This window comes from Cetorhinus maximus, chromosome 6 (genome assembly GCF_964194155.1).
Source record: "Cetorhinus maximus chromosome 6, sCetMax3.hap1.1, whole genome shotgun sequence".
Classification (NCBI taxonomy): Eukaryota; Metazoa; Chordata; class Chondrichthyes; order Lamniformes; family Cetorhinidae; genus Cetorhinus; species Cetorhinus maximus.
The window spans coordinates 84730655-85257879 of NC_135884.1; the positions used below are offsets into that span (position 1 = coordinate 84730655).

At 44.3% G+C, this 527225-nt stretch overlaps 2 protein-coding genes across 5 annotated transcripts in view; both read right to left on the minus strand.

Annotated features, from left to right (window-relative positions):
• Nucleotides 1-71356: 71356 nt before the first annotated feature.
• vac14 (vac14 homolog (S. cerevisiae)) lies at nt 71357-424766 on the minus strand. Of its 3 annotated transcripts, none has more exons than XM_078543974.1 (20): nt 424729-424766; nt 423393-423542; nt 395753-395903; nt 391922-392089; nt 385181-385243; nt 379826-379933; nt 379217-379326; nt 377554-377660; nt 376178-376312; nt 375254-375403; nt 347107-347161; nt 336921-337065; nt 323761-323826; nt 284790-284943; nt 260691-260823; nt 180029-180203; nt 177896-178014; nt 149177-149256; nt 147950-148100; nt 71357-76708 (listed from the first exon to the last, which is right to left on the minus strand). In XM_078543974.1, exons 2-20 carry the CDS (start codon nt 423494-423496, stop codon nt 76525-76527), a joined length of 2358 nt encoding a protein of 785 aa, XP_078400100.1. In that variant the 5' UTR covers nt 423497-423542; nt 424729-424766; the 3' UTR covers nt 71357-76524. The 3 variants fall into 3 exon arrangements, with proteins under 3 accessions (XP_078400100.1, XP_078400099.1, XP_078400101.1); XM_078543973.1 differs by having other exon boundaries at nt 424662-424753; XM_078543975.1 differs by lacking the exon at nt 424729-424766 and adding an exon at nt 424473-424578 and having other exon boundaries at nt 423393-423534.
• Nucleotides 424767-462787: 38021 nt separating this feature from the next.
• Nucleotides 462788-527225, minus strand: part of LOC144681873 (RNA-binding Raly-like protein) — a 1117315-nt gene continuing 1052877 nt past the window's right edge. For both annotated transcript variants that reach the window (XM_078543976.1, XM_078543977.1), the window contains 5 exons: nt 525134-525294; nt 514238-514351; nt 500951-501144; nt 497710-497777; nt 462788-470250 (listed from right to left, as the gene is read on the minus strand). In XM_078543976.1, coding sequence (XP_078400102.1) covers nt 497739-497777; nt 500951-501144; nt 514238-514351; nt 525134-525294 — 508 coding nt within the window. In that variant the 3' untranslated portion in view covers nt 462788-470250; nt 497710-497738. The remainder of the gene's footprint in view (nt 470251-497709; nt 497778-500950; nt 501145-514237; nt 514352-525133; nt 525295-527225) is intronic.

Consider the following 527225-nt stretch of genomic DNA (forward strand, 5'->3'; position numbering starts at 1 on the left):
GGTCAATTTTTTGAGACAATGGACATGGATTACAAGACCAATTTGATTTTTTCAGGTAGTTTTTTTGAGAATGGAGGGGAGAGAGGGGACAGGGGAACTACTTTTATATATATATATATATAAAAATAGAATCAGTTCAGAGAAGGTTCACTCGACTGATACCTGGAATGTGGGTGTTATCTTATGAGGAAAGATTGGACAGGTTGGGCCTGCATTCATTGGAGTTTTGAAGATTGAGAAGTGACTTTATTGAAAGATATGAAATCCTGAGGGAGCTTGACAGAGTGGATGTTAAGAGGATGTTTCCCCTTGTGGGAGAGACTAGAACTAAGGGACACAGTTTAAAAAAAGGGGTCTCCCACTTAAGATGGAGGTGAGGAGAATTTTTTTTCTCTCAGAGGGTCGTGAATCTTTGGAACTCTCTTTCCCAGAAAGTAGTGGAGGCAGGGTCATTGAATATTTTTAAGGCAGAGCTAGATAGATTCTTGACTAACGAGGGAGTTGAAAGGTTATCGGGATAGGTAGGAATGTGGAATTGAGGTCACAGTCAGATCAGCCATGATCTTACTGAATGATGGAGCAGGCTCGAGGGGTTGAATGACCTACTCCTGCTCCTGATTTGTATGTTTGTACATATACGTTCATACTCATGGTCAAGTCATGGGCATTGCTGGCAAGACTGACATTTATGACCTATCACTAGTTACCATAAGAAGCTGGTAATACAACTGAGTAACTGACTAGAGCTCTTCAGAGAGCAGTTAAAAGTCATGTTGATGTGGAACTGCAGTCACATATAGGCCTCTTTCCCTAAAAGGACATTGGTGAACCACTTGGCATTTTATGACAATCTGACCATGGCCACTTTTCCTAAAACCAACTTTATTTCCAGATTTTAAAAAACTGACTTCAAGTTCTCAGCTCGCCATGGTGGAATGTGTACTCACTTTCTCCGGACTAGCAGACCAGGCCTCTGGTTTACTACATGGTTCAAAAGTCATTTATGTAAATTTAATCTCGAGTAATGAAAGGTATTACTGTATCCATTAGCATCATCTTGTCAGATGTTTCCCTACATTTATCGGCAGCCACGGTCATTAATAAGGGAATACAGCTATGTTGTTGTCTTTGCCACTTTCTGCCAGGGACAAGCTGTTAAAGCTATAATGCAAAATTAACATGTCAAAAATGCATTGGAAGAATTAACCCACCCAGTGATACAGTGCTGAAATTGTAGCCCTCTCCTGAAATTCCCAATAAGGGGTCAATTCCACTTTTAATGTGTCGTTTATACAGTCCATAGTGAATGACTACAATAGGGAGCATGTTAGGAAGCAGACAGTGACCTACCTGGTGCAGTAAATAGTGACTCAGTCAACGCATTGAGAAAGTAATCAGATCCATTGGTGAATCTGCAGGGAGGAAAGGATCTATATATTTGTCTCTGTAACCTTCAGTCACTTTTATTAATGGATAGTTATTGAGTGCCATTTCAAAGGCGTTAATCAATATTGCAATGAGTATTTTCCATTGACTCTCACTTTGTGGAAGAAGTTTTCTATTAGTTTCTGGCCTCGTTTGAAGCTGACCAATTTTACATTCATGTAACCTAACATGACAATGAGAATTTGAGCTCAATAATCTGCACACATAGAACCTATATCTTTCATATTTTAAAGGCCTGAATCATGTCCCCTCTTAGTGCCCTTTATTAGAAGAGTCAAAGTTCAATTATCTTGACATTCTTTCCCAATTCATTAGACTGATCCCTAGGAACTCTTTTTGGATCAACTATCACTGCCCTCTTCCCTTCTCCCCCCAGAATGCCCATTCACTTGTGAATAAGGACCGTGCCATCCATGAGTTTATTGTGAATAATTTCACCGATGTTATGGCTCTGGTCCTCGCTGAGGGGTGATGCACCTTTCCTGCAAATGGTATATAGATCATTAAAATGCCATAGGCTGGTACAGAAAAGAATAAAAAAGGCCAATGGAATGCTACCAGAATTTAAGGGGGTAGAAGCCATGCTTCAGCTACACAAAGCCCTGGTTAGACCACACCTGGGGAATTGTGAGCAGCTCTGTTCTCCACACCTCAAGAAGGATATACTGGCCTTGGAGGGAGTACAATGTAGATTTATCAGAATGATACCTGGATTCCAAGGGTTAAATTGCAAGGAGAGATTACATAAGCTAGGGTTGTAGTACCCGGAATTTAGAAAGTTAAAGAGTGAGCTGATCAAAGTTTTCAAGACATGAAAGGGAATAGATAAAGGAACTCAAGGGAAACTATTTCCGTTTTGTTAGGGAGTCTAGGACAAGGAAGCACAATCTAAAAATTAGAGCCAGACCTTTCAGGAGTCAAATCAGGAAACACTTTGACACACAAAGGTGATAGAAGTTTGGAACATTCTTCCGCAAGGAGCAATTAATGGTGGATTAATTGTTAATTTTAAAACTGAGATTGCTAGATATTTATTAACTTTAGGTCAGGGGTTCCCAGTGGGTCATGACCTCCAATGGGGTTGCAGAGGTCACATTTGGGGTCTTGAGCTACCCCTCCTCTGAGCAGCAATGCTGACTGTGGAAAGGAAACTGCCCTGTCCGGAGGCTCTGATAGGACAGCCCTGGATCCATTGGATCAATGCTGCCACAAAGTAAGGGGTGGATAGTGAGCCAAATCACTCGTTAATTTCAGAAAACACTTTCAGCGGTCAGTTCAAGTGGGCCTGGGATGTTTGATCACCAACTTGGCACAGGCACAAGCAACAACAGAGACTGGCAGTGCTCGGACTGTGGAAGAAACCAGGAGTACATGTGGCTGAGGTGAGTGACAGCTTCAAACTCTGCAGTTTCTGCTCCTGTCTGCCTGATGTACAGGACCCTTACACCGGGCTAGCAACTCCACTTCACAGGCACTAGCAACTAAACCCAGAAGGAGAGGGGAGTGGTCTCGTGAGTCTGTGTGTAGATGGAGAGGAAGGCGGGGGGGCGAGGGTCTGGAAAGGGATTGGGGTGAGAGGGGAGTGGTCTGGTGAGTGTATGTGTGGATGGAGAGAAGGGGGTCTGGAAAGGGGCTGGGGTGTGTATGTGTGGGTTAGGGAGATTGGGAAGAGGTTTGTATGTGTGCTTGCATGTTTGTGTGTGTGTGTGCATGCATACATGTCTCTGTGAGTCTCCATGCATGTATGCATGCATGTGTATGTGCGTGTGTGTGTGTATGTGCGTGCATGTGTGTGTGTGTGTGCATGCGTATGGTGGTGGGAGAGGGGCTTCACTGAATCTTCTGTCACAAGGGAATATAGAGTTTGGCTGAAACTTATGTGAGTTCATAAAATAATAACATTTTTACAAAGTACTTGAAAAACTCATTTACATATTTATATGATGTACTATTATCTGTTGATCTATAATATGCAAACTATAATAATTATATACTGAAGGTAAATGTGCTGCTTTATTGTTGTTTTGTTGTTGCTAGCATCTGGAGTCACACTGGAAAATAATTTGGGAAGCACTGCTTTAGGTATTGAGAGCTTTGAGTCAGAAGCAGGTATATGGGGCAGAATTTTATGCCTTGCGGGTGGGCCCGCACCCGACCCACTCGGGCACAAAATAGCGCGAGAAGACATTGGGCAAGCCATCCTGTACACGCACAATCGTCAGGTTGGCGGGCGCACGCGAGTGTTGGAGCCGGGCCCACCATCAATTAAAAGGCCACTTAAGGACATTAAAAACCCAATTGACCAAGATTTTACGTTGACTGTGCGATTTCGCGCTCGTCGCATGGGCAAAGCCGGCAGCCAACATTTTGCAAAACCTCATCAAAGGGCGGGATAAAAAGGGTCAGCAGCATTGCCAGTGAGAGTAGTGAGGAGTTTAGGAGATAGTTTGTTGCTGGTTGCTTATTTGGACTTGGCAGCTTCAGCTCAGTTCTGAGCTTCATTCTTAGCATTTCTAGGCTTCATTTCAGGACTCATTGGTGTCTCCAAGGCCCTTGGAGGATTGTGACTGTGTGGACACTTCCAGGTATCAAACAGCCTTCTGTAACCCTGGTAATGGGGATTGTGGTCTCTGCTGGAGGCACCTCCTCTGAGGAGGAAGAGAGGGGCAGAAGGGAGAGGGGGCCAGGTGTCCCAATGCAGCTTCCAGGGGAGCGACCTGTGGGAGGAGAGGTGCAGGCATGAGGGGTGCAGGGTCAGCAGGAAGTCCAAGGCGGAAGGGGCTGCAGAAGATGCCACTATCCTGCTGCCAGCGTTTACAGGCAGTGATGCAGCTACCTCAATATGTCTGAGGTGCAATGCTGAAGGAGGCTCTGCCTCTCCAGGGAGACCATGACCTCCATTTGTCAGATGATTGGGCCTGAGATCACCCTCAACTGTGTGGGTGAACACCCCATATTAGGGGCTCTGAATGTCACAGTGGCCCTCAACACCTATGCCTCCGGCTCTTTCCAGGGCTCAGTGGGGGATCTTTGTGGAGTGTCCCAATTGGCTGTCCCTAGTTCCATCAAGCTGGTGACCGAAGCTTTGTTCAGAGGCGGTAATGACATTTATTCATTTCTGTATGACGAGGCCAGCCGGGCTGAGCGAGCCAGAGGCTTTGCAGCGATTTCTGGGTTCCCCTGTGTCCAGAGTGCAATCGACTGCACACATATGGCCATCAAGGCACCATCGGGTCAGCTGGGAGTCTTCATTAACAGGAAGGGATTCCATTCCACGATTGTGCAGATAGTGTGTGACCACAGGATGCAGATTCTGCAAGTCTGTGGAAGATACCCTGGAAGCTCCCATGATGTTTATATCCTGAGATACACACAGGTGCCGGGGCTCTTCAATGCTCCAGCCCGACTGGATGGATAGCTGCTGGGTGACAAGGGCTATCCATTGAAAAGGCGGCTCATGACGCCTCTCCGCCACCCAAGAACAGAGGCAGAGCAGTGTTATAATAGGGGTCATGCCTCCACAAGGGCGGTGATAGAGAGGGTCATAGGTCTTCTGAAGATGCGCTTCCGATGCCCGGACCATTTAGGGGCTGTCACTGATCATGGTTGCAGGCTGCGCTCTCCACAATCTGGCACTGGCAAGGGGGGACCCACTAGAGGAAGAGGATCTTGAGGCAGCTCCACAGGCCACAGAGGATGAATCCAGTAGTGAGTCAGAAGAGGAGCACGGTGAGGAGAACGCTGAGGGTGTGGAGGCAGACCTCGGTAACCTCCAGGGAGGCAGGGACACCTGGGATGCCTTAATCTAACGCTCCTTCAGCTAAGCTGCCAAAGATCAGCTTCCACCTCAAGCCACAACTTCCACCTCCACCCTGGATGTCTGAGATGACCCTTTCCTTTGAACCCAAAGTCCACTCAGTGCCTGTGCAATAGTTTAGAGTCACTTACATCCAGCATTACAGACTGGCATACGCTGCACCAGAAAAAACAAGTGGAAGCATGCTCAGGCCATTATGACAAAAACAAAATTTATGTAATTTTCACAATCAAAACAAATTAATATTACCATCTCTGGTTCATTTCCACAGCAGGAAACATAAACAAAACATTACAGAACAGAAGATCACCCGTGACCAGTCCCTCTTGTGCTCATGGTGCCTTAAACTTATATTTGCAAGTGCTACGTCTTGGTGCTCCAACCTCACTGGCAGCAGCATTGGAGTCAGTCTGCTGACTCTACTGTCCTGTTGGCCTTGATGACCTTGGCGGTTGTCCTCTGGGTAGTTTAGCCTGTGCTGGCCCCGCCTGGGAGGGAGTGACCAGTGCCATGCCTGGCATCTCCATAGACATCGCAGCCTCATCAGATTCCACATTCACGGAGCAGCTGCCGTCATCCGGAATGCCTTGAGAGGAGCCCACTGAGACAACAAGCAGCCTGTGCGCCAATGTGAGGTTGGTCCATTGATGGACGGGCACCTAGCTGGGATACAGGGTGCCTCATCCATCTCCCACACTGGCATTGACCATCTGAGGTCAGTGCTTGTGTGAGGGCTTGCAGGTCCGAGCGCAACCCCAGGAACCCCTGATTCTGTCCCTGGAGCTGCCTCTCCATGAGAGGCATTGCGCTCGGCCATGAGGGTCAACGCAGTGCTGGTGCTCCACATGGGCTCCTCCTCAACAGAGACCATGGAACGCAAACCCTCTTGGATCTCCGCCAGATCCTCCCACACATCTCGCTGGACATCCAGCATCTGATGCCTAATGGACGACTCCAGATGCTCATCATTAGCTTTCGACTGAGTATCGTCCTGGTCTCCAGCAGTCCTCCGACTGCCAGTGCCCTGGGCACTCTCTGCCTCCGCCTGCACCTCAAGTGTGAAGTGCCCTCACCACTTTGCACTAACATTCTAGCTGAAGAGCTAACGCCCACCAAGGTGCTGGTATCTGCGCTGGTGCCTGGTCAGAGAGCAGCTGAAGCCCGACGGTTCTCTGGTGTCAGGGGTGGCTCTTTGGGGTTCTGTGATTGAGCGTGTGCTGGCGAATCTAAGGGAGAACAACAATATGTCATTAGTTTAAGTCATCACACTGTCACTGTGCATGCCAGGCACCCTGGTGAGACAATGGAGATTTGCATCATGGTGCCATCGTCTTTCAATGATCAATGGGGAATCCAGTTTTGAGGCTCCCATCAATAAAGAGACTACACAAGAATGATTGCACCATCTGAAACTCTCACCTCTGTGCACTGCACTCTTACCTTCATCTGACACCCCAGCCTCTCCGCGACCGGCTGACCAAGGTGTGTGGCACCTCTCCAGCTCCAAGGCATCCTGCTCGAATCTGGTCGATATTAGGAGGTTTGGGGGCTTCCACCTGTCCGCGACCTCTCAATGTTGTTATGGGCCGTCTTCTCCTGAAAGGACAGAGGAAAATTGATTAGTCCACTCTCTACCTGCAGCGCCATTGCAGCCTGGCCAACCCCACCTGAGGAACACCTGGCAGGGCACATCCGAGTTGTGGCCCTCGACCCGCAAGGCACTCAGTCCAAGCAACCAGGACTCACCCCCTTGGCCAGTTCCGGCATCACTGACAATTGGCACTCAGACTCTAACACCCCTGAGCTCCATAGGGGGATGGCCAGCCCTTAACACTTCACCACATTGATCCACGCCAACACGGTACTGACCCTTCCCGAGCGCAGCAGGTCATTGAACCTTTTGCACCCATGTGCACTGCACAACGTCGAGGCTGCTGACCTGAGCTGCCACCTCCTCCCAAGCTTTTTTTGTCAGGTGCGGTGGCCTCCTCCTTCCTTGTCTGGAGACAAGGATGTCCCTCCTGGCAGCCACCTCCTCCAGGAGGACCGTGAGGCACTCATCTGAGAAATGGGGGGGTTGGGGGCGAGTGCCCACCTGACCTGCCCTCCCACCTGACCTGCCCTCCCACCTGGCATCTCCAGCCACTCCAGGCCATAGTTTCACTCTCCAGACTGCAGAATGTGATTCTTCCCTGGCAGCCTTCAAGGAGCTTCTTGTGCCATTTTAAAACCGCCTGCTGGGTTGCCATTGGACCCGGTGCCCATCAGGTCCCCACCTCCGCCCCCGTCTGGCCCTTCCCGACCACTGGGAAGATGCGTTTCATGCTGGGTGTGCCTTAATTGGCCAGGTCTGGGGCCGATCACCGTCGGGGGCCTGTTTCTCGACTGGTCTCGGGCTTGCCACACACCTGCCAAAGGTAAATTCAGGCCATGGAGTTAGGTAATAGATCAGCCATGATCTCATTGAATGGCAGGTGGAACAGGCTTGAGGGGCTAAACGGCCTCCTCCTTTCCTAATTGAAGCATCCTTACCCGACTATAACCCCACCACTCTCCATGCCCAAACTGTCAAAGTGACGGTGTGGCTCTTATCAGCAAATCACAACCTGGGCTGTCTCTTTACTCCTCTGGCACTTACGCTGCTTTAGGCATCTCATGCTGATCCACCCCTCTCATATCCCATTTAGAATCTTCATTTTCTACCACCCAGCCAAACACCATCAAAATTTTATCACTGAGATATCTTCACTGCTTTCCCCCTCAGCCTCTGCAATGAGTGACATCTCAACCTTGGTGATCTCAAACTCCATCTCATCTCTTCACGTTCTCTCTCCTCTAAGTTCACTGCCCCCTATCCTCCCGAAATCTCAATGTGCCGAATGGCCTACTCCCATTTCTGATGATCTTATTATTGGCAGTGAGTTGGCTGAACTCACTCGATTGTCCTGCACAGATTTCCAAATGTATCGTTACTGGTGGGTCAGAAAGGGTTCATAGAATTTTACAGCACAGAACGTGGCCATTTGACCCATAATATCTTTGCTGCCTCGTTGAAAGGTCTATTGAATTAGTCCCACTCCCAGTGCTTTCAGAGGTGTCAGCTGTGGCTCAGTTCATAGCACCCTTGCCTTGGAATCAGAGGGTTGTGGGTTCATGTCCCACTCCTGGAAACCAAGAACTGTGATTGTACTCGAAAGAGTTGCAATCTGTGACTGTTGATAACTCGAAAGAGTTTCCCAGTGCTTTCAGAGGTGTCAGCTGTGGCTCAGTTCATAGCACCCTTGCCTTTGAATCAGAGGGTTGTGGGTTCATGTCCCACTCCTGGAAAACAAGAACTGTGATTGTACTTGAAAGAGTTGCAATCTGTGACTGTTGATAACTCGAAAGAGTATCAGGCATTCCTTTGAGGTGTCAGCCGTGGCTCAGTTCATAGCACCCTCGTCTTTGAATCAGAGGGTTGTGGGTTCATGTCCCACTCCCGGAAACCAAGAACTGTGATTGTACTCGAAAGAGTTGCAATCTGTGACTGTTGATAACTCGAAAGAATTTTTAAGGTGTCAGCTGTGGCTCAGTTCATAGCACCCTTGCCTTTGAATCAGAGGGTTGTGGGTTCATGTCCCACTCCTGGAAAACCAAGAACTGTGATTGTACTCGAAAGAAGTTGCAATCTGTGACTGTTGGTAACTCGAAAGAGTTTCCCAGTGCTTTCAGAGGTGTCAGCTGTGGCTCAGTTCATAGCACCCTCGCCTTTGAATCAGAGGGTTGTGGGTTCATGTCCCACTCCCGGAAACCAAGAACTGTGATTGTACTCGAAAGAGTTGCAATCTGTGACTGTTGATAACTCGAAAAGAGTTTCCCAGTGCTTTCCCCATACCTCTGCAATCCTTTCCTTATTGATTATATGTCCTTTTGAAACTGACATTTGAATCTGCTTCCACCACCCCTTTGACAGTGCATTCCAGATCAAATCAACTCATTGCAAAAGAGATTGGTTCTAATTTCCCCTCTGGTTCTTTTGCCAATTATTTAAATGTGTGTCCTCTGGTTACCAACACTCTGTCACTGGAAACAATTATTCTCCCAATTAAAATGCCTCATAATTATCAAAATTACTTTGACTTATGGTGAAAGGTTATTGAGGTGCATGTGAATACTGAATGAGCTGGCCTGACAATTTTATATTAACTGGATACTTTCAGTGAATGACTGATAATTGCACCCAATCTCCCAACACTTTGTATTCCTTCTCGAACTTTACATACCATGTATCAGACATCTGGGGTCTGAGTGAGATGAGTTTGAGCATGTTCAGACACAGAGAATGGAAGATTTATGGTACAAAATTAGCTTCAGTTCTGATTGGACAATCCCACTCAGCGAAACTATATAGGAAATTGGTGTGAGAAACACTATTTTGGATTTGGATGGAATATTTTTTGGAGCTCGTGTCATTGTTATGGAATGAACCCTTCTGGGCATCCAGCTCACTTGCTGAAAAAAGTGAAGATCCCAGGTTAAATCCCAATTGGTGTCGAGTTTGCTGCTCTCAGCCTGGGAAACAGTAGAAGAGCTTCAACTGGTCTCAGTGTCCTGGGCTAAGGAGAATTCGAATCAGCCATGATGGCTACTCCTGATTATTGTCCAGTGACCGCTGTTGGATAGGGTTTGTGTTCCTGCAAAGAGAATGGGATCAAGCCTGCTTGTGGTGCTGACTTCCTCTCCAATCTTCATTATAACACCAACTTTCACAGTTCAAGCTCATGCGTGAACTGTCCACTTGAGATCCAGAACACAGAATCAGATATAAACAGAACATCAGCTGACCCAGTTTACTATGCAATTTTATACTGACTCACCCACAAACACGGAGAATGTTGAAAACATTTTCCAGGAAACGTACCAGGGTTCATTTTGGAATTTTCAAAATGGCTAGAAATTCAGGAGAGGAAAGGGGAGTTAATGAAACCCCAACTGGAGGTGATTGTGAACAGGACTGGCCACATGGGGAGGTAACTGTTTGGAGAAGTGCCTTTGTACACTGTGACTTGCTATAGTCATGTAGCCTCTGATGTCATCCTTTGTGTATAAAGGCTTGAAAAAAGAAGCCATTTTATCCACCACGTGGAACAGTAACAGATGGTTAAAAAAATGTGTTCCCACATTGATGGAGCGTCCTTTGTAGTGCCTCACTTGCCTATCCTCAATATAGAATTAACATATAGAATTAAATAATAACATTATTCATCCCATCAAGTCTCCCTAGAATATAAATCCATATCCACTTCTGGTCTTAGTGCTAGGCAAATGTCTTTGCACATTCTGCTGAATGCAAAACCACGGTGCTTCAACTGAGTCCACACTGACTATGCTAGGCATTAATCTACTGCGCCCATCACGAATATCAAACAGTAGTTCCTTAAATTATATCCTGGTTGAACCCCCTTACCTTCTGATCAGGACCCCGAATATTCAAACTGGGGTCTGCCAACGCCTGGGGGTCCATTGAGATTTTCCAGGGTAATGTGGAAGTGCTTACTGAGCAGGGCAGGTCTTATGGGTGGGCGATGAGGGCGACTCCTCAGGTTACCGTGGTCAAGAGTAAATGAATGAATGTGGCTGGAAGCGGGCTGGCTGTGAGTCAGGGTGTGGGATTGGAGTGCAGCCGTCATCTCTGCAGTGCAGAGTGGACTGACTCTCTCACCTTGGAGGGGAGCACACATGGAGGAGAACAGCATGAAGATTACTAGACCAGCGGTTACCAATGCTGGTGGTCGGTGCCAGATAAGTTCAGCGTTGTTCAAGAGAGGGGAGTTTTCACCCAGGGTTCCATTTTCCTTAAAGCTGAGAAGAAAACATACAGATTCTATCTGAGAGTGTCAATGTCAAACATCACATCAAGGGTAGATAGAAACAGCACTGAGAAGCAGGCACACCCATCTCACTGATACCTGTAATTAAATACTTGTTTCATGAAAAACAATATTAAAACACTCTTTATACAAACACTAACATATTATGGGTTAAATTTTATGCTCTGTACCCACCCCCCACCAACCCCAGTGACAGGATGGTAGGTGAAGGACTGTAAAATTTGGCACCATGCCAGTGGTGTCATTCCCAGTGCCCACTCACCTGCCCTGCCCCCTCTGCAATTTTACCAATGGCGGAAAAACCATCAGGAGAACTACTTGCCCATGGGCCAATTGAAGCTCTTAAGTGGCCAATTACTGGCCACTTGACTTTAGCTGCAGTGGGAGAGGTGGCCAAGGATCCAGCCTGCCCAGTGAAACCTGGCAGACTGGTAGCCAGGCAAGTGTGGGGTGGTTGGGGGGGGAGGCCTCCTTTTTGGGCCCTGTGCTATTTGGAGACCCTTCAAGGCATTCCGCCCCTATCCCTGCAATGTCCATCCCGGCCCCTCACGCCCCCCCCTCACAGGGCCTGCCAGCCTGGCTTCAGCGAGTGCCTGGACTTAGCTCACAATCCAAGCTCCATCTCAGCTCACTTCACTCAAGGACTGGTGCAGTCCCAACAATGGCTACCTCTCCCGGTGGCGCTGCTGGGACCTGAGGGCTGCTGGCCCTCTGATTGGCTGGCAGCTCTCAGAGGCAGGACATGCTCCCCGTTGGGAGGAAGGGGGTTGGAGGGGTGGAAGGCCCACCTCAAGCCAATTATCGGCCCAACAGCAGTTAACTGGCTGCAGAGTGAGCCAGCTAACTGGGGGCATGCTTTTACATGCGGGGTGGGGGGGTGCAGGGGAGCTGCAGGGGGAACTCGCCACTAGCATGAAATTCAGCCCTGTAAGTATTATATAGTATAATATAGATGGTGGTTTGTGATTACTAATCCCTATGAGAAAGGGTTTCTTCAACCAATAAGATTTAAGCACCACTGTCCTACTTCTCTTCTGGTTGAGAACAGAAAACCCCTCTGTCTGCAACCCGCCAATTATCCTCAAACGTTTATTTATAAACCTGGGATCATTTTCATTCATTGTCTTGGATTTTTCAATAAAAAGAGCTTTATCTTCCTTAGCAGTTCTAAGACCCAGGAGAATTCTTATTGTCTTTCTTACAAATTCCAAAGAAGAACATTGTTACTATACTCCAGCTCCTACACCATAATAGAATTGAAAGCATCACTAACTCCTTTATATTATACTGGCTGATAGATTGTAGAATCCAACAATTAAACTAGAACAAGGGATTCCCCCCATTACAGTTCACAAGAACCATCCATCACTAAGGATTGACCATTGGTCACTTGGCCACTCTGCCCCCACCAGAAACAAACTTGTGTTATTATAGGAAGAAATCCTGGGAAAATCAACAAATAGACATCAGAAAATCAAGGTAAGAACCAAGGAAGAAAAAGAGCAAAAATATGAGAATGAGAGAGAGGTGAGAAGGCAGTCAGCTCGTCGTGAGACAGATGGTGCCAAAAGTGATGTATTCTCCTTCCAATCTCTACATCCAGTGCAGGACTGAAAACAGGGGGTGGAATACAGGATTGGAAACAAAGGAAGGGGTTATGCAGGATTGGAAATGGGTCGGGTGTAATGCGGGAATATAATGAAAGGTGTAAACACAGGACTGGAATGGAGACTTAGATTTTGTTCCCCCAGTCCCATGTGGGACAATGGGCAGCAAGAGTCCACTAGCAGCCCCGTCCATCACAATCTCTTTCACTCCTGCCCACATGATGTCCAGATCTTGAAGGTCCTCCTTAAATGTACTTCACTAGATATTCTTTGGCCAGCCTGGTCTTCTTCCATTCTGATGGTGAGCATTCTACTGCCACTCTGGCAGTGCTTACCCCTGAGAGGTGCAATGTAGGTTGGAAAGAGGGGTGGTACAGGATTTTAATGGTGACGTAAACAGGACTGGAATGGGTGATATTGTAAGCCGCACTGTAGAGGGAGAATTAGACTGTCAAGGCTGCATTACTGGATCTGACTCCGACTCCAGTATTCCTGTTTTCACATAAATCCAGAAGAATCCCTCCTGTACCATCCCCAGTTCCCTCCACTGTGACCACTTCCTCACATCCTTCCACCCCATTCTTTGACCTTAATAATGGCTGCTTCTATCCCCAGTTCAAAGCACCAGCATTAGTGCACCCAGTAGCAATATTCACAATATATTTAGTCCAGGAATATAGGTCATAACCATAGGCCTACATTGCAATAATTTTAATACCTGCTTCTCCATCCCATTACTTCATTGGCCTTGGATAATCTTATGGTTTGTGTTGCTGTGTTCTACCATCCAGCCCATATCTCCAGCAGTAACTGTTCTTCCGAACACTCACCTTACACATAACCAGTTTACATAATATAGCACGTGACTTAGAATCTGCATTGTGTGAACTTTAATCTTTAATCAGTGAAGGCTCTTGCAATTCCGCAAATATGCAGTTCTACCTTCTACTAGATATGTAAATATTACAGACATATTGAAATAAATACCTATTCATGGTTTTAATAGTTCTAAAACTGCTGTTGATTATTTAATACGAAATGACTTGCATAGTGAATGAGCCTACAGAGAATATGGTGAGGCTTTAAATGTAGAGATACTGAGGGACAGGCCTGGGAGTGAGATTGAGGGACAGGACTGGATGCCGCACTGAGGGACAGGGATCTAACCAGAGGTAAGCGGGCAATGGGGTCTTTATAGGTAAAACTAAGAAACGGAAAGGATTTGAGCCTGCAGTCGTGTTAATGGTATGTTAATTATATTGTTAAGATACACAGGTGAAGTACATTGTTTAATTAAGCTCTTTGAATACTTATAAAGAGACTGTGCCCCTTTAAGAGGCTGTCAATTTGGTTAATTTGATTCATTAGTTTGATTAATTTCACAGGTGCTTCAAAAGAATATAAAGAGTGACTGCTGGTACAGTGGTGTTGGTTAAGATGGAAGCAGATATATGTAATGCTGCATTCTGTGAATAAACCCATTATTAATAAAAGTATTAGTGTCTGGTTTCATTCTTTACCAACTGGCTTTGTGGATCATTACAACAAGTAGGAGATGTGTACGGCTCCTTGGTAGTGGCTGTGAAGTGGTAGCTTTTATAAATGCAGAGATTAGACAAACCTGAAGGAGAGGGCAGAGCAGTTTTATTGGCAGGTGTTAACTTTTGTATAGAATGGGCTAAGCAGACTAGCACATGTCAGAGAGGCAGTGAATTTTTTGAATTTGTCTGGAATATTTTCCATCAACATTATGTTCTAGAACCAACGAAGGGAAATGTCATATTTGATTTAGAATTGAGTAATGATCCAGATTCAGCGTGAACATTTATCTAATGACAATCATAAGGTGATAGAGTCAATATAGTAATTGAAAGGGAGATGTGAAAAACTGCTGCTAAAATTCTAGATTTCGGTAAGGCTGTCTTCGATGCAATGGGACAGAGACTGTCCACAATAAACTGAGCAAATGTGTTAATGAATAAAACAACAGAAGATTGGGGAAAGATGTTCAAAAAGAACCAGTTTATATCCCTAAGGGGCAAGAGCTGTACTTACCAGCAAAGACAACCATGGATAACTAAAGAGGTAAGGAACAATATAAGAGAGCATATGGTAGTTTAAAAAATCACACAGATCCTGGTGATATGTACAAATTCTAATATAGCAAACAGCAAAGGGTTACAAAGCAGACAGTAAGAGATACAAAAAGGGAGTATGGAAAGAAAATTACCAGGGATATCAAAATCAATACAGAAATGTTACCATTGTATTAGGTAAAAGAGGAGAAATGTGCTTTCCTTGAAAACTGATGACGGATGAAAATCAGGAAATGGCGGACATGCTGAATAATTACCCGTATTTACAGTAAAGGAAGAGATCAGCATGCCGGACATCCCGAGGAAATTATTACAGAATCAAGGACAGAGGCTCGATAACATGAATGTAAACAAGATACGAGTAATGGAGAAAACAATGCTATTAAAGAGTGACAAATCCCCAGGACCAGATGATTTCCATCCGAAGGTTTTAAAGGAAATCGCTGATAATATTTTAGGTACCCTAACTATAATCCTCCAATCCTCGTGATTCAGGAACTATTAATTTGGATTGGAAATTACACATGTCACTCCACAATTTAATCAAAATGAGAGAGGAAAATAAAGGAATTATAAACTAGTTAGCCTAATGTCAGTCATCAGGAAATTATTAGAGTTTATTCTAATTATTATTAGTTATTATTCTAATAATTATTAATAGAATTATTTAAGGGTAGAGTGACTAAGCACCTTGAAAATTTTCAACTGCTCAGAAAGAGCCAGCATGAATTTTTACATAGGATTACATAGGATATACAGCACAGAAACAGGTCATTAGGTCCATCAGTTCAGTGTTTATGCTCCACCTGAACCTGTAAAGGCTAGGTCATGCCTGATGAATCTGACTTAAATTTTTTGAAAAGGCAGGGGAATGTTTATGGATTTCATACATGGGTTTATTAATGTGGACGTCCAGAAGCTTTTTCATAAAGTCCCTTAAAAGAGACTATTATATAAAAGTTGAAGTTCATGGAATTGAATGCACAGGATTGATCTAGTTAGGGGATTGGCTGAGTGAATGAGGCAGAGGGTAGGGGTAACGGGCAGGTACTCTAACTAGCGGTCTGTGACAAGTGGTGTCCCACAAGGATCTGTGTCGGGGCCCCAAATATTCACTCCATTTATTCATGACTTAGATGAAGGGAAAGAAAGCCACAGACCTAAATTTGCTAATGACACAAAGATGGGCGACATTGCAAGCAGTGTCGATGGAAAGGTAACATTACAAAGAGATATTGATAGAGTAAGTGGATGGGGAAAACTGCAAATAGATTTCAATGCCGATAAATGCAAGGTCATCCACTTTGAGACCTAAAAAGAATAGAAGAGGGTACTTTCTAAATTGTGAAAAGGTAGACACAGTGGAAGTGCACAGGTCATTAAAATGTCATGAACAGGCTTAGAAAATAATCAAAATGGCTGATGGAATTCTGGTGTTTAAATCTAAAGAACTAGAAAGAAGGGAGTAGAAGTCATGTTTCAGCTACTCAACACCTGGAGTTACTGTGAGCTGTTCTGGACATCACACCTCAGGAAAGATATACCGACTTTGGACAAGGCACAGAGTAGATTTACCAGAATGATACTGGGGCTCCAAGGGTTAAATTATGAAGAGATTTAAAAAACTAGGGTTGTATTCCCTTGAATTTGAAAAGTTAGGGGGTGATTTGATTAAAGTTTTCAAGATATTAAGGGGATCAGACAGGATAGATACCACTTCTGCTGGTTGAGAAGTCTAGGATCAGGAGTGAAAAACCGAGAGCCAGGCCTTTTTGGAGTGAAGTTAGAAAACACTTCTACACTCAAAGGGTGGCAGAAGTTTGGAACTCTCTTCAGCAAATGGTAATTGATGCTAGATCAATTGTTAATTTTAAAACTGAGATTAAAACATTTTTGTTATCCAAAAGGTATTAAAGGATTGGGGACAAAGGCGGGTTTATGGAGTTGGATCAAAGTTCAGCCATGATCTCTTTGAATGGTTGTACAGGTTCAAGGCGTTAAATGGCCCATTCCTGTTCCTATGTTTTGAAGGGCACTGAGGGACAGAGATTGAGAGGGATCTTGAGGGATAGGCTGAAAGGGGCACTATGATACAGGGGTTGAGTGTGAGGCAATGTTAGATGCTGGAATATAGATTACAGGAAGTTTAAGGGCATTTCCCTTGATAAGAACATAAGAAATAGGAGCAGGAATGGACCACATGGCCCATCAAGCCTGCTCTGCCATTCAATATAATCATGGCTGATCTTTGGTTTCAACTCCACTTTCCGTCCCCTCCCCACATCCCTTGATTCCCTGAGAAACCAAAATTCTGTCTGTCCCAGCCTCAAATGTATTCAACGATGGAGCATGCACAACCCTCTGGGGTAGTTTCAGTTCTTTGAGTCCCTGTGTTCCCCTCACTACCTAACCCTGTTGAGGCCACACTTTTAAATTAAAATATAGCTATTTTTGGTTTCCCAAAAGCAAACATTTACTTGAGCTGATGAAATGTTTCTAGCCGATATCGAATTTAGCCCCCCTGAGGACCTGATGTGGTATTCCAATCCAGTTAATCAATTGACCTGTCTCTGTAGATTGCAAGTCAATCAGGTTTTATCTATCATATATTTAGTACTAAATGCTTATTAATGATGTCACAAGGAATTACTTAACACATCAATACACTGCAGCAAAAAACTGTATTTGAAATGATACACTTTAATGTTGTATGGCATGCTTAATTTGTTGAATTAATATTGCTCCCAACAATATCACCAACAATATCACCAATTGCTCCAATGACACCAGCAACAACAACAACTTGTATTTATATAGCACTTTTAACTTAACAAAACCTCCCATGGTACTTCACAGACACATTATAAAAAGTATGACACTGAGCCACATAGAGGGATATTAAACGCTTAGTCAAAGAGGTAGGCCTTAAGAGAAGGGGAGACATTTGGGGAGGTAATTCCAGAGCTTGGGGCCCAGGCAGAAAAGCACGGCTGCCAAGATTAGAATTAGGAATGCTCAAGAGGCCAGAATGAGAGGAGAGTGGATACCTCAGAGAATTGTGGGGCTTGAGGAGATTACAAATATAGGGAGGAGCGAGGCCGTGGAGGGATTTGAAAATAAATCATAGCATCATTAAAGCACAGGAGGAGGCCATTCAACCCATTGTGCCCATGCCAGTTCTCTGTGAGAACAATTTAGCTAGCCCTCCTCCCCTGCCCTGTCCCTACCGCCCTGCAAATTCTCTCCAGGTGCTTATCCAGTTCCCTTTTGGAAGTCACGTTGGAATGTTCCTCTACCTCCCGTTCAGCCAATGCATTCCGGATCCTAACAAGGATGAGAATTTTATAATGGAGGAATTGCTTAACCGGGAGCCAATGTAGGTCAGTGGGCACAGGGGTGATGGGCGGACGGGACTTGGTGCGAGTTAGGAGGCAGGCAGCATAGTTTTGGTGGGCAGAATGTGGGAGCCAGTTTGTTTGAATAGTCAGTTAACAATTGCGCAAGTGAGGATTTCAGCAGCAGATGAGACAGTGTGGAGCCAGGGAATGTTCCGGAGGTGGAAATTGTCTGTCTCGGTGATGGCGTAGATAAATGGTGGAAAGCACATCTTGAGGTCATACATGGCAGCAAGATTATTCACGGTCCGGCTCAGTCTCAGGCAGATGCCAGGGAAAGGAATGGAGCCTATAGGGGGGCAACAGAGTTTGTGCAAGCACTGAAAACAATGACTTCGGTCTTCCCTCACTCCAAAGACTTGAGCACAAAATCACTCCAGTGCAATACTGAGAGAGTGCTGCAATGTCAGAGACACCAGCTTTCAGATGAGGCAGCTAAAGTGATGCCTTGTTTGTCCTCTCAGGTAGATATAAAAGATCCTAAGGCTTGGAAGTAAATCAAGGGAAATATTATAGCTAATATTTCTCCCTCAGCCAATGCCATTAAAGAACAGATTGCCTGGTCATTCTTCCATGGGATGTAAGCTTCACTGGCAAGACCAGCATTTGTTGCCCAGCCCTTAAATTGAGTGGCTTGTTAGTCCATTTCAGAGGGCAGTTAAGAGTCAATCAGGTAGACCAGACTGGGTAAGGGTGGCAGATTTTAAACCAAATGTGTTTTTACAACAATCAGTGATAGTTGTCATGGTCACTATTTGAGACTAGCTTTATATTCCAGATTTATTAATTGAATTCAAATTCCACCAGCTGCCATGATGGGATTTGAACCTGTGTCCCCAGAGCATTAGCCTGGACCTCTGGACTGCTCATCTAGTGACATTACCACTTCACCACCATCGCCCTCAGAACCTTTGTGTGCATGTTTCATACAACAGTAATTACACTTCAAAAAATGTACTGACTTGGCTTTTCAAAGCACTTTTCGATGTCCTGAGGTTGCGAAAGGTTGCCGAGCCTCAACAACTCAGCATAGGCCTGCGATTAAACCTAGCTTTTTAAATGTATTTCCACCCATCGTTTATCTATACCTTTTATGCCCTTTTAGTCCTATTTCACCCCACCCCCACTATCTGTACCTTGCTTGTCCTGCTCGCCACTCTTAATTAGCACATTCTTTTAGATAATATCACCACCTTCAACACCTCTTTGTTCTTTTGTCTGTGACATCTTTTGGTTATCTCCTCCTATCACTGCTTGCTTGTCCCAACAACCACCCCACCCCTTCTCCCCCCACCCCCTAAACCAGCTTATATTTCACCCCTCTCCTATTTTTACTTAGTTCTGTTGAAGGGTCATGAGGACCCGAAACATCAACTGTGCTCCTCTCCGCCGATGCTGCCAGATCTGCTGAGCTTTTCCAGGTATTTCTGTTTCTGTTTTTGTTTTGGATTTCCAGCATCCGCAGTTTTTTGTTTTTAAACCTAACTTTTGGTTGGACAACATCAGTAGTTGGGCTGTTGGCTGTTTTACACTGTCCAAGTTGGAACTGATGTGCAAATTTCACCCGCGCTCTAGTATTTTGCAGTGGCAACCCAGTGATAAAGCCACGATTGAAACGTATGCAATGTACAGGTCTCAGTGGCATGTTGTTCACTTGGCCTCTGAAAATGTGAGCAGGATTTTCGGGTTGCCGACCGCGATTTCACATTGGCTGGCCAATTAACAGCCCACCACCGTGAAAGGGGTGTTGAGAAGCTCAGCGCTGCCGGGGTGGGGGCGGAAGGTGGGTGAGTGCTGAAGTCTGCGCATGCGTGGGGGGAGCGTGCTATGAAAGCTTCCTGAAGGCAGAGAGCCGCCTCAGGGAGCTGAAGAATATAAAACCCTTAAATAAAGATGTGGAAAATGTGGAAAAATGTCCCCACATAGGACTCACTTAAATGAACATAGACATAATGAAAACTATGTCAAAATATTTTTTTTAAATTAATGTCGGAAACCTCATCCCACCCATGGATGAGGTTTCTGCAAAAATCCATAGGCCCTCTGGCCGATTCGCCCGCCTGCCAACCGTAAGGTTGGACGGGCAGCGAAAAATAACAGTTAATTAATTGCTTAATGACCTTAATAGGCTTCTTAATTGCTCGGCGGGCACGCTGCTCTCTGTCGTGTGTGCCCACTGACTGAAATATCACGCGAGTGCGCGATGACTTCAGGACTCTTGCCCGATGTTACGCGCACTATTTTACACCCAATCAGGTTGCGCACGTGCCCGCACTCTGTCCTTTGCAGCCCAAGCTGATGGCTGGATCCTGCCATCTCTCCACACACCCAGCTACTGAAAGCAAACATAGGATGCTGTTTTCCAGCGCTGTTAAAGTGCCAGCTCTGTAATGTGGCTATCCCTGAGCTTGAGGAGACAACAATATATTTACGTGACACAATATCCTACTCTGCCATAGCCACAGGAAATAAAGTTTTAAAAAATCACAGTATGTACTCAAGAAAGGTTAAGCAGCAGAGCCTGTAGCGTCTATGAGAATCTAACAAGGGGATAAAATAGAATTCACAGTTTAGCAGTGGTGCTGTCAGTAAGGGTAAGCACAGGCCACAAATGACCCCTTCAAGGACAAAGTAATTATTAGGGCCCCGCATTAAGATTCCTGACAATACAAATTAATCTCTTGCATACTGCTGTGAGCTGCCTGGGAGTAAAATATAAGGGATGTTGAACAAAATTTGTGTTTTATTCATCTTTGTTTCTTAGCTATCAAAATTGGAGAGGGGCAAGAAAAAATACTGTCAATATTGGTCAGGATGATGGGAGGTCATGTGATAAAGCCTCCCCGAATCAGTACAGCCAGATCTGGCAACCATCCCCCCACTCCGCAGCTCAGGCTCTTCCTCCTTACACTTGCGTTCAGTGAGGGTCTACCTAAACAACATTTAAAACAGGCTTGGTTAGCTTCACCAACCAGTAAAACACTTAGCCAGTTTCATCAAGGATTATCTCATTGCTAATAAAAAGGTGGGTCCATAAATGAGTCTGAGACTAAATGTAGAGATAAAAACAAAAAACTGCGGATGCTGGAAATCCAAAACAAAAACAGAAATACCTGGAAAAACTCAGCAGGTCTGGCAGCATCGGCGGAGAAGAGCAAAGTTGACGTTTCGAGTCCTCATGACCCTTCAACAGAACTAAGTAAAAATAGGAGAGGGGTGAAATATAAGCTGGTTTAAGGTGGGGGGGGGGGGGTGGTGGAGAGAGAGAGAGAGAAGGGGGGAGGGTGATGTTGGGACAAGCAAGCAGTGATAGGAGGAGATAACCAAAAGATGTCACAGACAAAAGACCAAAGAGGTGTTGAAGGTGGTGATATTATCTAAAAGAATGTGCTAATTAAGAATGGAGAGCAGGACAAGCAAGGTACAGATAGCTCTAGTGGGGGTGGGGTGAAATAAGACTAAAAGGGCATAAAAGGTATAGATAAATGATCAGTGGAATACATTAAAAATAATGGAAATAGATGGGAAAAGAAAAACCTATATAAATTATTGGAAAAAACAAAAAGGAGGGGGAAGAAACGGAAAGGGGGTGGGGATGGAGGAGGGAGTTTAAGATCTAAAATTGTCGAACTCAATATTCAGTCCAGAAGGCTGTAAAGTGCCTAGTCGGAAGATGAGGTGCTGTTCCTCCAGTTTGCGTTGAGCTTCACTGGAACAATACAGCAAGCCAAGGACAGACATGTGGGCAAGAGAGCAGGGTGGAGTGTTAAAATGGCAACGGACAGGGAGGTCTGGGTGATGCTTGCGGACAGACCGAAGGTGTTCTGCAAAGCGGTCACCCAGTCTGCTTTTGGTCTCTCCAATGTAGAGGAAACCGCATCGGGAGCAACGAATGCAGTAGGTATCTGTGTCAGGAGTTGGGCAGTGTGTATGGATCGGTATCTGTGTTAGGGTGCTGCGCAGTGTGCATGGACTGGTATCTGTGTCAGAATGCTGGGCAGTGTGTATGGACTGGCATCTGTGTCAGAATTTGGGCAGTGTGTATGGACTGGTATCTGTGTCAGAATTTGGGCAGTGTTTATGGACCGGTACCTGTGTCAGGATGCTTAGCAGTGTGTATGGACCGTTATCTGTTTCAGAATGCTGGGCAGTGTATATGGATTGGTATCTGTGTCAGGATGCTGGTCAGTGTGTATGGACACCTTCGGTCTGTCCGCAAGCATCACCCAGACCTCCCTGTCGCTTGCCATTTTAACACTCCACCCTGCTCTCTTGCCCACATGTCTATCCTTGGCTTGCTGCATTGTTCCAGTGAAGCTCAATGCAAACTGGAGGAACAGCACCTCATCTTCCGACTAGGCACTTTACAGCCTTCCGGACTGAATACTGAGTTCAACAATTTTAGATCTTAAACTCCCTCCTCCATCCCCACCCCCTTTCCGTTTTTTCCCCCTCCTTTTTGTTTTTTCCAATAATTTATATAGATTTTTCTTTTCCCACCTATTTCCATTATTTTTAATGTATTCCACTGATCATTTATCTATACCTTTTGTGCCCTTTTAGTCTTATTTCACCCCACCCCCACTAGAGCTATCTGTACCTTGCTTGTCCTGCTATCCATTCTTAATTAGCACATTCTTTTAGATAATATCACCACCTTCAACACCTCTTTGTTCTTTTGTCTGTGACATCTTTTGGTTATCTCCTCCTATCACTGCTTGCTTGTTCCAACATCACCCTCCCCCCTTCTCTCTCTCTCTCTCCACCACCCCCCCCCCCCCACCTTAAACCAGCTTATATTTCACCCCTCTCCTATTTTTACTTAGTTCTGTTGAAGGATCATGAGGACTCGAAACGTCAACCTTGCTCTTCTCCGCCGATGCTGCCAGACCTGCTGAGTTTTTCCAGGTATTTCTGTTTTTGTCTGAGACTAAATGTGCTTGGTTTGGGAATACTTGTGAACTGAGATAGTCTCTAAAAAGGGAATGACATTGAACTGAACTCCTTGCTTCAGTCAGAGAAAGGTATTCTGATATGCAGGTACATTGGACAGTTATTTGGTAGTAGTGCCTTCACTCACCTCCCAGCTGGAAGCACTGTGCATTCCACTAAGTGGGATCTTAGTTTATTGCTTAGTTTGTACCTCCTATGTCACTGGATGAGACAGTAGCTGTACAATGTGCTCCTGGGACTTAAGAAAGGAAGAACTTGCATTTAAATAGCTCCTTTCCAGACCTCAAGCCATCTCAATGTGCTTTACAGCCAATGAAGTGTAATCTCTGTTGTAATGTAGAAACTGCTTTGTGCACAGCAAGCTCCCACAAACGACAGCTGACCAAATAATCTGTCTTAATGATGTTGGTTGAGGGATAATTATTAGCCAGGACCTTTGGAAGATCTCCCCTGCTCCTCTTCAAAATAGAACATGAGAAATAGGAGCAGGAGTAGGTCATTCAGCCCCTTGAGCCTGCTTACCCATTCAATAAGGTCATGATCTGATTGTCGCCTCAACTCCTCTTTCCTGCCTGTTCTCCATAGCCCTTGACTCCCTTGTCAATCAAAATCCTGTCTAATTCAGCCTTGAATATATTCAGTGACCCAGCCTGAACTTCTCTCTATGGAAGAGAATTCCAAAGGTTAACGACCCTCTGAGAGAAGAAATTCCTTCTCATCTCCGCCTTAAATGGGAGAGCCCTAATTTTGAAACGATGCCCCCTAGTTCTAGATTCCCCATGAGGGGAAACATCCTCTCAGCGTCTACCCTGTCAAGCCCCCTCAGAATCTTATACGTTTCAATAAGATCACCCCTTAATCTTCTAAACCATGAGATCTTTTCTGTCCACCTGATAGGGCAGTTAAAACAGCTGTGATTAGTTTTGCCAATCAACAAATAACTTCTCCAGTTGTCGATGAGTTAATCCTTGATTCAGTCAGTAGGCCAGCTCATAACTGAATCGCTTGAGACTTTGTGTCTTTCGTTTGGGATTACTCATGAACTGGAACAGTCTCTATAATAGATTCAGAACTGAATTCCGTGCTGCAGTTAGTCAGGGGTGATAATCCCACATATGGTTGAATGTCTCTTTGGAAAGTTGGCATCTTCGGCAGTGCAGCATTCCCTCAGTACTGAACTGGAATGGCAGGCTAGATTTTCTTTAGCTTGTGCCCCACAGTGCGGCTTGAACCAATAACCCTGTGGCTGGGATGAATTTTCCCAGGCTCGTGGAAGTGGGTTTGGAGGCAGCGGGCGGGAGAATGAGAAAAAAAATGCCAGCGGACAGGTGCCTCCTCCTGCTTTACCCAGGGGGGGGGGGGCAGCTTGAGTGCGCTGACGGTCACCCACCCCGCCCCAATGGGAGGCCAGTTGAACCTGTTAAGGAGTCAATTTAGAGGGATTTTCCCAGCATCGGAGCAGTCCCATGCTTTGTCCCCATGCTGGCAGTGAGGAGAAGGTGAGGGGACAGCAAGAGGGAGTGCCTCAGTGAAACTGACAAACTACGAAGACTTTGATCAGTTGCACTGAACAGGTACAGAAACGGACTGAGAGGTTGCTTTAAGCGCAGAGCACTGATTCTGCCAGGGAGTTCTACCACTGCTTGGCAGATGAGTGCCAACAACCTGGAAGGCACAACCCTGACCAGCACTTCACTCACCCTCAGTTGCACTTTCCTGCTGCCAGCATTCAGTGCAGAAGGGGAGCAGCTCATGCAGTTCCACTGTCCATCTTAGCTGAGGGTCTAGGGCAGGGCTGGCAAAACTTTCTGAACCTTAAAGCCACAGGCGATAATCTTCACACATTCGAGAGCTGCAAGACATGGACAACCTTTACAAGTATTTAATATGACGGCTTGCTTAAATTAAACTCCGCCTTATAAAATTATTATAATATCCCGAAAGTCAGATGATAGTTATAGTTGCCAGGGCTAATCACTGCTAGAGGTCGAGGCCTTGTGAGTCTCCTTCCTGGATACAATTCTTTGAAAATCAGGGAGCGACAGGGGCCGCAAGTCGTAGGGTCAGTGGCGAGCAGGTGGATTAGGGAGTCGCAAATGCCGCTCCAAAATGGCACCAATTGAGTCATATGGTCCTACACCAGACCAGTGGGAAACGACATTATAAGGAACTGATCAATGTTAAAGTGTATTCGCCTTATCTAAGCTGCCAAGTTGTTGACACAGTGTGTGACCAGTGCGCCTTTGGGAAAGAGGCATTGCAAATGTAAAAAATCTCTTGAAATGCCATTTTGACTGTCCCAATGGCTACCCATCTCAGCCACGGGGGTTTCTAACTTCAGTCCCACCCCAACCCTGATAAGATGGCAGGTAGCAGGAAGACCTCAGGATAGTCGACCCAATGAGAATTTTGGCTATTTTTCCAGATTCTCCCACTGGGCAGGGAGAATTCCACCTGAATTGCAAGTTAATTGCATGACTTATCAAACCAGGAAATAATTGAGTTTGAATGTTCAGAAAGATTGTCTGAAACATCAGATTTCACTGAAGTGATTGAAACCTCAGTTATGAAACTCAAAGAATTCTGTAAACTGTCTTTCAGCAGTTTCAGACAGAGAAATCTCCACCATCGAGAACCTCACTTTATGTGTAAGAGGGCTGCATGTAGCTCGCGAGTCACAGTTTGGCCAACCCTGGTCTAGGGCAAGGGGCTTCCACTGCATGAGTATCCATGTACACCATGTGATGCCTCATGCAGATTGAGGCTCAATGTCTGTTATATTCTGGCAGGAATTAACATACTTAGTGTTACGATCCCTGTAGAGACTGATAACTTTTGAAAAAGAAAGGTATCCCCCAATGCCAACAGAAAGAAAACTGCTGGAGAAGATTCCACTTCTTAGTTGGTCTGATACAGTCAAAAAGTAAGATCAACATAACTCAGACATTAATTAACGGGTGAAGGTTATATCAAATATAAAGGTAAATTTTATTTTAAATAGCTGATACAAATATATGTCTCACGTACTTACAAGCACTTATATTCTTCCTGCACAAATGTGGGACAATATGCAATCTCACAGTCTTTTGAATTCAACCTTCATTTTGCAGGATCTCCCACTTCCTATCCAATCGTTTCAGCCTTTGAGTCACATTCACCAGTAGCTGTATTCCATCCAAAATCCCTCCACACCAACAAGGCACATATCTGCAAATCCTCTATCACTCAGGTCATGACAGTCCTGATGACACAGAATCCTCAAAGACTCCCTTCTCCAATTCCCTGTAAATGGACTCTGGCACTACTTCATTAGCAGCAATGGGTTTTGTCAAATCCTCAATCCCTTGCTCTTCCTGCCTTCAGTATTCTGTCCTTTACAACTGTATAATATGCACAGTAGCATAATCTCTGCTCTATTTTCAGAAACCTGCTTCAACACCAGAAACTGTTTGAAGACTGCCAAACAGAAAGCTGTTCCATTTGGATAAAAACTTGCTTGATTTCTCTTTGCATGAATTCTCAGTCTTCTCAACTAGCAAACAGAAAAAAAAACAGGCTGAAACCTAACCCCACTGCAATTAGCTTTCTATTTACCCTTTGCTTCTTAGCTGTTCATTCCCATGACAATCCCAGGTCACATGGGCATTTCTTAGAACCTAATGAAGTCATCATCAAGAAATCAATTAACCCTTTATCAAAATACTCCCTGGCACATTTTGTTCTTTTCACAAAAAGAAAACACGGTCTTTTCCCAGCACATGGACCATCACGCTGGGCTGTGGTTCAAAACCATAAAGAGTACTTAATAAAAGAATTTTAAAATACCCATTGATATCTTCTCCAGGGATTCTTTGAGCACTTTATTGTGCTGGTTTTTGTAGACTCGTCACAGTATTGAATGAGAAAAGGCCATTCAATTATTGGCCTCACTCCATCCACAGATCATGTACAACCCATGCTCCATCATGGGTTCTATCCCATTCATTCAATTTCCTGAGGAAAGCTTATGGATTATCTGCTTTCCTCAACGGTTAATCAAGCAAACTTCAGAATATCCACCCAACTGTATTCTAACACAGTTGGGGTAATTTTGTCTTGAGTTTATCAGGAGCCGTCTTGGAAGTGCATTTCTTCGCTTAGGGACAGATTGTTTTGAAGATCAGCGATATGGCTCTCAAAAAGACCTCTGCAATAGCATGCTGAAAATTGGTTTCTAGTTTTTCCGCTCTGTGTGAAGCATATCAGAAAAAGCCAAACAAGTCAATAATGTTGATTACTAACAGTATGCTATTGGGGGAAAAAAAACAATTACCTAACAAACCCAAATGCTACAGTTAACATGTATCACAGGCCTAATTACCAACAGCGGAGTCTAATCAGAAGAGCTACAGCATTCGTGAAGCACCACAGGTGACCATCAGCATGCCATTCTTCATGTGTTATGGAACTTGCTGTTTTTTTAATCAGAGTATAGTGCCTTTGTTATGCAGATTGTCTTCTAAAAGATGAAACCTTATTTCAAACAATTTTCTGGGTATAAGAGGTGGACAATACTGATCCAATGGACACTGGAGTTGAAATTCCTTTCCTAAACTGGACACCATGCACAGAACGTGTATTTCCCAATCAGGAGGTCCAAGGCTGGCCTGAAATTTGGTCTAGGCCATCATGAACTTGGGTGAGCAACTTGGGTAATTGAACGTAGAGATCTCTCTTTTAAATCTATAACGATAATACATAGTTTTTGTCTGTCTGGACTGCTATAATTGGCTGAACTAAGCTGTTACAGACAGGAAAAAGTCTCACAACTTTATGCGTTTGAGACCGCAGAAAGGTGAGAGTGAGGAATGTTCTGATATCGTTGTTTATGTGTAAGATGGGCTCAGCCAGACCCGAAGATCTAAGTGCAACTGATAACGTCACTGCCGAAAGGGAACGCATGTACTCCACGCTCCAGAAACACCTGTATTCCAGAGAAGGAAGCAGACTGACACAGCCATTCTGCTCATTATGTATGCTGCGAGACACTGTTAACCACCAGCATTGAGACAATAAGGCATCCAATAGACTGACTATCAAAACTGGTTATTTCTGAATGATCTAGAAGTTTAACCCCAAAATAACCTCACCAACTGCATGAATGTCAGACTCTGATCACTGAAATACCACTACTCTTATCGGTTTTTCGCTTACCCGGTGAGGCGGGAAGTTGAGCCCTGAGGGGCTCTCGCTTCTGGTCGGAAGCGCCCACCCGCTCCGGGGGCAGTGGCAGCTGGGGGGTTTGACTGAGGCAGTGCGCCTGTCACACTGTAACACAGGTGCCCTAAGGTGTGCTCAGGGAGGACAGAAACCACCCCTGGAGCAGAAGGGCAAAAGGTATACTTAATATTCAGCATCATTTAATGCTAATTTATAGCAATGCATTGAAATTCCTCCTTAACTTTGGCTACTTATTTTTTTCCAAGTAGCTCTGTCCATTGATGATTAGATGTATGGATTGTTAGGTTACTCCCATTACAATATTCATGTGCCTACTTTAACTTTTAAATTGTGACTTTGCAGCCAAGGAACAGCCTTAGAGCGCATGCCCAGCTGAATGACCTATCCTTTGATGACTTGTCAAGAAAGAATCAATTCACTCGCTCAGTAACTAATGAGTATCTTAATTGAAGATTGAAATAAAACTTTAATTAAATGCAAGGACAGTTTTGTGAGTTGACCTGAGCTTCACGCACTCCTAGAACTAGACAGGGAATTCAATTCCCAACAGTTCCTAGTGAGGGTCTGAAGAAATTAACTGTTTCTTCCATATATTTGACCTAAAGTCAACATTATTCTTCTTCCAATCTCACGACCCGTTCAGCCCTCAATCATTTTCTAGATCTACTCTAGAGAAATGGTTTCCACCCTAAAAATAAGCAACCAGAGGATCCAGGTTGAAGATTATTGGCAACAAAACCAATGGGGAGATGAGGAGATATTTTTTTACCTGTTGTGTTGTTATGTTCTGGAATGCTTTGCCTGAATGGTTGGTGGAGCAGATTAATAGAAATTTTCAAAAGGGAATTAGGTAAGTACTTGAAAAGAAAAACATTTACCGGCCCATGGAGAAAAAGCAGGAACTAACTGGATAACTCTTTCAAAGATCCAGCACAGGCACAATGGGCAGAAGGGTCTCCTTCTGTGCTGTAGTGGTCTATCCTAAATTCCCCAATCTCATTCCTAATCATATCTCCATGCAGCATTGAAGAAGATGATGATGATGAAAAAGTGGCTCTGGTATTGGACTAGTAACCAAGGGTTTATGGGGTAGATTTTCAGCTCCCCACTGAGGCATTAAACTGGTATTGCGGAACAGTCACTCAGTATAGATACTGCCTGACTACCACAAGTTCAAATCCAAGCATGGTAAATTGTGAGCTCAAGTTCAATAAATCTTGTAACTTGTGGGCTGATACAGAAAGAAAAGGACCACGAAAAATCATTTTTAAAAATGGGTTCATGAACATCCTTTAGGGAAGGGAACCTTCCCCCACTCCCCACCACCAGTCCAGGCTACAGCTAACTCCAGACTCTGCCAGGACTGCCAGGTTGACTCTGATGCCTCCAAGCAACTCAGAAAGTCCAATAAACACCGCCTTGCCAGTATTGGACGCATTCAAAGACAAACAAAAAGTTATTGATTTTATATAAAATTTAACTTGTGGAAAATAATTAACTGGGTATTTTCATTGGACATGTGTTGGCAATGACCAATGCACGTAATTCAGGCGATCAGAGGGTGGGATATCATACCAGACTTTTCTCAATTGTTTAGTGAAAATACCAAATCATAACTATAACCAAACACTCACCCACTTCCAATTCAAAGCCTGGCATGACAGGTGCAACTTCTGAGTTTCAGTCAACCAACGTGAGTAGAAATTCTCATGTATTGTAGTTAGGCCACTGGAGAGGACATGAGTTCTCTCACACTGATTAATCACACTGACAGGTCATGGGGATTAGGCCATCATTTACAAATCAGGTTGATTAGAAGTAAAAAATGAAACAGTCTTAAAAGATCAAAACACAAAGATGAAAATGAATCTCATACAGACTGGGGCAACTGAGCCAACGTACTAGGTACTGCTTCACTCACCCTGGTCTACCCAACAGCAGAGTCCTACTGCTCAGCCTGGTTCAGGAGCTGCCATACAAAATAGATATCCACCTCTGGGAAGTCACAAGGATTATTTCTGGAATGTTGAGACTAACACAGCTCGTGTGGCTTCCTGTGCTAGCATACATTGAATCTACTGATGCCCGCAGGGAAAACATCCTCCTCAAATAACACCACCAGCTGACAGTTAACAAAGCATTCCCATTGACATAGGACTTCAAAAAAAGCCACACACCCGCCTGAAATCCCATATCCCTGGCTGGAACACACTCCACACCCTGCGAATTGACCACAGCCCACCGTTCCTGGGTAACTGCAAACATCATCAACCGCAACCTGGTAACTGGCCCGAGTGGTGATGTCCCAAGGTTTCAGCCTTCCACAGAAAATCTGGACAACCCTCAGCCTCGAGGGCGGGCCAGAGAAAATGTGGCCATTTACTCCACAAGTGGAACATGAGGAACAGTTTGAATTGTGAATTTAACTATCCAAGTCAGCTCATCCCCCAAAATACTGAACGTCTGCCCAGAGAGATCCATTACTGGTGGCATCAGATTTCGAACAGATCTAGCAACTCAAAGCTGGGCATCCATGAGGCACAGTTGGCCATCAGTAGCAACAGAATTGTACTCAAACACAATCTGTAACCTCATGGTCCGGCATATCCCCCACTCTACCATTACCATCAAGCCAGGGGATCAGCCCTGGTTCAATGAAGAGTGCAGGAGGGCATGCCAGGAGCAGGACCAGGCATATCTAAAAATGAGGTGTCAACCTGGTGAAGCTATAACACAGGACTACTTGCATGCTTATCAGCATAAGCAGCAAGTGATAGACAGCGCTAAACAATTCCACAACAAACGGATCAGATCTAAGCTCTGCAGCCTTGCCACATCCAGTTGCAGATGTGGTGGACAATTAAACAACTCACTGGTGGAGGAGGTTCCACAAATATCCCCATCCTCAATGACGGGGAAGCCCAGCACATCAATCTTCAGCCAGAAGTGCCGAATGGATGATCCATCTCAGTCTCATCCAGAGGTCCCCAGCATCACAGATGCCAGTCTTCAGCCAATTCGATTCATGCATGTGATATCAAGAGACAGATGAAGGCACTCGATACTGCAAAGGCTATTGGCCCTGACAATATTCTGGCAATAGTACAGAGGACTTGTGCTCCAGAACTTGCTGCACCCTCTAGCCAAGTTGTTCCAGTACAACTACAACACTGGCAACTACTCAGCAATGTGGAAAATTGCCCAGGAATGTTCTGTGCACAAAAAGCAGGACAAATCCAACCCAGTCACTTACCGCCCCATCAGTCTACTCTCCATGATCAGTAAAGTGATGGAAGGGGTCATCAACAATGCTACCAAGCGGCACTTGCTTAGCAATAACCTGCACATTGACCCTCAGTTTGGGTTCTGCCAGGGCCATTCAGCTCCTGACCTCATTCCAGCCTTGGTTCAAACATGGACAAGAGAGCTGAACTCCCGAGGTGAGGTGAGAGTGACTGCCCTTGACATCAAGGCAGCATTTGACTGAGTGTGGCATCAAGGAGCCGGAGCAAAACTGGAGTCAATGGGAAACAGGACATCACTGCAAAGGTTCCTCAGGGTAGTGTCCTCGGCCCAACCATCTTCAGCTGCTTCATCAATGACCTTCCTTCCATCATAAGGTCAGGAGTGAGGACGTTCGCTGATAATTGCACAATGTTCTGCACTATTCGCAACTCCTTAGATGCTGAAGCAGTCCATGTCCAAATGCAGCAAAACCTGGACAAAATCCAGGCTTGGACTGACAAGTGGCAAGTAACATTTGCACCACACAAGTGCCAGGCAATGACCATCTCCAATAAGAAAGAATCTAACCATCTCCCCTTGACATTCAATGGCATTACCACCATTGAATCCTCACTATCAACATTCTGGGGGTTATAATTGACCAGAAACTGAACTGGACTAGCCATATAAATACTGTGGCTACAAGAGCAGGTCAGAGGCTAGGAACCCTGCGGTGAGTAACTCACCTCCTGATTCCCCAAAGCCTGTCCACCATCTACAAGGCACAAGTCAGGAGTATGATGGAATGCTCTCCACTTGCCTGGATGAGTGCAGCTCCAACAACGCTCAAGAAGCTTGACACCATGCAGGACAAAGCAACCCGCTTGATTGGCACCCCATCCACAAACATTCACTCCTTCCACCACCAACGCACAGCAGCAGCAGTGTGTACCATCTACAAGATGCACTGCAGAAACTCACCAAGGCTCCTTAGACAGCACCTTCCAAACCCATGACCACTACCATCTAGAAGGACAAGGGCAGCAGATAGATGGGAACACCACCGCCTGGAAGTTCCCCTCCAAACCACTCACCATCCTGACTTGGAAATAAATCATCGTTCCTTCACTGTCGCTGGGTCAAAATCCTGGAACTTCCTAACAGCACTGTGGGTGTACCTACACCACATGGACTGCAGCGGTTCAAGAAACCAGCTCACCACCATCTTCTCAAGGGAAATTAGGGATGGGCAATAAATGCTGGTCCAGCCAGCGGAGCCCACATCCGATGAATGAATAAAAAAAATCACAACCATTCACACTGTGTTAGCTGAAGCCCTAGAATGGATTGTTAGCCTTGACATCGAGCTAGAACTTATTCCCTAGCCATACAAATAAAAAAACGCAGCTAATTACACTAATTACAAAACTTACTTCGTAGCATCTCCATCCACAAATAATGAAAGATACAGTGATTCACTAACTCTCCTAATAGTACGGAACTAGCTTCAGAATCCTTGGTACAAAATCTATACATAAGGTTCTATTAATCACATGGCTGCATTTGCTGCCAACACACTGCATGCCCAATTGTCTGCTGATGACAGGCCCAGGTTAATGGCCACCATATTTATAGGGGGCAATATGCAGCAAGGGCGCATGTGTAGCTGCCATCTTTATAGGGGGCAATTTGCAGAAGGGCGCATGCATGATCATCACTGGCAGCAGGAGGAGAGAATATTGTGAATTTCTATCCTGGAATGACAGTGATGGGTTTTGGAACTAAAATCTTTTCCTTGTGGGATATTTTACTGCAGTCATGTTAATGAGTGTTTCTAAACTCTGTCTCACTGTCCCTGTAATGTAAGTGAATTGTAGGTTGCCGTGAGTGTTAGATGAGGCAATATAGTTTAACACCCACAATAACCCACAATCCACTTACATTACTGCGATAGTGAGATAGAGTTAAGAAACATTCAGCAACATGGCCGCAGTAAAATATCCCACAGGGAAAGGATTTTAATTTCCCCTTTGCAAATCCTTCCCTCCCCCTTCTGCCACTCTGAGTCCCAGGCTGCAGGCTCCAGCAGTGGTGTCATTGGATTTCTGCACATGTGTAGACCAGTGCGCATGTGCAGACGGGTATCAGAGGCCATTTTGCACGGCCATATTGTGTTGGCAGGAGACACAATGTAACCACAAGGGCAAACCTGGGCTTCCTCTCGATTAGGCCGTGATCTTGTGGATAAAGTAATCTGGGATCCCATCACTGGATCACAACAAAGAATTTTTACTATGACCTACGTAATTAATGTTAAGTGCTCACCTTGAAACAAGCTACAGGAATAATTAGTGGACTGACTACAAACTGCTGAATTTTCTTCTTTGCTTTGACATGGAGCTGTCAGTCAATGATATTAACATAGTCTCCCCTCCTCTCCACCGGGTCAGCAATTAGCTCTGCCTTTCCTAACGTCCTGTCCAGGTCACTCCCTATACAATGACAATTTACTGATCAAAGTGTGCGTAAAAAAAATGCCATTCATATATTGTTAGCTGGGGGTTAATTGATAGCATTCACATCTCTGAACCAGAAGGCCATGGGTTTAAGTCCCACTCCAGGCCTTGAGCCCAAAAGTCAAGGCTGACACTCCACTGCAGTGGTGAGGGAGTGCTGCACTGTCAGAGGTGCTGTCTTTTGGATGAGATGTTAAACTGAGGCCCTGTGGACTGCCTCAAGGTGGACATAAAAGATCCCTTGACATTGTTTCAAAGAAGAGCAGTGGAAATTATCCCCAGTCTCCTGACCAATAATTATCCCTCAAAAAGCAGACTATGATGTCATTATTGCATTGCTGTTTGTGGGAACTTGCTGTGCACAAATTGACTGCCACCTTTCCCAATGTCACACAAGTGACTACATTTCAGAAACAAAAGTTTCATTTTGGGACGTCCTGTGATTGTGGAAAGTGCTATATACATGCAGGGTTGTTCTTATTTCAGCCTGTTGCTGTCTGCACATTTTTAACCCCACTTTTCAGAGCTTCGTGTTGTAGAATAGGGGCAGGGTCACCTTTCACCATAGGGTGACTGAGGCAGGCAGAACTGTTACTGTCTTCAACCTCCAGGCAAACTGATTTCCAACACAGGGCAACAAAATCACTATCAATCAGGTTAAAGAGTTAACTTTTAATCATGATAAATAAATATAGATTACAGTTTTTTGCTTCTCCCAAGAGATGACATAACTACTGGAGGATGGGGGCATTGAAGACCAAGTCACTTTGTTGCATCCTATAAGAACAGCATGTTCCACCATTCAGTTAGATCCTGGCTGATCCATACCTTGGGCTGCATATTACAGGGGTGGAGACGAGGAGGGGGTGGGGGCTGGGTGCAGACAGCTGGATCCCCCACCTTGCTCCATGCCAGCTCACCCCGCAGCCATAACGCGTTGTGGGCAGGCTAAATTGGTGGAGAATGGGGCTTCTGCGGTAGGAAGAAAGGGAGATACTATCTTGGGGGAGCTGCTCCCTAATGCACAAAGGGCACCCCCCCCCACCAAAGCTAATACCCCATTCCTTCCTGTCCTTTTAAAGACTCTGTCCACTCCTGCACAACTGCCCACGCCAGCCATATTATGGCACAGGCGGTGTATTATTGGAGTTAAATGGTTTGGTAACAAGCTTAATTGACCCTTAGTTATTTAATTAAATATGACAGGTGGGCTGCTGATTTCGACAGGGTGATCCCGGGGGTGGGCGGGAAGGTATATTACGTGACCACCCCCCCCAACCCCGCCAAAAACACGCCCGGCGGGGACACGTAAAATCCAGCCCCTTGACTCTGCTTAACCACCTTAGTTCCATATTCCTTGAGGCCCAAAGCCTAACAAAAATCATGATCTTCAGTCTTGAAAGTTTCAATTGTCCCAGGATTCACAGCCTCTTGGAGCAGAGAATTCCAGATTTTCACTCCCCTTTGTGTGAAAAAAGTGCTTCCTGATCTCACTGCTGATTGGCCTAGCTCTAATTTTTAAGTTATGTTCCCTTGTTTTGGACCCCCCCAACCCCTACCCCCACCAGGGGAATTAGTTTCTATGTACCAGCCCCAGTGAACGCTTCTTAATATTTCAAACACTTCCATCGGCTCACCCGACAAGGAAGTATTCAATGAACGGCATGACACTAGGAAGTTCTGAGGAACAAAGGGACCTTGGCGTGTGTGTCCATAGATCTCTGAAGTCAGAGGGACATGTTAGTGGGGTGGTGAAAAAGGCATATGGGACACTTGCCTTTATCAATGGAGGCATAGATTACAAAAGTAGGGAGGTCATGTTGGAGTTGTATAGAACCTTGGTGAGGCCACAGCTCGAGTACTGTGTGCAATTCTGATCGCCACATTATATGAAGGATGTTATTGCACTGGAGCGGGTGCAGAGGAGATTCACCAGGATGTTGCCTGGGATGAAACATTTAAGTTATGAAGAGAGGTTGGATAGACTTGGGTTATTTTCGTTGGAGCAGAGAAGACTGAGGGGCGATCTGATCGAGGTGTACAGGATTATGAGGGGCATGGACAGGGTGGATAGGAAGCAGCTGTTCCCCTAGTTGAAGGGTCAGCCACGAGGGAACATAAGTTCAAGGTGAGGGGCAGGAGGTTTAGGGGGGATGTGAGGAAAAACTTTTTTACCCAGAGGGTGGTGATGGTCTGGAATGCGCTGCCTGAAAGGATGGTGGAGGTGGGTTGCCTCACATCCTTTAAAAAGTACCTGAATGAGCACTTGGCACGTCATAACATTCAAGGCTATGGGCCAAGTGCTGGTAAATGGGATTAGGTAGGTAGGCTAGGTGTTTCTCACGTGTCGGTGCAGACTCAATGGGCCGAAGGGCCTCTTCTGCACTGTGTGATTCTGTGACTCCTCAATCTTTTATACACAAGGCAATATAAGTCAAGTTTATGCAACCTTTCCTCATAATTTACTCCTAAGCCCTGTTATATCTTTTCTGAGGTGTGGTGTCTAAAACTGCATGCATTACTCTGACTAAATGGGACAGGCTAGTCAGCTTTTTCATACAGCTCTCTTTGTTAATGAAGCTTATGATATTTAATAGCACAGGATTCTCACAGGTTCCCCAGTTTCTTGACCTGTACTATTGAATTTTTAAACTTATTTCAAACTTAACGCTCACTCATTTCTTTCCCAGGACTTTAGACTGTGAAACCCTTTGCCTTTCTCAGTCTTCCATTCCTCCAGTAGTCTTAAAAGCCAAGCTTCCTGAGTTGCAATGGCTGCTCTTCCCAGCTTCTCTGGTGTCTTGCTCTATGGACTTTGACTCTTCCACCAACTTTCCCCATTCTGTTGAGGAAGGCAATCAAATGTCTCTATAGTAATGGAAAGTAAATCATTCTCCTCAGGCCGCTGTTGCATACCGTTAAATGGCCGTACAGCACAGATTGAGGTTATTGGGCCGTCCTGCCCATACTGGCTCTTTGAAAGAGTTAACAAATTAACTCCACTCCTCCTCCCCTTCCTAATAATCCCGCAATTTCTTTTTCCCTTTTTAAATATTTAACCAAAACCCGTTTGAAAGTTACAATTTATCCCGCTTTCTCTGTCCTTGCAGGCAGTGTGTTCCAGATCATAACAACTTATTGAATAAAGAGAAACAATCATCACGTATTCTTGATGGATTATAGCTGGGAGCTTTGAAAGTGACGTCTGGTGACAGGAAGATCCGAAAAGTGAGAGAGAAAGTTAAACAGCGAATCCATAGGACGTGACAATAGAGGAAGTGATGGGAGGCATCACCACTGTAGAACTGAATCCCAACAAGAGCAAGCCTAGCTTACCAACAAGTGTTCACTTGGCTCAGACCTTCCATAAATTGCAGATAAAAATAGCCACTTAGCAAATTTCCATAACCTGTTTAATCATCCACTCAGCAACTCAAAACAAAGAGTGCAAAAACCCAAGAAAGCATTTAAGAAAACATTTATTTTGTTGGAGAGTGATGAGATGTCAAAGGCATTCCACTGTCTGTGGCCGAAATTGGTATTGAGTTGACTATGTCTAGAGCACTCTGAACTTTTAATTTCATGAAGCGCTCACACAAGCAACAGTCACAATGAGTGGGTGTTTGGAAAAAACATCACTCCAGGTTTCCAAAACTTACCCCAATCTCCTCCCTCATCTCACCTGAGTACAACAACTCTCGATAGGGAAGTTTCATAAGTGCTGACTACCTGTCGTTCAATGGGTTACTCTCCATTGTGTTAGTCTATAAGGTCATTTAGATTCATACAAACATATGAATTAGGAGCAGGAGTAGGCCTTTCATCCCCTCGAGCCTGCTCTGCCATCCATAAGATCATGGCTGATCTGATTGTGGCCTCAACTCCACATTCCCACCTGCCATCGATAACCTTTGACTCCCTTGTTGGTCAAGAATCTAATAATTCTGAAAGGAATCAGCTTTATTAACCACTGATTAGTCCTCAGCCGGGCTAGTTTGCCCAATTCTGGATGCCACACTTTAGGAAGGATGTCAAGTCCTTGGAGAGGATGTAGATGAGATTTACTGTAATGGTACCAGGATGAGAGACTTCAGTTAATGTGGAGAGACTGGAGAAGCTGGGCTGGTTCTCCTTGGAGCAGAGAAGATTAAGGGGCAATTTGATAGAGGTGTTCAAAATTATGATGGGTTTTGATAGAGTAAATAAGGAGAAATAAGGTAACCCAAGGATATAGATTTAAAGTAATTGATAGAAGAATTAGAAGAACGATGGGGGTGGCGGGGGGACATGGGAGAAATATTTTCACACTGCAAGTTGTTAAGATCTGGAATGCGCTGCCTGAAAGGGTGGTGGAAGAAGATTCAATAATAACTTCCAAAAGAGAATTAAATATACACTTGAAAAGGGAAAAAAATGCAGGGCAGTGGGGAAAAAGCATAGGAACAGAGGAACTTAGGACTTAGGGCTTAGGAGCAGGAGTAGGCCATTCAGCCCTTTGAGCCTGCTCCGGCATTCAATAAGATCATGGCTGATCTGGTTGTGGTCTCAATCTCACTTCCCTGTCTGCTCCCCTCCATAATCCTTAACTCCAATGTCTATCAAAAATCTGTCTAACTCTGCCTTGAATACTTTCAATGGCTCAGCCTCCACTGCTCTCTGGGGAAGAGAATTCCACAGACTGACGACCAACTGAGGGAAAAAATTACTCCTCATCTCCGTCTTAAACAGTAGAACTCTTATTCATAAACAGTGGGGATGGAGCTAATTGGGAAGCTCTTTAAAGGGCTGGCACAGACATGGTGGACTGACGGGCCTCCTTCTGTGCTATACAATTTTATAATTACAAATCTGGCACTGGCCCCAAAACATTGGCGCAGCCATACTTTCCAATTTGAGACACTGGATAGCAATCAGGAGAGGGAGCCTAACTGTCGGGCCACACCCAGCAACTTAGCTAGCGGCAGCTGAGCACAGCACTGACAGGGGAATCAAACATTGAAGCTTCTTTTGTACATAACTCATTGCTACAGCAGGCTGTGCCTTTAAAACCTAGGCCGCAGAATAAATCATTTTAGATTGCTGTGCTAGGATTTGGCATTCTTTTATCAAATGATCTTGTTGAAAGTATTTTGGATTTGTGATTTGGCCAAGTCATGTGAGGGACATATGCAGCCCAGTCGTAGACTGTGAACACAGGAAATTGTGTTCTTTGCACCAGGCAATCTATCCCAATGTAACATTCAAGGAATGTCTTGTAGATATCTGATTGCATCTCGCACGATCAAAAGTCAATTCAGCAACATTTTCAACACTACAACAATATACTTGCAATAACAGAAACCGCCTGCCTTAAAACCTGGGGCTCTTGGCTCTGCAACAACTCACATTTATATAGCACCAATGATGCAGTAAAATGTCCCAAGATGTTTCACAGGGGTGTCATCAAACATAACTTACCGCTCAGTTACTTGAGGATACTGGCAGGTGATCACAAACCTGGCCAAAGAAGTAAGTTCGAAGGAGAATCTTAAAGGAGGAGAGAGGGATGGAGATATGGAGAGATTTAGGGAGGGAATTCCAGAGCTTACGGCCTTGGGCAGTTGAAAGCATGGCCACCAATGATAAAAAGATTAAAATTGGGGATGGCCAAGAGGCCACAATTGGAGGAGTGCCGAGATCTCAGGTGTTGTGTGGAGCTGGAGGAAGGGACACAGATAAGGAGGAATGAGGCCATGAAAAGACTTGAACACAAGGGTAAGGATCTTAAAATTAAGACATTGCAGACTGAGAGCCTATGTAGGTCAGTGATCATAGGAGTGCTGGGTGAACTGGACAATATGGGTTAGGATACAGGCAGCAGAGTTTAGAAAGTTTGTGTAGGTTGGAAGATGGGAGGCTTGCAGAAGAGCATTGGAGTCAAGTCTAGAGTTAATGAGAAAAGAAAAAGTTGAGAGGTCTTTAAAAACTCTGAAGGGGTTCGATAGGTTAGATTTAGAATTTGGTTTCATATATGGGGCAGAGACTAGGAGTAATAAGTACAAGATAGTCATTAATAAATCCAATAAGGATTTCAAGAGAAACTTATTTTCTAGAGAATGGTTAGAATTTGAAATTTGCTATCATATGGGGTACTTGAGGAAGATAGCATAGATGTATTTAAGCTAAATATGGACATGAGGAAAAGGAATGTTGTTAGGTTGTTAGGGCGGAATCCAGTGGAGCTAGAGGAAGCTTGTGGTGTGGAGTTTAAACCCCACCTGGGCCAATTGGACAAAGTGACCTGTAAATTCTATGCAATGAATCAGGAATAAAACTTGGGTTAGGATAGTGTAGGAGTATAGAATGCTCGGGATATTTGTCACCTTCACAGCCTGGGTGGTAATCTGACACTACGGATTGCCTATCTATTGTAAACCTTGACCATTGCAATCAATGGATAGAAATTGGGCGAGTTTACAACAAGAAGGTAATCTGCTTCGCCAAGTCTCCTTTTGCCTCATATATAGTGTAAACTAAAAGGATATAAGATTCCTCCCTCCTCCAGCTGTGTAATTTTCACAACTCTCCATGCAGTGTAAGGGCCCAAAACACAAAACTGTTCCCAATTTAACACTGAACAGCAAGGTCATTGACGCCATATTAGACTGCTTTTGATGGGGTCAGGAAAAACAGACTCCCTTTAATAGAGGAGGTGGTGGTATAGTGGCCATATCACTGGGCTGGTAATCCAGAGGTATTAATTTGGGATGATGGGTTCAAATCCTACCATGGCATTTAAGTTCAACCAGTAGTTTCAATAATGGTGACTAATTGCCATAAAGACCCATCTGGTTCACTTAATGTCCTTTAGGGGAGGAAATCTGCCACCCAAGTGGTAACCTAGATAACATGCATAAGTCTCTATAGTGGGACTTGACTCAGGGGAGACTGTTACTATGGCTGCTACTAAAGAGATATGCTTGATGGGAATTCAGGAGATGAACAGTGTCCATCCTTTCTGTACTGACCCTATGTGTATTTTTGGGGTCAATTGCATAATCATAATGTGGGTGGCCTCCCAATGTTGAACACAGCTATGATTGGGAGTTGGTTTTCAACGCTTGTTCCCAAGGCTTGTTATCCAAGGTTGCCCTTTGCAACCTCCACCTGGAAGTGTTCCATCAGCGCCATCCATATTCGCATTCAGTTCCCAAGAATACTCCAGGTGAAGTGATACATGTATCACATCCACTGTGGCTAAGTATGTCATAATGACAATTGTAATATTCTGGCTGCAGTGGAAGACAGTCTGTCACACAGTGGGAGGAAGTCGCTAATATATTTCTATTAATGCTATTTGAGGAGGAAGCCCCATCAATTCTCACTACAAGATGTTGGAAATTAGGAAGCTGGATTTGCAACCCCTCTGACCCAACAAAGCTCCAGTCAGGCATGAGACACAATCACTTCCAGGGAGACAAGATTTGATTCTCTAAAGTGTTATGTCAATAAAACATGAAAAAAAATCAAAACTGCGTACATCAGATTTTATGTTTTTTTTGTGAATTTTAAAATGGACTTTCTGCCGAACCCAACAAGATGGCTGCTGTAAGTTACATGGCCACAGGATTGGTCCTTTGTGCTGGAAGGTTCTAACAGGAATTATAAGAACTAAAGAATCCTCCGCTCATCATTGTGGAATCTCACAACCGATTGTAAGGACATTATAATCATGAAACCAGGGGACTTACAGGGATCGAAACTTGTTATTCTTGCTGAGGTCTAACAGTCCCATCTCGCGCTAGGAACTGCCAAGGTCCATTTCAAAGGGGGACCATTGAGGAACGATGGACATCATTTGCATCTTTATAAATTTAACCCTCTAGTGGATTCAGAGGGTCTGCTCAGACATTGGGTCAATATGGATGGTGACTCTTTCAAAAGCTAATGGCTGGGACATTAACAGTCCTGAAATCAATGCAAGTCCCAGACACTAGACAAACATCCTTTATGAAATCATTGTGGAGAAAGAAGATCACATGACTCAAGTGACCATTTTTAAATCTCTATATTCTTTTGAGAACTCAATCTGCTGAATTACCAACTAAACAACCAAACCCACAGCAGGACTCCTGGCTGACCAAGCAGCTGGTTACTGAGTCTCAACTCACCAAAGCCTGTTTAATTTTAAAAGTCTCTGATCATCACATGCCAAGCAGTCTATGCATATCATGCTGCATTATCATTCATTTCAAGGATTTTCATTGCTGTCTCCAACCAGGAACTCAACTGACCTGAACTCTGCCATGAAGGAAACACCCTCTGGACTTTGACTTCTCGGGCTCATGTGAGCTAATATTAGTTTCTGTGGTTCTTTTACTGTTGTTATCCATAGTTGTAAAATCTCCTCATTTCTGTCTCCCCACCTTACTGTTTGTGCATATGTGAATGAGTGTGTGTGTGTGTGTAAGTGTATGTATGTGTGTGTGTGTATGTGTGAAGTGAGGTTGCAAACATTCCCCTGACCCCAGCCCTCCACGTTTGAATGTGAAATAAACTATCCTTCTGAGTTAACCACAAAGAGAGTTTGCTGTGAGATACTTATACAATTGGATCACACAAACCGAGGGTTTGGGGAAACATGCCACAGCCTACTTTAAAATTAATTCAAAAATGGCCTCTGCTCATGGACAGACAGGGACAGGATAAAGACGTCCAGTTTGCCTCTCTCCTGTCCGTAACAAAAGGAAAACAAACTTGGTGATTGGACCCCAGTGAGACACCAAATAAAGAGGGAGGAAGGAGCAAAGTTAATGTTTCAGGTCTTTAACTTTTCATCTGAACTGCCAGGCCTGCTGAGTATTTCCAGCATTTTCTGTTTTTATATCAGATTTCCAGCATCTGCAGTATTTTGCTTTTGTAGTAAAGAGGGAGCCCTGCTTCTCCGTGTCTTCCTCAAGCTGCTTGCACTGCGTTCAGATAATGCCTGATTTTGTCACTTTGAGGAGACTCACCGTCTCCCTCCGCCCCTGTTTATAGTATGTTAATTATGTTGTTAAGATACACAGGTGAAGGGCGCTGTTTAATTAAATACTTTGAGCACATATAAATAGGGGGCAGCAGGGTCTCTGGGGCTGAGGGGAGAGCTATGAGATTGAACAAAGTCACTAAACTCTCAATTTATTGTGACTCTGTGCCCTGGTTTTGACATCACCAACTGGCTAGGATTCTATTAGCAACCCCCCGCCACCCAGTGGCAAACAGTCGCCTGGAACAGGGATTCAGGATCCCTGAATCACTCCATTCATTTCAGAGAGTGGGCAATTCCTGGACACTCTCCAGTAGCTATGTGTATTCTGCTCATTACTGCAAGGTAATGTTCCACTTTTTGGGATCAGGTGGCTCCAAATCAAGACTTTGGCCAGGAAGAAATCTCCGACCTTCACTGAAATGAATGGTGTGGCTCCTAGAGGTGAACTGCTCCTCCCTGTCACTGATGTCACCGGAGATGGGAGCTGTATGTTGAACACGTGCCCCCACAACCTCCGACCATGTACACTATCCTCTTTAAATTCAATGATTGATGCCAGTGGGAATGGGCACACTGTGCGGCTTTTAGCTTGGCCTGCTCAGCCTCCAAGATTTTGTTCTTCCCTGCCTTTTTTGCAGTCCTTCCCCTGCTGGGGATGAACTGCATGTTTCTGCTTGGAGGAGCTCATGCAGCCAATGAAAAGGAGGAGCTTGTACATTGGATGAGGAAGGGCAGCTTGTCCTGAGAGGGACTGTGGCAGGTGAATTGAAAAGACATGCTAATAACCATGGAAGCACTAGGTGGCTGGGCCACTGGCCAGTTTGCAGCTGTTTTTGGAACAGAGCAATGACTGCGTCCCACGGCCCTGGTTTTCAGGCCTTATGGCCAAGGAAGCTAAGCTAAGTAATAATGCAGAAAGTCTCTGCAAAGCCAAAAGCTGACTCAGTGCAGATCACTGTATAAAAAGTGCAGAAGGATTCAGCTAATATGGACCTCACTTCAAATAACAGGTCAACAAAGTCTTTGCTGTGGAGAGTCGAGCCAATTCTGCACAGTTCCGCTTGCCAGGGTGAGACGGGGGAGGGGGAAGTCAAGCAAGTTCCACGGACAGAGCACTTCAATCCATCCTCATCATCCAGGATTTTCCCAAGGTTTTCCCATTTTAGCAGCTTCAAGATGCTGAGGGGATTTGACGGGGTGGATGTGGAAAGGATGTTTCCCTCTTGTGGGAGAATCTAGAACTAGGGGTCACTGTTTAAAAATAAGGGGTCACCCAATTAAGGCAGAGATGAGGAGAAATATTTTCATTCCCAGAGGGTTGTGAGTCTTTGGAACTCTTCCTCAAAAGGTTGTGGAAGCAGAGTCTTTGAATAATTTTAAGGCAGAGCTAGATAGATTCTTGATAAGCAAAGGGTGAAAGGTTATCAGGGGTAGGTGGGAATGGAAGATGAGATTACAATCAGGTCACCATGATCATATTGAATGGCAGTGCAGGCTCAAAGTCCTGTTCCTATGTTCCTACTAAAAACAGATGACTATTTTTGTGTGGGATCTTGCTGTACAGGCAGTGACTTCAAAATCACCTTTTTTTATTCATTGGATGTGGGTATCACTCTTGTTCAGAGGGTACTTTAAGAGTCAACCACATTATTGTGGATCACGTAGGTAAGGATGGCAGCTTTCCTTCCCTAAAGGGAGGGTTGTTTTTTTACAGCAATGATTTCATGGTTATCATCATGCTTTTAATTCTAGATTTTTTAAAATAAATTTAAATTTCACCATCTGCCATTGTGGGATTTGAACCCATTTGAGCATTACCCCAGGTCTCTGTAATACTAGTCTAGTAACAATACCACTATACCACCACCACCTCCCCTTTCATTGGTTGTAAGGAACTTTGGGATGTCCTAAGGTAGTGAAAGGTGCTATAGAAATGCAGGTCTTTTTTCCAATACTGAACATGAATATCAGATCATTTAGTTATTGATGTGATGTGTAACGTTCCCTTTTTAAGCAGATTGAGAGAGGAAGGTGTCTGCTTACAGCATCACCTGCACTGATATCAACAATAATTTGCATTTATATAGCACCTTTAATGCAATAAAACACCCCGAGGCACTTTACAGGAGCATTATGGAATAAAGCTTGACACCAAGCCACATAAGGATACTAGCATTCCAAAGGTGTATTTAGGTCACAGTATTTACCAAGTGCTGAAGAATCTTCCATCTTGGAGCAGCCCCAAATCCTTCAGCATTGGTCTATTTTATCCTGTTTGGTTGACATGGCTGAGAAACAGTCATACCTTGACTTTCATTACAAACCCAATACCGATGTCTGGATTTTCTGATCAGGCAGGTTGTACACCTATGATGGCCAGGGATTCCTGTTCACACTGGAGGTGCTCCAACTCCCCCACCACTGACCCCAGACATATCTCTTGCCCTTGGATTACCTGCTTAGGGGAATAAGGAACCCAACCTGCTCCAGGTGGTTGTGTCAGGCACTGGGTTGAGGAGGCCATTACTCATTCATCTGTATGTTGGAGCAGTGATCCCTCGTTCTCTTTGCTGTTGGGTGAAGCCCTCGCAACAGCCTGGATTTTATCGGATCTACAAGTCTTCAAATCTGCCGTCGCATCAAGTGTCACCCTCTGTAGCCGCTAAGGGTGGCACGTGGCTTCCCACTGTGCCACAGTCCAGACTTGAAGGTGGTGAGTGGGAATTGCACCAAGGGGTGATTGATAGCAGGGCATTGCATCTGTTGTTAGTAGTCATTTACTTAAAGGCTATCGGTGAGTTACTGTTGGCGATGATGTGAATTCGAGTGTAAACCAGAATTCCTTTTTTTAAAGTTTATTCTTTCACAGGATATGGGCATCATTGGCTGGGCCAGCATGTATTGCCTGTCCCTAATTGCCCTTGAAAAGGTGGTGGTGAGCTGTCTTCATGAACCGCTGCAGTCCATGTGATGTAGGTACACCCACAGTGCTGTTAGGAAGGGAGTTCCAGGATTTTGATCCAGCGACAGTGAAGGAACGGCGATATATTTCCAAGTCAGGATGGCGAGTGACTTGGAGGGGGATTTTGAGCTGGCGGTGTTCCCATGTGTCTGCTGCCCTTATCCTTCTAGGTGATAGAGGTCGCGGATTTGGAAGGTGCTGCTGAAGGAACATTGGTGTTGTCGAAGGAGTCTCCTATTTGTTATTTGTGCAATTTCAGGAAGTTACTATTAGTTATTAATGGAATCAAAGTTCGTCCTGTCTCTGGCATTCCCCTGCCAGTTGCATTCCCACCCTCGGTGCCTGCTCTTCCGCTGCTCACGGTGGCCTCCTACTTCACCAAAATTAAATACAACAGATAATGGTGTGAAACCACAGGCAAAAGACAGTCGACTACAGAGGGTCCTGCCCTTTATAAGATAAAGGCAATAATTGTGCAGATGTCACATGATCAGATGCTATGTGGCCAGACGTCATGTGATCAAACTTCCAGGAAAGCCACAGAACTAGTAAACCTAACCCAGCACCATTTGAAAGGCAGACTGCAGCAAATAATAGCAGCTGTCCTGGTGTCTAGATCTGGGGGTCCTTGCAGTCAGTAGACAGGGGCTTTTACATCCCACCGGCTTGGGCTGGATTCAAACCCTAACCCCAGAGGTGAAAGGGCAGCATGTTAACCCTCGCATCAGCCCAGGTTTAAACAGTGTGTGTGAATGAAGCTCCTGGAGAGAAGAAACTGAGAATGACAACAGTGGCAAAGAGTTACCTCAAAATGCTGTAACTGGCACATTGCAGTTGCGCACATGGTATGTGGCAAGGCTTTTATTGGACAGGCATGTCACGATTGGACTGGGTGAACGTGATATGATGCCTTGCAGCAATGGGAAGGTCACATTGGTTACGTGACAGGATTAAAGATTTAGAAGGAGATTGACTGTTCAGTTGTGTTTAATCTGAGGAAATGCTGCACTGTCTGAGGAGCCGTCTTTCAGATAAGACTTTAAACCAAGTCTGTCCTCTCACGTGGATGTAAAATATCACATAGCACAATGTGAAAAGGAGAAGGAGAGTTATACTATGCAAAAGCAAAATACTGCAGATGCTGGAAATCAGAAAAAACCCCAGAAAATGCTGGAAATACTCAGCAGGTGTCATGAAGAACTATTAATGTATATAATGTTATTGGAATTTTTGTTAAAAATAGAGGTTTAGTCTGTGTGTGTTAATTGAATTAAAACCAGTTAATCTGGGTGCTTTGATGTATAGTAGTTTTGAGATGTAAATAGTAAGGTAAAGGGTATATTTGCATTTTGTTGAATAGAGAATTCAAGAGTGGGAGTGAAATCTTGCACCTAGCTAGGAAACAGCAAGCAATGTTTATATTACTAATAAAATTGGTACTATGAAAGGGGTTTAAAGGGCCTGGTGATACAATGGAAATTTACATTCAAAGGGAAAGGCTGGGTATAACAGAAAGGAGTTTGTGTGTGCAGGTCAGAGGTATGTAAGATCTAAGTCTGTAAGCCTACCACAGTGTCCGCGAAGGAACAAATTGAAAGGAACCTCATTTTGAATTTGTAAAGTGAAAAATGCTTTGCCTGGTCTCTGTTTAAGTCTATTGGTTATTGTTGCCTTAGTGGAGATTAATTTGGGAATTTGTTAAAAGTTTTGATAGTAGTAATTTATAGCCATGTGTTTGTGTTTAATTTGTACTAAGTTAATAAATGTTTCATTTAGTTTGATATAAAAACCTCTCGAGAACTGGTGGTCTTATTCCTGAATTTAGAGCTGCAACTCAAATCATACCAATTAAAAATATAGGTTATGACAGTTGTTTAAAGTTTGCCTCTGGGATTTTAAATAACTCAGCCTTTATCAGCTGCTGTGTCATAACAATTGGGGTCTCTTGGTGGGATAATATTTATAATTCCTTGATTGGTTTGGAATTGGTGAATCTTAAGGTTACGAGCATGAGGAGCACTTTGAATTCAGGAGTTGGTGAGGTATTTTAGAAGTGGTGAGACTGCAAGATGGCTTTGGCAATTGCTAAGATTTATCTGAGCAGAGGGTGTGTCATGTAAATATGCTTAAAAAGTTAAAAGCTATGCTTTGGCACGGAAGAGGAACAAAAAGAGGTGTTAGTGATGGTGGATAAGAAAGAGGTAGAAGTGCAGGATTCTGAAATTGATTTTCCTCTAATCAAATTGGATAATGAGGGGGTGCTTGAAAATTTAAATGAAATATTGAATTACCTTCCAAACAAGTGTCAAAGTGATTTGGAAAAGCTATTGCAGTCACACAAACCTATTTGTGGAAATAAGCTTGGGAAGACAGATTTAGCTACACATGATGTCTCTGTACAAATTTCATCTTCATTAGGGCAACATCCTTACAGATTAAATCCGACAAAGTTATCACAAGTACAAAAAGAAATTGATTTCATGCTTCAAATTGATATCATTGAATCTAGCTGCAGTAACTGGAATTTGCCTATTGTACTGATACTGAAACCGGATAGAACATCAAGACTGTTTGTGGACTATCAAAAGGTGAATGCGGTGACAAAAGTGGATTCATATCCTATACCACGATTGGAAGATTGCATTGAGAAAGTGGAACAATTGAAATTTATCACAAAGATTGACTTGCTAAAAGGATATTGGCAGGTACCTTTGTCGGAGAGAGCAAAGGAGATATCAGCTTTTGTAACGACAAGTGGATTATATCAGTTTAACGTCATGCCATTTGGTATGAAGAATTCACCTGCGATATTCCAAATACAGACAAACAAAGTAATTGCAGGTTGAAGCAATTTTGCTGTTTATATAGTTTCCAGTCAGACGTGGGAGGAACATTTACAGCATCTGGAACAATTAGTTACTCGACTACAAAAAGCTAATTTGGTGATGAACTTGGCTAAAAGTGAATTTGCAAAAGCTCAAGTTACATATCTAGGCCATACCATTCGGCATGGTAAGATGGCTCCAAGATATGCGAAAGTCAAGGCTATTGTGGATTTCCCAGTGCAAACAACAACAAAACAAGAAGTTTTGAGATTTCTAGGCATGATTGGGTTTTACTGGAAATTTGTACCAAATTTTAGCCGAGTGGTTGCTCCACTGACTGAACTATTGAAAAAGAACAATAAGTTTCAATGGACACTGGAGTGTCAGAAGTCATTCGATAGTTGAAAAATGTATTAATGGCAGTACCCAATTATGCCAAACAATTCAAATTGACCGGTGATGCAAGCAACATAGGCATAGGGGCTATAAGATGACACTGGAATTGAAAAACCAAAAGGGTATTTTTCATGGAAGCTGAACATACAACAGAGAAAATATTCAACAATCAAAAAAGAGACTTTGGGTTTGGCGATAGCATTGCAGCATGTTGAAATTTATGTTGCAAACAATTCATCAAAAAACGGGATAGAAAATGGGATAGAAGGGGGGATAAAAAAGGGGATCAAACCATGGATAAATGAATACAAATAAAAATAAGTGGATAAAAAAAAGAATGTAGAAAAAAAAGGGATAAAAAAGTGGGTGAGGATGGAGGAGAAAGTTCATGGTCTGAAGTTGTTGAACTCAATGTTAAGTCCAGAAGGCTGCAAAGTGCCTAATCGGAAGATGAGATGTTGTTCCTCCAGTTTGCGTTGAGCTTCACTGGAACATTGCAGCAGGCCAAGGACGGACATGTGGGCAAGAGAGCAGGGTGGTGTGTTGAAATGGCAAGCGACAGAAAGGTCTGGGTTATGCTTGCAGACAAAATGGAGGCGTTCTACAAAACGGTCATCCAGTCACCCACCCTTATTCTGCTATCATCACATTCTGCTTTCTTGCCTTTATGTCACTATCAGCACCTTTTTTAGCACTAACCACTACCATTAACACTCCCTTTGCCCTTTAGGTCATGACATCTTTAGCAATCCCTCCTTTTTCTCTATCTATCACTGGCCTTCTATCCAGCTCCCTTAAACAGTATAAATTTTAAATAGTATAAATTTCATCACATTCTCACTTCTCTTCAGCTCTGAAGAAGGGTCATAAGGACTCAAAACGTTAACTCTGTTTCTCTCTCCACAGATGCTGCCAGACCTGCTGAGTTTTTCCAGCATTTTCTGTTTTATTTAAGATGGAATGGAGTGTTTGCTCACAGTACAGAACCTGTCCCCAATAGGTACAAAACAATAGGGGAGGAGGTGTCTTCCACATAGAATTAAATATACCTGAACGAGATAAAATAAATCAACAGGCTATATCTGAAAATAAATCTCCAGCAAACACATTTACCAGCAGGTTGCTGGGAGTTAGATGCCTATTCTGTAACACAGGGAGTGACCAACAGGACCTCATTACAAAATCTGGAAATCTACTTCAATTCAAGCTAGAGGCAAAGGCAATTATTGCTTCAATATATGTCTGCACAAGAGCTTTGACTGTAGTAGTCTGAGAAAATCATATATCTTTTTTTATTCGTTCATAGTATGTGGGCATCACTGGCGAGGCCAGCATTTATTGCCCACCCCTAATTACCCTTGAGAAGGTGGTGGTGAGCTGCCTTCTTGATCCACTGCAGTCCATGTGGTGTAGGTACACCCACAGTGCTGTTAGGGAGGGAGTTCCAGGATTTTGGCCCAGCGACAGTGAAGGAACAATGATATATTTCCAAGTCAGGATGGTGAGTGGCTTGGAGGGGAACTTCCAGGTGGTGGTGTTCCCATGTATCTGCTGCCCTTGTCCTCCTAGATGGTAGTGGTCATGGGTTTGGAAGGTGCTGTCTAAGGAGCTTTGGTGAATTTCTGCAGTGCATCTTGTACACACTGCTGCCACTGTTCGTTGGTGCTGGAGGGAGTGAATGTTTGTGGATGGTGTGCCAGTCGAGTGGCTGCTTTGTCCTGGATGGTATCAAGCTTCTTGAGTGTTGTTGGACCTGCACTCATACAGGCAAGCGGAGAGTTTTCCATCACACTCCTGACTTGTGCCTTGTAGATGGTGGACAGGCTTTGGAGAGTCAGGAGATGAGTTACTCATCCCAGGATTCCTAGCCTCCGACCTGCTTTTGTAGCCACAGTATTTATATGGCTAGTCCAGTTCAGTTTCTGGACAATGGTAACCCCCAGGGTGTTGATATTGGGGGATTCAGTGATGGTAATGCCATTGAACATCAAGGGGTGATGGTTGGATTCTCTCCTGTTGGGGATGGTCATTGCCTGACATTTGTATGAGGTGAATGTTATTTGCCACTTGTCAGCCCAAGCCTCAATATTGTCCAGGTCTTGCTGCATTTGTACATGGACTCCTCCAGTATCTGAGGAGTTGCGAATGGTGCTGAACATTGTGTAATCATCAGCGAACACCCCCACTTCTGACCATATGATGGAGGGATGGTCATTGGTGAAGCAGCTGAAGATAGTTGAGCCTAGGGCACTACCTGGATATGGCCATATCAAAGCTGCTGAAATGATAGGGGATCCTTCAGATAAATGAAAAGGAAGATTTGCTTTTCCATAGCAATGTTCCTGGCCCCAGGGTGTCTGAATGTACTTTACAGCCAATGAAGTATTTTCCTTGAAGTATAATCACTGCTGTAGTGACGGAATCAGGGCAGGCAGGTAGGTGTAGATGTATGGGAAACAAGATCATATCATTCCAGTCTTCTTGAAAGTTAAAAAACCCTATCACTGGATTAGATATCCAATCAAAAGAGTGTGTCTGCAGGGAAATCAGAAGCACAAAGTGATAATGTTCCATTGTATTCCTTTTTCAATCAGCAATCCTTATTTGGATCTCATGTGGACTTAGATCCAAAGCTGTTTATGAAGCTTGGTAAATGTTGATTGTATGTAAACAATAAAAAATAGTCAGTGGTGTACACAACAAGAAACTCAGTTTACATAAAGATAACAGATCCCCGGGAGTGAGTTACAGGCTGGAGTCCAATCGAGAGGTTCAGATGGTTTATATATAGAATAATGGATACCCGGGAGTGAGTTACAGGCTGGAATCTAATCGAAGGGTTCAGATGGTTTATATATAGAATAACGGATACCCGGGAGTGAGTTACAGACTGGAATCTAATCGAGAGGTTCAGATGGTTTATATATAGAATAATGGATACCCGGGAGTGAGTTACAGACTGGAATCTAATCGAGAGGTTCAGATGGTTTATATATAGAATAATGGATACCCGGGAGTGAGTTACAGGCTGGAATCTAATCGAGGGGTTCAGATGGTTTATATATAGAATAATGGATACCCGGGAGTGAGTTACAGGCTGGAATCTAATCGAGGGGTTCAGATGGTTTATATATAGAATAATGGATACCCGGGAATGAGTTACAGGCTGGAATCTAATCGAGGGGTTCAGATGGTTTATATATAGAATAATGGATACCCGGGAGTGAGTTACAAACTGGAATCCAATCGAGGGGTTCAGGTGGTTTATATATAGAATAATGGATACCCGGGAGTGAGTTACAGACTGGAATCCAATCGAGAGGTTCAGATGGTTTATATATAGAATAATGGATACCCGGGAGTGAGTTACAGACTGGAATCCAATCGAGAGGTTCAGATGGTTTATATATAGAATAATGGATACCCAACAGTGAGTTACAGACTGGAATCTTACCCAAGTGACTTTTTGCCATTATCTGGATTCAAATTGAAATCACAGAAGTTAAGCTGTGTGCCTCTTTTTTTCAATTCTTGCAGGACTCTTGGAGACCACAATCATGGCTGTCACTGTGGGTCATTGTACAGTCTGTGGGGAGGTGTGACTCTGCCCACACTGGCTATCGGGTATGGGTTAATGCAACCACAGCCAGCCCTTGGTTCCCAAACTCATTCCTGTATTTTTCAAAAACAGGGCTTTGACCTACAAAATTTTTTCTCCAAATGTTCGCCCCTCCTCTCCTGAATGCATTGGCTCCTGCTGGTTAACAGCCCCAGGGGCATCAGTAACCCTCTGTTACCACATCAAACTGGCCACCTTCATATGTGCATCCAGGTGCTGAGTGTCAATAGACTGCTTGACTTTGGATAGCATCAGAAATCCATACCCACACTTACCAGACAATCCAGGCCTGGCAAATAGTCCACAGCACCAATAAAACAATGGATGGTTATCTTGGTGATTGCTGGTTTGTATTTTCATTCTCTGAACACTTCTTGGCTCAAGAAAGAGGGGTGAAGTTTCTGTTTTGGCCACAATTGGAAAACTGGGCACAAATTGCCCTTGAAAGTGCTCACCAAGTCCTGTTTGACCATTACCCCTGTGCTGGCTGGCCTACACTGGCTCCTAGTTAAGCAACAAATTAATTTTAAAATTTTCATTCTTGGTTTCAAATCCCTCTTTGATCTCACCCCTCCCTTTCTCTGTAATTTCTCCCAGCCCCATACTCTCCCAGATATCTGCACTCCTCTAATTTTGACCTCTTGAGCATCCCTGATTTTAATCACTCCACTGTTGGTGGCTGTGTTCGGCCCGAAGCTCTGGAATTCCCTTCATAAATCTCTCTGTCTGTCTCTCTCGTCATTTAAGATGCTTTTTAACACCTACCTCATTGACCAAATGTTTGCTCATCTGCCCTTATGTGGCTCTCCTTGTGTGGTGTTCAATTGTTCAATTGTTTGGTGTTTGATTATGTCTATCTATTGACTCTTTGCCCTGTGTGTGATTTATTAAGCTTGGGTATGGTGACAGCGTAAGAGAATCTAAACTGAAGCAAGCAGCTTCATGAGAGAGCAGACATTTTAAAACATTGAATAAAACTCCTGTTACACATATGGGGTGTATCATCTCTGCATGTCTCTGAGACATAAAACATACCATCTTGTATCTCCTTATATGACTCAATGGCTGGAATTTTCCATCCACACCCCAGCAGGTTACCCCATGGCAGGGCCAGTGAACCATTGAAATCTCTGTTCACGTTGGCGGGACCAGAAGATCCTGTCGGCGAGAGGGGCTGGAAAATTCTGGCCAATATCAAATTATATTTCAATACAGGCAGTGCCTCGGAATGTTCTGCTAAATGAAAGGTGCTATATAAATGCAAGTTGTTGTTTTTCCAACATGACAGTTCTAGTTTTTGCCCAAACTCATCTGTATAATTAGAGATGTAAAATCTTCCACAACCAGTACAATTAAAGTATAATCAGATTTATTTTTCCTTTGCATTAAAATATTTATTGATAAATTTCAGAGCGATAACCTGGTGCAGTTCTATTAATGCAAAAAAATAAGCATTTTCACAAGAGAGTTGACTCCTCCATCTGTAAGTAACCTGATTTTAAATGACTGAAAATGACTTAATTAAAAGAATATGCCAGACTAGTTACGAGTTTCATTGATGTTCATGAATCAGCTTCTTCGTAAATTAAATATTTTTGAACTTTGAAAACTTGCTGTCTAGTGTCTGGGTTTCTAATAAAATGGCAAGTTTGATTGGAGGACCCACCTCAAAGAAAATTGGCCGAAACTCGCCAAGCTTATTGACCCTGATTTTCAAAGGGCCATGGGGTCAGGACCTGGTTCAGGCGGGATTTAAAAATTGCGAGCCTAGAAGTCGAAACAGGATTTTGAATTTTCAAAGGGCCAGCGGGAGGAGAGAAAAGGGAACCCACTCACCGTCAATTATTGGCCCCTTAAGCTGCTTAATGAGTTTGTTAAGGGGCCTGTCTGTTCACGATTGCAATTTTGAATCTTTAATTTGGTGAACCTGAATAATCCGGTGAACATTAATGCATGGCTGTTGGCTTTGCTGCAGGGACAATCAAAAACGTTCTCTCCACTTATTTAAAACCGGCCTTACCTGGACCTCCTTGTGCCGGTTCCAGTTCTTGATCGTTTTCTAGCCTTTTTTTATTATTTCATAAGATGTGGGTATCTAGGCCAGCATTTATTGCCCACCCCTAGTTGCCCTTGAGAAGGTGGTGGTGAGCTGCCTTCTTGAACCGTTGCAGCCCATGTGGTGTAGGTACATCCACAGTGCTGTTAGGGAGAGTTTTCCAGGATTTTGACCCAGCGACAGACTTTGGGGAGTCAGAAGGTGAGTTACTTGCTGCAGAATTCCCAGCCTCTGACCTGCTCTTGTAGCCATATTATTTATATGGCTGGTCCAGTTCAGTTTCTGGTCAATGGTAACCCCCCAGGATGTTGAGGATGGCAGATTCAGTGATGGTAAGGCCATCGAACATCAATGGGAGATAGTTAGATTCTCTCTTGTTGGAGATAGTCATTGTCTGGCACTGATGTTGCGCATATGTTACTTACTCACCATTGATTCTGCTGGCCCTCTAAGGAGCTTCCTGTTCTCTTCATTAATGCAGTCGCAGCCCCCAAAATGGCTGCCATCTGCCTTTGCCGTTGGCACCAGGCAGGCAGCTGCCGCCTCCTGGAGGTGTCCAGCTGAGAGGACAGAAGGGGCCTCGTTTCAACATCTCACCCGAAAGGCAGCACCTCTGACAGTGCAGCACTCCCTCAGGACTGGGAAACTGATTGGAATGTCCACATCCAGTCTGGAGCATGGCTTGAACTGATAACCTTCTGACCCAGGCCTTAGGCCAGTAACCCTTCTTCAATCAATACTCCAGGAAACCAGGCACATCTCATTGGCTGTTGGTGGGATCTTGCTGTGTAGAAAAATGGGCACCGTGCTCCTCTGACATTGGTGTCACTTCCTTTCTCTAATTATTTTGCGATGTATGCTGGCTGCCACACCTTTCTTCAGAAAACAGCATTCCAATATGGCCAAAGGCTTCAAACCTCAAACTGAATAAGTTCCAAAACAAATCTGACACTCACTGATCGATAGAAACACAAAAGATGTTGGAATATTTACTTGGTTTCCATGAAGGGGAAATTTGCATTTACATAGCATCTTATCACCCTGCTCAAAAACAGCCCAAGCAGCTTGTGTATAAATAATTACTTCGAAGTACGATTACTGTTGATTCTGGACTAACGCTGCACACAGCACAATTGCATAAATGATAATGAAATCAATGATCAGTTGACGCTCTGGGGCTGAGGGAGGAATGTTGGCCTGTCCACCAGTACAAATTCCTACTTCTCTTTAAATGTGACCATAGGATCTTTACCATTCACCTGAGCAGGCAGGTTCTGTTAGCGCCTCATCCAAAGGACCCTATGGCTCTATAGCAGGGAAATGAGTCTGGTCAGATCGCTCTACAGAGATCTGGCACTGGCTTGATGGGCTGAATGGCTTCTTTCTGTGCCGCACTGACTCACTCCTGCACCAAAACCTTGGAGCTGGGCTTGAACCGACATCATTCTGATCTGTGCTCTGGCCACCAATCCTCCGTCAACCCATATCAACAGTAAAACAGGTTCATCTCACTTTTGTTTGTGAAATCCTGCTGTGTATAAAATGGTAGCTGCATTTGCTTTTTCAACAATAGGTTCTTACACTCCAAAAATATTTATGTTTTGATATCGTAAGGTGCCTTACCTATCCCATGCACAAACTGACCTCAATCAAAGAGGGTGCGGTGAGTTAGCAACACTGCCCAATTATCTCTGAGACCATTCTCCTCTCCTCTGCCAATCCTAAGGTCTTCCTGGAAATGACTTCCTGTTGAGCACAGGAAGCAACTAGCACTCATTAACATTGACTGGAACAGAAAGTGAGATGCACATTGGAGGCGCTTCGGAGAGTACAGTTATGCACAGTTTGAGCAGAAACAGTGCCTAATCTGTGCTATACCTCACCTGGAGGCAAGCGATGTTGACCCTGCACCGAGAAAGAAATCAGAAAGGCTTGCATTTACATAGCACCTTTCATAGCCTCTGGACATCTCAAAATGCTGGAAGTATTTTTGGAGGTGCAGTGACTGTTGTATTGTAGGGAACACACCAGCCAATTTGTGCACAGCAAGCTCCCACAAACAGCAGTGAAACAAATGATCAGATAATTTGATCTAGGTGTCAGCCAAGGGATAAATGTTAGTCAAGAAACCGTGAGAACTCTCCTACTCATCTTTGAAACAGTGTCGTTGGATCTTTCGCCAGAGAGGGCAGACGATGTGTCGGTTTGATACCTCATCTGAAAGTGAGAGTGAAAGTGGCCGTAGTCCCAGAGGGCCAAAGGCTGCTCTCAATTAGAGATAGACGACTGGTGGTGAGTTTAACCTGAGGGTCACCACACCTCAGGTTCATGGATGACCTCAGCCGGTATGGGAATTGAACCCGCGCTGTTGGTGTCACTCTGCATCACAAAGCAGTTGTCCAGACAATGAGCACCTGAAAGATGGCACCTCTGACTGTGTAGCAATCCCTTGGTACTGAGGTGTCACCTTAGATTATCCCTTGGGGTCCTTTTGAAAGCCTGGGGATTTGGGGGTGAATGGGGGTGTGATCAGAGGAATCTCCTAGACTTCTTTCCCAAGGGGTCGTGTTTGCACTGGGTTAGAGGGTCTGGAACAAGGCATCACAATAGTGTGGGACAGGCGGGATGGACAAGAAGGCTATTTACTCTTCATTGTTGTTCAAGTCATGTGCTTGCATCTCTAGACTGGGCCTTGAATCCATAACCTTTGGACTCAGAGGTGAGAACACTATCTAATGAGCCAAAGCTAACAGTCCCAAAATGTTGACAATGAGCATACAAAGCAGGTGGGATGAAAGCAGGTATTGAGTAATTGAGAATGTTCTGTCCTACTGTGGGGTTGCTTTGCTCAGGAACCGGTTGCACGCTTATCTGTTGGTGAGTGAGTTGATTACAATATCCTGCAGACGGAGAGACCAATATGAAATGAAGCACATGCTATTTATTTACACAAACAACAGAGCACTAACATAACGAGTGCTTCTCTAACTAGACCCAACTCTAGACTAACATTTACATTAATGCGCTACACAGCTTTTGGGTCTTACAGTCACGTGGTCAATCTGCTCACATTCTCTTAAAGGTGTATTACACCTCAGGTTACCACATCGAGCATGTATTTTAATACTGAGACTAACCTGTCAGCCAGCTCTTCAGGGAAATTGAGACAGTATGGAGAAGACAGACATCAGAGTCACCTTGACAGTGTCATTTTTGAGATGAAAGTGGGAGGTCTCTGGATGTTCCCCATTGGTGAGTTCTGTTTGTAGCTGAGCCAATCTGAGGGTATCTCCCAATCTGGGCAGCCTGTCAATAACTGCAGCAGGAGAAGGTATCACAAGTCAGTGAAGCACTAGGCCCCTGGACAAGCTGAAGAGCAGCTGAATACCTGACCTTGAGTAAATTTTGGAAGCCTGTTTATTTTAATCTGTCAGGTTTTAAAGTGCAGTTATGTCTCTGGCTTATTCCAACTGAATCAGCTCAATTTGTAATCACAAGTGCCTGTATCTTAGAATATATTTACCAGCCCAATCAGAGCTCAAATTGTTGTTCTTTAACCAGTTGAGTATTTTGCGAAGCTGAGGCTGGATGCTGTAGTGAGTGAGATACGGAGAAGACACATCTCGAACATGGCTTTGATACTCCACAAGCTGAAGTGATGAAAGTTACTCATTGGAAGGGTTCAATGGGGAATATGTTTGGGTGCCCTCAGTCAGTGTACAGAGTCCCATACAACACACCTCCCCCTAAACTAACACCAACTGACAATATTTTAACATTCTCACTGAGAAAGGTCTTTTTTCATTCATTCACTGGGTGTGTCCAGGCCAGCATTTATTGCCCATCCCTAGTTGCCCTTGGGAAGATGGTTGTGAGCTGCCTTCTTGAACTGCTGCAGTCCATGTGGTGTAGGTGCACCCACAGTGCTGTTAGGGAGGGAGTTCCAGGATTTTAACCCAGTAACAGTGAAGAAACGGCGATATATTTCCAAGACAGTATGGTGAGTGATTTGGAGGGGAACTTCCAGGTAGTGGTGTTCCCATCTGTCTGCTGCCTTTGTCCTTCTAGGGTTTGGAAGGTGATGTCTAGGGAGCCTTGGTGAATTCCTGCAGTGCATCTTGTAGATGGTACACACTGCTGCTACTGAGCGTCGGTGGTGGAGGGAGTGAATGTTTGTGGATGGGGTGCCAATCAAGCGGGCTGCTTTGTCCTGGATGGTGTCAAGCTTCTTGAGTTTTGTGGGAGCTGCACTCATCCAGGCAAGTGGAGAGTATTCCATCACACTTCTGACTTGTGCCTTGTAGATGGTGGACAGGCGTTGGGGAGTCAGGAGGTGAGTTACTCATTGCACGATTCCTAGCCTCTGACCTGCTCTTGTAGCCACAGTATTTATATGGCTAGTCCAGTTCAGTTTCTGGTTAGCCCAAGCCTGAATATTGTCCAGGTCTTGTTGCATTTGGACATGGACTGCTTTAGCATCTGAGGAGTTGCGAATGGTGCTGAACATTGTACAATCATCAGCGAACATCCCCACTTCTGACCTTATGATGGAAGGAAGGTCATTGATGAAGCAGCTGAAGATAGTTGGGCCTAGGACACTACCCTGAGGAACTCCTGCAGTGATGTCCTGGAGCTGAGATGACTGACCTCCAACAACAACCATCTTCCTTTGTGCTAGATATGACTCCAACCAGCAAAGAGTATTCCCCCTGGTTGGAGTCGAACCTAGTACAAAGGAAGATGGTTGTGGTTGTTGCTGGTTAGTCATCTCAGGTCATACAGGACAGTTGATGTGGGAAATGGAAATGTCACACAGGTGTTTTATGGGTGATTGGTTTGATGGGGACAGTGCAGAGGGATGTAATTCTGCATCGAACCCTGTGCTGCACCTGTCCTGGGAGTGTTTGATGGGGACAGTGTAGAGGGAGCTTTACTCTGTATCTAACCCTGTGCTGTACCTGTCCTGGGAGTATTTGGTGGGTACAGTGTAACGGGAGATTTACTCTGTATCTAACCCTGTGCTGTACCTGCCCTGGGAGTATTTGGTGGGTGCAGTGTAACGGGAGATTTACTCTGTATCTAACCCAGTGCTGTACCTGCCCTGGGAGTGTTTGGTGGGTACAGTGTAACGGGAGATTTACTCTGTATTAACCCTGTGCTGTACCTGTCCTGGGAGTGTTTGGTGGGTACAGTGTAACGGGAGATTTACTCTGTATCTAACCCTGTGCTGTACCTGTCCTGGGAGTGTTTGGTGGGTACAGTGTAACGGGAGATTTACTCTGTATCTAACCCAGTGCTGTACCTGTCCTGGGAGTGTTTGGTGGGTACAGTGTAACGGGAGATTTACTCTGTATCTAACCCAGTGCTGTACCTGCCCTGGGAGTGTTTGATGGCTGCAGTACAACGTGTTTCATTTCCAGGCACAAAAAATTTTCAGATAAAAGCAAAGTACTGCAGATGCTGGAGGCCTGAAACAAAAACAGAAAATGCTGGAAAAACCTTCTTGAACTCTGAAGAAGAGTCATACGGACTCGAAACGTTAACTCTGTCTTTCTCTCCACAGATGCTGTCAGACCTGCTGAGTTTTTCCAGCATTTCCTGTTTTTGTTACAAACATTTTTCATCCTGATAAACACCATCATCACTAAAAATAAATAAAAAGACACAAATGCCACATTTGAAAAGGCCTAGAAACGTTTCTGAGCAAGAGAAACGTGATGTTGTTGTAAAGGTTGTTGGTGGATGTTATTTATTTGGGGGCTGTTTTCTTGCCAGCTGTTCTATAGCAGTACGTATCCTTTGGCATTGCTGAGAATGTTTGCCAACCTCATCAACAAACAGCACTGTGTCCCCTGGTGCAACTGGGCATTAAATCCAGACTCACGAGTTAAAGAATGACAAGGTTTTCCGACAGACGTGCTGAGTGACTGGGTTATTGTCCTCCCACACAACCTGACTGTCTGTCTTTATATTAAGTAGCATGATGTTAACTGTAATGGGCTGAACTGCTTTGATGATGGTCCCACATTGAATATTGATGATGTGTCTGAAGTAAAGTGATTTTTGCCGGTGGTTTGTCCTGATTGAGCCTCTCAGAGTAAATGTAATGGGCTGTTCCTTCCCCGCTCTTATGATGTTTGATGCAGGCAGGGGATGCTAATATCCTAATTATAGCGCTGGCCCTTCACCCACACTGGCCAGGTTTCTGTGCAGACTGTGGCCTCCGAGTTACACTAGATCAGATGGTGGGTCCCAACTCATGGGCTGTAGAATTCACTCGCCCTTGGTTTGTTCGCAAAGATTCCTCAACTCCCTTCAGTAATACAGTGACATGAATCATTCTGGCCCAGTCATTTTTCTTCTATGTATGCCTTGTCCCAGGACACATGTGAGCTGCCTTCTTTTGCATTTTATTCAGGATTGTGAAAGCAAAGGGGACAAAGACAGCCTCTCATTGCTCCAAGTCGATGTTCTATCCACAATCCATACAACCCACTTCTCCTTCCCAGTCGCCCAACAGGGAGAGCTACCAAATTCCTCCAGTCCTAAAGGTGACCGCCTGAATCCCCGGAACACTCCAGCCAGTCCCACCAACCAATCCTGGCTGCTGTTCCTCTGGCCTTCTTGTTTCTGTGCTCCTAGCAGTGTTCCACACGGGAATCAGTTATTTTGTTTTATGTCTCCACCTATTACCTCGTCCTCTGGTTGTCTCTTTGGATGCTGCTACATTCCCATAGTGACAGCCCTTCTTACTCAGATGGCCACTTCTGTCGGGTCCTTTGAGTATCAGCAGCCTTTCAAGCACAGCTGGAGTCACAGCTGGTCCAGACCCTGTTCACACCTCCAGCGATCAGGAGCAAGCTGATATCTCCCTCCTGGTTGAGATAAACTAACTCAGGGATTAACCTTGTACTTTTGATTTGTACAGCCTAGCCATCCACTGCATCCAAAGGGCATGTATTGGAAGCCCATAGCAATTAGTTACTCCTGAAGGCTGTAATCCTATTCCTAACCAGATACCAAGCCAATTTGTTATTCCGAAGGTGTTAATTGATATAAATTCATTGACTTTTCCTGGGACTTCTGTCCCATAAACCCAGAGCGTGCTGGGAGAATGGGGAGAGGAGTTTCATATGCTTGAGGCATTAATGTGGCTTTTTACGGTAACATGTCCAAAATAGAATACAATACTCAAAAGGCGGACTTCCCAAAAAGCAGTGCAGTTAATCAAATAGACATTGTTTTGTAATCAGTGAGTCAGATGATATATTCCAGTGTTTACTGATCAACTACATCAAGTTGGTGCTCTTGTTGACCAGCCAATTACCACACTCACATTCCGGCCAGTTCTGAATATGTGTCCGCCCAGAGTTATTTCTGCCTGGAAACTGTGTAAAGGGATGATAGACTAGTGGTAATGTTACTGTGCTAGTATGCCAGAGGCCCGGACTAATGCTATCAAAACATAAGTTCAAATCCCACCAGGGCATCTGGTGGGATTTAAACTGAATTAATTAATAAACCTGGAATATAAAGCTCATCTCAGTCATGGTGACCAAGAAATAGCGTTTTCCAAAAAACCATCTGGTTCACAAATATCCTTCAGGGAAAGAAATCTGCCCCCCTTACCTGGTCTGGTGTGCATGTGACTCCAGAACCACAGCAATGTGGTTGACTCTTAACTGCCCTCTGAAATTGCCAAGCTACTCAGTTGTACCAAAGTGTCACAAAAAAAAATAAGACTGAACAGACTACCTGACATTGATTCAGGTAATGAATGTGACAAGGGCACAATCTGCCCAGTCAACTCCGTAAAGGTGTCCTCACTAATATCTGGCGACTCGGAAGAGCTGTCCACAGTTTGTCAAGCAACATCATGACATAGTCATACCACAGAGTTTTACCTCACAGCCAAGGTCCCAGATTCCTCCATCACCAGCCCTAGGTATGTTCTGTCCCACTGGCAGGACAGACCCATCACAGGTGGTGGCAGTTGGGAGGGAGTGGTGCTGGGTGTCCGCAACATTAACACCAGACCCTAAGAAGGCTCTGGCATCAGGTCAAACATGGGTAAGGAAACCTCCTGCTGGTTATTGCCTACTACCACACACTCCACCAGCCACCCACTCCCCTTACCCCACCGCAACCACCCCCCCCCCCCCTCCCCACCCCCACCCTAGCTCTCAGCTGATAAATCAGTGCTCCTCCATGTTGAACACCAATTGGAGGAAGCACTGAGGGTGGCAAAGGCACAGAATGTACCCTGGGTGGGGGAAATCAATGTCCATCACCCAAAGAGTGGCTTGATAACATCAATACTGACCGAGCTGGCCAAGTCCTAAAGGACATAACTGCTGTTGTTTGATGTTTTATGTACCTGCCTGCCATTGTAATGTAAAGGTGCTTGGCAGAGCAGGGGTTAATGTAGGACTGGAGAATAGCACCGCCCATGGTATGATCAATAGAGTCACATGGTAATAGACTGAGAGAACAGTCTAGAGAGAACACTCTGGAACCAGCCTGCATGGAGAAATAGTACCATGCATGACAGTAACCTGGGATCTGTAAATAATTAAAGACTAACAATAAACAGTTCATGTTTAAATATACAAGTATCAAGATCTCATCATTGAGATATCTAAAGAACCCATGTTAGAACAGCTGCCACACTGGATCTGCAGCAGATAGTGAAGGAACCAACAAGACAGAAAAACCTGATTGATCTCATCTTCACCAATCTTCCTGTAGTAAATGCATCTGTCCAAGATGGTACTGGTAGGAGTGACCAACTCACAGTCCTTCTGGAGATGAAGACCTACCTTCACATCGAGGATACCCTCCATCGTATTGTGTGGTACCACCGCCGTGCTAAATGGGATAGATCCAGATCAGATCTAGCAACTCAAAACTGGGCGTCCATGAGGTGCTGTGAGGCATCAGCAGCAGCAGAATTTTACTCAGCCACAATCTGTAACCTCATGGCCCGGCATATCCCCCACTCTACCATTACCATCAAGCCAGGGGATCAACACTGGTTCAATGAAGAGTGCAGGAGGGCATGCCAGGAGCAGTACCAGGCATACCTAAAAATGAGGTGGCAACCTGATGAAGCTACAACACAGGACTACTTGCGTGCCAAACAGCATAAGCAACAAGTGATAGACAGAGCTAAGTGATTCCACAACCAACCCATCAGATCTAAGCTCTGCAGTCCTGTCACATCCAGTCGTGAATGGTGGTGGACAATTAAACAACTCACTGTAATTGGAGGCTCTGCAAATATCCCCATCTTCAATGATTGAGGAGCCCAGCACATCAGTGCAAAAGACAAGGCTGAAGTATTCACAACAATCTTCAGCCCAGAAGTACCGAGTTGATGATTCATTTCGGCCTCCTTTGGAGGTCCCCAGTATCACAGATGCCAGTCTTCAGCCAATTTAATTCACTCCACGTGATATCAAGAAACAGCTGAAGGCACTGGATACTGCAAAGGCGATGGGCCTTGACAATATTCCGCAATAGTACTGAAAACTTGTGCTCCAGAACTTGCCACGCCCCTAGCCAAGTTGTTCCAGTACAGCTACAACACTGGCATCTACCTGGTAATGTGGAAAATTGTCTAGCTATGTCCTGAAGGAAAAAGAAGAACAAATTCAATCCAGGCAATTACAGCCCCATCAGTCTCCTCTTGATCATCAGCAAAGTGTTGGAAGAGGTTGTCGACAGTGCTATCAAGCGGCACTTACTCAGCAATAGCCTGCTCACTGACGCTCAGTTTGGGTTCCGCCAGGGCCACTCAGCTCCTGAGCTCATTTCAGCCTTGGTCTAAACATGGACAAAAGAGCTGAATTTGAGAGCTGAGATGAGAGTGACTGTCCTTGACATCAAGGCAGCATTTGGAACCAGAACAAATTGGAGTCACTGGGAATCAGGAGGAAAACTCTCCACTGGTTGGAGTCGTACCTAGCACAAAGGAAGGTGGTTGTGTTTGTTAGAAGTCAATCATCTCAGTTCCAAGACATCACTGCAGGAGTTCCAACCATCTTCAGCTGTTTCACCAATGATCTTCCTTCCATCAAAAGGTCAGAAGTAGGGATGTTCGCTGATGATTGCATAATGCTCAGCACTATTTGCGATTCCTCAGATACTGAAGCAGTCCATGTCCATAGGCAGCAAGACCTGGACAATATCCAGGCTTGGACTGACAAGCCACAAGTAACATTCGTGCCACACAAGTGTCCAGCAATGACTATTGCCCCTTGATGTCCAAAGGCATTACCATTGCTGAATCTCCCACTATCAACATCTTGAGGGTTACCATTGACCAGAAACTGAACTGGACCAGCCATATAAATACTGTGGCCACAAGAGCAGGTCAGAGGCTGGGAATCCTGTGGCGAATAACTCACCTCCTGACTCCCCAAAGTCTGTCCACCATCTACAAGGCACAAGTCAGGAGTGTGATGGAATACTCCCCACTTGCCTGGATGAGTGCAACTCCCACAACACTCAAGAAGCTTGACACTGTCCAGTACAAAGCAGCCCACTTGATTTGTACCCCATTCACAAACCTCCACCACTGAAGCACAGTGGCAGCAGTATGTACTCTATACAAGATGCACTGCAGCAACTCACCAAGGCTCCTCCAAACCCTCCATCTCTACCACCTGGAAGGACAAGGGCAGCAGATGCATGGAAATGCCACCATCTGCAAGTTCCCCTCCAAGCCATTGTCAATGGGTCAAAATCCTTGAACTCCCTTCCTAACAGCAGTGTGATTATACCGACACCACGTGGACTTCTTAAAATATTCTTTCACAGGATGTGGGCATTGCTGGCTGGGCCAGCATTTGTTGCCCCTCCCTAATTGTCCTTGAGGAGGTGGTGGTGAGCTGCCTTCTTGAACTGTTGCTGTCCATAGTTTTTGGATCACTTAGCTCTGTCTATTGTATGCTGCTTAAGCTGTTCATCATAAGCTGTTGTCACTTCACCAAGTTGACAATTCATTTTTTAGCTATGCCTGGTGCTGCTCCTGACATTCCCTCCTACACTCCTCATTGGACCTGGGTTGATCCTTTGGCTTGATGGTATTGGTAAAGCCATGAGGTTACAGATTGTGGTTCAATATGATTCTGCTGCTGTTGATGGCCCACAATGCTTCATGGATGCTCAGTTCTGAGTTGCTAGATAGAAACATAGAATGGTTATTGCACAGAAGGCCATTTGGCCCCTCATGTCTATACTGGCTTTCTGCAAGAGCAACTCAGCTAGTTTTACATTTTTTGCCTTTTTTTATCTTCAGAAGCTTATCTGATTCCATTTTAAGAACCTTGGTTGATTCTGCCTCCACCACTCCAGATACATTCCAAGTCCAAACCACTTGCTGAGAGGAGTTTTTCCTCGTGTTGCCTTTGGTTCTTTTGCAAATCATCTTAAATCAGTGTCCTCTGCTTCTCAACTATTCTGCCAAAGGGAACAGTTTATCTCTATCTACTCTGTCCAGACCCTCATGATTTTGAACACCTTGATTAAGTCTCCTCTCAACCTTCTCTTCTCCAAGGAGAACAGTCCCAGCTTCTCCAATCTATCAATATAACTGAAGTACCCTCATTCCTGGGATGATTCTTGTAAATCTTTTCTGCACCCTCTCTCATAACATCATATTGTTCCTCAAGTATTGTACCCAGAAGTGGACACAATACTACCGTTGAGGCCAAGTCAGTATTTTATAAAGGTTCATCATACCTTCCTTTCTTTCGTACTCTATTCCTTGATGTATAAAGCCTAGGATCACATATGCTTTATTAACCTGTTTCTTAATCTGCTCTGCCACATTCAATGATTTTGTTTATGTATACCCTCAGGTCTCGCTTTTCCTCCACCCTCTTTATAATTGTATCCTGTATTTCATATTGCTTCTCCTCATTCTTCCTACCAGAATACATCACTTCCCTACATTAAATTTCATCTGCCGCGTGCTCGCCCATTCCACCAGCCTGTCGACATTCTCTTGGAGTCCATCACTATCCTCCTCACAGTTAACAATATTTCCAAGTTTTGTGTCATCTGCAAATTTTGAAATTGTGCCCTACAAGCCCAATTCTAGGTCATTAAGATAGAGCAAGAAAATCAGTGATCCTCATACTGATCCCCAGGAAACCACAACTTTGCCCCAGTCTGAAAAACAACCCTTCACCGCTACTCTCTGTTTCCTGTAGAGCCAACTTCATATCCAAGCCCCCCACAATCCCTTTGATCCCATGGGCTTACTGAAAAGCATGTTATGTGACACTTTGTAAAACATTTAACACCAACACAGTGCAGATTCAACATTCGACTGTGGCTAGAATCAACCAACACTTAAGGACCGAGCCAGATGGACTGATGGTGATCTGTCAGGCTGATGGCAAAGAACTTAGAAGAAGACATGCTTTTGGATTGTACCTTCTTCCTGAAGAAGATCCTGCTCGACTGCTGTAGTTTTCAAGCTGAGGACATCTTCTGCCTGCCAGATTTCCCCAGCAGTGGATACATGGATGTGACATTTAAAAAGATTGTGTGCCTGAAGCTTCTGCAGGCGTTCAATGGGACAGGGAATGTGGAGCCACTATCGATCCTAACTGTAGAGCCGCAGTTTATGCTGCTGTCACAATGGAACTGGATTGTGGTAATCCACCTCTCTAACTCCATATCCCTGTCATGGATGTGTTCCCACTCCTCACCTGGTAGGTCAAGATGGCAGGAAACAGCACTGAGGTCAAGGACCCTTTGGAATTTGGACTGGCAAGTGGCAGGTCAAGGTGACCATGAGAGAGGGCACCAAGGGGGCAATCCTCCCCCCTCCCTCCAGCTTTGCTATTGGGGGAAGTGGGGCTACTTGGTTTATGTGGGGCAGCCCAGAGTTCATCAACCTGCGGTAAATTCAGAAAAGTGTTGGTCAACTGCAGTGGGGTTAGCTGTGAGAACTGCAAGCAAGAAGACCACCAGATGATGGACTGTAAGCAGAGTGGTCGCTGCAACCTGTGGTGGGGAGGCCACCTCTGTAAGAACTGCCCAAACCATAGTGTCACCTTTTCACAGGTAAGAATCAAGAAGGTGCACAACAGAAAGACAGCAAAAGATGCCACCTCAGGGGAGACCAGCAACCCTCCTACCACCAAGACTCCCAGTGATAAAAATATAAAAAAGGACTCAAGAGAGGGGCAAGGAGAAGGAAAAGAGTGCATCAGTAAGCTGCCAAACACCAACACTGTGCCCTGAACCGTCTCCTCAGCTGATAGAATCCACGGACGAAAAGTGAGCAGTGGGAGAAGTGGGAGAGTGGCTGGTGGTTAAGACGAAAATCACAAAGAGGAAAACCCAAACTAACGGAAACAGGCGGCTCATATCCCAAATGGACCAACAGTGGCTGCTCCTCATTGGATGAGGAAGGGCAAGAAAACCACCATCACTAAGGAAAAGCAGCAGAACACAAAAGCAGGTGAAGGAGAAAACACCCTAGTTCTGAAACATTAGAAGCAGTGAAAGGCCCACCACATCTCAACTCCAGGCTACCTGAAGCAGCAACTTCTTAGACAACGGACAGAGAGGAAAGACATTACCAGCTGGAGACAGCCCAAACCTTATTAATTCACTGACTGTTATACTTATCCTGATTGAAAATTTTAATTTCCAAGTTTCCAGGCGGTGCAAAGAACTGTCAACGACCAAATGTTGCAGACTGGCACATTCCAAGGTCCAGGACTACGTGCTGAGGGATGCACTAAAGCTTGGGCCAGCTGCCACAAATGCCACTGTCCAAGGCGCTCCCACGATGGTATGCTGAGGGGCTGGAAGCTATGTAAAACCCCTTGGGCTGTAAGCACCAGAGAATGTTTGACATGAAACGTATATTGCAAATATGAGCTGGAATTCTAAGTGTGGTGAAGCTTCTCAGAGTGCTACATGCTGTAGTGAAAGATATTGAAATTTGTACTATCTGAACAGTTACATTTGAACAGTTATGTAATGTATTTTTACAAATTTTATTAAGTATAATTTTTTTGAAAAAAATGATGAGGACAAGGTCAAGTAGATCCTCCCTTCGTGTTTGTTCTCTCACCACTTGCCACATACCCAGTCTGACAATTGTGCCGTTCAGGGCTGGGCCAGCTTTGTCAGTAATAGCGCTCCAAGCCATTTTTGATCGATATTGAAGTCCCCCACCCGGAGACCATTCTGTGTACTTGCTACCCTCAGAGTTTCTTCCAAAGGGTGATCAAGATGGAGGAGTACTGATTCATCAGCTAAGGGAGGGAAGTAGATGGTGAGCAGCAGATTTCTTTGCCCATGTTCGACCTGATGCCATGATACTTCATGGCGTCCGGAGTCGATGTTGAGATTTCACAGGTCCACTCCCTCCCGCCCAGAAGGAAAAAGCAGTATTCTTATTCACAAGTTTTTACTGGTGTGCCATTTTACGGTATACATGACCAGTTCAGACCAGTATTCTTATTTCTCAGTTTTTACTCGTGTTCCATTTTAAGGTATACAAGACCAGTTCGTACCAGTGTTCGTATTTCTCAGTTTTTACTCGCGTTCCATTTTAAGGTATACAAGACCAGTTCGTACCAGTGTTCGTATTTCTTAGTTTTTACTCGTGTTCCATTTTAAGGTATACAAGACCAATTCGTACCAGTGTTCTTATTTCCCAGTTTTTACTGTTTTTTGTTCTAGGCAACCCGGTGTACCACCAACTCTGGAAGGTCTATCCTATTGGTGGGACAAGACATCCCCAGGGATTGGCTGAAAGCTATGATTCTGCAAGTGTAGCTAGTCTGTAGGACAGCTCTCCCAATTTTGACACAAAACAAAGTGGTGACTTTGCACGTTTGACTTGGCTGTGTGTGCCTTTGTCATGTCTGGTGCCTACATTGATGCCAAATAATCTGCCCAGTTTTATTCTTATTAGACCTTTTCATTGCATTGGTTCTGGAGAGAAACACAAGCTGGAATAATTGTGATGACCTTTCATCTGGAAGCAGTACAGTAAGGAAAATTCATAATTTCTTTAAAAAGTCTGTGGAATCTGTATGTTTTTAAGAATGTTTGGAAAGTACTTTGAAGAGTTTGCATCAATTGTAAAGGGATCAATTGTAATTTTCTTAGATAATATGTAGCACTGGTCCATATAACCGAGACCCTTGACCTGCAAGCAGTACCAAAAGGAAATAAATTAAGACAGAAGCTACGTGGCTAGACACAGAGTTGCAAAACAGAGGAGAGTTGATGGCTGAAGGCAATCAGCACACAGATGGAGACACAAGAGAAAGCAGACAGAGGCAGAGAGAGGCACACAGAATTTGTGAGAGGTGAAGTCAGCAAAGCTCCATGTGAAGGTTGTTTTTCTGCTGTTTGGCTGTAAGAAGAAAAACAGAAACTCTTGGTGCAGCAATGTAGGAGTGAGTTAAAATGGACTAAATCCTAAAAGGTGGTGCAAATAGCTCAGGCATTTGAAAGAGCTGAGAGTTTGTATCAGAAGGCCAGATTGCGAACCAGGTGTTATATGTTGGTCGGTTGAAAAGGAACTTTGGAAAGCTACGCCATCAAGGCTGGTGTGACCCAATTAGAGAGGGTTCATAGATTTGTGCTAGTTGATATTAACCTTCGCTGGGGACCTCGGATGGAATATGGCTGCTGGTGAACATGACTTAAGTAGGAATCGAGAGGGAAAGTGAGATTTCCTAATTATAGGAATAACTGAGAGATTGCACATGGTGCCACATTTGTGTGGGGAATTTAAATTTCCCCAGCTGCCATGGTGGGATTTGAACTAATGTCTTCAAATCATTAGTTCAGGTCCCTGGATTAACAGGCAGTCACATAACCACTGTGCTGGTGAGCCCATTAAATGCCATTCACCATTAACTGTCCTAGCTCTCAGCTCAGTGCAACACTGTTAATATATACAGCCTCACTGGCACACAGGATCATGTTCAGTACTGATGACACTCTCGCACATATCTCGCGTAGAATTGTTGAAGATGATGAATAGGAGGACCTCATTTGAGAAGCAATAACCTCTGATCCCCAGCATGAACCAGGATAACCTCTTGTTTTGGTTAAAGCAGGCCTCCCTCCAAACCTACCCTATCACCAGACAAGGCAATGATAATAACAAGCAAATTCTAGGTGAAGGAGCAAGAGATATCTTGGCTGCTCTTGGGTATCAACATACCAGGAGTGACATAGTGTTGGCTTAAAGTAGCACCAGCCACCATATTATCAGTGAGGTAGCTTGCTGAGTGATGGAAAGTAAAATACTCTTTAAAAAAAAATCAAAAATCAGGAATCAAATACACTACTGGGTTTTGCCAAGTATATATTTTGTCAAATACCTTTTGAAAACATGAAAGATGATACAACTTCAAAGAGACAGTGAACTTTTATTTAATCACAGATTTTAGGTAATAACTCATCAAAGGAGACCAGCAGTTTTATAATGAGTGCATATTTTACTGAAAGGAGATGTTTAGACCTGGTTAAAGAGGGAACAAAATCTAAATGGGGTCAGGTCTGTTGTTATATTGTTCAGTTTCCTTCTGAAATTACTCTTGCTTTGTTACTAGGATTAGTTGAGCTTCAGTTGCCAGGATAGGGTTCCAGACTATCTAAGAATTGTTCAGAGATGTTACCATTGAGAACTGCTCCATTCAGGGTTTTGACTTCTCTCCACTTCAAATGCCCCCATTTTGCCTCAAGAACTGCATGAGAATTCAGGCCCACCCTTCTCCTATAGTTTGGCCAAGGGAAATAAAATATTTTTAAATCCCAGACCTGAAATATCATGGCTGTCAAACAATATGCACCACAGAACCTAGGAGTCATGGATAAACTTACAAAGAAAATTCCCAAGTTAACACAAAGCTTCTTTAAATACAAGCAGCTGCCCCATAAACAGGATTAAAGGTAAATCTGTTCTTTTACACATCTATGTACAGCACAAGTTTATTTAAATATCAAATTCAAAGGACAAGATTCTTGTAAACAGGATTAATAATGTTCATTCTCCTGCACCGGATGTGCCATCATTTACAATCTAAGGGCATGATTAGCTGTTCCTCTTTGGACACTAAACAGATTTACCACTAATTTATAATAATTCATCTTAAACATAATTGAGGCAAGTGATTTGCTGTGCCCAGAAAACGGTGCCAACAAGGGGTACTTGCAGCATCTGTCATTCAGTTGTGACATTTGATCGCTATGCCAGATCTTGCCCCCATTGCTGCTCACTCAACCCCGAAGTGGCATCTGCATTACCCCCTCTTTAAGGAAAGCAACACCATGGATAGCAAATTCCCAAGATGCTGTTTCCTGACAAATCACTTGTAGATAAATGGGTCCCTAGGAGAGGAGGATTACAATGATTGAAGTACATTGAGATTTTATTCAACACAATGGGTTCTGCATTAGGTTCACCCCAAGCCAAAGGAACTTAGGGGCAGGTCACACACACCCACACAGGTTATTATTAGGCAAGCGAAACACTTGCCAATTGAGCAGAGTGGGAAATCAGGCACAAATGACTGGTCTGGATACAACTGCTTAGATAGAGACAGGTGGGGTGAGGCAATAAAAGATCCCTCAGCCACAAGAAGAAAGTGCTCAAGAACATACTGCACACAGCCTTTTATTTCTTTACTCACACATTGTAGTAAACAACATCCAGTTAACTACCTCCCCAGCTGCGCCAGAACTGCGCAGCCGAATCACTGATTAGGACCGGATTTCAGGAAATCAGAATAAAATAATACAAGTTAGCCAAAAAATGTCAAAGATAAAGGCTGCCCTGGGGATCAAACAGCTTGGCATGGTGCACTTGGGACACTCAGCATGATTATACAGAGCACAATGTGCACCCACTGCTCATTTTCGAGAGATGCAGGTTAAAGCTAGTAGATGTCATTGTACATTTCTGTGTCAATGTGAAAAAACAGTGCTAACAATCTAAAATCACCCATCTGACTGAGAAAAAAGGATGACCAAAATCTAAAATTTAAAAAAGGATATGAAACATCTTTCAAATTATAAGCAATAATGTGATAATATGTTACAGGAAATGTGTTGAATGTTCACATTCGAGCTGTGAAAACCACACAGCAGTACAACCAGATCTCTCTTCCAAACCTGGACTGTGTTGGTCATTGCATCACCTTGGGTCCAGCATGGCCTGCCACTGTGTAACTGAGGTACAGTACAGATCTGTCACCACATAACACTGCAGGTGAGGTAATGATGGGTACAGGTCTGTCCATGGAGGTGGGAACAGTGCGATTTCAGATAAACTGAATATCTCACAACATTAAAATGTATTAACTGCAATTTTTACCATAATGTGTGTCATCAATATATGGAATTAAACCACTGATGTGTTTCCTCTGTGTAAATTCTGATGTCATGCTGGACAAAAAGAGCACCCATAAACAATCCATTGTGTATGGGCACTATGCTCATTTAAAACTGATTTAAGTACATTATCATAGATATAAAAGGTTAATTCTAATTTCTGTTTCTCTTCCCCCACACAAAAAGCTACAGGATTCTTAACAGTAGCATGAGCTGAGTGGAACCTGGACACAGATAAATTCATTACCTTCAGCTTGGGATGCTTCTACCTTAATTCCCAAACATAACTAATAAAAGCCATGATTTACACACGGAGGTGGAGGAGAGGGGAAAGTGGGGAAGGAATAGAAAGAGGAAAAGGGGGCGAGGAAGAGGAAGAGGAAGCTGTATGATGCTGGGGCAATCAACTTTAGTGAATTCTATTATTTTTTTAAAAAGTGAATTGTGCAATTATTCAGTTTTTGAACACAAATTTGGAGAAATGGAGGCGCTTCAGTGGGTGCCAGCTGTCCAAGGGTGGCATGGGCTGGTGGCCGACGAGGGCAGGGGTGCATTGACTAGCAGGTCCGGTGTCCAACATGCAGTGGCTTACAGATCAACCAGAACCATAAAATTACAGCCATATCTAACCAGAGCAACTGATTCTGATGACGGAAATGGGATCCAATCCTGGTGAGTTTAAAAACTTTGTACAAGACAATTTTATTTCATGGGAGATGGTTAAATGGGTATTAATATTTCTCTGTCTCAGAGAAATTATCTAACAATGAAGTCAGTCTCTAAACTGGAAAGGGCAGAGCTTAAAAGGCATAAGTTTTAGTAAGGGCTGCTCTGTTAAAAAAATTACAATTTTTTAAAAAAAACTTATGCTTGAATTTAGAATCTTTTGAATGAAACAGCGAGTGTTGATCATGTTTGAAGGAGCTACTGATAACGTGACTCCTTCAATGGGTCAGGTTGAGGAGAAAGTTCCTCCTGCTCCCTCCCAGTCTGATGAGGTCTGTTCACACCCACCATTTTAAAATTGAAAAAGGCTGAATATAGTGAGACCACTACTCCCAGCCAGAACAGAGTTGACTGGATAATTCTCCTGCTTGGAACCTGCATTGCTGTGACTGGGATTGATGTTACACACACACAATCTGTATTGTATAACTCTCCTCCACTCCACTGCATTCTGGAGAAATAATCCTGCTGTACTCGGGGTGAGACTGCTTGCCATTGTTTATTAGTAAACAGGCTCTGCTCCAGTTTTGGTCACAAGGTCAGAGACTATTTTCTGTAGTTTGAGTAAATCAGAACCCACAAGTCCCACTCTACCTCCATCGTATTGGCTCATGCAACGGTATCAATGTTTGTTCCATTTAAATAAGAAACTTTGAACAAAGACAGTAAAACAAGATTTTCAGATTTGTGTGTACCCACTCCAGTGGCTGACTGGCACATCTAATGTTGGTCTTTGCGTGACCCAATGTTGACATAAATAGGCAGCAGTAATAGATCAAAGGACAGGCAGCAACGAGGGGCTAATGAAAGTTTCAGCAAAATAACAAAGCCCAAAGATCAGTAACAGGGCCGACATGATTTATCATAGTGCAAAAATTTCAATCCCCAACATTTCCCTCACTGCCCCACCCCTCACCTGAGTGCCATGAAAGTTTAAAACAAAGAGTTTGGTGCATTGTAGTTGCTTTCGGCAGTCTTGTGAATAAAAAGAATTTGACATTGTCAATTTTGGAAAGCGGGTCACCAAGACGGGAACTTTAATTGCAAGGCAAGATGTGTAGCCCATCCCTACACGTGGGGAAGATTATTATTCCATTTCTTGATTGCATTCTGAAGGTTTTTAGGATTCAGCCTATCTTCTATACAGGTCCTTCAAATTGTGGCACAGCTGAGCCTCACAAATCACACTGGTGTATACCAAAATAGCAATTGGTGCACCTGATTTTATAGGAGGTTTTTAGCAAATCTTTCACCATTTATACAGCCTGTGGACTACTTCAATTCAACATCATGACACTTTTTGGATATCAATGAACAACCTTCAACCAAGTTAAGTGTGACCAGAGAATACCTTTTGCTGCTCTCTTTAATGAGATATATCTGATTTAAATTCTGTTGACAATAATTTGCTCCATCACTTCCTGTAAGAACGCACCAGTGTGATCTTGATGTTCACCAGAATGCGGGATGCTAGTGTTGCCCATTACCAGCATCATTAGCAACAAACAACACTAGGTCAGGTATATCACTGCAAAACGTAGATAAAGCTTCCGCTATTCTCATTGCAATGTGCCTTAACCTGAGAAGAACAGCTCCTACAGAAGCAGTGAGACTTTTTCCGTATTGCCCACAGCAGTCAGCCTTGTGCCCTTAAGAAAGCCATTTGACAAGAGATAAGTCCATATTGACTCTCTGCTCATGAAGCTGTTGACTGGGCTTTTAAAGTGTTGTGTGACAGTGCGGTTAAAAAGGGGACAAAGAACCTACTCACATTGACTGAGTTCACCTAACAAAATTGTAAATTATGGCTGCTAGAGAACTTCCCAAATTGCTGTTGACTGGGTTAATTTCTGTTGCTGTGAGATGAAGATTGGTTTGAGATGAACAGAATTTGATCTCCATTGTGGAAGAGAGGTGGTGAGGGTGTATTTTATGGAAATTCATGTAAGGATTGGTACAAAAGCAAAAAATGAAACATCTCTGGACTAGAGAAATTATTGTATGTGGCTCATTACCTGGGTAAGCAGTGATAGTACGAAGACTTTTTTGGGAACATTGAAGGGGAGCATTGGGGAACAATGATCAGTGCAAAGGCAATACCATGTGGGAGGAATGAAGGGGGGGCATTACAGAACAATGATCAGTGCAAAGAGAAATGAGGGGGAACGTTGGGTGACAATGATCACTATTCCACTTTGAGGTTCTCACAGACCTAAAAATTCTACACAAATAACACAGGAATATTGCCCAACCCACGTACTGAGAGTATAAGTAGTGGTAAAGGAATCTGCATTGCAAAGGCAGTGGGGCAGCCCAACAAAAAGGCTCCATGGTTCAGTCAGTCCCACAGCTGGCAATCCGACAGTTGAGCGTACAATGTCCTTTGACAGACGGCCCATCACACACAATAAGTTGGCTCTGTTTCACGTGGGTGTTTCCTCTCCAGCTGATCATTGCGGCCTGCCCGCTGCTGCCTGATTTCCAGGTGTTTGTTTTGTACCTTCTCAAAGTGCTGCAGCAGTTCACTGTAGTCGATTTCTGAAGGGACTTGCCTGTTGGGGGTTGTGGGCTTCTCACTGGGCCTGGAAATCAAAACAATTTCAGTCAATGCAAGACAAATAGGAGGAGATTAAATGGACATTATTGTTGGGTTAAAATCCTGAAACTCGTGACCCAACAGCATTACCAGAGAATCTTCCCCACAAGTACGACAGCAATTCATCATCACCATCACAAGGTCAATTAGGGATGGACTATAAATGTTGTCATCGTCAGCGACGCCCATGCCCTCAGGGTGAATTTAAAAAGAAAACCCAATTTTCCAGCTAAATGGGGGCTACTGGGGAAAGCTTGGACATTGCTGGGATGCAGACAGCTTTATTTACGTTAGCTCTGGCAGTTCAGTTCAGGCAATCGCAATAAGTGCCTCGCTCTGATGGTGTGAAGAAACCTAATAATCCTTACCTCAACTCTATTTTGAGCTTCTGTTCAGACAGGGATCAACTGGGAGCTAGGTAGACAAAGGGTAACCCAAGGATTTGCACTTTAGTTAACTTCTGCTATACCAGCTCCGAGATATTCCTTACAGAGTCAAAGAGAATATAGCAGTGAAGGGGACCCTTCAGCCCAATGTGCTAGCTGTTCAAGTGGAGCCACACTAATCCCCTTCCTTTGCTCTGTGTTAAATTTTCTTTTCACCTAACCAATTTCTTTTTAAATAGGATTCGTGTCTCAACTATTTACACGTGGTAAAACTTTCCATGATCTAGTAACCCTCTGTCCTAAAGAGACTATGTTTGACTTCCTTCTTTGTTCTTCTAGTGGCCATCTTCAGCCTCTTGTTACTAACTCATCAACCAGTGGCAAAAAATCTTTCAGAATTTTGGAAACCACTCAAATTCTTTCCTAAGCTCCTCTATTCTACAGAAAAAAAGCCCCAAAGTTCTGAGCCCATCTTCACATATCGCACCTCATGTTATTGATATCATTCTGATAACACTTTGCTGTACTCTTTCATCCCTATGACAGGCCACCAAAAAGAACACAGAATACTCCAACATTAAGATAACCTGTATAAATTAAACATCACTTGCTTGCTTGTATATAAAAACTATACAAAAGTCGGAATAGGCCAGTTGTTTGGCAAGCTACTGGGATACATTGCAGACTTGTGTTTTCTAAAAGAGAGCTGGACCAGTTCTTGGCTGGAGCAGAAAGTGCACCTTAGAAGAGAACAAAGAAAAGTACAGTACAAGGAACAGGCCCTTCGGCCCTCCAAGCCTGCGCCGATCATATTGCCTGTCAACTAAAACATTTTGCACTTACGGGGTCCGTATCCCTCTATTCCCATCCTATTCATGTGTTTGTCAAGCTGCCTCTTAAACACCACTATCGTACCTGCTTCCACCACCTCCTCTGGCAGCGAATTCCAGACACTCACTACCCTCTGCATAAAAAACTTGCCCCGCACATCTCCTCTATAGTTTTCTCCTCTCACCTTAAATCTATGTCCCCAAGTAATTGACTCTTCTACCCTGGGAAAAAGCTTCTGACTATCTACTCTGTCCATGACACTCATAATTTTGTAAACTTCTATCAAGTCGCCCCTCAATCTCTGTCGCTCGAGTGAGAACAATCCGAGTTTCTCCAACCTCTCCTCATAGCTAATAACCTCCAGACCAGGCAGCATCCTGGTAAACCTCCTCTGCACCCTCTCCAACGCCTCCATATCCTTCTGGTAATGTGGCAACCAGAATTGCACGCAATATTCCAAGTGTGGCCTAACCAAGGTTCTATACAGCTGCAGAATGACTTCCCAGCTTTTATACTCAATACCCCTGCCGATGAAGGCAAGCATGCCATATGCCTTCCTGACTACCTTATCCGCCTGCGTTGCCACTTTCAGTGACCTGTGGACCTGTACACCCAGATCGCTCTGCCCGTCGATGCACTTAAGGGTTCTGCCATTTACTGTATAATTCCTACCTGTATTAGACCTTCCAAAATGCATTACCTCGCATTTGTCCAGATTAAACTCCATCTGCCACTTCTCCGCCCAAGTCTCCAACCGATCCATATCCTGTTGTATCCTTTGACAATCTTCTTCACTATCTGCAACTCCTCCAACCTTAGTGTCATTTGCAAACTTACTAATTAGCCCAGTTACATTTTCCTCCAAATCATTTACGTATACTACAAACAGCAAAGGTCCCAGCACTGATCCATGCGGAACACCACTAGTCACAGCTCTCCATTCAGAAAAGCACCCTTCCACTGCTGCCCTCTGTCTTCTATGACCAAGCCAATTCTGTATCCATCTTGCCAGCTCACCTCTGATCCTGTGCGACTTTACCTTCTGTACCAGTCTGCCATGAAGGACCTTGTCAAAGGCCTTACTGAAATCCATGTAGATAACATCCACTGCCCTTCCATCATCGATCATCTTTGTCACTTCCTCGAAAAACTCGATCAAGTTAGCGAGACACGACCGCCCCTTCACAAAACCATGCTGCCTCTCACTAATACGCCCATTTGCTTCCAAATGGTAGTAAATCTTGTCATGAAGAATCTTCTCCAATAATTTCCCTACCACTGATGTAAGGCTCACCGGCCTGTAATTTCCTGGATTATCCCTGCTACCCTTCTTAAACAATAGAACAACACTGGCCATTCTCCAGTCCTCTGGGACCTCACCTGTAGCCAGTGAGGATACAAAGATTTCTGTCAAGGCCCCAGCAATCTCCTCCCTTGCCTCCCTCAGTACTCTGGGGGAGATCCCATCTGGCCCTGGGGACTTATCCACCTTAATATTCTTCAAGACGCCCAACACCCCCTCTTTTTTGATCTCAACATGATCCAGGCTATCTACACACTCTTTCCTAGACAAATTGACCGCTAAGTCCTTCTCTTTGGTGAATACTGATGAGAAGTACTCATTTAGAATCTCTCCCATTTCTTCTGGTTCCACACACAGATTCCCACCTCTGTCCCTGAGTGGGCCTACCCTTTCCCTGGCTACCCTCTTGCTTTTCACATATGTATAAAAGGCCTGGGGATTTTCCTTAATCCTGGTTGCCAATGACTTTTCATGACCCCTTTTAGCCCTCCTGACTCCTTGCTTAAGTTTCTTCCTACTTTCTTTATATTCTCCACGGGCTTCATCTGTTCCCAGCCTTCTAGCCCTTACGAATGCTTCCCTTTTCTTTTTGACTAATCTCACAATATCCTTCGTTATCCAAGGTTCCTGAAACTTGCCATGCTTATCCTTCATCCTAGCAGGAACATGCCGGTCCTGAATTCTTATCAACTGACGTTTGAAAGCCCCCCACATGTCAGTTGTTGATTTGCCCTCAAACATCCGCCTCCAGTCTAGATTCCTCAGTTCCTGCCTAATATTGTTATAATTAGCCTTCCCCCAATTAAGCACCTTAACCCGAGGACTCCTGTTATCCTTATCCACCAGTACCTTGAAACTTACTGAATTATGGTCACTTTTCCCGAAATGCTCCCCTACTGAAACTTCGACCACCTGGCCGGGTTCATTCCCTAATACCAGGTCCAGTATTGCCCCTTCCCTAGTTGGACTATCTACATATTGTCTCAGGAAGCCCTCCTGGATGCACCTTACAAATTCTGCACATCCAAACCCCTAGCACTAAGTGATTCCCAGTCAATATAAGGAAAGTTAAAATCACCCACCACAACAACCCTATTGCTTTTACATCTTTCCAAAATCTGCCTACATAATCTCCCGCCGGCAATTGGGAGGCCTATAGTAAACCCCAACATTGTGACTGCACCCTTCCTATTCCAGAGCTCTACCCATATTGCTTCGCTGCATGAGCCCTCCGAGGTGTCCTCCTGTCGTACAGCTGTGATATTCTCCTTAACCAGCAGTGCAACTCCCCCACCTCTTCTACATCCCTCTCTATCCTGCCTGAAACATCTAAATCCTGGACCGTTTATCTGCCAATCCAGTCCATCTTTCAGCCAAGTCTCTGTAATAGCAATAACATCATAGTCCCAAGTACTAATCCAAGCTCTAAGCTCATCTGCCTTGCCTGTTATACTTCTCGCATTGAAACAAATGCATTTCAGATCCCTAGTCCCACTGTGTTCAGTAATTTCTCCCTGCCTACTCTTCCGCTTAGTCCTACTGGCCATATTCACTAGTTCCCAGTCATTTATTTCACCTGCTGACCTATTGCTCTGGTTCCCACCCCCTGCCATACTAGTTTAAACCCTCCCGAGTGACACTAGCAAACCTCGCAGCCAGGATATTGGTGCCCCTCCAGTTTAGATGCAACCCGTCCTTCTTGTCCCACCCGCCCCGGAAGAGATCCCAATGACCCAGATATCGGAAACCCTCCCTCCTACACCGTCTGTTCAGCCACGTGTTTAGCTGCACTACCTTCCTATTTCTAGCCTCACTGGCACATGGCACAGGGAGTAATCCTGAGATTACAACCCTAGAGGTCCTGTTTTTTTAACTTTCTGCCTAACTCCCTGAACTCCCGCTGCAGGACCTCGTCACTCTTCCTGCCTATGTCGTTAGTACCAACGTGTACCACGACCTCTGGCTGTTCTCCCTCCCCCTTCAGAATCAGAGACATCCTGGACCCTGGCACCAGGGAGGCAACATACCATCCTGGTATCTCTTTCACGACTACAGAAGCGCCTATCTGAGCCCCTGACTATAGAGTTCCCTATGATAATTGCTCTTCTGTGCTTTGACCCCCCCTGCTGAACAACAGAGCCAGCCGTGGTGCCACTGCTCTGGCTTTTGCTGTTGTTTTCCCCTGATAGGCCATCCCCCTCCAACAGTATCCAAAACGGTATACCTGTTAGAGAGGGGGACAGCCACAGTGGATTTCTGTGGCCTGCTTGCCCCTTCTAGCGGTCATCCATCTATCTGTCTGTACCTTGGGTGTGACCACGTCTGCAAAACTCCTGTCTATGACGCTTTCCGCCACCTGAATGCTCCTAAGTGCATCCAACTGCTGCTCCAACCGATCCATGCGGTCTGTGAGGAGCTGCAATTGGGTACACTTCCTGTAGATATAGTTGTCCGGGACACTTGAAACGTCACAGATTTCCCACATCCCACAGGTGAAGCGCTTCACCCCAGCAACTGCCATTTCTAGAACTATTTAATAATTTAATATTTACTGAACTAAACCCTTCATGATTTTGAACACCTCTATCAAATCTCCCTTTACCCTTCTCTGCAGCCCAGCTTTTCAGTCTCTCCACATAACAGTAGTCCCTCATCTCTGGTACCATTTGAGTAAGTGTTTTCTGCAGCCGCTCTGAGGCATTGACACTCTTCCTAAAGTGTGGTACCCAGAGCTGGACATAATACTCTAGCTGAGTTCGAACCAGTGTTTAATAAAGGTTTAGCATAGATTCCTTGCTTTCGTACTCTATTTGTCTATTAATAAAGCCAAGGATCCCAAATCTAAGTCTAAATATATCTAAATATGATCTAAATCATATCCATGTCTAAGTCTGTTACTATTCTCACTGTTATTTGCTACTTTTGCAAGTTTTTTTTTATCAGCAAACTTTGAAATTATGCCATGTATTTCTCAATCAAGGTCATTAATACATTAAAAAGGGCCGTGGTCTTAATATCAGAGTACAAGTACACCAATCACAAAGTTGTGCCACAGGGTAGCAAGGCCATAACAAAGTAAACCAAGCACCAGGCTATATTTCTAGAGATAGAATTGAAACGTAGGGAAGTTATACGAAACCTATATTGAACATTGGTTAGACCACACTTAAGAATACAGTGTGCAGTTCTGGTCACCATATTAAAAAAAGGATATAGAGGCACTGAACGGAGTTCAGAGAGGATTTATGATTCATGATACCAGAAATGCAGGGGTTTTCATATCATGAAAGATTGACAGGCTGGGACTCTCTTCTCTCAAAAAAAAAGGCTGAAGGGTGACTTAATAGAGGTCTTTAAACTTATGAAAAGTTTTAATAGAGTGGATACAGAGAGAATGTTTCCACTTATGGGGAAGAGCACAACTAGAGGCCATCAATGTAAGATAGTCACCAAAAAATCCAATAGGGAATTCAGAAGAAACTTCTTTACCCAGAGCGGTGTGGAACTTGCTAGCCACAGGGAGAGGCTGAAGCAAATAGTATATATGTATTTAAGGAGAAGCCAGACAAGCATTCGAGGGAGAAGGGAATAGAGGGTTACAATGGTAAATTTAGATGAGGAAAGATGGGAGGTGGCTTGAGTGGAGCATAAACAGCAGCATGGACCGGTTCGGCTGAATGGCCTGTTTCTGGGCCGTATAATCCTACGTAATCCTATCCCCACTGGGGTTCCTTAGCCAATTGTGTGTCCAGGATGCCACTGAACCTTCAATCCCAGGGGCTTTAATTTTGCTGACAATCCTATTATGTGGCACTTTGCCAAGTGTCTTTTGAAATTCTATATTCACAACATCAACTGTACTACCTTCCTAACCCTCTCTGTTACTTCAAATAACCCAATCAAGTTTGTCAAATACGATTTACTTTTAACAAACCCATGCTGACTTTTATTTATTAGCCCATACTTTTCTAAATGCTTATCAAATTTGTCCTGGATTTTGTCTCTACAATTTTCCTCACCACCAATGTTCGGTTGACAGGCCCATAGTTGCCAAGAATCTCCGATTCCTCTTTTCCAAACAGTGCTGTAGCATTTACAATTCTCCAGTCCTCTGGTACCACCTTGATATCCAAGCAGGATTGGAAGATTGTGGTCAGTGGCTTTCAATTCCCACTCTTACTTCCCTTAGTGTTTTTGGAGGCATCCCATCTGAACCAGGTAACTTTTCCACTAGTTTGTTACTACTTCCTCCTTTCCTGCTACATTGGCAACATCGACTTGTCTAGTGAAGACTTACAACATGATTTAATAGTTAACATAAGCATTGTCCATGTGGCCTTCAGGACTCGATTTGATTGAGGGGCCTGGAGAGGAAATTTCCAGGCATTTCGCCACTTTTATCCTGTTTCACTTTTTGCCCCTCCCAGGAGATCATACGACTGATGAAAAGTAAGAAATCTCTAGTTGCTTGGCTCTAGGCACCATGAATGTGGCGTAGGCCTGATAGACCAGTTGGCCTTTTTCCTGCCTGTCATTTTCATATGTCTGTATATTGGATGCCACTCTGCACAAAGCCATTTGCTTTTAATCTAATTTTTATACCATTGAAGATGTAAGTACCTTCCTGCACCTTAGATCCCACTATTTCTTTCCTCGTAAGCATCTTTTGACTTGATTTCTTCTTCCCTCAACACATACAGTGATCTGCAGCCACCAGCCATAAACCCCCTTTGCTATCAATGCCCTCCTGGAAGTTTCTGTACATTAGCATACCTCACCATTACAGTTTGGTATGATCAAACTTGGATATCATTCCTCATTTGCCCAGGTCCCAACCACTTATCTAAATAGAAAATAAAACCGCACCGATCTCCATGGCCCCTAACTATCCTCATCCCATCAATCCCAAATCTTTCTCAACTCCTGTTCTTCTTCGCTTTCCATTTCCCAGATGGACCACAACACAGGATCAAAGAGAATTGAGTCCTTTCAGTGTCTTAATTCCTGCCACAAGCAGCTTAAGTGACCAAGGGTGCAGAGCATGAATCAGTGTCTCCACTTATCAACAAAGTCCCCTCTTACCTTGTCAACCCAAACTCAATGCTATTGGGTTCCCAGTACATGAAAAGAAATCTAACACTATGTTCAAAACTTTATTCTTATTGCTTTTGTTTAAAATGGATTTTCTGTTGACCAGAAAAGATGGCTGCTACAAGTCACATGACCATAGAGCTACCACCAGGAGTTACAAGAACAAAATAATTCCTCGCTCAGTCTGTGGAATCTCACATCTCAGACCCCTTGTAATCAATGAAAGCAGAGAAAGTGGCTCCCCAACCTGAACTATCATAAGAGAGAGAGATCGAAGCTCGTTATACCAGAAGGGATGGTCATAACCACCTCGTCTGTCTCCTAAGGGGGAACAACGGAATTCTGGCTAGAAGCACAGAAATCGATTGTTAAGCTGCAATTAACCCTTAATGGGCCATGTCATATGACTCAAGCCTCTGGCCTTTTGGACAGTTTTAACATTACCTCTTTGGCCTCCCAAGCAGACTGCTGTTTCAACATCAACTGGAAAGGACTCTAGCCGCTCGGTTGAGCAAACAGTTAGTTACCATCTCTCAACTCCACAAAGCCTGCTTGATTTTAAAATCTCTGAGCAACGCCTGCCAAGTGGTCTGAGCACAGAAAGCCCATCATGTTGCAGCGCCATTCATTTCAAGGATTTTTGTGTTATCCTGTCCAACCAAAAACTCATTGGACTGAACTCAGCCACAAAGGAAACACCCTCTGGACTTTGACTTCTTGGACACTGGAAATCACTTGAACTAATATTCATTTCTGTGGTTCTTGTACTGTTACTATCCATAGTTATAAAACTCCTTTCTTTTGTACACACAATAAAGGGGGTGGGGGTGGGTGTATGTGTGCACTGCAGTGGGAAGTTGTCAACAGTCCACCCCGGGTTTTGAATGTGAATAAACTAACCTTCTGAAGTAATCAAAACGTGAGATTGCTGCAAGTTATTAGTAAATTGGATCATACAAATTTAGTGTTTGGGAAAACACTCCACAGCATACTTTAAAAATAATTCAAAACACTTTCTGCTTACAGACAGGTGGTGCGAGAAAAGAAGTACAGTTTGCCTGTCTCTCTCCTGTTCGTAACAATACATTAAAGGCAAAGCAATAAAAACTACATAACTTCAGCAAATTACAACCAAAAAACTCCAGATTTCAATGCATATTTATGTTTTTGTAGAAAGTGTAGCCTGGCGGATAAGTTTTTACCCTGCCCACATTACAGTACTGCGATATATAGAAAAGGAAGATTCCAGGCCATGCTGGTTTAGTCAAACTGATCTGAATGGGTTGGTGGGTAGAAGGCAGTAGAAGTTGCTACAAACCCAGCTCGCTGTCTTTGGGCTAAAGAGGGAATAAAAATTAATTTGCTGGGCTCCCTATTTCTGATTGCTATACAGGGCCCTGTTCGACACTGGGAGGAAAGACAAGATTTGATGCAGCTGTGATGACTCTTATGGTGGAATAACTTGCCCAACATTTCCCCGTCCAGGCTCTCAAATGAAGGGTGGCCACATAGATGAGGTATCACAGTCAGTGCCTTTGGGAATGAAAGGGGTAAAAGTTAGTAATAGATAAGATAGCAAAGTAAAGATGAAGAAAACACTTAGATTTCTTTGAATTAACATTTTAGGGTGCAGAATGTGTGTAATTTGAGACAAAGTGCGATAAATGTGACAGTTTTAGAAGGAGCAGGTGACTTTGGACATATAAGACCATAAGACATAGGAGCAGAAATTAGGCCATTTGGCCCATCGAGTCTGCTCCACCCTTCAATCATGGCTGATAAGTTTCTCAACCCCATTCTCCCGCCTTCTCCCCGTAAGGTTCTCAAAACCGTGTAACATTGGGTTTTTTTAAACCTGTGTGTTTGGGCTGTTGGCAGACTGATTGATAGAGATAGATGGCTGTGATTACTCGGTAACTCCATTATTGTTGCTTCTTGTGACCACCGGGGTGAAAGGAGGCAAACTGGATTGATGTTAGGAATTGTGAGATGGAAAATGCCTATGTTCACTAACCTCTCTGAAAGGCTCTATTCATGGGTTTCATTCACGCCACAGCCTTCTCATCTTAATTTAAAATGCTGATATTTCTCAAATAGAGGCTTTAAATAGAAGGATTGCTGAGTATCCAGAGCTGGTGCAAGGAGTTCAGCCTTAAGACACTTAATTTTTTCGGTTTCAGAGGCTGGGTGATAAATGCATTGAGTAATTAATAGGCTACTTTAAGGTGGGTCAACTTCATACCTCTGGTGACTCAAGGTTGCATGCTGGGCGGTATAATTTCTGTACCAAATAAAAACAGAAAGTGCTGGAAAAACTCAGCAGGTCCGACAGCATCTGTGGAGAGAGAAACAGAGTTGAAGTTTCGAGTCCGCTCTGAAGAGGGGTCATACGGACTCGAAACGTCAACTCTGTTTCTCTCTCCACAGATACTGTCGGACCTGCTGAGTTTTTCCAGCATTTTCCGTTTTTGTTTCAGATTTCTAGCGTCCGCAGTATTTTGCTTTTATATTAATTACTGTACCGGTGATATCCAAATGTCAGCATGAGTCAAGGCACAAGCAGGAGTTAAAGGTTTTTGAAGGTTTCTCAGGGACAATTCATCATAGGAAGCTGGCAGACAGCAGGGGCTTGTGTGCTCCATCAGGGCATTTCTTCACATATGGAATAAATAGGCAGATTCCCTCTCTCAGGACTGAGTTCAAGTTAGCTATACCACAAGTCGGAGAGGGTTTTACTCTCATCAACTGAGAGAGAGATGACAGTGCTGGGCAGGAACCGCTTCCATGTTTCTCACCTGGACTCAGGTGAACTGGAATCTCAGGTAAACACTGCTAGTTTACCACAGCACCCCAGCCTTGCTCGAGTGAGATTTCTTTTTTTGAAAAATATGCTTTATTCATAAAATATCTGGAAGGACATTACAAAACATTTCTAAATCACCATCACAAAAAGTGCTTGCTTGAGTGAGATTGTCTGATTATTAACCCTGAGCATCCTACTGGACCTAGGAATTGGGTCAAAAGGACCCAGGTTCATCCCATCTAGTTGCTTCACAGTCAGAGGCAATGACCGAGCTGCACACAAACAATCAAAGAGATGAAAAGCAAAATCGAACTCGTTTTATCACCCAGTCTTGGCCGGCATCTGTTGCCTTCAACCTTCAATACTTAAAAAAAAAATCCTAGTTTAGCTGGAGGTCAAAGGGCAAAGCATGCTGGTCATTCATTCCCCCTCTGCTGTTTCTGGGGTAACATTCAGCACTAAAATAGCTGTCACATTTAACCGTACAACGAGGCACTGTGCTTGAAAGCAAGTCCTCGTCTGTGAGGTGCTTTAGGATTTTTAAGAGGCGTGATAAGGAACATAGGTCCGGTGATCTCACCCGCTGCTATCATGGATGGAGTGAGGTTGGCTAGCTGTTGATATCAATTGTAAGGACTACCAAGAAAAAACAGCATGGTAATTCACAGAAAGAGCAGCTTTTCTGTTGTGTACACCATCAAAATGGCTGCAATAATCTAGTTATTTTGAGGAGATGGAAGGAAAAAGGAAGTTGGTGGCTCTATATTGTAACATGGGAAAATTCTGCTGTAAATATACATGAAAAGTCTAGGTGGGAGTGTAAAGGATTGGATATTGTGGGGGATGAATTTCCCTCCTATCCCCTGATTGTCTGACAGGTTGGCCGTGTTTCGATTGGAGCTGAAGACTCTAGGAAGCAGCGAGACTGGAGATTAAAACTGACCCCACTTTACAAATGCAGCTTTGAAGCAAAGTACAATGTGTGGTAGAAAGTACAGAACACATAAAAGCATTTTCAAATAATTGCTGCAGTGTCACAAACGTGAGTAATCCTCTGAGCATGAAACTGCAGTCACTAAACACACACAACACAAGCAAGATGGGGGAACTAAATCATTGCCAGCATTGGAGCTGCCTCACTGGGAAGGGTTGGATCCTCCAGCAGACTTTGGTGGGCCACACTTCCTGTTTGTTTCCTTCTTTGTTTACACTTCCTTGGATGGAACACACAATATCAGTCATGCATGGAGATGGCTAAGAGATCAGTGCCCTGCCCACTCCAAACATTGGCATCGACAAACACTCAAGGACATCAGCAGGAGTTCTGCTACTGTTAGCATTTTCTCCACAACAGCTTTATCAGAAAATTCCGTGGACAGACTGTTCCACTAAATTATCATCCAATAACGCCCAGAGTACTGAACACAAACGCACTGGCAGGGTTAAAGGTAGGCCAAACCCATAAACGTCAATCAGTGCCTCTTTGAACACTGCCACCTTTAATGGCACTTGTAATATACCCCAGGGCCCATTTGCAGTCAGCCCCGCCCCTTTCACCTGTGCCCATGAACAGACCTGTTGCTCATTTACCTCCAGTCCTGCCTGGGTGAGTTGGGATTCAGTGCTTTTCTCTTGCATTTTGCTGCAACAAAGGGCGACAACTGGATGTTAATTGGAGTCAGTTCAATCCCAGATTCTATCCATCTAGTCAAAGGACTGATTTAAAATGAAACCATTTCACACAGCTATGGGCCCTGCAGATTTATTTCCCTTTCTCTTCCTGTGGAGAAGTGCCTTAGCAATGCCCCATAACGACATTATTGAATCAGGAGTTCACTGTGTGGGGAAATTACAGGCAGTGCCTGTCTCCCATCACTGACTTGTGCAGCAAGACACTGGGATGGGACTGTGGGGCCTGATTAATATTGGACACTAGTCCCTATTTATGGTGCAGACATGGAGATATTTAACATGCTTTAAACTTAATACTGGATTACCTTAAACTGTAGAGGGGTTCCCCCAACACTGTCATGGGGTTCCCAGTGTTCAAGCCAAGCCAAAAAAAGCACCCACTCATGTGGGTGAAAGTAACACCTGCATTGTTTTGTATTACTTCAATGAGGCAACCTGTACTGAGTGAGATATGTGAACCTAATTGTAACTGTTCCTCTAAATGAAGCAGCTTAATTATTCATATCAAGCTTCATCTCACCAAGCGTTTGTTCAGTCCACCTTTCCAGAGATTGCGTGTGAAAGATATAAATGTCTAGCCCAGATCACAAGGGTATACTATTGTTACATTCTGACAAAAGGCCATTGACCTGAAATGCTAACTCTGTTTCTCTCTCCACAGAAGCTGTCAGGCCTGTTGCGTATTTCCAGCATTTTCTGTTTTTATTGCAGATTTCCAGCATCGGCAGTATTTTGTTTTTGTGTAATTGTTCTGCCCCTGGGTTACCCTATGGTACAAGCAGACGTAGCGCAGTACAAGTCAACTCTCATAAAACATACTCAGAGGGGCTTGAAGGAGTTTGGCATCAGAATGTGATTTGAAGACAATTCAACAGCTTTGCACCCCCTTCAGACACAGTGCAGTATTGCTGCAGGAAGAAGTGACGAGAAGATTTTTAGGAACACTTATGGAGTCTCAGAATGAGCTGGAGAGTGGGTTGACAGGCACAGGAGATAAAAAGGTGGGGACATAATTGAAAGGGTGAGGCATGATTGAAAGGATTCAGAAGACATGTTCTGAGTCCTCACAATAATCTAGCCTGCTACTCTACTAGACTTTGGTTATTTTGTGCAGTGCACAATGGTGAGTTTGCTTTTGTAAATGCAAGTTGTATTGATGCTAAATCGACCATTACAGTTGGGCAGTCTGTGAGCAGGGTCTTGAGGATTGAGTGCAGTTATAGCATACAACGCAATGAAGAACGTGATCATAGAATTAAAGCTTGCAAGTATGTGCAATACAGTCGAATACAGCCACTGCTCCCAGCTCACTGAGAATATAAAATATTAAAAATGTTTTTTGCAGATAGGGAAAACCCAGATTAATGAGCCAGGAACACCAAGTCAAATTAGTGACAGGTAAATGTAGGAGAGATTATTTAACCAAACTACTTCTGTTTGGAATAATCTGTCATCTGGGGCCATGGGCACAGACAGGTGGATATGGTGGGACTGTTTTAATACAAGAGTGGACAATAACTGCCTAACACGTGTATAATGCATTTAATGTAGAAAAATGCCCCAAGGTGTCTAACAAAAGCGATATCAATATAAGCATTTCTGACATCGAGGCAAATGTCCAAAAACTTGACCAAAGATTTAGGTTGAAAGGAGCCTCACAAAGCAGGCAAGAGAGGCAGGGAGAATTCCAGAGCTTAGGGCCATGGTAGATGAAAACACACCATCAATGGCAAAATGATTAAAATCAGGGATGTACGAGAGTCAGAATTGAAGGAGTGCAGATATTTCCCAGGCTTGTAGGGTTAGAGGTGATTACAGAGAGAGGGAGGGTCAAGACTACGGAGGGATGTGAAAACAAGGGACTGAGCGTTCTTCCTCGTCCTTGATTTGTGGTGCTGCTGTAGCAATAGAAGAACTAAACCTATAATTTCAAACTGCTCTGTGGAATGGGGAGGACAGAGGGGCAGATTTGAACATCAGACAGGGCTAAACCCAGCATTCTGAAGTATGATTAAATAACATTTCTATAGCACCTTTCACAACCTCAGGGTGTCCCAAAGCACTTTACAGGTAATTAAATATTTTTGACGTGTAGTCATTGTTGGATAGGGAACATGGCAGCCATTTTGCACACAGGAAGCTCCAACAAACAAATGTGGTGATCAGTTAATCTGTTTTTTTTAAATGATGCTTATTGCAGGATAAATATTGGCCAGGTTACTGGGGAGATCTCCCCTGCTTTTCTTCGAATAGTGCCATGGGATGTTTTACATCCACCCAAAAAGGAAAGGCCTCAGTTTAAAGTTTCATCAGAAAGTCAGCAGCTCTGACATTGCAGCACTCCCTCAGTGCTGCACTGAAATGTCAGTTTAGATTTTGAACCCACAACCTTTTGGCTCAGGAGCAAGAGTGATACCCATTGAGATGGATAGAAATGGCTTCTGACAGACAAAGGTAAACTCTGATTCTGTTTGTTAGCAGCTGAATCCCTGCAAAAATGTTTGCACACAGTCTGCCAGTTGCCACACAAGCAGCTCCTGCAAAGGAGCAGCCTGTTCTGTGGGTTGTTAACCTGCGACCCACTCACTGAAGTCAATAACCTCGAGTGGATCCAAAACATGAATCGATGTTGGTGCTAAAAGTGAACTCAGGCATCGCTGCTATCAATCAGCAGCCTGATTGTTCCCCAGGGCTTACCCAATGACTTTACGCAAACACCAACATAGAATTTATCCTTGACTTCATTGGGGTTGGTCATGTTAGGGAGATACATACTGATGAGAGTTGTTTGCCTGTTGCAGGGGGAGGTTAAGCACCATCAGACTTCTCTCTCTTCCCTAAGTTGCAATTGTTTAACACAATGAGAATTATCTGTGACGAGTGAATGAAGCAGCCTTGGACAAAAAAAAGAGGCTGGTTGAAACTGTACAGCAGATCAGTGGGGCTGTGCGGAGAGAGAAGTGAGTCAGGCATAACTGATCAAAGTTGTTCTGACAGAGGGTGAAAACTCCAGCCCGCCTCTTCTCCCCATGGATTGCTACTGCCCTACTGTGCATGTCCAATTTTCCATTTTACGCCCTGATACATATGTTAGCTGACAGGTAAAAGGTACAGGCTCAGTAAAACAACACAAGTGTGAAACATTGAAAGAAAAACAGAAGGCGCCGTATTCAAAATTAATGGTAAAGCCAGCTGCATGCTAAACAGCTCAAAGTTTAGTGATTTAATGAGCTGAATTCTCCAGTGTATTTACAGCTTTAAATAATTTGAAAAAAACTGGTTTGTCTCCCTCTCTCTATTGATTTCCCCCTTCCTGAGATCCTAACTCTTCAGATATGGTACCATGGGTGCTCCAACTGACCCAAGCAGGCAAACTGGCCGGTGACTGGTAACAGGATATTTGACTGTGTAGAGCATCGCAGCTGACCTTGATCTCATTCCTATCCAGCTGTAGTGGCTAATATATAGTGACAGGCCATCTCTACCTTCCCCAAGGCCAGGGACACTGTAGCCAACTGGAGTTCCCCACTGCTCCCTGGCTGAGGCGAGCTTTGTTCAGTTAAGACCTGGGGCTGAATTTTTCCGTCGGCGAGTGGGGGCAGGACCCACTCGCCGATGCAAAAATGGCACAGGATGACGTCGGGCGGAACCCCCGACGTCATCCCGCCCCATTTAAATATTCAGGAAGGTGGGGGAACAGCGTGATCAGCTGTCCGCCTGCCGACCTGTCAATGGCCAATTGAGGCCATTGACAGGATAGTTAAAACAATTAAAGGCCCTGCCTGTCCAACCTTAAGGTTGGTGGGCAGGCCAGGAGCCCCGGCGGGCTTCTGGAAAAACATGAAACCTCATCCACCACGTTGGTTTTAAAAAAGTTTAATAAAGTTTTTGTGCACTTTATTAACATGTCCCATCTCGTGTGACATTGTCACATGAGGGGGACATGTTAATATTTTTATTTTTCTATTTTTAAACTTTGAAAACCTTTCAGCGATCTCCCTGAGGCACCACTTAGCCTCAGGGAGATGTGTGCTCTTTCATGCGCATGCGTGAAAGAGCACACTCTCGCATTTGGGGAATCCCCCCGCCCGCACAGGAAGTGCATTGCGCTTCCCGTCGGGGGTCACGCTGGGTGGGCCTTAATTGGCCCACCCACGTAAAATGGTGGCGGGGCCCGTTTCGGCGGCGATCAGTTGCCCGCCCGCTGCCAAGTCGGTAGGGCCCACCTGCCCGTCAAGGGCAAAATTCAGCCCCTGGAGTTGTAACTGGACAACCTTGGAGTGACCTGAGCTCTACGCCAGGACCCTCTCCCCAGCAGGTCATGAGGAGGACTACCAACCTGTGAGCGGGAAAAATAAAAACAGATGCAAGACCATCTCCAATCAGTTTGCCAGGCCACAGTGTGAGGGGTGGGTGTGGTAGGATGGGGCCTGTATTTGCTCAGAATTCCCTGATTCAGCTCTCCTTAATGTGCCTGCGTTCTGAAGTGGGTAGTTGAAATTCAAAGAATAGATTCTTGGATTTTGAGGACAGGGGCTGGGTGGAGGCGGGGTTGGGTGTGCAAATTGTGGTAGAATTAGATTTTACACCACGCTGAGTAACAGGCGATTCAACAAGGGAAAACACTCAGGAGAATGAATATTTACTGTTGCATTATTTCTACACCGGCTGCAGCTCCTGTTACCGTGGCAACTACCCAACCCACATTAGTGCAACTTCACGCTGCCACTGTAGTTACACACTTTGTGGGGCTGTCACCCTTTAGTTTCATTTTTTAAGTTCATTTACGGGATGTGGGCTTCACTGGCTAGGCCAGCATTTCTTGCCCATCCCTAATTGCCCTTGAGAAGGTGGTGGTGAGATGCCTTCTTGAACCGCTGCAGTTCATGTGGTGTGGGTACACCTACAATAGTGTTAGGGAGGGAGTTCCAGTATTTTGACCCAGTGACAGTGAAGGAATGGCAATATATTTCCAAGGCTGGATGGTGAGTGGCTTGGAGGGGAACTTCCAGGTGGTGGTGTTCCCATGTGTCTACTGCCCTTGTCCTTCTAGATGGCAGTGGTCATGCATTTGGAAGGTACTGCCTAAGGAGCCTTGCTGAGTTTCTGCAGTGTATCTTGTAGATGATACACGCAGTGTGCTACTGCTCATTGGTGGTGGAGGGAGTGAATGTTTGTGGATGTGGTGCCAATCAAGTGGGCTGCATTGTCTTGGGTGGTGTCAAGCTTCTTGAGTGTTATTGGGGCAGCACTCATCCAGGCATGTGGAGAGTATTCCATCACACTCCTGACTTGTGCCTTGTAGATGATGGACAGGCTTTGGGTAGTCAGGAGGTAAGTTACTCACTGCAGAATTCCTAGCCTCTGACCTGTTCTTGTGGCCAGAGTCTTTATATGGCTAGTCCAATTCATTTTCTGGTCAGTGGTAACTCTCAGGAAGTTGATATCATGACCGATTAGTTTATGTGTTTCGCCGTACTCTGCAGAATTACAGCCTTTACAGGAACTAGTGCAGTTACCTTCCAGCTTCAATGGACTCACTTCTCCCTGTTTCAGTGAGTTCTAAGCCATTTCCCTCAGTTTTGTGGGAAGTGCCCAAATCGACTCCCACAAGCAAGGACCACGCTGATGATTCCTATTCCTAGCCTCACCAGGACAAATCTTTCAGTGTCCTTAAATTGTCGCAAGTTCCTTCTCTTCAACCAAAGGGCAAACTTCCACCAGCATTCTATCTGGTAGGTAGCAGAGAACTGTCTTTTCCCTGTTGCTCACGGTGGCTGCTTTCCTGCTGCTCACATGGCCGCTTTCCTGTCTCTCCCTCCCTCTATCTCTCTGTGTCCAGGGATTTTTTTTAATCAGACTGTCTGAGATGGTCTGTCCTTTGTTAGCAGGTGTTAAGCCTGGCACATGGATTTCAATAGTATTTGACCTGGGCCGCCATCCCCATGGTAACCAGGTTACACTGGCTTATTGGCAGGCAAGTGGCAGGAGATCACATATAACCTTTTTACTTTGAGTTAAAGACTGTTTTAAATATAACGATCATGCAAGACCTTGCATTTATAACACTAATTTCAACCTGGCGCCTGGGTGTAAAATTGATGATACAGATTGGCTACCCGTTATAGAAGTACTATAGTTAGTAATCGGCTGCAAAGCAGGAGCTATAACTTGAAAACCTATCGCAAAGATAGTGAAAGAGGATTTAAAAGAAATCACAACAACAGATTCCGACTTCTGCTGTTAGCCTTTACTTTAATCACCTTGTACATACACCAGGGCTCTTACAGTCACACCTGCCCAGCAAATGAACTTTCCTCCTAATCCTGCAGACATCACTGGCTCTCCAGCTCAGATAATATAACGCAAGGTTAAGTGTGAGAGTCTGTTCTTCAAAGCCCTTTGGTGGTCTACCTCTTTCATTACAGCATCCAGCAGCTTCCTTCTCCACTATGTGCCCTGGTGTTTGATTCCAAACATTTACCATGCTGAGGAAATACCTGCCAACCTTTTAGTATCTAGAATGCCCTTTCATTAGATACAGAGTAAAGCCCCTCAACTCCAGTGATTGTCAAAGCATGGTCCGTGGGTTGGCCTACATTGCAAGTCACTGGTGTGCAACACCTCAGCTGAGGCCAAACGAGAAAAAATGTGCTAGAACCCTCATCCCCACCACTTGCCTAACATTACACAACCAGACTGGCTCCCACGTGCGTGGCACAAGTCGTCATAAGCGCAAACAATAACAATGTAGTTTTATAAGCAACATTTATGTAACTGTTGATATTGTTTGATTAATAAAGATGTATTAGTAATCCAGAAACCCCGGTTCGAATCCCACCACAGCAGATGGTGGAATTTGAATTCAATAAAAATCTGGAATTAAAAGTCTAATCATAATGATGACACCATTGCCAATTGTCATAAAAACCCATCTGGTTCATGATTGCCCTTTAGGGAGGGAAATCTGCCGTCCTTACCTGGTCTGGCCGACATGTGACTCCAGACCCACAGCAATGTGGTTGACTCTTAAATCCCCTCTAGCAAGCCACTCAGTTGTAACAAACCGCTACAAAGTCCATAAGGAATGGAATTGGATGGACCACTTGGCATCAACTTAGGCACCGGAAACAACAATGGCAAACTCAGCTGTGTCGACCCTGCAAAGTCCTCCTTACTAACATCTGGGGGCCTGTGCCAAAATTGGGAGTTGTCCCACAGATTAGTCAAGCAACAGCCTGACATAATCATACTTACGGAATTATACCTTACAGATAGTGTCCCAGACACCACCATCACCATCCCTGGGTATGTCCGGTCCCGCTGACAGGACAGACCCAGCAGAGGTGGCGGCACAGTGGTATACAGTCAGGAGGGAGTGACCTGGGAGTCCTCATCATTGACTCTGGACTCCATGAAGTCTCATGGCATCAGGTCAAACATGGGTCAGGAAACCTCCTGCTGATTACTAAGTGCCACCCGCCACCACCTTCCCCCTCAGCTGATGAATCAGGGCTCCTCCAATGTTGAACACCACTCGGAGGAAGCACTGAGGGTAGCAAGGGCACAGAATGTACTCTGGGTGAGAGACTTCAATGTCCATCACCAAGACTGGCTTGGCAGCACCAGTACTGACAGAGCTGACTGAGTCCTAAAGGGCGTAACTGCTAGACTGGGTCTGTGGCAGATGGTGAGGGAACTAGCAAGAGGGAAAAACATACTTGACCTCATCCTCACCAATCTGCCTGCCGCAGATGCACCTGTCCATGACAGTATCGGAAGGAGTGACCACCGCACAGTCCTTGTGGGGACCAAGTCCCGTCTTCACAGTGAGGATACCCTCCATCGTGTTGTGCAGCACTACCATTGTGCTAAATGGGATAGATTTCGAACAGATCTAACAGGTCCAGACTGGGCAACCATGATGAGCTGTGGGCCATCAGCAGCAGCAGAATTGTATTCAACCACAATCTGTAACCTCATAGTCTGTCAGATCCCCCACTCTACCATGACCACCAGCCAGGAATCAACTCTGGTTCAATGAGAAGTGCAGAAGGGCATGCCAAGAGCAGCACCAGGCATACCTAATAGCTGGTGAAGTTACAACACAGGGCTACTTGCATGCCAAACAGCATAAGCAGCATGGGATAGACAGAGCTAAGTGATCCACAACCAATGGATCAGATCTAAGCTCTGCAGTCCTGCCACATCCAGTCGAGAATGGTGGTGGACAATTAAACAACTCACTGGAGTGGGAGGGTGCACAAATATCCCCTTCCTCAATGATGGAGGAGCCCAGCACATTATTGCAAAATATAAGGTTGAAGTATTTGCAACAATCTTCAGACAGAAGTGCCGAGTGGATGATCCAGCTCGGCCTCCTCCAGAAGTCCCCAGCATCACAGATCAGCCAATTTGATTCACTCCACGCGGTATCAAAAACGGCTGAAGGCACTGGATATTGCAAAGGCTATGGGCCCTGATAATATTCCGGCAATAGTACTGAAGACTTGTGCTCCAGAGCTTGCCATGGCCCTAGTCAAGCTGTTCCAGTACAGCTACAACATTGGCATCTACCCGGCAATGTGAAAAATTGCCCAGGTATGTCCTGTACACAAAAAGGTGGACAAATCCAACCCGGCCAATTACTGCCACATCAGTTGACTCTCGATCATCAGTAAAGTAATGGAAAGAGTAATCAACAGTGCTATAAACGGGCACTTGCTTAGCAATAACCTGCTCATTGATGCTCAGTTTGAATTCTGCCAGGATCACTCAGCTCCTGACCTCTTTACAGCCTTGGTTCAAACATGGACAAAAGAGCCGAACTCCCTAGGTAAGGTGAGGGTGACTGCCCTTGAAATCAAAGCATCATTTGACCGGGTGTGGCATCAAGGAGCCCTAGCAAAACTGAAGGCAATGGAAATCAGGGGGAAAACTCTCCACTGGTTGGATTCATAACTAGCACAAAGGAAGATGGTTGTGGTTGCTGGAGGTCAATCATCTCAGTCCCAAGACATCACTGCAGGAGTTCCTCAGGGTAATGTCCTAGGCTCAACGATCTTCAGCTACTTCATCAATGACCTTCCTTCCATCATAAGGTCAGAAGTGGGGATGTTCGCTGATGATTGCACAATGTTCATCACCACTCACGACTCCTCAGATACTGCAGCAGTTCACGTCCAAATGTAGCAAGATTTGGATAATATCCAGGCTTGGGCTGACAAGTGGCAAGTAACATTTGTGCCACACAAGTGCAAGGCATTGACCATCTCCAACAAAAGAGAATCTAATCATCACCCCTTGACAGTCAACGCCATTACCATCGCTGAATCCCCCACTATCAACATCCTGGGGGTTACTAATGATCAAAAACTGAACTGGACTAGCCATATAAATACTGTGGCTACAAGAGCAGGTCAGAGGCTAGGAATCCTGTGACAAGTAACTCACCTCCTGGCTCCCCAAAAGCCTGTCCACCATCTACAAGGCACAAGTCAGGAGTGTGATGGAATACTCTCTAGTTGCCTGGATGAGTGCAGCTCCAACAACATTCAAGAAGCTTAACACCATCCAGGACAAAGCAGCCCACTTGACTGGCACCCCATCCACAAACATTCAGTCCTTCCACCATCGATGCACAGTGGCAGCAGTGTGCACCATCTACAAGATGCACTGCAGGAACTCATCAAGGCTCCTTAGGCAGCACCTTCCAAACCCACAACCACTACCAACTTGAAGGACAAGGGCAGCAGATACATGGGAATGCCACCACCTGGAAGTTCCCCTCCAAGTCACACACCACCCTGACTTGGAAATATATTGTCGTTCCTTCACTGTTGCTGGGTCAAAATCCTGGCACTCCCTCCCTAACAGCACTGTGGGTGTACCTACACCACATGGACTGCAGCGGTTCAAGAAGGCAGCTCACCACCGCCTTCCCAAGGGCAATTAGGGAATGGCAATAAATGCTATCTTAGCCAGCGATGCCCACATCCCATGAATGAATAAAAAACAGTTAAGTATCAGTTTCTCAGAAGAATATTGTGATGATTTTATAGCACATTAGAATGTTTCAAATAAACGTGTTTGCTTGTAGCATTAATGTTTATGATATGAAAATGTCAATACTTGTGTTTATGGCATGAAATAATAATTTACTTATGGTATTTAATTTAAAAATGCACTTAAATTTAATACATTTCGCAGTGAAAAAGCAGCAGAATATTTATAGTTTCCAGAAAGTCCCATTAATTCTGAGGAGATTTTTGCAGTGGCAAATGAAAGTGCATGGGATAGAACCGATAGGTGGTTTGAAAGGGGTCTTTTGCCCTGCCTAAGAGGTTCACGGACAAAATAGTTTGAGAACCACTGCTCTACTCTATGCCAGTATGCCTCTACACCTGTGACATCTTTCCATTTCCCACTATCTACTATCCCGAGTCACTGTTTGAGTTGCTAATTGATAGTGAATCTAGGGCAGCATTCTCCCCAGTGTCCACACCTATTAGGATCAAAATTGAAGCTGCCCAAACTCAATGACTCATTCAGTCAGCACAAAGTCTTCCATCTCAGCAGTTTGGGCTGGATTTGAATACGGGTCACGGGGTGCAAGACCCATCACTACACTCTCCAGAAGCTGATCCTTTTCATTAATCAAATAGTGGCTAAGCATTGTTAGTTTTCTGTCCATCTTCCTCTTTTTTTTGTTGGCTATTTATCTTTAAGTAGTGAGGAGAAGGATGATGTATTACCCCTAATAAACAAACACTCACACCTCATAATTTTACCTCACCTTGCAACTTTACATTGCTCTGCTTCTAAAGTTATAATTTTTACTCTGCTCCTCTCACACCCGGCTGTGAGCTTCTCTGCTAGGGGCAGCAGCTCCCCTGATAAACTTGTCACTTGGGTGGGAACATGCTGCTAGCCAGGGAGGCATCGGAGCTGGAAAAATCCAGGACCCGCTGAGAGGGATTGTACAGCAGGTCGGGGGAGGAACCGAGTGAAAAAACATGTTTTTTCAGGTAGGAGGAATTTTTTGATAACCTAGCTTTGAGGACAGAGCAGAGTGTCCTACACTGAAACTGCTTGACAGTAATGGTTCCCTCAGTGGAGAGTCTGGCTTTAGTCCTCCATTACTAAGCTCCCAAACTGATGAGATGCTGGTAGCGCTGGTGAAACACGGTCACCGTCCTACAGAATGAAACAAGGCTCCCATTGCCAAGCGCTGAAATGTGATATCAGGATTGAGCTCTGTTGCGCTGCCTGCTATGGCTGAACGGCCTGTTGAAAAGCACAATCTTGGTTCATGCATTAAAGAACGATCTTTGATAAAATACTGGAGAACTGCCAAGAGCTAAAGGACCATGCCTAGCAACAGTCCACACTTTAAGTCGGGGGGGGGGGGATAGAAACGGAGCTAAATTATTAATTTTGGAGTTATTAAAAATATGTTATGTAACTAGGGGTTAAAAATCATCAGTTACTGTGCAGGACCTACAATGTATAATTGAGATGTGCAGAAATGCAGTAGTTCTCTATTGTAATAAACTGTTTATACAGAATAAACAAGTATCCATATAAAGCGCTTACAAACCCTGGCGGGCCTCACACAGATAAGCAAAGAGTGAACTCTTGTATAGTGCTCTTTATGCTACACAATAAAACATAATTCACCAGGAGCCCAAGGGCTCCCTTACTTTCCCCTCACATTAGCCCCACTGAAATCAAGAATGGGTCCTGTCAGAATTGCACCCTTGTTTATGCAATCCACTGCTCTGTGTCATAGTGAGCCCCAGCACTAACAAGCTGTTCTCTGCAATGTTTAGACTGTCAAAAACACAAATCCTCTCCTAAGTGCTGTTGTTTAGAGCAATAATGAAATTATATAGCATTTATATGGTGCGTTTCACAACTACAAGGTTTCCCAAAGTGATTTACAGCCAATGAAATCCTTTTGAAGTGCAGTCACTGTTGTAGTGTGGGAGCCAGTGAGGTCCCAGATACAAGAATGGGTCAGGGACCAGATAATCTAATTTAGTGATACTGATGGAAAGCTAAATATTGGCCAGGACATTGGGGAGAATTCCCTACTCTTCTTCCAATAATGCCATGATTTCTTCTTCATCCTCCTGAGGGGTCGGATGGTGTCTTGGTTTAACATCCCATCTAAACGACGGCACCTCTGACACTGCAGCATTCCCTCAGTACTGCACTAGAACGTCAGTGCAGATTATTTGCTCAGGTCTTTGGAGTAGGACTAGAACCCACAACCTTCTGACTCAGAGGAGAGGGCGCTACTTCTCAGCAACACCTGACACCATGAAGTTTTACCTAAAATAAATTCGGCCTCACCTCCCCTTCCTTACAGGAATGCTGGGATGCAGTTCTACACACCTGCATCCTTCAAGTGTGAATCAGGTTTGGTGCATGGCAGTCGAGCCATTCGACCAACCCCGATTCTAATCTAGTATCAATATGCACTTAAACTGCTAGAGGATCAGGTTGCCCCTCTGTACATGAGGATGCTAAATGTCTAGCTATTGCCTATAGCTAGCTTTGCACAGGCCGCTACATGAACCTTGGGCATTCCTCTCCTCGGTGGTTCAGTCAGGCCCATCTCCACCACCTGTCAGATTATCCAGCTGACAGGGTGTGGACAGTGTTGTGTTGCATACATATGCTGTCTGTTCAAGGAATACTTTCCAGTTTCAATGTGCCTTCCAAACTCCTTGAAACATAGCCTGCAATAAAGTAACTGCAGGGAAGTACGCATACCATGATGCATGGAATTTTATTTGTTTGGTTTAGAGTATACACTTTTTTCTGGGTGAAAATCCACTAAGACTGTGGGATGCAACAACGATGACAGCACCAATCATTTAATAATGAGATTAGATTCAGTTAAGGATTCATATCACAACAGAAAATGCTGGAGAACATTTCTTACTGGAAATAGATATCATTGGCAGGAGAGAATTGTAAATGGGATTGAGGGTGTGCAGTGAGGTGGGGGTGGGAGGAAGAGAAAGGTAAGGTCCCATTGCTCAAGCAAAGCCAATAGGAAAAGGAGTTTTGCTCAGCTGGTTTGAAGATGGGCCAAAGTACTCATATAGATGGCAGGACATGGTAAAACCTTGAAGCATAGTCATCCGCCAGCCCCTATGCAGCAAGTATCTAAATCATTTGATATACCATGGAGGAGTGCCAGATGGGGGGAGACCACATGGAGAGATGAGCTTCTGAGGGACCACTGCACTTGAAGCAGCTGGGCATAGTCCAGCATTGGTAATAGCCAATATAAGGCCATTAATGCACCATTCAATTAATTAGTGAGAATTTCACAACAAATAATGTTACAGGAATCTTTTGGGGTTAGTTACTAGTCTGAGATTCCTTCCAGCAGTTCTATAGTTAGTTCAGATAAACATATCCTGTATTTCAAGTGCAGAATTCCAATGTACCAATGCATTTCCCAATTCCTACTGTTGCAATGAAGCACTGATCCCAGGGCAGAACTTCAATACAAAATCCCAAATCAAGTATATTATTACCAAATATCTCATAAGGCTCACTCTAGGCACCTACAATGGCCAATGAAATTACAGCTAACTGCATCAGATTCTATAATCTAATTACTTGCCTACAATGACTTTTTTCTAAATGTGATTAAATTGCTCAACTAATTTTGCTTGTGGAAGAGAAGGTTGAAAGGAGCTTTGATAGAGGTATTCATGAGGGGTCTGGACAGAGTAGATAGGGAAAAGCTGTTCCCATTGGTGGAAGAAATGAGAACAAGAGGGCATAGATTTAAGGTAATTGGCAAAAGAACAAATGGAGACACAAGGGAAAACTTTTTTACTCAGTGAATGGTTAGGGTCTGGAATGCACTGCCTGAGAGTGTGGTACAGGCAGGTTCAATAGAGGCATTCAAGAGCAGTCTGTGCCCACATGTAGCAAAACCAAGATAACACTCAGGCTAGGGCTGATAAGTGGCAAATAATATTCATGCCAGGCAATGACCATCTCCACCAACAGAGATTCTAACCATCTCCCTTGACATTCAATCATATTATCACCGCTGAGTCCTCCATCATCAACATACGGGGGGTTACCACTGACCAGAAACTGAACTGGACTAGCCATATAAATAATGTAGTTACAAGAGCAGGTCAGAGGTTGGGAATTTTGCAGCAAGCAGCTCATCTCCTGGCTCCCAAAAGCCGGTCCACCATCTACAAGGCACAAGTCAGCAGTGTGACAGAATGCCCTCCACTTGCCTGGATGAGTGCAGCTCCAACAACACTCAAGAAGCTCAACACCATACAGGACAAAACAGCCTGCTTGATTGGCAACCTATCCACCACCTTAAATATTCATTCCCTTCACCACAGGTGCACAGTGGCAGCAGTGTGTACCATCTACAGGATGCACTGCAGCAATTCACCAAGGCTCCTTCGACAGCACCTTCCAAACCCACTACCATCTAGAAGGACAGGGGAAGTAGATACATGAAAATACCACCATCTGCAAGTTCACCTCCAAGCCACTCACCATCTTGATTTGGAAATACATCACCGTTCTTTCACTGTCACTGGGTCAAAATCCTGGAACTCCCTCCCTAACAGCACTGTGGGTGTACCTGTACCACATGGACTGCAGTGGTTCAAGAAGGTGGCTCACCACCACCTTCTCAAGGGCAATAAGGAATGGACAACAAATGCTGGCCTAGCCAGCAATGCCCACAACCCATGAAAGAATAAAAAAAATCAAGAGGGAATTGGATTGTTATCTCAAAAGGAAGATGTGCAGGGCTATAGGGAGAAGTTGGAGGTCAGACAGGATACTACATCCAGTCCTTTCTTGAAAAGATAAAACAAACAGGGTTTGTCAGCAAGGCGAGAGTCAAGCTCCTTGTAGGCTTAGTGTTCTCACTGATTGCAACAACACTGTGGACTGCCCATTGTTTTCCGGTTCAATGAGTGTAAATGTGTCAGCCTCGGCTCAGTGGGTAGCATTCTCACCTGCTGAGTCAGAGGTTGTGGGTTCTCCACTCTAGTAACCTGAGCATGTAATCTAGGCTGAATTCCAGTGTAGTACTGAGGGAGTGTTGTACTACTGGAGGGACCATCTTTTGGATGAGACGTTAAACCGAGGCCCCATCTGCCTGCTCTGGTGGAAGAAAGCTATCCTATTCGAAGAACAGGGAGTTTGCACCAGTGTCCTGGGCAATATTTATTCCTCAACCAACATCACTAATAGAGGTTAGCTGATCATTATCTCAGCGCTGTATGTGGGATTTTACTGTGCACAATTGGCCACTGCGTTTCCTATGTTACAATACTTAATAAATATTTCATTGGCTGTTACGTACTTTGGGATGTCCTTGGGTTGTGAAAGGCAATAGCGCTCTCTTTCCTTTAAAATGGCTGATAAATGAGGTACCATCAAATTCTAATCTTTTCTTTGCCATTCCCACAGAGATGGGAGATTTGTGGATATTTCGGACAGTCCTAAATTGAGCGACTAAATTGGAAAGCACGCTCCATCCTGCAGCTTCCTTCTTCCAGTTTCCACCTGAGATTCTGTTACAGGCCATGCAATTAACTGGGTTCCAGTCCAAATATCACACATTGGTCATGACTTAACAAGCAGGCTACAGAAATCCTGATTCAAGCTATAATGTCTGCTGGTAATCTCAGGAGTACATGATTCAATTATTGTATGAGGTTACATCTACCCAAATAGGCAGGGCTGGAGAAAATCCTGTCATCCTGAGTTCTATAGCTTTTGATCGTCAGCACAACCAAAGCAGCACTGAGACATCACTGGGCTAAAGCACTTACTGTGTAAAAATACAAATACATAGCAGACTATTTAATTCACGGTCTGATTGCTAACAAAACGTGTTCTGTTCACCCAAGTTCTTCCCCCAAGCAAATTTCACTTTTTTTATGCCCTGGTGTAATCGGGTGGAGCATGAAGCAGTCAGGAGACTTGAGATGGACTAGTCAGTGGGGCTTTGGCCTAGGACTTGGGAAGGAACAGTCAGAAGGGCTTTGGCTGGAGACTTGGGATGGACCAGTCAGTGGGGCTTTGGCCGGTGTCTTGGTGTGGACCAGTTGGGGAGGCCTGGACTGGAATACTCTGCATGTAATCAGGTGGGGCACGGTGTAGTCACACAGCACATGCGCTGGCGTACATTTTCAATATGTTTTAATTGTAGAAAATATAACATAGGAACTCGTCACTTGAGTCAACCAGTCTGTGTTGATGTTTACCCTCCACGCAAGCAGCAGCCCAAATCCCAAATCTCTTTATTCTCCTTTCACCCACCTGTCCAATTTATTCATAAACTCTGAAACTTTCTGTGCAATAAAGTCCCCTCAAATACTGGAATCAGTATGCTTCTATTTACTCCTTCATAATCACTCTTCATCTCTTGTGTTTAAACAAAAGCAGCCCCATTTTTTCCTGCCTTTCTTTATATTTATGTTTCCAAATACCATGATCCATGTTGTGCCCTCAATATCCTTATAGTACGGAGGCCAAAACTGCAAACAGTACTCCAACATCCATCTTAAGATTTTCTTTCAATTCACAATTAAATCTTGACTCTTACATTGATCCCCCTTGCCATAAATATCAATATTCCATTAGTTTTTCATGGCCTTATTCACTTAACTTGTGAGTCCCCACTCAAACAATCCCTCTGCTCTCCCAGATTCACAGGTAAGGTGATCTGGACAAAAACTTGCCCTGGCTGGACAGATGGAAGGAATAGGAAGGGGATGGCATGAGGGGAATGGCATGAGAAGGGTGGAACAGCATGGGATGGAGATGGCACAGGAGGAAGAGGATGGTATGGGAGGGGTGGAGGAAATGATAGAATTGGTTAAGTGTGGCAAAATGGCAGGGACATTTATTTCATACAACTTATTATTTGAAAGCTATTATTTGTGCTAAAAATAAAAATTAACTAGATTTGAATGAACATTCCCCAGAAATGGCTGTAAGTCAGGAATTGGAAGGGAGAGGGGAACTCAAAAAAATTACAATCACCAGCGAAGTGGTACTTAGCAAATTGTTGGGACTGCAGGTTGACAAGTCCTGATGGATTTCATCCTAGGGTCTTAAAAGAATTGGCTAGTGAGATTGTTAAAGCGCTGATTTTAATTTTCCAAAATTCACTAGATTTGGGGAAGGTTCCATTAAATTGGAAAATAGCTAATGTAACTCTTTATTCAAAAAGGGAGGGAGACAGAAAGCAGGAAACTACAAGCCAGTTAGCTTAACATCTGTCATAATGAAAATGTTAGGAGCTATTATTAAAGACATTATAACAGTGCACTTAAATAAATTCAAGGTAATCAGGCAGAGCCTATGTAGTTTAGTGAAAGTAAAATCATATTTAACCAATTTACTGGAGTTCTTTGAAGTAATATGTGCTGTGGATAAAGGAGAACTGGTGGATGTACTGCACTTAGATTTTCAGAAGGTATTTGATAAGGTGCCACATCAAAAGGTTATTGCGGAAAATAAAAGCTCATGCATATTGGCATAGATAGAAGATTGGCTAGCTAACAAGAAACAGAGTAGGTCATTTTCTGGTTGACAGGGTGTGAGGAGTGGTGTGCCACAGGGATCAGTGCTGGGGCCTCAGCTCTTTACAATTTATATAAATGATTTGGATGAAGGAACTGATGGTATGGTTGCTAAGTTTGCTGAAAACACAAAGATAGGAAGGAAAGTAAGTTGTGAAGAGGACATAAGGAGGCTACAAAAGGACATAGATATGTTAAGTGAATGGGCAAAGACCTGGCAAATGGGGTATAATGTGGGAAAATGTGAGATTGTCTGTTTTGGCAGGAAGAATAAAAAAGCATATTATTTAAATGATGAGACATTGCAGAGCTCTGAGATGCAGAGGGATCTGGGTGTCCTAGTGCATGAATCGCAAAAGTTTAATATGCTGGTGCAGAAAGTAATTAGCAAAGCTAATAGAATATTATCGTTTATTGCAAGGGGAATAGAATACAAGAGTAGGAAGACTATGCTTCAGTTATAAAGGGCATTGGTGAGACCACATCTGGAGTACTGTGTCCAGTATTGGTCACCTTATTTAAGGACAGGTGTAAATGTATTGGAAGCAGTTCAGAGAAGGCTTACTAGATTAATACCTAGAATGGGCGGGTTGTCTTTTGAGGACAGGCTAGGCTTGCGCCTGCTCGGGTTTAGAAGTGTAAGAGGCGACTTGATTGAAACATAAAAGATCCTGAGGGGACTTGACAGGGTGGATGTGAAAAGGATGATTCCTCTTGTGGGAGAATCCAGAACTAGGGGCCACTGTTTAAAAATAAAGGATCACCCATTTAAGACAGAGATGAGGAAGCATTTTCTCTCTCAAGAGGGTTGAGACACTTTGGCATTCTCTTCCTCAAAAGGTGGTTGAAGCAGAGTCTTTGAATATCTTTAAGGCAGAAGTAGATAGATTCTTGATAAGAAAAGGGGTGAAATGTTATCAGGGGAAAAGAATGTGGAGTTGAGGTTAAAGTTGGATCAGCCATGATCTTACTGAATTGTGGAGCAGGCTCGAGGGGCCAAGTGGCCTACTCCTGCTCTTAATTTGTATGTTTGTAAAATGTTTCAGAAAAGCAGTCGGTCACATGATTAAAAGAATATATTCTTGATTCTTTAGATAAAGGTGATACTAGACTATATCCTTCAGAGTTTCTACAAAGTCTAACTCCAGTGAGCATGCCACCGCACAAACTTATACTCAAGGAAGGAGCAGTTATCACGTAGCTATGAAACTTGAATCCTAAGGAAGGGCTTTATCATGGAACAAATAAGTATTCAGGAAGCTGTTTTCTTTGATGATATTGAAATTATAACAAGCAGATTTCAGGGAAATAGCTTTTCATGAATAATATTGAGTCCATCAATTGTAAACCAGCCTTTTCAATTCAGGAGAAAAGAGTTCCCAATTAGACTTTTATATTCTATGACTAAACAAGTCCAGACCCTTGATAAAATTGGGTATTTATTTTTCTAGGCCTGTTTGTACACATGGACAGCTTTATGTTGTTTTTTCCCCTCAAGAGTGTGAAATGTTGATTCTGCTAAAGTTTTTGGTGAAAGAATAACTAGAAATCCTGTTTTTAAAGAAGCACTGTTGCAATAAAGATACTAATTTGAGTGCAAATATTTTGCGGGTTTCTGGTAGTATATAATTATTACATTTTTTCTTAACCAAAATGTAAGTGCACAATTACGTGATCTGAAATTCCTAATGAAAGGCTTGATGCAATGTTATTCTATTCACTTAGGTGGCTGTTGCTGGTTTTATATGATGGAGTGGGAGACTCGTGGCAGAGTCTTCACTTTCAACTGTCGAGCTTTTCACCTCCCTCACTCTCCAGTTTCTCCTACAATCTACAGAGGCTCGAAGGCCAGGCTCGGCATCACCTAATCCCTCTTTCTTGATTAACTACGTCTTCTCCTCCCATGCTTTTCAACCTTGGCGAGGTCCTGCACAGCAGACCCTAAACCTTCCACACGGCTCCTCCATAATTAAAAAAGCCTGCGACAATCAGAATCCAAATTATAATGCACAGGATAATGAGCATTCAGGGCACATGTAATTAATCTTTCAGCAAAATGTCTGTTCTGAGTCACGCGAGATGGCACAAAGTTGTGTGATTCAATAGAAATTTCTCTTTCTGTCACATGATACAGCAACCACAGTGGTAAACCACCAAGCAAAGGGACAAAATTAAACTAGGGTGGTGGTGGTGGGGGTGAAATATGTACAAATAAGTGAGATATATTCTACTGAGAAGATAATGGGAGTGTAAATATGAAGTACATTACAGATTTGTTAGCACAATTTCAGACACAGCTTATTCTTAATATAAATTGTAATTATAAACATGGCAACATTCATAGAAATGAGAGTACTAGATTAAGACCCAATTCGAATGCAGTCTAAAGGCACAGACATAATACATCGTTGCAACACAATGTTGATTTATTAATTATTTACTTAAAGCTCCCAGGAACATAAGAACAGGAGCAGGCCATTCAATTAGATCGTGGCTGGTCTGTATTTTAATTCTGGTACCTATCTTGGTTTTGTAGCTGTTAATACCCTTGCCTAACAAAAATCTATCAAATCTCAGTTTTGACATTTTCAATTGACCACAAGCCTCAACAACGTTTTAGAAAAGAGAATGTCAGATTTTCACTAAACTTTGTGTGAAAAAGTGCTTCCTGACATTATTATTGAACAGCCGAGGTTATGACCCCTTGTTCTACACTCCACCACCAGAGGAAATAGTTTTTCTCCATCTACCCCATCAAATCCTTTAATCATCTTAAGACAGCTCAATTAGATCAACCCTTCATTTTCTATATCTAAGAGAATACAAGCCTAATCTATGCAACCTGTCTTCATAATTTAATCCTTTTAACCCTCCTATAATTCTGGTGCATCTGCACTACACCCCTCCAAGTCCAATATATCCCTCCTCAGGTGCAGTGCCCAGAACTGAACACAGTTCCCTATATGGGGTCTAACCAAAGCGTTATATAACTGTTACATAACTTCCACACCTCTTTGTATTCCAGGCCTCTTCGAGATAAAGGCCAACATTCTATTCACCCTTTCAATTATTTTTTGTACCTGCCCACTAGTTTTTAGTAGTTTCTATACTTGGACTCCAAAATCTCTCTGTCCCTTCACAGTTCCTAACTTACCATTTTTGAAAATATTCTGATCTATCTTTCTTAGGTCCAAAATGGATGACCCCACATTGAACTCAGTCTGCCACGGTTTTGCCCACTCACTTAATCTATCGATGTCCTTTTGCAACTTTTTGCTCCTATCTAAACTATAACTGTTGCATCTAACTTAGTGTCGTTAGCAAACTTATGTACAATGCAAATTATTCCTTCATCCAAGTCATTTATAAATACAGTGAAAAGGTAAGGCCCTGGCACAGATCCCAGGGGACTACCAGTAGTCACATCCTGCAATTTAATACATACCCATTATCCATCTCCTACCTCCTAACTACTTTCTTACCCATGTCAATAGGTTGCCTTCAATTCCATGCAGTCTTTTGTTAAGGTTTTAAGTGGAATGTCTTACTGAGAGAGCCAGATGAGTAACATCTAAAGACAATCTCTTACCTACCATGTTAGCTGCCTTCTCAAAAGATTTAAACCATGTTCTTTGTACATGACTTACGCTTTACAAATCCATGTTGGTGCTCTCTGGTCAGTTCATATTTATCTAAGCGCTCAGTGTCCCAAATAACAGATTTGAGTAACTCCCTCACAACAGACATTAGACCAAAACCCTATATTTTCCTAGTCTCTCTCTCCTTTGTTGACATCCTTCCATCTATGAATGATGATGGACATGCAGTAAACAATTTATTTAGGTGGAGTGCTTTTGGTGCACCTTTGCTAATGGCTGTGACAAGTGCCACACATGAAGCTGACAAGGCACAGTATGGGGTATTGTTGTTGGTATTTGCGCCTGTTGCCCAGCTGTTGTAGACACTGGTCATCATGGTAGTGCATGCCAGTTTACGGACGTGTCACCATTTCCTTCTTTCACCAGCTAGTGACTCCCAAGTGTGTTTCTCGATGTTTAGGGCCTTCATGTCATGCTTGTAAGCATTGGAATTCCTACTGGTTGCTGGCTCAGGCTACTTCACCATACCGAAGGTCATTGGGTAGGTGGTTATTTTCTAACCTGCAGACGTGCCCAATCCACTGGAGCTGGCTCAGTTGGATTAGCACTAACACACTTGGGAGCTCTGCCTTAAGAGAACTACTGCCTTTGTGATATAGCCATAATGTGCTGCAGAAAGTGAAGATGGAAATCATTGAGCTTTTTTTTTGATAGTTGTAAGTCACTCATGTTTTATAGCCATATTGCAAGATGCTGAGAGCACAGGCCTTGTAAACCATCAGCTTGGTCCTATGGGACAGCTTGGTGTTATCCTTTGTGCGTTCCATGAGTCGGCCAAAAGTGGTGGCTGCTTTCCATATGCTTGTATCAAGCTATTCATCAAAGGACAGACTCTGTCACTGTGGATGCAAGGAAGCCAGATTTGTTAGCCACTTCCAGTGGGGTGTAATTTGGTGAGACCAGGGGTGGAAATGCAGCACCTTGTTCCACGGCCACGGTTTTCTTGGTGCTTATAGTTAGGGAGAACAAGCGACAGGCATGGGAGAGGCAATTCATGAGTCTTTGTAGCTGAGTTTGTGTGTGTAGCATCAAAATCATAGAGGGGTTCCCCAATCAGCATGAGACGTGTTTCTGACTTCACTTTAAGTCTTTATAGTTTGTACAGCTTGCCATCTGACCTAGTGTGCAAGCAGACTCCTTCCATATCTGCAGGGAAGGCAAAGGTCAGGGACATGGAGAAGAAGAAAACAGATGGGGGCTAGGACATAGCCCTGTTTCATTCCATTCTTCACTCCGAAACTGTCAGAAGTGGAGCCATCAAGCCATACAATGCAATGCATGCTGTCATGGAAGGAGCAGGTGAGACTGAACAGCTTTAGTGAACAACAAATTTTCCCAAAATCTTGTAAAGCCCTGCTCTGCTGATGGTGTCAAATGCCTTAGTGAGACTTACAAAAGTAAGGTGAAGAGGTATACCCCCTGCTCCCTACACTTCTCTTGCAGCCGGCATATGGAGAAGATTATGTCGACAGTAGAAACTACAATGTGCTTCTGGGTACACTTGGTCTACACGTTGATGGAGATTTTTAAATACAAAACTAGCAAAGGCCTTTCCTGTGATTCTAAGGACTGAGATGCCCCTTTAGTTGTTGCAGGCTCCTCTGCCACTTTTGTTTTTGTAAAGTGAGAATTTTGGCATCACACATCTCCTGTGAAATGGAGTTGCAATCTGCAGTCTGGTAGGTGTGAGTATGGAGAACACCGGGCAGGTTGCATCTTCTCACGACAACCAGGTCTAATTGATGCCAATCTCCAGACCTTGGGTGTCTCCATGTTACCTTGGGGTGATGTCTGCTCTGGAAGAAGGTGTTGGTGATGCACAGTTCATTCAGGGCACAAAGCTCAAGAAGGCATTGTCTGTTACCGTTGGATCTTATCCACCCCATGAGGGCCAAGATACGTTGGCGATTAATCACTGTCTGCCCCAACTCGTGCACTGATATAAGCCAGGAAGAATAGCCTCTCACCTAACCTTCTAAAATAATGAGTGACATTGGCAACTGTCCAATCCGAGGGGTAATTTCCGAATGAAGCGTTTTGGAAGCTCATGACTACAGAATGTGCAATTTCCTCATCACACACTGTAAAGTCAACATTTTAAATGCAGTTGTGTGCTGTGCTAACTTTTTAAAGCAACGCCCCATTGACAAGGAACACTGCTGGAAGAACAAAGTGTTACTGCATTCTCAGTGCATATATATATATATAAAATAATATAGATACATCTCTCAATAACTTTCTGCCATGTTTTAATGATACATTTTCTTTGATAATGTACTCTTAAGAACAATCACAGGTACTATGAGCTTTAGCCTCCATCTTACTGATTCTCAAGAATGTGGCTCAATTGCTAGCATTCTCGCCTGAGCCAGAGGTTGTGAGCTCAACTTTGTCTTCAGGTACTTGAGCACAAAATGCAAGGTTACACTCCAGAGGTGTCGACTTTCGGATTAGACATAAACCGAGACCCTGTTTACTCTCTCTCAGGTAGATGTAAAAGATTGCATGCCACTATTCGAAAAGTGGGGATGTTCTCATAGACTGATTTCATTACAGAAGAGGCCATTTGGCCCATTGTTTGTGCCAGCTCTCTGCATGAGTAACTCAGCTAGTCCCACGCCCCTGTCCTTTCCCCATAGCCTTGCTAATTCTTTTCTCTTCGGGTGTTTTTCCAATTCCCTGGTGTCCTGGTCAATATTTATTCCTCAGCCATCATCATGAAAAATAAATTATCTGGTCATTACCACATTGATGTCTGAGAGACAATGCTGTGCGCACATTGGCTGCCATGTTTTAAAACAGTGTCTACCAAGCAAAGGTTTTACATATTGGCTATAATGCACTTTGGGACATTGTGAAAGATCATGTATGAATGCAAGTCATTCTGTTAAAAACCATATTTTTTTTTAAATAAAGAAGGACACTGCATTATCTTCTGGTCACTTGGAAGCTGAATTGATTTTTTTTTAAAAAGGGTCATAAGTTCACCTTTGGGCTGGGACCTTTTCCAAGAGATCACCTGGCCAGCATGGTACTTTTAGGGGAAGAGCTGTTTGCTTGTTTGCACTGCAATTATTTAAACAGATGGCTAATGATTTACTGGAAATCACATGGCAGGGATGAGCTTTAAGTTTTGGCCTTGGTTTTTTGAATTCAGTTTGGGCTGAACTGAGAAAGTGAAAAGCTCCCTAGCTAGCATGCCGTTTGCCTTGCCTGAAACCCTGTGATTGTTATCCAGCTAAGAATCCTCATATCAGTGCAACTTTTCTGTCTTTGGAAACTCAAGAGGCTAAGACAAGAAGGATTGATCCAACTGTATTCTCCTCCATGTAGAATCTGTTGGTGAGAACTTCCAGACATCTAGTGGGACCTGCGGCCCATCTTCACATAAGGGAGCTCCAGACCGACAGCATTGAAATCCTGCAAACCTTATCCTTTATTTAATAAAGTCTATCCACCAAAGTCCATCTCTGCAGAGACCCTATATGTTTGTCCTTTGTGTGTGTGTGTGTGTACGCATGCTGGGGTGTTTTTAAAAGGGATGATAGTTATACTTCCAGATTAAAATTGTGTGTAAACCAATTCTTGCAACTCATTTTAAAAATGTTGTTTTAGAATAAATCAATCATTCTGCATTTATTGAAAGAAGCCTGGTTAAGGTCTCCTTTATTCTGGCTCTAACAGTAGCGAAGGTAAATAACTGGCCATTTTGGTGAATGAATTAAACTTTTAAACTAATGCTGCGACCTACGAAGTAGTGGTGTAGATAAACTGTGCAGTCCTCCCATTCCGGTTGTAACAATTCTTTTGTTCAAATTGAAACTAGTGGCAGACTGCCAGGACAAACAGAGAAGATGAAGGTGCGTGCTTCAGCACCCTAATCCACATCAACAAGATGGTTTAAATATCTGAAAACCTATACAGGAAACACACTGGACGATGTTGCCTTTGTAAAGTATCTGACCTTTACTCTTCACCCCAAACAGTGATCTGAGGAAAATGGGGTGGTTTTTCAACAGCACTTGATGGCCTAGGGGGCACATACGGGCATCCTGCTTAACACCAGGGCATACTGCCAGCATTGTGCAAACATGTTTTTAGATTTAAACATATTGGGAATCAACTGGTGGTAGGAAGGCTACCATATACTGATGGGCACCTCCACTCACCCTGGAGCTCGTGTGAAGTTGTTCACATTCTTGAGGCCTTTTTAAACAATGCTCCACATAATGTGAGCTGTAGGCAGAATGTGGATCTGGTGCTGTGAGGAAGCAGGATCTGCTTGGCAGGATTCAAGAGGTTTCACTATTATTTAGGTTGAGGATTGGCTTTGGAAATCCCTGCCTATAATGACCAGACATTTTAGATCAAAGTCCAAAAACGATGCAAGAATCATGATTTTCATGCCTTTGCCACCACCCCACCCCACCCCGCCACTTTCAACTACGTACCATCTCAGCTCCCCTCCATTCTGGGGCTCTAATATTTTTCTGTGCCATCTCACCTTCGAGTATTTTTCCCATATCAATGACAACCAGTGTTTCTAATAGACTGCAGTAGTTAAAGAAGGCAGCTTACCACCACCTTCTCAAGGGCAATTAGGGATGGGCAACAAATGCTGGCCTAGCCAGCGATGTTCACATCCTATAAATTAATTTTTAAAAAATCAAGTGAAGAGTTCCAAGGTGGTGTCAGTGTAGAGCAGTGTAAACCTTACAGATCAGGGAGGTTCATGTCATGCTGAGCTGAAATATACTAGGCAGGGTAGCATTTGGAATGTTCCAATTGGCCCTCAGCATCCCTGAGAAAGGCGTGTGCGTCTGTCTGAGAGAGAGAGCCGGGTGGGAAAACATGAATCCACTCTTGGTTTCTATCCAGTGACTCTGTGGGAAAATGTGTGCCTTCTTGTCTCTATTGAGCAAGGGCAGGATCAGACTTGACTGTGGTGTACCCCATTGTTCAAAGCCTGGCTGGCACCACAGACTAGGCTGGGGGATTAAAAACAAAAATGGACAATGGTGAGATATTGTAAAGTAGTGTGCCCCTGCTGAACTGTACCCAGTGGGACTCAGTGCTTCAAAAGGGTGGGAAGGGACAGGGTTAAAGGGTAGGGAGGCACAAGGCAAAGAAAATTGGAAGAGAGAAAATGCCAACTGCATTGGATTTACTCCATCAGATGCTGTGTCATTTATTTTACCACCTTTTTTTGACAACAGGACCTTTTATCCCCCAAAGAGGTTTAAAGTTGGAATCACTTCTGTTTTGGGAAGCATGATATTGGCTGAGGGCCAGGACGAGCCTGTTCACACTGCTGAAACAAAAACAGAATTACCTGGAAAAACTCAGCAGGTCTGGCAGCATCGGCGGAGAAGAAAAGAGTTGACGTTTTGAGTCCTCATGACCTTCTGCAGAACTGTGAACCAGTTCTGCTGAAGGGTCATGAGGACTCGAAAGGTCAACTCTTTTCTTCTCCGCCGATGCTGCCAGACCTGCTGAGTTTTTCCAGGTAATTCTGTTTTTGTTTTGGATTTCCAGCATCCGCAGTAGTTTTTTGTTTTTATCTCTGTTCACACTGCTGATTTGTTATTAGTTGTGATACAAGGTCGTCTGAGAGGATCAAAATCAAAATTTAAGATAAATGCAGTCTTACTGCTGACACGGGATTGTTTAAATCTAACCTATTTAGGACACATATAGGGCGGAATTTTACGGCTCGCCTGCTGGTGGGATCTTCTGGTCCTGCCGAAGTCAATGGGCTTTTGAATGGCTCGCAGCATTTTACAGCCCCACCCCCGTGCGTCGCGGCCATAAAATTCCGCCCATAGCATTGTTTGTGCTGACGCGATTAGTGATGTGATAAATCTCAGTCAACAGTTCCGTATCTGAATGTAGTCAGGTTTTAATAGCTATCTGAACTACCTGCCAGATCTGGGCACTCACCAGCTCACTTCCTGCCCCCTCACCTGCCACCCCCACCTCGCATACCTATAGACCGCTACCGAAGGATGTTTAGTCTTGGATGTGGAAGGTATCAGTTTATGAGGCACTGGGTGTGAGAAGAGGATAAACTGACTTAAGCTAGTGTAAATGTACATGGAGCTGTTGAAAAATTAAAATTCAGACTGATCCAGTGGGTAAATAACAAAGAAATATGGATTTATATAGTAACATTCACAACCTCAGGACACCCCAGCCTTTACAGCCATAGAAGTACTTTTTAAGGTGTAATCAGTGTTATATTCTAGAGAAATACAGTGGCCAATTTGAACACACCAAGCTCCCACAAACAGCAATGAGATGATGACCAGGTAATCGTAGTGATACTAGTTGAGGGATAAATACTGACCAGAACTCTGATGTGATCGCGGCTGCTCTTCTTCAAATAGTGCTATGTGATTTTTGGCCCATCTGAGGAGGAAGATGGGGTCACAGTTTAATCCGAAAGACTTTCCCTCGCTGCTGGACTAGGATTGTCAGCCTAGATTTTGTGCTCAAGTCCCGGCAATGGAAGATGAATTTACAACCTTCTGGTTCAGAAGTGAGAGTGCTACCCATTAGGTCACAACTGACACATCTGCCCAGTGTGACATAAAGCTGTACACACTAAGCTCTAAGTTGGGGTGGGAGCATCAGTAACCCTGTGCAGGAAGAGGAGAGACAGAAAAAAGTTACCTGAGGTTCCTATCAATCAATGCCTAATTCTGGAAGTGCACAATTGTGCTCATCATATAGGACAGCATCAGGCTCACTACAATACCTCTTACAGAAAAATGGGCAGCTCATAATCACTGCCCAGGCTCACAATAAGAATGGTCAGGGGAATAAACAACCAGGAGTCCAAACAATGCAAAGCAGGTAGGAAAAAAAACCAGGTAAAATTATGGAATATATATATGACTTTTGTATCATGAAACCTCTGGTCATTTAACCTCTCCCACCCTCCACTTTATCACAGACCTTCCCATTTGTTTTTCCTCCCCTGCCCCCCATTTCATTTTCTCAAAGCCTATTACATTTCTAACTATTCCCAGTTCTGATGAAAGGTCACAGACCCGGAACTTTAATGTTTTTCTCTCCACAGGTGATGTCCGACATGAGTATTTCCAGCATTTTCTGTTATTATTTCAGATAAAATTATAGTTCTTGTTTTAATTGGAATGATGATGGTTCTTTAAAATACTGTCTGTGCTGCGGATTGGAGCAGATTGTCTCTGCAGCTGAATTTGCTACCTGCATTCTGACACACGTGAGTCAGCTGAAGCACCCTGAAGGGACACTGATAATTTTGCAGCAGTAAGGAGCTCTCAATACTCTGTCAATGCTGGATTGGAAATGGAAAGAAACAGGAGCTAGCTCTGATGGTAGGGAAAGATAGAGAGACAGACAGGTAGAAAGGGGTGCTGCACAGAACAATAACTGGGTCAAAACTGATTGCTCTGCAGAGAAGAGAGACAGGTGCGAGGAAGCACAGAAAGTAGGTCAAAACCCAATGAGAGGTTTGGCAGACAGCACGAGCACAGCACAGAGAGGTGAATGGAGAGAGAAAGAGAGAGAGAGAGACTGGAAAGCACTCTGAGAACATGGCACACAGGAAGACGACAAAATAGAACTGGAGAGAGACTAGGAAAGGAAGCAGAGGGCTGGGGTGCGACAAGACCACAGGTGGATAGCTGTTCAGAGACATGGGGTGGATGAGAAGACAAAGACGTCAGGTGATTGTGTGTGGGAAGCAGGAACATCAGGGATTGATTGGTGGGGGAGGCGGGGGGAGGGCAAGATCCTCTGAGGCACGATAGAGTGGCTGCTGTCAATGATAGAACAGCAAATTGCTCCTCCTGGATCAACTAACAACGCTTAGGGCTGGATTTTTGGGTGGTCGGGTGGGCGCAGTAGGCGGGTCTGGGAGTGGTCGGGAAACGGGCCACCACCCGCGATCGGCCCCCAACCACGATTTCACACTGAAAGGCCCAGTGCTGCCGGGGTGAGGGCGGGAAGAGGGCGAATGCTGATGTCAGCAGGGGCGTGGGGAGCGCACAATGAAAGCTCCCTGAAGGCAGAGAGTTGCCTCAGGGAGCTGAAGAATTTTAAATCCAAAAATAAACATTATGAAATTCCAAAAAAAATTCCACCCGTAAGATTCACTCACCTAAACATATTAATGATAAAAATTCTGCCCAAACATTTTAATTTAAAAAAAAATTAATCACGGAAACCTCATCCTGCCCTTGGATGAGGTTTCCTCAAAAATGCAAAGGCCACTTGGCTGATTCGCTCGCCCGCGCGTCCAACTTTAACACTGGACGGGCAGTGAAAAATCACCGTCAGTTGCTACTTTAATGGCCTTAATAGGCCTCTTAATTGTTGGTGGGCGTGCTGCCAACTCTCACGCACACCCGCCGACCGAAATATCGGGTGAGTGCGCGATGACGTCTGGATGCTCACCTGAGGTCATTGAATGCTATTTCACACTTGAGCGTGCACCTGCACACCGAGCGAAAAATCCTGCCCTTGATATACAGAAATTATCATCATGTGAGGCAAATATCCTTAAATGTGGGGCAGGGATGGTGTCAACACTGGGATGAGCGGACACAGCAAGAAGAGGGTGTGGGGGCAAGGCCAGTCACATTGAAACAGAGACGCATCCTTGCTTCTGAACCGTTGCTCCTTCGGTTTTCACTTCACAAAGCAAACTTCCTTCATTAACAGGGCAAAATTTCTGCTGAATATTTGTTTTTCTACCATTGGCACTATCTTCCACTTACTGTTGTTGGCTAACTAGCTTCCTTCTGCTCTGTATATTTAATTATCCCAATCAGACTCTCAGCTCTGGAACCGATTTTCCCTTAACAGTAACTGTGGTACCTACTGAGGTTTGAATGAGATGTCAAACCAAGGTCCTCGGCAGCACTTTAGCAGTGTTAACTTGTTAAAAAGAAGCCAGTTAATCATTTAAGATAGTGACCAAAGTACAAGAAACCCTTACTCAGTGCACTGAGAAAGCAAAACTCTGAGCAATTATTCACTCACACTGCCTTACGGGCTGAATTAAGTAAAAGAGCCTTAGTTTATTAGTAAGGTATGCTGTTTAAAGACAATTTGATGAAGTGAGGCTTTTGTCTGCAACATGAATGGACTCTGCATATGTGAAGGAGGACAATGGGTGTGACATTATATGTTGTTTAATCTGAAAAATGGCTGTGTGTTACTCTAAGTGACAACCCCCTGAGCTGTCAGTCCAAAACCAGACACAATATGGACAGGATAAAACAGAATTACCTGGAAAAACTCAGCAAGTCTGGCAGCATCGGCGGAGAAGAAATCAGTCAACGTTTCGGGCCCTCATGGCCCTTCAGCAGAACTGAAGCATAGTTTCAACAAGGGAGAAATATAAATTGGTTTAAGGTGGGTGGGGGGGAAGAGACACATTGAGGGTGTGGTGTGAGCAGATAATCAAAAGATGTCAGAGACAAAAGGGTCAAAGAGGTGTTGAAGGTGGTGGTCTTTGTCTGAGAAAAGTGCTAATTAAGAATGCAAGACAGGATATTCAAAGTACAGCTCTAGTGGGGGTGGGGTGGAAAGACTAAAGGTTTTAGTTTTAGATTTAAAAATAATGGAAATAGGTGGGGAAAGAAGAATCTATATAAATTATTGAAAAAAAAGGCGGGTGGGGGGGGAAAAGAAACGGGGTGGGGATGGGGGGAGGGGGAGTTTAAGATCTAAAGTTGTTGAATTCAATATTCAGCCCAGAAGGCTGTAAAGTGCCTAGTCGGAAGATGAGGTGCTGTTCCTCCAGTTTGCGTTGGGCTTCACTGGAACAATGCAGCAAGCCAAGGACAGACATGTGGGCAAGAGAACAGGGTGGAGTGTTAAAATGGCAAGCGACAGGGAGGTTTGGGTCTTTCTTGCGGACAGACCGCAGGTGTTCCGCAAAACGGTCGCCCAGTTTGCGTTTGGTCTCTCCAATGTAGAGGAGACCGCATTGGGAGCAACGAATGCAGTAGACTAAGTTAGGGGAAATGCAAGTGAAATGCTGCTTCACTTGAAAGGAGTGTTTGGGCCCTTGGACGGTGAGGAGAGAGGAAGTGAAGGGGCAGGTGTTGCATCTTCTGCGTGGGCATGGGGAGGTGCCATAAGTGGGGGTTGAGGAGTAGGGGGTGATGGAGGAGTGGACCAGGGTGTCCCGGAGGGAACGATCCCTACGCAACACCTGCCCCTTCACTTCCTCTCTCCTCACCGTCTGCAACACCTGCCCCTTCACTTCCTCTCTCCTCACCGTCCAAGGGCCCAAACACTCCTTTCAAGTGAAGCAGCATTTCACTTGCATTTCCCCTAACTTAGTCTACTGCATTCGTTGCTCCCAATGCGGTCTCCTCTACATTGGAGAGACCAAACGCAAACTGGGCGACCGTTTTGCGGAACACCTGCGGTCTGTCCGCAAGAAAGACCCAAACCTCCCTGTCGCTTGCCATTTTAACACTCCACCCTGTTCTCTTGCCCACATGTCTGTCCTTGGCTTGCTGCATTGTTCCAGTGAAGCCCAACGCAAACTGGAGGAATAGCACCTCATCTTCCGACTAGGCACTTTACAGCCTTCTGGGCTGAATATTGAATTCAACAACTTTAGATCTTAAACTCCCCCTCCCCCCATCCCCACCCCGTTTCTTTTCCCCCCCCACCTGCCTTTTTTTTCAATAATTTATATAGATTCTTCTTTCCCCACCTATTTCCATTATTTTTAAATCTAAAACTAAAACCTTTAGTCTTTCCACCCCACCCCCACTAGAGCTGTACTTTGAATACCCTGTCTTGCATTCTTAATTAGCACTTTTCTCAGACAAAGACCACCACCTTCAACACCTCTTTGACCCTTTTGTCTCTGACATCTTTTGATTATCTGCTCACACCACACCCTCAATGTGTCTCTTCCCCCCCACCCACCTTAAACCAATTTATATTTCTCCCTTGTTGAAACTATGCTTCAGTTCTGCTGAAGGGCCATGAGGGCCCGAAACGTTGACTGATTTCTTCTCCGCCGATGCTGCCAGACTTGCTGAGTTTTTCCAGGTAATTCTGTTTTTATTTTGTTTTGGATTTCCAGCATCCGCAGTAGCTTTTAGCTTTTTGTTTTTACAATATGGACAGGAACCAGAATTACAGAAATGACAGGTAGGAAAAGACCAGTTGGGCCACTGCCACACTCATAATGGTTGGAGCATCATTACGCGAGACCTTCTACCTCTCACCCCCACAGCCACTTAATATTACGGAAGAGGAAATAAAACGAGAGAAAATCTGGGTTGAATAAAGGAAAAAATAAACCTCTGGAAAACCCCTCCCTAACTCTGTCAGACCATCAAAACCAGATAACAATGGTTTATTTGTGGAAGTGGAACTTTTCCTGCCTTGGTTTCACTCCTTGTTACTGGGCAGCATCCCAAAAGCTAGATTTTTTGGTTTAAGACTATTCAGCTAGCTCCTCCTCCCCCCCACCAAATTACAAATCTTCATTTTCTGACGCAGAGTTGTGATTGATCCACAATCACTGCCTTGTGTTCCAATATAGCACATCAGGTTTAATTTAATGCAGTTGACTAGTTGTCCCTGAAATGCAGCAGCCTTTCTCAAAATGTTGCACTTAATGTTGAAGTAAGAAGGGAAGGATGCAGCTGCTGTGGTCCACATGGGAATCAAAGACATATGTAAAACAAGGAATAAGGGGTAGAATTTTACCCTTGGCATGCGGGATCGGTGGGGGCGGTCGGGAAGCCGATCGCCCCTGCCTGCGTTCGGCAGTGCACCATGATTTTACATGGGCGGGCCAATTAAGGTCTGCCCAGCGTGATACATGGCCTGGGAATGAGCATGAAGGGGTGGGCGGGGGCATGATGTCTACCAGGTCCAATGGTGACCCGGCGGATGATTCAAACGTGTCTCGGCAGCCCCTACAAGGCTGCCACCGAAGGATGCGGAAGTGTTACAAATGGAAACCATAGTGGGTGGACACAGCAGGCGGGAAGGGCAGGCCAGTGGGGCAGTTGACCCCGCGTTTCTCGGATGAATGCCTCGCTGCCTTCCTGGAGGAAGTGGCAGCGAGGAGAGAAACCCTTGTCCCTAGGGATGGGAGGAGGCAGCCCCCCCACCTCACCAAAAAGGCCTGGGAGAAGGTGGCATCCAAGGTCAGCAGCCACAATGTGGTGAGGTGCACATGGGTACAGTGCCAGAAGTGCTTCAACGATCTGCTAGGATTGGGAAGGGTGAGTACCGTGTTGGTATGGGTCACTTTGCAGAACAGGTAAGTGCTGCACATCCCCCTGTAAACCTCAGAGGTGTTAGAGTGTGAGTGCCAAGTGTCAATGAAGCAGGAGATGGCTAAGGGAGTGAGCCCTGGCTACTTGGTCTGAGTGCCTTGCGGCTCCAGGATTACGAGCTCTGTGAGGTGTTCCTCAGGTGGGATTAGCCAGGCTGCAATGGTGCTGCAGGTAGAGAGAGTGGACTAATCAATGCTCCTCTATCCTTTCAGGAGAAAACATCCCATAACAATATTGAGAGGTTGCGGACTGGCAGGGGTCCCCCGCACCTTCTCATCCTCACGCGATATGAGCAGGAGGCCCTGGAGCTGGAGAGGCACCATGCACCTCTGTCAAGCAACCATGTTGAGGTTAGGGTGCCAGAGGAAGGTGAGAGTGCAGTGCACTGAGGTGAGAATGTTGGTTATTGCAACCATTCCAGTGTTGTCTCTATACTGATGTGAGCCTGGAACCTGGAATCCCCATTGATAATCGAACGAAGAGGGCACTATGATGCAGGTCTCTGTCTCATCAGGGTGCCAGGCATGCACAGTGACAGTGTCATAACTTAAACTAATGACAGGTCCTTCTTCTACCTTTTAGGCTCATAGCAGCCATTCGTCATGTGAAGCCTGAAGGCCCACCCCGACTCCTGAGGACCACCATGCTCACCATGCGTCACACCCTCTCTGCCCAGCAGGCACCAGCGCAGATATCAGCAACTCGGTGGGCATAACATCACTGTGTAGTCTATCAGTGCACATTGGTGAGGGCACTTCACACTCACTTGAGGTGCAGGCGGAGGCAGAGAGTGCCCAGGGCATCGACAGTCAGAGGACTGCTGGTGACCAGGACAATGCTCAATCAATAGCTGATGATGGGCCTCTGGAGTCGTCCCTGAGGCAGCAGATGCTGGATGTCCAGAAGGGTGTATGGGAGGATCTGGTGGAGATCCATGAGGGAATGCATGCCATAGTGTCCATTATGGAGGAGTCCATGCGGAGCATGAGCACTGCGTTGACCCTGATGGCCGAGCGCAATGCCTCCATGGAGAGAGTGGTGACTCTCATGGAAAGGCTCCTCCAGGGGCTCAATCAGGGGTTCCTGGAGATAAGTTTGGACCTGCAAGCCCTCACACCGGCAATGACCTCAGCTGGTTAGTGTCAGTGCGGGAGATGGATTGGGCACCCAGTATCCCAGCTAGGTGCCCGTCCATCAATGGTGAGCAGGGAGGTCCAAAGCAACCTGACGTTGGCGCATGAGCTGCTTGCCATCTCTGTGGGCTCCTCTCAGGGGTCTCCGGATCAGCAGCAGCTCCTCCACCCCTCTGCCAGTACCCATGGCATCTGATGAGGCTGCGGCAATTAGGGAGATGCCAACCGTGGCACTGGCTGCTCCCTCGCAGGCGGGGCCAGCGCAGGCTCCACGGGCCAGAGGATGCCCACCAAGGTCATCAACGCCAACATGGCAGCAGAGTGAGCAGGCTGTCACCAATGCTGGTGCCCGCGAGGGGAGAGCACCTTGATGTAGCACCCGCAAGCGAAAGCTTAAAGGACCTTAAGCACAACACAGCCTTATCACGGGTGATATTTGGTTCCCCCATTTTTCTTTACTTTTTTTTAATGGTGTGATGGAAAACACCAGTTAATGTTAATTTCTGCAATGTTTCATATTCACAAGTAAATGGTATGTTATTTTGTGCAACTGGCCTCTGCATGCTTCATTTGCTCTGTAGGTGCAGGGATGGCCATTATGTAATGATGGACGTGTGTCTCCTGAAACTTTATTGCAAAGGGACAGAGTGTATGCTGCTGGCCAATGAAATGGCCCTGTCAGGGATTGAGTATGGAGTCTGTAGTCATGGCATATAGTGGTGGTTCTTATTTGGTAGTCTAGTTGAAGGAGTGTTAGATCACAGCGTCCCGGGTCTCCCTGCCTCCCTGGAGGTTACCCAGGTCAGCGTCCATGCCCTCAGCGTTCTCCTCACCGTGCTCGTCCTACTACTGGACTCATCATCTGTTGCCTGTGCAGCTCCGTCAAGATCTTCTTCCTCCACTGTGTCCCCTCTTGTCAGTGCCAGATTGTGGAGAGCGCAGCATGCAACCACTATCAGTGACACACGATCTGGGGGGGTATTGTAGTGTGACCCCTGAATAGTCCAGGCATCAGAAGCACATCTTGAGAAGGTCTATGGTTCTCTCTACCACTTGTGGAGGCCTGGCTCCTGTTGTACCGCTGCTCAGCCTCTGTTCATGGGTGGTGGAGAGGCGTTAAGAGCCACCTTTTGAGGTGATAGGCCTTGTTACCCAGCAGCCAACCATCCAGTCGGGCTGGAGCACTGAAGAACCTCAGCACCTGGGAGTGCCTCAGGAGGTAAGCGTCTTGGGAGTTGCCAAGGTAGCTTGCACAGGCTTGCTGAATTTGCATTTTGTGATCACACACTGTCTGCACATTCATGGAGTGGAATCCCTCTCTGTTGACGAAAGCTCCTAGCTCACCAGTTGGTGCCTTGATGGCCACATGTGTGCATTCGATTGCACCCTGGACGCGGGGGAAGCCAGCAATCACTGCAAAGCCTCTGGCTCGCTCTGTCTGGCTGGCCTCGTCTATATGGTAATGAATGACGCAACTGTGGACAGCTGATTGGGACACATCACAAAGATCTCCCACTGACTCCTGGAAAGAGCCGGAGGCATAGAAGTTGAAGGCCACTGTGACCTTCAGAGCCACTGGCATGGGGTGTCCACCCACATAGTCGGAGATGATCTCAGGGCCAATCCTCTGACAGATGGAGGTCACTGTCTCCCTTGAGAGATGGAGCCTCTGTCGGCATTGCACCTCAGGCATATTGAGGTAGCTGCATCGTCATCAGTAAACCCTGGCAGCAGGATAGTGGCATCTTCTGCAACCCTTTCCACCTTGGACTTCCTGCTGGCCCTGCGCCCCTTGTGCCTGTGCCTTTACTCCCACAGGCCCCTCCCCTGGAAGCTGCATTGGGGCACCTGGCCTCCTCCCCTTTCAGGGCCTCCCTCCTCAGAGGAGGTGCCTCCAGCGGAGACCATAATCCCCATCACCAGGGTAAGGGAAGGCAGTCTGATACCTGGAAGGTCCCACGCGGTTGAATCCTCCAGGGCCCTGGAAGACAATAGTTAAGTCCTGAACTGAAGCCTCTAAAATCTCTGAATGCAGTTCTGAAGCGAAATGAAGCTGTACTGTTCTCAGAAGCAACCAGCAGCCAGTGATATCCTGCACTCCTCACTATTCGCTTGGACAAGGCCACTGACTCCTCTTATTCCGCCAATGGCTGAGGTTTTGCAAATTGTAGTCTGCCCACCTGTCTATTTTGCCTGTGCAACGGCCTAAAAACTGCATGGGCTACGTAAAGTCAGAGACAAATGGTGTCTCAAGGGCCTAAACTGGCCACTTAATGAATGGCAGGGGCGCCTTGGTCTCCATCGCGCACCCGCCTAGCGAAATATCACGAGCGTTTGTGTTGACGTTGGCATGCTCGGCTGACGTCAACATGCTTTATTTAATGCTTGAGTGGGTCGGGTGCATGCCCGCCCGGCAAGCTAAAATTTCTGCCCAAAGTTTTGTTGAGAGGAGCTAAGGTCCAAAGTAAAATACAGCACCTCAGGTAATAATCTCTGGGTTACTACCTGAGCCACAAGCAAATTGGCACAGGCACAAACAGATTAGAAGGTTGAAAGAGTGGTGTGGGCAGCAGTTTTTGGGAAAGGGGGAGCTGCTCTTTTGGGATGGGCTCCACTTAAAATTGCCTGGGACCAGTGCCCTGGCAAATCAAATAACTAAGGCAGTAGATGGGGTTTTAAGCTAATGAAGGGGCAGCAAATGTTGAAGAGGGAGGATTCAGGAAAGGGTAGATTCAAAACGAGTAAGAGCAAAGTCATAGAACTGAGTAACATTTTGGGTAAAAATAAGCAGCATGGGTCAGGGAGGGACAGACAGCTTAACAAAACAGTGACTAAGATGATTTGAGAGGAAAAGAAAGGTTAAAGATAAATGCACTACATCTAAATGTACAAAGCATTTGCAACAAAATAGCAAATTAATAGCACCAATAGAAATGAATGAGTTTGACTTAATAGCCATTATAGCCACTAGGTTGCAAAGTGACCAAAATATTCCAGAAGGCAAAATGGAAAAGGAGGAGGCGTGGCCCTCATACAGGATGGGATAAAAACAGTAGAGAAAAAGGATCATAGCTCGGAAAATCAAGATGTGGAATGAGTTTGGCTGTAGCTAAGGAATAATAGGCTTAAAATGCTGGTGGGAGCAGTTGTAGTGTCAGAGTATAAATCAGGAAATTAGAGCTGCATGTAACAAGGGTAATAAAGTAATCATGGAGGACTTCAATCTTCATAGCAACTGGGCAAACCCCAAATTTGAACTAATGACATGGAGGAAGGGTTCATGGAATTCATTCATGATAGTTTTCTAGATCAGTATGTCACGGAACCAACTCAGGGGCAGGTTATTTTAGTTTTAGTATTGTGCAATCAGAAAGGGTTATTTAATAGTATTGGAGTCTGTAGGGAAGCATAATCATAATGTGATAAATTTTATACTGAGTTTAAGAGCGATTTAGTTAAATCCAAAACTAGGAACTTAAATTTGAACAAACCGAACCACTTAGGCTTAAGGGACGAGTTGGCTAAAATAGATTGCCAAACCAAATTAAAAGATATGATGGCAGATAGACAACAACAAACACTTAAAGAAATTATTTATAACTCGAGTAAAAATCCCATGGGAAAAGTGGTCCAACTGCGGTCAACAAGTTAAAGATAGCATGAGATTAAAAGTAGCAGTTTACAATGTTGCTAAAGAGCAGAAAGTCTGAGGATTAAGACGAGATTAGAATTTAGCAAAGGATGATCAGAAATTAAGAAAGTGAGAGAAAATACAATGAGACTAAACTAGTAAAAGACAAAAAGAATGTAAAAGGTGTATGTACAATGGAAGAAATTAGACAGTACATGTGTATGCCTTACAAATGGGAGAAATAATAATGAGGAATAAGGAAATGATGGAGACAGTAAACAGATATTTTGCATCTATCTTCACAATGGAAGACACAAAAACATTCTGGAATCAGTGTAAGGAACAAAGGGCCCAGTGAGAAATGAACTTAATTGGAGAAATTAATGGGAGTAAAGTCCAATAAATCCCCTGGACCTGATGGCCTATAGCCTCAGGTTTTAAGATAACTGGTTAGAGAGATAGCAGATGCAATACTGTGTTAGCTGTGGCTCAGTGGGTAGCACTCTCACCTATGAATCACTGGGCTCTGGGTTCAAGACCCACTGCAGGCCATGAGCATAAAAATCAAGTCTGACACGTGAGTGCCGTACTGAGGGAATATTGCATTATCATCTTTTAAACTGAGGCCCTGCTTGGATGGACATGAGATTCCATGGCACTATTTTGAAGATGAGCAGGGAGTTATCCTGATATACTGGCCAATATTTAACTATCACTCAATGTTGTTACTTAAAAAAATTATCTGGTTATCACAATGCTCACAGCAAACTCCCACAAACAGCAATTTGGCTGCTGTGTTTCCTGCATTACAACAGTGATTACAATTCAAAAAGTGCTTCATTGACTGTAAAGCGTTTTGAGATGTTCACTGCTGTGAAAAACACTATATAAATTCACATCTTTCCTTTCTTTTATTGGTTTTGATTTCCCACAGTCCCCTAGATTTTAGAATGGTTGCAAGGTAGCAAATGTAACCTCGCTATTCAAGAAAGGAGGGAGAAAGAAAACAGGGAACAATAGGCCAGTTAGCCTGACATCAGTAGTAAGGAAAATGCTAGGATCTGTTATAAGAGGTGTGGCATCAGGCCATTTAGTGAACCCTATTACAATTGGGCAGAGTTAATCCATATTCATCAAAGGGAAATAGATTCTGAGGTTGTAACCAGCAGGATAGATGAGGGGAAACAAGTGGATGTAGTATACTAGGATTTCCAAAGTGCATTCGATAAGGTACCACACAGGTTGTTACACTGTACCAGGGACCATGGGATTTAGGGTAACATATTACCATAGATTGGTATAGCTGAGGATTGGTTTACAGACAGAAAACAGAGTAGGAACAAAAGGGCCATTTTGGGTTGGTTGGCTTTAACTAGTGGGGTACCGCAAAGGTCAACACATGGGCCGAATCTAAAATCTGCTATTAATGACTTAAATGAGACAACAGAGTTTAATGTATCCTAGTTTGCCAACTATATCAAGATAGGTGTGAAAGTAAGCAGTAAGGGTAATGCAAAGAGCCTGCAAAGAGATATGGATAGATTAAGTCAATAATCAAGAACATGGTCGATGGACTACAATGTGGAGAAGTGTCAAGTTACTCACTTTGGTAGAAAAAATTGGAAGGCATTTTTTTTTAAAAGGTGAGAGACTGGGAAATGTTGCTGCTCAGAGGGACCTGGGTAGCCTTGTACACAAATCATAAGAAGGTTAACATATAGGTATAGCAAGCAATTAGGAAAACAAATAGTAAGCCAGCCTTTATTGCAAAGGGGTTAGAGTATAACTGCAATTGCTGCAATTATATAGGGCCCGAATGAGACCATACCTGGAGCACTGTTCAGTTCTACTATTTTGGTCTCCTTGCCCAAAGAAGGATATAGTTGCCTGAAAGGGAGTGCACCAAAGCTTCAGTGATTCCTGGAATGATGTGATTGTCCAATGAAGGAAGATTGAGCAGACTAGACCAATATTTCCTGGAGTTTAGGAGAATGAGATGATTATATCATTGAAAATTATAACAACTCTGAAGGGGCTTGACTGGGTAGATGATAGAAGAATATTTCCCCTGGCCGGGTAGTCTGGAACTAGGAGTCACAGTCTCAGAATAAGGGGTCAACCATTCAGCTCTGCAATGGGGAGAAATTTCTTCACTTAAAGTGATGTGAATCTTTGGAATTCTCTACCCCAGTGAGCTGTGGATGTTCTGCTGTTGAGTATATTCAAGACAGAGATCAATAAAATTTTTGATATTAAGGGACACGGGATATTTATGTTAGGATAGGGAAAGCAGAGTTAAGATAGGTGATCAGCCATGATCCTACTGAATGGCAAAGCAGGCTTGAAAAACCATATATTGTATTCCTGTTCCTATTTATGCTCTTAAGCAAGGAAACCGATGGGTGAGAATGGCCTCACTTTACTGTTAAAGCCAAAGTAAACACAAGTCAAAATTTGTTTTAGCCCAGCATGACCTGAGATTAGACATGACTAGAACACTGGATAGAGTCCATGGATGGACTACAGCCTGTATTATGAAGTCAATGGGACCAGATACCAGTAGATAAAAGATACTAAATATTTGTCTTTCTACCACTTGTGCAATTTTCACTGACTGTTCTGAGCTAACTAGTCTTCTTCAGCTCTGTATGTTTATCTTTCTCACCCACACTCTCAGCTCTGGAATTGACTTTGTCTTGTGACAGCAACTGTGCTACTTACAGAGGTTTGACAAATACCAAGAAAATATAGAGAGCTGTAGTAAAGGGCAGGCTGACTCAGTTGGTGGCTTTCTTACTTCTGAATCAGAATTTGCTGGGTTTTAAATTCTAATACAGACTCGATTACATAATCCAAGGCAATAACTGAGGGGATATACTGCATTGTCAGAGGGGCAGTCTCATGAATGGCAAAAATAGGCCCTGCAAGCCCACTAAGGATCGGTATAACAAATCCATTAGCACCAAATAAAAGCAGGGATCTCCTCCTGATGTTTGGGTGACATTCCTTCCTTAACCAAAAAACAATTACAGATATCAGTGTGTGGGATCTTGCTGTGCACAGATTGGCTGCTTTGTTGTCTACACCACAGTGCCTGCACTGCAACAGTAATTAATTAGTTCTAAAGTGCTTCAAGATACAAGGTGCTAAATAGATGCAACTTTTTTTTCCCTTTGAAATATTTTGCTTATCCCACTTTATACACACTACAATGGTACTGGGCATTTAAGGTGACAAATGACACCCTATGTGTCTGTGACAAAGATAAACTTTACCCCCATGTCCTTCTTGACCTGTCTGCAGATTCTGACATGATTAAATACATCATCCTCCTTCAATGGCTCTCCACTGGATGGGACTGCTCTCATCTGCTTCCATTCTTGTCTATCTAACTGTAGCCAGAGAATCACTTTCAATGGCTTCTCTTCCTGCTTCCGCACCATTCCCTCTGGTTTCACCCAAGGGCCAATCCTTGATCCTCTCCCATTTCTCATCTACATGCTTCCCCTTTGGTGACATCATCCGAAGGCACAGCATCAGTTTTCACATGTACACCAAGGACACCCTGCCTACCTCATTGACTGCTAATCTGACATCTAGAACTGGATGAGCAGAAAGTTCCTTCAGTTAAATATCGGAAGAATGAAGTCATCGCTTTCGGTCCCCACTCCAAACTGCATTCCCTAGCTACCGACTCTATCCCTCTCCTTGGCAACAATCCAAGATTAAGCAATTCTGTTCGTAACCTTGGTGTCTAATTTAATCCCAAAATGAGCGTCTGGCCTCACATTCGTAACATCACAAGACCACCAAATCCCACCTCCATAGCATCGCTAGACTTTGCCTCCATCTCAGTTCATCTACAGCTGAAACCCCCACTCATGCCTTTGTTACTGCTAGACTCCACAATTCTAGTGCACTCCTGGCCGATTTTCCCACATTCTACTCTCTGTAAACTTGAGGTCATCCACAACTCTGCTGCCCTTGACTCAACTCTCACCAAGTCCTGTTCCCCTATCAGGCCTGTGCTTGCTGACCTACACTGGCTTCCAGTTAAGCAATGTCGTAATTTTAAAATTCCCAACCTGTGCTCCTCAAATTCTGGCCTCTTGAGCAATTTTAATTGCTCCACCATTTGTGGCTGTGCCTTCAGTTGCCTAGGCCCTAAGTTCTGTAATACCCTCCTTACACCTCTCTGCTTTTCCACCTCACTTTACTCCTGGAAGACACTCCATGAAACCTACTCTTTGACTAGGCTTTTGGCCATTTGTCCTAATATCTCCTTATGTGCTTTGGTGCTATACTTTGTTTTATAATCCTCCCGTGAAGTTTCATTATATTAAAGACGCTATATAAACATACGTTGTTGGGTTGTTGACATTAAGACAAGAGGCCAAAGTTCAAACTGGCAAGAGGAAATGTTGGACTGATGCCAGGAAGTTGTTCTTCACACAAAGAACGATTAATGCTTGAAATGGATTTCTGAGCAGAGCAGTGGACCAAAATCCCTGGAATGGTTTAAGGAACATCTCAATATTGTTTTGCCCAGATCACTGAAGATTCACAAGCAATTGAGTGAAGATGTAGCCAAAGCAAACAGGGTATAGAGTGTATTAATTAAATCATTTAGTAAAAACCAAAAGACACCACTTGTTAGTTATACAGGTCATTGAGTAGGCCTCATCTGGAGTTCTGTGCCCAGTTTTGGTGTCCTCACATAGTGAGTGATAATGTAGTCCTGTAAAATGGTCCAGAGAGGAGTTAGAAGAGCGATTAGCAATTTAGAAAAACCTTAATTACTTAGATAGGCATAAAGAGCTGTGTTAATTTATTTCACAGCAATGCAGGCTTCTAGACGGCCTAATAGTACGTAAAATAACGTGAGAGCTGAATTAGGTATCTGTAGTTAATTTCAGATTGACAGATTGGGCAGTGGACATGCAGAGTCGGCATAAGGTGGGTGCTACGCGATCCTTCTTTTCCTAGAGATTAGAGACACTTTGGAATGTGTTGCCAGCTGGTTGGTGGGTGTTGCTTCTATGCAGGTCTTCAAGAGGGGGCTGGACCATTATTTGCTGGAGCATGATTGCATCATAAAGAAAGTAGTGAATTAACAGTTAACATATGCATGGTCAGTGTAATCTGAACTGGTTCCTATTTCCTGTGAGGCTGAGAGAAGAATTTTCCAGTCATTTTTCTCTCTTAATGACCTTGGATTTTTTACCTTTCCAAGGGTTTTGGTGTGGATGAGGGAAGATTGGTAGTGGCGTCTGGTCATGCTGCTCTATACTTGGTGAAGCAGTTGGTCCTTCCAAGTCTACAGGCCCCTCTTTATGATGGTTCGCTGTCTCTGCTGGTTGCAAGGAGCCTAACATGATTAGTGTGACAAAGTATGGAGATTTCCTAATTTTATTTGAGTGGTTTAAAATAAAAATCTTCCTCTCTTCATTGAAAGCCAACTTATTTGATGATGCAAACTAAATTTTCACTACGTTATTTACATGGCTTAATTCAGATTACTGGATAGTTCAATTTGTTTAACCTTAACGATCAGCTTGAACAATGAGAACTGGACTGCAGAATTGAAGTGATGGACAGGGGAATGACGTGTGCACAGACTGCTTGACTCTCTTTCTTAAACAAGGTTAAGGAGCTTTGTTCTAGATGCAAGTTAAATTATAGATGGTGAACGCATTCGCAAGTATGCAATTGGCGTGGACACGTGCTTACCACCAAGATATGCAATATCAACTTTGTTTCTCCCTCAACAGATGCTGCTTGACGTGCTGAGTATTTCCAACATTTTCTGTTTTTGAAAAATTTCCAACACCGCAGTATTTGCTTTTGGGATATCCAACACCCCTACCTTTGTGCCATCAAGCAAGGATGACTGATAAGTGTCTTTCTGGCTAGAGATCCAAACTTGATGGATAAACCGAGATTCTCATCACATATATACAACTTGGTGATGTAAAAGCCCATTAAATTATATTTTAACCAAAAGTCCTATCTCTCATCAAATGGTAAGAAGCATCTTTCAAAGAGCATTTTAACCTGCTATGGACTAATTCTATTATTTTTAAATACTGTACTCTAAGGATCTTAGCCCTAACTGGTCAGTTTGAAGCACTCTTGTCAGAAGGTTGAGATCAAGACCCACTCCAAAGACTTGTGCACAAAATCTAGGCTGAAACTACTCAGCACAGAACTGCAGTGTTGGAGGTGCCAGCTTTTGGATGTGCTGTTAAACTGAGCCCTTGTTTTCCCTCTCTAGTGGGCATAAAAGATTCCATGGTACTATTTTGAAGAGGAGGGGGGAAATTCTCCCCAGTGGTTTGGTCAATATGTATCCCTCAATCAACATCGCTGAAACTGATTACCTGGTCATGGTTGTTTGTGGGATCTTACTTTACATGAATTGGCTGCCATGCTTCCTAAATTACAACAGTGACTACACTTAAAGTGTTTCATTGGTTATAAAGCATTTGGGACCGCCTTCCATGAAGAGTGCTGCATAAATCTAAGTCTATCATTCTATTTATTAGTAAAACTGTAAATAAATCAATTAGTTTAGCCTGTACATGGTGGTCTGATGACTTGCTCTTTTCTGCTTTTTGAAGAGGAGTCTGATCAATGTGGTAGGCATCTTACATTATGGGTGGAGATAAATACACAATTAGACAATTGCTAATCCTGGTCATACTCCTTTTGCTGATGGCATGTATAAAGCTTTAAGTTGTGATCCACAGGAACTCAACATGAGCACAAGTGAAAGGTAATAGCCCACACGAATTGGCTCGGTTGACTGGCTCGTTTCTATGTTTAAGTTCTACCTAATGCTATGTACATATTTCTCACACACGATGTGGAAAAAGGGGGTTTCATGGGTCGAATGCTTTTCTCATTCCTATATTTATAGGGGAGCTTTGCCTGGATCATCTGGATGCAATGAATATCAAAATCTAGTTGGATACCTTTACTGGCATGTGTTCTTGATTCCCTGATTTCTGATTTTCCGACATTTGGTATGCATGGGTGATCCAAGCTATCTGGGCACAGAGGGAGGAAAAGCTGCCCTAACAATCCTGATGGTACAGAGGAAACGGAGATGTAAGGTTGGAGGTGGGGGCCACTCCTGAGAGGTTAGTTACTGGGGTACATTGTTGGACTTTACACCTGACTTGCAAATGCTTGGTGTTGATACTGGGTGAAAGTAGAAGAATGTTCTATTCCCTAGCACGGACCTTTGAGAAGTGCAAAATTTACAAAAATGTTCCAGAAAATATTGAACAGCACGGGTAATTTTAAAACAAAAACAGAAATACCTGGAAAAACTCAGCAGGTCTGGCAGCATCGGCGGAGAAGAGCAAAGTTGACGTTTCTAGTCCTCATGACCCTTCAACAGAACTAAGTAGAAATAGGAAAGGAATGAAATATAAGCTGGTTTAAGGGGGGGTGGGCGGTTGTTGGGACAAGCAAGCAGTGATAGGAGGAGATAACCAAAAGATGTCAGAGACAAAAAAACAAAGCAGTGTTGGAGGTGGTGATATAATCTAAAAGAATGTGCTAATTAAGAATGGAGAGCAGGACAAGCAAGGTAGCACTAGTGGGGGTGGGGTGAAATAAACCATGGGTGAAATACATTTAAAAATAATGGAAATAGGGGAAAAGAAAAATCTATATAAATTATTGGAAAAAACAAAAGGGAGGGGGAAGAAACGGAAAGGGGGTGGGGATGGAGGAGGGAGTTCAAGATCTAAAGTTGTTGAACTCAATATTCAGTCTGGAAGGCTGTAAAGTGCCTAGTCGGAAGATGAGGTGTTGTTCCTCCAGTTTGCGTTGAGCTTCACTGGAACAATGCAGCAAGCCAAGGCCAGACATGTGGGCAAGAGAGCAGGGTGGAGTGTTGAAATGGCAAGTGACAGGGAGGTCTGGGTAATGCTTGCGGACAGACCGAAGGTGTTCTGCAAAGCGGTCACCCAGTCTGCGTTTGGTCTCTCCAATGTAGAGGAAACCGCATTGGGAGCAACGAATGCAGTAGACTAAGTTGAGGGAAGTGCAAGTGAAATGCTGCTTCACTTGAAAGGAGTGTTTGGGCCCTTGGACGGTGAGGAGAGAGGAAGTGAAGGGGCAGGTGTTGCATCTTCTGCGTTTGCATGGGGAGGTGCCGTGGGAGGGGGTTGAGGAGTAGGGGATGATGGAGGAGTGGACCAGGGTGTCATGGAGGGAATGATCCCTACAGAATGCCGCCAGGGGTGGGTGAAGGGAAAATGTGTTTGGTGGTGCCATCGTGCTGGAGTTGACGGAAATGGCGGAGGATGATCCTTTGAATGCGGAGTCTGGTGGGGTGATAAGTGAGGACAAGGGGGACCCTATCATGTTTCTGGGAGGGAGGAGAAGGCGTGGGGGCGGATGCGCGGGAGATGGGCCGGACACAGTTGAGGGCCCTGTCAACGACCGTGAGTGGAAAACCTCGGTTAAGGAAGAAGGACATGTCAGAGGAACTGTTTTTGAAGGTAGCATCATCAGAACAGATGCGACGGAGGCGAAGGACCTGAGAGAATGGGATGGAGTCCTTACAGGAAGCGGGGTGTGAGGAGCTGTAGCCGAGGTAGCTGTTGGAGTTGGTAGGCTTGTAATGGATATTGGTGGACAGTCTATCACCAGAAATTGAGACAGAGAGGTCAAGGAAGGGAAGGGAAGTGTCAGAGATGGACCATGTGAAAATGATGGAGGGGTGGAGATTGGAAGCAAAATTAATAAATTTTTCCAGGTCCCGAGGAGAGCATGAAGCAGCACCGAAGTAATCATCGATGTACCGGAGAAAGAGTTGTGGGAGGGGACCGGAGTAGGACTGGAACAAGGAATGTTCCACGTACCCCATAAAGAGACCGGCATAGCTGGGGCCCATGCGGGTACCCATAGCCACACCTTTTATTTGGAGGAAGTGAGAGGAGTTAAAGGAGAAATTGTTCAGTGTGAGAACAAGTTCAGCCAGACGGAGAAGAGTAGTGGTGGATGGGGATTATTCGGGCCTCTGTTCGCGGAAGAAGCGGAGAGCCCTCAGACCATCCCGGTGGGGGATGGACCATCCAAGGGCCCAAACATCCTCAACCCCCACCCACGGCACCTCCCCATGCAAACGCAAAATATGCAACACCTGCCCCTTCACTTCCTCTCTCCTCACCATCCAATGGCCTAAACACTCCTTTCAAGTGAAGCAGCATTTCACTTGCATTTCCCCCAACTTAGTCTACTGCATTTGTTGCTCCCAATGCGGTTTCCTCTACATTGGAGAGACCAAACGCAGATTGGGTGGCCGCTTTGCAGAACACCTTCGGTCTGTCCGCATGACCCAGACCTCCCTGTCGCTTGCCATTTTAACACTCCACCCTGCTCTCTTGCCCACATGTCTGGACTTGGCTTGCTGCATTGTTCCAGTGAAGCTCAACGCAAACTGGAGGAACTGCACCTCATCTTCCGACTAGGCACTTTACAGCCTTCCGGACTGAATATTGAGTTCCACAACTTTAGATCTTGAACTCCTTCCTCCATCCCCACCCCCTTTCCGTTTCTTCCCCCTCCCTTTTGCTTGTTCCAATAATTTATATAGATTTTTCTTTTCCCACCTATTTCCATTATTTTTAAATGTATTCCACCCCTGGTTTATTTCACCCCACCCCCACGAGAGCTACCTTGCTTGTCCTGCTCTCCATTCTTAATTAGCACATTCTTTTAGATAATATCACCACCTCCAACACCTCTTTGTTCTTTTGTCTCTGACATCTTTTGGTTATCTCCTCCTATCACTGCTTGCTTGTCCCAACAACACCCCCCCGCCCCCCTTAAACCGCTTATATTTCACCCCTTTCCTATTTCTACTTAGTTCTGTTGAAGGGTCATGAGGACTCGAAACGTCAACTTTGCTCTTCTCCGCCGATGCTGCCGGACCTGCTGAGTTTTTCCAGGTATTTCTGTTTTCATTTTGGATTTCCAGCATCCGTAGTTTTTTGTTTTTATCTATGTGTAATTTTCCATTCAGGGTGTTAGATATAGGAATGCCGTCACATTATTAAATATAATCAAGGCTCTTACTGTGTGAAGCACTGTTATATAACAGCACTCAGCAAACCTTCAGAATGTCACCTTGGAAACGAGAGAAATAAAAAGCTGTAGGTGCAACCATCTTTATTGTCTCAAAGTTCCATTTTGTCTTTTTTACCTACAAGTTGTACTTCAGCAATTCACCAGGTACAGGGAAAAACATTTACCTTTCTCACTGGGAAAGGGTCAGCTGCTTATCTGTAGGTTATGGCTCTTCATAGAAGCCATTCTAACCATTAGTTACTTTGCTGCAACTTTCTCACATTATCGGACATTTTGGGTGGAAAAATAATGGATGGGAGTCTTTGCTCAATGGAAAGGCAATCATGAACGTGGATGAACATAGAATTTACATTGCTATTGAGCATTTCAGAATCTCAGGATGATCCAAAGTGCTTTTCAGCCAGTGAAGGAAGTACTTTTGAAGTGGAGTTACAGAATCGTTACAGTGCAGGAGGCCATTCAGCCCATTGTGTCTTGACCAGCTCGCCAAATGAGAAATTCACCTATTTCCATTCTCCTACCTTCTCCCTATAACTCTGTAGGTTATGAGTAACAGTTAAATTCCCTTTTTGAATGCTTCTATTGAACCTGCCCACACCACATTCTCAGGCATTGCATTCCAGACCTTAACCACTTGCTGCATGAAAAAGTTTTTTCTCATATCGCTTTTGCTTCTTTTGCCAATTACTTTAAATCTGTGCCCTCCCATTCTCGATCCTTTCACGAGTGGGAACAGTTTCTCCCGAACTACTCTGTCCAGGCCCCTCATGATTTTGAACACCTCTATCAAATCTCCTTTCAGTCTTTGCTTCTCCAAGGAAAACAGTCCCAACTTCACTGCTGTAATTTAGGAACTATGGCAGCTCTTTCACAATAACTCAAAACGCTTCGCAGGCAATGAAGTACCATTTTTTGTTTAAATAGTGGTCACTCAAGGCAGCCAATTTGCAGATAGCCAGGTCCCACAAACAGCAATGAGACACGACCTGTTTTATTGATCTTGGTTGAGGACACTCCTCATTTTTCTCTTTGAAATAGTGCCAAAGAATCTTTCATGTAATGCCTGAAAGTGAATCTATTCCCTTAGTGCTGCACTGGAGTGTCAAGCTGGATTATGTGCTCAAGTTTCTCAAGTGGGACTTGAACCCACAACTTCCTGATTTAGAGAATAAAGTGCTACCACTGAGCCATGGCTGAAATCTGTGGGGGTGGACAAAACCAACGAAAAAGGTCAACAGCATTTGTGGATTTTGTGAATAGGGCCATAGAGTACAAGAGTAAAGAACTAACAATGGTTCACTTCCAGTTAGAATAGTGTGTGCAATTTTGGACACCCAATGAGGAAAAAAATTCAACTGAGAGAGATCGTTCATCACAGATTCATCCAGACGACGTAGGGAAAGACCACATCGTTACCAGAAGAGACTTGAGATATTGGGACTACTTCTACGAGAGCAGAGAAGGTCAGGGGAGATTTAGAACTTTGTAAAATGATGTGTTTTGCTGGTTTGAGTAGGGAAAGGCTATTTTGTCTGGTTGGGGAGATGGTGAAGAAGGATCATCAATTTTAAATAGTCACTGAGAATGAGGAGCGAAGTGAGGAGAAATAATTTTGGACAGAATGTTGCTGTGCATGGAATACTTTGCCAAAGGGAGTGGTTGAGGCAGAGACAACCGTATCTTCTAAGGGCAAACTGGATAAATATTTGAAGCAGGAAAAGATACAGGGCCAAGGGGACAGAGCAGGGCAGTGAGATTAGCTCTTGATTACTCTCACAGCCAACAAAGGCCAAATGGCCTTTGACCATGGTTAAAATCGAAAAAATATCTATATAAACCATGAGACTATAGCTCAAATCACATCTACTCCAGTTCAGTTCCAGGTAATCTCTCTGTTTCTCCAATCATGTCAATTGTCAATTTTCCAGCATAAAAAAAATACAGTACTTTGTGTGGATTGTCTGGCAGGTATTTTAAGTATATACAAGACCGCCAAAAATCAGCTTTCAAAATGGAAATAATTTTTCACCACTTCTGTGTCAAGTAATGCAGAGAAGTTAATGTTAAATACTGAACTGTTCAGAGAACAGCAGCATCCAACTGCATTCCCCACTCTATCTTAGCCATTGTAGAGTTTAGGCTGAGCAATAGATGGCATTTCTAATACTTCGATCCTGTCAGAGGTGGATTTGGCTGCAAAAAAGAGTTGTAAATTCTAATGAGACACTTCCTGCCTCTGATAGGGATTTGGCTTAATACCCAAAGCTGTTCACTTCCCACATGAAATGGTTTTCAGATCGGGAAATGATTGCTAAGAAAAACTTCCTTAGTCTGAGGTATATTCTCCACATTACTCATGCTCACTTGCAAGCCACACACAAAATTCTATTCAGTCCCAAGGCTGATTAGAGGAGTGTAAAGGTTGTAGTATTTCAACAGCAATGTTTTCCTCCTCCTGCAACAAAAAAGCTAATCCTGCCCCTCCACACAGGACCCTGACCGGGACCCTCATCAGAGTTCCTGGCCCTTCACATTGGACCCTCACCTGGGTCCCTGGCCCTCCGCACTGGACCTTTGCCAGTCTTCACACCTGATTCTGCCAAGGATGAATTATATTTCCAAAGGAGGGAAGAACCTTGAACAATTGGAAGAGATAGTACTGTGGAATGGATGTATCCCATTCTCATTGCAGATCAGGTTAAGCTGACTTTAAATAAAAAATAATGGAAATAGGTGGGAAAAGAAAAATCTATATAAATGATTGGAAAAAACAAAAAGGAGGGGGAAGAAACGGAAAGGGGGTGGGGATGGAGGAGAGAGTTCAAGATCTAAAATTGTTGAACTCAATATTCAGTCCGGAAGGCTGTAAAGTGCCTAGTCGGAAGATGAGGTGCTGTTCCTTCAGTTTGCGTTGAGTTTCACTGGAACAATGCAGCAAGCCAAGGACAGGCATGTGGGCAAGAGAGCAGGGTGGAGTGTTGAAATGGCAAGTGACAGGGAGGTCTGGGTCATGCTTGCGGACAGACCGAAGGTGTTCTGCAAAGCGGTCACCCAGTCTGCGTTTGGTCTCTCCAATGTAGAGGAAACTGCATTGGGAGCAACGAATGCAGTAGACTAAGTTGAGGGAAGTGCAAGTGAAATGCTGCTTCACTTGAAAGGAGTGTTTGGGCCCTTGGACGGTAAGGAGAGAGGAAGTGAAGGGGCAGGTGTTGCATCTTCTGCGTTTGCATGGGGAGGTGCTGTGGGAGGGGGTTGAGGAGTAGGGGGTGATGGAGGAGTGGACCAGGGTGTCACGGAGGGAACGATCCCTAGGGAATGCCGCCAGGGGTGGCGAAGGGAAAATGTGTTTGGTGGTGGCATCATGCTGGAGTTGGCGCAAATGGCGGAGGATGATCCTTTGAATGCGGAGGCTGGTGGGCTGATAAATGAGGACAAGGGGGACCCTATCATGTTTCTGGGAGGGCGGAGAAAGCATGAGGGCGGATGCGTGGGAGATGGGCCGGACACGGTTGAGGGCCCTGTCAACTACCGTGGGTGGAAAACCTCGGTTAAGGAAGAAGGAGGACATGTCAGAGGAACTGTTTTTGAAGGTAGCATCATCAGAACAGATGCGACAGAGGTGAAGGAACTGAGAGAATGGGATGGAGTCCTTACAGGAAGCGGGGTGTGAGGAGCTGTAGTTGAGGTAGCTGTGGGAGTCGGTAGGCTTGTAATGGATATTGGTGGACAGTCTATCACCTGAAATTGAGACAGAGAGGTCAAGGAAGGGAAGGGAAGTGTCAAAGATGGACCATGTAAAAATGATGGAGGGGTGGAGATTGGAAGCAAAATTAATAAATTTTTCCAGGTCCCGACGAGAGCATGAAGCAGCACCAGTCCTACTCCGGCCCCCTCCCACAACTCTTTCTCCGGTACATCGATGATTACTTCGATGCTGCTTCATGCTCTCGTCGGGACCTGGAAAAATTTATTAATTTTGCTTCCAATCTCCACCCCTCCATTATTTTCACATGGTCCATCTCTGACACTTCCCTTCCCTTCCTTGACCTCTCTGTCTCAATTTCTGGTGTTAGACTGTCCACCAATATCCATTACAAGCCTACCAACTCCAACAGCTACCTCGGCTACAGCTCCTCTCACCCCGCTTCCTGTAAGGACTCCATCCCATTCTCTCAGTTCCTTCGCCTCCGTCGCATCTGTTCTGATGATGCTACCTTCAAAAACCGTTCCTCTGACATGTCCTCCTTCTTCCTTAACCGAGGTTTTACACCCACAGTAGTTGACAGGGCCCTCAACCGTGTCCGGCCCATCTCCCGCACATCCGCCCTCGCGTCTTCTCCTCCCTCCCAGAAACATGATAGGGTCCCTCTTGTCCTCACTTATCACCCCACCAGCCTCCACATTCAAAGGATCATCCTCCGCCATTTCTGCCAACTCCAGCATGATGGCACCACCAAACACATCTTCCCTTCGCCCCCCCTGGCAGCATTCCGTAGGGATTGTTCCCTCCGTGACACCCTGGTCCACTCCTCCATCACTCACTACTCCTCAACCCCCTCCCACGGCACCTCCCCATGCAAACGCAGAAGATGCAACACCTGCCCCTTCACTTCCTCTCTCCTCACCGTCCAAGAGCCCAAACACTCCTTTCATGTGAAGCAGCATTTCACTTGCACTTCCCTCAACTTAGTCTACTGCATTCGTTGTTCCCAATGCGGTTTCCTTTACATTGGAGAGACCAAACGCAGACTGGGTGACCGCTTTGCAGGACACCTTCGGTCTGTCCGCAAGCATGACCCAGACCTCCCTGTCACTTGCCATTTCAACACTCCACCCTGCTCTCTTGCCCACATGTCTGGCCTTGGCTTGCTGCATTGTTCCAGTGAAGCTCAATGCAAACTGGAGGAACAGCACCTCATCTTCCGACTAGGCACTTTACAGCCTTCCGGACTGAATATTGAGTTCAACAATTTTAGATCTTGAACTCTCTCCTCCATCCCCACCCCCTTTCCGTTTCTTCCCCCTCCTTTTTGTTTTTTCCAATAATTTATATAGATTTTTCTTTTCCCACCTATTTCCATTATTTTTAAATGTATTTCCACCCATTGTTTATCTATACCTTTTATGCCCTTTTAGTCTTATTTCACCCCACCCCCACTAGAGCTATCTTGTCCTTGCTTGTCCTGCTCTCCACTCTTAATTAGCACATTCCTTTAGATAATATCACCACCTTCAACACCTCTTTGGTCTTTTGTCTGTGACATCTTTTGGTTATCTTCTCCTATCACTGGCTGCTTGTCCCAACAACCTCCCCCCACCCGCCCCCATCCAACCTTAAACCCGCTTATATTTCACCCCTTTACTATTTTTACTTAGTTCTGTTGAAGGGTCATGAGGACTCGAAACGTCAACTGTGCTCTTCTCCGCCGATGCTGCCAGACCTGCTGAGTTTTTCCAGGTATTTCTGTTTCTGTTTGAGAAGGACATTCAGCCCATCTCAATTCATCAATCCACAAAGGTCCTACAGCTCTCTATCGTAGCATTCAAATGTTTCTTAAATGATTTGAAGGTTTTAAATTGCTTCATGTTATCTGGAAGTCCATTCCATGTCATGCTTTGTATGAAGAACTTCCAGAATAGAGGGCTGAGGCTGTACTGAATACTAGAGTTGGAACAGCAGGGGCACAAGGTTGGAGAGGTTGTGGAAGCAGGATGGAGTAGAAAGGACATCAGTTCCAATAAACAGTGGACAAAAGAATCAAAGGAACATATTACTCAGGAGCAGGAGTAGGCCATTTAGCCCTGAATCGCCATTCAATAAGATCATAGCTAATCTGTTTGTGGCCTCAACTCCAGTTTCCTGTCTGGCCCCTATAACACCCTTAACTCCCTTGTCCATCAATAATCTGTCTAACTCTGCTTTGAATAAATTCCATGACCCAGCCTCCACTGCTCTCTAGGGAAAGAGAATTCCACAGATTAACGATCCTCTGAGAAAAAAATTTCTCTTCATTTCTGTCTTAAAAGGGAGACCCCTTATTCTTAATTTGTGATCCCTGGTTCTAGTCTCCCCCACAAGTGGAATACTTTTCCTGGTATCCACCCTATCAAGTCCCCCCAGGATCTTATACGTTTCAATAAGTTCACCTTTTATTCTTCTAAACTGCAATGGGTATAGGCCCAAACTGTTCAACCCTTCTTCAAAAGATAAGCACCTCATCCCAGGAACGAGTTGAGTGAACTTTTTCTGAACTGCTTCTAACAAAATTATATCCTTTTTCAAATAAGGAGACCAAAATTGTACACGGTATGTCAGATGTGGTCTTACCAAGCCCCTGTACAGCTGCAGTAAAACTTCCCCACTTTTACATTCCATTCTGCCTTGCAATAAATGCCAACAGTCCATTTGCCTTCCAAATCTTAGCATTGATAGTGGCAAAGACTTCGGGCAAATAAGTGTTTAAAAATAATGGTAGATTCTGGTTTTTGCAGCATCAGTTTATATTTTACTTTTGCAAAAATAAATTTATAGTCTTGTTGGGGAAATGAGATTATTTTTAAACAGTTAGTTGTGATAATCCGGAATGCACTGTCTGAAAGGGTGGTGGAAACAGATTCAGTAATAACTTTCAAAAGGGAATTAAATATATACTTAGAAAAAGAAAATCTTTCAGGGCAACAGGGAAGAGCAGGGGAGTGAGATTAAATAGACAGCTCTTTCATAGAACTGACAGAGTCACGGTGGGAGGAATGGCCTCCTTCTGTGTTGTAAGATCCTATGAATGCTCCAGTTTAAATTTTTTAGGGTCATTATGACCTCTATCCCATTATTTCCTTACGCCATCCACATTATTAAACTTTCCCAACCAGGACAACAGGCTGGAGGTGCTCCTCTCAGAACTCCTTCAACAGTACTGTGTGGACAGCTGTTAAAACTGGAGTGACGCACTCCCTTCTTTCCTACCATCCACTTTGATGCCTCACCAGTACAGCGTGGCCAAGATCAGGAACAGTAGGCACAGATCCATAACTCAGTCTGCCCCCCTTCTTTAAGCTTTCCCTATTGTGTGGAAAAGAATCCCAGCTACCTTGCTTACCAGCTTCATGCAAAAAACAGCAACTCATCAGGGATGAGATCAAGATTACAAATACATAGACAGAGATAGTTGAATGCTGAAAGCAGCATGAAGGCACTGGTACTGCTGGAACCAGGGAATTGATATGCCAAAGTTGGCAATTGAAGATGTGAGTATATGTAGAACTTAGTTTGATACTGCAGAGCTTTGCTCGACTGACTATTGCTCGGGTCAGCAGCAGGGGAGTGGGGGAGAAGTGCAACTGGGGGAATATTAAACAGGCAAATATTACAAATTCTTTCAAGGAGACTGAATGTGCCGAGTAGCCTCCATGGTATTGCTGACTACAGGCATGTAGGTGAAGGAACAGGCCTGATTGGTCTTTGCAAGCCCGTGATTTCTTGTTTTCTGCTTTACGTGAGACAGGAAAACTCTCACTGGAACATGGAGTAAGTGAAGATGGGCTTGTTTTGTTTTGCAATGGACAGTCAGTGGCTTGCGCATTCACTGCAAGAAGGGAAGCTAATGGAGAGGATGAGCAGTACAGAAAGCCAGGCTACAAAGTGGATGCAAACTGTGAACAACCCTGTGTAGTTTGGCAGCCTTCATCAACACAAAGATGAAGTGCAGTGAATTATATTCACCACAAACACTAAAACTAAATAGAGTGAAGAATTTGAAGAGAGGAAGCTTTGCCAGAAAGCACAATCACTTTACTGTAGTTACTAGGAGAATGGGACTGACATTTTCCATTGCCTGTGCCAGATCTCTCTCGGTGGCTGTTTTTTCTCTTTCCCTCCCCTGAGGATTGCCACATTTAACTCACTGATTGCTTAACCAGCATCCAAAACAGAACAGAACAGCATCTCCCATCACTGATCAAGTTCAGCACTGCCCATCCTCTCATGGAATGTAGCTACACTCCCAAAGGATTGCAAAGTTAATGAATTTTTCTTTTCAAATTGGAAACCAAATGAAGCTGTTTAATTACTGCCTCAGTTGTCTAATGCCACAAGATTGAAAGGAGAAAATTAATCACACAAATCCTTGTCAGATCGATAAATGTAAAAATACTAATTATAGCACACTGCATGGGGGCAATTTTTCTTCCTGTTTCAATGGGAGGTTGATGTGCCCTCCCTTGGTTAGCTCAGAAGGTTTAGAAATTAAATATAGATAATCTTCTTAACCATGGTTTCCTTATTCTTAGAAAGTTCCCTTATGTACAAATAGAACATTGCCTTGATACCATAAGAGGGTGAAAGAAAAATCATCTGGGATCTTTTCTCTTTAAGTATATTAAGTTCCCAATAATTAGGTGATCTTTCCCCTTCCATTACATGCAGTTCCTAAGTGCTTTGCCTAAAGAAGGCAGCCTTGAGACCCTAGGCAACAGAACATGCATGAGAATTTAACAGAATTGGCTTCCAAGCCATAGCTGACAGGTAAGCACGCTTGTGCATAGGGTACACTTCTTTCAAAAATCAAGAGGGTTTAATAATGTCTACAGCAGGCAACATCTGCTCTACTGATAGGCCAAAGAGTTCAGTTCACCAAATGCTTCCTCCCTGGTCCCTTCTTTCAATGTAGGCCGTGAACTCCCACAGGGCATCAAGACACAAAACATAGCAGGGGCTGAAGAGCAGAGATTAAGCTCCCATACACACATGGAAATTTAGCGGACTGATGGTGGGAGTTTTGAGGACCTTCGTCTTCAGAGCAGCTTGGAGCACCAGTGTTCTTATAGTCCTGAGCTTAGTAAACACATGCCTATCACATGATACCGAGCAGCTGTCCACATGCAGACCCAGGAAAGATGATAGAGGCCATTGTGCTCCGGGTCCTACCATTAACAGACATCTTGTTAATCCATTATGCTGACAGATGGTGTCAGGGAATTTTCCCAGTGAATTCAGCTTTCTTTTGATACGGGGACAGTTAGTCACAAAGTTTTCTACTAAGGGAATGCTCTGAATTGAAGTTAAGATGAATACACAGAATGAATAATGAACTATTCAGTGATATCTCTGAAAAGCACTGTGTAATTACCAGTACTTTGAGTGCAATACCTGGAAACTGCAAGGCAATCTTACTCTACCGATAGACCAAAGAGTTCAGTTCACCAAATGCTTCCTTTCTGGTCCTTACTTTTCAACATAGACCGTGAACTCCCACCTGGGCACCAAGACAGGAAACATAGCAGGGACTGAAGAGCAGGGATTAGGTAAAGAATTGAGTTCCACTGAGAAAGATTGACTAAGCTCGTAATTACAGTCATCATTTTGTTTCTTTTTAGCTGGTCGAGCTCCTATGTATGGTAGCTTCTTGTGTGCCTACCTTACAAATATACAAGTTCTTTTTCCCTCTACACTACATAAAGCATTCATGAAAGTGCGATTTCTAGATCGATAATTTGAACAGCAAGGGACTCAAACCTCCCACTACATGCATGCATGTGGTTAAACTTGTAATTCAGGCATAATATAGTCGAGCCCACTTGCACAGTTCTCTGACTGATGCAAGTCCTTGTTGAATCCTTAAAACTGAATCAACCCTCTTATACATAAATCTGGCTTTTCTTCAGCCTGTCAATAACAGTGTTTTAGTGATTTTTAATCAAACTGCTTCCTTAATTTAAAAGGGTTATCAATGTGAATCAGTGCAGAGGATGCAGCTTGGAATTTAGTGTTGACCCTCATCACCTTCGCTCAATCTGGATTGACTTTTCAAAAAAAAAATTCATTTAGAGAACGTGGGCATCGCTGGCAAGCATTTATTGCCCATCCCGAATTGCCCTTGAGAAGATGGTGGTGGGTCGCCATCTTGAACCACTGCAGTCCACGTGATGTAGATACACCCACAGTGCTGTTAGGGAGGGAGTTCCAGGACTTTTGACCCAGTGTCGATGAAGGAACAGCGATACATTTCCAAGTCAGGATGGTGTGTGGCTTGGAAGGGAACTTAGAGGTAGTGTGCTCCCACACACCGACTGCCTACTGTAATGTACATGTCACTAAGTAGACTCAGTGAAAAAGTGCAAGGAAAGATCCAGAGAGTTGAGGGATAGGCCATGTGGTGCAATGTGAGGTTTCCACCTACAAATCCTGATGGTGCCAGAGAAAGGTGCAGAGCAAATGGGCAAGTGCCTCTCCACAGGGAATTTTAGGGGGTGGGGGGGGGTGCGTGAATGGAGGGTGCTAAGGAGGAAAAAAGAGTGGAGAGAAGTTCAAATAAAAAGTAACTCAACGTTCCTTGCACCTCGGATCACTCAATTCAAGAACAGCATTAGGAGAGGCCTAGAACCCCTGCCTGCCATTTCAGGCTGGAGAAGCTGCACATGGTGTTGGGGGAACCTGGATAGGGAAAATGAGAGTGCATTAAACATGGGTTGCGAGGGAGAGAAAGAGGTGGGATTACCCATCTCCCATGTATATAATTCACAGAGTGGGTCAGTTCTCCCAAGTCATGAGGGGAATGGTCTTAAGGTGAAGGGTGATACCTCAGCTGTGCTGCCAAAAGTTAAAACTTGGATCACCAATTCCAGTTGTCCTCATCAGCAATGTTCCATGAATCACTGATGATACTTATTGTTACTCACGTAGTTCGCATAAGTTCTGGGTTGGGTACACACTGCAGTCGATGCGAGAGGAGCTGGAATGCTTTGCTCTGGGGCAACAGCATGAGGAGTCCGTACAGGGCTTTGATCAGGTAGGGATTGTTCTCAACGTCAAGGAGCTGCAACCTCAGGTCTGAGATGAAGAATGGCAGATAAATGAACAATTACAACCAGCATTTATATAGCATCTACAGCATCATAAAAATGTCCCAAGGGGTTTCACGGCAGGCAGGGGAGGGGTTATTGGGCAAAATTTGACAGAGCCACTTGGAGATATTAGGTGAAGTGACCAAAACCTTGGTCAGAGGTAGGGTTTAAGGACTTAAAGGAGGAGAGAGGCAGAGAGGTTTAGGGGAGGAATTTCAGAGCTTAGGACCTTGGCAGCTGAAGATGCAAACACCTGTACTGAAACAGCAATGTCAAGTTGCCACAGGTCTGTACGGGTCGGCACGCTCCTTCTCCCCTCATCCCCCACTCATCCACTGTTTTCATTTTACTGGTGATAGGACGATCATGGCTTTATTCCTAATTTAAGCCTGTTGCATGCGAAAGAGTGTGTGCACACAGTACCTGCAGAGGGTTAAGTGGGTATTTTTATTTAGTGGGGGAAGAGAGGCAGATTTCCGTTTGTCAGGGATAGCAACTGAAAAGGCAGGATTTTCTAATATTGTCAGTTTGCTCCTCTCCAGGAGGTATCGACTCCTCGTAATGCACTGTTCCCACAGCTAAGGACTGTTTCCACAGCCATGGCTAAGGGCATTTCGGCTTCAAGCCAGAAGGATGAGTGTCAGCAAACTGTTTGATGGTGGCAGGTACAATACCCACCCAACAGAGTGTCTGATTGGGAGCAGGATCCATGGCTGATTCTCCACTCAGTAAACCGGGTCTTGCGACTGTCTGGGCTAACTCAGGGCAGACTGGGGAGCTCATCATGGGCCATTGTTACTGAGTTTCATGCTGCCTGAACCAACTGAGCCAGTGGGGCTGCAGAAAGGAGCTTTTATAAGAAACAGTAAGCGACATTTCATTTTGAATCTTTCACAAGAGTCAGAGCTTTTAAGTTGCTTCCTAATTTGGTATGCTCCCAATTTCATGCAGCTGCCAGTCAGCACTCATTCATTCTGCCCCATTTTCTGATACAATATTGCTTCCACACCTGGGACTCCAACAGATGACATGGAAACATCAAGTGCTGCAGGGTTTACTTACACGTGAAGATTGGACACTCGATCAGCTGCACCAGCTTGTCCACCTCAGTCAGGAAATCAATCGTTACCTCAAGGTCCCCACTGGAGTAATAGTTAAGGCAAATGGCGAGACAGAAATGGAACATGACAGCATGGTAGTTGAAACTGCAATGATTTATTGAAGTAGAAATCCAATAGGAAATAAAAGAAAAAACACTTGCATTTATATAGCACGTAACGATACTTTTAGGACGTCTCCAAGTAATTTGTCAATAAATTACTTTTCAAGTGTAGTTAATACTGTGAAGGAAAATGTGGCTGCAATATTTATGTAAGATCCTACAAGCAGCAAATTAAAGAATGATCAAGTAATTCTGTTGGCATTATTTGAGGTGCGCATATAGAGGAGGCAACATGGAGAACTTCCTTGTTCTTCATTGAATAATGCCATGGGACCTTTTGCATGTACCTGAGCAAGTAGGCAGAACCTTATTTTAAAGGCCTACTTGGAAGATGGCCCCTCCGATATGGCATTATATTTTTGGCCTTGATTATGTGATCAAGTCTATACAGAAGCTTGAACCAAAAGCTTCTTCACTCGAAGGGTTTGGAATCTTTGGAATTCTCTACCCCAGAGGATTGTGGATGCTCCATCATTGAATATATTTAAGGTTGGGATAGCAGACCTTTGGTCTCTAAGGGAATCAAGGGATATGGAGAGCGGCTTAAGTGCAGGTGAGGCCAAGGATCAGCCATGATTGTATGGAATGGCAGAGCAGGCTGTTTGGTCTACTCCTGCTCCTATTTCTTATATTCGTATGGTGGCGTAGTGGTTATGGGAAAGGACGAGCAACCCAGAGGCTCGTCGGTTCTGATTCCAAACCTAATACCATGATTCACATTTTGCCATCAGAATCCCACTGGGAATCCGCCAATTCCTGTTTGGTTTGGCCAACTCATGTGTCAGGTCTATACTATGGGGTTGACTCTTAATAACCCTGCATGCCATTCAGCTTTACAAGCACTTGCTAAAGAAGCCCACATTCAACTGCCTTCTCAAGACAAGGAGGAATCACCCACAATCCTGAGCAATAATAATAAAGACCAGAGGTGGGAACGTCGAGTGTTTTCAACTAAATCACCAATGGAAGTGGTACTTACATATGAACATACAAATTATGAGGAGTAGGCTACTCGCCCCCTCGAGCCTGCTCCACCATTCAATAAGATCATGGCTGATCTGAATGTAACCTCAATCCCACATTCTTGACTACTCCTGATAACCTTTCACCCTCTTGTTAATCAAGAATCTATCTAGCACTGCCTTATAAATATTCAAAGACTCTGCTCCCACTGCCGTTTCAGGAAGAGTTCCAAGACACTCAGCCCTCAGTGAAAAGATTTCTTCTGATCTGTCTTAAATGAGCAACCTCTTATTTTTAAACAGTGGCCCCGGTTCTAGATTATCCCACAAGAGGAAACATCCTCTCCACATCCACCCTGTCAAGACCCCTCGGGATCTTAACGATTTCAATTAAATTGCCTCTTACTCTTCTAAACTCCAGTGGATACAAGCCTAACCTTTCCTCATAAAATAATCTGCACATTCCTGATTTTAGTTTAGTAAACCTTCTCTGAACTGCTTCTAATACATTTACATCTTTCTTTAAATAAGGAGAACGGTGCTGTACACAATACTCCAGATGTGGTTTCACCAATGCTCTGCACAAATGAAGTATAACCTCTCTACGTTTGTAATCAATTCCCCTCATAATAAATGATAATATTCTATTAGCTTTCTCAATTACCTGCTATACCTGCATACTATGTGATTTATGCACTAGGACACCCAGATCCATCTGAATCTGAGCTCTGCAATCTCTCACCATTTAGATAATAAGCCTCTATTATTTTTCCTGCCAAAATGAATGATTTCACATTTGCCTACATTATACTCCACTTGCCAGATCTTTGTCCACCCACTTAACCTATCTATGTCACTTTGTAGCCTCCTTCCGTTCTCTTCACAATTTATTTTCCTACTTATTTTTTTGTCATCAGCAAATTTAGCAACCATTCCTTCGGTCCCTTGATCCAAGCCATTTATATAAATTGTAAAATGTTGAGGCTCCAAGCACTGATCCCTGTGGCACACCACTTGTCACATCCTGCCAACCAGAAAAAGACACATTTATGCCAACTCTGCTTCCTGTTAGCCAGCCAATCTTCTATCCATGCCAATATGTTACCCCCTACACGATGAGCTATTTTCTGCAATAGCCTTTGATGTGGCACTCTCATTGACTACTAGTTCCGCTTCTCAAAGCATATCTAGCCAGACAATACATTATATTTCAATATGTTAGGGTCATCATATTAACCAGTTATTAGCAGCCCCACCCAATTTCCTGATACATCATTGGGTTAAAACAGCTAAACTTCACTGACCACCAATGTCCCAGTCTGGTCTCTGGGCTGAGGTGACAATGGAATAAAAAGCTGGATTTCCCTCACCTGAGCCCTATCCAGTGAGCCCTGTTGGGAACATGCACGTATGGATATCTGGTGATGGCAGCATTAAGCAATGATGCCCCTGTTACGGCTTAACCAATAGTTGACACTCAGGCTCATACATGAAGAACGGTCATTGGGCTCAGGGATATAAAGGTGCTTGGTATCTCCAGAAGGAAGTGGGAGAGAGGAACTGCTAGAAGGAGGATCCTGCAATTAAGCACTCTTGATACTTAACACCCATTGAGGTAATCTCCAGTGGCCCAAATTTTTTTATCCATAAATGGATTGTGGGTATTGTCAGCAAGACCTGCATTTATTGATCACCTTCTTGCTTCTTGAACTGCTGCAGTCCACGTGGTGTTGGTGCACCCACAGTGCTGTTAGGTCAGGAGTACCAGGATTATGACCCAGTGACAATGAAGGAATGATGATATATTTCCAAGGCAGGATTGTGCAATTGGGAGAGGAACTTGCAGGTAGTGGTGTTCCCATGTGCTAGCTGCCCTTGCCCTTCTAGGTGGTAGCTGGGAAGTGCTGTAGAAGCAGCCTTGGCAAGTTGCTGCAGGGCATCTTGTAGATGATACACACTACTGTCAAGTTATTTGTGCCTGTGCACTGTCCAATAAAGGGACATTTACTTTGAACTGCACAATTGGATTAAATCCCTCTATCCTCCCCCCACCAAAATGCAATAGTTTCAAAAAGTCACATCAAGCACAGAGTGAAGAATCCTTATCAATGCAGGCTTTATTCTGAATTAATTTAATTGTAGAATATGCAAGCAGTCTACTGTTACGCCCGTTATTACTCATTGGTTCAGAGCAATAATTGCTACCATGTTTATGCTTTCCCTGATCTCAGGTACACAACACATGGCTGAAAACACTCACTCACAATCTGTCCGATGTTGAGAGCTGTTTACTGCCTAAGAAAAAAGAGGATACAGAAGGGGGAATGGTGTACCTCCAGTATAATCAACGTAGGAATAAATGCCAATCAGCTCACAAAATACCAATAGACAAGTGATTTACCAATGCCTTGTTGTAGATTAAACACTGCTGCTCTCCATCTGTCCATTCTCTTTGTGTAACACAATTGGGTCATCAAAAGCTCAAAGCTAAATTCTACCAGGATGTGGTTAATTGCACAGTCAAATTGCAAGCGAATGCCCCTGCTGAACTGTAAAAAGAACAAATTCCCACTTGGAGTACCCAGAGAAGGAGTGGCTCGACAGGCACTTGACATTGGGGATACGGTGCCAGTTCATTCCTGCATTTCATGTCATTCTAATCCCTATATTTTACAGTTATTGAAAGCACTAAATTCAAGGAAAAGTAATGCCCGCAATGCTGCCCTGACATTAAAAGGGTGCAAACAAAACCCATCTCTGTAGAGGTCAAAAGCACCACCTCTTATCTGTTCAAACCAAAATTTTCAAAAGCAAAACAGTCCTGAATGAAGACAAACTGTGATATCTTTCATCAAAGGCTGTAGAATGTGTGACCCCTACCACACCCACCGCCTGCACTTTCCTAATTCCACATTCCATTCTCTGCAATAACCTAGTCTCTGGATGTGTAGAAAAATGCCACAATTGGTCACATGCATTATTAATACTCACACTGGTCACAATTGAAATGTTGAAGATGGAATTGCAAAGGAGGGTTGAAACCAGATGCAAACCATCATTTCAAAGCAGAGAGCTGAGTCCATGTCTTCTAAAAGCTACTGCATTCTACAGTCCACTGAACATTACAGTAAGTACATTTTACATCAGAAATTCTGCTGCCTGAGCAAACATTTCACTTCAAAGCAAGGTTTCTGAGTTCATGCTTAAGCCCCTGGGCCAAGTTTTACTTCCAAAACTGCTGCAGATGCCTAGTTTTCTATTTATTCCATCCACCAAGTATCTCAGCACCATCAGCCTGCCTTCACCAAGAAAAAGACTTGGATTTATATAGCGCCAAACTTCAGGAGGTTCACAAAGTGCTTTACTACATCTTATATTTATATAGCTCCTTTAACATAATAAAATGTCCCAAGGTGCTTCACAAGACCATCAATAAACAAAACATGACACCAAGTTATAGAAGGATATATTGTTCAGATGACCAAGAGCCTAGTCAAAGAGGTAGGTTTTAACGAGTGTCTTAAAGGAGGAAAATGAGCTAGTGAGGCGTAGGGAGGGAATTCCAGACCTTAGGGCTGAGACATGTGAAAGCATGGCCGCCAATGATGGCGTGATTAAAATGAGGGGTGCTCAAGAGGCTAGAATTAGATGAGCCCAGATATCTCAGAGGGTTGTGGGGCTGGAGGAGATTAAACAGATAGGAAGGCAAAAGGCTTTGGAAGCATTTGAAAACAAGGCTGAGAATATTAAAATCAAGGTGTGATTTGATTGGGAGTCAATATAAGTCAGTGAGCACGGGAGTGATAGGTGAATGGGATTTGATGTGAGTTAAGACATGGGCAGGAGAGTTTTGCAGGACTTCAAGTTTACAGAATATAGAATGTGTGACACGAGACTGCACTACATTGCGATAGTCAAGTCTAGCGATAACAAAGGCACGATCAAGGTTTGAGCAGATGAACTGAGGCAGGGGTACAGTCGGACAATGTTATGCAGGTGGAAATAGGTGATGTCAGGGGCTAAGACTCCACTCTACATTTTTATAAATATATATTATATATATATATGTTATATAATCATGGGTAATCTATAAAATTATATTTTTTAAAGCTGGAAATTCTGAACTTCTATACAGTGCCTACAAGACTAAATCATCTCTACGTACCTATCCTATTGGGGAAGTCATCTCTGTGGAAAAGTGGATTACCCAGTATCATCTTCAATCTGCCGACTCTGAAAGAATACACCATCGGACTTTTGATTCTGGACTCTGAACTCATGTGAAACAATAATTCTTATCTTCTCTGTGGTCTTTGCCCTGTACCTCTTCCTCTCCCTTAGCCCTCTTTTATTGTATGAGTATACTGGGGATTACGGAGCGACACCCCCTCCCACGTTATGAGTGTGTAAAATAAACTAACCCTCTTCGTTCACCCTATCTCGAGTTTGCTGTGAGGTTATTAATAGAAATTGGATCAAATCAAAACTGAAGGGTTGGGAAATATGCCACCGCTTACAAAGGGGGAAATCAAAAACCAAAACACCTTTCTGTTTATGGATGGGTGGTGAGAGGAGAAATCAGGGCTGTTTAAATTATACCCCCTCCTGTCTGTAACAGTGGTCCTAGTGATGACATAAATGTGAGGCCGGAAGCTCACCTTGGGAACAAATGTAACATCAAAGTTGCGAACATCTCAAGGGAGAGGGGGATTGAGTCGGTAGCTAGGGAATGGCGTTTAGAGTGAGATCCAAAAACAATGGCTTCATTCTCCCTGCTATTTAATTGAAGGAAATTTCTGCTCATCCAGTACTGGATGTCAGATAAGCAGTCTGATAATTTAAAACAGTGGAGGAGTCTAGAGAGGTGATGGTGCTGAGTGTCATCAGCGTACATGTGAAAACTAACATGCGAATCCAGCCTTCGGGTGATGTCGCCAAAGGGCAGCATGTTGATGAGAAATAAGAGGGGGACAAAGATTGATCCTTGAGTAACACCAGAGGTAACAGTGTGGACGCAGGAAGAGAAGCCATTGTAATTGGTTCTCTGGCTATGTTTATTACAGCAAGACTACACTTGAAAAGGTAATTAATTGGCTGTGAAGAGCTTTGGGGTACCCTCAGACTGTGAAAGGCGCTACATAAATGTAAGTTCTTTCTTTATGATAGAAATGGAAAACATTCCTTTCCACAGCAATGACATCCTTCATCTCCAAGACTCCAAGGGGAGCTGCTGGAACTGAGCTTTCGGTTCCAATTAGCTTCATGTCAGTGCAAAAATGCAAGCAGTATAGGCATGTGTGAAACAGTGATTGAAACAGAAAGGTCATTAAAACCTTTTGGGTTCACTCATCACTTTTTGAGTAAAATTACACTCCTTGGCCTGTGGCAAAGGTGAATGGTAAGTAATGCAACTGACAAAATCAATGGGGTACTGACTCTGAGAAAAGGTGCTCAGAACAGAAAATAACTACTCAGGCAGTTATCTTCAATTATTCTAAGTGACATCTCAGCACGTGCAGCACAATTCCAATTCCCTACATCAAATGGGTAGATGTCCGTTTTGAAATGCTAGAAATCAAACAGATGGAACTTGGTACCAGAAAATGCAGGAGTTTTGGGTGTGGATGAAACTGAATAAACTGTACAAGACCATGGATTTGCATGTCTTTGGAGAGCTAAGGGTCTTAACTTTGAGAGAATAAAAACAGAAAATTCTGGAAATAGCCAAGAGTTACAGAGTTAATGTTTCCGGTCAATGATTTTTCTGTCCTGATGAAAAGTCATCAAACTGAAATGTTAACTCTGTTTCTCCCTCCACAGATGCTGCCAGACCTGCTGAGTATTTCCAACACTGTTTTTATTTCAGGTTTCTAGCATCCACAACATTTCGCTTTTGTATTAACCTTGAGGGAAGTGGCCAATTAACTTGTTAAATGCAATCTTCACTGGGTGGTTTGAACTATGCCAACTGCTTTTCTGCTGTTTGCTTGAGTGCTGTTGAGACATGATGTTATGCAACTGCCTGGGGGTTAGTGGGGGGGAGACTGCTACTGAGGCTGAGGGATCCTAACATGCAAAGGAGGGTTTTTAGTGGATACAGATAACACTGTTCCTTCTGAGACTGTGAAGCTCTTGTATGTACCTTTGCATCTTTGTCCTACCAAAGCGTCAAAACCACTCCAGCATAATATATATATATATATATATAAATATATATAGACTTGGCATGGATTCCATCCCTCTCTACAATCATTGTCTCAGACGGAACTGAACTGTTTATAGCCTTGGCATCCTATTCAAACCTTAACTGAGCTTCTGACTTCATATCCTTTGCAAACAATGCTTACTTCCAACTCTGTAGCATCAGTCAACTCAGCTCTACTTCAGCCCATCTGTCTAATTCATGCCTTTGTGACTTTATTGCCTCAACAATTCCAACCATCCTCAAGCCTATAAACTGCACCACATTCAAACCTCTGCTGTCTCTATCCAATGCCACACCAAATCCCATTAACCCTTCGCTCCTATCCTTGCTAAACCTGAATTAGCTCCTGGTCTTCCAATGCCTCACATAATTTTCATGTCTGGGTGTAAATCGCCCCATAGCCGCACTTCTCAATATCACTAACGTTCACTAGCCCAAGGACCTTGCCCCAGGCTCTGTTCCTCCAATTCTGGCCTCTTGTGCGTTCTCAACTCTATTTGCCCTACTTTGGTGCCTGTGCCTTCCACTGTCTAAGCACTAAGCTCTCAAATTCCTCCATTAACACCTGTGTTTCTCCATCTTTCTCTCTTTCTCTCCTTTACAATGCTTCTTAAAACATTTATTTCTTTTGGACCAAGATTAATGTTTTCCTTGTGTTTCTGTTAAGTATCTTGGAACACACACACACACAAATATATACATGATAAAAATATATATATGCATACACATCATTGTGATGGCTAAGGAGCACAGGCAAGAGCGTCCAGCCTTTAGAACATTTTCTTCAGCACTGAAGAAATTCCACTCCTCTAGCTTCACCTACACAGAATAAATGGAGCAATGAGGTTAGCAGGGCTAGCTACAGAAGCTAAATTTGAGGACCACGACAGGCAAATTCAGATAGTGCAAGGCTCAGTTTCAAATGTTTGATACATCCCTTATGGGACTGAGCTTTATTAAATAACAGACGAGGAAAAAAAACTTGCATTTACATAGCACCTTTCACAACCTCAATGTCCCAAAGTGCTCAAAATGATAAAAGGATATGAAAGGACTGATAAAGGGAAACTTTTCTCCTTGAGTGGGAATCCAGAACAAAGAGGTATAAATCTTCAAGTTTGAGCTAGGCCATTCAAGAGTGAAATCAGAAGGTGCTTTTCTCCACTCAAAAGGGTAGTGGACATCTGGAATTCACTTTCCAAAAGGCAATCAACACTGTCACAATTGAAGCTTTCAAGACTGAGTTAGACAGCATTTTGTTATGTAATGTTATCAAAGAATATGAAAGAAAGAACTTGCTTCTACATGACCTCAGGATGTTCTAAGATGCTTTACAACTAATTAAGTACTTCTGACATTTAGTCACTGGTGTAATGTAGGAAATGTGGCAGCCAATTTGCACACAGCAAGGTTCCACAAACAAAAATAAGACAAATGGCCAAATAATCTGCTTCGTGATGTTGGTTGAGGGATTGATATTGGTCAGGGCATCAGGGAGATCTCAGTCTCTTTGAAATAGTGCTGTGGGATCTTATATATCCAATTGAAGGGGGAAAAGAAAAAGAAGAAAAGAACCAAAGCATGGGTGGATTATATTTTACTTTTGATACCAAAGGCCGTGGTGTTGGGGAGCATGAACTAGGGGCAAAAACAGACTGATAGATTAAAAAACAAGTTAATTTAAGGGGCAGAAGGATATACTGAGGTCAAGACATTTTCTTCCTCCCTGGGCTAAGATTTGGTTTGTGTACTTAAATGCACAGCTCATTTTAAAGAGCTGATTACCATGGTTGTTGATGTGTCAGCCATTGAAATTGCTTCTGTGTGAGCCCACCCATTTTGTAAGGGGGACAGGAAGTGCAATGTCAAAACACAGTGCCTCCTGAACTCTGTATTGAATGAACAGAACTGACATTGGCTATGCATTTAGCAGTAGTGTGAGGTATACCAGTTTACAATCGCAGTACTTAGCCTCAATGTTAATTTATTTAAAACCTTTACAAGCACACTAGCTTTTTTCCATAGTAATGCGTGCCTCTTCATTTCCTAAGAATCTACCCTCACCCAAAACAAAATTCAGAATTGAATATGCGTCTTGGTAGCTGAAGAAGCATTTCACGTACATCTAATTGCAAATTATACTTTGACCTGCTTTGTTCTCACTGAACCCATTCCTTCCATGAAAATAAGAGTGCCAGCACTAACAAGAATGCAAAGGCCATCTACTGTTAGCCAGTTCGAGTTTCCATTTCTTTCTGTGCACAAGGCAAAATTGAGCATTTTGGTGCCAAAAGAACAAAGGAACAAGTGTAAACCAGTCAGCCCTTCAAGTCTGTTCCACCATTCAATTAGACCATGGCTGCTCTGTACTTTAACTTCATCTTCCTGCCTTAGTTCTGCAATCCTCAATACCCTTTTCTAACAAAAATCTATCAATCATAATTACAAATTTTTCAACTGATCCTCAGACTCAACAGCTTTTTTTTTGGGTGGGGGGGGGGGTAATTAGTTCTAGATTTTCACTGCCTTTTATATGAAGAAGTGCTCCCTGAATAGTCTTATTTTGATATTATACCCCTCTGTCTTGGGCTTGCCCACCAGTGGCAATAGTTTCACTCCATCTACCCTATCAAATCATTTAATTATCTTAAACACCTCCATTAGATGGCCCCTCAGTCTTCCACACTCAAAGAAATACAAGCTTTGGCTTTGCAGCCAGTTTTCATAATTTAACTCTTTTAGCTGGTTTTATTCTGATGAAAACTGCCATAAAAACATATTGTAGATCCAGATCTCTCAACAACACTGATGTAACGATGTGACATGACACCATTAAATAAATCTGTTGGGGATAGTGCATCCACACATAAGCTGGCAAATTTAGAGCAGATTTGTCCAATTTACAGGTGACACAGCTTTTGATCTCAGCCTCAGCTTTCACATTTCTAGAGTGCAGCTGTGGAGCACCTTGTGAAAGGACAATCAGGGCATGATGAATGAACAAATGTGAATGAAATTATAGAAAGGAAAATGTTGGAAATACTCAAAAGTCCTGCAAGTGTCTGCAGAGAGAGAAACTGAGTTAATATTTCGGATCGATGGCCTTTTCCACCATTAATGACAGTAATAATCTATAAGGTCAAAAAGCAGTACATTCTGACCATCTGGTTCATTGTCTAGGAGACTAACTGAATATAAAAGGCTAATAGAGATGTATCAAAAAGATTGAGAAGGCAACAAACCGGGAATGATTAATGACATCATGCAGTCTCACTGAAGAGGACCAGCTGGCTCATAACCGTCTCTACTCTCCACTGAGGCTTGAGGAGAATCTTTTTGAGTCCTCCAAACTTATTTTTTGGTCAGTGCAAGATTATAAAACTTAATTATTTGAATTTGCATTTGTTTCATTTCTATCCCAATGCCAAGCCTGCTGTTGCTCACTTTTTGCAACCAGTATTTTGAGGATGATCTATCCCCTATCCTAGGAAGGGGAACACAAATCACAGCATTGTGCTCCTCCCCATCACTAATGCTGGAAGCCTTGATTTTCCAGTTGCTGCTCTTTCTGGGTTTAATATAACTTTGAATGGAAACTTGAGTTAGGTTCCCTCAAAGATGAGTTAGCAATAAGTCTCTTTTATGTTTGGTTCACCAGATGTGAGCATCGCTGGCAAGGCCAGCATTTGTTGCCATCCCCAATTGCCCTTGAGAAGGTGGTGGTGAGCTGCCTTAAGAATACAAAAACATAAGAAATAGAAGGAGAAGGCAGTCCGTCGAGCCAGCTCCGCCATTCACCACAAGCATGGCGGATCTTGGGCTTCAACTCCATTTTCCTAATCGCTCTCCATATCCCTTGATTCCTTGAGACTCCAAAACTGTGCCTATCCCAGCCTTAAATATATTCAATGAAGGAACATCCACAACCCTCTGGGGTAGAGAATTCTAAAGATTCACAACTCTGAGTGAAGAAATTTTTCATCTTAGTCCTAAATGATTGGTCCCTTATCCTGAAACTGTGCTGCTGAAGGAACGGAGGGATATTCCAAGTGAGGATGGTGTGTGGCTAGGAACAGAACTTGCAGTGGGTGGCATTCCCATGCATCTGCTGTCCTGGTCCTCCCAGACACTAGTGGGTCTGGAAGGTGCTTTGAATGAGTCTTGGGTGGGTTGCTACAGTGCATCGTGTAGCTGGTACACACTGCTGCCACTGTGTGCTGGTGGTGGAGGGAGGGAATGTTTAAGGGATGGGGTGTACTCATCAAGTGGGCTTCTTTATCCTTGATGAGTTTCTCGAGTGTTATTGGAGCTTCAATCATCCAAGCAAATGGAAAGTATTTCATCCTGAAGGCCCCATGATTAATATCCTAGGGGTTACCATTGACCAGAAACTTAACTGGACCAGTCATACAAATGCTATGGCTACCAGAGCAGATCAGGGGCTGGGAATTTTGCGGTGAGTCACTCACCTCCTGATTCCCTAAAGCTTGTCTGCTATCTATAAGACATAAGTCAGGAATGTGATGAAATAATTTTTTTTGAAGTGTAGTCACTATTGTAATGGCGGAAACATGGCAGCCAATTTGCACACAGAAGAGTCCCATAAATGGGAGATTATCAGAGGGTGAGTGATGGAGACAGGAGATTATCAGAGGTTTAATGATGGAGTTGGACAAGGAGATTATCAACAGATTGGCAATCCCAGTGAAACCAACCCAAGCTACAGACTGTTGTCTTCAGGAGGGAAAAGCATGGAAGTTAGAATAAAATAACCCTGGCAAACCTATTTGTGGATCCATTAAACTTGTGAAATTGTATAATTTATAACAGCCATACAGTATGTTCTAGAATATCAATTCAATTACTGTGCAACCGATTACTGCAGAATTAATATAAACTGGGGACTTTGCTAATGGAACTTCAACTCAGAATAGATAATTGCTGCTAGCAAAATACAGATTAAAAATCTAAAGAAAGAAAAGAAAGATTTGCATTTGCATTGTGCCTTGCATGATTTCAGGAAATTACAAAGCACTTTACAGCTAATGAAGTACTTCTTCTTTTAAAGTGCAGTCACTATGGTAATGCAGTAAACACAACAGCCAATTTGCACACAGTAAAATCCTCCAGATGACCAGATTACCTATGTTCAGTGATGTTGGTTGAGAGCTAAGTATTGACCAGGACCCAGGGAGAATTCCTCTGCCCTTCCAATAGTGCCATAGGACCTTTTATGTTCACCTGAAACATAGTGGCTCAGACAGCACAGCACTGCCTCAGTACTGCACTGATGTGTCAGTCTAGATTATGTGCTCAAATCTGTGGAATGACGCTTGAAGCCAGAACTTTCTTATTAAGAGACAGAGTGCCACCAACTCAACTATGCACAGGAAACTTTTTGGGGGCCCATGAAATATCATTCAAGTTCAGAGGTACCCTCCCTAGTGGACTGCAAACAGCATTTGATTTTCAGCAACCAGGTTTCAAATCAGACATAAAATGTACTTGTTCAAACTGGTAAGTAAAGTTTTGCAATGGTTACTCTGATCACTTGGAAATAGCAAATCCTTACCTGGTTTGGCCTAGATGTGATGTCTTCCAACACTGTGGTTATCTTTTAAATGCCTTCTGAAGTAACTTATTGCTCATCCTCAGTTGACAATTGATGATAGCCCTGCCAGCGATGCCCACATCCCAAGAATGAATAAAAAAAGATCAAAACCTATTTAAATTTGCTGCTAGCCTTCTCTGCACCATTTGCCATAGGCCCAGTGTTTAAGTCTTTCCTCAATTATAGTTTCACAACCTTGACATCATCCTGGTGAATCTATGCTCTCCACAACTTTAATGTTAATTCAAAAATGGCACATCCAACCTGGCAGAGTAGACTGTTGTAGGACCAATGCTTTCATCAAATACATTGCTTTACTTTATTTTACTCTTTACACCACATTTATAGACCTTAAAATGCTGTGGCCTTTATTGCGGTTTTATTTATCTGCATTTGTACTTCTGGGAATTATGTATTTGAAACCTTAGGTCTCTCTGTTCAGTCACACTCTTCAGCATCTTTCTACCGAATGTACACTCCCATTCTGTTTCTCTTCTTAAAATGTATAATCTCACACTTGCTCACACTGAATTGCATCTGCCCGTCCATTCCACTAGCTTGCATCTTCCTGAAGCGCTTCAAGTCCTCACCATTTGTCAAATTTGCAACTTTTGTCATAAAGTTTTGAGATTGTGTCCTCCATGTCCAAAACATTTCTCTAAACAAAGAAGAAAAATGGGACCTACCATAGCCTCTGGGTTGCCCCACTTCCAACCTTTCGTCAATCTGAACACCACCCCTTTACTCCAATTGTTCCCTATCCATTAACTCTGTCCATATATGCTCTTTGAGACTCCTTATATCACATGCTTTCTAAAAATCCATATGCACAATATCCCCTTTACCTATCTAATTGGTCATTTCTTCAAATAATTCTACTAATTTTGTCAAATACAACATGCCTTTAACAAATGTTTGCATTTGGCCATGGTTAACCTAAATGCTCACTAACTTTCTCTCCGATTATGGACCCCTTATGTTAGACTTGTTCGGCTATAGTGACTGGATTTCTCCTACTCTCTCTTCTTGTACAAAAGGTGTTTCAAGGCATTTTCCAATCCCAAGGGCACAATCTGCATATTTGAAATTGAAAAGTTGTGGCTGGGCTCTGCTGTTTTCTGCCTGACAATTACCTTCATAACTGTAAAAACATCAATGAGTTCTACCACACCAAAGATCCACGTTACAAACACAGCAATGCCTTCTCTCCCCAAATCAAGATGTGGATGCTGGTGCCTCGGAATAGAATGCGTTTTCCACATCAGAGCTCCTGGGTTTAGTGTGAATGGCCCTATTTATAGCTTGCCAACAAAAGCACCTTTGCAACGTTTCCAGTTTGCAGACAGGCAATCTTGGTGGCCTCTTCCCATTAGGTAGGTGGCTTGATACTCAGCTACAGGCAGCTTATTGCTGTGACCTCACTGCCAACCAATTTCAACAGAGCCAGTGGGAAAAGTTCACCCCAAGTCTTTTCTTGAATTCAAGTCCCAGAATCACCCTGTCCCCCCAGCACAAGGATGTATCTTGTAATCTTGGCTGAGAACAGTATTTGGTGAAACCACTGATTAAATTCCCAAGACACTCCCAGGCCCTACAAGAAGTTCCCTGTTGTTGTGCATTCCATTCATGAAGGGAACAATGCATTCACCCTCACTTTGCACCATTGTGTCAGTACTCAGATGCCAGACTCGCTCAAGCATCAAGTTCATGAGCTTGAATCTAACTGGAAACTCAGCATAACGTTTTTTTTATTCTTTCATGGGCGTCACTGGCAAGACCAGCATTTGTTGCCCATCCCTAGTTGCCCTTGAACTGAGTGGTTTGCTAGGCCATTTTGAGGGCAGTTAAAAATAAATCATGTTGCTGTGGGTCTGGAGTCATATGTAGGCCAGACCAGGTAAGGACAGCAGATTTCCTTCCCTAAAGGACATTAGTGAACCAGATGGGTTTTTAACAATAAAAGCAAAAAACTGCGGATGCTGGAAATCTAAAACAAAAACAAAAATACCTGGAAAAACTCAGCAGGTCTGACAGCATCTGCAATTGATTTCATGGTCAACATTACTGAGACTAGCTTTATAGTCCAAACCTGTGTCCCCAGAGGATTAATCTGGACCTCTGGATTACTAGTCCAGTAAACTTAGTTTGAAAGTAGTTTCCTAATTCAGAGGAAGGAACTCTGCAAGAAGCAGGCCAAGATGAGACACACAATCACCAATATTTAGGATTATCTGACATTATTTGAATGCTCTTCCTCCTTTCAAATATTCCCTTAAACATATGGAAAAGTTCTCATTATTCTCAACACTAAATACAATAGATTTTGGAAGAAAAGCTGTCTAGTATTCCATAAAGTTCATACAAAATTTTATGAAATATTCTGTGGCTCTTGACTCTATTCAGTCCATGCTTTTGGAGTTAAGTGATTACGTGAAAGACCAACAAAACCAATTTAACTCTACCTGCCCACTGAAAACCAAGCAGGTGAACAATTAAACACAAAGTCACTTACCTGCTTGGAATTTGACTCTTTCCTGTAGGGTTCTACTGGCAGTGAGACAGCTCCTAATACAGGCCTAAGCCTCATGAACTTGAGCAAATTGGGAGCCTATGACACCAATAAGGCTTTCCTACCAGGCTGAAGCTGGTTGATGGCTTTTGAGAAGGGTGAGAGGCCCTCCTGACAAGTGGAAGAATCTCCGTGGGCCAGGAGGTGTGGGAGTGCTCCTCTCGGCTACATGGGATGGTCCTGCTCTTCCCCGCTCAGCATTCTCTCCTTCCCTCCTGAAAGCACTCCCCCCACCACCTATATTGATGCCGGCCTTTGCCTGCTCTGTGCTCTCTTCTTAACCGGAGGAGACAGGAACTGGACTGGTTGCATTTAACTGGGCTTGAAACCTATACCAGGGAGTGTGTTTCGCATATGACATACCCCTTGCCCGCTCTATCGAAATTCATTACAGGTTAGATTCAATCAAGTGTCTCGTTATAGCAAGTAACCCTCATATAGGCCTCCTACATGAATTCATTAACGATAAAAGGTTGCAGATTTCCCCTTACTTTATCTTTTTATTAAGTCACTAGAAGGTAGCTAAAGAAACGAAGCAACATCCATGTGCAAAAGCTAAAAATACACTGGTCTGCCACCATCTGTGTGGAGCAAGGACAACTAATGCTTCAGGTACAGGATCCCATATCTTAACTCTCACGAAATCCTGTTCACCCATCATTCCTGTGCTCACTGACCTACACTGGCTCCCGGTTCTTGAACACATCGGTGAAATTCCCATCCTTGTGTTCCCCTCCCTGGTCTCCTCTTTTCCATCCCTGTGACCCACTCCAGCCCTACATGTTTCCAAGAACTCTTGCATTCCTTGAACTCTGCCCTCCTGTCCATCCCCTATTTTCTTTAAAAGCAAAATACTGCGGATGCTGGAAATCTGAAACAAAAACAAAAATTGCTGGAAAAACCCAGCAGGTCTGACAGCATCTGTGGAGAGGAAGACAGAGCTAACATTTCGAGTCCGTATGACTCTTCATAAGAGCTCTGATGAAGAATCATTCAGACTTGAAACGTTAACTCTGTCTTCCTCTCCACAGATGCTGTCAGACTTGCTGGGTTTTTCCAGCAATTTTTGTTTTTGTCTCTATTTTCTTTACCTCACCATTGATGGCTATGCCTCAGCTATCTAGGACCTAAGCTCTGGAATTCCCACCCGAAACCTCTCTGCCTTTCCACCTTCACTTTTTAAAACCTACCTCTTCCTAATGTCTCATTCTTTGGCTCTATGTTAATTTTTGTCTGATTATGCTGCTGTGAAGTCCATTGGGATGTTTTACTCTGTTAAAGGCATTATTTAAATGCTAGCTGCAGTTCCTTCCTCTGAACTCTGAAATGATCACAGCTGAATAAGGGTTTCCAATGATGTTGGTAGCCTACCTGCGTGATTCTATTTTTATTTCAGATTTCCAGTTTAAAAAAAAATCTTTTTGTGGATGACTGGTGGATGTGGCTAGCATGCAGTTCCTGGGGCACAAGCTAGTGACAATCAGCAAGTGAATAGGGAGTTCCTTAATAGTACGTTGCATTGCTCTATACCTCAGGGAAGAGGAAAAACAACACGACTGCAGTGGTTCTGTGATCCCTGCAGTGTCTGTAATAGGACACTCCAACACTACAGTCATATCCATCACATTAGCTTTAACAATCTGTACACACAATTATCTGTGACTCTCATTCTAGGTGACCTGGTAAACATTGCTCATTAATTTTCCATAATTGCATGTTGCAATATTAATGACCCTATTCATACATTAGTCACATTCCGCATTGCTGTAAATTGTTTTTTTTCTTTAGTGTTCCAGTTGATTGCCATCAAGCTGGATACTTAATATAAATTAAGTTGCTCCAATGTCAAACTGGGTAATGGTATCAAATGGGAGGTTCCAGGTTCAATCCCCAATCTGTACTGTTAGCAGGCCCTGGGTTAAGGGAGGACAAGATAGCAAAGCTGTAAAGAGAAAAAGGATAGAGGATGTCAAGGCAAATAAATAGGGGTATAAATTACAACAACTTGCATTTGTATAGCAGCTTTAACACAGCGTCATGCCTCAAAGTGCTTCACAGAAGCATATGGATAGTGAGCAAATGAATGAGATGTTAGGAGAGGCAACCAGAAGTAGGCATCAAGAAATGGATTTTAAAGAGTGTTTGAAAGGAACAGAGGGATATGGCAATGCAGAGGGATTTAGGGGCAAAAGGCCCACGTAGCTGATGGCATGGCAGCCAATCTTGAGGCAAAAGGTAAGAGAACTGGACAAGAGGACAGAACCATAGGGCGAGGTCAGGAAGAGCGGTTTTTAAATCGCTAAAGGAGATTATGAAGGTAGGGAAGAGCAGGGCCTCCGAGGATAAGAATTTTAATTTGAGATGTTGGCGATCTGAGGCCTGAGCACAAGGGCAGAGGTAATGGGTGAGTGGGACTTGGTGTAGTGTAGAATGCAGGAAATATGGTTTTAAAGAGGGTAAAGATTATAAAGGGTTAAGAATAGGGGACGGCCAGGAGATCATTGGAATAATTGAGCCTGGAAGTGGCAACAGCATGGGTGAGGGCTTTAGCAGCAGATGGGGTGAAGTTGGAGAATCTTTCTGCTCCTCCAATTCTGGCTTCTTTTGCATTCCCGATTTCCATCACACTTCCATTGTCTTCAGCTACCTAGGCCCCAAGCTCTGGAATTCCTGCTTCAAATCTCTCTGCCAGTTCATCTCCTTCAAGATGCTCCTTAAAACTCAGGTCTGAGCAAGCTCCTGGTTTGGTCAAATTTGGTATGATCATGGTCCTGGGAAGCACCTTGGGATGTTTTAATATGTTAAAAGTCCTATATAAATATAAATTGTTGTTACCACTCATCACTGGAAAATTGAGAATGTCATGCTGAGGTAAGTATGGCACTGAAGTTTCAAATCTTGTTATAATAATTATAGCTTCAGGGTTTAATCACACTTTGCTCAATTTCACTTGTTGCTGCTCAATGATGTGGTGAGACAAGTTGGAATGTGCAGCTATCAAACCAGAGGTCATTAAAGAACCTGCTGCTGCATGACATTCGCAGAATCAATGCATTAACCATTTTGTTTTCTCACTAAATCAGCCCGAAGTGGAAGGCTCACGTGGTGGCAGGGTGCCACGGGCAGTGGCCAGAGCAGCGCGGGACTGCAGAGTCAGTGGCCAGGGCGACGCAGGGAAGGTGAGGCAGCACAGTCAGTGGTCGGGCATTGCGGGGTCTGCGTTGACTCAGCTGATCTCACCCAGAGCTGTGATTTTCCTGCTACAAGTGGCCAGCGGTGCATACCAGTTTAACCGTATCCAGCCAGAGTTGCAACAGTAAAGCAGCAAAACTGAGGAGAAAAGTGCACCCAAACTGCTGTGCCGTTCTAAATTGAGCTTCACTTAATTGAAATGAAGGATTCTCTCCACACTGACAAAGCTCTCACTGTTAAATGGTTCTACAGCTGAACCTATCAATTTTTCAGGAGTGAAGCTGGAAACTAAGTGGTTAGGTTATTTGGATCTGGAGGGCCTCACAACCCAACCAGATTCTGAGCTCAATGGATGCCCAAATCTGGAGCTTTCATTGGTGGAGGTCATACATTGAAAGATAATTAAGGAGCTGCCAGATAACACTGCCAGGTATTTCCTCTCCCTAGCCGGGGGCACCGAAGCCAATTGTTGAGCATCTTTTACCACGAATCTGGCTGAAGTCAACCACTTCATGATGGTCTGGGGTCAAATCGGGGATATCTCCATTTTGTCTTAACTGCTCACCAGATGAACTCACTGAGCAATCAGGGGAGCCCTTTGGGAATGGCCCTTACATCCATATGTCAGGCTTTACAGCAAGTTAGCTGTTAATTAGAGTCAGATGTCAAACGTTTGTACCAAAGGCAAGCAACAAATCTCAGCTCAAATCGAGGCAGAGTGTAAGCTATGTAAACTTTTGACAAGCAGCCAGTACACAATATTGGGGCAGATTATTCTGAGAGTGCAGCCCACTCCAAAAAAAAACACCCCAATAAAAACTCTCAGTTGAGTTGCAGTCAGTGCCTTCAGTCATGAAGCAACTCTATATTGTCCCATTATCCTTCTGTTAAAAAAAAACCTTTGCTTCAATTCAGCTATTGGAAACATTCTTGGGATGAGAGCTAAATTTTTGGGTCAAAGCATCACCCCCTTTGTCCAGTCTAATGAAAACAATGCAGCAGAGATTGTACTTAGAACATTTTAAAGAATAATTGAAATTAATTGCAAGAATCCCCATCTCTCCATAAAAGGTAAGCTTTGTAATTATATAGTGCCTTGCAACCTCCAAACATCCTAAAGTTATTACAGACAAGTGCAGACACCGTTGTAATATAGGAAATGGCCCAATTTGTGCACAACAAGATCCCACAAACTAATCCGATAATGTGTGTGAGTGATGCTGTTTCAGAAATAGGTATTGGCCAGGAAACCAGGAGAACTCCCCTGCCCCTCTTCGAAATTGGGTTCTTTTGCTCCCACTTAAGAGGGCACATGGGGCCTGAGTTTAATGTCTCATCTGAAAGAGTGAAGCCCAGTAAGTCTCCGTTTTCAGTTATCTCATTCAGTGTCACTGTGCTTTAGCTTCGTGAGTATAACCGGGCCTGCAAACACACTTAGCATTGGGATGTCTGCTTTAGCAATGTTTTGCACTGGAGCTGATGTTGTGTGGTGTGACACGATCCACACCATCTTTGAATGGCCCCTCCTGCTCACTGTCTCCTTCCCCAACCGTCCCGCCCGCTGCCTCACTCCCCAGCCCTCCCACTCGCAGCTCCTCACGCTCCCTCGCTTGCTTCCTCCCTCTTGCTGCCCCTCTCCAGAGGCCTGGCAAGCAGGAGAATCAAGGAGGGAAGCAGTGAGCAGAAGAGAGACGATGAGCAGGAGGTAAGTAGAAAGAGTTAGCATATTTTAAAATTTATTTTAAATGTTATTTATGAATATAAGAATTTAGGAATGCACAGTATTTCAGCTTACATGGTATAATGTTTTAACTTTTTTTCTGACATGCAATGTCCTATAGAGCCTAACTTTTACATTGGTTGCAATGGGAAAATCTGATTTGCTTCGAGGTGTTTCATTTAAAGTTGCACTTTTTAGGAATCTGACTACATTATGCAAGGAATTACTGCACTGCACTGGAGCATCAGCCTGGATTATCTGCTTGTACCTCCAGAGTAAGACTTGAACCCATAACCTTCTGAATCAGAGGCAAGAGCACTACCATTGAGCCACAGCTAGCACCTTATTTGGAATTGAACTTGAGGTCTTCATTCACATCATGACATCATCTTTAACTAAAGCTGTTGAAAGAGCTGGAAGAAATTTCAAAGTTAAGTATGCTGTTAGCATCAACTAGAACTGACTGCCTTCCAAGTTCAAATGGAGATTAGCACTCTGGGCAGCAAAATATTTTTGTGGAAAACATAAAATCTTTAAAAATTCATTCTTGGGATATGGATATTGTTGGTAAGGCTACAATTTATTGCCCAATCCCAGTTACCCTGCACAGATAGTGGTTAGCCTTTTCTTTAAACCGCTGGTTGTGGTGTGATACATGCCAGAGGCTTACTAGGTATCTTCAGAGGGCAGCTAAGAGCCAACCATGATTACTGCACTGGTTCTGGGACTGGGAGTTGAATCCGTAAGCCAAACCTGCAGGAGGATGGCAGGTTTCCTTCCCTAAACTTGGGTTTTTACAACAATCTGACAGGTTCCCGGACATTTTGTTGATTCTGGCTTCTTATTTTCGAATTTAAAAAAGCTGAATTCAAGTTCTCATTTGAATGCATGTTCTCTGGATTACCAGTCCAGTAACATAACCACACACTACCTTCACGTGAGTTGGAGCCCATTTGAAGAGCTGCACTGGACAGACTGGGGCACTGGCACCAGTACTGGGGAAAGTGGGAGCTGTACCTTTAGAACGGTCTCCATCCGATATGTGCTGGGACCAGTTTTCTGGCAAGTTGTATAACTAGGGCGGTAGAATTTATTTAAGCTAAGTGGTGGGGGCGAGGGATTAAGAGGGGGAAGTTGTGTTAAAGGGAGAGGGCAAGGTAAGAAAGCAAGGTAGCTATAAAGGGTAATGATAATCAGAGCATGGAAGGACGGGACAGAGCATACAAAGTTAAGACTGCTCCAGCAGATAAGGCCAGAGGTTTCAAAAACAGTAAAAAGACAGAGCTAAAGGTTCTGTATCTGAATGCATGTAGCATTCATAACAGAAGGGATGAATTTTCAGCTCAAATAGAAATAAATATGTATAATCTGATAGCCATTATAGAGACATGGCTGCAAGGTGGCTAAGACTGGGACCTGAATATTCAAGGGTACTTGAGATTTCTGGAAGAAGGGGAGGCTAGGATAGGACCTGCATGGGCCTGAGTTACGCCTGTCTTTTCCTGGGGTATGTGGAACATTCCTTGTTTCAATCCTACTCAGGCTCCCTCCCACCACTCTTTTTCAATACATCATTAGCTTTATTGGTGCTGCTTCATACCCTCGTCTTGACTTAGTAAAATGTACCAATTTTGCTTCCAATTACCACCCCTCTCTCACTTTCACATGGTCCATTTCCAACGCTTCCCTTCCCCCTTCTTTGACTTCTCAGTCTCCATTTCTGGGGATAGACTGTCTATCAATATTCATTACAAGCTCACCAACTTTCACAGCTACCTCGGCTACATCTCCTCACAACGTACTTCCTGTAAGGACTACATCCCATTCTCCCAGTTTCTCCGCCTCCGTCACATCTGTTCTGATGATACTACCTTACAAAATGACGTATCTGACATGTCGTCCTTTTTCCTGAGCCAAGGCCCTTCCCCTCACACCACCAACACCCCCCCCAACCACTGTGGTTGACAGGGCCCTCAACTGTTTCCGACCCATCTCCTACGCTTTTTTCATTCTTTCAGGGGATGAGAGCATCGCTGGCTAGGCCAACATTTAGTGCCCACCCCCAATTGCCCTTGAGCAGGTGGTGGTGAGCTACCTTCTTGAACCGCTGCAGTCCATGTGGTGTAGGTACACCCACAGTGCTGTTAGGGAGTTCCAGGATTTTGACCCAGTGACAGTGAAGGAATGGTGGTATATTTCCAAGTCAGGATGGTGATTGCTTTGGAGGGGAACTTACAGGTGGTGGAGTTCCCATCTGCCTGCTGTCCTTGTCCTAGATGGTAATGGTTATGGGCTTAGAAGGTGCTGTCTAAGGAGGCTTGGTTAGTTTCTCCAGTGCATTTTGTAGATGGTACACACTCCTGCCACTGTGCGTCGGTGGTGGATGGAGTGAATGTTTGTGGATGTGGTGCCAATCAAGTGGGCTGCTTCGGCCTAGACGGTGTCAAGCTTCTTGAGCGTTGCGGGAGTTGCACTCATCCAGGCAAGAGAGTAGTCCATTACATTCCTGACTTGTACCTTGTAAATGGTGAACAGGCTTTGGGGATTCAGGAGGTGAGTTACTAACTACAGGATTCCCAATCTCTGGCCTGCTCTTGTAGCCACAGTATTTATTTGGCTAGTCCAGTTTAGTTTCTGGCCAATGGTAAACCCCCGGATGTTGATAGTGGGGAATTCAGCGATGGTAATGCCATTGAATTTCATGGGGTGATAGTTAGATTCCCTCATGTTGGAGATGGTCATTGTCTGGCACTTGTGTGGCGCAAATGTTACTTGCTACTTGTCAGCCCAAGCCTGGATATTGTCCAGGTCCTGCTGCATTTGGACATGGACTGCTTCAGTATCTGAGTAGTTGTGAATGGCGCTGAACATTGTGCAATCATCAGCGAACATCCCCACTTCTGACCTTATGATGGAAGGAAGGCCGTTGATGAAGCAATTGAAGATGATTAGGCCTAGGACACTACCCTGAATAACTCCTGCAGTGGTGTCCTGGAACTGATATGACTGACCTCCAACAATCACAACCATCTTCCTTTGTGCTAGGTATGACTCCAACTAGCAGAGAGTTTTCCCAGGTTCCCAATGACCCCAATTTTGCTCCGGCTCCTTGATGTCACACTCGGTCAAATGCTGCCTTGGCGTCAAAGGCAGTCACTCTCACCTCACCGCTCGAGTTCAGCTCTTTTGTCTATGTTTGAACCAAGGCTGTAATGAAGTCAGGAGGTGAGTAGCCCTGGCGGAACCCAAGCTCAATGTCGGTGAGAGGTTATTGCTAAACAAGTGCCGCTTGATAGCACTACTGTTGATGACGCCTTCCACCACTTTTCTGATGATCGAGAGTAGACTGATGGGGCAATAATTGGACGGTTTGGATTTGTCCTGCTTTTTGTGTAGAGGACTTCCCTGGGCAATTTTCCACATTGCTGGGTAGATGCCAGTGTTGTAGCTTCTGCCCTCAGCCCTTCCCCTCCCTCCCAGAGCCATGATTGATTATCCTCACTTTTCATCCCACCAGCCTCCACATTCAAAGGATCATCCTCCGCCATTTCCGCCAACTCTAGCATGATGCCATCACAAACACAACTTCCTCTCATCTCATTGTTCCCTCTGTAACACCCTAGTCCACTCCTCCATCAACCCAAACTCCTCATCCTCTTCCCATGGCACCTTCTCATGCAATCGCAGAAGATATAACACCTGCCCCTTTACCTCCTTCCTCCTCAATGTCCAAGGCCCCAAACACTCCTTTCAGATGAAGCAGTGATTCACCCACACTTTCAATTTATTCTACAGCATTCGCTGCTCCCAATGCAGTCTCCTCTACACTGGGGAGACTAAACACAGACTGGGTGATCACTTTGCCCCACACTTTGACTCAGTCTGCAAGCATGACCCTTGCCATTTCAATTCACCATCTTGCTCTCATGCCCACATTTTTGTCCTTGGCCTGCTGAAATGTTCCAGTGAAGCCCAACACAAACTGGAGGAACAGCACCTCATCTCCCATCAGTATTAGCGCTTGCCTTAGTCTTCAACATTTACACTCCCTCTGTCTTGTGTCCATGACATCTTTGTCCAACCTCTCCTTAGCTCCCACCTCTCCCTAACCTTCTATTTTGCTCCACCTGCTCTACCCACTCTCTTCAACAGCATAAAACCCATCAAATTTCTACCTCTCTTCAGCTCTGATGTCAGTCACTTGGTGGATATCTTGCCCTGTGCCTATTCACCTCGTGCAAGTGAGTTACGGCAGGCTATTCAACCAAGGGGGAAATACAACAGCTGAGCCTGACTTTATGCAGACCTGGCCTCACACATCAGCTTTCCAGCAGGGTAGTAAAGTGGGATTGTGGTTAGATGCTAACCAGGAACAGGAACCTGGTTGATTTTCTCTCCTCCCCAGCCCAAGGTAAATTAGGAAGTCCTACAAGCCCCTGTTGGCTCTCGTCAGTTGACTCAACACAGGCAAAGCTTACATAACCTACAAGTAGAAACTGCACAGCTCTAACATATAGGCAGTGAAAAAGAAAATAAAAGACCAAGTGCTTTGTCCAAAGCTAATAAATGTCTGACTGAATGAAGTTGCGGTATTTTCACTTTAGGCTTTTACCTATAAATGGAAGAGATAAAATACACAGAGAGCAGCTGCTGGTGCTAATGTTTTTCTATTTGGCCTTGCAGAGGAATCTGTGACACATTCTTTTGCCAATTCTGGTCTTGTCTGGCCTTGAGGCGAGAGCTGAAAGATGCAAAGTCTGCACAATTTCAGGACCAGAGCCCAGGAGTGAGACAATGAACTGTTAGAAGTGACAGTTATTCAAAGTGCCTCAAAAAGCCCAAGTATTTTTTTTAAAGTGCAATACTTGGATGAGAGGTGTCTTAGTGACATACCAAGTGTCCTGGAAAATGTTACATCTCAACCTCTGTACAGTTTAAAAGCTGCCTTCTAATGGAACCTTGTCCATGCAAATCTGAAAATAAACTGAAAAGTATTTCAAACAAGTGAGAGGCAACATCATCACACCGTTGTCAGACACAACCCCTCATATCTGATGAAGAGTCATACGGACTCGAAACATTAACTCTGTCTTCCTCTCCACAGATGCTGTCAGACCTGCTGAGTTTTTCCAGCAATTTTTTGTTTTTGTTTCAGATTTCCAGCATCCACAGTATTTTGCTTTTACTCTCATATCACCTGCTCTGGGATGACCCTGCACTCAACGACCCTCTCTTTTGACAGGTAAATTGTTGAAATCACAAATTGGGTAATACTTCTTCCAGTTACTATGTGCTGTGACATTGCCAATGTACTTGTGAAGATCCTTGTGTTTAATATTAAAGACCAAAACTCTGTCACAACCAGAAGCGTACCTATCCCACAGCTGCTTACCTATCTTTCAATGTACACTCACTCCTGGTAGTGATCATGTGCATTCATAATAATACCTTATAGTACACCCCTGATAGCATGTTGGGAGTTTCTACTGTATTATAGAGAGTGCTTTTGTTATATAAGCAGTAGAACACTGGGAAAGGGACAGTTAAGTCTAGACCAACAGCTGCCAAGTGAGTCACTGCCCTTTGGTACTTTTGGAAGGCTTGAAAGTGGCCATCATTGAAGGTGGTGAGATCTGGTGAGTTGGCAACGGGAGCATTTCTGTTCCCATCAATGACTGCTCAACATGAATTTGACAGCATGAAATCCTGCACCCAGCACGTGAGGCACTCCCACCTCTTACTGGGAAACACACAATCAGGTCATCAAAGCTGCAATCCAGGTCACTTATAACAAAACAAAAACAGAATTACCTGGAAAAACTCAGCAGGTCTGGCAGCATCGGCGGAGAAGAAAAGAGTTGACGTTTCGAGTCCTCATGACCCTTCAACAGAACTGAGTAATATTAGGAGAGGCGTGAAATATAAACTGGTTTAAGGTGGGGGTGGAGGGTGGGGGGGGGGGTGGGGGGAGAGAAGTTAGGGGGTGCGGTGGTTGTAGGGACAAGCAAGCAGTGATAGGAGCAGATAATCAAAAGATGTCACAGACAAAGGAACAAAGAGGTGTTGAAGGTAGTGATATTATCTAAGAGAATGTGCTAATTAAGAATGGATGGCAGGACACTCAAGGTTCAGCTCTAGTGGGGGTGGGGTGGAAAGACTGACAGGGCATTACAGGTATAGATTTTAAAATAATGGAAATAGGTGGGAAAAGAAAAATCTATACAAATTATTGGAAAAAACAAAAGGGAGGGGGAAGAAACGGAGGAGGGAGTTCAAGATCTAAAGTTGTTGAATTCAATATTCAGTCCGGAAGGCTGTTAAGTGCCTAGTCAGAAGATGAGGTGCTGTTCCTCCAGTTTGCGTTGGCTTCACTGGAACAATGCAGCAAGCCAAGGACAGACATGTGGGCAAGAGAGCAGGGTGGAGTGTTAAAATGGTAAGCGGCATGGAGGTTTGGGTCTTTCTTGCGGACAGACCGCAGGTGTTCTGCAAAACGGTCGCCCAGTTTACGTTTGGTCTCTCCAATGTAGAGGAGACCACATTGGGAGCAACGAATGCAGTAGACTAAGTTAGGGGAAATGCAAGTGAAATGCTGCTTCACTTGAAAGGAGTGTTTGGGCCCTTGGACAGTGAGGAGAGAGGAAGTGAAGGGGCAGGTGTTGCATATTCTGCGTGGGCATGGGGAGGTGCCATAGGTGGGGGTTGAGGAGTAGGGGGTGATGGAGGAGTGGACCAGGGTGTCCCCGAGGGAACGATCCCTAGGGAATGCCGCCGGGGGGGTGAAGGGAAGATGTGTTTGGTGGTGGCATCATGCTGGAGTTGGCGGAAATGGCGGAGGAAACTTATAACAAGGCCACTTCCATTTATAAACACCTCATGTCAAGATTTACAAGGGTACCCAAACTATGAGGTTATAACACCAGTGAAGACCAAACAGGCCGAGGCTTTTTTCTCTAGAAAAGATAAGGTTGAGGGGTGATCTGATAGAGGTCGAAAAGCAATGGTGGACATAAGAAAGATATCTCCAGTTGTTGGGGTATCCAACATGAGGGTGTCATAATACAATATTACTGTATAAAATGTTACTGGAAATTATTTGTTTTAAATGGAGGTTTAGTCTGTGTGTGTGTTAATTGGATTAAAGCCAGCTAGTCTAGGTGCTTTGATGTGTAATAGTTTTGAGATGTAAACAGTAAGGTAAAGGGTGCATTTGCATTTTGTTGAATAGGGCATTCAAGAGTGGGTGTGAAATCTTGCACCTAGCTAGGAGACATCAAGCAACGTTTATATTACTAATACAATTGGTACTATGAAAGGGGTTCAAAGGGCCTGGTGATACAATGAAAATTTGCATTCAAAGGGAAAGGCTGGGCATAACAGAAAGGAGTTTATGTGTGCAGGTCAGAGGTATGTAAGATCTAAGCCTGTAAGCCTACCACTGTGTCTGCGAAGGAATAAATTGAAAGGAACCTCATTTTGAATTCGTAAGGTGAAAAATGCTTTGCCTGGTCTCTGTTTAAGTCTATTGATTATTGTTGCCATAGTGGAGATTAATTTGGAAATTTGTTAAAAGTTATGATAGTAGCAATTTGTAGCCATGTGTATGTGTTTAATTTGTTGTAAATAACTAAATGTTTCATTTTGTTTGATATAAAAACCTCTCGAGAACTGGTGGTCTTATTCCTGAATTTAGAGCTGCAACTCAAATCATACCAATTGAAAATATAGGTTATGACAGTTGTTTAAAGTTTGCCTCTGGGATTTTAAATAACTCAGCCTTTACAAACTGCTGTGTATTAACAGTCCTGTTTTCCACCCTATTACACACCTCCCTTTTGTCCTTGTCCCATCCACCCTTTGCTCAAAACCTATTCCATTTCTAACTTTTTGGTGATGAAAGGTCCTTGACCCGAAACATTAACTTTTTTTTTCCTCTCTCCACAGATGATGGCAGACCTGCTGGGTATTTCCAGCATTTTCTATTCTTGGTTTTTGTTTGGTAGTTAGGGTTGAGAAGGAAGATTAAGCAGGGCACCGAGACAACTCCCTGCTCTCCGAATGATGCCATGGAATCTTTATAATGTTCACCTCAAACAGTGGAACAGGCGAGAGGGCCTCAGTTTAGTACATCATCTAAAGGGCTGTCCATCTAATTGTGTCAAACTAAGCTATGACCTCAAGCCTGCACGAGGCTAGACCCCATAACTTTTTAACCACCAAGGCACAAATGCTGCTGACTGCTCTAAGCTGTTGGAAAGAAAACTGAGCTGCCCAACTCACTAGTTAGAACAAAAGGATACAACTTCTGAATGAGATCATAGGCGTGTTTGTAGTTCTGCGTGAGGAAGCAGAGAGAGACCGTGGCGACAGGATTGTGGCACCAGGAACGATACAAGCCACAGAACAGATTGCAGCTTTCCTGTAGGCGACAAAATGCAAGGAAACAATATTTAAAAGCAGCCAACTTATGATACATAAACCCCCTCAAGCGATGGCTTCAAACTGTGGTGCTCAGCACACTCATTTAGAACTTTTCTAAAGCCCTCTGAACACAGGGCAAAAGAAGCCTACTCATTAAATTGGACATCATAGCACCATCTGTTGTAAAGGTGGATTGCTGATTGGAGATGGTCTTCTTACTCTTTAGGAGAAACTTAACTCTTTTATACAAATCAAATTGACCATCATTGTATAGAGGGGAAATAAATTGATCTCCATTGACACCAATGTTCATTCTAACTTCTGTTTGTTGTGTGCGGCAGGCTTGCTGCACTGCGCGGTATCCAAGATTGATGTGGGGCTGACCTTCATCACAGCTGAGAGAGGACAACAACACTTCATTTAAGAAATGTCTGGTCTGGTTTTCAAATGATTGTCTCCTGTATCACTGTGCATGATAAGTCAGCTCTTTGTCCATGGCACTGAGACTCTTGGAATCATAATGAGACCATCAAACTGGATGATTTACAGTTAGAACTCCGAGGTGAGGGAGTGAAAGGAATTTTCCTGCACCTGCAGGGATTATAAACCAAATGGCACAAAATCCAGAATTTTCCAAGCTGCTCTCTCCATGTGCAGCAGCCACTTAACATGTGAGGCATATTAGGGCCCTTACCAATGAACCTACAGACTATCTTAAGGAGAGTGCTCACTTGGAGAGGGTTTAGTTAGGAGGAAGCACTAGAGAAAGTGGGGGTCTTTTCATTAGGATATTGAAAGCCAAGAGGAGATCTGATAGAGGCGTTGAAAATTCGGAGGGGTTTTTGATCAGATAAACTGAGAAAAGCTCTTTCCATTGTTCAGTGAATTGGTAACTAAAGCACATAAATTTACCATCATCACCAAAAGAACGAAGAGGCAGATAAGGAGAATAATTCATTTATATTTTTAATCCAGAGAGTTGTAAGAACATGGAGCCATGGTGGCAAACTTGGTTTTAAAAGGCAAGTGGATAAATATTTGAGAAAAAAAATTAAGAATATATGAGGGAAGGGATTAAGTGGATAGTTCACTCAGAAAGCTGTTACAAGTACGATGGGCCCAATTTAAGATGACCTATATACATAAGTCATTGTACTTCAAATTAAGTTATTATTTCATCATGTTAACATTTTGCACTGTTTCTAAGAAACTCTGTTAGGCTAACATAAATGCATAGCTTTTTCAAATGCACAAAGGCCTGATATAAAGAACAGGCTTAGTTCTAACCCGTTGTGATATGGTTCAGAGTTAATGGGCAGGGTCTTACCATGGGCTGTGCAGTAAAACAGAGATAAATTTTCACATTTCCTGCGTATGGAAAACGGTCGGCAGGGGATGGGCTGCCCATTTCAAAATGCGCCGGATATCCTGTTTTCATTAACAATAATCAGGCAGGATGTAAAATGGATAGCGGATCTGCTACAGCCAAACAGGAAAAGTGAAAATTTGCCCAAAATTAAAGTTGCTTTTTGTGCCTGTCAGCTCCAACATGCAGAAGGCTAGATGGAGAGAGCAAGAGAGAAATCAAGTCTCTAGCCGATGAGGGCAAGGGTCAGAGCCTCAGCAGCTGTTGGAAGAGGCAGTATCCTTCAGGGTTCTTGGGAACCAAGCAGATGTGGGAAAAGAAAATCACCTTGGGCTTAGGCATCGAGCTATATCATAGGACATAGCCTGAGATGGCAGTCAGGGAAATTAACGTGTTTAGAGGAAAAGCACATAGGAGCCAACAATTGCCACTGGTCTCCGAGCTTAATTAGCCGACTCACCCACACTACGAATCGAAGCTTGAACTTGGCACTCTGTATGGACCAGCATGCTTAGAGGTGCCTTTACCAAGTGGATGACTAATGGAGCAAGGATGCAGTACTTTTGGTCTGAATGCACCACACTGCCCAAATCTCATCTACCCACCCACTAGGCTGGATTCATGGACACTGAGACACACCCCTCACCATTGTACGCAGATCCTTCAGCTGGTTCCGTAGCTGGAAGAGTTCTGTTGACGTTAAGAGAATGGAGTTGAGAGTTTGGACCATGGTGGAAGCAAACTTGAGGTCTTCTTCCCGAAGGAGGATTTCAGCCATGGAATGAAAGATGTTCTCGGCATTTAACAGGAGGCACAGCTGCCTGGGAATAGGAAATGAGGAAGACGTTAAAGGAAAGTTATAGTACAGCTTGGGTTAAAACAGTGTGACTCATAACAACTTGCATTTATACAGTACTTTTAATGCAGTACATCATTCCCAGGCGCTTCAAAGGAGTGTTATCAGACAGAATATGGCACCGAACCACACGAGATATTAGGGCAGGTGATGGAGTAAAAATTTGGTCAAAGAGTTAGGTGTTGAAGAAGGACCAAGAGGTGGAGAAATTTAGGGAGGGAATTCAAGAACCTAGAATCTAAGCAGCTGAAAGCAGTTACCAATGGTGGGGCAAAGGATGCACAACCGGCTAGGACTAGAAGAATGCAGATATCTCAGAGTTGTGGGGCTGGGGGAAGTTACAGAGATAGGTAGAAGTGACGCCATGGTGGGATTTGAGAACAAGGATGAAAAATATAGATCATAAAATATTTGCAGAATAAATAGTATATTCCCTAGAGGAAGGAATAGTGCACTCAAACACACACCAACACCAACGTGGCCAGTGCTGCAATCACCCACCCAACCACCACCCACTCAAATCCACAAACATCCCCCCAGTCTCCACACTGCCACCTATGCAGCAAATGACAATGCAGATACAGAACGTGCTCTGTAAGCATAATAAACTGAATTCATTAACCAGAACAGTGCATTCAAAGAATTTTGAGATACTTAGTTGTACCTGCAATAAGTTACACATTAAACTGCTTTTACAAAGTACTCGTGAATTTAAGCATTCCTGCAAAATGTTACAACTCTGTGTGAAATGAAGTATAGGAGAAAAAAGAATGTAAAACTTCGGACTTTCTCTCTGTGCTGAAGTGATGGCTCCTGCTGGAGTACAGATCCACGTTGTGTGCAGAGCTCAGTCAGCTCATTCAAGGGACATCATGTCTGAGATTAGACAGAGCATTGCTATAGGAAGGGTACGAAAAAGAGTTTGGGATTAGGGACATGAAGGAACAGCAAGGACTAGGGAGGAGAATGAAACATAAGAGGAGAGGAACCAGAGAGGAGGGGGGAAGAAGAGGAACCAAGGGTCGCAAGGGAACAATAGGGACCGGGGTGGGTCAGGGTTGGTGGGGGGAGAACACGAGGGATTGAGAAGGACTGGGAGGGCTGATGAGTGGGAAGATGGGGGAGAGGGCAGGGGTGGGGAGAAAGATGATAGAGGGTCAGGGTGGGTTGGGAGTGAGGGAAGAGTCAAGGGACAGGGGAGAAGAGAAACAGAAGGACAGGGGATTAAAGGAGGGGTCTCACTCCTATCCTCACCTGATGCTCATACTTTGCGGCAGAGGTTACAAGGGCCTATTGCCATCTTTATCCCTTCCCAAACCTGGCTATGGATACTTATTGTAGTACTATCAATGGTGCCTCAGCCGAGACCAATTGGAGACACTCGTACAATACATTATGGTTCCATCACTGCCATATTTGCTGTGCTTATTCATACATATTTGGCCAATAAAGCTAACTCTATTGGGCAAATTTACACAGGCCAGGATCATTCCCAATGCTGAGACATGCTCTGTCTAGGATGGTAATGATAATGGCTCACTGCCAACCAGCATGAGAAACGGTGGACAGAGCAGGTTGGAGCCTGGGATTTTCCCACTCTGCATGACTAAGCCTCACTTCAATGCTCAAAACACATCGCTGTGCAGAAAGATCATGGATTTAACTCCAATTCTCTCAAGGGTTCAATTCTCATGGGAGGTGCTGATGACAAGACTCCTCTTTAAGGAGCTATTTGATAATGGAGCGGTTGCCTCTCATGCTAATCCTTGGATCAGGACAAAATCCAGGCAACACTAAGTGAGACTTAGAGATAAAGCAAGCTGGCAAAACTGCTAAAAGCCAGAATAAGTGACACATGCACCCAAGCATAAATTTAAAATGAAGTCTAAAAATAAATTTTAAAAATTAGCAATTCGGACAGGGTATTTATATGGAGCTCAGTCAGAGATCGTCACTTCAGCACCTGTCTAATGTCAAATGCCATTGATAAGGTAATGTACTCAAGTTCATTAGTTGAACACTAATCACTTTCACAGCTACATTCTGAGCAGTAATTATCTCTTCTATCAAAGGCACTTCTGCTACGGTCAATCCCAATTTGGAAGCAATTTTCTCATTCTTGCAGTACCTTTGTTCTTCCCCACTGAATACTGCACAGGACATAAAGGGGGTTAGAAGTGGGCCAGAGGAAAAATACTTGCATTTTATATTGCACCTTTAGGGGCCAAAGATGTCTTCAAAATTCTGCAAAGTTTTCATAGGGCCGACAGAGAAAAGGTCTTTCCACTTCTGGAGGAATCAGGACCATAATTTTAAAATATTCATGGATAAGCTCAATAAAGAATTCAGGAGAATGCTTCTTTACCCAGAGAGCAGTTAGAATGTGGAAGTTGATACCACATGGAGCAGTTGAGAGCTTAGATAAAAACAGAAAATACTGGAAAAACTTAGCAGGTCCAGCAGCAGCTGTGGAGAGAGAAACAAGGTTGAGCATTTTGAGTCCAATATGACTCGAAATGTTAACTCTTGTTTCTCTCTCCACAGATTCTACCAGACCTGCTGACTTTTTCCTGGATTTTCTGTTTTTATTGCAGATCTCCAGCATATTGCTTTTACATTAGTTGAGAATTTAGCTGCATTTAAGAGGAAGTTAGCTCAGTACCCAAGAGTGAAAGGGAGAGAAGGATATACTGATAGAGAGTGAGATGAAGAAGGGTGGGAGGAGGCTTGTATAGAGCATTAAACCTGCACAATCCAGTTGAGCTGGATGGCCTCAGGGCTGTGCTGTAAATTCCAGGTAATATCTGTATCAAAAGGATCAAAGAATTCTTCACTTTCAAGTTGTTACTCTGGAGTGCAAACGCAGCAGCCACTTTGCACCTAATACCCCTCTGACACTAATGTGATGAGTACAAGTTAACCTCGCCTTGGAGTTCTGTTGAAGGGTCATGAGGACTCGAAACGTCAACTCTTTTCTTCTCCGCCGATGCTGCCAGACCTGCTGAGTTTTTCCAGGTAATTCTGTTTTTGTTTTGGATTTCCAGCATCCGCAGTTTTTTGTTTTTATTGCCTTGGTGATGTTGGCTGAAATGCCTGGAAAACTGCCTGTTCTTTGAATGGGATCTTTGAACAATTATCCAACAGCAACTTAGACACAGCCATTGGAAAACACCCTATGGCTCAATCAGACAAAAACGGACGGTAAGACAAAGGAACAGTTATTTAGAAGCAGGTGACCAATAGTTGCTCAGAGATGCTTTTTGATGAATATCTTAACAGAAGGGGCAAAGGTCGATGAGGGATTGGGGTTTAAAGCAGGAATTCCACACTGTGGGGCCTGGGCAGCATGGTCACCAATTGTTGGATAAATGTAGGAGGAAGAATATGTAAGAGGTCAGAGTCTGAGAAATGGAAGGGTCTGGGCGAGGCGTGGAGGGGTTTTTAGAGCTGAAGGGAGTTACGCAGATAGGATGGAGCAAGGGCATAAGGGGATTTAAACATGAGGATGAGAATTTGAAATTGGATGAGCTGGGTACTGGGAGGCAATGTGGGTGAACAAGGAGAGGGGTAGGCAGGACCTGGTGCAGGGTCGGGTACATGCAGCACGGTTTTGGGTGAGATCAAGTTACAGAGTATGGGTGATGAGATGTCACCCAGGAGAGCAGTGCAACAGACTGGAGGTGACAATGACGTGAATGCAGCTAGGGTGAGGATGGGTGGAGCAGGTGATGATATAGAAGTAGAAGTAGTTGCTCTCTGATTATGAAAAGAATATAAGGTTGGAAAGCTCAGGGGCAAATAGGATGCTGAAGGTTGTCGACGGTTTGCTTCTAGATGATTTAATGGCACAAATAGAGGTAAATTGGTATGATCTAATTGCCACCATGAAAACATGGCTACAGGGTGAACAAGACTGGGAACTAAATATTTCCTGATATTTAATATTTAGGAGGGACAGGCAAAAGGAAAAAAGTGGTGGTGTTGTACTGATAATAAGGATGGGAGCAGTAGGGAATAAGGGAGTATCTCAGATTGGGAGAACAAAATATGGAATTGGTTCAGGTGGAGCTATGAAACAGCAAAGGGTAGCAACAAGAGATAATCTAACCATCGCCCCATAACATTCAATTGCATTACCATCGCTGAATCCCCCACTAGCAAAATCCTGGGGGGTTACCATTGACCAAAAACTGAACTGGACTAACCATATAAATACTGTGGCTACAGGGGCAGGTCAGAGGCTAGGAATCCTGCGGCGAGTAACTCACCTCCTGACTCCCCAAAGCCTGTCCACCATCTACAAGGCACAAGTCAGGAGAGTGATGGAATACTCCCCAATTGCCTTGATAAGTGCAACTCCCAGAACACTGAAGAAGCTTGACACCATCCAGGACAAAGCAGCCTGCTTGATTGGTACCTCATCGACATTCACTCCCTCCACCACCGGCACACAGTAGCAGCAGTGTGTACCATCTACAAGATGCACTGCAGGAATTCACTAAGGCTCCTTTAACGCCGTTCCTTCACTCCTTCCTTAATAGCACTGTGGGTGTACCTACACCACATGGATTGCAGCGGTTCAAGAAGGCAGCTCACTACCACCTTCTCAAGGGCAACTAGGGGTGGGCAATAAATGCTGGCCCAGCCAGCGAAGCCCACACCCCGTGAATGAATAAAAAAAACAAGATGCACTGCAGAAACTCACCAAACCACCTTAGACAGCACCTTCAAAACCCATGACCACTACCATCTAGAAGGACAAGGGCAGCAGATAGATGGGAACACCACTACCTGGAAGTTCCCCTCCAAGCCACTCAACACCCTGACTTGGAAATATATCGCCGTTCCTTCACTGTCGCTGGGTCAAAATCCAGGAATTCCCTCCCTAACAGCACCGTGGGTGTACTTACACCACCTGGGCTGCAGTGGTTCAAAAAGGCAGCTCACCACCACCTTCGCAAGGGCAACTAGGGATGGGCAATAAATGCTGGCCTAGCCAGTGAAGCCCACATTCCGTAAATGAATAAAAAAAACATTGGTGGGAGTTTTTTTTTAATAGGCCAGCAAACATTAATACCATGGCACACACTACCACTACCACTAATTAGGAGATTAGAGGTTAATACAGTAATCATGACTTCAATCTGCATATAGGCTGGGTAAATCTAACGAGCATTAATGCCATGGAGGATGAGTTTCAGGAGTATGTTAGGGATGGTTTTCTGGAGTATGTTGAGGAACCGACGAGAGAACAGGCTATTTTAGATCTAGTATTGTCTAACGAGAAAGGGCTAATTAATAATCTTGTTGTTAAAGTGATAATATAATAGAATTTTACATTATGTTTGAAAGTGAGGTAGTTTAATCTGAAGCCAGGGTGTTAAATTTGAACAAAGGAAATTATGAAGGTATGAAGAGCAAATTGGCTGAGGTAGATTGGGAAAATACGTTGAAAGGTATGACAGTACATAGGCAATGGATAGTCTTTAAAGAATTATTACATGGTTTGCAGCAATTATACATTCCTTCAAGGCACAAAAACCCAAAAAGAAAAATCAGTCAACCGTGGCTAACAAAGGAAGTTAAGGATTGTACAGGATTAAAAGAAAAGACCTATAAAGTTGCCAGAAATAGTAGTAAACCAGAGGATTGAGAGCATTTTAGAATACAGCAAAGGAGGACAAAGAAAGTGATAAAGAAAGGGAGAATAGAATATGAATGTAAACAAGCAAAGATAAAAACAGACAGTAAAAGCTTCTATGGGAATGGTAAAAAGGAAATAAAAATAGAAAATGCTGGAAAAATTTAGCAGGTTTGGCAGCATCTGTGGAGAGAGGAACAGAGTTAACGTTTGAGTCCATGTGACTCTACTTCAGAGCTAAAGAGAGGTAGAAATATGATGGATTTTATACTGTTTAAGACGGGGTGGAGCAAAATGGAAGGTCAAAGATAGGTGATAGCTCAGGAGGGATTGGGCAAAGATGTCATGGTCACAGGACGAAGGGAGTGTTAATGATAGTGTTAAAGATTAAAGAAGGTGCAACAAGGGTCAGTGCTCTGTGAAAGCAAAGCATAAGAACAAGTGATGAATGGCCCTGTGAGTGGCGGCGGGTGGGGGCAGGGGAAAGGGGGAAAAATTGGATTAAAAAAAGCGATCAGGATGGACGAGAGAGTTCATGGTCTGAATTTGTTGAACTTAAAAATGTTAAGTGCAGAAGGCTGTAAAGTGCCCAATCCTCCAGTTTGCATTGGGCTTCACTGGAACTTTGCAGCAGGCCAAGGACAGACATATGGGCACGAGAGCAAGATGGTGAATCGAAATAGCGAGTGACAGGAAGGTCCTGGTTATGCTTGTGGACTGAGCGAAGGTGTTCCACACTTAACGCTGAATTCAACAAGTTCAGGCCATGAACTCTCTTCTCCATCTTGACCCCTTTTTAAATTCATTTTTCTGCCCCAACCTCCCTCATCCTGCCAACCACCACAGAGCTGTCACTTGTTCTTACTTTTGCTTTCACAGAGCACTGACCATTGTCCTGCTATTAACGCATTCTGATGTCTTAGCTTTATGCCACTATCAGTACCTGCTTTAGCCCTTACCACTGCCATTAACACTCCCTTTGTCTTGTGGCCATGACACCTGTCAATATCTCCTTAGCTGTCACCTTTTCCTGACTTTCTATCTCGTTCCACCTACTCCACCCCGTCTTAAACTGTATAAAATCCAGCACATTTCTACCCCTCTTTAACTCTAAAGAGTCATACAGACTCAAAACGTTAACTCTGTTTCTTTCTCCACAGATGCTGCCAGACCTGCTGAGTTTTTCCAGCATTTTCTGTTTTTATTTCAGATTTCCAGCTACCACAGTACTTTGCTTTTATATTATTGTAAAAACAAAATGCTTGGCTAAGAGGCCATTACATTAATGTAGGGCCATTACAGGAAGAGTCTGGAGATTTTATAATGGGGAATAGTGAAATGGCAGAGACACTCAACTTTGTGTCTGTCTTCACTAAGGAAGAAACGAGAAATCTCCCCGAATTAGAGATCCAAGGGACTAGGGTGAATGAGGAATTTAAGGAAATTAGTATTAGTAAAAAAGTTGTATTGGAGAAATCAATGGGACTGAAGATTGATAAGTCCCCGGGACCTGATATTCACATCGAGTGTTGAAGGAGGTAACTATGGATGCATTGGTGATCATCTTCCAAAATTCTATAGATTCTGGAATGGTTCAGGCAGATTGGAAAGTTGGAAATGTCACCCCACTGTTTAAGAAGGGAGGGAGAGAGAAAGCGGGGAACTATGGACCTGTTAGCCTTACACCAGTAATAGGGAAATGCTGGAATCTGTCATAAAGGATGTGATAAATGGACACTTAAGTAATAATGGTCTGATTAGGCAAAGTCAGCACGGATTTATGAATGGGGAACCATGTTTGACAAACCTGTTGGGAGATCTTTTGAGGATGTTACTAACAGAATTGATAAAAGGAGCCAGTAGACTTAGTGTACTTGGTTTTCAGAAGGCTTTCAATAAAGTCTCCCACAGGAGGGTGGTGAGCAAAATTAAAGGACATGGGATAGGAGGTAATGTACTGACATGGATTAAGGATTGGTTAATAGGTAGAAAACAGAGAGTAGGAATAAATGGATGATTCTCACGTTGGCAGGCTGTGACTAGTGGGGTACCGCAAGGATCAGTACTTAGGCCCCAGCTGTTCACAATATATATCAATGATTTGGATGTGGGGGCCAAATGTAATATTTCCAAGTTCACGGATGACACAAAGCTAGGTGGAAATATGTGCTGTGAGGAAGATGCAAAGCCGTTTCATGGGGATTTGAATAGACTTAAGTGAGTGGGCACAAACATGGCAGATGGAATATAATGTGGAAAAACATGAGGTTATCCACATACAAAGTAGGTGGAACAGATGTGCAGAGTATTTCTTAAATGGTAATAGAAAGTGTAGATGTACAAAGGGACTTGGGTGTCTTTGTCAATAAGTCACTGAAAGCTAACATGCAGGTGTAGCAAGCAATTAAGAAGGCCAATGGTATGTTGGTATTTATTGCAAGAGGATTTGAGTACAGCAGTAGTGAAATCTTGCTTCAATTGTATAGAACCTTTGTTAGACTGCACCTGGAGTAGTGTGTGCAGTTTTGGTCCCTTTACCTTAGGAAGGATATTATTACAATAGAGGGAGTGCAACGAACGTTCACCAGACCTGCTCCCGGGATGGTGGGACTGTCCTATGAAGAGAGATTGGGGAAATTGGGCCTGTATTCTCTAGAGGTTCAAAGAATGAGAGGTGATCTATTTGAAACCTACAAAATGCTTAAAGAGATAGACAGGTTAGATGCAGGTAAGATGATTCCCCTGGTTGGGGAGTCTAGAACCAGGGGACACAATTTCAAAATAAAGGGGAAGCCATTTAGTACCGAGATGAGGAGAAACTCAGAGGGTTGTGAATCTTTTGAATTCTCTACCCCAGAGGGCTGTGGAAGCTCAGTCGTTGAGTGTGTTTAAAACAGAGTCTGACAGATTTCCAAATACAAATGACATAAAGGGATATGGGGATAGTGTGGGAAAAAGGCATTGAAGTGGATGATCGGCCATGATCATACTGAGTGGCGGAGCAGGCTCGATGGGCTGAATGGCCTACTCTTGCTCCTGTGTTCACTGTGAGAGAGCAGACAGTGAATGGGAATGGAATTGATGGTCAGAGTACCATGTGTGTGTGTGCGTGTGCGAGAGAGAGAGAGAGTGCAAGGGTGAGAGCATGCGTATGATTGAGTGTGCACGCAATTGCGTGCGCATGCGACTGAGTTCATGTGTGAGTGAGTGCAAGTCTCACTCTCTCTCTCAATTGGGCAGAGGGTCCATGTTTGCTCTGTGAAGAGTACCTAGAGCAGGGAGACTGATTATGTAAGACCAGTCACTTCCCCTTTTGCAGGAACTTCAGCTCCATGAAGAAGCTAGTTTGGAAAGACGCTGTGTACCTCTGTTTATTGTTATAAGGACTGTAGAGGAGGTGCCCATAAAAGCATAAGAATTGCTCGATGAGAAAAGACCATGGTTCATCTAGTTTGCCTTCTGCCATCTTGGCAGTTGAAAGATAATGGGAGTTGTTGACTAATCACAGTAATCAATCCCTGTTATTCTAGAACAGACTCAGACATGAGGTGAGGAAAACCCCAGTGGTGGAGCGCTTTGGGAATCATTGGTCCGAAGTCACCTGTTCCTCCAAAGTATGCTGCATTTACCATATATCAACTCTCACATTATATGCTGCGTCCAAAATTGTTATTTCTGAAAGAAATCTAATTTGCATTTTAATGAATCAATACAAATTGCTTCCATCATCTCCCTAGGGAGCAGGTTCCACGGATTGATCACTCGCTCATTCAAACATTATTTTCACAGATTAGCTTTAAAATTAGCTTCCTTCAAGCACAGGTCACATCCTGCACCCAATATATGCCCAGCAGTAACACAGCACCTCTCATAATGATCCATTCTGGTTACAGCCCACCTGTAACTTCATCCAAATGGCCATTTATTCACAGATTGCAAGTGTAAGCAAACTACTTGATCACAGAAGCATCACTAATAAGCCTTCAGGTCCATAACTGTGTATTGGCAAATGATGGGTGCAGAAAACTGAGGAAAAGAAAAATCAAAAGCCACCCAAAACCTTCCAACCTAAAATGCAAAATTAATGATATGCTCCATCCTTGAATCAAACAAATCACCAAAATTAAAGGGACATAGATATCGCCAACCCTGCAGCACTGAACAAGGTTATTGTGGTAACAAGCTTGTAACAACTACATTTTCAGACTGAAAGTGAGCTGAGCTATCACTGTGGATCAAACAGTTTAATTTATTTTTATGCTCAATAGAGTAATCAGCATCAGATAGGGCCAAATTGTTCACCACTGCCAGTCAAATAATACAAGGAGCTAGGGGAAGTGGAAACGGGAGGGGTGGGGTGGGCTTTAAAATTATGTAGGGATTTGATGTAGTTGATATTGAGCAAATGTTGCCATTTACGAGAAATTAAACACTAGGGATCATAAATATAAGATAGATACTAATAAATCCAATAAGGAATTAAAGAGACACTTCTTTAACCAGAGAGTAGTGAGAATGTGGAACTTGCTACCACAAGTAGTTGAGGCAAATAGCACAGATGTATTTAAGGGGAACATTAATTAGTACGAGGGAGAATAGGAATATATATCAGTGGGGCAAAGTGGACTAAGGTGGGAGGAGACTTTTGTGCAATGTTTCCTCAAATTTATTTTTGGAGTATGCAGATGATTTATTTGTGAGGGCACAACTGCGCACACGCAGTAACTTAAAGCAGCTAATTTGTACATGGTCTGCTTGGGTCTATACAACATATATAGCATCCCCCACCCTCTGCATATAACATAAAATCCAGAGGGGTCTTAACAGGGTGGATGTGGAAAGGATGTTTCTGCTTGTGGGAGAATCTAGGACTAGGGTTCACTGTTTAAAAATAAGAGGTCACCATTTAGGACAGAGATGAGGAGAACTTGTTGTTCTTAGAGGGTTGTGAGTCTTTGGGACTAGGCTAGCTTGAATTCAAAAGAAGGAGTGAAATATTACACCTAACCAGCAGAAGTTAAGAAACTGTTTATTTTTCCCCAAAGATTACTGGCAAAATTGGTACTATGATAAATTTTTATGATCAGGGAGGTAAAGTCCAAAGACAGAGTGAAACAATGGGAATTTGCATTCAAAGGGAAAGTATGTACAAAGGAGAGAAGGCTGTGTGTAAAGGCAGGCATTTTAAGTTCTAACAAATGTGAAAAGCCTTCAGCATCTACGCCTCATGTTGCTTTCTACAATGGACTGAAGTTAAGAAAACTCACTTTGAATTGGATTGCTCAGGGTATCATTTCTTTGCCTGGGTCTTTTAAAATCAATGCGTCTTACTGTTGCCTTAACAGAGGTGTAACTCGGAGTCAGATTAATTAGGGGATTTAGAAGTTATTATAGTAGTAATTTGTAGATATATGTATGTGCTTAAAATCATTTCTCTTATTAAAAAATGTTTAATCTAGTTTTGTGAAAACCTATAAGGCTTGGTGGTCTTATTCAAAGCCCACATCTCAAAACATACAAATTGCAAAAACAGTTGTGGCAGTTGTCTCAAGTTTCTCTCTGAGATTTGCACAATTCAGTATTTACCATTGACTGTGCCATAACACTGCTCCTATTTCGTATCTTCATATGTTGACTTTCGGATTGCTGCACAGCTTACAGTGAACATTGGTTGTGTGGAGCATAAATGTTGACATAGACCAATGGGCCGAATGGCCTATTTCTAGGCTGTAAATTCTAGGTAAAACAACCAGGCAGTTCCATTGTTTATGGCTAGTTCAGGGAGTGTCTATTGACATTGTGGGTGGGATTTCATCTGGACTTCACTCTGTAATTGTATCAAGCATCATGGATTCCTCCTGGTTGTATCATGCTATCCCTGCATCCTCAAGTCCAGGCTTGGCCTGCAGATATCTGCATGCATAGTTTGGGTAAAATAACTCAGGCTTTTCTTTTTGAACAGGCATAAAATGTGTCTTTTTTCTATTTCTTGATATCTCCTGCCACACACCATCATAAAAAGACTATCTAGCAAGCTGTCAAAAGTCACTGAGTGAATTTTGAACTCATGTTGAAATAGACACCTACACGCCTGCTGTATAAATATGCACACCATCATTTCTTTCCAATTTAGCATCACATTGAAATAAATGCTGAGAAGTCAACAGCTGAATGAGGTTAAACACATTTCCTTCGTAAGGTGAAGGGTTAACCTATGAGGAAAGGTTGTACAGATTGGGCCTGTATCCATTGGAGGTTAGAAGAATGAGAGATGATCTTGTTGAAACATATAAGATTCTGAGGGGGCTGGACAGGGTGGATTCTGACAGAATTTTCCCCTTGTGAGAGGGGCTAGAACTAGGAGACACAGTTCAAAAATAAGGGGTAAAAGCAAAATACTGCGGGTGCTGGAAATCTGAAATAAAAACAGAAATTGCTGGAAAATCTCAGCACGACTGGCAGCATCTGTGGAGAGAGAAAGTGAGTTAACGCTTCGAGTCTGTATGACTCCTCTTTAGAGCTCAAGATTTTATACTGATTAAGAGGGGCTAGGGCAGGTGGAATAAGATAGCTGTCACCTGACTCCTAAGGGGAGATTGACAAAGATGTCATGGACTCAAGGCAAAGGGAGTGTATGGTAGTGTTAATGAGTAAAGGAGGAGCAACTGATAGTGGCATAAAGATAAGATAGCAGAAGTGTTAATAGCAGATCAAGGGTCAGCCCCCTGAAAGCAAAGCATAAGAACAATTGACAGGTGATCCTATGGGGGAGGATGGGTTTGGGGAGAAAGGATAAAAGATGCTGCCAGGCCTGCTGAGTTTTTCCAGCATTTTCTGTTTTTATTTCATGCTCCGCCATTCGATGAGATCGTGGCTGATCTGATACGCCTCAACAAAAACAAAAATAGCTGGAAAAACTCAGCAGGTCTGACAGCACTTGCGGAGAGGAATACAGTTAACGTTTCGAGTCCGTATGACTTGAAAACGTTAACTGTGTTCCTCTCTGCAGATGCTGTCAGACCTGCTGAGTTTTTCCAGCTATTTTTGTTTTTGTTTCAGATTTCCAGCATCCGCAGTATTTTGCTTTTATCTTACTGATAGTCCTCAACTCCACCTTCCTGCCTTTTCCCCATAATCCTTGATTCCCTTACTGATTAAAAATCTGTCTATCTCAGCCTTGAATATATATGAGGAGAATTTTTTTTCTCTCAGGGGGTCATTAGTCTGTACAATTCTCTTACCCAGACAGCAATGGAGGCAGGTTCATTGGGCATTTTTAAGGCTATGTATGATAAATTCTTGATTGATCAGGGAGTCAAAGGGTATAAGGGGTAGCTAGGAAAGTGGAGTTGAGGCCATAATCATATCAGTCATGATCTTATCAAATGGTGGGGCATGCTCGAGGGTTTGAATGGCCCAATCTTGCTCTTAATTCGTATGTTTGTACGCTTTTACATGCAGTGAAGCTGTGCCCCAAACTATGTGCTCACAGCAGTTGTGTTAACATAGGGCAAACCATGACTGGAAAACAGTGAGAAGTTCGTGGGAATGGGTTGGGGCTGCAGCACAAGAAAAGAGGCACATCTGATGGCTCAAATATATCTTAATCTTTTCTCTATTCCATTTAGGACCTGAGGACCCTCTCATTAGGCTCTAATCCTCAGTGCCCCTCATCCTTCATGTGCTGATATACTATGGTTCAACATTGATGAGAACCAGGATTGGCTTGACATTGATGCAAACTGCAAATGGAGAATAATTGGGAATGCAAAGCTAGCCAGCTCCAATCCTGCGAGACCATGAGTGAGTCTGCAAGGCAAAACTCTCAGCAGCTACCGATACCAAACCTGCACCTATAAGATTCTGCATTTAAAGGAGAGAGATTGTTGTGTTGGATAAATTGAAATCTGATGTATTTTATCCATACTGTGCATGTTTACTTACTCAGTACATCTTCCTGCATATCAATAGGGAGAATAATAGCTCAGCTCAAAATATTTTTTAACGTTGAACATTATGCCTTTCTGATTGTTGCCTTCCAAGGTTTTCCCCCTCCACTCCCCCAACCTTTCTGATTATTCCGTTCAGCTCTGAATCCTTACAAGGCGCAACTGGAGGGAATAAGAGGCCAAAGATGATTTTAAACCATGCATCAAGCTGCCTTTAACTCCCATTTCCAATGTCAGCGGAGAAGTAAAGTGTTCAGTCATCAACCTGAACAAGAGCACATAAAAGTTCAATTTCCTCTGTCCAGCAACACCAGGGTTGCAGGCTCCAGGTTTCTCAGCAGCTATCGATACCAAACCTGCACCTGTAGCATTCCTCATTTCAAGTGGTCGGGTTGCTCAATGAATCTGAGAGGTTGCGCCCTGTACTGTGCACAGAATGTTCAAGTTGGAGCTGCATTTTCAGCTCAGTTAAGTTGGTAGGTTTTTGTTTAGAGACAGTTCAAACGTATACAATCTGTACAAAGTATGAATAGTATGAATTATCACAAGTGATAATTCCAAGCACTAGGCTGACTCTGTGATTTTAATTATAACAAACTGCTGCTGCCTGAGGCTCAATAAATCACACTGAGCCATGAATGACTTTCTGTAGGAGGCTGAGATTCCATCTCTTCCCGCACACAGACATAGGCAAGCACTGAGCTGGAAGAGCCGTTGCCTGGCAACCAAGCCCTGGCTGATGAGCATCACTCTCTATCCCGGGAAAAGGAGATGCTTGTAAGTGAGAGGAGTGGGATAAGGAGATGGATGTTTTTTTTTACACAGCAAGCAGAAGCACCAAGGGAAAGATTCAAAGCTGAATGGAACAATCAGAATGATGGGGGAGGGGGAGCAGGGGGCGAAGGAGGGGAAGGAGGGGTGGGGGCGGGGGGTGGAATTTTGGAAGGCAACAATCAGAAAGGCATAATATTCAACATCAACCAAGATTTTGAGCTATTATTCTCCCTATTGATATGCAGGAAGATGCACTGAGTGAGCAAACATGCACAGTATGGATAAAATACATCAGCTGATTTCAATTTATTCAACACAACAATTTTTATCCTTTTTCCTTGCCCTTACTGAATGAATGGAGATCCCTCCCGATCTGTATGCTCATTTTTACGAGGGTAATAACTGAGGTGCTACAATTGCCTTCAGCACCGCTGGAAGGGAGAATAAATATCAGCCAGGGTTTCATACTATTCATACTTTGTACACACATATACGTGTGTGTGTGTATATAAACAGTGGGAAAGGCAGGATTGGGCTGGGCTCTGGGGACTTCATTGGTGGGCTGTCTGTGCAATGAGATGATGCCTACAAATAGTCAGCATCATCAGAAGAGGGGAAAAAAAAACAAAATCATCTTTACTGTTCGCCCCAAAGTAACTATTATCCCATATTTTTATAGAAATGGAGAAATGTGATTGTTCAGTCTACTCTCATTAGACGTTATTGGCAGTGTAGGGGGGAGGGGGAGCAGGGGGTATGAGGGGGGAGAAGAGGGCTCCAGTGTAGGAGAGGAGGGGAGCGCTACAGTGTGGGAGCAGAGAGAGGAGCAGGCACCAGTGTAGGGGAGCAGTGGTGAATAAAACTGCTGAGCTAGGCCACAAATTGCTATTCTGGTGGGGGAAACATGATAAAATGGAATATAAATTGATCTTGGGCAGTCACACAATAGAAAATTGGCAGCTTGTTTTGCTCAAGATTAATTTATATCCCCATGATTTTTTTAACAGAATCTTGGTTGAGGTTAGGGCAGGACCGGGACTCAATACTCTACCCCTCCTGAACGTTGTGCAAGACAAATGAGTGGAGGGGCAGCACTGCTAATCAAAGTTTTCATTTTAGCAAATAGGATGTTACTGGGAGCCAGTGTAAAGCTTGAATCTATTTTGTTGGAGTTAAGGAATAAGAGCAGAATCCATTGGAAAAGTATTACAAACTACCAAATAGTGGAAAGGAGGCAGAGGATGAAATGTGTAAACAAATTAGGGACAAATAACTGGGATAATAGTAATGTAAGTGAAAGAGAAGGGGGGGGTTTTCTATCTAGATCAGCGTATTTTATTTATTCATTCATGGGATGTGGGTCTTGCTGGCTAGGCCAGCATTTATTGCCCATCCTTATTTGCCCTTGTTCAACGGGTATTTTAGAGTCAACTACATTGCTGTGTGGTAGACCAGGTAAAATTTCCTTCCCTAAAGAACATTAGTGAACCAGATGGGTTTTTATGACAATCGACAACTGTTTCATGGTCATCATCAGACTTTTAATTCCTCCTCCTTCTTTAACCGAGGTTTTCCACCCACGGTTGTTGACAGGGCCCTCAACCGTGTCCGGCCCATCTCCCGCGCATCCGCCCTCACGCCTTCTCCTCCCTCCCAGAAACATGATAGGGTCCCCCTTGTCCTCACTTATCATCCCACCAGCCTCCGCATTCAAAGGATCATCCTCCGCCATTTCCGCCAACTCCAGCATGATGCCACCACCAAACACATCTTCCCTTCACCCCCCCGGCGGCATTCCGTAGGGATCGTTCCCTCCGGGACATCCTGGTCCACTCCTCCATCACCCCCTACTCCTCAACCCCCACCTATGGCACCTCCCCATGCCCACGCAGAAGATACAACACCTGCCCCTTCACTTCCTCTCTCCTCACCGTCCAAGGGCCCAAACACTCCTTTCAAGTGAAGCAGCATTTCACTTGCATTTCCCCTAACTTAGTCTACTGCATTCGTTGCTCCCAATGCGGTCTCCTCTACATTGGAGAGACCAAACGCAAACTGGGCGACCGCTTTGCAGAACACCTGCGGTCTGTCCGCAAGAAAGACCCAAACCTCCCTGTCGCTTGCCATTTTAACACTCCACCCTGCTCTCTTGCCCACATGTCTGACCTTGGCTTGCTGCATTGTTCCAGTGAAGCCCAACGCAAACTGGAGGAACAGCACCTCATCTTCTGACTAGGCACTTTACAGCCTTCTGGGCTGAATATTGAATTCAATAACTTTAGATCTTAAACTCCCTCCCCCCCATCCCCACCCCGTTTCTTCCCCCTCCCTTTTGTTTTTTCCAATAATTTATATAGATTTTTCTTTTCCCACCTATTTCCATTATTTTTAAATCTACAACTAATACCTTGTCAGCCTTTCCACCCCACCCCCACTAGAGCTGTACCTTGAGTGTCCTGCCATCCATTCTTAATTAGCACTTTTCTTAGATAATATCACCACCTTCAACACCTCTTTGATCCTTTTGTCTGTGACATCTTTTGATTATCTGCTCCTATCACTGCTTGCTTGTCCCTACAACCACCCCACCCTCAACTTCTCTCTCCCCCTGCCCCCCACCTCAAACCAGCTTATATTTCACCCCTCTCCTAACTACACTCAGTTCTGTTGAAGGGTCATGTGGACTCGAAACGTCAATTCTTTTCTTCTCCACCGATGCTGCCAGACCTGCTGAGTTTTTCCAGGTAATTCTGTTTTTGTTTTAATTCCAGGTTTTTATTGAATTCAAATTCCACCATCTGCGTGGTGGGATTTGAACCCAGGTCCTCAGAGCATTACCCTAGGTCTCTGGAATACCAGTGCAGTGGCGATACAACTGTGCCACCACCTCCCCAAATATTGTTAACACAAACGAGCAGTTGGTGCTGAATCTAGTTCTGCAAATGAAGTTGGGTGAAGTAAGGGTAGGGGGCATCTAAAAAAGTGATCAGGTCAGTATTAGGTTTGATGTAAGAATTGAAGGGTGGACAAGCTAAGAATAAAGAGCTTGACTGGAAAAAAACAATTTCAGCAGGATAAAAGAATCAGTCTAATAAACTGGCAAGAAAAATGCAGATATGACAGTGGACAAACAATGAGATTGATTCAAACTTAATGTACAAATCAAACACATTTCAATGGGAAATAGGGGGTGAAGTAAAGGAGATGCACAATAATCTGGACTACATTAGATAAGCAGAGAAATTAAAATTGAAACAGGATTTCAAGAGGAGTTTGACAAATCTAGGGCTTTAACAGAACAGAAAATCAGTGTTAAAATAGAGGAAGGAAAAAGGATTTGGAAGAAAAGGAAAATGACAAAGGATTTTATAAGCACAAAATGTGGAAGAATATTTAAAAGAGTAGGGTTGATTAGAAATTAAAAAAGGACACCTTCTTAAAGGGAAATAGTTGAGATACTGCACAAGCATATTTCCTCGGTTTCCTGGAAGTGTAGGGTATTAGGAATAAAACCATCCAAGATGACATTAAGGAGCAATCAGATAGGAAAACTACAGATGAGGAGGGAGTATTAAAAAAGTTGGTGCTGCTCAGAAGTGAAAAAGGTACTGCATCCTAGGATACCAAGGGAAGTCAGAGTGGAAATAGAAGTGGCTCTGACCACAACCTCTTAAACATCCTTTGATAAAGAAATTGCATCAGACAACTGGATAGTTGGGAATGCAAAATCTGTGCTCAGAAAGGTAAGGATAGGCCAGTCAACCTAACTTTGGTATTGGGTAAGCATCTACCGCCATCGCTAAGGGACACGTTAACGTTCACTTATAAGGACATAGGCTAATCAACGAGGCAGTAGATGTGCAAAAAAATTCATATCTGACAAAAAGAACTCAAAATGCTGTAACAATGGAATTTCAAAAAATATTTGATCAGATGATTATTGACAAAATGAAAGCACACAGTATTAATGGGAATGTGGTAGAAGGGTTAGGAATTTGGGATTCTAGTTCTTACAACAGCACTGAAAAGATAAGCAAAAAAACGTGAAGACTGTGGAGGAATACAGAGGCAGTTCACTTCACCAGAGAATGACGGGCCTTTGATTATGAGGGCAGACTTGAGAAACTAGGCTTGTGAGAGCTGAGAAGGTTAACAAAAAGGCATTCAAAATTATGAGCACTGTGATAAAATAAATTGGGAAAACCATTTCGATTAAGAGGTCAATCAACAACTAGAGTTTATAAATTTAAAGATAATCACCAAAAGGATGAAGGCTGCATTAAGATGAATTATTTTGTTCACATAGAAGATGTGCTAACAAAAACTGACACTGAAGCAGAATGCACAACAAGTTGATAAATATTTGAGAAAGCATTTGGAAAGAGGGACTTTAGCCTATGACCTTCTGGCTAAGAGGTGAGAGCTCTACCACTCAGGTAAAGTTAGAAAAGTACAGATGGCGTGCAAGCTTTTCATTCCTAGACAGTGATACAGATCTAGGGATTCCAATGACTCAGATAATTAGAGCAAAGTTGAGTGGGTTCTGGAAGTAAATCTGAATGCTTAGGTTAGGTTATACCTGATCTCAGTTTACCTCTGTTGCTGAAGGTAGTTGAGCCTAAGGCACTAGCCTGAAGAACTGAGTGTGATGGGATACTCTCTACTTGTCTGGATGAGTGCAGCTCCAACAACACTCAAGAAGCTCAACACCATCCAGGACAAAGCAGCCCACTTAATTGGTACCCCATCCACCTCCTTAAACATTCACTCCCCCCGCCATCGACAGACAGTGATGCAGTGTGTACCACCTACAAGAGGCACTGCAGCAACTCACCAAGGCTCCTTTGACAGTACCTTCCAAACCCATGACCTAGAAGGACAAGGACAGCAGACACATGGGAATACCACCACCTGGGAATACCACCACCTGGAAGTTCACCTTCAAGCCACACACCATCCTGACTTGGAAAAATATCACTGTTCCTTCACTGTCGCTGGGTCAAAACCCTGGAACTCCCTTTCTAATAGCACTGTGGGTGTACTCTCACCATGGATTGCAGCAAGAAGGCAACTCATCACCACCTTCTCAAGGGCAATTAGGGATGGGCAATAAATGCTGGCACATCCTGTGAACAGATAAATAAAAAATCTGGTGTGCATTCTTAAAATAAATGCTGCCCAATAAAAGGAAAATGCAAGCCCAACACACCACTACAGCAAATTGTACAGAATCTGACAATCCTCATTGCCCACGCCCCACCCCTGCCCGCTGTGCGCCAATTCAGAACAGATGCACCAAAAGGACTTTAGCCCATCACACTTACATGGAACAGATATAAGTATGTGCAGCAAATGGTTCATTCTGCATTTTTCCACTTGCACAGATAAAAAGATACCTCATTCCTGTGTCTAAGATGGCACACAACAGTGTTACCAAAACTGAGAAACTTGCAGCGAGCCATAGATCAGAATGATAACTGTTACAAACTGGGTGACAGTAAGAAAATGAGCATGTTACACATGTTTATTCCTGTTCACAGTTTTAAGGATTATTTTGCATTGGGGAAATGCAGGCAATGGCAGATACCATGCCCCTACCCCCATCAGCAACCTCATGTTGCAAACACCCCAATCTTTGAGAAACTTACATGTCATTGTAGACCCTTGGAAATTACCAAAGGATCAGATTTTCTGCAAAGTCAGCTGGTTCCTAACATCTCCATTCTCAATCAATCCAAAGCAACATGTAAAATGTGAGAACTGTGTAGGTTATAGGAGCTAAGATAAAAATCTGTGCAGTGAAAGCAGCACCAATCTCTCCCTTCCTTTGTTCCCCATTTAAATGTTCATGCCTAAAGTTGGACCTGGCATTTATGTAGCACCTGTAACGTAGTAAAATGTTCCAAGAACTTTGACACTGAGCCACACGAAGAGATATCAGGACAGGCAATCAAAAGTTAGTCAGAGGTAAATTCCAAGGAGTGTCTTAAAATGAGGAGCAGTTTAGGGAAGGAATTCCAGAACTTAGGGTCTAGACAACTGAAGGCACAGCTGTCTCCAGTGGGACAAAGGCAGTGGAAGGATGAACAAGAGGCCTGAATTCAAAGATTTCTCTGAGTGCTGTAGGAGGTCATAGAGACAGGGAGAGGTGAGGCCATGGAGGAATTTGAACACATGGATGAGAATTTTAAATTTGAGGTGAATGGGGCTTGGTGCGAGTTAGGAAACAGGCAACAGAGTTTATGGTTGAGCTCAAGTTTACAGATGGTAGAAGATTAAAGGCTGGCTAGGAAAGCCTTGAAATAGGCTGGAAATGAGGAGCCTTCGGAACAGCAGTTAGTTGGAAAGGGCGACATGTGGGTGTGGAGGATATAGGATCAGGTTCAGTTGTGATGTGCTCCATAACATGTAGGCATTCTGAACTCTCAAATGAAGAGTAGCCACTTGGGTAATGCTGGTGCCCATGAGATCTGTAACCAACTGCTTTCAGGAGAAGAGGGGAGAAAACAGTGGTGTGCGGGCAAGGCGGCAATGATGAGGATTACAACAAGTAGCTGGCCATTGTTCAGGAAAGTCAAATATATAAGAGATATAAATCCACTCAACTATATGGTGGATGCAGAATCAATAGTAACTTTCAAAACAACATACTTGAAAAGGAAACATTTGTCAGGTTATGAGAAAAGGACAAGGGAGTGGGAAAATGGGATAGCTCTTTCAAAGAGCTGGCACAAGAACTATGGGCCTTTTATGAAGGAATTAAAATTATGAGCTGAAACGCATGATTGACAGAATCCAAATGCAGATTATTTGCAGATTCTCTTCAGAGATATTTCTACTTGAAGTTCAGTAACATTAGCTTCAGGATCAGTGCTCTCTTTAATGAGCACTACCCAAGGGCCTGCGCTAAACACTCAGCACTATAGCAGAAACACAGAACTGTAAGAGCAGACATTGCCTTTAACAATTTGCTCTGTTTGAACAGAAAGTGCTGTCACCCTCTTTGACATCAGTTATCAAGATTGCAGATATGTCTGGACATTGAGATGAACTGGTCGAGTAAGGGGTGATGTGTCCCTGGGAATGTTGAAATGATCGATGCAATATGGGAGCTTCGGGAGGAATACTTGTTCAGAGATCAGTTAGAAGGGAGTGTCAGAGGCTGGAGCAAGGGAGCTATCAGGGTATGGCAGATGGTGGCGGGAGCTAGAACTGAGGAATTATGTTAGGGTGGGCTGTGGACCATGAAGATAGTTGGCAGGGTGGTGGTCAGGCTGCCATGGTCAGGAGTGGGAACTGTAGGAGCAATTTAATAGTGTCACTGATAAAATCTGTGATGGGAGTTTTCTTGCAGTAATACTGCAGTTGGTTGGGTGGGGTGAGGGGAGGGGGAGATTATACCATATTACACCAAAGAATCATATAAGAGTAGGGAAAATTGACAATAGGGCAAATTTAAAGGCTTTGTATCTGAATGCATGTAGCATTTGGAATAAAACTAACGAATTAACAGCACAAATAGAGATAAATAGGTATGATTTGGTGGCGATTACTGAGACGTGGTTACAGGGAGAACAGGTTTGGGAGTTGAATATCCAAGGGTACTAAGTGTTTTGGAAGGATAGGCAAGAAGGAAAAGGAGGTGGTGTAGCTTTGTTAGTAAAGGGAGAGATCAGTGCTGTAGTGAGGAATGATATAGGCACTGGAAAGCAAGACGTAGAGTCAGTCTGGGTAGAAATAAGAAATAGCAAGGGAAAGAAGTCCCTGGTGGGAGTAACCTATAGGTCTCCAAACAGTAGTTCAGCAGTAGGGCACAGTATAAGCCAGGAAATACGGGGAGCATGTAAGAAAGGAATGGCAACAATCATGGGTGATTTTAATATGCATATAGACTGGACTAATCAAATTGGCAAGGGTAGCCTCAAGGGAGAGTTCAAAGAGTGTATTAGAGATTGTTTCTTGGTGCAATATGTTGTGGAACCAACCAGGGAGCAGGCTATTCGGGATTTGGTTTTGTGTAATGAGATGGGATTAATTAATGATCTCATAGTAAAGGATCCTCTAGGGAAGAGTGATCATAGCATGCTAGAATTTCAAGTTCAGTTTGAGAGCGAGAAACTTGAGTCCCACACTAGTGTTCTGGAGTTAAACAAAAGTAACTACATAGGCATGAGGGCAGATTTGGCCCTAGTGGACTGGGCAGGAAGGTAGCACAGTTGATGAACAGTGGCAGATATTTAAGGGGATATTAAATTCCTCCCAAGTAAAATATATTCCAAAAAGGAAGAAAGATGGTAAGAGGGGGAAAAAGCATCCATGGCTAAGCAAGGAAGTTATAGATGACATAAAGGCAACAACTAAGGCATACCAAATTGCAAAGGTCAGTGGCAGGCTGGAAGGTTGGGAAACTTTTAAAGATCAACAAAAGGTTACCAAAAAAATAATAAAAAGAGCAAAGGTAAATTATGAAAGAAAACTAGTGCAAAATGTAAAAGCTGATAGCAAAAGCTTCTACAAGTATATAAACGGAAAGAGAGTAGCTAAAGTAAATGTTGGTCCCTTGGAGGATGAGACTGGGGGGTTAAAAGTGGGAAACGCAGAAATGGCAGAGACGCTTAATCAATATTTTGCCTCAGTTTTCACGGTGGAGGACACTAGTACCACCCCAATAGTAACAGATAATGCAGAGGCTATAGAGAAGGAGGAACTTAGAACAATCAGCATCACTAGAGAAAAAGTACTGAGCAAACTACTGAGATTAAAGATTGACAAGTCCCCAGGGCCTGATGGTCTACATCCCAGGGTCTTAAAGGAAGTAGCAGTGGAGATAGTGGATGCATTGGCTATAATATTCCAAAATTCCCTAGATTCTGGAAAGGTTCCAGTGGATTGGTAAAATGCTAATATAATGCCCTTTTTCAAAATAAAAGGTGGGGGGGGGGCAGAAAGTAGGAAACTATAGACCAGTTAGTTTAACGTCTGTCATTGGGAAATTGTTGGAGTCCATTATTAAGGAAGTAGTGATGGAGCATTTGGAAAGTCAAAATTCAATCCATCATAATGAAGGGTAAATTGTGTTTGACTAATTTGCTAGAGTTCTTTGAAGATGTGACAAGCAAAATGGATAATGTGGATCCTGTAGATGTAGTATATCTGGACTTCCAGAAGGCCTTTGATAAGATACTGCACAAAAGATTAATACACAAGATAAGATCACACAGAGTTAGGGGTAATATATTAGCTTGGATAGAGGATTGGCTAACCAACAGAAAACAGAGAGTCGGAATAAATGGATCTTTTTCTGGATGGCAAGCTGTAACTAGTGAGGTGCCACAGGGTTCGGACCTTGGGCCCCAACTATTTACAATCTATATTAATGACTTGGATTCAGGGATAGCAGGTACTATAGCTAAATTTGCAGATGACAACAAAACAGATGGGAAAGTAAGTTGCAATGAAGAAATAAGAAATTTATAAATGGATATGGACAGGTTAGGTGAATGTGCCAAAATTTGGCAGATGGAGTTTAAGGTGGATAAGTGTGAGGTTATCCATTTTGGTCAGAAGAATAAAAGGTGACTTATTATTGAAATGGAGAGAAACTTCAGAATGCTTCAGTGCAGAGGGAGCTGGATGTCCTCATGCATGAATCACTGAAAGCTAGTATGCAGGTACAGCAGGTAATAAGGCAGGCAAATGGAATTTTGGCATTTATTGCTAAAGGAATAGAGTGTAAAAATAGGGAAGTGTTGCTGCAACTGTACAAGGCATTGGTGAGACCGCACCTGGAGTACTGTGCACAGTTTTGGTCTCCTTACTTGAGGAAGGAGGTAGTTGCATTGGAGGCGGTTCAGAGGAGGTTCACTAGATTGATTCCAGAGATGCGGGGCTTGTCTTATGAGGAAAGATTGAGCAGTTTAGGCTGATACGCGCTAGAGTTTAGAAGGATGAGAGGAGAGCTGATTGAGGTATATAAGAAGCTAAAGGGGATAGACAAAGTAGACGTGGAGCGGATGTTTTCAGTGGAGCGGATCTTTTAGTCTAAGGGGTGGTCGATTTAAATCAGAGGTGAGGAGGAGTTACTTTTCTCAAAGAGTCGTGAATCTGTGGAATTCACCACCTCAGAGTGCAGTGGATGCCGGGACGCTGAATAAATTTGAGGAGATAGACAGATTTTTAATTATTTAACGGGTTGAAAGGTTATGGGGAGAGGGCAGGAAATTGGAGTTGAGGCTGAAATGAGATCAGCCATGATTGTATTGAATGGTGGGGCAGGCTCGATGGGCTGAACTGCCTACTCCTGCTCCTAGTTCTTATGATACATTAGTGCTTTTTAAATAATACAGGCCTCCCAATTTGCTGTGCAGAATCTCATGCTAAGAAAAGGCAAATCTTAATGTAAAAAGGAACCGGCTTTTAAATGGCTGAGTGCTTTTAAAAGTGGAGGAGAAAAGCACTCAAACAGTTTAGATCTGCTTCTCAGATACAACTGGGCTCAGGGGTGGGGGAGGGTGGGTTTGACCAGTAATGATAACAATTCAAAAACAGAATTACCTGGAAAAACTCAGCAGGTCTGGCAGCATCGGTGGAGAAGAAAACAGTTGACGTTTCGAGTCCTCATGACCCTTCGGCAGAACTTCGGGTCATGAGGACTCGAAACGTCAACTGTTTTCTTCTCCACCGATGCTGCCAGACCTGCTGAGTTTTTCCAGGTAATTCTGTTTTTGTTTTGGATTTCCAGCATCCGCAGTAGCTTTTAGCTTTTTGTTTTTATGATAACAATTCAGTGGGGTTGGGTGGGATGTTGAGCTGAAGGGAATTGGTAATGGAAAGCAGATGCTGAATTTCATTGTGTAGGGCAGATGATGTTGTGGAAGCATAGCGTCATCTAATTAGGCAAACTGAGGACAGCATGACAGAACAAACTTTGATATGACACCTTTCACAATTCAGTGTCCCAAAGCTCTTTACCAGCCAATAAAATTCTTCTGAATTGTAATTGACTTTGCAGAAAATCTGATCCTTTGGCTAATTTCCAAGGGTCTACAATGTCATGTAAATTGTAATGTAGAAAAATTGGCAGCTAATCTGTGTGCAGCAAGGTCCCATGTGAAAAGGGCCAAATATTCAGCAATGATCATTGAGGGCAAAATATTGGCTAGGATACTGAAGGGAACACCTCTGCAGTGGGTCTTTTTATGCCCACCTGAGGGGGAAGATGAGATCTTGGTTTAACGTCTCACTTGAAAGACAGCATCTTCAACAGTGCGCTATTCCCCTCAGTACTGCACTGGATTGTCAGTCCAGATTCTGTGCTCAAGTTTCTGGTTGTGGGATTGTTGAGCCCACAATTTCTGACTCTGAAGAGGCTTCCTACTGAGCTACAGCTGTTAAGTATAGACAATGTGTATAGTTTAAACAAGAGGCTGAGGTATGACAGTAAAAGATGTGAGAAGGAAGTGTTGGATGGAAAATTGATGCCTCTTGCTCATGGTAAAGGGCAGGTGGCTTACTCCATATAAAGCAATCATTTGTTATGGTGGAGCTGTGTCCTTTTAAGCCCAGGATCTAACTATTAAGCAAACACAGGCCAAGGTGCAAGGTTTAACTGGTGTTAGGGTAGAATATTTCACCAATTGGTACTTGCCCCTCAACCTCAATTTATATATCGGGGCGCCCGGTATTTGAAGGTTGTTTTGCATCTGTGACAAACTGTGTCATCTATATGTTTTGAATATATCACCAGCAGGTCGCCTGTTGTGTTACTGATGGTGAGTTGGAGATGTTGTCTTAAATGGAGTGAAATTTTTGATGAATTTTTAGGGTGAATCTGTGTCCCATGAAGACCACAGAGGTCCAATTGCTGAGGAAACTCTCTACTGGCTGGGGTCATGTCTAGCACAAAGGAAGATGACTGTGGTTGTTGGAGGTCAATCATCTCAGTTCCAGGACATCACTGCAGGAGTTCCTGAGGGTAGTGACCTTGGCTCAACCATCTTCAGCTGCTTCATCAATGACCTACCCTCTATCATAAGGTCAGAAGTGGGGATGTTCCCTGATGATTGCATAGTGTTTAATTCCATGTGGAACTCTTCACATAATGAAGCAAATGAGGGCTGCACGCAGCAAGACCTGGACAACATTCAGGCTTGAGGTAATAATTGCAAAGTAACACTTGAGTCACACAAGTGCCAAGCAATGACATCTCCAAGTGCAAAGCAGGTCAGTTTCTTTCAATACAGTATGTCAAGTTACCCTCTAAGTTTCACACCATCCTGAAATTTGTAATGTTACATTGCAAATTTTTGTTGGGTATTATATTACTGGAGAATTTAATGTGAGCCTACATGCTGTAAATTAAAGTCAAAAGCACCATTGTCAGGCCAAACAGATTATTCCGCTGTGAAGTGTAGCGAAAGCCTGTTTTAATCTTGGCATTGGAATTGATTAATAAACTTCGTTGCTTGAGTTTCAACTGTACATTTTAAAACATTGCTTTTGTTTCTTTGTTGCTATTAACTCCTGTATTATCATCCTGTCCTGACCAAGTTTCAATGGTTCAGTGTGCCCCCACAAGACACTCACCCTCAATCAGAATCCTGCACACACACACACACACACACACACACACACACACACCCACCCACGCCCACACCTACAGCCCCTGCCCGTCCCCCACCCCCAAGGCCTCCTCCAGCTCAATGTCTCTGGGTGAACCTCTCACACTTGGCTCCATCTGCTCCAATACCACTGTTCCTACAACCTCTGCCTTCTGGAACTGTCTCCTTCATCACCTCTGCCTTAGCACCTCCCTCCCTTCAAGAATTTTGTAACACTTTCCTCCCCAACTTTTATATTATTTGTACTCACATTAAATTCTGCTCTTCCACTCATGTTCACCAGCCTGCATTGACTCCTGGTCTGGTAAAATCTTGAATTTGAAATTCTCATCTTTGCACTCAAATCCCTTTAAGACCTCACCCTTTCACTCTTGCCCATTTTTGCAACTTCCTCCAGCCCTGTTATCCTCCATGATCTCTATGTTCCTACAATTCTAGCCTTTTGCACAGCTCCAATTTTAAATTTCTTCATCAACTGGGGGCTGGGCTTCAGCTGACTTGGTCCCAAGCTCTAATTTCTCTCCTTAAACATCTCTGCTCTTCATTCCTCCTTTAAGATGCATCTTAAAACTTATCTCTTCCCTGTCCAATTATCTCCAGCACCAAATTTAGTTTGATAATGCTGGGAAAATTTTACGATGTTAAAGGCACTTCTATAAAGACAAATTGATGTTTAACTTGGTGCTTGCTGACTTTTGTCTTCCTTTATTCCCCAACCCAAATGGCCACTCACTATCCTCTGCCCATATTTCTTATTCATTCACAGGATGTGGGTGTCACTGGCTAGGCCAGCATTTATTGCCCATCCCTTATTGCCCTTGAGAAGGTGATGGTGGGTTACCTTCTTGAACTGCTACAGTCCACGTGATATACTCATTGTACTGTTAGGAAGGCAGTTCCAGGATTTTGACCCAGCGAAAGTGAAAGAACGGCAATATAGTCAGGACTGTGTGACTGTGAGGGGAACTTGCAGGTGGTGATATTCCCATGTGTAGGGATGGTGGGTTTGGAAGGTGCTCTCAAAGGAGCCTGAGTGAGTGGCTGCAGTGCACCTTGTAGCTGGTACACACTGCTGCTACTGTGAGTTGGTGGTGGAGGGAGTGAATGTTTGTGGATGGGGTGTCAATCAAGCGGGCTGCTTCGTCCTAGATGGTGTTGTACCTTGAGTATTGTTGGAGCTGCACTCATCCAGACAAGTGGAGAGTGTTCCACCACACTCCTGACTTGTGCCTTGTAGACAGGCTTTGGGGAGTCAAGAGGTGAGTTCCTTGCAGAATTCCCACCCTCTGACATGCCCTTGTAGCCACAGTAATTATGTGGTCCAGTTATGTTTCTAGCCATTTGTAGCCTCCAGGGTGTGGATGTTAAAACTGCTCCCAGAGATGTGTGTGCATATACTGAGAGGTAAAAACAGGAGGAGGAAAGCGAGTGTGAACACAAACACAGGAGGGGGAAAAGAAATAACAGGGTCTATTTTAATTCCCCCTTACTGTTGGAAACCAGGCGGGGGGGCAGTTAAAATGGATTGGAGGGGATAATTACCTACTCCTTTCCCACCTCGAACTGGCTCCAAGCTGGTGGGAACTCTTTGATAATGCAGATAGCGTATGTCACCAGGGCTCAAACTCTTGTTTTAATCTTGGGACTGAGAGAGGTAACAGCGGTGGCTTTCTTGCCAGGCAAAACATTGCTGGGAACTGCAATCATGGTCTGAACAAGTAAAATAGATAAGGCTAAACTTTTTGATTTAGTTTGGTTGAGGACCTGGAGGAACAAGGGAGCTCTTCTAAGCGCCACAAGGAAACCTTGGGCCCACCTTGTCCCAGGCTTCATCCCTGCACCACTGTGGCTGAGATTCTCCTCCTGGAGTCTTAGCTTGTCCTGGGGACTGTTCACCTAGGTAACCTGGTGTGGCCTCTTGTCACCCTATTTTCTTGGACGGGTGCAGGTTCCCATCCGTTTTAGTCCAGGAGTTGGCAAGTGGCACATGAATGATGCCCAGCTGTTGAGATGGCCAAGCATCCCTGGTACCATTCCCACCTGGGAGTCGAAACAGGTGAATCAGACAGATTCACAGAGGCAGCAAAATACACATGGTCAAGATAGACAACAAGCGAGTGAATGAAACACATAAGCACATGTTCAGAGTTTATGTTACAGTGACAGACAGACTTTTCATCCCCTCTAGTGCCTATAAAATGGAGGAGAGTGGGGCGGTTTGTCACTACACATTTTCCCAGCAGCTATTTTTATTGTTCCTCAGGGAGCAGTTAAAACTGTTTCAATCAGAGCTGAACAGTGAGCTACACTTTGAGCTTTCAATTCCAGGGAAATGGCACTTGCCAAAAGGCAGGGCTCTCGAGATTGTCAAAGCCTGACAGTAATTGAAGTGAACAGGAAGTTTCCCCTTAAACAGTGACCCAGCACAAACATGACCCCGCAACTTTCCATGAGCTGCTGTATATAGAACAAGCATGTAACCTTCCCAAATCCCAGATTGCAGCTTGACTCTGGTCTGGCCTGTATGTCTTAGAAGCACACTAGACTTCAGGCTTCTATTACAATGGAGGCTGATACTAGATTGTTTCTTCGCTCTATACTTCCGTCACTCTATTGCTCTAAACCCTGGGCCTACTCATGTTGAACTCTGTGGATAAACAGCCAAATGCTCCCAACGTACATGATGTATCTATTTGTTCCAATGTTTTTATTTGATAGTCAGCTTGGCTCAGGGACCTGAAGAAAGTAACTGGGGCTTCATGAAACCAATTCAACTCTGACAACAAGTGGCAAACTGCCTTCTGAGATATCCTGCTTTATGGACTGCATGGGTTGAGAAAATTCAGTCAAGTGTCAGATTGAAAGAGCAGCCTAGAGTATACCAGACATAGCCTGATGAAGCACTAAACCATTCAGATCAGAGCTCTACCTTAGAAAGAGCAACCTATAATTGAATCTATTCCTCAGCAATGAGAAGACGATGCTAGCTTTGGGTCACAAGAGTGGTCCTGCCTATTTGTCACAGTGAAATCTCCAGATCAGCATTGTTGGGATCCAGAGAGAAATCTGGACTCAAAGCCATCACTTCACAACTGAACAGTCAACTGGAGCCAAGGGGTGTAATGGCATGAAGAACTAAGTGAAGGGAAAAAAAAAGAAACATTCTGACACCAGGGGACAGCACTTCTTTTTAACTGTGCCTTCTTTAAGGCCCATTTCATACAGTAACAATGTTAGGCACTGATCTATTGCCAGGGGGCACAATCCCAACTGCTGTCTTGCCTAAGGGACATTCTGAAGAATGCCGCAATACAGAGACAGTGCCAGCGATTCCCCACAGTGAGGTCATGTAGCTGTGGGCAGCTCACTCTCCAAATGAAAAACAGGCCCTTCCCCACAGCGCACTTTTAAACACAGATGACTGGCAATTTCCATGTGGCGCTATGTCAGAAGTGAGGCTAGGCCAGCTAACAGGACATTTCATGCTGTTTCTTAAAATCGCAGGCAGGAAACTGCTAGGAGTCCAAGGCAGAAAGTTGCATGTGGAGCCAAGCTCTGGCTCTCAATAGGGGCACCAAACATTTCAACTATCACACCAGTAGCTCTTACGCAAGATGTATGCAGAAACTGGCTCTGGCTAACTTCCAGCCATGCCTGGGGTAATTAATCTTGCATACTGGGAGACTTCTAACCATTCTGGGAGGATTGGCAACCCTAGCTCAAAATCGGGCTGAACAGAAAGCCTGCCAAGGGCCCAGTGTGTATAGTAGGTCAGCCACAAATAGACTTAGGGGTACCAGAAGTATTACTGCATTACAACTGGGAAGCCATGTTGCACCTTGCACGTACAATAAATTGAAATAAAGTAATACTCACCTCTTCCCAAGCCTCCCTTCTTGACAAGTTAAAAGATCGAGGATACGAAGGAAATGAGATTCTACAGGTCTAAACTCACTCCATTCATACAGTTGAAACCAAGTGTGGCTGGGTGGATAGCTATTGACCATCATTCTTGGGAACATTGGTGGGGCATTGAAGAATGATTTAAGGAGGAGTTTGTCTCTGCTTGTCTACACTGCCAAGTGCAGGGGAATTGATTGGGAATGGGAGGGGAGCCAAAGGTAGGCGACAATCTTTGAAGTGACAGAAGACTACAGCAATTTACCTTTCTGCATGGCAACAAAAATAACCTTTTTGTTAATCTAAAAGCAGAAATTCATTGACACTTTGCAAGATGACCTCGACTCCTTGGTAATATATAAACAGCAACTATTTTATGGAAAGATATATCCAGCATCTTGGAACAAGGCACTCCATCCAGATGCTCAATTTCCAGTTTAGTCTTTTCATTAGTAAAATGTAATGTGAGATATGTCTGCACAGTGCCCACTATAATTTCAAAACACATCCAGCTCCACTATTCTAGATTCTGTCCTTCAAATCTGGGGCTGAATCTGGATGGAGTACTTTAAACTGTACAACACTAGGGTGAATTAGTTGTCGCTTTAAGTTGGTCATTAGGGATGATCACTGTGGAGTATTTTGAGGGAACGAGTTGAGTGCATCAAACCAGAAGTGTATTGGCACTAAAGCATTTTACCTTGTCTGGTTTTTGCTTTCACATTTCGACACTTAGTGAAGGCTTAGTGAAAGCACAGTGCAGTAGGACTATAAGGAGTAGAGTGGGGAGGTGCTGTTGCATCGTGTTGCCTGACAACATCTTCACTATAAATCTGATTGGATGTAGCATTTAGCAAATGTGCTGGTGACATCTTGTGGCAAATCATTACTTTAGACTTATTAATTAATTATATATACAGCCTGTCCAATGAACAGAGCTCAAACCATCGCTATTATTAAATGCCAACCCGTTGCTGAGAAATTGGATGTAGAATAAGAGGCAGTATCACTTGGGAGCACGAACAAGTCTAGTGATCCATTGGAAGCACTTCAACAACTTCAAAATCCAGGAGAGTGAAGCCTGTGCAGTTTGTGTGTGACATCTGAACCAAGGGATTCAATTACAGCCTTCAAACCCATCCTCATTATGATAATGTTACATTTCCTGGTAATAAAGTGTAGATCACTCAAAGTCTGAAGCGATTACCCCAGGTAAACATTCAAAACAGACCTGCTAACAAAATGGAAAGAAATGGTGCCCTCAGTATATTAAACAAAGTACAGCTTGCAACAGCTCATGTATTGCCAAGCCGCCAGAGCTGACTGTTTGCAGTCTGTTGCTTAAATGCCTTGATGTAGCCACACTCAGGTTTCAATCATTCCTGCCCTAAAAACTGCTGGTGTTGTCTGGGCTACAGCTCCATCATTGTCATCAACCTCCAATGCCTCACCTAATTCACCATGCTACATGTGCAAAGTAAAAAGTGACCATAAAACTATTTATTGTTGGAAAAACCCAACCAGTTCACTAATATCCTACAGGAAAGCAAATGTTCCATCCTTACTTGGTCTGGGCCTATACATGACTCCAATCCCACTGCCCTATGAAATGACCGGGTAAATCATATAGTTCTATCGAACCTCAAGACCATAGCTCCCTACCACCTTCTCAGGGCAACTTGGGATGAACAATAAATTCTAGGCTTGCCGGCAAAACAACACTCTGAGAATGAATGAAAAACATAATGGTGATAGATTCCATATTGTTCAGATGCTGAGCATTTTTTAAATGGTGAGATTGGAAAGTGCTGATGCCCAAAGGGACCTGGGTGTCCTTGTTCATAAGTCACTGAAAGCTAACATGCAGGTTCGGCAAGCAATTAGGGAGGCAAATGGTATGTTGGCTGTTATCGCAACAGGATTTGAGTACTGTCATGAAGCTATTATTGTATATAATATTTTGGAAAATAGATTTAGTCTGTGGGTGTGTCTTAATTTGATTAAAGTCAGCTAGTCTGGGTGCTTTGATGTGTACTAGTTTTGATATGTAAGAGAGATAGCGTGCATTTGCATTTTTGAATAGAGTATTCAAGAAGTGGGGTGAAAACTGACACTTATCTAGCAGATACCATGCAATGTGTTTATATTACTAATAAAATTGATACTATGAAAGGGGTTTTATTGTTAGAGGTTTAGTTCAGAGGTTGGTGATACAATGAGAATTTACATTCAATGGGTTGTGCAAGGTATAACTTCAGCAGTGTTGCATGTGCAGGGCAGAGGCAATGTAACATCAAAGCAGCTGTGAGCCTACCACTGTCTCCACAGGAACCAAAGTGAAAAGAACTTCATTTTGAACTCGTAAGGTGAAAATGCTTTGTCTGGTGTCTGGTTAAGTCTATGGGTTGCTGTTGCCTTAAGAGATTAGTTTGGGAATTTGTTAAAAGTTATGATAGTAGTAATTTGTAGCCATGTGTATATATATTTTAACCTATGTAAATTAATAAAATATTTCATTTAGTTTAATGTAAAACCTCGAGACTGGTGGTCTGATTCCTGAATTTAGAGTTACATCTCAAACATAACACTTAAAGTTATAGGTTATGACAGTTGTTTAAAGTTTCCCTCTGGGATTTTTAAATAACTCAGCTTTATCAACTGCATTGGTCATAACAGTACAGGAGTAAAGACGGCTTGCTTCAACTGTACTTTCAAGGGGATTGACAGGGTAGGTGCATAAAGAATGTTTCCCCTGGCTGGGGGCAGTCTAGAGCCAGGGGTCACAGTCTCAGAATAAGGGGCAAGTCATTTAGGACTGAGATGAGGAGGAATTTCTTCACTCAGAGAACGGTGAATCTTTGGAATTCTCTACCCCAGAGGGCTCTGGAGGCTCAGGAATTGAGTAAGTGCAAAACAGAGATTGATGAATTTCTAGATACTAATGACATCAAAGGATATGGGGATAGTGTGGGAAAATGGCATTGAGGTAGAGAATCAACCATGATCCACTTGAATGGCGAAGTAGGCTTGAGGGGCTGAATGGCTGACTCCTGTTCCTATGTTCAGGGCAGAGCTTCTGGCAGCAGACTTCTGAAACAACTAACATTTCCGAACCCGACAGAATGGACCAGTGACAGACTCAAACTGGATTCAATGACAGTGTCAAATGAACAAGACTTTTCAACAGTTAACACACTGCTCTTCAGAAGCCTCACACTCATGCTGATTTTAACCCTGTTTATAATATCTACATATTCTGCTTCCATTTATGGAAGCTGTAAATTTCCAGCCAAGTGAAAATAGGAGGCGGATGTTCAACCCCTCAAACCTGTTCCTTGATTCAATTAGATCATGGCTGATCTGTATCTTAATTCCATCTACCAGTCATGGTTTTGCAACTCTTAATACCCATGGAACCATAAAAACCTGTAAATCTCAATTGTGAAATTTTCAACTAAACCTCAGCAGCATTTTTTTTGGGTGGGGGCAAGGGTGGTTGATGAGGGAGAAAGAGTATTAGGTTCCCATTATCCTTTGAGATGATATAAATTGTAAAAAGTTGAGGCTCCAGCAGTGATCCCTGTGGCACACCACTCATCACATCCTGCCAACCAGAAAAAGACCCATTTATGCCAACTCTCTGCTTCCTGTTAACTAGCCAATCTTCTTATCCATGCCAATAGGTTACCCCCTACATCATGAGCTTTTATTTGCCACAATAACCTTTGATCCACGTGGCACTTTATCAAATGCCTTCTGGAAATCTAAGTACAGTACATCCCTGTTCCCCTTTATCTACAGCACGTGACTCCTTCAAAAGAACTCCAATAAATTGGTTAAACATGATTTTCCTTTTACAAAACCATGTTGACTCTGCCTGATTGCCTTGAATTTTTCTAAGTGCCATGCTATAACGTCTTTAATAATAACTTCTAACATTTTCCCTATGACAGATGTTAGGCCACCTGGCCTGTAGTTTCTTAATTTCTGTCTCCCTTCCTCTTTGAATAGAGGAGTTAAATTTGCTATTTTCCAATCTAATGGAATCTTCCCCAAATCTAGGGAATTTTGGAAAATTAAAACCAATGCATCAGCTATCTCACTAGCCACTGCTTTCAAGATCTTAGGGTGAAGTCCACCCAGACTTGAGGATCTGTCAGCCTGCAGCCCCAGCAATTTGCTTAATACCACTTCTCTGGTGATTGTAATTTTCCCGAGTTCCTCCCTCCCTTCCATTTCCTGATTTACAGCTACTTCCGGGATGTTGTGTCCTCTATAGTGAAGGCCGAAGCAAAATATCTGCTTATTTCATCCGTCACCTCCCTACTTTTCATTATCAATTCCCCAGATGCACTTTCTATAGGATCAACACTTACTTTGTTAACTCTTTTCTTATTTAAATACCTATAGAAACTCATACTATCCGTCTTTATATTAGCTAGCTTTCTCTCATACTCTAATTTTTCCCTCCTTATTAATCTTTTTGTCATTCTTTGCTGTTTTTTATATTCTTTCCAATTTTCTGACCTGCCACCCTTTGCATAATTATATGCTTTTTCTTTAAGCTTGATACTGTCTTTAACTTTTTTAGTTAACCACAGATGGTGGGTCTTCCCCTTGGAATTTTTCTCTCATTGGAATGTATCCATTTTGTGTATTCTGAAGTATCCCTTTAAATGTCTACCACTGAAACTCTATTGATTTATCACTTAATCTCAATTGTCAGTTCACTTCAGCTAGCTCCGCTTTCACGTCCTCATAATTGCCCTTATTGAAGTTTAAAATGCTAGTTTTGGACGCACTCATTTCCGCCTCAAAATGAATGTAAAATTCAATCATATTCTGATCGCTGCTACCTAGGGGTGTCTTCACTATGAGGTAATCAATTAATCCTACCTCATTGCTCAATACCAGGTCCATTATAGCCTGCTTTCTGGTTGACTCCAGAACATGCTGTTCTAAGAAACTACTCCGAAAACATTCTATGAACTCCTCATACAAACTACCTTTGCCCATCTGATTTTTACAGTATATATGTTGATTAAAATCCCCCTAATTATTGCTGTACCTTTCTGACAAACTCCCATTATCTCTTCTTTTATACTCTGTCCTATCGTGCAGTTACAATTAGGGGGCCTGTGCACCACTCCCACAAGTGAATTCTTGCCTTTATCATTCCTCATCTCACCCCAAACCGCTTCTACAGCCTGGTTTCCTGAACTTAGGTCATCCCTCTCTAATATGCTAATACCATAATTAATTAACAGAGCCACCCCTCCACCTTTTCCTAACTTCCTGTCCTTCCTAAATGTCACATACTCTTCAATATTCAGGTCCCAACCTATGTCGTCCTGCAGCCATATCTTGGTAATGGCTATCAGATCGTACTAATTTATTTCTATCTGCGCTATCAGTTCATCTGTTTTGTTTCAAATGCTATGTGCGTTTAGATATAAAGCTTTTAATTTTGTCCTTTTATTATTTTTGTAATATCTAGCCTTATCTGCTGATTTACTCTTAGAATTGTACTCTCTGTCCCTTCCTGTCGCAGTCTGTTTATCATTTCCCATATTAATACCTTTCAGTCTTGCCTTGTCTCTACTCTTTGGTTTACCTCATTTTCCCAAATTTGATCCCTTGCTGCCACTATTCAGTTTAAAACCCCCTCTACTTCCCTAATTAGGCGACTCGCGTGGACACCAGCCCCAGCATGGTTCAGGTGTAGACCATCTCAACGGTATAGATTCCACTTTACCTAATAATGGTGCCATTGCCCCATGAACCAGAACCCACTTCTCCCGCACCAGTCTTTGAGCCATGCATTCATTTCTCTAATCTTATTTGCCCTATGCCAATTTGCATGTGGCAAAGGTAATAATCCAGAAAATATTACCTTTGAGATTCTGCTTCTTAATTCAGGGCCTAGCTCATCATACTACTATGCAGAGCTTCCTTCCTCATCCTGTCTATGTCATTGGTATCCAGATGGGCTACGGCCACTGGATCCTCGCCCTCCCACTGTTCCTCTTCAGCCCTCAGCAGATGCCCCAAGCCCTGGCAACGGGCAGGCAACAAAGCCGTCTGGACTCTTGCTCCTTGATACAGAGAACAGTGTCAATCCTCTTCACTATACTGTCCCCTACGACCACTAAGTTCCGTTTTGCTCCCCACACTTGGATGGCTTCCTGTACCACAGTGCCATGGTCAGTTTGCTCATCCACCCTGCAGCCCCTGCTATCATCCAAACAAGCTGAGAGAACCTCAAATCTATTGCACAATTGCAGAGGCTCACACTCCTGCCCTCTGGGTCGCCTTACCTGCCTCACTCGCAGTCACACCCTCCTGTCCCTGGCCACTGACCAAATCAGAAGACCCTATATTAAGTGGTGTGACTGCCTCCTGGTATAAAGCATCCGGGTAACTTTCCCCCTCCCTGAGTCTGCAGCTCAGCCTCCAGCTCAATGACTCTGAGCTGAAGTTCCTCAAACTGCAAACACTGCAGACGTGTTTACCCTGGATCACAATATTGTCCAGGAGCTCCCACATGCTGTAGCCTTGACACATCACCTGTCCTGCCATCCTTAATGTGTTTTAATTAATTACTTAATTATATTAATCACTTATTTATGTTGCTTTTTTATATATTTTATTAACTTTATCACCAATTTGAGTACTATTTTAAACCTTAGGGATTGAATAGAACTTAACCACTTACCAGATACTCACTAAACAGCTAGCTCCTTTCCCTGTAGTAGAGCAAGAACCAATTTCTATGGGGTGACAAAGATAGAAGAAGGGAACGAATATGTCCTTCTCCACCCCCCTTCCCCAAACTCCCGACTCACCAAACTCCAAGACTTGACCCAGTTAGCTCAGCTGCACTCCATTTGTGCTCAGCACGTGCATTGGGGGGAGGGGGGGCTGGAGGATGGGGGGCAGGAAAGGGGTTAGAGCGGAGGCGGATGGGGGAGCACATGCACAGGTAAGGAGTGGGAGTAAAGAACAGCGAGAGAGCAGGATGAGGGGGAGAGGGGGTAGAGCGCAGATGGAGTGTGTGCGGATGGGCAGAGCAGGGTGACGAGGTGGGGGAGAGCGGAACGCAGGGAGGGAGTGGAGGAGAAGGAGGGAGCGGAGGAGAAGGAGGAAACGGAGAAGGAGGGAGTGGAGGAGCGGTGGGTGGAGGGAGTGTAGTAGAGGAGGTTGGGAGCAGCAGACTGGGGGTAACGGAAAAGTGGGAGAATGGGGAGTGGGAGAGGAGTGTGAAAGAGAGAACAAGGAAGAGTGATGATGAAAGATACTTGATTGAAAGAGTGTATGTGCACATATGAAGTTTGTGGAGGGGTCAGTATTCACATCTGTGATACCTCCTGTGGTCAAATTTCTATTTTTTTTGTCTTGCTGATATTCAGTTTTTCATTTTAAAATGATAGCGATACTAAATGGGTTAATTTATAACAGGTGGTTGAGATGTTAAAAATTAGTTGATGGGTTAGATAAACAGAAGCTATTCCCTCTGCTGGATGAACAAGGGGGCACGAGCCTTACATTAGAGCTTGGTCACTTATGAGGGAAATCAGCAAGCACTTTTTAAATGTAATCAGTAGTAGAATCTGGAACTCTCTCCTCAAAAGGTTCTGGATGCTGGGACTATTCAAATCTTGAGGACTGATTTTGTTGTTGGGTAGTCGTATCAAGGGATTTGGATCAAAGGTAAATGTAGACAAGGTACAGATCAGCCATGATCTAATTAAACAGCAGAACAGTTTTAAGGGGCTTAATGACCTACTCCTCTCGTTCTCTACAGAATTGGCCATTCTTCATGCATTAGTCCAAGCAGTGAGTATTATCGGCTAATAACCAGATGACCTGGCTATTTATCTTTTTTTTGGTGGTCCTTGCTTTGTACAAATTGGCTGCCACATTTCCTCCATTACAAGTGACTACAATTCAAAAAGAATATTGTGAAAAGAGAGACAGTGATGCTCAATGGCATTACCATCACTGAATCCCCCACTATCAACATCCTGGGGGTTACCATTGATCAGAAACTGAACTGGACTAGCCATACAAATACTGTGGCTACAAGAGCAGGTCAGAGGCTAGGAATTGTGCAACGAATAGCTCACCTCCTGACTCCCCAAAGCCTGTCCACCATCTACAAGACACAAGTCAGGAGTGTGATGGAATACTCCCCACTTGCCTGGAAGAGTGCAGCTCCCACAACACTCAAGAAGCTTGACACTGTCCAGGACAAAGCAGCCCACTTGACTGGCACCACATCCACAAACATTCACTCCCTCCACCACCGATGCACAGCACAGTAGCAGTGTGCACCATCAACATTATGCACTACAAGAATTCACCAAGGCACCTTCAACAGCACTTTCTAAAGCCATGGCCACTACCATCTAGAAGGACAAGGGCAGCAGATAGATGAAAACACCTCTTCCTGGAAGTTCTCCTCCAAGTAACTCACCAACCTGACATGAAAATATATCACCATTCCTTCACTATTGCTGGGCCAAAATCCAGGAACTCCCTTCCTAACAGCACTGTGGGTGTACCTACACCAAATGGACTGCAGTGGTTCAAGAAGGCAGCTCACTACCACCTTCTCAAGGGCAACTAGGGATGGGCAATAAATGCTGGCCCAGCCAGCAAAGCCCACATCCCATCAATGAATAAACAAAAACGCTGCTGAAATTTTTCATCCTGCACTGATTAGGACAAAAGCACAAATGTCCTGAAGACCATTAGACATAGGAGCAAAAGTAGGCCATTCGGCCCATCAAGTCTGCTCCGCCATTCGATGAGTTCATGGCTGATCTGATAATCCTCAACTCCACTTTCCTGCCTTTTTCCCATAACCCTTGATTCCTTTACTCATTAAAAATTTGTCTATCTCAGCCTTGAATATACTTAACGACCTAGTCTCTACAGCCCTCTGCGGTAAAAAATTCCACAGATTGACTACTCTCTCAGAGATGAAATTCCTTCTCATCTCTGTTTTAAATGGGCGCCCCCTTACTCTGACATTATGCCCTCTGGTACTAGACTCTCCCACAAGGGGAAACAACTTCTTAGCATCTACCCTGTCAAGCCCTCTAAGAATCCTACATGTTTCGATAAGGTCGCCTCTCATTCTTCTAAACTCCAATGAGTACAGGTCCAACCTATTCAACCTCTCCTCATAAGAAAATCCCTCCATCTCCAGGATCAACCTAGTGAACCTTCTCCGGACTGCCTCCAATGCCAGCATATCTTTCCTTAGATAAGGGGACCAAAACCATTCACAGTATTCTAGGTGTGGTCTAACTAGCGCCTTGTATAGTTCTAGCAAGACTTCCCTATTTTTATACTCCATTCCCTTTGAAATAAAGGCCAACATTCAATTTGCTTTCCCTATTACCTGAACTTGTATGCTGGCTTTTTGTGATTCATGCACGAGGACCCCCAAATCCCTCTGTGCTGCAGCTTTCTTCAGTCTTTCTCCCCTTAAGTAATATTCAGCTCCTCTATTCTTCCTGCCAAAGTGCATAACCTCACATTTTCCCACATTATATTCCATCTGCCACGTTTTTGCCCACACACTTAACCTACCTATATCCCTCTGTAAACTCTTTGTATCATCCTCACCACTTGCCTTCCCACCTATTTTTGTGACATCCGCAAACTTGGCAATAGTACATTTATTTCCCTCACCCAATTATTTACAATATATATACTTGTGGCCCCAGCACTGACCCCTGTGGGACTCCAATAGTTACAGATTGCCATCCTGAAAATGCACCCCGTATCCCAACTCTCTGTCTTCTATTAGTTAGCCAGTCCTCTATCCATGCTAATATACTACCCCCAACGCCATGGGCTCTTATCCTATTAAGAAGCCTCATGTGTAGTACCTTATCGAATGATTTTGGAAATCCAAATATATTAAATCTACTGGTTCTCCTTTATCTATCCTGCTGGTTACCTCCTCAAAGAATTCTAATAAATTTGTCAGGCATGATTTCTCCTTCATGAAACTATGCTGACTCTGCTTGATTATATTATGCATTTCTAAATGCTCTGCTATTGCACCCTTTATAATAGACTCTAACATTTTCCCAATGACGGATGTTAAGCTAACTGGCCTATAGTTACCTGTTTTTTGTCTCCCTCCCTTTTTGAATAAGGGTGTTACATTGGCAGTTTTCCAACCCTCTGGGATTCTTGGAAGATTACTACCAGTGTATCCACTATCTCTGCAGCTATTTCCTTTAATATTCTAGGATGCAACACATCAGGTCCAGGTGACTTATTGACCTTTAGCCCCATTAGTTTCCCTAGTACTTTTAGTGATAGTTATTGTATTTATTTTCTCCCCTGCCCCCCTTTTGCCCCATGATTATTTAGTATTTTTGGTATGCTATTAGCATTTTCTACCGTGAAGACTGATGCAAAGTATTTATTCAATTCCTCTGTCATTTCCTGGTTCCCCAGTATTATTTCCCCAGCCTCATTCTCTAAAGAGCCTATTTTGGCTGTGGCCTCTCTCTTCCTTTTTATATAGTTAGAGAAGCTCTTACTGTCCATTTTTATATTACTTGCTAGTTTACTCAGTTTATACTACAGGAGGAAAGGGCGTTGACTGGTTAGCAAATTGACTGATTGGCCAAGGAATTGCCATGATGAAAGCAATGGGGATCTATAGGCTTCCCGAGCTCCTGGGAAAGGTGCAAGGCTTGAACATGTTCCTTTTGTTTGCAGAGAATAGGTCCCTGTGTATGAATGTATGTCACTTCCAGTTAGCGTAAGTGGGCCACATTACCAGCTTGACTGATCATCTTAAATTGGAAATTTAAATTTGAAAAACACTTCATTAGCTGTGAAGTGCTTTGAGACATCCTGAGGACATGAAAGGTGCTATAGAAATTCAAGTCTTTCTTTCTATTTGATCAGGGTTAACATCAGAACAAGGCAATCTGGTCCTCACCACAATTCATAGGTCTACATTTCCAGGAAGATGCATAACAATCTTAAGCAGGAAGACTGGCCTTTTGCCCCTCCCTAACTGGGTGGTGCCAAGGTCAATTGCAGGCAGTGCTGCCATGCCCGTCAAGGTCAGCTGACTCAGCACAGAACCTAGAGCCTTCCTGGTCAGTTCACCCACTCAATGAACAAACAAGGGCAGCAAGGAAGCTGCAAACAGAAGACATACATTCATTTAGACTGCTGAACTTCAATATTAAGCCTGATAGTCCAGCAAATGGTATGTAACAATAGGCCAGCTTTAAGCATTGCAATTTAAAGGTTGCAGAATAGACTGCTCAGGAAAGAGTTCAAATACCCTTTCACCTCTTCATCTCCCATGTCAATAAGTGCCTGTGACGTGCCCACACCCTTCTATTTCCCCAAGTTCCGGAGCTCTTTGAGCTTCTTGCCTTTGCTAGCACATCTATTTAACATTAGCCCAAACCAGTAACCAAAATAGCTGGAAAATCAGGAGAAGATATCTTTAAGAAAGCTTGATCACACACCAATAACCTTCATCTGATAATGCTCAGAAATGACTACCCCAGACAAGAATACAGCAGCCTAACCTTGCAAAAGAGAGAGAATCCATCCCTGCAGGAATTGCACATTTCTGACAGCAACACTGGAGCTCCTACAGCTGCAGCTCAATGTTTAGTATCAGTCCAAGTTAAAACCTACTCAGAAGGCAGAAAGTGAAGCTTCACATACTGCTTACTCTTACCTATGAAAGATCCTACCCCAAGACACTCTACCTCATCATTGGCAGTTTGAAGACAGGGTTTCATCGTTCATTACCTCAGGGTGGCTAAGCCTTACATTAGGCTACAGAAATCCTGGGAGCGGGACTTGTCTCTTAGGATTCGGCACAATTTCTTCAGCTTTTATTGTATTTGTTGCAACCACCAACTGATTAGAGAAACTGGGATTGTCCCCCTTAGGGCAGAGAAGGTTAAGGGGAAATTTAATAGAGGTGTTTAAAATCATCGGCAGTTTTGATAGAATAAATGAGGAGAAACTGTTCTGACTGGCAGAAGAGTTCATAGCCAGTGGTCAGAGTTTTAATTGGCAAAAGAACTGAGGGTGGGGGTGGTGGGGAGAGAAGACATGGGCCAAAATTTAAGTGCTGTGATCGTATGTGTGGCCGGCCTGACCTAGCATGAAATCGCGCGAGAAAACATCAGGCAAGTGTCCTGACATCATAGTGACGTCGCACCATATCACAGTCGGAGGGCGCACGCGGGAGTCAGAAGCGCACCTGCCAACAACTAAAATTACAATTAAGCCAATTAAAACTCCATTTGACCAGGATTTTTAGTGGCCCGTGCACTTTTAGGCTTGGTGCATAGGCCAATCGGCTAGCCGGCCTTCACGTTTTTGTATCATTCTCGATCCAGGGCAGGATAAAATGCCTGGATTATGCTTGAAGGTTGAGGAGTTAGGAGCATTGCTGTCAGTTATTGGTCGTTGCATTAGAGATAGTTTGTGGCATTTTCTGTGTGCAAATATCTTTTGAACAATACTTCAGCTCTGAGGCATTTCTGCAGCAGTTGTCAGCCTTCATGGAGCTCGTTGTAAACTGCCCACCTGCACCTTCACTTGTCTCGGTGCCACCCTCCCTCTCCTGGCAGCATTGAGCCCCTCTCAGCGTCCGTGTCACGCTGGCCTCCAGTTAATTGGCCAGCCAGCGTGAAATGGCATTTCTTCTCCGATGTCAGCTGAGAGTGGATTCCACGCCCGCTCCAGGTCTGCTGATTGCGCCCAACAGGTGAAAAATTCAGGTCATGGAGAATTTTTTTTTTAAAAACACAATGAGTTACGATGGTTTGGAATGCACTGCCCAAAGGGTGGTGGAAAGAGATTCAATTATAACTTCTGAAAAGAAATTGGATAAATACTTGAAAAAGGGAATTTGCAAGGTTCTGGGGAAAGTTCTGGGTATGAGGACTAATGGAATAGCCTTCAAAGAGCTGGCAAGGCACAATGAGCAAGGCATAATGTAGGATTCTATGAACAGGGTCATTGTTGTGTGTAAGGCCCTCCATCCGTCAGTTATCATTAACTACGTCATTATACAATTTAATTAATAAAATACCCTTTTTCAAATCCCTTCATAAAACCATTAAATACATTGTCAAAGACCCATAAAAAGTAAGTGAGATAAATGTGGCCCAAAGAACACAAGTCCCATTGCTTCTTCAATCTGATGCCATATGCTGCGAAGGATCAATCAATGTTATATTTTAGATGGAATTAACTAAGCTAATCTCAATTGATTCTCATTCAAATTCATTTCAACATTTTCAACTAATGAAATTAATGGACCGGATAGTTGGTGGAAATGAGGACAGTGTAACTGCTCAGATTCAATGGGATACTCTGGCAAAGAGGACCCTGCCTGGGTAAACCTGTTCCCTATACTATTGTACCCTAAACCAGGGTGCATGTGTAAAATGATAAATATGCTCTAAAGACCAATGACAACGAGATGGAATCAGGCCCAATATATGCACATCCCAAATGCAATCAGTCATGCCATACATACATATTTATTTAATATATACACTCCTGTCATACAGTCATTGTGGCACTAATGTATCAGGTTACAGGGGACAGGGATATGCACTTGGATTCAGTCGATATTAAGCTTTCACAAAGTTTTGGAAACAAAGAGACACTGGGCTTTTTGACAGCTTCAAGAGTAGAGAGTTTCTTTAAAAGGAAACTATTTTTCAAGCTTCCCTTGAAGGAATGATATTTTCCAAAGACTTCCATTTTACACTTGCCCAGGTTTCAGTTCCCGTTTAAATCAATCCCAAAGCCAGAATTCAAAGCTAGGTCTGCCATCTAGGGTTCGGGGATGAGGCGACTGCATCGTGCAGACAAGGCACTCTTCAATCACTGATGAGACTCTGTTGGATCTTGCACCACACAGCGACACCCGCTTTATCCTAGTGCCAAGTCACCAGATCACTTACAGCCTCAGCAGCCCCAAGATGGGCAATCTGCGACCATCTTTAAAAACCAACTTACACTTCACAAATAATGGGCCCATGCCATTCAGCTTCATCAGACAAGTGATGGAGAAATATCAGGAGGGCCAATTGTAAGAAGTGGTATTTTTCAGGTTATAAAATTAGTAGGTACAGTATGAGGCCATCTGGCAAAAGGCTGTTTCTCTTCTCTCTCTGGAACATAAGAAACAAATGCAAAAAAATAGCTAGCAGACGGGTTGAGGTAAAACAAAGATAATAGTCAAGCAGAATGGCACTTCTGAGTCTTGTGGCTCTTGTGTCCCCTCTTATCTATAGAAGTGTCTGGTAGGAGTTAACAACTGGCACCCAGCATGAGATAAGCTAAAATATGACCTCAACCAAAAAGAGATGGACAGAGGGGAGGTGAGATCTTGGATACGTGTCCTTCGGTCATTGGGCAGAGCTACTCAAACAAGTGAGTGACATAGGTTGAACAAACAGCCCTAGAAATAAAGTATATTAATGGGTGCTCAGGGGTTGAGGGGGCAGTCCTCGCCAAACAAAAGGCGACCAGCAAAGAACTTCCTAACACCTCAGCAGGCTCGAGAAGACAAAAGAACAAAGAAAGTTGCAGCAGACAAAAGAATGTCCCTCCAGCTGCAAAGATCAGCTACTCGGCTACATCTGCCTGCCCGTCCTCCAGGATCAGTAAACCGCTCTCACCTGTCACGGGTCATATGCTTTTTCCAATGATTTAATTTATTCATCATATCTAAGTGAATCTGTTGCTTCTTAATAAGTTACTTCACGATGACCGTGACTGTCTTTTTGGGTCATGTGTGACTCCTGGACCTAAATCTCACACAATTCATCAAGCTAGAGAAGGCTTATGACCAGTTACTTAGGGAGGAAGTCTGGAGGTGTGCTAGATATAAGGTGCTGTCCCTGAGACGTACGTGTGACAATTACAGGACATGTACAAGGAATGCCAGACAAGAGCAAATTGCTGTGTGGGGTAGAGTGAGTTTCGAATTCAAAATTGGATTACACCAAGGATCAGCGCTGAGCCCCTTCCTCTTCCTGATTGTCATGGATATTCTAGCTGAGCAAGCGAGGTGGGAAGTGCCATGGTGAATGATGTTTGCAGAGGGCATTGTGCTATGTGGTGGGGATGATGAGTATATGACTGAATACCTGGAGATTTGGAGAAAAGCAATGGAAAGGGGTATGAAGATCAGTAGACCAAAGACCCAATATATGGATCGTCAGTTTGAGCCAAGGGAAGAGAGCAATGCCTCTGGAAGAGAGCAATGTTCGCTTTAAGCTGCTTGTGCACGCTGCTGTGTAACAAGTGGGACTGTGCCATGCAGGGAACAAAATAGTCACACACAAGTAAAGTTTCCTTCAAGTGCGGCCAGGCATTAATCTTAAAGAGGCCATGCGCTATGCCAAGCCAGCCACACACAGCAAACTGAAGTTGGAGGGAATACTGGTAGGGAGCCTTGCCCACCAGGAAGCATATCAGAAATTCAGATGCATACCATGATCGATTTTCAGAAGGTTTGGTTAACTGTGCATTGCGCAAGGTCAAATTTCCAATCTGGGGGCCGATGGGCCAGGAATGCCAAGCCGGAAAGTTCCTCCTGAAACCCATGGCTTGTCTGGATCGTGCACAGCGGTCTGGTCTGTTAACTGACTTCAGACTTGAGCTTTCACTGTGATTTTCTCATCTATTACAGGAGAAATGGTGACATGGTGAATCTTTGGAATTCTCTACCTCAGAGGGCTGGGAGACTCAGTCACTGAGTATGTTCAAAGCAGAGGTCGATAGATTTCTAGATACCAATGACATCAAGGGATATGGGGATGATGCAGAAAGGTGGCGCTGAGGTAGAAGATCAGTCATGATCTAATTAAGTGATGGAGCAAGGTTGAGTCTTGCCGAATGTCCAACTCTTGCTCTTATGTTCCAAAATGAGCTGTTGTGATCCTGGACCAACTTCCAACTCTCAAAACAAATTAGACAGTTAATCATCGCGTTGCTGTTTGTGGGACCTTGCTGTGTACAAATTGATTGCCACATTAATCTACATAATGAAAGTGACTACACTTGAAAAGGTTCAGTGACTGTGAGAGGCATCTCCTGAGGACATGAAAGGCGCTACATTATTGCAAAGTATTTCTGTTTTACTTTCCAGAACTATGTTTTGTTTCACAATCCCAATGTTTGTGATCCTTTGCTTATGATTTGTAGGTCATGCACCAGTTTGCAGCTCATTCCACACTTTTTTAAGAAACTTATCAAAAATATTAATTGCCTCTCCGTAAAGGGAAGCAACATTCCTTGAATTTCAGCTAGCTTCTCTCCTCCCAGGTCTCATTTTTGGGGTTTCCTGAGCTAGTTTTCAATTCTATAGGGTCTAACACCTTGTAACATGAATTCTTATTTTTCTTCAAATGCTGACAAACCAGCTAAGTAATTTCCAACCTTGTCTATTTTCATCTCCAATAACTTAGTGCATGCAATCATAGTAATAAGGCCATTCATCCCCTCGAGCCTGTTCCACCATTCTAGATCGTGGCTGGTCTGTAAATAAATCCAAATAACCAAAGACAATCCCATAAAGATCCAACCTATTCCTTATCCCACGGCCTTTCCTTGCCTTCTTGCATGTTCGCCGAGCTTAAAATAGTCATCCATAAGGTCATAAGATATAGTAGACCATTCGGCCCATCTAGCCTGCTCTGCCATTCAATAAGATCATGGTTGATCTGATTGTGGCTATAACTCCATTTTCCTGCCTCCTCCTACAATTTCCTTTGAAATGATGTGATGGCTTATGCCTCAACGGATAGTTGTGGTAATGCATTCTACTTTCCTTCATTACTTATTCACTAAGAGGTGGAAACAATTTTTCTCTGTTCACCACAGCAAAACCTTCCATATCTTAAAACCCGCTTCTACCCACCTGTCCACCCAACATCAATCTTCTCTGCTCCAGGTTTGTAGGAACTTTCTTCAAAACTCATTGTTCAATACCAGTGAATCTTTCTGGAACTTATTTGTGGTTCAAATATCCTTCCTAGGATGAGTGCCCTGCAATGTAAGCTTTCAGTGGGACTTTACATCTGCTGTTCCACCTTAACAATCTGTTGGGTCACTCTCTCCGCTCCAATAAGAATCACTTTATTAGTACAAATTCAATTAATTATTAACTTCAATTAATAAATAAATCTAGAATTGAAAGCTAGTCTCAGTAATGGTGACCATAAAACCACCATCGTTTGTCGTAAAAACCCATCTGGTTCATTAATGTCCTTTAGGGAAGAAATCTGCTGTCCTTACCTGGTCTAAACATGACGATTCCAGGCCCACAGCAATGTGGTTGACTCTTAACTGCCCTCTGAAATGGCCTAGCAAGCCACTCAATGGTACCAAACCACTATAGAAAAGTGGAGCAAGATGGAATGCAGCAGTTCAAGGCGGTGGCTCACCACCACCTTCTCAAGGGCAATTAGGGATTGACAACAAATGCTGGCCTTGCCTGTGACACTCACATCCTGTGAAAGGATTGAAAAAAAGGACTAGGGGACAGAGGTTTAAAGTTTTGAGCAAGAAATGCAAGGGATGAGCAGCAAGTGTTAATGATCTTGAACTAGCTGCCTACGGAGGTGCTAGAAGTAGAGATGATGAATGATTTCAAAAGGAAATTTGATGGGCACTTGAGTGAAATGAATTTACAAGGATAGAGAGGGGAAATGGGACTGACTGGATTGCTGTTCAGAGAACCGGCATGGATTTGATGGGTTGAATGGCCTCATGTGCCGTAAGACTTGATTTTCCTCCTCAAAATGTACCCAAAGCACAACCTGAGCTTCATCTTCCATTTATCTCTCCACTCTGAGAGCAATGTCTGTATGTAATCTGAGTTCTTCCTCACAGTTTTGCCATACACACAATTACAACTGAAACAAAAAAGTGCAAGACAGAAACAGGAATACAATGACAGACACCACATTCTCCCACTTACCTGTATGTTGGAAGATTATTGGTTCAATTCCTGTGCAGAACTTGAGCACAAAAATCTAGGTTGGCACTTCCAATGATAGAGTGCTGTATTGTTGGAGGTGTCGTATTTTGGATGAGACGCTCGAGATGCTCAACCGACGTGGGCGTAGAACATCCCATTGCTCTATTCAAAGAACAGCAGAGGAGTTATCCTCTGTGTCCTGGATAATATTTAACCTTCAACCATCAACAATAAAAAATTATCACGTAGCTGTTTGTGTGACCTTGCTACATGCACGTTTCGCACCATCAAAACCCTTCATAATTTTGAACACATCTATCGAATCTCCCTTAATCACCTTTGCTCCAAGGAGAACAATCCCAGCTTGTTCAATCTCTCCACACAACTGAATTCAGCCATTCCTGGTACCATTCCAATAAATCCTTTCTCCATCCACTTCAAGGGCTTGACATCCTTCTTAAAATTGGTGCCCAGAATTATCTAGACGAGGTCTAACCAGTGATTTATTCAGGTTTCCCATAACATCCTTGCTTTTATACTGTCTCTTTTTCCAAAGCTAAAGTCTTCAATTTCCACTACAAACTCTAGTCCCGAGTCACTAGCTTCATCTCTCACCCTGGCAATTGTCTGAGGTTCAACCAGGCTGACCACAACCTTGTTGTCATATTTGACCCCAGGATGAGCTTCTGACCACTTACCTGCCATACTAAAGGCCACTTTTCTTCAACTCTAACTCCAATGCTACCTCAGCTCATCTGATACTCAAACCCTCATCTCTGCCTTTGCTACCTCTAGACTTATTTCAACATGCTGCTGGCTGGTCTCCCACATTCTACTCTCCAGAAATTTGAGGTTATCTAAAACTCTGCTGCCCATGTCCTAACTCACGCTTGTGCTCTCTGATCGACATTGGCTCTCGGCTAAGTAATGCTTCAGTTTTAAAATTTGCAATTTTGTTTTCAGGTCTCTCGTGGCCTCATCCCTCTCTATCCAGCCCCACAACCCTCCAAGTTATCTATGGTCCTCCAGTTCTGACCTCTTGTGCATCTCGATTTTAATTGTCCCTCCAACCTTCAGTTGCCCATGCCCTAAGCTATGGGATTCCCCCAATAACCTCTCCACCCCCTACCTCATTTTCCTTATTAAGATGCTTGTAAAATCTACCTTTTTGACTAAGTTTTTGGTCACCTATCCCAATATCTCCTTATGTAGCTCAGAGGCAAATTCTATTTGATTACACTTCTGTGATATGCTTTAGAAGGTTTTACTTCATTAAAGGCAGTGATAAATACAAGTTAAAAGCAAAATACTGCGGATGCTGGAAATCTGAAATAAACACAAAAAATGCTGGAAAAACTCAGGGTGTGTGGAGAATTAGGAGGTTAGGTGTGGGAGAAAACCCAGTGAAATCCCAAATTCTCTATGCAATCGTCGGTTAAAGAAAGAGTATTTAAAACTGATTATTTTTCAATAAATTTTTAAAAAACTTTTTTTTAAACGAGATCAGCGACAATTTCAGTCATACAGACTCAGAGCGTTAAATCCATTTCTCTCTCCACGGATGCTGTCAGACCTGCTGAGTTTTTTCCAGCATTTTCTGTTTCTATTTTATATTATAATAAATACAAGTTGTTGTTGTTCCTACAACTTCAAAGGTTTGTGTATGCACTCCCCAGGTCTCTTTATTCCTGCACCCCTTTTAAAATTGTACAATTTCATTCACATTGCCTCGTGCCATCATTCCTTTTAAAATGCTCATTTCCCACTTCTCAGCATTTAATTTCATCTGTCATGTGTCTACCCATTTTACCAGCCTGTCCATGTCCTGCTGATCTATCCTCCTCATTGTCCACTAAACTTCCACGCTTTGAAATTATTTCCTCAATACACAAGTTCAGGTCACTTTTTTATGCCAAAAAGAACTGAGGTTCTAATACTGACTCCTGGGGAACATCATTGTTAACTTCCCTACAGTGTAAAAAACATCCTTCACCAATACGCCCTGTTTTCTGCCCCTAAGATGATTTTGTATTCACACTGCCCTTATCTCTTTAATCCCACGGGCTTTAATCTTGCTAATAAGCCTATTATGTGGTACTTTATCAAATTCCTTTTGAATCCATTTACACTATCAACCATATTGCCACCTCATTAAAGAACTTGATATGCTGATACTGTTGACCTTTTGGAAGGTTGAGGGAAGATGATGGAGAAAGGGCAAGAGCGGGAGGACGTGACAGCGTAAGAGAGCAAGAGCGCGTGAGAGCAGCCTCAACTTTCCCCAGCCCAGCCCAAGATGGTATTCCATTCTGGCTCTGACTTTCTTTCCTTGGCTGGGGGAGTCATAGGTTGTGCTGGATTGGCTTCTGGCAGGATCTGACATCATGATCAGGAAGGGAGAAATGCCAGCAATGTGATCATCGATGTAGCACCTGAGAAGGGAACCTTCTTAAATGTTATTTAAATGGGCTTCCAGAAGTCTTTTCATAAAGTCCTTCATAAAAGACTGCTTAGCTAAAGTTGAAACTTATGGAATTGAATGCAAATTATTGACCCGGTTAGAAAATTAGCTGAGTGCCAAGAGACAGAGAGTAGGGTTAATGGGAAGTACTCTAATTAGCAGAAAGTGACATTGTTTCTGCAAGGATCTGCACTGGGGCCTCAAATATTCACCATATTTATTCATGACAAAGATACGTGGCATTGTAAGTAGTGTAGATGGAAGCATAAATTTACAAAGGGAGATTGATAGATTAAGTGAATTGGGAAAACTGACAGACGTGAGGTCATTCATTTTGGACAAAAAAGGATAGAACAGGGTTCTACCTAAATCGTGGAAAGCTAGAAACAGTGGAAGTCTTAATCAATTATTGGTTTGGGCCTTGGACTGAGCTGAGACCCACCACTGGGTGAGGGAAGGCGAGGTATCCACCAGCAAACCCTCTCCTCTGCCCTGCAGGTTTTCTAGCACTGCTGCAGTGATTACAATGATCACTTTTGTGGGGCAGACAGAGGAAGAGAAATGGGGAGGCTACCCAGGCTGCGTCCTCACCAGTATTAAAATGCAGGTGCTAGGCAGAGAGGCTTTCCCAGTTTAGACAGAGAAAAGAAAATGGAAGTTGGAGCAGGAACATGGTGCAGGTCTTATTGCCCAATTTAGGATGGGATAGCTGAGGAATATAAGTGAACAGAGGATATTCCTGGATTAGGTACAATCAGATCTGGTCCAATACCAAACATAACCCCATCTTCCCTCCATTTCCTCCTGGTAACAGACCAGAATGTGAAACAAAGAGGCAACTCTAGCAGCATAGATATTTGTACCAATGCTGCCGAGGTTGTCAGTTTCCGCTTGGTGTCAAGTGAAGGAGCACTCATATTGAAAATTCCTAATCTGCTGCGTCTAAAGAACACAGTTTAGAAAGGGATAGTGGGTACTGTCCCAACCCTCCCTCACCAAACCTCCCAAAGTACATGATTGTTATCAAACAAAATCTGACACCAAGCCACAAAAGGAGAAATGAAGACATACAACCAAAAGCTTGGCCAGAGAGGGAGGTTTTAAGGAGCATCTTAAAGGAGTGAACAGAGGAAGAAAGGTGGAGTGATTTAGTGAGGAATTGCAGAGCTTAGGGACGAGGCAGCTGTAGGCCCCTGCCCCACTGGTGGAATGATTAAAATTGAGGATGCCGCAAGAAGACAGAATTGGAGAAGCACAGATATCTGAGGGTTTTAAGGCTGGGGGAGATTACAGAAGAAAGGCCATGAGGGATTTGAAACAAAGATGAGAATTTTAAAATTAAGGTGTTACTTAACCAGGTGCCAAGTCAGTGAGCACCGGGGTGAACAGGATTTGGTGCGAATTAGGATACAGGCAGCGTTTTAGATAAGCTTAAGTTCCAGGAGGGTGTAAGATGGAAGTGTGCTGCAATAGTTCAGAGGCAGTGCAGAGATAACGAAGGCATGGATGAAGGCTTCAGCAGCAGATAAGCTGAGTCAGGGGCAGCTGGGTGATGTATGAAGGTGGAAATAGATATATGTGTGTGTGTGTGTGTGTGTGTGTGCGCGCGCGCGCGCACGTGACACGATTAAAAGGGGCAGGAAGCATTGACTTCCTTATCAGGATTCTAATGCTCCAGCGTTCCAGCTAGTGGGCATCATTGAATGCATTTTAATTCCAAATGCATGGAGACTAAACAACAGCAAACAGGGAAAATGTCAAATACAATTTTTCTTCTTGTTCTTTAGCTGGGTTTCAATGTTGAATTTTCAATAGTAAAGCATTGTTAGTTCAAGTGATAGAATGCTTAAAGAACTGTGGATGTTGAATCAATTGAAAGTTTCAAAATTGACATTGATTGGCTTTCAAAGGTAAGGGTGTGAATAGATATAGAATCATAAAATGGTTACAGTAAATATAGAATCATAGAACAGTTACAGCAAATAGATATGGAATCATTGAACAGTTAAAGTTTAGCAGGTGACTTTCGAACCGCTGTGCCCAAGTTGACACTGCTTGATTGGCACCCAATCCACAAACATCACTCCCTCCACCACCGACACACAGTCGCAGCAGTGTGTGTGAACTACAAGATGCACTGCAGGAATTCACCAAGGATCCTTCGACAGCACCTTCCAAACCCGCAACCACTACCATCTAGAGGGACAAGGGTAGCAGGTAAATGGGAACACCACCACCTGGAAGTTCCCCTCCAAGTCAGTCACCATCCTGACTTGGAAATATATCACCGTTCCTCCATTGTCGCTGGGTCAAAATCCTGGAACTCCTTCCAAACAGAACTGTGGGTGTACCTGCACCACACTGACTACAGCGGTTCAAGAAGGCAGCTCACCATCACCTTCTCAAGGGCAACTAGGGATGGGCAATAAATGTTGGCCCAGCTGGCGAAGCCCACATACCATGAATGAATAAAGCAATTCAGTTAGTCCCACTGTTCCCCATAGCCCTGCAAATTTTTCTCTTCAGATTCCTTTTTGAAAGCTCCAATTGTATCTGCCTCCATCACATTCTCAGGCAATGCATTCAGAATCCTAACCATTTGCTATGTAAAAAAGATTTTCCTCTTATCGCCATTGGTTCTTTTGCCAATCACCTCAAATTGGTATCTTGTGGTTCTTAACTCTTCTGCCAATGAGATCTGCTCTCTATACGTGTCTAGATCCTTTTAATTTTGAACACCTCTATCAAATCTCCTCTCAATCTTCTCTTCTCCAAGGAGAACAAGCCCAGCTTCTCCAATCTACCTAGGTAACTCAAGTTTCTCACCACTAGAACCATTCTCATGAATATTTTCTACATCCTAATACCTTCAAATCCTTCCTCCCAGAATTGGACACAAAATTCCAGCTGAGTTGGAGTATTTCACAAGTGTTTTATAAGGTTCATCATACCTTCCTTGTTTTTGTACTCTATGCCACTATTTATAGAGCCCAGGATCCTGTACACCTTTTTAACCATTTTCTCAACTTGCCCTGCTACCTTCAATGAATTGTGCATATAAAATCCCAGGTCTCCTGTTGCTGCACCCCCTTTCATGTTGTGCCCATTATTTTATATTGCCTCATCCTTCTAAAATGTACCACTTCACACTTTTCTGTAATAAATTTCATCTGCCATACATCCGCCCATTACACGAGCCTATGTCCTCTTGGACTCTATCACTACCCTCCTCACAGTTCACAATAGTTCCATGTTTTGTGTCTTGTACAAATTTTGAAATTGTGCCCTACACATCCAAGTCTACGTCATTAATATAAATCAATAAATATTTATGGAACTAATATGGGCGGATGAAGTTGAGACACAGGTCAGCCATGTCAGAAAGGCACGGCAATAATCATGGGTGATTTTAATATGCATATAGACTGGACTAATCAAATTGGCAAGGGTAGTCTTGAGGGAGAGTTCATAAAGTGTATTAGAGATTGTTTCTTGGAGCAATATGTTGTGGAACCAACCAGGGAGCAGGCTATTCGGGATTTGGTTTTGTGTAATGAGATGGGATTAATTAATGATCTCATAATAAAGGATCCTCTAGGGAAGAGTGATCATAGCATGCTAGAATTTCAAGTTCAGTTTGAGAGCGAGGAACTTGAGTCCCACACTAGTGTTCTGGAGTTAAACAAAAGTAACTACATAGGCATGAGGGCAGATTTGGCCCTAGTGGACTGGGCAGGAAGACTACAAGGTAGGACAGTTGATGAACAGTGGCAGATATTTAAGGGGATATTAAATTCCTCCCAAGTAAAATACATTCCAAAGAGGAAGAAAGATGGTAAGAGGGGGAAAAAGCACCCATCGCTAAGCAAGGAAGTTAAAGATAACAAAGGCAAAAACTAAGGCATACCAAATTGCAAAGGTCAGTGGCAGGCTGAAAGATTGGGAAGCTTTTAAAGATCAACAAAGGGTTACTAAAAAAATAATAAAAAGAGCAAAGGTAAATTATGAAAGAAAACTAGGGCAAAACGTAAAAACTGACACCAATAGCTTCTACAAGTTTATAAAAGGAAAGAGAGTAGCTAAAGTGAATGTTGGTCCCTTGGAGGATGAGACTGGGGAGTTAATAGTGGAGAACGCAGAAATGGCAGAGACGCTTAATCAATATTTTGCCTCAATTTTCACGGTGGAGGACACTAGTACCACCCCAATAGTAACAGGTAGTGCAGAGGGTATAGGGAAAGAGAAACTTAGAACAATCACCATCGCTAGAGAAAAAGTACTGAGCAAACTATTGGGATTAAAGGGTGACAAGTCCCCAGGACCTGATGGCCTACATCCCAAGGTCTTAAAGGAAGTGGCAGCGGATGCAGTGGATGCATTGGCTATAATATTCCAAAATTCCCTGGATTCTGGAAAGGTTCCAGTGGATTGGAAAAATACTAATATAATGCCCTTATTCAAAAATGGGGGGGGGGCAGAAAGTAGGAAACTATAGACCAGTTAGTTTAACGTCTGTGGTTGGGAAGTTATTGGAATCCACTATTAAGGAAGTAGTAATGGGGCATTTGGAAAGTCAAAATGCAATCTATCAGAGTCAGCATGGTTTTATGAAGAGTAAATCATGTTTGACTAATTTGCTAGAGTTCTTTGAAGATGTGACAAGCAAAGTGGATAATGGGGATCCTGTAGATGTAGTATATCCGGACTTCCAGAAGGCCTTTGATAAGGTGCCGCACAAAAGATTAGTACACAAGATAAGATCACACGGAGTTAGGGGTAATATATTAGCTTGGATAGAGGATTGGCTAACCAACAGAAAGCAGAGAGTTGGGATAAATGGGTCTTTTTCTGGATGGCAAGCTGTAACTAGTGGGGTGCCACAAGGTTCGGTCCTTGGGCCCCAACTATTTACAATCTATATTAATGACTTGGATTCAAGGATAAAAGGTACTATAGCTAAATTTGCAGATGACAACAAAATATGTGGGAAAGTAAGTTGTAATGAAGAAATAAGAAATTTACAAGTGGATATGGACAGGTTAGGTGAATGGGCCAAAATCTGGCAGATGGAGTTTAATGTGGATAAGTGTGAGGTTATCCATTTTGGTTGGGAGAATAAAAAGGTGACTTATTATTTAAATGGAGAGAAACTTAAGAATGCTTCAGTGCAGAGGGATCTGGGTGTCCTCATGCATGAATCGCTGAAAGCTAGTATGCAGGTACAGCAGGTAATAAGGAAGGCAAATGAAATTTTGGCATTTATTGCTAAAGGAATAGAGTATAAAAATAGGGAAGTGTTGTTGCAACTGTACAAGGCATTGGTGAGACCACACCTGGAGTACTGTGCGCTGTTTTGGTCCTCTTACTTGAGGAAGGGTGTAGTTGCATTGGAGGCGGTTCAGAGGAGGTTCACTAGATTGATTCCAGAGATGCGGGGCTTGTCTTATGTGGAGAGATTGAATAGTTTAGGCCTATACTCGCTAGAGTTTAGAAGGATGAGAGGAGATCTAATTGAGGTATATAGGATGCTAAAGGGGATAGACAAAGTAGACGTGGAGCAGATGTTTCCCCTTGTGGGGCATTCTAGAATGAGAGGCCATAGTTTTAGGCTAAGGGGTGGTAGATTTAAGTCAGGGATGAGGAGGAATTACTTTTCTCAAAGGATCATGAAATTCACTACCTCAGAGTGCAGTGGATGCCGAGACGCTGAATAAATTTAAGGAGGAGATTGACAGATTTTTAATTAGTAACAGGTTGAAAGGTTATGGGGAGAGGGCAGAAATTGGAGTTGAGGCTGAAATGAGATCAGCCATGATCGTATTGAATGGTGGGGCAGGCTCGAGGAGCTGAACTGCCTACTCCTGCTCCTAGTTCTTATGTTCTTATGTTATGATCTGAATTAATATTGGAACAGGCTCAAGGAGCTGAATGGCCCAATCAAGCTCCTACATTAACAAAATACTAAGTTCATAATTTTTTGCAAGAGGTGTCTGTTGAAAACAAAGCCACACAATCACAGTTCATTTCATGTAACTGGAGTGCTCTTTACCATCAGCCTTCCTCATTTCTATGTATGTGGGCAAGTTGCCCGTTTAAAAAAAAATATTATTTTGGCTGTCTAACTTAGTGGCTTAATGGCATTCCATGAGTCTGTCTGGTCCAATGTTCCACTTCTGTCAGGAAGGAAGGGAGAGATACTGCTGCTGCTTCACTCTCATTTCTTTTCCTAGTACATGCAGTCCTGTTTTGGGTGGGGGGAAATGGGGTTTAAAAACCCAACATAGTTGGTACACAGTGTTTGTGGATTCAGTGTAGATGTTGGAACTTGGATGGGAATCACCGCTTCCACTGCTGCCTCAGAGAGGAACACCAGGAAATGTCAAGCCATTTCAAGAGGAAACCAAACCGCACACCAACAATTCAAAGTAGGCTAGAGCTGCTGGAAGCCACACAAACATCTTTGGGAATAAGCAGAACTAGCCTGTAAAGTGCTGTCCACAGAACAGAACAAAACAAACATGAGTCACACAAATATTTGGGAACACAAACCTCAGGGGTTGGTGCAGGTTTGCTGCATTGTGAATTAGGGGACCATATTCCATTTGTGAAACACATGGCAAACATCTCGAGCAAGGATTTTTTCCCCCTGTGGGTGTTTTAAGACCACAGCAAACAACTGAGCTCACAACAGCTGCTCAAAACATCACTTTCAAACAGCATGACAGGGCTGCCAGGCCCCCAGGATTGTCCTGCAATTTCTGGGAATGAAGGCTTAATGTCCAGGACACTGCTGTGTGCATCTCCCGGAGATTAAAAAATCAAAGGGAAATTTTTTTAAACGTGGTATCATTTTCTTCACATGCTTGTTTGTTAGCTTTGAAAATATTGGTGGGGAGGCGGGGGGTTCGGGGAATATGGTGTTTGACTGGGAGGGTGAAGACGGGAGGACATTGATGTAATCTGCAGGATCACATCCACCCAGAGCTGGCAACTCAACTGAAGATGTGCCAACATGAGGCTGAGAGATAAATTCCTATACACTGGTTTTGTGGAGGCGTTAACCAGTTCATTTTAAACAAGGACAACACTGATGTAACAAAGGCTGTAAGAATGTGGCATGAGTAGTGTTGCCCTGAAGCCTCCAGGATTAATTTCCTAGACACTGCTCACAGCAACTCAGGAGAAAAATCATAACAACATTAAAAAATGCTTCTTCCCCATCTTCTTTGAACATTTTCATTTATTCATTATAAAAATTTTGGGGTCAGAGAAAAAGCTGTTTGACTGACAGTCAAGAATCATCCAATCATGTCAGGTGGCCGAAGGCAGGGCTGTTGAAACCAGGAGGGTCATGTGAAAACAGCTCCAGGAGATCCAGAGTTGGCAACCCATGTTACAGATGAGCATTCAAATGTGCCTCAGACTTTTTCAGGTAAATCTACAAATCCACCACAAGCATTTTACTTCACTTTTCTCTGGAGTTCTGGAAGGCCTGGAGTTTATGGTGCAAAACCCCAGGCCAAGGAGCCAGGCTGTGGTGTGGGCAGTCTGGAAAAGCACTGGACAGCACAACTGCTCAACACTGAAGCACTCAACAGAGCTGGTGATGACTCAACTATTTCTACACTCCAAGGCCAAAACTGTATTCATCAACTCAAATTGCTCCCACCATTTACAACAGATGCATAACGAGCATTACTTCACCTAGTATTGGACAGCTATAAGGTACAACCCAAGGTTGGAAACAAAACATGCAATTTAATTGTATAGCCTGCTGCAGCTTGCAATTTAATTGGGCATGCTAAGAGAATTTTATACACCCACTATTAAGCTTTGCTAAAATTCTATTGGTAGGCTGACAGGCTATTAAATTCCAGCAAGACCTGGACAATATCAAGGCTTGGGCTGACAAGTAGCAAGTAACATTCACGCCACACAAGTGGCAGGCAATGACCATCTCCAACAAGAGAGAATCTAACCATCGGCCCTTGATGTTCAACAGCATTACCATCACTGAATCCCCCACTATCAACATCCTGGGAGTTACCATTGACCCGAAACTGAACTGGACTAGCCATATAAATACTATGGCTACAAGAACAGGTCAGAGGCTAGGAGTTGTGCATCGAGTATCTCATCTCCTGACTCCCCAAAGCCTGTCCACCATCTATAAGGCTCAAGTCAGGAGTGTGATGGAATGCTCTCCACTTGCCTGGATGAGTGCAGCTCCCACAACACAAGAAGCTGGACACCATCCAGGACAAAGCCTGCTTGATTGGCACCACATCCACAAACATTCACTCCCTCCACCACCGACACACAGTAGCTGCAGTGTGTACCATCTACAAGATGCACTGCAGGAATTCACTAAGGCTCCTTCAACAGCACCATCCAAATCCATGACCATTACCGTCCAGAAGGACAATGGCAGCAGATGGATGGGAACACTGCCACCTGGCAGTTCCCCTCCAAGTCACTCACCATCCTGACTTGGAAATGCATCACTGTTCCTTCACTGTTGCTGGGTTAAAATCCTGGAACTCCCTTCCTAACAGCACTGTGGATGTACCGACACCACATGGACTGCAGCGGTTCAAGAAGTCAACTCACCACCACCTTCTAAGGGGCAACTAGAGATGGGCAATAAATGCTGGCCCAGCCAGCGAAGCCCACATCCCATGAATGATTAAAAAAGGTAAATCATGGCCCATTTTATACAGGAATCTAAACTGGAGTGAACGGGAAAGGAAAAGATAAATACGGCAGATAGCGGGTATCTGAAATTCAAACAGAAAATGCTGGAAACACTCAGCATTGCAGAGAGGGGAAAAAGGTTAGGTTAAAGTATCAGGTCTTTGTCTTGGTGCCAGAACTGGACAATGTTACGGATGAGCAGCTTGTGAGGAAAGAGTGTTCAAGGGAAAAGAGGCTGTGGGAAAAAATGTCTACACATACAAGAGGAATGATCTGTAAAATGATGTGGTGGAGAACAGGAGATGATTATGTGCAGAATCATGAGAGCCCAAGAGAAAAAAAGAGGCATGATGAGAGGAATAAAAGATATATCGAAGCTCCAGGAATTGTGCCCTTGGAGGTGATGTCACCAAGTATCTCTCTGATCACTGGGTGCAACAGCATTGTAAATGCATTTATAAAGATTTCCTATTCAGGCTGTAGATAGGGATATCAGAAACACTTTACCAGAAACAATGAACATAGGACAACTTCACAAACACTATCATAAAGTTACCAGGGGACCTCTCACTCCATCTTGGACATGTTATTAATAGAATTACTTCCACATTGGATCTTTAAGCTTCATGACTAATTGAACTCTTTCTATTTTAACCATTCTCATCAGCACTGTTTATATTCTACTTCACTTGTGCTTCAATTAACATCAGATTTAATTGTAATCGACATAATTTTTCCAAGTCACTGTCCCTTGTACAGCTCTCTCAGAGCTGCAGACACATTCTCCATCCTCCATTCTCCCATTTGTCTTGTCTCTCTCTTTCCTGTCATCAGGATTTGTTAGTTTAGTGCCTACCAGCCGGAAGAATATTTAGATAAGGGCCTTTCAAATGACAGTGGTTGAAATGTCACACAAAATACTTGGAGCAGAATGCCCTGCAGCGTTACTTTCTGTGCCATTTACTCCCTTTCCTTGATTCGCAAAGTGAGCAGGAGTGGGTGCCCAGATCCTGTGGCACTCATCAAACACTAAATTTGACTCAGGTACTTTGCTCACAGGTCAAGCGATTCCAAGGGGCAAGTTTCCGACAGACACCTTGCTCACACTTCTAATTCCTACTGATCAGGGAAGGGTCCTTCCAAAATCAAAGGAAGCAGTTCAGGGGCATCCTCAAATAGAATCACCTAGATTGTTAATACAGTACCTTTTAAATGTCAGCATGCACCAGGTTTTCATAACAATTACAGCACAGTCTCCAGTATTAGGCAGGGAAGCTCACTCAGCACATTAGGAAGGGAGTTCCAGGATTTTAACCCAGCAATAGTGAAGGAACGGCGATATAGTTCCAAGTCAGGATGGTGTGTGACTTGGAGGGGAACATTTTTATTCATTCATGGGATGTGGGATTTGTCCTGCTTTTTGTGTACAGGACATGCCTGGGCAATATTCCACATAGCCGGGTAGATGCCAGTGTTGTAGCTGACTGGAACAGCTTGGCTAGGGGTGCGGCAAGTTCTGGAGCACAAGTCTTCAGTACTATTGCCAGGGCCAATAGCCTTTGCAGTGTCCAGTGCCTTCAGCCGTTTCTTGATATCGCATGGACTGAATCGAATTGGCTGAAGACTGGCATCTATGATGTTAGGGGCCTCCGGAGGAGGCCGAGAGTATCGTCCACTCGGCACTTCTGGCTGAAGATTGTTGCAAATGCTTCAGCCTTATCTTTTGCACTGATGTGCTGGGTTCCTCCATTATTGAGGATGGGGATATTTGTGGAGCCTCCTCCTCCAGTGAGTTGTTTAATTGTCCACCACCATTCATGACTGGGTGAGGCAGGACTGCAGAGCTTAGGTCTGATCTGTTGGTTGTGGGATCACTTAGCTTTGTCTGTCACTAGCTGCTTAGGCTGTTTGGCATGAAAGTAGTCCTGTTTTATAGCTTCACCAGGTTGACACCTCATTTCTAGGTATGCCTGGTGCTGCTCCTGGCACTCTTCATTGAACCAGGGTTGATCCCCTGGCTTGATGGTAATGGTAGAGTGGGGGATATGCCGGGCCACGAGGTTACAGATTGTGTTCGAGTACAATTCTGCTGCTGCTGATGGCCCATAGCACCTCATGGATGCCTAGCCTTGAATTGCTAGATCTGTTCAAAGTCTATCCCATTTAGCACAGTGGTAGTGCCACACAACACGATGGAGGGTTTCCTCAATGTAAAGGCAGGACTTTGTCTCCACAATGATTGTGCGGTGGTCACTCCTACTGATACTGTCATGGAGAGATGCATCTGCGGCAGGCAGATTGGTGAGGATGAGGTCAAGTGTGTTTTTCCCTCTTGTTGGTTCCCTCCCCACCTGCCGCAGACCCAGTCTAGCAGTTATGCCCTTTAGGACTCCGTTAGCTCAGTGGTGCTACCGAGCCACTCTTGGTGATGGACATTGAAGTCCCCCACCCAGAGTACATTCTGCACCCTTGCCACCCTCAGTGCTTCCTCCAAGTTCAACATGGAGGAGCACTGATTCATCAGCTGAGGGAGGGCGGTAGGTGGTTATCAGCAGGAGGTTTCGTTGCCCATGTTTGACCTGATGCCATGAAATTTCATGGGGTCCGAAGTCAATGTTGAGGATTCCCAGGGCAACTCCCTCCCGACTGTATACCACTGTGCCGTCATCTCTGCTGGGTCTGTCCTGCCGGTGGGACAGGACATACCCAGGGATGGTGGTGTCTGGGACATTATCTATAAGGTATGATTTCATCAGGTTGACTTTTCAGGCTGTTGCTTAACTAGCCTGTGAGACAGCTCTCCCAATTTTGGCATTAGCCCCCAGACGTTAGTAAGGAAGACTTTGCAGGGTTGACAGGGCTGCGATTGCCATCGTCATTTCCGGTGCCTAGGTCGATGCCGGGTGGTCCGTCCGGTTTCATTCCTTTTTTGTGTCTTTGAAGTGGTTTGTTACAGCTGAGTGGTTTGCTAGGCCATTTCAGAGGGCTTGTAAGAGTCAACCACATTGCTGTGGGTCTGAAGCCACATGTAGGCCAGGCCAGGTAAGGACATTAGTGAACCAGATGGGTTTTTACAACAATCAACAATGGTTTCATGGTCATCATTGGACTTTTAATTCCAGGTTTTTTTATTGAATTCCAATTCCACCATCTGCCATGGCAGCATTCGAACCCAGGTCCCCAGAGCATTAACCCTGGGTCTCTGGATTACTAGTCCAGTGATAATACCATTATGTCATCGCCTCCCCCCCTTGCAAGTTGTTCCCATGCCTGGCACAGTTTTTGAGGGAAGGAGAACTAGCAATTTGAGAAATTGTGTTTTTTCTTGTGGGGCAAAGCATAAGAGGTGGATGTTTCCAGCACTGAGGACAGTGCTGGATGTGTACAAAAGTTTCACAATTACAGCTATCCCATTGAGGACTCTTGATGCCGCTGAGAAGGATTTCTGTACATGTGGGAACATCCTGGCGCATTCTGATTCCCAGGGTGCAGAGAGAGGGATTTTTTTTGGTTTGCTGGATAGTAAATAGAGCGCAAGCTAAAGGGGAGGGAAGGGGAAGTGAAGAGAAGAGATGCTGTGCAAAAAAAGGTGAAGTGCTCACAGAAATCTCTGAAATGGTTCATCTAAAGAGGGAAAAGCTGCAAACTGGCACATTTGAGCTACTTTGAGCAAATTGTCAGGACACCGGGGTGTTTAGTGAAAGCCAGGATGTCTGGTCACCATAACCCTCAGTCTTTGGTCAGGCAGGTTACACAACCCTCCAGTTGTGCAGTAGGCCTTAATCAACCTGCCACTCCGGTTCACAGTCTGCAGAGAGAATTCCACATTCGTGATCCTCATTCTACAGCGTATTGCAAACACACTGAAGTTTTTTTAATCTTCCTTCTTTAATAATTAAAGGATCTGACTGAGTCCACAACTAAAGATAATCCAAGCACAACAATAAAACTCAACAGGAAGTGCATTCACGTTTCCAAGCTGCTTTTTTTCTATTCATTCACAGGGTGTGGGCTTCGCTGGGCCAACATTTATTGTCCATCCCTAGTTGCCCTTGAGAAGGTGGTGGTGAGCTGCCTTCTTGAGCCGCTGCAGTCCATGTGATGTAGGTACACCCACAGTGCTGTTAGGGACGGAGTTCCAGGATTCTGACTCAGCGACATTGAAGGAACAGCGATATATTTCCAAGTATTATTAAGGGTATAACTCATGAGCAAGAAACACCAACTTAAAAAGGACCAAATATTACCACCTCAAAAAAAAGTTGCTGCTGAACCATGTGGTGCAATGCTGAACCATACAGACTGTGCAGGGCCCAGGTTCAATTGCTGGTGTGTACCAAGTTGGTTAATCTTGGTTGAGGTGCAGGTACAGTGTGCTGCAGCTCCCCTGGATCAGAGAAAGGAGAAAAGTAAATTCAAACTGGGTCCCTCACTGTTCGGTGATTCTTCCCGGATAAATATTCCTGCATACCCGGCAGGTTTAGACAGATATCACGCTCAAGTGTGATGTTCTGTATGGTCGAATAACCTTAAAGTACCTAGCATCCAACGTCACACATGAAGAATAAGTCTGTGAAGGACTAGCAGTACCCGTGGGATAGTAGAGGAAACCATGGATTAGCTTGAGTTAGCATCTATAGAATGCAAGTGGGGTGGATAGATAGAGAGTCAAATAAAGCAGTTAACTGTACCATCTCGGCTGTAAATGGATCGCAAGCATATAATGGATTAGGAAGATTGTGTGTGGTGCCGGAGTCTCTGGTACAGGCCTCTCAGTGTATCCATTAGCTTTTGTTTCCATGAGAAATGAGTAGACAGCCAGCGAGCAGAAGTAGAGTCAAGGTTCCAAGTTATCATAACCCAAACCAGCCCCACCCACAAGTGCCACGTGCATATACACACAACCTCCCATTATACCAATGTGGTCTGTCCAAGTTCATATAGAGAGCAGCCCAATTATTACACAGCCCTGGGTTAATACCTGCACTAATCAAGATGCTTTTGACATATTTAAGTGCAGTCAGTGGGCAACACCACCATGAGAGATTAACTTGTCATTTGCCTCATTGTTGTGGGATCTTACCGCATGCAAGTCAGCTGCCACATATGCCTATGTGCATAACAGCAATTGCATTAATAAAGAAGAAACAATCTTGTACAATGGAAGCAGTACAATGACTGTGGTCTTGGGGGGAGGATAACAAAAGATTTCAATCAGGGTTCTCTCTTCAGTCACTACCCTGCAGCTGCAGCAGAAACGAGCCTGGACATCAGGGTTTGGATGCGATCGGGGCAGGTAGTGATGTTCTTCATAGTTAACCGGCCTGTCCGTAATCACTGTCAAGATTTGTGCCTGAGGAAGGGACACTTGGCCGATGTAACAAAAGGCACTTAAGCGCTGGCTTAGCTATACCTGGACTACATTCAGTGCCTCAGCAATGGGGAGGGGTGGGGGGAAAGAGGGCGAGGAAAGCTGGACAAAATAGCCATCTGGGTCATGGCCAGCATCGATACATGCTGATTAGGTTGAGTTCCATGTGAACTAATCCACAGAATGAGAGTAGACAGGGATTATTCAAACACTTGATTGCTCACACTTACCATGCTCTGTTCTGTCAGTTCTGTGTAGAGAGAGCTGGGAACATGAGTGAAATTACTTCCCATCACCTTTGGCTCTTGTGGATACACATATGAACACAATAATTAGGAGCAGGAGTAGGCTATTCAGCCCCTCAAGCCTGCTCCACCATTTGATAAGATCATGGGTGATCTACTTTTCCTGTCTACCCCCATAACCTTTGACTCCCTTGTCAATCAAGAATCTATGTAACTCAGTCTTAAAAATATTCAACGACTTTGCCCCCACTGCTCTCAGGGGAAAAGAATCACACATACTAATGGCCAGCTACTGTATTTACTGTAGTAATGATTCCACAAGCAGCTGACTCGATAACTGCAGAATCGTGCACTGAAATATATTTAATTCAACGCTCACTTGTCAGCTGAAACCTTCAGCCAGGCTTTCATTACCTCCAAACTTTACCATTCCTGTGCTTTTTTGGCCAGCCTCCCATCCTCAACTCTCCATAAATCTGTGCTCTACCAAAAACCTGCTGCCTATATCCTAACTCACACCAAGTCCAATTCAACCATCACCCCTATGCTCACTGACCCACACTGGCTCCCTCTGTCCAGCAATGACTCAATTCTGAAAACTTTCATCTGTGTCTTCAAATCCTTCCATGGTCTTGCCCCTCTCTATCTCTCCAACCCTCCGAGATATCCAACCCTACTCATTCCAATTTCCTTCAGTCCACCACTGGAGTCCGTGTTTTCAGCTGTCTGGGTCCAACGCTCTGGATTTTCCTCCCTAAACCCCTTTGGCCTCCTTTAACATGCTCCTATAAACCGGTCTCTTTTCAACTAATATAATACCTTCATATATGGTTTAGTGTCAAATTTTTCCAGATAAGTTTCCTGTGTAGTGTGAAGATGTTTTACTACGTTAAAGATATTATATAAATGCATGTTGTTGATGTTACTGGCCTAAAACCAAGGCTCTGCAGCTCAGCTGAGGTTTTCAACATCCATTCCTTGCTACATATAGGACATAGATGCTGCCCTTATTTTCAAATAATTAGTTCCCAATTTCTTTCCTCTGCCCCCATGACTTGATGGATAAACGTGTCACCTTATGATGTTGTGCCATAGGGTCCCTAGTTTGTCATCTGCTCACTCTTGTTGAGTTAGCTGGGCTACATTAGGCTCAGTATTTTTTCTGGACCAGGGGCTGGTGGGGGGTTGGGGAAGAGAAAGAAAGAGAACAGCAACAGTTCCTGGTGCTAAAGGCGATCGAGTAACCCAAGGTCACAGGTCGATGTCTGCTAAGGATGAGGGCAAGAAAAAACTGTGATACCACCTTAGTCAAATGGCCTGCTGACATTCTGTGTGTTTCAAAAACTGGACAAACTGGGCAAGTTATCATTAACTGGGCAACTGCGGTCCAGCACCAGTTGCTATGAAATTAAAATTTTTTAAAAATCCATTTCTTGAAGTATATTCTTAAAGGTTTACTTCCTATGGATGAATTATCCAGGAGGCAGCTTGCTATGCTGAAGACTGACACCTGGAAAGCGATAGAAGGCCAGGATAAGATATAAATCTATGGCCAGATACACTGAGAAACATCTATGTCATGAAAACTCATTTAATTTTTAAACTACCTGAAATGTATAGACCAGTCCCTTAAAAATAAAGTTGGCCCAAGTATATTACTGAATGTTGAACTGCGCTGTAATGTCTTAACACACAGAGGGTATTCAGCTGTCTGGGTCCAACGCTCTGGATTTTCCTCCGCCCTCTCAGTGATGTCCCTCCAACTCCTGCAGTTACTGTACCTAGAGGCAACCTGAGAGCACACAAGTTCCACTGAACTACTGGGCATTTCTGTCCTTGACATCCTTTTCAAGTTACTTCAGTGAAGTACCGCACTGTCAGACAAGACATTAAACCGAGGACCCGGCAGCTTTCTCAGGTCGATGTAAAAGGTCCTACGGCACCATTTGAGAGTAGGGGAGTTCTCCCCAGAATCTTAGCTAATTTTATTCCCCAACAAACACAACTAAAAAAGCTAAAAACAAAAAACTACTGCGGATGCTGGAAATCCAAAACAAAAACAGAATTACCTGGAAAAACTCAGCAGGTCTGGCAGCATCGGCGGAGAAGAAAAGAGCTGACATTTCGAATCCTCATGACCCTTCAGCAGAACTGAGAACTAAAAAAGCATTCATGTCATTATTGCTTGCTTTGTGTAAACTAGCTGCCGCTTTTCCAGTATTATAACGGGGACTACAGTTCAAAGGTGCTTCTTTGGGTGCAATTGGAAATTCCTGAGGTTGTGAAAGGTGTGACGTAAATGCAAGTCTCTTTTTCGTTACACTGTCCCTCAAGAGAGTGTTTTACTCAAAATGGCAGCTCCCAGTCTTTACCAGAAGCACACAACACTAGCCAGGGTCAATTGATAAGTACCAAGAACTGTACATATCACATCCCTTTCCAAATTCTAACATTAACAGGCTACTCACTGGAGCACAGTTCTCCTTAAAACATGGGATGATTCATTTTGACGGGCAATTCATCAAAATTTTAATAAAAGAAGCTTTTAGCCATACAAAGTGGAAATGGGTGCAGTTGGGAACATACTAATCACTCTTGGGCATTGTTGTATGTGGAGTTCCCTACTTCTAGTGTATTACCATGGAGCTGCATTCATGCAGTTGGTATGTTTGTAAAGTCCAGTTGCTCTCTTTCTCATAAGGGGTGGTTTGCTCTATAAATACCTACTCACCAGATTAAGAAAATGCCATTTACCTGCAGGCACACTAAATATTCAATTCAGACAAAGAAATGCATTTATCTAACATTAAACATTGAGCTGGGCTGAGTGCTATAAATCATTCATTTGTTCAATATGCTGATGCACATGCTGGTTCATTAATCCCCCATCACTGGCACAGCCTCGGCCATTCCACTGATGGAAGGCAGGTTCCTATGTCAATGTTGCCTTCTATAGGAGGTAACCCTAAAAACTATTGATTGATAATATATTTTTTCTCAGCAATTTACTATTGCTTTGGCCAGGACAATGTGTGCACAATTCAGTGACCATCCCTCACCCTTCCTCACTTCACCATGTTGTGTGAAATCTCAATTGCTGTCCTTGTTTCTGTACTGCAGATCCTTCTTCCACCCATATCCTCCTCTAAGGCCTCAAAGCTGTGGATATCCTTTGCTGTCTCTGTTTTTCATTTTTCCTACAATTTTTCAATACCAAAGCTCAATGTCACTTCATCACAACTGCTTACTGTGCGTCCTTCACTGCCCTCCAGATCTGGGTCCTTTGCCCAAAAGTCTCAACAGACGGAAAGTTCTGCTTACACGCCTCATAATCTCCTGAATTGGCTCATGCTTTGCAGAACCTGTGAAGCTTCATTCCTGCACAACACAGCAGCAAGCTCCACAGAAACTAAGGGGCAGAAAAGAAAACAGGAGTGGTTAACGATTCTCACAACCAACGAATCAGATCAAAGCTCTGCAGTCCTCTCACAGCTAGTCATGAATGGCATTCCACATGAAACAGCTGGACACACTGGATATGGGAAAGGCTATGGGCCTCCACAATATTCCAGCTGCAGTGCTATAGACTTGCACTTCAGAGTTAGCTGCGTCTCGAGCCAAGCTATTCCAGTACAGTTACAACACTGGCAACTATCTGACAAAGCAGAAAACTCCCCCATCCACAAAACGCAGGGTTTGGCCAATTAATGCCCAAGCAGCCTGCTCTCAATCAGCAGCAATGTGGTGGAAGGTATCACTGACTAAGTTTAGATTCCGCTAGGATCACTTGGCTCCAGACATCATTACTGCCTTGGTTCAAACCTGAACAAAAGAGCTGAATTCAGGAGGTGAGGCGAGAGTGACTATCATTGACCTTAAGGTAACATTTGACTAAATATGACATCCCCAGCAAAAAAGTTCATTGGGATCAGGAGGAAACTTGCCATGAGTTGGAGAGACACACAGGCCAAAGGAAGATGGCTGTGGTTGTTGGAGATCAATCATCTCAGTCCCAGGACATCACTGCAGGAGTTCCTCAGGGTAGTGTCCCAGGTCCAACCCTCATCAATGACCTTCCCTCCATCATAAGGTCAGAAGTGGGGATGGTGGCTGATGATTAGTGTTCAGTTTCATTCATAACTCCTAAGCAGTCCGTGTCTGCATGAGCAGAGCCTGGACAACATTCAGACTTGGGGTGCTAAGTGGCAAGTAACATTCATGCCACCTTCAACAAGAGAATCAAACCATCTCCCCTTGACATTCAACACTGTTACCATCATCGAACTCCTATCAAAATTCTGGGGTCAGCAGTGACCGGAAACATAACTGGACTAGCCACACAATACTTTGATTAAAAAAGGTCAGAGACTGGGAATTCTGCAGTAAGTGACTCAGCTACTGACTTCCCACAGCCTGTCCACCATCTACAAGGCACAAGTCAGGAGTGTAATGGAATGCTCTCCAACAGCTCTGTCATAATTCAAGCAGCTCAACACTACCCAGGACAAAGCAGCCAGCTTGATTGGCACACCATTCATCATTTTAAACATTCACTCAGTGCACAGTGACAGTAGTGAGCGCCATTGACAAGTTGGACTGCAGCAGCTTGCCAAGTTTCCTTCGCCAGCACCTTCCAAACCCATGACACGACCACCTAGAAAGACAAAGGCACATGGGAACACCATCTCCTTGCAAGTCCCCCCCACCCCACCACACACACACCATCCTGACTTGTAAATATATTGCCGTTCCTTCACTGTCGATGGGTCAAATTCCTGGAACTCTTTCCCTAAGCACTGAGGGGGCAGCTACACCACATGGACTGCAGCAGTTCAAGAAAGCAGCTGTCCACACCACCTTCTCAAGGGAAATTAGGGATGGGTAATAAAAGCTGGTCCTGTCAGCAGCATCCATTCAGAATGAAAAAATATAATATATAAAAAATATAACAGGGTGCTGATTGGCTGGCAAGTCGAAGCTTTGCCATGGAGAATGTACCAGGGAATGATTATCCCCCATGGCATTTTTAATTCAAAAGAGGTGCAACGCATGGACATGTTCCTTTTGCCTACAGAGCAAGCATTAGTGAGCTGCATTGCGAGCCCAACTGATGATCTTAAATTGGTGGTTAGTGTAATTCTTAGCACTTTTGGGATTGTTCAGCAAGCGCTGTCCAATCTTGGAATCACTGCTAACGTTAGACATTATGTTCTGAGTTTTGCAAGTACAGGTTGGTTGAGTACAGTCAGAAATGGCGAGCTTCACCTGTTGCACAAATAGTGGCTACCCTGAACAGGTCATTGCTCAGTGTATCGCTCATACTCATGAATGGGCCCAAGGCTGCCACCTTTAGTCCTGAAAAGTGCTCAATCTACTTTGAATTACCCTGGAAGTGTAGCCATTTCATGCTGCTACTATGCACTGGCAAGATGAATGATGTTTTCCACTAACAGGATGCTTCCATCAAGCCAAAAAGACATCCTGCTTACCACATAAATGAGTAATGTGGTATAGGAATTTCAGTGTTGATGCAATGCCAGGTATGTAGGCCGTATACCCCAATGACTGGCGGATCGTATCAAACAACACATCCCTTCGGCTGTTTACAATAGGCAGAGTACTGACCCCATTCCCCTCACAACCATCCCGACTCTCAGCATTGTCCCCATCATCCCCAACTATTTCCTTGGATATTCAAGACAGGTGATGAACGGTTAGCTAGGTTCTGTTATCAAAAGTATTGACACTGTCGCAGCAGATCATAAAAACGCACCAGGAAATTCCAAGAATTCTGACATTGAAAATTGGTGCTTGTGGACTGAGTGCAGATGTACGAGGGCCAAACATACAGAACAAGTTCAACTCATCAAGCCTCCTTCTTTCCAACGTCTAATTCTGGCAGGGGGACCCTGGGCAACATGGTCAGACAAAAAAAAACTTCATGCCCTTATTCCATATGTTTTGTTTTCATATGCCAGCATTTCGTGCATAAGCACTACTTCCCAAAGCACAAGCTCAACTTCTTAACTTTTAAACCTCAAAGTTCTCTGGGACCTTAAAAGTGAAGAACCTTAAAAGTGAAAACTCCAGAGCATCAACACATTATTTTTCAGGCCTGACCCATAATGTGGAACGGATTACATTCCCAGGACTGCAACAAATATCCCACTCATCTGTGCCAGTGCCACATTTAAAAAAATTCTTTCATGGGATGAGGGCACCGCTGGCAAGGCCAGCATTCGTTGCCCATCCATAACTGCCCTTTAGTGAGTGGTGAGGCCATTTCAGAGGGCAGTTAAGAGTCAAACACTTTATAGTGGATCTGGAGTCACATGTAGGCCAGACCGGGTAAGAGTAGCAGATTTCCTTTCATAAAGTTTCATGGTCACTATTACTGAGGCTAACTTTTAATTCCAAATTTTATTAATTGAATTGAAATTCAACCAGCTGCTGTTGTGGGATTTGAACTCATGTCTCCAGAGCAATAGCTGGATTATGAGTCCAGTGACACTACCACTACACCACCATCTCACCCAAATTCAAAATTAACCAGATACACTGGACACTTCTTTAAAGGTGTACAACAAGACAGCAATAGTGTTTTGACCCATGTATTATTCTTGTACAAGTTTTACTGATTTCCGATCTGGCTTTAGATTTGCCAGTGTTCCCCTGTGTGTTCACCAACTCTCGAATCACACCACCTAGCTGTCCTCCCTCCAGGTTCATTAGGTCTTTCAGCATTTAATAAATGCCTTTGTGACTTTGAGGTAATATCTTTTACAGACACATGAACATTTCTATATATGCTCATTCTTAGGACAAACCAAATGGGGGAAAATCTGAGGAGATTCGTTGAATTACACCACTTAGCCACACGATTAATTTTCTTCTGGGTCAATTCTCTCCCCGGTCTCGCTCCTGAAGGAGTGGTCCCCCAGGCACCAGGTTCACCCACAAGATCATTCTTCGTGCACGAGGCCAGCAAGAGTTGGCATGGAGGGACTCACAGCTGAGCCTAAGCCTGTCCTCTCTCAATTTCAACAGGGTCCTGCCATAATCCTCTGGCACAAGGACCAATGGTAAAGAACCCTTTTCTGCGGCCCCATTTGAGACCAGCCAGCTAAGCACAAATAAGGGATGGTGTTCGGATCTTCTGCTCTGTCTACCTCAGTTACACACTGACCTTTACCAACTGAGCCCTCATGAGAGATCTCACTTCGGTTTTTGAACTTTAACATGAAGCTAATGACCCCCCCCATATACCCGAGTTAAAGAGTCACAGTCATTATTCTCATTAGATGGCAGGAAGACAAACTTCTTCCTGCCAAATTCTAGTTCTTCCTGTAAATTTAATTTTGTCTGCAATGTTATTAATGCAATATGTGGTTAGCTTAAAGCACTGACGCAGTTAGAAAAAAATGACATTTCCATTCCAAAGAATGCAAAGGAATGCGGCACCAGCATAAATGCTCAGATAGTTGCAAATAGCATGCTAGACCATCGATCTGCCTATGTTTCATTTCTGTAGCCTGAACTGTTTTGTCCCATTTAAAAGCATTTAGACACCTTCAAAATGATGTACGATTGAAGTTTCACATTAATTTTAATCATCTTCTGGATGTACAAATTGAAGTGGGGGCCAGACAATGAAGGAATAATTATGAGGAAACGTCTCTGTATCCCACTACAACATCCATTCATATAAATCACCTTCAAATGTCCCAAGAGCTTCACAATTAGGTATAAGGAGAACAGGCAGATGGAGGAGGTGAAATGGAGTGAGATTGTGTTAGTAATCTTAGACAAATCTTGCTGTTTAGCATCTGGACAACTAGTGGTGATGTGGCTCTCATATTAGGTTAGATTTGTTCTTTAAAGGACAAGAAGTTGGAGTTAGACCATAAGACATAGGAGCAGAAATTAGGCCATTCGGCCCATCGAGTCTGCTCCGCCATTCAATCATGGCTGATAAGTTTCTCAACCCCATTCTCCCGCCTTCTCCCCGTAACCAGTTGAATGTGTTGGGGAATGGGAAGCCAGTGTTAAGCTGGGTATATGGAACACTCAGGTCTCCAGCAAGCCCAAAGCTGTTCCTGTCCAGCAGGTTGACATGAATGTACTTGGATGCCACACTGTAGGCTTTAAGCGGTGCCAAAGTATGGGATGTGGTAGCTCTGAAATTCAGCCATTCTACTGTGGGAACATGCTGGAGCCAAGGCCAGAGGAATCTGGTGACCTGCCTCAGCTTTTCAATTGGACAGTCTGGTCTCGGGGGGGGTCAACAGCTCAGTAATTTTGAGGGACAAAAAAAGACAGGAAAACTCCAGTATTTGACTGCTGCCTTTAAAAACTAGGTGTATGCATGGACAGGCCAGGCTGATGTTCACCCACGTGAATTCTCTTTGTTTGCAGTGTGCCAGTTTCCCATTTCAAGCACTGGGACTGCAACAGTTATACACAAGAACACACCAGCTTTTTTTTTGTAAACAGTCACACTCAAGAGATTTATGCACAAAAGCTTGGCTGCCGCTCCCAACGCAATATCGAGAGCATGCTGCATTGTTGGAGGTGTCATCTTTGGGATTACTGTTAAACTGAGACTCTGTCTGCCGTCTCAGGTGGACATAAAAGATCCCATGGCACTAACTCGAAGGGGAGCATGAGAAATCTTCCCAGCATCCTGGTGATACCTATCCCTCAACTAACACCATTCAAAAGGCAGATTATCTGGTCATTATAACATTTTGGGATCTTGCTGTGCACAAATTGGTTGCAGCGTTTCCTGCATTATAAGAATAACTACATTTCAAAAGCACTTCCCTGGTTGGAAAGTGCTTTGGAGACATTGCAAAATGCAAGCTTTTCTTTCTGTAGCTATTATAGTGTGGAACTGAGTGAGCCTTATGAGCAGGATGCCTGGGGACCTTCTCAGGCAGGGATGGAGAGTATCAGATACTGTCAGAGGAAGAAACAACTTACAAACCCTTTCAGTGCTCTATTTATAACAGCAAGAAGTTCAAGCTATCATGGGGAGACTTTAATTGAACTATAAACTTTGTCAAGTTAGTGTCAACTTGCCAGGAAGCCTTTAACAGGTATCTCAAACCCTCCACTCTAGTTAGAGAGCAGTAGCTTGATTAACTGTCGAGGAACATAGCAGATGATTAAAACTCTGTTGCGTTAGCAGGACGCCCTCCACTGATGAGACAAACCCACCAGAGACAACTGTTTCTTCAACAAGGTTGAGAACCAATTAGTCGACAACCAAGTGTGTTTCTCTGCAACATCTGTCAAAATATATCTGCTCCTGACTAAACACAGAACGAGCACAAACAGGAGCGGAGTTCATGGGTGTTGGAATTGAAGTGCCACAAAATGTGTGATTATATCACTTCTGTACCTTTTAATGCCCAGATTATATCAGTTTACTGATTTTGTTTACTGATGTACATTGGAATGAAAATTCAGTCCGTTTCCATGGATGCCACATCAGACCACTACTTAAAAAGTCTGGATGTGATGACAACCGATTTTCCACATAAACGCAGGCTTCATAAAGCTGTGTGAGCTTTGACAGGCAATAACAGTTCCAATTAATCTCAGTGGTGGGAGTGATCTCTAACTCACAGCAGGGATGCGCTACACACAGGAATCCAATCGAAGAAATACATCAGAAGGCCTAATAAAGGCTCCATCTGAGATGTACCTCTTGGGAAAAAATATCTACTTAGTCAAACTTAGGTGCCCAGCTACACAAAAAAAAAAAGCAGGCAGGCAACACTGCCCAGCAGGCATGGAGCTTCAATTCAGGGCCTAATAACCACCCAGAGTTTTGTTTAATTGGACAGAGGTATAGTCAATCCCACATAAAACTGATCCATGCAGATCAGGAAGCCCCCAAAGTTCACTGCTAATCAATGCTGCGTTAACTGGGTTCTGATCTCAGCAACTTGCACCTGTACAGCATTTTTACAAAAACCAACACCACAAAGAGCCTCACAATGGGTGGGAACAAAAATAAACCCAACACTGAGCAATGGTAAATAAAGGACAAAGAATGGTGACTGAAGGCCAGATCAAAGTGTCAGTGTTAAGGGTGTTTTTGAAGGAAAAGAGAGCAGAGGGGTTTATACAGATAGCAGAGCAGAGAATGCTTAACAGAAGTAGGATTGAATGCTCCTCATACACCCTCTACTTTCAACCTGTTAGCTTCCATCACTCACCAATATTTACTAGTTTCCTATTCCTATAATGCACAGTTTTAAAAATCCTGGTCCCCATTTACAACTCCATCCATGGCCATGTACATCCCTATCTCTGTAAGCTCATCTACCCCTAGATCTCACTACACACTTTAGGCCTGCCAGCTTTGGCCTACCACATCCTTCCATCTTTGAAGAGGTTGCACCGCTTCCCTCCTTTAAAAGCCTCATCTTGCCTTCAGTCATCACCCCTAACTGGTGGTGATGGGTTGCAGCGGCAGTTGTAGCGGAGATAGTTAAGGCTGCAGATACAGCGAGTGGAGGATCGAACAAAGTACACCAATGATGCACATCATCAGATAAGCAAACTGCTGGAGAGGGGGAGAGGGTCAGTTGGGAGGAGTGGTGGATAGGTACAAGCTAAGTTGAATAGCTCGGGTCTTTCAGCACTAAGTTGAAAGTAATTCTTGCTCATCCAAGAACTGGTGCTAGCTAAGCAGCTAAATAGGTCAGCAATGATCAAGAAGTGGAGTGGCGGCAACTAGTTACTGGTAGATGTTATAAGCACGCACACAAAAGCTGTTTCCGTGTCCATAAATGCTACAGTGAGGCAGCATGCAGCCAAGAAAAAGAAGAGGGCCAAAGGAGGAGCCGCTGGACACACTGAGCTGACTATGTGGGGGAAGGGAGGGGAAGACATTGCAGAAAATATATCAAAGCAAAATACTGCGATGCTGGAAATCTGAAATAAAAACAGAAAATGTTGGAAAGACTCAGAAGGTCCAGTAGCATCAATGGGGAGATAAACAGGGTTAATATTTTAGGTTTGTGACCTTTGAGCTTTTATTACAGAAAATAAGTCTGATTCCTTGGAAGAGGTAGGAGTAAAACCAAGCCAGGGCAGTTCTACTGAGGGGGGGACACAGAATAGAGACAGTGCAGAGGAATGGAGCAATGGACTCTGCCAAAAGCTATGGGGAGGATAAAGAGGGATAATGCACTGTGGGCAGTCACATAGGATAACGTTGGAGGCTTCAATCAGCATAGTCTCAATGCTAAGCAGAGGGTAGAAATCGGATTGAGCATCCCAAGGAAGGCTGATGAGAGAGTTTTGCAGTCTTGAGTGCAGGGTGGCAGCAGCGGAAGAGAGAGAGCCATTGATTATGTCAGTAAGCACTGGACTGAGGATGAGTTGAGAGAGGTTTTTGTTGACTTTGAGGTGAGATGAGTATGACGGGAAGGAAAAGCAATAGAATCAGGCAGCCCTCTGACGTTTCAATCGAATAGCCAAGCTTCATATCCAAGTCTAGACAATGAATGTTAGTAGGTTATTCAACCATAGTCAGCTAAAGGCAGGCTCAGTGCTACCCTCAACTAATGTCCATATCAGCAAACTTTCCAGCAGCGCTCAATAGAGAGCAAACAGGAACAAGAGTCTGGAAGATGTTTTCTTCTCTTATGTAGGGACTTTTAAGGTGAATTTTAGCACCACAATTGTAGCCATGACTGAGATCAGCTAACAGCACAGCCTGAAAATTCATCAAGTTAAACTGTGATTGGACAAACATACTACCCTGGCAAACTGGGTTTATCAGTCAGAGTATATAGAACTCCTGCAAGCACAAGATGCCTTGGCAGATTCTTTAAAGTCAAAATGGAGGGGACTCTATTATATAAAAATCTCAAGCATAACCATCTGTTCGGACAGTCAGTGCCATTATTCATACAGTTAGGGCATTAATCACTGTCATCTTCCACAGCCAAAAGTGGAATCAGCAACTTTGAAGGCTCATCCTATGGGGTTAGTGCTAAAACCCTGAACATCCTGCTGACACATCAAGTATGGAGAGACAATAAAGACATATTACGGGAATTGTCTACTCGTTTCTTAGGAAACCATTCAAAATGTGAAAGGTTCCGTTTTTTTTCTCCACAATTTTTTTGTCTATTGTGATGTTGGGTTAAATGTCAGGTCAGTCCAAATATTCAGAGTTGCACCAATAACAAAAAACTATAAGCGAGGTTTTGATCAAAACCAGGACCATGTTAATAGAAACATTGCCCACCAAGCCACGTTTACATATGCAAATGAATGAAAAGACAGATTTTGCCCACTAATTCCTAAAGTTGCAACCTGTTTAAAAAGTGAGCACATGTCCTACACTAAAAAAGACTGTACATTTTTCAATTTAATTAGAAACAGGCTTCACAATAGATTCCCTAGTGCTATAAATACCATGAATGCCTGCAAGACAGGCAATGCACCAGAGTAAGGCTGCATTTCAGAAACACTGCATGGGGTGGGAACAAGTTTGTGATTGTGTAATTTGAGGGAAGGAATCAAATGCTTTAATCGGGAGAACTAACCAATTTAAACTGGGACAGAAGTAATGATGAGATATTGAGTATCCTCGTTGGGAAGCGGGGGAATAAAGCTTTTAGTCTTTTGGTCTAGTTGGGTCCAAGGTGACACAGCTGATGATGGCAACATCACCAAAACAGATCATCTGATCTTTATTACATTGTTGTTTGCTGGAGCTTGTTGCATGCAAATTAGCTGCTGTGTTTCCTACATCATAACAGTGACTATAACCCAAAGTACTTGACTAGCTGGAAATGCTTTGGGATGCCCTGAGGTTGTGAAATGTGCTATATCAAGGCAAGGCTTTCTTTCTTTAAACCTGAAGCTCCTGGACCACTTCTTACACTTGTATGGAGGGCACGAGATTTCTCAAAACCTGCCTCTTACTAATTATGTGCCTAAATTCTCTGGGTTACAGTTACTGGACTGCGAATCTACCAGGAGAGTCATAATAGCAAAGTAAGTGACTGGCTATTGTGTGGGTCTACTCAAAAGCTGGGACTTGCACTGCCTCACGCTTCTTACGGCTGTGACTCACTTTGGAACATCCTGAGATTGTGAAAGACTCAATATCAATGCCAGTTCTTTCTTTGATGTAAAGTTCCAGTATTTGGGGAAGAATCCCTCAGTGCACTGTTACCGATAACTAGACCAGCCCAAAGCAAGGTGAAGAACATATTGGTTGTAAGGATTTGTCCAGTTCTTCACAAAAGTGGGTTAATAATTTTAAAAGCAACCCTGTAGCAGAGTTGGATAATACTTTGAACAATATTCTGTACAATATTATGTTAAACATAAGAAATTAAAATTGTACAAATTTGTAAATCAGGGGAGAATGAGGCTGTAAATTCAATGGCCCAGCAAAAAGCTGTCAATGAGAGAAAAAGCTTCCAGCATCGTAGCTGCTTGAATCCACAAGGAACCAACTGCCCATCCATTATTATTCACTTCTAGGTTGTATTTATTTTATTTAGCATGGGCATAAGTCACAGAGCCAAAGCAATAGCCTTATCAGTGAGTTATTTAAGCCCACCTTTAAGCTTAGCCAGCAGATACACCTTGACAATGTGAATCATTGTTTGGACTGTACCACAGCTGCAGTCTGGATGGTCTTGGCAACCCCACTGACATTGGCTGGCTGTACAGAAGCCTTGGCCAGTCCAGAAATGTTTTAAAAGGGCCCACTGTCAAGAGGATTGGATCAGTGTTCTCATTGCACCACCCATCAGTACCCGGCCTACACGGGGAAGCCAATGATCCTCCTAGCAAACAAAATTCAACAAGTCCGCACTTGAAGAATCCCAGCATCATGGAATCAAAATCTCTAGACGAACCAACCATAAAAGCAGAAACATGCAACTGGTGGTTGAACAGATAATCAGAGCTCATGCATAAAGCTCCTGGTGGTTAGCTTGCTTTATTTGGTGAACGTTTGTGTTCAGTTACTCTGCCTAAGGGAGGTCAGAACATTTCCTCTTCTGATGTACCATGCTAGTATTAAGTACTCTCAGACCAGGCGTAGCTTGTAACAGACACACAGTAAAGCTCCCTTTAACGCCGCCCAATATCAAGACGCAATCAACACTAATCTCAGAAGGTGACCCTCACTACTGCACCAGTGAGGCTTTACATCTCACACCATCTATCTCAATGGACCATTGTTGCTAAATTACAGTTGCATGCAATGGGTTATGCCTTAAAGATAATCTCAATGTTGAGTCTTCATATTACAATGATCCACAATGAATGGTAATTCCTTATGTTTCTAGGCTGAGCTCAAATACTAAAGCCCATTTATGGTAGAGAGCTTTACGGTCTACAAAGCTCTGATATAATTCATACGAGAGTGCTTGATGCTGGGCATGGATGGCTGCCTCACCTTGATAAACATAAAAAAATAATTCCAATACCATGCACAGCAATGGGGAAGGTTAAAACATTTGAAGTCAATTAGAAGAGAATGTGTGGGACAGCAGAAAAATTAGGCACCCTTGAGTTTGGATATATTCCTCATCTTGTCAACATAAAATGATGAGATGAACTTAAAGGCACCCTAAACATACACAAGGTTAATTGCATTCCCTATTAAAACTTTCCACAGGTCATTGACTCAATTATGTTTATGCTCAAAACATAGCATGAATGCTTCAGAATGTATGAGGAAAATGGATACCAGATCGCTAAACATGATATAACAAACTGTGCACCTACCGGATGATGAAGGCCCCCCGTATTTCCAGCAGCCGCTTCTCGTTGTTGAATTGCTTCAGCAAGTTGATCATAAACTTGAAGAAATAGGAGTTCATGGTGGGAGTCGAGGGGGAACATTCCAATGTTCGAGGCCCTAGAGTATAAAAAAAAGTTAACACAGACATATTGAATCTTTCTTAGCAGCACCCTCTTTCCCAAGGAAAGTTAAGACTCACCACCTTATCTAATTATCTGGGAAATTCCTTCCCAATTCCCCAAGAGTTTTTTTCCCTGAGCTTAGCTGTGGGGATATGGAACAGGTCAGTGGCAAGACCAAATGACAGTTAAAAGCTTCACTGGCGCAATGTAATTCCTTCCCACTTTATCTTTCAATTTGAGTCATATCTGGTCAGAGCTTTTCAAACTCTAATTCAGGAAAGGGTTAATCTTGATATTGCATTAATATTAACTTTTAGCTTTTGCTGTTAATTGAGTCTGTTAAAAGACTGAAAGATTGCTGATGTCACAAAGACAGATAGGAGAGTATGTTGTGAAGAAGACATAAGGATTTTATAGATGGATATAGATAGGTTGAGTGGGTTGGCAAAAATCTGGCAGATGGAGTATAATTGGGAAAATGTGAAGTTGTTCACTTTGGCAGGAAGAAGAAAAAAGCAAAATATTACTTAAACGAAGAATGACTGCAGAATTCCGAGGTGCAGAGGGATCTAGGTGTTCCAGTGTATGAGTCACAAAAAGTTCGTATGCAGGTACAGCATATAATCAAGGTGGTTAATGGAATGCTATTCTTTACTATGAGAGGAATCAAACATAAAAGTAAGCATGTTATGCTTCAGTTATACAGGGCATTGGTGAGGTCACATCTCGAATTGTGGGCAGTAAGGATGTAAATGCGTTGGAGGTGGTTCAGAGGAGGTTTACCAGATTGATACTTGGAATGAGTGGGTTGAATAGGCTGGGCTTGTTTCCACTGGAGTTTAGAAGAGGGGTGACTTGATCGAAGTATATAAAATCCTGAATGGTCTTGACAAGATGGATGTGGAAAGGATGTTTCCTTTTGTGGGTGAGTACAGAACTAGGCGGCACTGTTTTAAATTTAGAGTTGCACTTTTAGGACAGAGATAAGGAGAATTTTTTTTCTCTGAGGGCTGTGCGACTTTGGAACGCTCTTCCTCAGGTGGTGAAAGCAGGGACATTGAATATATTTAAGGTAGAGGTAGATTGATTCCTTTGCCTAACAAGAATCTAAGGTTATCGGGGGTAGATGGGAATGTGGAATTCGAAATACAAAACAGATCTTATTGAGCGGCAGAACAGGGGCCGAATGGCCTACATCTGCTCCTATTCCATATGTTCATATGTATTGAAAGTGTAACCATAATAAAGGCTTGCTTTATTTCATTATCTATAAAATGCAGTGAAAACAGTGGTACGTTTTGAAAGCAAAACAGAATTAGAAGACATTTTGGTCAGAGAACTTCAACTGACCGCAAGTATTTCTCAGACACAGAACAGGCAGAAAAGCTCTCTTCATTGGAAGGCTTTGCAGAAACACCTGCCTGAGAAAGATCATTGATCTGATAAGTTACACAGTTAGTGCAGATCCAAGGACAGAGCAGGCAAATCAGTGTTGAATGATAACTGTGCATTAGGTAATGCTATGGTAAATGCGAATTGACACATGCCAGTTGTGGAAAAGGATGGAGTGAGTGTTGGGGGAAATACTTTGGAATTCAAAGATCTGGTCAAACAACCGCACCAAGCTTAGAACTGCAATATGTTTTGAATTTCCTGGTTAAAACAGGCAGGCTTTTGTCTTACGTATTGCTGTTTAGTTTAGGTTTCATCTTTGACACTATTGGTGATTACTGTATTCTTAATATATCTGTGAACACCTGACATGGATGTTGTGAAGGGTATGATGAGAACACCTATACAAGAACACCTATCCTCTAACTCTAATTCTAGAGTGAAACCTAGAGGTCAATGTACAGTGGGAACAAACCAGGCAATGAATTAAGACCACACAGGAGCGATGCATGGCATTGAAGCAGAATGATCTAGCAGTGACTTACCATACAGTGTTACTGCTGCCTTGACAGTAAATGCAACAAATGACACTGGTGTGGGACTGAGAGGTCACAGCTCCCTAAATTCATAAGATGGGGGGAGGTTTGTTAAAGGCGCAGCATCAATGTGCTGCACGAATCTTGTAAACAAAATGTAATCTTTTGTTGCGATAAGGGAAAACAGAAACTTGCTGAGCCGACTATGTGTTTAACAGCGTAAAATCTAATGGGATTTGGTCTCCTCACCCACCTCCCCACCATCTTCCACCCACTCCCGCTACTCACCATTAATGAATAGACAGCTCGCAGATTGGCACAGACCCACATTTTAAAGCAGCAGTGGTCTATCGTGCCAAAGCCAGAGTAGAAGCTTGTTGCAAACTAACTGCCAGTGATCTGCAAAGCAGGGCATGAAGGCAAATCAGTGATGCCTGGGTCCCTAAAAACAAATGCTGTGGGGTACTGGGTCAGCACACTGCACTTTGATTGGATTAAGATCACGTCATGGTCCTACAGCCAAGCCATTTCCCAATGGACACAGGGCCCAAGCATCAAACTCCATTCATTTTGGCACACTTCCCAGAGATAGAGAATTAGGAAATGTACAGCAGCAAATTCTTGGCATTGAGGTATATGGTTGATGTAACATAGAGGTCTTTATTTCACATCTATATTAAACCTGACTGTATAGTGCTGAATGGTGAAACTGGGGATCTGAAAAGCATCCATCCTGCAAGGACCAAACTATTGAGATCCTTTACCTTAAATAAGCAGAAATATTGACCAAAACAGATTGTTAAATGGGAATTGTAAATGAGGTAGAACTGTCATCTAAAACCCAACGTGGAGAGCAACTACTGCACACTGCTGGGTTAAACAAATGACATCTGTTCTCTACAATGCTAGATACAATTTAAAATATAATACTTAAAATCAAAAAAAAGGAGCAAAATATCTGACAACACTAACATTAAGCCAGTGGGAGCTAGAAATGGACAGAAATTGCACCTAAATGACTGGATGAGTGAGATAAGCCTTCATGTTTATTATGAGCTATTAAAAACAACAGTTGCTTGGGAGAAAAGTCACCAGTCCAATAGCTGCTGCTGCTGCTGCTCAAGATTTCTACTGTGTTCAGAGAATCACATCTGGGAAATGTGCAGGAACTGCTATCTGGCAATCCCTTGCATGGGATTGTGACAGCATGAATGCGCTTTGGCTGGTCATGTGATCTCTCTAACTTGTCACTGGATCCTCATGAGATATCCAGGGCACACAGTCCTAGCAACTAGAGTGGTGTCGATATTCAAGTGTAGAGCAGTCAAACGAGCCCTGTCAACCCTGAATTTGTTTTCAGATGATTTGCAACAAAAGGCTGGCACATTACCAGACCTTAGGCTCTTATTGAGTTGGGGTCTTCACTGCACATTTCAGTTACGATGACCAGATCTAACTCTGCCACATCCAAGTCCTCACTCGCTTGTACCAAAACTGACCACTGTTCTAGGATCATCCTGGAGGACAAAGGAAAGCACTGGCTCCTTTTCTCAACATCAACAGCCTCCTTAAATGTCTTAAATGCTTATGGATTATCTGGTGCCATGATAGAGACTATCCATTCAGCTGCTTCCCCCAAACCATCTTTACAAAGCCAAGCCTCCCCGCAACCTAGCCTATAATTATTATTTAGTTCTGTCCCATCTTGTCCATTAGACCAACCTCCTCCTTCCTTGACCCCATTCCTACCAAACTGAACATACAACTTGCCTTCCTGACAAATTCTAACTGACATTGTAATTAGTCCCCGTCACCGCACCCCCACCCTTTTCAAAAGCACACTTATTCTGTCTACCCACCGCCACATTTCCAACCCCTTCCTCTCCAAAATGTTTGAACGTGATAGTGCCTCTTAGATCTCTATGCTCAACTCCCCCATTTGGATCTCTCCCACCTCCAACAGTAATGGAATGGCTCCAAGGTCACAGGTCCGTGCTCTTGAATTCTCTCCCAGAAACCCCTTCACCTCCCTCTCGTGCTTCAACACCCTCCTAAAAACCCAAGCTTTGGATCAAGCTTTTGGTCACGCCTAAAATCTTTGAAGATGGACTGCAGTAGTTCAAGATGGCAGCTCACCAGCACCCTCTCAAGGGCAATCAGGGATGGGCAATAAACGCTGGCCATGTTGGTGATGCTCATTTCCCAGGAACGAATAAGAAAACAATAAATGAACGGCACTGAACATGCACAATTCTCGTTTATTGCAAAATCTCAAAACTTAATTGATGATGACCAATTATCTGCATCACAAGTTTGGTGTTTGCTTTGTTCCACATCCAAGATCTGCATATGCACACAGTACTTTTCCTACACTGTAAACTGAAAAATATTCCAGTTTCAAATATGTTGTCTCATGGTAAAATCATGTCCAACAGCCATATAGACCAAAGAGGTTGAACCTGCAGCTTCTATTAATTTGAGTCAGGATAGTGATGCACTTTACCTCAGCACCCATGTGTGCTCAGACAGGGGCTTGGGAACCTGGAAACAGTTGAGTTCCTCCAGCCTGCCATTCAATGGGATCATGGCTGATCTGTGACCTTATACTCACCTCTTCCCCAGCGACATTTGCAGAAGAGCATTTCAAACTTCTACCACCCTGTGCGTGGAAGTGTTTCCTAATTTCACTCCTGGCTCTAACCTTTGGACTATGCCTTCTCCGTACACATTTAGACCACCAGGGACATAAGGAACTGGCATCCTGCTCCTCACTGCGCTCTGTTAAGTATGTTATTTTTAATTCTTGGGGTGCAGGCATCACTTTATTTCCCATCCTAACTTGCCCAAGGTGGTGGTGGTGGGGCGGCTGGGAGTCAGGCTTGGCTGTGATGACTTCCATGGTCTATCAGCCTGCTAACACTCATGATCTACACCAGCACAAAGAGGATGACATGAAACAATGGAAAGTGGCTGGTGCCATGTGGCCATAGAAGAATTCCCCAGGATTACTCCCTTTGGGGGTGGAGGAGGGTGGAAAAGAGCAAGGAGAATTTCCCAGCGTGAATGGTAAATACAGGTTACATCTATTAATTTATTATAGTTTAATTCTACCTCCCCCCACCACTTTATATTTGGTTTGAAATATTATCCTGAGCAAGAGTGGAAGAGACCTTGTTCTTCATTTTTCAGCTGCACTTAAAACTACACCTTTAAATAATTAATGTTAGTGCTTGCGATGCTGATTTGATTTCCCTTATACAACTGGAACAGAGTGATGGAAAAGGCAACTATTCAAGTAAAGAAAGATCATGAGAAAGTATATCCAGAAATCAAGCCTGAATAGTGTGGGCCCCAGTCTCCAAGTACCCATGAGCTGAGTTGCAGGATGCCTGCAATCACTGTTGGGCATGTTGGTCATGGTTCAGGTATTCAGAACACTTACCTGTTTAAATCACAGCGAGCAGACAAGGACTGGCAGTGCACTTGTTTGAAGTTCCACAATTAATCGCAAATGAGGTAAACAGAATTACAGAATTTAAGTGTGGCTTTCTCTGCACTTTTAGCCCATTCAGATTTAATCAGTCTTGTCCAGACTAAAAGCTACTACACAGTGTCAATTTACGTAAATCATATTGGGCAAGATCTTTAGTTCGGCGGGTGCCCATGATAGGCATGCCTGGGAGCGGCCAGGGAACGGGCCCCTGACTGCGATTTTACGCGAGCTGGTCAATTAACAGCCAGCATGAAAGCAGCGCTGAAAGGCTCGGCGCTGCCAGGGTGGGAGTGAGAGGAGGGTGAGCGCTGAAGTCAGCCCGGGCGCAGGGGAGCGTGGAATGAAAGCTCCCTGAAAGCAGAGAGCTGCTTCAGGGAGCTGAAGTATTTAAGATACAAAAAAAAAGATTTTAAAAACCAGGAGAAAATGTCCACACATCAGAATCAGTCACCGGAACATATGGATGATGAAAATTCCATCCAAACATTTTAATTTTTTTAAAACTAGTATTGGAAACCTCATCCCGCCGTGATGAGGTTTCTTGAAAAATGCACATGGCCGATTTGCCCACCAACCATAACAATGGAAGGGCAATGAAAAATCTCAGTTAATTACGACTTAAAGGACTTAATAGGCCATTTAACTGTCGGCTTCCGACTCTCGTGCGTGCCCGCCAAATGAAATATCGCCAACTGCGTGATGACATTGGGACGTTCACCCGACGTCATCGCATGATATTTCACGTTTGAGTGGGCCGGGCGCGTGCCCGCACACCGAGTGAAAAATTCTGCCCATTAAGTTTAATTAGGCAGACTGCTACAAGGCAATGGTGGAAGGCAAACCAGGTGGACCTTGGTATTTTCTCCTATAGCAATTCTGAGGTTCAAATATATCATACATACACAACGCAGACAAGCCCTGAAGAAATAAGGCTCCCTTTGTCAGTGGATGAAACCTCAGATTTGAAGGCTCCAAATGATCCATCATTCACAGCCATTGGGGGAATGAATTAATTATTTCTACTACTCTGGTCAAAAACTGCTTCCTAACGTCCTTCCTGAATAGAAAGAATTTTCTCCAAGGATTCCATGTAGGCTGCTGAGAAAGTCCTGACTACAACAGGTGCAGCACCAGCTGTACTACCAATGTCTAAGATGTACTCTATATGGAATTTCCCAACCCTGACATACACACTTCTCCAGTGACCAACAGCAAAAGCAATGTGCACCCAGCCTTGACCAATGCTACTTGAATTACTTAAAGGTTCACACATGGCTGAGAGGGATTGGTCATTTAATTTGGGATTTGATTCCTGCCCCCTCCAAGAGAGCTTTCACTCACCATCACCTGGATGGCTTGGTCGAAGGTGGAAATTTGAGTGGTGCATTGGGATCGATCATCTTCACAGCAGAAAAAGCCCAAAATTGCAAAGTGAAAAATGGCAGAATGCCTGCGCTGCTCTGTAATTAATGACCCGTGGATGACATAACAGGAACAGGAAGCTTAGAAAGATGGGTCTCTGGCCATGCAGTCTACTAATTATGAAGAAACCACAAGCAGCCTCCTGTTTTTCCATTGAGCGTTTTACCCATCCCTTCCTACCTTTCCTACACCAACTGATCCATAGAGATTCACATTAGCATGGAAGCTACCACAACAGGCATGGAGTAAACACGTGTAAAGGATTCTGAGTCAGCTGAAAGAAGCCTTGCTGTAGACAAGGGCCATTAACATTTTTAATTTTTAAAAAACATGGATTCTATTGTTAGGTAAAGATATTCCATATTCCTCCAGCTAAATTATCCAACACTCCCATTAATCATGATCAAACTGTAATTTGACAGATCAGAGAAGGAGCCACATTCCCTAAGAAGCCAAGTCACAGAACACCTGCATCCATTATACTCTGACGATAGTAATTGCTCCTTGGCTGGTGTGAAAAATCAGCGTCTCTGCATCTAAACTGACAGATTAATTAAACAATCAGCTCCGCAAGCAGCTGCTGTCACCAGAGCACAGTCTCCCAGGCAACACTGATCAAAGCACGGTAAACAATGCCAGGATGATTCCATTGCCAGGCTGGGCTGAGGGGGTTGCCCACCCCAGCCTCCCACATACTTGTCACTCTGGTTCACTGTGGTCACCCCGCTCGTACCTAATGGCTGGAGCACAATAAAGTGGGAGTGAATTTGCAAACCGTATCCTGCACAGGAAAGCGAAGGGGAGGGAGGCCGGGTCTCGAGGCAGTGGTGTGACAATGCATCGAGTGTGGAAGAAGATGGGCTTTTCCTTCTGACCAACTTGCACTGAAAATCCCCGTTGAGCCACCCAGAATACTCTTGCACATCTCCCATCCGGAAGCTGAACAAAGAGGTGCAACAAAATAGGATGTAAAATATATACGTAGACATTGAAGTTGTCGTCTTGTGTTTCTAGCTGATCTGGCAAAATGTTAAGAATATAGTATGAGAGTATCTTGCCAATCAACGGGCAGAAAAAAAGCAAAATATTGCAGATAGTGGAAATCTGAAACAAGAAAACGCTGGAAATGCTCAGCAAGTCAGGCAAAGAGAAACACACAAGGGAAATAACCTTTTCTCAGAAAGGGGCCTGAAATATTGACTTGGTTTCTCACTCCATAGATGCTGCCAGACATGCTAAGTATTTCCAGATGCTATCAGGTGTATAGTTCCACATAGTGGAGAGTTTTAACATATATGTTATTTCTGCTGCCTTGTTCCGATGACACGATTTTGAAGAGTAGGGAGAGTTCTTCCTGGTCTCCTGGCCAATATTTATCTCTCAATCAACATCAACAGGTCTGGTCATTATCTCAGTTGTTAGTGGGACAATGCTGTGCGCAATTTGGCTGCTACGTTTCCTACGTTACAAAAATGATTACACTTCAAAAGTGATTCATTGGTTGTAAAGTACTTTAGGACCTGAGGTTGTAAATGGTGTTATGTCGATACAAATGATTTTATTTTATGCACAATCTTTGTGCAAGCTCTAACATGACAGCAAATGAGCTGATAGTGGGCTCAAATCAATCACAATCTGAACGGCTCCAGTTCACTTCTCTTAATACCAGACCAGGTTCACATGCTCATAGATGCAGGATTCAAATCTGACTCTGTAACAATACAACCTGTCAAAAAGAATCCAGCAGTTTCTACTCTTGGGAGCTTACAGCATATAACACTCAACAGCGCCAATTGAGAGGATTCTCTGTTAGGGCATTTGGTATGGTCAGTTCTGTAGTAGGGAGGATGGTGGGGGTGAGGAGGGAGCATGGTGTTCTTCTAGGAGCCAATCCACAAGAGCCAAAATCTCCTGACAACTCACCCAAATAAGCAAACTCTTCATGCGTTATCATAGATCTCGTGTGCTTACCAGCTATGCAACTCAGCGGGTGGGTGGGTGGGGGGGGGGGGGGGTGATGTTGAGGTGCAACACAATCACGCCCGATATTCTCCTCACCAACATTTACACAGCTGCAGTCTCTTAGCAGCAGAGGGTCAGTGGAAAGCGAGCCAAGCTGGCGCTAGGCCATTCCAGACCCAGTAGCACCCTGGCCAACTGTAGTCACTCAAATGGATGAGCCTAGCAAATTCAGCACAGGCTAGGGATTGAAACTGGGACTTTATGCTCTATCCGGCTCAGTATCATTCTGGGTGCGTAGATCAGTTTGCTGGGAAATCTTCATACAGCAGTCGGCTGGGAGAGCTCAGAATCCAAATAGAGCTATTTATAATGGAGCACTCAGAGTGATAAATATTACATATGACCAGCAGGCCTTCAACTATGAAGTGACATATCTGATTTAACTGACACATCAAAGCATGCTCTCAAGAAGCGCAAATGTTTCAGGCAAGCAGCCTTACTCATCTTCTCAATAATTTGTGCAAAATAGAAACAGCAATGACCTACTAAAGGAAGGTTCTACCACAAAACCTGTAAAAGAAGCTTCCAGAAGGTCTCCAGTTCAATGCCTGACCTAGGTGAATTTGGTTACTCTCAGCCGAGGCTCTCCAATCTGCTTCGGTGCCCAGGATTTGTGGGGAGTTGTGGGAGTCTGGTACAGATTGCTTCCCACTGATGTCAGTTGGAAAGAATGCATGTGAATGGCTGAGAGAGATACAGAAGGGTCAAGAACCTGACAACAGCCACAAGGTTTGTTCATCAAGCATCTCCAATTGGGCAACAGCCTGGGAACCTTACCCTACCAGAGGTCACAAGAAGAGGGATATGGAAAGATATTTTATAAAAGTACTTCCACTGAACTCTGCATAACCCAATTCTTTATCAGTGTAAGTGGACAATGGCAAATTCTGTATTGAAGGCACTATACAAGAACATACCCATACTGCTCAACACTGTAATCCTGTAGACAGAACCATTGAAAGCAGGGGTGGTGAACCTGTGGGACATTGGAAGGGGCATGTTTGGGCTTAATCCATGCAAAAAAGGAGACAAATAAAAGCAAAATACTGCAGACACTGGAAATCTGAAATAGAAACAGAAAGTGCTGGAAATGTTCAGCAGGTCTGGCAGCGTCAGTGGCAGCAGAAACAGAGTTAACGTTTCGAGTCCACTATTAATTCTACAGAAACCAACCCAATAGCCTGCCAGCACTCTCAGAATAGACTTACAAGGAACAGCCGCTTGGAAGAGGTTCCAGAGCCATATCTCAAGGCCTAAAAAATAAGAAGTGAAACTCTAGTCTAATGAACCTATGTCCTCTTCAAAAATTTGACTTTAAGCCATTTTGTGCAGAGAGATTCAGAAAGAACTCCTCCTGAAAATCTTTGCTCTGCTGTTCATGAGGGTTTCAACATCTGCCAGCAATCAATGGTTTCTGTCCAAATCCAGAAATGATTTTGACACATGCTGAACATAGCATTCTATCGGAGTTACTGGCCAAAAGACAAAAGGGGGTGAGTCATCTCTGGCCAGTCAGCATCACTTATACACTGTTTAAAACTGGTGCCCACACAGATACATGAACATTACACAAACCCAACAGTGCACAGTGCAAATAAAGGGTTTGTGCATCTGGTTTTCCGCTATCAGCATTACTGGAATGGGAATAATGCCAAATCAGGACAATGTACTGTCAGACCGTGGCCAGTAAACTGATTCAGAAATTATAACCGTTCCAGTACAAAAACACACACAAGGTCCAGTCAAATTAACAAGTCTCCAGAGGTCCAAAATGGGGCACAGTAGAGGGCACACAACTTCACAGAGTCATGTCTGAATCATTGACATCAGTGCAAGACATCCTTGGAGGACCATTGTTCTACAAGGCTAAATGTTTCTCAAAGCTAGGATGAGAGTGGGCGAAGACAAAAAAAAGTCTGAAAACTGAGAGACCAGGAATGACCACCCATGGAATCCCTGTTGTGTTCACTAACCCCTGCCTTATGACTGTGAATGTCTTGAAACTCCCTCCACAACTCGCTTAGGATGGGTTCTTTGGGCCCCTTGATGGCATGCATTGACCACAATTCCCTCCTCCCCCCCACTCCTGGCTCTCTACTTCACTCCTCCTCTATGCCTGGGTCCAACCCCTCTCCCAGCTCTTTAACCACCCCCCCCTCCTCCCCTATACCCAGCTCCACCCTTCACTCCTGGCTCTACCTCCTCCTCCTCCACTCCTGGCTCTCCCCCACCCCCCTCCCGGCTCTCCATCCCCCACCTCCTCTACACCTCCTGATCCCCCTGTTCCCGACTCTCTACCACAATCTCCCCACCCCCCTCCTCCCCTATACCTGGCTCTTTAATCCCCGCTCCCCATTTCCAGCTCTCTACCACCCCACTCCTTGACTATACCCAGCTGTCCACCCCCTCCCCCGGCCCCCCCCTGTTCCTGGCTCTATATCTGCTTCCTCCCGTATACCCGGCTCTCTAACCCCCGCTCAGCTTGTTCCTGGCTCTCTGCCCACCCTCCCCTATACCTGGGTCTCTACCCCCATGTCCCCTGTTCCCAGCTCTCTACCCCTCCCGCCTGCATACCCAGCTCTCTAATCCCTGCTCCCAGCTCTACACCACCCCCTGCACCCTCACATTGCCTTGTTCCCAGCTCTCTAGCTCCTCTCCAAAGCTACCAGGCTCTCTTCCCCTCCCTCACTGTATCCAGCGCTCTAACACACATCCTTGACCCTTCAAAATTTCTAATGCTTTAAATTTAATCCAAATTCTACCATTCCTGCTGGGCAGTTTGACAAAAAAAACACAGCAGCCATCATTTTTTCTGAATTCCAGAAACATCGCTGAAGTTGAAAGATTGGGAGCGAAGACAAGGCAAATGAAGAAATTGTGACTGGAATATGCCAAGCTCAGGATTGGAAATCTTCCAACTGGAGGAGGAAAGGAAGATTTAAGGAGGTCAAGAGTTCCACAGGACAGAGGTCTTGATAAAGAATGAGCAAGAAGAGATAGTACAATGAAAGCTGATGATGGAGGAGGAAAAATAAGTTGGCTATATAGTTGCAGCAGGAGCTGAAAGTTGAATGAGCCTTGAGATGATGGCCCCTTCTCTGCCGGACTTTGGAAGGAAGCCAGAAGCTGAGGAAATCACTCATCAAATATAATGAGGGAAAATTGCTCGTCAATTCTAGAGAAAAGTCCAAAGTGACTGAGTTGGTGAAGGGATATCACTTCTTTTAGAATGTTCGAGGGAGTTTGGCATAGGGCTCAAAAACTGCTTTTTCAGAAAGGAAAACAACCAGTGGTTCAAAAGTGAAGTAGCTGCAAGGCTTGGTTCACACGTAGATCGGATTGAGTTTTGAGGTGGCCTGGCACAAAGGCATAGGAAGCCAGAAGAGCTGTCTTGTTGCACCTTCTCCCCACCAACACCACCCCCCACTGCCCCACCCCCAGAACTCAAACAAGGGAGAGCTTAAGAAACGTTGTTCTTTTCAGATGAATCAAAAGCAGCAGTTAAGATGAAATAAATTGTCAGACTTTACTGAAACCGTGAAACTGAATATTTCCATTCTGCACCATTGACTCCAGGCTGCTTGTTTTTTTTTTAAAACCATACCACTGTATTTACACTTGGAATAACTTCTGCATACATATCACTCACTACAAACCCTTCCCAAAGATTTTCTAAATATTTCCCACCTTCCTGCTTGTTTCTCTTTTCCTTTAAGTTTTCCCATCCCATGCAACATCAGACCGCTGGGTTGGAAGAGCTCAGGGAACCAGGGACAGGAACAGTCCAGAGCTCCTGCTTCTCCAATCTCTGTAGGAAAATGGCTGATCATTCCTCAGCCCCTCGTGCTGAGAAGGTTAAGATCACGAGCTCTTATTTTCACCGCTTCAAATTCTCTCCCCTCTTCCTTGAAGGTGCAATTACTATTGTAGTGAGGTTCTTTGGGCACCTGATATCTTGCCTGAAGACATTTGTAAACATTCTTTACACATTGTGCATCAGTATGCTCTTCCATTCCTGCTGGACAGATTCTTTGCCCACACAACACCTGCGTACTTGTGCAAGAATCCTTGGGTTAAATAGAAGATCCCAGATGATAATTCCAAAGACTCACCGATGAGGAGCAGCAAATAGCCAGCATTTGATACCCATCCCTAATTGCCCTCGAGAAGGCTGTGGTGAGCTAGCTTCTTGAACCGCTGTAATCCATGTGGTGTAGGTACACCCACAGTGCTGTTAGGAAAGGAGTTCCAGGTTTTTGACCCAGTGATGGTGAAGGAACGGCAATATAGTTACTTGTGTTTCATTTAATTTAGTATATTACATGCGCTGCTCATGATGCGGTTTCCTTTACTTAGGTGAGGCCAAATCCGTATTTAATGATTCCGCAGCTGAACGCCTCTGTTCAGTCCGCTAGTGTAATCTCGAGCTTCCATTTGTTTGCCATTTTGATTCTCTGCCTCATTCCCATTCTGACCTTTCTGTCCTTAGTCCCCTACACCTTTTCCAAAGAAGCTCAGTGGAACCTCGAGAAACTGCACCTCATTATTCAATAAGACAGTTTACAGCCCTTCGTGATTAACTCTGATTTCAATAACTTCAGATCACAATCATCAATCCCATGCTTTTGGCCAACAGGTGCTGGCAATGGTTCTGCTGCTGTCCTTAATTACAATTAAACAAATCGGGGATCAAAAGCTAGCATCAATAACGGTGACCATGAAGCTGCTGGACTGTTGTAAAAAGCCATCTGGCTCATCAATGTCCTCTTGGGAAGGAAATCTGCTGTCTTTACCAGGTCTGGTCTACCTGCCCCACATCTGACCCACAGCAACGTGGTTGACTCTTAGCTGCCCTCTGAAACGGTCGAGCAGCTCACTCAGTTGTATTTACAAAGCAGATCACCACCGTCTCAGGGGCAATTAGGGTGGCTAATAAACGATGGCCTTGCCAGCAATACCCACATTCTGTGAATGATTAATTTTTAAAAAATTTACAACTCCTCTCGACCCATCTCTCAGTTCTTTTCTTATCCCTCACCCACTTTTGCCTTGCACCAACACTCCTTTTGTCATTTAATCTTGTCTGCCTTCCACCCTACCACAGGCCTTCCCTTTTGTTCTTCCCTTCCCCACCCTATCTTTTCCTGACACGATTTCTCTTCATATAGTTCGGACAAAAGGTCATTGCCCTGAAATGTTAACTCTACTTCTCTCCCAGCAGGTCGGGCAGCATCTGTGGAGTATTTCCAGCAATTTTGGTGTTTATTTCAGATTTCCAGCATCTGCAGTATTGCATCAATGTTTCTGCCTTGGCTGAGCTATGTTAAATTAACACAGAGTGGAATAGGGTTTGGGCTTTCTGGTCTACACAGCTCACTGATTAACTGGGTTTACCAGATGCTGGATGGGGTGCCAATCAAACCATCTGCTACACCACATAGACTGCAGCGGTTCAAGAAGGCAATTCACTATCATCTCCTGAAGAGCAATTAGAAATGGGTAATAAATGCTGGTCGTGCTGACGATACTCATACCCCAAGAACAAATATTTTAAAATTCCACTTTGTTGGGTGAATGCCAGTGTTGTATCTATACTGGAACAGTTTGGCTAGAGGCAAGTTCTGGAGCACAAGTCTTTAGCTGGGATGTTGTTGCAGCCCATTGGCTATGCTGTGTCCATTGTTCCCCTGCCATTTCATGACACCAAATGGAGTGAATTAAATTGGTTGGACTGGCTTCTGGTTGGTGGCGATCTCTGGAGGAGGCAGAAATGGATCACCCAGTTGGCACTTTGGCTGAAGATTGCTGTAAATGCTTCAATGTTGTCTTTAGCACTCAAGTGCTGAGCTCCACTATCACTGAGGATGGGCATGTTCATGAAGCTTCCTCCTCCAGTTAGCTGTTTAATTGTCCACCATTCGCGACTGGGTGTAGCAGGACTGCAGAGATTTGGTCTGATCTGTTGGCTGTAGGATTGCTTAATCTGGCTACAGCATTCTGCTTCCACAGTATAGCATACAAGCAGCACTATGTTATAGCTCCTCCAAGTTGGCACCTCATTATTAGGTATGCCTTGTGCTATCCCTGGCATGTTTTTCTACATTCTCCAGGGTTGGTCCTGTGGTTTGATGGTAATGGTACGACGAAGGATATTCTGGTCCACGAGATTACAGATTGTGGTTGAATAAGTATAATTCTGCTGCTGCTGATGGATGCACCTAATGGGTGAGTCTATCCCATTTAATCTGGTGGAAATGCCAAGCAACACAATGGAGGACATCCTCAGTTTGAAGGGGGGACTTTGCCTCCACAAAGACTGTGCAGTGGTCACTCCTATGAAATATGAATACTATCATAGACAACTGTATCTGCACCAGGTAGGTTGGTGAAGACAAGGTCAAGTACGTTTTCCTTCATGTTGGTTCTCTCAACTCCTGCACAACCACAGGCTGGCAGCTAGGTCCTTCAGGACTCGGCCAGCTCGTCAGTAGTGGTGCTCACAAGCCACTCAGTGATGGGCATATAAGTCCCCTACCCAGAATATGTTTTGTGCCCCTGCTACCCTCAGTGCTTCTACCGAGTATTGTTCCAACTTGAAGAAATATTGATCCATCAACTGAGGGAGGGTGGTAGCTGGCTTTCTTGCCCATGTTTTACCTGATGCCACGAGACTTCATGGGGCTTGGAGTCGAGAACTCTCAGGGAAACTCATTCCTGACTCTATACCACTGTGCTGCCAAATCTGGTGGGTCTGGTCTGCCTGTGCGACAGGGCATACACAGGATGGTGCTAGAGGAGTTAAGGGCATTGGCTGCAAAGTATGATTCTGACAGTATGGATCTATCAGGCTGTTGCTTGACTAGTCTGTGGGACAACTCTCCCAATTTTGGCACAAGTTCCCAGATGTTAGTGAGGACGACTTTGCACGGTCAATGGGGTTGGGTGTATCCTGTGCCTAAGATCGATACTGGGTGGTCCGCCCTTTTTCTCTTCTTATACTTTCCTGTAGCAGTTTGATACAATTTGGTGGTTTGCCAGGCCATTTCAGAGGGCAGTTAAGAGTCAATCGCATTGCTGTGGGTCTGGACTCACATGTAGGCCAGACCAGGCAAGGATGGTAGATTTCCTTTCCTAAAGGGCATACGTGAACCAGATGGGTTTTTATGACAATCGAGTAGTTTTATGATCGTCATTATTGATGCTAGCTTTTTATTTAATTAACTGAATTTACATTCCCTGGCTGCCATGATGGGATTTGAACTCATGTCTCTTGATCATTCGTCTAGGCTTCTGGATTCTTGATCCATTAATAGAACCACTATGCTACTGTACTCAGTAAATTCCTCAATATTCGATATGGTCAGCTGTACCTCATGGGCAGCACTCTCACCTGAGTCAGCAGGTTCCAGTTCAAGTTCCATTCGAGACTTGACAAAATCTTAGGCACTCTGAGCGAAGTTCTGTCTTTCGATGAGACATTAAATCGAGGCACTGACCACTCTCTTGGTTGGACGTAAAAGATTGCACAGCACTACTTTTAAGAACAGAGGAGGTTTTTTCTTGCTGTCCTGGCCAATACTAATCCCTCAACAATACCTAAGAACAGATTTTCTGATCACTATCATATTCCCATTTGTGGGAGCTTGCAGTACACAATTTGACTACTACGTTTCCTACATTACAACAGCCGCGACACTTCAAAAGTATTTAATGGCCTGTAAAGTGCTTTAAGACATCTTGAGATCATGAAAGGTGCTACACAAATATACTTTCTTTTAATTACCAGGTTAAAATGCCAACTGTCATAAAAATGAACTAAGTAAGCATTTTCTTAAAATATATCCTCAACATAAATTCTGAAATGTAAAATTTTTAGTCCTGGTATATGAAGCAAGCTTAAAACTAAACAGCTTTGATCACAAAATATCTCAATCTAGCATCAATAGGTGCCCGTGTTCATGGAAATATGTAAGGAACACAAAAGGAGGAAATCTGGAAGTTCTTAGCAGTAATGCAATGAAATGTTCTTTTCAGGCAGAATGGTTGCAGTATGCATTTACAGTCACAGTATCTCTTCAGTTTCCATGGCAATGAAGAGGGAATGATCCTTTCCCCACATTAAGAGCTATCTGCTCTACTTCAGCAGATAAACAGAATCCTACTCCAGCACTCATATTTGTTCTACTCTGTTTGAACAAACAGAAGTGAGTACATAGAGAACTAGAGGGTAAGATGAAGCAGAAAAAAAGGTGTGTATGACAGATGCCAGGTTGATAATACAAATGAGACTCAGGCTGAATGTAGAAAGATCAGAGGGAAGGGAAAAAATAAGAGAAGCAAAGAGAAAGTATAAGAGGAGACTGGAAGCCAAAATAAAAGGCAATCTAAAAATCTTCTTTAGCAATGTAAATAGTCAGAGGGTGGTTGGAGTTGGTATAGGGTTGATAAGCGACCAAAAAGGGGATTTATGTAAGGAGGCCAAGGGCATGGCTGAGGTACTAAATGGGGACTTCGTATTTGTCATTACTAAGGAACAAGATGCTGTCAAAGTCATTGTGAAAGAGTAGGTAGCTGAGACAGTGGATGAGCTAAAAATTGATAAAGAGATATTAGAAAGGTTGGCTGTACTTAAAGCTTATAAGTCAGCAGGATCAGATCAGATGCATCTGGGTTTTGATAAAGGTGCTCAAAATCCCAAGGGGGCTGCACAGAGTAGATAGGGAGAAACTGATCCCATTGGCAAAAGGGTAAAGAACCAGAGGGCACTGATTTAAGGTGATTGGCAAAGGAAGCAACGACAACAAGAGGAAAACCTTTTTTAACACAGCGAGTGATTAGGATCTGGAATGGATTGCCTGGGGACCGTGTTGGAGGAAGATTCAATTCTGGCTTTGGAAAGAAAATTGGATAATTATCTGAAGGAAAAAAGGCAGGGGAGTGGGACTAGGTGAGTAGTTCTTGCAGAGAGCCGTCACAGACACAATGAGCCAAATGGCTGCCCTCTGTGCTATAACCATTCTATGATTTTACATGCCAGTAATACTAAATCCATCATCATGTCACTGGGCCCGCAATTTAAACATGCAGACATTCTCCAAATGATCTAGAACCATTGAGAAAGCGAAAGCATAAATCACGTGGATAAACAATTACCTGCTAACCCATGAGCTTCATTATGCTTGACCCCTCAAACAGTGGGCTACATTTTTATTTAATTACTGAGAAGCGTGGGGTGAGGGGTTCAGGCCAATGGTGTAAGACACCAAGGTTGAAGGAGAGGAAAAGCAGAGGTACATCAGAAAGCAGTAATTGAATTATGCCAAACTTGGGTTATAAAATACCATAGGGGGAAAGGTATTGATCCTTTGAAGTAGTGGAAAAAATTTAGTTGGGTAGGAGTGCGAAAGGCAACTTGATCTCACCACAGCAAGGACTCAGAGGAGTAACAGCACATTGGACAGTTTACTGGCAACATTGGAGGAACATGAAAGGAAAAGTTCAGCAAAAAAATAACTATACTCCAAAAATAGTCAGCAGTTTCCTATGGCCAACAGTTAATGAAAAGCCACCTTGGGGTAAGAGTGCCCAATTTTCCTTTATTGATCTGAAACCAACCATTCCAACAAGGAGAGACAATCATTCACAAAGGACTACTGTTGACCTCCCCAACAAGGCTACCTCATAATTATCAATTGGTTAGAGCTCGCTTAAGGTGACTTCCTTACTCAACGGGGATACATCTGTAAAAGCAGCCTCTGATTGACAACCCACTACCTCATGCCAAGAGCCCTCGTACATCGTAAACAGGGACAAGAATAAAAAGTGTAAATCCAAGGCAGGACATCTTCCCCAAGTGTGCTTCCCTCAGATCTAGTACACTTTTTTAGGACATGGCGAGAGTAATTAATTCTTCTGTTTGTTCCAGTTATTGAATCAACTTTATCAGGCTAAATTCTTCATTTCATAAACAAGATCTACATATTCCTTCCTAATCCAAAAGCTATTCTTCAAAAAAACATGAGCTCCTGTGATTGCTCAGTAATTAAATATGCACAATGGTACAATACACGACCATACAGTCCAGGAAGGTCTCTGATTTGACTTTGGACTGTACTGAGTTAACTGACTTCAGCTCGCGTGGCTGTACCAGTGCTACAATCAATAACAGCAAAGTTCTCAAAAATACAAATATAAATCAGCAGAGTGATGATGAGGATGAGAGGTGGGCGGGGATTGTTGTGGGATGGGATACATTTGCATTTATAGAGTGCCTTTAATGCAGTAAAACAGCCCAGGGCATTTCACAGGATTATAGTTAGGCAAAAAATGATACCAAGCCAAAGAAATTAGGGCAGGTGATAAAAGGTTTGGCCAAGAGGTAGTTTTTAAACGAGCGTGGAAGGGTTAAAAGAGAGAATTTCAGAGATTAGGCCTAGGCAGTTGAACGCTGGCCACCAATGGTGGGTTGAAGGGAGTGAGGAATGCACATAAAGTCAGAGCTGGGAGAACTCAGAGATCTTGGAGGATTTCAGGGCTGGAGGAGGTTAGGAAGATAGGGAGGGCAAGACCAGGGAGTAATTTGAACACGAACACTGAAAATTTTCAAATCAAGTGTCGCTGGACAAAGAGCTAATCTTGGTCAGCAATCTCAGGGGCGATGGGTGAATGGGCCTCAAGTGTGAATTAGGATATAGGCAGCAGATTTTTGGATGAGTTCACATTTATGGAGGGTTTAAGATGAGAGGCTGGCCAAAAGAGCATTGGAATAGTCAAATCTAGAGGTAACAAAAGCTTGGATGAAGCTTTTAGCAACAGATTAGCTGAGACGGGGCAGGGGCAAAGGCAAGGGCAAGCAATATTATGTAGGTGAGGATATGGGGGTCTAAATCAATGTTCTCTCTAAGCTGCAGAGCAACCTTAAGTTCCCATGCACAGCGCACATGACTGCCCTTTAAGTTACTGCACCACACAAAAAAATTGGAAGGGCCTGCGCACTTAAACAAACCAGCCGTGCAGTACAAAAAGGATTAGAGGGAACACTGGTCAGAAGGTCAACTCTGGGTCAAGTAAGAGGGGTTGCGAACAGTCCATGGAAAACACCCACTCAGACAATGTACCAAAGGGATGTTGATAACTCTGCGGCTGCATGGCAGCACCTTCAGAAGAGCAAAGGAGAAAAATCAGAAGGGGCAGGAAAAGAAGTTTAACCACATTTTGCCCAGACACGGACTCTGGCCAGTGCTGCCAGCTTACTCTCAATGCACGTAATGTCATTTTAAACTGCTTGCTGCTAACAAAAGGGGTGCCTCACTGGTTTAGTCAACACAGAAACATAAAGAGGAAAGAAAAATCCTAACTGAAGCGGAAACAGCACAGCAAAAACATTCTCATTAAAAATCCCCTGGGAAAACAAGTCACTCTGGATAAATCCTGACTCAATCAGTGCTTTAAGTACAGACGTGAAGTGTGCCAGGGGAAGCACCGATTTGGTGGACTCGAGTTGAAAAGTGCCAAGAGCCCATTCCTAAAGTATTATTTCCATTTTCACATTCGCTAGCAACACCCCGAGCCATGATGTTCAGGGCGAAATATCAAGAAAAATCACCCATAAAGCCTGCGTGAATTACACTCAATTGAGAGTGAAGTATCTAAGCTAAATGCGAGCTGCAGGATCATCTCCCTAAAGCCAAGTGTGATCATAAAGGAAAGGGAACTGACAAAACATCAATTCTAAATTTAAAATGAAACTGCCCAAAGGTGTTCAGACAGAACAAGAAAGCAAAAAGAGTGTAGGCACAGGAGGCGGCCATACAGCCCCTTGATCCTGTTCTACCACTCAATGAGATCGTAGCTGATCTGTGTCTTAATTCCATCTACCTGCCTTGGTTATGCAACCCTTAATGCGTTCATCTAGCAAGATCTATCAATCTCAATATTGCAATTTTCAATAGGCTCTATTGAGCCTTACCAGGCTACCACTCCCCTTTGCATAAACAAGCGTTTCCTGATACCATCCCGGAATGTTAAGCTTTTACTCCCTTGCTCAAGATAAAATAGTTTCTCTTCATTGACTCTGTTAATTCTTTTAATTATCATAAGCATCTAAATAAACATCTTGATCTCAATTAGATCATCCTTAATCTTTCAGACTCAAGAGAATATAAGCAAGTTCTGACAGTCCCGGTATTATTCCGGTGAAGAGGGAATTATGGATGTCAGAGATCCAAATTTCAGCCCTGCTTTTTTTAATGCTGTGGCATATGTCATTTCCTGTCAAGTGGGCATTCAAGTGACTTCCCTCCTTGCCTCCAACACTACTAGAGTCAACCACTGTATGGGGAAGATACAATGCTGTGAGCAGGGGACTCTTCTCCCTGGGCAAAGCCTGGTTTCTGTTTGCTGCCTCCCTGCTGTCTGACAGCATGGCTGGATAGAGGGTTGAAGTTGCAGCCACCTTCTGACCAAGTGGCCACAGGGATGAGCCCACCAATCTAATGGACAGCATGAAGACTTTCCACTCCAAGCAATCATTGGCAGCTTAAGGGGGTATATAACTTCCACATTTACTCTACTGTGATTCCTTATATTCAAGACTATACCTCCTATAGACTCAACCTATATTTTAAAATTCGAAGTCAGATACCCATGCATGCTGAAATATATGAACCGCAATTAGCCTCCTTTGCAAGATGGCAGATAAATCGGTGGTTTTGCACTTCTTTAGGAGACATTCTAGTCTATAGCTAATACATACAGAATCAAACAGCACAGGATGAGGCCATTCAGTCTATTGTACCTTTGCCAGCTCTTTGGAAGAACAATCCAATTAGTCACTAAAATAAAAGGAAAATACTGCGGAATCTCTGGTCACTTGTTCTAACATGGCCTTACATAACAGTGTCAATTTTTTAAAAATTCATTCATGGGATGTTGGTGTCTCTGGCTAGGCCAGCATTTATTGACCATCCCTAATTGCCCTTGAGAAGGTGGAGCTGAGCTGCCTTCTTGAATACTGCAGTCCATGTGGTGTAGGTGCACCCACAGTGCCGTTAGGGAAGGAGTTCCAGGGTTTTGACCCTGCGACAGTAAAGGAACAACGATACATTTCCAAGTCAGGATGGTGATTGGCTTGGAGGGCACCTTCCAGGCGGTGTTGTTCCAATGTGCCTGCTGCCCTTGTCCTTCTAGATGGTAGCAGTCGTGGGTTTGGAAGGTGCTGTCTAAGGAGCCTTGGTGAGTTCCTATAGTGCATTTTGTAGATGGTACACACTGCTGCCACTGTACGTCGGTGGTAGAGGGAGTGAATGTTTGTAGATTGGGTGCCAATCAAGTGGGCTGCTTTGTCCTGGATGGTGTCAAGCTTCTCGAGTTTTGTTGGAGCTGCACTCATCCAGGCAAGTGGAGAGTATTCCATCGCACTCATGACTTGTGCCTTGTCGATGGTGGACAGGTTTAGGGGAGTCAGGAGGTGAGTTACTTGCCACAGGATTCCTAGCCTATGACCTTGTAGCCACAATATTTATATGGCTAGTCCAGTACAGTTTCTGGTCAATGGTAACCCCCAGAATGTTGATAGTGGGTGATTCAGCGATGGTAATGCCATTGAATGTCATGGGGTGATGGTTAGATTCTCTCTTGTTGGAGATGGTCATTGCCTAACACTTGTGTGGCGCAAATGTTACTTGCTCTCGTCAGCCCAAGCCTGGATATTGTCCAGGACTTGCTGCATTTATACATTAACTGCTTCAGTATCTGAGGAGTCGCAAATGGTGAACATTGTACAATCAGCAAACATCCCCACTTCTGACCTTATGATGGAAGGCAGGTCATTGATGAAGCAGCTGAAGATGGTTGGGACTACGACACTACCCTGAGGAACTCCTGCAGTGATGTCCTGAAACTGAGGTGATTGACCTCCAACAACCCACAACCACCTTCTTTGTACTAGGAACGACTCCAACCAGTAGAGAGTTTTTTCCCCTGATTCCCACTGACTTCAATTTGGCTAGGGTTCCTTGATGCCACACTCAATCAAATGCTGCTGATGGCCCACAGTGCCTCATGGCTGCGCATTCTTGAGTTGCTAGATCTATTCGAAATCTATCCCATTTAGCATGGTGGTAGTGCCACACACCACAATGAAGGGTATCCTCAATGTGAAGACGAGGCTTTTGGCTCCACAAGAGTGCGGTGGTTGCTCCTACCGATGCCGTCATGGACAAATGCATCTGCGGCAGGCAGATTGGTGAGGATGAGGTCAAGTATGTTTTTCCCTCTTCTTGGTTCCCTCGCCACCTGCTGCAGACCCAGTCTAGCAGCTGTGTCCTTTAGGACTCGGCCAGCTTGGTTTGTGGTGGTGCTACCTAGCCACTCAATGATGGGCATTACAGTCCCCCACCCAGAATACATTCTGCGCCCTTGCCGCCCTCAGCGTTTCCTCCAAGCAGTGTTCAACATGGAGGAGTGCTGATTCATCAGCTATGGGGAGGCAGTACGTGGTAATCAGCAGGAGGTTTACTTGCCCATGTTTGACCTGATGCCATGAGACTTCATAGGGTCCAGTGTCGATGTTGAGGACTCCCAGGGCAACTCCCTCCCAACTGTATACCACTGTGCCGCCACCTCTGCTGGGTCTGTCCTGCAAGTGAGAACAGGACATACCCAGGAATGGTGATGGTGGCGTCTGGGACATTAATGACTCTGTGAGTATGACTATGTCATGCTGTTGCTTGACTAGTCTGTGAGGCAGCCCTCCCAGTTTAGGCACAAGCCCCCTGATGTTAGTAAGGAGGATTTTGCAGGGCTGAGTTTGCTGTTGTCAGTTTGCCTGATAGCTCTCCTGTGAAGCACCTTGGGATGTTTTACCACATTAAAGGTGCTATATAAATTTATGTTGCTGCTTTTTGAAAACTGGATGGATAAATGGTCTCGAAATTACAAATGTCTGGATGAAGTTTCATACAAATAGTGCAACATTTTCATTAAAAGACATTTCCTTTGCCACCTTACCTTGAGTGGGCAGCCAAGTGCCCAGGTTTCTGAGCTAACTTTATATGGTTTAGGAGCATTATAGATACTGACCAACTTGGTACTTACTGGAAGAGCTCAATGGTGTCGAGGAAGAAAAAGGAATGTGTAGCTCCGATTGGCTACTTTGGGTGCTGATGCTCTCAGACGAATCCTGTCCTTCTGTCTGCCCTGCTGGAGAGGAAGCGATTTCTGCCAGCACCTCCAAGTCTTTCAAGATCACCTGGAACCACAAATCAATGTTTCTCTTAAGAAACAACAGAATAAAACAGTGAAATATATTCTAACATTGCTTCACAGCTCCAGTATCATCTTGGCCCAATTCTTTATTGGAAGGGGAAGAGGGAGAACGGAAACAAAGCACTACAGATCTCTTACCTTGACTAGGAATGCATCAGACTAATATTCTTGGAGTGGTTATATAAGAGTACAAGTTGTATCAAGCATTTAAGTAGCATTCATCCATTATCTGATATGTGGACTGACAGGACTCTGGAGAAAGCATTCTTCTATTCACTCTGTTCACTCTTCCTTTTCAGAGCACAGCACTCATGCTAGCGTATAGTTCCAGGGTGCCAGGCTGCAAAGTCTGCTGAGATCAGGACAGGCTGGGGATAGAACAAGGGTCCTGTTGGTCTCAGTAGTCCAGTTACACATTCCCTTTGCCAAATGAGCCAGTGGTAAAGCACCTGAGTTTGTTTAGAGCAGTTTTTGATGACAGACGTTAGGCTCCTGCAGTTAAAACATTTTCTCAATATAGTACTTCACCACCACATTCCAAGCTGGGTTTTATTTCAGCACAAACTGCAGGTTAACAAAAGGTCCTTCATCGAAGTTGAGACACGGACAGATTCAACTATTACAAGAAACACATGGATAGCCCTGATTATAGCCCTACAACATGTGAAAATGATTAGCTACACAGGTCTTCTGATTTAAGCTGTAGATATAACCAAAGTTATTTTACTGGTTCTGAAGGGGGAAACCCATAGAACCACAGAAAATCTAAAGCACAGAAAGAGGCCATTCAGTTCACTGTGCCTGCAGCAGCTGAAAAATAAAATTTAAAAAAATTTAGCTGCCCATTTTAATCCCACCTTCCAGCACCTGGTCTGTAGACTTGCAGGTTACAGCACTTTAGGTGAGATCCAGGTGCCTTTTAAATGAGTTGAAGGTTTCTGCCTCCACCACCAAACCAGGCAGTGAATTCCAAACACCCACCACCCTCTGGGTGAAGAGGTTTTTCCTCATGTCTCCTCTAATCCTTCTACCAATCACCTTAAATCTGTGCCCCCTGGTAATTGACCTCTCTGCTAGGGGAAACAGGGCATCCCTATCTACTCTATCTCTGCCCCTCATAACCTTGTACATGTCAATCAGGTCACCCCTCAGCCTCCTCAGTTCCAAGAAAAACAACTCCGGCCTGTCCAAGCTTTCTTTATAGCTGCAATTTTCAAGCCCTGAAAACATTCTTGTCAATCTCCTCTGTAATCTCTCCAGAGCAATTATGTCCTTCCTGTAATGTGACGACCAGAACTGTACATAAAATTCCAGCTGTGGCCTCACCAGCATTTTATACAACTCCATCATTACACCCCTGCTTTTGTATTCTATACCTTGTCCAATAAAGGAAAACATTCCATATGCTTTCTTTACCACCTTATCGATCTGTCCTGCCACCTTCAGGGACCTGTGAACATGCACACCAAGATCTCTCACTTCTTCTACCCCTCCCAATATCCTCCCTTTTACTGTGTATTCCCTAGCAGTGTTTGCCCTCCCCAAATGCATTATCTCACACTTCTCTGAATTGAATTCCATCTGCCACTTTTCTGCCCACTCAACCAAACCATTGATATGATTCTGGAGACAACAGCTAACCTTTTCGCTATCAACTACACGGCCAATTTTTTGTGTCATCTGCAAATTTTCCAATCATGCCACCCACATTTAAGTTCAAATCATTAATATATACAACAAACAGCAAGAGGCCCAACATAGCCCTGTGGAACACCACTGGAAACCATTTTCTATTCACAAAAACATCCATCAACTGTTACTCTGTTTCATGTCACTGAACCAATTTTTGATCCAACTTGCCACATTCCCCTGTTTTCCTTGAGCTTTTACTTTTTTGACCAGTCAGCCATGTGGGACCTTGTCAAATGCCTTACTAAAATTCATGTAGACAACATCCACTGCAGTATTGTCATCAATCCTCCTTGTTACTTCCTCAAAAAATTCAATTAAATTAATAAGACACGACCTTCCCCTAACAAAACCATTCTGACTATCCCTGATTAATCCGTTCCTTTCAAAGTGATGGTTTACCTTTCTCAGAATTGATTCTAAAAATTTGCCCATCACAGAAGTCAGGCTGACCAGCCTATAATTATTTGGTCTATCCCTTGCACCCTTTTTAAATAATGGTATGTTTGCAGAAACAAAAGCCTGGGGAATACAAAATTAAAGGCATAAAATTAGTGATTTCCCTGGCAACTTTGTGACTCAACCAGGTTGCTCACAGCTTTGGTATCATATTCAATCCCACGATAAGCTTCTGATCACAATTAGATTGTTCCATCACTAAGAATGCCTATTTCTACCTGTGTAGCACTGTCGGCCTCCACCCGCCTCAGCCCATGTGATGCTAAATCCCTCATCCATGCCTTTGTTACTTTGAGACTTATCTATCCTAATGCACACCTGGCCCACCCACGTTTCACTCTCTGTACACTTGAGGCCATCCAAAACTCTGCTGCGCGTGTTTCCATCATCCCTCTGCTCGCTAAACGACAGTGGCTCCTGGTTAAGCGACAACTGGATTTTAAAATACACAACCTTGCTTTCAAATCTCTTCACAGCCTTTTTTGTTAATTCTTCCATGGGATGTGTCCTGGCTAGGCCAGCATTTATTACCCATCTCTAACTGCCCTTCAGGAGGTGGTGAGCTGCAGTCCATGTGGTGTAGGGACACCCACAGTGCTGTTAGGGAGGCAGTTCCAGGATTTTGATCCTGTGACAGTGAAGGAACAGTGATATAATTCCAAGTCAGGGTGGTGTATGGCTTGGAGGGGAACCTGTAGGTGGTGATGTTCCCATGTGTCCGTTGCCCTTTGAAGGGATAGGGGTCACGGGTTTAGAAGGTGCTTTCGACGGAGCCTTGGTGAGTTGCTGCAGTGCATCTTGTAGATGGTATAAACTATTTTGCGTTGGTGGTGGAGGGAGTGAATGTTTAAGTTTGTGGGTGGGGTGCCAATCAAGCGGCTGCTTTGTCCTGGATGGTGTTGAGCTTCTTGAGTGTCATTGGAGCTGCATTCATCCAAACAAGTGGGGAGTATTCTATCAAACTCCTGACTTGTGCCTGGTAGATAGTGGACAGATTTTGGGGAGTCAGGCGGTGAGTTACTCTCTGCAGAATTCCCAGTGCCTGACCTCTCTTGTAGCCACAGTATTTATATGGCTGTTCCAGTTCAGTTTCTGGTCAATGGTAACCCCCAAGATGATGATAGTGGGAGATTCAGCGATGGTAAGGCCATTGAATGTGAAGGGAAGATAATTAGATTTTCTCTTGTTGGAGCTGGCCATTGCCTGGCTCTTGTGTGGCATGAATGTGGCCAAAGGTCACTTGCCACTTATCAGCCCAAGACAGAATGGTGCCCCAGGTCTCGCTGCATATTGGCAGAGGCTGCTTCAATGTCAGAGCAGTTGCGAATAATACTGAACATTGTGCAATCACCAGCAAACATCCCCCAATTCTGACCTTATGATGAAGTGAAAATCATTGATGAAACAGCTGAAGATGGTTTAGCTAAGGACACCACCTTGAGGAACTCCTTCAGTGATGTCCTGGAACTGAGGTGATTTTACCAGCAACAACCACAACCACGTTCCTTTGCACTAGGTATGACTCCCCCTGATTTCCGTTAATTTCAAGTTTGCCAGGGCTTCTTGATGCCACACTCAGTTAAATGCTGCCTTGATGTCAAGGGCAATCACTTTCACCTCACCTCTGGAATTCAGCTCTTTTTCCCATGTTGGGACCTAGGCTGTAGTGGGGTCAGGAGCTGAGTGGCCCTGGAGGAATCAAAACTGAGCACCAGCAAGCAGGTTATTGATGCGTAAATGCTGTTTGATACACTGTCGGTGACACCTTCTGTTGATCGAGAGGAGGCTGATGGGACAGTAATTGGCCAGTTTGGATTTGTCCTGTTTTTTGTAAACAGGACACACTTGGGCAATTTTCCACATTGCCAGGTAGATGCCAGTGCTGTAGCTGTACTGGAATAGCTTGGTCAGGGGCACAGCTAGTTCACGAACACAAGTCTTCAGTACTATTGTCCAGATGCTGTCACAGCTTATAGCCTTTGCAGTTTCTTTGCCCTCCTCATCTCTGTAATCTCGTCCAGCTCCACATCCCTCTGAGACAGCTGTGCTCCTCTAATTTTAGCCTGTTGAGCATCACCGATTTTAATTGCTCCATCATTTATGGCTGTGCCCTCTGCTGCCAAGGTCTGAAGTTTTGGAATTTCCTCTGTAAACACCTCCCATTCCTTCCTCCTCTCTCTCTCCTCCTTTAAGTCCTTAAAGCCTACTTCTTTGACCAAGCTTTTGGTCATGTGTTGTAATATGTTGATGTGGCTTGGTGTCAAATTTTGTTTTGTAATGCTCCTGAAGTGCCTTCGGACAATACAAATTATTGTTGTTCAGCAAGATCCAGGGGTACCATTCCCTCAGAAAACAGTTTACAATTATATTCACAATTACTGCTGTACTGCATTTTAAAACCATTCATATCTCACACTGAGTGCATTTTTAATCTTCAAAGACTGTAAAACAAAGCTTTGTTTGAGTTTTCATCAGACCTTCACCACCAAAGGTCACTTTACCATATCCAATGCCAATTTCTCAGCTTCTAGCAGCCCTTCCAACTAATACCATTCTTTGCATCCTGCCCAACAAAGGTCAAACTAACACCATTCTTCCCCTCTCCTCCATCCCATGTAAAACTGGCACTATTCTTCGCTATTCCCCTCATTCCCACAATTAATGCTAGCATCCTCTCACTTTCCTTCCTCTCTGACTGTGCTAGAGTCTCCTTTGCTCCCACCTACAGCACCACTCTCAATTTTGATTCCTCACTGAATTTAACTCCATTTTACTTTGATCAATATAATAATGTCAATCTTGGTGTTGCTGCTCAGTTGCACCATAAGTAAAAGTCAACGAACACCATCTTCAAAACCTTGCGATTTAAGTCAACTATAACACATCATGCCCAGGGAACTTAGAAATGTGAAGTATAATTTCCATCTCATTCTTTAACATAATGATGAAAGTGCTAGCTTGGTTCCCTCTGGTGGTCGTCTCAATGCAGAAGAGAGACATTTGCTGATCTAGGCTTAAAGCACACAACAAAACCATAGGTGTTTATAGCTCAACAGATAACCATTTAGCCCATCATGCCTGTGCCAGCTCTTTGCTAAAGCAATCCAAACAATTCTACTTCTCCACTCTCTGGCCATAGCCTTTTACCATCATCCATTTGAAACATTTACATCGAATAAATTCAATTCTGATAGGACTCAAACCCATCACCTCTGGGTTATTAGAACAGTACAACTGCACTACTATAATCTCAATTAACCTTAGCAGGCACTTAAGTGCAGGGCCGCGGGAGCAGTGTAATGTCACAGGTGCCATCTTTTGGATTAGATGTTAAACTGAGATTTGTTTGCCTATTCCTGAGTTTCAGATGGAAAAGTATGATCCCACGGCATTATACTGCCAACAGCAAGGGCTTCTCTTGCAGTCGCAGTCAATATTCTGCCCCAAACAACAGAACGTGAATAGGTGATTGATCTTTCATCCTTGCTGGACTTTGTTGGCACAGAGTAAGCTGCTGGATTTGCTTACACAACAAAGTCTGCATTTCAAACAGCATGTCAAATTGAAATGATTAAGAAATGTGAGAAGGTAAGGCACTAACTAGTCTTCAATGATATTTCAGGTTAACCGTTATAGCTAACTGCATTCTCACGTACTGTCTCTTTAATGCCAATTGTCAGTTGTGGCTCAGTTGGTAGCACCCTTGCCTCCAAATTATAAGGTTGTAAATTGAAGTCCTGCTCCAGCACAAGAATCTAGGCTGACACTTCAGTGCAATACTGAAGGAGTGCCACACTGTTGGAAGTACTGTTCTTTTGGGTAATAAACTGAGGCCTGTCAGGTAGACATAGAAGCACTATTTTGAAGACCGTAGGAGTTTCTCCCCAGTGTTCTGACCAATACTTATTCCTCAATCAACATCACAAAACTGACTGGCTAGCCACCATCTCATAGCTGCTTGTGGGACATTGTTGTGTGCAAATTGGTTACCAGGTTTCCTCCAACAGCAAATACACATCAAAAGTACTTTATTAGCTGAAAAGTACTCTGGTACACCCTCAGATCATGAAAGGCACTATATAAATGCAAGTCTTTCCTTCAGCTCCTTCCATAAGATACCACAAGGTGCACAGTATATCATGAACTCAAAGAAAATGGGCTGTCAATAATAAATTACAATTCTGTGCAACAATGGAAAAAATGATTGCGAAGGTGTGTTCCCTCTCTTTCACAAAAAAGCAGCCAAATCCAGGTTTGCATAAAGTAAACAAATATTCCATGCTTATACTTCACTGCCAAATCCTGAATAAACTTCAACACCAGACCGCTTACTGAATATTCCTGTTTTTAAAAAAATATTCATTCATTTTATTTTGGGTTTTGCTGACAAGGCCAGCCTTTATTGCCCACCTCTAATTGCCCTTGAGAAGGTGATGAGTCACCTTTTTGACAAATGAGTCATTTCAGAAGGCAGTCATGATTGTGGGTCTGGAGTCACATATAAAGGTAAGGGCGGATAATTTTCTTCCCTCGAGGAAACCAGATAAGTTTATATAACAATTTGGTAATTTTGTGGTCACCATTACTGATACAAGCTTTTTATTCCAGATTTATTTAGTTAACCAAATTTAAATTTATCAGCTGCAGTGGTGGGATTTGAACTCATGACTCTGGATTGTTAATCCATGCCTCTGCATTACTAGTCCTAAAGCATTATGCTGCCATTTCCTAACAATTTATTGTTCCAGGTGACGTGGGTGAAATGATTACAGAAGCTGAGGAGTTTTCAAAATAAGGCAAGCTGTTACAGAAGCTGCCTTGAGTGCTCTCGCCCACACTGTCTGCCTCACAGAACCATCGTCTACTTAATTAGTCACAATAAAACAAATCATTCATTCTGTCATTTTTACAGTCAGATCTATTTGATGTAGACGAAGAGGGTAATGAAATAGCACTTCAACAACTGTTAAACCGCCCAGCAATCTGCACACTCTTCATCTATAATTCTCATACATTAACCATTGACACCGAACAGAAGGAGGCTCATTTTGTGCCCCCACTCCCCCCACTGCATCCCGATTCCACCCTCCCGGTCCCAAAAACGTCCAACTACATCTTTTCTATCAAAGGATTTGGCCCTCAAAGGACCCCTAGTGGCAGCTCTGTTTGTTCGTTACAAAGCCATTTCCTTCTACATTTTAAATTCAGAGGAGGCACATTACATTGTAGTCTATTCAGAACCAATGAAAGCTCCATGCAGCTTGTCTTGAATGTGATTTTATTTGACCAAATAATGAGAGCTAGTATCCCTTTTAAAAAAAAACCTCAAATCAAAGTGTGTGATTTAACAACTTCCAGTAACCTAGGATTTCAACTTGATAAATCAAAGGGTCATGAACACAAACTCTTTTGAAGAGTCATACGGACTTGAAACATTAACTCTGTCTTTTTCTCCACAGATGCTGTCAGGCCTGCTGAGTTTTTCCAGCAATTTTTGTTTCAGATTTCCAGCATCCACAGTATTTTACTTTGATCTGTCATGAACACAAGGTTGCCAGCATTAAACCTCCTCCTATGTCATTGGTCAGAGCTTGTGATGCTTCCTGTCTCTATTTTCAGCAGAGCATTTGCTAGACTAGGTTTCCATGGGATGTTCTATACCATGGTACATAAAGCATGTGAAAAAGGCAGGGCTGGTGCAACCACTAGGCAACAAGGGTGGGGTGGGGGTGGGAGGGGCACGTTGGCAAGAAACTGAACTGAAACTACATAGAGCTTTAAAATGATACTCCCTGGGCACTCTGTGGAAAGTTGCTTATATCATTTTAAAGCTCTATGTAATTTCAGTTCAGTCACTCTGGAATTTTCTGAAGAAGGCAGCAGCCAATCCAAGGAATGGTTGTGAGAGTAGGACTGAAGGGTATGCAGAACTTTTATCCATGCGTACAATACAGTTAATTTCTATTATCCGGCATGTACGGGGACTGTGTGATGCCACTAGTTAATCAAAAATGCCAGTTACCTTAGAGTTGTGTGTTCTCAACCAATCAGAAAGCTCCTTGATGATCTCGTGGTGATGCAGGTGCTGGTCTAGTGAGCGGCACCAAGGAAACTACTGCAGAACAGTGGGAGGCTAAGACTGGAGCGAGGGCAGGCCGCGGATAACAACTACCTGAGGGTTTGACAATTTTTTAGCACTTGAGAGAATGGGACAATTTTACTGTATTCATCTTCAAAATCAATATTGCTCCGCCATTCAATATGATCATGGCTGATCTTCTATCTCAACGCCATACTCCCGCTCTCTCCCCATACCCCTTGATACCTTTAGAGTGTAAAAATCTATCTATTTCCTTCTTAAATATATTAAGAGACTTGGCCTCCACAGCCTTCTGTGGTAGAGAGCTCCACAGGTTCACCACCCTCTGAGTGAAGAAGTTTCTTCTCATCTCAGTCCAAATGCACCATCACCTTGAACACTGGTGTCAATAAGCACACTGCATGCTAAAACATAGGAAAGTAAGTTATGAAGAGGACATAAGGCGGCTACAAAAAAATATAGACAGGTTAAGTGAATGGGCAAAGATCTGGCAAATGGAGTATAATGTGGAAAAATGTGAATTGCCCATTTTGGCAGGAAGGATAAAAGAGAAGCATATTATCTAAATGGTGAGAGGTTGCAGAGCTCTGAGACGCAGAGGGGTCTGGGTGTCTTAGTGCAAGAATCGCAAAAGGCTAGTATGCAGGTACAGCAGGTAATTAGGAAAGCTAGTAGAATGTTATCATTTATTGAGAGATGAATTGAATTCAAATGTAGGGAAGTTATGCTTCAGTTATAAAGAGCACTAGTGAGACCACATTTGGAGTACGGTGTACATATTGTTCACCTTATTTAAGGAAGAATGTGTTGGAAGCAGTTCAGAGAAGGTTTACCAGACTAATACCTGGAATGGGCTGACTGTCTTATGAGGAAAGGTTGGACAGACTAGGCTTGTTTTTGCTGGAGTTTAGAAGAGTGAGAGGCGACTTGATTGAAACACATAAGGTTCTGAGGGGTCTTGACAGGGTGGATGTGGAGAGGATGTTTCTATTTGTGGGTGAATCTAGAAATGGGGTCACTGTTTAAAAATAAGGGGTTGCTCATTTAAAACAGAGATGAGGCGAATTTTTTTCTCTCAGAGGGTTGTGAGTCTTAGGAACTCAGTACCTGAAAAGGCAGTGGAAGCAGAGTCTTTGAATATTTTTAAGGCAGAGGTAGATAGATTCTTGGTAAGCAAGGGGGTGATAGGTTATTGTGGGTAAGCGGGATGCAGTTTAAAGGTTACTATCAGATCAGCCATGGCCTTATTGAATGGCAGAGCAGGCTTGAGGGGCCAAATGGCCTGCTCCTGCTCCTTGTTTGTATGTTCCTAGGTACGTACAGGGCAAAAATCCTTGGCTAACTTGGGAAAAGATGCTCTGGGAAATTCTGGGACAATCTCTGAATGCAATTAAGCAAATTCCAGAAGGTTGCTACAGCTGATAGCACAAGCCACGTGGCTCTCCCTACAAAATTGAGCCGTTTTTCAACTCTTCAATGAAAACATTAGCCAAACAGTTGTTTCAGAAGCCAATAGCTCTAAACTAAATATGAAGTAATTCTATACCTACTAATTTTGTGCCACTGCCCTTTAGCCCTTCCCTATCCAGCTCAGACAACCTTGAACAGAATCAATTCCTTACACCCTTTAATGACCTCAATTATATCCCTCAAAGTCGATCCTTCTCCAATGACAAAGGCCCAGTTGCCTGAGCCTTTCCTGATAACTTAAAGCAATGTGACTTTGTGTCTTTCAGGAGGCCTTCCTTTGGACCTTCTCTAGCCTCACCATGTGAAAAGACCAAATTGAGTACAGTATCCTAGATAAGGCCACAACAAGGTCTTGTGAAGAGTAAATATAAATTCTAAATGGCTATGTATGCTAACAACTTTGTTTTCTCTAAATTCTCAGGGAACTGATCATGAACCTACAACATCTTGCTGCAAATGTAGAGGGCCTTGGTGAGACCACACCTGGAATATTGTGTGCAGTTTTGGTCTCCTTATCTGAGGAAGGATGTACTTGCTATAGAGGGAGTGCAGCGAAGGTTTACCCGACTGATTCCTGGGATGGCGGGACTGACATATGAGGAGAGATTGAGTCGATTAGGATTATATTCGCTGGAGTTCAGAAAAATGAGGGGGATCTCATAGAAACCTATAAAACTCTAACAGGACTAGACAGAGTAGATGCAGGAAGGATGTTCCCAATGGTGGGGGAGTCCAGAACCAGGGGTCACGGTCTGAGGATATGGGGTAGACCATTTAGGACTGAGATGAGGAGAAATTTCTTCACCCAGAGAGTGGTGAGCCTGTGGAATTCGTTACCACAGAAAGTAGTTGAAACCAAAACATTGTATGCTTTCAAGAAGGAGTTAGATACAGCTCTTGGGGCGAAAGGGATCAAACGGTATGGGGAGAAAGCGGGAGCAGGCTATTGAGTTGGATGATCAGCCATGATCATAATGAATGGCGGAGCAGGCTCGAAGGGCTGAATAGCCTACTCCTGCTCCTAGTTTCTATGTTTCTACCAAAGACCCTCTCCTTCATAGCTTAAAGAGGGTAATCCTGCATGGTATACACATGCATATGTGTATGCATAATTGTAGCCATCACATTGTATTAACCCACATTGAAGGACTTCTGCATCTGCACACAGTCCACCACTTAATGATCTGCTACAAAGACATCTGCCTATAATCAGTTATGTGACTGAGCTCAGTGATGGGAGGGTTTAATAAATTAACAATGTTATTAAGTATGCAATCATCTCCAACAGATTTAGGAAATGGGTACTGTTATTCCAAGGGGGATGAAATTAAAATGCAATAATACACTTGCACAACCTGACTGTGCACTAACTGTTCCTACAGAGTCAAGATGTGTCTGATCACTCCCTCCCTGAATGATTCATACCAGTGGCATACATAACGTTAGAACAAGTGCCATCTTTACCACAAAGAGGTGCCACTTCATAACAGCAAGATCCTGATGATCAACAAATTCTCTTTTGGACAGCACATTAAATTGAGGCCCTGTCTGCCCTCTCAGGAGGGCATAAAAGATTCCATGACACCACTCAAAGAACAGTAGGAAAGTGCCTCCTAGTGTCCTGGCAAATATTTATCCCTCCACCAACATCACCAAAATAAGTGCTCATTGACCTTGTTGCTGTTTGAAAAAGCTTGTGTGCGAATTGACTGACGTGTTTACCTACATAATAATAGTGACTGTACTTCAAATAGTGCTAATTAGCTGTGAAATACTTTGGGCCATCCTGAGGTCTTGAAAGGTTCAATTTAAGTGTTAGAGCTTGCTCTTGCTGCTGGATGTTTTGTTAAGAGCAGGTGGGGTGGTGGGGGGAAGCAGTGGGAGAGTGGACATGTCACACACTGCTGTGGTAGGGCATTGCTGCTCAGCTGAAGAATGCGTAACTGTAGATATAAAAAGATTCCTCATTAATCGCAAAGGATGTTTGAGCTCCAGACTAAGTCTTCCTCCAAATTGAAAGAGCAATTGTTTTTACTAAATGAAGGTTAAGTTGAATTGCCACTGTCTTTGACCTTTATTCCTGGGATTGCTCACAGGCTCTTCCGATCACGTAGATTTTGCAGCACAGAAACAGGCCATTCAGCCCAAATGTGCTGATGTTAATGTTCCACTTTACTTCATCTAATCCCATCAATCTATCCCTCTATTCCTTTCTCCCACGTGTACAAATCTAACTTCTCTTGAAATGCATCTAAGCCATTCTCTATTTGCATCAACCACGATATAGTAGCGAGTTTCACATTCTAACCACTCGAGTACAGTAGATGTTTCTCCCGAATTCCTTATTAGATTTATTGGTGACTATTTTATATTTATGGCCCCTAGTTTTGGACTCCCCCGCAAGTGGAAACATCTCTATGTCTACCATCATTCCCTTTAAAATTCCATTGTTGTGCACGGCCAGCTTTCTCAATGTGGGGTCCTTTTAAATTTTTTTGCATGGCCATACATGCATGGTATTTACACGGAATTAGGCCCACGTGGCATCTTCAAGGCTGCTGTGCAGCCATACACATGCACAGCTTTCCTTATCGAGTCCCTACATACTTTTAAAGACCTCCATTAGGTTACCTCTCAAGTCTTTAAGAAAAAATAGCTCCAGTCTTCTCAATCTTTGATAGTTATAATATTTCCACCCTGGTATCATCCTTACAATCTTTTTTGCACTTTCTCCAGTGCTTCAGTATCCCACTTGTAATTTGAGGATTCCTTTTGCTTTCTAGCCTTGCCTTATAAAGTTCTCTAAACAAACTCTGCCCAACAAAAGAGCCTAATGACTACCCCACAGGTTGGTTGGGAAACCAGAGGTCCTGTGCATGCTGATGGGCCAGTGCTCCCCAAAATAAACAATATTTGGTTTGCAAGTTTGGGAAGATGGTAGGCCTTTAGTAAATAGGTCAATCTGAGCAGCTTCAGTACAAGTCATTAACACTTGAACATCGAAATGAAGGCTTCAGGCTCCGTTTCAGCGAGTCAGCGATTTCAGCTGGTGGTTGATTAGTTCCATCCATTGGGGCAGATGGGACAGAACACCTGCGTGTTAACAATCTGTGTCTGTATCACATTACGGGATGTAACTTCTCACATGACTGAAGAAACTGAATCAGAAATCAGTCATGCTTTAGAAAGTGCCAAAGACAAAAATGGTTAAATGAAACTTGCGCTGTGCCAACAGCCATGTTTGCCAACTGCAGCTAGCTCTGTATGTACATCATTTACTTTGATGGGAAATCAGTATCACAAAACATGCCATGTAGTTAGCATCTATGCTGGATACCACCATTCTCAAAATCAGTTGAGATACCTCAACCAGAACCATAGAACTCTGTAAACCCTGATGCATCCAACCATGAGCCCTACACAAATTCTTCATAAAACATTCAGCACAACTGGCAATGTCCCACCAGCAAATCCCTAATAGTGTGCGCATCCTTAACGGAAGCCACTAAACATGAAGCCACTAAACATGTGGCTCAATACTGTAAGATATTATGAAAGGTGAATTGTGCCTACAAATGTATTGACCTAAATCTCATACTCCGTACAATAGGATTAAAGGTAAACTGAATGCTAGCATTGGTATAAATATGCAGAAACGGCTTTTAAAAAAATCCTGTACAACTAAGCCAGCAAATACTGTTTGATTAATCAGTCATAACAGATTATTGATGTTCAGACGCAGCATTAATTGAGTCACTAGAGAAATACGTCAAGGCTGGAAGATAAATAACACAGTTATAAAGCACACAGCTAAAAACAGATCACATTATCTAATGAAGTGAAGGTTATATACACTTCAGCTAAATGCATCCTCTTGTACTTACTCTGATTCCTCTCAGCAATAAACATCATTTGATAAATTAGCTCAATATGAGTTGCGGCCTCAGCAAGACATGTATTATTACTATAAAGTTTGAGGTAACCCAGTTTAGACAAGTCTATGCCTAGTCCAAAGCTTCACTGAGAGGTACTTCAGTGGCAATGCACAGCAACAGTTCCTCAATTCTAGCCCATGGTCCAACACATAAAATTACTAGCTTCACCTGGTTCCTTGAGGAAGACAAAGATCACTATAAATAAGGTAGTGGGTGTAGCAGAGACACCCTAATTGTCTGCTTTAAGCGACCATACAGCCCTTTTAATCTGCTCCACCCTTCTCTCTCATCTCTTAGGCAGCCCCTTGTGATTGAGGATGACTTACTTTCACTCCGGTTCGATGGGTTCTTAGATAGCTGATAAGTCCAAAGCACGAAATACAGACCCTGCCACATGCAGGTTAAGTGTTACTTGAAAGGTAGGGCAGATGAGGCATTTGGAGATTTGTGTGCTCTCTCTTGTCACCTTAAGTTCAGCCCTGCATGCTCCCCATGAAAACTGTCCATGTGCCTGCCAAAATAAATCTTCTCCACTTTGGCCAGTCACAAGCCAGGGACTCTCATGAGTCGACAGGGATGTGTGATCTCTTCAGGGATACTTTAAGGACTTCCCTGATGCGTTTCCATTGTCCTCTTGGGAGTTCTTGCTGTGACCAAGTTCCGAGTAGAATGGTTGCTTTGGAAGTCTGGTGTCAGTCATATGAATGACATGTCCTGCTTAACAGAGCTGGTTTAGCGCCTTGATGCTGGAAATGATGGCTGGATAGTATGCTGCTATTGGACCGCCTTCCTTGCCACTGAATTTGGGGGATCTTGTGAAGGCACCGCTGGTGGTACTTCTCCAGTGCTTTGAGGTGCCTGCTGTATGTATTCAAGGCATGTAGGAGCGTGGGGATTTCTGCTGCCCAGTAAACCATAACCCACCTTTCAATACCATCACAACAGATCATTGGCCTTAATTCCATTTTCCTGCCCACTCCCCATGCCTTGATTCCCTGAGACCAGGAAAAAATGATCTCAGCCTTAAATATATTCAATAATGGGGCATCCACAATCCACCAGGGTAGAGAATTTCAAAGATTCACAACCCTTGAGGTGAAGAAATTTCTCCTCAGCTCAGTCCTAAATGATCAGCCCCTTATCCTGAGACTGTTGTCCCTGTGTTCTAGATTCCCCAGCCAGGGGAAGTAACTTCTGTGTCTACCCTATGAAGCCACATCAGAATTTTGTACATTTCAATGGGATCACCTCTCATTCTTCTGAACTCAAGAGAGTATAGGTCCAATTTACTCAAGCTCTCATTGTAGGACAACCCTCTCATCTTTGGGAAGAACCTAGTGAACCTTTGCTGCACTGCCTCCAATGCAAACAAATCATTCCTTAAATAAAACAAAACTGCACAAAGTATTCCAGGTGCAGTCGCACCAAAGCCCCGTACAACTGTAGCAGGACTTCTTTATGCTTGTACTCCAATCCCCTTACAATAAAGGCCAACATGTCATTTGTCTTGCTAATTGCTTGCTGTATGTTAACCATCTGTGTTTCTTGTACGTGTACACCCAAGTCCTTCTGAACATCAACATTTACAAGTTTCACACCTTTTGAAAATATTTTGCTTTTCTATTCTTACTACCAAAGGGAATAACCTCACACTTTATATCCACAAATGCCCACTCACCTTACTTGTCTATATCATTTTGCAGCTTCTTTGTATCCTCCACACAGCTTACATTTCCACTTAGTTTGTACAGTCAGCAAACTCAGATACATTACCCTTCACCTTTTTGTATAAGTCATATTAATATAGATTGTAAATAGCTTGAGACCCCAGCACAGATCATTGCAGCATTCCCCTAGTCACATCCTGCCAACTTGAAAATGCCCCATTTATCCCCACTCTGCTTCCTGGCTGTTAACCAAGCTTCTACTCAGGCTAATATATTAGTCCTAACTACTTGAGCCTTTATCTTGTATCTTAACCCTTTGTGTGGCACTTTATCAAATGACTTTTGGAAATCCAAATATACCACATACACTGGTTCCCCTTTATCTACCCTACTTGTTGCATCCTCAAAAAACTCTAATAAATTTGTCAAATCCGATCTCTGTTTTGTAAAACCATACTGATTTTGTCTGATCATACTATGATTTTCTAACTGCATTGTTAAGATTGCTTAATAATAAGGTTCTAGCATTTTCCCAATGACTGATGTCAGGCTAACTAACCTGTAGTTGTCAATTTTCTCTCTCCCTCCCTCTCTCGAATAGCAGTGTTACTTTTGCTAACTTCCAATCCACTAGGATCGTTCTAGAATCTAGGAAATTTTGGAAAATCATAACCAGCATATCCACTTCTTTTAAAACCCTAGGATGTAAGCCATCAGGTCCTGGGAATTTGTCAGATTTTAGTCCCTTCAGTTTCTCCATAACTTGTTCTCTGCTGATATTAATTACCTTAACTTTCTCACTTTTTAACTCCGATTATCCTCTATTGCAGCTTATTAATTTATGTCTTCCACTGTGAAGACCGTCACAAAATATTTGTTCAATGTCTCTGCCATTTCATCATTCCCCATGATAATCTCTCTGGTCTCTGACTCTTAAGGGATCAATGTTTTCTTTTTCTACTCTGCTTCTTATATACTTGTAAAAATTCTTACCATCTGTTTTTATATTCCTGGCTAGTTTGCTTTCATGTTCTATTTTTTCTCCTTTTTATCAACTCTTTGCATGGCCTATTGCTGGTTTCTAAAACACTCCCAATCCTCAGACTTGTTACTATTCTTTGTCACATTCTAAGTCTCATCTTTTAATCTAATGCTATCCATAACTTCCTTAGTGAGCTACAAGTGAATTTTGCTGAGTTTTTTGATTTTCATGAATGTACTTTTGTTAAACACTTTGAATTATTTCTTTCCATGTTTCCTACTGTTTATTTATCGCCATAGCTTTTAGTTATTTACCCAATCAACCTTAACTAGCTCTCCCATCATACCTATGTAATTTGCTTTGTTCAAGTTTAATATTCTTGACTGGGACTGGAGTATGTCGCTTTCAAACTTAATATGGAATTCAATTGTATTATGAGCACCTTTGCCTAGCTCATTTTCCTATGAGATTACTAATTAACATGGGAAAAGCTGAAAACAGGTTTCTTTTAAGTGAGCCTGTCTAGGAGGCAATATTTACATAGACATAGATCCAACTCTGGAACCAGAATCTGAGTTTTGATTGAGTAGCATTCATAGAACCAGTTCTCCAGAATTACTATCATAATCCTCAGGGAGGTGAAAGAACTCGTTCTTACATTGCTCAGTTCGCTTATTGCTTCTTAAAGATAATGAAGAAAATAAAATTCCATCTAGGTGGATAGGTTACTTGAGTTATAAGAGGAGAATGAGGGGCCAATAGTTTAAGTTAAAGAATCATAGAATTAAGGTTAGATACCAGGAAGCATGGTGTTAACTGAGGAATAAAAATTGGCCAACGAGTCAAACTGGAAGAACAGTTCCCTGATCAAACTGTCTGCTGCTGAAAGTCTTTTCTATGCACAGGAGTATCTGAATCGACATGTACTGGACCCATGCTCATGGAACCTAGAAACTCCAACTTGCAGTGGAAACATCGGTCACCCAGGGAAGTCACAGGACAGAGCCTCCAGCAGGCTCTTGTTTTGTGGCATAAAGTAGCGATGGAATTGGACAAACAAAAGTAGCATTTCATCATGCACACAATGCCAAATCTGCCTGCAGCTGGCACAGATCAGAGCTCAGTCTGTTTCAGCAGCAGCACCCAAGCTGACCAATAACATCTTACAGACCACTGAGCACCCAACTAGACCTCAATCCACCATGGGTTCAAAATACATTGGCCAGTGAGGCTCTCTTCTATAAAAGAACAAAAATGTGGTTCAGGGTGAGGCCTTTACAATGGGAGGGAAGACTCAACCAAGATCTCCTTGGTAACTACCAAAAATGATAAAAGCACAAGAGCCCCAAGTAGTCCTCTACAAAAATAACAAATGGTAACAAATACCCAGTTGGGCTGACAGCATCTGTAGGGAGAGAAACAGAGTTCATGTTTCAGGTTAATGACCTTTCTTTTGCTAGTAGACGGCCTTAGAACCAAAGGTCTTCAACCAAAACCAATTAATTCTGTTTCTCTCTCCACAGATGCTGCCAAGCGTGCTGAGTATTACCAGCAATTTTCTGTTGTTATTTCAGATTCCAGCAGCCGAGTATTTTACTTTCGTATTTGTCCCTCTAGTACAATGTGCTAAATTTATATTCATTGTATGCAGGTGGTGAACATTAACTGGGGATTCACTTGTGCTCCCATAAATAGGAACAGACTGAAAATGTGGAGGCTGGGTTCAGAGGTGTCTGTAAATAAATGCTTATAGATGTGTGTAAAGATCAGGTGAGTTCTATTCTTCACCACTTGGCTTTCTGGATTAAAACACAATGGATTATTCAATTGCATATGGAGACTGAACAAAAAAAGTCTTTTGTTTCTACCCCCTCAGTTTTCAACTCCACCCAGTATTGCTGGCATAAGAGCTATGCCAGTGTAACTCACTGAATAATGAAAGATATTCAGGTCCTCCATAATTATTTCAGCACAAATTAATTACATTCTGAAAAGAACATTGAAAGATACAGATTTTTATTTTATTTACTGGCCATCCAAGCACAACAGGCCAACTAATTTCTGAAAGTACCATCAATACTCTACAGCAGGGCCATCAAAATTGGTCAAATACTTAAACAGCTCAACAATCCAGCTGGACTCTAATTTGACAGTGGTCAACTCTAAGTCATGACGTGTGCCTCAAACAAAGTGAAAATACAAACTAGTGAGGAGTGACTAGATAGTCACATCAAAGGTTACATTGATGAGCCGGAGAATATGGAACACAGTGCAAGACTGAATATGCAACAACATTTAAACGTCCTTGAAAGGGCCATATTTACAAGCAATACTAAATAAATAAATAAAAGCTCAACTAGTTTAACTGGTCTTATTTCACTCTTATTCTGTCTTGATCAACTGTATTCAATTTATCTCTCTTTGAAAAGAACTACTGACACATTATGGCCTCCAATGGTCTACAATAGCTCATCAAAGCGCCCATTCTTCTCATTCAAGTCTCTAGTGGATGACTCAAATGTGGGTGGGTTATCACAGCCAAATCCAATTCTTGCACTTTCATCCCTGGTCTGTGCTCAGTTGCTTAGTTCTATATATTTTCAGTAAACCTCCAGCCTGCCTGTTACCCATCTTAAAATTACAACTGTATCATGACTTAACACTAATTTCCTCCAATGCTGTTCAGTTCATAAAGTATCAAGTTGGTATTAAGAATAATGGTCAAAGACTGGCTCATGAGCCAGGTCTGGCTCCCAGTGGCCATCTTTGTTTGCGTGCATCAAAACTGACGGCATTTTATCAAGAGGGGTGGAAGAGAGGAGACAAATAATAACACAGGGAACACCACAGGCTTTCCCACTACTTAATATTTTGTTCTATTGTCTTGTCCCAGGGCAACTAGCCAGGAAGACCAAAATAGACTTGAAGAAATACTTGCAACATGAGCAATTACTTACTCATCATGGCACACAAAATACCCCACCCATTGTTGTGAAGAAGCTTTTATTCATATGGGCACTTTAAGAGGTGTGTGTGGTCATTGTAGGGAGAGGAGGTTGGGAGGTGGCTCCCTCCATTTCCCGGGACTGACTTTTTGGAAAAAAGGGGAAGGTGCGGTTGAAACAAGAGTGCAATACCACTTGTTCTAACCATCTAGACCCACCAGTGCACCTGTGCATAATTATTCTTTTTCTTTGTACTTCAGTTACTGTTCTGCATTAATATTGCTTAACATGACATAACTGACCATGTAAGAGTTACACAACTGATTCATTTTTTAAAATTATCATTCTTTCATGGGATATGGGCATCGCTAGCAAGGCCAGCATTTGTTGCCCATCCCTAATTGCTCGAGGAGGTGGTGGTGAGTCACCTTCCTGAACCTCTGCGGTTTGTGAAAATAGCATTCCAGTTCTCTAGCCATATAGCCATAAATCAAGATGATGAGTTGTTCCAAAATAGATTTGAAGAAATACTTGCGACATGAGTGGCATTCAGATAAATGGCTGTATTTAATTGAAAACTTCTGGAACACATTGAAAACATGATTTTCTTCTGCTGCTGTCCAGTTCTGCAGCCATTGATGGATTACAACAGCGTTGAGCATACAGATATTTTGATCATGTCTGCACTAAAATAACAATGTATGTTAAAGTAGTATAGTAATGTCCTCGACAGGGATTGACCATTGGTCCACTTACCCAGCCTTTCCAAATCTCCCATCGGTTTTATGCTGTGATTCTGTGTCTCCACTTTTCCCAGTAGGAATTCATCCATTACTTTTTATACTCTGTGCTGGTAATCTGTTCCACAATTCTATTACACACTCAATTAAAAGAAAATCCTAAATTTCCCATTTTCCTCCAATATCCTTTAAAATGCATTCCCTTGTCTTTAAATCCAGTGGCCAACAGAAGAGCTTTCCTAGATCTCAATTCTCCACTTCCATGAAAATCGTGACAATCCTTCCTTTACTTCAGTGTGATGCCCCAGTGTGAACAAGTTTTCCTTATATCGCCAACCTGCTATGGTCATTACTGATTTTGAAGGCAGGGTCTGTGGCTTCTGGATCTGTACTGTTACAAATTGAGATTTTGCCCATCTGTTGCTGAAACTCCTGTCCATGCTTTTGTTGCCTTGACTACTCCAATGCTTTGTTAACTGCCTTCACACTCCATAAACTTCAGCTCATCCAAAACACTACTGCCCTTTTCCTAACTTGCACCAAGTCATTTCAGTCCTGTTCTCACTTACCTACATTGGTTCCCAGTCCAGCATGGTCTCAGTTTTAAAATTCTTACTCTCATGTTGGAATCCCTCCATGGCCTCGCTTTCCTATCACTAGCATCCTCCACTCTACAACTCACCAAAAAATTGTGTTCCTCATACAATTTTTCTCTAGTTATGCTCCTGTGAAGCACCTTGCTTCATTTTACTACATTGAATGTCTTCAAATTCTTTTTGCCTTTAATATCCTCTCTGGTGCAGCACTGCTGGTCACTTCCACAAACACTCTGAGCAGCATGAGTTCAGGAGTGTGTCCATACTATTTAATATTTAACTATATGATTGGAACTGAATATGTCTTTTGTGTGCGTCTACACACAGCCCCATCTTGTAGAAGGTAGATTCAGAAACACTTGGCAAAACATAGACAGCAAGTCATCTTACAGAGTAACATGGAAAGTAAATTCTACCGAGTAGCTCAAATATGGAAAAGAATGATCAAGAGCAAGCACTGTCCCTTTTCGTGAGCTGTTGAAATGCTTTTAAATAGGTTTTCTCTTTTGCTACTTTTAACTGCAAAAATTGACAGATTTTTTCAAAAGTCCAGTGCAGGCACAATGCGCCAAATGGTGTCCTCCTGTGCTGTAAGATTCTATGGTGTAAAATGTTTATAAACAAATATTAGTCTGCCTGTGTACAATTACTTAATGCTCTGTGCATTAGTTTGTGTTGTGATAGGTACCAGGACCAGGGGGAGAACTGGCCTGATCGCCCAGTGCTGTACAGCAGTGGCTGTTTAGACAAAGGGGTGCAGATCCTCTGATAGTTTCACCGTTCCCCACCCCAAAAGTGTTTTTAGGATCCCAGATGAGATAGTCATCTTCCAGTATTTTACTCAGGTGCCCATTCTAGATGAGAGGCTTCACAAGAGTCAGAAGACTACTCAGCTGCAGGAGGAAGTATCACATTCCAGCCCAATTCTGTCCTCACCTGACATCCATACACCTATAGGTCACAGTACAACCAGCCGAAACCATGCTTAATTTCTTTTCATTCTTTTCCTGAGGGGTGGAGGTACCAATTGCCTTGGGGCTATGCTTTCCAGAGGACATAATGGGTAGAGGGGTGCTCCCCACAGAGAGGGCAAGGGCACAGGTTGCTTGTGTTTTTGTAGCCTAATGCACTGAACATGCAACTCGCACGCACCCCTCTATCCAATAACCATCACTGGTTGAAAGGGAGGCTAAGGGATTTAATTGAACCTGTGGAAATCTCTAAACATCCACACATCATAATGACCCAATTTGGTCATTAATTAAGTCATTGTGCAATTATAAAATATACGAGGTACACCCACATACATAAAATGCTCCATTTTTCATTATGCTTCATCTATGTTGAGAGTGAGAGTGAGAGGATCAGCATGGCCTTTAACAGTGAAAGTGTGAGAGAGGAGCAGCAGGGCCATTAACAGAGAGAGAGTGCGAGAAGAGTGAGAGACCATTAAAGTGCGGAGAGAGAGGCGAGAGACCATTAAAGAGTGCGGAGAGCAGCTGTTTGATGAGTAGAATTGGAGAGTATTTCTAGTCTTTAAAGTAAAAGTAAGGTCTTTAGTTTGTGTTTAGATCTCTAGTCTTTTTTTCTCTTTTCCTTAAAAATAGCTTGTTAAGTATAACATTGATACTGGTGTGTAAAAAACATTACAATAAAGTGTAAGGAGCAGGGATACTAGAGTAATTAATTAAGTAATTAAATAAAATACAATAGCGATGGCGGGACCAGTGAAGTGTTGCTGTTGAAGCATGTGGCAGCTGCTGGACACCAAGGTGATCCAGAGCGAACACATCTGTAGGAAATGTTTGCAGCTCGAGGAACTTTGGATCTGAATTAAGGGGCTGGAGTCCGAGCTGCAGACATTGCGCCACATCAGGGAGGGGGAAGGTTAGCTGGACACATTGCTCCAGGAGGCAGCCACACCCCTCAGATTAGGTAATTCAAATCCGGTCTGTGATCAGGGACAGGAGGGTGTGACTGCAGGTGAGGCAGGTATGGGGACCAGGGGGTAGCTTCTGAGGAGCCTCAGCCCCTGCAACTGTCCAACAGTTATGAGGTTCTTGTAAACTGTGTGGGCGAGAGCAGGGACTGCAGGGAAGATGAGCGAACTGACCATGGCACCGTGGTACACGGAGCCATTCAAGTGGGGTGGGAAATAGAAAAGTAGTAGTGGTAGGGGACAGTATAATTAGGGGGATAGGTACTGTTTTCTGCAGCCATGAGCATGAGTCCCGAAGGCTGTGATGCCTGCCCGATGCCAGGATTAAGGATATCTCCTCAGGGCTGGAGAGGAACTTGGAGTGGGAGGGGAGGGATCCAGTTGTTGTTGTCCACGTTGGTACCAACAACATTGATAGGACTAGAAAGGAGTCTCTGCTGAAAGAATTTGAACAGTTAGGAGCTAAATTAAAAAGCAGAACCTCCAATCTCAGGATTACTATCTGAGCTATGGGCAAACTGGCATAGGGTAATTAAAGTCAAGGAGTTAAATGCGTGGCTCAAAGGTTGGTGTAAGACTACTTTATAAGATAAGAGCCATCGGTGTTGGGGGTTAATATATTAGCACGGATAGAGGATTGGCTAACTAATAGAAGACAGAAAGTTGGGATAAGGGGGGCATTTTCAGGATGGCAACCTGTAACTGGTGGAGTGCCACAGGGATCAGTGCTGGGGGCACAATTATTTACAATATATATTAATGGCTTGGATGAGGGAAGTGAATGTACTACCTCCGAGTTTGCTGATAACATAGAAATAGGTGGGAAGGCAAATGGTGAGGGTGACACAAAGAGTCTACAGAGGGAAATCGAAGGTTAAGTGAGTGGGCAAAACCTTGGCAGATGGAATATAATGTGGAAAAATGTGAGGATATGTATTTTGGCAGGAAGAATAAAGGAGCTGAATATTACTTACATGGAGAAAGACTGAAGAAAGCTACAGCACAGAGGGATTTGGGAGACCTCGTGCATGAATCACAAAAAGCTAACATATAAGTTCAGCAGGTAATAGGGAAAGCAAATGGAATGTTGGCCTTTATTTCAAAGGGAATGGAGTATAAAAATAGGGAAGTCTTGCTAAACGATACAAGGCGCTGGTTAGATCACACCTAGAATACTGTGAACAGTTTTGGTCCCCTTATCTATGTCTACCATACCCGGTACTGTTTGATGGAGTACAAACTAGCGAACCCAATTAAATGTATCACACTCCAGACTTTTATTCCTGCCATGCCTACACTTCAAAGGATTTTGTGTCACAATCCACATCATGTCCTCAATCTGTCTTCCCCTATCTTCTCCTGTAATGTACCTGAGCACACACTCCAAGCAATGGTGTAATAATTTGCAACAGAGTGACGATCTTATCACCTTAGCCACTGAATGACTAGGTCAACACTGCGTTCACTTCACTGGCAAATAAGGTAAATGCCAAAACCAATAAAAAATAGGTGCCACTTGAAAGTGGCGGTGAATCGGCTATTTTAACGAGAATAATCTGTACCCCTTCCTCACTTCCCCAACATGTACTCTGATGTCATTGAATAGGCTAATCTCTTCCTCTCACTCAATGAGCTCATTTTTTTTTATTTAAGGCACTGGCTTCTGTTGTTCAGTTCCCAATATCACTGTTGGTCTGAATGAATACAAATGACAAAATAATTAACTCTCTGAAGAGATTCTGAGCAGTAACAAAGCAGGAAACTGGGAAAAGTGTCCTGCAGTCAGCATCGCGGTGAAGCAGGAAACTGGGAAGAGTGTCCTGCAGTCAGCATCACAGAGAAGCAGTCTGGGAAGAGTATCCTGCAGTCAGCATCGCCGTGAAGCAGTCTGGGAAGAGTGTCCTGCAGTCAGCATCACGGTGAAGCAGTCTGGGAAGAGTGTCCTGCAGTCAGCATCACGATGAAGCAGTCTGGGAAGAGTGTCCTGCAATCAGCATCGTGGTGAAGCAGTCTGGGAAGAGTGTCCTGCAGGCAGCATCGCAGTGAAGCAGTCTGGGAAGAGTGTCCTGCAGTCAGCATCGTGGTGAAGCAGTCTGGGAAGTGTGTCCTGCAGGCAGCATCGCGGTGAAGCAGTCTGGAAAGAGTGTCCTGCAGGCAGTATCGTGGTGAAGCAGTTTGGAAAAAGTGTCTTGCGGTTAGTTCTTGTTGAAAATAACAAGAGTGACATCACAAGACAGCACGAGAGGGTGGCGGAGAGATCAGAACCAGCACGAGTGTGAGGAAGCTTCAAAAAGTGACATCAGCACAAAGGTGAGAGCTGATTGGTGAGTAGTGGGTAAGTGTCTTTCTCCAGTTTAAAATATATTAAGCTAAGGAAAGATTCTAGTTCTAGTTTTTATTTAGTGCAAAAATAATTTAACATTTTGTTTTATTGTATTTAACTTAAAGTAAGGATTTTTTTTAAAACTAGAGGCATGGCTGGGCAGCTCAGTCCCGTGTCATGTACCAACTGCAACATGTGGGAAGTCCTAGACGCTCCTTGCGCTCTGACCGACCACATGTGCAGGAAGCGCCACCAGCTGTAGCTACTTGAGCCCTGGGTTTTGGAGCTTGAGCAGCGGCTAGAGACACTGAGGTGCAACCACGAGGCTGAGTGTTTCATGGATAGCACATTTTTAGACATGGTCACCCCATAGCTTACGGGAGTGCAGACAGAGGGGGAATGAGTTACCATGAGTCAGAAGAAAGGTGCCAGGCAGGTAGTCAGGAAATCCCCAGCATCTCACCGAGAACCGTTTTTCTCTGTTGGAAAACGGTGAGAGTGACGGTTCCTCTGGGGAGTGCAGCCACACTCATGGCACTGTGAATGGCTCAGCTGCACTGGGGGGGGGGGGGGCAATAGCAGTAGAAGACTCGATAGTAAGGGGAACAGACAGGCGATTCTGTGGCCGTAGACTGACTCCAGGATGGTGTGTTGCCTCCCTGGTGCCAAGGTCATGGATGTCACTGAACGGCTGCAGGGCATTCTGAAGGGGGAGGGAAAACAGATAGAGATTGTGGTACATATTGGTACCAATGACCTAGGTAGAAAGAGGGATGAGGTCCTGCAACCAGAATTTAGGGAGCTAGGAAGATTAAAAAACAGGACCTCAAAAGTAGTAATCTCTGGATTACTTCCAGTGCTATGCGCTAGTGAGTACAGAAATAGGAGGTTAGTCCAGATGAATGTGTGGCTGGAGAGAGGGGGCAGGAGGGAGGGCTTTAGATTTCTGGGACATTGGGACCATTGCTGGGGGCAGTTGGACCTGTACAAGACGGACGGGTTGCACCTGAACCGGAATGGGACCAACGTCCTTGCGGGGAGGTTTGCTAGTACTGTTGGGGAAGGTTTAAACTAACTTGGCAGGGGGATGGGATCCTGAAAGGAGGTTCAGCAGGGGGAGATGCACAGCCAAAATTAGAAGAGAGAGCAAGTGTGTCTGGAAGGCATAGAAATTTTAGGCCAGTTAAGGCATAAGGGAGTTTGGCAAGGTTGGATAGTACGTATTTTAATGCAAGGAGTCTGACAAATAAAGCAGATGAGTTGAGGGCACAAATTAACACATGGAAGTATGATGTCATTGCTGTCACAGAGAGATAGTTGAGAGGGGGCAGGATTGGCAGCTCACTATTCCAGGTTTTTAGGGTCTTCAGGCAAGACAGGGAAGGAGGTAAAATAGGAGGGGGTATCGCAATATTGATTAAGGAATCAATTACAGCAGTAAGGAGGGATGACATCTTAGAAGGCTCCTCAAAAGAAACCATATGGGTAGAACTTAAAATCAAAAAAAGGAGCAACCACATTGCTGGGAGTGTGCTATAGGCCACCAACTCAGTCAGAGAGAAATAGAAGAGCAGATATGTAGGCAAGTTTCAGAGAAGCATAAAAATAATAGGGTAGTAATAGTGGGGGATTTTGACTTCCCCAACATTAACTGAGTTAGTCATAGTGTGAAAGGTTTAGAGGGAGCGGAATTCTTAAAATGCATTCAGGAGAGCTTTTTAAGTCAGTACGTAGAAGGTCCTACAAGAGAGGGGGCGATCCTGGACTTAACTTTAGGGGATAAAGCTGGCCAAGTGGTAGAGGTATCAGTGGGTGAGCATTTTGCAGGTAGTGATCATAACTCTGTTAGATTCAAGGTTGTTATGGAAAAGGACAAGGATGGGCCAGAAATCAGAGTTCTATATTGGGGGAAGGCCGATTTTAATAAGATCAGATATGATTTGGCCAGAGTGGACAGGGAGCAGCTACTTTTAGGTAAATCTGCGTCAGAGCAGTGGGACTCTTTCAAGAAGGAAATAGGGAGAGTACAGGGCCAACATGTTGCAGTGAAGACAACGGGTGGGACCAACAAATCCAGGGAACCCTGCATGTCGAGGGATATACAGGATTGGATAAAGAGAAAAAGGGAGGCTTATGGCAGATACCGAGGGCTCAAAACAGTGGAAGCCCTAGAGGAGTATAGAATGTGTAGGGGGGAGCTTAAAAAGGAAATTAGGAGAGCGCAAAGGGGACATGAAAAAACATTGGCAGGTAAAATAAAGGAAAATCCAAAGTTATTTTACAAGTACATTAAGAGTAAGAGGATAACTAGGGAAAGAGTAGGGCCCATTAAGGACTATAGTGGTAATTTATGTGTGGAGCCGAAAGACGTAGGTAGGGTTCTAAATGAATACTTTGTGTCGGTGTTCACAAGTGAGGGGGACGATGTGGGTATGGAAATCAAGCAGGACTATGATATAATTAAAGAAATTAGCATAGAAAGGGAGGAGGTTCTAAGTGGTCTGGCAGGCTTAAAAGTAGATAAATCTCCAGGCCCGGATGAAATGTATCCCAGGCTGCTGAGTGAGGCAAGGAAGGAGATAGCAGAGGCACTGGCAATAATTTTCAATACCTCTCTGGCCACAGCAGAGGTGCCAGAGGACTGGAGGACAGCCAATGCGGTACCGTTATTCAAGAAGAGAGGAAGGGATAAACCAGAGAACTACAGGCCAGTCAGTCTAACCTCAGTGGTGGGGAAACAATTGGAAGCAATTCTGAGGGACAGAATTAATCTACACTTGGAGAGGCAGGGATTAATCAAGGACAGTCAGCATGGTTATGTTAAGGGGAGGTCATGTCTGACCAATTTGTTTGAATTTTTCAGAGGTGACGAGGTGTGTAGATGTGGGCAATGCATTTGATGTAGTCTGCTTGGACTTCAGCAAGGCTTTTGATAAGGTCCCGCATGGGAGACTAATAATGAAGTTAAGAGCCCATGGGATCCAAGGCAATTTGGCAAATTGGATCCAGGTTCGGCTGAGCAGCAGGAAGCAGAAGGTGATGGTCGAGGGGTGTTTTTGTGACTGGGTGTCTGTGCCCAGTGGGGTTCAACAGGGATCGGTGTTGGGTCCCTTGCTGTTTGTATATATAAATGATTTAGGCTTGAATGTAGGAGGGTTGATCACTAAGTTCATGGATGACACGAAAATTGGTGGGGTGGTAAATAGTGAGGAGGATAGCCTTAGATTACAGGAGGATATAGACAGGCTGGTCAGATGAGCTGATCAGTGGTAGATGGAATTTAATCCAGATAAGTGTGAGGTGATGCACTTGGGCAGGACCAACAAGGCACAGGAATACATGATGAATGGTAGGACCCTGGGAAGTACTGAGGATCAGAGGGACCTTGGTGTGCACGTCCACCGGTCCATTAAGGTAGCGGGACAGGTAGATAAGGTGGTTAAGAAGGCATATGGGATACTTGCCTTTATTAGCCGAGGCATAGAATATAAGAGCAGGGAGGTTATGATGGAACTGTATAAAACACTGGTTAGGCCACAGCTAGAGTACTGCGTGCAGTTCTGGAATCCACATGATAGGAAGGATGTGATTGCACTATAGAGAGTGCAGAGGAGATTTACCAGGATGTTGCCTGGGCTGGAGAGTTTTAGTTATAAGTAGAGATTGGATAGACTGGGGTTATTTTTCCTGGAGCAGAGGAGATTGAGAGGGGACATGATTGAGGTGTATAAAATTATGAGGGGAAGACAGGAAGGAACTTTTCCCCTTAGTGGAGGGATCAATAACCAGGGGGCATAGATTTAAGTGATGCGGCAGGAGGTTTACAGGGGGTGTGAGGAAGAATTTTTTCACCCAGAGGGTGGTGGGAATCTGGAACTCACTGCCTGAAAGGGTGGTAGAGGCAGCAGCCCTCATAACATTTAAGAAGTATTTGGATGTGCACTTGCGATGCCATGACATACAAGGCCATTGTCCTAGTGCTGGAAAATAGGATTAGAATAGTCGGGTACTTGTTTGACCGGTGCAGTCTCGATGGGCTGAAGGGCCTTTTTCTGTGCTGTGGACCTCTATAACTCAGAGAGAGGCAGGACAATAAAATGAATGACCACACAGAGAGCAGAGGCTTCTCAGCCCCAGCAATGGATCTGACAATTGGAAGACAGCCATTCTCTTTGCAAACCCTCTGGGGTTTAGCTTACTCATGCAGCGCGTTCCAAATGCTGGAGATCAACCAAGATCATCTTCACTTGCACCTTGGTCCTAGATGATTATTTTTCCCCCAAGCAGCTAAGAATTATTAGACTGTTTCACCCCATTTATCTGCTTCTTGGGTCATGACAAACCACAAAATAGTTTCTCAGCCCTGATTAAATGCATGTCACTTCCAACGTTCCTTTCCAAGATCAATCCTCTACCCCAACATTCTCTCTCACAAAATAAAAAGGCCGCATACCATAGCACTTTGACAGGATAACTCCACACAGCAATAGGTGACAGCAGATACTTGTATGCAGGGTCCATACTTTGCCTCCAGCAAACCTCAATTCTGCACAGTACCCTTACCTTGCAACAAAAATCACTAACTTCCACCAAAAACAGCAAGGTATCAAGGAAGTCTGCCATTCAATTATAATAAGCAGCAGATGTGAATGAATCATACCTTTTGAGTCAGAAAGTTGCATTTTCAAGTCCCACTTCAGGGACTTGGACAAAAAATCTAGGCTGACACTTCCAATTCAGACTTTCAGATGAGATGTTAAACCGAAGCCACGTCTCCCCTCTCAGGTGACATTCTAACAATCCTGTGGCACTATTTCGAAGAAGAACATGGCAATTACCACCTGTGTCCCATCCAACATTAATCCCTCAACCAGCAGCATAAACAGGTTACCTGGTTGTTATCTTAATGCAGTTTGTGGGATCCTGTTTGCCCAATTTGGCTGCCATGTGTCCTACATTACAACAGTGACTTCACTTCAAGAATATTTCATTGACTGTGAAACATTTTGGGATGTTCCAAGGATAGGACCCACTTACCATAACTGGACCTTGTGCTGCAGGTAGTCAGGGGCAGCACATGTAGTAGCTTTAAGCACAGAAAGCAGACTGCTTTGTCCTGGATGGTGTCAAGCTTCTTGAGTGTTGTTGGAGCTGTGCTCATCCAGATAAGTGGAGAATATTCCCTCATACTCCTGACTTGTGCCTTGTAGATGGTGAACAGGATTTGGGGAGTCAGGAGATGAGTTACTCGCCACAGGATTTCTAGCCTCTGATCTGCTTTTGTAGCCACAGTATTTATATGGCTAGTCCAGTTCAGTTTCTGGTCAATGGTAACCCCCAGGATGTTGATCGCAGGGGATTCAATGATGGTAATGCCATTGAACATCAAGGGGCGATGGTTGGATTCTCTCTTGTTGGAGATGGTCATTGCCTGATACTTGTGTGGCACGAATGTTACTTGCCACTTGTCAGCCCAAGCCTGGATATTGTCCAGGCCTTGCAACATTTGGACATGGACTGCTTCAGTATCTGAGGAGCCGCGAATGGTGAACATTGTGCAATCATCAGCGAACATCCCCACTTCTGACCTTATGATGGGAGGAAGGTCATTGATGAAGCAGCTATAAGAGCCAAGAGCGCAAACACACAAACATCCTCAGCTGAGTTCTTTGTTGCAAAAAATAACTTTTCACCACCCTTTATAAAATGACTTCCTCCATTGTGACCCAGTTTGGAGTACTCACTGTTTGTTAAGAGGAGGTATATAGGACTGAGCAGATGGTTGGCACTCATTTCCTATAGAGTACTTTAGCTGTCTTGGCACTGTCAGAAGTTCCCAGCAGTGTCTCATCACTTCTAGTAAACAAGGCTCACCACAGAAGGAAACGAACCTGGGTACACTTTAAAAGTAATGCGGCCACCTAATAAATCTCCCTGATGGGACCCACTGAATAATAACTGGTTTCCAGTCTGCAATTATGAGAGACAGTTCTAATATGGTGCCACCAATTGCATTCCAGTTAATATTCAAGGAACAAACTTCACTTTGGGGAAAGAAAAGTGCTATTTTTGTACATCTGGGTAAATTTATCAGTAACGCTAATTGGAGCTTACGAATTCATCCAGTTAACTCAGTTACAAGAGGATCTACTTTTGACCATTCAAACACCGCCTTTGTAGGAATGAAGTTGACACATAAATCATTACTACCTGATTCAAGGTGGTAAGGTAGCACTCATTGACTATGCGTCTGGTTACCAATGATCAGCAGTATGTACACATGCCTGCAGCTTGTTTCACCTAGCTGTGCATATTTACTAACATTTCTCCAGTCTCCAGAGGACTGGCACAGACCTGGGCCAGTAAGTAGATAGGCAGTTCCATAGTGGAGCTCTGTCATTTAGACTGGCTTTGGGTGGCTTTGCTATCTCCATCTGTTCCACTGCAGCTAATACAATCCTATTCCAACGTCAATTGATCTGACTGGAGACAGAATGGTTAAATCAGTGTGCAAACCTGTGGCGCTATATTAGCACTTTCACACAAATCGATTTGGCAGCTGTAAAAAGTGGCATTTACATCACATATTTCATCAGTAATTCAAAGGAATTTGACAGCAAATTCTAAAAGATGGGTTAAACAAGCAAGCTCAAAGGTGTGGACGTGAGATGGCGGCTGTCCTCAATAATATAGGCAGGGATGAGGCACACTGCTACATTGGCCAGATCTTCTGCTATGTGCAGTGGCGAATGATTCAGCTTTGGTTGCTGACGCATCGCAGGACCCTGTGGAAGTCCCAGCAAGCGCACACGCGCAGTATTTACATGGGAAGTTTAAACTTCCAATTGCCGGTTTTATCCTGCATGATTCCCTACAACAGCAGGATCAGGTGAACCACAGAGACTTGGGCTGTTTGTCCTATGCTCATCCTGGTTTTTGCACAGATTTATTTAGAGATTTTTATAGCAGATGTAAAGCCTGCTGAGCAGTGTAACTCTAAGTAAATCAGCTAGAGCATCAAAGCACAATGGCAATCACATCATTGTTGACCCCTCTCCTTGCAATGTTCACCAGCCGCCCCCTCATACCGTCTGGACAGTGTTCACCCCCTCCTGCATCATCCCACCCCCCTCCAGCATCTTCCAGAAACCCTGGCTCCTGTCCAGCCAATGTCTGAGGAGTCAGCACTGTCAGGGGAGGCTGGGGTGAGGGAGGGAGCTTGAGCATTTCTGGGGTGAGGGAGGGGATTGAGCATTGTCAGGGTGGTAAGAGAGAGCGTGAGCACGATCATGTAAGGGGTGGCTATGCAGTCTTGTTGGGGGGGGGGGGGGGGGGGTGATATCATTAAAAGCACTGCGCATCAATGAACTGAAGACAGATCTTAAGGGGCATGTCTTTAGTTCATAACGAACAAGAGGCATGGCTTTGCTGGAAGTATGCTCACCACTTGGCTTCCTGACTCTGTTCATCACTGCATCCCTGCTGAAGCTGGCACTGAAAGGTGCAAAGGCTCCAACCTAAAATGCTAAATATGAAGATTAACTCACAGCCAGCGGCTGATGCACCCTCTTCGCTGCTGACTGGAAGATCTGGGCCATTATGGTCAAAAACATTGATCGAAATCAGGCATCATAGGCCAGCTGAGGAAACAGCTTTTTTATCCCACTCATTAATCCTGAGAACATAAGTTTCCAAGCCATGGTATTTTTCATAATGTGGATCTGAAACACCACAAGGACCAGCACCATAGCGCCAGTGCCCAATAAACCCCCACCACCCCTTCACATGATCAATAGGCATATCAAATTGAGTCATTTCAGATCGGAGTGCTGGGTTCACCTGGCTTGGTACATTGCCCAGATGGCTAGTTTGAAATCTGGAAATTCCCATGAATTTACGCCAAGAGACGGACATAACCTGCAAATCAAATACACAACCCTGATAGAGGTCTTTAAGATTATTGAAGGGTTCAATAGGGATGATAAAAAGATGCTCCCAAGGGAGAACTACAGACCATAAGGATAAGACAATTACTAATAAATCTAATGGGGAATTCAGGAGAAACCTCTGTGCCCAGAGTGAAAGCTAAAAAATGACACAAGGAAGAAAGGAATGAGGGATATATTGATGAAGTTAGGTGAAGGAAGGAGGGAGGAGGCTAATATGGAGTTTCTGCGCTGTGAATATTATGTAATATTAGTCCAACGCAGTATAATAGCCCAATTAAAGTCACAGTTTAATAGAATCATAGAATGATTACAGCACAGGAGGCAGCCATTCAGTCCATCACTGCTGGCCCTCTGCAGGAGCAATTCACCTAGTGGCACTGCAGCATCTTCTCACTGTAGCCCTACACATTTTTCCTTTTCAGATAATGATCCAACTTCCTTCTGAATGCTTCGGTTGAACCTACCCCCACCACACTCTCAGGCAGTGCATTCCACATCCCAACCACTTGCTGCTTTGAAGTTTTTCCTCATGTTGCCATTGTTTCTTTTGCCAATTACCTTAAATCCTTGTCCTCTGATTCTCAATCCTTCCAATGGAAACAGTTTCTCCCTATCTACTCTTGCCAGATCCCTCATGATTTTGAATACCTCTATCAAATCCCCTCCCAACCTTCTTTTCTTCAAGGAGAACAGTTCTAACTTCTCCAATCTTTCTATGTATCTGAAGTTCCTCATCTCTGGAACCGTTCTCATAAATCTTTTCTACACCCTACCTTAATGCCTTCACACCCTTCCTGAAGTGTGATGCCCAGAACTAGACATACTACTCCAGATGAGGTTTTATATAGGTTTAATATAACCTCCTCGCTTTTGTGCTCTATGTCCTGATTAATAAAGCCTAGGATGCTGTATGCTTTATTAGCTGTACTCTCAACCTGTCCTGCCATCTTCAATGATTTATGCTCCTGCACCGTCTTTAAAATTGTATCCTTTATTTTATATTGTCTCTCTGCATTCTTCCTACCAAAATGAATCACTTCACACTTCTCTGCATTAAACACCCTAACATTCAACACAAACTGACTGTTAACGAGCACTAAAGCCGTCTCTCAGATTTACCTTGGCTGCAAATTTGCATTTCTTGCCAATGTGCTGTGGATGCTCATTAGAACAACAGCCTATATTTATATAGCACCGTTAACATAGTAGAATGTCTCAAGGTGCTTTACAGAGAAAAAAATCAGACATTGAGCCACTTTAGGCGATATTAGGGCAGGTGACCAAAAGCTGGATCAAAGGAGTAGGTTTTAATGAGAATTGCGAAGAAGGAAAGAAATAAAGAGGCAGAGTTTATAGAGGGAATTCAGAGTTTAGGGTAATTTAGCTTATTATTAATTTCACACAATTACACTGAAGTCCTATTGTGGCCTAGCAGGCAAAAGTCCTGAAACCTAATGGTACCAGGCTCAAATCTAAGATCAGAAGCATGAAACAGAGAGGACATCATGATCTAGTTCTCGCAGCTAAGAGTGGTTACAGAGCATACTAGTGCCACAGGGGACTGGTACACTTAAGCTGCCATTTGCTCAATAGCAAAGATCAAGGGATAAAGAGAAAGCTTTGCCCTCTTTGGAGCAAGGGATGGCAATAACTGTGGATCAAGAGCTAGACATTGCATGTTAAATACTTGGGCGGAGGTGGGGGTGGGGGGGAATAAAGGCTTTAATTCATGGCTCGGTTTAGAATACCCGTAAAATGAATAGTTTTATTTGACTGATCCTTCAATATGTTTCGATGGATTAAATTAACTTCAAAGGAGTCTAATTCGTCACTCAGTGGCTGTGGCTGGAAAATATTTAATCTGTTTAAGACGTGATAGAGAGAAAGAGAGAGAGAGGAAAATAGTTGTCCTCTTTTGACAGCCTTCATCATCTGCCACTGTCAAAACTTTACAGACTCATTTAGCAAAAGTCGCTCTGTCAAAACATTTCAAGGTGTTTCAAATAAACCCATTCAGATAAGACCGGGGAAAATGGCCTGCATTGACTAATGGAGTTTTAAAGCTTTGCGTTTTAACTACTTTTTTAAGTCTGCTTTTGAGATTATTGTCCCATACATCCTGACATGGTGACCAATGATTTCTAACTTCTTCCCAATGCACAATCCAAAGCAGCAAGCAAAGATAGTTAAATTTACAAAGGAGCTCTATAGGGTAGATGTAGAGAAAGCATGTCAATTCATGAGAGTCCAAAATTAGGAACCATAAATATAAGATAGCTACTAATAAATTCTGTGAGGAATTCTGAAGGAATATATTTACCCAGAGATTGTAAGAATGTGGAACTCGCCACCAAAGGGAGTAGTTGAAGTGAATAGCATAGATACATTTAAGGAGAAGCTAGATAAGCAAATGAGGGAAAAAGGAATAGAAGGATATGCTAGTTGGGTTGGATTAAGTAGGGCGAGAGGAGACTTCTCTGGACCTTAACCAGCAGCTATGTCAATTGGGCTGAATGGTCTGTGTTTCTGTGCTGTAAATTCTATGTAATTCTAATGTACAAGTATTCTGAATTCTGTTTACAAGCTAGTTATACTCCAGCTGTCACGCCAACGTAAAGTAGTGCTCAATGCCCACTGACACTAAAGGAATAATGTAACGCTGGAACCAGGTCAGTCATCTAACTGCATCCTGCATAATGCCAAATAGTGCAGGATCCTCTTTAGTTACCCCACCTCCTAAAGCAGGCCTCACAAATTTGGGCTTCACACCACGTGCACTGTAGCTGCAGACCACATGGAAGCTATTCAAGATTTCATTTTAAATTCTTTCAATGCTGGAAAAGTGCCCATGTGCCAGCAGACACAGATTAAAATATAACTGGTCAGCAAACACCTTGTGCCCACATACAGTGCCCATCACTGGGTAGAGAAACTACTGCACTCCCCAGATCTATTGCAGTATAATTTCACCATTTAAGTTCAGGAAATGATAAAATTAAAATCCACTCTCTTCAAAATGGCCTAGTTTTTGCCAAGTACAGCTGAAGCTTCAGGTTTGTCAACATTTAAATCCAGTCAAAATGAGTACATCAGTGTCCATTTTTGAATAATGTAAATTTTGATTCTACGATTTAAACATTCTACATTTAAATAGCTTTACCACATCTTTCAGAGGTGACCACGGAACAAATTACATTATGCAATGAGTGTTATGTGGGCAACTATGGCAACCATTTTGCATGCAGCAAGATCCAAAATAACAGTGGCCAGAAAAACGAGCAGTTAGGGTTTTTCCTGGCGGTGTGGTGAGGGAGGAATATTCATCTTGACACAAACTCCTGTTATTTGGTGGGAAAGGGTATCAAGGAGTTAAGTCAGGTAAATGGGGTTGAGGCTTAGGTCAGCCATGATCTAATTGAACGGCAGTACAATTAGCAGCTCAAGGGGCTGAATGGCCTAGGCCTGTTTCTATATTCCTAACACCATGCTCTTCAAATTCTGCCACCGGATCTTGAAAACCCAACTCATGAAGGGGTTGCTGAATAATACAGAATTGCCTCTGTACTACAATGAAGTAGCAGACAAATTACCCACTCAGGTCTTGGGGTGGGGCTTCAAAACCATGACTGACCCATACCATGCTTTCACATTCAAGACCTTCAAATGCAGCCTTGACTAGAGAAATTAAAAAGCTTCTCAAACAACTAAGAGGGATCTTCACCAGACATCCCATTCCTTAACTGACCCGAGTCAATAAATTAAATATGCTCAGAATTGGGCAAAATTGGCAATCCCAGTTTGCAGGGTGCCTGCTGTAGAAAAAGGATTAAAAGCACACAGGTGAACTGAGGTTGCTGTGCTGTGACAGAATGGTGGGGATATTACTCCATATCTAGCCTGTGATTAAGTGGCCAGGAAGCGCATGATGCCAATATTGAGTGCTAAAAGTGAAAAAAAACATGCTTGTACCTCAGCAATAACATCCCGCATCTAGATCAGCGCAAATATGACTACCAGTAAAAGCACCAAACATAAATCTGCACTGTGCACACTCCCTTTTGGAGAATATACACTTCAACAATTACCTAGGCACTTGGCTGCCTCTAACAGAATTGGTTTCAGTTTCTCCATTAAACCAGTCTTGAACCCTCAATATTTTTTCATCCAAGACTGATGCTGACTATCAATATGTTCAGAGGGTCTGCATGAGCCACAATCAAGGGTCACATAGAATGGTAAAAAACACTATAGAAATGCCCTCTCTTTTATCATGGCTGTCAATCCTGATGTGTCTTCTGAGTCAACAAATTTCAAATTCCCAAACGATTTAAGTACCTGACTGAAGCCACCAAGCTAGATTCTCTAAAATTATCCTTGGCAGTTAGTGACATGAGACCTGAGATGAACCTGAGTGCAAGCGTACGATAGGAATGAGAAAACTGGCCCCTGGGATCAGTCATCGACTTGGCCTGACCTCAACCCAAACTCAGCTCAATGACGATCAATTCAGGAATTCCATTTTTTAAACTCATTCTTTCACAAGATAATCTGGTGCAGCAACAAAGTAAGGTCTCTATACGGGTTCACATTTTTTGGGGAAAACTGTGTGTAGAAAAAAAATGGCAAATTCTGCCAGAAATCCAAGCTGAAGCAAGCTAATTAAATCATGCTTGGGGCCTATCCCACTGGAAGCAGTGAACAGCAGGCAACTGTTAGCTTTTAGTCAAGTATTTAGACTTGCACCATGTTTGGTACTATAACAAAACAGAATTTTGCATTTTGTTTTACCAAAACAGCTGCTGGAGTCTAAAGTTCTGATTTAAATTGCTAATGGTTGCACCTGTAAGTAACTGGTGGTGTCTGTAATTTGAATGAGCCAGCACTCGCGCCAGTGTCAAGACATTTTAAAATTCTGACCCTGGTTTTCAAATTCCTCCATGGCCCTTCCCCATCTCTGTAACCTTCCCCAGCTGCACAGGGGGTCAATAGCTCTGCGCTCCTTCAATTTTGGGCACTTGTGTCTTCCCGATTTTCATTGCTCAATCATTGGTGGCTGTGCCGTTAGCTGTCTGGGCCCCAAGTTCTGGAATTCCCTCCTTAAAAACTACCACTTTGACCAAACTTTTTGTCATCTGTCCTAATATCTTGTGATATGGTGTGGTGTCCAATTTTGTTTGATAATGTTTTTGTGAAGTGCTTGCTGACATTTTACTACATCAAAAGCACTTTATAAATACAAGTGACTGTTGTTGCTGTTATCTGGAAGCTTATCACTGTGGTTTGGATTTTAGACGCAAATGGAGATTCCTGCATATTTGGCCACGGGAACTTTCAGCTGTAAATGGTTATAATATTTGAATGTAATATCAATTTTTTTATAAAAATCAAACTTTGAGAATAAAGTTCAAAGGAGTTTTCAGTTTAGAAACACCCTCTGATTTCTGGAGCGCCCCATCACAATTCAATTTTCATGTGCGCCCAAAAATAAAATCAGAATTACTTTTTAAACCTGAAATTCATTCAAAGGATAACTTACTCATGGTGCATTATCTTTGTGCATTTTATATATTACACTTTATAACATTTTTCACTTTGTTTTCCTAATTCTAAATGTATTGCAATTTGACTCAATGCAAAGATGCTCATTCCACATAGATTATTTTTATTAATTCTGTTTTACTTATGTTGCTCAAGTTACTGAATATCTCATTTTTAAGCACAAAGAAATTATTGAATTACCAGGACTATTTAGTATAGCTCATAACCTGATTTTGTTTGGTATTGTAATGCAGAATTACTTTAAATTTAGTGAGTTGAATAAGGCAGGCGGAATCGTTATTAATCCTCAGGTCACACGACCTCTGCAAGAAATGATTAGTAAATCAAACAGCTTCCAGACTGTAGGGGGCAATGAGGTAACAGCCCAAAACTGTTAACAAGGGCCTTTAACATGTAAAGCACAGGACATTTTTTCATAAACCCAGAGTCCTCCGAGTCAGTGCTCACCTCATCTGACTCATCAGAAAGTGTCTTCAGCAACATGGGAAAGAGGCTGTCTGTGTGCCGGAACATCTGAAACGTAAATAAGGATTCTGTTAGGATGTTTATCGACAATTTTTATGGTCAAAATATGTACACTACAATTCCAGTTCTGCAACAAGGTTAAACTTGCATTGAAGCAAAAAAACTGCAGATGCTGGAAATCCAAAACAAAAATAAAAATACCTGGAAAAACTCAGCAGGTCTGACAGCATCTGCGGAGAGGAACACAATTAACGTTTCGAGTCCGTATAACTCTTCAACAGAACTAAGGAAAAATAGAAAAGAGGTGAAATATAAGCTGGTTTAAGGGGGGTGGGTGGGACAGGTAGAGCTCGATAGAGGGCCAGTGATAGGTGGGGATTGCCAAAAGATGTCAAAGACAAAAGGACAAAGAGGTGTTGAAGGTGGTGATATTATCTAAGGAATGTGCTAATAGATGACATTAAGGGTAGAAAGCAGGACGAGCAAGGTACAGATAGCCCTAGTGGGGGTGGGGTGAGGGGGGGGATCGAAATAGTCTAAAAGGTAGAGATAAAACAATGGATGGAAATACATTTAAAAATAATGGAAATAGGTGGGAAAAGAAAAATCTAAATAAATTATTGGAAAAAAGGGGAGATCGGAAAGGGAGTGGGGATGGAGGAGAGATTTCATGATCTAAAATTGTTGAACTCAATATTCAGTCCAGAAGACTCAACGCAAACTGGAGGAACAGCACCTCATCTTCCGACTAGGCACTTTACAGCCTTCCGGACTGAATATTGAGTTCAACAATTTTAGATCATGAAATCTCTCCTCCATCCCCACTCCCTTTCCGATCCCGCCTTTTTTCCAATAATTTATTTAGATTTTTCTTTTCCCACCTATTTCCATTATTTTTAAATGTATTTCCATCCATTGTTTTATCTCTACCTTTTAGCCTATTTCGATCCCTTCCCCCCACCCCACCCCCACTAGGGCTATCTGTACCTTGCTCGTCCTGCTTTCTACCCTTAATTAGCACATTCCTTTAGATAATATCACCACCTTCAACACCTCTTTGTCCTTTTGTCTATGACATCTTTTGGCTACCTCCACCTATCACTGGCCGTCTATCCAGCTCTACCTGTCCCACCCCCGCTTAAACCAGCTTATACTTCACCTCTTTTCTATTTTTTCTTAGTTCTGTTGAAGGGTCACACGAACTCGAAACGTTAATTGTGTTCCTCTCCGCAGATGCTGTCAGACCTGCTGAGTTTTTCCAGGTATTTCTATTTTTGTTTTAAATTTGTATTGTTTGCTTCAGGCACTCAGACTAAGCTGACATCAAACCAAAGCACAGTACAACCCCATGCCTCAGTTGGAGCCCCATTCCACCAAGACTACAACTACAGTATAAATTGTCATTGGGAGGGAAGGGCAGTGAAAGTAACAGGAGCGAGTTTCCACAGTGCATCCTGTAGATTATACAGAATGTAGGCACAGTGTACCAGTGATGGAGAGGATTATAAATCCAGTGGGAGGAACATGGATCAAGCGACTGCTCTGTCCTGGATGATTCTTCATGAGCAAATCTTACTTCCAGAAGCCAAAAGAATAGCAAGGTTTGGAAATTTTAAAAATTATGCTTTTCTGGGATGAAGTAGAAGGAGGGGAGAAAGGGAGAAAGACAGAGATTCACGTGATCTGAAAATAGTAGAACCTGATAGTGAAACTGAAAAAAATTAACAATGCTCCACAGTTTAGACTTTGATCACCAAAATTTATTCAAATTGAAAAAGCATTGGCAATGATACTTTGCACATTTGCAGGAATACAACCACATGTAAAAAGAACATCTGGACCCAGCAATTGAGCTTTCCCAGGAGAAGAATCAGCTCTGAGCGGCTAAAGCAAAGAAAGGAAAATACCACTGAACTGTCAGGGGGAACAGGTCTACTTTCCTAAGTCTGCACCAAAAGAGCATGATGCCCTCCAACCAAAGCTTTTTGCACTTCTTAGAGAATATTTTCACTGCAAATTTTAGTAAGAAGTTTCCAGTGTTCAGCATTTAATATTTATAATCCATAATTAAAAAAGAATTTGCATTTATATAGCACCTTTGATGGCCTCAGGACATCCCAAAGTGCTTTACAGCCAAATGAAATACTAACTGAAATGTAGTCACTGTTATATAGAAAACGTGGCAGCCAATTTGTGCACAGCAAGCTCCCATAAACAGCTAATGTGTTAATGCCAGGTAATCTGTTTTAGTGATGTTGGTTGAAGGATAAACATTGACCAGAACATCACGAAAACTCCCCTTTTCTTCACAATAGTGCTGCAGGGTCTTTTATGCCCACCTGAGAAGGCGGACAGGACCTAGTTCTAACACCTCTGACAGCAGCTGTGACCATGTAGCACAATCATGTTATGTTATATGGAACATGGTACATATGTGCAGAAACATAACTCTTAATTAATGTGTAGTGATGAGTTAAGTTTTGGTAGACCCCATCGTTCACACATTTGCATTTCACTTCCATTTTCATATTCTCCTACAATGTATTTGAACCATTCAACATGAAGTTCCACATTCTTTAACAATAAGAATACACCAGATTTATTTTTCCCCTTAAAACCAGCTTTAAGATAATTCGGCAATTTCAACTCAAGACTGTACTTACTGTATTGTGGCAGGAAATGTGGTTTGCAAATTCAGCAACAGGTCAACTATTTCATATCTCAGAATTAAGCTCATTTTCATCTTTGTGCAGTGATAATGATGTCTATTTCTCTGCCAGACTGAGCTAGAATTGCTCAAAGGTTCAATAGTCCTGCTGTTAAATGTTTCATGGGAATTTCAAATCAAATTAAACTGACAAGCAATTCAACTTATTGAAGGATTAACCTTTTAATTACAGGCCCCATTCTGGCTCTTTCGCTGACAATGCAATTTAAATGCAACTAAGGGCCGTATAAAGCAAAGGAAATCAAGCTAAGGGAAAGGATTGAGGTTTGAGGCTGCTTATCTCAACTCGAGCATCATTACGTCTCCACAGACGCATGTTCAAAGGATGCACTTTTATTTTTTTTTGAAAAATATACTTTATTCATAAAATATCTAGAAGAACATTCCAAACCATTTCAAAATCACCATCACAAAAGTACAATCAGATTCAACTTTTACAACATGTATCACAAGGTGCATCAATACAATCAATGAATATTATAATCATTGGTGGTGAGAAAGGCCCTCCCCGTCAGATCCTTCCTACACGCCAGGAGTCTCACACCCTCTGCACGTTGCCCTCGAGGTGACTGTGGTGGGGATGAGACCGTTGTTCACCTCCTTGTGGATTATGCCTTTGCAAAGAAGGTCTGGAGAGAGATGCAGTGGTTTCTGTCGAGGTTCATCCCGAGCAGTTCTGTGACACAGGACTCTGTGCTCTACGGGCTGTTCCCAGGGACACACACCAAGACAAACATCAACTGCAGCTGGAGGATCATCAACTTGGTGAAAGACGCTCTTTGGTCTGCCCGAAACTTGTTGGTCTTCCAGCGCAAAGAGTTGTCCCCGACCAAGTGTTGCAGACTGGCACATTCCAAAGTCCAGGACTACGTGCTGAGGGACGCACTAAAACTTGGGCCGCAATGGGGAAAGGTCGCTGTCTAAGACCTTTCTGCCACAGAGCACCGAGGGGCTGGGAACTGTTGAGAGCCCCTCGGGCTGTACAGCTCAAAATGAATGCATGTAGTGAATACTAAGAGTATTATAAATGTATTGAAGCACCTCAGAGTGCAACGTGATGTATGTTGATAACTCCAATACCTGTCTGATTGTCTGCATTGACCAGATTGAAATGATTGTAATATTCATTGATTGTATTGATGCATCTTGTGATACATGTTGTAAAAGGATGCACTTTTATTAGTTAATGACAGCTCTCCAGAGGAATCAATCTTTGGCATAGTTTCTACCCTGTTTTTGTGACACTTCAGTCAGAGCACACACATCTCATTTATAACCCAGTTCTGGGTTAATTAAGCTACATTTTGTCACAAGGCAGTAAAGCACGGAGGGACTGAATGTCATCAATTATAGCAGATCCTTGCAATTGCTTTGTGTGTTGGACTGATTAGCTACAAAGCCTCAAGCTTTGGACACTTCTAACATGAATGAAGTCATCAAAGATATTTGAATAATGTATCAATTTGGTCCAATGAGCAACACTCTTACCTCTAAATTAGCCAGTTATGAGTTCAAAGTTCCACTACAGACCAGGACAAGTAATTCAGGCTGACACTTCAGTACAGTACTGAGGGAGTGCTGCACTGTTGGGCATATTGTCTTTGAGCTGAGGCCACCCGAGGCCCTGTCTGCCAGCTCAGGTGGATATAGAATATTCCATGGCTCAAATCAAAAGAAATGCAGAGTGCTCGGCCCGGTAACCTAACCAACATTCTACTCTCATTCATCACCATCAGAAACAGATCATCCAAGTACTACGTTAAAGGAAGCTATATCAATGCAAGTTGGTGGTGATGACGAGGTGCAAGATTTCAGGTTTTGATCAGAATCTTAGATGTTCTGTGGAAGGAGGACAGAATCAGAAGTGACTGACCGTCCAGAACTTCAAAGCTGGTGTCACTGTGTCAAGTTGATCCTGTGGGAGGAAGAGATGTTCGCAGGGTAGGTCTAAAAACCTAATGGTATTTGTAGTCAAGTGTCCAGGTAGCTCACTGTCCCTGAAGGGAAGTGGGGAGGGGTGGTTGGGCAGATCATACCCCTGCCACATTCATCAGTCTGGTGCTGTTATTTCGACCTGGACCAATAAGGGACAGCAGAGAAAGCAGCAAGGTGAGTGAAGCTCATCCTCAGACCTGACAGGAACTGAAACAGATCACAAAACTTAACCTACTTTCAATTATTACCACAAACACAGGAAATGAGAAGAACTTTATCCTGGACAAAGCAAAGATAACTTCACCTTGAATTAAACTGTACAAGGCCCTTGCTCAGAAGGGCAGGGTTGACAGTAGAAACATCAGGAAAACAGCAGAGGAAATGCATGGAAATCATAGAACCTTACAGTATAGGAGGCCATTCAGCCCATCACACCTCTGCTGATTCGTTGAAAGAGGTACCAATTAGTCTCATTCCTCTGCTCCCTCCCAAATGTCTGGGGTTGAGAAACTTATCAGCCATGATTGAATGGCGGAGCAGACTCGATGGGCTGAATGGCCTAATTTCTGCTCCTATGTCTTATGGTCTTATAAACTCAGGATGCTGAGCCGCCAAACTTCTGGGGAAGCTGGAGATATTATGTTGTGCTTGCCTTCTCTAGCAGCCAATAAGCATTTACCCAATTACCAAAGTAAGGGTTTGAAGCACTCACAGCCTTTTAGGAAGAGCCCTGTGGAACAAGTTGAAAACAGGGAATGTGTCCGATGTTACATAGGAAGGTTTCAGCTCAGCATCTACACTGAACACCTCACTATATTACCAACACAAATGGCATTGGTGCCTTTGGGTTAAAAGGGGGGCAATAAAAAATCAGTCTGAATTCCCATTCCTGATCACTATTCAGTGAAGAATCTGTGTTTGTACATACCCACACCAGGTCAGGATCAGGTGCAGCTGGGAAGCCCCATGCCGTCAAACAGTTTGCCAGCATCCAGAGTTTGAACTCGCACAGGAATAAAGGAAGTTTTAAAAGTGCACCATGTAAATATCTGAACCCAATGGATCTTGGGATGAGGGAGTTAGAGACCTGTGGGAACTGATCTCCAATCCATAGCAGAACCTTCAGGAGAGGGAGAAGATTATGGGGAGGTGGTAGATTTACTTCATTAAACAGAAGTCACCTTGATTGATTTTAGAATCACTTATGAAATTACATTTGAATGTAGTTCAGCCTACTGTGTGACAACCAGCTGGTGGCCAGAGTGTAAAATCTTGCCAACCATTAACTCCAAACAACTATTTGCTTTGATCTGTTCCACTGAGAATGCAGACCACGGCAGCAACCATACGAATCTCCCTACTCCTGTCGCAATTTATCCTGTTTATCTCAGCCCCAACATCTTCTGTTTTCCTCACATTCTCTCTTATTCAACTGATGAAGATGGAGTGTCTGAAAGCCCTGGGGTTCCTATTGCCCCCTCCTAACACCTTCTATATATGCTCAGCCCTTCAGAGTGGATCCATCATAGATTCTGATTGATGCTGCATCAGGAACATTTGAGTCAGTTTAGGAGAAGGGCCAGCAATCAATTACCCTCTTGAGCTAAAACTCATTCATTGCAGGACAATAAAGCTTTCTAGAGATCAATACTGCAGCTCATGTAAAACCTATCTTTCTGAAGGATGTGAGTCAATGAGCAGTATTTAAATCATGAAACATAGCTGCCCAATGCTGCAGCCAGTACATTTAATGTGGCTGATCCTCTCAGATCTGAATGGTTTTGAAATTAACCCCCAGCCCAGGCTGAGTCAGCTAACTTGAGCTGAGGCTGTGGTGTCGGCTCTGACTAGGCCTCAGTGTTGCTGGGTGGAGTGGGAGGAGAAAGGAAAACAGCCAAAATTTCCACTCCTCCCAATAGCCACCTATCCAAGTGCTAGAGATGTAGATGTGTTGAATTTGAGTGACAAGGCTCTCATGGGAAGGACAGGTGAGACATGGGAGGAAAGCTATACCAGTGAGATTATACTCCAGGACAGATCTAAAATAAAACGTGAAACATGCCGCTGACCTGAGTTAACAGTTCCCATTATTTGTGGCACACCGAGATTTAACAGGCTGCTGCTCCAGGATAACCCTAAACAGCCACATAATAATCAGAATGGATTTCCACATTGCCTGCCCACAATCCTGTTTTTCAGCATATCCAAACAGTCAAACTATGCAATTTACAGTTTGCACAGCAGGAATACAAACAGACATTCACCTTAGATGCACATGTGCATATTATGGTAAGAAACTGTTGGAAAATATTTTATTATTTGTTCTGGCAAGACTGGCATTTATTTCCCATCTCTAGTTACTATGGAATATTTGACTTGCTTGTCCTCTTCAGAAGGCAGTTAAATATCGACCACTCTGGTGTGGGATTGGAGGCACATCCAGACCAAAGTGGGCAAGGACAGCAGGTTTGCTATTTTACAGAAGTGCCCAGTTGGGCTTTTTTAAGACTATGCATCTGCTTCACGGTCACTTTTACAGACAGCAGTTTATCTTTAATTTCCAAATGCCTTTTCTTTTCCAATCTGACTTCAAATTCTCAAACTACCATGGTGAGATTTGAGCTTGCGATCTCTGGATTATTAGTCATATAAACTCCAATTTCCTGTTAGGAAATTAAAATGTATTTTTAATAGAAGAATGAGTTGGACCATACTGAAGATGAATCTCCATATATATGTTCCCATCACCCACTGTGGAAAATCACTCAGGAGAAATGTACTTTCGAGTTGACAACTGTATTGTTGAAGTGCCTTAATAGCTTGCTCAATGCCCCATAGGACTTCAAATGCAAATGTCTGCTTTGAAAAGCAGTGATTATGCTGGCAAACATACAGCAGCATCCAGTACAGGCAAAATGAATGACCTGTCGATGTGTTTTTTGGCTGTGGTGGTTGAGTGGGGGGAAAGGTTAACCAGGACACCAAAACTCTCGAACAGTGCAACTCTATAGCACACGAACAACAGGGGTCTTGGTTTGATATCTCATTTAAAGGATACTACATTTAAGTACTTTACTGGAGAGCCAGCCTAGATGATATACTCAAGTCCTGTAGTAGAGCTGAAGCCCAAGACCATGTGGCTCAGAGGAGGCAGTGTACCAACCTAGACAAACTCACTATAGCCAGTTCTGATGAAAGGCCATCAACATGAAAGGTTATCTCTGTTTCTTCCTCCACAGATGGTGCCAGACCTGTTAAATATTTCCAACATTTTCTGTTCTTATTTCACTATATAAAAGGATTGATATTTCACACTGTTGTGTCAAACATGAGTCCAGAGTGGGTTTGTACATCCCCAACAAGTCAGGAAGGGAGCAGGACTATTGGAGAATCAAAAGACAGCTTTATAACAGAACATCTGATCCTACCTTAAAGCGAAAGTGTACAAACAGAAACCACACACTGGGTGGGGTAGCAGAGATGTGGGCAGATAAACAAACAGCACAACCATTTCTTGCAGCTCAATCATACTTAACATAGTCAGTAAAACATGTTCTTTCCTTATATTTTCCACAAATATAAACACACAGAAATGGAATAAGTGTTTTGGGGTTTCAATAAAATTTTAATTGCTGCTTCTCGTCATTATTCAACCCCCGCAGCAGTCAGTCAGTCAGGGAGAAATTGAGAGCAGCCACTGTGAGCTCTGATCCAATGTCACAGTAAAGACCTGAATCACTGTGGTATAATCTTCTACACTAAGTGTTTGAGGATGTGTGCATGCACCTTCACATATTTAACACCAAAATTAGTGTGCAGTGTAATCGCAGGAACCTTTTTACACTTAACATTTTCTGTCCTGTATGCCATGAGAGTTCAAAGAGCCAACAGTCAGCCAGCTTTGATGGCACGGCTATAACTACAACATGGTTAATAGCTTCAATTTAGTCTAAACTGCTTTTCTTCCTCCACTCCGACCCCCACCCCCCCATCAGCTAATGACCCTTCTCTGACTTAAAGGGACAAGGACTTAGGAGCAGGAGTAGGCCATTCAGCCCTTCAAGCAAGGAAGGTAAATACAAAAAAATGCCTTTATTCGGCATTGAATGGGAGGATTTCCCCATCGATGCTCCTAAAAGCTACATCACAGCATTGTTATAACTATGTCTCTACTTAGCTGGTCCTCTGATAGTCTGATGGAAATTAATTCAGGAAGAGTGATTTGTATTGGGATCTACTGCCACAGGTTGGTTTTGCATATGATGCCCTTTTACAGAATTACTTGATCATGGGCTTTTCTAAGGATCACTGTCAGTGACTCATGATTCAGTGAAAGCATTACAATCACCACTTGCCTTTCTGCCAACGTGCAACTTAATTCTGAAGCCATTGCAGCAATCTGGCTCGAGAACAGGCAGGATTTATTGTTCAGCCCTCCCAACCTTCTCTCCATCTCTCTTGTTCTGAAAGTGTGGAATGCTGCTGAGGTGCAGTTACACCCACACAAGTAGCACTTCAGCATCTATCCATTCTTGCAGCACAAGTGAGGGTCAGTAAGCTACCATTCCACTTTATGATGCATCACCGCACAGTCCAACTTTGTGCCCCATCCATCACACCAGTCAACTTTTCACTAAGGATCACTGGAGACGGAATCAACCCTACAATAAAAAGTAGGGGAATGGGACTCGCTCGATCGCTCTTGTGAAGAGTCAGCACAGACTCGATGGGCCATATGGCCTCCTCCTGTGCTGTAAGCCTTCTACGATTCTGTCACTTAAGCAAAGTCTTACCCAAGACCAGACTTCAATCTACTGTTCTCTTCTCCTTATCCGAAACACCTCAGCTCCTATCACCCACTGCCAATCTTTACCATGTGCACTCCAGCCTCAGCCTCGTGCATATAAACACAAACAGCCTTTACAAGAAAGTTAAATGGTGTTTTTTAATCTTTACAGACATTGACCTAGCAAATACAAACAAATTTATTTACCAATTGAACTAATTCCAACACATCTCGCCTCCCCCTCCAGTTGGACCCAAGACATTAGCCACTGAGGCACCCACCCCACCACCAACCTCTCGACATGGCAGAGTCCTGGGGAGATCATAGGTAAATCCCTTGTAAGTTTTTTTTATTCATTCACAGGACGTGGGCTTCGCTGGCTGGGCCAGCATTTATTGCCCATCCCTAGTTGCCCTTGGGAAGGTGGTGGTGAGCTGCCTTCTTGAACCGCTGCAGTCCATGTGGTGTAGGTACACACACACTGCTGTTAGGAAGGGAGTTTCACCCAGCGGCAGTGAAGGAATGGCAATATATTTCCAAGTCAGGATGGTGAGTGACTTGGAGGGGAACTTACAGGTGGTGGTGTTCCCATCTATCTGCTGCCCTTGTCCTTGTCCCTCTAGATGGTAATGGTTGCGGGTTTGGAAGGTGCTGTCTAAGGGGTCTTATATTATGATTTCACAGTTTCCCTTCCTTCTGTGTTTGAAGAATTAACTTGCATTCATGTTGCAGCTTATTAAGTCAGCAGGACACCTCCAGAATGTTTTATTACTCTCTGAAGTGAAGTCACTGTTATATAGGCAGGCAATTAACACACAGTAAAATTCAACATGCAGCAGCAAGATTACTAACCAGTTAACAGTAGTGCAGTGGTAAGGTTACTGGGCTCGTAATCCAGAGACCCGAGTTAAGGAATTCCAATTTAAATGAATAAATCTAGACTCTGTAATCATGACCATGAAACTATTCGATTATCGTAAAACCCATCTGGTTCACTAATATCCTTTAGGAAAGGAAATCTGCTGTCTTCATCTGGATCTGTTCTAACATGTGACTCCAGGTCCACAGCAATGTGGTTACTCTTAAATGCCTCCTGAAATGGCATGACAAGCCACTCAGTTGTACCAAACCATTCCAGAAAAGCGGGCAGAATAATAAACTGGATGAACTGCCCGGCATCGACCTAAATAACAGAAACAACAAAGGCACACTTTGTCCACTTGGCCCTGCAAAGTCCTTCTAGCTAATATTTGGGGACTTGTGCCAAAATTGGGAGAGCTGTCCCACGGACTACTCATTGTAGTCATACACACGGAAACATACCTTACAGAGAATGTCCCAAACACCACCATCACCATCCCTATGTATGTCCCGTCACACTGGCAGGGCAGATCCATCAGACGTGACAACACAGTGGTTACAGTTAGGAGGGAGTGGTCCTGGAAGTCCTCAACATCGAATCTAGACCCATGAAATCTCATGGTATTACGTCATAGGTGGGCAAAGAAATTTCCTGCTGAATGCCACCTTCATCCTTTTTTTTTAAAGGGGTAAGCAACAAATGCTGGCTTTACCAGCAGCACTCACATCCCATGAAAGAAAAAAAAAACGCCACCCCCTCTCCCCACCCCGCACCTCAGCTGATGAATCAGTACTCCTCCATGTTGAACACCACTTGGAGGAAACACAAAGGACAGCGAGTGCACAGAATGTACTCTGGGTGGGGAACTTCAGTGGCTCAGTAACACCAGTGCTGACCAAACTGAAGGATATATCTGCCAGACTGGGTCTGTGGCAGGTGGTCAGGGAACCGACAAGAGGAAAAAACCTACATGACCTCGTCCTCACAAACCTACCTGTCGTAAGTGCATCTGTCCCTGACAGCATTGGTAGGAGTAATCACCACACAGTCCTTGTGGAGATGAAGTTCTATCTTCATTGGAGGATACCACCACCATCGCTACCTCCCCCCCCCCCCCACCGCCCACCCACCCATTATTGTATGGCACTACCACTGTGAAAAATGGGATCTATCAGCTCAACTGGGCATCCATTAGCTGAGCATATTCTTCTCTATCATTACTATCAAGCCAGGGAATCAATCCGGATTTGAGAAGGAGTGAGAAGCTACAACACAGGACTGCATGCATACTAAACAGCAGAAGCAGCAAGCAAAAGACAAAGCAATCCCACAACCAACGGCTCAGATCAAAGCTCCATAGTCCTGCCACTTTCAGTCGTGAATGGTGACGGACAACTAAACCACTAACGGGAGGAGGCGACTCCACAAATATCCCCATCCTCAGTGAAGGGCAGGCTAAATGCATCAGTGCAAAAGCTGAGGCTGAAGCATTTGCAACCATTTTCAGCCAGAAGGGAAGAGTGGATGATCCATCTCGGCCTCCTCCCAATGTCCCCAGCATCACAGATGCCAGTTTTCAGCCAATTCAATTCACTCCACATGATATCAAGAAACAGGAGGCGGCACTGGATATGGCAAAGGCTAAATATTGGACCTGACAACATTCTGGATGTAGGCAATAAAAACTTATGCTCCAACTGGCCACACCCCTAGCCAAGCTGTTCCAGTACACCTACAACACTGGCATCTACCCAACAATGCAGAAAATTTCCCAGGTATGTCCTGTCCACAAAAAGTAGGACAAATTCAATCAGCCAATTACCGTCCCAGTCTACTCTCAATCATCAGCAAAGTGATGGAAGTTGTCGTTCACAGTGCTATCAAATGACACTGACTCAGCAATAACCTCCTCACTGATACTCAATTTGGGTTCTGCCAGGTTCACTCAGCTCCTGACCTCATTACAGCCTTGGTCTAAACATGGTCAAAAGAGCTCAATACCAGGGGTGAGGTGAAAGTGACTGCCCTTGACATCAAGTCAGAATTTGACCGAATGAGGCATCAAGGAGCCTTAACAAAATTGAAGCCAATGGGAATCGGGGGAAAATGCTTTACTGGCTGAAGTCATACCGAACACAATGGAAGATGGTTGTAGTTGTTGGAGGCCTCAGCTCATCTGCTGTCGAAACCCTCATCCATACCTCTGTTAACTCTAGACTCGAGTAATCCAACACAATCCTGGTCAGATTCCCATCTTTCCCACTCTTAACTTCAGCTCATTCAAAAGTCTGCTGCCTGTACCCTAACTCAAACCAAGTCCCGTTCACTCCTGTGCTCACTGACCTACACTGGCTTCTGGTTGAGCAACGCCTCGATTTTAAAGTTCTCATCTTTACTTTCAAATCCCTCCACAGCCTCGCTCCTCCTTATCTCTGTAGCTTCCTCCAGCCTGACTACCCTTCAAGATATCTGCAATCATCCAAATCTGGCCTCTTGGGCAGTCTCCAGTTTTAATCGCTCCACCATTGGTGGCTGTGCCTCCAGATATTGAGACCCTAAATTCTGCAACGTGCTGTTTAAAACTCTCCACTTCCCATTCCTAGTTTAATACACTTAAATCCATCCTCTGACCAAGCTTTTGAACATGTGACCTAACATCTGCTTATAAGGCTCAAGTTTTGGTTGATAACACCCCTGTAAAGCACCTTGGGACATTTGATTACATTTCAGGTGTTACATAAATGCAATATAGGGCTTACAGCGCTAACACAGAACTGGCGACCAAGTCATACACAGCTGGAGCTATGCTGTATTTTACCTATGGCTCTTACCTTCCTGGGAGTTTTGATATAGAGGTGATACAACCACTTTAAGACGGCAATTCTCGTCATCATCCCTGTAACCGTGTCATGAAGATGCCGATCAAGCACCAGCACAATTCCGTCTAAGTCAAGAGCCTCCTGAGAACGGTCTATCCTGCACAAGTAACAAGCAGGTTAATCAATGAGCATTAAAAAAAGGGTAGGGCTAGGAAATAAGTAAAAATCAGCTGCAAACTAATAGGAACGATACCATATCAGACCATGACCACCTGACAACTATGAGATCCTAATCCACACTCAGTCAAGCTCACAAAGATTAGTCAGTGAGCTACAGACTGGGAAGGGTGCAGGATCTATTTTTCATGTTTGCTGCCTTGTCTGATGTCAGCGAGAGCAGCTATAGAAAATGTGTGGAACAAGGTCAGCTGTCTGCTTATGACCTCGGTTCACATAGCTTCAAAATCAGTCTCTTCAGGCGGGTGGGGCGAGGGTCAGCGCCCGCTGGAGGGCACGGGCGGAGCGAGGGTCAGCACCTGCCGGAGGGCATGGGCGAGGTCTGTGCCTTCAGGAGGATAGGGCGAGGGTCTGTGCCTTCGGGAATAGAGAAAAGCAGGATACAGTAAAAAAACGGGAGCACCATGCTATAGACAGAGTTGAATCCTGAAGGAAGGCATTACCCTGAATCAAGCCTTTAATGAAACTAAGTTGGGATGTTCTACTCGAATGATGTGTGAACTGATCTAGACTGCGCTGTAGTCATGAGGGTGATAAAGGGTGAAATAAAGACCACTGCGAGGCTAAATATTTATACATAGCTGTATGTCTGGCTGTAGATTTATAGTTGTAGAAATTTCACAAAACCTCTAGCAAACCCATGATAAACCTGCCACGTTCACTCAAGGCCGCCAATCAAAAACTGCTAATTTTATCTTTGGTGTCGCCAATGGCTGAGACACCTGCAGGCGGGGAGCACTCAACACTACCAACAGCAATGTAAATTCCCTATGGCCAGGAGACCAGATCAGACATTGGGGACACAGTTTACTGAGTGTGCCAAAGGAGCCAAAATACTAACAATGCCACTGAGCTAATTGAGACAGGGAAGGAGGCAAGAAAGTACAATGATAAAGGGAATCCTACTCCTGCACCCCACCCCCCATCCTAGCATCCAGTCCCTGACAGTTCATTGTAAAAGGTAAGAAGCAGATCAATCACTAGCCTCTAGTTAGGAGTAGTAAGGAAAGGAAAGGAGCCTGAATTTACAGACATCATAGTTAAATCATTCAGCATTTTCCTTTAATGATGATGACTAAAATAGATTCTATTCATCCTTTCACCATTCGGAAAGAGAGTCTAATGTGTCATCAACAGATGTGGGGTGTTATTATATACCACCACAGCTTCAAGCTGAGATTTGTATCATCAATATCTTGGTGGAGAAATTATTATTCATCTTTAAATGTTCAAATATTGATACTATGGAGTGAGATCGAGCTGATTCTGGTCTTGCTGAGACTTGCATTCGCTTGTGCACAGTAACACAGCCACAAGCTGCTCCTCTGGCTCAGTCCTGCTGCATGCATCATGACACGAATTATGGTCGGTTCGAGAAAATAAGCAGCTTATTTAATCTTGTTGAGGGCACTGCACTCATAAAAGTGGCATCTGAGTCAAAGGCCAATGCCCTCACTGGGGAAATTTGTCCTTGTAATCAGACAGTTAATCAACATGCCTGACTACACTCCCTAATCTGTCAGGCATAGCTCACTTAGCAGTGCTCTCATTTCTGAATCATGAGTTCAAATCTTGCTCTAGAAATTTAAACACAATCTAGGCTGGCACTCCAGTACACTACTGAGCCAGTGCTATACTGTCAAAGGTGCCATCTTTCAGGTGAGACATTAAACCCCATTGGCCCTCTCGAGTGGACGTAATAGGTCCCATGGCACTATTTCGAAGAACAGGGGAGTTCTCCCTGGTGCCCAATTGATCTTTATCCCTCAATTAATATCACTGAAAAGCAGATTATCTGCTCATTATCACATTGCTGTTTGTGGGAATTTTTGCATGAAAATTGGTTGCTTTGTTTTCTGCATTACAACACTGATTACAGTCCAAAAGTACTTAATTGGCTGTAAAGTGCTTTGGGATGTTCTGAGGCTGAAAGGCACTATTCAAATGCAAATCAGTCTTTAAGCCACTTTAGTGAGATACTCATCTCCATGGAGAGTGGAGTGGAAATCGGTTGTTCCTAAACTGATCATGTGCATCCCACTCCCACTGTAAGGAATTTCACAAAACCTCTGGCAAACCCATGATAAACCTGCCACATTCACTCAAGGCCGCCAATCAAAAACTACTAATTTTACCTTTGGTGTTGCCAATGGCTGAGACACCTGCAGGTGGGGAGCACTCAACACTACCAAAGCGATTGGGCTGTCTACGTGCCTGGGAGCCTTTCTGCACAGACAGCAGAGTACAGAGGCTGGAAATGTTCAACAGACCTGAGAGAATGGATACTTTGCACCACAAGCTTCTGCTGAATTATTTTCAGTTATGATGAATTCTAAACACAATACTTGGTGTTGGGAGGGGGACAGGAAATACTACTTCACTGAAGCCTGGTGCATTGTTGATTTGCAAAGGCTTATGAGCAATGCCAAAGAACTTGCAACTTTAAGTTCAGAGCAGACACTCGGTTGAACTTCTTAAAATTTTGCAATAAATGAAATTGAAGAGGGCCATGATTTAGGACTGACAGGCAGAGGAGATGGCCAGGTAGGTGGAAGCAAGAGTATTTAAACTAGACTATATCCCCAGCACGAGAGGACATGGAGTGCAATTGATAAACCTCAGCCAGGAACACAGGTGAAACTCCTCCACACTCGATAGAACAGAGGGTATGTGGAACAGACTCCCAGTTAAAGATGACAAGGCAGTGTGTTAATTAACTTTTTCACACATGCACAGGATAAGTACATGCTTAGGAGAAGGAATGGAGATTGCATAGGAGGTTATATACACAGGTGATTTATTTGTTCATGGGCATAAGCATTGCTGACTAATCCAGCATTTATTGCCCATCCCTAATTGCCCTTGAGGTGGTGGTGGTGAGCTGCCTTCTTACACCACATGGACTGCAGCGGTTCAAGTACACCAGCAGTGCTGTAAGGGAGGGAGTTCCAGGATTTTGACCCAGCAACAGTGAAGTAATGGTGATATGTTTTCAAGTCAGGATTGTTAGTGGCTTGGTGGGGAGCTTCCAGATAGTGGTATTCCCATTTGTCTGCTGCCCTTGTCCTTCTAGGTGATAGAGGTCATGTGTTTGGAATGTGGCTGTCGAAGGAGGCTTGATGAGTTCCTGCAATGCATCTTGTAGATGGTATACATGACTGCCACTGTGTATCAGTGATGGGGGGAGTGGATGTTTGCCAATCAAGCGGGCTGCTTTGTTCTGGATGGTGACAAGCTTCTCGAGTGTTGTTGGAGCTGCACTCATCCAGGCAAGTGGAGAGTCAGGAGGTGAGTTACTCACTGCAGGATTCCTAGCCTCTGACCTGCTTGCGTAGCCACAGTATTTATATGGCTGGTCCAGTTTAGTTTCTGATCCATGATAACCCTAGGATGTTGATAGTGGGGGATTCAGCAATAGTAATGCCAATGAATGTCAAGGGTCGATGGTCAGATTCTCTCTAGTTGGAGCTGGTCATTGCCTGGCACTTGTGTGGCACAAATGTTACTTGCCATGTCAGCCCAAGCCTGGATATTGTCAAGGTCTTGCTGCATTTGGACATGGACTGCTTCAGTATCTGAGGAGTCACAAATGGTGAACATTGTGCAATCATCAGGGAACATCCCCACTTCTGACCTTATGATGAAGGGAAGGTCATTGATGAAGCAGCTGAAGATGATCGGGCTTAGGACACTACCCTGAGGAACTCCTGCAGTGATGCCCTGGAACTGAGAGGATTGACCTCCAACAACCACAACCATCTTCCTTTGTGCTAAGTATGACTCCAACCGGCAGAGTGTTTTCCCCCTCCGATTCCCATTGATCCCAGTTTTGCTAGGGCTCCTTGATGCTACACTCTGTTAAATGCTGTCTTGATGTCAAGGGCAGTCACCCTCACCTCAACTCCGGAGTTCAGCTCTGCTCTTTTGTCCATGTCTGAATCAAGGCTGTACTGAGGTCAGGAGCTGAGTGACCCTGGCGGAACCCAAGCTTAGCATCAGTGAGCAGGTCATTGCTAAGCAACTGCTGCTTGATAGTACTGTTGATGACTCCTTCCATTACTTTACTGATGATCGAGAGTAGACTGATGGGCCAGTTTGCATTTGTCCTGCTTTGTGTGTACAGGACATACCTGGGCAATTTTCCATGTTGCCAGGTAGCTGCCAGTGTTGTAGCTGTACTGGAACAGGTTGGCTAGGGGATGCGGCAAGTTCTGGAGCACAAGTCTTCAATAGTATTACTGGGATATTGTCAGGGCCCATAGCCTTTGCAGTATCCAGTGCCTTCATCCATTTCTTGATATCACGTGGAGTGAATCGAATTTGCTGAAGACTGGAATCTAAGATGCTGGGGACCTCCAGATGAGGCCAAGATGGATCATCCACTCGGCACTTCTGGCTAAAGATTGTTGCAAATGTTTCAGCCTTATCTTTTGCACTGATGTGCTGAGCTCCCCCATCATTGAGGATGGGGATATTTGTGGAGCTTCCTTCTCCAGTGTGCTGTTTAATCGTCCATCAGCATTCATGACTGAATGTGTCAGGACCGCAGAGCTTAGATCTGATCCATTGGTTGTGGAATCCCTTAGCGCTGTCCATCACTTGCTGCTTATGCTGTTTGGCATGCAGGTAATCCTGTGTTGTAGCTTCACCAGGTTGACATCTCATTTTTAGGTATGCCTGGTGCTGCTCCTGGTATTCCCTCCTGCAATCTTCATTGAACCAGGGTTGATCCCCTGGCTTGGTGGTAATGGTAGAGTGAGGGATATGCCAGGCCACGAGGTTACAGATTGTATTCGAGTACAATTCTGCTGCTGCTGATGGCCCACAGCGCCTCATGGTTGCCCAGTCTTGAGTTGCTAGATCTGTTCGAAATTTATTCCATTTAGCATGGTGGTAGTGCGACACAACATGATGGAGGGTATCATCGACTTCGCCTCCACGAGGACTGTGAAGTGGTCACTCCTACTGATACTGTCATGTACAGGTGCATCTTTGGCAGGCAGATTGGTGAGGATAAGGTCAAGTATGTTTTCCCTCTTGTTGGTTCCCTCACCACCTGCCACAGACCCAGTCTAGCAGCTATGTCCTTGAAGACTCAGCCAGCTAGGTCTGTAGTGGTGCTACACTTGGTGATGGACATTGAAGTTCCCCACCCAAAGTACATTCTGCACCCTTGCCACCCCTTGTGCTTCGTCCAAGTAGTGTTCAACATGGAGGAGTACTGATTCATCAGCTGTGGGGTAAAGTACCTGGTAATCAGCAAGAGGTTACTTTGCTCATGTTTGACCTAATGCCATGAGGCTTCATGGGGTCCGGAATCGATGTTGAGGACTCCCAGGGCAACTCCGTCCTGGTTGTACACCACTGTGCCACTACCTCTGCTGTTGATGGTGGTGTCTGGGACATTGGCCGTAAGGTATGGTTCCGTGAGTACGACTAGTCTGTGAGGCAGCTCTCCCAATTTTGACATGAGCCCCCAGATGTTAGTGAGGAGGTCTTTGCAGGGTCAACAGGGCTGAGTGTGCCATTGTTGTTTCCAGTGCCTAGGTCGATGCCGGGTGGTCAGTCCGGTTTCATTCCTTTGAGCCTTTTTAGCAGCTTGTTTCAACCGAGTGGCTTGCTAGGCTTTCAGAGGGCGTTTAACAGTCAAATGTAGGGAGTCACATGTAGGCCAGAGCAAGTAAGGACAGCAGATTTCCTTCCCTCCTTAAAGGACATTAGTGAACCAGATGGGTTTTTACGACAATCGACAATGGCTTCATGGTCATCATCAGACTTATAATTCCAGATTTTTATTGAATTCAAATTTCACCATCTACTGTAGAGGGATTCAAACCTGGGTCCCCAGAGCATTACCCTGGGTCCCTATTACGCCATCGCCTCCCCGCTCTGTGGAACTGGAAGGTCTCGAGGTGACTGGGGTGAGGGAGTTGGGGGTTGGGGGCATGTCAAATAGAGTTGTTCTGTGCTGCAAAATTCTACAGTTCTTCGAAATCGAATATGCGAAGACGAAAGAGCGCCAAACTTCCTCAAACTGAGAAAGAATTAGCATGGCATCATAGACAACAATCGGGAAGAAGGAAGAGGACTTGCAGGGCACAATTTCATGTGTCACTGAATCACTTGGATAGGGGCAGGTGAGAGCGAGCAAGAGGGAGAGGGGGAAAGTAAATCCACGAAAAATAATCAGTCACTGGCATCTGATTACAGTATCATTGACAGAGGCTGGGGAACAGCCCTTTGGTGCAAGCATGTGAAACACAATATCTGAAATTCCAGTTAGCTATTCGCAAGTGAGGTAATGATTTTCAAAAATACACATTTAATCCCCAGGAGGTATCTGCTGCCCGCCAGCACCCAGCTGCCTCATGCTGACCTGCAGGTCCAGAAGCACCAAATGCCCTCCAGGTGCAAGTGACCAAACTACCTACCAGCCCTGACAGGATGCACCAACAGCTTATTTGACTGGGAGCAGGATTAAACTCATCCAATTTCCACACTGAGGCATGGGTTACCAGACAACAACCAGAAGCTGGAACCCAGGGCCAGACAGACTAATTGTCCATTAACTAACATTCAGGGGAACATCAGTACAGACTGGGGGGTCAAGCCGGAGGCCGATATCAGTACAGTGCAGGAATCGAACCAGAAGCTGATACAGACTGGGTATCGAGCTGGAGGCTGATATCAGCACAGGCTGGGGATCGAGCCGCATTCCGATATAAGCAGAGACTGGGGATCGAGCCGGAGGCCGATATCAGTACAGACAGGGCGTCAAGGCGGAGGCTGATATCAGTACAGACTGGGGATCGAACTGGAGGCCGATATCAGTACAGACTGGGCATCGAGCCGGAAGCCGATATCAGCACAGACTGGGCATCAAGCCGGAGACTGATATCAGTACAGACTGGGCATCAAGCTGGAGGCCAATATCAGCACAGACTGGGCATCGAGCTGGAGGCTGATACAGACCAGGTATCGAGCTGGAGGCTGATAGCACAGGCTGGGGATCGAGCCGGATTCCGATATCAGCAGAGACTGGGGATCGAGCCGGAGGCCGATATCAGTACAGATAGGGCATCAAGCCGGAGGCTGATATCAGTACAGACTGGGGATCGAACTAGAGGCCGATATCAGTACAGACTGGGCATCGAGCCGGAAGCCGATATCAGCACAGACTGGGCATCAAGCCGGAGACTGATATCAGTACAGACTGGGCATCAAGCTGGAAGCCGATATCAGCACAGACTGGGCATCGAGCCGGAGGCTGATACAGACCAGGTATCGAGCTGGAGGCTGATAGCACAGGCTAGGGATCGAACCAGAAGCTGATACAGACTGGGTATCGAGCTAGAGGCTGATATCAGCACAGGCTGGGGATCGAGCCGGATTCCGATATCAGCAGAGACTGGGGATCGAGCCGGAGGCCGATATCAGTACAGACTGGGCGTCGAGGCGGAGGCCGATATCAGTACAGACTGGGCATCGAGCCGGAGGCCGATATCAGTACAGACTGGGCATCGAGCTGGAGGCCGATATCAGTACAGACTGGGCATCGAGCCGGAGGCTGATATCAGTACAGACTGGTTATCGAGCTGGAGGCAGATATCAGCACAGGCTGGGGATCGAGCAGGATTCCGATATCAGCAGAGACTGGGGATCGAGCCGGAGGCCGATATCAGTACAGACTGGGGATCGAACCGGAGGCTGATACAGACTGGGAATCGAGCCGGAGGCCGATATCAGTACAGACTGGAGATCAAGCCAGAGGCCGATATCAGTACAGACCGGAGGTGACGCAAGCTTGGGGTCGAGCCGGAGGCCGATATCAGTACAGACTGGGCGTCGAGTCGAAGGGTGATATCAGCACAGACTGGGCATCGAGCTGGAGGCCGATATCAGTACAGACTGGGCATCGAGCCGGAGGCTGATATCAGTACAGACTGGTTATCGAGCTGGAGGCAGATATCAGCACAGGCTGGGGATCGAGCAGGATTCCGATATCAGCAGAGACTGGGGATCGAGCCGGAGGCCGATATCAGTACAGACTGGGGATCGAACTAGAGGCCGATATCAGTACAGACTGGGCATCGAGCCGGAAGCCGATATCAGCACAGACTGGGCATCAAGCCGGAGACTGATATCAGTACAGACTGGGCATCAAGCTGGAAGCCGATATCAGCACAGACTGGGCATCGAGCCGGAGGCTGATACAGACCAGGTATCTAGCTGGAGGCTGATAGCACAGGCTAGGGATCGAACCAGAAGCTGATACAGACTGGGTATCGAGCTAGAGGCTGATATCAGCACAGGCTGGGGATCGAGCCGGATTCCGATATCAGCAGAGACTGGGGATCGAGCCGGAGGCCGATATCAGTACAGACTGGGCGTCGAGGCGGAGGCCGATATCAGTACAGACTGGGCATCGAGCCGGAGGCCGATATCAGTACAGACTGGGCATCGAGCCGGAGGCCGATATCAGTACAGACTGGGCATCGAGCCGGAGGCTGATATCAGTACAGACTGGTTATCGAGCTGGAGGCAGATATCAGCACAGGCTGGGGATCGAGCAGGATTCCGATATCAGCAGAGACTGGGGATCGAGCCGGAGGCCGATATCAGTACAGACTGGGGATCGAACCGGAGGCTGATACAGACTGGGAATCGAGCCGGAGGCCGATATCAGTACAGACTGGAGATCAAGCCAGAGGCCGATATCAGTACAGACCGGAGGTGACGCAAGCTTGGGGTCGAGCCGGAGGCCGATATCAGTACAGACTGGGCGTCGAGTCGAAGGCTGATATCAGCACAGACTGGGGATCGAGCCTGAGACCGATATCAGTACAGAGTGGGGATCGAGCCGGAGGCTGATATCAATAGACTGGGCATCGAGCCAGAGGCCGATATCAGTACAGACTGTGCATCGAGCCGGAGGCCGATATCAGTACAGACTGGGCATCGAGCCGGAGCCCGATATCAGTACAGACTGGGCATCAAGCTGGAGGCCAATATCAGCACGGACTGGGCATCGAGCCGGAGGCTGATACAGGCCGGGCATCGAGCCGGAGGCCGATATCGGTACAGACTGGGACTTGAGCCGGAGGCCGATATCAGTACAGACTGGGCATCGAGCCGGAGCCCGATATCAGTACAGACTGGTCATCGAACCGCAGGCTGATACAGACTGTGGATTGAGCCGGAGGCCGATATCAGTACAGACTTCGCGTCGAGCCGGAGGCCAATATCAGTACAGACTGAGCGTCGAGCCGGAGGCTGATATCAGCACAGACTGGGGATCGAGCCTGAGACTGATATCAGTACAGACTGGGGATCAAGCCGGAGGCTGATATCAGTACAGACTGGGAATTGAGCTGGAGGCCGATATCAGTACAGACTGGGCGTCGAGCTGGAGGCTGATATCAGTACAGACTGGGACTTGAGCCGGAGGCCGATATCAGTACAGACTGGGCGTCGAGCCGGAGGCCGATATCAGTATAAACTGGGCGTCGAGCTGGAGGCTGATACAGACTGGGGATCGAACTGGAGGCCAATATCAGTACAGACTGGGCGTCGAGCTGGAGGCTGATACAGACTGGGGATCGAGCCGGAGGCCGATATCAGTACAGACTGGGCATTGAGCCAGAGGCCGATATCAATACAGACTGGGGATCGAGCCGGAGGCCGATATCAGCACAGACTGGGGATTGAGCCAGAGGCTGATGTCAGTACAGACTGGGCGTTGAGCTAGAGGCCGATATCAGTACAGACTGGGGATCGAGCCGGAGGCCGATATCAGTACAGACTGGGCATTGAGCCGGAGGCTGATGTCAGTACAGACTGCGGAACAAACTGGGGGCTTCTTCATCTGCACGGCTCAATTCTGCACCATGCAACACAATTATCCACTAGGCTCCAGGAGCAGTTCTAAATTTAGAGGGAGTGAGATGATTTCAGTACTCACGTGACACACACGCCAGTGTTGTTGCTGGTGTTCAAGTCCTGGGACATGTTCGACTCTGGAAAGGGGAGGAATTACATTTTAAACTTCATTCTTTGTGTTGCATTTAAAATGCTGATCGCCCAGCTGGTTCTTACCCTCCCGTTAGTCTTTGGTCTTTCATTCACATGCAGTGAGGCAATGCTGCTTCAATTTAGACTGCGCTACTAAGTGTGATGACCATCTTCCGACTGCACTGCTTTCAGCCAGTTTCCAGTTCCAAATCCTGTTAACAGGGTCCTCTACAGTAATGGTAAATAACATAACATTCAGGGATTGGGACAGCTGGGAGAATGTGGACCATCGGATGACTGGAGACAGAAATGTATACACTACATATTATGGAAGTTGAGAGGCCTTGGAGACGGTGCAGGGAGAATTCCTACAATGGTACCAGGGTAAGGGACATTAATTATGAAGTGAGGTTGGAGAAGCTGTGGTTGTTCTCCTTAGAGCAATGAAGGTTTAAGGAGTTAACAGAGGTACTGTTCGAGTAGTAAAGGAGAAACTGCTTCCACTGGCAGATGGGTCAGTAACCAGAGAACAGATTTAAGATAATTGCCAAAAGAATCAGATGGGGGATGAGGAAAATGTTTTACTTGAAATGAGTTATATGGGTTATGATGGTCTAAAATGCACTGCCTGAACCTGATGTGGAAGCAGAGTCAACACTAACTTTCAAAAAAGAATTTGATAAATACTGGTATGTGGAAAGGAAACATTTGCAGCGCACTGGGCAGAGACAATGAGATGGGATTAATTGGATTGCTCTTGCAAAGAGCTGTCACAGGTATGATGGGTTGAAAGGCTGCCTTCTGTGCAATATAATTGTATCCAAAACATAGGTTAAACCCATTCAGATCCTGTGCCAGTCCAACACACAATCACTAATAGATTTTTCTACCTGTCAGAAATCAATTCAACCTTTTCAGACTGACGACTGGCTACATTACTTTATACAGAGGAAGGGATGGTAGGAATTCATTTCCTCCTCACTCAACTGCCAACTCTTCATTGCTTTGTGCTGGTGAGATGACCAATCTCGACACGTGTCCCTGGTAATAGGCTACTGCACCAGGTAGGAGAGTGAATTGCAGTTAATTCCAAGGTTTGCTGCATGCAACCCAAGATCTGGAGGTCAGGTTGATTTGTTCCCTCCCTAGTTGTGAGCTAACTGTGGTAGCCGCACTGTGACCTCAACTGAGGTCAGCTAACACACTGCAGGATTTGGGTAAAGGTCAGCTGGACGCCAAGCCACTGCACCTATAGGGGAGCTGCTAAGCAACCTCAGACAACACTGAGCTATGTAAAATCAGTGAGTGCGACTATCAAAGGAAATGGGTCACCTAAGAGGAGGCCATTAGCAATTCAAATTAAAGACAATTAGAAACTGCAATAAGTCACAAAGCTACATGAATCTGACCAACATCACACAGGATCTTTTGGAAATACATTTTATTCCAATTCTAGTCAATCTCACAGCAAAGCACACATGGTTAAATTACACAATGTGCATGCAATTCTGCACAGCAACAACTCAAGGAGATCAATCCACTATTGATGACCAACCTCAAGTGGTCGGTAAAGGTCCTTCCATAATTATACAGTGTGACTTAATGTGCACCAAGCCCCATTCTCCCATCACTCCTGTGTTCACTAACTTGCATTTGCTCCCAGTCCGGCAACCCCATGATTTTCTAAAATTCTCATCCTTATTTTAAAATTCCCTCCAAGGTCTCACGCCCATCCCTATTGCTGTTATCTCTTCCAGTCCAACAACCCCCCGAGATTTCTGCGCTGCTCCAATTCTGGGCTCTTCTTCATTCACGATCTTCATTGTTCCACCATTTGTGGCTGCGACTTCAGATGTCTAGGCCCCAAATTCCCACAGCATCTCCCCTTCCTCCTTATGATGCTCCTTCAAACCTATTGCGTTCACCTGTCCTCATCTCCCTTTATGTGGGTTGGTGTCAAATATTATTTGATAACACTCCTATGAAGCTTACTGCAACGCTTCACCGCTTTTAGGTCGCTAAATAAATTCAAGTTGCTGTTGTGGAGCTGAGGCACACAGTTGGTAGCAAGGGAAGAAGGGAAGGAGCAGAATGTTAACTCTGCATCTAACCCTAGCTGTACCTGTCCTGGCAGTGTTTGATGGGAAAGTATAGAACAAACAAATTGGGAGCAGGAGTAAGCCACTTGAGCCTGCTCCGCCATTCAATATCATGGCTGATCTGATTGTAACCTCAACTCCACATTCTCGCATACCCCCAATAATCTTTCACCCCCTTGTTTATCAAGAATCTATCTAGCTCTGCCTTAAAAATATTTCAAGACTCTTTCCACAGCCTTTTGTGGAAGAGAGTTCCAAAGATTCACAACCCTCAGAATAAAATTCTCATCTGTCTTAAATGGGCAACCCCTTATTTTTAAACAGTGACCCCTAGTTCTAGATTCTCCAACAAGAGGAAATATCCTTTCCACATCCACCTGGGCAAGATCACTCAGGATCTTATATATTTTAACCTCTTACTCTTCTAAACTCCAGTGGATACATGCCTAGCCTATCCAACCTTTCCTCATAAGGCAACCGGTCCATTCCAGATATTAGTCAAGTAAACCTTCTCTGAACTGCTTACAACACCTTTACATCTTTCCTTAAATAAGAAGACCAACATTGTACACAGTGCTCCAGATGTGGTCTCGCCAATGCCCTGTCTAACTGAAGCATAACCTCGCTACTTTTGTATTCAACTCCCCTCGCAATAAATGATAACATTCTATTAGCTTTCCTAATTACTTGCTGTACCTGCATACAAGCCTGTGATTCATACACTAGGACACTCAGATCCTTCTGCATCTAAGAGTTCTGCAATCTCTCACCATTTAGATAAAATGCTTCTTTTTTATTCTTCCTGCCAAAATGGACAATTTCACATTTTCTCACATGATACTTAACCTATCTATAACCCTTTGTAGCCTCCTTATGCCCTCTTCACAACTTATTTCCTACCTATCTTTGTGTCATCGGCAAATTTAGCAACCAAACCTTCGGTCCACTCATCCAAGTCATTTATATAAATTGTAATAAATTGACTTCACAGCACTGATCCGTGGCACACCACTCATTACATCCTGTCAATGAAAAAAAGACCCATTTATGCCTACTTTTTGTTTCCTGTTAGCCAGCCAATCTTCTATCCATCCCCTTTATTCACAGCACATGCTACTTCTTCAAAAAACTCCAATGAATTTGTTAAACATGATTTCCCTTTTACAAAACCATGTTGACTCTACCCGATTTTTACAAAACCATGTTGACTCTGCCTGATTACCGTGAATTTTTCTAAGTACCCTGCTATAATGTCTTTAATAATAGTTTCTAACATTTTCCCTATGACAGATGTCAAGCTAACTGGTCTGTAGTTTCCTACTTTCTGTCTCCCTCCCTTTTTGAATAAAAGAGTTACATTTGCTATTTTCCAATCTAATGTAACCTTTCCCGAATCTAGGAAATTTTGAAAAATTAAAACCAACGCATCAACTATCTCATTAGCCATTTCTTTTAAGACCCTAGGATGAAGTCCATCAGGACCTGGTGCCAGCCCGCAGCTCCAACAATTTGCTCAGTACCACTTCCCTGGTGATTGTAATTTTCTCGAGTTCCTCCCTCCCTTCCATTTCCTGATTTACAGTTATTTCTGGGATGTTACTTGCATCCTCTTTTGTGAAGACTGATGCAAAATACCTGTTCAATTCATCTGCCATCTCCTTATTTTCCATTATTAATTCCCCGGTTTCTATAGGACCAATGCTCACTTTGTTAGCTCTTTTTTTAAAAAAAATAGCTTTAGAAACTCTTGCTATCCATCTTTACTGGCCAACTAGCTTTCTCTCGTACTCCTATTTTTTGCCTCCTGAATAATCTTCTAGTCATTCTTTGCTGTTTTTTTATGTCCTGCCACCCACCTTTGCACAATTATATGCTTTTGCTTTAAGTTTGATACTATCTTTACCTTTTTTAGTTAACCACGGATGGTGGATTGTCTCCTTGAAATTTTTCTTTCTTGTTGGAACGTATATATCCTGTGTATTCCAAAATATGCTTTAAATATTTGCATCTCTATTTTCCTATCCCTTAACTTAATTTTCCAGTTCACTTTAGCTAGTTCTACTTTCATGCCCTCATAATTGTCCTTATTTAAGTTTAAAACACTAGTCCTAGACCCACTCTTTTCTCCCTCAAACTGAATGTAAAATTCAATCATATTATGATTGCTGTACCTAGGGGTGCCTCACTATGAGGTCATTAATTAATCCTATCTTGTTGCACAATACAAGGAGCTTTACTCTGTACCCAACATTGTGCTGTACCTGCCCTGGGAGTGTTTGATGGGACAGTGTAGAGGGAGCTTTACTCTGCATCTAACCCTTGGTGTACATGTCAAGGGAGTGTTTGATGAGGACAGCGTAGAGCGAGCTTTACTCTGTATCTAACGCCATGCTGTGCCTGCCTGGAAGTGTGTGAAGTGTGATGGCCAATAACACTTAAGCAGCAACAGTAAGAAAAATCTGAAATTACTTTAACACATTTGGGGAATCTGTGATTGTTTTTAAAAATGTTTGAAAAGGACATTTAAGGGTTTTATTGCAATCTTTGAATAATAACAAATACTAGTCCATGAGACCTGGTGAGCCTTGACCTGGAAGCAGTACCAACAGGAAGTTAACATACACAGGACATTTGGCAGATACAAGAATAGAGGAAATGGGAGATGAGACGTTCAGATTCACTATAAGATTTGTGTCTTTGTGGTGTCTGGTATTCCAAATGTAATTTATAGTTCGTACCAACCATGATTTACTTGTTTATGGCTAATTTATATTTACTTTAACATGTACCAGAATCAATGTTACAAAAAGTGAAATATTGTTCAGTAAGTTTCTTCATTTGGTTGTAGTTCAGTAAATTTGGTTCTTTTAGCTTACGGATTCCCACGGGTGTTATAACAAAACTGGGGCCTTGTCCAGGATCATCTGATCTGGGTTAGACTGAAACAGGTTCACTGGAACTCTCCAGTGTTTAAACAAACACTATTTCACATTTACTTTTGCTGTATTCAGGTGAAAAGTCAACATGGCTACTTTTAATGCTCAGGCATTTTTGGAAAGAGAAATATGGTAGTGCCTTGCAACTGTTAATGAAGGTTAATTTACAGGTTGTAGCAGAGCATGTGGAGAATAATGCAAGATTAGGAGTGAAAAGGAGCAAGATCCTTGAAGAACTGACTAGACACCTGGGACTCAAGGGAGAAAAGACCAGTTCTAGTAGTGATTGAATAAGCCAGAATTGAAAAAGAAATAAAACTAAGAAAGCAAGGGAGGAAAGAGATCAGAAAAAAGAGAGACGGAGAGGGAGAGGGAAAGATGAGAGATAGAAAAGCTTGAAATGGAGCATGAGTTCCAATTACATGAACTTAAGTTAACGAGGAGAAGTGACACTGACTCAGGGAATGCTTCTGGATTTTGATTTCACGAGGAATTTTTGCTCAATGTCAAAGGTGTTTTGGTAGGGGAGGCTTTGGAAGTATACTCATCTCTTTCAGCAAAGCACTAGTGTGATTACTAGGAAGTAAACACTGCTGTACTCAACACTAAACAGTTGGGGCCAGAGGCCTACAAGCAGAAATTTAGAAATTTGAGAAAGAGAACAGGCCAGACCTATGTAGAAGCTGCTAAGGAATAGGAAATGGAATTTGATTGGTAATGTAGGTTGATGACGGTGGATCAGAATTTTTATAACCTTAGAGCAATGACGTTGGTGGAGGAATTCCAAAATTGGGTCCCATTGGGATTAAGTTCTCATCTGGAAGACCATAAAGTTCATAAAATAAGCGAAGCCTCAGTAATGGCTGGGAATTGCGAGTTAACTCATAAGATGATTAGTAACCCAACTTTGGAACCTTCCAGAGGCACTAGACTGAGAGGAAGGTTGATGATGAGCAGAGTGCATGCTCTGCTGAGAAAGGTGGAAAAGATAAAGACCCAGGCCTCAGGTTAGTAAAAGTGAAGGTTTAGAGGACAGGTTTAGTTCAAGGGGACTGACGTGCCACTTTTGTCATGAGAAAGGACACGAGAAGGCTGAATATTGAAGTTAAACAAGTCTGCCACGTTTGTTCAGTCAAGAGGTATTCCCCCAGGTGATGATAATGGCCTGATCGGTAAAGTTTACAACAAGCAGGGAATCTCCCCCATAGTGACCGAGAGGATGAGTTGGACAATAGAAAGCTATAGAGATGCCCTCATTCTTGTCAGGCAAGGCAGAGAAGACAATTTTTATTCAAAAAGTACAGGACCAGCCCAGTTATTGACGTTAGTAGGTAACAGGACTTTCCTGCCAGGAAATTCATCACATAAAAAGTATGCCATGGGGTACTGATGGAAATTGTTTACCCATTCCTTTGTGTAGAGTTAATATAAAATGTGGCTTAATTAACAGTTCTGTAATTGTGGGTGTTGTTCCTAATTTGCCTTTTGACAGTGTAGATTTTTTAGGAGGAAATTACTTGGCTAGGGATAAGGTATTGACATCTCCTGTGGCGGAATGGAAAATGTTGCAATCACCTGCATTAACAGCACTCACCTTACGCGAAAAGAACTTATCCGACAAACTGCAGTGTATTCAAGACCTGAGGAACTACCAAAATTCACAGAAGGAACACAAGCCAGAATCACCCAAAAGAGATTTAACAAACCAGAGACGCCCAACAAAGATTTACAAGGTTTAACAAGCCAGTTAGACCTGACAGAAACTCCCCTGAGATTTAACAAGCCAGCATTCATCAGTCAACGTACAGAAGGAAATCATGCTTTCCAGAAACCCAATATGGTTACTACTGTCCTGCTCAGTTCCAAAGTATTCAATCATGTCACAACTACCCTCAATCACACGCTTCAGACCAAACCCATAAACTGCCAGTTCATTACAAAGATATTCTTCCTCAACAATTATCTTCCACCTTCTATTTGAAAGGATTTTGTTGAAAATGTTGGTTCCTTGCTGAGATATTATTTTACAGGCACACACTGTGTGGGAATTTTGCCTGTGAGCCACTTGACTGCACAGTTTGTCTTCCCCTGTGCCCCTGCAATGGGGATTAATGGACACTATTGAACAGCAGGAATGCTGCCTAATTTTTCTCCTCCCTAGCCCAGGCCACCAAGGCTAATCACTGCAGCTAAACTATCTCTAGGCTGAGATCCTTAGCCTGGGAATTGAATCTGGGACTTTTCTGGCGGGTGTGCCTTGACCAGATAAGCTCAGCAAGATCAGGGAAGAATTTGGAAACAGAAAAGCAAACTATTTCTTGTACATGTACTAGACAGAACCATTTTCCCTGCCTCTCAGCCCTCACTTTCAAGAAGGACAGCTTATGGACCTCTTCACAAAGATTGAGCCCATCCATTCAGCTGCCTCTGCCAGCCCTACTCCCTTGCCCACAAAGTCAACCCTTCACCAAAACACAGCTCTTACCCCACCCACCCCCTGCTCTCAACTTGCTTCTTTCTCTAGTTTCATTCTCATCACCCCCATGTCCCCTCTGAGCTCATCTTGCCCATGAGACCCTCCTCCTGCTCTTTTGACCACATTCCCATTATACTGCTCACCAGCCAATTCCCCTTTCCTGTCCCCAAGCCATCTGGCATTGTAAATGGCTCCCTCTTCTCAAATGCAGCCCTACATCATCATCCAACGTCCCTAAACACCAGCAACCACCGTACCCCCCCTCCACCCCCTCCCGTCTGTCCTTACAAATTAACCTCTCATCTCCAACCTCCCTTTACTCTCGAAAGCTCACAAACGTATTGTCACTTCCCAAATCTGAGCCCATCTTTCCTGTAACTCCATATTTCAATCTTTCAAATCAGGTTTCCATCCCTGCTACAGCACTGAAAGGGCCAGACCCAAAGTCATAAAAAACATCCTGTGTGTCTGTGGTAATGGTAATCTGTCTGTCTTCATTCTTCTCCTCCTATCTGCAGCCTTTGACACAATTGGAGGGTCTATCTCCTCCAATGCCTCTCCCCCATTGCCCAGCTGCGTGGGACGTTCTTGTTTTAATCTATGAAGCCAGGTGGTGAAGGACAACCAGAGCCTAGTTTTTATTTACAGAGATACATATTAAAAGCATACATCTCCTAACTCAACCACCACAGTTTCAGAAGTAAAGATAGACAATGTTGGAAATGCTCAGCTGGTCAGGCAGCATCTGTGAAGAGAGAAACAAAGTTAATGTTTCAGGTAAAGCACCTTTCAGCAGAGCTGGGAAAAAAGTTATAAGTGTAAAAGATTTTGAGCAAAGGGTAGGGGAGGCAAGGACAAAAGAAAGACCTGTGAAAGGGCAAAAGATCAGTTAGTCTTCCAGGGCCAAGTGATGGAGCAAGAAAAGAAACAGAAGATGTGCCTAGAGTTGGTGTGCTGCTGACAGAAAGAAAAAACCAAAACAAGCAAAGAAAAGGAAACTAAATGGAGCAGATATTATTCTCCGAAAGTGTTGAACCTTAATGTTCTGTCCAGAAGGCTTTAAAGTGACTAATTGAAATATGAGGTGCTGTTCCTGAAGCTCAAGTTGTGCCTCACTGGAGCAGTGCAGGAGGCCAAGAACAGAAATGTCAGCATGACAGAACAAGGTGGAGAATTAAAATGACAGGCCACTGGAAGCTCAGGGTCATGCCTGCAGACAGGAGGCATTTTGCAAAGTGGTCACCCAATCTGCATTTGGTCTACCAGTGTAGAGAAGACCACATTGTGAGCAGTGAACACAATATACTAGATTGAAAGAAGTACACGCAAATTGCTGCTTCACCCGAATGGAGTATTTAGGGCTTTGGATGGTGACAGGGGGCGTAAAAGGCAGGTGGTACATCCTGTGCGTTTGCATGGAAAGGTGCTATGGGAAGGGATGGGGTGTTGGGGGTGACCAAGGAAGGGACCAGAGTATTACGGAGAAAATGGTCCTTTAGAATGCTGAAAGGGGAGGGGAGGAGAAGATGTGTTTGGTGGTGTCATCAAGCTGGAGGTGGCAGAAATGGCAAAAAAATCTGTTGAACACAGAGGCTTGTGGGGTGGAAGGTCAGGGCATGGGGAACCCTATCATGGTTCTGGGAAGAAGGGGAAAGGGGTGGGGGCAGAAGTTGGGAAAATGTGATGAACACAGTCAAGGGCCCTGTCAACCACAATGGGGGGGCTCCTCGGTTGAGAAAAAATGACATCTCAGAAGCAATGTTGTGGAAGGTTGGATCATCAGAACAGATGCAACAGAGCCAAAGGAACTGAGAGAATGGAATGGGATCCTGACAGGGTGTGAGGAGTGTAGTCGAGGTGGCTGAGTCAGTGGGCTTAAAATGAATATTAATTGATAGCCAGAAATTGAGGCAGAGAAGTCAAGGAAGGGAAGGGAAGAGTCAGATGGACCAGGCAAAATAGAGAAGGGTGAAAATGGGAAGCTATTACATTTATTCCATCTCTAACCTTTCCAGTTCCAATGAAAAAGGTCACAGAGTTGAATCATTAACTCTGTTTTTCTCCACAGGTGCTGCCATAACCTGAATATTTCCAGCATTTTATGTTTTGATTTGAGATTTCCAGCATCTGCAGTATACTAGTTTTTGACCACAGTTTCAGTCTGTTCTATTTATAGGGACTGTCTTGGGTGGGAAATCAAAATTCAAAATCCAGACCAGAGTCAAGCAAGGCTGTGTGATAGCCCCCATGTACAATCTACTTGATTCACTTCATACATCAACTGCCCTCTAGCGTATTAAATACTGCCTAGTTGGAAAACTCTTTAACCTCAGTCACCTTTAACCTCCATGCCAAAACTAAACTAACCACCATAGATATATATGTTCCACAGTTTGTGGATGATTGCAGTGTCATTGCCCACTTTGCACCAAACTTTGAAGCCATTCTTGATCTCTTCAATTCTAAATGCAAGAGACTCGATCTGTCCTTGAATATTGCCAAAACAAAACTCACATCAATCCACACCTGGTCAGCTAAATATTCCACCTCCCACTTACGTCGAAGGAGAGACTCTGTAATATGTTGAACACCTCCTGTACCTCAGCAACCACCACTCGCAAAAGGCTACCATTGATGAGGAGATCCAACAATGTATCAGCTATGCCAGCTCAGCCTTCTACAAACTATGGCAGCAAGTGTTTGACAATAAAAACTTCCACACAAGTCCTAGCTGTACAGATCAGGCTAGAGAAATTCCATCAGCAATGCCTCCGCCGCATCCTCTGGATTCAATGGGAGGACCATTGAACAAACACTGGTGCCTTTCTTGAAGCCATCTCCACAAGCCTTCAAGTAAAACTCCTGCAAAATCAACTTCAGTAGATGGGACACTGTGTCCCAATGGCCGAAAGCCATTGCCCCTGCCTGGTCTCGTTTACTCAACTCTCAAATGGCCAACATTCCAGGAGAGGACAAAGAAAACACTTCAAAGGCACTCAAACTTCCCTTGAAGTGTGGCAGAATGGCAACAACTTGTCCATCAAGCTACATCAGGGTCTGAGCACCAATGTTTTAATGATGAGGCAGAGCAGCAGCAGAGACAGAAAGAAAAGGAAGCAAATCCTTCACTCCGGATCCCACTACCTCATGGGACATCTTGTCCCACGTGTCCAAAGATCTGTGCTTTGAGAGTCAACCTGTTCAGTCAAATGAAGACCCATGGCAGAAACTTGCAACCCTGAGTAGACATCATCCTCAAATCGAGGGACAACCGACGATGATTTATAGAAGCATAAATGAATCCCCAGTTATTGTCCACCAGCTGCGTACAATTAAACACCCAATTAATACACAATTACTGACTCTTACCCATCCAATTATAGCTAGAGCATCTTTAGCAATGCTTTTTTTCTATCCAGCCCCCATACCCTTATCTCTGGACTCTCCGAAGGGTCTATCCCCATTCCCCTTCTGCTTTCCCATGGACGCGACCTCCTCAGCAACAACATAATGTCACGTTTCACATATATGCGAGTGACAACCAGCTTCACCTCACCACCATGTCTTTCAATTCCTCCAATGCATTATAATGCTGCTCTGACATCCAGCCCTGGATAAGCTGAAATTTCTTCCTATTAAATAGAGCCCCTGTTCCAAACTCCATACCTTCAGCAACAATTGCACCTCCACCGCCACCCCCCTGCTCTGTCCACTGTCACATGCTGAACCAGGCTGTTTTCAACGTCAACATCCTATTCGACCTCGAGCTGAGTTTCTAATCCCATATCCTATCCATCACAAAGGTAGCCTATTTCCAACTTGCAACACAGCCTGTTTTACATCTATCTCACTCCATGTGCCGTTGCAATTACTTTATCATCTCCCGAGTTGATTATTTCAGTGTTTTGCTGTCTGGCTCCACATCCAGCACCCTCAATAAACTTCAGCTCACCTAAAATTCTGTTTCCTGTATCCTATCCAGTACCAAATCCTATTTCATCCATGACTCCCATGCTCACTAACTTACACAATAGGACCTTAGTGAGACCACATTGGGAGTGTTGTGTACAGTTCTGGTCTCCTTACCTAAGGAAGGGTATACTTACCATAGAGGCAGTGCAACAAACGTTCACCAGGCTGATTCCAGGGATGGCAAGATTATCTTATGCGGAAAGATTGAGGAGACTGGCCTATATTCTCTAGAGTTTAGAAGAATGAGAGGAGATCTCATTGAAGCACGCACAATTCTTACAGGGCTTGCCAGGGTAGATGCAGAAAGGGTGCTTCCAATGGTTGGGTGGGAGTACAGCCAGGGGACACAGTCTCAGAATAAGAGGTAGGCCATATAGTACTAAGATGAGGAGGAATTTCTTCATTCAGGGGGTGTTGAATTTTTGGAATTCTTGACTTCAGAGGGCTGTGGAGGCTCAGTCACTGAGTATGTTCAAGGCAAGAAATTGATAGATTTCTAAATATTAAAAATATCAAGGGATATGGGGATAGTGTGGGAAAATGGAGTTGAGGTAGAAGATCAGTCACCATCAGCTGAATGGCAGAGCAGGCTGGAGGGAGCGAAAAGCCTACTCCTGCTCCTATTTCCTATGTTCCGAGTCCCACAACGAGCCCAATTTAAAATTCTCACCCTTGTTTTCAAATCCCTTCCCTATCTCTGTAATCTCCTTCTGCCCTAGGATCCTCAGGTCTGTGTTGCAGGGACTCTAGCCTTGCTTGCATCCCCCAGTTCCTTCCCCCTACCATTGTTGGCCGTATCTTCTAGGCCCCATGCTCTGGAAACCTCTTCCTAAACCTCTCGCCTCCCCTCTCCTGTTTGGAAACCTTCCTTAAAACCCATCTCTTTCACCCAGATTTTTAACCCTCCTAATCTCTCCTCTTTTGCTTCTGAGGTGCTTTGGGATATTTCTCAACCTTTAGTAAAGACAGTATATAAATACAAGTCATCATTAATATGGAGCAGCAAAAGAAATTGGCAATGATGTCTTTTAAATGTTAGAGAAAAGCACACTCTGGGTTAAGCCAGCACAGTTGAATGAAGATAACGGGTGACATTTCCATACCGGAAATAATAAGAGTGCTAACAGTTAATGGGGAAGATTGCCTACTGGGAATGCTAAAAGAAAATTCAAACCTGCAAAGTTCCCAATCAAAATCAAAGACTGAAAAACTGCAGGCAGCAGTCACTTGACTTTCCGTTTGGCACTACCTTCCCTGGTTTGCAGGGTGCATTGATAAAATTACCACACGTGCCTCACTGTGGTCACCTAATCTGCAGGAAATCATCCAACAGTGCAGTTAAAGATTCAGTTTTTCAAAGCCTGGGTGGTGTCTGGACAGAGTACTTGGAGCAGTTTTAATGCTGGTGGTTGCTTATCTGTCACAGAGATGAGTGCAATTTAACATGAGTTAACTATCATATATCACTGAAGTGAATTAATTTGAGTTTGGTGTTTCCCAAGATGTATTGGTACCAAGAAGCCCAGTGACAGTACAGTACAGGAACTAGGTTAACTATCATTCTTCATTCTACTCCATTCAGAATAATTATCCTGGGCCACATTTGAACTTACCAAGGATGACAGATAGAATATGACAGAATGTACTCTCCACCTTGTCATTTCTGTTCACAGGTTGCTCTTTTTATCCAAGCCAACTGCGATACTTCCAATCACACGTTAAATAAATCTCTACAACTTACGTCAAGGGCCTGTACATAATCTTCAAGTAGGAGTAAAGTTTGTTGACATGACTACAAAAGATAAAAGCTTCGTGGCGCTCATGCTTTCATTCTTTTCACACATTTTGGAAGCCGTGTGGCACTTTTATCAAACACCATCAAAAAAATAAAATTGTCAAAGAGGACAGGAAGAAAGGTTTCAAAAAATTGCAGCACAGAATTCAATATTTCCTCCAGAGGTTCTACTGAATTTATATCAGAACAAGCCCTCTTGAAACTGTCCTACAAAAGAACCAGAGACGACATGAGGGGAAACGTTTTTTTTACACGAGTGCGCTGCTCGAGAGTGCAGTGGAAGCAGATTCGATAGTGACTTTCTAAAGGGAATTGGATAGTTTTCTGAAGAGATAAATACACTAAGGCCGCAAGGAAAGGACTGAGGAGTGGGACGAGCTGACTTGCCCTTGCAGAGAGCTGGCATGGGCAAATTGGGTCAAATGGCTTCCTTCTGTGCTGTAACTATGCTATGATTCTATACCTTCAGTCACTCCTTGTGTGGGCTATATCAGGACAGGTCCTCCTGAGGTAGTTTTATAATGTGCCATTCTTGGCATGTTTACAGGAAGTGCCGGGGATACCTTTTCACATCCCAGCCCCAACCACAAAGATGGATACATCCACATTCTGAAGTCACAAACTGCAATTATTTTCACACTCCTGTGCAGTCCTATGGAGTAAGATGGCAAAGGGTCTCATCTGTCCAGTGCCAGAAACCACATAGCATCTTCCAGAATGATCCGTTTCAATGGATGATGACGACTAGACTTGTGCATTTCCACAAGCTGTCTTTGTTAGAATCTAGGAAGTTTGGGGATGAGTGGGAAACTCGATGAAATTGATCAATCTTTTCTGAAATCAGGATAGAATTCTTCAAAGCATCCAGGGAATTTCACAGGATCCTCTTGATACAGGGACATCGCACAACATAGTTATTATAATCCTTCAGAGAACACGCGTTTTGAAATACATTCAAACTTTTCACCACAAAGAATTTTTTTAAAAAAAGACACTTCCCGAGGGCATCTCTAATGCATCAAAGAAACTGGCAGACACTCCGGCTGCAAGCTCAACACTGAACCAGAGGGCATATAAAATGGATGTGCCAAAACCAAGAGGGGAATCCCACCTGTTTGCATGTTCAGGAGCTGGCTTCAGAAACCTTGTGACACACATTACACTGAATCTCACCACTCCTCCTCCCCTCCCCAACCTTAACCACATGTACTCCAATCTAATCAGGTGCAATACTATATAACACTGGACTACAGTCAAAAGAACAAACTTGCGTTTGTTCTTCATGAAAGCACCTTTCATGACCTCAGGATATCCCAAAATGATTTACTGCAAATGAAGTACTTCTTGAAGTGTATTCACTGTTACAATATAGAAAAGACGGCAGCCAATTTGTGTGGAGTAAACTGCCACAAACAGCAATATGATAATGATCAAATTATCTGATTTCATGATGTTAGTCGAGGGATAAATATCGAATCACAGAATTGTTACAGCACAGGAGGCAGCCATTTGGCCCATCACGTCTGCACCAACTCTCCAACTGAGCATTACGGCTTAGTGCCATTCTCCTGCCTTTTCCCCGTACCCTTGCACATTATTTGAATAGAAACAAATAATCATCTAATGCTCTCTTGAATGCCTCGATTGAAGCTGCCTCCACCACACTTCCAGGCAGTGCATTCCAGACTCAAAAAAGTTTTGTCTCGTATCACATTTGCTTCTTTTGCAAATTACTTTAAATCTGTGCCCTCTCATTCTCGATCCTTTTACGAGCAGGAACAGTTTCTCCTTATCTACTCTATCCAGCCCCCTCATGAGTTTGAACACCACAATCAAATTTCCCCAGCTTCGCCTCTCCAAGGAGAACAGTCCCAACCTCTCCAAACTGTCCTCGTGACTGAAGTTTCTCATCCCTGGAACCATTCTTGTAAACCTCTTCTGCACTCTCTAATGCATTCACATCCTTCCTATAGTGTAGCACCTAGGACTGTACACAATACTCCAGCTAAGGTCTAACTAGTGTCTTATATTAAGCTCAGCGTAGCCGCCTTGCTCTTGTACTCTATGCCCCTATTAATAAAGCCCAGGATACTATATGCTTTATTAACTGCTCTCTCCACCTGACCTGCCACCTTCAATGATCTATGCACATATACACCCAGGTTCCTCTGATCCTGCACCCCCTTAAGAATTGTACCCCTTATTTTGTATTGTCTCTCCATATTCTTCCTGCAAAATGAATCACCTCACACTTCTCTGCATTGAACTTCACCTGCCATCTATCTGCCCACTCCACCAACTTTTGAAGTTTTACACTGTCTTCCTCACAGTTTACAATGCTTCCAAGTTTTGTATCATCTGCAAACTTTGAAATTGTCCCCTGCACGCCAAGATCTAAATCATTACTATATATCAGGAAACATTAAAAATACCAGGAACCAAGACATTGGGCAGAACTCCTGGGCTCTTCTTCAAAATAATGCAATGGGATCTTTTACATCCACCTAAGGGGGAGACAGGGCCTCATTTTAACTTCTCATCTTAAAGACTGCCTCAGTACTGCACTGCCTCAGTACTGCAGTGGAGTGTCAGCGTGCATGAGCTGTTCATGCAGTTTGAGATTCCAATTCATCCCACGGAGCCCTGTCTCAGTTATTCCTCTAATACAAACCATTCCTTATGAAACAATCAAGATTAGCCTAGGCTCCAACAGGAGTCAATGGCCGTAGACAGCACAAGCTTCTGACAGTCAGAACAGTCTCACTGTAAATATTACGTCAGTGCAGTTAGTGTGAAGAACACCTGTGGCAAGGCTGGCCTGAAAGGCAACTGTCTCAAAGACACCGTCACCCAAAACGTTACTTCCAAAAGGCATTCAATACAGTGCCGCACAAAAGACTTGTGAGAAAAGTTATGGCTCATGGATTAAAAGGAACAGTAGCAACATGGATACAGAATACAGAAACTGACTGAGTGACAGGAAACAGAGTAACGTTTAATGGATATTTCTCGGGATGGAGGAAGGTTTGTAGTCGAGTTCCTCAGAGGTTGGTATTGGGGGCCTTGCTTTTCCTCATATATATTAATGACCTAGGCCTTGATGTACAGGGAACAATTTCAAAAGGACATTGATTTATGAGCAACTTTCCATTTCATCAGTGTGAGAAGCAGCAGGGCTATTAACAGCAAGAGATCAAGAAGAGCAGCAGGGCCATTAACAGCAAGAGAGTGCGAGAGAAGCAGCAGGGCCATTAACAGTGAAAGAGTGAGAGGAGCAGCAGGACCATTAAGGATGTGATTGCACTGGAGGGGGTGCAGAGGAGATTCACCAGGATGTTGCCTGGGATGAAACATTTAAGTTATGAAGAGAGGTTGGATAGACTTGGGTTGTTTTCATTGGAGCAGAGAAGACTGAGGGGTGACCTGATCGAGGTGTACAAGATTATGAGGGGCACAGACAGGGTGGACAGGGAGCAGCTGTTCCCCTTAGTTCAAGGGTCAGTCACGAGGGGACATAAGTTCAAGGTGAGGGGCAGGAGGTTTAGGGGGGATGTGAGGAAAAACTTTTTTACCCAGAGGGTGGTGACAGTCTGGAATGCGCTGCCTGGAAGGGTGGTGGAGGCGGGTTGCCTCACATCCTTTGAAAAGTACATGGATGAGCACTTGGCACATCATAACATTCAAGGCTATGGGCCAAGTGCTGGTAAATGGGATTAGGTAGGTAGGTCAGGTGTTTCTCACGTGTTGGTGGAGACTCGATGGGCTGAAGGTTCTCTTCTGCACTGTGATTCTGTGATTAACAGTGAGAGAGTGCAAGAGGAGCAGCAGGGCCTTTAACAGCAAGAAAGTGTGAGAGAAACAGCGGGGCCATTAACAGTGAGAGAGTGCAAGAGGAGCAGCGGGGCCATTAACAGTGAGAGTGAGAGGAGCAGTGGGGCCATTAACAGTGAGAGAGTGCGAGAGGAGCAGTGTGGCCTTTAGTACTGAGAGAGTGCAAGAGAAGCAGCAGGGCCTTTAACAGAAAGAGAGTTCGAGAGGAACAGCATGGCCTTAGTGAGAAAGTGCGAGAAGCAGCATGGCCCTTAACAGTGAGAGTGTGCAAGAAGCAGCTGAGCCATTGACAGTGAGAGCATGCGAGAAGCAGCGGGGCCATTGACAGCGAGAGAAGCAGCAGGACCATTAACAGTGAAAGAGCGAGGGGAGCAGTGGAGCCATTAACAGTGAGAGAGTGAGCGGAGCAGTGGGCCTTTAACAATGAGAGCACGAGAGGAGCAGTGGGCCTTTAACAATGAGTGGGTGAGAGGAGCAGCGGGGCCATTAACATTGAGAGAGTGAGAGGAGCAGCGGGGCTATTAACAGTGAGAAAGCGAGAGGAGCAGCGGAGCCTTTAACAGTGAGAGCATGAGAGGAGCAGCGGGGCCATTAACAGTGAGAAAGTGAGATACCATTAAAGACCATGGAGAGCAGCTGATTGGTGAATAGGATTGGTGAGTATTTCTAGTTGTTAAAGTACAAATAAGGTCTTTAATTTGTGTTTAGATCTCTAGTCTTTTTTTCTCTTTGTTTCTCTTTTTCTTAAAAGCAGCTTGTTAAGTATGGGATCGATACTGGTGTGTAAAAAATTACAAAGTGTAAAGACTGGGGGATTCGTCAAGTGTATGGAGCAGGGATACTAGAGTCATTAATAAGTAATTAAATAAAATGCGATAGCGATGGCAGGATGGGTGATGTGTTGCTGCTGCAGCATGTGGGCGCTGCTGGACACCAAGGTGATCCAGAGCAAATATATCTGTAGTAAGTGTTTACAGCTCGATGAACTTCGGATCCAAGTTAAGGAGCTGGAGTCTGAGCTGCAGACATTGCGCCACATCAGGGAGGGGGAAAGTTACCTGGACACTTTGCTCCAGGAGGCTGTCACCACACCACACCACAAATTAGGTAATTCAAATTTGGTCTGTGATCAGGGACAGGAGGGTGTGACTGCAGGCAAAGCAGGTATGGGGACCCAGGGGGTAGCGTCCCTGCAACTGTCCAGTTATGAGGTTCTTGCAAGCTGTTTGGACGAGAGCAGGCACTGCAGGGAGGACGAGCGAACTGACCACAGCACCGTGGTACAAGGAGCCATTCAAGTGGGGGAAGGAAATAGGAACTTAGTAGTGGTAGGGGACAGTATAATTAGAAGGATAGAGTGTGTCCTCTGCAGCCGTGAGCATGAGTCCCGAAGGCTGTGTTGCCTGCCCGGTGCCAGGGTTAAGGACATCTCCTCAGAGCTGGAGAGGAACTTGGAGTGGGAGGGGAGGGATCTAGTTGTCATCATACACGTTGGTACCAATTACATTGATAGGACTAGAAAGAAGGTTCTGGTGAAAGAATTTGAACAGTTAGGAGCTAAATTAAAAGGCAGAACCTCCAAGGTAATAATCTTGGGATTGCTACCTGAGCCACGGGCAAATTGGCATAGGGTAAATAAAGTCAAGGAGTTAAATTCATGGCTCAAAGTTTGGTGTAGGAGGAATGGGTTTCAGTTCATGCGGCACTGGCACCAGTACTGGGGTAGAAGGGAGCTGTTCCAATGGAATAGGCTTCACTTGAACTGTGCTGGGACCAGTGCCCTGGTAAATCGAATAACTCAGGCTATAGAAAGGGCTTTGAACTAAATAGGGGGGTGGAGGATTCTGGACAGAGGATACATAGGCTACCAAAGCAAAAATATGACAGCATCGCAGGGCAGCTATTGAGGTATTTATACCCAGAGTGTGACAGGAAGGGACAGAGTGTACAAACATTTTTTAAAAATCAGTAAATAGGGTCAAAGGGGGAAAAAATGGTAAAAAGGCAAAATTAATAGCTCTTTACTTAAATGCACATAGTATTTGGAACAAAATAAATGCATTATCGGAACAAATAGAGGTTAATGGGTATGATTTTATAGCCATTAGAGACGTGGTTACAAGGAGATCAAAGTTGGGAGCTAAATATTCAGGGGTACGTGACTTTTCAAAAGGACAGGCAGGAAGGAAAGGATGGTGGGGTAGCTTTGTTAGCACGAGATGAAATAAATACGATAGCAAGAAATGATTTCGGATCGGAAAATGTAGAATTCATATGGGTGGAGGTAAGAAATAACAAGGGGAAGACGACAGAGGTAGGAGTACTCTATAGGCCCCCTAACAGTAGCTATACTGTAAGACAGAGAATAAATCAGGAGATAATGAGGGCATGTAAAAAAAGGCAGTACATTAAACATGGGTGACTTTAATCTTCACGTGGATTGGGGAAATCAAATTGGCAGAGGTAGCCACGAGCAAGAATTCATAGAGTGTATTCGGGAGTTTCCTCCAGTTATGGATTCAACCAGGGATCAGGCTATTTTGGATCTGGTGATGTGTAATGAGATAGATTTAATAAATGATCTCAGAGTTAAAAGAGCCCTTAGGAAACAGTGACCATAACAAGGTAGAATTTAGTATTCAGTTAGAGAGCGAGAAACTTGGGTCAGAAACAACTGTGCTAAACTTAAATAAGGGTAATTACAAAGGAATGAGGGCAGATTGGCGGGAGTGGACTGGGAAAGCAGTTTAGCAGAAAATACGGTTGATGAACAATGGCAGACGTTTAAGAAAATAGTTCATGACTCACAAAGATATATCCAGTGAGGAAGAAGGATTCTAGGAAGGGGATAAACCGACCATGGTTAACCAATGAAGTGAAGGATAGTATCAAACTGAAGGAACATATATACAATGTGGCATGATTGGCGGTAAGTGCTAAAGGCTTGGGAAAGTTTTAAAAACCAACAAAAGATGACCATAAAAAAATAAAGAGGGAGAAAATAACCTTTGAGGGTAAACTAGCAAGTAATCCAAAAACAGACAGTAGGAGCTTCTTTAAATATATAAAAAGAGAGGGGCCAAAGTGAACATCGGCCCCTTAGAGAATGAGGCTGGGGAACTAATAATGGGGAACCAGGAAATGGCAGAGGAGTTGAATAAATACTTTGCTTCAGTCTTCAAGGTAGGAGACACTAATAGCGTTTCAAAAATGCCAAATAATCAAGGGGCAAAAGTGGGGGGAGGAAATACATACAATAACTATCACTTGAGAAAAAGTACTAGGGAAACTAATGGGGCTAAAGGCCGATGGACCTAGTGGGTTACATCCTAGGATATTAAAGGAAGTAGCTACACAAATAATGGATGCACTGGTAATAATCTTCCAAGAATCCTTAGACTCTGGAAAAGTCCCAGAAGATTGGAAAGCTGCCAGTGTAACACCCTTATTCAAAAAGAGAGGGGGACAAAAAAAAACAGGTAACTATAGGTCAGTTAGCTTGACACTATCATTGGGAAAATGTTAGAGTCTATTATAAAGGATGTAATAGGAGAGCATTTAAAAATGCATAATATAATCAAGCAGAGTCAGCATGGCTTCATGAATCATGCTTGACAAATTTATTAGAATTCTTTGAGGAGATAACAAGCAAGATAGATAAAGGGGGACCAGTGGATGTAATATATTTGGATTTCCAAAAGGCATTCGGTGAGGTACTGCACATCAGGCTACTTAATAAGATAACAGTCCATGGTGCTGGGGGTAGTATATTGGCACGGATAGAGGATTGGCTAAATAATAGAAGACAGAAAGTCGGGATAGGGGAGCATTTTCAGGATGGCAACCTATAACTAGTGGAGTGCCACAGGGATCAGTGCTGGGGCCATATTATTTACAATATATATTAATGGCTTGGATGAAGGGAGTGAACGTACTATCTCCAAGTTTGCGGATGACACAAAAATAGGTGGGAAGGCAAGTGGTAAGGATGACACAAAGAGTCTGCAGAGGGATATAGACAGGTTAAGTGAGTGGGCAAAAACTTGGCAGATGGAATATAATGTGGGGAAATGTGAGGTTATCCACTTTGGCAGAAAGAATAGAGGAGCCGAATATTGCTTAAATGGAGAAACACTGCAGAAAGCTACAGCACAGAGGGATTTGGGAGTCCTCGTGCATGAATCCCAAAAAGCTAGCATAAAAGTCGGTAATAGGAAAGGCAATGGAATGTTGGCCTTTATTTCAAGGGGAATGGAGTATAAAAATAGGGAAGTCTTGCTAAAACTATACAAGGCACTAGTTAGACCACACTAAGAATACTGTGAACAGTTTTGGTCCCCTTATCTAAGGACAGATATATAGGTTTTGGAGGCAGTCCAGAGAAAGTTCACTAGGTTGATCTTGGGGATGGAGGGATTTTCTTATGAGGAGAGGTTGCATAGGTTGGGCCTGTACTCATTGGAGTTTAGAAGAATGAGAGGTGACCTTATTGAAACATATAAGATTCTTAGGGGGCTTGACAGGGTAGATGGTGAGAAGTTGTTTCCCCTTGTGAGAGAGTCTAGGACCAGAAGGCATAATCTCAGAGTAAGGGGTCACCCATTTAAGAAGGAGATGAGGAGGAATTTCTTCTCTTAGAGGGTAGTGAATCTGTAAAATTCTTTACTGCAAAGGGCTGTAGAGGCTGGGTCATTAAGTATATTAAAGCCTGAGATAGACAGATTTTTAATCAGTAAGGGAATCAAGGGTTATGGGGAAAAGGCAGGAAAGTGGAGTTGAGGATTATCAGGTCAGCCATAATCTCATTGAATGGCAGGGCAGACTCAATGGGCTGAGTGGCCTACTTCTGCTCCTACATCTTGCCATCTTATGGTTTTAATTTGTGGATGATACAAAACTTGGAAGCATTGTGAACTGTGAGGAGGATAGTGTAAGACTTGAAAAGGACATAGAGAAATTGGTGGAATGGGTGGATAGATGGCAGATGAAGTTCAATGCAGAGAACTATGAGGTGATACATTTTAGTAGGAAGAACACGGAGAGACAATATAAAATAAAAGGTACAACTCTAAAGGGGGAGCAGAGAGACCTGGGTGTATATGTGCATAAGTCCTTAAAGGTGGCAGGACAGGTTGAGAGTGTGGTTAATAAAGCATACAGTCTCCTTGGATTTATTAATGGGGCACAGAGTACAAGAGCAAGGAGGTTATGTTGAGCAAGGAGGTTTGTATAAGACACTAGTTAGACCTCAGCTGGAGTACTGCACATAGTTCTGAGCACCGCATTTTAGGAAGGATGTGGAAGCATTGGAGAGTGCATTGAAGAGGTTTATGAAAATGATTCCAGGGAAGAGAAATTTCAGCAATAAACATAGATGAGAGAAGTTGGGGCTCTATTTCTTGGAGAAAAGAAGGCTGAGGGGAGATTTGATAGAAGTATCCACAACAATGAGGGGCTGGACAACAGAGTAGGTAGCGGGAAACTGTTCCCATTGGCGAAAGGATCGAGAACCAGAGGGCACAGTTCTAAGGTAATTTTGGGAAAAGAAGCAAAAACGATAGGAGAAAAAACATTTTCATACAGCGAATGATTAGGGTCTGGAATGCACTGACTGAGAGTGTGGTGGAGGCAGGTTCAATCAAGGCATTCAAGAGGGAATTAGATGATTATTTGAAAGGAAATAATGTTCATGGTTACAGGGAGAAGACAGGAGAATGGCACTAGGTGAAATGCTCATTCGGAGAGCCAGTGCAGATGTGATGGGCTGAATGGCCTTTCTGCACTGCAATCAATTCTGTGATTCCATGAAAACCCTGGATTTGATCAGTGTTTACTGGATCTGCAGATCAACAAAATGGCCGAGATTTGAAATATTAGAGATTTTGAACCTCCTCTTTATGTCTACCCTTTCAAACCCATTTGCAATTATAAAGACCACTAATAGGTCACCTGACAGGTTTCTCTTCTCTAAAGAAAGAACCCATTCTGTGGTGCCCTCCTTACATCGTTTGCATGTTTTTCTATTGAAGTTAACAGCTCTCATTTGTTTGGGGGGGGGGGAAGACGACCCCCCCCGCCAAATTATCCTTCATGCGTGAGCGAAGACAGTATATGTGAGAGGTCTATTTGACTCTGAAGAGTCATCATCACCCGAGCCACATTTTGCTCAAAGCCTGTGAACGGACTTTGCAGCAAGGCTCAATATAAACTGACTTGGATAAGGAATTTGGTTTGCTTTCTCCCCTCCGCACTCCACACCACCCATCCCTAAACCAACTCGGGGCAATTGCAACACACAAATGCCCCCTCCTCAGACTGGCTAAACTCAGCATGGGTCAGGCATCAAAGCAGTAACGTTTTAGTCTGCTTAGCTAAGTGTTATACCAGCTGCTCAAAATAGCAGCTGCTGGCTTCACTGTTCCACACTATTTGTAATGTTTACATTTTATACATTGTACACATTTCCTGTGGACGAGATCCTCGCCCAGGCTCCAGAAATGAAAAGTCAGCCTGAGGGATGAGATACAAGCTCAAGAGCAAGTACCTTTAACACATGGACAGCTCAACATTCAATCAGGGGCTGATTAATAGTTCTCCTTCTCATAGTTAGGGAGATCAATGCTGCAAATGGAACCCTGTCACCGAGCGTCAGCATCAAGCAGACAGTAACTCCCTCTTCACTGGTCCATGAGCAGACCTGGCTAGGGGCGCCCTCTGCTGCACTGATATGACACTTCCCTTTCTCACACGAGCCAACTTCACAACCTCCAAGTGAGATTGTAACTTTGTCTTTATTGGCCATTCTCCACTAGCAAGATATTGCCCCAGACTTTTGTCTCATATCATTCTAGCTGAAAGAAAGTGGAGTCTAAACCATCAATCTGGACTGGATGTCAGCCCAGGCCCCAGCTATCAACTCCCAATTCTCACATAGTTCACCCCTCCACCCAATGAGCTTCTTAAATGCAAGAGAGAAAGAAAGAGGGAGAGACCATGCATGCAAGAAAGAAAATGAGCAAGAATCCGTGCATTAAAATGTCCTGGACGACGAAGGGAAATAAACAGAAAGGCTAATGGAATGCTGGCGTTCAGGTTGAGAGGACTAGAATACAAGGCAGCAGAAGTCAAGGCTCAGCTACACAAAGCCCTGGTTAGTCCACACCTGCAGTTACTGTGAGCTGCTCTGGGCATCACACCTTAGGAAGGATATACTGGCCGTGGAGGGAGTGCAGTGTAGGTTTTTCAGAATGATACCTGGACCCCAAGGAGAGTTTAGACAAACTGGGATTGTAATCCCTTGAGAGAGATTTGATTAAGGTTCTAAATATGTTAAGGTGAACAGGGAGAGTAGATAGAGAGAAACTATTTCTGTGGTTGGGAAATCGCAGACTGGGGGCAGATCGAGGCCTTTCAGGGGAGAAGTTAGGAAACATTCTCCACACAGCGGCAGAAGTTTGGACATCTTTTCTACAAATGGCAATTTCCAATTTCAAATATGAGCTTGATGGACTTTTGCTAAACATAAGTGTTCAGGGATATGGGGCAAAGCTGGGGATGGAGTTAGGTCTCATTGAATGGCAGTACAGGCTCAAAGGGCTGAATGGCCTCCTGTTCTTATGTTCAAAGGATCGAGCATGTCAGAAAGAGGGCGTGAAGGGACTGCGCATGCATGCGAGAGAAAAACTTGCATTGATGCACCCCATTAATACATCACTCAGTGCCACTGGTTCTGAGCCCTTCAGGCCAGCTTGTTCTGTCACAGATCTACCAGGCGGGTGACTTGCTACTCATGCCTGCTCTAGGGAAGTCATCATTTAACACCTTAACTTTTTAAACTCATCCTCCCTTTTGACCTCCCTTGCATCCTTAAGTGGTCTCAATTATTCTGCAAATAGCAAACACACACACAGTCATCACTGGGTAACAAAAGCTAGCAAAACCAATAACACTTTTTAAGCAGTAATGTGCATTGAATTCACAATCAATCTGGGAGCCGCACATCAGAAGAATGAAAAATCAGTTGTGGGGAAAAGGTGGGGGAGTGGGACTAGCTGAGTCACTCTTGCAAAGAGACAGCATAGACATGATGGGCTGAATGCCTCCTTCTGTACTGTTATGATTCCATATGTATTTAATAAATCTATATCAGTTTCCACAATTTGTTGGATGTATCAAACAAACTGCCGATAACCCAACCAAGTAGCTGTTTCAAGGTTTACTGGTGAGCCTACAGTGCCACCTACTGGATGCAAGACTTGACTACTGCTGTTTCTAATTTACCTGTAACCTTCCAATCCACTGCAACCCAGATCAAATTCAACGACTGGTAATTAAATTGCATCTAAAACATAGAAAGGCATTTCTAGGCACTTCATGGAAGTGTCATAAGAAATAAATGGATATGGAACCAACAAAAAGCTATTAGGAAGGTCGTGCAAATCTTGGTCAAAGAGGTAATTTTTAAGATTAGCCTTAAAGGAGAGGGAGAAGGAATTGCAGACTCTAGCTGAAAGCACGACCACCTTACTTGTTTGATACACCCCGTTATTTCTGGTGAATATTGAAAATGCTCTTCAATTTGCAGATACTGAAAATCCAAAGCCGGTCCCTAGATTTTCCAGATGTGTCCCTGCAAAGTGATCCCAGAGATTTGAGAGAGCTCATCCAATCCCTAGCTATCATCGGTCTTTATATTTTTCTGTATTTGATGACTGTGATGTTATCTCTGAATTGAAAGCACCACTTTAAAATGCTTGTGTTGAAACTGCCCAGTATCTAAATCTTCCCCATTCGCTATCCTCCTCCAGCACCACAACCCCTCAACACTGGAAAACACTCCACTCAGCTGCACTCTTCTGCATTTCTCCCCTACGCTCCACCCCAAGTGTCCATGCCTTCAGCTGCCTGGGCCCCATATGCAGGAATTTCTTCTTTAAAACTCTCCCTTCCCACTCCATCTTTAAGACCTTCCTTAAAGCACAGTTCTCCCTCTGAACAACCTTTCCACCATCTGCCCTAAAGTGCACTTTATATGGACGTGTTTACTATTTTAGGTATCTTTCCCCTTACACTACATTTATTCTTCACTCCTCCCCCGTCTGATGGTGGTATCTGCCCTCTAGCAGTCTTGCTAATGCTATATTAAAACAAGCTCCTTTGTGCCTACAGAAATAAACAGCTCAAGGAGATGGAAATTTCCCTGCACCTGCCAGGTATTTGAAGGTTGAGCTAAGTGCAGTGTCATGTCCTGGGGACGTGAAAGAGATCAAACTGTTAAATCAAACCTGATATTTTTGCTTATTTAAAAAGTGGACTTTGCTGAACCAAAAGATGGCTGCTCCAGGTCACATGATTCACAAGTCGGCTACAGTTTCTGGAAATTTTCAACAGCAGTTACAGAACAAAAGCTCAACCCTGATCCTTGTGGAATCTCACACCTTTCATTGTGAGGACACATTACAATCAATAAAACCAGGGACCAGCAGATAATCCATCTCTCCACCCTGGTCCTACAGTAAAGAGGAAACCATCAAAACTCATTAGGCCTGCAAATGGATAAAAAACCATTTATCCCTTCAGGTAAAACATGGATTTTGACCAGAGGCACAGAAACCACTCATTACCCTGCAACTGACTCATTAATGGGCATCACATGACCTCAGCTTCTGGCCTTTAGAAAATTTTAGCCTTACATTTCCAGGCCCTCAACTCAGTCTGCTGTTTAAACTCAAGCCTGCAAACGTCAAAGCAAGACTCCAGGTTGACCAACAGTCTGCATCAAGTCTAAGGCTCCTCAAACCCTGTTTCTCTGGAAGATTCCTGCCATCATCTGCCGAGCACAACCCGCTGTGTAAAATTTCTGCTCATCTCTTCTCAGTTTCGTTTGCCAATCTGTGTCCCCTGGTTATTGTTCCTCCTACCAGTAAAAACAGTTTTTCCATAGCCTCGCTATTTAAAAAAAACTCCTCAATTTTGAAGAGGATATCAAATCTCCATATAACCTTTTCTGCTCTATGAACAACCACCCCAATTTTCCAGTCTTGCCATACAATGGAAGCCCCTCATTGCCAGTATTTGGCTCATGATGAAATACTATGAAGTGCAGTCACTTATACAGGCAAATGTGGCAGTCTATTCAAACACAGAGCAAGGACAGAAAGAACTGAGAATGACCAGTTAACGTTATTTCTACTGGCGATGGTTAAGACAAGAGTGTTGACCAGGACACAGGGCTCGCTGCTCTTCCAACGGACCAAGGGAATAACGCACCTAAATCTCTAGAACAGGGAGACAACAGGTTACAGTTCAATATCTCATGCAAAGAGGGAAATAGGCATCAAAGATGATGCTGATCAATGTAGGCAGTAAGGGCCAAGAACAAAACAGAAGTGAGGACACAAATTACAGGAAATAACCCAGCACAAGGTCAAGCTCAGCAAAATGAGATGGTATTTAGTCCAAGTTAAATGGACAGTAAGTTAGCAAGGACAACAAATCAGCACTGTGGAGTCTTCTTTTATGTGATAGAGCACATGAGTATAATTCTGTATAAGGCATAAAGGGGGTGCAAATAAAGAATTCCACAGATAAATGGAGATTTTAAAAGCAAGGCACACAATACAATTAGGGCTAACAGTACAAATTTCATGTTCAAGCCCTGGAGTGATATTTGAATGCACAACTTTGAGTCCAGGGCTACAGTGCTATCAGTGAGCCAGGGACCAACAAGAAATGCGCACCCCCCCCCCCCCTCCCTCCCCACTGTGTCAGTCTTTCATGCTGCTCTGACACACCTCATGGCAGCTTGGCCATCTGGCATTCATTGTCTAGGCTCAGAGGGTAGATGTTTGCCACAGACCTAGAGTAAGCACACGTAAACCCGCTTATTAATTGGGAGGGGCAAGTGTTGGAATTGTTGCAGTCCAGACTCAAGTCCAGCTGAACTCCAACATAAACCAGTTTTCATTTAACACACAGCAATCACTTACGGTCAGAGGAGTTCTTGCGGCTCGAGAAGGACTCGTCGGCAGTGCCATCTAGCTGCTGTAGTGTTATCTGTCGGATATTGTCACCATCATCTTCAGGCATGATCAGCTTCATTAGAGTCTGGTTACACACATTTGCTACCTCCTTAATACCTGGGCTTTGAATTAAGGAGCCAGCACACCAAGAAGTGTAAACAAAACAGGACAAGAATCTACAGCAAATAATATAACAGAGAGCAACTACAATCTTTGAGACAGCATGGGGCCATTTCCAACTAACCTTCTGGCCAAGATGGTGCTGGCAGGAATTTTGGCAATAGTCATGCCGCTGATTCTCTGAGACCCAAAAGAGAGTTCCTTGTGACTTCCCTCTCCTCCACTCAGGATATGGCCAACCTCCAGAACAGCACCAGCCAGTGACAGTGCCAGCCTGTGCCTGACACCACCTTTGCTTCATTCCCAACACCACATGCCACAACATGATCAAATGTGCACACAGTGCTGTCAACTTTCTGAATTGGGAGGCAGGTGGACAGAGTGAGTGAATGGAGCAAAAGGCTCATGATTCTAGGCTTGTCAGCAGGGGATAGGAGGGAAAGGTGACTACACGTGATTGTAAATGAGACAGAAGGAACTACTTATAAGCCAGAATGAGTGTGGAGATAAAAGAAAACTGGGGTGCTTGCAATGAGAATTACCTAAGGGTAAAATGACTGCAGGTTTAAGTTTTGTCTGAAAAATACCTTGATTGCAGATCAGGTCAAAAATACAGTAACCAAAGAGTAAAAAATAAAAAATCATTGCTCAGGAAGTCCCAAAAGAGGCATCATATTAAAAACTGCAGACTGTCCCTTCATACTAAGTGTAGAACCAGAGGTTTGCAGTGGGTAACTTGTGCACTCAATGCTTGGCAGGTGAAAAGGATACCCTTCTTCCTGTCATCATAGGAGAGGCAGGGCAGGACAGCTGTCAGGATTCCTGAAGAATAGGGCAGCATCACACGGCCAGCTAACTGGATGAACTCCCTCATCCACGTCATTGCAGTCAGCTGAATCAAATCATCTATAAGAAGCAAGAAACAATGGGAAAGTCAGCATGACCACCACTCATACAGCACTCTGATTCAATGACCAAAAACTGATGGGGCAGGACTTAGAAAGAGCAGTTTGCACAGTTTGAGATTGGGAGCGTGTCCTTTCCTGATCTGGGTGAATGTCAGTGCTGAGGGATGAAATGTACATTTCAGGGATAGCATCAATGTTAAGCACTTTCGAGTCAGGTATAGAATGATTAGAGTAAAATTCCCTGTACCTGGCCCACACTTAGAATAAGAGCAATTAACTGGTGATTCGAGTTTGGCTATTAGCGGATTAGAAAACCAAAGCATGTTCCCAGTTATTATATATACACTGTTTGAGTTCAACACTTGGAATCAAAATTCAAGTCAGAAGAATGATATCCTTTGTTTCAATTTCCGACACCAGCCAGAATGAGCTCCGCTTCAGTATTAATTTGTGAAATGTGAATAATTTTCTGGTATGGATTCACAGCCACTAGGAACTAGGCTAAGACTACCCAACTCATTTCATAAGTATCTCTTATAGCGGGTAGAAAGGAGACTGTCATCCCAGGCAGGGCTAGATTCAAACTCAGGCTCCACCAAGGTACATGGGGACTGTGTTTAATTCACTGCACCATTTAGCTCTGCAATCATTTCCATATTACACTGTATACCTGAGCTCAAAATACTGTTATAGGAACCTGTTATTTTCACACAAATATGCCATGTACAATTCTTCACATTTTGAGTTAAAATTTTAATGGTACTTTTTTGGTTTAGCAAATGCAATTATTGACAGCTGGGAACAATTAGAGGGGATTTTCATTTTTTGGCTTCAACTACAGCCTTAACCTCAGGCTATATTTTTATAACAATTAGGAGTTGAGAAAGTGGTGAGAATATGGAACTCACTACTATAGGCTGCGGCTGTGGCAATTAGGGGAGGTGGTAAAAGGGCAGGGGCGAGAAGGGAGGGACGAGGGGAAAGTGGGGGGCAGGGGAAGAGGGATTAGGAGAAAGGGGGAGGGAGAGGGATTAGGAGAAAGGGGGGGGAGAGGGATTAGGAGAAAGGGGGGGGAGGGATTAGGAGAAAGGGGGGGGAGAGGGATTAGGAGAAAGAGGGAGAAGGATTAATAGAAAGGTGGGGGGAGTAGGATTAATAGAAAGGTGGGGGGAAGAGGGCAAAGGAGGAAGGGGATAGGAGGCAGAGCAGGATACACCAGGGTGGAGAAAGGGAACTCACCAGAGGCCTGGCAGTGGATGACCAAGATGTTGGCCATTTCAGCAAATTTCACACTTGAAGGGTTTTTCTTGATCTCCTTTAGAAACTCAACAAGGACAGTCTCGCACCTAGAGGTAAATTAAGAATGTTATCCAGGTGGATCCTGCTGATTAAGCTACAGCAAGAAAGAAGTAAGTACAAAATCATCAAATCACCCTAAGCTTCTAACGATGATGTTGCTGCTTAAGGCAGAAAACAGCACCCAGACAGATCAGTAGCTTGTGCTGAGATAGCTGTTCACAGCCAGCTACATAAAGGGATATTATAATAGCTGCCTTCAGCACCCCAGATCAGGAAGGAAAAAAAAAATCCATCAGCCCGAACAGTATAAAAATTAAGACGACTTTTTTTTTTTAAACACTTAAAAATTCAACCTTTGCACACAAATAAGGACTGACATTGTCTCTTTCCCCAAGAACCAACCGCCATTAGCTGCTTCTTCAGGTTTTGTAAAATATCAGCTACACAAACTGGTGAATTACACAACCTGGGCTGTGGTCATGGTGCCTTTCTTGAGAACATGATGGAATTTTGCAGCAATTTCACTATTTGAGCGACGCTACTCACAAGCAATGCGCAGTCGGCTTTTTCAATGCCACATCCGTTTAAGTGTCTTTGCACGGCCACGTATTAATGGTATTTAATCCAGATCAAGGCCCAAGTGGTATGTTCCAGGCTGCTCCGCATGCATGTAGCTTAGCGGTAACATTGCTCACAAGCCATAAATGGCTCCCTGGAAACCCAGCTCATAGCTGGATCAACCTCAATGGGCTGCTTATGGGCAAGCTCCACCCAACAGGCTTGGTCAAGTAGCCACCTACATCTGCAATGCTTCCTTTGATCAAGGCTGTCTATCTCAATTATCCTGTTGCTTTAACCCTTTCACAAGGAACATCTGGTGCTTCCTTTGTTTCCTTATTTTATCCCCATCTGAAAGGCAACTAGCGAATCAGCAGAGACAAACAATCTTGTTGGACTCAATCAAGAGGAAGTCCTACCAGTTTGTTCTTCAACCTGCCTGGTAACAGTGATGGGAACTCACAGGAAGCTTTAAGTGGTAGATATGCCCACTGGATCCAATAGGGTAACACTGGTAACCCTTGTCTGACATACAAGCAGGGACTTCAAGTGGGAGTTAACTCAAATATCAAACAATTAAGCACATGGAATTAGCACTTTGACCAAGGTTTCTAGTTAAAACTCCATGAATCTGCTTGGTATAGAAATTTCTTCTCAACTTCTGCATCTTCCATTACTTCTCCATTATTAAAAAAAGGGGGCCTTCTTGTCTTGAGAGACACTCATTAACCCATGAGCTTCTCTACTTAGGTGAATTCTGGCTTTGATCGACCAGCACTGGAGTTGGTCACTTCTGACTGCTACTTAACATCAGAATCAACTTTGATCAATTGAATTTCAGGATGCGCAGTGTCCGTTACAGGTGGTGCTGAGGGACATCGACTCCACACATGGCTCCTTGATGCTGAGCAGCTGAGATAAGTATGCTCCAGCAACCATTAACATCCCACATCGGGTTGAATACACAATTCCCAAAGCTCAAGAAAATGAATGCTATAGGTGAGTCATTGACTTTGCTTACATTGTGCAAGTCACCTATACTTACATTTTACGGATCTCTCTACTGTTGTCGCCGAGGATCTGAAAGAGCCCATCCAGGATTTCTGGCAGGTAATCGAGCAGGTTAATATCAGGAACACATTCCAATACCAGGATCTGCAAAGATAGCCAAGATTGAAAATAGTACGAGAGCCGGCAATGCTTAGAGGCAACACCACCTGAATCCCAAGAGTGGTTTGGCAGCTCAGAATTCAATCCAAAATGAGAAACTCAACATATCACTGCATTTTAAGTGTGGGAAAAATTAGATTACAAGCAAGTTTCTCTATGTGTATAAGCCTTGTCATTAATGTGAATACAGGTGATGGCTGTTTAGCAGAAATGCTACGTATGGTGGCGAAGACACCACTTGCATTGGATGGCACTTGCTCTGTGTGGTTCAAGTCAGAAGACACAAGGTACAACACGGCTGTAAGTCATATATTGATGATTCCCTCAGCCAGAACCTGAAGCCCAAATCAGTGCTGCTGTAGTGACAGCAGAAATGTTACTTCCCTTTTTAGTTTTAAAATGCTTAAGCTATTGATTCAATCTGCTGCCGAATAGATCGACACACTCAACTCCATTAACCGAAGGCCACAATTTTGGTACTCACCCAGGAGATGATGAATTGCCTTGCATACTGATTGTTGGAATAAATTCGCTCTCTCAAGAGAGGGACAAAGGCCACAAGGTCAAATTTGGAACTTTCTGTGACAATGTCCTGTGAGATAAGAAATGATTAAATCACCTATCATGGACTAAATAATTATTAGCTGTGACAGCCAAAGGTACATTCACGTTAAACAGTTCACACGTAGTGAAATGAAAAACAACTTCACAACTCCGTGCAACAGGAATCACCAAGTGCCGAGGCCTCAGCTGCCCTCTCAATTGGATGTAAAAGATTCCCTGGGACTATTTTGAAAAGAGCAGGGCAGTTCTTCCAATATTTAACTCTCAACCAACACTACGAAAACAGGTTATCGCATCATTACCAATTATTATTTTTGAAACTTGTGCAAATTGGCTGCTGCATTTCCTAGATTACAACAGTAACTACACTTCAAAAAGTATTTCATTGGTTGTAAAGCACTCAGGTTTTGAAAGCCTTTCCCCATATGGCTGGCAAACTAACAATACTTCTCAACATGCCAAAAGAAGAGGGTCAAAAAAAAAGTCAACTCTCTTATTACAAATATTCTCTCAACTCTGGCTTCCCAAAAGGATCTCAACAATAATGGTAAGAAAGCAATTAAATTATGATTCAATCGATAAGCTACAAAGAACTTAGCCTTCACCTTAGGGACAGCCAGCCCTTCCATCACAGCTGTGGACACTTCCATCTTATTGGTATTTGAATTGGGGGAAAAGTATTCTTAAATTTTGCTTTCGCATTCCATTATTCTTGTTCAAGGATAGATTTTCTTCCAGCCACGTATCAATAGCTCCAATTGCACTCAGACAGGGTGCAATCTCACAAGTGACTGACCGAGAAGTGGAAATGTTACAGTCATTGCTTCCCTCTATGAAGTACCATCACAAACTCAGAGTGCCAATGCCTGCAGGCCTGGGATGGTTCTGATTCTTCTCTGAGAGTTCATGTCAGGGCAATTAAACCCCTCAAAGAAGCAGGTAGACTTAGCATCTCAAATTCTTACAGCAAGAAATTGGAATGCCCACATCAAAAGCTCTAATCGCCCTCCAAATGGCCTGGGAAAAGTTGGATTCCTTCCTAACTTTGGGTGCTTAATAGTTACAATGAGCACAGGGGCATGAAGTCGTGTACTGGCAGATTATTACATACACAACGCAACAGCCAGTGGCAAAGCACCAGATTACAACTCAGCTTGGGGCAATGAATTTTCTACATATTACTCAATTTTATTCCAGTACAAACTGCAGCCATGTAAGAAGTTAAATTGCTACAAGAGGAAGGAGACTGCACTTCTCGGGCTCAATGACTAAAAAAGCAAATCGCTTGTTCACCACTGCAAGACAAACAATTTCACACAGAAATGGATGCCTTGCATGCTCACACGTGCCTGAGGTTGCACCATGGCCCTGTCTGTGATACTCTGAGTCTGAATTCAGCTCCTGATGGGCATAGGCCCAAAAACACAGATGTTCTTTCAATTCAGGACCAACAATCCCTGAGCAACCAAAGGATGACAACTGTAGGATATTAAATCACTGTAGCACAGCAGAGGGCTTTCTTCTAAGGATATTGTTGAGGGATAGTGATACTGACAAAATACAGATCAGCCTCTTCCTGTTCCTGAAGAGAAAGCCAAACATCTTTCTGCCCTTGGCTGCTGACCACATGCCCAACCCATTGACGTTTTCTGTAAAGCAACAGGGAGTTGAGACTGATGAGGCACTTTTCAAAAGGAAAATTAACTTACAATTTTAAAATACCACAGGGTCATTTCCCCATAAATACTACGTTCTTTTGACTGGGACTGAACTTCCTCACAATTGTGGTCAGCTTACTTTCTATATCTTTTGCCATGTAAGCAGACACTCTCATTAGCTTCGGTGCTCACAAATAGCCTGGCTGACTGCACAAAGAAACGTTTTCACTTGACTTACCTACATGGCAAGGCACAAACCAGCTAAGCACTAGTGGTTGCAAGTTTAAAGGTTTTTAACTGAGAAATGTGGATGAATTGCCCTGACATGAACTCTCAGAGAAGAATCAGAACCATCCCAGGCCTGCAGGCATTGGCACTCTGAGTTTGTGATGGTACTTCATAGAGGGAAGCAATGACTGTAACATTTCCACTTCTCGGTCAGTCACTTGTGAGATTGCACCCTGTCTGAGTGCAATTGGAGCTATTGATACGTGGCTGGAAGAAAATCTATCCTTGAACAAGAATAATGGAATGCGAAAGCAAAATTTGAGAATACTTTTCCCCCAATTCAAATACCAATAAGATGGAAGTGTCCACAGCTGTGATGGAAGGGCTGGCTGTCCCTAAGGTGAAGGCTAAGTTCTTTGTAGCTTATCGATTGAATCATAATTTAATTGCTTTCTTACCATTACTGTACAGAACACTGTCAAAGAAGAGCCTTGCTTTTAAAAACTAGTAGACTGCAATAAGACAAGGCAAGAGGTAAGAAATTCCATAGCGCAAGGTGCTGTGAAAGGGTGAGTCAGATAACATGAGTACCACAAGACATAGGAGAGGTGCGGAGGACATTTACTATAATGGCATGAGGAATTTGGGGTTTCAGTTATGCGAAGAGACTAGAGAAGCTGGACTGTCCTTAGAGCAGAAAGAGTTAAGGGAAGATTTAATAGAGATATTCAAAAATGAAGAAGAACTTTGATAGAGTAGATAATGAGGAACTCCCCACTGGCAGAAGAGTCAGTAACAACATAGATTTAAAGTAATTGGCAAAAGAAGCAGAGGTGAGATGAGAAATTATTTTATGCAGCGAGCTGCACAACTCAAGGGCAAGAGGAGTGGGACTAATTGGATGGTTCTTTCATAGAGCCAGCACGATGGGCTAAATGGCCTCCTTCTGCACTATAAGATTCTATGATTTCAGCAGAAGACTAGATAAGCTTGACTTCATTGACGAGGACGCAGGAAGAGCGTGTGCAATCATGAATCTCTAATTTAGGGACAAAATTGAGGAACTTCAACTCTAACCCCTGCAAACATCTGGGGAACTCAGCCACTCTCCTTTACCAAGAACCCCCTGTTTTTAAAAAACTGTACGCTGATGAAAATGGAAAACGTAGAAACCACAGCTTGTGCATAAAATGAAGTCTGCAACCTCCAGCTACTCAAGCATCCTGCTAGATCACAAAATAGACAATCAGTAAACATGCACATTGTGCCTGAAGTGAGTGCCTCACTCATCTAAAATGGTGTCACCTGCAAACACCCCTTGGTCAGTTCAACAAAGGCACAAAACTACCAACACTCATTGCAACTGTAACTGACATGTAGTTCCTGGGATTAGCGATCACACACACATCCATTCCAGATTTTCCATTTTCTGCAGGCAATCTAATCCCAGATTTGTACCTACACTACTCAGTCAGGGACACCGCTCCCTCCAATTTCCCTTGTCACTGGCCACCGGCCTGCAGCAGTGCCCAGAAAGTGAAATGCTGCACAAGTATAATGGTCAGCATAATAGTGCTCAAGGAAACAAAAGCCATCCAGTGCCATGACCGATACTTTCTAGTATTCCAAGTATACAAGAAATAACGAACGTGTATGTCATGACACCACTTTTCACGGCTTCTCCCTGCTCTTCTTCAAAAAAGTACACAAACATGGGTTTCTATCAGTAGTTAATGGTTACTGTGCAATCTTACTCTTAAAAGGGGCAATGCCCAAATTGCTGTTACAATTATGAGGTTTAAGAGATTGTGTTTTGGGACTGTGACTTAAATTTAAGGTAAAATGTAAGGGGGGGGGGGTGTCATCTGACCTCTTCTGAAGTCTGTCTGACAACAGGCCTGGGCAGGGGGACTGTTAAAGACTAAAAGGAGGCCCAGATTCTTTTGCTGGGAAGGTGTTCACGCTTAGGAGATAATGGCAGGAGCCATTAGAGTGTTTAGAGTGGTAGACTGGTAGCCTCCAAAGTCCCACGGTTGTGTTAAAAATGTCAGGTTATAAACAGTTATGCTTTAAACTGTCCATTTAATTCCAAGATAGGATAGAATTGGGGTCCTATGAGAGAACGGCTAATCAACATTTTTACCTCAACACAAGGCCCATGTGATTCGCATGAAGGGTGCAGAGGAAGGCATTGTCAGATAGGCTGACAGGTTTTCCTAAAACATAAGTGAAATCACAGACAGGTTAGACTGCTAGGATCCAGAACAGAGGGATCAGCCAGAGGTCAAAAGTCTCTATGGTTCACCGCTCAGGAATGCGGGTGGGAGCTCCCGGTTGAACTGAAATGACCAAATTCATGAGGATTTGAAACAAGGCTGGAAGATTTGCCCAGCTTGTGCTAGAGGGAGAATCCAGAAGAAAAACTCTCACTGCGAGACACCGTTCTTGGGTTAAATGTTACCAGGTTGAGAAAGGAAAGGAACAGAAGTAAACCCTCGGGAGCTGAGAATCACATTGGACTGGGTCCAGAGAATTAAATGACCACTTACAGGACGGTGTACAGTAAAGCTGTGAAGTGGGTTTTTCCGGTTCCGTTAAAAGTAAAAGGGGAAAGTTCTGTTCCCTTGTTGAAAGTATAAGTTGCCTACAAAAGCAACATTTTGTCAACAGTGCTTTTAGTCTGTTTGTTGCAGTAAAAGTCTTTAAACCTGAAACCTTCTTGTGTCATCCTTTCGTCTTTCAACTGGAAATTCAATTTTTTTCTTAAAAGTTATCAGTCTCTAAGAGGATTGTAATATCTACTCCTCTCATTCCTCATAAGAATATGAAGGGTGGAAAATAAAAAGCACCGTCACTTTTCCTCTCCCGTAATGTCACAAGTGGAGAATTGAAAATAATTTCCAGTGATTTTGAATGAATCACGTATTTGATTTTAAACTAATCTTGCCTATCAAAAACAAAAATGAGGGACTTATGTGGAGAGACAAGGTGAAGCTGGATTATCCTCCTCAGAGCAGGAAGTGTTAAGGGAAGATTTAATTGAGGCATTTAAAAATCAGCAACTTGATCACTTTAACTGATCTCCTTACGCTTATCTCAGTACATCCAAGATGGATGCATTCCTTGATATTGTACAGAATTCACACAGACTAGAGGTGCGCTGGTCTGTAATGCTAACAATTCGATCTCAAGCAAGATGACTGTCAAGGCACTACAACTCTTGGGCAAAGGAGTGGCGGGGAGAGAGAGAAAGAGCCATTTTAATATGTAACGGTCAATTCAAACTGTTGATCAGTGCCCCCTTCCCCTTTCTGGAAAATGCTCGTTCACAGTCCGTTCCCAAGCCAAACATACCAGACATCTGCCCAGCAGCAAATTCAGATGCTTACCTTTAATAACCGGTCCAGCAATTCAGAGCCACTTTTAACATTGGGATCTGGATCTGCAGCCAACTGTGGAAAACAGAGACACGTTACTCAGAGCAAATATCGTTAGGGGTATCATTTTTCCTCTGTTACAAAACTGAAAGTTTTACAAATTAAATGACTGAAGAGTGTGGATAAGACTTCACAGAAGAGAGGCTTTTGTTAGGGGGTCAGCTTTCTCCAGTAGAAAAGAGGCTAACAAAACATCTGAGTTGTCTAAATACGATTGGCAGGACAATAAGTAGAACCCATATAGGGTTGCCAACCCTCCCCGAATGGCTGGGAGTCGACTGGAATCAACATCAATCTCCCAGTGGCTATAAAAGCATGCCAGGAGATTTTAAAACAATATTTTACATTGACACCATTGAGTGAGTTGGGCCAGTTTGGTCCACAAGCATCATCACCACCTCCCCCCACCCAACCTAAAACAAGGAAGGAGAGACCCATGGCGCTGGCTAGGAAATGTAGTCTCCCTCTCTGTCCCTGCATGGAGGTCAGCAGTGAACTGGGTGGAGGACAGACTACAACTCCCAGAGGACAATGCAACCTGGGGCAGGGAGGGAGAGTGGGGCAGAGAAGCGGTGACATGACTTGTCACAAATGAAATGCCAGAAGCTAAGGTAAAGGTGAGAGTTACGGCTGTGACAGAGGGCAAGTAGCAGCTTAGACCGCTGCAGAGTAATTCTGTCATCTTAGAGTCTTTTTTGTTTGATTCTTTCATGGGATGTGGGCATCGCTGGCTAAGCATTTGTTGGCATACCTAATTGCCCCTGAGAAAGTAGTGGTGAGCCAGCTTCTTGAACCATTGCAGTCTAGGTACACCCACCGTGCTGTTAGGAGGGGAGTTCCGGGATTTTGACCCAGCAGTGAAAGAACAGCGATGTAATTCCAAGTCAGGATGGCAAGTGGCTTGGAGGGGAACTTGCAGGTGGTGGTGTTCCCATGCAACTGCTGCCCTTGTCCTTCTAGGTGGTAGAGGTCGCGAGTTTGGAACGTGCTGTTGAAGGAGACTTGGTGAGTTGCTGCAATGCATCTTGTAGATGGTACATACTGCTGCCACTGTGCATCAGTGATGGAGGGAGTGTATGTTTGTGGATGGGGTGCCAATAAAGCGGGCTGCTTTGCCCTGGACAGCGTGGAGCTTAAATGTTGTTAGAGTTGCACTCATCCAGGCAAGTGAAGAGTATTCCACCACACTCCTGACTTGTGCTTTGTAGATGGTGGACAGGGTTTGGGGAGTTACTCACTGTGGAATTCCAAAACTCTGACCTGCTCTTGTAGCCACAGTAGTTATATGGCTAGTCCAGTTCTGTTTCTGGTCCATGGCAACCCACAGGATGTTGACAGCAGGGAATTCATTGATGGCAATGCCACTGAATGTGAATGGGAGATGGTTAGACCCTCTCCTGCTGGAGATGAATATTGCCTGGCACTTGTGTGGCACAAATGTTACTTGCCACTTATCAGTCCAAGCCTGAATGTTGTCCAGGTCATGCTGCATATGGACATGGACAACTTAAGTATCTGAGGAGTCGTGAATGGTACTGAACATTGTGCAATCATCAGTGAACATCCCCGCTTCCGACCTTACAATGGAAGGAAGGTCATTGATGACGCAGCTGAAAATTCTCAGGCCTAGGACACTACCCTGAGGAACTCCTGCAGTGGTGTCCTGGGACTGAGGTGATTGACCTCCAACAACCACAACCAATGTGCTAGGTATGACCCCAACCAGTGGAGAGTTTTCCCCATTTCTCAATGGCTTCAGTTTTGCTAGGGCTCTTTGATGCCACACTCAGTCAAATACTGCCTTGATGTCAAGGACAGTCAATCTCACCTCACAGTTCAGCTCTTTTGTCGTTTTTGGACCAAGGCTGCAATAAGATCAGGAACTGAGTGGCTCTGGTGTAACCAAACTGAGTGTCAGTGAACAAGTGTTTGCTGAGTGAGTGCCGCTTAATAGTATTGTGGACGACGCTTTCCGTCACTTTACTGATGATCGAGAGTAGACTGATGGGGCAGTAACTGGCCAGGTTGGATTTGTCCTGCTTTTTGTACAGGACATACCTGGGCAATTTTCCACATTGCCAGGTAGATGCCTGTACTATAGCTGTACTGGAACAGCTTGGCTAGGGAAACAGCTAATTCTGGAGCACAAGTTTTCACTACTATTGTCAGAATGTTCTCAAGGCCCATAGTCTTTGCAATATCTAGTGCCTTCAGCAGCTTCTTGATATCACGGGGAGTGAATCGAATTGAATGAAGACTGGCATCAGTGATGCTGGGGACCTCTGGAGGAGGCCGAGATGGATCATCCACTCGGCACTTCAGGCTCAAGATGGTTGCAAATGCTTCAGCCTTGGCATAGATATGCTGGGCTCCTCCATCATTGAGGATGGGGATATTTGTGGAGCGTCCTCCTCCAGTGATTTGTTAACTGTCCACCACCATTCACAAGTGGATGTGACAGGACTGCAGAGCTTAGATTTGATCCGTTGGTTGTGGGATTGTTTAGCTCTGTCCATCGCATGCTTACACTGTTTGGCACGCAAGTAGTCCTGAGTTGTACCTTCACCAGGTTGACACCTCATTTTTAGGAATGTCTGGTGCTACTCCTGCACTCTTCATTGAACCAGGGTTGATCCCTGGCTTGATGGTATTGATAGAGTGGGGGATATGCTGGGCCATGAGGTTACAGATTGTGTTCAAGCGCAATTCTGCTGCTGCTGATGGCCCACAGTGCCTCATGGTTGCCCAGTCTTGAGTTGCTAGATAGGTTTGAAATCTATCCCATTTAGCACGGTGGTCGTGCCTCACAACACAATAGAGGGTACCCTCAATGTGTAAGACAGGGCTTGGTCTTCAAAAGGACTGTGCAGTGGCCACTCCTACCAATACTGTTACAGACAGACGCACCTCTAACAGGTAGATTGGCAAGGATGAGGGCAAGTAGGTTTTTCCCTCTTGTTTCCTTACCACCTGCCATAGACCCAGTCTAGCAGCTTTAGGACTCGGCCAGCTCAGTCAGCGGTGGTGCCACTCTTGGTGATGGACATTGAAGCCCTCCACCGAGAGTACATTCTGTGCCCTTGCAACACTCAGCGCTTTTTCCAAGTGGTGTTCAACATGGAAGAGCACTGATTCTTCAGTTGAATGGGGTGAGGAGGGTGCAGTAGGTCGCAATCAGCAGGAAGTTTCCTGGCCCATGTTTGACCTGATGCCATGAGACTTTAGGGGGTCCGGAGTCAATGTTGAGGACTCCCAAGGCAACTCCCTCCCGATTGTACACCACTGTGCTGCCACCTCTGCTGGCTCTATCCTGCCGGTGGGGCAGCACATACCCAGGGATGGTGATGATGGTGTCTGGAACATTGCTTGTAAGGTGTGGTTCCGTGAGTATGACTATGTCAGGCTGTTGCTTGGCTAGAATGTGGGACAGTTCTCCCAATTTTGGCACAAGCTCCCAGATGTTAGTAAGGTGGACTCTGCAGGGTCGACAGGGCTGGCTGACCCAGTGCCTAGATCGATTTCAGTTGGTCCATCCAGTTTCATTCCTTTTAGACTTCGTAGCGGGTTGATACAACGAAGTGGTTTGCTCAGCCATTTCAGAGGGCATTTAAGACACAACCACATTGCTGTGGGTTTAGAATCACATGTAGCCAGACCAGGTAAGGACAGCAGTTTTCCTTCCCTAAAGACAATATTGGTTTTTATGGTTTCTACCATTTCACCAATGGTTTCAAGGTCTCTATTATGAAGACTAGCTTTTAATTCCAGGTTTCTTTTATTAACTGAATTTAAATTCCACTGTTGTGGGATTTGAAGCCGTGCCCTCAGAGCATTAATCTGGGCCTCTGGATTACTAGTCTATTGACATTATCACTAGGCCCTGACAGTGTACTGACAGCAATTTCCAAGCTATAATTAATAAAAATTGTTGTCTCAAACCTTGTTAGGTAAATAACAGCGAGTTCACATTGCACGCCGTTTGTAATGTATAAATTGGTCAGCAAGTTCAGCCAAAAAAGAGCTACATTGTGAGTTGTTAATTTGCTAAATAATCCTCAGTGTGCTAAAAATTACACTGACAACCACTTTAAGATTGTCAGTCAGGCCCGCAGTGTAGCGCAATTGTGTATACTGGAAGCTACATATATTAATACACAGGGCCCTGTTCTTTGCAGGCAGAAAAAACATGTACACACATTGCGCCTGTGTTAGCATTTCAGATAAACAAATGATAGCCATTCACTGGTTCGTTCCTTAGGACAATGTCTTGAACAATCAGAGTCATGCTGCCTGGTTTAAATTTCAAACAATGCTTGGCAGTTAACTGTCAATCACCATTAACAGGTGCAATCTCCATGGCAATGCTTCTACCAGTGTCCAATTGCCAACCAATCAGCACTCTCTTCTCATACAGTATAAAGTCGTTGCTTCCCCTGTCATTGGTATTCTTGCAATTGTCCTGATGCGTGCAGGACAAAAAGCTTCGACAAAATGTCTTTTTTCAGCAATACTCGAGTTGCTAATCATTAAAATTCTCTGGGCAATTTGCTCCATTCTGCTGTTTGCCTTGCACAAACAGCACCTCACTCTCAACCTCCCTGCTAATTTTAAGAATATTCTGGATTTGCACAACAACTACTCATTAAATTTGGAGCAGAAAGCTGCAGCTCATACTTAGAGCATAAATATCCTTTTGCGACATTATAATTGCCAATGCAATCATCCTAGCAGAAGGAGAATGTAAGCTGTTGAGTCTCATTGCTGCATGCAGTAAATTGTTGCTAGAGATTTAAAAAATTTCAAATTTTAAACTTTTAAGGGTGTGAAATTCATCAGAGGCAGCAGCGGCAGTCTGGGCTGGAACAGAATGTTGAATGGTTACATGGCATTCTGATTCCAGTTCCACTGGACTGTCAGGATTTCAATTTGGAATGCCTCCACCTGTGTCAACTGCAGGTTCACAGCTGTAACTGTATCAAAAGCGGGCACGGTTCACAGCGCGGTAAAGACTTGGCAAAGGGCTTTATTATATACGGCTTGAGATCTTCTTGTTGCTGATGTTTCCAGTATCTTTCTTCCTACACCTCACACCCCCCCATTATTCAACAGCAATAAGAGGAATTGGGGCAGGATTTGTACTTATGCATCTCTGTTCGTATAGCCAACTCATAAAACCTAGAACCTACTCGCGTCACGCCATCAGCTTTCCATGATGTCACTTACACCGACATCTCCCAAAATATGTCCAGCAAGAGTTGGCAACCCTAAGCCTATAACTGATCCAAAGAGAATAATGGGAGATTAGCATTTTGTTTCTTAAATACAGTAGACTGTAGAAAATGTTCCACATGAAATAGTGGTGGAGATAGGATCCATAACAGCTTTCAAAATGGATGAGGATAAATATTTAATGAATAAAATTTTAAAGAGGATACGGGGAAAGGTTTGGTGAAATGGTGTACACAGAGTGCTCTCTATGAATGGATGGAGAACACCACCTGGCTTTCTGACTGGTCTCTGCTAACCATCTGATATTAGTCACATGGTTAGGGTGGGCCAAGGAGAATCTGAATTACAATCCTGCTCAAAGGCAGGGGGAGCTCCTCTGCTTCTGCCCAGTGCAAGTTTAACTCAAGTTAAGTGCCTGTAAACATTTGCCAAGTGAAGTTTCAGCTGATGTTTTAAATAAATTAAAAGACATGGTCCGCTCAAGGCCCAAGTGTTATTAAAAATGCAAAGCTCATTGACTTGCTCTATGGAGGTAAAATTGACATTGGGTTGGCGAAGTGGTGGGGAGGACCAAGTGAAGCTGAATGGGAAACCGAGGCTTTCACCTGCACTCCCATCAGCAAGCCTCAGAGTGGTGACAATAGGAGCAAGGAAGACAGGCAGGGAGGGAGGGCAGCAGGAGAGGTTGCTGTGCCCAAGGAATCGAATTCTCAGTGATTTAACCAGGCTACTTCAGCTTTATTCCACCACTGATCCCTCGAGTCAGTTCACTGTGCTCCCAGCTTCATAAACAAAAGAAACATAAAGCCATAATTCTTCACCAGTATGAAGGGAGGGTCGGGCAAGAGACAAGCAGGCTGCAATTAGGCTTAGCAAGGTATGTTTTGTTGTGGCCATTTTCTTCCCCACTTGTTGATGACCAGTTACCCCACTGACTCAGTATAAACTAGTCAGATACGAAGAGCAGAACAAAACCGCAAATGCGTAGTTTGTTTTTCTTTATTCATTCACAGGATGTGGGTGTTGCTGGCTAGGCCAGCATTTATTGCCCATCCCTAATTGCCCTTGAGAAGGTGGTGGTGAGGTGCCTTCTTGAACCACTGCAGTCCATGGATTTTGACCCAGCGACAGTGAAGGAATGGTGATATATTTCCAAGTCAGGTTGGTGAGTGACTCGGAGGGGAGCTTCCAAGTGGTGGTGTTCCCGTGTAGCTGCTGCCTTTGTCCTTCTAGATGGTAGTGGTAGTTGGTTTGGAAGATTTACAAATGGCACAAAAGAAACCAATCCCATTTCTTATTGTAACAAAACTTGCCCCCATATCAATAATTCAGTATAGCATTCCTGCCAACACACTCCCCTGCATGTCAGTTTTTAAGGTACCAAGACAATGATGGAATAATTATAAAATACCCAGATCCATGAGATGTGCTGGCTGTTCTGGTTTACCAATAGCCAAAAATTACCTTACTGAGACCATTGAACAGTACATTGAAGTGGGGAAGGACTGAGCCCCTGGCCACCTTCACAATGTTGTACAGTGCCTCACAGGCATAGTAACGCAATCGACTATCAGCATCGTTGAAACAGGTCAAAACTGGTTCAATGAGTTCCTTCAGATACAAACCAGAATCCTGCAAGGAAAATAAATATACAGTAAATGAAAACCAACAGGGAAGAACACGAGTACATTTTAACTGTGCATGGTTTAACACTAAATTTCTAATAATCTCTCCTGATGTCATCGACATGTAATTGTATGGGTACAAGATGTTCCCTGGAACCTCCTCAAACTGGTCTTTGTTCACGGGTCAGTGTGGACTATGACAGCAACCAAACTATCCATCAGCACTTGGGAACCTCCCACCACCCAGCCCACCCTAGTTCAGGGGTACTAAGGCCAACAGCAGCTTACCCAACTGCTACCTCGACTGAGATAAGGTAACATACAGCAGTTTCCAGGAATTGAACCTGGGACCAGATAATACAGCAGAGACCAGTAAACGGCCCTGGGATTTATGGGCCAATCAATGCTGCTTTTGTCAAATGATTCACAGGGCTGCCCAACAAACTGAACTTCATTTTAGTTTCACATTCAACTTCCCTCCATGCATAAAACAATATTACATCTTTACCCTTTTCCACTATCTCAAAAGCCACCCACTGCAACCTGTCAATACACCCTCCCTCCCTACATATCTCAGTATCACATCATCCCTTCCTCACTCCCTATATCTCCCAGGATCAAGCTCACCCTCACTCCCTACATCTCCCAGTATCAAGCCCACCCTCACTCCCTACATCTCCCATTATCAAGCCCACCCTCCTATATCTCCCATTATCACAGCCTCACTCCTAAATATCCAAGTATCACAGCCGCCCATTCCTATGTTTCTCAAGTTCACACGAGCACACCAGCTGTTTCTATATCCAGTTTTACTGAAGGGGCTATTGCTAGCAGAAGCTACAGTAATTGGATTCAATCCAGTTGGGTCTGAAAAATGAAAGATTTATAAGATCATCAGGTAGGTTATCAAAAGGGCAGCATGCTGGCACAGGAATGTTGGCCTCACTGGGGAAGAAGCAGAGAAAGGCCACTGATTCCAGCAGTGAGGGGAAGCTGATTACAAACAAAGAATCTCCTTGGCTTAACCATAAGGAGAGAGAATTCACTCATCGCCCATCAATTTCAATAAGTGCTCCCAGTACAGCTTCTACTCTAATCTCCAACTTAATTTTAACATTTGATATTTAAAAAAAAGATCATGTCATGGCATACAAAGTCTCTCCATGCACAGATGAGATTTATTTATACATTTAAATTCTAGGCAATCATCTATTGTGATATTTCAATTTTATGACAACAGATCTTTCGTAATCCAGGACTCAAATATCAGTAGCTCTGAATTGTTAAACAGCTTAAACTGCATAGCACTAAAAAGATAACAGCCTTACTTTTGATACTCCCCCACCCTTCTGCTGGGCTTCTCAGTGGCTGTCTGTAAACTGCCTGGTTGTCACACTGTCGTATTGTAACTCCATGGGAACAAGTTGACAACACCAGCTCTGAGGTATTGTGCATATGAACAGAGCTGGGTGCGCCATGGCTCAGATAAAGTTTGCAACTCAAACCCCAAGCTCCAGACAGAAGCAAAGACCAATCTGAGGGTTAACTTCTTACAATTATTTCCACCACTAACTAACCCATTTTATGGATAGGTTTATTGTGTTTTTCAGAATTGATTATTTTTTGTATGCTAGGTTATATAAATGTTCCGTTGTGTAGACTAACATTAATAACTGACAAAGTGCAGTAAATAACAATGAAATAATACGAATGATTTATTGTCAGTACAGTTTACAGGCACTTACTGGCTCATGCATGGTAGCTTTGAAGGAAAATTGTGGAATTGGATTGATTTGTTTTGTGCCATTTGCTTCTCTGTCATTGGTGTATCTTGCTCCCTTTAATTCTTTCCATTTATTCATTGAATATTTAATTGATAACTTGACAAGCAATTATTTGAATCGGTTATTGTTGATGGTCGATAGACTGATTTCAAGGCTTGGAACCCAATTGTAACCTTTTTGATGTGCCACATCTCTGACCCAGTTTCAGACATGATGCCTTTGAAAAATGTGATGTGGACACGTGCTGGACATAGGAACTTTAATTATGCCAGCCGACAGCCCACACGGAAACTCTCAGGTTTAGAATATCAGTTATGATAGCTACCTGCTGACCCACCAGTTGTTACATTTTTAACAATTAAGGTAGTTTTGAATACTCAGTTACTAACCATTCCCACTAGTGGACATTGCAGTCCCCAGTATCCAGAGGCTGCCCTTTCCTGTTCAATATCTACTTAAAAAATAACAAGGTCTAGGCATTCAACAGGGAAACTCTTCTGCCACGCAATTCTCCTAACCTCAGTAGGCAGATTGAGGAAATACTATATCAGACTGAGCTCAGACTATTAGCTCATTCAAATTAAGCAGATAAGTGAGCAGTATTCAGTGCCTTATAGCAGCTTTAAAAAATCATTATTCGCCTCAATTCTTGTGGAGGCAAGACAAATAAATAAAGTTAAGATACAGATCAGTCATGATGTAACTGAAATGGCAAAACAGGCTTGGGAGCTAAATGGTCAACTCTTGTTCCTATGCAGGATAACTAAATCCTGGAATACTGTTCAGACCTCTATGTCAGCAGAATGACTTTTCAGGCAAGTTTACCCAGAGGCATTCTGCACATTACTTTGAGGGAGGAAGATTCCATTCACAGACAAAAAAAAACTGCACGTCCTCATATTTAAATTAAACAGTTGGATGTACTTTGACAAATACACAGTTGTTACTGGACACAATAATGGGCATGAAAATAATTAACACTTTCAAAATACTAGCCATGGAGTTACCAACTTGTGCTTTATGCATAATAAATGACTTTTGCTGGAACAAAGTGTGCACTTCCGTGCTCTGTAGGGACAGCTCACAGAAACCATCATAAGCCATTTTGTCTATAACGTAACTGGAATAAAGAAATTCAAACCAATAATTTAATAGAAAACAAAATATGTTTACTATCAAACACAAAGTCCCATTCCTATAAGTAAATACAGCTTGACCTCAGAGTTTAATTGCTGTTTGCAGAGGGAATTTGAATACTGAAAGATGCTTTAAACTTTCCAGTTTCATGTGACAAATCATAGCCTGAATGGCCTATTTAAAATATTTTTAACATTTTAAAACCTTAGGACATCCCAAAGTGCTTACAGCTAGCAAAGTACTTGCGGAAGTGCAGACACTGTTGTAGTGAAACATTGCCACCATTTTACACACAACAGGCTCACGCAAACAGAAATAAAACAAGAAACTAGATAATCTGTTTTAGGTGTTGATTGAAGGACCTATGTTGCCGAGAACATCAGGGAGAACCCCCCCCACCACTTTTTTTCAAATAGTACCTTTCAATCTTTAATGCTTATCTGAGAGCACCGATGGGATCTCAGTTTAACTTTACATCCAAAAGATAAATATGAAACACAGCCAACACATCTCCCATTATGCTGGTCCATGCAAGCCAGAGGTCACACTCTGCTGGCCATGGAGGAGAAAGGCAAATGGCGGCGCGTTTATATGGGGGAAGGATGAATACCTCCAGTAAAAGAGCTTAGAAAGAAGTTTGTAAAATATCAACGGGTTATCAGACTGGAGAGGATTAATTAAGTCTGAAATAATCAGTTTAGACTTTACTTTGAACAATGAATGCATCACTTGGTGAACATGTTACTCACCTTGCCAAGAGCAATGGAGCAGGCTGCAAGACCGATGAGGCCACCTTTACGGCTGTGAGGATGCTGTGACAGTGCAAATTCCTGGGACAGGATTTGGATCACGTGTTTGATCTGCCCAATGTTATTCTGTGCTACAAACTCTCGCACCAACCTGAGACGAGGACAAAAAACTATATGAGTTAATTGCACAGAACTGCTGCCATTTTTTCCTCTGCTACCCATTCCCTCCCTTCCACAAGGCATTGGCTTTGTACTAGGGTATGGATTTACCTGATCTCCAGGTGCTCTCCAGTGCATTTGTCGAGTGACTAAACTCCATGTGAGAGTCCACTCCAGAGACTTGCGCATAGGATCTGGCACAGGGTTAATGATCACCCTCCCTCAGCCCAGCTTTGCTGACACTGTCTATGCTCGCACACAAGTGAATTTGCTGGTCTCCATGGCCTTGTTTCCCAGCGAGAGCCAGTCCAGGGAGGGAGAAAATATCAAATTAGAGGAATGCAAATTCTATTTCACAAGTATAAACAAAGCCTTCTATCACTGATCTCTCCAAGACCTTAGGAACTGTAGGGGACTTTAGGACAGCCAATGAATGAGCAGGCATTTAAATAAACAGATATCACATCACCTTCTAGATAAAGTACCAGTGTCTTTTCTCATCAAATCAAACAGCCTCGATTTAAACTGGACTTTTCAGGCTCTCATGTAAACTTAGTACTTGGGCTACACTAGAACACTGTTGCAAGTAGCTTTTTGATGAGGCTTTCTGAATCAACTGTACAGGTGATGCCATATCAGATTTTCGATCCAAGTCAGTTTTCCAGGTTATGTTGGTTCTCCACCCAACAACAGATAAATAGACTTATACAGACCAAGTCTGATTTAAAAACAATTCACAGATGATAAAGTTTTTTAGGATTACAAAAGGGTTCAACAGGGTAGATGTAGAGGAGATGCTTCCACTAGGGGCCACAAATATAAGATAGTCACTAATAAATCTAATGGAGAATTCAAGAGCATTTTTTTTAACCAGAGGGTGGCTAGAATGTGGAACTCTCTACCACAAAAGGTACTTTTGAGGTGAATAGCATAGATGCATTTAATGGGAATCTAGATAAGGAATAGAAGGTTATGCTGATATGGTTAGGCTAAGGAGGCTGGGTTGAGATTCACAGGGAGCATAAACATCAGCACAGACCAGTTAGGCGTAAGACCACACAGGACAGGGAGATGCCGACGTAATTCTGAGTCTAAACAGTGAGTACCAGTTGAATAAGACTGTGGCAGGAGACACATGATAAATATCACAGAAAAGTGTCATCCTGTTCTCACTCAATGTCCCTCGGCATGGAAGAAACATTGAGCTCAGGGAATAAATTCCAGGGGGTGGGGAGGAAAGCAGTGCAGGAGAGGTCAGAGTCAGAGGAAAGGAGATTGATGGAGAGGGCAGGGATTGTAGTTCTGAAGGAGGTTACAAAGGGTGGAACAGGATTATGAAAATATTTCATAAATGTTTCTTTCAAATATGTTATTGGGAGACCAGGAGCCACTGTAGAAAAGGACAGGGATCATGGGTGATCAGAGCTTGTTGCAGATTTTTTTCATTCTTTCATGGATGTGGTGTCACTGACAAGGCCAGCATTTGTTGCACATCCTTAACTGCCCTTGAACTGAGTACCTTGCTAGGCCATTTCAGAGGGAAATTAAGAGTCAACCACATTTCTGTGGGTCTGGATTCACACGTAGGCCAGATAAGGTAAGGATGGCAGATTTCCTTCCCTGATGGACATTAGTGAACCTGATGGGGTTTTACAACAATCAATAATAGCTTCATTGTCAACATTACTGAGACTATGAACATACAAAATAGGAGAAGTAGGCCATTCAGCCCCTTGAGCCTGCTCCATTATTCAATAAGATCATGGCTGATCGGTTTGTGTTTTGAGTTCTGCATTCCCATCTAACCCTGATTGCCTTGCCTAACAAGAATCTATCTACCTCAAAAATATTCAGTGACCCTGCTTCCACTGCCTTCTGAGGTAGAGAATTCCAAAGTCACATGACCCTCAGAAAAAAATTCTCCTCATCCCTGTCCTAAAAAAGTGACCCCTAATTTTTGCCCCCTAGTTCTGGACTCACCCACAGGAGGAAACATCCTTTCCATGTCCACCTTGTCAAGACCATTCAGGATCTTATATACTTCAATCAAGTCACCCCTCACTCTCCTAAACTCCAGAGGAAACACGCCCAGCCTGTCCAACCTATCCTCACAGGACAACCTGTTCATTCCAGGTATCAATCTAGTAAGCCTCCTCTGAACCACATCCAACGCATTTACATTCTTCCATAAGTAAGGAGACCAAAACTGCATCCAGTATTAGTGATGTGGTCTCACCAATGCTCTGTATAACTGAAGCATAACATCCTTACTTTTATGTTCAATTTCCTTTCGTAATAAAGGATAACATTCCATTAGCCTTCTTGATTACTTGCTGTACCTGCATACCAACTTTTTGTGACTCATGCACGAGAACACCTAGATCCCTCAGCATCTCTGGATTCTGCAGTCGTTCTTTGCTTAAGTAATACCCTGCCTTTTTATTCTTCCTGCCAAGTGAACAACTTCACATTTTCCTACATTATACTCCATCTGCCAGATTTTTTGCCCACTCACTCAACCTATCTATATCCATCTGCAAACTCCTTATGTCTTCTTCACAACGTACTTTCCTACCTATCTTTGTGTCGTCTGCAAATTTAGCTACCATACCTTCGCTCCCCTCATCTAAGCCAACGATGTAAATTGTAAAGAGTTGGTGCCCCAGCACAGACCCCTGCAGGACTCCACTCGTCACATCCTGCCAATCAGACAAAGACCCATTTATGCATATCCTGTTTTCTGCCAGCCAACCAAACCTCTATCCAGGCTAATACATTACCCCCTACACCATGAGCTTTTATTTTCTGCAATAACCTTTGATGTGGCACCTTATCAAATGCCTTCTAGAAATCCAAGTACAGTACAGTACAGGCTGCCCTTAATCCACAGGATGTTACTCCTTCAAAGGACTCTAATAAATTGGTTAAGCATGATTTCTCTTTCACAAAGCCCTTTCTAAGTACCCAGCTATAACTTCTTTAATGATCGACTCTAACATCTTTCCCATGACAGACATCAAGCTATCTGGCCTATAGTTTCCTGTTTCTGCCTCCCTCCCTTTTTGAACAGAAGGGGTTATTTTTGCTACTTTCCAGTCTGATGGAACCTTTCCAGAATCTAGAGAATTTTGGAAAATTAACACCTATGTACTACCTCATTAGCCACCTCTTTTAAGACTGATGAAGTCCATCTGGACCCAGAGACTTGTCAGCCCACAACTCCATCAATTTACTCAGTACTTCTTCCTTGTATTTTCACCAATTTCCTTTCTCCCCTCCACCTCCTGATTTATAACTATCACTGGAATGTCTTTTCATATCCTCTATAGCAAAGAGAGAAGCAAAATATTTGTTCATTTCACCCATTTCCTTATTATCTACTATTAACTCCCCATTCTCACACTCTAGAGGACCAACATTCACTTTACCTACTCTTTTCATGTTTAAATACCTAACAAAATTCTTGCTATCTGTTTTTACATTTCTAGCTTGCTTCCTCTCACCTGATTAGCCTTTTAGTCATTCTCTGCTATTCTTTATATTTTGACCAATCATCTGATCTGCCACTCACCTTTGCACAGTTATATGCTTTTTTTCTCAAGTCTGATGCTTTCCTCAACTTCTTTAGTTAACCACAGAGGTGGGGTCCTCCCTTTAGAATTTTCCTTTACAGTAGGAATATACTTCACAGAATCACACAGCGCAGAAGAGGCCCATCGAGTCTGCAGCGACACGTGAGAAACACCTGACCTACCCACCTAATCCCATTTACCAGCACTTGGCCCATAGCCTTGAATGTTATGATGTGCCAAGTGCTCATCCAGGTACTTTTTAAAAGATGTGAGGCAACCTGCCTCCACCACCCTCCCAGGCAGTGCATTCCAGACCATCACCACCTTCTGGGTAAAAATGTTTTTCCTCACATCCCCCCTAAACCTCTTTCCCCTCACCTTGAACTTATGTCCCCTTGTGACTGACCCTTCAACTAAGGGGAACAGCTGCTCCCTATCCATCCTGTCCATGCCCCTCATAATCTTGTACACCTTGATCAGGTCACCCCTCAGTCTTCTCTGCTCCAATGAAAAAAACCCAAGTCTATCCAACCTCTCTTCATAACTTAAATGTTTCATCCCAGGCAACATCCTGGTGAATCACCTCTGCACCCCCTCCAGTGCAATCACATCCTTCCTATAATGTGGTGACCAGAACTGCACACAGTACTCCAGCTGTGGCCTCACCAAGGTTCTATACAACTCCAAAATTATCTCCCTACTTTTGTAATCTATGCCTCGATTGATAAAGGCGAGTGTCCCATATGCCTTTTTCACCACCCCACTAACATGCCCCTCCACCTTCAGAGATCTATGGACACACACGCCAAGGTCCCTTTGTCCCTCAGAACTTCCTAGTGTCATGCCATTCATTGAATACGTTCTTGTCAAATTTCTCCTTCCAAAGTGTATCACCTCTCACTTTTCAGAGTTAAATTCCATCTGCCACTTATCTGCCCATTTGACCATCCCGTCTATATCTTCCTGTAGCCCAAGACACTCAACCTCGCTGTTAACCACCCGGCCAATCTTTGTGTCATCCGCAAACTTACTAATCCTACCCCCCACATAGTCAAGCTATTGAGTATTCTGAAAAATCCCCTTAAATGTCTGCCACAGCTTCTCTATTGATCTATCCTCTAGCTTAGTATCCCAGTTCACTTCAGCTAGCTCAGCTTTCACGCCCACATAGTTGCCCTTATTTAAGTTTAAAATACTAGTCTTAGACCCACTCTTCTCCTTTCATATTGGATGTAAAATTCAATCATATTGTGGTCACTGCTACCAAGGGGTGCCTTTAGCCTGAGGTCATTAATTAATCCTGTCACATTATACAATACCAGGTCGAATATAACCTGCTCTCTGGTTGGTTCCAGAATGTGCTGCTCTAAGGAACTCTCTCAAAAGCATTTTATATTCTAGATTTATTAATTGAATTTAAATTCCAGCAGCTATCATGGTAGGATTCGAACCCATGTGTCCAGAGCAATAGCCTGAGCCTCTGGATTACTAGTCCAGTGACATTACCACTACACCACCACCTCCCCCTGATTGGAATCTATGCAGCTGAGTTTTAGATGATTTGAAGTTTAAGAAGGGTGGAAGATGGGAAGCCAATCAGAAGGGCATTAGAATAGTCAGCAGGAGGTGACAAAGGTATAGATGATGGTTCCAGAAGCAGATGGGCTGAGGTAAGATTGAGCAATATTACAGACTGGAAGTTGACCATCTTGATGGGGAGGACAGGAGATCAAAAGATGCAGTCAATTAGAATGCTGGGGTTGCAGACAGCTTGGCCTAACTTGGGTGTGGAACTGGTGGTAAGCTGTTGAAGGAGGCTGAAGATGATAATCTTCCCAATGCTTAAGTGTAGTAATTTACTAATTATCTATATGCGAGGCAATGCTGGATGTTGTCAGCATACATGTAGAAGCTGACCTCGTGATGTCAGTATACATGTAGAAGTTGACCTCGTGATTATGGATGACATCTCCAAGGGCCAGCACATAAGTGAGGTAGGGGATGGGTCAAGGACCAATAGGAGATTCCAGACAGCAGTGGGGGGAGAAGTCATTGCTGGAGATACACTGAACACAATACAATGGTAAGAGTGCAACCAAGTAAGAACCTGATCTGGGCAATGGGAGAAGGTGTAGCAGGGCGATGGTCTGGACGGCCATGTCAAAAGCTCTAAAGAGGTTAAGATCACCCAGTGAAGAGAATCTTTGAATGGTTTAGGGCAAAAGCATTGCCTGCTCTCTGGAAAAGGATTCACAATGTAAGACTGGTGACTATAGTTTCACCAACAGTAACAATCAATTTTGTAACCAAAACCACATACATACTCCAGCCAAGCATCATTACAATTTTTCAGGTTAGGTGGTGACCGGCAAAGGGAAAAGCTGCTCTAAATCATTAATTTAAAATTTTCTCTACCAAAGGATCTTGTATGTACTGGACACTCAAAAGCACCTCTACTATGACACACTCACAGGTACCTTGCCTTGATTTCCAAAAGACGGTTATTTAACTATGGAAATTCAGCACAGAAAGCTTAGGATACTGCAGAAACACCATGCCAATATGTCTCTTCTTCATTGTCTTGCTTAAGAACTCACTTGGCTGCATTCACATCTATCCAAATTGTAATCAAAATATCTCGAAGATCCCTTGTGAACATATGACATTATGTTGAAGACACAAATACTACACCTTAGACATTAAGCTGCTTCCCCACTTGTGTTTACTAAAGATGGGTTTGGGTGTCCTGTTCAGTGAAACCATTGAGTTGTAGAATGAAGAATTTCTCTGCCACCCTTTCACCCAAAGCTGGTGCTTTAAAACAAAACAATAAAATACACAGGGCACACTCAATCAGCTCCTCACTGAGCTCCTGATTCAGTCACATTGCGATGGGGAGGCACTCAGGGGAGGGCGAAGAACAAGGCTCTTCCACAGTTCCAAGATCGAGCGGCATTGGGAGCAGGCACTTCCTATTCACTGGGCCACAGCTTTCAGCGCATCAGTGAAGGTGGGGTACGACAACTTGGTTTTACATAGTGCCTTTCTAGCAGTGAGCATTACCAGACTAAATTTGACAGCAAGCCACATAGAGATCTCAGGACACAGGGAACCAACAGCTTGGTCAAAGAGTTAGGTTTTAAGATTATCTTAAAGGAAGACAGAGGCAGATATAGAGAAGTGGAGAGTTTAGTGAGGGAATTCCAGAAGTTGAGGCCTAGGCAGCTAAAGGCACAACCACCAATAGTGGAGCAAAGGAAACAGATGTGGAAGAGGCCAGAATTTGAGAAAGGAAATTAAACGGAATAACTTGACAACCTCACAAACTAAGCAAGACACCAGATATGAGATACATGTAAACAATTAACCAGAGATTACATTTTTCAGAGACCTACATTCTGCTCCCCAAAGCTATACTAAGTAGGGAGGGCGCAATTAATTTCATATACATCTCCTCAAATTCACAAAACTCTGTGCATCTCATTGGATGTTGTCTCCTCCTCTTCCTCAAACATCAGGGATTTTTAAAAGGATTCATCAGGAAACAATACATTGTGAAAACCTGAAGACTGAGCAATTACTTCAAGATTTCCAGCACAATGCAAAGAAGAAATTCTCAAAATCTCAACCTAAATTTTAACTTGATTTACATCAAGTATGATCAATCCACTTATGCAACTCAAGCAAAGCCTGACATAGTCATATTCACCAAAAACATACCTTTCAATCAATATACCAGACTCCTCTATCACCATCTCTGGGCATGGCCTGTCCACTGACAGGACAGAACCAGCAGATATGGCAGAACAGTGGAATACAGTCATGAAGGAGTCACTCTGAGACTCAACATTGGCTCCGAAAATCATGAATTCTCAAAACATCAGCTCAAATATGGGCAAAGAAATCTGCTGATTATCACCTAACACCCTCCCTCAGCTGATGATTCCATACTTTCATGTTAAAGACCATTTGGAAGAAGCACTGAGGCACAGAATCTGCTATCCATGGGAGACTTCAATGACCATTATCAAGAGTGGCTCGGTAGCACCACCGCTGACCAAGCTGGCCAAGTTCTGAAAGATATCCTGCAGACGTCAGCATACAAGTCGCTCCTAAAGCCTTGAAAAATCTCTCCAAAAACAGGGATCTACTTATAAAGAGTATAAAAGTGAAAAGTGAATCGCCAGCGTGGGAGTGGGTGGTCACCGTTTTGAAATGTAAATAAAAACACACTGGTAATTTATATTAATATGGCATAGTTTGAATAAATTAACTGTATTAAGATACTTTCACCACAAAAGACAAGGCTGAAGGGTTTGCATCCATCTTCAGCCAGAAGTACCACATGGTTGATCCACTTCAACCACCTCCTGAGGTCCTCAGCATCACAGGTGCTAGTCCTCAGCCAATTTGATTCACTCCATGTGATATCAAGAAAGGGCTGAAGGCACTGGATATTACAAAGGCTATGGGCCCTGAAAACATTCTGCTTCTAGGGCTGAAAACTTGTGTTCCAGAACTAGCTCCATTCTAAGCCAAGCTGTTCCAGTACACCACTGGAATCTACCCAGCAATGTGGAAAATTGCCCAGGTATGTCCTGTCCATGCAGGACAAATCAATCAGGCCAATTACTCCCAGTCCACTCCCCATCATCAGCAAAGCTGATAGTGCTATCAAGCAGCATTTACTCACTGATGCTCAGTTTGGGTTCTGCCAGAACCACTCAGTTCCAGACCTCATTACAGCTTTGGTCCAAACATGGACAGAAGAGCAAAACTCCAGAGGTGAGGCAAGAGTGACTGCCCTTGGCATCAAGGGGTATAAACAAAATTGAAGTCAATGGGAATCAGGGGAAAAACTCTCCACTGGTTGGAGTCATACCTAGCACCAAGGAGGATGGTTGTGGTTCTTGAAGATCAATCATTTCCGTCCCAGGACATCACTGCAGGAGTCCCTCAGGGTAGTGTTCTAGGCCCAACTATCTTCAGCTACTTCATCAATGACGTTCCCTCCATCATAAGGTCAGCAGTGGGGATGTTCATTGATGATTGCACAGTGGTCAGTACCATTCATGACTCCTTAGATATTGAAGCAGTCCGTGCCTGCATGTAGCGTCACCTGGGCAACGTTCAGGTTTGGGCTAATAAGTAGCAAGTAACATTCATGCCACAAGTGGCAGGCAATGACCATCTCCAACAAGAGTGTGTCTAACCACCTCCCCATGACATTCAATGGCATTAGTATCGCTGAAGCCTTACCAGTGACCAAAAACTTAAATAAAACAAACACTGTGGCTACAGGCGGTCATAGGTTGGTATTTCTGCAGTGAGTCACCTACTGACTAACAAAGCCTATCCGCCATCTACAGGGTAGGAGGGTGGTGGAATCCTCCCCACTTGCCTGGATAAGTGTAACTCCAATAACACTTAAGATCAACACCATCAGGACAAAGCAGCCCACTTGATTGACACCTCATACATCACTTTAGACATTCACTCTCCCCACCCCTGTCACACTGTGGCAGTGTGTAACATCCATAAGATGCACTGCAGCAACTCGCCATTCCTTCACTATTGCTAATAACCTAGAACTCCCTAAGAACAATGTGGGTGTACCTATACCACAAAGACTGCAATTGCTCAAGGTCATCACCACCTTCAGAAATGCAATTAGAGATGACAATAAGTGCTGGTCTTGCCAGCAATGCCCATATCCCATGAATGAATGAATGAAAAAAACTACAAGTGCATTAGCTAACTGGATTGCAGTGTGCTTCAGCAATGGGAAGCAGGTGGTGATGGTCAGTGGGGAAGTCTGAGTGGGAGGCATGGTATGACAAGAGTTTTGGTTCATCTGTTCACATTATTATATGGAGGTAAAGGAAGACCTTCATTTATGCAGCACTTGTCACAACAGGATGTTCCAAACTGCTTTACAGTCAATGAAGTGTTGTCACTGGTGTATTGTAGAAAACACAGCAGCCAATTTGCACACACCAAGCTCTCACAAACAGCAATAAGATAACTGAGTAATCTATTTTCAGCTGTTGATTGAGGGATAAATATTGGCCAGGGCACCAGGGAAAACACCCCTTCTCCAAAGTAACGCCAATTTTACATCCACCCACGGGGTTAGCTAGGACCTCGGTTTTACCTGTCACCTGAAAGACGGCACCTCCGAAAATGCAGCACTCCCCCGGTACCACACCTAGATTTTGTGTTCAAGTCTCTAAATTGATGCTCAGAGGAGTGTTACCAACTAAACCATGGCTGACAATGCCTGTGCATATACATAAATTATTGTGACACCACCTTATGCACCAAAGAGAGAAGAGATTCTTGGCAGCATTCAAATGTATCTGGACTAAATTAAGTGGATAGTTTAAGGAAAAGTTGGGTTTTAATGCAGATGGACAGACAGTAATAATTAACTGTTGTAAAGGACTGAGTGTTCATGAGCATAGTAATTATTCAGTTGACCAAGTAATTAACAAGGCTCTCCACATACTTTCTTGTTGCGTAAAAGGGAAACAAATTTGAAAATGCTGAACAAGTTACTAACTGTTCTTGTTCTAATTGGTTAGTGAACTGAAAGATCGCAATTTCACCAGTTATTGAAAAGACATGACTGGAGATTTTGTTCAAAGCAGAGAACGGCTTTCTGTCAGCAAACACAGACAAGAATTGACAACAGAAATTCTTCAGCAGAGTCCAAACCCTGAAACCAAATGTGCAATCCTCCTCCATCACATCCAAGCTGCTAATTGCTGCAATTAAGTCAACTCCAATTTAATTAACATTTTTAGAACTATCTAGAGAAATGCTTTATGTTGCTACTGGACTTGGTAAAATGTGATGATCTAACTGCATTGCTGGATGGTTGCCACTAAAACATCATTATAGTTTAATGAAGTCCAAGTGAGAACACTGTTGGTGCAGGTGGCTGTAAACACAGATATGACACCCAATATAAATAGAATAAAATTTACACATATTGACAGTTTTATGGCACTTAAAGCCTTTTATTGAATTTTATGTCTGAAATATTTGTGATCTGCAGGTTACAAAGGAAGATGGTACGGAAGATGCTTAGGGTCATATATGGATAAAATACGCAATAATTGAGGGAGGTTTGGTATTTGGGACTACAGTGTAGTAATTGAATGGGGGTCAATTGAAGGTCTGGAAAATTTGGGGGAAGGAGGCAACCATGCATGGAGGAAATAGATGATGCAAACTCGCATTTCCTCCTCTCTAAGAATTGTATGAGTTTAGGGCTTTGGGGCATCCCCAGTGCATGTAATGGAGGCAAGCCTGCTTTCTGTGCTATTTAGTGTGGAGGTCTTTGACTTTGTCTGGGGAGGAAAGTTTGTTCTGCCTGTTCACGCTGCAGACGAGGGAGAAAATGCAGCTGACATTAGGTCCTGTCTTACAATCTCGAGTGACTCCCATGGACTTTATGAACATCTCCACTGGCTAGCGGTGGCTGGGGGAAGGGGGAGGTAATGTTTACAGAAAAATTGTTAAAAAAGAAAATAGCATTTAAAAATAAAATATGTTACACTCATCAAAACCTGGGATGCACATCAACTCAGCTAACTAATATATCTTATTTACCCAATTAGAGACATAATCCAGCCTAAGGTTCCAGTGCTTTACCGGAGGAGTGTTGCACTGTTGGAGGCGTGTCTTTCAGATGAGATGTTAAATCCAGGCCCCAGGCTTCCCTTCCAGGTGAACATAAAAGATCCCATGATACAATTCAAAGAGTAGGGGTGCTTTCCCCTGTTCCTGGCAAACGTTTATTCCTCAACCAACAACGTTAAAACTGATTAGCTGGTCGTTATCTAATTGCTGTTGGTGGGAAGTACTGTGCACAAATTGGCTCCTGTGTTTCCCACATTACAACACTGACTACTCCTCAGAAAGTACTTCATTGGCTCTAACCTGCTTAGGGATGTCCTGAGGTTGCAAAAGGCACTGTAGAAATTAAAGTTCTTCCCTTTAGATCTAAATAACAGTTGATACCATGGAACGAATATCGAGGCCAATCTCACACACACAAAGAAGGAGCAGAGGTAGACCATATGGCCAGTCAAGCCTGCTCCGCCATTTAATACGATCATGGTTGATCTTGGGCTTCATCTCCACTTCTCATATCCCTCGATTCCTTGACAGACCAAAAATCTGGCTATCGCAGCCCAAACTGTATTCAACGATAGAGCATCCATAACCCTCTGGACTAAAGAATTCCAAAGATTTGCAACCCTTTGGGTGAAGAAATTTCTCCTCATCTCAGTGATAAATGATCAGCCTCTTGCCCCGAGACTGTGACCCCTTGTTCTGTATTCCCTGATTAGCGAAAACAATCTCCAGCATTTATCCTGTCAAGGCCCCTCAGAATTCTGTAGGTTTCAATGGGATCACCTCTCATTCTTCTAAACTTCAGAGAGTATAGACACAATTTACTCAGCCTATCATAGGACAACACCCTCATCCCAAGAATTGATTGCTACTTGTTAGAATAGATGCACTTGAGGGGAAGCTGGATAAACACATGCAGGAGAAAGGAATAGAAGGGTATAGGGTAATCGATACAGAGTGAGATTAAATCTAGTTCCATACATCATGCTACGGATAGGAGGGGGGTTAATTTAAACAACCGTGATTTCTCCTCTTACCACCCATCTGCAAACAGAAATGTGTTTTTTATTTGCTTCTTCCTTTATAAGCGGCGGCAAATTTCGCAACCCCTCAGTTTTGATGTAATCCGATTTCTATTAATAGCTCCACAGCAAACTCCTAATAGGATGAACTAAAAAGGTTTAGTTTATTTGCACACACTCAAAACACGGGAGGGGGATCACCACGTGGCCCCGAGTACTCATACGGTAAAAGAGGGATTGAGAAAGAATATTTACAGAGCAAAGATCACAGAGAAAAGAATTACTGTTTCACACAAGTCCAGAGCCAGAATCAAAGTCCAATGAGGTATTCCTTCACAGAGGTCAACTGGATGAAAACCAATGCTGTATAATTCACTTTTCCAGTAGAGTTGGCTATACACGAGAAGGTACGCAGACAAAGATGAATCAGTCTGGTAGGCGATGATGCAAAAGTTCCAGTAGATGGGGCCAGATATTCAATCTGGGCGGAGCCCCTTTTCTCTGCTGCAGCTTGTATATGTTAAAATGGCAGATTGAGCTTTGCAGTACAGCAAGGCAATATAACTGGTTCCACCAGCTAAAGATTCATGTCACTTAACTCCCATCTCTTCACAGTGTCTTTGACAAAGGGCTTGTATCCCCTGTCTGGGTTCCCAGATGGTTAAATGTTCCAACTATTAAGACTTGAAAGGAAGGTTGTGGGGTCTTTTACCCCAGCAGACGAATAGGCTCCGGTAGGCCAGGCCTAGCTTGTGAAATGTAGATTGCCTTTGTATAGTTCTCTTTGAATTTGGACTCTGTGGCCCACAGGATGTCATTAGGGTCTCTTCAGAGATAACGAGCTGTAAGTTTTTGAAAAACTGACAGATAGCTCCTTTTGTTCAAGGGTCAAGGACAAAGATAGCTTCAGCTATTTTAAAAGGTTTTTGTCCAGTTTTTAAGATTTTAGAAATTAGCCATATTTTTAAAAAATATATAGTGTGAGGTCTGAGACCCCTGACAACCACGATCTACATGTACAGGAAAAGAGAAAATCTGCAGGGCTATGGGAAAAGAGGAATGACATGAATAAGAGAATCAACCAGGCTTCACGCTCCTGATTGCTATCCAGTAATGTATTGTAGAGTGATTGTGTATGGGTTCCCTCCAAGGACAGTATCAGGTTCAGCTGTCATCCCCCCAACCTCTCCCCACAGTTAAACACACCACCAACCCTCGCTGTGCAGGTTCATTTCAACATCAAGCCACTGGGAATGAGTGACACTGCTGCATACAAAGCAAGCAGAAATTTTAACTTTAAAGGCATTTTCTTCAACTTCTTTATTTTTCTGAAGAATCCCAGTTGATATGTGAGCCATGAATCACTGCTCATCCTGTGAAATAGTTCCTCCTCCACTAGGGAACAGTGTCAAAGGGCTTTCATTTGAACATTTATACCAATACAACACAGGAAATGAGTGTACAATTAACACAAAATACTTCCGTATTTCATCAGTGTACACTTTGTGTAATCATTACCCTAAATAACTCCCTCAACAACCAATAGCAAATGTGTAGCCCACATTACTTCAGCCTAACATTGAGGATCTTATTCTTAGTGCTGGTTTCTTTTGCATCGTGCGGAAGAACATGTGCACTGGGTCCTTACATGTATATTGCAGAAGTTATCTCCCTTAACCCCAGCTGCAGAACAGTAATCCTGAGGATCTTTGGTGGTCTTCTCCCCACGAAGCAATCGCTGAAGGGTGGTACCAGCTGTCACTGCACAGCCCACATGCATGCAGCATGGCCAACAAGTATCAGGAAAGGAGGTGCCAAGTAGCTATTATAGTAAACTGTCACACTGGTAGTCACTGCAGGGCACAGGTTCTCCAACAGAGACTTGCAAAGCCAGATTGCCATCTCTCCGGGGTTGACTATCTTGTGATAAAAGCAAAAAACTGCGGATGCTGGAAATCCAAAACAAAAACAAAAATACCTGGAAAAACTCAGCAGGTCTGGCAGCATCGGCCAGTATCCTCTCCACAGATGTTGCCAGACCTGCTAAGTTTTTCCAGGTATTTTTGTTTTTGCTTTGACTATCTTGTGCACTGATAGGACAGGATCCCAAGGAGGTCAGATCTTTTGTATGTTTGTGCAGCTATAGGAACATTGCAGGAGGCAGCCATTTGGCATATGATGTCTGCGCCAGTTATTTTAAAGAGGAAAAAAGCAAAATACTGCGGATGCTGAAAATCTAGAACAAAAACAAAAATACCTGGAAAAACTCAGCAGGTTTGACAGCATCTGCAGAGAGGGATACGGTTAACAATTCGAGTCAGAATGACTCATCAGAACTAAGGAAAAATAGAAGAGGTAAAATATAAGCTGGTTTAAGGGGTGGGTGGGACAGGTAGAGCTGGATAGAGGGCCAGTGATAGGTGGAGATAGCCAAAAGATGTCATAGACAAAAGGACAAAGAGGTAGTGATATTAGCTAAGGAATGTGCTAATGGGACATTAAGGGTGGAAAGCAGGACGAGCAAGGGACAGATAGCCCTAGTGGGGGTGGGGGGGGGGAGGGGGTCGAAATAGGCTAAAAGGTAGAGATAAAACAATGGATGGAAATACATTTAAAAATAACGGAAATAGGTGGGAAAAGAAAAATATATAAAAATTATGGGAGAAAGGGGGATCAGAAAGGGGGTGGGGATGGAGGAGAGAGTTCATGATCTAAAGTTGTTGAACTCAATATTCAGTCCGGAAGGCTGTAAAGTACCTAGTCGGAAGATGAGGTGCTGTTCCTCCAGTTTGCGTTGAGCTTCACTGGAACATTGCAGCAGGCCAAGGGCGGACATGTGGGCATGAGAGCAGGGTGGTGTGTTGAAATGGCAAGCGACAGGGAGGTCTGGGTCTTGCTTGCGGACAGACTGAAGGTGTTCCGCAAAGCGGTCACCCAGTTTCAAAGAGGAATCTAGTTAGTTCCACTCCCCTGTTCTTTTGCATATCCCTACGACCACTACTGAATCTGTATCCACCACCCTATAAGGCAGTGCATTCTAAATCCTAACAACTTATTGCATAAAAAGCATTTTTCCTCATTTGCCAAGGACCTCAAATCTGTCCCCGGTCAGCCATTGAAAACAGTTTCTCTATATCTACGCTATTTAAATCCTTCATGATTTTAAACACTCCTTAGCCTTCTCTATGGAGAAAGCACCTCGTTTCTGGTGCCAAAAAAATTACTGGAATCGCGGTATTGACAATGTTTTGGAATTTAGGACAGTGGGTCACCAAAAAAACGGAAATCCATTGTCATGGAGGATTTCACTCCATCTAACTGGACTACACCACGGTACAAGGATTCCCCACAACAACATTTCACAAAGCATCTTGAGTGAACATATGTATACAGCATTGAGTGGGATTTGTTTCCAGTGAAGCTGAATCAACAGCCTGACTCACTGGCTGACGTGCGACTGCGCACAGTGAAGGGAGGGGAGTAGAAGCTTTAATCCTCAGTTTGAATCTTGCCTCATGGTCCCTTCACTCCAAGCACTGAAACAAATGTCAGTTTAAGTATAAGGTCAAAACGCAAACTGGAGAAACAGCACCTCATCTTCCAACTAGGCACTTTACAGCCTTCCGGACTTAATATTGAGTTCAACAATTTTAGATCATGAACTCTCTTCTCCATCCCCACCCTCTTTCCGATTCCCCCCCCTTTTTTTCCCAATAATTTAAATAGATTTTTCTTTTCCCACCTAGTTCCATTATTTTTAAATGTATTTCCATCCATTGTTTTATCTCTACCTTTAAGCCTTTTTTGATTCCTTCACCCCACCCCACCCCCACTAGGGCTATCTGTACCTTGCTTGTCCTGCTTTCCACCCTTAATTAGCACATTCCTCAGATAATATCATCATCTTCAACACCTCTTTGTCCTTTTGTCTGTGACATCTTTTGGTTATCTCCACCTATCACTGGCCCTTTATCCAGCTCTACTTGTCCCACCTCCCCTTAAACCAGCTTATATTTCACCTCTCTTCTATTTTTACTTAGTTCTGTTGAAGGATCATTCGGACTTGAAATATTAACTGTGCTCCTCTCCGCAGATGCTGCCAGACCTGCTGAGTTTTTCCAGGTATTTTTGTTTTTGTTTTGGATTTCCAGCATCAGCAGTTTTTTGCTTTTATCTTAGTGTTTAATTGACTGCCACTTCTCTTCAAGGAATGCCTACCTTGAAGAAGTATTGCTCTTCTCTCCGTCAGGATTTTCGTATCTCTCTTTTGCCTTGTTCAGCTTCATTGCTTTCCATTTCTCTCCTGGTGTTTGACAAGGTATTTACTAAAACCCGCTTTCACAGCCATATTTCCTTCCTCAGTGACTGTCTCCGTCTCCGACTTACCCCACGTGGATTTCAACTGAAGTTCCATCCCTCATGTTTCGAACCCACCCAGGATTACAGGTATCTCCGGGACATACAATGCTCCTCGGACTGCTGTTCTCGTCACATTCTGAGATCCACACTCAGTGCCATGCGCCACCATATGAACACACTCGACCTCTCCCTCCAGCAACACCGCCGCACCCTTTTTCAAAGCTGCACGTGCCCCCAGTTTCATTTTATTCTTCGTCTCATCCGACGCCTCAACAAGAAACTTTGTCTCTTTCTTTTAGGTGCAAGGGAACGCAAGCTCCAACAACTCATCGACACCAACACCCATCCAGGACCATCCACCCCTGCCTGTCCCTCTGTCCCCATGCCGTCTTCCAATCCCAGCCCCGGCCGTGTATTCACCATACCCCCTGACCTTCCCCTCTCCGACGCTGAACGTTCAGTGCTCAGCAAAAGACTGAGTTTCATACCCTTACGCCCTCATCTCAATGAATTTCGGGCTCGCCACAATGCTGAACTCTTCTTCCGCCGCCTTCGTCTCCATGCTCACTTCTTTGGGCAGGAGTCCTCTCCCCGTTCAACGGATCCTTTTACCCACCTCCAATATTCTCCCTCCACCTGGACCCCTCCCTCTGGATTCTTACCTTCTCTTGATCTTTTCCTTGAGAACTGTCGGCATGACATTAGTCGTCTCAATTTCTCTGCTCCTCTCACCCACTCTAACCTGTCTCTCTCTGAACTTGCTGCACTCTGTTCTCTCAGGTCCAACCCTGACATTGTCATCAAACCCACTGACAAGGGTGGTGCTGTTGTCGTCTGGCGCACTGACCTCTATCTCGCAGAGGCTGAGAGTCAACTCGCAGACACTTCCTCCTACCTCCCCCTGGACCATGACCCCACCACTGAACATCAAGCCATTGTTTCCAGGACTGTTACTGACCTCATCTCCTCTGGAGATCTTCCCTCCACAGCTTCCAACCTCAGTCTCCCAACCTCGGACGGCCCGCTTCTATCTCCTACCCAAAATCCACAAACAGGACTGTCCTGACAGACGGATCGTGTCAACCTGTTCCTGCCCCACGGAACTCATTTCTTGCTATCTTGACTCCATTCTCTCTCCCCTTGTCCAGTCCCTTCCCACCTACATCCGTGATTCCTTTGACACCCTACATCATATCAACAATTTCCAGTTCCCTGGCCCCAACCACCTTCTCTTCACCATTGACGTCCAATCCCTCTTCACCTCCATCCCCCACCGGGATGGTCTGATGGCTCTCCGCTTCTTCCTCGAACAGAGGCCCGAACAATTCCCATCCACCACTACTCTCCTCCGTCTGGCTGAACTTGTTTCACACTGAACAATTTCTCCTTAAACTCCTCTCACTTCCTCCAAATAAAAGATGTGGCTATGGATACCCGCATGGGCTCCAGCTATGCCTGTCTCTTTATGGGGTATGTGGAACATTCCTTGTTCCAGTCCTACTCTGGCCCCCTCCCACAACTCTTTCTCCGTTACATCGATAATTACTTTGGTGCTGCTTCATGCTCTCGTCTGGACCTGGAAAAATGTATTAATTTTGCTTCCAATTTCCATCTCTCCATCATTTTCACATGGTCCAACTCTGACACTTCCCTTCCCTTCCTTGACCTCTCTGTCTCAATTTCTGGTGATAGACTGTCCACCAATATCCATTACAAGCCTACCGACTCCCACAGCTACCTCGACTACAGCTCCTCACACCCCGCTTCCTGTAAGGACTCCATCCCATTCTCTCAGTTCCTTCACCTCCGTCGCATCTGTTCTGATGATGCCACTTTCAAAAACAGTTCCTCTGACATGTCTTCCTTCTTCCTTAACTGAGGTTTTCCACCCACGGTGGTTGACAGGGCCCTTAACCGTGTCCAGCCCATCTCCCGCGCATCCGCCCTCACACCTTCTTCTCCCTCCCAGAAACATGATAGGGTCCCCCTTGTCCTAACTTATCACCTCACAGGCCTCTGCATTCAAAGGATCATCCTCCGCCATTTCAGCCAACTCCAGCATGATGCCACCACCTAACACATCTTCCCTTCACCCCCCCGGCGGCATTCCGCAGGGATCGTTCCCTCCGGGACACCCTGGTCCACTCCTCCATCACACCCTACACCTCAATCCCCTCCCACGGTACCTTCCCATGCAACCGCAGAAGGTGCAACACCTGCCCCTTTACTTCCCCTCTCCTCACCGTCCAAGGGCCCAAACACTCCTTTCAAGTGAAGCAGCATTTCACTTACACTTCCCTCAATTTAGCCTACTGCATTCTTTGCTCCCAATGCAGTTTCCTCTACATTGGAGAGACCAAATGCAGACTGGGTGACCGCTTTGCAGGTCTGTCCGCAAGCATTACCCAGACCTCTCTGTTGCTTGCCATTTCAACACTCCACCCTGCTCTCCTGCCCACATGTCCGTCCTTGGCTTGCAGTTCCAGTGAAGCTCAACGCAAACTGGAGGAACAGCACCTCATCTTCCAACTAGGCACTTTACAGCCTTCCGGACTGAATATTGAGTTCAACAATTTTAGATCATGAACTCTCTCCTCCATCCCCACCCCCTTTCCGATTCCCCCCTTTTTTTCCAATAATTTATATAGATTTTTCTTTTCCCACCTATTTCCATTATTTTTAAATGTATTTCCATCCATTCTTTTATCTCTACCTTTTAGCCTTTTTTGATTCCTTCATCCCACCCCACCCCCACTAGGGCTAACTGTACCTTGCTTGTCCTGCTTTCTACCCTTAAATAGCACATTCCTTAGATAATATCACCATCTTCAGCACCTCTTTGTCCTTTTGTCTGTGACATCTTTTGGTTATCTCCACCTATCACTGGCCCTCTATCCAGCTCTACTTGTCCCCCCACCCCCCCACAACCTCCTCCTCCTCCCCCCCTTAAACCAGCTTATATTTCACCTCTCTTCTATTTTTACTTAGTTCTGTTGAAGGGTCATTCGGACTCGAAATGTTAACTGTGCTTCTCTCCGCAGATGCTGCCTGACCTGCTGAGTTTTTCCAGGTATTTTTGTTTTTGTTTTGGATTTCCAGCATCCGCAGTTTTTTGCTTTTATCTAAGTATAAGGTCATTTTGTCAACCTGAGTATTTGACATGGTGAGGCTGATGATGGTCAGCTACTCAAACAGCATGAGAGTGTTGGCAATATTGTGCCCTTTGGAATGATCAATATACAAACAGAAAATGTTGGAGAAGCACAATGTCTGAAGATAGAATTACAACATTGAAATAGGCCATCGAGCACAAGTGGTCTATGCCATTGTTTATACTCCTCTGCACCCTTCTCCCTTTTCACCGCCACCCCCTCCCCACCCCCCAACCATTTTATCTCACTCTGTCAGCATATCCTTCTATTCCTATCTCCATGTACTTATCTAACTTCCCCTTAAATTCAGGGGCAGACTCATGAGTCTGGAGGAGCAAATCTAAAAGGTCACAACATAAGCTGCCTTCCCTGCCGTGTAATCCCAGCATTTTCCAGGTTTTTGTTCCTCCAGATCAAGTTTTTTTTCTTTTTTAATCTGCTGTATCCTTACTGATTAGTTTTCTGAGCAACTCATTCAAATCCTAGTATTAACAATCTCAGCACTATTCGAGGTTTCTATTTCTTAATGAATGAAGGAACCTGCATTTCTGTAGCACCTTTCACATCCTCAAGATGCCTCAAAGCGATTTATAGAAAATGAATTGTGTTTCAAATGTAGTCAGTTGTTTTGTTGTCCAAAGTGGAGTCAATTTGTGCACATCAAGATCCCACAGCATTCATATATAAAATAATCTGCTTTGGTGCAGTTAGTTAAGGAACGAATGTTGGCTTACACATCAGGAGAATTCCCCTAACACCTCCTACCAGAGTGTCATTCATCTGAACAAGCCCATGGTTAGTCCATTTAGCATCTCATCGGAAAGATAGCATTCTCCAACACAGCAGCATTCCCTAAGTACTGCACTGAGATCATCAGCCTAGATTACGCTCTCAAGTCTCCATAGTGGGACTTAATTCCACAACACTTTGACTTCAGAGGCAGAGCATTTCCATTAAATCACGGTTGAAACCTGTCAAAGGCAAGATTGATCCACTCTTGCTAAGTGCTATAGTTTGGATTCAGGTAGCTCATCCTCATGGGTGAGCCCAAATAGCATCAACAAAAATGTTCAACAACAATAAGCATCCACAGCCAAGTCTGACACTGCCCTCATGAAACATCATCAACTTATATTTATATAGCACCTTTAATGTAGTAAACCACCTCAAGGCACTTCACAGGAACATTATGAAACACAATTTGACACCGAGCCACAGAGATATCAGAACAGGTCGTAAAAAGCGTTGTCAAAGAGTTAGATTTTAAGGAATGTCTTAAAAGAGATGAGAGGTGGAGAGATTTACAGAGGAATTCCAGAACTAAAGAGCTAGGCAGCTGAAGGCATGGCCACCAATGATGGAGCCATCAAAATAGAGGATGCACAAGAGGCCAGAATTACAGAAGCGCAGAGATCTGAAGGACAAGATTACAGAGACAGGGAGGGCCTGGCCATGGAGGGATTTGAGCACAAGGCTGAATTTTAAATGAGGCAATGCCAGGCCAGGAGTCAGTGTAGGTCAGCATGCACAGGTGATGGGTAAAGGGGACAGGCCGTGCAGATGTTGCGGCAAGAATTTGGGACCATGATCCATCGCTTCCTCTCGCCTGCTCAGTAGACACCAAGGCAATTCATTAAAGGCTGAGAACTTCCTGTTCAGTATGGCTCAGTGCCAGACATTGTTAAACTTTTATTACTTTGAACAACGGGGTGCGGCCGCCCGTCGGGCAGCGGGGTGCGGCCGCCCGTCGGGCAGCGGGGTGCGGCCGCCCGTCGGGCAGCGGGGTGCGGCCGCCCGTCGGGCAGCGGGGTGCGGCCGCCCGTCGGGCAGCGGGGTGCGGCCGCCCGTCGGGCAGCGGGGTGCGGCCGCCCGTCGGGCAGCGGGGTCCGGCCGCCCGTCGGGCAGCGGGGTCCGGCCGCCCGTCGGGCAGCGGGGTCCGGCCACCCGTCGGGCAACGAGGTCGAAAGAATAGAGCAAAGCAGGTGACCTACTTGCCCAAAAAATATTTCCCTTGGGTTTAGAAGATGAAAGGGCAAATTAATTGAGGTAGTCGAAGTGTTAAAAGGATTCACTACAACAGATCCAGAGAAAGTATTTTCCCTGATAGGGTAAATCAAGAACAAAGGGTCATATTCTTAAAATCAAAGCTAGAAAATTCAGGAGTGCAATCAAAAAGCATTTTTTCCACACAGAAGATAGTGGAAATCTGGAATTCTTTCCCTCAAAGGCTGTAAATGCTGGGAGACAACTGGAGCTTTCAAAATTGAGATCAATAGTTTTTTTGCTGGCTAAGAATATCAAGGAATATATAGCCAAGGCAGATAAATGGAGTTGAGAAGTAGATCAGACATGATCAAACTGAGTGGCAGAACAGGCTCGAGAGGCTGAACTGCCTATGCCTGTTCTTGGGTAATTGAGCTCCTTTCGCCTGCTCATGTGTTTGAAGGCCAGCAGCACTCTCACAGCTTTTAAACAAAAAGGCCTCGTAGCAAACAAGCAGCAGCATTGCTGTTACCATGGCGTTCACCAGGGATATGAGGTGAAGAGCCAATGCGTGACAGTGAAAATGGAAAAGTAGACATAGGAGATATGGGTGAAGGCGAGGGGGGAGCAGAAGAAAGTAAAATCTGGATTTCAAGATAAGTCACACCAATGTGCTAGAATTTATTGTATGGGACTTCTGTACAAATAATGTGCACATGTTTTATTTAGGCTTGTAGTGCTCTCAGTTCACAATCTCTTCTCCCAGCTCTTCAGCTTAAAGCATGTGGTAACCGATGGAACAAAGAGACAGGAAGTAGTATATGTGATAAAAGCAAAATACTGCGGATGCTTGAAATCTAGAACAAAAATCTAGAACAAAAACAAAAATACCTGTAAAAACTCAGCAGGTCTGGCAGCATCTGCGGAGAGGAAAACAGTTAACGTTTCGAGTCCGAATGACCCTTCAACAGAACTAAGTAAAAATAGAAGAGGTGAAATATAAGCTGGTTTAAAGGGGGGTGGGACAAGTAGAGCTGGATAGAGGGCCAGTGATAGGTGGAGGTAGCCAAAAGATGTCACAGACAAAAGGACAAAGAGGTGTTGAAAGTGGTGATATTATCTAAGGAATGTGCTAATTAAGGGTAGAAAACAGGACAAGCAAGGTACAGATAGCCCTAGTGGGGGTGGGGTGAAGGAATCAAAAAAACTAAAAGGTAGAGATAAAACAATGGATGGAAATACATTTAAAAATAATGGAAATAGGTGGGAAAAGAAAAATCTATATAAATTATTGGAAAAAAAGCGGGGGATCGGAAAGGGGGTGGGGATAGAGCTCATAATCTAAAATTGTTGAACTCAATATTCAGTCCGGAAGGCTGTAAAGTGCCTAGTTGGAAGATGAGGTGCTGTTCCTCCAGTTTGCGTTGAGCTTCAAATTAGTGACGGACAAATCTTTAAAGGCTGAACAACAAGGACAAAAATATTCACTAGAAGAAGTAACTCAGGAAGTTATGCTGCCATTTAAGAGTTAGCACACTAAGGTGGAAGTTCAAGTCTTTTGAACTGACCTGCAATAAAATGTTTGAAGAGGTACTCTCTAAATTACCCATGTCCTTTGTTGGTAGGGAGGTGTATCCTATTATAGTTCCCCCGATCTGACAGGAACTTTGGCTCCAATGACAGAATGAGGTTTAACATTAGAAACCTGGCATCAACTCAAGTGAACTTCCAAATAAATGGCTGCCCCCCTACTACTCCTGAGCAATAGTTTTGATGCAGTCTAGCAAGATGACAAAGACACAGGTGCCCTCCCTTTAAAACTCAGTTGATTCAACAGGAAGGTAGAAACAGAAAGGGGTCATTCACCCTTGAGCCTATGTCACCATTTAATCAGAACATGGCTGATCTGTCTTAACTCCATTTTCCTGCCTTGGCTCCACAATTCACGTTATCCTTATCTAATAAAATCTCAGCTTTGAGATTTTCAATGGACCTGCAGCCTCAACAGCTTTTTGGAGGACAGCGTTCCACATTCCTCTATCCTTAGCAGAATGCCCTTTCCTCGTAGGAAGCCTTTTGCAGAATTGGGGGTGTATCTTCCAATGCAGTAGGACTCCCCTCCACAGCCTCAGGCGACTGATATATCCGCGGTGAGCTTGCAGACAAGTCCTATCAGATTGAGGCAGGTGTTTTTGTTGCCACATCAAAATGGGGTCAATGACCTCCAAATTTGAGCCAGCGGCATGGTGGCGCAGTGGTTAGCACCGCTGCCTCACAGCTCCAGGGACCCAGGTTCGATCCTGACCTTGGGTGTTTGTGTGGAGTTTGCACGTTCTCCATGTCTGTGTGGGCTTCCGCCAGGTGATCCGGTTTCCTCCCACTGTCCAAAGACGTGCTGGTTAGGTGGACTAGCTACGGTAAAGTGTCCCCAACTGTGTGCGTGTGAGAGTGTGCCCTGTGATGGACTGGTGCCCTGTCATGGGTGTACCCCACTAGTGCCCATTGCCTGTTGGGATAAGCTCCGACTCCTCACGACCCTGAAATGGGTGAAGCGGTTCTGGAAAAGAGTGAGATTAAACGTTCAAAAAAAAGAGTTTTGTCTCATGCCAGCACCCTGATTTGCACAGTCAATCACTGGGCTTTCGCAATTCAAAACGAACGAGCATCCCTGACATCACCACAAGAAATAAGTGTGCTGCTGACACACTTGCTGAAATACACCCAGGACGGTGGTACTGAAGGTTGCCAGCAGGAGACCCAATGGTAGGGGTGCAGTAGGACACATTCTTTGCAAATTCCCCACCCAGAAATTAAAAGATAGAAGATCCCTCTGATCCAAACCAGAGACACGCTCTCAAAATACAGGCAGACAGACCTGACCCCACCCTAACACCCTGTCACCCAACTACAAGATCAACTCAAATATATCCGAGTCTTATGTGCAATCTGCTCTCCTAACCCTCATCTTTGGAGCCCTCATCCTTTTTAAGTCCAGATCAATAACAAATGATACATAAATAGAAATCTGCACGCTTTTCAAAAAAAAACCATTACAAGGAATCAGAACAATTCCAACCTTGTTGTCCCTGCAAAGTTCTCTTCATTAACATCTGGGGACTAGTGCAGTGTGTAATACCCACAGGATGCACAAAGACAGTAAACGTATGGAAATACCAACACCATCAGGTTCCTCTCCAAATCACACACCAGCCAGCAAATATATATCACTGTTCCTTCATCGTCGCTGGATCAAAATCTTGGAACTCTCTGTCAGCACTGTGGGAGCAACTTTACCAGAGACTGCAGCTGTTCAAGGTGGCAGCTCACCACCACCACTTCCTCAAGGACAACTCGGGATGCCAGCCCTGCCAGCAACACACATCCTGAGAATAAATAAAAATACGCCAAGACAACTACCTCAGCCTCCCCTCAAAAGTCAGATTCTCTCCAAAGGCCACACATCACCTTCAGCTTCAATGTCACCCCTAAGCAACAACTTGCATTTATATAGCACCTTTAACAAAACAAAATGTCCCACAGCACTTCACAGGAGCTTTATGGAATAAAGTTAGACATCAAACCACACAAGAAGTTATTAGGGCAAATGATCAAAAGCTTGGTCAAAGAGTTGGGTTTTAAGGAGCATCTTGAAGAAGGAAAAAGGAGGTAGAGATGGACGGAGAGGGTTAGGCAGGACATTCCAGAGCTTAGGGCCCAGGCAGCTGAAAGGACGATCAGCAGAGGTGCAATTATAATCAGGAACGCTCAAGAGGCCAGAATTTGCAGAGCAGAGATCTCAAAGGATTGAGGAAGTTTCAGGGATAGGGAGTGGTGAGGCCAAGGAGGGATTTGAAAATAAGGATGAGAATTTTAAAATGGAGGTGTTGCTTGACCAGGAACTAATATGGGTTAGCAAGCACAGGGGAGATTGGTGAACAAGACTTGGTGCAAGTCAGGATATGGCAGCAGAGTTTTGAACAATCTCACATTTAGGGGGAACATGGGAGGCTGGCCAGGGGTGCATCAGAATAGTCGAGTCTAGAGGTAACAAAGGGAGGGCTGAGAGTTTCAGCAGATGAGCTGAAGTGCGGGTGAGGGGAGGTGGGGGTTAGGAGGAAGAGTTAGGCAATATTAGGGGGTGTAAGTCAGTGGTCTCAATGATGGTGCATGCAGATGTGTGGTAGGGAGCTCATCTTGGGGGCAAATATAACGTCAAGGCTGTGAAGAGTCTGGTTTAGCCTCAGAGTTGCCAGGGAGAGGAATGGAGTCAGTGGTCATGAAATGGAGTTTATTACAGGACCAAAGATGATAGCTTCAGTCTTCACAAAATTTAGATGGAGGAAATTTCTGCCCATCCAGTACTGGATGTTGGATAAGCAGCCTGACAGAGCTGGAGGAGAGGTAGTGCTGAGTACTGTCAGCACACATCGGGAAACCAATGCCATGATTTCTGATGGCATCACTGAGGGGCAGCATGTAGATGAGAAATAGGAGACGACCAAGGACAGATCCTTGTGGAACACCAGAGTTAGTGGTGTGGGAGCAGGGAGAGAAGCCATTGCTGGTTATTCTCTGTCTACGATAAGAAAGATAAGAATAAGAACAGTCCCACCCAGTTGGACAAGAATAGAGAGGCGTTGAGGAGGATGGTGTGGTCAACCATGTCAGAGGCTGCAGACAGGTCACGAAGGACAAGGGGGGAATGTTTACCTTTATCACAGTCAAATTGGTTGTCATTTGTGACTGTAGTAAGAGCCATTTCATAACTGTGGCAAGAGTGGAAGCCTATTTGGAAGGATTCAAACAAGAATTTCCAATAAAGGCGGCCACGAATTTGTAAAACAACACCACGTTCAAGGATTTTGGAGAAGAGCGGAAGGTTTGAAATGGGGTTGTACCTGATAAGAGAGAACTGTTAATGTCAGTTAACATGGGAGCCTGAAACCAAGTGGAGTGGTCACAGTTAGGTCGGAATAGGGTCTGGAGAAGAAGTGAATTTCATCAATAAGATGAGCTTGGAGGAGAAATGAGGCGAGGTAGGAGAGTAACTGGATAAAGATACAAGTTCAAAGTTGAGCAAAGAGACACCTGAGAGGAAATTAGGCCCAGTGGGCTCAGGGAAGGGAAGGAAGCAGCTGAACACCTGATCTCAATCTTTGAAACAAAAAGTGATGGACTCATCAGACTTGTGGTTGGCGGTGAGGACAGAGGAGGCAGGGGAGGGTAGTTTACGGAGATGGTTAGGTGGTGGAGAAGAGAAGCCGGGTGATGTCTCAGCCTTCAGGAATAATCTTTGTAGTGGGGAAGTAGGAGTGATGGAGTGTAGGACCCAATAACGCTTCAATTTGTCTAGCCAGATCTGGCAATGAATGATTAACCAGTTATTCACCAAAGTCTGCATTCCTAAGACGCAAGGAACAGAGACGAGGCGTATACCAGGACAACTGATTAGGGTAAGAAACAGTAATGGTTCTAGTGGGGACAAGGGCATCAGAGGTGGTAGAGAGGATGTGATTTAGTGAATCAGTAGCTGCCAAGATGAATTAAAGGCCAGAGACTGGATAGTTGGTAATTTGTGTGAAAAGAGGGAGAGACAGACTCAGGGGAAAGGGTTTCCCAAAGGTCAGACACAGAAAGAACTGACGCAAAAGACAAGTTAACTTGAATGACAGCTGCATCACCATATCCAGCAAATATATTTTCATAAATATTATCTGCTAAAAACCCAAACCAGGAGCTAAGCTCTTACTTCTCAATCTCCAGGGCGGCCACTTTTCTCTTCTCATACAGCTTATCATTGAGAGCCCGCACAATGTTGGAGGTGAGAGGAGCAAAGTCCTTCTCCGTGTTCATCCTGTCGATCAAAAACTCTTGGATATCTGATCTCGTTAGTCACAAGCTGAGGAGAGAATAGAAATAAATTAAGGTGAGAGTAGAGAAATAAAGGACGGACATAAATAAAGAGGAAGCCAGGTCAATGGGTATGAGACAGACAAGAGATGGGTTTGAAGAGGGATAGACAGATGGGCAGAACAGAAAAAAGTGACAGTCTGGGTGGAAGAGACGCCATGAATGGAATGAAAGAGAAAAGATCAGGAATATAGAGGGGACACTCTGGCGGGGAAGAGGGGAGGTGGTCAAAGAGAGGGAGAAGAAGGTTGTGGCAGAGGGAGATAGTGGATGTCAGGGTGACGGAGCTGGGTGGGGCGGGGGGGGTGACTGTGACAGAGCAGAGGTTGGTGGAGAGAGGAGGGTGACAGGTGGCAGGTGGGGGAGGAGAAGGGGGTGGCTGCTGGGTGACACAAGGGGGGGGTGACTGCTGGGAGGGGAGGGGGGTGACAGCTGGGAGGGGAGGGGAGGGTGACAGCTGGGAGGGGAGGGGAGGGGAGGGTGACAGCTGGGAGGGGAGGGGAGGGGAGGGTGACAGCTGGGAGGGGAGGGGAGGGTGACAGCTGGGAGGGGAGGGGAGGGTGACAGCTGGGAGGGGAGGGGAGATGACAGCTGGGAGGGGAGGGTGACAGCTGGGAGGGGAGGGGAGGTGACAGCTGGGAGGGGAGGGGAGGTGACAGCTGGGAGGGGAGGGGAGGAGGGGTGACAGAGGGGAGGGTGACAGCTGGGAGGGGAGGGGAGGGGAGGTGACAGCTGGGAGGGGAGGGGAGGGGAGGAGGGGTGACAGAGGGGAGGGTGACAGCTGGGAGGGGAGGGGAGGAGGGATGACAGATGGGAAGGGAGGGTGACAACTGGGAGGGGAGGGGAGGTGACAGCTGGGAGGGGAGGGACAGCTGGGAGGGGAGGGGAGAGGAGTGTTTGTGGGGGCGGGAAACTCAAGTCTCCTCCTTTCAGCCTCTGATCCGGTTTATTGAGCGACTCGAGAGCGGGGCCCCGGCTCCAAGTCTCCATCCCGCCTCCCACTCAACTCAACCCAACACAACCCAGCCTGGCCCGGCCGCTCTCCATCCCAGCGTCTCCATCCCTCTCCCTCCCCCCTCCCCTTCTCCTTCTCCTCCCTCATCCTCACCCTCTCCTCTCCTCTCCCCGTCACCGTTAAGCCGCCATATCGAGCTGGTCACATGACTCGGACAGACCTAAGCAGCTGAGCCTGAATGCTGCGAACTGTCAGAGGAGAGCTATCGAGCGCCGGCTGGCAGGTGACCAAAGAGGCGGGGCCATGGGTGGGAAACGCCCAGAAGCAGCAGGAGGAGCCAGGGTGAGTGGGAGGAGCCAGGGTTGGTGGGCGGGGCCAGGGTGAGTGGGAAGGGCCTGGGCGTGGGAGGGGCCAGGAGTGGGTGGAACATTGAGAGTGGGTGCAGTTGGAGATGTAGAAGGAGGATTTATATGGGGAAGAGCAAGAGCCTTGAGAGGGAGAGTGGGAGTTGTTAGAAAAGGGTGAATTGTGGAGTTATAGAGAGTGAGTGGGAGGTGCCAGAGAAGGGGAGTGGGGGGGGGGGGCTTGTGAGGAGGAGTGGAAGGGGCCGATATTATTGGAAGTGGTCCAAGTGGGTGGGAGTGTTTAGTGGGTTGGGGTGCCTAGAGAGGTGGCAGTGGGAAGGTTTAGCAAGGTCCTGTAGGAGAGGTTAGAGAGAGGGAGTTGGAGGGGTTTGAGAGAGAGAGTGGAGGATTTAGAGAGGAAATGTTTTGAGAGAGGGAGTAGGTTTAGAGAGGGGGAGTGGGAAGGATTAGAGAGGGAGTGGGGTTAGAGGGAGGAGGGGTAAGAGTGGAGTGTGGGGGTTAGAGACTGATTGGGGGAGTTAGTGAGTGGGAGGGGTTAGAGATTGGGAGGGAGAGGGGTTAGTGAGGCAGAGTGGGAGGGGTTTGAGGAGGGGTAGAGAGGGGGAGGGGAGGGGTTAGAGAGGCAGAGGAGGAGGGGTTAGAGGAGGGTGAGTAGGAGAGGTTAGTGAGAGCGAGTGGGAAGGGTAGAGAGGGAAGAAGGAGGGGGAGGGTTTAGAGCAGGAAGGGGGAGAGTTTAGAGAGCGGAAGGGGAGGGATTAGAGAGGGGAGGGGAAAGGGTAGAGGGGGGAGGAGGAGGGGTTAGGGAGGGGGAAGGGTAGAGAGGCGTTAAGGAGGAGGGGTTAGGGAGGGGGAAGGGTAGAGAGGCGTTAGGGAGGAGGGGTTAGGGAGGGGGAAGGGTAGAGAGGCGTTAGGGAGGAGGAGGGGTTAGGGAGGGGGAAGGGTTAGAGGTGTAGTGGGAGGGGATACATAGGGAATGGGAAGACTTAAAGCATGGGCAGGGCGAGAGATGAGTGTATTGGAGCAAGAGTGGGGGAATCGAAGGGGCAATGGTGGGGAACTATGACTCGGGAAAGGAAGGAGCAAAACAGAGGGGCATTGAGAAGGGCAAATGAGTGGAGAAATAGAGGGGAGGTGTGGTGGGTCAGGACAGCATGAGGAAAAGACTTGGTATAGATCAAACTCCATTCGATCCTTGGTGAACCCCCCCATTCATAAAAACTGCAACAGGAGCCACCCAGCCCGAGGGAAACTGAAACAAAATGTTGTCTGAACAACACCTTGACAATATTAGTGATAAGCACATGCTGGGATAGAACCATGGACTTTGCTGCCTTCTGTGGCTCGGTCCCATATTTGCTTCTCGTCTGAAGAAAATTCAAACATCTGTCTCTATTTCTTACTCAACAATATTCAAGTCCTTTCACAACCAGTTACTCATCACGTTCCTAGCACAGTAAAATAATTTACATCTGTACATTTTGCGTACCACTCCCTTTGAATGATTGAAATTTAGTTCACTCATCCTCAAATAATAACCTTGTATTCTGTGTACAACACAAGAACAGAAACAGAAATACCTGGAAAAACTCAGCAGGTCTGGCAGCATCGGCGGAGGAGAGCACAGTGGACGTTTCAAGTCCTCATGACCCTTCAACAGAACTAAGTGAAAATAGGAAAGGGGTGAAATATAAGCTGGTTTAAGGGGGAGGGGGGTATTGTTGGGACAAGCAGCCAGTAATAGGTTAATAGGTGGAGATAACCAAAAGCTGTCACAGACAAAACAACAAAGGTGTTGAAGGTAGTGATATTATCTAAAGGAATGTGCTAATTAAGAGTAGAAGACAGGACAGATAAGGTAAGATAGCTATAGTGGGGGTGGGGGAATACTAAAAGGTAGAAATAAACAATGGGTGGAAATACATTTAAAAATAATGGAAATAGGTGGGAAAAGAAAAATCTATATAAATTATTGCAAAAAACAAAAAGGAGGGGGAAGAAACGGGAGGGGGATGGGGATGGAGTAGAGAGTTCAAGATCTAAAATTGTTGAACTCAATATTCAGTCTGGAAGGCTGTAAAATGCCTAGTCGGAAGATGAGGTGCTGTTCCTCCAGTTTGCGTTGAGCTTCACTGGAACAATGCAGCAAGCCAAGGATAGACATGTGGGCAAGAGAGCAAGGTGGAGTGTTGAAATGGCAAGCGACAGGGAGGTCTGGGTAATGCTTGCGGAGAGACCGAAGGTGTTCTGCAAAGTGGTCACCCAGTCTGCGTTTGGTCTCTCCAATGTAGAGGAAACCGCATTGGGAGAAACGAATGCAGTGGACTAAGTTGAGGGAAGTGCAAGTGAAATGCTGCTTCACTTGAAAGGAGTGTTTGGGCCCTTGGATGGTGAGGAGAGAGGAAGTAAAGGGGCAGGTGTTGCATCTTCTGCGGTCGCATGGGTAGGTGCCGTGGGAGGGGGTTGAGGAGTAGGGGGTGATGGAGGAGTGGACCAGGGTGTCACGGAGGGAACGATCCCTGCGGAATGCTGCCGGGGGGTGGTGAAGGGAAGATGTGTTTGGTGGTGGCATCATGCTGGAGTTGGCGGAAATAGCGGAGGATGATCCTTTGAATGCAGAGGCTGGTGGGGTGATAAGTTAGGACAAGGGGGACACTATCATGTTTCTGGGAGGGAGAGGAAGGTGTGAGGGCGGATGCACGGGAGATGGGCCGGACACGGTTGAGGGCCCTGTCAACCACCGTGGGTGGAAAACATCAGTTAAGGAAGAAGGAGGACATGTCAGAGGAACTGTTTTTGAAAGTGGCACCATCAGAACTGATGCGACGGAGGTGAAGGAACTGAGAGAATGGGATGGAGTCCTTACAGGAAGTGGGGTGTGAGGAGCTGTAGTCGAGGTAGCTGTGGGAGTCGGTAGGCTTGTAATGGATATTGGTGGACAGTCTATCACCAGAAATTGAGACAGAGAGGTCAAGGAAGGGAAGGGAAGTGTCAGAGATGGACCATGTGAAAATGATGGAGGGGTGAAGATTGGAAGCAAAGTTAGTAAATTTTTCCAGGTCCCGACGAGAGCATGAAGCAGCAAGCATTACCCAGACCTCCCCGTCGCTTGCCATTTCAACACTCCACCCTGCTCTCTTGCCCACATATCTGGCCTTGGCTTGCTGCATTGTTCCAGTGAAGCTCAATGCAAACTGGAGGAACAGCACCTCATCTTCCGACTAGGCACTTTACAGCCTTCCAGACTGAATATTGAGTTCAACAATTTTAGATCTTGAACTCTCTCCTCCATCCCCACCCCCCTCCCGTTTCTTCCCCCTCCTTTCTGTTTTTTGCAATAATTTATATAGATTTTTCTTTTCCCACCTATTTCCATTATTTTTAAATGTATTTCCACCCATTGTTTATTTCTACCTTTTAGTATTCTCCCACCCCCACTAGAGCTATCTGTACCTTATCTGTCCTGTCTTCTACTCTTAATTAGCACATTCCTTTAGATAATATCACCACCTTCAACACCTTTGTTGTTTTGTCTGTGACAGCTTTTGGTTATCTCCACCTATTAACCTATTACTGGCTGCTTGTCCCAACAACCCCCCCCCCCTCCCCCCTCCCTTAAACCAGCTTATATTTCACCCCTTTCCTATTTTCACTTAGTTCTTTTGAAGGGTCATGAGGACTCGAAACGTCAACTGTGCTCTCCTCCGCCGATGCTGCCAGACCTGCTGAGTTTTTCCAGGTACTTTTGTTTCTGTTTTTGTTTTGGATTTCCAGCATCCGCAGTTTTTTGCTTTTATCTTGTATTCTGTGTGCCAGATTCACCTTCTTCTTTCTATGCATATCCTTAAATGAAGGGAGATGGCAAAGTTGTTATGCAAGAGATATTTGAATTATGTACCTGAGAGGTAGTCATTTAATTTTGCTAAGGGCAAAATACTGTGGATGCTGGAAATCTGAAACAAAAACAAAAAATGCTGGAAAAACTCAGCAGGTCTAACAGCACCTGTGGAGAGAAAGACAGAGTTAACGTTTCGAGTCCATATGACTCTTGGAAGAGTCATACAGACTCCAAACATTAACATTGAATTTTGCTTATATGAAAATTTTACTTCTTCAGTTATTTAATTTAGTATTTTAACCTGCTGTCATGAAAATACAATAATTTTCATAATATTATTGTAATTTACTGTAAAGGCAGGTTAATAGTGGTGTTTGGATTAGTTTCCCTGTGCGTAGGTTTTTAATTGAATTACAGACTGATGGTCTGTGGGAGCTGTTTCAAGTTTCCCTCTGGGATTTGAGCAGCTCAGCATTTACCGTCTGCTGTGTCATAACACTGCCCTATGTGCCCTGTCAGCATAATGCTTTTTTTGCCTCTCAGAGAAATCTGTACTATTTCAAGTGGATACAGCCAAAAGTATTGGGATTCATTGTGCATATTCATCCTCCTGTTCGAATTGTGCCATGGCCTTTCCCTTCCCCCTACCTGTAACCTTCCCTAGCCCTACAATCCCCTGAGAAGCCTGCGTTCCCTGAGATCCACCCAATGGCATCTGGCAAAGCTAACAAAAAGTACCATTTTTACCAAGTCGGATGCAAACATGGCAACTACCTTCGAACGAGGAATTCAAACTACTGGCTACATTTATCACACCCTCTGGAAGGTACTACTTCAATCGACTATCCTTTGGAATCAGTTTGGCTCCAGAGATTTTCCAGAGAACAATGACAGGCATTTTGGAGGGATTAGAAGGAGTCATCTGCCACATGGATGACACCCTGATCCACAGGCCCACCACACTGGAGCATGACACAAGAGTGAGAGCAGTGTTGCAACACTTGGAAGACACAGGGCTAACACTCAACAATAAGCGTTAGCTCTCACAACCAACCATTACATTTCTGGGACACATCATTCACACGTCAGGCATCAGAGCTGGTCACAAAAAGACCAAGGCAATCAAAGATTTTCAACCACCCCGCAACGTTATGTGGCTTCAACACTTCACGTGGGTGGTCAATCAAGTAGGGAAGTGCCTCCCTAATCTGGCACATGTGAATGAACCACTACAACAACTGCTCAGACAAGACAAGCATGGTGTTGGGCAGACATCAACAAATCTCGTTCCAAAATAAAGGAGATGTTCATTTCACCAAATATATTGGCATACTCTGACCCAGAGCTGCCCACAATGGTTGCTGCAGATGCATCAGCGACTGGAGTAGGACCAGTACTCTTTCAAATCCAAAAAGATGGAACACGCAGACCAGTATATTATGCATCTTGGTCTTTGCCTGAAATGGAACAAAGTTACCCTATGATTGAGAAGGAGGCATTAGCCACATGGGCCTTTGAGAAGTTTTCTGACTAAATGTTAGACCTCCAGTTTACCACCGAGAGAGACCACAAGCCATTGGCCACCTTATTAAATACCAAGGAACGAGCAAAGATGCCACCTAGAGTCCAGAGATTCCAGCTAAGACTCATGAGGTTCGATGCCATAACAGAATATGTCCAAGGCAAACAGCAGATGCACTGTCATGAATTTCTGTTGAGAAGCCCAGACAGGAGGTCATAAATCTAGTTGAGGATGTCAAGTCATACGCCTCATTGACCAAAAGGTTCTTACCAGTAACAACACAGAGGCTGATTGAAATGTGACAAGCACAAAAAGCAGATGAAGAATGTGTTAAAATTAGATAATACTGTGAAAATGGATGGCAAGGATATGTTCCAAACAATCTCATTCTGAAACAATGACACATAACTTTGGAGATTGGAAGGTACTTCCCACACTGCCACACCAGCCCCACCTCCTGCCCCGTTCCCGGAAGTCCCCATGTAAGGATTGCTTGGCAATTGCCTGGAAAGTTCAAACTTCCGTTGGGCGATTACCCTACACTGGGAACCAATCCGATACATCAATTAAAATCGCAGTCTTTGGATGGTTCTGGCTGTCTTACAGGAAAAGTTATCCAGGAAAAGTTCGAAGAATTAAAACCACTTCTAATTCCTAGGTAACTATAGTACTGACACCCCCGACCCCCCGCAGGATTGCCGACCAACACCACCAGACCCCGGCTAGCCCCCCACACCCCTGACTAACCCTGTGACCACACCCCGCCCCCCCCCCGCCCCCCCACAGCCCCCTCCACTGACTACCCTCCCAAACTCCACGGGAACCCCCTGACTACCCCCGCCATAACCACACCCCCGCACCCCACCAACAGCTCTCCTGCTGACACCCCATGGGACCCCTGAATGCCCTCCCAACTCCTGACTATGCCCCACCCCCCCAGACTAACCTCACCTGAACCCCCCCCTCAAGGACCAAAGGATCCCCACTGATCACCCCACAACTAACCACTCGACCTCCCCCCACTGACCTCCTGACCAACCCCCCACCCCCTGCAACTCCCTACCCACTTACCTTACACTCCTATCTTCTCAAAGTGGCTGCTTCTTTAAACCTACCTGCTTTTCAGCAACTAGTGCTGTAAAGAAGAGACATGTCTTCCTTACCCTTCACTCTCCTGTACTCAACTGCAGACCTCGGGAACCCGCTGCACTACACTATTCTCACCTGTCCTGAGTCAGAAGGTCAGGTGAATAAGGTGCAGCTGCATTTCAGGGTAAGTAACTAGGAGTGGCCATCCGTCTGGGATTGCCACTCCAAAGAAGTTATGACAGTTCTGAACCAATACTTCAAACAACAAAGACATCTCAGCATTGTTGACGACTTGTTAATTTAGGATGAGAGTTTAGCCATACCAAGAGTCCTCATACTCGAGGTCTTTCAGAAAATTCACCAGGGACACCTAGGTATTACAAAGTGTTATGCTACAGTGTGAAATTCAGCCTAGTGGCCAGGGATCTCAAAATTACTGCGTGAGGAACTAGATATCGTTTAGATAAGTTGTATTTATATTTGTGGCTGTTAGGAACAAGTTTTAGCTTTAAGTTGAATTAATATTTCTGTATCTGTGTGTTAAAGGAGCCTGAGTTTTAGTTTCACTTTAAACTGATGCCTGCAAATCTTGGGGGGATGGGGGTTTGTTTGCATACCTGCATTCTAATGAGGTTTTATGATTCTTGAAGTAGGAAAAAACTATGCTGTTGCCTAGCAACAGTGGAGCCCACAGAGTCAGAACAGCAGTTTTAGTTCAGTTGGAAGCAATTGCCAGGAGAAGATGCAGAGGAGAAGGAACTGTAGGAAGCAGGTTCCAAAGAATGAAAAGAAAAGTCCCATAACCAGGGTGTGGAACAGGAGGAAGGTCCCAGGAAGACAATGAAGTGAAAGGAGAACAGGGATCTGAAAAAGGTCTTGTTCAGTGAAGTTAAAGTAAGGAGCAGAGGAGAAGTCTCTAAATTAAAGAGAGAAAGCTACAGGGAGCAAACTTAAAGCAAAATAGGCTTGCGAGAAGCCAGAAGTTCCAAGAAGATAGCCAAAGTTCTATAAGCTTTTACAGTGAGCATGTTAAACAGTGGTGTTCTGTTGGCACAGCTGAATGTCTGAGAGAGAGTGCATAGAAGGCGAAGCTTGAATGCAATGGCAATCCAGGGGAGAGGAACATTAGAAGGAGACATCAAAACACTAGAGGTGGACCCTCGTGGAAGGTGTCCAAGAGAAAGCGTCATTTGGGAGAAGAATCCAAAGCGAGTTCTTTGAGAGTGGAGATTGGAATCCCTCGTTTGAAAGATGGAGTCCAGTGAGACCGGTTGGTTCACAGTGTGACAAGCATCTGGGGGGATCTGATGAGAGATCCATAGCATCTGTTTGGGGTGTCTTCCATCATTTGGGCCAGGATTTTTCACTGGGCGGGCAGGCGTGCACCCGGCCCACTTGAGCGTAAAATGAAACATGATGACTTTGGGCGAGAGTCCCAACGTCATCACGCACTTGCGCGATATTTTGGTCGGCAGGCACGCGCAGGAGTTGGCAGCGCACCCGCCGACAATTAAAAGACCTGTAAGGCCATTAACCCCACTATATTACTAAGAGTAGTTAGTTCTCTTGAAGATTTTTTGGTGATGTCAGTAATGTTCACATTGAATCATTGGACATTAAGGCTGGTTTAACATGGACTTCACACAAGATTATTTGTAGCACTGGACTAACTGATTGTAACTATCATGAGAGACAGCACAGGCTGGGGCTCTTGATTCTAAAAAAGAGAAGACTGGGGGGTGACCTGACATACACCTTCAAGATTATGAAGCGATTTGATAGGGTAGACATAATGACATAATCTGGGTTCACTGGATTGGTTCCTTGGATGAGAGGGTTGTCCTATGATGAGAGGCTGAGTAAATTGGGCTTATATCCTCTGGTGTTTTGAAGAAGGAGAGGTGATCTCACTGAAATGTTCAAGATTTTGAATGCATAGGGTAGACACTGAGAGGCCGTTCCCTGACTGGGGAATCTAGAACATGGGGCCACAGATTCAGGATAAGGCCTTAATAGGCATTTTAATTATTGGTGGCACACTGCCAACTCCCGCACGCACCTGCCGACAATTAAAAGGCCTATTAAGGCCATTCATAATCCAATTCATTTAAATTTTTCGCTGTCCTTCTAACCTTATGGTTGGGGGGGGGGGCAGGCAAAAAGGCCAGGCGGCCTTTGCATTCTTTGTGAAACGCATTGATCCGTCATTTAAAAAAAAAATCATCCTAATTTCTAACGTGCTCCTTCTAATGTGACAGAATCACATGAAGGGACATGTTTGTTAACATTTTAAAAATCTTTGTTTTTTATTTTCAAAACTGTTCATCTTCCTGATGCAGCTCTGTGCCTCAGGGAGCTTTTGCGGTGCGCACCCACGGGCATGCACAGTGTTCGTGCTCGCCCTCCCCCCGCACCCCCCACACAGGCAGTGCTGAGCGCTGTAGCACATAGGGCAGGACTTAATTGCCCCGCCAGCGTGAAATTGTGGTCCGGCCCCTATTGCGGACGAGGTCGGCTTCCCGACCCCCTTCACCCACCCACCCCGAGCCCACCTGACAAGGGCAAAATTCTGCCCTTTGTTTCAGAGTGTGGTGTGCCTGATCACAGGTCACCTATTTGTTTACATGGACTGTGTACTTACTGTGAACACTAGAGTATAAGATAGTGTTTGTAACTTGTGCTATCCTTATGAATCTATATGTATCTATAAAGCTATGGTTGCGGGTGAAGGAGTATTGTAATATAGTTAATCTTTTCTTCTTTAATAAATGTTTTATTCTTTTGTTAAAAGTTAATTAGCTGACTCCTGTGACTCTGTTCAGTAGCCACTCTCCACGTTTCTAAACAAAAAATAAAAGTTAGGATCTATCAAGTAGGGTTCCATCCTGGGATTTGACTTGTTCAGTAGTAACATCAGCTGGGATCATAACAACTGGAGGAAATGATTTGGAGTTGCATCACCTGTGCAATCCGTCGCCAAGAACATAGAGAACTGCAGATTCTATCCTCATTTCCATCCAGACGCTGGAAATGTCTCGGAATGGACTTTTGCAAGTTCAAGGGGAAGACATTCCTCATAGTTGTTGACTATTACTCCAGATGGATTGATGTTAAAGGTCTTCACGGAACAACCTCAGCAGTCGTTAATTCACTAAAAGAAACTTTTGCCACACATGGCATTCCAGGGCCAGAATTTTCTCATTGGTGTGCAGGGGGCGGGCCCTGCACGCCATTGTGTAAAATGACGCATGGTGACGTCAGGCGAGCGTCCCGACGTCACCGCGCGCCATCGCGATATTTAGGTGGGCGGGCGCGCATCCGAGAACATCACCTAGTTAAGGCCCTTGAGGCAGCAATTGTCTGCAATTTGATGGGGCCTGTGTGATCTTCAGGACGTCGCACGGGCGCAACGGGCAGGCAGGTAGGAGACATTTGTATAAACCTCATCCATGGGCGGGATAAGAGGGGTGAGTGGGGTTGCGAGTGGTATCTGTTAGATATTTAATTGTCAAAGTTACTGAGACTTGCCTCTGTGAGCAGGAATATTTCAAAACCCTTCACAGCTGCTTGGACAGGAACAACAGCCTTCAGGTCAGTATCCAACAGTATTGATCATTTTTGGGGAACTGCAGGTTTCAGGAAGCCTTCCCTTAGCCTGGGAACAAGAGTTGTGCTATCCACTGGAGGCACCTCCTCTGAGGAGGAAGGGAGGGCCAGAAGAGGGAGGAAGCCAGGAGTCCACATTCAGCCTCCAGGGGAGCCACCTTTGGGAGGAGAAGCGCGGACACAGGGGGCGTAGGGCCCACAGGAAGTCCAAGGCAGAAGGGGCCGCAGAAGATGCCACTATCCTGCTGCCAGGGTTTACAGGCGGCAAAGCAGCTATCTCAATATGTCTGAGGTGCAGTGCCAAAGGAGGCTCCGTTTCTCAAGGGAGACAGTCACCTCCATCTGTCAGATGATTGGCCCTGAGATCTGCACCAACTATGTGGGTGGACACCCCATGCCAGTGGCATTGAAGGTTACGGCTGCCCTCAACTTCTACGCCTCCAGCTCTTCCCAGGGGTCAGTGGGTGATCTTTGCGGAGTCTTCCAATCAACTGTCCACACATGTGTCAAGCAGGTGACAGACGCTCTGTTCAGGTGTGCATTGACTTTCATCCACTATCGTTGGGACAAGACCAGCAGACAGAGCGAGCCAGAGGCTTTGCAGCGATTGCTGGCTTCCCCACATCCAGGGTGCAGTCGACTGTACATATGTGGCCATCAAGGCGTCAGTGGGTGAGCCCGGTGCCTTCGTCAACAGGAAGGGCTTCCACTCCATGAACGTGCAGATAGTGTGTGATCACAGGATACAGATTCTGCAAGTCTGTGCAAGGTACCCAGGCAGCTCCCACGATGCCTACATCCTCAGACACTCCCAGGTGCCGAGGCTCTTCAGTGCTCCAGCCCAGCTGGATGGATGGCTGCTGGGTGACAAGGGCTATGCCCTCAAAAGGTGGCTCATGACGTCTCTCTGCCATCCAAGAACAGAGGCTGTGCAGCGGTACAATGGGAGCCAGGGCACACAAGGGCTGTGGTGGAGAGAACCATCGGTCTTCTCAAAATGCGCTTCTGATGCCTGGACCATTTAGGGGGCACCCCAGTACCCCCAAGATTGTGTGTCTCCGATATGCACTCTCCACAATATTGCGCTGGAAAGGGGGGACGTAGTGGATGAAGAAGATGTAGATGCAGTTGCTCCGGCTGCACATGATGAGTCCAGCAAGGATGAGCATGCACATGATAATGCTGAGGGTGTAGACACTGACCTGGGCATCCTCCAGGACGGCAGGGATACCCAGGAGGCTTTAATCTAACTAACCTTCAGGTAGCCCACCACAGATGGACCTCCAACACAAGCCAGGGCTACAGGCTTCATACTCGATACTTGAGTGCAAACTCTGCCTGGGTAGGAACATTAACTACGGGCCTTGTCAATAAAGCTCAATGTCAGACAACTCACTCATAACATCACGGGTTCCCATCCACCTGCAGAAGTAAGGAATCACCCTGCGCCATGCTTACATATCAAAATTTAATGATGTAACAAAATGAAGTTTAAACGAAAAAAAAGTTATTGCAAATCACATCAAGTGGTCATGAACTAATAGTGGGGCAACATAAAAGCACCAGTGAGAAACCCGTGGTGTGCCTGAGGTGCCTTAAATTTACGCTTACGTGTGCTATGTCTAGGTGCTCTCCCCTCGCTGGCACTGGCATCTGAGACAGTCTGCTCACTGTGCTGTCCTGTTGGCCTCGCTGACCTTGGCAGCTGTCCTCTGGCCCATGGAGCCTCCAATGGCCCCACCTGGGAGGGAATGACCATTTCCACAGCTGGCATCTCCCCAGTCGCCGCAGCCTCGTCAGATGCAACGGTCACTGGCAGAGGGGCGGAGGAGGTGCTGGCCTCATCCAAAGTGCCCTGAGAGGAGCCCATAGAGACAACAGGCAGCTGCTGCGCCAATGTGAGGTCGCTTCGGTCCTCACTGCTCACCGTAAATGGATGGGCACCGAGCTGGGATACTTGGTGCCCAAACCATCTCCCACACTGGCACTGACCAGCTGAGGTCAATGCCGCTGTGAGGGCTTGCAGGTCCGAGCGCAACCCCAGGAAGCCCTGATTGATCTCCTGGAGGAGCCTCTCCACTCTTTCCATGGAGGAAACATGGCACTTGGCCATGAGGCTCATTGCATCGGTGATGCTCCGCGCGGACCCCTCCAGCACTGGCACCATGCCACGCATTACCTCATGTATCTTCGCCTGATCTTCCTACATACCCTGCTGCACGGATGACTCCAGAGGCACATCATCAGCTACCGACCGAGCATGTGCCTGGTCCCCTGCAGTCCTCCGACTGCCGGCGCCATGGACACTCTCTGTCTCCTCCTGCATCTCAAGCAAGTGTGAAGTGCCCTCACCGCTTTGCCCCAGGACACTAGCTGATGATCTCATTTCCACCAAGGTGCTAGTATCTGTGTTGGTGCCTGGCTGGCTGAGATGGTGTGACAATGGTGAGTCGATGTGGTCATGGCCCTCAGGTGTGAGAGATGGCCCCTCTGCCTCCTCCTCCCAGTCCTGCTCTGGTGATACTGAAAGGAAGAACAAGGATATTTGATTACTCAAAGTGGAGACAATATCAATGTGCATGCCTGTCCCCCGGATCATTATGCGCTCATCCTTCCATAATCAATGGTTAACCCATGTTGCAAATTTCAATCACTGAGCATTCAGCAGTGCCATGGCTTCTGGGACACACATGATGACCTGAGCGCTCGGCAAACATACCTCCCCATGGCACCCCAGCCTCACTGCCACTGGTGGACCTGGGCACATGGCACCTCTCCAGATCCATGGCCTGCTGCTCAAATGGAGTCTAGATGGCCAACTGGGCCTGGCCTTCGCCAGTCCGCATCCGCTTGACAGAATTGTGTGCAGTCTTCTCCTGAAAAGGCGAGAAGAGCATTGATTAGTCCATCCTGTACCTGGATTCCCATCGCATCCCTGCCAACTCAACCAGAGTGGGACACTGCAGGACTCTAGTTCTTCATCACCCCGCAGCTGCATCACACTCACACAAAGAAACAAGGGCTGACCCCTCCTTGCCCAAATGCTGCCTACATCACATTTGGCAGCACACAGTCTAACTTTGCAAAGCAAGGAGGTACAAGCATGTGGAACGAAAAGGCCAGCTGATGGATTGGTGCCTCACCACCTGGAAGCTCCCCTCCCAGCATGTTAGCACCTTGACTTTGACATGCTTCGCAGTTCCAGCACTATGCCTAGGTGCAGGTCCTTGAGTTTGTCCCCGAACCTATACTCTGGGTGTCAGTGTCACACATGCTGCGGGTGCAGAGCCCATCTCAGCACAACCCTCCCAGGGTGAATTAGGCATGGGCAATATCTGCTGGCCCACCTAGCAAGGGAAACACGCCGTGAAGGATTCAGTGCTGTAACTGCTCTCGGGGTTGTGCGGGGTGGGGGGCCTTGGGAGGAAAGGCTGACGGCTGTATTAAGTGACCTCTGTCAACATGGTACTCACCCTTCCTGAGTGCAGGAGGTCATAGAATCTCTTGCGGCACTGGACCCACGTGCGTCGCACCACATCCTGGGAGCTCACAGTCTCAGCCACCTCCTCCCAGGTATGTTTGGTCAGGTGGAGGGGGCTCCTACCGCCGTGCTGCCACCTCCTCCAGGAGGGCAGGTAGGCACTCATCCGAAAAACGAGAGGCACATTGCCCCGCTGGCCTACCCTCCGGCCTGACCTGCTCACCAGAAGCCCCCTGGTGAGCCCTTCCACTTGCCATTGTGAGCAGCCTTGCAAAGGCTGCTAACACTTCAGATAAACAGGCTGCCGGGTCGCCATTGGACCTGGTGGTCAGTGCACTCCCACTGCTGCCCGCCCACTCCCGCTGTCCTCGGGAGTCACGCCTTATGCTAAGCGGGCCTTAATTGGCCCGCCTGTGTAAAATGGCAGCGCGGACCCAATCGCAGGCATTTGGGTCCGTGCCCACCTGCGCCCACTCCCGCTCAGCCCACCCAAGATGGGGAAAATCTCCCCCAGATCTTGTCATTTCAGACAATGGTCCACAATTTGCGAATGAGTGGTTCAAGAAATTTACAGAAGGCTATGGTTTTGTCCACATAACTGGTTCACCCAGTTACCCAAAAGCAAATGGAATGGCCAAAAGAGGAGTAAGAACGGTAAAAGCTCTGTTGAAAAAGAACAACAAAATCGACTTAGCACTGTTGAGTTACTGTTCCACATCACTTCAGGATGGTTTGGCTCTGTCAGAACTACTGATGGGGAAAAAGACTATGGAGTCAACTTCCTGTTCTTGCACATATGCTCATGTCATGTCTAAAAGCAACTGAGATAGAGAGAGTAAGGAAGAAGGAGGATGAGTATCACTGGAAATCAAACCAGAAACTACAATTAACATCATAGAGTGCATGAGTTCCCAGAACTCCAACCAGATGAATCAGTCTGGATTAGGGACCAGAAAAGAAAAGGTCAAGTACAGGAAAAGTTTCAAAGTCTAATATCTTATCTTGTGGAGACTGAGAATGGAATAGTGAGAGGAAGCAGAAGTGCACTTGTATCTACAAGGATTAGACTATCAATGGAATGGACTAACTACCCTTTTGAGCAGGAAGAGAACTTGATTAGAGAACCAGGAGTTTCTGAAGATTCACATACTACGCTACACAGTTCAAGAAAGAACATGGAGAACCTGAATCCGATGCAACCTCTGAGAGAGAGGTGAACAAGGTTGGGAGATTGGTGAAATCACCACAATGAACCTCTGTGAACCAGGGATGAAGTCAGAGACTTCGGGTGGAGACGTAGGATGATGTAAATAGTATTTATTAGAGTCAGGGACTTGGGGGGAGATGTGGTATAAAGGGTTATGTTAAGTATGTAAACATATAGTGACATGTTGATAGGACATGAAATAAATCACAAACAATGCAAATCAAACATTATTCTTTTTCTGCTTATGAAATTAACTTTGCTGACCTAAAAGATGGCTTCCACAAATCACCTGATGCCTGGAATTGTAAGTTGACCGCTAAGGCATTATATGGATTGCACTGGAGACATGCCCTGACATGTTGCTCATGGAATCTAACACCTGGGACTGTCAAGGTCCATTTCAAAAAAGAACTATTGAAAGTAAATGGACGTCATTTGCATCTTTATAAGCTAACACCTTTAGCAGAGTCCAAGGGTCTACCAAGACCTGGAACAGCATCATTAATATGCATAATGACTCTTTCAGGCACTAACGACTGGGACATTATAAGCCATAAAACAAAAGCCAGGTCCAGACACCAGATAAATATACCTTTATGAAATCATTGTGGAGAAAGGAGGTCACATGACTCGAGTGGCCCCTTTGAACTCTCTTTATACAGTTGAGAACTTGGATCTCCAACCTGCCAACATACGACAGCAGGACTCCAGGCTGAACAAGCCTGCAACAAGTCCTCCTCGAAGCTTGTTTACCTGGAAGCCACTGACCACCGCCTGCCAAGCAGACCAAGGGGAGAATTTTCCCCATGTCGGATGGGCCGGTCGGGAGCGGGTGCAGGTGGGCGCAGAGCTGATCGCCACCCGCGATTGGGTCTACTCTGCCATTTTACATGGGCGGGGCCAATTAAGGCCTGCCCAGCGTAATGTGCGACTCCCGAGGATAGCGGGAGTGGGCGGGCGGCGGCGGGAGTGCAATGACTGCCGGGTCCAATGGCGACCCGGCGGCTTGTTTAAATGAAGCGCTGGCAACCTTGGAAAGGCTGCTCACAATGGCAGGTAGAAGGACTCACCAGAGGGCTGCTGGAGAGCAGCCCAGGCCAGAGGGTAGGCCAGCAGAGCAGTGTGCCCCTCAGTTTCCTGATGAGTGCGTAGCTGCCCTCCTAGAGGAGGTGGCAGCACAGCAGAAGATCCTGCTTCCGAAGGACGGGAGGCGGAGACCCCCCCACCTGACCAAAGGTGCCTGGGAGGAGGTGGCTGAGAGTGAGCGCTCCCGTGATGTGTTGCAACGCACGTGGGACCAGTACCGCAAGAGATTCAATGACCTCCTGTGCTCAGGAAGGGTGAGTACCACGTTGGCTGAGCTCACTTAATGCAGCCATCAGCCTTTCCTCCCAAGGCCCCTCACCCCTCAGCAACTCTGAGTGCAGTTACAGCATTGAATCCTTCACGGCGTGTTTCCCTCACTGGGTGGGCCAGCAGATATTGTCCATGCCTAATTCACCCTGGGAGAGTTGTGCTGAGATGGCCTCTGCACCCACAGCATGTGTGACACTGACACCCAGAGTATAGGTTCGGGGGCAAACTCAAGGACCTGCACCTAGGCATAGTGCTGGTACTGCGAAGCATGTCAAAGTCAGGGTGCTGACATGCTGGGAGGGGAGCTTCCAGGTGGCAGGACACCAATCCATCAGCTGGCCTTTGCGTTCCATGTGCTTGTACCTCCTTGCTTTGCAAGGTTAGACCATGTGCTGCCAAATGTGATGGAGGCAGCATTTGGGCAAGGGGGCGTCAGCCCTGGCTTCTTTGTGTGAGTGTGCTGCATCTGCAGGGTGACAAAGAACTAGAGCCCTGCAGTATCACACTCTGGTTGAGTTGGCAGGGATGCGATGGGAATCCAGGTACAGGGTGGATTAATCAATGCTCTTCTCTCCTTTTCAGGAGAAGACTGCACACAATTCTGTCAAGCAGATGCGGACTGGCTGAGGGCAGGCCCAGTTGGTCATCTAGACTCCATTTGAGCAGCAGGCCATGGATCTGGAGAGGTGCCATGTGCCCAGGTCCACCAGTGGCAGTGAGGCTGGGGTGCCATGGGGAGGTATGTTTGCCGAGCACTCAGGTCATCATGTGTGTCCCAGCAGCCATGGCACTGCTGGATGTTCAGTGATTGAAGTTTGCAACATGGGTTGACCATTGATTATGGAAGGCTGAGCACATAATGATCCGGGGGACAGGCATGCACATTGATATTGTCTCCACTTTAACTAATCAAACGTCCTTGTTCTTCCTTTCAGCATCACTGGAGCAGGGCCAGGAGGAGGAGGCAGAGGGGTCACCTCTCACCTCTGAGGGCCCTGAACAATTGGACTCACCAGCGTCACACCATCTCTGCCAGGCAGGCACCAGCTTACATACTAGCACCTCGGTGGGAATTAGATCATTGGCTAGTGTCCTGGGGCACAGCGGTGAGGGCACTTCACACTTGCTTGAGGTGTGGGCAGAGACAGAGAGTTCCCATGGCGCCGGCAGTCAAAGGACTGCAGGGGACCAGGCACATGCTCAGTCGATGGCTGATGATGTGCCTCTGGAGCCATCCATGAGGCAGCAAACACTGGAAGTGCAGCAGGGTATACGGGAGGATATGGCGGAGATACATGAGGTAATGCATAGCATGGTGTCCATGCTGGAGGAGTCCACATGGAGCATCACCGATGCAATAAGCCTAATGGTCGAGCGTCATGCTTCCTCCATGGAGAGAGTAGCGACTCTCATGGAGAGGCTCTTCCAGGAGACCAATCAGGGCCTCCTGGGGTTGTGCTCGGACCTGCAAGCCCTCACAGCGGCATTGACCTCAGCTGGTCAGTGCCAGTGTGGGAGATGGTTTGGGCACCAAGTATCCCATCTCAGTGCCCATCCATCCACAGTGAGCAGGGAGGTCCGAAGTGACCTCACGTTGGCGCAGCAGCTGCCTGTCATCTCTGCGGGCTCTTCTCAGGGCACTCTGGATGAGGCCAGCACCTCCTCTGCCCCTCTGCCAGTGACCATGGGATCCCATGAGGCTGCGGCGACTGAGGAGATGCCAGCTGTGGAACTGGCCGCTCCCTCCCAGGCGGGACCATCAAAGGTTCCACGGGCCAGAAGATGACCGCCAAGGTCATTGAGGCCAACAGGACAGCACAGTGAGCAGGCTGTCTCAGATGTCAGTGCCAGCGAGGGGGAGCACCTAGACATAGCACCCGTAAACGTAAACTTAAGGCACCTTAGGCACAACACGGTTTCTCACTGGTGCTTTTATGTTGCCCCACTATTAGTTCATGACCACTTGGTGTGATGTGCAACACCTTTGTAATTATTTTTTCCTGAACTTCATTTTGTTACATCATTAAATTTTGATATGTAAGCATGGCGCAGGGTGATTCCTTACTTCTGCAGGTGGATGGGAACCCGTGATGTTATGAGTGAGTTGTTTGACATTGAGCTTTATTGACAAGGCCCTTAGTTAATGTTCCTACCCAGGCAGAGTTTGCACTCAGGTATCGAGTATGGAGCCCGTAGCCCTGGCTTGTGTTGGAGGTCCATCTGTGGTGGGCTACCTGAAGGGCCTTTGGATTAAAGCCTCCTGGGTATCCCTGCCTCCCTGGAGGATGCCCGGGTCAGCGTCTACCCCCTCAGCGTTCTCCTGTGCGTGCTCATCCTTGTACTCCCTACTGGACTCATCGTGTGCAGCCGGAGCAACTGCGTCTACATCTTCTTCCTCCACTGCGTCGCCTCTTTCCAGTGCAAGATTGTGGAGAGCGCATCATGAAACCACTATCAGAGACACACAATCTTGGGGGGTATTGGAGTGCGCACCCTGAATGGCCCAGGCATCGGAAGCACATCTTGAGAAGACCAATGGTTCTCTCTACCACGGCCATTGTGGAGGCGTGGCTCCTATTGTACCGCTGCTCAGCCTCTGTTCTTGGATGGCAGAGAGGCGTCAAGAACCACCTTTTGAGGGGATAGCTCATCACCCAGCAGCCATCCATCCAGTCAGGCTGGAGCACTGAAGAGCCCCGGCACCTGGGAGTGTCTGAGGATGTAGGCATCATGGGAGCTGCCTGGGTACCTTGCACAAACTTGCAGAATCTGCATCCTGTGGTCACACACTATCTGCACATTCATGGAGTGGAATCCCTTCCTGTTGACGAAGGCACCAGGCTGGTGCCTTGATGGCCACATGTGTGCAGTCTATTGCACCCTGGATGCAGGGGAAGCCAGCAATTGCTGCGAAGCCTCTGGCTCGCTCTTTCTGGCTGGCATCGTCCCAGCGGTAGTGGATGAAAGTCAAGGCACGCCTAGACAGAGCGTCTATAACCTGCTTGACACATGTGTGGACAGCTGACTGGGAGACTCTGGAAAGATCACCCACCAACCCTTGGAAAGAGCTGAGGCATAGAAGTTGAGGGCAGCTGTGACCTTCAGTGCCACTGGCATGGGGTGTCCACCTATACAGTTGGCGCAGATCTCAGGGCCTGTCATCTGACAGATGGAGGTGATTGTCTCTCTTGAGAGATGGAGCCTCCTTTGGCACTGCACCTCAGACATATTGAGGTAGCTGCTTCACCGCCTGTAAACCCTGGCAGCAGGAAAGTGGCATCTTCTGTGGCCCCTTCCGCCTTGGACTTCCTGCGCCCCTTGTGCCTGCGCCTCTCCTCCCAAAGCTGGCTTCCCTGGAGGCTGAATGTGGACCCCTGTCCTCCCCGCCTTTCTGGCCCTCCCTTCCTCCTCAGAGGAGGTGCCTCCAGTGGATAGCACAACCCCCATTCCCTGGCTAAGGGAAGACTTCCTGAAACCAGCAAGGCCCTAGAAATGGTGTTTACTCAGGGTCCTGACCTGAAGGCTGTTGCTCCTGTCCAAGCAGCTGTGAAGGGTTTTGAAGTATTCCTGCTCACACAGGCAAGTATCAGTAACTTTCACAATTAAAAATCTACAGATACGATTCGCGACCCCACTCACCCCTCTTATCCCGCTCATGGATGAGGTTTATACAAATATCTCCTACCCGCCTGCCCGTTGCACCCATGCGACGCCCTGAAGATCGCACAAGCCCCGAAAATTACCAGACAATTGCTGCCTCAAGGGCCTTAAGTGGCCCGTTAATTAATGGCAGGTGCGCATCAGAGAACATCGTGTGCCCACCCACCTAAATATTGCGATGGCGCGTGGTGACGTCGGAACGGTCACCTAACATCACCACGCCTCATTTTACATGTCAGCGTATGGGATCCGCCCCCGCAAACCAACGAGAAAACTCTGGCCCAAGTCTCTGAATATCAGCCTCATCTCACTGCCCCGCCATCATCTTTAATGGGATTCTGCACTTCTGCCTTCAGCCAGGAACCTGTCTGAACTGGAACTTCGCAATGAGGGAACCCCCTTCGATTTGAGATTTCTGGACTCTGGAATCACGTGAACTGGTATCTATTTCTATGGTTCTTTTTGCTGTTAAATTATTCTATCCTCCTTAGTGTCTGTGTGTGTGTGTGGGGGGGTGTGTGTGTGTGTGTGTCAATCAATTAAACTTTTGATTTAATCCTAAGAGAGGTTTGCTGCAAGGCACTTTGAAAATTAACTGCACAAACCAAGGGTTTTTGCAATAAGTGCCACAGCCTATTTTTAAACAAAAGTTACCTCTGCTTACCGACAGACGGTGAGAGAATAAAGGAGTTCACTTTTGCCCCTCTCTCCTATCTGTAACAATAATCTACATCATTAGTGACTTAAGATCACATGGCCACAGAGCATGGAGAGAAGCAGCTCTACGTTGACCCTCATGCTAAATCTGTACCATACATAGTTAGCAGAATGTTCAAAAAAGGTAGAGTTGACCAATGGCCTTGCCTCTAGTGAATCTGTAAGACCAGATCATGACCAACCCCCTCTAAGGCCCACAATAATGATAACAGGCATAAAGTCTGGACCCTCTCCCTAAACCTCTCAACATTTCTAACTCTTCTTCGTCAAGATGCTTCTTAAAACCTACCTCTTTAACCAAGCGTTTGTTGTACTATCTCCCGTGGTTCAGTGTCAAATTTTGTTTGATAACAATCCAGTGAAGTGCTTTAGGGTGTTTTGCTGTGCTAAAAGTGCTATGTAAATGCAAGTTATTGTTATTAAAGGTGCTGTCTAAATGCAAGTTGTTGTTGTTGTTGCCTTGAACCCAAAGAACATGCCAAAGCACTGGAAGTGGAAATCCATGTTTAGCTCCCTGCTCTGTGTCTTGTGATGGGGAAGCACTTAGTCATTCATTTTTTCATCAACAACAAAACAAATTAAACTCCACCCCTGATCCCTTCCCTGTTGTTTGATTTTAGATTTGGCACAAAAAACGTTTCCAATAATATACTGATCCTCACTGAACTGTAAACTATTATTCTTTCCATTTGAATGAGACTAGGCTTTGCAAAGTATGTTTGATTTGTGCTTTGTACTGTAAACGACACAATTAATGTGCCCTGGATTACAGAAAATGTCAACCGGCATTGCACAAATTACTTGTCAGAAGTTTATAGATTGCAAAGGGATGATTCCTAAAAGGGTTTACAACATAAAATTATCTACTCAACAGTGAAGATGTGACTTTTTTTGTTCTGATAATTTTACAACTAATTTAGAAGGCAAGAATAGTTTTTTCTCTTCAAGACATTTTGGTGATGCCAGTAATGTTCACATTGAATCTTTGGACATTAAGGCTGGTTTAACATGGACTTCACACAAGATTATTTGTAGCACTGGACTAACTGATTGTAACTATCATGAGAGACAGAACAGGCTGGGGCTCTTGATTCTAAAAAGAGAAGACTGAGAGGTGACCTGACATACACCTTTAAGATTATGAAGCAATTTAACAGGGTAGACATAATGACATAATCCGGGTTCACTGGATTGGTTCCTTGGATGAGAGGGTTGTCCTATGATGAGAGGCTGAGTAAATTGGGCTTATATCCTCTGGTGTTTTGAAGAAGGAGAGGTGATCTCATTGAAATGTTCAAGATCCTGAATGTGTGGGATAGACACTGAGAGGCTGTTCCCTGGCTGGGGAATCTAGAACATGGGGGCACAGATTCAGGATAAGGGGACAATCATTTAGGACTCAGATGAGGAGAAATTTCTTCACTCAAAGGGTTGTGAATCTTTGGAATTCTCTACCCCAGAGGGTTGTAGATGATATATTGTTGAATATATTTAAGGCTGAGGTAGACTGAAATTTGGTCTCTCAGGGAATCAAGAGATGTGGAGCCAGATTTAATTCATCTGATGCAGGCCCCGCTCACTGTTTGCACCTAACTGGCCAGTGCCGGCCTTCCCCAGGATTTAAGACCCTGGCAGCAGAAGTCCTGCCCACCTAGAACTGCCGACCAATCAGAGGCTGTCAGCTCTCCATTATTGGCAGTGCCTCCAGGAGTAGTAACTGCTGCCGGTGATGTGGCAGGGATTTCACCAGGGATCAATGTTGGATCCCTGGACTCAGGTGAGTAAGAATGGGATGGGGTCACGGGGAAGAGGTCATGGGAGGAGAAGGGCTGGCAGAGGGGTTGGAGGCAAGGGAAGGGGAATGGCTTTCATAGGTCGCCTGCTCCTGAAGCTGGGTTCCTTAAATGGGTACAGAGTGCCTGACAACAAGGGACTCCTCCCCACCCCCGCCATCACTGGTAGGCCACTGGAAAACTCAACAGGGTTTTCTGGGTGGCCTTCAGGAGACACAGGAAAGCCATGTAACTCCCATTTAACCCCTGAGCCACCATTTAATTTCAATGGGTTCAGGGACCATTGGTATCAATTGTCTCATTAATAAGCCCTGCCGTGAGTGGGCAAGTTTCTCGAATGGACCCATTCCAGCCTCCGACTTAATCATAGGAGGTATTCCTGCTGTCATGTTTCCCAGCAACAGGCTGGATCAAATTCCACCCATAGGGAGTGGGAGGGAAAATGGAGTTAACGCAAAACATACGTATATATGAACATACAAATTAGGAGCAGGAGTAGGCCACTCAGCCCCTCGAGTCTGCTCCGCCATTCAATAAGATCATGGCTGACCCCTAAGGAATGACCCCTTATTTTTAAACATTGACCCCTGGTTCTAGACTCTCCCACAAGAGGAAATATCCTCTCCATATCCACCCTGTGTAAACCCCTCAGGATCTTAAAGGTTTCAATCAAAGATCAGCTATGATCAGATTGAATGGCGGAGCAGGCTCAAGGGGGCCATACAACCTACTCCTGCTGCTATTTCTAATGTTCTAATGTTAAGATCTTACCAATTGTGGGAGTCTAAACCTAGGGGCCATAATATAAGACTAAAAAATCCAATTAGGAATTCAGGAGTATTTTCACTACCCAGGGGGTGGTTAGAACATGGAACATGATACCACAAGGAGTAGTTGAGGTAAATAGCATACAGTAAGAGGGTAAACCCAAGAGCGAGAATGGAATAGAAAGATATGCAGATAGGGTTAGATGAAAAGGGGAGGGGTGGGAGAAGGTTCATCTCAGCCCCAGGACATCACTGCAAAAGTTCCTCAGGCTAGTGTCCTAGGCCCAACCATCTTCAGCTGCTTTATCAATGACCTTCCTTCCATCACAAGGTCAGAAGTGGGAATATTCACTGATGATTACACAATGTTCCGAACCATTCACAACTCCTGAGATATTGAAGCAGTCCATGTCCATATGCAGCAAGACGTGGACAACATTCAGGCTTGGGCTGATAAGTGGCAAGTAACATTCATGCTGCACAAGTGCCAGGCAACGATCATCTCCAAATCTCCAACAAGAGAGAACCTAACCATCCCTCCTTGACATTCAATGGGATTAACATTGCTGAATCCCCACTATCAACATCCTGGGGATTACCATTGACCAGAAACTGAACTAGGACAGCCATATAAATACTGTGGCTACAAGAGCAGTCAGAGGTTGGGAATTCTGCAGCAAGTAACTCACCTCCTGACTCCCCAAAGCCTGTCCACCATCTACAAGGCACAAGTCAGGAGTGTGGTGGAATACTCCCCACTTGCCTGGACGAGTGCAGCTCCAACAATACACAAGAAGCTCAACACCATCCAAAACAAAGCAGCCCACTTGAATGGCACCCCATCCACTACCTTCAACATCCACTCCCTCCACCACCAATACACAGTTGCAGCAGTGTGTACCATCTACAAGATGCACTGCTGCTATTCACCAAGGCTCCTTTGATAGCACCTTCCAAACTCACAACCTCTACCATCTAGTGGGATAAAGGCAGCAGATACATGGGAACACCACCACCTGGAATTTCCGCTCCAAGCCACTCACCACCCTGACTTGGAAATATATCGCCGTTCCTTCACTATCACTGGCTCAAAATCCTGGAACTCCCTCCCTAACAGCACCGCGGGTGTACCTACAGCACATGGGCTACAGCGGTTCAAGAGGGTGGCTCATCACCACCTTCCCAAGGGCAATTAGGGATGGGCAATAAATGCCGGCATAACCAGTGATGCCTACATCCCATGGAGGTATAAAAGAAAGGCTTGTATGGACCATAAACACTGGCTTTAATCAGTTGGAGCAAATAGCGTGTTTTGTGCTGTACATTCCATGTCATTCTGCAAAAAGTGGCAAATATCATAGGAAGAAGAATTATTTGATGCTCATTGACCCCTCCTCCTGCTGCACAAAGCTCTGGGACCAAAATTGATGTTGAGCAGAAGTTTAAAATAGATTGAAATTGCTGGATGAAGAAAGCCCGTGGTCCAAAAGGGGGCATGGTATTGAAGCACTGACAGGCTGATGGGCAGAACATGTAACTGGATAAAGCTTATGCTTAAGAGTGAATTCATGAAAAGAGATTTAAATCATTGATCCAGAATGAGTCTCAACAAATGAGTGTGAGTTGACAAGCTTGATGAAGGCCTCCTGTGTCCACTTCAGTTAAAGAACTAAAAAGCATGGCCTCAGCAGCAGGAGACTGGTTCACTTCAGCAGGTGTTGGGCAGTGTGATGTACTCCTACGGGTGGGATTTTGCATTAGGTTCATAGAATCATACAACACAAAAGGAGGAAGTTCAGCCCTTCATGCCTGTGCTGGCTCTTTAAAAGAGTTATTTTATTAATCCCACTCTCCTCCGCTGGTCCTATAAACTTGCAAATTTTTCCCTTTCAAGTGTTTACTCAATTCCTGTTTGAAAGTTTCGATTGATTCTGCTTCCCCCAGCCTCTCTCAGGCAGGTTGTTTCTGATTGTTTTGGGGAATGTGGCCAAGATCTCGCAGTGGTGGGATGGGAGGGTGGGGTCATGGGTGGGGTGTGGTTGGTGAGAAGGAGGGACTCAAAATACAAACAATCACAATTAAAACAACACTCCAGCAAGTGGAAGGGTGGTGGGGGATGGGTGGGATGGGGGTCTTTTCTTTATTATATGTAAATGCTCTGTCCCAGTTAAGGAATATTAAGGTCTGAATAACTTTATCTCATAGAAATTTATTCTCAGAAATCATAGAAAATTCCCACCCATTGATTGAAACTGTGTTACCGATGATTTTGTAGAGCAGTTGGATCCAAACTCCATTCTGGAGAGCACATCCATCATGTAGGCGTGTGATATTCTGTCAAAGGCCTTCTCCTGGTCCAAGCTGATGAGGTAGTTATCCATCCGCTTTGTCCTGCACATAGGCGATCGTATCCCTGAGTGGCATAAGGCTATCAGAAATCTTCCTGCTGGCTGCAGTACAGCTCTGGTCAGGATGGATCACTAACTCCAGAGCAGATTTGACCCGATTGGCAATGACCTGGGCCGAATTTTGTATCCATGTTAAGCAGTGAAATGAGTCGCCAGCTTCTGATTTCCTCCCAACCCCCCTTCCGCTTGTAGGTGATGGTGATGATGCTTTTCCTTATGGATTGTGACATGCTGCTGACCAGAAGCATATCTCATACACTTCCAGCAGCTCTGGGCCGATCCAGTCCCACAGAGCCGAATACAATTCAGCAGGTAAACCATTGCTTCCATGAGCTAACTCATCTCGTATCAGCCTGCTGCTATTTCTCCTTCTCTTAGTTTCTGTGTCCCTCCTTTCAATGGGCTCCCTCGCTTTAGATGACTGAACATCTGAGGTGGGCTGAAGAGCAAGTGTGTGTCAGTGAACTGGGGTTTAGGCCTGAGAAATGGGTCTATGAAGATAGATAGGGAGTATGTAAGGGAAGGAGAGCGAGCGACTGTTCAGGTTGTTTTGGGGGAACTGTTGGTCTGGATGGAGTTGCCAACACTCATGGATTGTCCTGGAGGCTCCCGCAATTATTATATTCTTATCCAAGACTTCAATTTAAACAAAAGAATAAATAAAACCATGGTGATATACAGCAAGCATCACACAGTATTAACAAAAACTTACAAAAACTCAAAAGCCCATCGGAACAAGCCTCCACTCAGCTACACGGTCAGCCCAGAATTTCTCACCAGCAGAGCTTGACTTTAATTGAGACTTTCCCTGGACACTTTTCTGAGCAACCCAGGAAGCATAATGATGGGGTGTTAAACGACAAAGTGTGTATGTGTGTTTTTGGGTGGAATTTTCCATGCCCGCTGGTGTTGGGCGCATTTGGCGGTGTGAGTGGACAATATAGCGAGAAGGCCAAAAATTGGTTTCACAGCATCATGAAGCCAGTTTACGATCATCCACTTTGCCCGTCAGTGGTGAGCGCATTTCCTGCCGTTGGACATCAGGAACCTCATTGTAATACATCTGCTTATCATTATAAGCCCAGCTTGCTGGAATCACCCCCCTCCACGCTGGATCATTCGAGCATGTCGGCGTGCAATTTTCACAACTGGTAAGCTGCACTTCTCTTGGGACTTTGAGGTTTGTTTGCCTATCTTGCTTTGGGCAGCACTCGCAGTCATCAGTGCCAGGCTTTGCAGGCGGCACCGCATCACTTTTAGGGGAGCTCTGGGGCCTGTCTCTACCTACCAGACCAGCCAAAAGGCGGGGGTGCCTTCTTAACAGCTGCAGGGCTAGGGTCTTGCTTGGGGAAGGAGGAGAAGTGGCCTCAGGCAAGGGGAGAGACTGCAGGGCGAGGACTGTACTGGGGAAGGGGGTATCCCACGGTGTGGGGAGGGGCACATGTGGATCTGTGCAAGTGGCCACAAGACGGTCAGGGCTGAGGAGACAGTCTCCAGAGGAGATAAGGCCAGATGGAAATGTGACGGTGTGTGCGAGAGAATGAGTGGTGATGCCCCTTGATCTGGCAGTGAGTGAGATGCCAGTGAATGTGTAATGGGCTTGTGAGTGTGCGAGTTTAGTGTGATGAGATGGTTGCCTTACCACGGCGGCACGGATGAAATCATTCATCCTCTTTCTGCACTGGATAGCCAACCTCTTCTGTGCAGCATTGGCACTGACCACCACTGCTATTGCCTACCAAGCCGGAGTGGTAATGTTGCTGCCCCTCCTGCGGCCAGAACAGGGGTAGAGAACATCACGGTGGGTCTCCACAGCATCCAAAAGGTGCTTGAGGGATGCATCACTAAACCAGGGGCCTGCAGTCTCCTTGCCTTTTGGGGCCATGTCATCTTTGCAGCAGTCCTGGGCTGGAAGAACTGAGAGGTCTGTGTGCGGCTACACTTTAAATATGGTGCCTGGCGTGATGAAGCAGCAAGGTGATGGCGTGGCGGGTGAATCAGAACCTGCCCACCATCGAAATGGCTTGTTTTCCGGGAATGATATGAATGAGGCATGATTGGGACAATACGGCATGAAAAGCTGCCATTGTGGCTGGCAGGTAAAACGTCCTTTTCGTCGGCCGCTACTGCACTTAGTGTAAATCTGGGATGGATCCACCCTTTATTTTTTAACATTTTCATTTAATAGTTCTAAAAATATTGGAGCTTGCTGAAAACAGACTGGCTGACAGAGAAGATCATGTGATCCAATGCCAAGGAATACGTCCAATCAGAGTTGACAATCCCAGGCCTGGCTGATCAATTTAATACAGAGACACTCAAATATGACTTCATTTTCTTGTTATAATGTTTTAATTAATTTTTAAAATCACCCTCTCATGAAATAGAAAAAAATGTTTTAAAATGACCATTTGCAGTGCAAAAACATAAATTTTTTCAAAGGAAAATGTCCTAGGCTATGAGCAGATAACGGGTAGCTGGGGCAGAGAGAGGCTGGCAGCCTCTGGAAGGTGTGTGGAAAACTTTGAATTTAAGGCCTACAGCCCTGTGTCATGCACCGAGTCACAAACCATCACACCCACCCCCATCCTGCCAAAACACACCCTCCCACTATCCAAGGGCACAGACACCACTCCTCAGGGGCATGATCCACCCTCCCCAGGGGCACAGCCATCTGTCCCCCGGGGCACAGACACCACTCCGCAGGGTCCCAGATCTACCCTCCCCAGGGGCACAACCATCTCTCCCCAGGGGCACAGCAGACTGAAGACTTCTGCTCCAGAACTTTCTGTGCTGCCAGCCAAACTGTTCCAGTGCAGCTACAACACTGGCATCTATCCATCAATGTGGAATATTGCCCAGGTATGCCCTGTACACAAAAAGCAGGGCAAATCCAACCCGGCTAATTACCGCCCCATCAGTCTACTCTGGATCATCAGTAAAGTAATGGAAGGGGTCATCAACAGTACTATCAAATGGCAGTTGCTTAGCAATAACCTGCTCACTGATGCCCAGTTTGGGTTCCACCAGGGCCACTCAGCTCCTGACCTCATTACAGCCTTGGCTCAAATATGGACAAAAGAGCTGAACTCCTGAGGTGAGGTGAGAGTAACTGCCCTTGACATCAAGGCCGCATTTGACCGAGTGTGGCATCAAGGAGTCCTAGCAAAACTGGAGTCAACTGGAATCAGGGGGAAAACTCTCCACTGGTTGGAGTCATACCTAGCATAAAGGAAGGTGGTTGTGGTTATTGGAGGTCAGTCATCTCAGCTGCAGGACATCTCTGCAGGAGTTCCTCAGGGTAGTGTCCTAGGCCCAACCATCTTCAGCTGCCTCATCAATGACCTTCCTTCCATCATAAGGTCAGAAGTGGGGATGTTCACTGATGATAGCACAATGTCCAGCACCATTCGCGACTCCTCAGATACTGAAGCAGTCCATGTCCAAAAGCAGCAAGACCTGGACAATATCCAGGTTTGGGCTAACAAGTGGTAAATAACATTCGTGTCACACAAGTGCCAGGCAATGACTATCTCCAACAAGAGATCGTCCCTTGCTGTTCAATGGCATTACCATAACTGGATCCCCCATTATCAACATCCTGGGTGTTACCATTGACCAGAGACTGAACTGGACCAGCCACATAAATACTATGGCTACATGAGCAGGTCAGAGGCTAGAAATCCTGCAGTCAGTAATTCATCTCCTGGCTCCCCAAACCCTGTTCACCACCTATAAGGCACAAGTCAGGAGTGTCATGGAATACTCCCCACTTGCCTGAATGAGTGCAGCTCCAACAACACTCAAGAAGTTTGACACCGTCCAGGGCAAAGCAGCCCACTTGACTGGCACCATATCCATAAACATTCACTCCCTTCACCACCAATGAACCATAGCAGCACTGTGTACCATTGTAATAATTGTAGTTTTGACATAGTTTTGGACTGTAGGTTTAAGAAGAATCCTGTGTTGTAAGATCACATTATCTGTGTTAACCAATCAGTTCACAGCACAGGAAACTTCTAAGAGGGAGTTTTTCTTTAGTTATATAGTTTGATGCACACACGTAGCTGCAGCTGCTGTCTTGTAAATAAGATTCAATGTTTCCACCAAGAAAAGTTGCCTGGAAAATCAACTTTATAACATACTGGCGATGAGGATAAATCAGATTCAGTACTGTCCCTTGCCTAGCGATTGTGAGTATCTAAGATAAGTAAAAAAAAAAGGAAGATATAATTATCTGAGATGCCACAGTTTGGCAGAATCAACCCCTTTGAACCAGCGACAGATGACTGGTCTCAATATATTGAACATCTTGTGTTCTGCTTTCAAATCAACGAAATCACGGGGGAGGAAAAGAGGAGAATGATTCTCCTGAGTATTTGTGGGAACAAGACCTACAGTCTAGTTTGAAGCTTGACGACCCCCAGTACTTCTGATTTGAAGACCTTCAGTGAATGAGTAAACCCCGTTAAGGGACATTTTCAACCCAAGCCCTCAGTTACAATGCAGAGGCTGAGGTTCAATTCACGGAATAGAGCCCGGGGGAGACCATTGCTATCCACATGGTGAAATTAAAACAACTAACGGAATATTGTGATTTGTGAAACCCTGGATGATATTCCCAGGGATCATTTGGTCTGTGGCGTGCAAGAGAATGCTATTCAGTGAAGATTGCTGGTTGAAGTGGATCTTGATTTTAAGAAAGCGTTAGAAACAGTGCTCGTGATGGAAAGCACTGTAAGGGGCTCACAAGCGATTCAAGGTGCACAAAATGGCACTGTTTCCCTAGTTGGGTGGGAACAGCCAGCCGAAAGTGACACGAAAAGCTGGGACTCCACCACGAAGCAGGACACAGCCCCCGCTACCCGAAAACTTAGAGGGAGCAGCTTAGCAGCAAATTCGAAAACTAAGTTTTATCAATGTGGAAACAATCATACACCTAACAATTGCCGATTTAAAAAGGTGGAGTGTTATTTTTGTTACAAAAATGGACACATATTGAGACATTGCAAAGCAAGATTAAAACAGGCTTCCAGGCAACATATGAAGTCCAATGAAGTATGTAGTGTGGAAGAGCCAGAAACAACTAATTCTGACATTTATTCCTTATTCAACATGAAAATGGGGAAGACAGAGCCAATTATTGTCACATTGCAAGTGAATGGTAAACCCTTAAAAATGGAAGCAAATACTGGCCCTTCCACCAATGCCTTAGGAAAACACACTTTCAGATATTTAAATAAAGGTGCTCAACAATTAAATTTTGAACAAACATCTACCAAGTTGAAAATGTACACAGGTGAAGAAATCCAGGTAAAAGGTATCATCAGAGTAACTGTTCATTATAGACACCAAACAGCACAACTACCAGTGATAGTGGTGGAAGGTGAAGGGCCAAGCCTTCTAGGTCGTGATTGGTTGAAAGAGATTAAATTAAACTGGTCCAAAATCTTGCAGTTGCGTGCAGGAGGACTGCCAGAGCTGCTAAAAAAAATGACTCTGTCTTCAGGGATGAACTATGAAAAATCAAAGGCCTACAGGCCAAGATTTCCTCACTTCTTGAAAGCAAGGCCGGTGCTATACGCCTGGAGAAAGAAGGTTGCCGCTGAGTTGAACCAGCTAGAGATGCTGGGTATCATAAAAGCGGTTCAGTTCTTAGAGTGGGCAGCACCCATAGTCCCTGCCCTAAAACCGGATCACACTGTCCGGGACTGTGGGGGCTATAAACTAACAGTCAACAGAACAGCCAAACTGGACAGGTGCCCTATTCCTAAGATTGAAGACCTCTATGCCAAACTAGCAGGAGGGACAATGCATACAAAGCTTGACATGAGTCATGCATATCAGCAACTGGAACTGGATGATGCCTCCTGAGAATTTGTGACCATAAACATTCACAAAAGGTTATATCAGTACACACGCTTCCCCTTCCAGTGTTTCTTTGGCCTGTACCATTTTTCAGAGGCCAATGGAGAGCCTGCTACAAGGACTACATCAAGTTGTGGTCTACTTGGATGATGTACTGATAATTGGATTCACAGAAAAGGAACACTTGGTTAATCTAGAGGAAGCCCTGAAATTATTTTTAGAAGCAGGAGTGTGCCTGAAGGTGGAAAAATGCACTTTTCAGGCAAATGAAGTCATTTATTTGGGCCATTGGGTAGATGCCCAAGGATTACATCTGGTTGAAGAGAAGGCCTTCATGAAAGTCAAACAGCTCTTGCACCCTTCAAATTTGTTAGTGCACTACAACCCGACAAAGGAATTGGTGCTAACCTGCGATGCGTCCCCCTATGGAGTGGGAGCGGTACTAACTCACAAGATGGACGATGGTACAGAGAGGCTGATAGGCTATGTATCCAGGACACTTACCACAGCCGACAAAAGGTATTCACAAACCGACAAGTAAGGCCTATCGATTATTTTTGGTGTAAAAAACTTCCACCAATACATGCATGGGCGACATTTCACGATAGTATCAGATCACAAATCACTTTGGGTCCGTTTAGCGAGGAAAAGGCAAACACTCCCATTGCTTCTGTATGAATTCAAAGATGGGCACTAATTTTAGCGGCATATGAATACACTTTTGTACGTAGACCAGGGATTCATATAGCCAACACCAATGCCCTAAGTCGCCTTCCTTTGCAAGAGAACAATGAACATGTCCCAATTCCCCAAGAGCTCGTATTAGTGATGAATTTCCTGGATTCCTCACCAGTCTGTGCCAGGCAGATAAGAAACGGATGAATCATGATCCAGTCCTGTCTTGAGTGAGAGACCAAGTGTTACATCCCACGAACAAGTCTCTGATGAATTGAAGCCGTTTTTCAACAGAAGACATGAAATGAGCAATCAAGATGGTATCCTAGCATAGGGTGCGCATTTGGTTGTTCCTTCACAAGGGAGGGAACTGCTCTTAGTAGAACTATACAGTGCCCATCCAGGTGTCTCAAGAATGAAGATGATCGCTCAAAGTTATCTACGGTGGCCAGGAATGGACAACAATATTGATTAGGTAGTTAAACACTGTGTGCAATGCCAACAGCTACAGAAGTTGCCAGTGAAGCCCCATTATACCCATGGGAGAGGCCTGGTAGGCCCTGAGTGAGATTGCACATAGATTACACCGGTCCTTTTCCTGGAACCATGTTTCCACTGATTATAAATGCCCATTCCAAGTGGTTAGACGTTTATGAGGTTAAGTCACCAACGTCAGGTGCTACTATAGAAAATCTATGCCACAGCTTCTCTATCCCTGGATTGCCAGAAGCAATTGTCTCAGATAATGGTACTGCATTTATGAGCGCTGAATTTCAAAGATTTATCAGCTTAAATGGTATCAACCACATAAAGACTGCGCCATGCCATCTGTCACCAAACGGACTGGCGGAAAGAGCAGTGCAAACTTTTAAGGTGGGAATGAAAAGGTTAACAGGTGAATCGTTGGAAACTAAATTTGCTTGTTTCCTATTTCACTACAGAACAACCCCCATCCCCCACATACACACACACACACTACTACAGGGGCAACACCTGCAGAGTTACGGATGAGGCATCGTCTTTGAACAAGACTGAGCCTGATACTTCCCAGTTTGGAAGGGAGGGTGGAGAAAAGTCAAGGGAACTAAAAAGTGACTCATGATTTGCATAGTCATGAGCAACAATTTACTGTTGGAGAAGCAGAATATGTAAGGAATTTCAGCGGAGGGCCGAAGTGGTTACCTGGTAAAGTAAGCTCTGTGACCGGACCATTGCCGTAAAACATGGAAGTGGGGGGCCAGATCACCCGTAAGCATGTGGATCATTTAAGAAGAAGGGACATACCCCAACAAAATGATGTCCCACCTGTAACCATTGCTGAACCTGTGGTTCCTGCTTAAGTTGTTCAACCAAGGACAGACATGCCCGATGTCTCTGTTGGAGTGGAAGACACTGAACTGCCTGTGCCTAATGAGGTACCTGATGTTAACGTGGCTCCAGAGAATGTGGTTCTGCCAAAGAATCGGAAGTTGCAGAGCTGTGACATTCCGCATGGCTCAGGAAACCACCTGAAAGACTGAACTTGTAATTTCATGACCTGTGTAAATATTGTGATGTCATGAGATAAATACCCTTGTAAATACAAATGTACAAAAAAGTTAAAGGGGGAGGAATGTAGTAATTATACTTTTGATAAATGTAGGACTGTAGCTTTAAGAATAATCCTGTGCTGTAAGATCACATGACCTGTGTTACCCAATCAGTTAGCAGTGCAGGGAACCTTTAGGAGGGAGCTCTTCTTTAGTTACAGAGCTTGATGCACACATGTAGCTGCTGCTGCCTTGTAAATAAAGTTCAATGTTTCTACCAAGAAAAGTTGCCTGGAAAATCAACTCTATGGGCAGAATTTTACGCCCAAGGGATTTTACGGTTCCGCCAAAGTCAATGGACTTTTGAATGGCTTGCCACATTTTACGGCTCTCTCCCCACCCCAACAGGGCCATAAAATTCTGTCCTATAACAATCAACTACAAGATGCACTGCAGGAATACACCAAGGCTCCTATCATTCAGAAGGACAAGGGCAGCAGATAGATGGGAACGCCACAACCTGGAAGTTCCCCTCCAAGTCACTCACCATCCTGACTTGGAAATGTATTGCTGTTCCTTTACTGTCGCTGGGTCAAAATCTTGGAACTCCCTTCCTAACAGCACTGTGGGTGTACCTACACCACATGGACTGCAGCAGTTCAAGAAGACGGCTCACCACCACCTTCTCAAGGGCAACTAGGGATGGGCATTAAATGCTGGCCCAGCCAGCGAAGCCCACACCCGTGAATGAATAAAGAAAAGGCACAGACACCACACCCCAGGGCACAGATCTACCCTGTCCAGGGGCACAGACACCACCCTTCAGGGCATAGACCCACACTCCCCAGGGCTCAGCCATCTCACCCCAGGGCCACAGACTCCCCTCCCCAAGGCACAGACTCCCCACCCAAGGGGCACAGAGCACCACACCCCCTTCACAGTGGGACAGAGTCACAGTGCACAGGAATCAGGGGCTGAATGGGTTTTGAACTATAAAAAGCTTGTTCTGTCAGGGTTGTATCAGCAGTTGCTTCCAGGAGAGGGAACTAGTACAACAGCTAACCAATGTGAGCACTTGTTGACCAGGAGCTGGTGGTGCACAGCATGTTACACAGGCACAGTTCCATAAGCCTCTGCAGCTGAACAGCTTCATTAAGCAGGGAGTCGTTTAAAATCAGGAAATATATCACTGAGACAGACCAATATCCCGTAAATCTAGTATTTGTCACAGTACTCAAACTAAACAAAGAGAAGGAGCAAATAACAGGTCTAATTTTCTTTCCCCTCACACACTCTAACAGTACCTTACCCTAAGCCCAAGCCCAAGTACATTCAAGTACATCCCAGCTCAGATTGGTACTGTCCCACCTGATATCCGCACAGGCCCATTGCAATGGAGAGTGACCAGGATCCAGCTGAGGGGCAGGGTCACATAGAGCATTTTGGCTGAGATCAGCTAACACAACACGAATGAGAAGGTGGCCCAGGGACCTTCTTGCTTTGTTTTATCATGTCAGGCAGTGTTTCTCCACACCATACCGTCATCAACCAGTCTGACCCAAACATTATTCTTATAAACCAGCCCATCACAGGAGATGTGAGTGAAGCTTCTTCTGGGCTCCAAAGAATGACAACAAGGCTTTGAAAGTATAAAATTAATGGTGTCTACAAGAGGTTTCTTGCTTCATATTTAGGTTAGCACATCTAGCTCATAGGGCCAGACAGCTTGACAAAGAGGATACCATGCCAACGGCCACAAAGCAAAATAGTAATAATATGCTGCATTACACCACAGGGTGTACAGTTGCTCAATTATCTACTGGATGCATTGCAGCAACTCACCAAGGTTGAATTAATGTGACCCCCGACTATACATCTCCTGTGAAAATCCTCTAGTGGAAGACCTTACCAAGTACCAGGTTACTTTGAAAGCGCCCCATAATTGTGACCCCTACCACTGAGAAGGTCGAGAACAACCATCTCATGGCAGCGCCATCACCTCCAGGTCTCTTGCCAAGTCACACACCATCCTGACTCGGACAGATATCATCGCTGGGTGAATATTCTACAATTTTCTGCCTAACACCACCATGGGGGCACCATTGCTACATGGGGTGCAGCCATTCAGGGAGAAAGTACACCACTGTCTCAAGGATAAGGTGTGATGGGCAATGAATGGCCCCCACATCCCAAGAATGAATTAAGAAAACTATTTGCCCCTGTCTAAGAATGACTGAGATAAGCAAGTTACTAGAGTTGAGGGAGATTAGTAAATATTGAGAATGCCAATCAGGAAAGGATGATCTGCCACAGGTAGATTGTCACATATTTCAACACTGGAGATGAACAATGCAAACTGGAGGAACAGCAGCTCATCTTCTGATTAGGCACTTTACAGCCTTCTAGACTTAACATTGAGTTCGACTATGAACTCCCTCCTCCATCCTCACCTCTTTTTTAATCCAATTTTGTTCCCCAGTCACCATGTTCCCCACCACCCCACCCCCCTCCCCACACCCCCCGCCCCCCAGGGCTATCTGTCACTTGTTCTTACATTTTGCTTTCACAGAGTGCTGATCCTTGTTCTGCTATTAACACACTCTGCTATCTCACCTTAATGCCACTATCAGCACCTTCTTTCGTCTTTAACACTGCCATTAACATTCCCTTTGTCTTATGCCCATGGCATCTTTGTCAATCTCTCCTGAGCTCCCACCTATCGCTGACCATCTATTTTACTCCAACTGCTCCACCCCCTCCTACATAGTATAAAGTACATCACATCTCTACCTCTTCAGCTCTGAAGAAGAGTCATATGGACTCAAAACGTTAACTCTGTTTCTCTCTCCACAGATGCTGCCAGAACTACTGAGTTTTTCCAGCATTTTCTGTTTTTAACTCAATATACAGGATTGACTGCACTGTCTTAGGGAAATGCCATCTTTCAGATGAGACATTAAACCAAGGCCCGTCTGCAGTCTCAGTGGGGTGTAAAAGATCCTATGTAACTATTTCAAAAAAGAGCAGGGGAGTTCTTCCGTGTCCTGGCCAATATTTATCCCTCAATTAATATCACAAGGGCAGAATATCAGGTCATTGCTGTTTATGGGAGCTTGCTGTGCACAAATTAGCTGCTGTGTTTCCTGCATTACAACAGTCACCACACCTCACACCACCACCTGCAAGTTCCCCTCCAAGTCACTCACCATCCTGACTTGGAAATATATCCCCGTCCCTTCACTGTTGCTGGGTCAAAATCCTGAAACTCACTTCCTAACAGCACTGTGGATGTACCTACACCACATGGACTGCAGAGGTTCAAGAAGGCAGCTCACCAGCACCTTCTCAAGGGCAATTAGAGATGGGCAATAAATGCTGGCCCAGCCAGTGACGCCCACATCTTGTGAATGAATAAGAAAAAATTGGCTTCATGGCCTGAACTTCATGCTCCCCCGCTGACGGGATTTTAGGTGGGGAGGGAACATGAAATTGAAGGAACAGGATTCCCCCTGGGTTCCCGTCCACCCCGACATTGCAGCGATTTTATGCTGAGGTGGGCAAGGCCTCGGGCAAGTTGCCCTGACCACTTGGCCACTTTATAGCCATTTCCCACCCAAACTCAATTTTTAGGCTGGTGGGAGCATTGACCTGGTGTGGGGGGAGCCCGAAAATAGAACGGGCTTAGATCTGGTGCAGGAAGTAAGGGGTGGCCTTCCTCAGAAGCTTCTTTCTGACTTTGGGCACCTCCCCACTAAGGTCCAGTGGCTGCTCTGGAATCCCAAAGGCCCACTCTCCACTGCCCCAGGCTATCCCTGCCCTCTCCGCCTTGGGACCCCCAAAGCTTACCTTGCCATCCGGCCCCAGGACTTAGGCTCTGGCACCTTGAAGCATTTCCTCTTCTGTCCACTCCAGCTCCTGGTTGGCTGGCAGCTCTCTAGGGTGGGGCTCCTTCCTGAGTGAGGGGCGGATAGTCCCGCCTGCAGCCAATTAAAGCTCATCGAAGCGGGACAGGTAAATGTGTTCCCCGCCGACTCTTTGGATGGTGGGCTGGGAAACCCTGCCATCCGAAATACCCTGGCCCATGTTCCTGAGTGTAAGGAGAAGGAAAAACCAGCTGTGATTCGTGTCCCTGTCCACTACCAAACAGACCCTGCTGATAGTGGGTGTGAGTGGATGGTGAGTGATGCCAATACGGGGTCAGCTCTGAAGGCCCATGCCACTGCCTCACAGAAGGCCAACAGTCACTTGGCTGAGGTGTCAGAGGGTGATTGGCACCTGTGATATTCTAAACCAAAAACTCCTTCAGGGGACAGGAGAGGATATTGGTAAGAAAGAAATGATAAAATATTTAATTACTTTTGTCTTTCATTGAATAAAAAGAGAGCCTTGGTGTCAGAGTTTCAGTGTCAAACCTCTTTATTGATATTAATACAGAACTAGTACTGTATGAAATTAATTTACGTACAAAACCTCAGGAAAGAAAAGGTAAACACCCAAAGGGATCAGCAGTAGCCACACAAGACAACAAAGCAAGTGTTTCCCAGTGTTGTCATTTACATGAACACGAAACAGTTGTACTCAAAATGTCACAATTCAGTCAAAGTCTTAGAACAAAAAAAAACAAGCTTTAATCTTGGCTCCAAACATTATGATCTTACAGAAATCCTTCCCCGATTACACTGCTCAATTCTCCAACAGGACTGGAGGGTGCAATCTTTCTGAGCTGGTTCTTTTGGAATGGGTAACCTGGATTGGGTGGCGTCTAATTCTGTGCTCGGCCGCATGGCTGTGTTCAGGGTACACAGCAGGTGGGGGGAACGGGGGGAGTGCAAACTCACATTCACCATCTTATTCAAAGTCTCTTTCCCCAGCGTCTGGTTTTGGCTGTTTCCACATTGTATATTCCATTTATGCATCAGATTCAATGCGAATGGAAAAACCCGTTTTACTGTTTGCTGCTTTGAACACAACAAAAGCTAGGCAGGAGGCTGTATGGTGTCACTAGGGATTTGCTGAAAGATCAGAACAGATTGTGACATCAGCAAAGACCCATCTTCATGCAGGGCACCTTTGTGTTTTATCCCCAAAGGTTACCTTCACACTTTTGCCATAGGGAGTCATATTTGAGTCTTAACTGTGTCTAAAAGCTACACAATGCAGATTGATAGTTGTCCCCTCAGAGAGGAGGGTACTATACTTCTTGCAACAATATTAAAAAGCATTGCCAAATACATCATAACTATTATTGCAGCCCGAGCTCACCCACCAGTAGCTGGACTGCTGTCTTCAGGTGGGAAGCAAAACAGGCTAATGTTGGACTCCAGACTCACCTCATGGTCTCACCTCACTGACCAGGTTGCACCTGGTCCAGCAGAAGACACTGTTAAAGCCAGATGGAATTTGAACTTTCTGGGTGAAAGAATACAATTGATGTTGCCAATTCCACATTCCCCTGCTCCATGGGAAAAGTTAAGTGTGAAAGGTGGGAAAGAGTTTTTGGTCTTTATAATCCCTCATTATTTTCACATATGAAATCCAACTCTACCCTCATAAGAGCACATTAATTATTACAAATAACACACCAACACATCCTTAAACATGCACAAGACTAAGATGTCTACGTGTACTTCAGAATGGAACCAATCCTATTGACTGTCTTGGCTCAATTCACAGAGGAAAGCTCTTGTTTCTAATGATCATTGTTGTGCTTTGATAAGATTCCACACAAGAGGCTGGCAACAATGAGACCGCATGGATTAAAGGTAATCATGTGGTACGGATTGATGATTGGCTGGGAGGTAGAATATAGAGAGTAGGGATGTAGGGTTTGTTCTCTGATTGGCAGGATGTGACAAATGGCATTTCCTAGGGATCTCTAGGTTCTCAGAGTTTCACCATATTTATCAATGGCTTAGACTTAGGAAAAATAGAGAGCTGTATATCCAAGTTTGTAGATGATGCTAAGTTAGGATGCACAATAGGTGATTTGGAAGTTACAAAGGGATAAAGACAGATTAAGTGAGTGGACAAAACTATGGCAGATGGAGTTCAATGTGGGGATGTGTGAGCTCATCCACCTTGGAACAGAGAAATAAATAAGAATATTCTCTTGATGCTGAGAGACTCGGAGCTCTGGAGGAACAAAGGGATTTAGGTGTCCATGTACAGAAATCACTAAAAGCTGGTGGACAGGTACAAGTAATCAAAAAAGAGAATGGAATGTTGGTCTCTTTCTCAAGGGGATTGGAAAACAAAGTGGAGGAAATTATGCCACAGTTTGTATCCTCCTCCTTCAGGTACCATGCTCTAAGAGGGTATTGGCATCCAAGGAATTCCATAGGATTGGTCCATGATTATGTACTGCCGTGGTTTGCCATCGCCTTCTGCAGTCTGACTGACCAGGAAACTCTCCCACTCTTAACCTCCTTCCATCAGGTGTATTAGCAGGATTTACAGGTTGAACCCAGATCCTTTGGCCCAGATGTAGGAACACTACCACTGCACCACAAGTCCTCGCAGACAGTTCATATAGAGTTATTAAATTATTAGAGCCAGGTCATTTTTGCGGTAAGATCAGGAAGCACTTTTCAAAAGAAAAGATATTGGAAATCCCAAAATGTTGTGGATTCCAATTGGAATGTTGAGTTTATTTTTGGTGGGTGAGGGAATCAATGGATGTGGAATCAAGACAGGTCAACAGAGTTGAGGTAAAGATCAGTCAAGATCTGACTGAAATTGAAGGAACAGGCTCGATGGGCTGAAAGGCCTACTCCAGTTCCTATGTTCAAGTTCAGGACACAATGGAGCTGCAGCCACTGTGCGCTGAGGTGAGATGAAAGGTAGACACTTGGTGGACCAGGCTAACGTTTGCTGTGAAGGTTTGTATGTGTAATGGTTGAGGGGAATATATCAGATAGAAAGAGTTGCCTTAACATGTAATGGCTCTTGTATCTCGCCTATCAGCATTTCAGCTTAATTTTTACCCTTCATGTCATTACCATTGGATGACAAAATGTTATTCGGGCGATTTTTATTAAATTCTAGCTCAGTAACAAGTTGTTTATTACAAACAATCAATATGACTTTAAAAACATAAGCGAATTGAATAAAACTTTCAAGGGTGAATGTGAGCTTAGAAGTCACCCTATCAGAACCAACGCAGAAAAAGGAAGAGCAAGGAAATATCAGTGTGTGAACAGAATCATTCAAATTCTAAACACTGCTCAGTAGCATCATCCAGCATTTGTACACAAGACTGTGTGGAGTCTCCAGGATCTTGGAACAGGTCAGTTGGATTGTGGAGGCTGAAGCTTAGATCCATAATATCCTGATCCCATTGCCTCACTAGGGCTGCTCCATTTTCTCTGGATCTTCCCAGACGCTGTCCTGATTTAAAGTCTTGGCCCATGTATCCTGGGGTCTCTATAGATTTAGTGAACCTTCAGGAATTGAAGATTAATCTCAGGGGTACTGCTTTGGGCAACCCAAGAGAAAGACTATGGGTGCATTGAAGTCAATTGTGGGTTTTTTATGTTTCACTTTCCGTGAACACTTATATTAGTTATACAAATATTGGAGATGGACAAGGAATGGCTGTCTGACTAACATTCAGGAATCATCCAATCGTGCAAGGAAGATTTGTTCACTTTTCAATTGGCTTGGAAGGCAGTAGACTGTGATAAGTGACCAATGGGAGAAGTGTGGACAGTTGGTTACGCAGGCCAAATGACAAAACCTACAGCAACATGCCCAACTCCAGTCAATAACCTTAGGCCAATGCTTCTGAAACTGTGGGTTGTGACCCCTTTCGGGGTGACAGAAACAACATCTAGGGTTGTGAGCTCCTTCTCCTATGAGACTGCGTCCCACATCAGGGCTGCAGGGCTTCTCCTGGTGACAGACCCAGGTTACTGGCCACCATCTTTATAGGGGACAATGTGCAGCAGAGCACATGCACAGCCGCCATCTTTATAGGGGGAAAGGTGCAGCAGAACACATACACAGCCATCCTGGATAAGAAAGCTGGAAGAGAAAGCCTTCATCGAGTCTTCTGCCTCTAGGGAAAATGGAGAGCTTGACTAAAACCAACGTAAGTACATGAAATATAATATTTTTTACAACTTAGATTAAAATACAGATTTTCATATTTATGAAGTATTATTTGTTGATCTATAATATGTGAACTTTAATAGTTATATTCTGAATCTTACTATGCTGCTTTTTTGCTGGCATCTGGGGGAAGGGGGTCACATTAATTTTCAAATATTAAAATGGGGTCACATTGGAAAGTAGTCTGGATAGCACTGCCTTCAGCTTCTTTGAGGGAAATTGTCAATTTATGAACCAATTGATGATGAATTTGCCTCTTGTATAGTGGGAGCTGGATAAGAGCAACATTGGACCACTGAAATTAGCAGAATACAGAGAATACCTTCCCATCAATCTGGGCTGTATTGTGACTTTTCTTTTTAAAGTAGTTCTTTTCCAAGCACTCTTATAAGGATAGCTGAAAGATCATTGGCTGGTCAATATTCAACTCACGCTCCAAATGCTGCCAGGTCACAAATGAAGCATTCCTTGCAGAAATGGGAAGTAAGCCCAAAGTTTCTTTTAGCAAAGGCATGCCTTGAAAATCTTGGCAGCTGACAAAAGCTTTAGGTTTAGGTTCAGTTGAGGAGGGGAGGAGGGTGGGGATAAGGGGAAGAGGACAGGTCAGGGGATGAGCCACAAGCTAAAACAAGCACATCAAAACTATAAATAGTGAACTAAAAGGAACCAACACTGAACAGTATAGTACATTCAAATATACATAAAACATGTACACCGATTCCACATCTCCTCCTCCTCCATGGCGTCACCTTGCTGGTGGTCACAGCCAAGAACACAGTGATGCTTAGTCAAGAGAGCAACCTCACTCAGAGAAGTTATTACATTGTAGAGACAGAAACTGTGGGCCAATTTTATTTAAAAAAGAACTTTTAAATGGAATTCCTCATTAAACACCTCATCATGTTTTTAGTAACTCGACTACAGGCATTATTCAATGCTTCGGCTCCTTGACTGGTGCTCTGAGATAACTGGTACAATCGAAGGAAATATATAGCATACTGCAAGACAGCATGACAGAATCGATTTACCAATATCATTCAAAATCTTCCATCTGCAACCAGCCTCCACCATTACCGATTGACCCATGTTCATCACATGATATCATGGACTGATCACATATTGGGAATGAGGGAGTGTGTAGTTTCAAATCATCTTTGAAGCCGTGATAGTTCCTGGTTCCTCTCTTAACCTCCACCCTGGGTATTCTGCCAACTTAGTTCTTATACCTGACCCTTTCTCCCAGTCAGTCTTCCTGATCTGCCAGCTGGTTTCACCAACACTGGCCCGAGATCTCCAGTTCTCACTTGATTTTACCTCCCAGTCACTCCACTCTGTGGTGTGTGCTGAGGTTACAATGACAGGGAAAGTCCTTGACAAATGTGACAGTTGCATTCAGCGTACAGTCGAGATCCACAGAGAAATCCAGCGCAAGGTGAAAGTTACTGACAGAGAAAAAATAGTTAAATACAAATGTTTGACTTAAATACTGCCCAGCACTGCACTGGCTTTCCAGACTTTGCCTTACACAAGATTTAAGACAAAACAGTATAGAAGGAGGACATTCAACCTGTGCCAGTGTAACACAACAATGGGGCAAACCTGCACAGTAAGATACTGTCAATATACTGCATGGGTCTATGCTTGAGAAGGGACAAGAAACTTATCAAAGCAGCTGGTGTAAAAAGCTGGATATCCTTCATCTCTTTACTACCACCATTAATGGCTCACTGCATGGCCAGACCATGGGCTTTGTGCTTTTAGAAGAATTGTTATTTCCCCTGTATAGTGGTATACAACTTTCACCTGGAGTACTGCATTCAGGCTTTTTAAAAAATGTATTCGTTCATGGGATGGGGTGTTGCTGGCTAGGCCAACATTTATTGCTCAACCCTAGTTGTCCTTGAGAAGGTGGTGGTGAGCTGCTTTCTTGAACCGCTGCAGTCCATGTGGTGTAGATACACCCACAGTGCTGTTAGGGAGGGAGTTCCAGGATTTTGACCCAGCGACAGTGAAAGAACGGCGATATATTTCCAGTTTTGGGCAGGTTTGGGCCCTGCACCTCGGGAAGTATAAACTGGCTTTGGAGTGGTGCAGCACAGATTCACCAAGAGCTTGAAGAGTGAAATTAGGAGGACAGGTTGTATAATCTAGGTTTATATTCCATTGAGTGTGAAAGATGAAGGAATGATCTAATTGTGGTGTTGAAAACGATTAAAGGATTTGAAAGGGTAGATAGGCCGAAACCAAGAGCGGAAGTGAGGTTGTAAGATGCGCTGATGCATTCAGAGGTCCGTTGACTTCGGCAGGACCGTAAAATCCCACCGGCGTAAAATTCCACCCCAATTCGTCATGGGGGGAGAGTCCAGAAGAAGGGCACATGACCAAAAATTAGAGCTGGGCCATTTAAAAGTGAGATCAGGAATTATTTATCCACACAAAGTAGCTTTTAGGGGGGTGAGTTCCAGATTTCCACTACCCTGAGGCTTTGGGGGTGGTCAATGGAAAATTTCAAAACTGAGATGGATAGATTTTTGTTTGCTAGGATATTAAGGAATTTGGAACCGAGGTGGGTAAATGGATTTAAGGCACAGATCAGTCATGACCTATTGGAATGGTGGGACAGGCTTAAGGGGGTGAATAGTCTCCTTCTGTTCCTACATCCCTTCCTCCTCCTTGTCAGTTTTTTCCCCTCCGGAAGCTGTGGGCCCCTTGCCATTGGCGCGCCTTCAAGATCTGTATGACTCAGCTAATCATCGCCTGGACTAGCAAAGTCATCAGGATAAAAGCAGAGCTTGTTAGGAACTACCTACTGAACACAGACTTACCGTGCAAGACTTGCTATCACCAAGTTGGCAGTCAACAAAAAGCCAGAAGCGTCACGACTCAGAAAAAAAGACTTGCATTTCTATAGATTCTTTCAGAGCCTCAGGATGTCTCAAAGCGCTTTACAGCCAATTAAATACTTTTTGAAGTGTAGTCACTGTTGTAATGGAGAAGATGCAGTAACCAAATGGAACACAGCAATCTCCCACAAACAGCAATGAGATAAATGATTCGGTAATCTGTTTTGATGATGGATATTGAGGAATAAATATTGGCCAGGCCACCAAGAAGGACTCCCCTGCTCTTCTTTGAAAAAGTGCCATGGGATCTTTTACATCCATCTTAGAAGGCAGAGGGGGCCTCAGCTTAGCATCTCATCCAAAAAAACGGAGCTTGTGACAGTGCTGCATTCCCCCAGTACTGCACTGGGAGTGTCAGCCGAGATTATGTGCTTAAATCTCTGGAGTAAGGAGCTCTCGACTTGCTTGTCCTTTTTGATTCATGCACCAGCTCTGAACACACAGAGGAGGAGGAAGAGATGCCAAAACAAGAAACAAGACAGTTAAAAAGGTTTTCTTTTGTAAAGCGTTACATTCTCTCTTCACACCTACTTCTGAAAATGTCCCCGGTCCCCTACAAACCGAGAATGGTCATCATTGAAAATAAAAACCCACAGGGACCGGGAGAAAAAATTTACAGCTATAATACAAGTGGGATGTCGGTCCTCCCAAACACATCAAGGTTGGAGAAAGGAAGTGGCGGAGTTTTCAGAAAAAGGCAGTGCGCACACAGGAGCCGATGGTGAGTCGACATCAAACTGTTCAGAAGATTCTGAGATGTTCCTTGTTGAGTGGAGTTGATGAAAGCTGCAGCTGCCTTTTTGCTTCTTATCTTGTTTGTCATCTGGATTCCCTGTTGGCTGCTATTCACTGCAAACAGAAGAGGTGACTGTCAGTGAATGAAGTTCTACACGTGACGAGGGGCGGCGGGGGGGGAGAGAGAGCAGGAGAGAACATAGTGGAGTACCAGCAATGAAGATTCTGCTATGTCTTTTGCATCTCCTTGTGGTACAAAGGGGTGGGAGTTATGTTACAGTTATACAAAGCTCTGGTTAGACCCCAGCTGGATTACTGCATTCACCACACCCTGGCAAGGATATACTGGCCTGGACAGTGTGGAGTGCAAAGTCACCAGAATAATACCAGGCCTCAGAGTTAAATTATGAGGACAGGTTGTATAAACTAGGCTTGTAGGTGATTTATATGAGGTATTTAAGATGATTCAAGGGTTTGCTAGGGTAGATAGAAGCTATTTCCTCTTGTGGGGATCTAGAACAAGGGATAATAACTTTAAAATTAGAGCTTGGATGCTCAGGGGTGATGTCAGGAAGCATTTCTCCACACAAAGGGTAATGGAAATCTGAAACTCCCTTCTCCAAAAAGCTGTTGTGCCAAGTCAATGCAAAATTTCAAAGCTGAGATTGATGGATCTTTGTTGGGCCGGGATACGAAAGGATATGGAGCCAAGGTGTATAGGTAGAGTTAAGATACAGATCACCCCTGACCTAATTAAATGGTGGGACAAGTTCAAGGAGCTGAATGACCCCCTCCTCTTCTACCAGCCCTGAAGATGCTGCTGTGCCGTCTGTGTTACCTCGCATCACTAGGAGAGCCTTTTGTTTGTCAGTGATTGATGAGTAACATTGGGGTTGAGAGACAATAGTGAACAGTTGTGCAGAAAGATAGTGGGAAACAGAACTGAGAGGCAAATGCTATCAGTTGGGCTCACGTCTCCCCAATAGTAACTGTTCTCTCCGTGAAGTTACGTTATTTTCTCCTCCCTTTCCTGGGCACGTGGTTATTGCGCTTTTCTCCTGTTTCGTTGAACTATGCACCTTTCCCTGGCTCTGCCAATGCCTCTTAGTAGGGAGTATCTGCAGGGGAGGAAGAGCTGTCCCTGTCCCTGGTGACTCACACCTCATGACACTTCTGAATTTGATAATAACAGATCGTACATAGAAGACACAGAACAAGGCTCTTATCTTCAAGCAAGATAATCATATCAACATCCTAACTGATGTACCAATACTTTTCCAAATTAGACCCTGCAGTCTCCCTAGGCAAGAATGAATCAAACTTGGACATTCTGAAGGACAGGATACCTCTCCAAAGACACAATTAATTATATTATAGCTGGGTCACTTGGCTTCCCATATGTAAAAGTCATGCAATGCTGAACGCCAATCAAGATATGGGAGGAGAGTACCAAACACCAGGTTGTCCAAGCTTGATTCACCCTGGCACTGGGACACCAGCAGGATTTATTTCGTCAAAAGGTGTCGCTAACACCAGGGCCATGGGCAGGCCAATTAAGGCCTGCCCAGCGTGATGCACACCCAGAAGTGCTGTGCGCTCCCTGTGCGGTGGTGGGGTGGTGTGGGGGGGTTCCCGGAGTTGGGGCCTGCGCTCTTTCACAGTAGAAAGAGCGCAGAAATCTCCCTGAGGCACTTCCATGCCTCAGGGAGATTAGTTGAGGTTCAGAAAAATTAATAAAGGAAAAAAAATTTTAAGGACATATTCCCACATGTGAAATTGTCACATGAGCTGGGACATGTCCATTCATTTTTTCAAAATTTTAAATTTAATTTATAAACACTTCACGAAGCCTCATCCCGCCGGTGGATGAGGTTTCATGAAAAATGCGAAGGCCGCCTGGGCTTTTAGCCTGCCCTCCAACCTTAAGGTTGGGCAGGCAACATTCTTAACAACTTTAATTGCTTTCTTAATGGCCTTAATAGGCCTTTGACAGTTCGGTGGGCGCGCAGCTGAGTTGGCTGTGTGTCTGCCGAACTGACAATCTAAATGACGTGTGGCGACGTCGGGACGCATGCCCGACATCATCGCGCGTCATTTTACATGCTGGTGAGCGGGCCCCGCCCCTGCTCGCCAACCGGAAAATTGTCCCCCTGTGCTGCTGAACACAGATTCCAAATTTAGACAACAATGGGTTAAGCTAATGTTGGCTGAAGGAGGCCTCCGCCTCAGCAACCAGGTATGGCAGCGGCTGATGGACATGGAATTTGAGTGTTTAGTCCAAACCAGAAAATAAAACACAAAAAATTCCATCAAACTTCTTTGTAACTCGAGGGCCTTGAGGAAGGACTTAAATCCACCAACTACCAAAACAAAGTTGGTAGGTGCTGATTATGCTTTTCCTAATTTGGAAGATAATAAAACAGGAGAGAGACGGAATTTCCACAGCTGCAGTTTTTTGCTTTTATCTTAGGAGAGAGAAGAAATCTGCCTGAGATCAAAACTGTGCTACAGGATGACTCAAGCACCTAGACTGTGGATTTTCTGAAAGGTAGAAAACCTGTCAGAGATGTTGATCCTGGCAGCATCTGCACCATTATAATTCCGCAACCTCAGTAAGAGTGCATCACAAGTGTAAAACTTGCAGCTGTTGTGCTGTGAGCCTCATTATTATATATGTAAATTAGGGCACTTGGCAGGAGGGATTGCAGGAAGAGCTAAGTAGCATCAGGTAACTTGGGGGAAGGGAGATCTTATGCCCAATTTTATTTATTTGAATTTGCCATGGACAGAGAGATATTCACATTGGAGGATGATAATCAATTCTTACATTTATATAACACCTTTCACAACCTCAGGATGCTCCCCCACCCCTGCCAAAAAAAAACACTTTATAGCCAAAGATGTATTTCCGAAGCCACTGTTGTAGTGTAGGAAACATAGCAGCCTATTTTCTCAAGGCAAGCTCCCACAAGTAATATGATAGATAATTAGATAGGGGTGTGGACATCTGCCTCATCAGCCTGGATCAGGAGAAGGCCTTTGACAAAATATCGCACACCTACATGGTGGATGTGCTCTCCAAAATGGGATTTGGGCAGGGAATTCGCAATTGGATCCAACTGCTCTACACTAACATCAGTAGCGCAGTCTCAATCAATGGGTGGGAATCAGATAGCTTTCCTATAAAATTTGGAGTCAGGCAGGGCTGCCCTCTCTCCCCTGTCCTGTTTGTGTGTTGCATAGAACCCTTTGCTGAGTCCATCAGGAAGGATCCAGGCATAAGAGTGATGATCCCAGGCAGTGGAGGCACTCAGGTCAAAGCTTCCCTGTACATGGACGATGTCGCCGTCTTCTGCTCGGATCCGCTGTCGGTGCACAGACTGATCCACATCTGCGACCAGTTCAAACTGGCCTCGGGAGCCAAGGTAAATCGTGGGAAGAGCGAGGCCATGTTCTTTAGGAACTGGGCTGACCGATCCTTTGTCCCCTTCACCATCAAGGCTGACGGCCTGAAGGTGCTGGGGATATGGTTCCGAGGGACCAGGGCATGCATTAGAAACTGGAAGGAGCAAGTGTCTATGGTGCAAAGAAAACTGGGCATGTGGGAGCAACGCTCCCTCTTCATTGCAGGTAAGAACCTGGTCATCAGGTGTGAGGCACTCTCGCTGTTGCTGTACGTGGTGCAGGTCTGGCCCATTCCACACTCCTGCACGATGGCGATCACCTGAGCCATCTTTCGCTTTATCTGGAGGTCAAAAATGGATCATGTCCACAGTGACGCGATGTACAAGCCTCTAGATAAGGGGGGAAAAAACATGCCCAACATTGCCCTCATCCTGATGGCCACCTTTGTGTGCGGCTGCATCAAGCTGTGCGTAGACCCTCGGTACACAAACACCAAGTTTCACTACGTGCTGAGTTTCTACCTGTCCCCGGTGTTGTGAAGGATGGGTCTGGCCACGCTGCCGCGGAACGCTCCAAGTAGTTGGACCGTGCCGTACCACCTGTCCCTCGTGGAAAAATTTATGCAGAGAAACACCTTTGACCACAAGTCCATCAGGCGGTGTCCCTGACTGAGTGTTGCAAAGTGGCACATTCCAAAGTCCAGGACTACGTGCTGAGGGATGCACTAAAGTTTGGGGCAGCCACCGCAAAGGTGCAATGGGGAAAGGTTGCTGTCTAAGACCTTTCTGCCACAGTGCACCGAGGGACTGGGAACTGTTGAGAGCCCCTCAGGCTGTACAGCTCAAAATGAATGTATGCATTGAATACTAATTGTATTAAAATTGTATTGAAGCACCTCAGAGTGCAACATGATGTATGTTGATAACTCCAATACCACTGTCTGATTGTCTGTAATGACCATATTGAAATGACTGTAATATTCATTGATTGTATTGAAGCACCTCGTGATCCATGTGTAAAAGTTGAATCTGATTGCACTTTTTGTGATGGCCATTTTGAAATGTTTTGTAATGTTCTTCCAGATATTTTATGAATAAAGTATATTTTATATAAAATAAAGGATAGATAATTAGATAATCTGTTTTAGTGGTGTCTGTAATGACACAGGCTGTATTTTACCGGGGGGTGGGACGTGGATTGCTCACTTCGCAATTCCCCCTAGAAGTACAGTTGGCCAGAAGCCAACTCACTCCATGTCAGAAATAAAAACATTTAATGCTGGAAAAACTCAGCAGGTCTGGCAGCATCTGTGGAGATAGAAACAGAGTTAAGATTTGAGTCCGTATGACTCTTCTTCAGAGCTAAACAGGGATTCGAAACGTTAACTCTGTTTCTCTCCCCACAGATGCTGCCAGACCAGCTGAGTTTTTCCAGCATTTTCTGTTTTTATTTCAGATTTCCAGCGTCCGCAGCATTTTGAAGAGGGCAAAAGGAAGCTACAAATAGATATAGATAGGTTAAGTGATTGGGCAAAGATCCAGCAAATGGAGTATAATGTGGGAAAATGTGAAATTGCCCATTTTGGCAGCAAGAATAAAAGAGAAGCATACTATCTAAATGGGTGAGAGATTGCAGAGCTCTGAGATGCAGAGGGATCTGGGTGTCCTAGTGCATGAATTGCAAAAGGCTTGTATGTAGGCACAGCAAGTAATTAAGAAAGCTAATAGAATGTTATCATACATTGCGAGGGGAATTGAATACAAAAGTAGGGAGGTTATGCTTCAGTTATACAGGGTATTGGTGAGGCCACATTTGGAGTACTGTGTACAGTGTTGGTCTCCTTATTTAAGGAAAGATGTAAATGCATTGGAAGCAGTTCAGAGAAGGTTTACTTGACTAATACCTGGAATGGATGGGTTGTCTTAAGAGGAAAGGTTGGACAGGCTAGGTTTGTATCTGCTGGAGTTTAGAAGATTAAGAGATTGAAACATATAAGATCCTGAGGGGTTCTGACAGGGTGGATGTGGAGAGGATGTTTCCTCTTGTGGGAGAATCTAGAACTAGGGGTCACTGTTTGGGGTCGCCCATTTAAAACAGATGTGGTGAATTTTTTTCACTCAGAGGGTCATGGCTCTTTGGAACTATCTACCTGAAAAGATGGTAGAAGCAGAGTCTTTGACTATTTTTAAGGCAGAGGTGGATAGATTCTTGGTAAGCAAGGGAGTGATAGGCTATTGGGGGTAAGCGGGATGCAGATTTGAGGTTACTATCAGATCAGCCATGATCTTATTAAATGACGGAGCAGGCTCGAGGGGCTGAATGGCCTACTCCTGCTCCTTTCGTATATTTGTATCAGTCCATGCCAGTCCGCCCCACAGCCATAATACGCAGTGGGCAGACTAAATTGGTGAATAGTGGGACTTCCGCCCCTCACTTGGGAGGATGTCCTGCCCTCAGGAGCTGTTGGCCAATCCCACTGGCCGGCAGCGCCAGAGCTGAGCGGTGGGCTACGATGGGACGGCAGGAAGTAGGCCAGAGGATCATGGCTGCCTTGAGAAGGTAAGTCCCAGGGTTTTAGGGTGAGCAGGGATCTCAGAGCCTGGGGGGAGGGGAGAGGGGAGCCAGGAGGCCAGGTTCTGTTGGGCAGGTGGCGCAGAAGAAAGGGAAGCGGTGACACTTTGTGATCTTGTGGTTTGGGGGGGCCCTTGATGCATGCTGGGCAGCCTCCCAATGAGGTGCACCCCCCTTTCCTTCCCGCCTTTGTTCATGTAGGCCTTTGAAAATGGCCAGCCCACTCCTGCCCGACTGCCCATACCAACCGTATTTTGGCATGGACAGCGTATATAATTCAGGTCAATAGGTTTGTTAACTAGCCAAAATGACACTTAATTATTTGTTTACGTATGGTGGACAGGCTGCTGATTTTGGTGCCTGCCCACCCGTTTTATTATGGGAGTGAACATAGGGGTGGGCAGGATGGTAGTGGACTGGCCACTACCCGAAAATGCACCCGGTGGGGCATGTAAAATCCAGCCCGATGCATTCAAGACTTTAGACTGGGATTCGAGCCCAGAACTGAGATTATTGAGTCAAGGTTGATACCTAAATATAAAAGGGAATTATTATCCAGTAATTACTTCATGCAACTGTATTGCAGTCAGTGGTTTTGTAAGTTAATTAAATGAACAATTCTTGGGTGCAGTTCCCACTTCTTAATTAACTTATCCTCATCACTTCTCAATGTACTGACTCTTGGTTGGACATGGGCTAAGCTTTCTCCAGAGTTGGGAGTGGGCCATTGCCAACCTTCCCTTATCTCCTTCTGGAGAGATTGGAGCCTGTTTGTGCAGCCTGATCAAGACTCAGTGTGACCTCAAAATAACCGTGGGGAGTCCATTCAACTTGTTTCAGGGTTTTGCAAGGTCACAGTGCAGCACCCATGAGATGCCGCTAATCTTTTTAATTAACTGACAAGGAGGAAGCAGAACCAATCCATCTTCAACCCATTTATTTTCATGTGCTCCCTTATCAAGCCATTTACTGGCTTTGGAGTTCTAGATATTTTTGAAAAAAGTTGAGTTTAACTTTTAAAACAATTGAATTTACATTCTCTAGCTCATTTATGGGGAGATGGTGGCATAGTGGTAACATTACTGGGCTAGTGATCCAGAGGCCCAGGCTAATGCTGTGGGGACATGGGTTCAAATCCTGCCACAACAGCTGGTGGAATTTAAATTCAGTTAATAAATCTGGAATTGAAATCTTGTCTCAGTGATGGTTACCATGACAATGGTCACTGAATGTCATAAAAACTTATTTGATTCACTACCGCCCTTTAGGGAAGTAAATCTTCTGAAATCTGGCCAACAGGCGACTCCAGACCCACAGCAAATTGGTTGACTCTGAAATGTTCAGTTCAAGGGCAATTAGGGATGGGCAAAAAATGCTGGCCTTTCCAGTGTTGCCTACATTTTGTGAAAGAATAAAGAAACAAAACTTAGTGCGGGCCCTTGGAATAGTAGTTACCACTACGCTATCATACCTTTGATTCTGGACTTCTATCTATCTGTTCTGTTCATTCGAGAAAGAGGCCCAACTATATTTCATGTGTTATGCTGTGTAGTTATGATTTTGTAAAAAAATATCTACTCTCTTTTTTAAAAAATGGACATGGGGGTCCTTCAAATAGCCACCAAGAGTCACCTGGCTTTACAAACGCAATGTTGTCAAGCTTCCGGAAGGCTCCGAGTGGGTTATAAGCTGACATACCCAGACATGAAAAGGCTTTTGAAATTCAATGAGTCCTCAAACAGACAATAGCTTTCCATGGAGGTGTGAACAGCTCCTTCCTATCCCTTCAAATATGGAAGAATTGGGCCATTCAAGTTAATGGCTGGGACATTTCAAATATAATTATCTTGGCTGAAAGGACAGGGGCTAAGATAAGCCCCAGGCATAGGATAACCAGTTTCCTTATGATTCGACAATTTTGAGTCAGTGGCCAACTTTGCTTGCATACCGAAAGTATAGAAAAGGCAGAGCAAGTTGCCTACAGACAGGACCATCTTGAAACATTTTCAGAGAAACAAACTACTTCTCAACAGGGAGAGGCAGAGAAAGACATCCAGAAAAAAGCCAGGTTTCTGCTGCAAGTAACCGGACGCTTTGAAAGTACCAAGTCTGCAGAACCAGAAGCAAGAGAACCAGGAGCAAGGAACCTTCTCTCTTCTCTGTATCCTGTCCCATCTACTAAGGTTACCTGTGAAAGCAACCTCTGGCTATTCAACTGTTGAAGCATCACAGCTGCTGAGAAAATGCTACAGCCTCAAAATCTTCACTTCAGACAACGCAACATCTCGACTTCAAAATACCAGGCCCGCACTGAACAATAGAGACTGAACTTGATTCATGTTTGTAAGTACTTTATTTTTGTCTTCAAATGTAACTAGTCTTTGTGTATGTGTGTGTGGACTAACCAACTACCAGAGCAATAGCGCAAAATCAATTAACCTTTTTTTAAGTTAAAAAGGCTTTGCTGCGTTATTTAAATTGACTCACTCACTCCAAGGGTAAAATACTCAAATACAAACACATTGTTCTGAAGTGAAAACAAAAACAGAATTACCTGGAAAAACTCAGCAGGTCTGGCAGCATCGGTGGAGAAGAAATCAGTTAACGTTTCGAGCCTTCATGGCCCTTCGGCAGAACTGAAGCATAGTTAGGAGAAGGGAGAAATATAAACTGGTTTAAGGTCGGTGGGGGGGGGCGGGGAGGAGGTGAAGAGAGAAGTTGAGGGTGTGGTGATTGTGGAGATAAGCAGTGATAGGAGCAGATAATCAAAAGATGTCACAGACAAAAGGATCAAAGAGGTGTTGAAGGTGGTGATATTTGTCTAAGAAAAGTGCTAATTAAGAATGGAAGACAGGATACTCAAGGTACAGCTCTAGTGGGGGTGGGGTGGACAGACTAACAAGGTTTTAGTTTTAGATTTAAAAATAATGGAAATAGGTGGGGAAAGAAGAATCTATATAAATTATTGAAAAAAAAAGCGGGGGGAGGAGAAACTGGGTGGGGGTGGGGGGAGGGGGAGTTTAAGATCTAAAGTTGTTGAATTCAATATTCAGCCCGGAAGGCTGTAAAGTGCCTAGTCGGAAGATGAGGTGCTGTTCCTCCAGTTTGCATTGGGCTTCACTGGAACAATGCAGCAAGCCAAGGACAGACATGTGGGCAAGAGAACAGGGTGGAGTGTTAAAATGGCAAGCGACAGGGAGGTTTGGGTCTTTCTTGCGAACAGACCGCAGGTGTTCCGCAAAACGGTCGCCCAGTTTGCGTTTGGTCTCTCCAATGTAGAGGAGACCGCATTGGGAGCAACGAATGCAGTAGACTAAGTTAGGGGAAATGCAAGTGAAATGCTGCTTCACTTGAAAGGAGTGTTTGGGCCCTTGGACGGTGAGGAGAGAGGAAGTGAAGGGGCAGGTGTTGCATCTTCTGCGTGGGCATGGGGAGGTGCCATAAGTGGGGGTTGAGGAGTAGGGGGTGATGGAGGAGTGGACCAGGGTGTCCCGGAGGGAACGATCCCTACGGAATGCCGTCAGGGGGGGTGAAGGGAAGATGTGTTTGGTGGTGGCATCATGCTGGAGTTGGCGGAAATGGCGGAGGATGATCCTTTGAATGCGGAGGCTGGTGGGGTGATAAGTGAGGACAAGGGGGACCCTATCATGTTTCTGGGAAGGAGGAGAAGGCGTGAGGGAGGATGCGCGGGATATGGGCCGGACACGGTTGAGGGCCCTGTCAACGACCGTGGATGGAAAACCTCGGTTAAGGAAGGAGGAGGACATGTCAGAGGAGCTGTTTTTGAAGGTAGCGTCATCAGAACAGATGCGACGGAGGCGAAGGAACTGAGAGAATGGGATGGAGTCTTTACAGGAAGCGGGGTGTGAGGAGCTGTAGTCGAGGTAGCTGTGGGAGTCGGTAGGCTTGTAATGGATATTGGTGGACAGTCTATCATCAGAAATTGAGACAGAGAGGTCAAGGAAGGGAAGATTTCTGATGATAGAACTGCGGTCTGTCCGCAAGAAAGACCCAAACCTCCCTGTCGCTTGCCATTTTAACACTCCACCCTGTTCTCTTGTCCACATGTCTGTCCTTGGCTTGCTGTATTGTTCCAGTGAAGCCCAACGCAAACTGGAGGAACAGCACCTCATCTTCCGACTAGGCACTTTACAGCCTTCCGGGCTGAATATTGAATTCAACAACTTTAGATCTTAAACTCCCCCTCCCCCCATCCCCACCCAGTTTCTCCTCCCCCCCCTTTTTTTTTCAACAATTTATATAGATTCTTCTTTCCCCACTTATTTCCATTATTTTTAAATCTAAAACTAAAACCTTGTTAGTCTGTCCACCCCACCCCCACTAGAGCTGTACTTTGAGTATCCTGTCTTCCATTCTTAATTAGCACTTTTCTTAGACAAATATCACCACCTTCAACACCTCTTTGATCCTTTTGTCTGTGACATCTTTTGATTATCTGCTCCTATCACTGCTTATCTCCACAATCACCACACCCTCAACTTCTCTCTTCGCCCCCACCCCCCCCACCGACCTTAAACCAGTTTATATTTCTCCCTTCTCCTAACTATGCTTCAGTTCTGCCGAAGGGCCATGAAGGCTCGAAACGTTAACTGATTTCTTCTCCACCGATGCTGCCAGACCTGCTGAGTTTTTCCAGGTAATTCTGTTTTTGTTTTGGATTTCCAGCATCCGCAGTAGCTTTTAGCTTTTTGTTTTTATTTTTGTTCTGAAGTGACTTTGGGGAAACACCTCTTAAAGCATCTGTGACACATGAAATACAAACAGAAAAATGCTGGAGATGCACAGGGAAGGTCATTCAGCATCTGTCATAAGAAAAGATGGGTCAAGGACATTCTGGGTGTGTTTTGAAGACTGGAAATTTCTAATATTTATAGTTGTTTAGTGATGTTACTGACTTTGTGCTATCTGCATTTTTTGTTTACTTTAATCAATGCACTTTGTTCAGGTTCACACCTGAAGGATGGACACTTGAGTAGGGAACAAAAGGACATTCGATGCCCGTGCACTGTAACTCAGCAATGAGTCAACAGCTTTAGAAGAGGGCAGGGGAGAAAACTGCCCAAAAAAAGCTCTTCAACATTGAAGAAATAACCCATCAGCTTTTTGGCATACATGATCATTCTTCGACAACACCCCCCAAACCTGTGACCTCCATCACCTAGAAGGACAAGGGCAGCAAGGGCATGGGAACGCCACCACCTGCAGGTTACACAATTGTGACTTGGAACTATATCGCTGTCCCTTCACTGTCACTGGGAGAAAACCCCTAACAACACTGTGGGTGTACCTACACCACATGGACTGCAGCAGTTAAAGAAAACAGCTCACCACTACCTTCTGAAGGGCAACTAGGGATAGGTAACAAATGCTGGCCTTGCTAACAACATCCACATCTTGAAGAATGGTTAAAATAAAATCATTTACCATTGGTAGAGAACGATATCAGAAAATGATGATTTAATTGGAATTATTTATATTTTTGCGTGGAATTAAACACTAACTAGTAATCCAGGGTAAAAATAATTAAATGGAGAAAGCCAACTTCAATGGGGTAAGAATGGATCTGGCCTAGATAAACTGAAATCAAAGATTGGCAGGCAAAACTGTATCAGAACAATGGGCTGCCTTTAAAGAAGAGAGTTCAAGTACAGTCAAAGTCTATTCCCACAAAGGGGAAAGGTAGTTCAAACAAATCCAGAGCTCCCTGAAAAACAAGGGCCCGTACCTTCTGCGCTCCCCAGTGTCGGATTTGGGGGGTACCCCAAAGATGTGCTGGGGAATCCCTCTGGCAAGTTCCCAGGGAAGGGTTTTCATGGCAATTGCCCAGAAGTGCTAACTTCCTCTGGACAATTGTACTGTGCTGGGAACCATCTGAAAATGTGATTTAAATCGCAAGCTTCGGATGGTTCCACCAGGGTTATACCAATAGGTACCCAGAAAAGGTTAGAAGAATTAAAACCTCTTCTAAATTCTGGGTAACCATTGTAATGGCCCAGACCGACTCCACGGGACTTTCCTACACCCCCCTGTCCCCGACCCCCCACAACAGGTGCCCCCACCGCAGCCCCCCCGACTTTGGACCCACTTACCAACCTCAGAACCCCCAACCTCGGACCCCCCCCACCCCACCCCCGACCATGGAACCCCCTCTCGATCTTGGACCCCTCAACCCCGGAACTCCTGACCTCGGAACTCCCGACCTCGGGCCCCCTGACCCTTCCCCTGACCTCGGGAAACCCCCCGGCCTCAGGACCTCTGACTCCGGAACCCCGACCTTGGAACCCCAGTCTCCCCCACCCCCAACCTCCCCCAACCTTGGGACCCATGACTTTGGACCCCCCGACCTCGGAACCCCCCCCCACCCCCCACCCCGGACCCACCCCGCGCCCCCACCCCCCTGACTTCAGAACCCCCGACCTCCTGGACCTTGGAACCCCCCCGACCTCGCAACCCCTGACCCCGCCACCCTCTCCCGATATCTGACCTCCCACCCCCCGACCCCCTCCCAATATCTTATTCACCCACCCCCAGCCCGCCTGAATGTCTGAACACCCCCAGCCCGCCCGAATGTCTGAACACCTCAACCCATGAATGTCCAGCCCGCTAAAACTCCTCCCACCCTGATGTCTGTTCCCTTCCCCACTCCCCATCCCCACCTGCTCTCCAAACATCCCCACCCCCCAAATCCTTTTCACTTACCTTAGGCACTTACCTTCTCTCTGGCCTGTCAACTTCAATGGGACCTTTAAACTGACCTGCTTTACAGCAGCTAGTGCCGTAAAAAAGGGGCCATATCACCCTTCAATTCGACGGTGCTGGACTTCGCGCTGGACCTTGGAGACAGCTGCGCTGCCTGGATCTCACCTGGCCTGAGTTGGAAGGTCAGGCGAGATAGGCATGGAAGGAATTTAGTGTAGGTAAGCGGGTGCGGAGTGGCAATCCGACACTGATTGCGACTCCAAGGAAGTTACAGCCCAAGAACACATGAACACAAGAATTAGGAGCAGGAGTAGGCCATTCAGCCCTTTGAGCCTACTCCGCCATTCAATAAGGTCATAGCTAATCTGTCTGTGGCCTCAACTCCACTTTCCTGTCTATACCCTATAATGCCCTTGATTTCATTGTCAATCAAAAATCTATCTAATTCAGCCTTGAATGACCCAGCCTCCACTGCTCTCTGGGGAAGAGAATTCCAAAGGCTAACTACCCTCAGAGAAACAAATTCTACTCACTTCCATTGTAAATGGGAGACCCCTAATTTTTAAAACTGTGTCCCCTAGTTCTAGGCTCCCCCACACAAGGGGAAATATCCTTTCAGCATCAAGCCTGTCAAGTTCCCTCAGGTTCTTACATGTTTCAATAAGATCACCTCTCACTCTTTGAGATTCCATTAGGTATAGACCCAACCTGCTCAACCTTTCCTCAAAAGATAACCCCTTCATCTCAGGAATGAGTCAAGTGAACCTTCTTTGAACCGCCTGCAAAGCAATTGTATCCTTTTTAAGTAAGGAAACCAAAACTGCACTCCAGATGTGGTCTCACCAAAGCTCTGTACAGCTGTAACAACACTCCCCTACTTTTATATTCATTTCCCCTTGCAATCAACACCAACATCCCTTTTCCATTCCTAATAACTTGCTGTACCTGCATACTAACATGTACGATTCATGTGCCAGGACACCCAGATTTCTCTGTATGTATCGTTCTCCAATCTCTCTCCATTTAAATAATACGCTGCTTTTTCATTTTTCTTGTCAAAATGGACAAGTTCACATTTTCCCACATTATACCCCATCTACAAATTTTTGTTCACACACTTAACCTGTCTATATCCCTTTGCAGAATCCTTATGTCCTCCTCACAACTTACTCTTCTACCTACCTTTGTGTCATCAGCAAATTTAGCAAACATACATTCAGTCCTGTCATCCAATTTATTTATGTAGATTGTAAACAGTTAAGCCTCAGCACTGATCCCTGTGGCACTCCACTGGTTACAGCTTGCTAACCTGAAAATGACTCATTTACCCCTACTCTCTGCCTCCTGTTAGCTAACCAATCCTCTATTCATGCTAATATGTTACCCCTCTACACCATGAACCCTTATTTTGTGTCGTAACCTTTGATATGGCACATTTTCAAATGCCTTTTGGAAATCTAAGTACACAACATAAGTTCCCCTTATCCACTTTACTTTTTAATTCCTCAAAGAACGCTAATAAATTAGTCAAATATGATTTCCCTTTCACTAAATCTTGTTAGCTCTGCCTGATTGTATTATGATTTTCTAAGTGTCCTGCTATTCCCTCCTTAATGATGGATTTAACATTTTCCCTATGCCAGGCTAACTGGCCTATAGTTTCCTACTTTCTGTCTCCCTCCTTTCTTGAATAGAGTTTTTGCTATTATCCAATCGCTGGGCACTTTCCACAATCTAGAGAATTTGGATGCAAGAGATAGAGATTATGATGAAGCAGAAAAGGTATGCTTACAAAAGATATCATGTAGATAATACAAATGAGAATATAGAAGGTTCAAAGGAGAATTGAAAAAGTAAATAAGTCAAGCAAAGAGAGAGTATGAGAAGAGACTGGCAGCTAACACAAAAGGGAATCAAAAAGCTTTCTGTAAGTATGTAAATAGTAAAAGTGTGGTAACGTGAGGAGTGGGGTCAATTAGGGACCAAAAGGGGATTAAAAGAGGATTTATGCATGGAGGCAGAAGGATTCACTGACGTATTGAATGAATACTTTGCATCTGTCAAGGAAGAAGATGCTGCCTGGGTCCCGGCCAAAAAGGAGGTAGTTCAGACACTTGAAGGGTTTCAAATTGATAAGGATCAGGTATTGGATAGGTTGTCTGTACTTAATGTTGATAAGGCACCAGGATGGGATGAGATGCATCCAAGGATACTGGGGGAAGTGAGAGTGGAAATTGCAGAAGGACTGGCCATAATTTTTCAATCTTAGACTCAGAGATGGTGCCAGCGGACACCAAATGTTGCAAATTTTTTAAACAAGGGTGTAAAGATAAGCCCAGCAACTACAGGCCAGTCAGTTTAACCTCAGTGGTGGGGAAGCCTTTAGAAATGACAACTCGATCAAAAATAATAGTCACTTGGGCAAATGCGGGTTAATTAAGAAAAGCCAGCATAGATTTGTTATGGGCAAATCATGTTTAGCTAACTTGCTTGAGTTTTTTGATGAGGTAACAGAGATGGTTGATGAGAATATTGCTGTTGATACAGTGTACATGGACTTCCAAATGGTATTTGATAATATGCTGCATAACAGACTTGTGAGCAAAGTTAGAACTCAAGGAATAAAAGGGACAGTAGCAACATGAACACGAAGCTGGCTGAGTGACAGGAAACAGAGTAGTGGTTCATGGATATTTTTCAAACTGTAGGAAAGTTTATAATGGAGTTCCCCAGGGATCAGTGTTAGAACACCTGCCCTTCTTGATATATGTTAATGACCTAGACCATGTGTATAGGGCATAATTTCAAAATTTGCAGATGATACGAAACTTGGAAGCATTTTGAACCATGAGGAGGATAGTGTTAAACTTCAAAAGGACATAGGCAGGCTGTTGGAATGGACAGACAAGTGGCAGATGAAATGCAATGTACAGAAGTGTGAAATGATTCATTTTGGCAGTAAGAACATGGAGAGACAATATAAAGGGTACAACTCTAAAGGGGATGGAGGAGCAGAGGGACCTGGGTGTATATGTGCATAGATCATTGAAGGTGGCAGGGCAGGTTGAGAGAGTGGCTAATTAAGCAGACAGTATCCAAGGCTTCATTAATAAGGGCATAGAGTACAAAATCAAGACAATTTATGTTAAACCTATGCAAAAAACTGGTACAGCCTCAACTGGAGTATTGCATCCAGTTCTGGTGACCACACTTTAGGAAGTATGTGAAGGCATTAGAGAGGCTATAGACAAGATTTATGAGAATGGTTACAGGAATGAGGAACTTCAATTATGTAGAAAGATTGGAGAAGTTGGGACTGTTCTCCTTGGAGAAGAGAAGGTTGAGAGGAGATTTGATAGAGATATTCAAAATCATGAGGGGACTGGGCATAGTAGATAGGGAGAAACTGTCCCTATTGTTGGAAGGATCGAGAGCTGGAGGCCACAGATTTAAAATAATTGGCAAAAGAAGCAGTTGCAACATGAGGAAAACCTTTTTCACACAGCAAGTAGCTAGGACCTTCAATGCACTGCCTGAGAGTGGTGAAGGCAGATCAATTGAGGCTTTCCAAAGGGAACTGGATTATTATCTGAAAAGGAGAAAGTTATAGGGCCACAGAGAAAAGGCTGGGGAGTGGCATGAGACAAATTGCTTCTTCAGAGGGCTACCACAGACACGATGAGCTGAATGGCCTCTTTCTGTGCTGTAACCATTCTATGATTCTATATGGACTACCTGACGCTGGCTGATGAATAGCACATAAGTTAACATCAGAAATTGGAATTAAAAGAAGAGGTGAATATATTGGCCCTATTTTGTAGGATAATGAGAAACGTGAATACAGTAGATGGTGCCACAATAGAAATGCTAACCATTGAGGTCAGTCAAAGACAGGGGCTATTCCCAACTGGTAATAGATGCTGCACACAGGTATGCGGGAATCAATTTAACAACCTGTGCCAAGATTGCCTGTCATGAAGTGGGCATTTACTACCCAACCCCACTGGGGGCAGGCTCAAAAAAATTGTGGCTACTTTTGAGAAATGTGGCAATATTGCCTGCATACTCCAGCCAATTAAACTTGCCAAAAATCTACCTGCATTAATATCGAAGGACAGCAAGTCTGATATGCTGACTACAGAGTAACGTCGTTAGGAATTATACATCTAATGTCATTATGGAATCTTACAATGATGGAACACAGAGGAGGCCATTTGGCCCATTGTGCTTGTGTTGGCTCTTTGAAAGAGCGATCCAATTAGTGCCATTTGTCTGCTCTTTCGTTTTCCTTTTCAAGTATATGTCCAATTCCTTTTTGTAAGTTACTACTTAATCTGCTTTCACCGGCTTTTCAGGCAGCGCATTCCAGATCACAACAACTTGATTTTATTTCCTCATCTCTCTTCTGTTTATTTTTTTGCCAATTATCTTAAATCAGTCCTCTGGTTACTGACCCTCCAACTAGTTGAAAATGTTTCTCCCTATCTACGTCATCAAAAGCCTTCATGATTTTCAAAACCTCTATCAAATCTCCCCTTAGTCTTCTCTGCTCCAGGGAGAGCAATGGCAGCTTTTCTAATCTCTCCACGTAAATGACATCCCTCATCCCTTGTACATTGTCCGAGTACATCTCCTTTGCACCCTCTCTATATTATCCTTCCTGAAGTGGGGTGCCCAGAATTGGACACAATAATCTAGTTGAGGCTTAGCCAGTGTTTTATAAAGGTATAGTATTACATGCCTCTATTTATAAAACCCAATAACCGGATGGAAGATTTATTGGTTGAAAGGTCTTTCTAAGCAAGTCTTCTGCAGATGGCTAGCGTAGATTCAAGTACGATAAATCCATCCCTATTTCAGTGCCGAGGCCCAGACGCTAAGAATGGCTGTGTGGACCATATATGACAGGCCAGCCAGTGCCTGTTCTGGTGGGGTCTCCACCGCAAGACAGAGGGTGAGGAGAGAAATGTTAAGGAAAGACTGAGTAGTAGTAAGTTGCAAGGCTAACTACCTTTCTTAGGAATCTTTCCTCACTGGATCATTTTATCTTGTGGGTCCTATTTCAACAAAACTTCATTGTAACAAAGGAAATAAGAATTTATTCAGATTTGAAACCTATTTACTCAAACGCTTACTGAATGTCCATTGGGATCCAGGCAAACATACAACACCATAATAACACTGGGAGGCAGGCAGACTTCATTTGGATTGCATCATGAATATTCTGATGTATTAGTAAACATAAAGCACTGTTTTCATATTGGTGCTTCTCACACAGCAAACAACTTACAGCCACAGAAGACTGCAGCGGTTCAAGAAGGCGGCTCCCCACCGCCTTCTCAAGGGCAGTTAGGGATGGGCAACAAATGCTGGCCAAGCCAGTGACACCCACATCCCATGAAAGAATTTTTAAAAAGCCCTGTCGGAGGTATTTAAACTTGATCCAAATAGGATTCATAGCAAAAGGGTTCAGAAATGGCTGTTTCAAACAAGACCTGACTCCAAATATTTGGCCTTTTTGTTGTGTAGGCCGGGAAGTGATGAGGTGCTGGTCCCATTTAATTACTGCCAGTTACACCAGCAAAAGTAACCAGGCCACCAAAAGTACATAATAAAAACAGAAATACCTGGAAAAACTCAGCAGGTCTGGCAGCATCGGCGGAGAAGAACAAAGTTGACGTTTCGAGTCCTCATGACCCTTTAACAGAACTGAGTAGAAATAGGAATGGGGTGAAATATAAGCTGGTTTGGGGGGGGGGAGGTTTGTTGGGGCAAGCAAGGAGTGATAGGAGGAGATAACCAAAAGATGTCACAGACAAAAGAACAAAGAGGTGTTGCAGGTGGTGATATTATCTAAAAGAATGTGCTAATTAAGATTGGAGAGCAGGACGAGCAAGGTAACTCTAGTGGGGGTGGGGTGAAATAAACCATGGGTGGAATACATTTAAAAATAATGGAAATAGGTGGGAAAAGAAAAATCTATATAAATTATTGGAAAAAACAAAAGGGAGGGGGAAGAAATGGAAAGGGGGTGGGGATGGAGGAGGGGGTTCAAGATCTAAAGTTATTGAACTCAATATTCAGTCCGGAAGGCTGTAAAGTGCCTAGTCGGAAGATGAGGTGCTGTTCCTCCAGTTTGCGTTGAGCTTCACTGGAACAATGCAGCAAGCCAAGGATAGACATGTGGGCAAGAGAGCAGGGTGGAGTGTTAAAATGGCAAGCGACAGGGAGGTCTGGGTCATTCTTGCGGACAGACCGAAGGTGTTCTGCAAAGCGGTCGCCCAGTCTGCGTTTGGTCTCTTCAATGTAGAGGAAACTGCATTGGGAGCAACAAATGCAGTAGACTAAGTTGGGGGAAATGCAAGTGAAATGCTGCTTCACTTGAAAGGAGTGTTTGGGCCCTTGGACGGTGAGGAGAGAGGAAGTGAAGGGCCAGGTATTGCATATTTTGCGTTCGCATGGGGAGGTGCCGTAGGTGGGGGTTGAGGAGTAGGGGGTGATGGAGGAGTGGACCAGGTTGTCACGGAGGGAACGATCCCTACGGAATGCCGCCGGGGGGGGTGAAGGGAAAATGTGTTTGGTGGTGGCATCATGCTGGAGTTGGCGGAAATGGCGGAGGATGATCCTTTGAATGCGGAAGCTGATGGGGTGATAAGTGAGGACAAGGGGTCCCTATCATGTTTCTGGGAGGGAGGAGAAGGCGTGAGGGCGGATGCGCGGGAGATGGGCCGGACACGGTTGAGGGCCCTTTCAACCACCGTGGGTGGAAAACCTCTGTTAAGGAAGAAGGAGGACATGTCAGAGGAACCGTTTTTGAAGGTAACATCATCATAACAGATGCGACGGAGGCGAAGGAACTGAGAGAATGGGATGGAGTCCATTTCCGGCTTGTAGTAGGAGGTGATGGCATAGTGGTATTGTCACTGGACTAGTATTTCAGAGGCTTAGAGTGATGCTCTGGGGATTCAAGTTTGAACCCCACCAGGACAGATGGTGAAATTTGAATTCAATAAAAATCTGGAATTAAAAGTCTGATGGTGACCACAGTGATTGTCATAAAAACCCATCTGGTTCACTAATGTCCTTTAGGGAAAGAAATCTGCTGGCCGGGTCTGGCCTACATGTGACTCCAGACCCACAGCAATGTGGTTGACTCTTTAAAATAAATGCCCCCTAAACAAGGGCAATAAATAAAAAGCAACATGAATGCTGTCCTGAGTACTAGACCAGAAACCAGACATGGTATCAGTAAAAACAGACTTTTTCCAATACTGGAATTGCGTCCAATCTCAACAGGAGATTTTCCATTGTGACTGAAATTAAATTACAAATGTATTTCTGCTGAGCGGGTTTATGATTTTATGGCACATGGAGCACACCTTCCCCATGGAAGATTTGGTGAAATCTGGAGAAGCGTCTCGTCATTAAACTGTTATTTTTTTTGCTGAAATTTTGCAGCCAAGACATTAGTTCCCTGGATTCTGGGGAATTAGGTTCGGATTTTTGGAGTCATGCTGACTCTGGAGCCATTTAAAAATGGTGAGTGGAATCTGCTTCTGTGACTCCTGCCTCCATTCCCAGCGCCGGCTGCTTCCTGCAGCACGGATTAAGGGTGCAGGTAGCAAGCCCGCATCCTGCACTCCCGACAAGGCTGGCTCCACTACAGCCACAGGCAGCACAGAGCATCCCACAGGAGCCGGGCCAGTTTTTCCATGGCTCGTTGTTCATGGCCTCTTAGAGGAGTCAGGAAACATAGTACGGATTTGAAAGCCTTTTGAAAGGTAAGTTCAGAAGGTCTTACCCATGCCCCGATGCTACTTCCATGGACCCTCCATGGCTTCCATGCCAACTCCATGTGAAGCTCCTTCTGCACTGCCCCCATCAAACACTCCCAAGACAGGTATAGCACGGGGTTAGATACAGAATAAAACTCCCCCTACACTGTCCCCATCAAACACTCCCAAGACAGGTACAGCACGGGGTTAGATACAGAGTAAAGCTCCCTCTACACTGTCCCATCAAACACTCCCAAGACAGGTACAGCACGGGGTTAGATACAGAGTAAAGCTCCCTCTACAATGTCCCCATTAAACTCTCCCAGGGCAGGTACAGCACGGGGTTAGATGCAGAGTAAAGCTCCCTCTACACTGTCCCCATCAAACACTCCCAGGACAGGTACAGCATGGGGTTAGGTACAGAGTAAAGCTCCCTCTACAATGTCCCCATTAAACTCTCCCAGGGCAGATACAGCACAGTGTAGATACAGGGTAAATCTCCCTCTACAAGGTCAGGGCTTTAAACTAAATAGCTGGGGGAGGTTTCATGTGAAGGGAAATTTGGAAAGTTAAAGAGAAAGGACAAGGCAGTAATTCAGGGTGGCGGAACGGGTATTGGTAACCAGTATGTGTCAAGAAGGGATAGAGCGTACAAACAAAAGAGTGCACCAGCAAATATAGTCAGAGTAGAGAAAAATGGCTTTAAACCAACAGAGGGGGAGGAGTGCTTGAGTGACAAGAGATTTAGAAATCCAAAGATAAAAGTTAAGGCAATAGAAAAGGATTTTGATGTGGGTAAAGACAAGCTGAGTGGGACAGGAAGGGACAGAGAGTTTAATGGTAACAGTGTATCAGAGACTAAGGTCCATGAAGGGAATAATAAAAAATAAAATTAAAGTCACTTTATCTGAATGTGCACAGATCCACAATAGGATAGATGAACTAGTGACACAAATAAAGGATAAATGGTTTGGATCTAATCACCATTACAGAGACATAGGGCTGCATTTTCTGGTCAGCGAGCGGGGGGTGTGGGGCCCGCTCGCCGACGTGTAAAATGATGCGGGGTGATGTCGGGCGGGCATCCTGACGCCACCCCTTGTCATTTAGATTTTCAGTTCTGCAGGCGCGCAGCCAAATCAGCTGCACACCCGCCAAACTATCAAAGGCCTATGAAGGCCTATTAAGGCCAAAGTAATTAAAGTGATTAATGGACCTGTGCGTCCAACCTTAAGGCTGGCGGGCAGGCGGGGAGCCCAGGCGGGCTTCTGAAAACACATGAAACTTCATCCACGGGCTGGATGAGGTTTCATGAGGTTATTAAAATTTGTTTGAAATCTCCAAATATCAGAAATTGACATGTCCCACCTCATGTGGCAGTGGCACACAAGGGGGCATGTCAGTAATTTTTTTTCTCATCTTTATTTAATGTTTCAAACCTGAGCTGATCTCCCTGAGTGCGCAAAAGAGCGCACTCCCGGCTCAAGGAATCCTCCCCGCCGGCTCAGTGAATCCTCCCCGTCCACACAGGGAACGCATACGCTTCCTGGAGGATGTCACGCTGGGCGGGCCTTAATTGGCCCGACGAGGGGAAAATGTTGCCCATAGTTACAAGGTGACCAAGATTGGGAAATAAACATTGGAATGTTTATTACCCTGGAGGGTACACAACATTTTGAAAAGAATGGAAAAGGAGGAGGGGCAGACCTGATAATAAATGATGACATAGGACATTTGTGAGAAAGGATTTGGACTCAGAAAATCAGGAAGTAGAATCCGTATGGGCAGAGATTAGGAATAGCAAGGGTCAGAAAATGCCAATGGGAGTAGTTTATAGGCTCCCTAAGAGTAGTTTTACCATTGGACAAAACATTAAACAAGAACGTATTGGAACTTGTAACAAAGGCAGTGTAATAGATGTGGAGGTCTTTAATCTTCATATAGACTGGACTAATCAAATTGGCAAGGGTGGTCTGGAGGATGAGTTTGTAGAATACTTTTGTGACAGTTTCCTGGAGCAACATGTTGGGATAAGGCCTTTTTAGATCTAGTATTGTGCAATGAAGCAGGGCTAATTATTAATGTCATAGTAAAAGATCCACTGGGAAATAGTGATCATAATACACTTGAAATCCAAATTAAGTTTGAAAATGACATAATTCAACCAGACACAAGAATCTTAAACAAGCTAATTATATAGGAATGAGGGGAGAACTGGTTAAGGTTGATTGGGTAAATAGACTAAAAGTTATGGTGGTAAATAAGCAGTGGGAAACATTTAAAGAAACAAATCAAAATGTTCAACAAAAACGCATTCAATGAAAAACAGAAACTCTGCCAGAAAGATAAATCCATGGTTTACTAAGGAGGTTAGGAATAGTATTAGATTAAAAGGAAAAGCTTACAATTCTACAATTCCTTGCAACATTGTAAGTCTGAGGGTTGAAATTGTTTTAGAAACCAACAAAAGCCCACCAAAAAGTTGATTAAAAAGAAAAAAATGGAATAAGTGAGTAAATTAGCCGAAAAAGAGACTGGAAGAGCTTTTACAAGTATATAAAAAGGAAGAGAGTAACTAAAGTAAACATTGGTCCTTTAGAAGCAGAGACAGGAGAAATTGTTATGGGGATTGAGGAAATGGCAGAAACATTGAACAAATATTTTGTGTCTGCCTTCACAGTAGATGACACAAGTTACATACCAGAAATAGAGAGTACCTAGGGGCTACTAAGAGTGAGGAAATTAAGGTAATTAATATCAACAGAGAAAAGGTATTGGAGAAATTCAAGGAACTAAAATTCGACAAATCCCTAGGACCTGATGGCTTACATCCTAGGGTTCTTAAAGAAATAGCTGCAGAGATAGAGGCTGCGCTGACTATGATTTTCCAAAATTCCCTAGAGCCTAGAACAGCCCCAGCAGATTGGAAGTTAGCAAATGTAACACCCCTGTTCAAGAAAGGAGGGAGAGAGAAAACAAGGAACTATAGGCCATATAACCAAACATCAGTCATTGGGAAAGTGTTGGAATTTATAGTGAAGGAAGTTTTAACAGTGCAGTTAGAAAAGCATAGTGTGATTAGAACAAGTCAACATGGTTTTACGAAAGAGAAATCCTGTTTGAAAAATTTTTTAGAGCTTTTTCAGGATATAGCTAAAAGGGTCGATAAAGGGAACCAGTAGATGTGGTATACTTGGATTTCCAAAAGGCATTCAGTAAGGTGCCATACAAAAGATTAATACACAAGATACGGGCTTATGGAGTTGGGGGTGATATATTAACATGGATAGAGGATTGGTTAACAGATAGGAAGCAGACAGTAGGGATAAATGGGGCACTTTCAATTTGACAGGCTGTGATTAGTGAAGTGCTGCAAGGGTCAGTGCTGGGGTCTCAGCTATTTACAATCTATATTAATGACTTAAATGAAGAGACAGAGAGTAATGTATCTAAGCTTGTTGATGATACAAAGCTAGGTGGAAATGTAAACTGCAAGGAAGACACAAAGAGATACAGACAGATTACGTGAGTGAGCAACATGGTTGCAGACAGAGTATAATGTAGGGAAATGTAATGCTATTTACTTTGGTTGTATGATTGGAAAAGTAGAATACTTTTAAAAGGCGTGAAACTTACTATTCAAAGAGACTTGGGTGTGCTTATCCAAGAAACACAAAATTTTAGCATGCAGGTACAGCAAGCAATTAGGAAAGCAAATTGCATGTTTATCTTTATTGGAAGGGGATTAGAGTACAGGAGTAAAGAAGTCTTGCTACAATTAGTCAGGGTCTTGGTGGCATCACACCTAGAATACTGTGTGCAGTTTTGGTCTCCATATTTAAGGAAAGATATACTTGCATTGGAGGCAATACAGCGAAGGTTCACTAGGTTGGTCCCTGGAATGAGAGGGTTTTCCTATGGTGAGAGGCTGAGTAATTTGGGTCTATATTCCATGGAATTTAGAAGAATGAGAGGTGATATCATTGAAACATTCAAGATTCTGAAGGGGCTTGACAGAGTAGATACTGAGAGGTTGTTTTCCCTGGTTGGGGAATCTAAAACACTGGGTCACAATCTCAGGATAAGGGGCCAGTCATTTAGGACTGAGATGAGGAGAAATTTCTTCTCACAAAGGGTTGAGAATCTTTGGAATTCTCTACCCCAGAGAGTCATGGATGCTCCATCATTGAATGTATTCAAGCTGAAATAGACAGATCTCTGGTCTCTCAGGGAATCAAGGGACATGGGGAATGGGCAGGAAAGTGGATTGAAGCTTGAGATCAAACCTGATCATATTGAATAGCAGAGCAGGCTAGAGGGGTTGTATGGTCCACTCCTGCTCCTATTTCTTACGTTCTCATGTTTATGTTCTTACATCAAACACTTCCAGGACAGGTACAGCATGGGTTAGATATTGAATAAAGCAACCTCTACACTGTCCCCATCAAATACCCTGTTACAAGAATAGTCTGTGTGAGATTCAGAATGAAGCACTCTCAAACACTCCCAGGTCAGGGTTACATAAAGTCTTTCAAGTCTGATGAATTTGTAAGAGCACTCCTTACTGCTGTGGTCTGAGATTGCCATTGCTGTGCCAGTCATCCTGTGCTGCTTTGGGCAAGACTGTTAATTTGCTGCCAAATTATGACTGAATGAGTGGCAGTTTTGGGCTGAAGGCCCATGACCAGCGGACTGTTCACACTCATTTTGCATGTCGCTCTTGCTGCCATCTGACAGCAAAGAAATCCCTGTCAGTCCGGGCTGGATTGGAAGCAGGGTCAAAGGTCAGTGCGCTAACTCACTGCATCACCCTCTGGGCCCTGTGGCATAACACTGCCATCTCCAACATCTGACAGGCTGAGGATAATTAAAACATTTTTATGACAATTCCCCCTGCCCCTTCACCCAGAAGAGTTCTGCCGCATATTAGCAATTCATATACTTATAATTGGTCCTTTAGGGCTGTCCGTTTAATTGTTGCTTTGTGCTGAGTATCTCCCTTCCTTCTCTCCTGAAGCTAATGATTGTTTTGATGGGGTTTCAAGGCCACCAGTGCCTCAGCCAGCGGGCCCTTCTTCCTGTGGGGGCTGCAACACTGCTCAAGGTCCGCTCCACCATGAAGGCATCACAGCCAAATCTGATCCTATCCTCACTTGATATCCACACACATGCATTTCAAGGACCTAGGGCTTGCATGCCGTGGAATCATAGGACAGAATTTTACCAGCCCACGTGTGGTGGGAACAAGGCAGTCGGTGGTCGGGGAGGGGCGGGGAGGGAGTGGGGGAATTGTAGAGAGCCATGATGGATTGGCTCCCCAAAGATGTCCAGTCATTGGGGAATTTTAGCGATGGTGGGAATGATTTGGCAGCCAATTTGAATATGCCGAGGTGCAACAGCAGAATAAAACACCCTGTCAAGTGGGGATGCCACCAGGTATGTGTATGCAGCCTCCCTGCAGCAGCCCAGGGGGGATTCTTTTTTAAGGCAGCCCCGCGATTCCCTTCAGAGAGGTTTCTCCTCCATCAACAGCATTTTTATATAGCTTCTCACTGTCTTCGGCCTACTTGCTGTCGGCTGTAGGGCCTCTGCCTTCCTCAGCAGTGGCCACTGCACCGTGTAATGCTGCAGGGGCTCCGCTGGTCATTTGGGCTGGCAGGTCACGGGGGTGAGTGGCCATCAGCAACCCAGGCCGCATCTACTTAATGAGCTGCCTGCTGTAAAATTGAGGGGGGTGTCTCGCCGGCTGGTCGTGCGTGTTGCCGACACACATTCCCAGCTGCTGTTGGGACCTCGATGGCTTTGGTAAAATCCTGGCCATAGGGTGTTCACGGCACAGAAGGAGGCCATTTGGCTCATTGGGCTCTTGCTGGCTCTCTGTAGAGCAATCCAGTCAGTCCCAGTCCTCTGCTTTATCTCCATAGTGCTGTTTAAGTGCCTATCCAGTTTTCTTTTGAAATCATTGATTATCTTTGCTTCCACCACCCTCATGGCAGCGAGTTCCCACTCGCTGAGTGAAAAAGTTCCTTCCCTCTTCCTCCCTGCATCTCTTACTGAAAACCTTAAATCTGTTTCCACTAGTCCTTGTACCATCAACTAAAGGAAACACCTTTTATTTGTCTACCTTATCCAAACCTGTCATAATCTTGTACATCTCTATCAAATCTCCCCTCAATCTCCTTTGCTCCAAGGAGAACAAACCCAGCCCAGCTCCAACCTAACCTTGTAACTCAAATTCCTCACCCCCTAGAACCGTTCCCGTAAATTTCCTATTATATCCTCAGGATGTCCCCAAAGCACTTTTGCAGTTTAATCACTGTTATAATGTAGGAAATGTGGCAGCCAATTTGCGCGTAGCAAGATTCCACATTACCAGAAATGCAATAAATGACCAGATAACCAGTTTTTTCGAGATTTGGGTGGAGGGACAAATGTTGGCCAGGATGTCAGGGCTCCCCTGGTCTGCTTCAAAGTAGCACTGTGAGATCTTCTACATTCACCCGAGATGAACGACAGGGTTTAGTGTCTCATTTGAAAGATGGCATCTCCGACAGTGCAGCAGTCCCTCAATACTGCACTGGGACAGTCAGCCTGGATTATGGGCTGACGACTCCCAAATGGAGCTTGAACCATGAGCTTCTGACAGAAATGATAGTGTGGCCACTGGGCTGACACCTTTCTGGCAGGGTTCACTTTGAACAGGCTTTGAATTACCACGGCAAGAGTGGTCCTTGCTAAAGAGGGTCAGGACAAGCCAGGGCCTCAATACAAACCCCTTAAATCCCTTACGCACATACTGAGGAGCATCCCCTCTGCAGACTAAATAATGGACTAATCACCTTAAACTCAGCAAATGAGGAGGCTGGCTATTGCTTGGCTTCGAGGATTTGCATTTGCGAAATAACTGAACAGTGAACAGGAATGGGCGATTTGCCCAGGGCACAGTGATGCCAAATGCTACCCTACCGTCCCAGCTCAGGTCAGTTAATGCAGCACCATACAGATGGTTTATCCTTTCACACACTTCAAAATTAGCCAAAGCTATTGGAATCTACGAATAACACACAGAGCAGCTAACTGACAACAGGAAGATGACACAAACCTGAACCCTGCTGCTTGCAAGGCCTGTTTCTATTGTGTGTCTGATGTATCCGAAGTGTGATTATTCATCTAGAAGAAAGAAAAATATGAGGGGAGGATTGGAAAAACACACAGGTAATGCACAGGAAGAATCAGAGAGAATATGTGAAAATAATACTTAGAATGCAAATCCAGGATACTGCAGCAAACCCATGCAATACTGAAGAGCGAAGATGCAGTTGTGGGAAGTGAAAAGCAGAATTATTGTATTTTTGTCAGGGTGCTCAGTGCTTTACCCCCATTTACCTCCCTCCTTCCCCAAAAGCGCTGATTCCTGCTGAGGCACGGTTCTTTTTGGGACTGGTAGCTTCCTAATACTTTGTTCAAGTGCCCACTCTTCATGTATTTGCCAGTATGATGGGGAGATGGAGCGGAGTGGCAATTCTCCTGTCAGCTGGTCTTGACCACAGAGGCCTTGACAGGAGGCCCCAACTCTCCCTGGGTAACGGAGGGGAGGCATCAGCCAGGGGGTTGTTGTTGTCCACTTCTGACCATGATCCAACCAACTACCCCCACAACCCCATCCCACAAGGTGAGAAGGGGACAGCCCCTGAGGCTCAGGTATGAAGAATGGAGTCTCTGGAGGGGCTGCAGAGCTGTACCCCAGTGAGAGTCAGAGAGAAAGAGGACAAAACTAGCGACAACAAAAAATAACTCGCTTAGTTTATTAGTTAAATGCTGACCAAAGGCAGAATAAAATAGCAATGAAATCAAGTCTCCCATAGGGGGAAAAAAAGCATTTAATTTTAGCTCATGGAATACTTCATGTTCCCTACTTCTCAACATCCACACAAAAAAAACAATTTCCTCTTCAAATTGCCCTAATGGTGAAAGCTTAGCTTAATAGCCCCAGGCTGCAAATTTCAACAGTGTATGTAAGAGAGAGCTTCTGGTCCAACAATTAAATCACAGGAGAACCATCAAAGGCAAAGATCGGCCCTTTATTAAATTCTTTTTAAATACCAACTGATACTCAATGCTCATGTTGACTCACAGTGCTCACAATGTAAGTAATTTACAATTTTGTTGCAAGGATTTAAATTAACACAGCAGCAAGGAGATCTCATCCAGCTCCTCATATAACACTCCACTGAGCGGTGGGCTTATCTGTGTTCTCCAGCGAGAGCTGCAAGTGAGTGAACATGGAACATACTGACAATGTTGAGGAGGATCAGGGCCTCTGATGTCTAGAAGGCTCTGATAAACTGATCGATGATGGCCCATCAATGCAGTTTGAACTCACAAAGCAGAATGCTCCCTGGTTTAACTCTTACTCCTGTGTTGTGCCAGTGGGTGGAGGGGTAGGGGGTGGGGTGGGGGTTTCGGTAGTTGCTGTGTGGCTTCAATGCTGCCAGACCTGGGCAGGGAGAAATAAAATCTGCCAGGCTACTTGCTCCTGATTGTGAGCCAGGGGCTTCCCTGGAGCTGCACCTTCTGTGATGCTGATTCAGGAGTGAATGTGGCCTGGCTGTACTTACTGGCCTATGGTCAACTATCTGTTGATGCTCACTATTTGGTGGGCTTATGTGTCATTTACTTAATTGTGGGATCTTACTGTGCGTAAATTGGCTGTCAAGTTCCCAAAATTTCTGAGACTGCACTGCTGTGAAGCACTTGGTGTTGTCCCAAGTTCATAAAAGGGCCACATAGATGCAAAATTTTGCTTTCTTTCAGGTGTGAAGAATGGACTCAAGGATCAGTTACTGGAAGGCGAACCAGGAAAGGAGGAACTTGCATTTCTATAGCACCTTTCGCAAGCTCAGGACTTCATGGTTAAGTAAGTACTTTTCAAGCATAGTCACTGTCACATAAGAACATATGAAATACACATAGGAATAGGCCATTCGGCCCTTTGAGCTCACTCCTCCTTTCAATACAGTGACAGCTGATCTTCTCTCTTAACTCCACATTTACATTAGCCCCATATCCCTTAATGCCCTTAGCATTCAAAAATCTATTAATCTCTGTCCTTAATATACTCAGTGACTGAACATCCACAGCCATTTTGGATGGAGAATTCCAAAGGTTCGCCACCCTTCGGTTGAAGAAATTTCTCCTCGTCTTAGTCTTAAATGGCTGATCCCTTACCCTGAGAGTGTGACCCTGTGTTCTACAATCTCCAGCCAGGAGGAAACAGCCTCTCAGCAACTACAACGTCAGGCCTTTAATGAATTGTATATATTTCAACAAGATTACCTCTCATTCTTCTAAATTCTAGGATATATAGGTCTAGTCGACTCAATTTCTCCTCTTAGGATGATCTCCGCATCTTAGGAATCACCGTTGTTATGTAGAAAAACGGCAGCCAATTTGCACACAATCTGCGTTATGTGCTTCTGTCTCTGGGGTGTGACTTGAACCAATAACCCTCTGACTCAGAGGCAGGAGTGAGCCAATGGATGCTAACATGTTACGCTGTAGCCAATGGAAAGGTAAATTGGATAAGGGATAATAATGGCTGTTACAATATTGCCCAATACATACCTTAGCTGAAAGTTAGAATTACCCTGAGTACCTGAAAGACAGAGGGATAAAAACTCCAAATACAGGCATCACTCTTTAAATGGTGAGCCGTTAGTTTCAGGCCCGCATTTACCATCAGTCACTGTAGTCTGATTTCACCTCCATTCATTTCAACAATACCAGGAGCAGAAAAGCTGTCTGTACAGATGTCTGTGACATGGTTCTTTTGCTGTGATGTGAAATGCACTTGAATTAACTTCAAACACATTTTTTATCAGGAACTGTTCCAAATGAGCCAACTCACGAAGCTGCAAAGTTGGCCAGCGTAACTTTTCCAGCTCCCTGTGTGTGGGAGCATCTACATTTTGTACACAGCATCTGTCATGGGCGGAGCTGATTGCACATTGACTGTGGCCACTGCAAAGTATTGATTTTCCATATTCAGCACATGCAGCTGAAGTATTCCAGAAAAGGTGACATGCTTTTGTGTCCTTTCTTCTCCACACCCCCCTTGGTGCCTTATGACATGGGAATCAATTGAAAATGTTACCAATCTGCAGCAAAGTACAAATCAGAACTAGGGCTCTCCCTCACCTCTCTATAGTCTGTCATCTCCTGTTTCGGATAAGCAGATTTGTGGCAGCTGAACAACAATGGTGTTGCGCCAGGATAGTTGTTGACATCAATTTAAAAAATGGGCTTCGCTATCATCCTGATACTGTGTGATGTCCAGTGCTTACCAGCTCATCCGTGCCTTCCTCATCAAAGTCCTCCTCCACTCCGTCAACTTCCTCAAGGATCTCGTCTCCTTCCAGCTCTCCGCCATCCACTGTGTCGCCCTCCGTCTGTTCGTCTGCTGTTGCGTCATCAGCATTATCCGCCGCTCCATCGCCGGGGTTACGCTCTGTCGTGACCGCAGTCTCTGTCTTCACCTCTGCAAAGTGACAGCCGTTACAATTGATCTCCAGTCCCTCATTGCCTGAGGCAGGCTCAAAACCCATTAGTGACATTAACTGAATACCCGCCCCACGCAAACTTCAGTTTTGAAGTTCCAGCAGTGCCAACGTAAAAACCTATGACTGCATTTTTTTCCCTTCATTGCAGGGAGGGTGAGTGGGAGACAATTACTATGTTTTGCTGAATAATAACTTCTACCCTTTGTGCAAAAGATTGGTGCAAAAGATAGGTGGGGAAGTAAGTTATGAAAAGGACATAAGGAGGCTACAACGTGACATAGATAGGTTAAGTGAGTGGGCAAAGACCTGGCAAATGGAGTATAATGTGGGCAAATGTGAAATTGTCCATTTTGGCAGGAAGAATAAAAAAGAAGCATATTATCTAAATGGCGAGAGATTGCAAAGCTCTGAGATTCAGAGGGACCTGGGCGTCCTAATGTATATCTCACAAAAGGCTAGTATGCAGGCTGATTACAGCCACAAATTACTTATGGGCATATTGAACTTTTTAGGGAAGACGTGTGTGTTTTTAAAGAAATACAAGCAAGGACACTGAGCAAAAGATGGCTGATAAAGTAACCTGGAAAATTCCTATGTGTGTTATACTGACAGACCTTTCCTGAGAGAACATGGGATGACGCACCTGAAAAGGTGTCATGGCCTTCTTCAAGCAGAAACACTTGAAAGGGAGATAGGAAAGATGTAAAAGACTAAACTTTAATCTCCTGTGGTTGCGGAGACAAAGACTGATTACTACATCTCAGCAGACGTCTAAAGTCCATCTCTTGTTGATTCCTATCTCAGGATGTGTAAAATGATCAGAGATCAAAGAAAACAGACTCTGGGCACAAGACATGGTTTATTTTCCCTTACAGGAATACATAGGGAAAAATGGGTAAAAAGCTAGCTGCAGAACAGTGCAGCGTGTGCTAGTGTGCTGTGTGTGTGAGACAGCACAAGGCCACCAACTAGTCACCCCTGAAGTTGCAGGTGAAGTCTCTCTCTCTTTCTCTGTTGCTGGAGGCAAGGCTCAGCAGAAGCCACTATCAGAAAGGAAATAGGACAGCTCCTTCAGCCAACCTGCAGAAGCAAATGTCTCCAAACCAACTGCTAAAATGCCAAAGTCAGCTCTACCGGAATCACCCAACTTAACAGCCACAACGTATCGCCATCTACACATCATGGACAAGTCAAAGACTGATTCGTATATTTTTTTAAAAAACTTTTATTTGGACTCTTAACTTTTCATTTCTGATCTGTGTGAATGTGTGTTGTGTTTCTATTATTTTTCTCGGGTTTAGTAACTAATAAACTTACTGTTTCTTTGACTCAAGAAAGTCTGGTTAAATTGGCTCCTTCTTTAAAAAAAACATTTGTACTGAGAAGTATGCACGGGGGAAGGGATCCCTTTTAAATTAACCTTGTTGCGACCAACTGAGGGGGTTGAATAAAGCAGGGGAGCTAGCTCATTCTTCCTCACCTGGGAGCATAACAAAATTGGAGCCCGTTCAGGAAGTTAACAAATTGGGGGACCTCGCCCGGGGACCGGTCGTAACAAGGTACAGCAAGTAATTAGGAAAGCTAATATAATGTTATCGTTTATTGTGAGGGGAATTGAATACAAAAGTAGGGAGGTTACACTTCAGTTGTACAAAGCGCTGGTGAGACCACATCTGTAGTACTGTGTACAGTATTGATCTCTTTATTTAAGGAAGGATGCAAACGCGTTAGAAGCAGTTCAGAGAAGGTTTACTCGACTAACACCAGGAATGGGCGAGTTGTCTTATGATGGAAGGTTGGACAGGTTAGGTTTGTGTCCACTGGAGTTTAGAAGAGTAAGAGGTGACTTGATTTAAGACAGATAAGGAGAATTTTTTTCTCTCAGAGGATCATGAGTCTTTGGGACTCTCTTCCTCAAAAGGCGGCGGAAGCAGGATCTTTGAATATTTTTAAGGTGGAGTTTGTTAGATTCTTGAATAACAAGATGGTGGAAGGTTATCGGGGGTAGGCAGGAATGTGGGGTTGAGGTTACAATCAGATCAGCCATGATCTTATCGAATGGTGGAGCAGGCTTGAAGGGCCAAGTGGCCTACATCCCCCATCTTCATATGTGATCATTGAAAGATTTAAATTTTATCCAAAAAGTAAAAAATAGTGGCACAGCCTCCAGCAGTTACAAAAAAAATACTTAGAAATTACAGCACAGAAACAGGTCAATTCCAGTGTTTCTACTACACTTTCATCTCCTCCCACCTTTATCTAATCCTATCGTCATATCCTTCTATTCTTTTCTCCCTCATGTACTCATCCAGGCTCCCTTAAGTGTATCTGGGCTATTCACCTCAACTACTCCACTTGGTAGCGAGTTCCACGTTCGCAGCAAGTTCCACATTTGCACCATTCTCTGGATAAAGACGTTTCTCCTGAATTCGCTATTGGAGTTATTAGTGACTATCTTATATTTCTGACCTCCTGTTTAGCATTCCTTCATAACAACAACAACTTAGATTTATATGGTGCCTTTTATATAACAAAGCATCCAAAGCACTTCACAGGAGCATTAAAGAACAAAGTATGGCACCAAGCCTTGTAAAGAGGTATTAGGCTAGATGACCAAAAGCTTGGTGAAAGAGATAGGTCTTAAGGAATGTTTTCAAGGAGGAAAGCAAGGTTGAGGGGCAGAGGGGCGTAGGGAGGGAATTTCAGGACTTGGGGCCGAGGCAACTGAAGGCACAACCAACCAATGATGGAGCAAGTATAACTGGGAATGCAGAAGAGGCCAGAATTAGTGGAGCACAGATATCTCGGAGAGTCGTGGGGTTGGAGGAGTTTGCAGAGATAGCGAAGGGCGAGGCTACGGAAAGAATTGAAAACAAGGATGAGTTTCAAAATCAAGACATCGCTTGACTGGGAGCCAATGTAGGTCAGCGAGCACAGGGGCGACAGGGGCACAGGACTTGCTGCAAATTAAGACACGGACAGCAGAGCTTTGGGTGACCTCAGGGTTATGGAGGATGGAATGTGAATGGTCAACCAGGAGTATGTTGGAATATTCAGGTCTAGAGGTAACAAAGGCATTGTGAAGAGTTTCAGCAGCAGATGAGTCGAGACAGGGGCAAAGTCCAGCGATATTATAGAAGTGGAAATTGGCAGTCTTAGTGATGACACAAATCTGAGTTTGGAAGCTCTTATCAGGGTCAAATGTGACACACATGGAAACATTTTCTCCACGTATACCTTGTCAAACTGCTTTCATCATTTTAACGACTTCTTCGAGGTAACCCCTCAGCCTTCTGTTTTCTGGGGAAAACAGCCCCAGCCCAATCAGTCTTTCCTGATCTTTAGAGGATTAAACATGCAATGTGGAAATTCAACCTCAATGGTAAAATGAAATATTTCAATATCCACTTTAGATTTCTACATGAATGAGAAAAGTAATGAACAAATTTGAGGTGCAAAATGCTGTTCAGGAAGCTCTTGATTTAGATACCACATAAGAATTATTAACAAGAATTAAGTGATGTGATATTGAGGGAATGTCTGCATGGATGGGGCGGGGGGCTAAAGGACACAATACAATTGGTATGGTAAATGGAAGGTTTTGCTGATTGATGACATTTGGAAATTGGTCTAGGGGACTGGCAAATCATTGGAGGAAGACTGCAGGAGATTGAAGGACAAAATACTGGTAAATGCAGTGAGAAGATAGGGAGCAGATGCAGTTCAAAAATGCTGGGAATACTCAGCAGGTCTGGCAGCATCTTGGAGAGGGAAGTAGAGTTAACATTTCAGGTCTGTGACCTATCATCAGAACTGGGAAAAGGTTTTGAGCGAAAGTAGGGAGGTTGGTAATAGATTGGAGGGCAAGAGACATTAAATGACAAAAGGTTTCATGATGGAAAACCATGGGGCAAGTTTAAAAAAAAAAGATGTGTCTAGAAGAGGTGTGAATGGCGAGATCCTGAATAACTACTGTCTGAAAACTAAGTCAAAGAAATAAGGGAGAAATAAGGGAGAGAAAAAAAACAAACCAACAAAGAAACACAAAACAAAATGGTGACAGAGATTATGATCTGAAATTGTTGACCTCAATGTTGAGGCCATAAGATTAAGTGGCTAATCGGAAGATGCTGTTCCTCGAGCTTGCACTGAGTGTCACTGGAACACTGCAGCAGAGCAAGGACTGAAAGGTCAGAGCAGGAGCAAGGTTGTGAATTAAAATGACAGGTGGCTGGATGTTTGGGGTCACGCTTGCAGACTGAACAGTGGTGTTCTGCAAAGCAGAACCTCAATGAGAGGAGATCACATTGTGTGTAACGAATATAGTAAAGGTACAGAAGTACAAGTAAATCACTGTTTCACCTGGAAGGAGATAGATCTTTAAAGACAGCAAAAAGCCCATAACACATAAAGTAGGATTCTGGGTTTCATCAAGAGCACCTTGAATATAAAAGCAAAGAAGAATTTGTACAATATGCTGTTTAGACCACAACTGGGAGTGTAGCCTTCACTTCTGGGCAGTCTATTATTGAAAGAATTTCAGAGGGTCTGAAAAGTGAAAATCCACTGGAATGATGCAAGAAAAGAAAGATTACGGTTATGAACGAGATGCGAAATAAAGGGCTTTTACGTTTACAAAGAAGGTTAAGAACAGAATTGTAATTGAGGTCTTCAACTTTCTGAAAGATTCTGAGAGGGTAAATAGTGAAAGACCATTTCCACTGGATGATGAATCGATAAGGAAGGACATAGGCCAAGGGCGAGGGAAAGATAGAAGAATTTATTTTTTCCACACTGTGGTTAAAAAAATAGAATGTTTTGCCTCAAGTAGCCTCATTTGGATATGCATTGAAAAGGAGGAATATCAATGGATGTGAAGAATGTGTGGAAGAATGGGGTTAGACAGTTCAATGGAAGAGTCAGGAACCAGCACAGGAATGATGGGCTGAACTGCCTGTTTACGTGCTGTAAATTCTATGATGCTATGACTCTCTTCTCCTGCTCATGATTCTTGGGTCATTTATGTAAGTGGGTAATACAGGCCTTGGTGCACTAAAGCAGTAACTGGAAGGCAAACACAAAGGGTAGTGTCACACGTCTGAATTATGTAAAATATGCAGCTCCTTTGATCACCCTGCTGGGTTTGATCTTAGTTCCAAGTCATCTCAAATCACCGAGGTTAGGGAGGGGAAAATCAGCAAGGGGTTCAAACACTAATCACTAGTCACTGATTTCTGCTGGAAAGTGTGCACATGAACACTGACTGAGGAGGCAGCAATGCCACCTGTGGTCAAATAGACTGCTGACATTTATTGACTCAGATCTATAGAAACGCCACATGGCAAAGGTCCTGGAGGGAAACCATCTGTAGAAATTGAACACTCAGGTGGGAGGGGGGGGGAGAGAAGGGGGGTGGGGGGGGGGCGGGTGCGCACAAACAGAAGAAGAAGTAAAATGAAATCAATGGGCAATTGCTCAGGCCCAAAGCATCCACTGGGGGTCAGCTATGGCTAGGTGATGGAACTGTCACTTCTGAGCGTGGAGGCTGAGGGTTCAAGTCCTATTCCAGAGCACACAATCCAGGCTGAAACTCCAGTGCAATACTGAGGGAGTGCAGCACTGTTAGAGATGCCATCTTTCAGATGGGACATTAAACCAAGGCCTAGTCTGCTCTTTCAGGTGCATGTGAAAGATGCCATAGCACTATTCAAAGAAGAGCAGGGGAGTTCTCCTTGGTGACCTGGCCAATATTGATCCCTCAATCAATAGCATTAGAACAGATTATGCGGTTTTCTAATTCAATGCTGATTGTGGGAGCTTGCTGTGCACTATTTGGTTACTGCGTTTCCAACAGTGGCTACACTTCAAAAAGTTTTTAATTGGCTGTAAAATGCTTTAGGACAGTGAAAGGTACTGTAGAAATTAAAGTTTGTTCTTTAGTTTATGATCTCGTTGAGAAGCCCTGCTACTCCTCTTTGCCACACATAAATATGCTTGTAACATTCCTTCACTGATGCGGCTCTTGGGCAAAAGGCAATTAAAAAAATGTGAAAAAAACTATACATCCAAGCCCCAAGTTAGCGCGTGCTCAATGAGCAGCGAGAGCCATGAAGTATGTACTCTCAATCAGACAATACTCAGTTTCCATGGCAATGTGCAGTACCCAGTATTCAATGCCAGTTAAGCAAGGATGGCCCAGTTTTGAACTGCAGTAGGGCAATGGATTTAAATATTTAAAAAATCATTTTGTCTGTATTGTTTTTAATTTATTGCTGCACACCTACACTCAGTAGCTGGAACTAGTTCAGATTCTTGCTATGACACATCGACATACTCACCTCCAGGGATACACTACTTCTTAAGAATTGCTCTCATCTACAAGTAGTTATCTGAGCAGCCGCAAGCAGTCTCGGTGGTAATGTTATGAAAACGGACTTTAATCAGCTCTCAGCTAAGGCAGCGGTAGTGAGACATGTGGCCTTAATATGGGGAGATGATGATGTAGTGGTAATTTCGCTGGACTAGTAATCCAGAGGCAAGGCTGTTGTTCTGGGGACACAGGTTCAAATCCCACCAGGGTAGTGGTGGAATTTAAATTCAATGAGTAAATCTGGAATTATAAAGCTCGTCTCAGTAATGGTGACCATGAAACTATCATTGATTGTCTTAAAATCCCATCTGATTCACAAATGTCCTTTAGGGATGGAAATCTGCCGTCCTTACCTGGTCTGGCTGACATGTGACTCCAGACCCAATGTGGTTGCCTCTTAACTGCCCTCTGAAGTGGCCTACCAAGCCACTCAGTTCAAGGGCAATTAGGGATGGGCAACAAATGCTGGCCTTGCCATAATGCCTACATTCTGTGAAAGAATAAATAATGAAAAAATGCCCCAGTATTAGTGCACAAGTGTTGCCTGTATTCTAACCCGCACCAAATTCCATTTACCCATCACTCCTGTGCTTGTTGACATACATTGGTTCCCAATCCCTCATCCCTTCCAATTTAAAATGATCATCCTCATCCCTTTCTATCTCTGTAACCTCCACCAGCCTCACAATCTCTCCATTTCTCCAGTTCTGGTCTCATGATCCCCCCATGTGTCTCAGCAGTAGCGGACATAACTTCAGCCATTTAGGTCTCTTGCTCTGAAATTTCCCCCCTAACCCTTGCACCCCTCAAACTCCTTCTCCTCGAAAACCTCTTTAAAACCCATCCCTTCAACTAAGTTTAATGATGACCTGTCCTCTTCCTAATATTTCCTTTGGCTTCCATTTTTGTCAGATCACGCCCCTTGGAAACACTTTGGGACATTATAGGCGATATAGAAATGCAAATATGGAAAGCAGTCGGGGGTCAGATCAAGCTTAGATGTGATGCCCTCGGCCACATCAGCCTGCCAACACTCTAAGCCTCAGGTCAGAGCCTGAAGAATGACCATTTGAATCAGTCATCAGCAGGCTACTGGAATCCATGGAGGCAGCACATTGAAAGCTGGATGGGAGAGACAAGTAGAAAGAAACCAGGAGAAAAACTGTACTTCATTAGATCTGAGTTATAAGTAATTGACACATTAGACACAACAGATTGGAAATTGAGTGTCGTTTGTGAGCTATTTGCGCTGTAAATGAAAAGTTCTTGCCTGGAGCAAACACCAGCGTGTGCTCCACATTCAAATTAATTTCAGCAAAGGAACAGTGTCTGAAATGGGAGAGCCAGAGACACACACTGCAGTGTTAGGGGCAAGCGTGGTGTAATGGATTAATAATCTGCAAGATATGAAGAAAGGTTTGCATTTATATAACATCTCTTACAACCTCAGGTCATCCCAAACCGTTTCTTGGCCAAAGAAGCACTTTTGAAGTGTAGTCATTGTTGCAATTGTAACAGCAGCCAATTTGCACATTGCACATTCCACAAACAGCACTGAATTATTGACCAGACAATCTGTTTTAGCAACATTGTTTGAGAAATCACAGAATCACAGAATTGTTACAGCACAGAAGGAGTACATTCGGCCCATCGTGTCTGCACTGACTCTCTGAGTGAGCAATTCCCTTCGTGCCGTTCTCCTGCCTTCCCCCAGTAACCCTGCACATTCTTCCTTTTCAGTTAACAGTCTAATTCCCTTTTGAATGCCACGATTGAATCTGCCACCACCATACTCGCAGGCATTGCATTCCAGACCTTAACCACTCGCTGCGTGAAGAAGTTTTTCCTCATATCGCTTTTGCTACTTTTGCAGATTACCTTAAATCTGTGCCCTCTCATTCTCAATCCTTTCATGAGAGGGAACAGTTTCTCCCTAGCTACTCTGTCCAGACCCCTCATGCTTTTAAGAGTACGTCTAGCAAATATTCTCTCAGCCTTCTCTTCTCTAAGAGAAATAGTTCCAACTTCTTCAATCAATCTTCACAACTGAAGTCCCTCATCCCTGGAACCATTGTTGTCAATCTTTTCTGTGCTTCCTCCAATGCCTTCACTGCACCAGTGCCCAGAATAGGACGCAATACTCCAACTGAGGCCAAACTAGTGTTTTATACAAGTTCAACAGAAACTCCTTGCTCTTGTACTCTATGCCTCTATGTAAAAGACGGGGATACTGTATGCTTTTTTAGTTGTTCTCTCCACCTGTCATGCCACCTTCAATGATTTATGTATCTCTCTTTTTCCCCCGTGTGTGGTCATTTTTGTTCAAAGCCCATGGAATCTTGTGGCTTTCTTCACTGAGTAAGTGTCCTGAAACTCAAACATTGTCTACTTTAAACAAAACATCATTGGTCCCTATGAGGACCTTAACAAAAACTTGGGGCTCTGGGGGTCTAGGATAACAACATACTGGGAAGAATTTCCCTACTTTCCTTCATATAGTGTAGTTGGAACTTTTAGGTTCACCTGTACAACCTATGTCAGCATCCAGAATTCACCCTGTTCCAGAGCGCCGAGAGCCCGCATCCCAGAGCGCCGAGAGCCCGCATCCCAGAGCGCCGAGAGCCCGCATCCCAGAGCGCCGAGAGCCCGCATCCCAGAGCGCCGAGAGCCCGCATCCCAGAGCGCCGAGAGCCCGCATCCCAGAGCGCCGAGAGCCCGCATCCCAGAGCGCCGAGACCCCCGTATCTCAGAGCGCCGAGACCCCCATATTCTAGACCACTTGGGCTACACAACTGATAACAGCAGATCAGCAGCCAGTGGCAGAATAGAAAACAAGCAAATTGTTTCCATCAGAGAAAATTAAATGCTTCTGAGGATGTGACCTGCCAATAGATTGCAGCCCATGATAGATGATGTTCACCATCAAAGATTCACAACTTGGTTGGAGTCATATCTAGCACAAAGTGAGACGGTTGTGGCTATTGGAGGTCAGTCATCTCAGCTCCAGGACATCACTGCAGGAGTTCCTCAGGATAGTGTCCTCGGCCCAACCATCTTCAGCTGCTTCATCAATGACCTTCCTTGCATCATAAGGTCAGAAGTGGGGATGTTCACTGATGATTGCACAATGTTCAGCATCATTTGCAACTCCTCTGATACTGAAGCAGTCCATGTCCAAATGCAACAAGACCTGGACAATATCCAGGCTTGAGCTGACACGCGGCAAGTAACATTTGCGTCACACAAGTGTCAGGCAATGACCCTCACCAACAAGAGAGAATCCAACCATCCCCCCATGACATTCAATGGCATTACCATCACTGAATCCCCCACTATCAACATCCTGGGGGTTACCATTGACCAGAAACTGAACTGGACCAGCCATATAAATACTGTGGCTACAAGAACAGGTCAGAAGCTAGGAATCATGCGATGAGTAACTCACTTCCTGACTCCCCAATGCCTGTCCACCATCTACAATGCACAAGTCAGGAGTGCGATAGAATACTCCCCACTTGCCTGGATGAGTATAGCTCCCCCAACACTCAAGAGCTTGACACCATCTAGGACAAAGCAGCCCGCTTGATTGGCACCACATCCATGAACATTCACTCCCTCCACCACCAACGCACAGTAGCAGCAGTGTGTACCATCTAGAAGGTGCACTGCAGGAACTCACCAAGACTCCTTCGACAGCACCTTCCAAACCCACAACCACTACCATCTAGAAGGACAAGGGCAGCAGATAGATGGGAACACCACCACCTGGAAGTTCCCCTCCAAGTCACTCACCATCCTGACTTGGAAATATATCTCCGTTCCTTCACTGTCGCTGGGTCAAAATCCTGGAACCCTCCCTAACAGCACTTTGTGTGTACCTACACCACATGGACTGCAGCGGTTCAAGAAGGCAGCTCACCACCATCTTCTCAAGGGCAATTAGGGCTGGGCAATAAATGGTGGCCCAGCCAGCGAAGCCCACATCCCATGAATGAGTTAAAAAAAAACTTCACTGTGATCACAGCAAGCACAAGATCAATGAGACACTACAGCAAATTACCGAGGACCCCAAAGGCCAGTATTTATAATGCAGGTAGAAATGAGCAGTACTATCACCACGTTCTTGATACAAAGCTTTCAATGCAGCTGCAACTCCCGGGAAGTGTCACGCTGGGTGCATGAAACCTTTTGCACCATGTCCTCTTCAGCTGTGAAAACAAGCAGCAGAATTACAATACCTGCCTTTCCAATCTGGGATGTGTCTGTGGGGTCTTTAGAGTTCCATAAACACTGGGAGCATGCACTGATGCTGGTTATATGGGAAGCAATTTGAGATGAGGAACCAAGAACACTCACAAGTGCACTGATGTAACAGAGAGCATACTGGCCTGCAAGCGTGATTATTCCGATAACACATTGGAACTGGTACAAATAAATCAGCTTGCTGACATAAATGGAGAGATACTTTAGCTTTTGAAAAAAACATCCGCTTCACTAGTTGTTCTCTGTGTGGAACAAACAATAAATAAATAATTGAAGTCGTAGATTAGAATTGGAAGATTAGCATTTGTGTATAATGGGAGTTAATGGGAATGATAGAATTAAACTTGTTACTTGTATTCATGAGCATTATCTTCAATTGTATGTGAATTACAGTTAAAGAGGTAGCTTGTTCAAGAGGTTCTGGGGGCTGGGGTCATATTGAACTGAAACTGAAGATATGAAAGTCTTTTCTCTTTGCTCACAGGATCCTAAGTGAAATGAGTTTGCCAGTCTCAGTATAGTTCCCAAATCTGCCCACTGATCCAGCACCAAATCATAATGATAAAAACAAAAAGCTAAAAGCTACTGCGGATGCTGGAAATCCAAAACAAAAACAGAATTACCTGGAAAAGCTCAGCAGGTCTGGCAGCATCGGTGGAGAAGAAATCAGTTGACGTTTCGAGTCCTCACGACCCTTCGGCAGACCCTTCTGCCGAAGGGTCGTGAGGACTCGAAACGTCAACTGATTTCTTCTCCACCGATGCTGCCAGACCTGCTGAGTTTTTCCAGGTAATTCTGTTTTTATTTTACCAAATCATAATGTCCCGCCAAGGAGCACACGAGAGAGCTGGCAGAGGAAATGGAAGCAATGTCACAATCACCAGTCGGAAGGTAGGGAATCTCAACATCCCATAGGTGAATAGACAAACCAGGGACAACTGGAGAAGAAAGGTGAAATATAAACAAATTCATCGAGGCAGTCGAGGACGGTTTTCTCGTACAACAGCTGATGTGGAAGTTGTGATGGGTTTGGTGTACAGCGATCGACCTGTACTGTAGTTACGTGATAAGCACCTGAGATCTTGCAAAGATTTCATGGTTAGATTTGATATTAGTGTCAAAGTTAAAGGGAAAAACAATTACATAGTAGTAGTTTTTGGCACTTTGAGAAGTTGCAATATTGATTTGGACACCATACTGAAAATTTGAACCAAAGGCAAGTGGAATGCATCTCAAACATAATGCTCTGGCCAAAGTATATTCTGTTTAAGAGTGTGTAGCAAAACTTAGGTTACTGTGGTTTAACAGGAAGGTTAGAAGCAGCATAAAAAACTGAAAGGACTGCAAGAGATGTAAGGAAATACACGGTGGAGAGGATTGGGATGCATACAAAAGCAACTGAAAGAAAGCATTAGGAATATCTAAAAGGGACACAGAGATACAGGTCAGAGAAGGCAACAAGATAGATCCAAAAACAATGCTAACAGAAAGAATGTCAAGGGTTTTATGGAGGACAAATGGAGTGAAACTATTTTGGATGATCAGGATATGGCAGAAACCGGACTAACCATATAAATACTGTGGCTACAAAAGCAGGTCAGAGGCTGGAAATTCTGTGGCAAGTAATTCACCTCCTGACTCCTCAATGTCAGTCCGTCAGGTACAAGGCACAGATCAGGAGTGTGATGGAATACTCTCCACTTGCCTGGATGAGTGCGGCTCCAACAACACTTAAAAAGCTGGACACCATCCAGGGCAAAGCAGCCCTCTTGATTGACGCCCCATCCACCAACTTAAACATCCACTCTCTCCACAATCTACAAGATGCAGTGCAGGAACTCACCAAAGCTCCTTCAACAACACCTTCCAAACCCGCGACCTATACCATCTAGAAGGACAAGGGCAGCAAATGCATGAGAACACCAACACCAATAAGCTCCCCTCCAAGCCACTCAACAACCTGACCTGGAACCATATTGCCATTCCTGCAAAGTCTCTGGTTCAAAATCCTTGAGCTCCCTCCCTAACAGCACTGTGGGTGTACCTACACCACATAGACTGCAGCAGTTCAAGAAGGCAGCTCAAGGGCAATTAGGAATGGGCAATAAATGTTGGCCTAGCCAGCGTTGCCCACATCCTGTGAAAGAATAGAAAAAATAAAACTCTTCATGTCAGCTTTGTCAGTGAAGGACTAAAGTTAGGACGGAGACTGTGTTGGGATAGAGCTGGGATGCTGTGCTTCCTACCTAATCCTACTGTACCTGAGTTGGGACTGTTGGGTGATGATACCAGGGGCCTGAAATAAGCATTCCTTTACCCAGCGCTAATATCCTCGAGTACAATATTCACAACAAATCTTGTCCCAAATAAGTGGTAGCTCAGAGCAGCTTTAGGGAGTAGGAGGATGTGTATTTCCCCTTGTGCACCCTCTTACTAACCTGGTGGAGCTTTGCGCTGTTTCTCCATCCTGTCCAGACTGTCCAGTAATCCATCGATGCGATACTTTATCTGGGTGAGCTCTCTCTTTATTGTTTGCAGGTCATCAGCTTTCACTGAAAAACAGAAATCAGCAAATATCATGGCTAAACATCTTCACAGCAAAGGGGGTGACTCTTTTTTAAAGCCCACAAAACAGGACTTAAGATGAGATAAATAAAGGTATGTGGTCAGCTGACACCAATATTGGCTTTGAGGAGCCTATAGGCAGCAGGATAAAGGCAAGATTGAGAGAATTAAGGTATCCCATGATCTAGATATTCTGGGAAGAATGAGCTAAGGCAAGAGAGTGAATATGATGAATCCTGATTTCAACACAGTGAGGATTTTGTTTTTATTTTTTCTTTCATGGGGTGTGGGTGTCACTGCATTTGGTGCCCATCCCTAACTGCCCTTGAACTGAGGCTTGCTCGGCCATTTCAGAGGGCAGTTAGGAGTCAACCACATTGTTGTGAATCTGAAGTCACATGGAGGCCAGACCGGGTAAGGACAGCAGATTTCCTTCCCTAACGGGCATTAGTGAACCAGATGGGCTTTAACAACAATCGATGATTAATGTAGAGGAAAGAAAGAATATGTAATAACAGTTTAATATTGTATCATTATGATTGTGGCTCACAACCCTGGACAGTCTGAAATTGAAAATCCCTAATCACAAGCAGCTGCCCTTTTACAAAAGCAAATGTCCAGGTGGGTAACTGCACTTCCATGAGGGTCACTGCACCATCGTAATTTCAAACATTTGCTTGGCCCCTTAACAACATTTAATTTGTTTTACAAAGTGGGAGAGAGAGGAAGAGGCTAATGACACCCACCACTGTTGCATACAGCCATCAATCAGAGAGAATTGAATATTCATCTATTCCCCTCGTGGGGAACATGCTCACAATGCATTTGACAGCTACCAAATCTTCCTCAGCTATGCAACAAACTGCATTATATGGTAATATTATGCATCTACATCTGAATATTACCTATATGGATAGATAGAATGTCAAACAAATCCTCAGGGTGTGCTTGAAGAATAATAATGGACTTTTATGTCAAATAGAGGTTGGATCTGAAAGGAAAACTTTGATTTCATCAGACCAGACTCCAACCCAGTCCCAGTTTACCAGAGCAATACACATGTGTGCCTGGGGTGGGGGGTGGGGGTTGGGGGGGGGGGGGGGGGGGGGGAGGGGGGGGGGTGGTTGGTAGGGAGGTGACGGGGAAGGTATGAGGGGAGGCAGGTTTTTAAAAAACATGGAATGGAAATTTAAAGTATTCCCTATTACTTTTAGCCGTAGGTTTCTGTGCAAATCTCTGGCTGAATATTGTGCAATCATCAGCGACCATCCCCACTTCTGACCTCATATTGGAGGGAAGATTATTGATGAAGCAGCTAAAGATGATTGAGCCTAGGATACTACCTTGAGGAACTCCTGCAGCGATGCCCTGGAACTGAGATGATAGGAGCAGGAGTAGGCCATTCGGCCCATCGAGCTTGCTCCGCTATTCAATATGATCATGGCTGATTGTCTACCTCAACGCCACTTTCCCGGGCTTTCCCCATATCCCTTGATGTCTTTAGTATCCAGAATTCTATTGATTTCTGCCTTGAACATGCTCAATGATTGAGCTTCCACAGCCCTCTGGGGTAGAGAACTCCAAAGATTCACCACCCTCTGAATGAAGAAATTCCTCCTCATCTCATTCATAAATGGCCTACCCCTTATTCTTAGACTGTGTGCCCAGGTTCTAGACTCACCAGCCAGGGGAAATGTCCTATCTACAGCTACCCTGTCGAGCCCTGTAAGAATTTTGTAAGTTTCAATGAGATCACTTCTCATTCTTCGAAACTCTAGAGAATACAGGCCCAGTCTCCTCAATCTCTCCTCATAAGAAAACACTGCCATCCCAGGGATGGGATCAGTCTGGTGAACCTCTGTTGCACTCCCTCTTTGGCAAGTGTATCCTTCCTTAGATAAGGAGACCAAAACTGTACACAATACTCCAGATGCGGTCTCACCAAGACTCTACAGAATTGCAGCAAGACACCTTTACTCCTGCACTCAAATCCCCTTGCGGTGAAGTCCAACATACCATTTGCCTTCCAAATTGTTTGCTGCACCTGCATGCTAACTTTTAGTGACTCATGAACAAAGACACCCAGGTCTCTTTGGACATCGACACTTCTCAATCTCTCACCATTTAAGAAATACTCTGCCTTTCTGTTTTTTCTACCAAAGTGGATAACTTCGCACTTATTCACATTATATCCCATCTGTACTTTCCCACTCATTTAGCCTGTCCAAGTCTCCTTGAAGTCTCCTTGCATCCTCCTGACGTTCCTACCTCGTCATGTGTCATAATTGCCCAATTGTGCTAGGTATGATTCCAACCAGTGGAGAGTTTTCCCCCTGATTCCCATTGAACTAAATTTTGCTAGGGCTCCTTGATGCCACACTCAGTCAAATGTTGCCTTGATGCCAAGGGCAGTCACTCTCACCTCCCTTCTGTTGTTCATATTTAGACCAAGGCTGTAATGATGTCTGGAACTGAGTGGCCCTGGTGGAACCCAAACTGAGCATCAGTGAGCAGCTTATTGCTGAGTAAGTGCCGCTTGATAGCACTGTCGATGATGCCTTCCATCACTTTGCTGATGATTGGAAGCAGATGAATTGGGCTGTAATTGGCTGGATTAGATTTGTCCTGCTTTTTGTGGATAGTCACACCTGGGCAATCCTCCACATTGCCGGGTTGATGCCGGTATGTAGCTGTACTGGAACAACTTGGCTAAGGGTGCAGCTAATTTTGGAGCACAAGTCTTCAATACTACTGCCGGGATGTTGTCAGGGCTAATAGCCTTTGCTGTATCCAGTGCCTTCAGCTGTTTCTTGATATCACGTGGAGTGCATCGAATTATCTGAAGACTGACATTTGTGGTGGTGGGGATCATTTACTCTGCACTCTGGTTGAGGATGGTTGCAAATGCTTCAGCTTTGTCATTTGCACGGACATGATGGGCTCTTCAAGATTGAGGATGGGAGCGTTTGTGCAGCCTCTTCCTCTATTGAGTTGTTTAATTATCCACCACTGTTCACAACTGGATATAACAGGACTGCAGAGCTTAGATCTGATCCGTTGGTTGTGGGATCGTTCAACTTTGTCTACAGCAAGCTGTTTCCACTGTTTGGCATGAATGTAAGTCCTATGATGTAGCTTCACCAGTTGGCACCTCATTTTTAGCTATGCGTGGTGCTGCTCCTGGCATGCCCTCCTGCAGTCTTCATTGAACCAGGGTTAATCCTCTAGCTTGATGGTAATGGTAGACTGGGGGATATGTTAGGTTGTGGTTGAATACAGTTCTTCTGCTGCTGATAGCCCACAACATGGATGCCCAGTTTTGAGTTTCTGGATCTGTTCTGAATTTGATGAGATGATGAGTGCTGGCAAGTTTTTTACACATGGGAACCATCACAGCTGTGCTTGATACTATCCTCACTCAAGGGCCCACATGCACTTTGGAGAAAGGTCACTGGATCGTGAGCAGGCACAGAGTTTTCTGTCCCTTGTCTAGAGGTGCTGAAGCCACTAGGAGCATCCCAACTACTGGGAATCGAACCTACAATCTTCTGCTTTGGGCAGTATTGTGCTTCATTGAATGCTGCCTTTAGTCACTGAGAACTAGGCAGCAGCCCTTTTGACATCCCTCACATTGCCCTGGTTATAATGGAGCAAGCTTCTCTCTTACTGGTATCATTTCACGAGCATTGCCAGCTCTTTGAAATTTCACCCAAGGGACTGTCCTTCATATGTGAGGCCAAGCAGCGAAAGGCCAATAACATTTTAAAGGAGAGAGCAGTTCGGTATATTGGCTCTTTACTATACAACAGCCATCTGCTTTGTGTAGCCTGGAGGTTTCCTTCAAGTCCAATTAATGATGTGCTAGAGTGATTTAATTCAAGTTGGCAGGATACTGGGTGTCCAGACCAGTGTGTTGAAACATTGAGAGCTGGGCTTCAAACTAAACAGATGGGGTTGATTTCCTCTCTTGACTGCTGTTAAGCCAGCTTTCAATGGGCAGAAGTCCAGAGGATAGAATTAATGGCCCTTAAAATACAGTCCATTTCCTTCTTTTTTGCAACGTAAAAACAGCTTGAAGTAAAGGTTCACTGGGAAGTTTAAAATTAAATCATTCTCAGTAGAAAGGTGCCTGTTAAACCACAACTAGGAACCCACTCGCCTCCTATTAATGGCCCATTAAGTTTCTTGAGGAGCTCGTTAATGAGGCAAGGAGGGCCAGGAGGATATTTTCAAATTGCAGATCGCCAAATGCAAGCAGTCTGGTGCATGTTAGTGCACAGCAGTTGGGTTCAATGCAGGGAACAATTAAGTAATTTTTTTTATGAACAGGAATTGTTTTGCAATAAGGGATTTTGTTCCAGGTTGGCCGCAGTACCGTTCAGTTGACCATTTGGCCACTTTCACACATGGTGAGGGTGCTGGTCCTTCAAGGTGCTGCCTCCTCTCTTCTGCAAGGCAGCGGCAGGCTCATCATGGCTGCCATCTGCTTTTGAGGATCGTGCTCTGCAGGCATTTCCTGCTTTCTGGTAATGTTTGATGGTGCTAATTGGGTGCTTTGAGTTCCCCTTACATTTGAAGATTGTGTTGCGTTGTGTGGGTGATGCAGATACGGTACAGGGTTGGGACCTGGAAACTATCCGGGTACAGATTCCTGATCCTGGCCTGAAAATAAAGCCCATTAGCTCTATTCCTCTCTCCACTGATGTTGTCAGTGCTGCTGAGTATTTCCAGCATCTTCTGTTTTTACTGAAGGGAGTGGTGTTCTCCTACATCTGTTACCCTTCTAGATGGTAGAGGTCTCAAGCTTGGGAAGTGCTGCTAAAGAAGTTTTGGCAAGTTGCTGCAGTGCATCTTGTAGATAGTACACATTGCTGCTACTGCGCAACAATAGTAGAGGGAGTGAATGTTTAAGGTATTGGATGGGGTGCCGATCAAGCAGGCTGCTTTGTCCTGGATGATGTCTTCTATTTAGGAAAGACAGTTGGTGAAGGCTGATACTGGACCAATCTTGACTTAGCCTAAAATTAATTTATAAAGTGAAACCTTACAAGCACACACCTCCTAACCCAACCACACCATAGTTTCAATAAGTGTCTCTTTATCTGTATTCAAGTGAAACCCCAATTAATTCTCTCCACCTGCATCATTGATATACAATTAACAGTATCACATTTCTCAAGTGTTGTTGGAGCTGGACTCATTCAGGTAGGTGGAGAGTATTCCATTACATTCCTGACTTGTGCCTTGTAGATAGTGGACAGGCTTTTGGGGAGTCAGGAGCTGAGTTAACCACCACAGAATTCCCAGACTCTCACCTGAATGACGCAGCATTTTTGTGGCTAGTCCTGTTGGGTTAATGTTGAGAACACCGCCTTATAGTTCACATTATTAATGGCCAGGGCCATAGTGCACACTAAGAATGTCATTGAGCTGATGGTGCCCTGCATTGAGAAGGCAATGGATGGGCTAAGAGTTCAAGTTTAATGGGCAGCCTTGTCTGGTGCAATCGATTAATCACAGCAGAATCATCAGGAAAGCTAAGCATGAGGAAAAGTGGAGGATTTTAACATAAATCAAACAAGGCAAATACATTTTTGGGGTTTCAGCAGGCACTGTGAGCCATGCCATGTTGATGCCCCACAAGCATTTCTCCACCCCACCCTGCCCCCTTGCCCTGTTATGAGCAGCCCTACTGCTGGCAGAAATTGCACCATTTGCACACAATAGATTTGGCCCTGGAACATCTGCTGGGGGCTGGGATGGAAGGGCGCACAGAGTGCCTCCAGCCCCCGATCCTGTGAAATTCCCACCAGTGCTGAAAGTCCAGGCTAAGTTTGTTCTTGCATGTTGGATCACTCCATGTTGGGAACATAGCCCCATCATGCCTCCATTGTCAGGAGAGGGGGATCTATGCTTGTGAGGTGGCCCGAGACTGAGAGCTGATCTTGGACCATGTGACCGTATGGTTGTCCATCCTACAGGTTTGTCTTGGGGGTATTTAGGGACTCAAGATTAATCCCCAGGACACTGCTGCAAGTAAGCTGGCAGAAACATCATAGGGGCATTAAACAAGTGTTTTTTTCATTTGCTTTGGACACTTTCATTGATTCATTTTAAAAATCTTGGGGATAATAAGAAGGTTATTTGTCTGAGAATCAAGAATCATCTAATTGGTTAACAGGAGGTCTATTCGCTTCCCAATTGGTGCAGGAAAGCAGGAGGGAGTCACATGGTGAAAAATCCTTCGGGAATATGGACAAGAGTCGGCAATGCAACCAATCCGCAATATTCGGCCTACAGTACATTTCACAAGATCGTAAGAAACAGGAGCAGGAATAAGCCATTCAATAAGATTATGGATGATCTGAATGTGGCCTTAACTTCATTTTCCTGCCTGCCCCCCCCTCCACCCCCAACATAACCTTTGACTCCCTTGTTGATCAAAAGTCTGCCTAACTCTGCCTTGAATATATTCAATGACCCAGCCTCTCTGCTCTCTGTGGGGAAGAGGATTCCAAATGCGAATGACCCTCAGAGAAAATAAATTCCTTCAGGCTGTTCAGCCACAGATCAACTCGGGCCTTGTTGAAATAGGACTTCTGATGAAACTGATGATGTCGCTAGAAGATGCACCAAACAACACATCAGCGAGAAGGGCTGAGGTTGGGCCTGTGTCCAGGCCAAGAAAATAATTGGCTTCTACTGGCGATTCTAGAAATGCAACTATTTGTTCATATTCTCTTTCCCCCTGTTTACTTCTAACACCGCTGTGCTCCAAGTGTTAACTATTAGTTTATTTTAGGCAACTAAATAAAAAATAGCTGACTTTTCTCTATTTTGCTATGCGCTATTAATTTTGTATAATTGCATTTCATAATAGATTTCTCTAAAAAAAACACATGGATGAAAGTGAACATTTAATGAACACACCATCTGGTTTCTCTGCAAGTGCACAGGAGCTTCTAATTAAGCCTCTTAAATTCCCATTTCAATTATGCAGCCCGAGTAAATCTGAAGTGCCACAGTTTCAGCATCGTACGACTGATTCAATGAGGTAGGAAGGAGGTTATTATAATGTAAACAGTTTCTTCTTTTGGGTTCGATCAGCCAAAGGTGCTCCACAGCTTCAAAAGATAAAGAGCACTGAGGTAACTGTTTGCCAGAGGACTGAGTGGCTCCATGGGTTCGAGACTTGGCCTTTCACCTCTGGGGCCCTGTGTTAAATCCTACCCTAGAGTGGTGAAATAAAAGCCATGCTGCCCTCCCATGCTGTCAGCCAGCTGTAAGGCTTGCACATGAACTGTAAGTCTCAACCCAGTTTCTTGTTGACATGGACCCACAAGGTGAGAGTGCCCAGCTGCTCCTGGGCCCAGAAGTCAGGAGAAGCAACAGTCAGAAAAGAGAAACCTTCTGAAAACTATAGGGGGTGCAGTGGCGGGGAGGGGTGGGGGGCGGTGGGGTTGCGGGGGGCGTTAAAAAGTTGGAAACTCTGGTTGGACATAGCCTGGGAGGTGTTGTCACATGACCTCCTACCTCCAAATGACCCAACCCAAACCTCCCACCATTGGTCGCCCAACATGTCCATCCTTGTGGTGTACGCCCACCTCAGGCCAATAGAAAAGCAAGCAGACTCTTTGCCACTTAATTGGATGAGTCTTGTCTGGTGGTCAAACAGCCTTTTATCCATCTCCAATAATGTTGGAACTGATAAAAATGCTCAATAAAATTGAGAAAGAAAACCATCTTTCTTTAGTGGTACTTCTTCCAGAGTTGCTCGAAGTAGTGTTTGGGCGATTAATCTAATGCTTTGGAGACACAATCCTGGAGTATTGGCAACCCTAACAGGGGGGAAGCGGGAGTGGGGGGAATAATAACTGGTGTTATGGTGCAGGACCTTGGACTTCAGACAAGCCAGTGAACAGGGAGTTCAGAAATAAAGAGGGATCTGTTAACATATTGGACACACACTGAGAAAGTAATCAGAATGAGGTTGGGGTTGTCATCTGTGGCTGATGTATTATCAGAGACTTTATCACACCACCTTATATGTTCAACCACCTCACCAATAAAGTCATAGGACGGAATTTTCTGCTCTCTCTGGTGGTGAGATTGGGGGTGGACAGGGCATGTAATTATGCAGGATGGTGGCGAATCGGAACCCTGCCGGCTTCCTGCCTCCGCCAGAATGAAGATCTGGGTGGGAAGACCCATGGTCGACCTTCCCAGCCCACCACCAATTGAGGGCTTTAAGTGGCCAATTAATGACCACTTAAGGGCTTCATCTCACCGCCATTGGTATTAATCCAGCTGAAGGTGAGCCTGTCGCCATGCAGTGTGCAAGACAGCTAAAACTGTGCAGCCTGCTTGTCACCTTTGGAGAGGAGTTGGTGGGGGGTCCCTCAATCAAAGGCACTCCATGTCTGTCAAGGGCCTGGACATCAGAAAGGGGGGTGGGTGCACAAAGAGACCTTGCTTCTGACCCCCCCTGCACCCCTGCCCTGCGATTCCCACCCTGCAAAATCACTCCCACCCCCACAACATTACTTACCTGTGGCCTGGGCTGCTCTGTGATCCTGGGAGTCTGCTGCCTGTCCTTCTGACAGCAGCCACAGTTTTTCCAGCAGTGCTGTTGGGCACAAGGGCTGCCAGCCCTTCCTCTCTGGCTGTTGGCTTGTGGTTCAGCAGGCGTCCCCAAAAAGAGGCAGCGCGAGTCCCTCGCCAGCTGTCCAGCTGGCAGGCAAGAATCCCGATGCCTCAACAAGATTCTGTCTGGAGAGTCATTTATGACACAGAAGGAGGCCATTCGGCCCATCAAATCCAGCTCTCTGCAGAACAATCCAGTCAGTCCCATTCCCAAACTCTATACCTGTAGCCCTGCAAATTTATTTCCTTCAAGTGCTCATCCAATTGAAATGATTAATTGTCTCTGCTTCCGCCATCCTCGTAGGAAGTAAGTTTCAGTTCCTTACAACTCAATGCATCAAAATGTTCTTCCCTCACATTCCCCTTGCATTTCCTGCCCAAACTCTTCAATCTCTGTCCCCTGGTCAGTTAATGTGAAGCTTTTCCTTGTCTAATTTCTAAACCTGTCATCATCTTCTGCCCCTCTATCACAATCTCCCCACAATCTCCTTTGCTCCAAGGAGAACAACTCCAGCTTCTCCAGCCTAACCTTGGGGCTAAAATCCCCCATCTTTGGAACTATTCTGGTAAATCTCCTCTGCACCCTCTCCAAGTACCCTCACATCCTTCCTAAAGTGTGGCTTTTTCCAATCCCATTCTTTTTAGCTAATAAACAAATGTATTCAATTTAAATTAAAATGGAATACCCCTCTGATTTTTTTCCTTAGTTGCTCATAGCAGTGTCAAGGAGATTAATCTTTAATTCCTGGAGATCCCAGGACAACCCTGGAGCGTTGGCAACCCTAGTTGATGTACAGATTCAATTTAGAGAGATTTGCAGGAGTTGCTGTAATTCTGCGGGCTTCAAAATCCTAAGGTAGCTTGGGGTCAACACTGGGTGCAGGGAGTGAAATAGAGCTAATTTTAGAAGTGGGAATGTTGTATATACGAACTAGGGGCAGGAGTAGGCCACTCAGCCCTTCAAGCCTGCTCCGCCATTCAATATGATCGTGGCTGATCTGCTTGTAACCTCCTGCCTACTCCCATTAACCTTTCACCCCCTTGACATCAGGGACAAGATTTATTTCCTAAGGGGTCAGGGAACATGCCCCCTGCCCCACTCCTGATGTTTTAACAATTATAGCTATTGCTTCACAAATATTTTATGATGTGTATACTACTTCATCAAGTGAAAAGACATGCCATTGAATTAAAAGACTTAAAGCTCGCTCACTGAGTGACTTAGCCATCAGAACAGGAATATTGACCAATCTGCCAATGCACAGTCACCCACTAGCATCCAGCCAATCACCAGAAGGTAGTCAACCACCAGAAGCTGGTGAACCCTTAGTGAACCATATCAACTACCAGGAATTAATTAGACAGCCACCTAGAACTAATCAACCAACCACCAGGAGCTAGTTAGTCACCAGGAGCTAGTACTGACAAGAGCTAATCAATCAACCACCAGGAACTAGTTAGTCACCAGGAGCTAGTACTGACAAGAGCTAATCAAGCAACCATCAGGAGCTAATTAGTTATCAGGATCTGGTCCTGTTGACAGAATTGTCAATTGACAGAAGCCAATCAATCAGCTACCAGGAGCTGGTTAGTCACCAAGGGTTAGCCAACAAACTGACAAAGCTAATCAACCAAACACCAGGAGCTAGTCAGTCATCAGAAGCGAGTCAGCCAACTGACAAGAGCTAATCAACCAGCTGCCAGGGGTTAACTAGTCATCAGGAGCTAATTAACTAACTGCTAATAATGAGTCACCAGGAGCTAATCAACCGAGCCACCAAAAGGTAGCCAGCCAAAAGTCATCCAGCCACCAACAATTTGGAACACTGGTTTACCAGCTTTGAGAGCAGCAGCAAATGATTATCAGAGGAGCCAGCTTTCTACATGTCGATTCTGCTTCTCCCTGTTTGTCCCACATGTAAACTTGTCCTTCCCATCCTGCCAGTTCCCTATTTGTAGATACTGCTACTATCTCTGTAGATTCTGCCTCTGCCATCGTCCCTGCGGCCAGTGGTAAGATATTTTATTTCTACTGGGCAATCTCATAATGGATGCCTGCACTATTTTGCCCGGTGAATACTATTTCAAGGTCATTACACAGGAAGAATTCAAACAGATTCCCTTACATTTTGTCCCGGCTGATGGAGTTGTGGTAGCACTGGACCGTGGACCACTCTTGACGGGGAAGCTGCCCTTGCTTCTCCGGGGAACAGAGACCATGACGCGCTGGCGTTTGACAGCTGGCACCGCCCGACTTGGCGGGGGGACTCTGTGGTAGTCGTACATCCTGCGAAATGAAAACAATGCTGAATCACGGACACTGAAAAAAAAAGCCAAATCAAATTGTACGTCCAGGTGCTGGTGACTCAGGGTTGTAAATGCATCAGGTGTCCCAACCATACAGGTCAGGTCTACTTCCAGGATCTAGTGAATTGGCTGGTCACAGTCAGGTTAGCAGTAGCATAATGGGCAGTCAGGAATACACTGATACAATGGCATACATGTAATGCAACTGGCACAATACTCAGGCAATATAAATCACAGTACTCTCACTTATTTAGTAGCTGTTCACACTGCGACATCTCAAAGCTTTTCACATGACAAAATACTTTCTAAGGCAAAAAGACTGCTATCGGATAAGCATGGCAGGCATTCTGAATCAGTATGTTCTCAACCAGTGCTGTGCTGATTGGGCAGCTGATTCTTTTTTTTGTGCTGTTGATCAAAGCAGGAATGTTGCCCTCGATTTGCTTACTAATATCTGTTCTACTGACCAGCCAGTACCCTCCCACATTCAACAGATGATTTGTGCTTGAGATCATGCCTCATGACTATGCTGGCTATTCCAGCACCCCACTTGCTATCTCTTGCTGGACAGCAAAAAAAGTTAAGACAAATTAAGTCCTCCTTACTAACATCTGGGGGCTTGTGCCAAAATTGGGAGAGCTGCCTCACAGACTAGTCAAGCAATAGGCTGATATAATTATCCTCATGGAATCATACCTTACAAATAATGTCCCAGACACCACCATCACTATCCTGGGCATGTCCTGTCCCAATGGCAGGACAAAGCCAGCTGAGCTGGTGGTGCAGTGGTATACAGTCAGGAGGGAGTGGCTCTGGGAGTCCTCAACATCGACTCCAGACTCCAATAAGTCTCACGGCATCAGGTCAAACATGGGTAAGGAAACCTCCTGCTGATTACCACGTACCGCCCTCCCTCAGCTGATGAATCTGTGCTCCTCCATGTTGAACACCACTTGGAGGAAGCACTGAGGGTGGCAAGGGCATAGAATGCACTCTGGGTGGGGGACTTCAACGTCCATTACCAAGAGTGGCTCAATAACACCAGTACTGACCGAGCTGGCCGAGTCCTAAATGACATAGCTGCTAGAGTGGGTTTGCAGCAGGTGGTGAAGGAACCAACAAGAAGGAGAAACGTACTTGACCTCATCCTCACCAACCTGCCTGCCACAGATGCATCTGTCCATGACAGTATCAGTAGGAGTGCACAGTCATTGCGGAGATGAAATCCTGTCTTCACATTGAGGATACCCTCCATTGTGTTGTGTGGCAATACCATTGTGCTAAATGGGATAGATTTCAAACAGATCTAACAACTCAAGAGTGGGCATCCATGAGGCGCTGTGGGCCATCAGCAGCAGCAGAATTGTACTTAACCACAATCTGTAACCTTATGGCCCAGTACATACCCCACTCTACCATTAGCACCAAGCCAGGGAATCAACCCTGGTTCAATGAAGAGTGCAGGGCAGCATGCCAGGAGCAGCACCAGGCATATCTAAAAATGCAGTGTCAACCTGGTGAAGCTACAACACAGGACTACTTGCGTGCCAAACAGCATACTCAGCAAGTGATAGACAGAGCTAAGAAATCCCACAACCAACAGATCAGATCTAAGCTCTGCAGCCCTGTCACATCCAGTTGTGAATGGTGGTGAACAATTAAACAACTCACTGGAGGAGGAGGAGGCTCCACAAATATCCCCACCCTCAATGATGGGGAACCCAGCACATCAATGCAAAAGACAAGGCTGAAGGATTTCCAACAATCTTCAGCCAGAAGTGCCAAGTGGATAATGCATCTTGGCCTCTTCTGGAGGTCCCCTGCATCACAGGTGCCAGCCTTCAGTCAATTGGATTCATTCCACGCGATAGCAAGAAATGGCTGAAGGTACTGTATACTGCAAAGGCTATG

Bases quoted from the DNA above. Each gene is read 5' to 3' on its own strand.
- vac14 (XM_078543974.1), bottom strand. From the start codon at position 423,496: ATGAACACGGAGAAGGACTTTGCTCCTCTCACCTCCAACATTGTGCGG. The intron at 392,090-395,752 runs GTGAGTAACATG...TTTTCCTTGCAG, and splicing joins GCTCCATTGCTCTTGGCAAG to GATTCTGGTTTGTATCTGAA. The intron at 377,661-379,216 runs GTAAGTATAGGT...ATTTACCTCTAG, and splicing joins AGTAGAGAGATCCGTAAAAT to GTGCGAGACTGTCCTTGTTG.